Here is a 576716-nt window from a genome sequence, read left to right as displayed (position 1 = left end):
AACAAGTATAAAAGAATTGAAATCATACCATGCACACTTTCAGACCACAATGCTATGAAACTTTAAATCAGCCAGGAAAAAGTCTGGAAAACCTCCAAAAGCATGGAGGTTACAGAACACCCTACTAAAGAATGAATGGGTCAACCAGGCAATTAGAGAAGAAATTAAAAAATCTATGGAAACAAATTAAAATGAAAATACGACAATCCAAATGCTTTGGGGTGCAGCAAAGGCAGTCCTGAGAGGAAAATACATTGCACCCCAGGCCTATCTCAAGAAACAAGAAAAATCCGAAATACAGAATCTAAAAGCACACCTGAAGGAAATAGAAGCAGCATAGCAAAGATACTCCAAACCCAGCAGAAGAAGAGAAATAATAAAGATCAGAGCAGAAGTAAACAATATAGAATCTAAAAAAACTGTAGAGCAGATCAACGAAACCAAGAGTTGGTTTTTTGAAAAAATAAACAAAATTGATAAACCTCTAGCCAGGCTCCTCAAAAAGAAAAGGGAGATGACCCAAATAGATAAAATCATGAATGAAAATGGAATTACTACAACCAATCCTTCAGAAATACAAGCAATTATCAGGGGATACTATGAAAAATTATATGCCAACAACCTGGACAACCTGGAAGAAATGGATAAATTCCTAAGCACCCACACACTTCCAAAACTCAAACAGGAAGAAATTGAAAACTTGAACAGACCCATAACCAGTGAAGAAATTGAATCGATTATCAAAAATCTCCCAACAAATAAGATTCCAGGACCAGATGGCTTCCCTGGGGAATTCTACCAGACATTTAAAGCAGAGATAATACCTATCCTTCTCAAGCTGTTCCAAAAAATGGAAAGGGAAGGAAAACTTCCAGACTCATTCTATGAAACCAGAATTAGTTTGATTCCCAAACCAGACAGAGACCCAGCAAAAAAAAGAGAACTATAGGCCAATATCCCTAATGAATATGGATGCAAAAATACTCAACAAGACACTAGCAAATCGAATTCAACAGCATATAAAAAGAATTATTCACCATGATCAAGTGGGATTCATTCCTAGGTTGCAGGGCTGGTTCAATATTCACAAATCAATGTGATACATCACATTAATAAAAGAAAAGATAAGAACCATAGGATCCTGTCAATCAATGCAGAAATAGTATTTGACAAAATTCAGCATCCTTTCTTAATAAAAACCCTCAAGAAAGTTGGGATAGAAGGAACATACTTAAACATCACAAAAGCCATTTATGAAAATCCCACAGCTAATATCATCCTCAATGGGGGAAAACTGAGAGCTTCCCCCCCCTCCCAGATCAGGAACACAAAAGGGATGCCCACTTTCACCGCTGTTGTTTAACATAGTGTTGGAAGTGTTAGCATCAGCAATCAGACAACAAAAGGAAATCAAGGGCATCAAAATTGGCAAAGATGAAGTCAAGCTTTCACTTTCTGCAGATGACATGATACTATACATGGAAAACCCAATAGACTCCACCAAAAGTCTGCTAAAATTGATACATGAATTCAGCAAAGTCACAGGATACAAAATTAATGTACAGAAATCAGCTGCATTCTTACACACTGAGGCAACAGAAAGACAAATAAAGAAACTGATCCCATTCACAATTGCATCAAGAATCATAAAATACCTAGGAATAAACCTAACGAAAGATGTAAAAGATCTGTATGCTGAAAACTATAGAAAGCTTATGAAGGAGATTGAAGAAGATACAAAGAAATGGAAAAACATTCCGTGCTCATGGATTGGAAGAATAAATATTGTTAAAATGTCAATACTACCCAAAGCAATCTACACATTCAATGTAATCCCAATCAAAATAGCACCAGCATCCATCTCAAAGATAGAACAAGCAATCCTCAAATTCATATGGAACCACAAAAGGCCCCGAATAGCCAAAGTCATTTTGAAGAAGAAGACCCAAGCAGGAGGCATCACAATCCCAGACTTTAGCCTCTACTACAAAGCTGTCATCATCAAGACAGCATGGTATTGGCACAAAAACAGACACATAGACCAATGGAATAGAATACAGACCCCATAACTGGACCCGCAAATGTATGGCCAACTAACCTTTGACAAAGCAGGAAAAAAGACAGTCTCTTTAACAAATGGTGCTGGGAGAACTGGACAGCAACATGCAGAAGAATGAACCTGGACCACTTTCTTATACCATTCACAAAAATAAACTCAAAATGGATAAAGGACCTGAATGTGAGACAGGAAACCACCAAAACCCTAGAGGAGAAAGCAGGAAAAGACCTCTCTGACCTCAGCCGTAGCAATTTCTTACTTGACACATCCCCAAAGGCAAGGGAATTAAAAGCAAAAATGAACTATTGGGACCTCAAGAAGATAAAGAGCTCCTGCACAGCAAAGGAAACAATCAACAAAACTAAAAGGCAACCAACGGAATGGGAAAAGATATTTGCAAATGACATATCAGACAAAGGGCTAATATCCAAAGTCTATAAAGAGCTCATCAAACTCCACACCCAAAAAACAAATAATCCAGTGAAGAAATGGGCAGAAAACATGAATAGACACTTCTCTCAAGAAGACATCCAGATGGCCAACATGGACATGAAAAGATGCTCAACGTCGCTCCTCATCAGGGAAATACAAATCGAAACCACACTCAGATATCACCTCACGCCAGTCAGAGTGGCCAAAATGAACAAATCAGGAGACTTTAGATGCTGGAGAGGATGTGGAGAAACGGGAACCCTCTTGCACTGTTGGTGGGAATGCAAACTGGCGGAACCTCTCTGAAAAACAGTGTGAAGGTTCCTCAAAAAATTAAAAATAGACCTACCCTATGACCCAGCAATAGCACTGCTAGGAATTTACCCAAGGGATACAGGAGTGCTGATGCATAGGGACACTTTTATCCCAATGTTTATAGCAGCACTCTCAACAATAGCCAAATTACAGAAAGAGCCTAAATGTGCATCAACTGATGAATGGATAAAGAAATTGTGGTTTATATATACAATGGAGTACTACGTGGCAATGAGAAGGAATGAAATATGGCCTTTTGTAGCAACATGGATGGAACTGGAGAGTGTGATGCTAAGTGAAATAAGTCAGGAAGAGAAAGACAGATACCGTATGTTTTCACTCATATGTGGATCCTGAGAAAACTCAACAGAAGACCAGGGGGGAAGGGAAGGGGAATAAAAAAAGTTACAGAGACGGAAGGAGGCAAACCATAAGAGACTCTTAAAAACTGAGAACAAACTGAGGGTTGATGGGGGGTGGGGGAGAGGGGAAAGTGGCTGATGGGCATTGAGGAGGGCACCTGCTGGGATGAGTACTGACAGTTGTATGGAAACCAATTTGACAATAAATTACATATAAAAAAATTAAAAAACAAACAATAAAACCATGCAAATACTAGAAGAAAACACTAGTGAATTCCTCTATACTTGGAAAAACATTCTACCTATCCAGAAGCAATCAAAATCCAGAAGCAATAATTTTATATAGTGTGACTACATAAAGATGAAAAAATAATAAAACTTAAAAAAATTTTTTTTTTCTTTTGTGGCACCTGGATGGCTCAGTTGGTTGAGCACCTGACTCTTGGTTTAGGCTCAGGTCATGATCTCACAGCTCGTGAGTTCAAACCTCGCATAAGGTTCTGTGCTGACAGTGCAGAGCCTCCTTGGGAGTGTCTCTCTCTCTCTCTCTCTCTCTCTCTCTCTCTCTCTCTCTTTCTCTTCCTCTCTCTGTCCCCCCATGCACATGCTCTCTCAAAATTAAATATACATTTAAAAAATCCTTAAAATTCTTTTCTTTTATTTTTTTAATGTTTATTTATTTATTTTGAGAGAGAGAGAGAGAAAGTGCAGGAGGTGGTAGAGAGAGAGAGGAGAGAGAGGATCCTAAGCAGGATACACACTGTCAGTGCAGAGCCCAATGCAAGGTCAGATCCCAAGAACATGAGAAAAGACCCAAGCCCAAATCAAGCGCTGGATGCTCAACCAAGTGAGCCACCCAGGCACCCCCAAAAATAAAACTTCTCATGACAAAAAATAAATAGCAAAAGCAAAAGACAAATGACAAACTGGGAAAAATTATTTTTAACATAATCCAAAAAAGGATTAATATCTATAATACAGAGAAATACTCAATTTCTTTCAAGAATGATGCAAATTAAAACTACACTAAAATACAATTTTTCACAAATTAAAATGGCAAATATTTGATAATGTATTCTACTAGAGAGGCGGCAAGGTAACAGTCACATTCATATTTCTGTTGGTGATGCACTACCCTCTAGTCCTGAGGGAAGGGGATTTGACAATATCTAGCAAAATTACGTGTGCACTTGCCCTTCGATTCCCTAATCCTATTTCTGGAATTTATCTCAAATATACACTGTCAGTAAATATAAAAGGGTATGTACACAAAGTTATTAATTGCAGAACTAAAAGCTAAAGACTGGAAAACTCAAAAGTCCCTCATTGGCAGACTGTAACATCCACGCATGCAGGGTGGAATAATTTTCCCTTCTTCCCTTCTAGGTTCTTTGGCTGGTCTAATAATTAAGTTGACATAAGAATGATTAACAAGGGGAAAACCAAGTTAAGTCATATGTACAGGAGCCCTACAAAAATATGAGATTCAAAGAAATGACCAAAGCAGGAGGCTTTTATTACCTTTTAGACAAGCAATAAGTCCGTGAAGAATTGACAAAACAGGGGGGCCTGGGTGGCTCAGTCGGTTAAGCATCCAACTTGGGCTCAGGTCATGATCACTCAGTTTGTGGGTTTGAACCCTGTGTCAGTTTCTGTGGACACCTCAGAGCCTGGAGCCTGCTTTGGATTCTGTCTCTCCCTCTTTGCCCTTCTCCTGCTCACACTCTGTCTCTCTCTCTCAAAATTAATGTTAATTATTTTTTTAATGTTTATTTATTTTTGAGAGACAGAGCAGGGGAGGGGCAGAGAGAGAGGGAGAGACAGAATCCGAAGCAGGTCCAGGTCCCGAGCTGTCAGCACAGAACCTGACACAGGGATCAAACTTACAAACCAACTGTGAGATCATGACCTGAGCTGAAGTCGGCCACTCAATGGACTGAGCCACCCAGGGACTCCCCAAAAAATGTTTTTGAAAGAACTGACAAGAAAAAAAGGTGTGGACTTAGGGTAATAAATTGATGAAGAAATAACAAGTTTTGTTTATACAGCCTTCTCGACTCCACATTCCATATCTCTGGCGATAAGGATGCCTTTCACCTTCCTGGTATGAAGGTGGGGGGAAGGGGAAGGGTGGTTAACCTTTCACATGCTTTTGATGACACAAAGGAGGCTCAGAGAGTCATTCCTGCATAGCTGTTTCTAAAGTACCTTTAATTCAATATAATCAATATCCAAAAGTGGCATAATTGTGGGTGGCATATTCTGCTCCCCTTCAGAGAACTCTGCAGCTATTAAAAAAAAAAAAAAAAAAGAGGATAATCTCTATATATTGCAATGGAATGATCACTAGGATTTATTTTATTAGAAAAAGACAGGTTGAATAACATGTCCAGTATGCTAGCATTTACCTAAAAACAGATACATTTGCTTATATTTTTTTAAAAAATGGGAGGATACACCAAAATTTATAAAAGTACTACTTATGACAAAAAAAGAGGGAACAGGTTGAGAAGGATAAGAATATGTGCTACACTTCCCTGAGCAAGTAGATTTGATTGTGAAATCATACGATTGTTATGCAAAATTATAAAACAAAACTAAGTTAAAATTTAAAAACCAATATTAAATTTCAAAGCAAAGGAAACAAATACACAAAAATACATACTGAGTTAATGATTTAGTCACACAATGAAAATTATTCCAAGTGATCCAAAATACAGTAATTTGACCATTTGTCTTTAGTGGGACAAAAGGCGAAATAACATACACAAACCTGCAAAAGTAAACTAATTCTATAATCATATTATTAGTAATAAAATTATATATAATTAAATTAATGTTGTTTAAGAATTAAGATTTTCAGTGTAAGAGAAAAAAGACTGAAATAGAAAATCAAAGAGGGTAAGTGATAATGCTATTTTCCTAAGTGTGAATTGAAAACAATAGTATGAATTCATGATATATAATCTCCTTTACGTAAATATATGTTAAAAAAAAAAAAAAGTATTTCCTAACTCTTTCTACTGAAAAAGCCTGGAAACAATGACCAACCCATTAGCAAGGAGCTGGCCAACATACAGACTGTGGTTCTAGATGCCATTTCCCATTACAAAAAACCACCTCTGGGGGAAAAAACAGATACCAGCAATATGGTTGGAAATATACAAGATAAGTCTGAAACATCAGCTTGCACCAAAAAGTAAGAAAGCTTTCAAAAATTACCAAAGCACTAAAGAGCGAAATGAAATGGGCTCCCACTAGTCAAATGCAGGACAATTAGGGCATCAGAGTGAAAATGATAATAACAGATTATAATACATTTAATAAAATAAAAACCCATACATATGTACTGGTAATGTATAAGTAAAGAAAAAGGAAAACAAAGCTTTTTCTTACAGCAAAATGTTAACTAATACATGTAGAGTTTTGTGGGGTTTTTTTTAAATCATCATTTTGCAAACATCACAGTAATATTTGAATCTGGCTTATTAAACTCATAGCAACAGTTTGGTGAAGAAAAGGACATTAATAAGGTCTTAAAGTGTCCCCCATAAATTATTTATTAATTATAAAGGAAAAAAACAGTAACTGTAGAATGGAGAAACCAAGCAGACACCATCTTAACCAAGGGATCAAAGTTGAAGTCATCATTGTGCTTATCTATTGTTACATAACAAGCTCCTCCAGGAATGCCTGGGTGGCTCAGTCAGTTAAGCATCTGATTTCAACTCAGGTCATATGCTGAGAGTCCTGGGCTTGGAGCCCTGCTCTGTTCTGACAGCTTGGAGCCTGCTTTGGATTCTGTGTCTCCCTCTCTCTTTGCCTTTCCCCAGCTTGTGCTCTGTCTCTCTCTCTCAAAAATAAATAAACATTAAAAAAATTTTTTTAATTAAAAAAAAAATAACAAGCTCCTCCAAAATTTAATGGCTTAAAACAATGTATTATTATCTTTCAAGATTCTGTGGATTGAGTGGGCTCAGGTAGTTACAATCAGATGTTGTCTGCAATTTATTTCACCTTAAGTTCCCATTTTAATTCTATTAAATATTCAATATGGCCTCTTTACTCGGATCTCTTGGCCACAATAGTTGGAAAAGTTGGGTGTTGGTCAGGCATCTATCTCTCTTTCTTTGAGCTACCCCAGAGTGAGGATTCCAAGTGAACAAACATTCCAAAGACAGCATTCCAAGAGATCAAGTCAGAAGCTGCAAGGCTTCTTCAGACCTAGAATAAGAAAAAACAGTGTCACATTTGCCACATTCTGTTGGTTGGAGAAAAAAAAAATCACAGAGCCAATGGAGATTCAAGGAGAGGGAACTGTACGAAGCCATGAAAACCGGAGACATGGTTCACTAAAGAGCTTGGAGACTAGGTATCAATGATGACCAACATGCCCATGTGATACTGCGATTTATACTAAGAAATATATATTTGGTCTTTGACCCCTTTCTGTCACAGAGCTAAAACTTTGAAATTTCTTAAGTGATGAGAGTGATAAAGATATCTTTTGTTGTGTTAATGAAGTAACTTTTGGGCTACTCTCAAGTATGGGATTGGTTGCCAGTGGAGCCAACCATGTATTTAGAAGGTTGAAATTTTCAGTCCCTTCACTCTCCACCTCTGGCAAGAAGAGAGGGGCTAAAGGCTGAGTTCAATCACCAGGGGCCAATGATTTAATCAATACTGTCTGTGTAATATGAAGCCTACTTAAGAACTCAAAAGGATGGAGTTCAGAGAACTTCCAGGTAGATAATAAGCACATGGGAATTTGAGGAGAGTGGTGCACATAGACAGGGCATGGAAATTCTATACCCTTTCCCCATGGACATCTCTTCCCAACTGGCTGCTCCTGAGGTATAGCCTTTTATAATAAACCAGTAATCTACTAAGTAAAATGTTCCTCTGAGTTCTCTGAATCACTCTAGCAAATTAGTCAAACCCAAGGAGAGAGTCATGGGAACCTCTGATCTATAGCCAGTTGGTCACAAGTACAAGGAACAATCTGTAGTTTCAAGGGGTGTCTGAGTGGAGGAGAGGGGGAGAATTCATGTAGGACTGAGCCATTAACCTGTAATCTGGTTCAATGTCCAGGTAGATAGCATCAGAATTGAGTTAAATGGTAGGACACCCAGTTGGTGTCTAAGAATTGCTTGATAGTGTGGGAAACTCTATTCCCATTCTGGAATTGGTATTAGAATCTTTATAATCAGTGAATATCATGTGCCTCATGATATGATGCAGTGAGAAAGACTCTACAATACTCCTGTATTATTCCTACCAAAAATGCAAAACTTGAATCTAATCATGAAGTAACATTAGGTAAGTTCAAAATGAGGGACATTTTACTAAATGGCCTATACTCTTCAAAAATATCAATGTCATAAAAGGGAAAGAAAGTGTTAAGGACCCATTCCAGATTAAAGGATTTTAAAGAGACATGAAGATGAAATGCAGCGTGTGGTCAATCCTGTGTTGGGTTCTGGATGAGGAAAAACAAAACAAAACAAAAATCAAAACAAAGCATCTTATAAAAGACATTATTGAAACAATTGGTGAAATTTTCATAAGACTTTTAAATAAGAGCATTGTGTCAATTTTTTAAAGTTCTAGTTTTGATCATCATACTGTGAAAATCCTTTTTTTGGGAAATATATACTAAAGAATTTAGGAGCAGAGGCATATGGTATGCAATTTAATCTCAAATGGTTTAGGGAAATACGTGCGTGTACAGAGAAAGAGAGAAAGCAAGGAAATGGAAGGAGAAAGAGAAAGAATAAAACAAATATGACAAAATGTTAACAATTGATAACTCTGAGTAAAGAATATATATTGGAATTCTTGGCACTACCTTTGCAATTTTTTTGTAAACTTGAAATTTAATATATATATATATATATATATATATATATATATATATATATCTTCAAAGGATTGAAACACATCAAATATATGTCTTTTTAAAAAATTTTTATGTTTATTTTTGAGAGAGAGAGACAGAGAGAGACAGAGAGTGAGTGGGGGAAGGGCAGAGAGAGAGGGAGACACAGAATCTTAAGCAGGTTCCAGGCTCTGAGCTGTTACCACAGAGCCTAACGCAGGGCTCGAACTCACAGACCGTGAGATCATGACCTGAGCTGAAGTCAGATCCCTAATTGACTGAGCCACCCAGGCACCCCTCATCAAATATATTTTTAATGATAAAAAATAAAACCAAAAAACCTCATTGGTCAACTTTGCAAGATGCTAGGCAACCAACTCATTTTGAAAACTGGTAAAAAGAAAGATGCAAGTATTTATACTACATTTCCCAAACACATTTTACCTTGGGGTAATCAAATCATGGAGAAAAATTCTTCTCCTTAGAAGAATTCCAATTAATACACAAACATCTCCACTCTGGATCCTCTAGGCCAATGGTCAGGAAACTATGGTCCTGGAGACAAATCCAGCCCAGTACCTGTTTCTATAAGTTAGAATACAGCCACTCCATTTGTTTACGTATCATTTATGTTGTCTCTATTTGTGCCATAAAGACAGAATTGAATCATTGTTGACAGAGACCATATGGTCACAAAGCCCAAAATACTTACTAATAGGCCCTATATAGAAGAAGTTTGACAATCGTTGTAGAGCAGAAAAATAATGTCTAAGAACTGCAGTTCCCAGCCAGTGAGAATACTACAGGGAACCCACAGGACCCCACAGAGCACAGTATTTTAAATTTTTAAGGAAAACAGAGAGACATCTGTCAGATACCATGTGAAGTAGCACCTTGAGATAATTCAGTTTCAACATTAGATCAAGTTAATTTTTTTAGATAACATTGTATCTGCCAAGTTGAGTTTTCAGTGGTTGCTATGATCTCAAACAAGTATTGTGCAAAATCTAATGTGAGTACAACTCTTGATTTCAGCTCAGGTCATGATCTCACGGTTTTTAGGATCAAGCCCCATGAAGGACTCTGTGCTGACAGTGGGGAGCCTGCTTGGGATTCTCTCTCTGCCCCTCCACCATGCCTCTACTACCACTCTCTCTTTTCCTCTCAAAGACAAATAAATAAACATTTTCTTTAAAAAATCCAATGTGAAACAGGAAACAAGGATAGTGGTATCTTATCTGATTTCAAGAAGTTATACAGTGCCCAATAGATGTATATATCCCACTAGTAAGCAATTAAGGCTATGTAAGAACGAAATAAAATATTTTTCTTTCAATTTATGTATGTATTTTTAAATGGCTACTGAGTTGTTAGGACATAAATGCATATTAATTTGTTTGGATCTAACTATTTAGTAAACTTGGTTACTAAAACATTTGCTTTAAAGGCTTTCAGACAAACTCACATGGCCTGTGGGGGGGGGGGGGGGTGCTTCAGTTCTCGGGAGATTGCAAGGCAGGCAAAACAAAGGCAAGCCCTTGAGCCAAACCTTCAGGGAACCACAAGATAGGTCAAAATGCACAATTACAATTCCTTGAGAAGAGGATTCCCATTGCTCCCTCAGGTACTAGCAACTAGCAGGAATGTAGGCTGCTGTCTTCAGGGTGACCTCAAGGTGGACAGTAAGAGATGATCATAGACCTCTCTTGCCAAAACTCAGCAGTCTTTTCTTAAATGTTCCCCTAGTTGTTTTACATTTTTTATTAGATGCCAGAGTCCCCAAAAAAGTTGATTCTGGCAGTCTTGCCAGCTTATGTACTGCTTTAACAGAGGGAACATGTTCAAGTTCCCTAATCTGCTATTTTCATTCATGTCACTCAGTACCATTCACTTTTGTGCTTTTCAGTCTTGTCAAAATTATCTTCTAGACCTGGAATGCAAATAAAGAAGAGAATTTTGCTATCACTGAAATTATCAAAAGAATGTTCTGCTTATTTGAAGGCAGGCTAAAGGGTAATTGCAAAAAGATTTTTAATAAGGACACCATTAGCAAAATAACTTTTATCTGCCTTAGAGGCAGTACTTCTTACATCATCTGCCTTGTTGTCAAGCCCTCAATAATACAGGCACTGTTTGGTGGTGTTCGAGAAATCAGGTTTTGAAATAAGACTTTTAGAGCATCAGGTTTTAAGTCTGACTCTTCTGCCATTTAATAGTTGCTTGGCCTTGGGTTAGTTACTTAAATTCTATAGGGTTGTTCCCATGTTTGTAAAATAGGGATAATGTACATTTCTAGAATCATGGTGGAGATTTAAAGAGGTATTATATGTAAAATGCTTGGCACTCAATATCAGCTTTTAAATTTGGATTTGTTACTTTGGATTATCACATTACAATGCACTTGTGGGTTTTTTTTGTTTTTGTTTTTATGGTTGTTTTCTTAAAAGAGAAAAAGATGCTACTGGCTTCCTATGTAATGGCGTAGGTGATGCTATATGCTTTCCAGGGGACTTTGATTGGGCTGACATGTTACAACATGCACACTCATTTTACTTAGATTATAGGTTTATTTGAGGTGGCTTTGGGAGAAACTACTAGGGATGCGGAGACGGTGCTAAAATATACCTCCAAAGGCCCTCTTTTAGCATGGAGACAAATTCGTCGATGCATTAAAATAATAAAAGAAAACAAACGCAAACAACAACAAAAACCTAAGTGTCCAGACATGAGAGTGAGAGTGCCACCCCAACATTTTTCAAACCAGTTTTCCTTGTTGTCCGTGGGATTCAAGCACGTGACGACAGTACAGAACACTAGCCAGAAGGGCCTGTGAAAAGAGACTGATAATGGGAGGTCAGCCCTTTCCTATGTGACCTCTGGAAGTGTAAAGACTGCAGGAGATGGCGTTCCTCGTCCTCGATGCCTTTAAACGTCAGGGAAGCATCCCACACAGGAACCAACAGCAGGCGGCAGAGGAGACAAGATTTGCGCATCTTGACCGCCCTACCTCCTAAAGCCGGGAGTGGAGCTGGGCTCTGCGGCGAAAGGCGCGTTGGCTCTCGCAGAGGCCTCTGGGAGTTGTAGTCCTCAGGGGCGGGAAGTTTGGCAGAGGCGCCTGGCTCAGTGCGCTCAGAACTCCATCCCCCGCCGGTCCCCGCGGCCGAGGCTGTTGTCTCTTCCTGTCCAGGGGAGGAGAACCCCTCCTGCCTCAAGTTGAGTGGATTTAGGAAAGGGTCTCCGTTTTCTCGCCCATTTTTCCCAGATTGAGGGCTTGGCCGGTGCAGGTAGGCCTTGTTCCCTAGTTTTTCAAAATCACCCCTCGGGAGGGGGCGGGGAGTGGGGGGTGGGAGGAACAGAGGGGAAGCGGCGGGAACCGCTGAGCTTGCTGAGGAGCCGGCTGTCATCGGGGAAGTTCTTTGGTGAAATACGCCCAAACAGTTGCTTCTTGGGGGAGCGTTGAGGCCAAAGTCGGGACAGAGGAGACCACCCCGGAGGGGAGACGCGCGCTCCTCTCTGGGCTCTGGTGACTCCCATCCGATGGGGGCTGAGAGAGAATTCGAGGGGCTGTGGGGAGTCGGTGCCTGCTTGAGCCTTAAGGCAAGGCTCAAGCCTGTAGGTAAACACCCGGGTGTGGGGGAGAATTGGGGTTATTGCGGCAGTGGGAAAGCCTTTCCCTGTCCCGAGTAGGGAAGAGTTGGAGAAAGCAGATCAGGGAAGAAACACCCTTGTGCCTTGAGCGAGGACCACAAATGGGTTGAGGGCCGAAACAGTTAAATCCTTGCCACACTTTTCCTCGGCTCAAATGTGAGACACGGTGTCTTGATAGTAGGTGGCTTGACATCTTAGCTGTCTTAGAATAATAGAGCTGGAAGAGGCCTTTTAGAGTATCTAGTCAAGCAGGTTCTCCTCACTCTACAGATGAGGAAACTAAGGTCCATCAAGTTGGAGGAACTGCCTCCCTTATCACCAAATAGCCAATTAATGGCCAACTTGACTCAAACCTAATTTTCAGGACTGTCAAGCAGTGCTTTAATCTATTGCTGAGATCAGTAGATCAGCAAATTGTAACCTGTTGCTTCTCCTTTTTTCTTTTTAATGCTGACATATGCAAAATAACAAGAAATCCCTGAAGGGAACATTTTGAAACTTCTCAATAGGTCAAAGAAACCCTTGTCTGAAGTTGAAGAAAAATCTCTACAAACTTAATAGTAATATAAAAGGTTGGTAGTAAATTAAGATGTCACCTTTCCTTTCTCAATGTATGCCCACTTGAGCTCTGAGAACTGTAGCCTTGATTTTTTCTTTCTATCTTAAATGCTGAATATCTCAGTCATATAAAAATAGTATGCTAATTGACAATACCCTAAATATTTACAGTAAAGGGTAAACAGCATGGGAATACCAACCTGAATTACAAAATAAAATAATAATTTATAGTATTTTTTTGAAAAGGAGATATCATAAAACTTAAAAAAAATCATTAGGAGGATAAAAACTTCTACTAGGACTGCATTTTATAATACACTTAAATTTCACTTCTCCATCAGCGTTCTTTCTTATTGCCTAAACATAACTTGAAAGCATTTAGTGTTCCCATTGCGGGTTCTTTGGTGCAATTGCATTGCTCTGGCTGCTAATTTCTTCTATTAGACTACATTGCCCTCCAGCACTGTCAAATTTAACACCTTTTGAAGCATTTATCGATCAGTTTGGAAACATGTTTCAATAGTCACATCAGAATTGAAGCATTACAGTTCTTATTGACTGACCATTAACTGATTCATACAGAAGAAGTTTAGATAAGTTTGTTACTGGACTTTATAGCAGGTACAGACTTACATAGAAGAAAACACATATACACAAAATAACTTCTTTAACCAGGCTGCTTTTTTTATGATATGGTTCCATTGGCTTTTATATTGGCAATACAGAGGTGGGTAAACTATAAGCATTGCTATGACCATTGCCGCCAGATGTATTTATTTTTTATAAAGTTTTATTAGAACACAGCCATGCTCACTCATTTGTATATTGTCTTCCGTGCAAAAGGACATAGTTGAGTACCTGCTGAGATCATGTGGCTCAGAAAACCTAAAATGTTATCTGGCCTCTTACAGAAAAAAAAATTTTCAATGCTTGCTCTGTTAAACTGAAATGTAATTACAGTATCTGAAACTACCATATGCAGAGGTAATAGTACTAATTTTCAGTCTCTGAGGAGGAACATATAAATACTTGTATAGTGAGTGGGTCCACAATACGATTGACTCTTTTTTTTTTTTAATTTTTTTCTTTAACGTTTATTTATTTTTGAGACAGAGAGAGACAGAGCATGAACAGGGGAGGGGCAGAGAGAGAGGGAGACACAGAATCTGAAACAGGCTCCAGGCTCTGAGCTGTCGGCACAGAGCCAGACGCGGGGCTCGAACTCACGGACCGCGAGATCATGACCTGAGCCGAAGTCGGACGCTTAACCCACCGAGCCACCCAGGCGCCCCGTGATTGACTCTTAAATAACACAGGTTTGAACTGTACAGGTCCACTCAGACATGAATTTTTTACAGTATAATACTATAAGTGTATTTTCCTTAAGATTTTCTTAATAACATTTTGTTTTCTCTAGCTTATTTTATTGTAAGAATACAGTATATAATACATACAACATACAAAATATGTGTTAACTATGTTATCAGTAAGGCTTCCAGTCAAAAGGAGTTATTAGTAAAGTTTTGGGGGAGTCACAAGTTACATGTGCATTTTCAACTAGGGGCGGGAGGGAAGTCGGTGTCAGCAGCCCAACACCTGCTTTATTCAGGGGTCACCTCTACATTTCTTTGGGCAAAAATGAGTGGGTACTATTACAGATTGATCCTAGCCTCTTGGCCAGATACTATAGCCATCCTTTTGCAAAGAATTGTGAAAGGACATTTCTGAGCCTAGTGTGGAAAAAGCTGACATCCTTTGAAATGTACTGATATAGTCAATACCTTTTGAAAACAGTGTCATATAAACTTTCTTTGGTTACTTCCTATGTCCTTTTTATGGAGAAAAGTACTTTTCAGCACAGGCATCAGCAAGCAGGTCAGTAAACTGTTATTTTCCTATTGAGACCCCATACTGAAACCAATTTTAAAGTCCATGATTAGGGACTCATTATTAAATGACTTAGCTTTGACATTAATAGCCTTTCTTCTGGGACTTTGTTTTATTTTATTTTCTTTTTAAGTTTATTTATTTTGAGAGAGAGGGAGAGAGAGTGCACATGCTGGGGAGGGGTAGAGAGGGAGAATGCATGGTCAGGATAGAGTCTGACCTTGCTGGAACTTCCAAAACTGAGATCATGACGTGAGCCAAAATCAAGAGCTGGACAGTGTAACTGACTGAGTCACACAGGCACTCCTGGAACCTTGTTTTCAAACTCAGAGGACTGAGTGAGATACTGGAAGTGAATATATCTGTATATGTCATTTTGCATGTTTCGCTCCCTATTATCAGTGTTAGGTCTATGGCAAATTGATGGTATAGAGCTATTTAACATTTCAGTTAATCATTGATAGCACTATTCTGTGTTATTATAATATTAGCTGTGGATTGCTAATTTACCTCTCAACCTAATTTATCAAACTTCAGATTACCTAGTAGTTCTACTTATCAAGACTTTCAAAAAGGCATTACATTTCCTTTGAAATAGCATTGTTGGGATATTTGAAGTTCAAGCTAATTGACTAATTGAGGCAACTGAAAATTACCAATTTCCTTACAATTCTTGGTATTTACTTGAATGTTATTAAATCTTTTATTGAAAAGCACTAGGGACTAGATCATTAAGATATCAATTTTCTGCTTGTTTGGAATAAAGAGCTAATTTGACAATGCCACAAAATTTCAGATTTGTTTAGAACAAATAGACGTAAGTGATTAAACTGGACCCTTTATATCAAATCTTGTATGCCCCTTGTGTGTTCCTTAACTTTGATTTTCTTTTTTTGGTAAGACTGACTGAAGTTGAAGGATCTTTCTAGATTTTTCTCATTCTGGAGGCGCTTGGGTGGCTCAGTCGGTTGAGTATCTGATTTTGGCCCAGGTCATGATCTCACGGTTCCTGAGTTGGAGACCCACATCAAGCTCTTTGCTAACAGCTCAGACCCTGGATCCTGCTTCTGATTCTGTCTCTGTCTCTCTCTCTCTCTCTCTGCCCCTCCCCCACCTCAAAAATAAATAAACATTAGATTTTTCTCATTCTGGGTTTCCTAACATTTAATCTTAGCAAAAGTATTATCTCCAGGAGTTACAAGAATCCTCTCTTCCTAAACTCAACTTCATTCTCAGTTTAGCATAGGAACCAATACCGCAGAAAGTATTGGTTAAAAACATTAAGTTGAGGGGCACCTAGGTGGCTCAGTTGGTTAAGTGACCAATTCTTGATTACATCTCATGTCATGAGCCTGCAGTTAGTGAGTTCGAGCCCCTCTTTGGTTTCTATTCTGGCAGCACAGAGCCTGCTTGGAATTCTTTCTCTCTCCCTCCCTCCCTCTCTCTCTCTCCCTCCCTCCCTACCCCATTCATGCTCTCTCTCTCAAAATAAATAAACTTTAAAAACAAAAAACATTAAGTTCAGGCAGACATTGCAATATACTGGAAATAACATATGGGACCAAAGTAACCTGGTTTCCATCCCAGCTATGGCTTCATTAGCCAAGTAATACAGTACAAGTTATTTCTGAGCTTCAGTTTCTTTTTTTTATAATTTGAAGGTTATATATACATCTTCCCAAATTCTAAGGATTAGTTGCATTTAAACATTTAAAACTTAGGCCAGTAGTAGGTGTTCAGTAAATAAAGGTTAGTTCCAACTCCCATTACTTATTTATTGGTGTGTCTTTTTCTCAGTTTTTCTCCAAAGTGACACCTAGTTTTCTTCTTCAGAAATTAATTATTTCCTTTAGGTCTGTTCTCTTTGTGACAGTTCAGTAATCCTTCGAAGCTCAACTTCTTTATCTTTCTTACCTTACTGAGTTTACTCACTGTATACTAAAGGCATGTAGATGTGTCAGCTGATTTTATTCAGGCCACTAAGTTAAGCCAAGATATAATTTTGAATTTTGTTAGTTACTTTTAAAAAGCCAAAAAATAAAATGATAGTTATATTTCTTGAATACTCATTGTGAGCAAGGTGCGTTACCTACATTATCTCATTAAATCTCCAACTCTGTAAGACTAGTACTTTTATTATCCCCCACACCAGTGAGGAATTTAAATAAGTTGCCCAATCTTAGAAGAGCCAAGATTCAAATCCAGGGAGTATGACATGAGCTTTCAACTACCACACTTTACTTAATAAATCAGAGTAGGCCATGCCCCAAATTAACCATTGTATATAATTCAAATAAAGGAATACCCTGGCAATGCTTTCTGAAGATAATTTTATCAGTTTTTGGAGATTGAGGAGCAATAAGGTTATGTTTCCTTATCAATATTAAATTTTTGTCTCTAGCATTTCTTAGCAATTCTATTGATCACTTTTCTCCCACTGTATACAGATTTCATTAAGCTTAGTTTTATTAAGTTCAGAAATAACAGCAAATTTCTGTACAGAGTTAAGCAGTGCCTGGCATGCTTCTAAATGTTTACACAAATGAATTTATAGATTTTTAGAAAAATTTTTATGTGCCTTAGATTTTCTTGAATGAATTTCCCCGTTTTTTGTTTGTTTAGAGAGAGAGACCACAAGCAGGGGAGAGGGGCAGAAAGAGAATTTTTAGCAAATTTCATGCTCAGCATGGAGCCCAACATGGGGTGTGTTTTTCTCAGTTTTAAAACTGATCCCATGACCCTGGCTTCATGACCTGAGCTGAAATCAAGATGCTCAGCTGACTGAGCCATCCAGACACCCCCACCCCCAGTTCTTATATTCTTTTTAATAAAAGGATACTAGTTGTCTGACAGTCATCTTTTCAATTCCTAAAATATTTAATTTTTGAAATTTGAGAGAATGTTTTAAAAGTTCTGTAAAGCTAATAACTTGGTTTTTTTCAGGAGGCAAATTAATGCTGTGACTGAGATTGTATCTGACAGGGGTTTGTTTAAGATAGATTCACTGTGGGAATTTCACAAGCCAATAGTATACAGGATAATGTCTCTTAATAAGCCAATAAAGAAATTACATACTCCAAATCAATGATAGACTATCACCCTGTTGTTCAGGACAAGGGGGGCATGAAAGGAATAAAGTCCAAATTTAGTTAAGGTATATGCTTTGGAGTTGGTACTTGGGAAAGACAGCTTAGTCAACCAGAGCTAATGTCCTTCTGCCTGCGCAAAAGTTAAAGTCTCCTGTTAAGGCGCATTGCTAAAGAGGGTCATTGTCCCTGTTAATGGGAAAGATGATTTTCAGCACTGCTGTACCAGGCTTTTGCCACTACAGATAAAAGTGGCCTTTACCTCAGCAGGAGCTAATTGCCCCCAGGTGTTTGGAGAGCTCTTTTAGATCAGCAAAGGGCTGCCTTGCCTACAGGGAACATTCTGATAGTCCTTACATACTTGCTATTTACAGTACAGATGTCCCCATGCCATAGTTGCTTCCTCATAGGTTTTTATTGATAAGCAGCTGAGCTAATGAGTTCTTACCAGTGAAAACAGACAAGATGATGACATCCTGACACAATTACTTCATTCTTCTATCAAAATGACTTTACTTCTAAAACTTTTTTTTTCTTTGTCATAAAGGGATGGATTAAAACAAGTTTACTTAGATTGTAAATGCGTAGATTTGAAATCATATCAAACCAATACACGACATAACTTCTCTACAATAGCTTTATTTCTTTCCCAAGTTTTTAATACCTATGTCCACCTTAATTCAGTATGTATTCTTCATTGATACATTATATAGAATATCTTCTCTCTATATCCAGGGAACAACTTTTTCAAGTTAATTTGTCACTGCAGTTTTAAATTAAGGAAATTTGTTAGGACTATTACTCCTAGTTTTATAATTAGTAGTTCAAAATAATCTTGAAAACTACTGCTTATTAGTTTTAAAATTTTAAACCAAACAAGTCAATTGAATTATTAATTAGTTTTATTATGTAAAGGAAGGAACTGAAAGATTAAGTTTGTGTTTTTGCTTCTCAACTAACTCTGTTTTGGTAAAATTACTTTGTCTCAGTTACTTTTATCTTAATGAAATTTTAATAACAATTACCATTGAATAATGTACACTTGATATTCAGGATCATTTCTGATGCTTCACATCCAAATATGTAAATTGTGAATCTGTGTTTTAAACAGTCAAGTAAACTTTTTGCCATAAAAAAAAATATTGCACTGATCTATTGCAAAGCTAATTTGGGAGCTAGGACCAACAATTGGTGTAGATTTTAATTAGAAGTGAAATGATGAACTGCAGGGTGCCTATGTGGCTCAGTTGGTTAAGAATCCAACTCTTTGTTTCAGCTCAGGTCATGATCTCATTGGTTTGTGGGTTCAAGTCCTGCGTTGGGCCCCATGCTAACAATGCGGAACCTTCTTGGGATTCTCTCTCTCCCTCTCTCTCTCTGCCCCTCCCCTCCTTGCTCTCTATCCCCCTCTCTCTCAAAATAAATAAATAAATAAACATTTTTTACAAATCTTGCACTGATATATTACAAAGCTAATTTGGAAGCTAGGACCAGCAATTGGTATAGATTTTAATTAGAAGTGAAATGATGAACTGAAAATCAGAATGGTAATTAACATCTTACTAGGTTTTATTATGTAAGTGATTTAGGATAAGTTGCCTAATTTCTAGACTTCTATTGGGCTGGATAATATTTTTTAAGTTTATTGAGGATGGGAACCATGAGTTAAAATTTAGGGGCGCCAGGGTAGCTCAGTCCATTGTGTCTGACTTTGGCTCCGGGCATGGTTTCACAGTTTGTGAGTTCAAGCCCCACATCAGGCTCTGTGCTGACAGCTCAGAGCCTGGAACCTGCTTCATATTCTGTCTCCTTCTCCCTCTGCTCTTCCCCTGCTCGTTCTCTGTATTTATCTCTCTCAAAAATAAATCGTTTTAAAAAATTAAAAATTTTTGGGGCGCCTGGGTGGCTCAGTCGGTTAAGCATCCGACTTCAGCTCAGGTCATGATCTCACAGTCTGTGAGTTCAATCCCCGTGTCAGGCTCTGTGCTGACAGCTCAGAGCCTGGAGCTTGCTTCAGATTCTGTGTCTCCCTCTCTCTCTGCCCCTCCCCTGCTCATGCTCTGTCTCTCTCTGTCTCAAAAATAAATAAAAAACTTTAAAAAAATATTAAAAAAAAAAAAAATTAAAAAAATTTTTTCCCTTGGTACCTAAGTACATTGTAGAGGCTCACTGAGAAGTTTTGAATGCATATATTGTTCAGAGTTTGCCATTACTCAGTATTTTAGTTGTCTCATCTTAAAATAATCATTTTTACTTGTGTACTCTGTATAGGAAGATACAGAAATAAAGTCTTTTATGACTGGAGATGGTAGTATTTTGATTTCTCTTTTTTTTGAAAAACCACCATTATGTAAGGTACTTCTTTAACATTATTTGTTTGTCTCTAGTAAGACTAATAAGTTAATGAGAGCTTTGTCTTAAATGCTGGGCAGGAGAGCAGAAAAGAGAAATGGAAAGAAAAGACAGAGGAAAGAAAATGCACATATTCTGGGAATAGAATATGTTGCCAACATCCATGTCAAACTTATTAGTAGCATTTGACAACATTTGCCTACTTCTCTCTACCTCATTACTGCAGAATTTTTCACTTAGAAAAAAGAAGAAAACCTCAAGAGGCTGCATATGTAAAAACACAAGTTTTGTCATTTGTTTTCAGAGAGGAATAATAATGTGTTGGAACATTTAGTTTCCCATTACAAAGTATTAAGTATAATATTCATTAGTTCATGTAGTTTTCAACCACACTAGTGAGGTAGATGTTATTGTTTCAGTTTTACACATGAGAAAATAGATTCATGGCAGTTAAATGGTTAATCTTAAATTACATAGATAGTGAGTGACAGGTAAGGATTGCTTACTCAAAAACCATGTTTTCTTTCTACTCTGTCATATATATATATTTAGAAAAATAACAACAGCAGACATAGGACCATTAAACAACTACAGCACCAATAAAACTTTACTTGTTAAGTCATCTGGTAATAAGAAACAGAAGAAAATGAAAGAAGACAGAGAAAGGGCAAAGAACAAGAAAGAAGCACAGCATAGTGACAAAGAGTACAGGCTCTGAGCTTACACTGCCTGGGTTTGAATTCTAACTCTTCCCCCTACCTATTAATTTTGTAATTGGTTAACTTCTCTGTGCCTTGTATCCTTATTTATAAAGTGAGAATAATCATAATAACTTATAGTTGAGGAATAAAGGTAAAGCACATGCCTTTAAATGTTAAAGCCTATTTATTTCACTTTACGGAGTTTGCTGTTGTGTGTGTGTGCTTTGTGAAATATAGCATCCGTACAGAAAAGTGCTTAATACATGTCTAATTGTAGAGCAAATGGCCATATAACCAGAATCAAGTTGAACAATAGGATTTGCCATCACCATATAAGGTCCCCTATAGTCCCTCCCTATCACAACCTCTTCTTTTACCCCCCAGAGCAGGATTTCTCAACGTCAGAACTATCGACATTTTGGGCTGGATAATTCTTTATTGTAGGAGGTATCTTGTTCATTGTAGGATGTTCAGCATCCCAAATTTACCCACTTGGTCTGATAGCACTTCCCCCAGTGATAAAAACCAGTTGGGTGAGATCAAATGCCTTAGTGTATCACTCTACAACTCTCCCTTCTATGTACAGAGACTCTAAAGGGATAAGGGTAGAAGCAGGGAGCTCCATTAGGAAACTGTTGTAGAAATCTTGGTAACAAATGATGGTGGTCAGATCCTGGATATACTTGAAGAGAGAGCCAACACTATTTTCCTAATAGATTGAATGTACACTGAGAAAAGAAGTCATGGGAAATTTGAAGGATTTTGGCCTGATTAACTGGAAGAATGGAGATGCCATCAATTGAAATCAGGAAAACAATGGGTGGGGTAGTTTTTTGGGAAAAAATTAAAAGTTCAGTTTTGGACATACTGGTTGTCTGTATATCCAAATAAAGATGTTAAGAAGTATGTATACATATATCAAATCATTGTTATTCATCTAAAACTAATACAGTGTTGTCAATTATATTAATTTTTAAAAAGCCTGTTAAGTAGGCAGTTAGATATACAAGTCTGATATACAAGGAGAGAAATTCTGTTTAGAAATGTTAACATGGAAGTGGTCATTGTCTAGATCAATAGAACTTTGTACAATGATGGAAATGTTTTATAGCTACACTGTGCAATACGGTAGCCACTAGCCACATGTGACTATTGAGCACTTCAAATGTGGTTAGTGTAACTCAGATACTGAATTTTTAAAAATTTAATTGTAATAAAAAATTAATTGTAATTAATATAAATCTACATTACTATAAATTAATATTAATAATACTAATATTAATAACAATTTAAATTAATATAAATAGCTACAAGTGACTAGTGGCTGCTGTATTATATGACATAAATGATGTTACATGAGATTGGGTAACTACCTGTAAACTGAAGGCATACAGAGAAGAAAACCTTGGGACTCTGCAGTTTTAAGAATTCTGGGACATAAGAAGCAAATAGTAAATGAGACAGAAGGAGGAGGGACCAGTGAGATATAGAGAAAACCTGGAGCCCTAGTGAATCTAGTTTATTAAGGAGGAGAGTGATCCCTTATGGGACTTATTTCTGATAGGGCAAGTAAATTAAAGACTAACAAAATGACCAGTGGGTATAGGTCATTGGTACTGTAGAACACTTTCTGTGTAATGATGGGGAAGATAGCCTGATTAGCATGGGTTTAAGAAAGAATGGGAAGATCTTACCTACTTTATGTTTTCTACTTGTCCTACCTCTTTTATGTTTTTCTTCTTTCTTGCCTTTGTTTAGGTCTGCAATTTTTTTTTATCATTCTCTTTTCCTACTCTACTAGATTTTAAGTTATATACTGTTTTCTATTTTAGTAGTTACCTTTAAAATTACAACATGCATTCAAAGTACAGTGTTGATCCGGACAATACAAGGACCTTAGAACACTGTGAGACCACTTGACTTTTTTTCCCTTTGGTCTGGAATTTTAATTCTTTTTTTCCCAGTCTTATGATAAGATTGTTTATGAATTCTGCATGGGATTTGTTAAATTTCTTGTTATCTTTTATGAATTCTGGAAAATTCTGAGCCTTTATCTCTTCAAATATTACCTCTGTTATCTCCTTTCTCTCTGTTTCTCCAATTTCATGCATGTTAGACCTTCTTATTCTTTCTCACATGTCTCTTAACCCATCTTCCACATTTTCTGTCTGTTTTTTTCTCTCTCTGCCCTTCTGGATAGTTTCTTCCGATTTATCTTCTAGTTCATTAGTTTTGAACTTTTTTTTTAATGATTATTTTTGAGATAGGGAGAGTGAATGGGGGAGGGGCAAAGAGAGAGGGGGGCACAGAATCCGAAGCAGGCTCCATCCCAGCTCTGAGCTGTCAGCACAGAGCCTGATGCAGGACTGGAACTCACGAATGGTGAGATCAAGTCAAGTCAGATGCTTAACCGACTGAGCCACCCAGGCACCCCTTAAATAAAAAATTCTTAATAGCAAGTTGACAATAGAAGGAAGAAACCCTCTTGAATTTAGTTTCTATGATGAGGAAGACATTGTGCTTACAATCTTTTTTTCTTTGTTTTACTTTATTTTATTGTTTATTTTTAAATTTTAATTCCAGTATAGTTAACTTACAGCATTGTATTAGTTTTAGTTGTACAATATAGTGATTCAACAATTTCGTATTTAACTCAATGCTCATTAAGATAAATATACTCTTTAATTCCCATCACCTGTTTCACCCATCCTCTTGCCCACCTCCCCTCTGGTAACCATCTGTTTGTTGTCTACAGTTGAGTCAGCTGGGGCAACTGGGTGTGTCAGTCACTTAAGCCTCTGACTCTTGATTGTGGCTCAGGTCATGATCTCACAGCTCCTGAGATGGAGCCCTGCCTCGTTCGGGCTCTTATGCTAAGTGTGGGAACTTCTTGGGATTTTCGCTCTTCCTCTCTCTCTACCTCTTTCTCTCTCTCTACCTCTCCATCTCTCAAAAGTAAATAAATTTTTAAAAAAGAGGAGGTTTTTTGTTTTGTCACTTTTTTCCCTTTGTTTGCTATTTTGTTTCTTAAATTGCACATATGAGTGATAGTGTAAAATATTTGTCTTCCTCAGACTGACTTATATTGCTTAACATTACTCTCTGTAGATCCAACCATGTGGTTGCAAATGGCAAGATTTCATTTCTGGGGGGCTGAGTAATATTCCACTGTATGTATATCTACTTTGTCTTATATATAAAAATAGGTAGCATAATTGTTTTCTGATCTTGTTTTCATAACCCCTAAAGTTGAAGTCTTTATGAATCTATGCTGTTGTTTCTTCTGGTTCTTATGAATAGTACTTTATTTCTTTGCATATTAGGTTATTTTTGACTGTGTGCTGTTCATTGTCTTTGAAAGATTATTAGCAGGTCTTCTTTGAGGCATACGATTAAGTTGTGTCCTCTCAGAAAAGATTTACATTTGTTTCTAGCAGTTACTTAGAAGCCCAATTAGGCAGGTTAACTTTAAATTATATTCACAGCTTTAAGTGTTTTGACCTCCTTGCAAATCCACATAAAGCACAGTTTGTGGTATATAACACTTCCCCCTCTGAAGATGCATGCTTGTGCGTGTGCACATACACACTGCCTGTGGCAGTGTCAAGAAATCTTGTTTGTAGTTCCATTGTGAGGGAGTGAGACACTATTACCGCTTGTTAATCCCTAATTTGATGGTAAAGCTCTTTGTACTCCCAGCTGTGTTATTGGAAATAGAGGGGATGGTGTCTTACTATATCATTCCTTACTTTGGGTGAATCATAGGTTTTATCTTCTATTTCTCTAATACTTCACATGGCCTTGAAAACCTCAGTCCCTTTTCTCCTGGTACAACAAATACTCTCTGGACAGAAGCATTTTCTTGAGCTGTTTTTCATCATTATTTTTGATGCTTTTCAAAAGAGGTTTTCTGTATTTTATGCAATAATTTAAATAGCTTTCTGCAGGAAAATGGGCCCAAATAGGCTACTCTGTTTTATTACCGGAAATGGATTGTTCCACTTATTTTTAGTTAATCTGAAAAATAAACAGTAACTCCATTTCAACTTAGCAAATTTCTGATAAAATATTTTAGGCATATACCTCATTAAGTAAGGTATCATCAGCAAACTCCTATATTTTTCCAGTATCTTTATACATGCAAATGTATTACTAGTAGCAAAATAATTTTTAATTTTTTATCCATTCTGATTTATATAGGACTGACTTCATCCGTGCTTAGAGACTAAGAAAAATGGCAAATATGGATAGTGATTCTAGGCATCTTCTCATCCCTGAAGTAGATCATGAAATAAATCCTGGACCTATGAATATCCAGTTTGATTCATCAGATCTAAGATCCAAAAGGTAAGTGTTTAAAATAAAACATTTATTTCATAATTAAGGTTTTATTAAACTAGATCCAATTATATAACAAAAATGTATAGCTTTGAATATAAAATATCCAGTCCTTTGAATATAAAATATCCAGTTTCTTAATAGCATCTGTATGTTTGTATGTGGGAGAGAAAAAATGTGAATACTATTTCCTCTTTTGTATCCGATTTTTTTTGACTCAGCTTACCATCTATGTTGTGGGAGGGGTTGGAGTAAGATTTACAGTGAGATGCATTTATGTAACAAATATATTTTGATTACCTGCTTTGTACAAGGTAATATGCTAGGTGCTGAAGATAAAACAGTAAAATTAAATAGTCTTTATCTTCACTGAGTTTAAATTCCAGCAGATAGTTTAAGATAATTTGAGTTTAAATTTTGTTTCATTGCATACCTTGAAAGCCCAAAAGAATTCACTGAAAAATTATTATAAATAGAGAATTCAGTAAAGTGGCTGTTTACAAAATAGGCAAAGATGAATAGTATTCTAGTAAGAAAATGTAATAGAAGAAAAGAAAAAATATATGAGTAACATTTACATGTGCAAAATTTGCATGATAGGAACTTTAAAATACTACTGAGGGATCTAAAGTAAGATTCAGAGTATTTTTTTCAAATCTGACATGCTGATTATGAGTTGAACTGTTCTTTTTTTTTGGTAATACAATACTAAGATAAACTGCTACCAGTACATCAGATGTAATAGTCTCTTAGGACTGAGAATGTTTTTTTTTTAATTTACTGAAAGAACTCTTGAGCTTATTTTTTTATTTTTGGTTATTTTATCATCTATCTCTTATGCAATTATAAAAATGAAAATATAAGCAAAATGTATCAGTTAAGATATTACTAATGCTTCACATTTCGAATCTGATTCTTTGCGATCAGTTTTATAATTTGGTGTCGTCAGAATTGGTTTTTTCCCCTCCCACACACAATTGTCCTTTGTACCATTAAGAACATTAATAATGTCGGGGCGCCTGGGTGGCTCAGTCGGTTGAGCGTCCGACTTCGGCTCAGGTCATGATCTCATGGTCCCTGTGTTCCAGCCCCGCATCGGCCTCTGTGCTGATGGCTCAGAGCCTGGAGCCTGTTTCAGATTCTGTGTCTCCCTCTCTCTCTGCCCCTCCCCTGTTCATGCTCTGTCTCTCTCTGTCTCAAAAGTAAATAAACGTTAAAAAAAAAAAAAAAAAGAACATTAATAATGTAGTATTTGTTGAAAGAATTTTGTTTCAAATCACTGACACCTTCTTTTAGTTTTGATGCTTGCACTTTCCTGATCTTACCAGAAGGTGTCACCAAAGGTTTTCTGGCAATATCATGGCTTATATTTCTTCTTAAATGGTCCTTAAATGGTTTGATGAGTGAAGTGACCAGGAATTACAGTTACCTGTCATACCATCAGGAATAATTACTTTTATGACTGCCACCTGGCTGACAGTGATTAAAAGGTCTATGGGATTATGAGATGCATTCGTATTTTAGAAATGTATATATGTTAGAATTGGTAAAATATGACATATAATGAAAAAGCATAATTTGCACTCAGTGGAAGGATTCTAAAATACATTGTCATGCTCTTTAATTTTAGTCCATAATTTAGTGTTTCCCCCAGCCCCAAAATGCCAGCAGCCAATTCCAAAGTTTATATGGCCCAGGAATTTCACTACTTGTAAGCATGAACTCACGATGTCAAATAATATATGTACAAGGTTGTTTAATGCATTATTTTATAATAATAGTAAAAGATTTAAAACCATCAAAATGTCTTTTTTTACAGGACTGAATAAATAAATTTTGGCATATTGATACAATGGAATATTTTCCCCCATTAAAAAGAAAGAAGTGGCTTTATTACATATTAAAATGGAACAAGTCTTCAACTTACTTTGTTAAATCAAAAAAATGAAGAATAGTGTGTATAGAGTACCATCGTTTGGGTAAAAATAAATTTAAAAAACTGTATATGATACAATATGTATAAGTGACTCTGGAAGAGTAAGTAGTAAACTGTAAGAGAGGTTGCCTCCTCAGAGAGAGAGTTAGGAGGTGGGCGGTGTGGCAGATAGACCGAACAACTATTCAACCACCCTACCTATTCCTTGCCAACAGGATTTTAATTTTGTTGACTGTGGCAATAGGTTCCAATCCAGGAGATGTAGGAGGATTGGTTTAAACTAGTCTTGATAATCCTATTTCTATTATCCAGACACTTAGTTTTTCAGTCTTTCTTGAAACTAGAGATGGCAATGTGAAAATTGTCTTATGAGAAATATAGTAGCCATCAGAGAAGATAATGAAACGAGTCTTACAATTTTCACTTGTTTATTCCAACATCAAGTGAATACAAGAACTCATGAATGCTTATTGAATGCTCAAGATGTTCTTAAAACCTCTAAATTCTATAATTGACCACTGTGACAATAGAACATAGGTCATTAAAGTGCATTCCATTGCAATAAGTTGGCAGGAGTTCAGACAGTTCTGTGAGAATTTGTTTAACTGTGTAGATTAAATGGAAATATATTTTCTGTAATAAAACTTGTCAAAATGAGAAAGAATCAACTATTGACAATCATGGGATAACTACATAGGTAAGCATGTTTTAAGGAAGGCAAATATTTATAGAGACTTAGCAGTAATGAATGATAATTTCCCTGTGAAATAATTTCTCTTTAAAAAAAACAAACTATTATTTGATGAGAAAAAAAGTAGGAGTACCTAAAAACTTTGTTATTTCTATAAAAAGATTACTTATATGCATAAAAAATACTCAGACATACTGAGGGAAGTTATCTTCTATCAGAAGAACCAACTTAGACAACTATTTCTAAAACATTGGTCATTTTTGAGTCACTGTATAGTTTTGATGGTGTCCCATTATAGTATTACCTGTGTAATATAATTTAGATATATTTTAAAAATCTATACTTTTTAAAATTAGGCTTAATTTACCCTCATCTTTGCATGTTTGTGAAATCATGTGTTTTAAGTATTGTTTATACTTTATTCTACCGTGCATTGTGGTAAATATTAAGTAGTTAAGATAGCATTCATCCTTGTGCCACCTAAAAATCCTTACATGTAGCCACCCTTTGGGAAACTATGTTAGGCTGTCAGAGTATAGCAAACAACTATTGGATACTTTTAGATTACTTAGCCTCAGTTCAGCTTGTGATTAATTTTATCTCCACTAGGTGGCAAGCAAAATCATGTATCAGTTCAAAAGAGTTCTTAAAACCGTTTCACCAATCACATTGGTGGAAGTGGGATCTAATTAGTCAGATGGCAGAGGAAGCATGTCACCATAGAGTAGGAATACATGACATTACCATTTGGATCATTTGAGGAACGTCTGCAGACTACAGACTACATGTGTACACCTTTCTCTCTACACACCTCTCCTCCCCCTTCAGTTTCCACCTGGTTTGGGGTGGAGTTAGGAATGTGGGTGGAGGGACAGAAAGGTTTAGAAATCTCCTATGCCATATGTGATATATTCCATTGGCAATCACTCATCTAAGAGATTGTTTTCCTGCTTTTCCCAGACTTTCTGGAACCCAAGATAGAGCTGGTATTCAGGATTGCTTCATACTGTGCTGCGACTCTGGGATTATGCCCTTTGGGAGTTGAACAGTCCAGCCAGCCTGAAACCAAATTGTGAAGTGGTTAATTTGTTTTGAGCTCTTCTTTTTCAGTTTTTTTCTACCAATATTTCCTTTTCCATTTTTCCTAGGGCCTAGAGCTTTCATGCTCTTCTCTGTATGCCCTGTGTTCCCCAGGGCAAGAATTCACTCAGGAGTTTTCTTTTAGGCAATGCTTGGTAAACCATACTTTTCCTTAGCCCTTTTTACCAGTACTTATCTGTCCTGTTCTTGTAGGGATCTGTTCTCTGTTTGGTGTTTTAATGGCAAGCAATCTAATGTGTCAGAGATTTAGTCTATTATCTTTCTATGGCTATTTGCATTTTAATATGGTAAACCTGGAAATACAAAAGCATAACCTAAAAGTTAGATTTTTGTAATTGATAACATTGCAAGAGGTCTGGTAAGCCAGTGGAGTAGAAGTAGATATTTAAAATAAGCAGCATTCTAGGGCATCTGGGTGGCTCAGTCATTTAAGCGTCCAACTATAGCTCAGGTCATGATCCCGCAGTTCACTGGTTGAAGCCCTGTGTGGGGCTCTGTGCTGATAGCTCGGAGCATGGAGCTTGTTTCAGATTCTGTGTCTCCTTTTCTCTGTGCCCCTCCCCTGCTCAAGCTCTCTCTCTCTCTCTCTCTCTCTCTCTCTCAAAAATTAAAATATAAAAACATTTTAAAAATTAAAAAAATAAAACAAAATAAGCAACATTCCTGATGTCTTACAATACATGTTGCTATGGCCCCTGGATTTTTAGAATGTGAACTAGTTTGCACACATGTAAGCTAGCCTCTTTCTGTTTCATCTGTCAATAATACTGAATAGCAATAATTGTGGTTTTAGGGGAGAGAAGGACTGACAAAGCAAAGTGAGGAGTTTATTTGTAAGGGTAGATCCTGGCCCAATAATAGTGATTGGAAGTGGTCACTGAGCCTTAGTAGTTTCATAGTTTGGGATTATGGAGATGTACAACAAAAGGTAGAAAAGTAGTTTTCCCAGGAAGATTGGTTTCCAGACCTGCATAAATTACATTTTGAGGAACGTGCCGTCTGTGTTAAGTAGATGAGACGAGGGATTTAGCAGAAGCATAGAGCAGATGGCCACCATGCTGGTTGTAGCACTACTTTCTATACTCTCCCTCTCTTCCTTCTTTTTCCTCCTACTCTCTTCCCTCTGCTTTCCCTCTTCAGTCCACTTCTCTCACCCTTCGCCCTATGTTCCACTATTTTTTTTCCCCACTGGAACACTTTTTTGCTAAATGCTTAAAGAGAATGCTTTTTAAGCTAGAAATGCTTTAAATGGGATCTTATTTCGGGGCGCCTGGGTGGCTCAGTCGGTTAAGCGCCCGACTTCGGCTCAGGTCACGATCTCACGGTCCCTGAGTTCGAGCCCCGCGTCAGGCTCTGTGCTGATGGTCAGAGCCTGGAGCCTGTTTCAGATTCTGTGTCTCCCTCTCTCTGACCCTCCCCCGTTCATGCTCTGTCTCTCTCTGTCTCAAAAATAAATAAACATTAAAAAAGATTTTAAAATAAATAAATAAATAAATGGGATCTTATTTCTAGTCCCATTGGAATCCTTTTATTCTCTGAAATATTTGTTCTTATATATTTTTTCCTCCTTCCTCTTTTTCCAAATGTCTTTGTTTGCTCAACTTCTCTGTTGTATCCCTATCTGCTTACATGATTTGCTTCCACTTCTTTTCCTAGATCTTTCTGTTTTCCCTAGATCTATCTGTTATATCTGATCTTGCTGTTTGTCGCCTTGGAGTTAGTTCTGCTTTATTTTCTTCCCTTCCTCCCTCATTAACGTTATTTGGAGAAGCCTGAAGAAAGAAGTATCCCAGTTGGTTTGACTGGTGCTCATTAGGGTCAAGTCCAAGTAGGTCTTATTGGGAGGAAAGGGTGTGAAGAATTGGATTGGCATCTTTCTCTGTCTACTCAGTATTTTTAACATATCCAAGTATATGGTCAAAAGGCATTTAGTGCAATAGTATAATTACTGCAAAAGTGATGAAACCAATTGCAGGTATACAACTAGAGAATTGTTAACAGACTTAACAAACAGACTTAAAACCAGATTCCCCACATTCCTAATCTTTCTTTGTTGAAGTTACTCACCATGTTCCCTTTGGGTCTGCTTTTTCTAAGTAGAAGAAAGGATGGAGTGTGGTGGTGTTACTGTTTTACTTCAACCTAGAGAAAAATTGAAGAACTATATATTAGTATTTATATACAAGTGCTTCTAACTTGAAATTTTTTAAAATTCTTTTAGCCTCAATTCAGTGCTGATACTAAAAACAAACAAAAACCCTCACATTGCTGTTACTGCTCATTTTGTGGCCCTAAAAGAATTGTTTTTAGGACAGTAGAATTAAAACAATTTACAGATTCTCTTAAACCAAAATGTGAAAGCTTGAATTGCATTGAATTCAAGAATTTTGAAATTCATTCTTAGCAGAACCATATTTAATTAAGATACACAGGCCTGAGAACTAATATTCAGGTGAAGTTCTGTGTCCGTATGGTATTGATGAAGTTCTTACAGCTAAATAAAGCTTAGAATGCTAAAATAAGGAACCCATAACTTTCAACCAGGGGTTAATTAACATTTACTTTTTTCATCATACCACCCTTATCAGTTAAAAAATAAAATAATCTAAAAATAATGGGACTGAATATGTGTATGTGTGTACATATGTGTGGGTATTCATTTGCAAAGTATGTACTTATACTTCTGAACGTTATTATGTACATTATAAAACAAAATAGAAATTATAAGATATAATCTTGATAATTAAATTTTATTTATGAACAGTATATTAAAACTTATGTGTATTATCAATAATAAGTGAATGTGCTCTATTACTTTAAAATATTTTATAGTATTTTGCTACACAGTAATTCAAACTGATTTGAAGTTTATTTGTGTCTCATCCAGCAATTATGTGGAAGTTTTTGTTGAAATTTACTTGGTAGATTTCATCCTCCCTGATGTCACTCAGTTCTTACATTGAGTGATTGCAGTGCTGTTTTGTATATTCTAGTATCCCATGCTATTTTTAAAGTCCAAAATACTAGTGTTTTTTTAATACTGTTAATTTGAAAACAACCAGTACTTTTGTTCCCCTTTTTTGGTTCCCTCTCCAAATTATCCCTCACTCTCTCCTCCTTCATTTCTTACATCATTCTAGCTCTACTTTCTGCTCAGTTCTAGCATTTACTCCCCAACATATACGCACCTGGAGAAGGTGGGGGAAAGACAGTTGCATCTTCAGAGGTGGCTAATCTCTCTGCTGGGGAAGGGGAGAACTTAATAGACAGAACTGTCCCTACCAAGTTAACTGTGGGAGAAATCAAAACTGCTACAACTCCGTAGCTTCCGGCCAGAGTGGAGGAGCTGCCCACCTAGTCTGAACACTCCACTTAAGGGACACTAAATATTTGAGGAAGGTCCTGAAGTTCTTCTGGACCAGTTTTTTCAGAAGTGTCAGTTTGGAAAGTAACCAGGGTAGAAGGAAGCAAAGGGGAAAGAAACATTAGATATAGTCTTATCTAATAATTTATTTTAGAATTATAACTTTTTTAAATGTTTATTAAAAAGTTTATCAACTTTTATAGCTTTTTATAAAGCTTATAAAAAAGATTTCATATAAAAAAACCCGACTCGGTCGTTCACTCGGTTAAGTGTCTGACTTCGGTTCAGGTCATGATCTCACGGTTTGTGAGTTCGAGCCCTGCATCAGGCTCTCTGCTGTCAGCAAAGAGCTTGCTTTGGATCCTCTGTCCCCCTCTCTTTCTGCCACTCCTCCACTTGTTCTGTCTCTCTCTTTCAAAATAAATAAATAAACTTAAAAAAAAAAAGTTTTATAAACTTATTTTTTATTTGAAGATTTATATTTGCAAATTTCCATATTTGAAATATTTTGAATGTTTAACTTCACTGATTTTTAAACATTTTGTACTCTATAAACACTTTTTAGTGAAAATACTGATTGATACTTGTATTACATGAAATACAAAGATACTAACTAGTGTTGTCATTTGCTCCATTAAAATTATTATTTTGACTTTTTTATATTTAATAACAGACTTAAAGACCATTTACATACTTTGGAAGTTTTTAAATATTAAAAAATTTTCATCCATGTATGCAAAATTACAGGTATGAATTTTTATTGGTGACAGACATCATTTTCAGCAATAGAATCATGTAACAAATGGAAAAATTTCTAAACATCCATTATCAGAATATTCTGTGTTCAATGTGAATTTTTAAAAAGCAAAACTACTTTCTCAGTCATTGTCAAAATATCATCTGTGCCTTGAAGGGAGATAGATTAAGTATGTGAGGGCTTTTTGGTTTTTAAAATTTTTTTAATGTTTATCTATTTTTGAGAGAGAGACAGAGTGTGAGTAGGGGAAGGGCAAAGAAAGAGGGAGACACAGAATTTGAAGCAGGCCCCAAGCTCTCAGCTGTTAGCACAGAGCCGGATGTGGGGCTCCAGCTCACAAACCACGAGGTCATGACCTGAACCAAAGTCAGATGCTTAACTGATCGAGCCACCCAAGCATCACAAGGCCTTTTTGGTTTTTAATATATGCTCTGTACCTATGTAGCATGCTGTTGATAGCAACTTACCATCACAATAGGAATTAACAAATTTGGCACAGTTGACTTTTTTTTTTAATTATGAAATTTATTGTCAAATTGGTTTCCATACAACACCCAGTGCTCATCCCAACAGGTGCCCTCAATACCCATCACCCACCCACCCCTCCCTCCCACCCCCCATAAACCCTCAATTTGTTCTTAGTTTTTAGGAGTCTATTATGTTTTGGCTCCCTCCCTCTCTAACCATTTTTTTTCTTCCCCTCCCCCATGGTCTTCTGTTAAGTTTCTCAGGATCCACATAGGAGTGAAAACATACGGAATCTGTCCTTCTCTGTATGACTTATTTCACTTAGCATAACACTGTCCAGTTCCATCCATGTTGCTACCAAGGGCCATATTTCATTCTTTCTCATTGCCATGTAGTATTCCATTGTGTATATAAACCATAATTTCTTTATCCATCCATCAGTTGAGGGACATTTAGGCTCTTTCCATAATTTAGCTATTGTTTTTTTTTATTATATGAAATTTATTGTCAAATTAGCTTCCATACAACACCCAGTGCTCATCCCAAAAGATGCCCTCTTCAATGCCCATCACCTACCCTCCCATCCCTCCCACCCCCCATCAACCCTCAGTTTGTTCTCAGTTTTTAAGAGTCTCTTATGCTTTGGCTCTCTCTCCCACTCTAACCTCTTTTTTTTCTTTTTTTTCCTTCCCCTCCCCCATGGGTTTCTGTTAAGTTTCTCAGGATCCACATGAGAGTGAAAACATATGGTATTTGTCTTTCTCTGTATGGCTTATTTCACTTAGCATCACACTCTCCAGTTCCATCCACGTTGCTACAAAAGGCCATATTTCATTCTTTCTTATTGCCACGTAGTACTCCATTGTGTATATAAATGACAATTTCTTTATCCATTCATCAGTTGATGGACATTTAGGCTTTTTCCACAATTTGGCTATTGTTGAGAGTGCTGCTATAAACATTAGGGTAAAAGTGTCCCTATGCATCAGTACTCCTGTATCCCTTGGGTAAATTCCTAGCAGTGCTACTGCTTGGTCATAGGGTAGGTCTATTTTTAATTTTTTGAGGAACCTCCACACTGTTTTCCAGAGAGGCTACACCAGTTTGCATTCCCACCAACAGTGCAAGAGGGTTCCCGTTTCTCCACATCCTCTCCAGCATGTATAGTCTCCTGATTTGTTCATTTTGGCCATTCTGACTGGCGTGAGGTGATATCTGAGTGTAGTTTTGATTTGTATTTCCCTGATGAGGAGCGACGTTGAGCATCTTTTCATGTGCATGTTGGCCATCTGGATGTCTTCTTGAGAGAAGTGTCTATTCATGTTTTCTGCCCATTTCTTCACTGGATTATTTGTTTTTCGGGTGTGGAGTTTGATGAGCTCTTTATAGATTTTGGATACTAGCCCTTTGTCTGATATGTCATTTGCAAATATCTTTTCCCATTCCGTTGGTTGTCTTTTAGTTCTGTTGATTGTTTCCTTTGCTGTGCAGAAGCTCTTTATCTTCATGAGGTCCCAATAGTTCATTTTTGCTTTTAATTCCCTTGCCTTTGGGGATGTGTCAAGTAAGAAATTGCTACGGCTGAGGTCAGAGAGGTCTTTTCCTGCTTTCTCCTCTAGGGTTTTTTTTTTTTTTTTTTTAATTTTTTTATTTATTTTTGGGACAGAGAGAGACAGAGCATGAACGGGGGAGGGACAGAGAAAGAGGGAGACACAGAATCGGAAACAGGCTCCAGGCTCTGAGCCATCAGCCCAGAGCCCGACGCGGGGCTCGAACTCACGGACCGTGAGATCGTGACCTGGCTGAAGTCGGACGCTCAACCGACTGCGCCACCCAGGCGCCCCTCTCCTCTAGGGTTTTGATGGTTTCTTGCCTCACATTCAGGACCTTTATCCATTTTGAGTTTATTTTTGTGAATGGTATAAGAAAGTGGTATAGTTTCAACCTTCTGCATGTTGCTGTCCAGTTCTCCCAGCACCATTTGTTAAAGAGACTGTCTTTTTTCCATTGGATATTCTTTCCTGCTTTGTCAAAGATTAGTTGGTCATACTTTTGTGGGTCTAGTTCTGGGGTTTCTATTCTGTCATTGGTCTATGTTGTTTTTGTGCCAATACCATGCTGTCTTGATGATTACAGCTTTGTAGTAGAGGCTAAAGTCTGGGATTGTGATGCCTCCTGCTTTGGTCTTCTTGTTCAACATTACTTTGGCTATTCGGGGTCTTTTGTGGTTCCATATGAATTTTAGGATTGCTTGTTCTAGCTTTGAGAACTAGAAGCTATTTTGATTGGGATTGCATTGAATGTGTAGATAGTTTTGGGTAGTATTGACATTTTAACAATATTTATTCTTCCAAACTAGAAGCTATTTTGATTGGGATTGCATTGAATGTGTAGATAGTTTTGGGTAGTATTGACATTTTAACAATATTTATTCTTCCAATCCATGAGCATGGAATGTTTTTCCATTTCTTTATATGTTCTTCAATTTCCTTCATAAGCTTTCTATAGTTTTCAGCATACAGATCTTTTACATCTTTGGTTAGGTTTATTCCTAGGTATTTAATGATTCTTGATGCAATTGTGAAAGAGATCTGTTTCTTTATTCTGTTGCTTCATTATTAGTGTATAAGAATGCAACTGATTTCTGTACATTAATTTTGTATCCTGCAACTTTGCTGAATTCATGTATCAGTTCTAGCAGACTTTTGGTGGAGTCTATTGGGTTTTCCATGTATAATATCATGTCATCTGCAAAAAGTGAAAGCTTGACTTCATCTTTGCCAATTTTGATACCTTTGATTTCCATTCATTGTCTGATTGCTGATGCTAGAACCTCCAACACTATGTTAAACAACAGCAGTGAGAGTGTACATCCCTTTTGTGTTCCTGATCTCAGGGAGAAAGCTCTGTTTTTCCCCATTGAGGATGATATTAGCTGTGGGCCTCTTATAAATGGCTTTTATGATGTTTAAGTATGTTCCTTCTATCCCAACTTTCTCGAGGGTTTTTATTAAGAAAGGATGCTGAAGTTTGTCAAACGCTTTTTGTGCATCGATGGACAGGATCATATGGTTCTTATCTTTTCTTTTATTAATGTGATGTATCACGTTGATTGATTTGCGAATGTTGAACCAGCCCTGTAGCCCAGGAATGAATCCCACTTGATCATGGTGAATAATTCTTTTTATATGCTGTTGAATTCTATTTGCTAGTATCTTATTGAGAATTTTTGCATCCATATTCATCAGGGATGTTGGCCTGTAGTTCTCTTTTTTTACTGGGTCTTTGTCTGGTTTAGGAATCAAACTAATTCTGGCTTCATAGAATGAGTCTGGAAGTTTTCCTTCCCTTTCTATTTTTTGGAATAGCTTGAGAAGGATAGGTATTATCTCTGCTTTAAATGTCTGGTAGAATTCCCCTGGGAAGCTATCTGGGACTTGACTCTTATTTGTTGGGAGATTTTTGATAACCAATTCAATTTCTTCGCTGGTTATAGGTCTGTTCAAGCTTTCTATTTCTTCCTGTTTGGGTTTTGGAAGTGTGTGGGTGTTTAGGAATTTGTCCATTTCTTCTAGGTTGTCCAGTTTGTTGGCGTATAATTTTTCATAGTATTCCCTGATTATTTCTGAGGGATTGGTTGTAATAATTCCATTTTCATTCATGATTTTATCTATTTGGGTCATCTCCCTTTTCTTTTTGAGAAGCCTGGCTAGAGGTTTATCAATTTTGTTTATTTTTTCAAAAAACCAACTCTTGGTTTCATTGATCTGCTCTACAGTTTTTTTAGATTCTATATTGTTTATTTCTGCTCTGATCTTTATTATTTCTCTTCTTCTGCTGGATTTGGGGTGTCTTTGCTGTTTTGCTTCTATTTCCTTTAGGTGTGCTGTTAGATTTTGTATTTGGGATTTTTCTTGTTTCTTGAGATAGGTCTGGATTGCAATGTATCTTCCTCTCAGGACTGCCTTTGCTGCATCCCAAAACGTTTGGATTGTTGTATTTTCATTTTCATTTGTTTCCATATATTTTTTAATTTCTTCTCTAATTACCTGGTTGACCCATTCATTCTTTAGTAGGGTGTTTTTTAACCTCGATGGTTTTGGAGGTTTTCCAGACTTTTTCCTGTGGTTGATTTCAAGCTTCATCACATTGTGGTCTGAAAGTATGCATGGTATGATCTCAATTCTTGTATACTTATGAAGGGCTGTTTTGTGACCCAGTATGTGATCTATCTTGGAGAAGGTTCCGTGTGCACTCGAGAAGAAAGTACATCTGTTGCTTTGGGATGCAGAGTTCTAAATATATCTGTCAAGTCCATCTGATCCAGTGTATCATTCAGGGCCCTTGTTTCTTTATTGATCCTGTGTCTAGATGATCTATCCAATGTTGTAAGTGGAGTATTAAAGTCCCCTGCAATTACCACATTCTTATCAATAAGGTTGCTTATGTTTGTGATTAATTGTTTTATATATTTGGGGGCTCCCGTATTCGGCACATAGACATTTATAATTGTTAGCTCATCCTGATGGATAGACCCTGTAATTATTATATAATGCCCTTCTTCATCTCTTGTTACAGCCTTTAATTTGAAGTCTAGTTTGTCTGATATAAGTATGGCTAGTCCAGCATTCTTTTGACTTTCAGTAGCATGATAGATAGTTCTCCATCCCCTCACTTTCAATCTGAAGGTGTCCTCAGGTCTAAAATGAGTCTCTTGTAGACAGCAAATAGATAGGTCTTGTTTTTTTTTCCATTCTGATATCCTATGTCTTTTGGTTGGCGCATTTAGTCCATTTACATTCAGTGTTATTATTGAAAGATATGGGTTTAGAGTCATTGTGATGTCTGTAGGTTTCATGCTTGCAGTGATGTCTCTGGTACTTTGTCTCACAGGATCCCCTCTAGGATCTCTTGTAGGGCTGGTTTAGTGGTGATGAATTCCTTCAGTTTTTGTTTGTTTGGGAAGACCTTTATCTCTCCTTCTATTCTAAATGACCGACTTGTTGGATAAAAGATTCTCGGCTGCATATTTTTTCTGTTCATCACATTGAAGATTTCCTGCCATTCCTTTCTGGCCTGCCAAATTTCAGTAGACATATCCGTCATGAGTCTTATCAATCTCCCTTTAAATGTTAGAGCATGTTTATCCCTAGCTGTTTTCAGAATTTTCTCTTTATCCTTGTATTTTGCCGGTTTCACTATGATATGTCGTGCAAAAGATCAATTCAGGTTGCATCTGAAGGGCGTTCTCTGTGCCTCTTGTATTTCAATGCCTTTTTCCTTCCCCAGATCAGGGAAGTTCTCAGCTATGATTTCTTCAAGTACACCTTAAGCACCTTTCCCTCTCTCTTCCTCCTCTGGAATCCCAATTATGCATACATTATTTCGCTTAATTATGTCACTTAGTTCTCTAAGTCTCCCCTCATACTCCTGGATTTTTTTTTTAATTTTTTTTTTTTAAATGTTTATTTATTTTTGAGACAGAGACAGAGCATGAACAGGGGAGGGGCAAAGAGAGAGGGAGACACAGAATCTGAAACAGGCTCCAGGCTCTGAGCGGTCAGCACAGAGCCCGACGCGGGGCTTGAACTCACAGACCGTGAGATCATGACCTGAGCCGAAGTCGGACACTTAACCGACCAAGCCACCCAGGCGCCCCTTTTTTTTTTTTTTTTAATTTTTTTTTTTTTTAAATGTTTATTTATTTTTGAGACAGAGAGAGACAGAGCATGAACAGGGGAGGGGCAAAGAGAGAGGGAGACACAGAATCTGAAACAGGCTCCAGGCTCTGAGCGGTCAGCACAGAGCCCGACGCTGGATTTTTTTTATCTCTCTTTCTCTCAGCTTCTTCTTTTTCCATAATTTTATCTTCTAATTCACCTATTTTCTCCTCTGCCTCTTCAATCCGAGCTGTGGTCACCTCCATTTTATTTTGCAGCTCATTTATAGCATTTTTTAGCTCCTCCTGTTTCTTAGTCCCTTGATCTCTGTAGCAATAGATTCTCTGCTGTCATTTTCTGTTATATTGCTTAAATCGTTTTTGATCAATTCGTTAGCTGTTGCTACTTCCTGGAGTTTCTTTTGAGGAGAATTCCTCCGTGTCGTCATTTTGGATAGTCCCTGGAGTGGCGTGGAACTGCAGGGCTCTTCCTCTGTGCTGTCTGGAGTAACTTGTGTTGGTGGGCGGGGCCGCAGTCAGTCCTGATGTCTGCCCCCAGCCCACTGCTGGGGCCACACTCAGACTGGTGTGTACCTTATCTTCCCCTCTCCCAGGGGCAGGACTCACTGTGGAGTGGTGTGGCCTCTGTTCGGGCTACTTGCACACTACCAGTCTTGTGGTGCTGTTTCAATGGGATCTGGCGTATTAGCAGGGGTGGATCTACAAGGCGCACAGGGGCTGGAGGGGTAGGCTCAGCTCACTTTGCCTTTGGTGGTCCGCTTAGGGAGGGACCCTGTGGCACTGGGAGGGAGGCAGACCCATTGGAGGGATGGATCCGCAGAAACACAGCGTTGGGTGTTTGCATGGTGCAAGCAAGTTCCGTGACAGGAACTGGCTTCCTTTGGGATTTTGGCTGGGGGATGGGCGAGGGAGATGGCGCTTCCCAGTGCCTTTGTTCCCCACCAAGCTGAGCCCCGTCCTCCCGGGCTCAACAACTCTCCCTCCAGCTCTCCGAGAAGAGCTGTTGACTTATAACGTTCCAGGTGTTAAGTCCCACTGGTTGTCAGAACACACTCCGTCCAGTCCCTCCGCTTTTGCAAGCCAGACTTGGGGGCTCTGCCTTGCCGGGTGTGCTGGCTGCCCCTCCACTGCCCTGGCTCCCTCCCCCCAGTCTGTGTAGTGCGCATCGCCTCTCTGCCCTTCCTACCCCCTTCCGTGGGCCTCTCGGTCTACACTTGGCTCCAGAGAGTCCGTTCTGCTAGTCTTCTGGTGGTTATCGGGGTAAATTAGGCAGATGTGGGTGGAATCTAAGCGATCAGCAGGACGCGGTGAACCTAGCATCATCCTTTGCCACCATCTTCCTGCCCTCTTCCACAGTTGACTTTTTATAGCAAAAAGTAGATAACTTGTATTTAAGTTTGACACTCTTTAAGGTATTTTGCCAAAAGATAACCAATAAATTTCTTTTTGTGTGTGTGTGTTTAATTATTTATTTTTGAGAGGGAGACAGAGAATCCTAAGTAGTCTCCGTGCTAGCAGCACAGGACCTGATGCGGGGCTCAAACTCACAAACCGTGAGATCATGACCTGAGTCCAAATCAAGACTCAGATACTTAACCAACTGAACCACCTAGGCACTCCTATAACCAGTAAATTTCTGTATGATACAGAAGATGTTATGGTCCCTTTTGATCTCATTACTAAATTTTGAAAAAATGTGTTAAAGGCCTGTTTTTAAAGTCTTTAATCACATATGTGTACAGAAGACTGTATAGCTCTTAAGTACAATTTTAAAGATAATTATAAAGCCAATACCTGTACAACCAACACCAAGGTCTAGATATAACAGCACCTCATATGTTCCTCATATGTCTTTCACCAAACACTCTTCCTTCCTCTGTAGGTAAACACTCTTCTCCCATTTGTGTAACCATTTCCCTACTTTTCATTATTTATTGTCTCTGTATCCCTAAAATACTGAAATCAGTTTTACATTTTTGTAGACTTCATGTAAATGAGATCATACTGTATGTATTATTTTGGAATTTTTGTTTATAATTTTCACCCAAGTTGTGTGTAACAATAGTTCTTTCCAGTGCTTTCTGGCATTTCATTCTATGAGTATCTGCAGTTTATGTATACATTCTACTGTTGTTGGACATTTGAGTTGTCTCCAGTGTGGAGATCTTACAAATAGCATTCCTATAAACATTAGTCTATGTGTATTTAGCATACATGTGCAAGAACTTCTCTAGGATAAATTCCTGGGAGTGCACTTGCTTGGTAGTGGTGTGTGTGTATATTCAACTTAACTGGATAATGCCAAACTCTTTTCTACAGGAATTCTATCAGTTTACATTTCCACTATATTGTATAACAGTTTCCATTATCTCCTACTAGTGCTTGGTATTGTCAGATTTTAAAATTATAGCAATTTATAATTTTAAAATTATAGCAATGGAATCTCATGTTTTCTTACAAGAGAATGAAGCCATTCATGGGATTACAGGTGATTGTGTTTGTTATGCTTTTTTTATACTTTGTAGACTATTTACACTTACCTCGTTAGCTACCACTCCATTTCTTTTGTTCCTTTTTACAGAAGACTCTTTGCAAGGATTATTTATACTCATCGTATCCAGTTTTTCTCTTGATCCCAATTCAGACAGGCTTTTGCCCTTACTACTCCACTGAGACTACTCATATCAAAGTCACTGGTGGTCATTTCATTGATCAGTTCCCATCTCATTTGTCTTTGCAGTAGCACTTGACACAATCATTCTGCCTGAAAAATTTTTAATTGGTTTGAGGATAACTCAAATTAACCAGATTAACACCCTAAGTTGATTTTTATACAGGTTGCTTCTCATTTTGTACAGTATTTGATACTTTGATTACTCCCTCCATCATTTCTCCCCCCAAGTTTTATTTTAAATACTTTAAATGTACAGAAAAGTTGAAAGAATTATCCCCATAATTTTTCATTCACTTTTTTTCTGATTATAAAGGTAATACAAGTTTCAATGGTTGTAGTATGGTTATATAAGATGTCATTGTAGAACCTGAGTGGAGTGTTAATGGGAATACTTTCTGTACTATATTTCTAACTTCTATATGACTCTAATTTATTTCAAAATAATGGGGCATTTGGCTGGCTCAGTTGGTAAGTGTGCGACTCTTGATGTTGGAATCATGAGTTTGAGCCCCACGTTGGGGATAGTTTACTTGAAAAAATTATTTCAAAATAAACTTTTTTGTAAAGTGTTACACCATACTTTACTCATCGTATTCTAATGAGCTTTTAATTTTTTTTTAATGTTTGTGTATTTTTTGAGGCAGAGAGACAGAGAGACAGAGTGTGAGTGGAGGAGGGGCAGAGAGAGAGAGGAAGACACAGAATCCGAAGCAGGCTCTAGGGTCTGAGCTGTCAGCACAGAGCCCAACGTGGGGCTCGAACCCACAAGCTGTGAGATCATGAGAGCCACCCAGGTGCCCTGTAATGAGCTTTCACAATATGCCATGTACTATTCTGTGCCCTGAGAATATAAGAGTGACCAAATTGACTAAAGTCCCTCCTCTTGTAGATCTTAATTTACTGGAGGCAATAAAATATATTTACCAATAATAAATAAATATATATTGTGTTGGGGAGTATAAATGCTAAGGAGATCTTGTAAAGCAGAGAAGATCTATGAAATGACAAGGGTAAAGAACTGGGTTGAAATTTTAGCTATGCTGTCAAGGGTAGCTAAATACCTTATTCCACAAGTGAGGAAAGACCTGAAAGAAGAAGCCATGCAGGTATTTAGGGAAAGGCCTTCAGAGGCTTTGTTTTTACCTGAAATTACTAACAAAGATCCTGGAGCAGGTGTTTGTTTATAGTGTTTCAGGAACTGTGAAGAGGCTGGTGTGATTAGTATGGTAAGCATTGAAGTCTAAGAGATGCAATGGGTGGGAGAGTTTGGCTAAGTCAGTTGAGTGTCTGACTCTTAATTTTGGCTCAGTTCATGATCCCAGAGTAATGGGATCAAGCCCTGCTTGATTCTGCTTAAGATTTTCTCTCTCTCTCTCTGTCTGTCTCTGTCTCTCTCTCTCTCTGTCTCTCTCTCTCTGTCTCTCTCTCTCTGTCTCTCTCTCTCTGTCTCTCTCACTCTCTGACTCTCTGCTCCACTCATGCTTCCTCTCTCTCTCAAAAAAAAAAAAAAAAAATTCAGACTGGAGATAGTTTGAGTGCCATCAGCCTATGCATGATATTTAAATTTATGTGACTAGATGAGACCACCAAGACCATGACTCTAGATAGAGAAGAAAAAATGCCACTGGATTAAACTCTGGGTTACTCTGATATTTGAGGGTTGGAATTAGAGAAGGAATCAGCAGAAGAGTCTGAGACTGGGGGTTCTTCCCTTTTGGATCATATCCTTCATTGGCATGTGAGGTCTTCTGTGTCCTGGCCCATGTTTGCCTTATATATTACCACTTTTCCCACTACTTACAGTTTTCAAAAACACATCATGCTCTCTCTCCTTGTTCTTTCTACGTGTTCTTACATATTTTTTGGAAACACTATTTCTTTCCTACTTTTTCCCATGTCTGTCTACCTCTGTATCTTTTAGGATTCACCTCAGGTGTTACTTCCTTAGTGGTCTGCCAGACATGGGTTAGCTTCTCCTTCTGTTTGATCACACAGTACACTGCACGTACCCAACACCACACAAGTCTGTCCACTCTTTCTTGCTCCCACTGTTTTTCATGAGCACTCACTCTCTTTTTCTATTTTTCCCCCTGGACTGGGATTGCTTACTTACCTGTCTCCTCCAGCAGATTATGATCCTTCAGTTTCTATGTCTTAGTTATTATTAAATGTTTAGAACTATGCTTAACTATGCTTGGTTGGCACTTAAATAATATTTAATAAATTTTGAAAACCAGTACAAAATAATTAACCATAGTAGAGAAGATCCTTAGGCTCAGCCTTTGGTAATATTGAGTGAAACTGGAATGTAGAGCAGGATTTTTGTGGAAAAGGATGTTGTATAAGCACCAGGGAAAGCGAGAAACACATCAGCAAGTTGGAGGTTACCAATATTTTTGTTGTAGCAGCAAGAAATTTCTAGGTACAGTGACTTGATTAACTTCTTTTCTGTCTTCATTGAAAATCTGCCTGTCAGACATAGCATTTTACCAAGGAGGAAGAAACAAGTACTGTGGGTTCATTATTTTGAATATTTATTTGCTTGAGATTTTTAAATACTTGATTCCCTTTTCATTTTTTAACAAACTACCCCAATTTGGCAGGTGTTGGAAGGCTTCAGCTTTCATGGAGATGTGAATAAAGGAACAAACAGCTTTAAGTCATAGGTCTTCACATTGAGTATGAACCTTAAAAGTCAAGGAATTGTTATTAACTTTCAGAGGAGTATAACTGGTCAGTAGAAGGGTGGAGACAGATTTAAAAGCCAAAAGTTTTTAAGGAATGTAAGGAGTGGAACCTAGAAAAGGTGTTAGGTAGAAATAACATTTCTCTGTTTATAAGTTTGTTAAATGAATATATGGGATTTTGAGTCACATTTCTAAATATTTTAAAAATTTTGCTGAATGTTTAAGGTACTTTTTTTCTGTAGTATAGCCATAAATATTTATAAGGTAAAACAAATATAACTTCTACATGAAATGTCATAATTTATTTTCGCTGTGATACAGTTGAGCTACACTTCAAATGGGAAGTAATACTGATAGGGAGCAATCATGTGAAACCGTGTTCAAAAGAAAAAACCCAAATTTCAAAAGTATTTAATTCTTAATACTGTTCTCTGTATAATACTAATTTTAAAAATGTTTTCAGATCCAACTAAAGTTCAATTTAGAAATGTAATGTATATTTTTTGCTCTCAGATGAAGCTTTAACATATGTTTCTAATAATTTAGTTAAGATATGCTGAGTTGGATATTTTTAAAGAGAATCTGTTTTGAAAAGATTCCAAAATATTTGTTTGAACAGGCACTCAGCATCTCGATGAAAACTGTTGGAAAAGAAAAACTTTCAGAGTCATTCTGCTCTCAGAGTACCCAAGCCAACTAAACTGGTACAGTTAACACTTTTGTTAGATGCCAGAAGCCAAAAAATGTAGCACTTCCTGGACTGCTTTTCAGCAAGGCCTTCAAGCCAATTTAGTGGTTGATATTAATACCGTTGAATTTTCAGAGTAAGAAGCTACAAGTAGAATATTTATACTTTTCTATCACTACCATTCTTGTTAGTTTCTTTTAGTAATCCTTGATTAGTTGCATTCTCTCCTTTATGTTGACTTTAAGCTATAGTTCTTTCTTGAACTTTGCGGGATATCATTCTTACAAAAGAAGAAATGAATGCTCTGTAGATTGTGACCCCAGGTATGATTAAACTGTTTCCTGGACATAAATATTTTACATTGCTTTTTAGTACTACTGATGCAGTAGATATGCAAATTATATAAAATACCATAGTGCTTTGGGAGGATTGGTAGTTACCTCAGACTACCAAGTAGGGATAGTTTATTCAGCCTTTGACTGTTTCATTTTCTTTATATCCCCTTCATATTTATTGACATCGCTTAGTTCACTTAGTAATGATATGCTTAGTGTAGATATAATGTCACGTTGATCTCCATATCCATATTATTTGCTCTAGTAAGTGCTCTTCTTTAAGATATTTGGTGTATTGAATTGGAGAGTACCTGTCCTACTTAGGTGCTGTGGTGGAGAATAAATAGCAAAAGGAAGATTCAGAGATTCTGTATACTAACTAGAGAGACAAGATTAAATTTAACATCTATACTACGATTTCTCTTATAGCTAGTAGTTGGAAAAAATAGCAGAAACTAAAATTTCAGTCACTTGGTTTTTCAGGTGATTCCACAGGACCAGATTAACTGTCTCCACAAATGACTAGCATAAATTTTAAGCTTCTTTCAGAACTATAAATATAGAAGAGTTATATGGAACCAGAGAAATCTAGTTTTTTTTTCCTTCATTACTTGGATCTGTATGTAATCTGAAATAGCATATTACATGCAGTTTGGGGCACAGTATCATTTGTGACTTTGAGGGATCTGAGAGTCAGTGGAGGAAAGCAGTCCTTTTCATGCTACTCTGCCTGGTCTTTCTGTTTTGGAGTCCATTACTGGAAGCTTAGAAAGCAAATGAAAGGAGTTTTGTTAGGAATTGGCAGGGTTAATGACTGAAAATGATGATTGAAAACCAGAATCTACAGTTAATTGGGACACAGTTATGGGAAGGGAGTATACACATAAATAATAACATAATAGGATTTGTTACCGAAATCCAAGAGAAGTAGAATGAGGCAAAATATCTCTGGTGTCTTGATGTTCCATTTGACAGTACTTTGGATAAGTTTCACAAGGGAGATGGTTGAGATCACTTATCTGTATTTTATTTGTCATAGGAAGTAACATTGGCCCGCAAAGAAGGAATAGAGACTGTTGAGTAGAAGAACATTTATGTCAGTAATTTCTCTGATTTAGTGCCAAAAGCCTTTTGAGAGAATATTCAAAGTTGTGTGGATCTAAATTTCATTGTTGAAAACTGACAGCTGCTATATTTATTTTTAATAATTGATTGAAGCTCTTTCTGTTATGTCTCCTCTATTGCTAAATTCCTAAAGAGTAGAAAAGAGTGTTTATGATAGTATTAGGAGACAAAAGCTTTATTCTGTGGATTGGATAATGCTTCTTTTGTAAAATTTTCTTTTCCCACCAAAAGTGAGAAGTGAATGTCTTGCGGTGGTGCATCTCATTTCTAATGGAGGACAAGAAGTTATTTTCTTCAATGGCTGACTTCCAGAATTTCTGCCTGAATGTTCTTTGTCAAGTGTATATTCCCTTCTCTAGGCCTTTCTATATAGAGCCCACAAACATCGTCAATGTGAATGATGTCATTCAGAGGGTTAGCGACCATGCCTCTGCCATGAACAAGAGGATTCATTACTACAGCCGGCTCACCGCTCCTGCAGACAAGGCACTGGTAAGGGGAAAAACATGGCTAATTGTCTAAGGTTACATTGAAATGAACAGTGAACAGCATAAGCCAGGGGAACTCCCAGTGATTGAATTTTTTGCTGGCCATATTCCAAGGATGGCATCATGGAAAGTCAAGATAGTAATTAACACATGTCTTACATCTCAGGCTAGTTCATTCTTATCTAGCATAACTTAGAGATTTGGAACAACCTCTCTATGTTGACAATAGCCTAAGAGATTTGTTGGATTAAATTCTGCTAGTCCCCAGTCCTAAGAGCTCTTTGGAGGACAAACTACTTCTGAAATACTTGACGTTATTGATTAAAAACATAAATAATAACAAGTCTGGTTGGTCTGTTCAGTTTTTAAGTTTGAAGCTACGAGGGAAAGATGTTTTTAGAAATTTTCTGCAGGAATGGGAAACTGAAATACATGCAAACGTATAATATTTTTACTATTTAGCACTGTCCTTTTGTAGATAAAATACATAGGTCAAAGAGCAGATTTTAAACATTTTAGGCTTTGTGGGCCCCATACAGTTACATATTCTTCACTTTTATTTTATGACCATTATAAATATAAAAACCATTCTTAGCAAAGGGGCTGCAAAAAATTGGTTTGAAGGCCAGATTTGACCCATGGACTATAGTTGTTGACTCTTGATCTTCTAAAATCTATATTATTTTAGGATCAGAAACATATTGGAAATAATTTGTTTGCTTATAAGAATTATCATATATGAGATATTCGGAATCTTAAAGCTTAAAGAAAAATGGAAATTTTAGATATTTACTAAAGGGCAATGAGGGGCGCCTGGGTGGCTCAGTCAGTTGAGCGTCTGACTCTTGATTTCGGCTCAGGTCATGATCTCACAGTTTGTGGGTTCGAGCCCCATGTCGGGCTCTGTGCTGACAGCACGGGTCCTGCTTGGGATTCTCTCCCTCCATCTCTCTCTCTCTCTCTGTTCCTCGGCTTGCTTTCTCTCTCTCTTCCAATCTCAAAATAAATAAACATTTAAAAAATAAATAAATAAAAATAAAGGGCAATGATTAGGATATCACTTGAACATAGATATCTCACTAAAGCCTTCTGAGGTATTACGATCTCCTTTTGTATAGCCAAAATAAGGACATCCCACATATTCTGAGTGGTGTCATTTTTTTTCCCCAATTTTTTCACTTTTTCCTCCCCCAGGCATTTATATCAGTAGTTACAGTAAAGTCTTAGTTCTATAACAGAATTATCTCAGCCCTCTGTGGAGTAGAAGTAATCTGGTATCTCTGGGTCTAATTCAGACCTCCTAGGGGTTCTGCTTGTGGAAGCAAAGTTCAGAGATACTGACTGGGCCAGTCTAGGCCTGAATGGACATTGCTTGCCTGGAAATTAAGTCAGCATTGTACACCAAATTGAATACCTTTTGTTAACTGACAGTGAAATAACTCTAAATCAAAGTATATAAACAGCGGTCAACAGAGATCAAAAGGTAACAGTGTGATATGACCATTTTTAATGAATATATGTATACATCCATGCTCATTTTCTGAGAATTCCAAAATTATTTTTCTTAAAAGATTTTTAAGGGCAAAACAATGTGAAGCCGTAAGTGTCAGGATTTTATAGAATTAAACCTTTTATTTCTGAAAATTTCCTCATTTACCTTAATATTTTTATTCTAAAATCAGGAAGAGAAGAAAATTGTTTGGCTGCCAACATCTCCTAGATCCTTGTTAATAAAAGCAGGGCCTGCACAAGCCAGCAGTATTGGCATCACTGAGAATTTACTAAAAATACAGAATCCTATTCTTTACTCCAGACTTACTGAATCATAATCTGTGCTTAACAATATCCCTGTGTCAATCACAGGAAAATTCAAGTTTGAAAAGCACTGCCCTAGATTACTATCAGAGTGTGGGATCCAATTCTCCATTTTTTCTGTAATTCCTAAGAGTTGGGAACTTCTTTTTTTTTTTTTTTTTTTTTTAATGTTTATTTATTTTTGAGGGAGAGAGAGAGACATATAACATGAGTAGGGGAGGGGCAGAGAGGGGAGACGCAGAATCCCATGCAGGCTGCAAGCTGCAGGCTCCAGGCTCCAGGCTCTGAGCTGTTAGCATGACTTGACCTGAAGTCAGATGCTTAACTGACTGAGTCACCCAGGGACCCCAAGAATTTGCAACTTCTTAACTTCTCTAGCGTGTAATCCTGCCCCCTATAACTTTTGATTTTCACTTTTTCTGACCTTTGCTCATGGTTTATCTCCTGACTGATGCAAGCATGGCCCTTCCCCTTTTTCTTTTTTATTCCCAGGAGGAATGAGGATAAAAGAGAAGGCAACAAAACCATTTCCATATATGCCTTTTCATTCTTAAGTAGGCTTAATACTCAGTGTAGAGCCAAATGCAGGGCTTGAACTCATGACCCTCAGATTAAGAGTTGGATGCTTAACAGACTGAGCCACCCAGGTGCCCCTCCATATATGCCTTTTTATTTCTCAGAAGTAGTTGTTTCCAAAGCCACACCAGGCATAACATTTGAGACATTCTTTTCCTACAAGATACCACGAATCATATGCATAAATAGAGAATGATTCGACACTTTCTTTTTGCACCAGTCCATATCTTGTCTTACTACTGAGGCCCAGTGTTCCATCACTTCCTTGACATCTTCCCCAACTATTCTAGTCCCCGTTAATTTTTTGTCATTCCTTCCATATAGTATCCCACACTTAATTTTTTTTTTTTTATCTCTGATAGCTTTATCTGATTGCTTCATGTATCTTCCAGCTGGAATTTAAGCTTCTTAAAGTTGTGGACTGTATTTTTTTTCTTGAACACTAAACTTAGCACAAAGTTGTAAATTTACTTACTAGGTGCTGAATATAAAAGATTGTTGATTTATGCCAGACAGCTCCTATGTCTTTAACTACTGTACTACTATATATAGGACTGCATATTCTCAAGAGCTATTCTCAGGGAGATGGGCATAGTTATACCAGAGTACTGTAATATCTTCCCTCCATAGGGAGGTAGAATTCAGAATATGTATGAGGGGGCAAGGTGGGAGCTATGTGTATAGGAAATATATTATCTGTTCAGTCGTCTGTGTGCTTTCAAACTCTCTTAGCTCCTTCCCTCTTGCTTACATACTCCATCTTTAAGAATTCTTGCTTTGCCTTTCCTTAGGCTGTGTTAGCTCACCTTTTTTTTCTTCTGCTTTTTAAATGCTTTAGTAAGCATTTAAAAGAATGGTCTATATTTATTTTTCCATTGTTTATCTTCTATTGACTCTCAATCCTTTTTTTTTTTTAATTCAAGGTAGTTAACATACAGTATAGTCTTGACTTCATAAGTAGAACCCAGTGATTGATCTCTTACATATGACAACCAATGCTCATCCCAACAAGTGCCCTTCTTAATGTCCATCACCCATTCACCCCATCCTCCCATCCACTTCCTCTCCAGCAACCCTCAGTTTGTTCTCTGTATTTAAGAGTCTTTTATGGTTTGCCTCCCTCTCTATTTTTATCTTATTTTTCCTTCCCTTCCCCATGATTATCTATTGTGTTTCTCAAATTTCACATAGGAGTAAAATCATACAACATCTGTCTATGATTGACTTATTTCGCTTAGCATACTCTCTAGTCCCATCCACATTGTTGCAAATGGCAAGATTTCATTCTTTTTTTATCACAGAGTAGTATTCCAGTGTGTGTGTGTGTGTGTGTATACACCGCCTCTTCTTTAATCCATTCATCAGTCACTGGACATTTGGGCCCTTTTCGTAATTTGGCTATTGTTGATAGCACTGCTATAAACGTTGGGGTGCACATGCCCCTCAAATCAGCAGTTTTGTATCCTTTGGATAAATACCTAATAGTGCAATTGCTGGGTCATAAGGTAGTTCTGTTTTTAATTTTTTGGCTTTCAATTCTTTATAATTTGAGTTCCCTACCTACCTCTTTGGTAAAACCAGTCTCACAGAGGAGTTCAGTGGCCACTTGACTCTTGAAATTCCCCTAACCTAAGGTCCAAATCTCCTCTATCTAGAATTCTTTAATCTTAGTCTTTGCTGACTCTTCTTTATTTCTCATGAAAATAAATAGAAAAATATTTTGGCAGTTGTGTATTTTTAAGAATTCATTCTCATTTCACATGAACGGTTTATTATATTCTTGAAACTCTTTTCCTTTAGATCTACTATATTTGGAAAGGATTTTTTATGTTAATAAATCAGAAATACGTGTTTATTTGTTCATGATACTTAGAAATGTGTCTAGAGTCAGGTAATCTGATGTATAGAAAATATCCTGTTTTGCACATTTACTGGTTCTAACATTTCTCTGTGTTTCTTCTCTTACTAGATTGCTCCAGATCATGTAGTTCCAGCTCCAGAAGAGTGCTATGTATATAGTCCATTGGGTTCTGCTTATAAACTCCAAAGTTACACTGAAGGATATGGTAAAAACACCAGTTTAGTAACCATGTGAGTAAACTTAATTTTTGGAGCATTACTTAAACTATAAATAAATGAAAATTACTGGTTATTTTAATTTTTGTCTTAATTAAGATATTTGAATAGTTAAACTCCTTATTTTTACTGCTGTTACTCTGTGTTTTCAGTTTTATGATTTGGAATACCATGATGGGAACATCTATACTAAGTATTCCTTGGGGCATGAAACAGGTAATATAATTTTTCAGCATGCTTTTTGCCTGAATTTTTTTCTCTTCATATTGTAAGCTTTATAATAAAGGTTTTAATAAATCTACGTAAAATTTATTAAAGAAAATAGGTAATTATACTTAATTTTACATTGTCAGGTTTTTATCATAATTGTTTAAAGTAACATAATATGGTTGCATATGAATTTATTCTAACATGATATATGTTCTTTTTGTGTTTTTAAACAGGCTGGCTTTACTACTGGAATGTGTGTCATCATGCTGATGGGCATTTTAACACTTTATTGCTGCTATAGAGTAGTGAAATCACGAGCTATGATATGTAAGAGTTTGCCATGATAAAAATAGAGTAGCTATTTGGGTATTAATAAGTATTTCCTGTTACAGTAGATCATTAATGTGTACATTCCATGTGTGTGTTAACTATTTTGTGCCTAAAGATTTACTTGTCTTATTCATAGCATTCAGCTGAACTGATAAGTCAGTGAATTAGTGACTGCCTTTAAATTCAGAGAGGTTTGTAATTCTTTGCAGAATGCATTTACTTTGGTGCTAATTTCCTCATAAGAATAATTTTAAAGGTCATCTTTTAAAAATAAAGTCTTTTTCAGAACTAAATTGAGAATTCTATGATTCTTAACAGTTAATGGTAACTTTTGATCTATCCCTACCAAGAGATCTAAATGTTGGAATTCCTTAAAACTAGAAAATGTAACTAGAAAAATATGAAAATATGAACGTGTCCTTTGTAGTGAATTTGCAAAGTTTATTTATACGTTGCCTCTATTCATCTATAAATTCTGGATCAGAGAAATACCATTTTACATTGTTTTAAAATAGTTTAGGACTGAAATAGACATATATTGTTTCAGTGAATCTTAGCAATTCTAAGTCAAGAGACCAGATTTTGCCTTCAATTTTTTTTGGTGGGGAGGGGGTCTCTTAAGCACTGGTATATTTTCTCTTAATTTTATTTATTTATCCCAATCCCATTTATCCACAAGTCTCTTGGTGTTCTTATAGATCTGCTAAGTGCTATATATGACGTAAGCATTAGCCTTTTGGCTGTTATTTCATGTCAATTTCTTTTCCATTCAACAATTTAATGGCTTTAGTGTTATATGAGTTTGTTTATATCTGCCTGTCTTTTCCATTGTAATTTCTTTCTTCATTTGATAGAAAAGGGTAACCTTTCAGTGTCTGTTTTTACATTGTCTTCTAACTTTTCTGTTATTTAATTTTTTAATTCTTAGCTCAATTGTCTGAAATTATCATGTGGTATAAAGTATGACTCAGGAAAATTTTATTCCATACTGTTATTTAAGTATGACAAATATTACTAGATAATATCTTCTGACTCTCACTGATGATTTTGTCTAGCCTTGATTTATCATTTGTTTTTATTAATTATATGATACTATAATCTATTTCTTATATTATCTATACTGTTTCATTGATCTATATTTCTTTTTTTTTTTTTTTTATTTTTAAAAAAAATTTTTTTTTTCAACGTTTTTTACTTATTTTTTTGGGGACAGAGACAGACAGAGCATGAACGGGGGAGGGGCAGAGAGAGGGAGACACAGAATCGGAAACAGGCTCCAGGCTCTGAGCCATCAGCCCAGAGCCTGACGCGGGGCTCGAACTCACGGACCGCGAGATCGTGACCTGGCTGAAGTCGGACGCTTAACCGACTGCGCCACCCAGGCGCCCCGATCTATATTTCTTTTTTATGTGTTCTGTAGTTTTTTAAGTTTTTTATATGTTTTATTTATTTTTGAGAGAGTGAGAGGCAGAGCATGAGCAGGGGAGGGGCAGAAAGAGAGGAAGACACAGAATCCAAAGCAGGTACCAGGCTCTGAGCTGTCACCACAGAGCCTGATGTGGGGCTTAAACTCATGAACTGCATGATCATGACTTGAGCTGAGGTCAGACGCTCAACCAACTGAACCACTCAGGCGCCCCTTAATTTTTTTTTTAATGTTTATTTATTTTTGAGAGGGAGAGTGAGAGAGAGAGCATGCACGAGTGGGGGAAGGGCAGAGAAGAGTCAGAGGATCCAAAGCGGGCTCTGTACTGGCAGACAGAGCTCAGTATGGGGCTCAAACACACAAAGTGTGAGATCATGACCTGAGCTGAAGTTGGATGCTTAACTGACTAAGCCATCCAGGTGCCCCTGTTCTATAATGTTTTTATATGATTTAATATCTAATATTTGGTGGTGGAATATTCTTAATATTTTGTTAAATATTTTGAGTTAATTGAGGGAACACAAATTATGATTATGGGATGTATGATTAACATCTAATTTTATTCTTTCTTTTATGTTTATCTAGCATCAGTGGATACCACTACCTGGGAATATCCAGATGTCTGCAGATATTATTTTGGCTCCTTTGGACAGTGGTCAAGTCTCCTTTTCTCTTTGGTGTCTCTTATTGGAGCAATGATAGTTTATTGGGTGCTTATGTCTAATTTTCTTTTTAATACTGGAAAGTTTATTTTTAGTAAGTATCTATATCTTTAACATTAGTCACTTTTAGATACAGTAACTACTGAAATGTTTTAGTTTCAGCCTTAAATTCTGGACTTGGGATAAATAAAGCAAAAAGTCATTTTGTAATTCTGAAAAATATAGTTGATTCAGTTTGTTTTAATATCACAGATATACTTTTTATCCATTTATGAACTGTATATATATTTGTGCTTTCTATGTAAAAAGGATAAGGGATCTTTTTTGCCCCCTAGGTACAAATTTTTTCCCCCTTGGGAGCAATATTATTTCCACTGAAAAAACATGATCTATGCTTATATCCACTCTGCACCCCAATTAATTACTATCTTATATACAATTCTCTTTTTTACATAGAATTTAAATTCATAGAAACACGTAAATCTTAGCCGTATAATTTTGACAAATGAGTACATCCATGTAACCCACACCCCCTTCATGAAACCATTCCATCTTCCTAGAAAGTAGTGATAATATTTTTTTATTATAAAAATTCAAGTTATTTGTTGCTATTATAAAAGAACATAACTAATTTTTAGATGTTTATCTTGAATCTAGCAGATGTGTTGAACTCTTACTGATGCTAATTTTGTAGAGTCACTTTGGATTTTCTGTTAAGATAGTTACCTCCTCCATGAGTAATGAAAACTTCCTAGCCAGTTATTACTTTCTAAGTGATTCATATGTGTATACATACATTTGTATTTATGTATGCCATACCCTTATATTTATATATGTATATACATACAAACACATACAACATATATATGTGTATATATATGTATATACACATATATATAGACATGCTTATCTTTTTCAAAGTGTAAAGTTGTATAGATGCAGTGCTGGTAGACATCCTTATATTGTTCCTGTGGAAATCTTTCTGATGTCTCACCATTAAATATTATGTTTGTTGTGGGATATTGGTTACACCCTTTAGCAACTTAAAGATATTGCTGCCTATTATTTTCTTAAGCAGTTTTATTCATGTGTGTTGGATTTTATCAGATGCTCAATAATCTTGAGATGATCATAAAACTCTTCTTTAAATTGTTAATATGGTGAATTAAATGAATACATTTTGTAGTATTTAAGTCATTCTTAATATTCTGTTATAAACTTAGTTTAACAGTCATGATGTATATTTTTTAATTGCTTACTGGATTCAGTTTACTTTTGAAAGGAGTGTGGCTACTGTTTTATTTAGGACCTTTGTGTCTTTTCACAAGAGGTATTACCCTGTGTGTGTGTGTGCCTGTGTGTGTGTGTGTGTGTGTATTTTTTTTTTTTTTCTTTTCTCACACTGTCCTTGTTGAGACTTAGGGCTGCTGTAAAAATTACCGTGAACTTTTTGGCTTAAAACAAGAGAAATTTATTCTCTCAGAGTCCTGGCAACCAGAAGTCCAAAATTGAAGTGTCACTAGGGCTCCACTCCCTTTGAAGCCTTTAGGGAAAACTCCTTCCTTGCCTCTCCTAGCTTCTGGTGAAGAAGCCATAAAATTCATTTATGGCTTACCCTAACCAATACAACCTTATCATCACTTGATTATATCTGCAAAGACCCTGTTTCCAAATAAGATCACATTCTAAGGTTCCTATGGGCATGGATTTGGGGGGAGACTCTTCAACCTAGTATACTCGGTATCAGGGTTTTACTAGCCTTATTTAAGTCTTTGGCATCAAGATGTATATAAAGATTGATAACTTCCAATCTTATCACTAATAACCCTTGAAGATCGCATAAAAACCTAGAGCACTAAACTCCTCCTTTTATCTTGAGAAGCATACAGTGGAAGTGAAGATGAATAATTCACATACTTTACTTTATGACCTGAAAATCTAATCCAACATTTTTATCATCACTTTTTAATGCTTATTAAGATTATAAAAAATTAATATCAAACAGAATAAAGTAACAAGAAAACACGTTCTTTACCCATTCTCTCATTAACTATAGAATAATATGAATGCTCAGATATCTGCATATGCTTTTGACTTTGCTACTTCCTTTGGTGTAATTTAGTGGTTCTTGTGAGTAATAATTACTGTATAACCGTCAGTCTATAAAAGCATGTAGTATACTTTCTAAAAACTTTAAGTGGTTCTCCTGATAATCTTGGCTATTATAAGTGTTGGTTTTCCCCTTCTTTATATAAGGTGTAACTATACTTACATATAAATTAGTGTGGGTAAAAGAAAACAGTTGTACAGTTTGATTCCAGGGCTTTAACTAAATTCTGATTTGTGGCTAGATTTTTTTTTTTTTTTAATCCTCAATCGTGAAAATTTTCCATAGTGAGAACTCTGAAGTCAATGGCATCATTACTGTAAGTACAGAAAGCTGACAAAGGCGAAGCTGTGTTAACAATGAAGCAGTCTTGGTTCCTTGTACTAGGTATATTACCCCATGCTAGATCTTAAAAGATTTTTATAGATCAAAGATTTTAGAGGGTGATTGGTTTAACAGCTTTTATTTGGTATTAAAATGTATTTTTTTCTCTAATTTTTAGATTTTATTCATCACATTAATGACACAGATGCTGTACTGAGTACCAATGATAGCAACCCGGGTAAGTAGCTTAGAATTTGAAGCTTAGCTTGTTTTTGTTTTGTTTTGTTTTGTTTTTAATGTTTGTTTATTTTTGATTGAGAGAGTGACAGAGAAAAAGAGGGAAAGTACACGCATGAGTGAGGGAGGGGCAGAGAAAAAAGGGGACAGATGATCTGAAGTGGCTCCGACCTGACAGCAGAGAGCCTGATGTGGTGCTCAAACTCATGAACCGCTGCCAGATCATGGCCTGAGCTTAACCAGCTGAGCCACCCATGTGCCCCTGTTTTGTTGTTTTAAGTTTATTTATTTATTTTGAGAGTGAGAGGGAGTAGGGGAAGGGGAGAGAGAATCCCAAACAGGTTCCATGCTCAGCGTGGATCCCAACATGAGGCTTGAGATCACAACTGTGAGATCATGACCTGAACCAGTATCAAGAGTCAGATGCTTAACCGACTGAGCCACCCAGGCGCCCCTTAGCTTGTTTTGTTTTGTTTTGTTTTTAATTTTCTACTTCACTTCAAAACGGATTTAAGGTAGAATATATTGCTTTATCTTAGGTAAATAATTAATGTAATATCATTATCATTATGTTAACTGAGCCACTATTAAATTTTCAGCAACTGGTGTCTTTGTAAAAAAACACACTCCATAAAACGTTGTGTTAATGTAAGCTAAACAAGGTTGAGTTCATATTATGCAATTCACAATTGTAACTAACATCTATAAAATCCATATTTGCCTATAAATAGTCAATACTTGTTTTTAAGAGCCTCTATCTCTGCTAATTGTTTCAGAAGTCTAAAAGCATAGTTCTCAGTTTGTTAACTTTTTTAGATGTTTATTGTATTAGTTACTAATATTTAAGATACACAAAACTGTATGCTACAGAATAATTAATTTCCTGATGAACAAAGGTTAGTAAATACAGAAAAATAAACTGAAGGCTTAGCAAAAATATCTTAATTTCTTGGAAAAGTTTCCTTCAATTAATTTATTTACAATAAATCTTTGTAGCATGTGGATTTATCCATGAAGGCAGTCACAGGGAAGGTGAATAACAAAGCTATGATAACCTTGTTAACAGTCTCACTGTTAAACTTGTACATCACCTAAGGCTTTTATGTATTTAGATTTCAGAGATACCAAATTGATATAATTTTTTTAAAGTTTTTATTTATTTTGAGAGAGAGAGAGAGAGAGGAAGAAAGAGAGAATCTTAAGCAGGCTCCATGCTGTCAGCACAGGGCTCGAACTCACAAACTGTGAGATCATGACCTAAGCAAAATCCAGAGATGGATGCTTAACTGACTGATCCACCCAGGAGCCCCCAAGATGATAACATTTTGATGGATGAATGCATTGATCTCTGAGAAGACAGTTCATTCAATATATATTTTTTAAGCCTGTGTCAGGAACTGTTCTAGACTTTGGGGATGTAGGAGACAGGCAAAAGTCTCTCTCATGAAGCAACCATTTCAGTATTTACTATTCAGTATCTTACTTTGCTCTTTAATTAAACCTATTAACCTGTATTTTGTTAACACTAGCAAATGAGTGAGTGAAGTACCAGCTTTTTTCTGGACACGCACACACACCTTTGAATAATTATCCTAAAATATTTTGGTATAATTTTAAAATCTCTTCATACACTGATGATTTCAAGAACACCATCAGCAAAGTCAATTTACTTTGCATAGTGGTATGTTGATACTAGCACTTGCTGATTCATCTGCTTATTTTGAAGAATGTATTAAATAGTAAGAGTATGAAATAGTCCATCTCAGTTAATATAAAATTACAGCTGGCATTTTTGAATACTTACTGTGTAGCAGGCATTAGTCTAAATGTTGTACAGTACCTCTTTGCTTCACTCTCTAGATGCAGAAACCAAGGAAGGCACAGAGAAACTAATGACTTGCCCAAGGTTACATAAGTATTAAGTGACAGAGTCACGGTTCATTATTTAGTCAATTTATCTCCATAGCCTGTGCTTTTTACCACTGTAATTACTAGCACAAGAAAAATTCAAGTTAATTTACTTCTGTCCAGACATAACAGAGAAAAATACATGTTGAAATGCTAAGTAGGGACAATGGGTGCCTCAGCAGTTGAGCATCCAACTTTGGCTCAGGTAATGATCTCACAGTTCATGAGTTTGAGCCCCACATTGGGCTCCCTGCTGTCAGCACAGAGTCTGCTTCGGATCCTTTGTCCCCCTCTCTAGGCCTCTCCCCAGCTGTGCTGTTCCTCTCTCTCTCAAAAATAAAATAAACATTAAAAAAAAATAAAAATGCTGACTAAGCAAGAAAACTAAGTGGCTTTGTGGCATGCCAAGAAACAGATAGAGAATAAAATTAAAAACAGAACTTAAAATGAACGTATCGTTTTCTCTTTGACTAGTAATGAGTATGAATGTTGCTCAGTAGGAGTATTTTTCACCAGCATTAAGAGTTCTTTTAAAAAGAGCTGATTATTAAGAAAAGTACTATTGTGAAAATAGAAACACAGAATGATGTGTATTGCCTCTCCTTAACAAAAGAAATTACCATTTGAAGATCAGTGTTAGGAAAAATGTTTTACTCAATTCCCACTTCTCTGGATATCATCTAGGCTCTTAGGCTGCTGTAAAATGTGATAAACTTACGGAAGAATTATCCCAGATTGCTGGAATTCAAGGATTCTTAAGCCATAACCAACAATTCAGTGTTGGAAATACTGTGTCAGCTGTTTCAATGATGTCCACTTTTTATTCCAACCCGATAGATTTTGTTAAAAGAAACCTGCTCTTTGGCCTTTGTGTGGGTTATTAACATAAAAGTAACAAATCACCCTGAATATTTCTTACATCATTGTATAAATGAGATCAAATACCATTCATCCCAAAATTTTCTCTCTGGCAATGGAACCAAAGGATAGTTGGTGGGATATTTTATAGCTTCCCATAAAAATTAAGGATATACCTCAGAATTGTCTAAGATTCTACCACCTTTAATTGTTTGCAGATAAAAGAGTCCTATCCTATATCTAAATATAACCCTCCATTTTTTCCAGAAAGGGGAAACTTAATATTCATGAGACAAGTTGAGGTTGGTAGAACAAGTGTCAGTCTTTTGGGATACTCATTGTCTGTTCTTTGTGGTCTTCTCTTATCTGATGCTTTCCTGTTGCAGTGATTTGTCCAAGTGCTGGGAGTGGTGGCCACCCTGACAATGGCTCTATGATTTTCTATGCCAATGACACGGGACTGCAGCAGTTTGAAAAGTGGTGGAATAAGTCTAAGACAGTGCCCTTTTACCTCATAGGGCTCCTGCTGCCACTGCTCAATTTCAAATCTCCTTCATTTTTTTCAAAATTTAATATCCTAGGTAAGCCAAGGCATTGTGTTATAGAGCTTCTGTGTAGTGGAGTACATGTTGGATTCTGTGGATGCAGTCTGGTTGGGGAGTTACCCACCAGGCCTGTTCATCTATGTTCAATTTGTTCATTTGTATGTTACCCTGCTTTTTGGTTTTCTTTGTGGAGTTTGGCACAGAGGAAAATGTAGATGACCATTTTAAGTCCATGTTCTTTTTTTTAAAGAAGAGTTACTGGATTTCCTGTTCTATCCTTACTGAAACACTATTCCTCGTTTCTTCTGTGGGTACAATTAGAGGAAACATTAAGATTTCAGGAGGAGAGATCCATACTGGATATTATAGGAATTCTCAATCCTAAGGATTGGAATCATTAGAACTTACTAAGGGAGGTTATGGAATATTTTTTTCCTACAGTTTCTATTTAAGAGTATAGCACAGAATTACCACCTTCCGACCTGGGATATCATTTTTTATCTAACTCAACCTGCCCAGCTTTATTCTGCTTTTGCCATCCTCCTCAGTGCTTTCTCTCTACTGGAGAGAAAAGGCCTCTTTAAAGGAAGAGACTTCTTACTGTGAGCCCTGTTTTACGGAAATTTCTGAAATCACTGAAGAAATTTCAGAAATTTTAGCATCGTTAAAGGAATGTTTTCACTTTTTTTTTTTTTTTTTTTTTTTGGCAGCACTTTTGCAACACTGAGCTTTTAGACGGCGAAAGGAACCCCTAATGAAAGCTTAGATCTGGTTAGCTAAAGACAAGGATAACATTCATAAAAAATTGATAACCCCAAATAAACCATAGGATTTCACCTCCTCCCTATAGATCTGATCTCCTGGTAGGCCCTAGAGTATAAAATAATTAGATTACTCATCACATCAAGGAGCTAGCTTTTTGAGTTTCAGAAAACCAAAGTAGGAGGTAAGGGTATTTTTCTATACCTCTCTGTCTCACAATAGGATTCACTGCAAGACTGCCATAGACACCCACAGAGAATGAAAAGTTGTGGTTATATAAGCTTTGGCCTCTTGTTTTTATTCTTTCTGAATCAGCTAATCTGCAAACCCAGAGTAGCTCATTTGTGGTTTCCTGATTTGCTTGCCGACTTTCCTATGGAACAGATCTTTAAAAGTTGGCGTATAAATTTATAGAAATATTTGCTAAACAATCACAAAACTTGTAACCAGGTTGATTATTTTCCACCTCCTTAAGGATATTTTGCTTTTGCCCTTTTTCTTGATACTCTCCCTTTTAAAACTGTAGCTTCTTTACAGAAATTTTTATCTAATTCTTAAAGAAAGAAACCTACTTGAATTTCCTGACTCTACTCCATAATGACTGGATTTAACTCCTTAAAGGAATAATTCTTTAACTTCTAGATTACCAGAAGCTGTGAATGTCCACCTCACCCTGTGTATAAATACCTATGAGTAGAATCTGTAATCTTTTCATCTAATAGGTAGTACTGCCTAGTTGAAACCTTATCCAGATACGACATCAGAGCGTTCATGGATTATTTGGCTTATCACCTTTCTCAAATAGGTTTATAATCCACAGTCACTACTTTTCTTTCTCTACTTTCTTACCATCTTTCAGTAAATACTGTGGCAGACTTTTCCTGCTTATTGACTATCTCTGATATTTCTAATACAAAGAATAAGAGTCAGTTTGATGTTGGTTTTTTCTCCTATGTAACCATAAAGTTTTGTAATGAATTCTTTGCATGTATCCTCTACTTAACTCATAAATAAATTAGACAGTCTTGGCTTCTTCAGTATATGAGCTACCTTCATCTAGTTCTTAGGCCCACTATATAATGTTTTGCTTTGTTTTCTGAAAACTCACATAGCTTGTTTCTGTTCTTTAGATCACACCTGGGTTTTAGTGGGCATAATCCATGAAGGTAATAATTTTCCAAACTTTGCTGAGAATATAGAAACAAAGCTTAATTTTAAAATAGTCTGTAAAATACACAAAAATGATCAATGGTTTCTGAATTTTTTCTCACAGGCACAGTATCTGTTCTCTATTTGATTTTCCTTGTCACCTTGAAGGCCATTCGCTTGGGATTTCATTTGGAATTTCATTGGTTTATGCAAACAGAATATTTTGTACCAGGTGAGCTGTTTTGGTCAAATAAAGAATCAGTAAATTACAAAAAAATGTGACCTTTAGTTAACTATTGTTAAAGTATTGCTATCATAAAACAAATAGTGGTATTTTTTGAACAAGCACTGTTTATCAATGCTTAATATTAAGCTAAAAACAGGGGTACAGTTGAAATATCTCTGCTTTTCTTTCAGTTAGGAGTAACCAGGGTCTGTTGTCCTTTCTGCTTTAGAATTGAAGTTCACTGAAGTTATAATGCAATTGAAAAATCAAGAACTCATTTTCTAGACTTTTCTGTGAAAGTACACCCTTAGAATTTCAGAGATTTAGAACCTGGTCAGTGTTAATATATGTAGATAATACTCTTCATTAACATCACTGTTCTCCTCATGGTTTTTTTTAAATTGTTTTTCAGGCTAATTGAGATGATAATTTTAAGTGTTCCCTCCCTCCTTTTTTCTCTCATGGTTATAAATTGGGAATTTCTTAAGTCACTCAAATTTAGAGGATTAGGAAGCAATGAATGGATAATGCTAAATGAGAGAACAGATTAAAAAATAGAAGTGAGTATTATACTAGTCTCCTGGAAACTAATGAAGAGAAAGTAGTACAAAATCCCCTTGTTTAGGGGCACCTGGGTGGCTCAGTCGGTTAAGCAGCTGACTTCGGCTCAGGTCATGATCTCACGGTCCGTGAGTTCGAGCCCCGCGTCGGGCTCTGTGCTGACCGCTCAGAGCCTGGAGCCTGTTTCAGATTCTGTGTCTCCCTCTCTCTCTGCCCCTCCCCTGTTCATGCTCTGTCTCTCTCTGTCTCAAAAATAAATAAATGTTAAAAAAAAAAAAATCCCCTTGTTTAGAGAGACTGCTTTCTTTCCATTCTTCACCTGTTAATTCAGGCAGTCTAGAATTCAAATTTATTTAGTATCTGATGTTACTCTCTAAAGTCAGCAATTATAATTGTCTACCACTCATTCTATTTCTCTTGCTACAACATTCCTGGGTTTTCCAGGTGTATTGAGTTGGTATTTGTTGAAAGTTGTTTGTTATGGTTACTTGTTTTCAGATCATCTTGGTGCATTAGCTTTGATTTTTTTATTTCTATAAGAAGTTCATAAGTCAGTGTCAATTTGGGATAAAGGAAATATTGGATCTTGAAAGGCATCCTTCTCTTTCAGTTTGTATTTAAAATTGAACACAGATGAAAATGGCAACATTAAGCTAGTGCTTCCATTCATTGATAAAAATAGTCCAGGATGTTTTTTTCTAAAATTAGATCCATACTGATTTATAGTAAGAGTCTTAGTGATAAATGTTTCTGCTAATGATAGGACATGAGAGAAATATGAATGAAAAAAAGAGAGTATAAATATTTAGAAGATGAAAAGGAGAACATATTTAAAAAGAGGTTAAGCCATTTATTTCACTTTTTTTTTTTTTTTTGAGAGAGAGAGAGAGAGAGAGAGAGAGAGAGAATGAATGGGGAGAGGGAGAGAGAGAAAGAATCTCAAGCAGGTTCCACACTCAGTGTAGAGCGTGACCCAGGGCTCTATCCCACAACCCTGGGATCGTGACCCAAGCCAAATCAAGAGTCGGACACGTAACCAACTGAGCCACCCAGACATCCCTCACTTAATTTCACTTTTAAATGCTATGAAGGGAGAATCATGAGGATTAAAGAGGCTTGTGTTAATATTTATGGTCCTGAAACTGGTTACTTTATCATGATTGAAGAATTTCTTAGGAATGAAAATATAGCATAAATCTTTTTCAGTAAATCCTAATTTAATTAAGAGTCAGGGAACTTTGGAGGGTATGACTCTTTACTGTCCTGATGAAGAATTCACATAAACTTGTATTCTGATTGAATCTTTATTTATATACTTTTGTTACTTAAAATTCCTTTCTTAATTTAGTGGATCCCATTACTCTTCTTCCTAGGTAATTAGAAAATAATGAGAAAAAAAAAATCTCCTTATGTATTTCATCCCATCCTGCCTGCCTCCAAGACTTTATTTCTGTAGTTATCCCTTCTGTCTTTTTAATCATGTATCATCAAAATTTTCCTTTACTCAATTATTCCTATCAGAATATAAATCTGTCTTTCAGTCTAAAAACAAAAGCTCATACGACCCTGCATTCCCCTCTAGCTGTTGTTTCCCTTTAAAGAAAAACTCTTTGAAAGAGTTTTCTGTGCTGTTTCTACTTCTCCTTCCATTTTGCCTTGAACTCATGTCTGTTAGGCTTTTGCCCCAGTCACTCCACTGACAACCAATAACTCCTTCTCTTCCTGCTCAACCTATCAGTAGCATGGGCACATTTGGTCACTGCTTCCATCTTGAAACGTTTTCTATACTTAACCTCTAAAACCCCGTTTTCTCTTGATTCTTCTACATGACCACTCTTTCTCATATTTCTGACCGGTGAATTACAGAGTTATCCAGGGTTTTACTCAAGCCTCTTTTATCTCTACTCTTATTCTCTAAGTAATAGCATGTAGTCACCTGGCTTTATATATTGTTTATATGATGACTAGTCCCAATTTTATATCTCTAGCCCAGATCTCTCCCCTGAGATCCATACTCAAATACCTACCTGCCCCTTCTACATCTCCCCTTGGATGTCCACTGGGTATCTCAAATTGAAATTTATGAAAAACAAATACTTGTTTTATTCCTCATCCACCCCCATCCCTCCAACCTGCTTAACCTGCTCTCCCTGGTTTCTGTATTTCAGAAAGTTGTAGCTCCAGTTTTCCACTTGCTCAGGCCCAAAACTTTGGAGTCATACTTGACTGTTCTTTTTTTTTCCCCACCCTACATGTCTGCAAAGCATGTCAGCTGTACTTTTAAAATAAATCGAGGGCGCCTGGGTGGCTCAGTCGGTTAAGCGGCCGACTTTGGCTCAGGTCATGATCTTGCGGTCTGTGAGTTCGAGCCCCGCGTCGGGCTCTTTGCTGACAGCTCAGAGCCTGGAGCCTGTTTCAGATTCTGTGTCTCCCTCTGTCTGACTCTCTCCCGTTCATGCTCTGTGTCTCTCTGTCTCAAAAATAAATAAACGTTAAAAAATAAAATAAAATAAATCGAGAATCTGACTACTTCTTTTTTTTTTTAACGTTTATTCCTTTTTGAGAGACAGAGACGGAATGTGAGGGAGGAGGGGCAGAGAGAGAGAGACAGAGACAGAATCTGAAGCAAGCTCCAGGCTCCGAGCTGTCAGCACAGCTGTGCGGGGCTCGAGCCCACAAATTGTGAGACCATGACCTGAGCCAAAGTCGGACGCCCAACCAACTGAGCCATCCAGGTGCCCCGGAGAATCTAACTACTTCTTACCCTTTCCACCAAAAAGAATTGTGTCAAGATGCTAATTTCTCATCTGGATTTTTATAGTAGCCTCTTAACTAGTCTCACCCTTTCTACTCTGTCTCCCCTTCAGTAGTCTTGTTCTCCCCCTAGCAGCCAGAGTGATGTTTTTAAAACACAACGTCCATAAGCCTCTAACGGTTTCCCTTCTCATTCAGAATAAAGCAAGTCTTTATCATAGTCTTGGTCCTATATGATCTGACTCCTGGCTTTCTCTCTGCTATCATTCCCTACTACTCTCCTACTTATTTAGTCTACTCCAGCCACACTGTCTTCCCTGCTGTTCCACAAGAATGGCAAGCATGCTTGTGTCCCCAAGTCCTTGCACTGTTAACTGTGGACACAATGCCCTTGTCTTTTCGCAGGTATCCATATGGTTAGTATCATTAGAGAGGCCTTCCATGGCTTCCTGCCCACTCCCACCTCTACCAAATCTTATATGCAAATATTCCTGGTCATCTATATCTTTTAAGTTCTTAATTCTGATACTGAATTGGCATATTAAGGGGTATCTGTTTTTCTAATCTATTTGGGTCCTGAGTTTCAGATAGAAAGTAGCAGAAGTTAAGATAACAAACATTTCTAAAAATGTTTCCAAATTTATTTGTTTCTTAAATTAAGAGATTGAAAGTTCACTTGGTAAGGAATACCTGTATTTTTTTTTAACCTGTGTATCTGTCTCCCTTAAGAAGAATATTAGCTCCTGAGAAAAGAAATGTTTCTTTGTTTTTGTTTTCTATAATTCTCTATTACTATTGTACCCCCAAGGCCTATAATAATTCCAAGGGCATAGTGAGTAGTCACTAAACAATGTTGAGTGAATAAATGTGTTTATCCCTACTCCTCCCTAAATGTCATTAAAACAACAGTAAAGAAGTAACAAACAAAGGGGACTGTAGAAGAGACAACAGCAGGCAAGAGATAGCAACAGATTGTTAGATGCTGGCAAACTGGAAGATGGTTAGACTGACAGCAAAGTAGACAAAGCTGAAATGTAAGTATCTATAGAGAGGGATTCCACTACAGAGGAAGCCATTTTGAGCTACACATTGAAACCCTCAGTATTTGAAGGTTTTTGGGTAACTCACAAAGCAAGAGTAAGGAAAAGGGCCTAAAATGGATAGAATTCCCTGAAAGTTTACATCAGGAGTAGTTGTATTATAAACCCCTTTCCTCCTCAACCTAGCAAGAAATGGAAGACTGAATAGTCAGGCTCAGAACTCAGTCCCTCCAAATACAACAAAGGGTGGAAAAAAGGCTCTAGTCTGAAAACAGGGACTAAGCGAAAGTGTATATGCTGAATGGTGAGAAGGTCCTGCCTCCCTGTACCCCTCCAATTCTCTTCTCTTTACTCTTTGGCTCCCAGAATGCTGACAACATAGAATAACAAAGGATTCTCCTCTGTAGAAACTGACAAACCCAAGAGGAAAGACCTAGAGTCTTGGATATTTGGGTTCTCCCAAAGAAATGGCAAGTACCTTGCTTGTATCAGACCATTTAGATGTTTACTAAGTATACATTTTTTTAGTGCTTCACTTTTAAATATTAAAAAATAGACAAAGATCACTAGATATTTGTGGAAAACCTCTTACATGAAAACAAAACTGGGGCAAGAGGGAGGACCTTGAAGGGACAAGAAGAATAAGAGGGAACAAAAGAAAAAACTTTCAAAAAATTACCTTCTCAAAGTGACACAAGACAGTGATATATCCATGAAATAGTATTTGGATGCCAAGGAAGGAAAAAAAGAAGGAGGTACCTTGGATTTAGAAACCAAAAATATAGTAGATGGGGCGCCTGGGTGGTTCAGTCAGTTAAGTGTCAGACTCTTGATTTTGGCTCAGGTCATGAACTCATGGTCCTGAGATTAAGCCTTGTGTTAGGCTCTGACCTGAGTGTAGAGCATACCTAAGATTCTGTCTCCTTCTCCCTTTGCCTCTACCCCACTTTTGTGTGCGTGTACACACACACACACACACACACACACACACACACTCTCTCTCTCTCTCTCTCAACCTCTCTCTCTCTCTCTCTCTCAAAAAAAAAAAGAAAAGAAAAAGAAACCAAAAATATAATGGAAATTAAGAATGCAAAGAAAATTTGGAAGATAAAGCTAACTTCCCAAAATTATATTAGAAATCATGGATGTATGGGAGGAAAAAAGGGAGAGAAGAAGGAGGGAAGGAAGCAAGGAAGGAAAGGAAAGAAGGAAGGAAGGAAGGAAAAACAGAAAAGATAAGAAAATTAGAGCATTAATCCAGGTAGCCCAATAATGAAAAATAGTTCCAAGAAACAAAGAATATGAGGGGGGAAGAAATTATCAAAGAAATAATTAAACTTTCCTGCAAACCAAAAAACATGAGTTTCTAGATGTACAGGACCCAAAGTGCCCAGCACTGTGAATGAAACCCATACCAGAGCATATCATCATAAGATTTTAGAACACCACAGATAAAGAGAAGACCCTGAAAGCTTCTATGGATGAAGGATAGGTCTGTAAAAAAGGTCTGGGTTCAGAATAGTATCAGACTTTAATAACTCCAAAAGCTAGAAAAGTGTCATGAAGGTCTCAGAATAAATTATTTTAACCTAAAATTTCAAATCCTACCATACCCTCACTGAAGTTGTAGAGTACAGTAAAGCTATTTTCAGAAAATAAAGTCTCACAAAATTTTACCTTCCAGGAACTCTTTCTCACAAAAAACTGCAAAATGTGCTCCACCAAAAAGCAGTAAATTGCAAACTCCTCTGAGTGGCAGTGAAGGGATAGCCTAGGAAACAGCTGTACAGCAGGCCTAGCGAGCACCCTGCCCAGACCACAGCAGCAGACAGAGCACCCCAGGAAGCAATTTTTCCAAAAGGAAAATGAAATGGAAAAGATTGTTTGATGTGTTGTATGGATAGAGTGGGTAAAGTTTTACCATTCTTCTGGAGAGTTTGGGGAAAAATTAGTGTTAACTAGACAGGCAACCAAAAAGTAAAAACCTCCATATCTCCATAAAAACAGGCCAACAAAAGTATTTTTATATAAGAAAACATAATAATAACTGAATAGTACAGAATAACCATGAAAATTAAAACACTGAATATTGATTTTGTAAAATCAAAATTTGAATTGTGATTTTATGGAGGGGTTAGAGATGGGAAAATGTGAGTGATGGTAGTAATAGAAAAGGACTAAAGTCTTCAGGTAGAAAAGCAATGGATTATGTCTAAAATTTAAAAAATAAGGGAAAAGGAATATAAGCATATTAAAGATAAGCAGTTATAATTAGTTCCCCCTAGGAAACAGGATTTAGGTTGGGAGGTATGAAGCAAGAGAATACTGTTATTTTGTTGGGAGCCCTGTAATACTATTTAACTTTTAACAATTAGCACACATTTAAGACTGCTGTTAAGAATACATTTTAACAACGAAAACCTATTAAATGCTTTGGAACTGATTTCACAAAGATTTCAGACACTGATATTCAAGGATTATGGGGTGATTGTCCATTTGATAGCAACATTGTGTTCATATGCAACCAGAAAAAAATAATTTTCTAACTACATATGATTTAAGTAGTTTTGTTATTAATGTTATTAGAAGCAGACTGCATTCTACTGTGCATTCATCGATGCTTAATAATGTCTCCAAACATAATGGAATTTTTCTTTTCATATTTTTAATGTGTAGGCCTTACCATTTTTTTGTTTTTGCTTTTGAACTTTTTATTGAAGCATAACATCCACATATAAAAGTGCACAACTCATAAGTATTCATCACAAAGAACATACTAGATACCTAGCACCAGATAAAAAACTAGCACTCCAGAAGTCCCATTCAGTATGCCTACCAGCCACTGTCTCCCTACAGTGATAACCACTGTTCTAACTTCTAGCCCTAAAGGAGGTTGTCGGTTGTTTTTTTAACATCACGTAAAAGGAATATAGAACATACATTCTTTTGTGTCTGGCTTCTTCCAATCAACATTATACTGTGATACTGATCCATATTATGTCTGTTTGTAGTTCATTCATTCTCACTGGCATCTTACTATATAACTATACATACCCACAATTTGTTTTATCTTTTACTGTTAAGGGACATTTGTCTCCAGTTGTTTAGTATTATGTTTATTGCAGTACTCTATTCTCCTACATATCTTTGATGAAAATATGCCAGCTTTCTCTTGAGTATTAACCTAGGAGTGGAATTGTGAGGTCAGAGGGTATGCGTATACTCTGCTTTGGTAGATATTACCAAATGGCTTTCCAAAATGGTTGTACACTTAAATGGGTGAAGTGCATATGAATTATATATCAGTAAAACTGTTGAAAAGAATTTCAGCGTTTTTTTCAAATGTTTATTTTAGAGAGAGACAGACAGGATGAGCAGGGGAGGGGCAGAGAGAGGGAAACACAGAATCTGAAGCAGGATCCAGGCTCTGAGCTGTCAGCACAGAGCCTGACACCGGGTTTAAACTCACGGAATGCAAGATCATGACCTGGTACAAAGTTGGACCCTTAACCGACTGAGCCACCCAGGTGCCCCTCAGGTTTTTAGGAAAGATGCTCAAAAAGAGTTTTTGTTGGCTAATTGGAAAAAGCTGGATATTTATTCTAATTTGACAAACAACACTGGTATCACCTGACATAGTTAGAAAAGGATCAACTAACAAGTTGCTTCAGGAAGCATTTAGTGGTAATAGGGGTTGACTGCTTTGAAAGACAGGAAAGATTAGCTATACTGAAGAGAGCTTATTGAAAACTAATAGATCTTAGCAAAAAGCAAAATCAGTTTGAAGAACAATTTAAAATCAAATTTTGACCACTGATAACAGCTGAAGTCCTTTATTCTGAATAGAAATTAATACCTCTGATTATGAGTCATACATTGTCAAAAAAGACATGGCTCACCGCCCTCCAGGAGCTTACAGTTGAGCAGTAAGACCAGTTTGTGAATTAATGATCATAATGCAGAGATATATAAAAGAGACGTAATAATATAGAGAAATTTCATGTAAATAAGAATTAGAAATCAGGGGCACCTGAGGGTGGCTCAGTCAGTTGAGCATCTGATTTTTGAGTTTGGCCTAGGCCATGATCCAGGGTCGTGGGATCAAGCCCCGAGTCATGCTTTGCTCTCTCTCTCCCTCTGCCCCTCTCCCCCACTTGCTCTCTCTCTCTAATAATAATAATAATAATAATAATAAAGAATTAGAAATTAGATATGGGTTCTAAACAGAGAATGTTTTAAGGGCCAAGGAGTTCTTTAAATGAAGAATTGGAGGACGGGGTGTGTTCCACGTCAACAGAACAATATGTTTAAGCAATAGCTAAGGCCTGAGATAACATGACCCATTTAGGAAATTACAAGAATTTGGGAGGCTGCAGTGAAAGAATACTTGTTGGGGAAGTGACTCGAGATAAGGATAAAGAGGCAAAGCCCAATTATGAAGAGCTTTCTATTTAACTTAAAAATAACTTTAGTGGGGGCGCCTAGGTGGCTCAGTCGGTTAAGCGGCCGACTTCGGCTCAGGTCACGATCTCGCGGTCTGTGAGTTCAAGCCCTGCGTCGGGCTCTGTGCTGACTGCTCAGAGCCTGGAGCCTGTTTCACATTCTGTGTCTCCCTCTCTCTCTAACACTCCCCCGTTCATGCTCTGTCTCTCTCTGTCTCAAAAATAAATAAACATTAAAAAATAAATAAATAAATAACTTTAGTGGCTCAAACCATCTTTCTGTTTTATTTAAGGTTGGCTGAAGTAGGAGATAGTCCTCTATGTCTCCAGGAGGTCAGTAAGGTAGAGGAAAAGTAGTCATATAATTCCCTGCCTAAACATAGGATTCATAATGGAGCTGCTCCAGTCACATTACTACTACTATTAATAATAATAATAATAATTAAAGCTGAGGTCAGAGGTGCTAAAGCCTCATTTATTCCCTCTCTCTGAATCAACAATATGTAGAAAAGCAGTGTTAATGAAAACACTGTCAGAACCTGGGGATATAGCTAAAGTACTGCTGAGGTGATAATTCACAGCTGGGTGATGAGTGATCTAGTTTGTATATTGTTGGCTCCTTTGACATAAATGAATTGACCATAAATGTGTGGATATACTTCTGGGGACTCTTTTCTGTTCCATTGATCTCTTTGTCTCTTTTTTGCCAGTACCATACTGTTTTGATTACTATAGCTTTGTCCTGTAGTTTGAATCTGAGATTGTGATGCCTTCAGCTTTATTTTTCCTCAAGACTGCTTTGGCTTGGGGGTCTTTTGTGGTGTCATATACATTTTAGGATTGTTTGTTCTATTTCTGTGAATAATGCCATTGGAATTTTAATAGGGATTACACTGAATTGCTTTAGGTGGCATGCATATTTTAACAATAATAATTCTTCAAATACATGGAGATGGCATATCTTTCTATTTCCATTTGTGTCTTCTTCAATTTCTTTCATTACTCTCAGTTTTACCTTATAGGCCTTTCACCTCTTTGGTTAAATTTATTCTTAAGTACTTTATTCTTTTTTGATGCTATTGTAAATGTGATTGTTTTCTTAATTTCTCTTTCTAATGGTTCATTGTTAGTGTATAGAAGTACAACAGGGGTGCCTGGGTGGCTCAGAGTGCGACTTCAGCTCAAGGCATGATCTCGTGGTTCATGAGTTTGAGCCCCACATCGGGCTCTGCATTGCACTAACAGTGTGAAACCTGCTTAGGATTCTCTGTATCCCTCTCTCTCTGCCCCTCTCCCACTCGCACTGTCTTTCTTAAAAATAAAGAAATATAAGCTTAAGAAAAAAAGAAATGCAAGAGGTTTTTGTGTGTTGATTTTGTATCCTGAAATTTTACTGAATTTATTTCTTAGTTCTAACAGTTCTTTAGTGGAGTCTTTAGAGTATTCTATAGGCAATATACTGTCATCTGCAAATAGGGACACTTTTACTTCTTCCTTCCTGATTTGGGTGCCTTTTATTTCTTTTTCTTGTTTAATTGCTGTGGCTAGGATTTCTGGTACTATGCTGAATAAGAATGGTGAGACTGAGCATCCTTGTCTTGTTCCTAATCTTGGTGAGCAAGATTTCAGCTTTTCATTGTTGAGTATGATGTTGGTCATGCCCTTTATTACATTGATGTACATTCCCTCCATACCCAGTTTGTTGAGAGTGTTTATCATAAATGGATGTTGAAATTTGTAAAATGCTTCTTCTGCATCCATTGAGATGACCATATGATTTTTTATCCCTTGTTTTATTAATGTGGGGTATTAACTGATTTGTAGATGTTGAACTCTCCTTGCATCCCTCAAATAAATCCCACTTAATCATGCTGTATTATTCTTTTAATGTATTATTGAAAACAGTTTGCTAATGTTTTGTTGAGGATTTTTGCATCTGTGTTCATCACGGAAACTGGCCTGTAATTTTCTTGTAGTGTCCTTGTCTGGATTTGATATCAGGGTAATATTGCCCTCATAAAGTGAGTTTACAAGTGTTCCCTCCTCTTTTATTTTTTGGAAGAGTTTAAAAAGGATTAATATTAATTCTTCTTCAAATATTTGGTAGAAATCACCAGTGAAGACATCTGGTCCTGCCTAGACTTACTTGTCTTTATTGAGAGATTTTTTATTACTGATTCAATCTCCTCAGTAGAAACTGGTGTGTTCATATTTTCTATTTATGATTCAGTCTTGGTAGTTTGTATGTTTCTAATAATGTATTAATTTCTTCTAAATTGTCTAATTTGTTGGTGTGTATTTGTTTACAGTAGTCTTTTATAGATTTTTATTACTGTAGTATCACTTGTGAAGTCTTCTCTTTCATTTATGTTTTTTTAATTTTTAAATTTTATTTTTGGAGAGAGAGAGAGAGAGAGAGCACATGAATGGGAGAGAGGGGCAAAGGGAGAGAAAGAGAGAGAATCCCAAGTGGGCTCCACACCCAATTTAGGGCTCAATCCCTAAATCCCATGATCCCGAGATTATGACCTGAGCCAAAATCAAAAGTCAGACAGTCAGCTGACTGAGCCCCCCAGGTGCCCCTATTTATAATTTAAGTCCTCTCTCTTTTTTCTTGTTTAATACAGCTAAAGGTGTGTCTGTTTTGTTTATCTTTAAAAAAAAAACAGCTCTTAATTTTATTGATCTTTTCTGTTGTCTGTTTAGTGTCCATTTCATTTATCTCTGCTCTCCTCTCATTTCTACCCTCTTGTTATTTTTACTTTCTTCTACTACTTGAGGTTAATTTGTTCTTTTTTCTTATTATTACTTGAGGTATAAAGTTGGTTGTTTATTTGAGCTCTTGTTTTCTAATGTAGATGTTTATTACTATAATTTTCCCTCTTAGAACTGTTTTTGCTTCATTTTTTAAGTTTTGATATATTGTGTTTCCATTTTCATTTGTCTCAAGATATTGATATCTCTTTTGATTCCTTCTTTGGCTCATTGGTTGTTCAGTAACATGTTATTTAATCTCCACATTTGTGAATTTTCCATTTTTTTTTCCTGTAATTGATTTCTAGTTTCATACCATCATTGGAAAAGATGCTTGGTATGATTTCAAGCCTCTTAAATTTGAGATATGTTTTATAGGCTAACATGTGATGTATCCTGGAGATGTTCCATGTGCACTTGAGAAGAATGTGTATTCTGTTATTGGATGGAATGTTCTGGAAATGTCTGTTAAGTACATCTGGTGTAATGTGTCATTTAAATCCAATATTTCCGGGGCGCCTGGGTGGCTCAGTCGGTTAAGCGTCCGACTTCGGCTCAGGTCACGATCTCGCGGTCCGTGAGTTCGAGCCCCGCGTCGGGCTCTGGGCTGATGGCTCAGAGCCTGGAGCCTGCTTCCAATTCTGTGTCTCCCTCTCTCTCTTCCCCTCCCCCGTTCATGCTCTGTCTCTCTCTCTCTCTCAAAAATAAATAAAACGTTAAAAAAATTTTTTTTTAATTAAAAAAAAAAAATAAATAAATCCAATATTTCCTTTTTGATTTTCTCTCTGGATTATCTATTCAATGTTGAAAGTGTAGTATTGAAATCTTACACTTTTATTGTATTATTATCTATTTCTCCCATCAGATCTGTTCATATTTCCTTTATACATTTAGGTGTTTTTATGTTGGGAGCATAAATATTTGCAAATGTTATACCTTCTTGATGAGTTGATCCCTTTATTATTATATAATGACCTTCTTTGTTTCTTATTACAGTCTTAGATTTAAAGTCTATTTTGTCAGATATACATATAGCCCTGCTTTCTTTTGGTTTACATTTGCATGGAATATCTTTTTCCATCCCATCACTTTCATTCTATTTGTATGCTTAGTGCTGAAGTGAGTCTCTTGGAGGCAGCATCTGGTTGGGTCTTATTTTATCCATTCAGCCACTCTGTGTCTTTTGGTTGGAGAATTTAATCCATTTACATTTAAAATAATTATTGATAGGTGTAGACTTAATACTGCCATTTTACTAATCGATTTCTGGTTGTTTTGTAATTTCTTTGTTTCTTTCTCTTTTGCTCTCTTCCTTTGTGATTTGATGACTTTGAATTTTTACCGAAGAGTTTTTCTATTGTTTCTCTGCAAAGAATATGGTCATGTGAATAATATTTTATCATCTTTCTAAAAATGGTACCTCTGTTACTATTACATAAATATAATATAATGCTGACTATTGATCTGAAGTGATGATGTTATCCTTGAATGCACAATTTATTAAGAGTTGATTTTGGGGGAGGGTGCCTGGCTGGTTAAGTCAATAGGGTGTGCAACTCTTGATCTCCGTGTTGTAAGTTCGAGCTCCACGTTGAGTGTAGACTACTTAAAAATCTAAAAAACTTTTTTAAAAAGCTGATTTTTTTAAAGCAGAAGTTGGAGTTACCTTCACATTTTATTTTATTGGTTACATGTAAAAAATTTTAAAGATTACAGGCAGTAAAGGGGAGAATTTTCTTAAGAAAAATATACTTGGAATTGTTTCCACAAATAAAAATTCAGATAAAAGATAACAGACCAACAAAAACTTAATAGAAAACTAAAGTGTATAATTTTTAATATCTTACATCTTGATTTCTTTTAGAAGCTAGTGCTTAATTCTTATTTTCTTTGCTAAAATATTATGGCAAAAAGTCAGTAGACTTTCTTTTTTTGTTTCTACTTTTTACACAAGGAATCTCCCCAAGATGACTTGTTCTCCACTTTGTCATCTACTCTGTCCAGATCTAGCACTGTTTTCATGTAAATCAAGGCCTTATTCCCCCTTACAGCATTTTTTTTTCATTTTTGTGTTAGTAGACCTCAAAGACAGAAAATAACAATGCTTTTGAAATATTGTCTTATTATTCTTATTTCATCGTAACTTTGGACTTATTGTAGAAAATTAAGAGAATATAGGTAAGTGTTTAATTTAAAATAAATTCCACTAGTCATGGGGTGGCTCAGTTGGTTGGGCATCTGACTCTTGATTTCACCTCAAGTCACGATCTCATGGTTCGTGAGTTCAAGCCCCATGTTGGGCCATGTGCTGACAGCATGGAGCCTGCTTGGGATTGTCTCTCTCCCTCTCTTTATGTCCCTCTGCCACTTGTGCTCTCTGTCTCTCTCTCTCTCTCAAAGTAAATAAATATTTAAAAAATAAAATAAATCCCATTAGTCAGAAGTAACCACTATTTAAATCTTTGTGATTATCTCTCTATTTTTTTTCTATGCATATATATATACATATATATGCACACAAAATATTTTAAATAAATGTAAAATCATACTATGCATGCTACTTAAATCATGTACATTTGCCTTGGTGTTAAATAATTATCTAGAACATAATTCATACATACTGTATACCATTGAGCAACTGTATCATAGTTTAACCATTCCCCTCTCTGTAGACATTTAAATTATTTCTAGTATTTTTAAGCAATGCTTTTTTAGATTAGCCTTTGAAAAATTTTAGATGACTAATTCTCCCTTTTCTGATTCATTTTCTAAAAGTGTTTTTCTGACAGATTCAAATATTAGAAGAGGAAGACCTTTAGAGTTAGACCTAAAATTGAATCCTGCTTCACCACACATTAGTTGTGTGACCTCAAACAGGAATATCTGATATAAAGTACCCTCACAGAGTAGTCTTCTCTTGATTCCTTTTTTGTTTTGTTTTGTTTTCAAGTACTTTGCTCAAGTATAATGCTAGACTTGAGGAACTTTGTAAAGGCATTTTAATGTTATTATTCCCTGGATAAAGCAAAGACAACTAATTTTTCATAATCAACTTTTGGCCACTAACATTCATTTTCTACTTGTCAGTTTTAATGTGGGGTTTTTTCACTCTCTTTTTCTCCTAGAGATAAGATTTCAGTTTCCACAGCTGACTGGAGTGCTTACCCTTGCTTTCTTTATTCATAATTGTATTATCACACTCTTGAAGAACAACAAGAATCAAGAAAATAATGTGAGTAATTGTCAGAGGAATTACATTTTGTTATTGGATCTTTATTCTTAAATTTAAACCATAGAGCAGTGGTCTGAGCAAACTTTTTCTGTAAATGTTTTGATGGTAAATATGTTAGGCCTTGTGGGCCATACAGTCTTTGTTACAACTACCTAACCCTGCTGCTATGTCATGAAAGTAACCACAAACAATATTTAAGCAAATGGATGGTGGCTGTGTTTCAAGAAAACTTTATTTACAAAAACAAACAGTGGGCCAGATTTCATCATGGACCATAGTCTGTCAACTCCTGCTGTAGAGTAATTACTAAAAAAATAAAGAGGCATGCTAATAGCCAACAGTGGTGATAAGTCTGTTTTATCTAAAAGATCATGGAAAAAATGAAACAAAGAATAGGTGGGACAAATGGAAAACAAATAGCAAGATAATAGATTTAAACCCAGCCATGTTGGCAATAACTTTAAATATAAATGGTGTAAATGCTGCAATTAACGGATAACAGACTGGGGATGCCTAGGTGGCTCAGTCACTTAAGCATCTAACCTTTGATTTCAGGTCAGGTCACGATCTCATGGCTCATGAGTTCAAGCTCCACATTGGGCTCTGTGCCGACAGCGCAGACCCTGCTTGGGACTCTGTCTCTGCCTTTCTCTCTCAGTCTCATAATAAGTAAAAACTTAAATATACATACATACATATATATGTGTGTATGTATAATATATGTGTGTGTGTGTGTGTGTGTGTATGTATATATATTACACCAAACTGATTAAAATACAAGACCTAACTACAGTTGACCTTGAACGGGGGTTAAATAAAGAGTGCTGATAGCTACACCCTCCACCACCATAGTCATAAACTTGTATATAACTTTTCCCCAGAGCTTAATTGCTAATAGCCTACTGTTGACCAGAAACTTCATTGATAACATAGTTGATAAACACATATTTTATATGTATTATGTATTTTATACTGTATTCTTATAATAAAGTAAGCTAGAGAGAGGAAAATGTTACTAAGAAAATCATAAGGAAGAGAAAATACATTTATGTTACTGAACTGAAACTGTTGGAAAGAATCTACATATAAGTGGACGTATGTAGTTCAAACCCCTGTTCCATGGTCAACTGTATGTGTTGTCTGGAAGAAACTTAGTTTAAATATAAAGATATGCCATGCAGACACTAGACATAAAAAAGGCAGGGTAACTGTTTTAATATCAGACAAAGTCAACTTTAGAACAAGGAGTATTGCTGGAGATAAAGAGCAACATTACATAATGATCTTTAGGGATCAGTTCATCAAGAAAACATAGTAATCATAAATATGTATGCACCCAGTGACAGAGCCTCCAAATAAATGGAGCAACTGTCAAAACAGAAAGAAGTAGACAAATCCGCAATTATAATTGGAGATTTCATTACCCCTCCCTTAATAATTGATAGAATAGAAAATAAATAAGGATATAAAAAGCCAAAACAGTATTAACCTACTTGATGTAATTAGCATTTTTAAAGGTCTTCTCTCAAGCAACAACTCAATGCACATTCGTTTCAAATGTTCATGGAACATACAACATAGACTATATGCTAGGAAATTGAATAAATCTCAATAAATTTAAAAGGATTGAAATCATACCAAGTAAGTTCTTTGACCACATTGAAGTGAATTTAAAAATCACTAACAGAAAGAAATTTCGAAAATTGACTAAATACATGGAGGAAATTAAATAACAGCTTCCTAAGTAAGCAATGAGTCAAAGAAGAAATCACAAGGAAAATTGGAAAGTACTTTGAGATTACTGAAAATGAAGGTACAACATAGCAAAACTAATGGGATGCAGCCAAAGCAGTGCTTAAAGGGAAATTTATAGCTATAAATATCTACATTAAACAAGAAGAAAGATCTCAAATCAATAACCTAACCTCTACCTTAAGATAGTGAAGAAGAGCGAACTGAACCCAAAGTAAGCAGAAGTTAAGGAATTACTTGTGGCCTTGTCTGCAGATTCTGAACTCAGTTTGATGGCTTCTAACCATGTAAATGAAAACCATGGTGAAGCTCTATTAGAGGCCTATATAATTGTTACTGAAATAAAAAGGAAGAAGAGTTCACTGTGCCTGGGAATTCTGAGAAGGCTTCAAGTAATGTTTGGCAGAGTCATTTTGAAGCAAAAATCTAAGTAGAAGGAAGTTAGTTCTCAAATTAGAGCAAAAATATAAGTCAGGGTCTCCCATTTTCATGTTTACTATTAACTGGTAACACATCTGGCATATTGCCTGTAAATGGGATTGAGTAAATCTAGATTTTCCAAACTTTCTAATTTGGTGACCTTCAATTTGTTTTGATATATAAAAATAGTATTATGTGATACCTGCCTCTCAGGGTTTTAATCACAATTAAACATTATAAAATAGGAAAAGTATTTAACATGCTGTGGTGTACAGTAGGAGCTAGAAATTTTTTGTTTCTGTGCCCCTCCTTCTTTTTCTCCTGACATTACATACCGTGGATCTCTCAGCTAACAGGGGAAAGTATTTTCCCATGCAGAGTCTTTCCAGTACTTTAAAACTTGTTTTGTAATGAGAACATATTAATTCTTCCTATAATGTTAATAGGGTAGATCCCCAGAAAAAATATATAATCGAACCATGTCAATTCGTTCTTTATCTATTCTCTCATCACTGAACCAGATTTTAATTTTAAAACTGGCTTTTCACCAAGGGTTCATAGTAATACAAGAAAGTCATGTGTAGAATGTTGCTTCATTGTTTAATAAGAACCATAATTGGGATATTCTTTATTAAATTGCTTACCATCTTTCATGCACGGGCTGTAGAGAATTATTTCTTTGTGTTCAAGACTAGGAAAAGTTTCTCCTAATGAACTCATTATTTGACAAGGATCATATAACTACTCTTGTTTCTGTTTTTGCCATGACTTCTGGAAAACTTAAGAATTATCATTTGGTATACCTTTTCTTAGACACAACTTACTTTTAGAGTTTTTATCTTTCCTCTCACATTAGATTTAGTTTTTATCTTGAAAATGTTTAGTCTCATTATACTTATACTTTTGTCATAAACAGTTTTAAATCTTCCAAGGGAATAGGAAAAATAATCTTATTTATCCTAAGTAAGTATTTGGAACTTTAGGATATAAGGGGAAATTGAATATATATTTTTAAAGTTCTCTACTTTTAAATCCCTTCCTTCTTCTTCACAAGTTCCCAGACTAATTGCCACTTGAACAAAGCTACCTACTCCAAGTTTTAGGAAGTTTATAAATATATGTGTAAAATATCTGCTTCAACTCTGCAGGAAATCTGTATATCTCATTAACAGTATGTTCCTTGGTGCTCACTAAGTCACGTATCTATACTAATCAACTCTTCTCACACCAACTTAGACCAAGTGCCCTAGAAACCCACTTGGTGAGGTGTAGAATTCTCATGTATTGGATCATTCTATCCATAAGGCTGTGCTTCTCAAACTTTACCACTAAAGTCTCCTAATGACAGAGAATACCTTGTATACCTGGGAATCTGTAGGTGAAGAACACAACTTCGACAAATTCTCATGTTTAATTTTAAGCATGCATGTACATTTTTATTGTACTCTAAATTATTTTGTCTTACTAGAAAAGTCTTAAAATCATGAGTTAAGTTATAAACAGACCTCACTTTACACACTTCCTATATGCATGACTTATAGTTACTTTGGTTTAGTTAAATTACCTCAGTCCCCCTAACAACATGGTTCAAATTCCAATTACCACAGGATTTGAACTATGAATACTTACATAAACTAGTAGCTACCTGCCTTTCAGTTCACAAATCACTACTGAAATAACAGGCATATGTCATGATTCATTACCATTCACATCACTTCTTTCAGAGTCTGTCAGAGATTGGTCACCACACATCTCTAATTCACTTTACACACAGACTGCCAAGCGGATGGTTGAGTTGCCCCCTTGTAACCTGGTCGTAAATCCAGATAATATTTTACAAAAATGGAAAATTGAGAGAGGGAATTGGCCAAAAAAGGTGAAAGTGCAATAATGAACACAAAGTGATAATACTGGAAATACAATTTGAATGAAACATAGATGGAGTCATAAAGGAAACATCTGCTTGTGGAAAGGTAGACACTGCTGCCATTTGAGACCCTCCAGATGGGCAGTCACAGGAACTTGGGGAAGATGAACCTCTCAATGTGAATGAAGGAAATGGTTGTGATGAGAAGAACGAAGTTGTTCCCGAGGAAGTGACACCAGCAGAAAACTTCACACTGAAAGAATTCTGAGATACTTCACAACTTTGAAAGCACAAAAGATGAAATGGTGGAAAGCAATGCAACCTTAGAAGGAAGGAATATGACAATTCACTAAGGTGTGGAAAAGATGGTTGTTGTAGATTGTAATTATACTATGAGAAGGAGGAAACAGTTCAAACTGTCCTTGGTAAGTTTTTACAAATAAATAAAACACTTTAATTCTCATTGTTTCTGAGGTTTTAAAATAGTATATTAAATAAATAGTACTTTTACTATCTTTTTCATTTCCTTTTAAATTTGTAACCAATGGAGTTTTTAATGTTTTGACAAAAGTTGTTAAAGATCATGGAACAATCATAATTTTTCTCATATATTATTGTGATCGCAGTGCACATTTTTTTTTAACATCTGATAATTTATTTCTTTATTTTTTATGTTTTATTTTTATTTTTGAGAGAGAGAGTGAGAGGGCAAGTGAGCAAGAGGCAGAGAGAAGGAGAGAGAGAGAATCCCACAATGGGGGGGGGGGGCGGTATGGAGAGGGAGAGAGAGAAGCGGGGCTCACCCAAAGCAGGGCTTGACCTCACCTAATGTGGGACTTGAGATCATGACCTGAGCCACTGTCAGATGCTTAATGACTAAGCCACTCAGGCGCCCCAACAACTGATAATTTATTGAAATCATTGGTGTCAGTATCTATAATAGTGACTTTGACCACTTGATATTTAATAGTATCTGAAGGGCTAAATAATCTCTGAAGGACTGTGCAAGTCAGTGAGTGGCTTATGGATCCTCGTCTGGAAACGACTTTGGAAAATCTTAGGAATCTTAGTACCTTCTGCCCAAGGAGTTTTTCTTGTAGTGACTCTCAGAGTCCTGGTAGGCCTCTAAACTGGTTCTTTGATATTCTTTTCCTTTGTGCCTCAGATCGAGTCAGCATGAAGCTTCCCCAGGGAATATACATTGTGGCTGATTAGGGTAATTCATATTCGATTAATTCCCACCTCAGGTTTTTTGGGAGTCTTTCCAGTGTCTGTAAGCCATGGCTGCAGTGCACAACTTTCGGACTACTTGTTCCTGGGTGAGAGCGAACAGCGGTAAGACAGGAGCAGGTGGACCTCAGCTGTGCTGCAGCTGCCACCACATCTTCCTCAAAAAGGTGTCCAGGCAGATTTAGTCTCATCCTACTGTGAAAAGACAGGACAGCCTATACTTAGCTTTGCATTTCCTAAAACTCTTATGTAGAATTGCTTTTCTGGAAATGCACACCAGTGTATCTAGAGGTGAGCATTCCCCAGTGGGAGAAACTCAGCACTGCTCAGAGAGATAGACTCAGTTCATGGTTTCCCAAGGATTATAGAAGAGTTTCTGCCTTTCCTAGTGGAACACTCAGTGGACCTCAAAAATCTGTTTTTTTATGTAAATACCATAAAATGAGTTCTTGTTTCTGCTGAGTTTTGGGACTAGCACTTTGTAGAACTAGTATGTGAGGTTCAGCTGATAATATTTGACTCAAGTTTTATCCTTTGTAGGAAATATTTTAAAAAGTAAAAGCTTAAAAGTTTAAATGGTCGATGGTTTCTTACTGTCTTAATTGAAACTATGGTATGAAATGTGCTCTAGCTTTCAAAAAATCAGACTTCATGTTAACTTCTTAAAATGTTAGTAACTACTAACGATAAACATTTGTGAAGCACTTGGTGCCAACAAAATTCTAAACACTTTAAATACATGTAAATATATATACTCTCCTTTTGATTATACTGAAATTAGCTTATATACTTGCATAAGCTAAGCTAAATGGGTACTATGTTCTGAGAAAAAATTGGTCATTTGGTTTATTTAATGACTATACTTTTCAGTGGGTTTCAGTAAGGAATTTAACTCATAGAAGTCCTGTTAATATTATGATTTATTTTCTTGAGATTTAAGCCAGAAAATGTGAAGCTTGTCAGGGACTCTGACTTGTTAATATTAATATTATGTTAGTCATTCAGAGCTCAGTAAACAAAGGGTTGAAAGTAGAGAAGAAGGGGACGCTTGGGTGGCTTGGTTGGTTGAGCATCTGACTTCGGCTCAGGTGATGATCTAACCATTCCCAAGTTTGAGACCTGTGTAGGGCTCTATGCTGACAGCTCAGAGCCTGGAGCCTATTTCAGATTCTGTATCTCCCTCTCTGTCTCTGTCCCCTCCCCCGCTCATGCTCTGTCTCTCTCTCTCTCTCTCAAATAATAAACATTAAAAAAAAATTTTTAATAAAAGAAAGAGAAGAAGGCAAAAGAATAAAAGGGCCTCATTTTGTTCTGTATAAACTACAGTCGGACTTGGATGCAAAGACATTTGTGAAGGAGAGCAATGAGGCTCCTAAACAGGTGTAATGATTAGATTTTTCGGGTTTGTTAAGTTTGATTTAATTTCATGGTTTTTTTTTTCACTAAACATAATTTTTTTTTATGTGTAGCTAAATGGGATATAATTTCTATTCTTTAGTAAGACATTCCTTACCAAAAGAAAACCAAAAAAGTTGTAGAGTTGAAGATCATCCAACTCATTCTTTTTCTTTCTTTTTTTTTTTTTTTTTTTTTTTTTTTTTCAACGTTTTTTATTTATTTTTGGGACAGAGAGAGACAGAGCATGAACGGGGGAGGGGCAGAGAGAGAGGGAGACACAGAATCGGAAACAGGCTCCAGGCTCCGAGCCATCAGCCCAGAGCCTGACGCGGGGCTCGAACTCACGGACCGCGAGATCGTGACCTGGATGAAGTCGGACGCTTAACCGACTGCGCCACCCAGGCGCCCCACTTTTTTTTTTTTTTTTTAAAGTGTATTTATTTTGAGGGAGCAAGAGTGGGAGATGGGCAGAGAGGGAGAGAGAGAGAGAATCCCAAGCAAGCTCCACACTGTCCACGCAGAGCCCAACTCAGGGCTCAACCCCGTGAACCATGAGATCCATGACCTGAGCAGAAATCAAGAGTCAGACGCTTAACAGACTGAGCCACATAGGCACCCCTCAACTCACTCTTTTTCATCACAATATGTCGTCTCTGTAACCATCCGGAAAATGATCCTGGATTTGTGGACTAATCTCTTGGTATTTCCTTATGATGTTTGAATTAGAACGTACACAGTGCTTTTTGTTTGTTTGTTTTGCCTGTCTTTATTTAGTTTCACACCCTGCTAGTTCTTTAAAAATAATTTGAGATGGTTTCTATCTTAATTTGTTATTTACTTTTTGCTTCTTCATATTAATCTGTGTAGTTTACTTAACACTACGTCATCAGAAGTTTTGATGTAAACGTCTGGGGTAGGTCTGTGTGGTCAGTTTCTGTCATTTTTGTTAGTAAATGCTCCACTGGATAGTATTTTCACTATGAACAGTATGTGGAACAAATTATAAACCATAATTTGAGAAGCAGAATGTGCTTCCAGCACCACTTGTGCCTCCTTGTAAAGCTGGTCCTCATTCTGAGGTGGCGTTCTTCCCATCATTAATTAGTTCCCTACCATTGCCCTGCCAGCCATTGCTCATTCATGAGGCAGAGTAGGTTACCTAATTAATGTGTAGGATTCGTACTGTCATTTGTACCTCTTTTTAAACCTATTTTTTACTTTGAGACTTGCCTAACAGATAGCTTTTTTCTACCCTTTTCCAATAAATGGGCTTTTAAGAGGCTATATCTCCAGGCCAAGTACAGTGATGGCTTGTATTCAAGCCAAAGAATAACAAAACCCACATGTGTGCATGGTATTCATAGGTGGCATGTTTCCCAGGATCGTGCTAAACCTCAGCTGCTTTCATATTAAAACATCTTTTCTGTTCTTTAGAGTAGTTTCAGATGAAAACAGATATGCAACTCTTGACCTAGTTCTATTGAATGTACATTTCAACTACTATAAAATGGACTTTTCTGATTTTAATATTTCTCTTGCATCTCTGTGTATTCAGTTGTGTCCTTTGTTACTCATAACTTGTTACCTCTTTATCTTTGTTCTCTGTATTATTTACTAACTACGACACAAATGCATTCAAGACTGATCATTTCTCCATTGCAGTAGTAAGGGCATGCAATTTGGAGCTATAACATCTTTGATTTGAATGCTGACTTCACCAGCTACTTTCTTTGTAACCATGAACAAGTTTTGTAACCTTGCTGCACTAGTTTACTCATCTATAAAATGAAGAAATGTATCATACTTACATTTAATGATATAATACATATAAAGGGCTTAGTGCATAGTGTAACACCTAGCCAATGTAATAACTGCCTAATAACTATAACCAGCTTAGTTATTATTTTTTCTGTACATTTACTAGGTTCTACCTGTGTGCCTCGTATTGTCCTGGGCATTGAGGATATAAAGACGAAAAAGACACAGTCCTTGTCCTCAGGGATCTCATAATCTAGTAATATGGAACAACTTATACATAGAAAAATTAACATAACAACATAATACAAGAACCATTAACCTTGGCTACTTTTTGGGTGTTGAGGGACATTTTGTTTCCACTTAAGATCTTTCATATTGTGAACATATATTACTTTTATAATAAAAACTAATGACAACTGCAATACACTCTAAAAGGTGCTGCATTTCAGATATGTATTCAGTGCTATAAGAACAGGAAAGCAGGGGGCACCTGGGTGGCTCCGTGAGTTAAGAGTCTGACTTCAGCTTAGGTCATGATTTCACAGTTGGTGGGTCCAAACCTTGCACTGGACCATGTGCTGATAGCTCAGAACCTGGAGCCTAGTTTGGATTCTGTGTCCCCCTCTCTCTCTGCTCCTTCCCCACTCATGCTATCTCTGTATCTCTCAAAAATAAACATTAAAAATGAAAATTAAAATAATAATAATAAAAAGAACAGGAAAGCAGAAGGAAAAACTATCTGTTTAGGAAGCTCTTGCATCTTAGACTTTTCATCTTCATCAGACTGTCCCCAGAGTCTACTAAGGTACACATCTTTTTAGAAAGCCTGGCCAAAATAATGTGGCAATTAGGTGCTATTATATAGGCTGAAGACTGTATAGCTGTCTCTGACACAGCCATCTTGGCCTCCCGAGATTTTGCATTTTATAAGACTACCTCTGTTTTTGACTGGTGTTGAGTAGGTTGAAAGTAGGACTTTTTTTTCTTTTAAGTTTACTTATTTATTTAGAGAGAGAGCACGCAAACATGCAGGAGGAGCAGAGAGGGAGAGAGAAGATCCCAAGCAGGCTCCATGCTGTCAGCACAGAGCCCGATGTGGTGCTCAAACTCATGAACCACGAGATTGTGACCTAAACTGAAACCAGGAGTCAATCACTTAACTGACTGAGCCTTCTGGGTGCCCCAGTGGTAGAAGGACTTTTAAACATCATAACAGGAGACTACTACCCTTTGCTATGAAAGTTAGAGTTGCCAGATTCATTTCTGTTCATCTTATACAAGACCATGAGACAACCTTAGGAGTGACTGAAGGCTAGCCTGAAATGGGCCCTAGGCTTCGTGAACTTTAAAGAGGAAAGACTCTGAAAGCCCCCTGGAGTTTTGGTAAGCCACTCCTTCCGCAACCCTAAACAGTTAGAAGCTTTTTGAGAATGCTAGAATCATCCTGCATAGTCTAAGCTCCTGTAGCTTCTTAGGCCTGTCCACCATGTAGTTCAGGGTAGAGAATCCTGGTTTGTTTTCAAGTTGATTGTCTACTTAGACCTAACATTAGGATTTCTCATAGTTTGTTACTTGCTTTTAAGTGAATTTATCAACATTCAAGTTTATAAGTTTCTACTATTGCTCAACCCATTTAAGGAAAGAGTCGTCCAAAAGATCAGTAATGTTCCTTAATGCCAAATGTTCACTTATAGTGTTATCAAACTAAAGTAAAATTGTATATAATTTTTTTCTTATCTGTTTTCTTAGCTTTCAAAGCAATTTGTGTTTAAAATGAAAAATGAATAGGCTTCTTGCCATAATTTAGTTGTGCTGAATTGTTTGGCTGTAACTTTAGTGGTGATGGAGACCAGATTCGTGAGCTGTGGGATCTGTTCTGTTTGGATCTGACAGCTGGCTGCGTTAAATATCTTGGAGCTTTTTACTTCATATGGGGGTAGGAGGTCAGGAGGGTAGGAGCAGCAGTGGAAGAAAGCAACCCACTTGATTTAATATGCTGCATTTGTTTACTGCTTCCAATAATAACATTGTGCAGCTGTTTGAACAGCTGCCTTTTGATTTCCTTTTGTTTACTGTTTAGGTTTATTAAGCTTGTCTTTGATACCTGCTTACTGTCTGCTCTTTAACTAGCATTTCTTCTTTATTAAATATATTTTTTAATGTGTACCAGTTTCTTTCAGCCTAGGCATGCTTTGATGGTTTAACACCGTCATTTTACTAAAAGAAGGAATTTTAATTCTGTCGGTCATACTGAAGATGACTTATTTTGCTTTCTTATTGTCCCTTAGCTTTATTATTTTTAGTGAAATGTTTTTATAATTAGGTAAATAAATTACCTTAGAAATTAGTCATAATGTTCTGTTGAGTCACCACTTATGTTAATTTACTAAATCTGCCAACTTGTAGCTTAATCTGCATACTCCAAAATAGTAAAAAAAAAAAAAAGTCAGGTTAATTGTAAAGTATGTGAATTTTGTTTTATTTAGTTTCTGTGAACAGATTGGATACCTGGAAGGCACATACACACAAACACACATAACAAAAAGATAAATCTTGTATTTATTTGTCAGTTTTCTTATTTAGTCTATTCAGGCAGACTTAACTGCAAATTTATTCAGTATCATGGGAATTTTGTTCTCTTTTTACAGGTGAGAGACTTGTCCATTGCTTATATGCTGGTGACATTAACCTACCTCTATATTGGAGTCCTGGTTTTTGCTTCATTTCCTTCACCACCATTAACCAAAGATTGCATAGAGCAGGTAAGGCACTAGGTACCCTCTCTTTGTGATTGTTTATACATTCATATCTGCAAAGCAGGCAGGGTGAGACAGTAGCAAGATACAATACCAGACAGACCTGGGTTTGAATACCATCTCTACTATTTGCTGTACATGTGAGAATTTAGGCACCTTCCCTATCCTTTCCGAACTTCAGTTTTCTATCCCATGAAGCAGTGTAATACATACACCATAGATTTTTAAAGAGATTCTTGAGAAAGCATACTGTATGCTGGCCTCTTTTGGCACTCAAATAGATGATTCCTATTGTGTGCATACTATTATTATTGTTTGGAAAACTGTTACTAGTGCTATTCATGAATTTATAAAACCTCCACTGAGAATACATTCAGTCTCCTTATTTTGCAAAGCCCAGATCTGGAAATGTCCTGGATAATCTGATGTCTTTGCTCATCAGTCCCCAATAATAGGTCTAACACTCATTTTGTACTGCATGGCAGCCAGTAAAACAAAGAAAGACTATTTAACCATTAAAAAGAGAGGGAAAGACAGAATGAATAAAAGGAAAAAATTACAAAAAAGTTGCTATAAGTAATACTTTATTTGATTTGGCCTATCATAAATTTAGGAATAGTATAGTTTCTAGTTTAATGTGACTGACTGACAGATTTCTCACAAAAATAGCATTTTACAGATGGCTTTTTTCTAGTCTCCAATTCCTCCAATAAGAAATTCCTCCAATAAGAGTGTTGTGGAATATACAGTGTGATTTATTATGGATGAATTATAAGAGTTATTTCAGCATAATAACATTAATAATGTTCTCATCTTTATAAGAGAAATAAGTTTGAGTTATTACTGTTATGATAGCTTGAAATGTTCTTCTCTTGATTTCCTTGATTCCAGAAGTTCTTTGGCAGGAAGATGCTTGCTGAAAATTCCCCCAATGTGAACAATCCCATATAAAGGTCACTCCCTTGGGAATAGGAATAGCTATGGTATTCTTATTTGAAAATTAAAAAAAAAAATTCTGATTAACTTTTTTTTAGATGCCAAACTAAAATGGATAAAATCATGACAGGAAATAAAAATAAATCCTTCTTTTAGTTATAGCCTGCAAATAGTAATGATACAAGGTGATCCAGAGCGAAGGGGAAGGTTTCTTTGTCATTTGTTTTAATGTCAAATCAATTGAAGACTGATACTTTTGTAAAACTGAATAAAAATGCGGCAATGTCAAATTTGTATCAAAGTTTCTAAACACTTATTTCAATTTCTGTACTTGGTTCATCGAAGAATAATAGTTAATGTAAACAGTTTGTGGATGAGCAAACCACAATTTGAGTTGCACATATGTTCCAAAAAAAACAGACATTCCATTATATAAATTTGTATATACTGAATTGATTTTTAACATTACTTCATTATCTTTCTTGGATTAGAATTTTTTAGACAACTTCCCTAGCAGTGACATCCTGTCCTTCATTGCAAGGATATTCCTGCTGTTCCAGATGATGACTGTATACCCACTCCTAGGCTATTTGGCTCGGGTTCAGCTATTGGGCCATGTCTTCGGTGACATTTATCCTAGGTAAGGGCTCCTCTTCTCTTGGCCAGCAAGATGTGCCAAGCAACAAATGACTGTGCAAACAGGTCAGTTTAAAATGTGACTGATCCTTTTGCTATAAAAATTTGCCTAATGAAAATGGTTACTAAAGATAGGTCACTGGTGTTCTTTTCCCTGAAGAGCTTTAAAATTAGAAGCTACTTCCTTGTCCAGATTGATTTAAAGATAATCCCCTCGGGGCGCCTGGGTGGCTGGCTCAGTCAGTTAAGCATCTGACTTCAGCTCAGGTCATGATCTCAAGGCTCGAGCCCCACATCAGGCTCTGTGCTGACAGCTCGGAGCCTGGAGCCTGCTTCTGATTCTGTGTCTCCCTCTCTCTCTCTCTGCCCTTCCCCCACTCACACTCTGTCTCTCTCTCTCAAAAATAAATAAACATCAAAAAAAATTTTTTTAATAAATAAATAAAGATAATCCCCTCTAGTTTAGTTATATTAGCTCTGATATCAGTTATGTTTATCTTACGTTTTAGCTGCCAATTTATTTACACATTGCCAGGAAGTTAATAGTATATAGTACCTGTATTGGCAATGTATGGCTAATGAGAAGCAACTCTTTTATTTTAGTTATTGATTATTAATATTTACTCATATATTTATTAACATTCATGCATTAAAAAAATTTTTTTAATGTTTATTCTTGAGACAGAGAGAGAGAGATGGAGCATGAGCCAGGGAGGGGCAGAGAGAGAGGGAGACACAGAATACGAAGCAGCCTCCAGGCCCTGAGATGTTAGCACAGAACCCGACACAGGGCTCAAACTCATGCATGAACCGTGAGATCGTGACCTGAGCTAAAGTCGGATGCTCAAACGACTGAGCCACCAGGTGCCCCTAACATTCATGCATTTTTACATAAATCATAATTGTTTAGAATTGAAGGTGAGATATATAACAAGTTTAAATTCCTATTTGTTCCTGTAACTACTGCTATAGTTTTCAGTCTCTTATTGGTGATAGAGCAGTTTTGAGTCCTTTTGAAAATCTGTTCAAAGCTAATCACCCTCATCCAAGAGAAATTTTCATAAACTGCTTCAGTGTTTCCCTAGAACTTCATGCTGGATTCCTGGTTAAGTCCTGCTAACATTAAGTTTTAGTATAGATTCATCCTCTTAAAAAGTACCTAGTCCTAACCTATTTTACTTGAAATAAATGGTCTTAAATGAAGAAAACTTTCATACAAAAAATTTTGTAATTACATTTACAGTAACCAGCTAAAACAAGTCTTCATCAGTTCTTCTCCAAAGTGAACTAATGCAGTATTTTCCCTCATTCACTAAATAATTAATATAAATATGTTTGTTTAAAAATAAAAAATCTATGAAAGCAAAAGTCCAGAGGTACCAGGTCTCTAGCATTGATAGTAGCAACAGCTACAGTTCTAACATTGCTCACCTTGGATTTCAGTACATACAAGACTCCTATTGTGTTTATACCCTGTGTTGTATTTCCATTCACCAGAATAAAATAAATACAATGAAGACATAGATGAAAAAAATTCTAGGTAAATGAATTATTCCTGTTTTCTGCCATTATTTTACATAATGGTGGCTATTAGAATGTTTTTTCTTCTTGGAAATAGTCTGAAATTTCCCTTTCATGTTCACATTGCATTTCTTTCTCTACCACCAGGAACACACTACCATTTATCCTGCAGTTACAAGTCCTCTACAGACTGCATGATTCAGAGCATACTTTTTTGAGCTCAGTACCTCCTTTATACTCTTAAAGTTTATTGAGAACCCCCAGGAACTTTATTACCTTTTGTGAGTTATATCTATCAATATTTAACATATGAAAAATTAAAACTGAAAAATTTTTAAATATTAATGAATTTATTCAAAAAACATTAGTAGGGTGCCTGGGTGATTCAGTCGGTTGAGCATCCAGCTTCGGCTCAGGTTATGATCTCATACTCCGTGAATTTGAGCCCCATGTCGGGCTCTGTGCTGACAGCTCAGATCCTGGAGCCTGCTTCAGATTCTGTGTCTCCCTCTCTCTACCTCTACACCCCCCAAAAGTAAATAAGCATTAAATAAAATATTTTTAAAAAGCAATAATATAAAACTATTACTTGTTTTAAAATAACATATTTATGAAAAATAATTGTTTCCCAAAAAACTTTTATTTTACATTTTCCAAACTTTTTAAAGTTTTATTTATTTAAGTAATTTCTACACCCCACATGCGGCTTGAATTCACAAGCCTGAGACCAAGAGTCACATGCTCTTCCAACTAAGCCAGCAAGACACCCCACATTTTCAAAACTCTGATTTGCTAGAAGATAATTGGATTCTCCTACCTTCTGCATTCAGTCTGTTAAAATATGTTGTTTTCATTAAAATCTATGAAGAAAATCTAGCCTCACATAGACATGTTGTTGGAAAAGCAATCTTTTAATAGCCTTTTCAGACTATTATGGATATTCTTCTTTGATACTTTGCCAAATTTTAACAAGTGGTAGTTTCCTATAAGTTAGTCAAATCAGAAATTCAGTTATATTAAAACCCATTGGTCTGTCTTACACTTTGGATCCTTTACCCGTGATGTTTTTGTAACATCATGTTTAGTCACCTGGAAAATATCATTTCACTGATTTCTGCAGATCTTCCAAATGTTGACACACTTCCTTATAATATCAAAACCCACTTTCGTAATATTGCCACCAATTTCATTATAAACCTCTTTAAATATTGAAAAACTGTCAAACTGAGGGTGGCAAGTACAAGCTGTCCAAAATTCTAATTTTTACTTGAAAGCTCAAATTTTATCATTGACAACACATACACATGTTTTCCTTGAAGTGACAAGATCATAAGCTTTCATTTTTAAGAAAATGTCCGTCGGGGCGCCTGGGTGGCTCAGTTGGTTAAGCGGCCGACTTCGGCTCAGGTCATGATCTCGCAGTCCGTGAGTTCGAGCCCTGCGTCAGGCTCTGTGCTGACCGCTCAGAGCCTGGAGCCTGTTTCTGATTTCTGTGTCTCCCTCTCTCTCTGACCCTCCCCCATTCATGCTCTGTCTCTCTCTGTCTCAAAAATAAATAAACGTCAAAAAAAAAAATTAAAAAAAAAGAAAAAGAAAATGTCTGTCTAATATCCGAGTCTGAAGAACCACAGTTTGTCTGCCTTTCAAATAAAAATAGCATTCCTTGGAAAAAACGGCTAGGTTGCTCTCCAGCTCAGTTGCACAAGTACTTTTCCTCAAGACAACCAATATACCTCACCGTGCAGCAGATAAGCTGTATTATGTACTTCCTGTTTAATCACACAGAATAGCAAAAAGGTGTGTGTCGAAAACATGAAAGTTAATAAAACTAATAACTTTTACTTTTTTATGAAGGATTTGCTTGAGAGTGTTTTGCAATAAAGCATACAGTATAGAATACAAAATGGTGCAACTGTCTATCCATGCTAAGGGACCAGCAGTTTTACCTACAATTGCTTTTGCAAAGCAAGTAATGCCTTTTATGATTTGAAATTAATTTTTACCTCAGTGACTTCCTGAAAAGGTATTGGGAACTTCCCTGGGGTTTGTGGTTACACTCAGAACCACTTCTTTGGAAAATACACAACGTTATTTCCTATTATAACACAGAAATAACAAAAGAGCCATTGTCTCAAAGCTCTGGAGCAATTTTTAAAGTTGGAGTTTCTAGATAAATAATAAGATCTGGAAGCCTGAATATCTTTGTAATTCATGAGGATGTAGGACTAACTGCTTATTTGTATAAATATTTTTCCTTATTCTCTATAATCTTTATTGGGTTTTAATTACCTTCTGATAACCTGGGCTCACAAGGTTGCTTTAAGGTATAAATTTGGCTTTTAAGAATCAACTTTTTGGGAAATGGAGTTATTTCTTGAGCATCAAATTTTATGTCCATTCTTTTTCTTTTTCTTTTTCTTTATTTATTTATTTTGAGAGAGAGTGAGAAAGAGTACATGCATGGGAGGGACAGAGAAAAAGGGAGAGAGAGAATCCCAAGCAGGCTCCACGCTGTTAGCACAAACCTGATGTGGGGCTTGAACTCAAGAACTGTGAGATCATCACCTGAGCCAAAATCAAGAGTTGGATGCTTAACCAACTGGGCCATCCAGGCACCCCTACATTATTTTTCTATTCATTATTTTCTATTCACTGAATATCTTTAAGTGACTGAACCTGAAGGATGAAAACCTGCCCATTTTGCCTTTTCCCTTAAAGTAAATAAATACTTTACAGAAAAACACATAGAAAGTTTGTTAAATACAGAAAAGGGGCAAAATTACTCCAAATCCCAAATCATAACACAATTATTACTGCCTTTTTAGTATATTTCCTTCTGATATCTTTTCAAATGTTTTCAGATTTTCTGTAGTAAAAATCTAGCTTGCTTTTTTCCAAGTTGTCTAGATGACTTTTTACCATCTAGGTAACAATGATAAGTTATTTTGAATACTTTTTAATATATCCCATCAGTTAAATTATTACCTTGCTGTATATCTAGGATACTTCTGGTTTTGCCACAAATATCTTGAAGTTAATGGCTTTTTCATATTTTTGTTTATTAAGAAATTCCAAATGCAATTATAGACCAAAGGGTGTGAACTCTGATACACACTAGTTTGTTCTGGCAAATCTTAGCCTATTCATATATTTACACAAAAGGACCAAGGTCACTGTCCCGTCACTATCATTGAGTACTATCATTGCCTTCAATTTTTGCTGCAATTTTATTGTCAAGTTTAAGACATTTTCATTTTAAAAATATTAGTAATGAATTTTATTCTCATATTAATGGTTATAATTTGCCTGTTTTTATTTTTATCTTTTCTTCCAAACTCCTCAACTTCTAGCATTTTCCACGTGCTGATTCTTAATCTAATTATTGTGGGAGCTGGAGTAATCATGGCCTGTTTCTACCCAAACATAGGAGGAATCATAAGGTACAGCCTATAAGGAAACTCTGTCCCTTCATATATTGGCCTTTATTTTTATGGTTTTCCTGTTGATATTGTCATTGTTGTTGTTAATTTAATTATATGAAATTATTGTATTTAAAACTGGTAACATTCAAATGTAGTTCTCTGCTGTCAAAGTGCTCATTATCTTCCATCACTGCTTCTTCCTGATTCTAGAAGCCCCGTTATCCCTTGGGCATCTTTCCCCTTCTCTTTTTCTTTTATACCTTTTTCTCTTTATACAAGATAAAAAATTTTTTATATAAAATCTATAACTTCTTGGAGTACCTGAAGATCTCTAGTATGTTAAGGCTGTGTTCTAAGTTTTTAAATCCATTTCTATCAAGAACGTGTTTCACTGTGAGTTGCAGTCAGAGAGTAAGAGTTGAGATGGGAGTTTAGATCCCAATATGGCTCTTTACTTAATATATTTTCTCTAAAAATGTTGTGATGGGTTGAATAGATGGGGAGTGAAGTTGTGACCTCACATTCTCATGGAATACTGGGCTGATTTCTCTTCCTTGACTATAGAAAGCAGGGCTGAGTCACTTTTTTGAAGACCCTTACCTAAGAAAGTAGCAAGAATCAGGAGAGAGCATTGGCCTGATGCTTATTGAATATAATGGATTTTCAAGTTTCTGTTAAGCTAAGGATAGGGTAAAGAAGAAGAAAGTGCAGATCTGACAGTCTTTTGTTGAGGTATTTTTGTTACTATCTTTGATAATTATGCTGCATCACAGAGATACTCATCTGTTCTCCTTCTCAAGCAGATGCTAGCAGTCCTTCAAAGACTCAGAATGCATAATTAGTTTATAAAAGATCAAAGATAGGAAGCCTGTCTCCAGATGTTTCTGAGGAAGCAGCCACAAACATGGACACATAGAAGAACTATGGAGATTGGAGAGATGCATAAAAAACTCTGTCAAGCAGATGCTATAAAGATGAACAGGAAATAATATTTTATATTAGCTTAGCAAGTAAAATGTTTTCAACTGACATGCATTATGTCTACAACACTTGAATCAAAAATAATTTTGTTGCCTTATTAGACTAAAGAGGGTTTAAATGGTACTATATTTACCTTAATTGTAAATCAGCAAAAACAAAATGCAAGATTAATATTAATCCAAAAAGTTTTTATTTCACAGGTATTCAGGAGCAGCATGCGGCCTGGCCTTTGTATTCATATACCCATCTCTCACCTATATAATTTCCCTCCACCAAGAAGACCGTCTGACATGGCCGAAATTAATCTTTCACGTTTTCATCATCATTTTGGGCCTGGCTAATTTGATTTTTCAGTTTTTTATGTGAAATACTCAATGTTTTCTCAAGATCTTTTGTGGTATTTTCAACTTTGACAACAATTCCACATAAATTCACTTGTAAATGGTGTTATTGCTGTAATTCTAAATGTTTTCCTAAGATAATTTGGGGGGAAAAAAAAGGAAATGGAGGTCCATTAATAAGTAATTTTGATTAGAGTGGAAAAGGGGGCAATGATCTTTATCTCTTTTCATATTCACCACCTCCTCATTCTCACTGTCTTTTCTGAGTAGAAGCGTAAGCCCTTAGGAAAAATCACGCTGGTTTTTGCTTTTACAGTTTTAAGGTGCATAAGTTTATTTTGACTACAGTAAAGATTCTCAGGGTGTCACAGCAACTATTGCCAGATGCTATTTCTGTTTTATGTTTGAATGTATTCACTTTCATTTTATTACTTGCTAGATCATTTCTGCAGTTTGTCCAAACATTTACTGTTTGGGACAGTAAACCAAATACCTCATTTTTAAAAAGAAATTTCCATGGCATCAGTGTTAATAGAGTGAACTCTTAACTGCATCCTTAATCTCTGTTTAAAAGAGAGAAAGAATGTCAGTATAGGCTTTGTGGTCATGAAATTTACACAAAATAAAAGAACTGGGAGAGTTTATTGCTGTCTGACTCCTTTTGTTTCTAATCTAGTACCAGTGACTTAGGTCAGAATTGTAGTTCCCCCAGCCACATTTTGCATAGGAACCAGTATGGTTGTCTCCATCAACCCAAGAGGACTCTTACTTTTTAGATTTCTGAGCATTGCATAGGATGTCATGACAGGACCAATGGGGAAGAATATAGGAAACCTGGCAAAGAATGTCAGGTGCATGAGTCCTTATAAGAGAGAAAGGAAATGGAGAAGGGACTGGAAAAGTGAGGCTTCCTTCCTAGTGTGTTGGGGATTAATCCAGGAAACAATTAATTCTGTTTGAGGTAAGACTTCCAAGAACTGGTTCCCCAACCACTCCACCGCTTACTTCTTAAATGGCAGAGAAGAGGTTAAATCCCTGAATCTGAGAAAAGGATTAGGGAGTCCGAATTTTTTAAAAAAAATTTTTAATGTTTATTTATTTTTTGAGAAAAAGAGACACAGAGCGTGAATGGGGAAGGGTCAGAGAGATAGGAGGACACAGAATCTGAAGTGGGTTCCTGGCTCTGATCTGTCAGCACAGAGCCCAATGCAGGGCTCAAACTCACAAAGGGTGAGATCAGACCTGAGCCAAAGTCGAATGCTCAACTCACTGAGCTGCCCAGGTGCCCCCTCCTTTTTTTAAAATTCAATTAGTTAACATACAGTGTAGTCTTGTCTTCAGGAGCAGGGCCCAGTAATTCATCTCTTACATATGACACTCACTGCCCATCCCCACAATGCCCTCCTTAATGCCCATCACCCATTCAACCCATCCTCCCACCCACCTCCCCTCCAGCCACCCTCAGTTTGTTCTCTGTATTCAGGAGTCTCTTATGGTTTGCCTCCCTCTCTGTTTCTATCTTATTTTTTCTTCCCTTCCCCTATGTTCATCTGTTGTGTTTCTCAAATTTCACATAGGAGTGAATCATATGTTATCTGTCTTTCCCTGACTGACTTATTTCGCTTAGCAAAATATAATCTAGTTCCATCCATGTTGTTGCAAATGGAAAGATCTCATTCTTTTTCATGGCCGAGTAGTATTCCATTGTATATAGGTACCACATCATCTTCCCCTATTCATCAGTCAATGGACATTTGGGCTGTTTCCATAGTTTGGCTATTGATAGTGCTGCTGTAAACATTGGGGCACATGTGCTCCTTCAAATCAGCATTTTTGTATCCTTTGGATAAATATCTTGTAGTGCAATTGATGGATCATAGGGTAGTTCTATTTTTAATTTTTTGAGGAAACTCCATACTGTTTTCCAGAGTGACTGCACAGGTTTGCATTCCCACCAACAGTGCCAGAGTTTCCCTTTTCTCCACATCCTCACCAACATCTGTTGTGTCCTGAGTTGTTAATTTTAGTCACACTGACTGGTGTAAGGTGGTATCTCTTTGTGGTTTTGATTTGTATTTCCCTGATGATGAGTGATGTTGGATATCTTTTCCTGTGTCTGTTAGCCATTTGGATATCTTCTTTGGAAAAGTGCCTATTCATGTCTTCTGCCCATTTCTTCGCTGGAGTATTTTTTTTTTTTTTTTTTTGGGTGTTGAGGTTGGTAAGTTCTTTATAGATTTCAGATACTAATCCTTTATTCAAGATGTCATTTGCAAATATCTTCCCTTCTGTCGGTGCCTTTTAGTTTTGTTGATTGTTTCCTTTGCTGTACAGAGGCTTTTTATCTTTATGAGGTCCCAATAACTCATTTTTGCTTTTGTTTCCCTCACTGCTGGAGACATGTCAAGAAGTTGCTGCAGCCTAGGTCAAAGAGGTTGCTGCCTGTTTTCTCCTGTAGAATTTTGATAGTTTCCTATCTCACATTTAGGTCTTTCATGCATTTTGAATTGTTTTTTGTATGGTGTAAGAAAGTGGTCCAGTTTCACTCTTCTGCATGTCGCTGTCCAGTTCTCCCAGCACCATTTGCTGAAGAGACTGTCTTTTTTCCATTGGATACTCTTTCCTGCTTTGTCAAAGACTAGTTGGCCATATCTTTGTGGGTCCATTTCTGGGTTCTGTATTGTGTTCCATTGATTTATGTGTCTGTTTTTGTGCCAATACCATACTGTCTTGATGATTTCAGCTTTGTAATACAGCTTAAAGTCTGGAATTATGCCTCCAGGTTTGGTTTTCTTTTTCAACATGACTTTGGCTATTCAGGGTCTTTTCTGGTTCCATACAAATGTTAGGATTGTTTTTCTAGCTCTGAGAAGAATGCTGGTGTTATTTTGATAGGGATTGCATTGAATGTGTAGATTGCTGTAGGTAGTGTCAACATTTTAACAATAGTCTTCCAATTCATGAGCATGGAATTTTTTTCCATATCTTTGTGTCTTCTTCAACTTCTTTCATAAGCTTTCTATAGTTTTCAGCATACAGATCTTTTACCTCTTTTTACCTGGGTTTTTTCCTAGGTTTCTTATGAGTTTTGGTGCAATTGTAAATGGGATTGATTCCTTGATATCTCTTCTGCTCCATTATTGTTGTATAAAAATGCAACTGATTTCTGTATATTGATTTTATATCCTGCAACTTTGCTGGATTCATATATAAACTCTGGCAGTTTTTTTGTGGAGTCTTTCAGATGTTCCATGTAGAGTATCGTGTCATCTCCGAAGAATGAAAGTTTGACATCTTCCTTGCCAATTTAGAGGCCTTTTACTTCTTTTTGTTGTCTGATTACTAAGGCTAGGACTTCCAACACTATGTTGAATAACAGTGGTGAGAGTGGACATCCCTGTCATGTTCCTGACCATAGGGGAAAAGGTCTCAGTTTTTCCCTGCTGAGGATGATATTAGCAGTGGGTCTTTCGTATATGGCCTATATGATCTTGAGGTATGTTCCTTGTATTCCTACTTTCTTGAGGATTTTTATCAAGAAAGGATGTTGTATTTTGTCAGATGTTTTTTCTGCATCTATTGACAGGATCTTATGGTTCTTATCCTTTCTTTTGTTAATGTGGTGTATCATGTTTATTGATTTGCAAATGTTGAACCAGCCCCACAGCCCAGTAGTAAATCCCACTTGATAATGGTGAATAATTCTTTTCATATACTGTTGAATTCGATTTGCTAGTATCTTGTTGAGAAGTTTTGCATCCATGTTCATCAGGGATCTTAGCCTATAATTCTCCTTTTTAATGGGGTCTTTGTCTAGTTTTGGAATCAAGGTAATGCTGGCTTCAGAGAATGAGTTTGGAAGTTTTCCTTCCATTTCTATTTTTTTGGAAAGGTTTGAGGAAAATAGGTATTTAACTCATCTTTAAATGTCTGGTAGAATTCCCCTGGGAAGCTATCTGGCCCAGGACTCTTACTCGTGGGGAGATTTTTTGATAACTGATTCAATTTCTTTGCTGGTTATGGGCTTGTTTAAATTTTCTTCTTTCTTTTTTTTTTTAATGTTTGTTTTATTTTTGAGAGAGAAAGAGAGACACAGCATGAGTGGGGGAGGGGCAGAGAGAGAAGAAGACACAGAATTTGAAGCAGGCTCCAGGCTCGGAGTTGTCAGCACAGAGCCCGACGTGGGGCTCGGACCCATGAACTGCAAGATCATGACCTGAGCTGAAGTCGGATGCCCAACTCACTGAGTCACCCAGGCACCCCTCAAATTTTCTTTCTTTCTGTTTAAGTTTTAGTAGTGTGTGAGGGTCTAGGAATTTGTCCATTTTTTCCAGATTGTCCAGTTTGTTGGCATATAATTTTTCATAGTATTCTCTTGTAATTGTTTGTATTTGTATGGTAATTGTTGTGATCTCTCCTCTTTCATTTATGATTTTATCTATTTTGGTCCTCCCTTTTTTCTTTTTGAGAAGTGTGGCCCGGGGTTTATCAATTTTGTTTATTCTTTCAAAAAACCAGCTCTTAGATTCATTGGTCTATTCTATTGGTTTGTTTGTTAGTTTTTGGATTCTATATCATTTATTTCTGCTTTAATCTTTATTATTTCCCTTCTTCTACTGGCTTATTTGCTGCTCATTTTCTAGCTTCTTTAGGTATAAAGTTAGATTGTGTATTTGGAACCTTTCTTACTTTCTTAAGATAGGTCTGAATTGCAATGTATTTTCCTCTTAGGATCACATTTGCTGCATCCCAAAGGGTCTGGACTTTTGTCTTTTTATTTTCATTTGCTTCCATTAATTTCTTCTTTAATTTCCTGGTTAACTCATTCATTCTTTAGTAGGATATTCTTTAACCTCCATGTATTTGAGGGCTTTCCAAATTTTTTCTTGTGGTTGATTTCAAGTTTCATAGTGTTGTGATCTAAAAATATGTGTGGTATGATCTCAATCTTTTTGTAGCTATTAAGGGCTGATTTGTGACCCAATATGTGATTTATTCTGGAGAATGTCCCATGTGTATTTGAGAAGAATGTATATTCTGTATGAAATGTTCTGAATGTATCTGTTAAGTCCATCTATTCCAGTTTGTCTTTGAGAGATGTTGTTTCCTTGTTGATTTTCTGCTTAGATGATCTGTCCATTGTTGTAAGTGGGATATTAAAGTCTCCTACAATAATGGTATTATTATCCTTAAGTTTACTTATGTTTGCGACTAATTGATTTATATATGTGGGTGCTTCCAAGTTGAGGGCATAAATATTTGCAATTGTTAAGCTCTTCTTGATGGATAGACCTCTTAATTATGATATAATGCCCTTCTTCATCTCTTGTTACAGCTTTTAATTTAAAGTCTAGTTTGTCTAATGTAAGTATGGCTACTCTGGCTTTCTTTGGCAACCATTAGCATGATAGATGGTTCTCTGTCCCTTCATTTTCAATCTGCAGGTGTCCTCAGGTCTAAAATGAGTTTTTTGTAAGCAGCATTTTGATGGATTTATATTTTTATCTATTCTGATACTTTGATTGGAACATTTAGTCCATTTACATTCAGAGTGATTATTGAAAGATATGAAGTTAGTGCCATTGTGTTATCTGAAGATTTTGTGTTTCTGATGATGTTATTGGTCCTTGTAGTCTTTGCTGCTTTCCACTCCGAGAGTCCCCCTTAGAATTTCTTGCAGGGCTGGCTTAGACGTTACAAACTCCTTTAGTTTGTGTTTGTCTATGAAAGTCTTTATCTCTCCTTCTATTCTGAATACCAGCCTCGCTGGATAAAGGATTCTTGGCTGCATATTTTTCCTATTCAGCACATTGAATATTTCCTGCCACTCCCTTCTGGCCAGTCAGGTTTCAGTGGACAGGTCTGCTGCTAACCTTACATGTCTACCCTTTTGGTTAAGGACCTTTTGACCCTCACTGCTTTCAGAATTCTCTCTTTATCTTTGTATTTTGCAAGTTTCACTACGCTATGTTGTGTTTTTGTTGATTTTAAAGGGAGTTCTCTGTCCCTTTGGACTTTGATGCCTGTTTCCTTCCCCAGATTAGGGAAGTTCTCAGATATAATTTGTTCAAATAAACCTTCTGTCCCCTTTTCTCGTTCTTCTTCTGGAACTCATATGATAGGGACATTGCTTCATTTCATGGAATCACTTAGTTCTGTCATTCTCCCCTCATGATCTAGTAGTTTCCTTTCCCATTTTTTTTTTCAGCTTCATTATTTTTTGTAATTTTATCTTCTATTTCACCTATTCTTGCCTCTGCTTCTTCTATGTTGTCACTGTATCTAGTTTATTTTGCATCTCAGTTATAGCATTTTTAAATTCATCCTGACAAGTTCTTAGGTCTTTGATCTCTGAAGCAAGTATTTCTCTGGTGTCTTCTGTGCTTTTTTAAGCCCAGCTATTAGTCGTAGGACTGTTATTTCAAATTCTTATTCAGATATAATATTTATACCTCTTTTGAGCAGTTCTCTGGCTGTGATTTCTTCTTGACCTTTATTTTAGGGAGAATTCCTCCATCTTTGTTATTTTGGCTAAGTTTCTATCTTTTGCGTGTTTTAAAAGCATGTTATGTGTTCTGCATCTGAGAGTACTACTGTATTAAAAAGGGGTCATACACTGTCCAGGGCCTGGGACTCCAGGAAGTGTTTCTGCTGCATGCTGCATGCACTCTGTTACTGTATTTTGGCTGCTGTGTCCCACTGGTCAGTCATCTGCAGAGGTCTTCCTTGCTTGCAGTGGTGGTGTTTAGACCTTTAACTAGGTGTGCTTTGATTTGTTTGTTGAAGTGACTCTGGAAAAAAATAGTGGGGGTGGGGGGCCTGATCTCATAAAAAGAGAAAAAGGAAAGGGGAGAAAAGAAAACCAAACAGACAATCAAAAAACTATAAGGCTCATTCCAAGGAAAGGGATAGGAAAGAAAAGGAAGAAAAAAAAGTAGAAGAGAACACACACACACACACACACACACACACACACACACACACAGGAAATGACAAAAAACAAATCAGAAACTATGAGCCTGATTCCAAAAGAAAAAGGGAGGAAAGAAAGAAAAAAGAAGAAAAACAATTTTTGTCTGTTGTTGCTTGTGGCTATACTGGTCTGGAATAGAATCTGGCTACATTGGGTCAGTCAGTCTTCCTCTAGTAATCAGTTGCCAGGCACTGAGGGACAGGGTTTGGTATAAGTGGGTCCCAACTCCACTGGGGTCCACTGTGCTGCTCTCTGAAGCCCCAATAGTGTTTTGGGGAAAATGGCATCACCCCAATTTCTCCTCCCCAGACTGGGAATCTCAGCCTGTGCTGTTCAGGCAGCCTTCACAGAATGGCGAGGGTGGTCAGCTTGCCCTGCGCCCCAGTTCTGAGCCTTACCCTTGGTGCTTGGCTGGGATTCAAAACCCAATGTATTAAAGGACTCTGTACCACATCGATCTGTTCCCCTCCTCCAGAATAAAGCCTCTCCACCCTGCTGATGAAAGGCCTTTGGCTGGCACCTGCAGAGTCTTTTGTCCTTGGGGAGGCCATAACCCCTCTTCCCAAAGTACTCCAGGAAGGGGTCTCTCTCTCCTAGTGTGCCCCTGAGATCGCTACACTATGCTCTGCACTCCTGGGCCAGCTCCTTCCTCCGCAGGAGCACGTGCCACAGCTCCACTCTAGAGAGAGAGTTACACACCTCCAAAACCTCCAAGTTTCAGCTCCCAAGGCTGTTTGCAAACACACACACACACACACACACACACACACACACACACACACACAAAACAAAACCTGACATCGTCCATACTTAGTTTTCCAGTCTGTAGTTTAGGGAAGTTTTCCTCTTGTGCTAACTCTGATGCTGGACTTTCACAATCCCTCTCTCTTTCTCTCCCTTTTGTCTTTCCACAGAAAGTGTTCTCTCCCCTCTGTGGGTATGCCATTTTATCTGTGCCAATTCACATACACACCCCTTGGTCCTGCCAAACTGTCTCCCTTCATCTGTAGAGATCCTTCTGCTGCTCCGCAGATTGATTTCCTGGGTGTTCCAAGTGATCTGACCTCAATACAGCTGTGTCTGAGGGCCAAGAAAAATCCTGGTTCCCCTACTTCTCTGTCATCTTAACTCCTCCAGGGAATCTGAATTCTTAAAATTAACACTCTCCTCTTTTTCATTCAAACTAAAATCTAAACCAGAATTCAAACCCATGTCTTCCATGTAATAACAGACTTCATGTTCAAATGCAAAAGTTAGATTTCTCTAATTTTAGGCCAACATTAAAAAGTGCATTTTGTTAATATATATCCCACATTCCAGGAAAGTGTGTAGATCTATGTTACTTCCTTCTTTTGAGAAAGACGGGTAAAATGGTTTTTGAAAGATGGACGAAGTGATCTTTTTTAAGCCTAGTAAGGACCCCAACATTTGAGACCAGCAATACTTTCTTTCATGAAAGTTTACTGTCCCATCGATAGACCCATACCTGTATTGATGAGCTGTATTTCTTAAAATTCTTTTACGTAAAAGTCTCATGAAAATTCTCAAGCATACACAAAAGTAGAGAAAACAGTAAGATAATCCTGCCACATCCCCATCCCCTATATTAATTATAAAACTTATGCTGCATTTGCTTCATCTATCCCCTTTTTTCCTTTTCCACTGTAATATTTTAAAGCCAATATCAGACATGTGATTTCATCTCCACAGACATTAATATGCAGTAATTGCCTTTTGAACTTACCATTACTTTTGTTGATGGAGGCAGTCTGAAAAGTTTTTGCTAGCAGAAACTGCTGGTTGAAGACAGGTTAATTAGAAGATTCTGCGTTAAGTTTCTGTATCCCTATGTTAACCTCTTAGAGTGGAATATTCACATTGAGGAGGTGTCTCAATGCTTGGGATCTCCTGCCTCTTTGTGATTTCTTCACAGAAATCTTCTTCACTTCAGTGTGAAGTCTTCTTCAGTTAGAGACATAGGAATCAAAAGCTACACAGCAACTTGAGACCCACGTTTAATCCCTTCTTATCCCTAGTCACCACCCTTGTCTTTGAAAACTTCAGAGACAGAATTTTCTTTTGTCTCTTTTCAGTAATGTACTTGAATATTTTAACACATGGAAAAATGACTTGGTATATTTTTGTCCATGTAATGATCAAAGTGAATATGACAATGAATGCAATATTTACTAAATTAAAAAGCAGTGTGGATATTTGCTTTTTGTTTTCTTTAAAAGACTTGATAATTTAGAACTTCTAAAATCCTACAGGAAGCTTATGCTGGATAACTTTGCCTTCTTAAATTTCTTTTCATGAAACTGACACCTTTGGCTTGTTATTTAGCTTGGCCAGAATGTTCTTTGTGTGAGTGTGTATGTCCTGGCTCACACATTAGAACAATGAGATATGAATTCATTCAGATCACATTACAATTAATTTTATACTTTCTCTACTGTCATCTTTTTAAGTTTCCTAATTAAACTTATGTTACTTTTTACTCTGATGTGGTTAACCTCAGTTTCTTGGAATTTAGCTTATTTAGCACACAACCGAGCACATTATAAAACTTAAAAAGGCTTGTGTAGAGAAGTCATCCCTAGAACAGTTCTGGATGAAAATATGGTATGCTCATACTAGGCCAGAAAGAACAAAGAAATGTCCTTTGACATTTGATATCTGTGGGTAATCCAAAATCAGTTTCGTCATCACACCCAAAAAAATGTATTACAGTAAAGAATAAATTTACCCACAAAAAGGGACTGTGTTAAAGGAAATCAGTCACTTTACTTATATTATGTTTTGCAATCTATATTTTTACTTATTTGTTTCCATAAATAATTGAGTAAACTACCACATTCAGTGCTTTGGAGGAGTCAAAGATGAATAAGATTTCATTCATATTCTAAAAGAACTTTAATCTGGTAAAGAACTATGTGAGTAGTTAACTATAAGGCAAGGGACCATTAGAAAAAACAAAACCCTTTCCAGCTGGGATTCTCAGAGAGGACTGGTAAAGAAAATGTGGGGTAAAGCAGCAAGAATCCGTTTTCAGGTTCCTCCTAATATCTGTCCAAAATGTTATATATTTGATGTATTTTGATACATCATGGGATCATGTAAAATATAATCTCCTCTATTTTGGCAATGATATAGTATTATTATAAATATTATATTGTTATAAAAGTTAAATATATTATTCTAAGAAGTTTTATGAAAAGTGTTTAACTGCTTCTGTATACTAATTATTGTTCTCTTTGCATTCTTCTTTAAATGTTTTATTTATTTTTGAGAGAGAGAGAGAGAACATGAGCAGGGGAGGGGCAGAAAGAGAGGGTGACAGAAGATCCGAAGCAGGCCCTGTGTGACAGCAGAGAGCCCAATGGGGCCTCAAACTCCTGAACTGTGAGATCATGACCTGAGCTGAAGTCATACACTTAACCGACCAAGCCACCTGACTGTTCTCTTTGCGTTTTTAACACTACATTTTTCACTACTTTGAATCTTGGGACAGGAAAGCACAATTGTTTAATAGGAGAAATAAGTAGTAACATATTAGGCAGTACGAACAGAGAGATTCCATAAAATTTTCTCTCCAACTATTAGGATTCAAAATGTCAAATGTTTGAGTTTTTGGATAAAAGCAGAAAACATTGATGCTGTATGTTTCCTTTATTTTATTTTATTTATTTATTTTTTTTGTATGTTTCCTTTAGAAAGCACTGCTTTTTGAATCTGGTGGTGGCAGTTTGTTTTCTTATCCCAATTTGAATGTCAAAAACAAAATCCAAATCTAGTTGACACTTAAACAATAGATTGTTACATTAGTCTGTGATCCAAAGTGAAATGCGCACAAGGCGGCCTGGCTGGCCCCAGTTTCACAGTTGACTGCCGACTTCACTTCAGATTATATAAACACGTATTGCAAAACAGCTCTGACGGGAACCTCATATCCTAAACAGTATTCTCTGAAATGTAATTTGTTGTCTTTTTATATAAAAGAAGAAATTAAGTCAAAATTATTTTGAAGAAAAACAACTCCAGGATTTTGTGTAATTGAATTTCCCGGGAAATGTTATTGCCTAGTAGCACAGACCCCAGGGTAGAAAGAAGCTTGAGTGCCATATTTTGCAGAGTCAAATTTCTCAAGTGACTTGACGTGTGTCAAGGAGCCCTCCTTAGGGCACAAACCTAACCAAAACCTAAAATGATCACCCCTTTTGAACAATAAAGTGTTGTGATCTCTTGCTACCAGAACATTACAAACAGAACATGGCACTTCAGGTAAGTTTAGCCCAGTTTCTGGCAAAGAGCTCCCCGTGTCATAATCTTCCCAAACCATTTAAGGGCAATGAAGAGCTCTATTTTTCTGCCTTTCCTAAGTAAAATTTCTTTTTTTCCCCCAATGTCATTTTTTGTATGTTTTCTTACTCTTCTGCAAGAGAAAATAAGGATGTCTTTTTAAAAGATTGCAAACTTCTCCATTCTCCTTATTCATCTCAGGCCATAAGGTAAGGATTACGATTGGGATTGGGACTGAAAAGAATATCAAAATCTCCACATATTTCCTCCTTTGGCCCTCTCTTGATCCCAACTGATCCAATTATGTTTGGTCGTAGCAGACACTTACTATACACTTCAATTAATTAATGAGACAGATTCAACATTAATGGACAACAATAAGTTAATTGCTATTTTCTAAAATTTTGTTCTATCATCATCCCTCCTCAAAAAAAAAAATCTGAATTGGTTCAGTCAGATTCGGGATTAGTCCCTCAGTCAATGTTTAAGTACTTGACTGAATGCCAGACCCTGTGCTAAGCATAAAGCATACAGTAGTGAACAAACTGGATGTGGCCCTGGGAGTTTAGCATGTTGCCCACCCTCCTGTGTATGAGGCATCTGGTCATTTTCCCTCTGAAATGCCAGGCATTGACCCTTTCCTGCTGCCCGGTCTGCACTGAATGCTGTGATGTAGCCACATCATCCACGTTTTCAAGAGATGAGTATAGGATAGGTGCGATAAATGCAACTTTATGTTGCATGTTTATCAAGATAAAACTTTTTAAGATCCTAGGATAATTATAATCACATAAAATTATGTAAACATATGGACAAAAACTGGAAGGGGCCAGAGGAGAATGAACATGGGTGACCTGTTGAGGTGACAGCATTCCAGGTAAATCATTTGTATTGTCATTTTATTATTTGCATAACCTATTTTCTTCCTTTTTTTAAAAAAAGTTTGTTTTTATTTATTTTGAGAGAGATAGAGAGCAAGATGGGAGAGAGGGAGAGAGAGAGGGAAACAGAACCCCAAGCAGGCTCCACACTGCCAGTGCAGAGCCCAATGCGGGACTTGAACCCAAGAAACGCAAAATCATGACCTGAGCCTAAATCAAGAGTCGCCTAAACTACTGAGCCACCCAGCCACCCTGCATAACATGTTTTCTAAAAGGATGTCTAGGAAAAATCATGCAAAAGAAGGCTTGCAGAAATCAAGCTACATTCAACCCATGAAGTTAAGAGCAAGCCACAAACAACTTTTGGAACAGGTGAGTGAGATCTTTTATTATAGGGGCAGACCCAGGTTTTGTGGGTCCAGAAAATTTTTAAGGAGATACATGCAAAATTAGGAAGGCAGCCGGGCAAGTGAGCTGTAACTTTAGCTTCTTTAGCTTTTAGTTAAATCATCCACAACTGCTCCAAGAGTGGGGCATTTAGGAGGCTGAAGGAGGTGTAATGAAGAAAAGTTTTATGTACTCCAATATGGGAAACTGAGTTTCTGTTACATTTAAGAACTCTAACTTCTACCAAGTCTGAGCTTTTATTTCTGAGTCAAACAGGGTTTAGCAAAATAGCATGGGGTACAAATTCATTAATGGTCAACTTGGGTTCAAAATAGGACGTTTTTAAGTTTTAGAGTTTTTACTTGGTGGTGGGTCTCGCAGTGGTATTTTTTGTTGTTGTTATTGTTGTTGCTTTTAATTTTTGCAGAGATAAAGAGTTCAAAGAATGCTGTTTAATTGTCCAATAGCTATTTAATGAATCTTAGGGATGAGGAACTTTTTTTTTTTTTTTAGTTGATTTAGTTTTTGAGAGAGAGAGAGCAGGGGAGGGGCAGAAAGAGAGGGAGAAAGAATCCCAAGCATTCTGACAGTGCAGAGCCCAATGTGGGGCTTGAACCCACGAAACACGAGATGATGACCTAAGCTGAAATGAAAAGTCAGACACTTAACCAACTGAGCCGCCCAGGAAGAGGAACTTTTTAAGGGCTCTCGATGAAGAAAACATGCTACCAAGAGCAACATTTATTTATTTACTCTACCATGTTCCAAAAAGGATATATTTCTACTAAGGTAAAATCAGTTTTTAAAGATTAACTTGAACATTTTTTAGAAAATAAATTAGAAATTTATGACACTCCTTATGTACAGGAAACTAAAACAATTCAAATAAATTACTCCTTGGTGCCATATCATAGTTTTTTTTTTGTATGTAGATGATGCCTAATCCAATGCACTAAACTTTTACTGATTGTCCTAGATTTGGAAATGCAGAGTCAGTCTTCCCAGTGCTGCCAGAATTCTGTATTTAATATGACAGTGATTATGTTCTTCTGTAAAATCATTCAGTGCTCCAATAGAAAAATGGACAAGGGCCTTTGGAGCAGACAGTTCTCAGAAGAAAAACTGCAAATAAACATGAAGAAAAAAAGCTCAGGGTCAAACTAGTGATCCATGCTAATGGATAATCTCAAAAACATAGTGTAAATGAAAGAAGCCAGCTGCCAAACACAAAATATTGTATGGTTTCATGTATGTGAAATGTCTAGAAAGGGCATTTTATAGGAACAGAAAGCAAAACAATGGTTGCCTGGAAATGGGAGTGGAGGCGGGATTAACCTTAAACAGTATGGGGTTGCGGGGGGGCGCTTGGGGAGCTCAGTCGGTTAAGCATCAGGCTTCAGCTCAGGTGGTGACCTCAAGGCTCATAAGTTCTAGCCCTGCTTAGAGCCTGGAGCCTGCTTTGGATTCTGTGTCTCCCTCTCTCTCTGCCCCTCCCCCACTCACACTCTCTCTCTCCTTCAAAAACAAATGACCATTAAAAAAAATTTTTTTTTTTAAGAAACAGGTATGGCGGAACTTTCTAGGATGATAAAAATGTTCTTTTAGCCTCTTGAAAACTGAGAACAAACTGAGGGTTGGTGGGGGGGTGGAAGGGAGGGGAAGGTGGGTGATGGGTATTGAGGAGGGCACCTGTTGGAATGAGCACTGGGTGTTGTATGGAAACCAATTTGACAATTTCATATTTAAAAAATAATAATAATAAAATTTAAAAAAAGAAAAGAAAAAAGAAAAAGGGGACATCAAATTAAGAGTCAAGTAATAGTGTTAGACTGCATTAATACTTTCTCCAAAAATATAATTGAAAGGCTATTTCTTTTTTTTTTAATTTTTTTAATGTTTATTTATTTTTTTTTTAATTTTTTTTTTTTTTTAATGTTTATTTATTTTTGAGACAGAGAGAGACAGAGCATGAACGGGGGAGGGTCACAGAGAGAAGGAGACACAGAATCTGAAACAGGCTCCAGGCTCTGAGCTGTCAGCACAGAGCCCGACGCGGGGCTCGAACCCACGAACCGTGAGATCATGACCTGAGCCGAAGTCGGACGCTTAACCGACTGAGCCACCCAGGCGCCCCAATGTTTATTTATTTTTGAGAGAGAGAGACAGACAGACAGACAGAACACAAGCAGGGGAGGGGCAGAGAGAGAGAGGGAGACACAGAAACTGAGGCAGGCTCCAGGCTCTGAGCTGTCAGCACAGAGCCTGACACGGGGCTCGAACTCACGAACTGTGACATCATGACCTGAGCTGAAGTCGGACGCTTAACCAGCTGAGCCACCCAGGCGCCTTGAAGGGCTATTTCTAATAAAAAACAAGTAAATTTAAAAAAAAAAAAAAAGTAACTATGTGAAGTTATGTATATGTGAATTAGCTTTGATTATGGTAATCATTTCACAATGCTGACTGTCAAATCAACACATTTTAAACCCTAAATATGTTCAATTTTAATTTGTCAATTATATCTCAAAGCTGAAACAGAATAAATTTTTTAATTGGTCTCAAAAAAAAAAAAAGAAATGTTCTTTTAAAAAAATTGTTTTTAATGTTTATTTATTTTTTGAGAGAGAGATTGACAGAGTGTGAGCAGGGGAGGGGCAGAGAGAGAGAAAGACAGAATCTGAAGCAGGCTTCAGGCTCTGAGCTGTCAGCACAGAGCCCGACGTGGGCCTTGAACACACAAACTGTGAGATCATGACCTGAGCCGAAGTTGGACGCTAAACCAACTGAGCCACCCATGCGCCCCTAGAAATGTTCTCAAAGCAGATTGTGGTAATGGCTACACAATAATTTCTAAAATCATTGGATTATACTCCTACATTGGTTGAATTTTATGGTATATATTATCCCTCAAAGCTGTTAAAGAAAAAAAGTTCAACCTTACTAGCAAAAAAAAAAAGAAAAAGAAAAAGGAAGAAAGAAAGAAAGAAAGAAAGAAAGAAAGAAAGAAAGAAAGGAAGAAAGAAAAAAGAAAAGTAGGGACATCTGGGTGGCTCATTCAGTTAAGCATCAGACTTCAGCTCAGGTCATGATCTCCAGGTTGGGGGTTTGAGCCCCGCGTTGGGCTCTGTGCTGACAGCTCGGAGTCTGGAGCCTGCTTCGGATTCTGTGTCTCCCTCACTCTCTGCCCCTTCCCCACTCATACTCCCACACGCGCTCTCACTCTCTATCTCTCCCCAAAATAAATATTTTTTAAAGTAATTTTAAATGCTTTCTACTTGGCAAATACTAAAATAATAGTAATATCCTGACAACAGTGTGGAAAATGGACAGTGAAACACACATGGTAGGTTTATAAGTGGGCACAGACTTCCTGTAAGTTATTTGGCAATAGGCACCAAAGCTTCAAAGTGAGCCTTTAACTCACTTCCACAGGTATATCCTAATGAAATAATTGGACAAGTGTTGACATACATACACAGAGATGTTCATCTCTTTGTTCTTTGTAGTAGAAAAATTAAAAACAACCTGTTGTCCAACAGTAGGAGATGAATTATGGAATAGCCATCTAACAGAATATTATGTAGCTATTTAAGTGATGATGCAGATATATAAATGTAATGTCAAAAGACATTTATAAATATTAATAGCGATCATAATTCACTATGTATAGAATTAAAAAAATTTATACATATATAAATATATATGCATTTGTATATCTATAAAGGGCTGGAAGTTTATATAAAAAATATGAACATTAGTTATCTCTAGATGTTAGGACTACTTGGTCGTTTTTTTTAATTGTCTTTTCTTTATCTGTATTTTCTAAAGTGGTAAAGTAAAATATATCATGTTTTCTGAAAACAGCAATAAAAGCTGTTTCTTAAACAAATATCTTTCATGGGGTGGCTAGGTGGCTCAGTTGACTAAACATCTGACTCTTGATCTCAGCTCAGGTCTTAATCTCAGGGTCATGAGTTCAAGCCCCAGTTGGGCTCTTTACTTGACATGGAGCCTACTTAGTAAATATCTATCAAGGCTCCTGGGTGACTCTGCCGATTAAGCATCCGACTCTTGATTTCTGCTCAGGTCATAATCTCATGGTTGATGAGATCAAGCCCTGAGATGGGCACTTGCTTCATGGAGCCTACTTTGGATTCTCTCTCTCCCTTGCTCTCTGACCCTCCTCTGCTCATCCTCTGTCTCTCTCTGTCTCTCTCTGTCAAAACAAATAAACTTTTAAAAATAAATTAATTTAAATAAATAAATTAAAATACCTTCACTGCAGTGTCCAGGTATGTTTAATCAAATATCTGAATACCATGGCCTGACCAAGCTGATACACAGTTAACCATCACACTCACCAACCTACAAACCACAGCAGCAGGTAGCACATCATTTCCTCTCCTTTTTCTGCCAGTTTTCCAGGAATTCCCTAAAGCTATGAATATCCAAGGTGCTACTGAACTTGGGTGTTAGGGAAACAAGATGTCATATAATGGCAGAACCAGCAGATAGCATCTCTGAAACCCTGAGGGATGAGGCCCAACTGGAACAGCTTACACAGACCAGGCAACCCTGGGACCTAGAATGAGGTACATGAATGGATTTCTGGTCAGGCCATTGTTCAAGGCACAGCAGGAACAAAGCAATTCTAACCCCTGTCCATTGGGCTCAGCACCTCCCAGGCCTCAAATGAGCCCAAAAGGCAAACTCGTGGGGTCAAGTTTAGGCAACAAATCTCTCATGGGATGCTCAGAGCCTCTCTGATGACAAGTGAGATTGTTTTCTGCACATTTACTGGTCATTGTGAGGTTTCCTTAAATTGTTTATTATGTAAAAGCCAAGTCTAAATCATCTCAGATATCCTCCTACTCTGAATCCTGATTTGAAATCTAGGTAAAGGTATATTGTTGTTTTTCTAGGTCCTTTTTAATATAGCTCTCTTGGTTCCTTTGTTTCTCATGACTTTTTGCCTGATAGCTGGAGTATGAGTAATGTTCTATGGTTAATCAGATTTAGCCTGCTGCAGAAATCATTTCAGTTTATCAAGTTAACTCAAGGATATTCTCTCAAAAAAATGTTAAGGTTTGGAGGGGTTCCAGTGGTTCTCAACCCTGACCTAGTTTACTCGGCTCAGTAAGGCACCCAGAACAGCCAAACCACCTTCTTTAGTACTCCTCAACTGTGTGGAAATTGCCTATTGTTATAGCTCTCTCCCAGCGAATGGGAGACAGGTAGGAGCACAAAAAACTGAAAACTTGAATAGATTAATTTTTTTAATGTTTATTTATTTATTTTGAGAGAGAGAGAGGGAGCAGGGGAGCGACAGAGAGAGGGTGGGGAGAGAGAAAATTGCAAGCAGGCTCCATGCTCAGCACAGAGCCCAATGCAGAGCTCGATCTCATGACCATGAGATCACAACTGCAAGATCACGACCTGAGCTGATATCAAGAGTAGGATGCGTAACCAACCGAACCATCCACAGACCCCTAGATTAATATATATTTTTTAAAGTTTTTTTTTTTTTAAGTTTATTTATTTTGAGAGGGAGAGAGAGAAAGCACATGCGAGCAGGACAGGGCAGAGACAGGGAGAGAGAGAATCTCAAGCCAGCTCCACACCGACAGCGTGGAGCCTGATGTGGGGCTCAAACTCATGAACATGAGACCATGACCTGAACCGAAATCAAGAGTCAGATGCTTAACAGGCTGAGCAACACAGCCGCCCCTTAAAGATTTTATTTTTAAGTAATCTCTACACTCAACATGGGGCTTGAACTCACATCCCCACGATCAAGGGTTGCATGCTCCACTGACTGAGCCAGCCAGGCACTGCTTTAATAGATTAATATTAAGATATTCTATACAAATAGGTACAGATCAAATATATTTTATTATTTGAAGGGTGTAACCTACATGGAATCCAGCAACACTTTATTTCAGTCATCCATACCATCTGTGAAACAATCATCAGTAACTACAGATAATAAAATCACTTGTATTATGGATACTGCTTTTTATTGGGTTTTGGTTTCCCAAAGGTCCAGAGGGAAAAATAGAATGAAGCACCAACTTTGTCACATACAGCCATGTAATACAAATAAAAATTTCTGACTTAAAATCTTTTCTCTTTCAAAAAACTATCAGTTTAGTTTATAGGGCACCTGGGTGGCTCAGAATGTTAAGTGTCCAACCTTGGCTCAGGTCAGGATCTCGTGGTTTGTGGGTTTGAGCCCCACGTTGGGCTCTGTGCTGACAGCTCAGAGCCTGGAGCCTGCTGTGGATTCTGTGTCTCCCTCTCTCTCTCTACCCTTCCCCAGCTTGTGCTCTCTGTCTTTCTCTCTCTCTCACTCTCAAAAGTGAATAAACATTTAAAAAAATTTTTAAACAAAAAACTATCAGTTTATTCTGAGTAAAATTTAATAGATATTTTATCCTTAGCATGGGCCTCAAAACTGAGAATAATTATAAATCAAGTCAGTTTCAGAATCCTTTTCTTGCGTGCATATGCATTTTTGCGCTCTCTCCCTCAGTCTCTCTCTCTTTTTTTTTTTTTTTTTTTTTTTTTTGCTTGCTAATCATAAGCCACAACGTAAATTTCTGCAAGAGCCAGGATGCCATGCCACAAAAGATCAGTCTGGCTTCAGAGATTCTACTTATTTTCCCTGCGTAGAGTACAGATGTTTTTTTGTTGAATCGGGACCATAATTTGCATCTGGTAGGACAATGGGCCATACATATTCTCTTCTCCTGTCCACACACAGAGCTGCATTGACAATAGCAAGAGTTGCTCAGAGATAGAGGCAGAATTTGACTCTGCGAGTGCAAAATTCAGCCTGATTTTAAAGAGTAAATGGTCCAGTTAACATTTCATGAAGAGCAAAGCAGCTAGTGTATTTGGAAGTTTCCTGTAAAATTTCTTGAAATTTTCCTTTGAAATTTCCAGCCCAGTGTATGAAGTAATTCCAGACCCTAATGAGCTTCAGAGGCCTTTGGGGCTGTAAATAAGAACCAAAATGATTGTCTATATTGGATCCAGGACTTTCTTAGCCAGTGGATAATTTATTGTTATGCTCTATGTCCTGGTTTTCCCTCAGAGATTGATGTGTTCTCTTCTGTTTCCAAAAGGCTTTTCTAGCATTCACCTTTCTTCAAAAGTAACCGTGAAAGATAAGTCAAAAGTTCCATACCTGTTTTCCATATGGGGAAGACTAGGGCCCAGAAAGGTTAAGCAAATTTTTTACTTGGGCAACAAAGGAACTCTGGGTTCTCAAGTGGTTATGGAAATATAGTCAAAATGGAAACGAAACTTCTGCTTCCTTAAGTTATCTTTCCTGTTTGTTTAAAATGGAAATCCTTTCATTTTACCAAATTTATCAGTTCCTAGGAGATTGCTTTTTGACTGATGTATATTTGGAATCCCCTCTAATTGGAACCAGGACATCCTAGTCATTCATGAGGAGCCTCTTCTTAAGCCTCTCTTCCCAGATACAAACACAGCCCTTTTCTGGCTGAGCAGATCACTGCTGATAGATTTTACCAGTATTGTACAGAGAGTTTAGAGAATGATTCATTTAATTGCCAGCTCTGCAGTATATTATCTTTGAAACCCATGCATTCGGGTTTGTTTTTTTTTCTTAATAAGACTTTTGATATCTACCTCCAGAGTTTCCTTATTTGCTTTTAGGCTCCAAGACGTTTTGGTCCTCTGAATTGAGAAATAAAGTAGATTTAACCTTGAGAAGGAGAAAAAGTAGAGGGAGTTATTGGTTTTATGAATTTCCAAGGAAAAAAAAATGAAAAAGGGACAATCTTATTTTTTTAAGTCCACGAAGTCTTGAGCTATATGACATACTTCCCTTTTTAGAAGTAAATTATAAGGAATCATAGAGATTTTTTAGTTCAATCTCCCCATCTTACAGATGAAGAAATTAAATTGAAATGAGTGTGATATGTGTAGAGTTATTTCCATGTCAATATGTACAAATTCATTCTTTTTTAAAAAACTGTGTACCTCTAAGAATGCACCTTAATTTATTTAGCCATTTTTCTTTGGGGATTATTTTTTCTTTGAAGAATATTTTGTTCCAGTTTTTCACTATTAGAAACAATGCTGCAGTGAATAACCTTGTACAATGCGTGAGTATTTTTACCTGATAGATAATCAGAAATGAAGTCAAAAATTTAATAGAAATAGTTCTGTGAAATTGTACCCATGACTGCACATCTTTGCCAACACTGGATGTTATCAGACTTTTAAGTTTTAAAAATCATTTTGGTCTTGAGAAAAAAAACAATAATTTTTATCTTTTACGTTTAGCTCATTAATCTATCTGACATCTATCTGAAATACATGCCTTCATGCATTTTGTGAGGTAGGGGCCTAACTTAATCATTTTGTCAATATTTAATATGAGAGGAGCAGAGCACCTGAAGCATGTGAAGAGTAAGGATGGCAGCCAAACTTAACCACTACATAATCCACTCAGCAAAGTAAACGTCTTGCAACCTACCAGATCTGTCCCCTGTGGCCACTTCTGAAGGCTACATAGGGGCCATGTGCTGTTACATCAGAGTTGGATCACGTACGCATTCTAGGATTTAACTATACAGGCTTATAACTTTCAGAGGGCCCAGATACTATGGACTTTAGGGCATTTTAAGAGACCTGTAAGTGTAATTTTGCCTACAGTAATTTTTTTTTCCTTCCATGTCAACAAAAGAACCTAGATTGCCCCACGCCCCGTCCAACAGATACACCTAAGACATGCCTAGAGCAAGCTGCCTTTTGTGTCCCTCACGCACAGTCTCCAAGGATCTTACAAAAATATTCCTTTCAATCACATATATACACATATAGTATGCTTCTGAAAGGACATTGGAAATGCAGTTTTCTCCACTTAATTAGGTTTGGAGTTTTGAAGTTTTCCAACGACTTTTTTTTTTTTTTTAATACCCCTTATGGATTGGTACCTACCTAATCCATAATCAACCTACTGTTTCTCCCCAAGATTTAGAAATCTCAGTAGAGTGCTCTGGGCAGCCACTACCAATTGATGGGAGTTGACACAGTGGTGGAGTCAGTTTACCATCTCTGGTCTAGGTTTATTTATTTATTTATTTATTTATTTATTTATTTATTTGTAATGTTTATTTTTGAGAGAGAGAGAGAGGGTGTGAATAGGGGAAGGGCAGAGAGTGAGGGAGACACAGAATCTGAAGCAGGCTCCAGGTTCTGAGCTGGCAGCACAGAGTCCAATGCGGGGCTCAAACTCACAGACCATGAGATCATGCCCCGAACGGAAGTTGGATGCTTAACCAGCTAAGCCACCCAGATACTCCTAGGTCATTGTTAATAAAAGTCTCATGGTAGTAGTGGGAGATTTTTGTCTTAAGTGTAAACATTTTATTGCCATGATGTCTATCAGTGGCCTTGCCCATAAATGGGAGATGAAGATTACTGGAGGAAGAAAAATAAGATGTGGCTCTTTGGGGAAGAAGGCCCTTCCTTTTTCCTTTAGTGTCTGAGGAATGTCACAGGTCTTCCTACTTTCTATATTGAAGGGAAAATTCAGTGATATGATTTCGTATCAAGACTTGAGAGGTTGCGGAGGGGGTACAGCAGATGCCTTTGGTGCTCACCCACATCCTCTAGCACTACTTGTTATCATAAAAGCAGGTGGCTTCTGTGGCTCTGCCCGAAGACACTCTGGCTACAGGAGCTCATGTGGCTTATGCACAGGGCTGGTGGCAAGTGCTGGGCGATGGCTTCAGGAGCAGAACTCACCCAGCAACAGATGAGAATTGTCCTGCAACACTCCAAGAGGTAGTCTTTGCAGTCTCCTAGGAGTCTCCCAGCTGCCCCAGTGGTAGTGGGCTCATTTATGCTTCCTCTCTATAGGCTGTTTTTCTTCCCTGTCTCAAATCCCCAGTCCAAATAACCTATTTAACCAAAAAACCTAACAAGATCCCCTTCCAAATAACCTACTCAAACTCCAATTCTTGTATCAGACTCTGCTTCTGGGAGAACCCAAACTAAGAAGGACACATCACCTTTGTAGTGGGGAATGACACAGCCTTTTGAGAACTAATATTAGCTAACAAAATATTATAAGGAACCCCTATTAAGTAATACAAAATTTTAGTTCTCCACTCTATAAAGAGAAGCAAAGCCTTCTGGGAAGGGCATCTGTTTTTGCAGAAGCAAGGGAGCTACAAAAGGGAGGAACCCTGTCATACCTGCCATCCAGCTAAAGCGGGAGCATGCTGGGCTTGCTCAGGGAGCTCCCCAGAGCCCAGGGACAGGTGCCAGGCTCAAGCACCAGGAACAGTATCAGAGGCAACAGTGATAAATAAAATACTATGTTGTGATTTCTCCATTTGAAAATAAGTTTATAAATATATCATTTTTTCCAAAAAAATATGTCACTCATGATTGCCAAATGTCGTTTGAGGGCAAGACTGTCACTGTTCTTAAGAACAGATTTTATCCTTTAATTTAAAAAATTGTTAAAATATTCATGAACAACATGATGAAATGATGTTGATAGAAGATACTATTTTTATATAATATTTTTATTTGGCTGAATTAAAAGCTGCCAACCATTTGCCAGTGCCCCTCTTTTTGGGGGTGGGGGGGTGGGGACGGTTCATGAAACCCTAAAATCTGGGAACCACTGATCACAAATCCAATTGGGTATACATTTTCTGTGATGCAGGGGTTTATACAAACTAGCCATATTGTAAAGCCAGTGTAATGGCTGGTCCCTGACATCATAGGCCAGCCCATCTAATGAATTTTGGGGTGGTAGCAGAGGTACAGATTTCTCACAGAATGTTTTTCTGAAGCTAACTGGCTACTCCCTCATGCTCAGTGGTTGTCCTTGTGTTCTTCACATGTCTGCCAGGATTTCTCTGTGATGTTCCTAAGCTTTCCCCAAATAGTATAATTGCTTTACTCTACCTGCCTCTCCCTCAGCACCTAGACATAAGGGAGAATAGAGTCTTCTCGTGTCCTCAGTCAATCCCTAATCTCCTAATGCCCCCTTTAGGGGGCTCTCACTTGGAAAAGAACCTGCTTTAATAGTACAGGCTATTGTTATTGTTGATGATATTGCTTTAACTCCAATGAGGTCAGTCACACTACTGGGAGAAGTTATCTATATCACTCCATTCTTCAAAGGAATTCCCCCAGTAACAAAGTGCCATGGTTTACCTGCATAAAAATGAAATTCAAGCCACTTCTTAGTTTTAAATTGATAGAGACCAAAGGTACCATTAATAAGAAATAAGGAACACAACTTTGTACATAAGAGAAGAGGAGAGTGGCTAAGCTAAGGATGTTCTCACAAAAAGAAAGGCTGGACAATTTTTTAAAGAGATTGAGACAATTATATAAAAAGAGAATCCCTATCTCCATGGGCTCTGGGGAAATGAATTACATGGGGACAGCCTTTTAAACTGAGTAGGATGGAGGTTGGTAGGGAACATCTTCCTCTCTCTATTGATCCCAGCACGGAAGATCAGAGATGTTGCTCTTCAAATTCTTAGATAAACATTCCTGCCTGAGTACTCTTGTTTTCTGTAAATGGTAATTTCATAGTGTATCTCTAGTCTAGGGGGCATTGTGTTTTGGGCAAGAGGGTCAGGAGACCTACCTGACATGGCCATTCTAGAACTAAGATTCCAGGTGTGATAGTTTGCTGGGGCTGCTCTAACAAAGTAGCACAAACTGGGCGGCTTAAACACCAGAAATGTATTATTGTCTCATAGTGGTGGAAGCTAGAAGTCTGAAATCAAAGTGTCAGCAGGATTGTTTCCTCCTGAGGCCATGATCTGTTCACGGCCTCTCTCTTTGGCTTGTAGATGGCCATCTTCCTGTTCACATGCCCTTCTCCCTGAACGTGTCTCTGGGTCCAAATTTCTCCTTCTCCTTAATCCAATATGCCAGGGTGCCAGGCACATTGGATTAAGACCCACCCCAGTGACCTCATTTTAACTTATACCTCTGTAAAAACCCTATCTCCAAATAACGTAACATTCTGAGGTTCTGGGTGTGAATTTTGGGGAGACACAATTCAACCCACCACCAGGCAGCCATTCTGGCTTCAGTTTCTCTGGAGGAGAATTTTGGCCTTAATGTTTTTAAGGGCTCTTTCAATCCCAGCTTTCCAAAATTCAGCCCTTAGGAAGCTGCCAAACCTACCCACCCCCCACTAGCCCTTCATTCACAGGACTATAAATATAAGAATTTTCCTGACCCAGGACTGCCAGGAGGGCGGGAAATGAGTGGGGAAATGCTGCAAGGGTGGAGTTTTCCTTTAACCTTTTGTCATTTGCATGAGTTCTGTAATCAGAGCAACACTCAGGGTGTGGTAAACTGTGGGTCCTGACATCCTAAGGCAAATGAGCAGACTCAATGACATTTGTTCTTTTCCAAATCCAGAGGTCTTCTGTGCTCCAACTATAGATGACAAAATAGTTCCAGGAGAGCTGCAGTGTTTTGTTCTCCCTGCCAATTCATTAGCAACAGAACGGTTGCCAGGCTATAATCCAGCCAGGCTGACATCAGCTCCCCAGTAAAAGGACAGAACTGGAGTTGGGTTGTGAGGCCAACAGGGATCAGGAGGGCTCAGCTGTATTGACGCATGGCGAAAGAAAGAAAGAAAGAAAGAAAGAAAGAAAGAAAGAAAGAAAGAAAGAGAGAGAGAGAGAGAGAGAGAGAAGGAAGGAAGGAAGGAAGGAAGGAAGGAAGGAAGGAAGGAAAAGAACATAAAAGGACGGAAGGGAGGGAGGGAAAGATGGAGGGAGAGAGGGAAGGAGGAAAGAGAAGAAAGTTGGGAAAGCTTATAGAAATGAAGAGGTCACCCACCTTTTTAAAGGGACTTAGACAGGAAGATAGGATGGAGGGAGCACTAGGCATGGTCATAACACAAGTTAGGGTCTTACCAGGATTGTCTTCAGTGAGCATTTAGAAAAATTAGGTTTTGCTTGACCTGTAAATAAAAACCATGAGTTTTAGAAACCTAAACTGAGAGCCTGGGTGTAAAAAGAAACCTATATAAGGAAGCTGAGCTGGACTGTAGTTATGGGAGGCCCAGGAACAGCCCACTTCCTTTCTTTGTGCCTTTTTTATTCATCTCTAAATGTGGGGATGGTAATACAATTGCACTCCTCTCAACTTAAAAATACTTTTCTTCTGAATCACCTGACAAGGCTTTTTTTACCCCTTCACAGTGCTTATAACCATTACGAGATCTTCCAGAGCCATTTTATCAGTCTAGCAGATCTTGCTGGAAGCTTCTAGCACTCCAGATGCTGAGTGCTCTGTCACTGAATGCTCGCTATCCTGCTTGTCTTAATAAAGTGCCAAAACTTTACATCTAATCTGTGTTTTATTAGGAGCTTCCTGGGCTTTCTTTCCATGGCATTTCTCCATCTCTACTTCTGGACTTTCTTCCCAGGTTTTATGATGTTAGACAGCGAGCTTTGGATGATGCTTTATAGCTGGATGTTATAAGTGTGTCCACATCCTACCTCTGTTTCTACCACATGCAGCAGGGCAGGGGAGGAAAAATAATCATCCTGGTGGCCCCATTCCCAGCTTCGTGGAGGCAGAACGTGTCCCTGATGGGGTAGGCACGTTTCTGGCTCTGCAAGGGTCGGACAAGAGATGTCTGCATGCAGAAAACTAGGACACCAATGAGCTCATCACAAAAGAAAAGTCTGGAGTTAGGTGGATTGAGAACAAATTATAATACATTCAGCAACTTACTGTGCTTCAACCCCATTTTCCAACTGGGTTATCCTTGATTTAAGTATCCCAAAATGCTATGTTCTGCCATCTCTCCCCATCTATATCCTCAGATGTTGACTCTCAGATCCTCCCAATTAAATTGAACTCTTGAATACTAAATGTGGTCCTACTTCTTTAGAAATAATATCCATTTATTTATCCATCCATTCATTTTTTCAGCAGCAAGGGTTGGGTATCTCTCATCCACCAAGCACAGTGCTCAATCAAAACAGTAGGAAAGGCTTCCTACCCTGTAGGAACTCCTAGTCCAAGGTCTCCTCCAATCAATGAAGGTTCTGGATTTGGGTTTTCACTTTGACTTTGACTTTTTGAACTTACAGTACGTGTGCTTCCTTTCCAAGGAGGAACTTGGCTTCCTTGCTAATGCAGAGCATGGATATCTGCCAAGTCCTTGTACTCAACCAGACATCCAGTCTCCATTCCTTCTGGTCCTTCCGGTCTCTCTCTGAAGCCCAGCATGATAGTCCCTTTTCCTACAGATTCTGCTTGCTTGAGTCCAGAAGTTCTATCCACCTTCTGAAGGTTATACACCAAAGCCTTTGGGCCTATAAAGCCTTTCAGATGTGACTTTTGTAGAAATTCTTCCCTGTTTGTTTCCTCTTGACCTACCACTAGACTATGACAGAGTTCTAAGACCCCAGTGTATCTGGGAGTTCATCTGTGACAATTAAAAGTGAGATCCAAAAGGGAAAGTCTAGCTGTTTCCCTTCTGAACCAAGCCAGTCTGACTGAACTGTCAGAATAGTGTCTGGTGGCAGCTCCCTGCCAGGCGCTTGGGAGCCCAGGCAAATCTGCCCAGCCCAAATTTCTTGGCCACCCTTACAGTTCTGCCTTCTGCTGGGGGTGGGGGGAAGATGGTCATTGTGCAGTGATGTGCAGAGGAAGATAAGTGGACATTGGGCACAGCCCATACCTAAGAGGCAGTCATATCTAGAGGATATTTCTGCCCAAAATGCTGCATGTGCAGCAGTGCAAGGAAGGGAAAAAGGCCATCCTTGTGGTCCCACTGTATCTAATCTGGAGGAGATCATGAGACATCCAAACTGGACATTCTACAAAACAGTCATCCTGGACTCTTCAAAAATACTGACGTCAAGAAAGATGTTTTAAAATGCAAGGGAGCTGTTTTAGATCAAAGAAAGCTAAAGAGACATAACAACTAAATGCAATGCATGATCCTTGATTGAATCCTGAATTGAAAACAATGTAGCCATAAAGGATATTAGTGGGACAATTATGCTGTGTGTGTGTGTGTGTGTGTGTGTGTGTGTAGAAAGAGAAGGAAGGGAAAACAAATATGGTAATCTGCTAACAATTAGTAAGTCTAAGTGAAGGGTATGTGGCCATTCGTTGTACTGTCTTCTCAGCTTTGCTGTTGAAATTTTTCAAAATCACAAGTGTAGAATTTGAGTGTAGCCTGATGTGGGGTGAATGACTGTAAGAGGGGAAAAGACGGTTGAGCAGACTTGGCAGGAGCCAGGAGAGGTATGGCAACTCCAGACTGCTTCTGGACCAGATTCCTAGTCCCAGTGAAAATCAGGCAAAATTCTAAGCTGCCAAACTGGCAACAAACATGGGACCTGCAGCTTAGTGCACACCTGGAAGCTTTGGGTCAGCCCTACCATCTGGGGACCAGATGTGGGTGCAGCAGACAAATTCCAGGCCTACTAACAAGCCAAGAACTCCCAATAATGCCACGTGTAGCTTTCAGAGGCTCAGGACTGAGAAATGCTGAATGATCGACGGTTGGCTGTTGTTCCAGAGGCCAGACAGGATCAAGGCCAGCAGGAACTGACACGTCTGCCTGTTGACCAAGGAGGCCAAAAGCCCGCCTGAGGTGAGGGTTGGGGCTCATCAGGAGCTCATCAGGGAATAAATGGTTCTCTTTGCTCTTAACTGGTTAAATTTTACATTGCCAGATTAAGTTACTGATTAAGCTCACAGACGTCACCCTAATTTCCTTTTTTTCCATATCTTTCTTCTATTCTTTATTTGTAATTCTTGCTAGCTGTCCCTGTACCTCTCCTGGTTTTATGCCATTATGATGTATGGAAAACATTAGAAGACTCTCTACAGTGTCTTAAAATGACTGAGTATAAAGATGCAAAACAACAAATAAAAAGCAAAAATCCAAAACAACAACAACAACAACAACAACAACAACAACAACAACAAAAACGCCAGCCAAATATCAAAGCTGGTTTTGGACTCAGTAGTGTCCACGTTGTTTCACATGTTGTTTCCAAAGGTCAGGGAGCTAAGTGCTAAAGTGACCCAACATTCAAGCCCTCCCTCTAGCTGTGTCATCTTTTGGCATTTCTGTTAAGTTTATGGCCCTTAAAGGAATGGCTGACTTCTTCTTGACTCTCATGTAATCTCAGCTGTCCTGAGCAGAGCTGCTCAAATTCTGGACAGGACCAGCAGTTCAACTGCCCCCTGTGTGAGGCTCCTGAGTTTTCTTCCCCTCTACGTGGAGATGTACACCATGAGAGGTCAGCCAGGGGTTGGTGGGACAGACCCAGCCAAAGGGCTCTGCTGTTTCCACCATGCAGCTCAGCTCAGTCACAAAGCAGCCATGACAAGCAGTGCCAAGACCATCTGTTGGGATCCAGGAATAGATGAATTCCTGGTGTGAGTAAGGAAAACAGCAACAGAGTCTGCAACAAATGTGATTAACACACAGGATCCAGCCAGGCGAAGCCTCCTCCTGAGAAACCATAACATTTGCAGAAGTAGAGTTAAGCAAACCCCAGTGTATTTCACTCTCACTCTCAATCTCTTTCTCTTTCACTCTCTCGTGCTCTTCCTCTCTTTCTTTGAGAAGCAAATCCCTATGTTCCAATATAAATATTAAACAAGAGCCAATATACAAAAGATTTCGAAACTCAGCCAGTCTGATTGGACCTATGTGGCTCCTCCCGTCACCTCAGGATAATTTCAGGATAGTTAGTGCTCCACCAAATCCACAGTTTGAAAACCATTGCTTCGATCTCTCTTCTCCACACACAGAGGGAAGATGGCGTCTTCTCCAACCATGCCTTCTTAGGTATTTTACAAACACCTCCCCACCACTCCTTGACCTGTTTTTATGCTTCAACACATACCAAGAACAGGTGAGATCTGTTATATTTCTTTCTTAGAAGTCTGGAAACTATTCTTTGATGGAAAAAGAGTCTAATGATAACTTATGATTTCTTCAAAAAAGAGCATTAGCCTGAACTTAATGTGTTTCATCCTATTGGAAAAATAGAGGTCTGATCGCATGGTTTCATTTCCATGGGGTTGAAAAGGTAACATTTACGGGAGCATCGGGTCAGTTCAGTCGGTTCAGCATCAGACTTTTGATTTCAGCTCAGGTCATGATCTCACAGTTCATGAGATCGAGCCCCATATTGGGCTCTGCACTGACAGTGCTGAGCCTGCTTAGGATTCTCTCTCTCCTTCTCTCTCTCTGCCCTTCACCCACTCTCCCCTCCTCTCTAAACAAATAAAAAAAAATCTTTAAAAAAAAGAATAGGTAGCATTTGTGGATTCATCCTTCAGCTTCCTTATGAGATGGGAGAACCCCAGGGTGTGGCTATCCTCACAGGTTCTGTTGCGTTGGTTTTATGTTAACTCAACATCTTTGGATCCAACTGAGGTTGTTCATTTTTGTTTTGTTGTTTTGTTTTGTTTTGTTTTGTTTTATCATTACACATTGTATTAGCTGCTTACTTTTCCTGCCATTGACCACTAATTACCTTTTCATCTATAACCTCAAATGTCATGAGACAGAACACTGTGGGAAAGTTCACCTCTGAAGCAATGGAAAGTTCCTGAATGTGAGAACAACATAGTAACCTACAATAGGAAAGGCCATTAAACAGTATTATTACATCAGTTATCACAATAGCAAAGACTTCTGAAGTGGAAAAAAAATTTATTTTATAGGACTACCTGTCATCCCAAAAGAACAATGTGTTTTTAGTCATTTGTTTCAAAACCATTTGGCTCATTCCTCGGCTACCTAGTTATTTTTTAAATTTTATTTCATTAATGGTTAGACTCTATTGTCCTAAGCCACACCAGCCAAAATGCTATACACTGTCTTAACATACAGATATTGGTGATCCACATGTATCCTGGTCTTTCCTCATCTTTAGTCCCCATCAGTACCCCTTCTGGAAATCACTAGAGAGCATATCACCTGGGCTCACCAGAAAGTTCATGGGCTACCACCTCTGCCTGCTTCTGCCCTGCCCTTCTTCAACTGCTTACATCTTCATTACTCATGCAGTTGTGGGAACTTGTCTCACTGCAGCCTCCGGTGTCACCAGCCAACCACCCCCTACAGGCCCATTTCCCCCCTCACCACCCCTGAAACACGGGGCCTTCAGTGTACCAATATGGAGATGAATATGCTGGAGGTCGTGAAGTCTCTCTCCCTTTTGTGTAACATTATTTCTATGAGTAGATTACTGAGGCAGTATTACCTTTCATCCATTGTCTTAGAGCTTCTAGTGAAAACAGTTGTCTTAGTCCATTTGGACTGTTACAACAGAAATACCGTAGACTGAGTGGCTTATAAGCAACAGGAATTTATCTCACAGTTCTGGAGGCTGGAAGTCCAAGATCAAATCATGTTGGGTTATAGTAAAGGCCCTCCTCTGGGTGGTACACTGCCGGCTTCTCACTGTGTCCTCACATGGCAGAGGGGGCTAGAGAACTCTATGCGGTTTCTTTTATAATAGCACTAATCCCATTTATGAGGGCTCTACCCTCACAACCTAAGCTCTTTCCAAAGGCCCAACCTCCTAATATCATCACACTGGGCTTAAGGATTTCAGCAGAGGAATGTGGGGTGGAAGGGACACAAACATGCAAAGCATAGAAGCGATGATTTCAGATTTTATGCACAGAACTTTCTCTCCTGGGACTGAGTTCTGGATAACCTGGAGGCAAGACTAGGGTTTGGGGAATCCTGTGTATTTAGAGCTATGATTCCCTCTAAAGGCTTAATAAACTTTTTTGCTTGAGTCTCTCTTCCCTTAAGTAAATTATCTTTCCTGAGTTTATTGGCCTCTTTTACAAATCAGCTTCTGGCAGCACAGTCCACTGAACAGGCCCAGACACATCTGAATCCCAGCAGGGGATGGTTTAGGCTTAAGCAGAGGCCACTGCTGCATAACTTTCAAATTTAAATTTACTTCAGGCTCTTTACTGAATATGCATGCTTTAAAAAAAAACAAAACAAAACAAAACAAAAAACAGATAACTCTGGTTACATCAGTCATTCTTTCCTAAGTTAGTCATGGTCTTTTCTTTTGCCTTGTCCTTAGGAGCTCTTAGATGTCAAATGGCAGGTTGGTAAGGTTATTACTGAGTATTTGATTCATACACATTAATCACATGAGTAGAAAGTGTATCATTCCTATTTCTCCAGGTCAGCATTCTGTTTGCCTCAAATAAATTTAAGTCAAATGAATCTTCACTAGGATGTGGAGATATTGGAACCCTCATACACTGCTGGTGGGAATGTAAAATGGTGCAGCCACTTTGGAAATCGGTTTGGAGATTCCTCAAATAGTTACTGAGCAATTTCATGCGACCCATCAATTTCACTCTTAGGTATATAGCTATGAGGATTGAAAACATAGGTATACACAAAAATTTATGCACTAACATTTATAGCAACATCACTCATCATAGCCCCAAAGTAAAAACAACCCAAATGTTTATCAACTGATGAATTTAATAGTGGAAATGGTTGCACAATCTTGTAACTGTACTTAAAAGCACTGAATCACACACCTTAAAGGGATGAATTTTATGGTATGTTGATTATATCTCAATTTTTTATCTTTTCTACATAGTAAGCATTCAGCACAAAAAGAGCCTGCCTTTTTATTATTATTATTAATTAAAATTCAGTCCAGTCTTTATTCAGATTTCTTTAGTTTCTATCTAATGTCCTTCTTCTGTTCCAAGACTACTTCAAAAAGTAGTCTATGTTTACAACAAAGTGAAGCTTTCTTGTGAAAGGCAAAATCTTTGTAAAGCCCAAGTAGAAAAATGAATGCTTCTTTTATTTATTCATTCAACAAATGTTGAGAACATAGTATGGCAATATGCCAGTCACTGCAGAGATAATGGTGGCCAATGCAGATATATCCCTGCCTGCACAGGGAGATACAGGAAAGTCAATACAATTTGACAGAAGCTGTGCCCACGAAAGCACAGAGCTCTGTGGGGGCACATGGGGGGAACACCCACTCAGTCCTGAGAAGTCACGGAAATCTCTCTGGAGCCCTTTATTTCTAATAGAGACCTGAAGTTGAGCCAGAGTCAGGGTTGCAAAGAGCAGAGGGAGGAAATGTTCCAGAAAAAGGGAACAACATATGCAAAGACCTTGAAGTGGGAGAGAACACAGCATATTCTGGGAAAAATTCAGAATGGCTCTTGAAAAAGAGAGCCAATCTAAACATTTGGTGTGAACAATTCCAGACTATTGTGTTTAGGATTTCAATACATTTGCCAGGGTTCCAACTTGTTCAAACTTTACTCTATGTGTCTTAGAATGTTTTCAACTGCAAGAAACAGGTATTTTGACTCCCACAGGCATAGTGAGTTAGGGCATTTATTATTTCATATGACAGAGAGAATAGAAGTACGGCAGACTTTAGGAGGTGTGTTCAGTGGTTTGATAATTTCACTAGGAACCCAGCTATCTTCTGTCTTTCTCTCTGCTACCCACCCATTTAGCTTCTTTCTAAGGCAAGTTCTCCACCAGGCCACAAGACCTGAGGCAACAGCTTGACTGTCCCCTTTCATTAGGAGAGACATTTACTTTGCTTTTCTCCAGTAAGCCTTTCCTAGCATCTCACTGGCACAAATTCCTGAATAGAGAGCTGGCAGGGGAGTAAGTCACCATGAGTGGGTCAGATTAATTATTTTCAATGGCTTGAATGTTGGGGCATCACGTGACCACAATGGGGGCCCTAAATACAGGTGGGTGCTTTGGGTTGGCACTACTTTTACCAGCACCTGCCTTGGACCAAGACTATGTCCAAGTTCAACTTCAGAGTATGATAAGCAATGTGTTTTTTTTGTTGCCACAGGTTTTATGAAAACTGGCATTCATACTGACAAACTTCCTAAAAATTATCTTTAAGCCTCTTTCTCTTTCCCCAAATTTCCTCTCCGTACCACTGGCACCACATCTCTTTCCCTCTTTCCACCACATCTTCCTCTCCAGACCTCTTTCAGCCAAACCGGTTGTTACCTCTTTTTTCCACTCCTTTTCTTTAAATCATTCAGTGTGCATTTTCCACCCAGCAGAAACCACCCCTCTCTACACGAAGGAAAAGACTTTCATGTCACCTACTCTTCCTCCTGCATTCTCCTGAGGGTCTCCATTTCCCCTGCCAGGAATTCAACAGGGATCTAGAAGTTTGTACTATTGTTTCTACACACAAAAATCTGGATCGTGATGGTTCCAAATGCTTTTATATTTTTTTCTTAATGTTTATTTATTTTTGAGAGAGAGAGAAAAGACAGCGAGTGGGAAGGAACAGAGAGAAAAGGAGTCACAGAATCCAAAGCAGACTCCAGGCTCTGAGCTGTCAGCACAGAGCCTGATGCGGGGCTTAAACTCATGAACCATGAGATCATGACCCGAGCCAAAGTCAGAAGCCTAACCAACTGAGCCACCCAGGTGCCCCCCAAATGCTTTTAATCAACAAGCTTATTAATTATCAATCATTATTAAAATTATGCATGGTCACACAGAAATTGTTTTACATGGGAAAAAAATAACTTCAATATGGTTAAAAATACCCAAACTATGAAAAATATAAACTATGTCTGAAAACAAACAAAAAATTGGGAAATGTTTGTAAAATACGTGACAATTTTCTTAGTGTAGATAATTATTTTTACAAATCACTAAGAAAAAGACGAACATCCCAAGGCAAAAGATATGAGCTGTCAGTTGAAAGAGAGATAACATTTATTTTAATTTTTGCCTATCAGATTGGCAAAGATTTTAAAACTTACTAATCCCCAGTGTTGGCAAGAATATGGAGCAATAAATAGTGTTGATGAGAAGGTCATTGGAACAACTTTCCTGGAAGCCAATCTGCATTTGTATCAATATTTTAAAAATATTTCCTTTTGATTGATGAATGCTTCTAGGAATTTATTTTAAGGAAATATTCAAGTAAGTGCACAAAAATTTATGTACAGTATATTTATCATAATTTTTTTAAGATTTTATTTCTATTTATTATTTTTATTTTAGAGAGAGAGTCCATGTGGATGCAAGCTGGGGAGAAGTGTGGGGAGCAGGGAGAGAGAGAGAGAGAGTGAGAATCTTAAGAAGTCTCCACACTCAGCATGGAACGGGACATGGGACTTGATCCGATGACCCTAGGATCATGACCTAAGCTGAAATCAAGAGTCAGACAGTCAACCAACTAAGCCACTCAGGTGCCCTTTAAGATTTTATTCTTAAACAATATCTACACTCAATGTGGGGCTCCAACTCACAACCCAGAGATCAAGAGTAGCACGCTCTACCATCTGAGCCACCCAGGCACTCCCATAGTCTTTTATAATAGCAAAATTGAACAACTTTACTGTCCAACTAATTGACTTAATAATGGTAAATTTGTTTTTGCAACGACTTGCTTACCTCTGATTGCATCTCCACAATCTATCTCAGTGTCAGGTCCATATATGAATATTTATTAAATGAATGAACAAATAAATATGGTAGGTATTCTATAGACATTAAGAATGATGATACATATTTACTTTTATTGAAGTTGAAAGCTATCTGTGAGCTATTATTATTATTATTTTTAATAAATGCAGTTTTATTAATATTCATATTTTTTCAAGACACCATGATAGGGTGATCAATAAGAAATGTTCAAACACAGGATAACATTCTCTAGGAGATGGGGAATGAAAATAGAGTTTTCAAGAGGTAAAAAGCTTTTTCCCATTTTTTTTAAAGTTGATATTAGGTATCAAATTAAATCATTCTGTTCTATATACTTTAAGCAGTGATGTTAGAGTTTCATTTTATTTTTTTTTAATGTTTATTTATTTATGTGGGTTGGGGGGAGCAGAGAGAGGGAGAGAGAGAATCCCAAGCAGGCTCTGCAATGTCAGCACAGAGCCCGATGCAGGGCTCAACCCCACAAACCATTTGATCATAACCTGAGAGTCAGACACCTAACCAACTGAGCCACCCAGGTACCTCGAGTTTCATTTTAATCTATCAATATTTATAATACACAAGAAATAACATAGTTTTCAACTTATTAAATTAAATGAGTAACTACAATGGAGGAATCTGAAGGACAGTATCTTAACCAAGTGACCAAAGTTAACAGACCAACAATGGGATGTGAGATATTATTAAGAGGAAAAGTATATCTGGCGTGCCTGGGTGGCTCAGTCAGTTAAGTGTCCAACTTCGGCTCAGGTCATCATCTCATGGTTTGTTAGTTTGAGCCCCGCATTGGGCTATCTGCTGTCAGTGCAGAGCCTGCTTCAGATCCTGTCTCTCTCTCTCTGCCCCTCCCCCACTCGCTTGTGCGTTCTCTCTCTCTCTCTTTCTCAAAATAAATAAACATTAAAAAAAAAAAAAAAAAAGAGGAGAGGCACCTGGGTGGCTCAGTCAGTTAAGCATCTGACTTCGGCTCAGGTCATGATTTCATGGGTTTGTGAGTTCGAGCCTCGTGTCAGGCTCTGTGCTAACAACTCAGAGCCTAGACGCTGTTTCGGATTCTGTGCCTCCCTCTCTCTCTGCCCCTCCCCTACTCTCACTCTGTCTGTCTCTGTCTCTCTCTCTCAAAAATAAATAAAACTTTTCTTAAAAAGGGGGAAAAGCATATCAACAAAAGAAAGGAGAAAAACGATGTGATCATTTCAATAGATGCAGAAAAAGCATTTGACAAAGTACAATATCCATTCATGATAAAAACCCTCAACAAAGTAGGTCTAGAGGGAATATACCTTAACACAATAAAGTCCATACATAAAAAACTCACAGCTAACAGCTTCCTCAATGGTAAAAACCTGGGAGCTTTTCCCCTAAGATCAGGAATGAATAAGACAAGGGTGTCCACTCTCACCACTTTATTCAACATATTACTGGAAGTCCTAGCCATGGCAATCAGACAACAACAACAAAAAAATAAAAGCCATCCAAATTGGTAAGGAAAAAGTAAAAATTTTGCTATTTGCCAATGAAATGATACTATATATAGAAATCTCTACAAACACCACCAAAAAACTACTAGAACTGATAAATTAACTCAGTAAGGTCTCAGGATACAAAATCAATATACAGAAATATGTTGTATTTCAATGCATTAATAATGAAGTAGCAGAAATTGAAATTAAAAAAACAATCCCATTTACAATAGCACCAAAAATAATAAAATATCTAGAATTAAACTTAACCAAGGAGTTGGAAGACCTATACTCTGAAAACTATGAAATACTGATAAAAGAAACTTAAGATGACAGAAACAAATAGAAAGATATTCCATGCTCATGGATTGAAAGAACAAATATTGTTAAGTTGTCCATACTACCCAAAACAGTTTACAGGATAGATGCAGTCCCTATCAATCCATTTAATGCAATCTCTATCAAAATACCAACAGCATTTTTCACAGAACTAGAACAAACAATCCTAAAATTTGTATGCAACAACAAAAGACCCTGAATATCCAAAGCAATCTTGAAAAAGAAGAGCAAAACTGGAGGTATAACAATCCCAGATATCAAGATACACTACAAAGGTATAGAAATCGAAACAGGAGGGTACTGGCACAAAAATAGATCAATGCAACAGAATAGAGAGGCCAGAAACAAACCTGGGATTATATCATCAACTAATCTTTTTTTTTTTTTTTTTTTTAAATTTTTTTTTCAACGTTTTTTATTTATTTTTGGGACAGAGAGAGACAGAGCATGAACGGGGGAGGGGCAGAGAGAGAGGGAGACACAGAATCGGAAACAGGCTCCAGGCTCCGAGCCATCAGCCCAGAGCCTGACGCGGGGCTCGAACTCACGGACCGCGAGATCGTGACCTGGCTGAAGTCGGACGCTTAACCGACTGCGCCACCCAGGCGCCCCATTTTTTTTTTTTTTAAATTTTTTTTTCAACGTTTTTTATTTATTTTTGGGACAGAGAGAGACAGAGCATGAACGGGGGAGGGGCAGAGAGAGAGGGAGACACAGAATCGGAAACAGGCTCCAGGCTCCGAGCCATCAGCCCAGAGCCTGATATCATCAACTAATCTTTGACAAAGGAGGCAAGAACATGCTTTGGGAAAAAGACAGCCTCTTCAACAAATGGTATTGGGAAAACTGGACAGCTACATGCAAAAGAATGAAACTGAACCACTTCTTTACACTATACACAAGAATAAACTCAAAGTGGATTAAGGACCTAAATATGAGACCTGAAACCATAAAAATCCTAGAAGAAAGTACAGGGAATAATTTCTCTGTCCATGGTCGTAGCAACATTTTTCTAGATATGTCTTCTTGAGGCAAGGGAAACAAAAGCAGAAATGAGCTATTAGGAATATACCAAAAAAAAAAAAAATCTTCTGCACAGCAAAGGAAACAATCAACAAAACTAAAAGACAACCCACTGAATGGGAGAAGATATTTGCAAAAGATATCTCTGATATCTGATATATATTTTGGATACTAACCCCTCTAATTTTGGGTTAGTATCCAAAATATATAAAGAACTTATACAACACAACACCTAAAAAACATATAATAAATAATCCAATTTAAAAATGTTCAGGGGTGCATGGGTAACTCCATCAGTTAAGTGTCTGCCTTCAGATCAGGTCATGATCTCATGGTTTGTGAGTTAGAGCCCCATATCAGGCTCTGTACTGTCTGCACAGAGCCCGCTTCACATCCTCTGTTCCCTTCTCTCTCTGCCCCTCCCCACTTGCATGCTCTCTCTCTCTCTAAAAAAAAAAAAAAAACTTAAAAAAAATGTGCAGAAGACATAAACAGACATTTCTCCAAAGAAGATTTACAGATGGCCAGCAGATACATGAAAAGATGCTTAGTATCACTCATCACCAGGGAAATGCAAATCAAAACCACAGGGAGATATCACCTCACACTTGTCAGAATGGCTAAAATCAATAACACAAGAAACAACAGGTGTTGGTGAGGATGTGGAGAAAAAGGAATCCTCTTGCATTGTTGGTGGGAATGTAAACTACTGCATCCTCTGTGGAAAACAGTATGGAGTTTCTTCAAAAAATTAATAATAGAATTACCACATGATCCAACAATTTCACTATTGGGTATTTACCCCCAAAATGTGTAAACACTGGGGTGCCTGGGTGGCTCAGTCAGTTAAGCGTCCAAATTTGGCTCAGGTAATGATCTCTCAGTTAGTGGGTCCAAGCCCCGCTTGGGGTCTGTGCTGACAGCTCAGAGGAGCTTGAAGACTACTTTGGATTCTGTGTCTCCCTCTCTCTCTGACCCCCCTCCACTTATGCTGTCTCTGTCTCTCTCTCTCAAAAATAAATATATTTTTTTAAGAATATGAAAACACTAACTCAGGAAGACATATGCACCCTTATGTTTATTGCAGTATTATTTGCAATAGCCAAATTATGGAAGCAGCCCAAGTGTTCATCGACAGATGAATGGATAAAGAAGATGTGAGGTATATAGATAGATAGAGATATATATTAGAATATTATTAGATAATGGAATATTATTCCTCCATAAAAAGGAATGAAATCTTGGGGTGCCTGGGTGGCTTAGTTGGTTAAGCGTCCAACTTCGGCTCAAGTCATGATCTCACAGTTCATGGGTTCGAGCCCTGCGTCAGGCTCTGTGCTGACAGTTCAGAGCCTGGAGCCTGTTTCAGATTCTGTGTCTCCCTCTCTCTCTGCCCCTCCCCTGTTCACGCTCTGTCTCTGTCTCAAGAATAAATAAACATTAAAAAAAGAAAAGGAATGAAATCTTGCCGTTTGCAACAACATGGATGGATCTAGAGAGTGTAATGCTGACTAAGTCAGTCAGAGAAAGACAAATACCACATGATTTCATTCATATGTGTAATTTAAGAAATAAAACAAATGAACAAAGGAAAAAAGAGACAAACCAAAAAACATACTCTTAACTATAGAGAACAAACTGATAGTTACCAGAGGGGAGGTGGGTAGGTGGATGGGTGAAATAGGTGAAGGAGATGAAGAGTATACTCATCATGATCAGCACCGAATGATGTATAGAATTACTGAATCCCTATATTGTACACCTGAAACTAATATAACGCTGTATGTTAACTATACTGGAATTAAAATAAAATTTTATTTTTTTAAGTAGACTCCATGCCCAATGTGGGGCTTGAACTCACAGTCCTGAGATCAAGAGTCACATGCTGTACCATCTGAACCAGCCAGGCACACCCCCCTCCTTAAAGAAAATGTAGAAAGAAAGAAAGAAAGAAAGAAAGAAAGAAAGAAAGAAAGAAAGAAAGAAAGAAAGGCACATTACAAAACTACATGGATAGTGTCAAGTATACTTAAAAAAAAAAACCCACAAATGACACATCATCTCATGTTTGTATAAAAAAGCTTGTGTATGGGGCGCCTGGGTGGCGCAGTCGGTTAAGCGTCCGACTTCAGCCAGGTCACGATCTCACGGTCCGTGAGTTCGAGCCCTGCGTCGGGCTCTGGGCTGATGGCTCGGAGCCTGGAGCCTGTTTCCGATTCTGTGTCTCCCTCTCTCTCTGTCCCTCCCCCGTTCATGCTCTGTCTCTCTCTGTCCCAAAAATAAAATAAACGTTGAAAAAAAAAAAAAAAAAAAAAAAAAAAAAAAAGCTTGTGTATGTGTATCCACAGAAAAAAAAGGCTAGGAAGATATATACCAAAATATAAATCGTGGTTCTTTCTAAATGGTGAGATGTTAGGTGTTTTTTGCATTCTTTCTTATTCCTTTAAAGAATGTCCAGATTTTTTTAAATGAGCACTTATTACTTCTTTATGAGAAAAAGAAAATGAATTAAAAAAATTTTTAACAACAAACATTGCTCTTTATGAATGTATGTGCTATTGAAACATACATACATGAAAGCATGAACTACTTTGCAGTTTTACACATCTTGCCTGGATAACCTGAAGATGACAAATCCTTGTAGCAACTTGCTGCGAGGAAAACTCAAAGACTTTTCAAAGAAAATACAGACAGAAAAGTCACAGAGAGCAAAGGGAATGAGGAGCCGGCCAGAGTCTGACTTTCTGGTGTCCCCTCATTCCAGTGTGGAACTTGGAGGACTCTGTTACTACTGAATTGGAAGCCAGCCTTCTGGGTCATTATGAAGGTAGGCTTGTAAAGGTAGGAGGATAAAATATGTTATTTACAGTATGTTGGTTTGATTTATAACTTTTAGATATTTAGACACATGGTACGTGGCTCTTCATTTGTATTCTTGCCATGGGTTTCACAAATGTTAGGGACAGGCCTGGAGGCAGAGAACAAAAGTAAAGAGACCAGTTTGTCATCTGACGAACACTAAATGTCATATGCAGGCATCTACAGAACAGTGTAGATTGTGCTCTCTAACCTCACGGACAGCTCAGACCTATATCTACATCTACAGCTTCCCATAGGCTCGCTGGTATCATCCGGACTCTCTGTGACTATGTGAAGCAGAGAATCAGTGGTGAAACATCTAGAATATACCCAGTACGTTGGTGGAAGCAACGTTTATTAAGGAGCAATTGACAGGCCATGCACCTCCTCAAAATGGACAAGAGGATTCCCAAGCCCTCAGGGTCTAGAGGCATGGAGATACCTGAGACTTATGTGGAAAAGAAAAACTTCCATCCAGTTTTCTAGAAAAACACTGCTTCCTGGTAGCTCTGGTTTGAGCCTACTCAGAGAGTTCAAGGCAGAGTCAAACATAATAACACAAAAAAATTCATAGAAAAGGCAATGTAAATATATTCTAAATATATGAAATATATACATTCATATATGTAAACAGATAGGTAAGCCTATATGTATATAGGTTCACAATAAGAAAAAAATTAAAGTATGCTTTTCACATGCCCATTATCAAAGATCAAATGATTTGATAATATGCAGCATTAGGTTTGATGTAAGGCAATCATCAAACTCATGCATTTTTGATGGAAGTGTAAAGTGGTACATCCTCTTTGAAGTTATGTTTTGGCAACATTCAGCAAAGAAAAAAAAGGACATTGTCTTTGACACAGCTCTTTCAGTTCAAGAAATTTATCAGATACACACCTGCTTGTATGTGTGTACAAAGAAATTTGCACAATACATATGTGTGTCACAGCAGAAGATTGGAAATAACCTGAAAGTTCATTAATAAGTTACTACTTAAGTAAATTGAGCTATTGGAAATAACCTGAAAGTTTATTAATAAGTTACTACTTAAGTAAATTAGGCCTCATCCATCCAGTAGAAGCTACATGACTCTAACAAAAGAAACACGCTGCTTTACAAATTGCCCCAAAGATAGTATTGGGACAACTGGAAAAATCTTTATTTGGACTGTGTATTAGATAATAATATTGTATCAATATTAAATTTCCCAAATTTGATCATTGTATCAGGGCTAGGTAAGAGAATGTCCTTGTTCTTAGGAGATACACAAATGAGTATTTAGGGATAAAAATATCTACAACTCACTGTGAAATGGTTCAGCAATCATAATTTTAACAATAACAACAATGATCAAAATTATATACATACAGAGACAGAATGCAGTTATGGAAAAATGTTAATTGATGAATCTAGGTGAAAGGCATACAAAAGTTCATTTTACTATTCTTGGGGTGCCTGGTGGCTCAGTTGGTTAAGTGTCTGACTCTTGATTTCGGTTGTGGGATCAAGCCCCAAGTCTGGCTCTGTGCTGACAACTCAGAACCTACTTGGGATTCTCTCTCTCTCTCTTTCTCTCTCTCTCTGACTCTCACTCTCTCAAAATTAATGAATTTTTTTTAAAAAAGAGTTCATTTTACTATTATTGTAACTTTTCTGAATATTTGAACTTTTAAGGAAAGAAACAGTTTAAAAAGAAAGAAACAGAGGTACAGAGCAGTCTAGTGTGTTACCTTTTGGGAAAAATGCATATGCCTTTGGAAGCAAACAGAAGAAACTGATACTACTGGTTGCTCCGGGAAGGGGAGTTCCTCTGGGGGATGTGGTCAGAGGGAGGTTTATTATATTGTGTACCTGACTGTACTACTGGGACTAAATTTTTTTTTTTTTTTACCTTGTGTGCATATCCTCTATACAAAATGGGAGAGAAGAACAAGTTATTTAAAAAGCAAACACAACTACTAACTAAAAGATACTAATTCACTTCCACTGTACAAATGGTTATGGAAACTATCACTTTTCCTAATCCATTTTAGGCATTTCTATGTACCCTGATCAAAATCAGTCAATATCATTTTTTTTAAATGAAGAGCAGAACAAAAAGCTGCTGCCCAGAGAAAGTCACTGTTAATATTTTCCTGTCACCTTGTAGTCTTTTTCTCCCACACACATTTTTTAACATAGTCAAGATCCTACTTAATATATAATTTTATGATTTCCCTTTGTTTTTGTTTTAATATTGTGTCAAACATCTCATGTCCTTAAAAACTCTCTAGACAACAAGTTTGTTTGTTTTTTAATTTTTTTAATGTTTATTTATTTTTGAGAGAGAGACAGAGTGTGAGTGGGGTAGGAGCAGAGAGAGAAGGAGACACAGAATCTGAAGCAGGCTCCAGGCTCTGAGCTGTCAGCACAGAGCTGGATGTGGGGCTTGAACTCACATCCCTGAGATCAAGAGTTACATGCTCTACTGACTGAGCCAGCCAGGCACCCCACGGACAACAGTTTTGATAGCTGCATAATGTACTAGCCTATGATGCCTTGTAATTTAATGATTCCCTATTGGACCTTCCGGTTGTTTGCCCTTTTTTTTCTATTATAAGTAAATGTGCAGTGAACGTAATTACTTAAAATTCTTCATCTGCATTTCAGTTATTTCCTTAAGCTTGATTTCTATCACAGAAACTACTGGGTTGTGGGATAATAACACATTTAAACACTCTTGAGACATATTATCAAATTCCTTTCTCAAAAGATTGTTCCAGCTGCTTCTTGCAGCGCCAAGGACCTTCTTGAACTTGTGGGGACAGGAGCCTCCCTCACAGCGAACTGGACTAGAAGTCAGGAGAGCTGGTCTATGGTCCCTGCTCTGCCACAAATCACCTTTGTGATCCTGAGAAAGATATTTAAAAAAAAAAAAAAAGTTTTTTTAAAAAATATGTGTAGACCTTACTTTTTTTTTTTTTTTAAGATTTTATTTTTAAGTAATCTCTACATGTACCATGGGGCTGGAAATCACAAATTCAGATCAAGAGTCACATGCTCTACCAACTGAGTTAGCCAGGCACCCCAATGTGTTTTTTAAATCAGTTTCACATTTCTTTTTAAACCTCACAACCACCTCCCTGAAATAACAGGGAGGTATTATTCCCATTGGAAAGATCAGAAAGCAAGGCTCAAAATGGTTAAGTGATTTTTCCAGGGTCGGACCTGGTAAATGACATGAAATGTACAACTTCTGGTTCCTATTTCAGGATAATTTCCATTATCTCACACTGCCTCTTTCTTTTCAACTTGTCAGGCAATCATTTTGGATCTCAAGGTGGGAATTGTTCTGTGCTTCTCAGATTTCACCTTACACACAAATTGCCTGAGGAACCTTGTTAAAATGCAGATTCTAATCAATAGATCAGGGTAGTGTCTAAGATTGTACATTACTAACAAACTCCTGGATCATACAGGGCTGCTGGTTTGTGGACCTCGCTTTGTATACGTGCTGCCGAAGCAAGCACTGGACCTCGCTTTGAATAGCAAAGTACAAGACAGTCTTTTACACTCCTTTTGGCAAAAATATTGCATATTTGTGTATTTTTCACGTAGGATAAAATTGTATCATATATAAAAGCCATTCATCATATAGAATTCACCAGGTTCCACACTGTATCCATCAGTGGATGAGGATCAATAACTAACTACAGCCTGGATTCCATAATTTTTTTGCAAGTTTCATGTAATAAAGCTTTTAAAAGTTAAGTCTAATAAAGAAGTTCTTCAAAACCAAGAATCTGGATTGCAGGAGCAGTCCAGTACTGAGCATGACATTTGGCTGGAAAAGCAAAAGCTTTCTTGTGTGGATACACAAGAAATTAACTAAGAACTCCAGGGTGCCTGACTAAATACTGGCAAGGGAGAGCATTCCAGGAAGGGGATACAGGCTTGGAAAAGCAAAGGAAATAGGAATGGGTCAAATGTTTTAGGGACAATGACTAGACTCATTTGGGAGGAATGCATAATTTATGAAGGGAGATAAGTGCAACTCCAGGTCAGATTTTTATAGCTTGTAGATAGATGCTTGGTTGAATTTAGATCTTTGTTTAATGGTACAGAGGTAATTGCCACTGAAAGCTTTTGAGTGAAGGAATGATAGAAAAGGTGTTAGAAAGGTACATCTTCAGAGGGCAGTGACTAGAATGTTAAAAGGCCAAGTCCATATTTAGGTGTCAGAGAATGGCAGTGAGAGTGAATATGAGAAGGTACAGATACATTAGATGTTGTGAGAAAAACAATGTATCTTGATTGTATTGGTTAATTACATGTGGCAAGTGATGGAAGAGTTTTAGGTGAATCTTTGAAGTTCCAAGGCTGGATCATAGGAAAGTAATGGTACCATCAGCAAAAATTGGGATGTCAGGAGATAAGTAAACTACATAAATAACCACAACAACAATTGCCCACACCAACTTTAATATCGTGGCATGGCCCAGAATGCTATGATCGCAATAGCAGAAGAAAGGTTATTTTGAAATAATTTTGCCTGAATCATCTGATTATTAGTTAAAATTCTGGGGTTTTTTTGGGGGGGAGGGGTAATGCTTACTTATTTTTGAGTGGGGGAAGGGGCAGAGAGAGAGGGAGACAAAGGATCTGAAGCCAGCTGTGTGTTGACAGCAGAGAGCCTGACGCGGGGCTAAACTCTCGAACCGTGAGGTCATGACCTGAGCCAAAGTTGGACACCTAACCGACTGAGCCACCCAGGCATCCCAATTAAAATTCTGTATTTTGATGGAAAAGCGCTTATATTTGGTTTTCCAGGAGTGGTGGGTATGCCTAAATTTTTGCCTCCTTGCTACCCATCCTAACAATTGTCACAGTTAACACAGTTGACTAGGAGTAGAAGGAAATTTGTACGCTTGAATTAGGACCAAACTGGGGTTCCAAATCAAAAGGGGGCGGCACCATAAATTCCTGCCTTCTGCCTGCTCTCAGCACAAATCAGTACATAAAGGCACTAATCTAATTCTGATTTTATCCTGATTTAGTGCAGTCCACTGGAAACTTCCTTTCTGGAATCTGAAGTTCTTTATAACTGAGTTCAGCTCACAAATGCACTGGCTTTGTTGCCTTATAGAGGCCTTGATGCCCTCAGAATAGCAGAGTTATTTGTAGCAAAGGGCAGACCTTTGTACTCCATTGGCAGCTTCTGCTCAGTAGAGGTTGTGGGAGCCCGAGAGGAAGAAGCCCAGACATGTATGCAATTTCCTCCCCTGTTCAATTCACTCCATTGTCTTTTTGGTGGTTTGACCTCTTATGACAATTGTAAGGTGTCTTGGAAAATTCTGAGATATAATTCATAGCTCTTGCTGTACAGAGAGAAGATTTTTAATTAAAATGAAAGCAATAATAGAACTGTTTTTTCAAAGAGGTTTGGGTTTTGTTTAAGCTACATGTCTTCATCAAATTCCAACTGGGATAGTCTCGTGTGGATTTTTTTTCTTCTCACTTCTTATCACAGATAATAAGAATTTGTAGGACACCCACTCTGTTTAGAGTGCAATAATATGCCATTGTTTAGAGTTCAAAACAAGATGCTAATTCAACAACCCCAATTAAAGAGGTTTCTTTCCCCCCATTGTAGTGGCCATTTTTATCTGAGAAATTGACTGTATTTCAGTGGTAGAATTGTGTGGTATAATATAGCATGATTTATCATAAATTTGCAGTTTACTATGAAATGAGATGGGGCAGTGATCTGCAGCCAACAGAAAAGGGTTTATTTCCATTCCTCCCTCCCCTCTCTGGGGTGAGAGATGTTCCAAGCCTGAAGGAAACACAGATGCAACATCACCATCTGGCACGGCAAGGTGTGTGATGTGTTCTCAGGATCATTCTGTTTTTGTCTGGTTGTAAAAACCTGCCCCGTGTTTTTATTACTCAATCACTTCTTGGGCCGGTAAGCCTGGTATAGGTGCAGAAATTAGTTCAGATATGTCTTTAACCACAGGATAGCCTTAGCAAATTAGGCAACTGATTCAGAGTAACTGATTGTTTCAACCACAGTCACACAGCAGAAAGATCACAAAACCAAATAAGTGCCCTTTATCTTGTATAAGAACAAATGCGCACAGAAAGAGAAGATAAATCTCTGCCGGAAACCAGCTAGATTTCATTTGTTACTTCAGCTGTTTGGCAAGATCTTTTCGACACATGCTTTTTAGAAGGTTTTTCGGTTTGTTTTTTTTTTTTAAATCTATGGAACTGGCTGAGTTTTTTGAAATGTCACTTCATCTTGACATTTGGAATGATGATTAAAGCTTAGCTTACTGGCCGTGTCCAAACACAAGATGAAGGGAAGGATTTCGGTAAAATCTCTGGATGATTTGGGCCAAAAAGAACTCTTGGTAATCTGGGGCCCATTTCTGTTGTGTTTCACTTTCAGTAATGGGGTAACAGGGTCAGAGACTAAACAATGTGTGTCGCTTCAAGCTTTGCATTTACCTTTCGGGATTTTGTCCTAAATCTTTCAGAATATCTGATTTATTAAGTTTTATAGAGTCAAAATATCATTTGAGGGTAACATAGCTTTTACTTACGTTTATAAAGTTAAATCCATTGACATCAAAACTTTAAACTATTAATTTTTACATCCCTAGAAACGTGGTTTAAAATGTTCAGTATGATATGAATATATCCCTATTTGATTTTTTCCTCATCTTGCAGTTAATATAAGGGTATCATAGAAGGTAGTCTCAGCATCAAGAGCAAACTGAAATTTTAATGGAGGTTATTATAAATCCACATGCAGTTGTAAGAAATAATACAGTGAGATCCCTTGTACACTTTTCCCAGGTGCCCCAGTGTTTACAATTTCTTTTTTTTTTTTTTTTTTTGTATGTTTTCATTTATTTTTGAGAGAGAGAGAGAGAGAGAGAGCAAACCAGGGAGGGAAAGAGATAGAGAGAGAGACACAGAATCTGAAGCAGGCTCCAGGCTCTGAGCTGTCAGCACAAAGCCTGATGGGGGCCTGAACTCATGAACCACAAGATCATGACCTGAGCTGAAGTCAGACACTCAACTGACTGAGCCACCCAGGTGCTAAAATTGTAGTACAAATTGGGGTATTGGCATTGATACAATCCAGCGACCTTATTTGTATTTCCCTAGTATGTGTGTTTGTGTGCTCATTTACACCACATTATCATCTGTATAGTTTTGGGTACTTAGCACACATACTAAGATATACACAGTGCCATCACCATAGGGATTCCTTATGTTGCTTTTATTTATTTTTTTTTTAATTTTTTTTTAGCGTTTATTTATTTTTTGAGACAGAGAGAGACAAAGCATGAACGGGGGAGGGTCAGAGAGAGAGAGACACAGAATCTGAAACAGGCTCCAGGCTCTGAGCTGTCAGCACAGAGCCCGACGCTCGAACTCACAGACCGCGAGATCATGACCTGGGCCGAAGTCGGCAGCTTAACCGACTGAGCCACCCAGGTGCCCCATCCTTATGTTGCTTTTAAATAACTACACACACTTCCCCTCCACCCATCCAAACTGTATTAGGTTTTAACCCATCAAGTAGTTCTTTACATAGATTGGAAAGCCAGTATATATAATGATTAATACATTAAGTCCCACTGCCTGAGTTTCAATCCTGGCTCTGCCACCACATTAAATAACTTATCTACCTGACCTTATTCAAGCCTCACAAAAGCCCTGTGAGATAGACATTCTTGTCCTATTTTAAATGAGGAGACTGAGCCTTAGAGAAATGAAAGGCAACATAGGGGGTGCCGGGGTGGCTCAGTCGGTTGAGCGACTGACTCTTGATTTGGGATCAAGTCACGACCTCAGGGTTTGTGAAATCGAGCCCCATGATGGACTGTATACTGTCAGTGCAGAGTCTGTTTGGGATTCTCTCTCTCTCTCTCTCTCTCTCTCTCTCTCTCAAAAATGAATAAATAAACATATAAAGAAGAAAAGAAATATATATATATATATATACACACACATATGTAACGGCAATACAGTATTTGCCTAGAGTAACATACACATTTGAATTAACATTCAAACCCACATCCATCTGACCCCAGAAGCCATGCTTTTTCACAGCAGAAAACGTATTAATTTCAGGTGTTCCAGTTAGACAGTGTGCTGGTTAACCATTTGTTCCAGCCTCAAACTCACACTTCTAGTCCCAGCTTTGTGATGCAAAACACAATTCTCTTTTGCCAAGTTTGTTCTTCATAGGTTCTGCCAATAGGAGATGCTGGGGAACAGGTCACTTGCTCTTTCCTATTTGTTTCCTGTTTGTATCAATGCCACCTTGCAAACAGCTCTTCACCCTGACAATGGCAGTTCCTTCTAGTAGCCACAGTTAATTCCAGTCTGCAGGTGGTCCACATTCCCAGAATTGGCTCCATTGCAGTCCTCAGTGATACCACACCATCCAACCACGACCCCACTTCAGAGATCTGGCTCCCAGTAACTCTGGGAGTTACTGAGGAGCCTCCTTCTAGTTCCAGAGGCATCTTAAATCTTCAGTCTCTGCCCTCTGAGCATCTAAATTTTAGTATTCCAGCCTCTCACTTTGTCCCTCCCCATCCTGAAGTTACTACTTCTATGATTATCTTAATGTTCTCTTCTTGTGTTTCTAGGTCTCCAGCACTTGATAAACAACTCTTTATATTAAATAATGGGTCAATGATTTACTTATTCCAGTTGTTTATTAAATGAATTATTTATTAAAATAATTGGTATCGTTTCTGACTCCTGATTGGGCCCTGGCTGATACAAGTAGCTAGCTCATAATTTGGAAATTCATTTGTGAGATTGACCAAGAGTGTAGCAAGATTATTTGGCAAATAGGGCTTTATAATTTTAACAAAAAATATTTGAAATTTTAAAATATGGTGAAAAAGATGACAGTGCATCTGTTATTTCAGTGTCACACCATCATTGTCTAACAGACCTACCCACAGATTATATTCTTCTTTACTGCAGTGCGCCTGTGTTTAACTTACTATTTATTATTGCTTAGAGCCCACATTCTATGAAATTAGACATAAACCTGTAGAAGATTGGTAAGTGGCAAATGTTTTTTCTTTTAAAAAAATATTTTTTAATGTTTACTTTTGAGAGAGAAAGAGTGTGAGCAGGGGAGGGACAGAAAGAGAGGGAGACACAGAATCCGAAGCAGGCTCCTGGCTCTGAGCTATCAACACAGAGCCCAATGCCAGGCTCAAACCCACAAATCATGAGACCATGACCTGAGCCAAAGTAGGACACTTAACCAACTGAGCCACCCAGGCACCCCTGGCAAATTATTTTTCTAGAGTAGAGCTATAAATAATTTCTGTTTGGTGGAAAAAGGAATCTCAAAGGTTATAGTATTTTTAATGTTTATTTATTTTTGAGAGAGAAAGAGAGAAAGAGAGGGGAGAGTGAGGGAGAGGCAGAGAGAGAGAGGGAGAAAGAATCCCAAGCAGGCTCTGTGCTGTTAGCACAGAGGGGCTCAAACCCATGACCTGCGAGACCATGACCTGAGCTAAAACTAAGAATCAGACACTTAAGTGACTGAGCCACCCAGGTGCCCCTCAAAGGTTATAGTTTCATTATCCTACAGGGCATTCAGCGCTTTTTTTTTTTTAATTAATGGGTTTTACTTTTTTAGCAGTTTTAGATTGACAGATAAGCTGAACAGATAGTACAGACAGTTTAATGTATCCTCTCTCTTTTACTCAACTTCCACTGTTTCCCCTATTAATAATACCATGCTTCATGTGGAAAATTTGTTACAACTGATGAACCAATATTGATCCATTATTATTAACTAGAGCCCATAGTTTACCTTGTGGTTCATTCTTTGTGTTGTACATTCTATGGAATTTAACAATGTGTAGTGTCACTTACCCACCATTCATGTATCATATGGAATGATTTCACTGCCCTACAAGTCTCCTGTGCCTTACCTATTCAACCTGACCACCTCACCTGAATCCCTGTGAACCACTGCTATTTTTTTTCTATAATAATATCTAGTAATTTTTATTTGTATTAATTTAATGAGTTTTTCTCCAAAATTATTAAATTAATATGTGTATATCCAAGGCATAACATAATGCAAAAATATGAGAGGCAAAAGTTAATCTGCATCTTCTATTTCTCATTTCTTGTCTTACTCCTCTTCCTGGAGAGAACCATCTATCTCAGGTGTGCATTCTTCCCTAGTTTTCTTCTGGTTTTCACAAAATCCAGCGTGCTTGTGTGTGTAAGAACCACTGATCTTTTGGGGTGCCCAGGTGGCTAAGTCAGTTAAGCATCTGACTTTGGCTCAGGTCACAATCTCACAGTTTGTGAGTTCAAGACCTGCATCGGGCTCTGTGCTGACACCTCAGAGCCTGGAGCCTGCTTTGGATTCTGTGACTCCCTGTTTCTCTACCCCTCCCTCACTCATGCTCTATCTCTCTCTCTCTCTCAAAAATGAGTAAACATTAAAAAAAAAAAAAAAAAGAAGAAGAACCACTGATCTTTTTATTGTCTCTACAGTTTGCCTTTTTCCAGAATGCCATATGTTTGGAATCATATAGTATGTAGCCTTTTCAGTATGGCCTCGTTCATTTAGTAAAATGCATTTAAGGTTTCCCCATGTCTTTTTGTGTCATTTCTTTTTAGTGCTAATATTCCCTTGTATGGATATATCACTTTATTTTTCCATTCACCTCTTGGGGGTCATCTTGATTGTTTCCAAGTTTTGGTACTTACAAATGAAGCTGCTGTAAATATTTGTGTGTAGGTTTTTGTGTGGACATGAATTTTCAACTCATTTATGATTGCTGGATCACATGGTAAGGGTACATTTAGCCTTGTGAGAAACTGCCAAACTGTCTTCCAAAGTGGCTGTACTATTTTGCATTCCCATGAAGTTTTAAAAGAAAATCTAATTTAAAAAAAATTAGATGGGGGTCAGGCACCTGGGTGGCTCAGTCGGTTGAGCGCCTGACTTCATCTCAGGTCATGATATCACGGTTGGTGGGTTCGAGCCCCGCATCGGGCTCTGTGCTGACAGCTCAGAGCCTGGAGCCTGCTTCGAATTCTGTGTCTCCCTCTCTCTCTGCTCCTCCTCTGCTCATGCTCTGTCTCTCTCTCTGTCAAAAATAAATGAACATTTAAAAAAAAAAAATAACAAAACAAAACAAAACCCCAACATTTAACTTGGCAATCTTTCTTTCATAAACCACATATATTCAGTCTCTTGAATTCTCCTATGAACCAGTTTTACCATCTTGATGGTGCCCCAATTAACAAGGTAAATAAATATTCAACATGTGCTCACTTAAATGTTCGTATTAAAGGCCAGTTTTCACCTTTTAAACATTTTACTTTGACAATAAGAGCCAATGATATTTCCTACATGGAAGATGGCCCTACTGATTAACCATAGGAAGAAAACCCTTTCATCTTTTTTCTAAGTTATGGTAATGACCTTCACAGTCACACTCAGATTCCTCAGGGTCAACTCACGTGTAAACTGGCTCAGCAACCCTATTAAAGGCTAATATTTTATAAGTGCGAAAGAGTAGCTGGTGAACATTCCAGTGAACTGATCCATAGATTCATTAAAACAAAACAAAAAAAAATGTTTCAACTTGAAAACCAATTACTAGATAAATGCTAAGTCACCCTGGTATAAATCTGATTAAAGTGAATTTTTCAAGTCATGCAGTCTCCATTTTTCTATATATTTTTAATTTGGTGGCTTCTGTTAAAGGAGAAGATTGAAATCAACCCTCTGCAACTAGGTCTTAGACTTATCTTTAAGAAATAGAATCCTCACAGTGTTTTGAGGCCTACTGGCCGAATTCTGACACTGCACAGAACTTCCCCAGGCGTAGAGACAGAGTAGAATTACGAGTCTGGTAGGCAGGGAGGCTAGGGTGTGTGGTTTGAATGTCAAGGGCATTCTCGGGCTTGCTGCAAACCTCACGCTGATTCGTCCATTCTCAGACTTTTGAGCTGAAGCCTACTTCTCTGCAGTCTCAAGTTATTCCAGACCGTGTATAGAATGATTTTCTCTCTTCACCTTCCTCAGATGTGGAGCTCCAGCAGCGGCTGGCACTGTGCACATGTAACCTGCACGCCACACATCCCCCCCTCGGTTAATGTAAAGGCCCCAACATAAACATTAGTTCTCTTGAGTGTTCCAAGGATTTTAAAGGGTTTGGTGTTGTAAAAAAATATTTAGTCAGCTCGTGACAGCTACAATCCTGCTCCTGTTTCAGCTTTTAAAAAAAGAAGGAAGAAATAAAAAAAAGGAAACCATACTCATTTCTTCCTTCCACAGCTCAGTGACGTTCCAAAAAGTAGAAAGAATCCCTTAGCTTGCCTCACTGGTAGAAATGCCTGGTTGGGACATTCCTTTGGCCACTTTAGCTGAAAGCTGCATACCTCGGGGACTGAAGCATCCCTGCTTTAGTCTCCTGTCTGAGAACTGACTGAGAACTGTCTACAAAGATAGGAGAACTCTGTGCAAAACCCCCGGAGAAAGCAACCCCAAACCACACCTGAACCCAGATGGAGGCCGCATTCCCAGAGAGAAAACACAGCCACTGAGATAGTGGAACCACTCAGGATCCCTTTTTATTTTGACTGTTGAACAGGTAATTACTGTCTTAGGAGTGTTTTTTTCCAACATATCGAAGGAAACTCTTTTACCTGGTGAAATGGGGCAGTTGTCATTATGACACACTGTGGTAACCTTCTCCAAGAAGGCATCCTTGCAAGCGAAGGAAACTGCCCTATAGGAAACGGAAAAGTTGGCCTGTCCTTTTTTATCTAAGATACTCATGTTCCTGGCCCTTTTGCTACAGTAGTTTGTGCTTAATTCTTTGTTGTGTTTGGCAATGAGCTGGTGAGAAAAACAAGGGTATTAATAATGATAATAGACATTTGAACTTCCTGGGTACACTATGTGCTTGTACCCAAGTGCTGAATAGAATTTTTTAAAAAGATATTTGTGTGTGTGTGTGTGTGTGTGTGTGTGCGCGTGCGCGCGCGCGCCATGAGACTAAATTTTGCCACAAACTTAAGTCATTCATTTTCCTTTGTCCCGGAAAAAAACACATTTTTGTCTCTGTGGCATTTGAATCAACTCTCATTTCCTACTTTTGGCATTTGAAAAGGTTTTATGACATAAAGTCATTTTATTTATGTGTTTGGCAACTCATGCCACAAAGCCTTAGGGCCTGCCAATTAAAAACACAGCAGCAAAGGAGTGAAGCAGTTTGATGATTTTCCATAGATGGGAAAATGGTTTTCCATCATCAGCAAGCTCCTTGCAATATGATACTGCTGTTCAGTGACTCAAATGCTATAAATCTGGTTGTCTTTCTGGTTTTGTGGCAAATCCCACCTGCTGTGGTCTTTGTTGGTAACTTGTGGATTTTGGTCTGATTGCCAATTATTGATCCCTCTTCTCTATCCCCCTCTTGTTAGAAAGGTGGAAAATCAAGGAGGAGGAGGAGGAGGAGGAGGAGGAGGAGGAGGAGGAGGAGGAGGAGATAGACAGGAAGAAAGGTGGAAAATCAGCAAGAATTGTAGGTGCTGGGAAAACAGGGGTCCTGGTAGGAGTCCCCTATGGGTGGTACCATTTATGAACTATGATCTATAGAATTCAAATTCTAGGGCAATTGAAGTCTGCTGCAGAAGTTTTCTTGGCATATTAAAATTTCCTGCAAGAGAATTTACCAGAAAAGGCATACTCGAGGTGAAGAACTGGTGTCTACATCTTTGCCTCAGATGGTCAAATTTCTGGGAAAAACTCAGCTGGGAGCTCTTCTGAGAAATAGGCTGACATCACAAGGTTGAGGGACTTATTGCCTCAAGACTCTAATGCTCTATAAATTTGCCAAAGTCACTATTTGTTTAAAATTGACTCTAGGGGTGCCTGGGTGGCTCAGTTGGTTAAGTGTCTGACTCTTGATTTTGGCTCAGGTCATGATCCCAAAGTTGTGGGATCGAGCCCCGTGTCAGCCTCCATGCTGAGTGTGGAGCCTCCTTAAGATTCTCTCTCTCAGCCAAAGCATAAGAGACTGTTAAAAACTGAGAACAAACTGAGGGTTGATGGGGGGTGGGAGGGAGGGGAGGGTGGGTGATGGGTATTGAGGAGGGCACCTTTTGGGATGAGCACTGGGTGTTGTATGGAAACCAATTTGACAATAAATTTCATATATTGAAAAAAAATAAAATTAAATAAAAAATTAAAAAAAAATTAAAAAAAAAAAAAGATTCTCTCTCTCCCTCTCCCCTGCTCACACTCTGTCTCTCTGTAAAATAAAAAAAGAAAAAAGAAAAACGAAAAAAATTTTACACTGGCTTGTAATCACATGCATTGATGGTTCCTTACATACAAATGGAGAAGCAGTGCTCCAGGAGTGAATGTCCTGTACTGTGAGGGATTCCAGTGCTAGCAGTTTATATGATTAATACAGTGGTAAGAACACATTTGGTGGAAGCCTCCAGCAAAAGCAATTTATATATTTATCTCTGATGCCTTTTCTCCCATAATTTGGCCTTCTTAAATAACCTGATTCACCAAATTGCACTTTGGGCATTCTGAAAATTCAACATTATCACTGACTAAACAGTAAATTGAAACCAGAAGATGTTTAGGTGTTTAAATGACCTAATCTAATCCTTGACAACTCCTTCTCTAACTCCCTACCTTCTTTCTCTTCCTCTTTTTTTTTTTTTTATTACAGAAGTGTGGCATTAACATATGGAATAAGAGTTATACATGGAATTATTACAGCACAAAAAATTTTTTTAAATCTCTCATGGTTCTATCAACAATCATTACAGTCATATTATTGTGTTTCCTTCCAGTCTTTTTTCAATACTGAAATTTTATGTATTTTGTATCATAAATTGCATGTATTATACTATAATGTATTATAAATTGGCATGCTTACCATAAACAATTTATATGCAGAAATGAATAAAGGAGAAGCTAACATTTCCTATGATCCCAACCCACAAGAGTCATAAAAATAATTACTGTGAAAAGTTTGATAAAATTATCTATTACATATATCAAGTTTATATATGCATTCTATATTATGTTATAATATATAAGTTGATATGTAGTATCTAATATATTATCTATTATATATGCTGACTTGATATTTTTACCAAATGGTTTATACTGTATATTCTGTTCAATAACTTGCTTTTTTTTCATAACAATACATCTAAACATCTTTCAGAGTCCAAATATGTGTATCTCCTCCTTTTAAAAAATGACTATATAGTATTCCGTTGCACGGATGTACCATACCTTATGTAATCCCTACTGATGAAGATTTTTTATTTCTAACTTTTTGCTTTTATAAAGAATACAGTGGTCATTGTATATTTATCTTTGCACACCTGTTTGTGAAGTGGAGTTGTTGGATCAAAGGATATTGTGCATATATTTTAAAATATGATCATAATTACATTGTATGTAATTATGTCTTCCATTTCCACTAAAGATTATATCATTCATGATATCATATTAACTTTGTAAGAATCATTTTAATAGCTGTGTAACATCTCACCAAGCAAACTCATGCTTCTGAGTCATATGAATATTGTACACATGAAACACTTATCCCTCACTGTTTTTAACTATATGAAACACTTACCCCTCACTGTTTTCAACTACTAACACTACTGGCTGGCTTTAACCACATCTTGAGTGGAACTCAATATGACCATAAAACATGTCTTGCTGGAGGTAAATAATAGCTAACCAATTTTTTAAAATTGCATTATGTCTTTGAAGGTAGAAAAAAGACACAACAGAGTCACATTGCCTAATTTCACTAAAAGAATAAACCAATATTTCAAAGATAAAAAATTCCTTTTTTTAAGTTTATTTTTATTTATTTTGAGAGAGAAATAGAGAGCAAGCAGGAGAGGGTCAGAAAGAGGGAGACAGAATTCCAAGCAGACTCTTCACTGTCAGCACAGAGCCCAATGCAGGGCTCGAACTCACGAATTGTAAGATCATGTCCTGAGCCAAAATCAAGAGTGAGACGCCTAAGTGACTGAGCCACCTAGATGCCCCCCCAAAATTATTTTTTGATGGCAAATCCAAGCCACCTAAGGTTTCAGTGAAAAATCTTTTAAAAATAGTCATTAAAAACAAAATAGTCCTGTCAGAGCAAGAAGAAGTTTCTAAAGTTAAAACAGTTCATTAGTAGTTAACCTAGGTAACGACATTTTCTGACCACATGATGTTTGTTGACCCTGTTTCTCATCCCCTGGTTTATACATACATTGTTCCTGGCTGATGGCTGTCAGATAGTTTCATACCATCATCAATAAATCCTGTAGGTAATATGCAGACTAATGAGCTTGTTCAGACTTATGTCCCCAATCTGCATTAAATCACACCTCTATGAAGAGCCTACTTCCCAGAAACATCAAACATAGAAGATTCTGCAATTATGGAAACTTTTGTTTGTTCTATGTGAAGAATTGTCCAGAATCCAGGATTTTCAAAAATGAGTAAGTGAAAGCTTTTTTTTTCCACATAAAATCGTATATGAAACCTAATATGCAAAACATTAAAGAAAAATCTGCTCATGTCCAAGCTAGATCTGTGCTCAGAGCCCCACTTCCTCAGTTCTCTCTTTCCTCCATTATTGTGTGGTTGTTGAGATACCTCCTCAGGTTGCAGCTGGGTCTACAGTAAGAAACAAAACAAAGTAATAGAGAAGATATTAGTAAGTTATGAGAGAGACCAAATATGCAAGAAATGAATCCTATCTTCTGTACACTTGATCTTAGCCAAAAGGCTGAGAAGCAATGAATCCTATCTTCTATAGATACGTGGTTCTGATATTTAGTGCCTTTTAAACTCTGTGAAATATACACAATTATGGCTAAAGTCTATATGGCCAATCCCAGAACACCTGGGAGGCTCAGTTAGTTGAGCATCTGGCTTCCGCTCAGGTCATGATCTTGAGGTTCATGCATTTGAGCCTCACAGCGGGCTCTTTGCTGACAGCATGGTCAGATTCATGCTTCACGCTTCAGATTCTCTGTCCCCCTCTTTCTGCCCCTCCCCTGCTTGCACTCTCGCTATCAAAAATAAACAAACATGTATTTAAATAAAATAAAATGGCCAATCTCATTATTAACTAAAATCCGATGACAGAGAAAGTTTTCTTTTTAATGCCAAGTTTAATTCAATTTAAACCAGAAAAACAGTATATTCACAGACACTGTTGGACATAATCTGGTTATAAGAATGATACTGAAGTTAATCTATCATGCAGATTTTAGTGATAATGTAAATATAAAGTTTGGTATATTTTTATGTATTAAACAAGTGTGTTTGGAGAATACCCTCATTCTACAGTCCATCTTGGCATGGCAGGTTTCATTCCACCAGGATGAAAGCAAATTGGAAGATCTAGAAGTTTGGAATTAGGGTAGTCCCATCTTTTAGCACAATTTTAATTTTTTAAATTTGTTTACGTTTGAGAGAGAGAGAAACAGAACATGAGCGGGGGAGGGGCAGGGAGAGAGGGGGACAGAGGATCTGAAGTGGGCTCCACACTGACAGCAGAGAGCCTGACGGAGGGCTCAAGCCCACAAGCCAGGAGATCATGATTTGAGGGGAAGTAGGACATTTAACCGACTGAACCACCCAGGTGCCCAGCACTACTTTAAAAGTGAGTCTAGCAGTGGCTCAGTTGGAAGAGCATGTGACTCTTGATCTTGGGGTTGTGAGTTCTAGCCCCACATGGGGCATAGAGATTAAATAAATAAACTTTAAAAAAAATGAGTCCAAAGACTGTCTACATCAGAATCAAGTTGAGGTGTTAAAAATATACGTTTTTCTACTTTATCTCCAAAGACTCTTATTCACTATCTGGGGAGAAGTCCAAGAATCTGTACTTTTTCAAACCGGCTCCATGTGATTCCAATATGGACTGAGGCAAGAAGCTAGTGATGGGGAGTTCCAGCGAGAGATAATACGAATTTTGATATGTGAATGCACAGAGTTCAGCTGCAAGTAAATATAAAGCAGGTAAACTATAAAACAGGTAGGTGACATCCAAGATGTCTCAGAATGGTCCTGTTAGTCCTGGGTTACCCATTCTCAGATCTATTCTTTCAGCTCTTTGTCCTCTCTGCTCAGCATAGTAGGGTGCCTGGTTCTTGCAGGCTGTTTCCTAGCCCCATTCAGCCTGTCGTTAAGTGGGAATCAGGCACTGGCATAAATCTGAAGGGCAGAAGAGAGAAAGCAGGGCATTTTCCCTGCTTTTCTGTCTTAACCTTCTCTGGCAGCAATCGTATATTCTTCATGATTTCCACTTCCATCAGGCAGGCCCATTGTGGTTCTTGCTCCCATTAGCTGATTCCCACCAATGGGGGTTCTAATCGTATCATTTTCTACCCTTTCTCTCTAGCCTTCAGGTGGTAGTGCCTTCCTTCTGCTGCTGCTAATATCTGGGATACCTGAACATCCCATATTGGCTTCTCAGCTATTTCATCATCCACATAACCAATTCCTTTTATTAGATTATATTTTACATATTCAGAAGTTTCTTTTTTTAACACTTTTTCAAAATGTTTAAAGTTTATTTAGTGTGTGTGTGTGTGTGTGTGTGTGAGAGAGAGAGAGAGAGAGAGAGAGAGAGAGAAAGCAGCAGAGGGGCAGAGAGAGAGGGAGAGAAAGAATCCCAAGCAGGTTTCTCACTGTCAGCGCAGAACCCAATGCGGGGCTCGAACTCACGAACTGTGAGATTATGACCTAAGCCAAAACCAAGAGTCAGATGCTCAACAGACTGAGCCACCCAGGTGCCCCAGAACAGCTTTTGTTTCCTTGGTGGATTCTAACTGCTGCAGGGCTCCAGCCACAGAGCTAGCTAGAGTTCAGAACCAGGTTTCCACTTGCTACTGGAACAGGTGGGCAAGAATAAGGCAGAAAGGTCCCAGTCGTGCTGGTGGGGTCATGGGGTGTATGCCTCAGGATTCTCCAAATTATACCCCATTACACATTACAAATGTGTAATGAAGCTTGGTGCCTCCCCAAAGGCTGCATCCTGTGGTCTTCGACAAGGTCACAAGGGTACAATGTCTTCTGGAAGCCATATGACTGGAGTACCTAGCATATAGTAGGTGTTTGATAGATATTTATTGATTGGATGTGTATAGTGTGCAAGGGAAATTATCTGATCAGAATTAGGGGAAAGAATTTGAAAGAGATTCTTTTTAACACAATCCAACAAATATTTCTGGTGTGAAAAGGAAATTATAGGTTGTTTTTCTGAAACTATTTTTATTTTTAAGGCCCCAGAACTTTTTGGTGAACTGAATATTTTATAGGGATTAAGTCAGTGTTTTTTAAAACTAGAAAACCATGCCTATGAACTAAGGTTTTATTTTTATCTACCTGGCAATGAATATTAGTCACTATCTTATTTTTGCAAAAAAAAAATACATGTTATGAGATAAGGAGTTTCAGATGCTTATTATGTTAGATTTCTACCACAGTTTTGTAGCAAAGTGTTATATTCCTAGGAAAGCAAAAATCTAGTATTACTGGAAGAACAATTAAGACTTAGGAGAAAGTAAAATGTACTGAGATTAATAGATTAATTTTTCAATGTAGGTTGGTACATTTAATACTTTTATATTAATAAATGAAATGAAGTCCAAATTTCCATGTAATTGGTCTCACTCAATTACCATGACATGTAATTTTTTTTCAAAGTCGAACATCAAAAGGTCATAAAACATGAATTAAGTATCTTTGTTGTGGGGTATTGAATTATGGTTGACTTTTTTCCCCCTCTGATTCCTTTTTCATTACCCATATATTTCTAAAATGAGTATTCATCCTATTTTAAGTTGAAAAAGAAAACAAATTTAAAAGAAAATAGAAGACAGCTTTTTCTTTGCTTGTTTGTTTTATTTTGTTAAGAAAGGACAGCAAAAATGCTAACCATAAAGGGAGAAATGGGCAAATTGGTTTGGACTATGTTAAAATTAAAAACTTATGCTCATAAAAAGACAACCCACTGATATAGCCATCAAAAAGATTGTTTCCAGGGGCGCCTGGGTGGCTCAATCCGTTGGGCGTCTGACTGGGACTCAGGTCACGATCTCGCGGTGAGTTGGAGCCCTGCATTGGGCTCTATGCTGCCAGATCAGAGCCTGGAGCCTGCTTGGGATTTGGTGTCTCCCTCTCTCTCTTCGCCTCCCCCACTCATGCTCTGTCTCTCTCTGTCTCTCAAAAAAGAATAAACTTTTAAAAAAATTTAAAAAAAAAGATTATTTCCGGAATATAGTAAGGCCTCCTAAAAATCTATAAGAAAAAGACAATTGAATAGAAAAATGCACAAAATGTCTGATAAATGTATACAGAGATGCTCACCTTCATTTGTCATTAGGGAAATGCAAATCTTAACCATAATGAAATACCTCTACACACCTAGCAGAATGTATATAGAGAAAACTATAGGCTATAAAAAAAAAGTATTGGTGAGGATGTGGAATAATTGAAGTTCTCATACATTGCTGGTAAGAATGGTAAACTGACTAATTTTGCTTAGCATAATACCCTCTAGTTCTATCCAAGTAGTTACAAATGGCAAGATTTCGTTCTTTTTGATTGCCGAGTAATACTCCATTGTGTATGTATATATATATATATATATATATATATATATATATATATACATATATATATATCATATCTAATTTATCCATTCACCCATTGATGGAAATTTGGGCTCTTTCCATACTTTGGCTATTGTTGATAATGCTATAAACATTGTGGTGCATGTGCCCTTTTAAAACAGCATACCCATATCCCTTGGATAAATACCTAGTAGTGCGATTGCTGGGTCGTAGGGTAGTTCTATTTTTAATCTTTTGAGGAACCTCCATACTGTTTTCCAGAGTGGCTGCACCAGTTTTCATTCCCACCAGCAGTGCAAAAGAGATCCCAAGATAGTCTATATTGTTGAGAGTACATACTAGGGGTCCCAGTCGGTTAAGCGACTGACTGTCGATTTCGGCCCAGGTCATGATCTCATGGTTCATGAGTTTGAACCCCACATCAGGATTCATGCTGATGGTGCAGAACATGCTTGTGATTCTCTCTCTCTCCCTCTCTCTCTCTGCCCCTTCAGTGCTCTTTCTCTCTCAAAATAAATAAATAAACTTATCCATTGATATTAAGTTGAAATGTATACAAAATTAATTTATGATGCCAGAAGTTAAAACAGCAATTACTCTTGACATGGGTAATGACTGGAGAGGATATGGGGAGGTTTTCTACAGAGTGGTCAATATCTTGTATCTTTTTCTGGGCACAGGTTACAAGGATGTGTTAGTTTATAAAAAATTTATCCACCTGTACTCTGATAATAAGTGCACTTTTATTTATGGAGATTATATTTCATTGCTTCTTGGTCTTTTGGCTAAGATCAAGTGTGTGGAGATTATACTTCAATAAAAGGTATTTTTTTAGGTTTATTTTTATTTATTTTTGAGAGAGAGAGCATGAGCAGAGGAGAGGCAGACAGAGAGAATCCCAAGCAGACTCCAAGCCACAGCTCAAAGGCTGACACAGGGCTCAAACCCATGAACTATGAGATCACGACTTGAGCAGAAATCAAGAGTTAGATGCTCAAATGACTGAGCCACCCAGGTTCTCCTCAATAAAAAGTTTTAAAGGAAATGCTCTAATGGGTCCTCAGAACAACAATTTGCTTATATGGCATACATGCCTATAGCTCTTGTTACTAAATAAGCATAGTATTTTTTCTGTATTTCCCTCTTTAAACAAATCTGTGGTAAGAAGAATGATGCTCCCCCCAAAAATGTCCATGTCCTAATTATCAGAATCTGCAAATATGTTACTTTATATGGCAAGAAGGACTTTGCAGATGTAATTAATTTAAGAATCTTGACAAGGGGGATTATTCTGGGATACCTGGGACCTAAAATCACATGTGTCTTTAAAATTGAAGAACTTCTGGGGCACCTGGGTGGCTTAGCCGGTTAAGCATCCTCTCTTGATCTTGGCTCAGGTGATGATCTCACTGTTCAGTTCATGGGTTCGAGCCCTGTGTCGGCGGGCTCTGTGCTGATGGCATGGAGCCTGCTCGGGATTCTGTCTCTCTCTTTCTCTACCCTCCATCCCTCAAAATAAATACATTAATTAATTTTTAAAAGTTGGAGAACTTCTCTCAATGTGGTCAGAGGGAGATGGGACTATGGGAAAATGGTCAGAGAGATGAACTGTTGCTAGCTTTGAAGAGGGAGGAGGGAAACTTTGAGCCAAGCAATGTGAGCAGCCTTTAGAAGCTGAGGAAGGCAAAGAAATGGGTTCTCCTTTACATCTTCCAGAAGGGAGCACAGCCCTGCCAAGATCTTGATTTTAGCCCACTGAGATACATGTTGGATGTGACCCACAGAACTATAAAATAATCAATTTGTTTTGGTTTACACTACTACGTTTGTGGTAATTTGTTAAAGCGGCAACAGAGACTAATATACCATCCTCCTGATTGCTGGAAATGCAAAATTTTTTAAAATCTCATGCTTTTATACCTAATGGGCTGCAACTGTCAGCAGCAGCAAAAGAGACCTGGAATGTCAGGAGTTTGGCAAGATTGAGTTACGAACTATATCGAATCAAACAGATATGCAAAGAGTAAAGGGCACAGGGGACTTATCTGTAGTTCAACCCCTTAGGTGTTCTTGGAGCCTCTGTCATGAAGAAAAGTGCTGTTTCTGCAAGGTGCAAAGGCCAGGGCAATGCTTTTACATAAACATGCTCTTGGTAAAACAACAAAAATAGCTTCATAAACAGGGAAATCATTCCAATAAACACATGACATGCCAGTGATCTTAAAAACCCGTTCAGGCATCTAAGAACTAGTTATACCTCCCTGACCTCCCTGACCATGGGCCAACAAGATGATCTCTCCATGGTTTCCAACAGCAAGAGAATAATACAAGGAAGCAGAGGACTGGATCAGTTGTGATTAGCAAGCCTGCAAACTAATAACCTGAAAATGTGTCCATGATGGGCAACCCACTCTCTCCACCAACATTCTTTGATAGGGACCTTTGGTGGTCTTTTTCCCCATTGTTTTTTAAGTATCATGTAAATATAGCTTCAATACAAGTTTCCTAAACCCTCCTATACAGAAATTTTGGAACCACCACTGGAACTAATATTTGATACATGACATTGGCACATCCTCAGTAGAAAATAGTTTGGCATTACCTTCTCAATTTGTACGTATGCCTACCTGTATTAGTTTCCGGTGTCTGCTGTGGCAAATCACCACAAACTTGAGGACTTAAAACAATAGTAGTTTATTCCCTCACAGTTCTGGAGACCAGAAGTTTAACATCAGTTTCACTGGACTGAAATCAAGGTGTTGGCAAGGTACCTTGCCTTCTCTTCTGTCTGAATTCAAATCTCCTTCTGGCTCCCACTTTATAAGGACAGTTGGATTGCAATTAGGGCTCACTAGGATAATTCAGGATAATTTCCCTATCTCAAGATCTTTAACTTAATCACATTTGCTAAAACTCTTTTTCCAAATAAGGTCATAGGTTTGAAGGATTAGGATGCGGACATATCTTTGGGGGGCATTGTCAGCCTACCCCAATACCCTAGCAATTCCACTCCTATAAAGTGCTCCTTTACACTCCTGCCTAAGTGTATTTTGTAATTTTTTAAAGTTTTGTTTGTTTGTTTCTTTATTTATTTATTCATTTTGAGAGAGAGTGTGAGTGGTGGGGAAGGGGAGAGAAAGAGGGAGAGAGAGAGAATCCCAAGCAGGCTCGCACTCTCAACACAAAGCCCAATGCGGGACTCAAACTCATGAACGGCAAGATCATGACCTGAGCTGAAATCAAGAGTCAGACGCTTAATGGACTGATCCACCCAGGTGCCCCCTAAGGGTATTTTTTGAAATACATTTTAAAACTCTAAAGGAAACCACCAGATACCTATTGACAGGTGAATGGATAAGTAGAATAGCATATTCACAGAAATGGAAATTTATCCATCAGTGAGAATGATTGATGTAGCAACAGGAAACAACATGAATACACTAGAAATAATGGTGAGTAAAAAAGCAAATCCTCACTAGTGTACATAGTATGATACTGTTTTTATAAAATTCAAAACATATGGGGCTCTTGGGTGGCTCAGTTGGTTAAGCATCTGACTTTGGCTCAGGCCATGATCTCGTGGTTTGTGAGTTCAAGCCCCACGTTGGGCTCTGTGCTGAGAGCTCAGAGCCTGGCGCCCGCTTCAGATTCTGTGTCTCCCCCTCTCTCTGCCCCTCCCATGCTCATACTCTCTCTATCTGTCTCTTAATAATAAATAAACATTAAAAAATTAAAAAAATTAAATTCAAAACATATAAAACACTGACTAGGGACAAATATGTGGTAAAGCCATGATTTTCTTTTAAATAAAGGCAGTGATAAAGGCAAAATGTAGAATGTGGTCACCTCTGTGTTGGAAGGGATGGAAAATGGAGCAGGCTGGGGGTATGGGATTGAGAAGGAATAGCCAGGTAACTTCAATATGGGAGATGTTTTAGTTCTTATGTTGCATGGCAATTCCTTAAGTGTAATGTCACAAGTGTTGCTTTAAATGTATCACGTATTGCATTTTACAAATCCCCAAGGTAATTAGTGGTATTGTATTGGGCATTTTTTGTAGCTAGGTACAGACTCATGCTTGCTAGGGAAAACAAAGATTGATCACAAGGATTCATATGCATAGGAACTGGAAAGCATCTGTGATTTGAAGAAGCCTGAGTACTCTGTCCTCCACTGTTACATGCAGAGGGTAAAGAGACTGCAGCAGGAAGTCTAGTTCAGCAAAAAATAGATTCTCTGACCAATTCTTCACTTGCAGATAGCTTCATCTTTGAGACTGGTATTTCCTCCCTAAATATAAAAATAATCCAGACTTAATGAATCATGATTTCCAAGGAAGACATCAGATCATCTGCATATTTGATAAGCATACTAGGTTATTCTCATTATCAGGGACATTTGGAAAATTTCTGGAGCATGCTTCTCAGATGTGCATGTGCACAGGAATCACTTGGCATCTTGTTGAAGTGCAGATTTTGATTTAGTCATTCTGGAGTGCAGTCTGAGTCTGCCTGAGAAGTCTCAGGGAATGCAGGCATTGCCAGTCAAGGGCAGTTTTTGAGAAGCTAGCTTCTAGAGTTCAGTAGAGTGTTACAGACCCCCTTTGAGAATCTGGGAAGAGCTCTCTATATATCTGTTTCACAGGAGAATGCATGAAGAAAAATTTTTTTTTTAATTTTTTTTTTTTCAACGTTTTTAATTTATTTTTGGGACAGACAGAGAGAGACAGAGCATGAACGGGGGAGGGGCAGAGAGAGAGGGAGACACAGAATCGGAAACAGGCTCCAGGCTCTGAGCCATCAGCCCAGAGCCTGACGCGGGGCTCGAACTCACGGACCGCGAGATCGTGACCTGGCTGAAGTCGGACGCTTAACCGACTGCGTCACCCAGGCGCCCCAGGAAAATTTAACATAAAATTGCAAAGGGTTTGGAGGGCCCCTGAACACTATTCATAGGCTAATAGGACACACCATCAACCTGGTTCCGATGAGGAGGTGACAGAAATCTTCAATTAATAATGTCTAACATTTATTGAGTACCTATTATGTGCCTTGGCACTGTGCTAGGTGTTCTAGACATATTATCTCATGTAATCCTCACAACAAACCTATAAGGTAGGTCCTATTTTTATCATTCTTATCTTACAGGTAAAAAAAAAAATGGTGCAGAGAAAGTTTTTGGTAATTTGCTCAAAGGTATTCTGTGAGCCTGATTCCTGAGCCCAGGTGTTTAATTACTACGTAAGTACTGCAGTCTTAATGTGTTATAATTACATGAAGGAAGTAATTTTATTTTATTAAAAATTGTCTGGAGGGGTGCCTGGGTGGCTCAGTCGGATAAGTGACTGACTTCAGCTCACGTCATGATCTCTCGGTTCATGGGTTCGAGCCCCGCGTCAGGCTCTGTGCTGAACACTTGCTCAGAGCCTGGAGCCTCCTTCAGATTCTGTTTCTCCTTCTCTCTCTGCCCCTCCCCTGCTTCTGTTCTGTCTCACTCAAAAATAAATACATGTTAAAAAAAATTGTCTGGAAAGTGAAAATGTGGGCAAACTAGACCTGAGGTTTTCAAATTCTGATGGGCATCAGAATCTCCTGGGGAATTTGTTAAATATGATAACAAAACAATGTTTGGGTTCCACACTAGATCTTCATCTTAAAATCAGAATTTCTGGATTGAATGTATTCTTAAATGTAAACAGGATCTAAGGCAACACTTCCAACACTTCATTCAAGCTATAGGTGGCAACAGATGCTATGACAGGGAATCCAGAAGTTTAAACAGGAATGGAATTTAGGATTACCATTGCCTCAGGCACAAGGAACAGCTTACTTTTTACCAGATTTCTTAATTCTAACTGTGGCAGGGGGCCCTTCCCCATAGCCTGCATTTTTAGCTCCTTGAGTTTCTTCTCCTCATTCTGTTTCTGGTTGAATGTCTTATCTCGTCCATTTCCTTGACCTGCTTCTTGGGCTGCTTCAGGGGCTTCCTCTTGCCACCTTCAGAGCCCCACATGGCGCCTGCTACCTCTTTCCCCGACCCTGCCACCGGAAGCCTGTTTAACCAACACCCCAGATGATTTCAATGTGCAAAGTTTGAGTATGACTGCTATAGGTGTTAGACAGGCAGCATTTTAAAAGTGCAAAGGAGGGGCGTCTGGTTGGCTCAGTGGGTTAAGCATCTGACTCATGATTTGGGCTCAGGTCATGATATTTGTCAGGCTCCGGGCTGAAAGCTTGGGATTCTTTCTCTCCCTCTCTCTCTGCCCCTCCCCCACTCGTGCTTGCTCTCTCTCAAAATAAATAAATAACCTTAAAGAGTGCAAAGGAAAGTTAAATGAAATCTGTTATGTGAGAAACTCTGAAAGGGAAGGTAGCCCCTAGAGGGTTAGGAAGTTCTTAGAAATGCTTTACAGGCTCTGATCTTAATACGGAAGAAAAGCAGGGAAGCACCTGTAAGTTTCCTTTGCTTTCCTTTGCTCCCTTGACTTCCATTCAGGTGTATTCCATAACATCTTCACTTAGAAGGGGATAGATCCACTTTTAAAGTACTTCATATTATCATGGACACAAAAAAGTGCTTATAAAGTGGTGTCATGGACCCGTAAATAAAGTGGCAGGAAAATTAACCCTACTCCTCCCTTTCCCTCCAGACAAGCTTAAATTTGGGGGTAAAATACTAAAATAACAGGAAAAAAGGGTGGGAGGCACAGTTTGACTCTCTTCTGAACTCTTATTTATTTTCCTTTTTCTCATTCATTTGTTTATTCAAGCAATTTTTTTTTTTTAGTTGCATGTGACTTCATTGTGCCAAGTACAACTCTAGAGCTGGGAATACAGTGCTGAAGGATGCCTACTGCCATTGCTTAAGGAAATGAGTTAGGCAGTCATACCCATACAGTCATGGGTTGAAGAGAGGGACAAGTATAATGTGAGAAGAGCACACCCATGGGTTGTGAACAGAAAAGGAATCAGGAGAGAAGGGTGGATTTTATTTTGTTTCTAAAACAGCTGAAGAAGGTAGATTCTGAAGAAGAGCAGGAACTAGATGGCAATCCTATTCAAGATTTTTTTTTTGTTATTGAAAAAAATTTTAATGTTTATTTTTGAGAGAGAGAGAGCTCACGCGCGCGTGAGAGCACGAGTTGGGGGGGCAGAGAGAAAGACACAACCCAAAGCAGCCTCCAGGCTCTCAGCTATTAGCACAGAGCCCAACCAGGGGCTCGAACTCACAAACTGTGAGATCGTGACCTGAGCCAAAGTCCGATGCTTAACCCACTGAGCCCCCCAGGCACCTCAAGAGTTTTTTTTAAATAACAATATACGTGTTGGCTTTAACACTATAGATATTTTATAGGTAATTAACTTCTGTATTTCTGGTGATACATTTTAAAAAAGATTGTTAAAGAAACAATTTGTGAGCATCGTAGAGAAAAGGAAGTGGTGATCAACAGAGCCAGGTGTGGATTTACTAAGAACAAGTCACGCCACACCAACCCCCTTTCTTTGGTAGATTAGGGAACTATGGTAGATTTTGGGTTGAGTGGGTGGTAGGGAAGCAAAAATAATGGAGGTAGATTCACAGAAATCTTTGTTTTTGAAAAAAATATGTATTGTATGTCTGCTTAGATCAGACATTTGCTAGGCAACTTACTTTCGTATTTGATCATCACAGTAAGCCTATTAAGAAGATCTTGTCTTCCTAAAAATCAACTGATGACATAAAACACAGGATCTGCAACACTAAAGGAGAGTGTTGGTGGGAGAAGCTGGTTTGCTCATCCATGAGGCCCCCAAAACTGATCCTAGAGATTCACCTCCTTCCTATAGTTCCTCACACTCGTGCACTGGGCCCAAGAGTTAACAGAAGACTTTAACCCCAATACTGTGTAGCAAAACTGTAAAAGGGCTACAAACCATAAACAGGATTTTAGGAAAGATGGAGGGTAATAAAATGGAAATAAACATAGAAAACAACTTGAAACTGAATAATGCAGTTTACAAAATAAGGTTTGTCGTCTTCAGTTTATAGACTTCAGAGATTAGAACTTCTGCTCACTACTAGATTACCTGTTTTAAATGACTTTTTGTCAAATCACTATGCATTTTCAGTGATTCCTCTTTGCCTCCAGCCACACTTTTAAGCTATAAACTGCTTTAACCTTCCTTTTAGAACCTTCATTTCCACTAATCCAACATGTGAGCGTTTTCACCTCCTTTCTCACTCAGAGGCTTCAGAATGTGCCATTTATTTTGTCTCTATGCTCAAACCATTCTTCAAAGTTCATTCTCCTTGAGCCCTCTTTTCTCTCTGCCCCAATTTTTTCATGTAGGTCTGTGTGGTTTGAAGGACCAGTTTCAATTAAGTTAGCTCAAGTGAAAGGTTTTCTTAGAGTAATATTACATGATTTCTCAGAAATAGTACTCAACATACTCTTTAGCCTTCTATCAGTTGTGATATTTGAGACTTAAACAATTGTTTTGTTTATTTTTGTTTTTTCTCACATATGGAGAAATCTGGAGGTAGCTAGTTGCTGATTGTTTTAGTGGTTCAACGTTTAAAGACCAGTGGCACTACTCTTTTTGGCCTTTTCTTCACCATCACAAGATGGCTGCTATAGCTTAAATATCACATCCAAGTTCAAAGAAGGTAGGAAAAGAAGGGAAGCCAGTCTTTTCCTTTGATTAGGATGGCAAAAACTCTCAGAGAAACCTGCCAGTAGACTTCTGCTTATATTGCATTTGTAAGAACTCTGTAACCCAGCTGCTCATAAAGAAAGTGAAATCACAAGCCACAAGTGATTACTATTGAGACTATAGAAAGAACTTCTACACTTTGATAAACATGAGGTATACAACCGAATAGAAAAAATATGCAGAAGGCAGGAAATTGGTAGAAGAAGAAATATTTTTGGTGAGCAAATTGAAAGATGCTCTATCACATTAATGATCAGGCAAATGCAAATTATGACTACATTGTGATAGCCGGTCATTATGACTACATATTATCCACTGAATTAACAAGAATTAAGACCTCTCAAAAATAAGTGTTGACAAAAATGTGGGGCTGTCTCCACGGCTAGTGTGGGTAAGGTAAAATGGTACAATGACTTGGGAATACAACCTAGGATTATCTAGTGAAGTTGGATGTGGGCAGATGCCTTGATGTAGCAGTTTCACTGCTAGTGATTCCACACAGGAGACATGCATGCCAATGTTCACAGCAGTATTTTTTGTAACAGCAAAAATGGAAATAACCCAGATGCCCATTGTCAGAAAAACGTACAAAGGATATATTCATATAATAGACCTACAACTATTGCAGTAACATGTATAAATATAAGAAATACAATTTTGAGAGGAAAAAAAAAATCAAAGGGAGAAGACTACATAATGTTTTTAAAAGCTAAAAACAAGAAGGCTAAGCAATATATTTTTTTTAAATGTTTTTATATATATATCACATAATGTTTTTAAAAGCTAAAAACAAGAAGGCTAAGCAATATATTTTTAGAGATACATACATATATGGTTATATGTTTTTCAACAGAGAAATAACAAAGCAAGAACAAAATAAATACAAAATTCAGGATAGTGGTTAGCCCTCTTGAAGGAGGGACATGGGATACAACACCCAGGTGAATTCAATGATCCTGCAATATTCTAGGTATTAAATTCAGTAGTGGATTAATAGTTGCTCATTTTATTATTATGCTTCATAACTTGTATTTCATATATTATATATTTATATGTCAAATATTACATAATAAGAAACAAGAAAAAATAGCTTTGGTAATAAGTATTAAAATAATTTTAATACATCATATTGCAAAAAACATGTTGGAGGGAGGCACATGCTCTGGTCAACCAGACATTTACAATTTTAATTGTTTTAGCTTTACAATGATATTTTAGTATAATAAAAACTGTATTTGCTTCAGTTCAGGTGGGAAAAAGAACATAAGCACATACAAACACAAATGCTATAGGGGAATTTATTATTACCTTGCAGCAACTTTGGGAAATAAATAAGTAGTTGAGACAAGAAGCAGGGTGATAACAGAAAGAGAGAGGCTTAATAATTTAATGTTAAAGAACAGTGCAAGTAGAGGAGTGGCAACAGAAGTGAGAACACAGCAACATGCAAAGAGAAAGTGGAAATGGAGGATGTAGATTATAGTGTCCTTTTCAAAATGCTTAGCAACAAAAGAAGAGAAAAAATTAGTTTCTGTCACCTTCGGGGACTCTTCAGGACTATTCTTCCCAAGCCCACTGTGTTTTGCTTTTGTTTAATGCCTGTATTAGACAGAGGAACATGCAGGCCCAAGGATAAACTTTGTTAGGCATTTAAGAAAGCTTCTGAGGTTTCATGCCCAATCTAGGGACATATAAGTACCTATCCCCAAGGGTAATAGTGTCATTATTCAATCAGTGTTTCCTTTTTATTATTTTCACTATCATTTCAAGGTTATTTAAGTTATTCTCAATTCCAAATATTATACCAGAATCCAATCATGACAATAGACCAAAACAAATACCACCACTCCCAACAACAAAAACCCCAAAAGAAAATGACATTTCTTAGACATTCTCTCAATAGAGGATTTATTCATTGCTTATAATCTGCACAAATTACAGATCCCATTTTAAAAAACAGGGAATGACTTAATACGTTTTAAAGGACTTTGCTTTGTTGATCTATTTTTATTTATTTAAAAATTTTTGTAATGTTTATTCATTTTTGAGAGAGAGACACAGCATGAGCATGGGAGGGGCAGAGAGAGAGAGACACACACACAGAATCCAAAATAGGCTCCAGGCCCTGAGCCGTCAGTACAGAGCCCAACGTGGGACTCGAACTCACAAACTGTGAGACCATGACCTGAGCCAAAGTCGAATGCTTAACCAACTGAACCACCCAGGTATACCTTGTTGATCTATTTTTAAAGCAATTATCTGTAACTCCTCCAAAGGGCAAAAAAATTTGTTAATATATTAACTGTTTTCTTTACTTCCTTCTCAGCTAAGAAAATCTGTTCTGGTGTTGGGAAAGGACAGGCAAGAACAATCTATCACCTCCCTATGTAGTTTTTCCAGAGTTCCCAGGTAAAATGCTTATTCCTGCTTTATGTGCCTGTTGTACACCAACAGACTTCTATCACAATATTCATTCAATTACATGCCAGTCTTGTTGATCAAGCAGCAGCCTCCCAGAGGGCAGAGGTCTTTTCTTGCTCATCTTAGTCTCTCTTTAGTGTGCACTGGGTCTTGTATATACTGGGGACTCAATAAATGTTGAATGAATGAATGAACAAACAACAATTATTAATCAATAGGGTTTTTTGAATGTTTACTTTTGAAAAATCATTTTAAAAGTAAATGTTTATTTCAAAAGCTGTTTAAATAAAGCACTCTCCCTAGATAATGTCCAGCATATAATCACAATAAATATTTCTTGAATGAATACCAAATACGTAGATATCACAAGTAATTTCAATTTGTTATGGCCTTGCACTCTAGGAGCCTTGTAACTCTGGAAGTAAGGGAAGCCGTATAAGCAATGGTACATTATTCTCAGTTATAAACTGTTTAAAACTTTTTTAAAGTTTATTTTTTATTTTGAGAGAGAGCTAGCGAGCACAAACATGAGCAGGGGAAGGGCAGAGAGAGAGGGAGAGAATTCCAAGCAGGGTCTGCACTGTCAGTGCAGAGCCCAATGCGGGGCTAGAACCCACCAACTGTGATATCATGACCTGAGCCGAAACAAAGAGTCAGATGCTTAACAGACTGAGTCCCCTAAATTGTTTAAAACTTTTAAAAGATATTCAAACAAAGGTGAAATACAGAATTTACTTTAAAAAAAAATTTTTTTTTATTTGAGAGAGAAAGCGTGTGTGAGTGAGTTGGGGACAGGGGCAAAGGGAGAGAGAAAGAGAATACCAAGCAGGTTGCACGCCCAGTGCAGAGCCCAATGTAAGAGCTCAATCCCACCAGCCTGGGAACATGACCTGAGCCAAAATGAAGAGTTGGATGCTCAACTGACTGAGCCACCTGGGCTTCTCAAAATTTACATTCTTTTTAAAGAAGAAATGCTTCTTCAAATACATTTTTGCTTGTGGGATATCACTTGGGGCTTTATCTTCAGAATCATTGAGGGAAATGTTATCCCTCCATTGTTTTTTTTTTACCCCTCTGTTTTTTCAGGGGCATCTGGCAGTTAAAGTCAGAGAAGTAGTAGGTACAGTTTTTGATTTGCATCTTACATCTTTGTGTAAGAAGATATGAATAAGAAGAAAACACACCAGTCTTTAACAACTGTAGAGGTTTTGACCTTTTATAGAACATTTTCCTATTATTTTTTTCCAGGCTTCACCACTTCTTGACCAGAACACACAGCAGGGATTATCATCCCAATTTAACAGGTTAGGAAACTGAGATTACTAAATCTCTGCTAAGGTCCTCCTAGAATCAGGGATGAGAAGACTGCTCATTTCAGTTAAAGAAAAATTATTTATTGACACTTGTTAAAACGGTGAGGAAGACTATTACTAAAGAGGGTCAAAATTACTGCAATAGGAGAACAAAATTGTGCTGAAATTTGAATAAAAACAGCTGGGAATACACAGCCAACAAACAAGAAGAGTGACTGGGTCAGTGGATGGAAAATTACCATGGAGAAACAGTAAAGCAGGCCAAAGGTGGAGGATAAGGAATTTGATCATGTATCAAAGGCATCAGACATCAAGAGGGGGATGACTTAGCAGGATTCATACTAATACTGAGCTCAGCCAGGCCAGACTTGAAGGCCTAGGTGGAATCCTAGACAAGTAGAAGGTTCAGAGGAGCCTAAGAAACGCTAGGACAAGTCTTTTGTCACTGCCTATCTTGGACCTCTTTATTATCCAATCCCTATGGATGAGGATGGCTGGCAGGGAGCCGACGCTCTAGGATCGAGGGTCTGGAGTCTAGGTCTCCCTCCCAGGCAGGAGTAACCTGCTGCCAGAGCTAAGGAGACCACGTCCCGCGACCACCGGACCCACGTGGGTCGGAGCAACGCCCCTTGCCTCCGACCCGAGGCGCCCCCAGAGTCGGCCCAACAGGCAGTGCAACCCACTTCAGGGGCGGGCCCTGCAGGTCGGGCGGGGCGGGGCCGGCACCCTTTATTTGCTGGTGCTCTTGGGCGGGGTTCCAGGCCCCGCCCCACCGCCCGTTACTGGCCGCATAGTCTCCATCTCCCTCCCCTCAGCCAGCGAAGGCCAGCGCTGGTCGGTCCCGCTCTACCCAGCGGGAGGGGCCGAGCCCGCGTTCCTCCTCCCTACGGGTTTCACCCTTAAAGCACGAGTCTCGACGCTCCGCCTGTTGGAAAGGGTGCCGGGATCCGGACAGCAATCTGCCAGGGCAGGCCAGGGCCTACCGAAGAGGGCCTGAGACCAGGGAGCAGCCCCAGCTGGCACGCGAGCGTCTCGGCGGGTGAGAGCTGCGAGGGCAGGGGTCCCGGGCGCCATTGCTGGCCGCCAGAGCGCCGCCCGGACCTATTCCGCCCTCAGCTGCTCTACCCGCGCCGGGAGGAGCCGTAGCTCGGGGTCGTCGCCACCCACTGGCCCCGTGTCGTAAATCGTGTGCCTCATCTACCGCGCGCTGCGGGCCGTTGGGACCGAGACCATGTTTGACAAGACGCGGCTGCCGTACGTGGCCCTTGATGTGCTCTGCGTATTGTTGGGTACGTACGCGCCGCCGGCCTGAGGGGCGTGTGCGTGCGAGCCCGGGGTGGGGTGCCCCGGTGGGTACGGGCGTGTGTCTTCTGGGAGGGGACTCGCCGAGAATTGCCCACGGGCGTGGGGGCGGGTGTGTGTTTCTGACGCGCGCACCTTTGCGGGGCGAGACTCGGGGGACGGCTTCCGCAGCCCGGGGATCCCGCTTTGCAGCCTGCACCTCGGTCCGTGTGTGGCTCCCACTGTCTTGTCTGTCGCCCGCCGGTGTGCTGAGCCTAGCCCTGCTTGGACGCTGTTCACGTCTCTGCGCTCGGTCCCTTGCTCCTGTCCTCTGTTTCCCGTTCCACTTCCAGCAGAGCCGGGTGGGCTCCTCCCCTCTCTGCTGTAGGGAAGCCCGGTCACTGGCACGTCAGGATCTGTAGAGACACTGGAGGTTTGATTCACTGGGTATTCTCAGTAATAGGCGCCCCGCCTGGTTTATCTTACTTGTGGGAAGCAGTTTAATTTTTCGTCTATAAAAGACTAGAACCTTCCTAATTAGAAGGTGTTACCAGGTTGTAAATTGTCAGGTTGCAAGTAGGTGTGAGGATGCCAAATTTCTGCCTATGGATCTGAAGAAACTGGCTGTTTGGTTGTGTATGCGCGCGTGCTCCAGACCTGCTGTTTCCTTCTCTGTACAGACCTTGCCATGGTGTAGCTTTCCATCTCCTGTGACAGCCCACAAGGAGCACTACACATTCTTTGGCTGCAGCAATTCTGGCGTTGGCTTCCTAATGGAAGAGTTCATTTCTGGGGCTTCAGGTTCCCAATTGCTCCTTGCTTTTGACAAGAAAGAATTGAAGTCATCTGGATAAGGGATAGGCATCTGGATAAAGGATTGGAAGGAATAACTGTCACCTTTTTAATATGTATTGTGTGTAAGGTAATATGTTGAGAACTATTTAGACGTTGTGGGGGAAAACAAACAAACAAACAAAAAAGCAAGAAGACCTGCTCGAGGTTTGGGTAGCCAGAGTCAGGTATCAAAGTAATGGTACTGGCAACACCTCAGTGTTGGAGATCTGTTGACTGTGGCATCCTTGGTGCAGGTGTGCATAATGGCTTTCACCGATAGGAAATATCCCCGATTTGAATCCAGTATTCCACTTTTCCTGCCTCAAACCTGACGATTTAGGCGGCTGCAGTCTTCCTGAATTCTTATAAATTCTGTTTCCTCTTTTTTGAGGTAAAAACCCTGTATTATTTATGAAATATTTTTATTGTTGACCGAGAGCACTTTTAGAGCTCCACAGTGAATTTTTGGAGTTAAGTTCAGAAAAGAGAAACAGAATTTTGGAACACTATTTTTTATAGAAACAGAAGTAATTCTTTCTCTCTTTCTTTTTTTTTCTTCCCCAACCCCTTTGGAGAACAAATTCTTCAAATGTCAAAACATACTAATAACTACATTAAATATGTTGAAATTTATTTACAATGAAAAATTTACCTTTGGTAAAGACATTAAATTTTATTGCAGTTTTAGATTTTTCTTTTTTTTTTTCTTTTAATTCCAGTGTAATTAACATACAGTGTTATATTAGTTTCAGGTGTACAATATAGTGATTGAACAATTCCATATATTTCTCCGTGCTCATCATGATAAATGTACTCTTAATCCCTTTCACTTGTTTCACTGATCTCACTACCTACCTCTCCTCTGGTAAGATGTTAAATTTTAAAATGTGCTAAAGCACAGTGTCACTAGGGCATTGTTAAATGTCACATATATTTTAGTGAAGGGAGAGGAAAATGTTTGGTCACAAGTAGTTTTGATAATTCTAATATATTGGATATTACCTGCCATTGCCACAAATTGTGTACTCTCAGAATTATATATCTATTTCCTCTTCTCCCTTGTGAGAGTTAATAATTTGTAAAACAAATGTCCTGTTTTTTTCTGTGGGCCAAGCACTGTACTAGGATAAGTGAAACCTCATACTGCTTTAAGTTAACCAAAGTTAATATTAATATACACAGTCATATGGTAGATCTGTGTTTTGTTTCTGTGTTTTAAAATTCATCTAAAATGGAGAACCCATTTGTAGTACAGTTTTATAAATTATAAGTTCTTCTGGTCTGTGTTTTCAACATGATGCAAAGATCACATAATTGTACTGTAGAGGTAATAAGAACAGTTTTATTGCTATAATTTTATTGACCTGACATTTTCAGGATTTATGATGGCTTTCAAAAAGATGAAATTGTGTTTTTGATTTTAAGTGTTTTTAATGGTTTTGGGAAAAACTTGCTTTGGGGGCTTAGGGATTAAGTATGTTTTAGAAAAAGATACCTGGTCTATTGAAACATGTTTTATCTGTTATTGTATTGCTCAAGTTTCTTTTAAAGTAATTCAGAAGATTTTCATGATGAGCCCAAAATTCCCTTTCCCTAAACAGAAAATGAAGTACTAATTTATTTTAATTTGGTAGATAAGATGACGTGAAATTTAACAATGTCAACTCTCCATTACAAACAGCAATGAAGGTGCTGGGATACAAAAGTTTTTCCTACTGGGTTTTGGAAGGCAATACATTTTTATAGCAAATTCACCTCTTGGAGTCTAAAGGTTATTTTAAATTTGGCTTTTATTCACTTTACCGACAGCAGGAGATTGACAGACTAAAATTATGGTAGCTTGAAGAGGGTTATCAATTTGGAATTAACTTTATTCTTTTTCTGTGGAGTATATACAGTTAAGAGTTGCCTATACCAACAAAAAGATGATTAAACACTTCTTAAATACAGGGTTATATGAAAGTGACTCATAATTATAATGTGAATATGTTCCAGGTTCTGTTAATGACCACCCCAACATCATACAGTATATCCATTTTAATTTGATGATGTAACATGATTGTGTCACATGACTACTTTATAATTTTATGGAGTGTGATGTCTGTTGAAGTGATCATTAAACATGTGCTGTGTGTGTTTCTACCTCTCAGTCATGTTTATCATGTAAAACATGAATTCCTCCATCTCATAAACCAAATGATGAGTTTCTTCGGTGGATCTGGTGAGTTCTTAGAAAAAGTCAGAATTTTGAGATATAATGTGTATTTGAAATGGAGCATAGTCTTGCCATTTTTCTCTAGATCTTTTGATGATGAGTTCTGTCATTGTAGAAAAGACTGGCTGTAAGTATCTAAGCACACAAGAAAAGCTGCTGGGTAGGAAATGATAGCAGGCTGGTATGAAGGGAACTATGTTTTTGCTCATTGTGTTAAATGATGTCCTGAATAAAACTTACTAGTGTTTAATTTCTGAGAGTCATTCCACATTTTATCCCCTGTGGCATAAGGCTGCCAGTTATGGACGCTGAGTCCACTGATGGATTCTGTGCACATAGGTTGAAGGCTGATTCTGTCAGGTGCATGTTAGGTGCTAGCGATTCAAAGTTGATTAAGACAATCCTTGCCCTAAAGGAGTTCAGGGTCTAATGAAGGACAAATAAACGGCTTATAGTACATCCTGATAAGTGTAATAATTGTGGTATGGAATAGGTGCCCTTTGAGTACAGAGAAGGGACTTGTCTTAGACCTGATCCATTGCAAATAAATGGTTTGTCTGTTTATCCTTAGGGATGCAGAAGGGACAAAAATTACCTAGAATTACTTTTAGAATCTTTTTTTTCTTGCCCACCTTGATGTAGGGCAGTAGAAACCCAAGTAGGTACCCTACATTTATGACTTTTTTGTAGACGGTTCCATGGTGTCTAAAAGATTTAGGAGGAACTGGCAAAAACTTTTTGTATACTTGTGTTTTGCTGTGTGGCAGTCATTTAGAATACCTTTTTGTGCTCCACATTCTCCTTTTGCCCCTCCAGATCTGTTCCCCACCTTTATCTGTGCTCTGGGAAGCAGATTCTATGAGTTATATCAACTGACCTCTTGATTTATGGTTTCTGGTTTGCCTTGGTTGGTGGTGTGTCAGTAGGAGGCCTGGAAGAGCCAGTTCCTTCCTGCTGGATTTGTGTTGCTAAAGCCGTTCTGTGTTTTGTGAGTAGGTCACAGCTTCTATTAAATGGCCCTCTTCTGCCAGCCAGCCACAGTTACAGATCTTTCTGGGTTCTGGTAACCCCTTACTTGCCCCTTTAGGCCTAGTGATGATAATGGCTTCCTGATGTTGCTGGCATGGGAGTTTTCCACCATCCCTTGCTGCTTTTCTTAAATCCTGCCTCTGCTTTTGAAGATGGTTCCTTCATTAAATTCTGTTGAATACCTTTTTTGAATGTGCTTTTTTTTTTGTTTTGTTTGTTTGTTTGTTTTGCTTGGGCCCTACTGATAACATTCATCCATGTCCAAAACAGATCTGAAGTAGCTTCCCTTTCTTCACTAACATCAGTTACAGCTGCCCATTTTGGCAGGTGCAGACAGGAGCTCATGGGCTCCAATGTTGGCTTTCTTGGAAGAAAGGTTGGTCATAGTTTCCTTACCATGCTCCAAATGTGGTATCATCTTTATGTCAAATCGTAGTCAATAGATTAAGAATAAAATCTGGCAGCAAAAAACTGGCAGCCGATGATAGTAGGTGGTTGTGGAATCCCTGTTACTTATTCTTCCCTAGTAATTATCTCAATACTGATGTCATATGTCATTGCTGTAATACTGACATCTGCACCTTAAGTATTACCTCTGAAGAGTGATTCTCTTTCCTTTCCCTCATTCTGGACCCCTTTCTCAAGGGGAAAAAAAATTAAATATTTAGTGAAAGATTTTCACTTGCTAAATAGTCTGCAGCATATTGTGCCTTCCCTTTTCTCCTGACATTCATTCATTCATTCATTCATTCATTCATTCATTCTTGAACATGTGTTTGCTTAGGTGCCTGGCATCGTGTTGGATGCTGAAGATAAAAATAAATAAGTAGGACAAAATGCTTACCTGATCACTAGCCATTTCAACCTCAGTTAACTTGTATTTATTTTTACAATGTTTTTTTAAATTTATTTTTATTTTTTTAAATGTTTATTTTTGAGAGAAAGAGAGACAGCACAGGCGGGGGTGTGGGCAGAGAGAGAGAGGAGACACAGAATCTGAAGCAGGCTCCAGGCTCTGAGCTGTTTGCACAGAGCCCATTGCAGAGCTCGAACTCATGAACTTTGAGGTCATGACCTAGATGAAGTCACATGCTTAGCCAATGGAGCCCTGGGAGCCCCTATTTATTTATTTTAGAGAAGAGAGTGTGCACCTGTGTAAGTGAATGCAGGGGGTGGGACATAGAGAGAGAGGGAGAGAGGGAATCCCAAGCCAACTTGGTGATGTCAGCACAGAGCCCTATGTAGGGCTCAAACCCACAAATTGTGAGTTCATGACCAGAGCTGAAATGAAGAGACACACCCTTAACCAATTGAGCCACCCAGAACTTCCTTTAACTTTTATTAAGCAAACCTCTTTTGCTTCTGATGAAAGGTAACTGGGTTTGTGTTTTTTTCATATAACTTTTCTATTCCCAGCTACAGAGAGAGGGATGGAATCTCAAAAAATGATCAAAAATTCGTTAAACTGGCATATTCTTTTGTTAGACTGGAATCCTGCCGCAAGAGTTTTTCTACCTTTAAAAGGCCAGTTTTGAACAAAAGCAGAGACCTGGAAGAAATTGCTACTGTTTGACTCCAGTTGGTTTTATACAGTTGAATTTTAACTTTAATTTACCTTGCTTGGAATAAAGTATGGAAATGTTCAGAGAATGTTCTTCTCTATAGATTTTATGAAATGTAAATTCTTCATTTATATTCTCTTTGAATTACATCCCTTTGGAAACTCAGGGGTGTGCTATGGATCTTGATTACTCTTTTTTTGTTTAGTCATTTTTGGCTGAGCTCTACCAAAGTTTCCTATGTATGCTCAGCTTGGGGGATTTTTTTTTTTATTCTCTTGGATAAGAAATTGAAGTTTAAGTTGTTATTGTTTACCCTAGTAAAAAAGAGAATTTGGAAGAAAGTCACTAAACTCCCAGATTTTAAGTGAACCAGTTAAAATATAGCTTCAATTTTATGGAAAGGAATTTGGAATGTTAATTGTCTGCTTCCTCCTAATTTACGTGGCTTAATTCAGCATTTGGGATGGAAATACACAGTCTCTGTAATAAGCTAGTTAAGGATTACATAGACACTGTCTTGTCTGATTTTCATTTTAAAAAGCATTCACCATTCAGATATTATGAACAGTGGATACAAGTAGCTTTCTCTTCTCTTCCTCCTCCTTCTTCCCTTCAGCCTTCTTGCTGTCTAGGTTTAAAGCCTAGATGGCTTATAATTTTTTGTTTGTTTTGTTTTTTAATTAAAACTAGTCTAACATTGGAAATATCTTGTTTTTTTATAAACAATTAATTTTCCTTTAAAATATTAGAGAGGCAGCATAGTCTAACGATGATCTCTGGATCCAAATTGCTTAGGTTTACATTTCACTTCCTCCATTTACTAACTGTGTGACCTTGGGCAGTTTTCTTCTTTGTGCCTCTCTTTGCTAATAAAAGTACCTACCTTATATGGTTGTTGTGAAGCTTGAGTGAGTTGTATGTAAAGAGCTTAGAGCAGTGTCTTGCACTTAATGTGCATGATACATTTGTGAAATAAAATCAATCTTCTGTAATCCTACTAACTGTAACATAATTATTTTCATAGCAGTAACATCAGCTAGTTTTGTATTAGGGGCAAAAACACTCTCAAACTTTGAAACATTTCTGATGCATACTCATTGAATGTCTTTGAAGCTTACAGAGCATATTGAAATAGTAGTGTTGTATCAGTCATGTGTAAAAGCCACATATATGATCTCCAAGTAGTGGTAATCCCAGCAGTGGTGGAAATTAATCTGTATAGGTCTGTGGTAGAGAGTAATTAAACAAATAAAAAAACTTTATACCATGCTAAGTCCTGAATTTCACCTTAATCAAGAAAATGGAGTTATCTGTACTCTGAGTCACCTTCACTACTTTTATTGCCCAGGCCATGGAAATGGTCATTCCCTATAAAAAGTGAACTTCAGGGGCGCCTGGGTGGCGCAGTCGGTTAAGTGTCTGACTTCAGCCAGGTCACGATCTCACGGTCCGTGAGTTCGAGCCCCGCGTCAGGCTCTGGGCTGATGGCTCAGAGCCTGGAGCCTGTTTCCGATTCTGTGTCTCCCTCTCTCTCTGTCCCTCCCCCGTTCATGCTCTGTCTCTCTCTGTCCCAAAAATAAATAAACGTTGAAAAAAAAAAAAAAAAATTTAAAAAGTGAACTTCATATTTTCAAAATTTGTGAATGGCCTTCATTGTACATCCTCATTTGTGCAAATTCTATTATTTGAATTCTTCTCTGCAGTTAAATGGACAACAAACAATTGTTGTGTAATACCTCTCCATACCCTCTTCTCCATCTTGTTAATTTTTTTCATTTATTATACTCTTTAAATTAAAAAAAATTTTTTAATTCAGGAGTAGAATTTAGTGATTTATCGCTTAAATACAATACCCACTGCTCATCACAAGTGCCCTCCTTAATGCCTATCATCCATTTAGCCCATCCTCCCATCCACCTTTCCTCCAGCAACCCACAGTTTCTTCTGTCTAGTTAAGAGTCTCTTTTGTTTTGCCTTACTCTTTGTTTTTATCTTATTTTATTTTTCCTTCCCTTATGTTCAACTGTTTTGTTTCTTAAATTCTACATATGAGTGAGATCATACGGTATTTGTCTTTCTCTGACTGACTTTTCTGCTTAGCATAATACACTCTAGTTCCATCCACATGGTTGCAAATGGCAAGGTTTTATTCTTTTTGATGGTTGAGTAATATTCCATTGTATATACATACACATTTTTATCCATTCATCAGTCGATGGACATTTGGGCTCTTTCCATTACTCTTGCTTTTTTCAGTCAGGTGTTTCTTTTGATGTATATTAATGTGAAATTTGTGTGTGTGTATGTGTGTGTGTGTGTGTGTGTGTGTGTATAGATGTGTGAGAACAGTATTAAGTTTTTTAAATATTTGACTTTGCATTATCTTCATTAAGCACCTATAATGTGCTTAATACAATGTTAGTAGCTATAAATATTACTGTAAAAAAGATAACATTTCTAAACTAATATTTAAGACAATTACAGATGTTTGTAAATGGCATGAAAGAGTTCACACAAGGTAGAAGAGTGTCAGATGGTGGAGGGTGGCAATCTCAAAGAAGGCTTCTCTGAGGAGGTGATACTTGAATTAAGATTTAAGGATGAAAATAAGGAGGGTATGGAGGAACTTGAAGATGATTCCAGATGATTCCAGGCACAGGGAAGAGCATGTGTTGAGGGCCAAATGGTGAAGAGCATTTTGTAACAGGAAAGAGGCCAGTGTGACTGGAATATAGTATGCATCCATGGTATTCTTTCATTTCTTTTTTAAATTTTTGTATTAAAATTTTTTTTGTTTATTTTTAAGAGAGACAGAAACAGAATGCGAGTGGGTTAAGGGCAGAGAGAGAGGGAGACACAGAAGCAGAAGCAGGTTCCAGGCTCTGAGCTGTCAGCAGAGTCTGATGCAGGGCTCGAACCCACGGACCGTGAGATCATGACCTGAGCTGAAGTCGGACACTTAACTGACTGAGCCACCCAGGTGCTCCAATTTCTTTTTTCTCTTCTCTTCTCTTCTCTTCTCTTCTCGTCTCTTCTCTTCTCTTCTCTTCTCTTCTCTTCTCTTCTCTTCTCTTCTCTTCTCTTTCTTTTGGAGAAAGGGAGAGAGAACATGAGTGGGGGAGGAGCAGAGGGAGAGAGAATGAGGGAATCTTAAGCAGGCTCCATACCCACTGCAGAGCCTCACTTGGAACTTGATCCCAGGACCATGAGATCATGACCAGAGCCAAAATCAAGAATCTGGTGCTTAACTGACAGAGCCACCCAGACCCCTCTCCATGGTATTCTTAATAGTGAATTTTGTAACCAACTTCTAAATGTCAAAGTGGATAATAATAATAACTGACATTTGTTTAGTGATTACTAGGCCCTGTGTGGCCTGTAAGGTCTCTTAACAACTTGCTCAGGGAGGGTAGTTTGGTCATCTCTATTCTGTAGGTGATAGAACTGAGGCCTAGAATATTTGGGAAACTCTCCCAATGGAACCCAGCCAAGAAGTGATATAATTGGGAATTGGGGAATGGATTTTTAAGGATTATAACTTTTGAATGCAAATTGGTCAGTATTTAAGAAAGGTACTAATAAATGGAGAAGTTGACAAAGGAGAGGTTTAGGAGATTAGTTGATTGTAAAAACAATGATTATTTTTAGGTAGCCTAACTGTTTTATGACTATCTTAATTCTATATGATGTGACTTCAGAATCCATTTCTACTTAACGATATTTTGAGCATGTGCCTGCTATACCCAAAGGAGGCACTTTAATTTTTCATAACTCAAATTCCTAATTACTACTAAGAGTTTGCCAAGACAGCATATCATCCTTGAATTTGCCCTGTTAAGTAACATACCCACAGACTTTTTTTTCAGGTAGCATTGTTGTTGGCATTTCTATACAGGAAAGGAAGACTTTTGGTCTTCACTATATTTCATGGGAGTCATGTGTGTAGAGTTCAGAGTCACCTTTGGGAACTCATTATAGCAGATATAGTTAGAATCTCATGGTTTAGTTCTCATTTGTCACTGTTTGGAAATGTTTCCTGAGTCTTTTTCAGGGTGGGGTGCCCAGGAAAATGACATATAGGAAATGTGTCCTAGATGAGCTCTTGAGTTAATTGGCAGCTTGTTAAGTGAGGTTCTGCCTTGCCTTTTGGTACATTTACATCAGCAGTAAGAGAGATGGGTTGACTGCCTAGGCGCTTGAGGGGTAAATGAGGAAAAGAGAAGAAAAACATTATTCATTGAATGCCTAAACGAATCTTTTGTAAATTTCTTACATAAGCTCAGGCAATCATCATAAAGCTCTGAGGTTTTAGCCTTACTTTATGTCACAGCATTGGAATACAAAAATGGGCGAAAAAAGTAAACAAAAGCCTTGGTTCTCAAATAGCTCTTGTTTACTGTGGAAGACAGACTCATAAGAAACAGTGACAATACTGTATAGTAAGTTGAATGCCTGATATTTCCTAGCTCTGAGGTTACTAAGAGTAAGACAGGGTCTCTACACTGAAGAGATATGCAAAGGCTTGTAAATGGAGATTGGTTGGTATTTTAATGAAGTCTATCTGTATTTCAAAATGATTTTTCTTAAATGGTTGCTTTTACTTTCTAGCATAAATAATGTGCACCTTTGGGTACATTACTTTTGTCTAGTTCTAAATTCTGTAAATAATTCCTGTGGAAAGTTCAGGCCCCATTTGTGTTGCTGGATAAAGACACAGGAGGTGGGTGTTCAGAAGGTGTGTGGCACATGGTAGGCATTCAAGTATTTGTTACATGAATGAATAGGCAATACACTTGAGTCAGCTACTCTTCCAGGGTTTGAATTCTAGACCCATCTATTAATAACTGTATGACACTGGGCAGGTCACTTCACCTCTATGAGTTTTGTCATCTAATGAGGAAAAAGATGATGCTAATAGGGCATTTTTCATAGTGCTGTGAAATTAGCTGAGATAATGTATGAGACAATGTATATGAAGTGTTTAGCACAGTGAAGTGTTAAGCATAGTCCTGGCCTGTGCTGCTGTTATCATTATTAAACTAAAAACCACTTTGGTACCAGTGACCCAGTCTGTTATTTAAATTTGATATCATGTGCTGGTGACTCTTCTTTTGGAACATTTAGTGTTCTAGTTTCAGTTAAAATTTTTTTTTTTCTTAACGATTATTTATTTTTGAAAGACAGAGAGAGACAGAGAATGAGCAGGGGAGGGCCAGAAGGAGAGGGAGACACAGAATCTGAAGTAGGCTCCAGGCTCAGAGCCTGACTTGGGGCTCAAACTCATGAACTGTGAGATCATGACCTGAGCCAAAGTCAGATGCTTAACTGACTGAGCCACCCAGGCGCGCCTAGTTTCAGTTTAAATGAATTAACATTGGAAACTGGTTTGTATTTCAGTTTTTAGTGCCCAGATCACTTTGGGAAATGTTTTTATTACTTCTAACCTATTTCTCTGTGGAATCAGCTCACAAAGATCTTCTGATTTTGCTTCTAGGTGAGCAATATTCCCACAACTCATAGGCAAGGTTCCCAAATGAATGTGGCTGGAGAGAGAACAGTGTAATAGAATAGATGTGTGAACTAGTAAGAGCATGGTTTGGATAGTCCTAACTCCTCTTAGTACCCATTTCCTGAAACATGAAGGTTTTATTTGTTAAATATAAACTTATCAAGACCCAACTTGAGGTTGAAGGAGCTAAACATAACCAGTTCTCATCATAACTTCTTTTCATCAATAAGATTTTGTATTTTCTTCTTTCCAGAGTTTAAGAAATAGGTATATATATATATAGTGATCACACCTGTCTGCAGTGTTCTGAGATAGCCCTAACTTTAGGTAGTAGCCTTCTTCAGAGAGACAGTTTGTTAAATATATTAACAAATGTAATTAAAATTCATACTTTTATGATATTTAACTTAAAAACTATGTTTTTGGGGCACCTGGGTGTCTCAGTTGGTTAAACGTCGGACTCTTGATTTCCTGATCTCATGGTGTGTGAGTTTGAGCCCTGAGTCAGGCTCTGTGCTGATAGCATTGAGCCTGTTTGGGATTCTCTATTTCCTTCTCTCTCTGCCCTTCACCGATTCACACTCTTTCTCAAAGTAAATAAACTAAAAAAAATGAAAAAATAAAAAAAATAAACTTAAAAAAAAGCTCATGAGTTTTCAGTCAACATGCACAGCTGTCATCAGAAGGACAAAGGTAGTTTTCATACTAATGTGTGAAGAACAGAAAATAGCTTGTTAATTATTAAATCCCCCCTCAAAAATAAGTAAGTAAAATTAAAAAAAACCTGTTTTTAAAAAAAACACAGATTTTCAAATGACATCGTAATTTGATTGGGAAAATATACCTAGCATAGTTAGGCAGTGTAGCAGAAGCAAGTGATGTTTATTGTATTTTACTTTTTTTTTTCAAATGGCATGGATAAGAGAAAGGAATTTTAAATGGACTCCTTTCCAAATATGTATTGTTTCTAATTCAATGGCTCAGTTGGGAAAAGGTTTCTTAAACTGTGATGTTATCAAAACTTGCTAGGCAGGTTATGGGTAATATTCAACTTTATAGCTAGTGTTGGATATCTAAATTAATACTAACTTTATGTCTCACAGTATGAGTGAGAGTTTAAGTGCTGTCATTGAATGTAGTCTAGTTATGAACCAAATCTAATTACAAGTAAATTACCTTTTATGGAGATAGGTTTTTAAGTGGGCCTCCCCCTTGTTTAGGATTTGATATAGTGGAGGTTTTGTCGTGAGTGGCAATTTGTTTTTGTAACTTTATTTAAATACTTTAGAGTATGATCTAGCAGTGAAGGCAGTTGGTTTGGAAGTCAGATTCTGGTTTTGCTTCTCCTATTCTTTCTGATCACATGGGCAAGATCTCTTGGGCTGCTTCATTTATTTATGTGTAATTTCTAATGAGAATAATGTCTGCCTTGCCTATCTCTCAGGATCACAGTGGTAAGCAAACCGTGCTGATTAAGAAGAGTCAGTTGCTGCAGAATATACTAACAGCATTTGACACCAGTGGACTCAGGGTAGGAAGACAGAGAGCACATAGTATACGAGGGGGTATTTTGAGCAACTGCAGCAGACCTGTAGGAGATCAATTATAAGTCTAGTCTGGTGAAGAATGGGGTGAGTGTTATTGTCAGCAGAAAGTAGGAAAAAGCTGAAAACTGAAGTGTTTAGGAAGTAGTGATAGGCACTGATACAAAATAATGTAGACCACCCCCCCTCGTTTCCTCTTTTGCCACACTTAGGTACACAACTTTATCAGTGACCAGGTGGCTCATGAAATCCTGGAACTAGTTCGTTATTCTTGCCTTAGTCATACTGTGACAAATGGGAACATGTGCTACCTTGAAAAGCCATTGTAAAATATAATTTGGTCAGACTGAAATTTTAATGAAGGGATTTTTATTTTTTAAAAAAGGTGGAGATTAGTGTTCACCTACTATTTAATTAAAAAAGGAAAGAAACTACGATTTTAATGTAGTCTGCTGAATATCAGATTATTGTATCAGTAGTAGTTTGTCTTCAGTAAAGTCTGTCAGATTCTTTTGGCAAAGATCTAACACACCAAGGGAATCTCTTCTAACATTGTAATCGGCCTGTGCTATGCTCTATTCCGTTGACCTGCAGAATAATAAACAGGTGAGAGATGTTCCTTGAAATAGAGTAATTACATTTTCTAAGATTTTCAATTTTTCTCAGTACTAGTCTTGCAGTTCATTAGCTGATTAATGATTGGAATGGTAACACCTGAGTGTTACTGTGTAGCTGTAGCTGGCTGCCTGATGATTACTATGTGGGGCGTTGGGACCCATTGGACCCATTGGACAGGTAAGGAGTTTCATCTACCCTACAGCCATGGAAACTCAACATCAATTAGAAGTATGGCACCAGAAGGGGCACCTGGGTGGCTCAGTCGGTTAAGAAGTATGGCACCAGAATTAAGGTAACATGGCCAAAGTTATGAGAAAATCTTGACAAAATTGAGTACTATTTAAGAGCTTATTTTTTTGTTACCTAATAATTTAAAACATACATTTAAAAGCATTGAATTATTCAATAGCCATTACTGAAATTTTAAACTCAAGAGAGCCTCTTGATATGGCCCTGATGTGGGCTTTCGCTAAATAAATTTATTCTAATAAAAAGGGAGGCAAAAAGAATGAGGAAAAAGAAAAGAAATGAGGTAAATATTGCTGGATGGTCTGTTTTTGTTTGCCTTCAAATGGGAGTTCAGGAGAGGATAAAGCTTCTTCAATAGGAAGAAGGTTGAGAAAATTAATCATGAGGATGTGTGCTTCCCAAGGTCTGAGATTGCTTGCTGCCCAGTAAAAAGACTGTGGTGGAGATTCTGATTTTTCATTTGGAAAATATAAGGATCACATAAAATAGATAATATAAAATTAATGAAGTAAAGAGCTGGCCTTTAAGTTGGTCAGTTAATTCAACCTATGTTTAGGATTTACTAAGGGAAAAAATCAGATTGCTGGAAAAATGCTGTGATAGTTACCATATTTCACGTCCTTGGACTTTTCATGATTACGAATGATATACTGGGATAGGGAGACTTTATAAGTTGGTCGAGTATTTTTTAAGTTAAAGTCTTAGTAAAAGTAGAGGAGTTTGAAATTTTGAACTATCAGAAAGAACAAATAATGAAATCTTACAATTCATACAGGTGCTAGCCATAGACATATTTCAGTGTGTCTTACCTTGTAGTTTCAATAGAACTTTATTTAAAAAAAAAATGTATTTTACCAATATAGGAAATGATTTCCATTTGTTTTTAGTAACATATAAACATTTTTAGAGATTTTTTTTTTTGATTTATGGGATGCATTTTAAGTTAGGTGTGTGGATACTGGAAACATACAGGTTTGAGTTTGAATTCCACTTCTTTCACCTATAATTAGGGTAAATCACCCATGTTCACAGCTTCAGTTTCTTTATCTGAAAAGGGCTGTGTCTTTATCTGTATATTCTCTTAGGCTTATTTATTCTCCATTACATAGGAGTCATCTATTCCACAAGTATTTGTCCCTCACATATTGTGTGCCACACTCTTAGAGGAGATGTGTATAATCAGACAAATAAATATAAAAATAAACTAATAAGTGCTATAAAGGAGAGAGTTGGGTACTGTGAAGGTTTATAAAAAGTTTTGAATAGGGGCGCCTGGGTGGCTTGGTCGGTTGGGCGTCTGACTTCGGCTCAGGTCACGATCTCACGGTCCGTGAGTTCGAGCCCCGCGTCGGGCTCTGTGCTGACAGCTCAGAGCCTGGAGCCTGCTTCCGATTCTGTGTCTCCCTCTCTCTGCTCCTCCCCAGTTCATGCTCTGTCTCTGTCTCAAAAATAAATAAACGTTAAAAAAAAAAAAAAAAAGTTTTGAATAGAAGCATGGGGTAGCTTTTTAAAATGATGACTTTGGATATAGGGTAGAATAATAGATTAGGGCTGGAAAAGAATGGATTTAGGGAGATGAGTTAGGAAGCTGTTGAAATAGTCCAAGTGAGGAGCACCTGGGTGGTTCAGTTGGTTGGGCGTCTGGCTTTGGCTCAGGTCATGATCTCACAGTCTGTGAGTTCAAGCCCCGTGTTGGGCTCTGTGCCAACGGCTTGGAGCGTGAAGCCTGCTTTGGATTCTGTGTCTCCCTCTCTCTCTGCCCCTTCCCCACTCACACTCTGTCTCTCTCTCAAAATAAAATTAAAAAATGTTAAAAAAGAAAGAAATAGTCCAAGTGAGATAATGGTAGTAAGACTAATGAGGGAGTGGTGCAGATGGAGAAAGGTGGATGGATTTAAGAAATATTTGGGAGGCAAAATGGACAGGTTTTGGTGAAACATAGAATGTGGGGAATCAGAGAGAGGGAGATAACAAGGATAGTTCTGAAAGTTCTCTCTTGTTTAATGGATGGATGTTAATTGCTGCCAGATAATGAGTTGGGGGGCATTAGGAGAGAACGTGACCTGATATAGGAAGAGGGGTAGAGAAGAGAGAATGATTTTGGTTTTGAGCACCTTATGTTTAAGATGCTTTTGAGATTTTGAAGAGGAAGTCAAGTCCTTGTTTGCACAAATGGAGTAGTCTGAGGAGTAGTCTGAGTATGGGGAGTCACTGACATTTTCATGGTAATCAAAGTCATAAAAATTGAAATCTCAAGCAGGAGTTATAAAGTGAGGAGAGAAGGTTTCAGACAGAGCTTTAAGAAACACCAGCATTTCAGATTGTTGGGAAGGAAGGAAGAACACAAGATGGAGAGGAAACCCTAATAACTCGGAGAATGTTTCCAGAAAGTCCAGTGAAGAGAGTGCTCCAAGGAGAGAGTGGTAACAATGTCTACATTCTCCTGAAATGTCAAGTAAGATAAAGTCTGTAAAGTGTACAGTGGGTTTAGTTACACAAATGTCATTGATAGCCTTTTCTTATGTAAAGAAAGCAGTTTCCATATTTGAGTGGTCTGAGAAGTGGGTATTTGGTAAAGAAATGGAAATTGTGGGTATTGGTAATTACTTTAAAATGTTGGACTGAGAAAGGAGAGTATAGCAGAGAAGATTCCAAGCCCTGGCCCTAGCAATCATTTCGGAGAGTGGGAGGAGATCAGTTAGGGGTATCAGCTGAAACACTAATAGGCTGGGATAATAGGTTCTTGTGGTTACCTATGACATGCTGGATGGGGAAGAATGATCTTGCCAGATACAGGAATACCTTTTTAAAAAAACAACTGAATTCCCAAGTGTGTGTGGTGAGGGGGAGGGTGGGGGGTAGGTGGGTTTTACACCTAATGTGGGGCTTGAACCCAAGACCCTGAGATCAAGAGTCACATGCTCTACTGACTGAGCCAGCCTGGAGCCCCTAGGAATACCATTTTTAGATATATGGTACTGTGTAAGAATAGTTGGACTTCTTAAAGAACCCTCTTTGTTGAGAAGAATGGATTACTTGGTATCCTTGTAGCTGGCAGCACGGAGCCTGATGTGGAGCTTGAACTCTTGAACCATGAGTTCATGATGTCAGCTGAAGTTGGACGCTTAACCAACTGAGCCACCCAGGTGTCTCTATTTTTGCGAGAGAAAGAGACCACGTGAGTGGGGGAGGTGCAGAGAGAGAGGGAGAGAGAGAATTCTAAGCATGCTCTGCACTGTCAGCACAGAGCCCAATGCGGAGCTTGAACCCATGCATGAAAACATGAGATCATGACCCAAGCCGAAACCAGTGCCCCAAGCCCCGAGTACTTATTAGGCACTCAACAAACTAATGTCTGCGTGTCCTTTTTCTTGCTTCCCAGCTAGCTGCTGTTTATTGTGTAGTTTCAACATTGAATGTTTGCTCTTACTCTTGAAGTAATACTTGGTGGGAGTACCTCCTTCAGTTTATCTTCTGTATAAAATAACTTGAGTGGCACAAACATACATTTTTGGGAAAATGGATATATGATTTGCTACTGCAGTAATCATAACCATTAAAAAAAGAATTTTACCAGTTTTTTTTGACTTGTGTGCATTTAAAAAAAAGTGTGTGTGTGTGTGTGTGTGTCTTAAACAAAGCTTACTAATTTAGATATGCCACTTTGGTGACTTCCTGCCAAAGTAAGAGTTCTTATATTTTTCTTCAGAGACACATCTTAGTATGACTATTTTTAGTTTTTGGATCCTCGCCATTTGCCGTAATTTCAGACTAGACATGATGGATCCACATAAATACTTCTAAGATTTACATTACATGATACATTTTTTAAAGGGGGACATGTGAACTGTTAAAAGCAGGTGAGGTCTCAGGTCTGGATTTTATTTGGTTTATTTAAAATTTTTGATTTATAGTTTTGATTCTTAAATTATTTCTTACTCATCTTTTGAGCATCGAGATGACTAATTTTGTACCAAAATGGTGAAATCAATTTAAGTTGCTAAAGCAGTCTCCTGAAAGGTTTTTAAATCTGCCCCCAATCACCACCATACATAACCTCTTAAGTGGCATTTATGCATTACCTTTCTAGAAGATGACTGTCCTAGAAATTTTAAAAGCATATCACTTTGCCAGCTTTATTCAAGAATCACTATAATAATGAACACACACTTGTTATTGTTTGGAATATAGACCTTATCACTGAGTGGGAGAAGTTGACCAGCTACTAATACAAGAGACTTTGTTGGTTAAGCGAAGTTTGTAGATGGGATTGCTGAGACTGGAAGTCTCATTGTAAATTCAGAGAGAGAAGTAAATTAACCATGTGTTCCCATCTGAACAACAGAGGCGTTGTTTTAAAAGCTTAAATAAAAACCAGATAGAACCCTATAGGTCATAATTTCTTTAAAGACTAAATAAACTCTTCAAAGAGGAACCTCTTCAAAGAGGTATCTTTCCCTTGATTTACTGTCTTACACTGTTTTGTGAAATTTGTTGGCTATTGACAAGCCTTTGAAGAAAGATAACTAAAACACATGTAGTTAGGGGAACTGGGTGGCTCAGTTGGTTAAGTGTCCAGCTTTGGCTTAGCCCATGATCTCATGGTTCATGGGTTCAAACCCCACATTGGGCTCTGTGTGGACAGTGCAGAGCCTGCTTGGGATTCTGTTTCTCTCCCTCTCCCTCTGTTCCTCCTGCACTTGCACACGTGTGCTTGGGCTCGCTCTCTCAAAATAAATAAACAAAAAAATAAAAATAAAATACAGGTAGTTACTTCATGAAGTCCTCTTGTATATGTGTTGATACATTTTCCAAGTTAAAAATTACTTTTTCATTAGAGGCAGTAGGCAGAGGAGAAAGATCAGGGAATAAGCATTTATTGTCTTAATGTGCCAGGTGCTATGTTAGGCACATTACTAGGCTCTTAGTTCACAACTGTTCTGGGAGGTATATAAATAGTATTTATTTGCATTCACCATGTGAGAAAATTGAGCTCAGATAGGTAAGTAATTTGCCCATGTTCATTTAAATTTAATAACTGGGAGAATGCCAAAAGTAAACCCAGCTCGGTGGAAAAGTCCCAGTTCTATGCAGGACCTCACCTTGCCACACCAAAGATTTCATGAGTAGTTATATAGAAGCTAGAGTGGCGACTAGATGTTAGCTAGGTGGAAGGGGTGGGGTCATCATGTACAGTGTGGCAAGAGGTTTGGAACAGGTGAGGGGAATAGAGAAACAGGGTATGAGGCTTAAGTCAACATTTAGACTTAAAATTTATATATAGCAAAATTCACTCTTTAAGGATACAGTTCTTTGAATTGAGACAATTTAGACGTCAGAGTTATGTAACCACCACACAAGATACAGAACTGATTTATTACCCTAAATTTCTTCTTGCTGCTCTTTTGTAGTGAACTCCTCCCACCTCCTACACCTCTGGCAACCACTGATTGGTTCTCCATCCTATAATGTCATATAAATGAAATCATGCAGTATGTATCCTTTTGAGTCTGGCTTCTTCTCATAGCATAATGCATTTCTAATTAGGGAGCCATTAATGATGTAAATGTTACTGTACAGTTTTGCTACAGTTTTTGGCCTTGAACTCTCAAAATGCTTATATCATCCCCAATTCCAGTTTCATGTAAACATAATTTTTTTTCAGCTGAGAAGTGATTATAGTTACAGCTTCAAATATCAAAGAAGCCCAAAACAGATTTCTGATAAATGCCCAGGAGAAAGTAACATAGAAAAAAATTAGCTGTCTTTCCCCACACCCTATTATGTCCACCATCTCCTTGCCTTTTGAACATAGAAATCTGCATGGAAAGAGTGCTACTGACTGTGACCTTTGCCAGCTTGAAAAAGAAAGGGAACAGCTGTTACCATGAGAGGGTGGAAGGAATTAATGGTCCTGGCCAGTTGGCACTGCGTGCCTTTTGGGAAGGGAACAACAGGTGACCAACTTCTTGCTTTTTATTTTTGTTCGTGTATAAATAAATAGGCCAACATTTTTTTGTGTGTGTGTGCAGAAATCTGAGTCCATATTAAAATAACCTGTCCTTATAGTTCTGGGTATTTTTTTTTAAAAGCTGTTTAAATATATACACACATTTATTTTAAGTATCTTAATGAATGAAGACACTCCAGGGTTGAGTATATTATAGGTCGTTAGTGACAAAAAAGCACAGAAAGTAAAATTCTTTTGTAAATGTCACTTAGATCCAAACTGCTTTTTCTCCCCTTTGTCCCAACTTAAGTACAAAACAAAACCCAGCAAGATAACTGAGTACTTTTTATAGTAAAACCGTCAGCCACAGAGATGTGGTCACTTTAAGCTGGTGACCAGAGTGCAGGTGTCTCTAAAAGCCGAGGGTGCACTGTTCTTTGAACTCGTGGCCCTGGATACTTCACGTGCCATCTCTGTGAATCATACCCAAACATACAGTTCTATCACTGATCCCTCCTGCCTGACTCAGGGCTCTTCCCTTTTTCCACCTCTACTTTGCATAAACTCATCTTCCTGCAGTACAGCTTTCACCCAGGCGTTTCTTGATCAAGAGCCAATGCTGACTTTTCATTTATTTTTATTTTTATTTATTATTTTTAAAAAATTTTTAAATTTTTTTATGATTTTTCATTTCTTATTGAGACGTATCTAAATTACTGACCTGGAACAAAACATCCTTATACTGCAGTTTTGTTTTGCTCATTCATATTTCTGTTATTTTTCAGTTCCCTCTACTTTCGTTGGATCATCCTATTTTTTTTTAGATTGCCTGGCAACAGATTGAACTCAGTGATGAATCCTTTTTTTTTTTTTTTTTTTAGTGATCAATCTTAAATGCATTTCTAATTCCATTTCCCATTGCAGTTGTTATGCCATTAGTCTCTTTATTCCATTACAATTGCTTTGAATGTTTTTCTATTTTTTTTTTTAATGTTTATTTATTTTTGAGTGACACAGAGAGATAGAGCATGAGTGGGGAAGGGGCAGCGAGAGAGGGAGACACAGAATCCGAAGCAGGCTCCAGGCTCTAAGCTCTGAGCTGTCCTCACAGACCTAGACATGCAAACCGCGAGATCATGACTTGGGCTGAAGTCGGCGCTTAACTGATGGAGCCACCCAGATGCCCCAAAATGTTTTTCTGTTCTATTAAAACCTCCATTTGTCCTCTGCTCTGTCATTTTTTAGCAAATGGTACTACATTTTAGCAAATGGTACGCACTTCATTTAGAGGGTTTTGGGGTTAAATAAATACATGTTTGAAACCTGGATGCAACAGTTACTATCACAGCTGATAGCCAGTAGTGTATATCTGAGTCTTACCTTTTCTAGCCCACAACCCTTCATTGTCCTGGTCTCTTCATTGTCCTAGTCCCTTCTATGGACCTCTTTAAGATCCCACAACTGAAAGATTGAAGCAGAACCCAGCTTTAGCACCAGCTGGTGTCTGTCCTGAATGGCCAGTGCTGGTGCAGCACTAGTTGTTAAATACTTTTAATTTCACCCTTATTATATCTATGACTTTAATTAAGTTACTTATCCTTTCTGACTCATCCTCTCATCCTTAAAATGGGGATGATAATACCTGTTTTACAAGGTGACTCTGTGCATTCATCCAATATTTGTTGAGGGCCTGCCCTGTTGTAAGCACTGACTTAAGTGCTTAGGATATATCAGTGAACAAAAATGTCCATACCTAATGAAGCTTGTGTTCTAGAATTGTTAGGATGAAGTGAAAATTAATGTTAGATGTTCGGTATGGTGCCAAATACATAGAGGTGTGTACGGTGTTTTAGTCTTCTTTATTCCCCTTTGCTACACTTTTCCATCAGGGCCAAAGGGCCAGGGGGATTATGGCCGCAGGGAAAGAGTGAAGCCAATAACTAATAATTAGGTGTGGCTTCTCCAAAGGGGACTTGCTTTGTGACTACTTTGCATAGCAATACAAATGAAATAGGAAGCTTTTAAAATTTTTTGTAAAAAAAACCTCTAATTGACCCTGTTTTGGATGGTCTTTGTTGTCTGCCTGTGCTTTCATTTCCTCCCATCTACCATGGATCTAGTTTTGTCCATTCATCCATATTGTCAAGTCCCCTCTGCATCCCACCCCGCCCCCCCCTCCACCCACCCCAACCCATTCTATCACCTCAGTTCACTATCCTACCTTTTGTGCTACAGACAAAAAGAAATTGTTAGCCTTCTTCTGCCTTATTTGTTCTTCAAGGTATGGACCAAGTTACCCTTTCCTTCCTTTTTGTCCAGAGGACATATAAAGGTCACCTCTACCCACTTGCTCTTCACTTCTTAAATCTTGTCAGTCTTTCTGTTCCCAGTCCAAGTGCGGCAATTCTTCTGTCAGTGACCTCTTGTCTGTTCCTTTTCTGCTCAACTTCTTTATAAGTGGCATTTGTTAAGACCAGGTGAACTCAGTGGGTACATGGCCTCATTGACCTGGGTTCAAATCCTAATTCTGCAACCTTTGTGGCCTTGGGCAGGTTTCTTTATCTTCAAATCGATATAATAGTACTTACCTTTTCAAGTTAATTGAGATTAGAAAAGTGCAACACGTACCATACTGTCAGGATATAGGGTAAGAGTTAATTAAAAAGTAGCTACTGTTACTGGTATTTTTTTAAAGTGCCCCTTCATTTTTCCTGGCATTATCTTTTCTTTCATATTGTATCCTGTTTTCCTGGTAGTTCCTTCCCTGTTAGTTGGCTTTGTTGACTTTGTGTTTTCTTTCCAAGATTATGACTATTGTCTCTTTCACTGAGTGATCTTAATAAAATCTCGTGGCTTCACCTCTCCCCTTTATAATTGATAATTTCATATATTCATCTTTTTTCTTTTTTTAATATTTATTTTTTAGAGAGAGATTGAGAGAGAGCATGTGTGTAAGTGGGGGAGGGGCAGAGAGGGATGGGGAACAGAGGATCTAAAGTGGGCTCTGCATTGACAGTAGCGAGCCCAATGCAAAGCTTGAACTCATGATCTGTGAGATCATGACCTGAGCTGAAGTTGGATGCTCAACTAATTGAGCCACCCAAGCACCCCCAGATATTCTTTTGTCTTCATTCTCTCTTGAGTGTCAGCTATATGAGTCTAGCTGTGTGCTAGACATGAAACATTTGTCAAATGATGAGGAGTAATAATTAGGAAGGGGTGCATTGAATCTGTAGAAGAAACCATCCATCTTACCTGCAAACTTACTAGTTTCACTTGTTAGAGAAATTTTGAATGATTCTCTTTACTTTTGGACATTTTTGTTTTAAACATTTGTTTATTTTTATTTTGAGAGTGAGTGAGCAGGGGAGGGGCAGAGAGAGGTTGAGAGAGGATCTCAAGCAGTCTCTGTGCTGTCATCATGGAGCCTGATGCTGGGCTTGATCCCATGAACTGTAGGATCATGACCTGAGCTGAAATAAAGAGTTGGACACCTAACCAACTGGGCCACCCAGTGACCCTTTACTTATGGACATCTAATGATCTTTTTAAAGGATGGGTAGAAAACTTCTGTTCAGATGTAACATATAATGTGTCAATTAGCAGGATTTTTCATGTGATTCTGGAAAGAACATGCAACACCTGTTTGCAAAGAAAGCAAGAAAAATACTGTATCCCTCTCTCCTCCCCATGTATTTTGTTCAAATTTAATTGGACACCAAATAAAGAACATTCCTTAAGTTTGGAATGAATACAACTTTCTATAAACTGCGCAAGTAACACAAAATAGTAAAGAGCCAAAAAGTTTTTATTTACTTTTAACCTAGGACTGCTAAAAGGAGAAAATGAAAGGGTTTGTAGAGGCACATTTCACGAAAGTAACTGTAGACTTACTTGTTACACTCAAGTATACTATATGTAGAAAAATACACAAACATAGTTAAATTTACATATGCTGGATTTTTTTTTCTTTTTGAAAGGGAAAATATTTTTTACATAAGGGTTTTACCCACTACCTTTTGGTAAACCATGAACCCCTAGAAGCAGTTCCCTCACTGTTTATTTTTCTTGTAAGTTTTGCTGAAGTTTCACATTTCTGTAGTTTACAGCAAAGTAGACTTAGACTTTAGGATGGCTCAGTCAGCCCACGTGTAGTAGATTAAGATGTATCCTAGGTCACACAGAGCAATTCCACCTTCATACCCAGTCCTACTGAAAGAAATCAATTGCCTGTATGTAGACCAACTTAGTTTCTAAGAATCATGAACTTGACTGAATGGGACCTAAAAGAAAATGTTTTTCTTCTTTCTCGTTTGTAGAGCAGGGAAATGGGACCCTGGTGGTTAGACTCCTTTCCTAAAAAAAAATTAAAAAAATTAAAAAAAAAAAGGTGGTATGATGTGGTGAAAAGAAGAGGAACTTTTTGTTGAAATGCCGGCTCCCCTGCTTACCACCTGTGTAATAGTGGTTATTTGCCCTAGTGCATACCCACAAGCTGTGTACTCTTGAGTTAATTAGTATCTCTGAGTTTCTGATAAGATTTAGCCCAGAGATAGAGGTGGTACCTTGTTAACAGTTTAATAATTTGATGTATTTGTGTTTTTCTTTTTTTCTTAAGCCTTTAACAAGACTAATAATTTCATTAACCTGCAAAAACTGATGTAGTTAGTTGATCTGACTTTTCCTTCGTTTTCCATTTCATTCATGTTTGATCTATATTCTTTTCACTTTATTGAGCTTTTAAAAAATAAGTTACTGAAAATACTTTATTGTATTGAATGCTTATTTCATCACTTTTTTTAATGTTTATTTATTTTTGAGAGAGACAGAGACAGAGACCGAGTGTGAGTGGGGGAGGGACAGAGAGAGGGAGGCATACAATCCAATGTAGGCTCCAGGCTCGAACTCACAAGTTGCAAGATCATGACCTGAGCTGAAGTCAGATGCTTAACCAACTGAGCCACCCAGGCACCCTCTCTCTTTTTTTTTAATGTTTATTTTATTTTTAAGAGAGAGAAAGAGCATGAGTGGGGAGGGTCAGAGAGAAGAGGAGACACAGGAGAGGGTTTATTTAGAGAGACATCTTCCTATAACACTAACTTGAACACAGTATTCTCCATTACTATCCTAAAATATTATTGAAAATTATCTCTATGGCAGAGAATATTCCATTGCTTTTTATTTATTTTATTTTATTTTTTTTTTATTTTTATTTTTATTTTTTTTTGGGACAGAGAGAGACAGAGCATGAACGGGGGAGGGGCAGAGAGAGAGGGAGACACAGAATCGGAAGCAGGCTCCAGGCTCCGAGCCATCAGCCCAGAGCCTGACGCGGGGCTCGAACTCACGGACCGCGAGATCGTGACCTGGCTGAAGTCGGACGCTTAACTGACTGCGCCACCCAGGCGCCCCTATTCCATTGCTTTTTAAATAGAGGTGTCTGTTTAGGGGGATAGATATGCTATGGTGTGTGTGTGTGTGTGTGTGTGTGTGTGCGTGCGTGTGTGCATGCGTGTGCCTGCCTTAGTCTGCTTGGTCAGCTGTAACAAAATGCCAAAGATATGGTGGCTTAAACAACAAATTTATTTTCTCATATTTCTGGAGTCTGGAATTGTAAGATCAGGATGCCATCATGGTTGGGTTCAGGTGAGTACTCTCTTCCTGGCTTATAGATGGACACCTTTTTGTTGTGTCCTCTCATGGCCTTTCCTCAGGCATGCACACTGAGAGAGAGATCTCTCTTTTTTCCTCTTCTTTTAACTAAAATGTTTTTTTTTAAGTTTTATTTATTTTGAGGTCTTGAAAGAGAGCATGAGTAGAGGAGGGAGAGAGAATCCCAAGCAGGCTCTGCACTGTCAGCACAGAGCCCGATATGGGGCTCTAACCCATGAACCATGAGATCATGACCTGAGCCAAAATCAGGAGTCAGACGATTAACCAACTGAGCCACCCAGACACCCCCCATCTTTTCCTCTTCTTATAAGACCAGTCCTATTGGATTAAGTCATTGGATTTATGACCTCATTCAACCCTAATTACCTCCTAAAAGACCTACCTCCAAGTATGATAAAATTGGGGGTTAGAGCTCCAACATAAGAATTCTTTGGGGCACTGAATTCACTTCATAGGGATGTGCTTCTACACATGTGTATATATAAAATATATGAGCAGTAGAGATAATAATTGTGATATATTTAACCTGAAGAAAGAGATTCATGCTTAGACAGTGACAGTCCAGTATTGAAGCTCATTATTGAAGATTCTTCATAAAGATATTGGAGTGTTATTGCAGGTGGTATAATATTATCATAAAAGGGTGGTTACCTGAGATACCCTTTTTACTCAGACCTCATAGACTACTCAGTTCTCACTCTCCTTAATGTCTCAGTATTTGACATTTTACCTTTCTAGATACAGGCTTGATACTCTTACCTCTGTTGGCTTTTGTATCACAACATTGCCCTATTTCTCTGTTGTTCATTCTTTGCCAAGAATGGCCAGTGTGTGCTGCTGAATGAAACAGATACAGCCCCTGCCCTCTAGAGCATGGAATCATCTTTTCTTCCTTTCTCTCCTACAGTCTCTGTTCATGATTTCACTATGGATATTAGTCATTAGCTGATTGTTTTATCTCTGTTAGTTTTGATTTTGGCTGTTTCTGAACTGTTTGATTCCCCTGGCTTAAGTTACCACTTCTAATGCCAATAACTTGCATATTTCTCCCTACTTCTGATTGTTATCCATTATTCATTTAGTGTCTTTTCATTTAGAGCCAACTGTGTGTGTGCCTGGTGCAAAGAATACGAGAATGATAGCGTCTTTGCCTTGAAGTTGCTGACAGAATGTCAGAAGCAATATGTAATACAGTGTGATAGATGAGTCTATAAGGTGCCATGGGACAGATAAGTAAGGCATGCCTGCCTTGGACTGAAGGGGAAATGAGAGGGCAAGTATCCCCATTAGAAGGATGAACATATATGAAGGCACCTAGGGTTTTGAAAACATAGTATGTTCAGGTAACAGCAAATGGTTCAGTGTGATTGGAGTCTTAAGGGCTACATGGGGAAGAGTGAAAGATGAGGCCAGGCTAAGAAGTTACCAGATTACCCCAAAGGCAATATTCTCAATAATACTAAACTAATTTTGTTCCATCATAAACCACCTTCCACTCCTAACTTCACATTTCTGTCCGTGGGACCACCATTTTATTTCCAAACCCTGAAGTTCATCTTCAAGTCTGCCTCAGTAATTGTGACTAGGTGTGAAGTTGAGTCATTTCTATATTCAGAACACTCTTTCATGCATCCTTCTCTATTTTCACTGTCAACACACTACTTATCAGTTAGTTCCTGGATTGTTTCAAAGCTGTATGAAATGGTCACCTTTCTACTTTTTTTTTTTTTAAAGTGAATTTCTCACATCCTTTATCTTACCCTGTTGCTGATCCTGTCTGAACAAAGAGCACAGTGATATTTTACTTCCTATAGGAAAAGTCCTTTTTTAGGCCAGTATTTTAAATGCTTAATTCTTTCTATTAAACACAATAATCTCAAGCACTGTTTATCCCCAAAAAAACACCCATAATTGAAGAATTAAGAGTAATCTGTAGCAGAGAACATTTTATTCCATTCACTTTGAGTTTTTTTATGAACATAATAAGTATTTTATACTGAACAAGCTTTTCCAGACAACACGTCTCCTGCCTCCCGGTCTTGCCTTCTTTTCACAGTTCTAATCTCTTAATTTATCCAGATCACTGGCCTCCTTGGGAGGCCATATATACATTGACTCTGGAATCAGCCTGTGTTGGAATCCTGGTTCGACTATTTATTAGTTTCAGCAAGGTCTGCATTTGTCTAAGCCTCATAATAACTTTGTGTGAAAAATGGGAGAAGTGGTATTACCTACAGGGTTGTAGGTAAGGATGGAGTTACTCTGCATAGCATAGTGCCTGTCATGTGTGAGCATGTAATACATGTTGGCTATAAAATGTTATATACCTTGAAAAACCCCTTGCTCATTCCCTGTCTGCTCTTGTTAGTGCGACCTCCTGCTATGCATGCTTCCTTATACCACGAAATGCTCTCCTTGAGCCCCTCCCTATTGCCTATAGTTTACCTGCTGTTACAAGTTCAATTCAGTTGCTTTTTTAAAAAATCGTCTTTTCTAATTACTTTGGTTCACGTTGACCTCTGAATTCCTATAGGACCTTTTATACCATTTAAGAAATTAGCCATACTTTCTTTTTATGGTATTTCTTTGTAAATTTGCAAACAGTAAGAGTCATTTTTTGTCGTACATTCTGTGAGTTTTGGCAAATGCTTAGAGTTATGGATAACCATCACATTTAAGATACAGAACAGTTTCATCACCCCCTAAAAGTTTATCTTGGTATTACTTTTTAAACCATTTCCTCTAGTGTATATTCTGTGTCTACACGTACAGTTTAGGCTCTTGAACCCAGGGTCTGTTTTATACTAGTTGTGTCTCTCTGTATGGCCTAGGCTAGTACTGAGCTAGTAGTGAGTAAATGCTTGACTGTTTGAATTATATGAAACAAAGCATAAAAACATGGTAAACTTGAGCCTATTACAAAGCTACTAACTTATTTAACTTCTCTTTGGTCTCTCATTTTATTTGGGTGAAAATTTCATTTTTCCTGTATAACTTACTAAAGTGATTTGGAGCCTTGCCAGGGCTAATAAAAATCATTTAAAATTTATCTTGAGGATAAAGACTGAAAGACTAGTTTCTTTCAGTTTTTATTATCAGATGTACTTATGGTTTCTATTTTCTTTCTTTCCCCTCGACTATTTTTGGCTGTTATGATATTGCTCAAAATTAATGTATTCACAAAGTTTTCCCTTTTTTTTCTTAAACATATTTAAGATACTGAACAAGTCAATTAAAAATAAATTAATTGCAAAATGTAAAATATAAATCCTTCTTGTTTTTTCAACTTTATTTTTCCATGGGCCAATTCCATGGGGATTTCTTTATTGTATGTTTTTAAAATCAGAGGTCAACGCAAGTAAGAGAATTTATACTTGATAAAGGTGGGGCTGATATGGACAAGCTAATGCTGCATGGTTTCCTTAATCTTCACTCTTGGGTATTTTGGAATATTGATCCTTTTCAAAAAGTACCAAATATGGTTAAGATTTGCATCCCATTCAGTAGACTTTACTTCCTAATGAAGTGAACTGAATTTAACCATGTGTGTCTTTTTTTCCCTTCCCCAACAGCTTCCATGCCTATGGCTGTTCTAAATTTGGGCCAAATATATCCATTTCAGAGAGGCTTTTTCTGTAAAGACAACAGCATCCAGTATCCGTACCATGACAGTACCGTCACATCCACTGTCCTCAACATAGTGGGGCTTGGTTTACCCATTTCCTCTGTAAGTAAATTAATAAGTAGGTAGTGATGGGTATGTTGTGCGGAGGTTGGATGAGGTGATGGAGTTGGGGTGGGAGCAAATCTGTAGCACTGTCTTCACCAGTGTTGATATGGTGAATGACTGAGGAGGACACCCACTGTTTTAACCTAGAGACATTGTTACTTCAGTTACAGGGGGATGTTACCCAAAACAACTTGATGTCATCCTGAAGAATTAGAGAATGATTATTTTACAGTGGAAGGGTTCATTTAAGTCATTTGGACCAACCCCTTTCAGTACATCAGTGAAGAAACTTAGGCCCAGAAACTTGCTTAAGCCCAGTAAGCTGTTTTATGGCAGAGCTATAACTAAGATGATGCTTATTTTATCCTATTTTATTTATTTTTTTTTTTTTAATTTTTTTTTTTTTTCAACGTTTTTTATTTATTTTTGGGACAGAGAGAGACAGAGCATGAACGGGGGAGGGGCAGAGAGAGAGGGAGACACAGAATCGGAAACAGGCTCTAGGCTCCGAGCCATCAGCCCAGAGCCTGACGCGGGGCTCGAACTCACGGACCGCGAGATCGTGACCTGGCTGAAGTCGGACGCTTAACCGACTGCGCCACCCAGGCGCCCCATTTTATCCTATTTTAAATGAAAATTGAAGCTATAAAAAGGAGATAGATTTATTTATTAAAATTGAGAAAACACTTCAGCACAAAGAATATCAATACATATGCAAAATAAAATCCTAGGAATACATTAAAACTTACTATTTTAAAAATAGTATGACCTAGATAGTTTATCGGTTTATAGGATAATTTTGGTTTTCATTTTTTCAAATAACTGGAAACTTTCCTTCTAGGTTAAGTTCCACAAATTAGGGTTAGGATTGACCAATGAGATTTTGTGATTACTGTCTTTTATTTATTTATTTTTTTCATGATTACTTTTTTTATCCTTGGCTGTGATTCCTGAATCTTGCCCTTTGCTGTTTCTCTTTATGTGACTTGGAAATAGAAGAGAAGGAGCAAAGATTTACCTCATTGAGTGTCTTGGGAGTGCAGCAATTCCTGGTGTATTTCTCCTTTTGACCAGTTGTCTTTTGGCAGTTGGCTTCCCCAGATGGTTGACTTAAAAATTTTGTCTTAGCAGACCTCGCAGGCTTGTTTCCATCATAAGACTGGCTAGCTTTCTTTCCCTATTTTGCCCTGATGGCTAAGAATAATAACCTAACTACTTCTTTGGTTTTCCATTTCATACCTGAGTTCTTTTTTTTCTTTTTCACTAGCAGATTTTTGTGTTGTTTTGTTTGTTTTTGGATGGTCTTTAGCACTTTATTGTGGAAGGTAAAGGGTACTGGGTTTTTGTAATGTATCAAGATATATTAAATATTTCCTTTTATTGTCTACACATTCTAATTTGATTGTAAGTACTTTCATAGGATTAAAAGAGGAGAAAAATCTGGGATTTACTTTAGGGAAATAATTAATTTTTCCCTAAAAAGTAATTTCCATCATAATTGGTAAGGTTTATTTTAGGCTTCAAGCTTTTGAAACATTGTGCAGCAAAGCGTATAGTATTGCTACTTAGATGAAAATAGACTGTACTGTCTTACGGTAACTGTACTTTGTATGAAGTGCAAGGTGTTTATTGCAGCTGTTATTTTGAGCAGCTATAACCAGATAAAGTTTTTAAAAACTATCCCTTTCCTTGAGGAGATAATTGTTTGACTATCAGGAAGTTACTTTTAGTTGTTTGACTTGGTACATTTTATCTGTTTCTTTACAAAGGTTAGTTATATAAATAATAGATACTCATTTCTGAGTTTAAGAAAATCTGTTATATAAAGGAAAAAGAAATCACCCTTAGTTCTACCACCTGAAGACAGTTAATATTTTGATGTTATTTCCTTTAGTTGGACATTTTTTTTAGGTCATTATGAACACATTGGAAATTCTGTTTTGTTCCTTGTTGTTTTTTTTTTTTTTACTAGTTTAATAACATTTTTTGAGTTATTAATAAATATCAAGCACCTTTTAAGTTAATAGCAATAAAGCTAAATTTTTAAAAAACAACAGGAAAAGACTTAGATAGGAATCCTTGGGTTCTTCAATACTAATTCGCATAAGGTTGCTATTGAGTGAAATGACCTGGTATAGAAGACAATTTTATTTTCTGTAAAGTGGTTTGTGTTTGATGTAACTTAATATGCATACATACTTTATAATTGGATGAGTACTAAGATTTTAAACAGTGACTTTATTTTACAATTTGAGGTCTATAATCTTTTTTAAAAAATGCGTTCTGTACTTTTTATCAGCTAATCAAAAAAGATGCAACATTCAGAAAATTATAGATTTCTATGTTTTTGGTCTTAAGGTTTCTTTTTGGGTTTTAAGAATCCACTTTTTATATGACATTTTTTTTTTTCCTCTCCTTTTGACTTCAAGTAGGTTTATCTTCTCCCTCTGTAATTCCTCATACATTACTTTCGTAAATTTTTACATTTCTAGAAAATGGTAAAATCCTGAATTTTCATGCAGACTTTCAGAGTAATGATAGTAATGATAAAGTAAGTGTTAAATCCCAAATCCCTGTGTTACAATGAATTAGTATACTTTTTCTAGAGTTTAAAATGTATACAGTTTGGGAATAGAAAACTATTGTCTGTGTTTAATGGGTTATTTTACATTGACTTGAGTAGTGAGTGTGAGTAGTTGCTTTTTTTAAGTCTTTTTTTTTTCTGGTTGAAACTTTTTTTTAGGTCTTGATTGCTCCATGGTATAACCTTGTAGTAAAAATGTTTAGCCTAAAGTAATGGTATAGACTATTTTCTGTGGCCAGCTTATAAAAACTCCTAAAGAGACACTGTATATTATTCAGTGATGTCAACTGCATCATGACCAACTATGGGTATATTTGGATATATGTGAAAAAGGCTTAGACTGTTTATATATAAATTTTCTTATAAATTAGTGAGGAACAGATGAATGCCCTAAAGTAAAGTGAGCAAAGGACATGAACAGAAAGTTGTCAGTGGAAGACAAAAATTGCCAAAAAATATTTTTAAAAAGATGTGATTTTTAAAAAAAATCAAAGGAGTTCATTTTAATTTCATTTATTTATTTTGAGAGAGACAGAGTGTGAATAGGGGAGGGGCAATGAGAAAAGGAGACAGAATCCCAAGCAGGTTCTGTGCAGTCAGCATGCAGATCCCGAGGAGGGGCTCGAATTCATGAAAATGTGAGATCGTGACCTGATCCACAATCGTGAGTTAGACGCTTAACTGACTGAGCCACCTGGGTGCCCCAAAGGAGTTCATTTTAAAGCAACACTGATAAAATGGTTTGGCCTGTTACATTGGCAAAGGAAAAATCTTTCCCTAGCTTGTCAAGTGTATAAAACAAGTATTCTCATATCCAAAAGTGGGTAGGATTATAAATTCATGTTAGATGAATATATGATTAGACCTAGAAATTATGTTTCAAATAGTTTACCCTAAGGAAATAGTACCAGTTTCTTGCAGAGAATTAGTTACAAGAATGTTTATTACAACATTATTTTTTTGTAGTAGAAAATTGGAAATAAATTAGTTCAGCTTTAGGAGACTGTTAATGATTTACCCCAGTGATGAAATACTGTAATATCCATATATTTTATAGTTTTTGATATTTGTTATACTAGAAAGATCTCTTTAATATATTAAGTGGGAAGGAGAAACAGAAGAGTGGTAATGGTTCTCTCTGAATAGTGAGATTATTAGTATATGAGATTATTTCATTTTATCTCTCATATTTCCTATTTTATTTCCTCCCATGAACACATACAATTTTTCAAATAAGGAAGGCTATTTAGAAATTTTTTTTTTAATTTAGTAATTTTAAAACCCACTAGAAAGTTTCCCATTTTCATTTTGATAAACATGAAGCTTAACTGTCTGAACTGTATACCCATTTTCACATAGTTTTTCCAGAAGCTTAACTGTTCAGGTGGTTGGGTTTAGTTTAGTCTGTCTCCAAGAAAGTACCAAAATAAAAGATTTAAATAATGATATTTATAAAAATATTCCTTTTAATGTTTATTTTTGAGGGAGAGAGAGTGTGAGTGGGGGAGGGACAGAGAGAGAGGGAGACATAGAATCTGAAGTAGGCTCCAGGCTCTGAACTCTCAGCCCAGAATCTGATGCGGGCTCAAACTCATGAATTGTGAGATCATGACCTGAGCCGAAGTTGGACGCTTAACCAACTGAGCCACTCAGATGCCCCTAAATAATGATATTTTGAAGATGCATAATAAATCAAAATAAAAATTCCACTCCTTGTCCTTGTTGGGTTGTCTGTGGACTTGAGTGGATTTACTGATAAACCCATATCTATCTCCTTAAAGACAGAAATTTTGTCTTGCATGTAGCGGTATACTATAATCCAATTCTGACGGTAACCACCCAGAATTGGCATTAGATTCCACTAGTTTAAGGTCATAGTCTCCAAAAAGACTGTCCTTACTTTAGTTGTCAGATGTAAGTTTGAGGGTCCGCAGGTCACCCACACTTCTAACCAACTGGCTACAAATCTAGAGGATTTCCATGACTTTCTACCCCTACAAGACTGCCCTCACTTGAGATAGCAGTCACAGGTTTGGGGGTCTCCAGGCCACCTATACTTCTCATCAATCTACTACAAATTTGGAGGCTCCCAGGACCTCAAGTTCCCTTGAGGGAACCCTTGAGGTTCCCTTAACCCTCAAGAAATGGGGTTAGGGGAAGCCTGAATGCAGAACTTCTCTGCCCTCTCCCAGTGGAATCAAGGCTTGTCGCCCTTCTAGCACTCTGATGGATTCATCAAGCTTCAACTGTCTGGTGTTTTTATTGGGGTTTCGGGGTTTCATTTATTTCATTCATATTTGATTAGGTATGATTTACTGAATCATCGGCCATCTGATTAAGCCTCAGTCTTCAGTCCCTTTGGCTTCCTTATGGCTCTAAGCTCCATCCCTCTGATCACTTGGTTGATCTTTCTGGTGACCAGGACCCTACTGTGAGTCATCTTGTCAGCATAAACTCAGGTGTGATCTAACAGGTTCATGAATAACAAAGATACTCCTGTGACTTAGGAAATCCCAGGAATTTAGTCTCCTCTTAAGAGCCAGAGACAAAGGCCAAATTCTGTGTTATAGACACATCTTTCTATCTTTAACTCTATGGACTTGGTGTCTTGAACACAATTCTGCACTCAGATGTTGATAAAGAGTAATCTTTTTAAATTTTTTTTTTTAACATTTATTTATCTTTGAGACAGAGAGAGACAGAGCATGAACAGGGGAGGGGCAGAGAAAGGGAGACACAGAATCCGAAGCAGGGTCCAGGCTCTGAGCTGTCAGCACAGAGCCCGACGCGGGCCTCGAACTCACGGACCGTGAGATCATGACCTAAGCCGAAGTCAGACGCTTAACCGACCAAGCCACCCAGGTGCTCACCCGATAAAGAGTAATCTTAAGAAGAAGTTTTAGGTTTTCCTTTTCTTTCAGTCTCCCAAGTAACGTTTACTGAGGAATTTGATGTTTTGTCCCTTACACGATTTCTATTATTAAAACATAATGCTGACCCTTATTAAAATGGTGATGAAGACTTTATTCAAGATTATTGCAATAGGAACAAGAGATGGAGTTCATCTCTGAATACAACAGAGGCAGACAGTGTGTGAATATCAGGAGATGGAAAATTACTAAGAGAATACTTCAAGGGTAGTGGGATTCCTGCAAAACTGACCTGACAGGATTCTTGTTCAGGGTATACCAGGAGCTTTTCATGCTATGTTTGAAAGAGGTAATGTGTAAATTTGGTATATTAATGATTATACATCCATTTAACAGAACACTTGAAAATATTTTGATAAATCTCAATTTATATTGGATGTACTTAAAGGTAAGAAAAGTTACATAAATATTGAGTATACACTGCTGATTATGAAAACTGAAGTTCTCTTAGTTTCATAGTAGCCAAACTTACTGAATTTCACTGTTGTTTTCCTAAATGCTATGTCTTTTTAAGGGATTCATTGGAAAAAATATCTTGTCATAAAATCTTAAAAATAGTTTCAGGGATTGTTATGGAATGCCTTTGCTAAAGTTAAGGGATGAAGAACTATTGCTTCACATGCTGGGCACAGCTCTACTAAATCAGTGGACATTATTTTCTAACTTAAATAGGTTGAATGTTATTTCAAGACGAGAAACCTGATTTTTGAGAAGCCCTAAAATCTACTACATGAATTTCATCAATGAATTATATGTGAGAAGAATATTGAAATTAAAATGTTGATTTTGCTTACCATAGAAATTAAGTCGTCTTACCATATAAATTGCTTTCAGAGTTCTATTTCCTCACCACACTTAGATCTCTTTATCACCCCTCACTTTTTCAAGCAGAAAGGACATAAATTTTTATTTAAATGTTTATTTGTTTTTGAGAGAGCTAGACACAGAGCACAAGCTGGGTAGGGTCAGAGAGAGAGGGAGATACAGAATCTGAAGCAGCTCCAGGCTCAGAGCTGTCAGCACAGAACCCGATGGAGGGCTCAAATCCACTAACCATGAAATCATGACCTGAGCCAAAGTTGGACGCTTAAGCGACTGAGCCACCCAGGTTCCCCAAAAGGGACATAATTTAATTTGGTGAACACTGAGTTGGCAAAATGGCCAAATACAAATGTATTTTTGATAGATATAATGACATTAGTATGCAGTTATATTAAGATATATAAAAAGGTCAAATTTATCTTTTTTACATTTGTTTTATACAGTTTATTTTGAGAGAGCGAGCGAGAGAGTGATTACAAGTGGGGGAAGGGCAGAGAGAGAGGCAGAGAGGGAGAGGGGCAGGAAGAGAAGGAGAGAGAATCCCAAGCAGCGACTGTGCTTTCAGTGCAGAGTCCAACACGGGGCTTGATCTCAAAACTGTGAGGTCGTGACTTGAGCTGTAATTAAGAGACAGATGCTCAACTGACCGAGCCACCCAAGCGCCCCAAATTTATCTTCTTTATGTTAACTCTCAACCTTTTTGTAAAACAGACCATTTTTATTTTGCAAACTTTTCATCTCTGAATGTATGAAAATATTTGCATAGCAATACTTGTATTTTTTTCATTATGGACTAAAGAGTCTGAAGGCAGAGTATGTCAGTATGACTTATTTTGGAAGTATCATCTGACATACTTAAGATAAAAGTGTAAGCATTTGGGGTGCTTGACTGGCTGAGTCAGTGGAGTGTGCACGAGGTGATGAGTTCAAGCTCCATGTGTGGCATGGAGTTTACTTAAAAAAAAATGTAAGCATTTGTGTTAGTATTTCATTAATTTATTTTTTTCTTTCATAAATAGTATTTTGAAAACTATAGATGGGGATGTTATATACGTTTTTTTAGGTTTTAAGAAATTGGTTAAACTCATGACCCTGTGTCTTTGAAAATTTTTTTGTAATTAAAAATAAATTTATACCTTGGATTTGGCAATGAGTTTTTAGGTAACAATACCAAGAGCATGGTCCTTGAAGTAAATAATGGTAAGTTTGGCTTCATTAAAATTAAAAATTTCTGCTCTGTGTATAGTATAGTAAGACTGAGGGAAAATATTTACAAAACACATATCTGGTGAAGGACTTTATTTGAAATATACAAAGAACTCTTAAAACTCAACAATATGTAAATAAATAGCCCAATCAAAAAGTAGGGAAAAGATCTGAACAGTCACTTCACTGAAGTAGATATTATATAGATGGCAAATAAACATGAAACAATGGCCAGTATCTTAGTTCGTTAGGGAATTGTAATTTAAAACAATGAGATACCACTATACACCTATTAGAATGGTTAAAATTCAAAACACAACAGCAACTGCTGGTGAGGATGTGGAGCAACAGAAGTTCTCAGTCATTGCTGTTGAGATTGTAAAATGCTTTAGCCACTTTGGAAGATAGTTTGTCAATTTCTTGGAAAAGTAACCATAATCTTATCATATGATCTAACAGTCGTGCTTCTAGGTATTTATCCAAATGAATTAAACATTTTATGTCCACAGAAAATCATACAGTATTTACAGCAGGATCTTTATTCATAATTGCCAAAACTTAGAAGCCACTGAGATGTCCTTCAGTAGGTGAATGGATAAACTGTGGTATGTTCATATGATGGAATATATACAGTGTTAAAAAGAAATGAGCTATCCAGCCATAAAATGACATGGAAGAACCTTAAATGCATAATGTGAAATGAAAGAAGCCAATCTGAAAAGACTACATACTATATAATTCCAACTATATGACATGCTGAAAAAACTCTGGAGACAGCGAAATGATCTTTGGTTGAAAGGGGTTTCAGAGGAAGGATGAGGGATTGGTGTACAGAAGGTTTTGGGGACAATGAAACTCTTCTGCATGATGTTTTTGTGGTGGATGCCTGTCATTATGTGTTCATCAAAACGCATAGAATGTACAACAGAAAGAAACCCTAATGTGAACTATAGAGTTTGGTTAATAATAATATATCCATAATATATCCGTATTGGTTCATCAGTTAAAGACATTGATAATGGAGGGAAATTAACGGTTGTGGTTGTGGAGAGGGAATGTTCCTGCTCAGTTTTTTTTTTTTTTTAATCTAAAATTGCTCTAAAAGATAGAGTGTATTAATTAAAAAAAAATGTTTAAAGAAAAAAATTTGTTCATCAAGTCTAGTGAAATGTCAGTGTTCTTTGGCTAAATATTAGTAATGATTGCTAAAAATGATTATCCTTGTAGTTAATGAATATTTATATATTCATTGCTAGGAGTAGGATTATATGGTAGGAAACTAAAATTTCAGGGCTACGCTTCATCTTATTTATGTTAACTCATAGGAGTATTTTGACTTCAGATTATTGGTTCCCAGGAAAGGAGTTCAAAATTGGTTGACAGTTTAATAAATAAAATAAAATGTTTTACTTTATGACTTAGTCTGGCAAAGACTTAAATTTAGAAAACATGACAGTTACTTACAAATTCAGTGCAAGCTTTCAGTTTTTATAATGAAAAAATAAGGAAACAAGTCTTGTGACACAGTCCGATAATTAAGAGAATACATGTGTGGGAGATGTTTAGTACATTTTATGTAAGGGATCATTGCTGTTTCAGGTTTTATTATGTAATAAAACTCAAATAATTTAAAAATTTTTTAGCATCCTGAAAACTAATAGGTTGAATTTAGAAGCTTCTTTTCATAGTGAAGATGTTATCTAAATACAGGTTCACAGTCCATTATCCCAAACTCTTGGAGTCAAAACTTTTTGAATTTTTGAAAGGTTGTGTGATTTGTATATCTTATGTAGTGTTCTCAGCAAGAGTCTAACACATATTCAAAGACCTTAATATCTGTATAATGAAATATGACTAGTCCCAATTAAGTGAGGTAAATAAGGACCAGAGTCATTCCTTCATTTGTTCAGGTTGGATTTGGATACCAAATGTTAGGAAAGAACTAGGATTTTGAGGGCCTGGGATCTTAGAGTAAAGGATCTTTAAGCCCTTTAAAGAAAGCTGACTTAAAATTATTTAATTTCTTGGTCATGTTACGTGGTTACTTTAAACAAATATTTGAAAATCCTAAATTTAGTTTTTGTTGAAAACAGGACTTATGTTTAAAAATGTAAGCTTAAAACTGCTTATGTGAAACTAACTCATTTGTGATGGGAGTGCAGGATTGGTGATGTAAGTCCTAAAAAATAAGTGTATCCAATGCAGTAGAGGGATTTTGAATACTACCTTATTCAGTAATTGTGAAGCATGAGCAAAAATAGTGTCTGTAAAGAAGTCACTCGTGAAACATTTTGGTGTTTCCTGTAGCTATAAATAGTTTATGTCATTGTATCTGGCTTTCTACAAGATCACTTAATATTTTATTGTAGCCAAATTCCTGTGGGCTCCTTCTTTAAATAAGAATTAGAAGAAATTCTCCAACATTTTTATTAATTATTTTTAAGCTTTCATATTTGGAATGAGAATGAGAAAGGGTCTTAAAAATGACAATTTGCTGCTTTTATCATGAACCTGTGTTTCTAACATGACAAGAAATAGAATTCTGTATTACTTGTAGAAACAACACTTGTGTTTTTACTTGTGGTTTTGGCTTGTGAACAGTCAACACCAGTTCAGAGCATTGTGTCCGAATAGCTTCTTTTTGGAAAGCAGGTCCCAGTTGCTGCCTTATCAGTAGCTGCTCACCGCAGTGGGTAGCAGCAGAGAGGAGTCTTTTTAATTAAGCTACTTTCCAATAGCTCTTCCACAGGTGTGGTTGTCTTGGCTTAGAGGGTGGGGGTGGAAATCCAATTTGTGATCTTGTTGTATCTAGAGGGATTATAAACAGAGGTCACTGGCAGGGCAAGAAAAGTGGGATGCATGGTCTAGTGATTCAGTGATTTTCTCAGTAGAACATGTGGTAGTTTTGAAGCACAGTGTACAAGTTGTGTGTTTAGTTAAATACACATACGTGTTCTATACATTCTTACACTTGAATGTTAATCTTCTGATATACCTAAAAGCATTCTTCGAGGAGCTCTCAAAATTTGAGAGAGAGAGAGAAAATATTTCTGTATAATTTTTATATAATTTCTCTGTAACTTGGGGGTGGGGAGTATACCCTTGTTTAATTTTAGCAGATTATCTGTTACCTGTTATCTCCAGCGTGGAGATTATTTCTGCTTCATGTGTCCCAATAAGAAAATCATGGGGCAAGGAGATGAAAAGAGTAACTGACTGGGTGCCTGGGTGGCTCAGTTGGTTAAGGGTCCGACTTCAGATTAAGTGATATCTCACAGTTTGTGAGTTAGAGCCTGGCAGAGGATTCTGTGCTGACAGCTCAGAGCCTAGAGCATGCTTCAGATTCTGTGTCTCCTTCTCTCTGCTCCTCCCTCGCTTGTGTGCGCGCGCGCTCTCTCTCTCTGTCTCTCTCTCTCCCTCTCATAAGAAATAAATAAACTTAAAAAAAAAAAGAGTAACTGGAAAGGCATCCATTTTGTTTACTATAGAATTTTGCTTATTCTCTTTGAAATTATTGTAGTTTGGCTGCTTATTGTTTGGCTTAGAATTTTTTCCTATAGGGTAAATGGAAGGCTGTGTTCTTTTGTGGCTTTTGTGTATGAATTATTACAATGTTAGAGATTTTTAAAAATCTCCTCCTAGCAGTTCTCTGAGGCTTGTAGGTGTTTTTCCTTTATAGCTACCAAAGGGTGGAGTTGGGATATTAACCTCAAATCTACCTTACTCTGTAGATCACATTCTTTTTGACAGTACTTCATTGTCTTCAGTGTGGAGTGGGTCTGTTTTGATGAAAGTGGGTAAGCCCAAAAGAGTTTTTTGATTTGATTTTGATTTTGATTTTCTTTTATTAGTTGTAGTTATAAATGTGAATGTGAATCAAGGTGGTGAAGATTAGATTAGGGAAGAGTGGCAGGAAGCTTGGGTTAGTGATAGCCACTAAACCTTTCAGTGAAGCTTGTCTGTCTATGTTGACTTTATCTGCTGGAACAGTTTCTGAATCCTCATCTAAACTCTTTTAAGAGTGAAAATGTGAATCTAATTCTTTGCTCCATTCCTGAAATTCAGTGTGACTTTATGTAAGTCACTTAATCTGTTCATATGTATTTCTCTAACTTGAAAAAGGATGCTTTTGTGTCTATCAGAAAGCCATGAGAAGAGGGCTTGTTTCACTGATGCAAACATCATACTGGTTTCAAAGTCTGACCTTGTTCTTAAGGATAGGGTTAACTGATTTTGCTCCTAGTATAATATGTAAACCACTTTGGTGTTGTATTTTGGAGAAAGGTACTCTCAATTATTCACCTTTTAAGTGGAAGCAAAATGCTTTGCATGTATTTTTTTTCCTCAATCGTTTCCCATTGTCTAACTTTACTACTTGTTTAGGGCTTTCATAAACTTTACTGTAGACCTTTGAGCAACTCTAGAAGAACATCTGGTGGTTTATTGTACTTGATATAGTTCAGTAGCCTCCTTGAGAATTTTTGAAGAATAAGCTGATCCTCCCCCTCCCCAAATTTGGTAAGAAATTGTCAGTTCCCTTAACTTTTCAACTTCAAAGATCCAGTTCATTGTCTGTTTCAGCCATTTAACTTCTAATTTTTTTTTAATATAATTTATTATCCAATTTGGCTAGCATTACAGTGTGTAAAGTGTGCTCTTGGTTTTTGGGGTAGATTCCCATGGTTCATCACTTACCTACAACACCCAGTGCTCATCCTAACAAGTGCCCTCCTCAATGCTCATCACCCATTTCCCCCTTTCCCCCAACCCCTCACCCACTCTCAGTTTGTTCTCTGTATTTAAGAGTCTCTTATGGTTTGCTTCCCTCCCTCTCTGTTTGTAACAATTTTTTTGCCCTTTCCTTCCCCCATGGTCTTCTGTTAAGTTTCTCAAGATCCACATATAAGTGAAACCATATGATATCTTTCTCTCCCTAACTTACTTCACTTAGCATAATACCTTCCAGTTCCATCCACGTTGCTGCACATGGCAGGATTTCATTCTTTCTCATTGCCAAGTAGTATTCCATTGTATATATAAACCACATCTTCTTTATCCATTCATCAGTTGATGGACATTTAGGCTCTTTCCATAATTTGGCTATTGTTGAAAGCACTGCTGTAAACATTGGGGTACATGTGCCCCTATGAATCAGCATCAACCGTTTAACTTCTGTGATCATGTCCTAGTTGATGCCATTTCCGATAACTTAAAACCCTCCACAGTTTGAGTTTTAAGGATTCTGCTCTCTAATCATCACCTTGATGGAAACAGTTCCTGTCAGTCACCAGCAGTTTATAAATTGTTAAGTCTAGTGGTCTTTATCTTACTTGATCTATTAGCAACATTAAAAAAAAACACTTAAAAATGTTTTATTTTGAAATAATTTTAGACTCTCATACGAGTTACGAAAATAGTTCAGAGTTCCCTCTTCCCTTGACTTAACTTCCTCCAATGATAACTTGTTTGATAACTGTGATAAAATTCTGAGTATTATTAACTAATATACACTCCTTAATCAGATTTCACCAGTTTCTACATGCAGTTTTTTGGTGTGTGTGTGTGTGTGTGTAAAATTCTATGACATCACACGTATAGACTCGTGTAACTGTTCAGAACTGTTGATCACCCCAGAGAAACTCCCTCAGACTGTTTCTTACTAGTCACACCCTCCCCCAGTCCCTAATACTTGACAACCAGTGATTTATTCTGCATCACTATAATTTTGTCAATCATGTTATATAAATGGATTCATGCAGTATATATCCTTTTGAAATTGACCTTTTTTTTTTTTAATCCCTGGTATGCCCTTAAGATCTGTATAAGTTGTTGAGCGCATTGATAATTGATTTTTTTAACTTTTGAGTAATACATGAATGTATCGCAGTTTATTTTTCTGTTTGTCTGAGGGACATCTTGGTTATTTCCAGTTTTTGACTATTACAAGAAAAGCTCTATGAGGTTCATTTTTTTGTATCTGTGTATGGATGATCAATTATTTATTCCAACATCATTTGCCATAAAGACTCTCCTTTCTCCATTAAATTGCTTTTGTACCTTTGTAAACAACAACAAAAAAATAGTTGGCTATACTTGAATGGGTGAATATAAGTTTTCATTTTTCTAGGGTAGATACCTAGTAGTGGAATTGCTGAGTCTTTTAATAAATGTATGTTTAAATTTCTAAGAAACTGCCAAACTATTTTCTGCATCATTTTACATTCTTAACAGAAATGTATAGTCCACTAGTTCTGCATCTTCCCCAGCACTAATGTTGTATTTTTATTCTAGCCACTTTTTTTTTCCTTTTTTTAATGTTTGTTTATTTTTGAGAGAGAGAAAGACACTGAGTGGGGAAGGGACAGAGAGAGAGGGAGACATAGAATCTGAAGCAGGCTCCAGGCTCTGAGCAGTCAGCACAGAGCCTGATGCATGGCTCTAACTCAAGAACAGCAAGATCATGACCTGAGCTGAAGATGGACATCCAGCCCACTGAGCTACCCAGGCGCCCCTATTTTAGCTATTCTAATTGGTGTGTAGTGATGTGTCCTTGGGACTTCAGTTTGCTTTTCTCTGATGGCTATTGATGTTGAACGTCTTTTCATGTGGTTGCTGCATACCCATGTATCCTCTTTGGTGAAGTGTATGTTCAGTTTTTTGCTCATTTTCTGTTGAGATTTTTATTTATTATTATTATTATTATTATTATTATTAATATTTTTAACTGTGGATCTTCATTTATTCTGGGTGCGTAAAGTCTTTTGTTGAATATGTGATTTGCAAGTATTTTTCCCCAGTCTGTATCTTGTCTTTTCAGTCTCTTAAATGTCTTTTGAGAGTAAAAATTTTAAATTTTGGAGTATCAAGTTTACTGGTATTTTTTTCTTTTATAGACTTGCGTTTTTGGTATTATGTCTAAGAATTCTTCACTTAATCCTATTACAGAGACTTTTAAAAATATTTTCTTCTAGGGGTGCCTGAGTGGCTCAGTTGCTTAAGTATCCGACTCTTGATTTCAGCTCAGGTCACGATCTCACAGTTTGTGAGATTGAGCCCCACCTTGGGCTCCACACTGGGCATGGAGCCTGCTTAAGATTCTCTCTCTCTCTCTCTCTCTCTCTCTCTCTCTCTCTCTCTCTCTCTCTCCCTCCCTCCCTCCCTCCCCCTCCCTCCCTCCCCCCCCTCCCTCTCCCTCTCCCCTTCAGCCCCTCCCCTGCTCACACTCTCTTTCTCTCTCTCAAAAAGATGTTCTCTTCTAAAAGTTTAGAGCTTTCTGTGTTGTTCTGTATATCTCTGTGATCCATTTTGTGTAAAGTTTTATATGAAGTAAGAAGTTAGATTGAGGTTCATTTTTTTTATGTGTGTATGAATAACCAATTGTTTGAATATCATTTGCTGAAAAGACCCTCCTTTGTCCACTGACTGACTTTTGTACCTTTGTAAAAAAAAAAAAAAAAAAGTTGGCTATACTTGTGTGGATATATTTCTGGACTTTGTTCTTGCTTTATATATATATAGATATAATATATAGATATAGACATAATATCTATAGATATAGATATAGATTTCTATATATAGATATCTATATATAGAGAGAGATATATATATATCTATATATAGAGAGATAGATATACATATCTATATATAGAGAGATATATATAGATATCTATAGATATAGATATATATAGATATCTATATCTATATCTATAGATATCTATATCTATATATTATATCTATATCTATCTATCTATATATATATATCTTTCCTTCCTCTTATACCACATGTCTTACTGTAGCTTTATTTTGGGTGGTAAAAATATATATTGAGTAGCTAAAAATCAAATGGAGAAAAAAATAGGTACATTTTTCTCAGTAAATTTCAGGAAGTGTGAGTCCTCTAGCTTTGGGTTTTTTTTTTTTTTTTAGACTTGTTTTAGCTGTTTCCCTTGTCTTTCCACATAAATTTTAGAATCAGTGTATCTACAAAAAAAATATGGCTGGAATTTTGATAATAATTGCATTAAAGCTGTAGCTCAATTTGGGGAGAATTGACATCTTGAACTTGTTATATCTTCCAATCCATGAAGATGATGTCTTTCTATTTATTTAGGAAAAACAGTCCTTCATCAGTGTTTTGTTGTTTTCAGCATATAGATCCTACATATACTTACTTAGGTTTATAACTTAGTATTTAAGTTTTTTGAACTGTTATTAATGGTATTGTTGGCTTCTAATTGTCCATTGCTACTATATAGATTGTGATTGACCTTGCTACACACACACACTAGTTCTAGGAGTTTTGGGATAGATTCTTTGGGATTTTCTATACTCCCCTACTTTTAATTCAGCCTTACTGGCTGCCTTTTCTCTTTATTCTTTTCAAGTTCCTTCTCCTCCTGACTTTTTAATTTTGGAGTGCTCTGGGTATCAGTTCTTTGGTCTTCTTTTCGATCTGTACCAATTTCTTGGTGATCTCATCCAGTTTCATAGCTCTGAAAACCACCTCTGTGACAAATTTATATCTTCATTTTGGACCTCTCCCTCAGTGGGCTTACTGGCTAACTGTCTACTGGATAGGTCTACTAATGAGCACCTCAAACTCAGTACATCCAAGTTTCAACTCTTGGAGCTATCTGTTGCCCGCTCTGATATTCAGTCTCCAATATTCCCTGTCTCAATTAATTTAACTTTATTATTATTATTTTTTAAGATTTTATTTTATTTTATTTTATTTTTTTAAGTAGGCTCCACACCCAGTGTGGGATTCAAGCTCACAATCCCAAGATCAAGAGTCACATGCTCTACTGACAGAGCCAGCCAGGCACCACCCCCCCCCCCCCCCCCTCACCCCTTCCCCAAGTTAATTTAACTTTAAACTTTTGGTCTCTCACATGGTAAACTTCAGCGTCATTCGTGATTCCTCTTTTATCACACTTATATCCAGCCCATCCTTCATTAAATACTATTGGCTCTACTTTCAAAATGAATCCAGGGGTGCCCGGGTGTCTCAGTCAGTTAAGTGTCTGACTTGGGCTCCAGCTCGGAGCCTGCAGCCTGCTTTGGATTCTGTATCCCTCTCTCTCTCTGTCCCCTCCCTGCTTGCTCTCTCTTTTTCTCTCTCTCTGAAAAATAAATAAACATTAAAAAAAAAATAAAGGGCACCTGGGTGGCTCAGTCACTTGAGTGTCCAGCTTTGGCTTAGGTCATGATCTCACAGTTCTTGAGTTAGAGCCCCTCATCAGGCTCTGTGTGGACAGCTAAGAGCCTGGAGCCTGCTTTAGATTCTGTGTCTCCCTCTGTCTCTCTGCCCCTTTCCTGTTCTGTCTCTCTCTCTCTCAAAAAGAAAAAAAAAAATCAACCAAAATGAATCCAGAACTTGACCCTATAAGATCTGTGCTGAATCTTGGTTCCTCCTTGCCTCAAACTAGTGCCTGGTACAGAGTAGTAGGAACCCACTTAATTGTTGAATGATTGCTTGTTTATTAAAGAAATGGTACTCAAGGCTTTGAGATTTTACCTTCTCTATTTGAATTATAATATCCCTTAATGTTGACAAAAATAAGTTATTTTTATATCTTCCTTAAATTTCTTGAATTCATAAAACTTCTGTTACAGACGGAATTCTTTAACATTTTGATTTGTATACAGAATTGTGTTCAAATGTAGTTAATACTAAGCTTTTCAGAGTTCTTTCTTTAAGATTTAGTGGTAGTTTTAAAATAGGAAAATGTTCTAGTTTCGGTTAATTTAAGTTCTAATTTATTGTGTTGGTTAAATTATTTTTAATTTTTAAAAAAACCATCTCTTCAGTAAAGATTAATATTAATGAAATATACTCATATCAGTGCTCTGTTAACATGAGGGTATGTTATATATAAGGTGACTGTTCTGAATTGTTTACAGCAAAAGAAAGATTCAGTGCTTTAAAAAAACTGATCTTCATTTCCTTTTCTTGACTCTTGTTTTTTGGTGTAGTTCAGTAATTGTTTTTGTTTCTAGTTCATTCCCTCTCTTTCCCAAACTTTATTTTATCACGTACTCCCATGTACCCAAGTACACTTTATTATATGTGTGAATGGGGCAGAGTGCCTTCACAGGTTCTCTTGAATAGTCACCACGGTTTCGTTCTCGTTAAATTTTTTTTTTTAATGTTTACTTATTTTTGGGAGAGAGAGATGCACACACAACACAAGCAGGGGAGGGGCAGAGAGAAGGAGACCCAGAATCTGAAGCAGACTCCAGGGTCTTAGCTGTCAGCAGAGAGCCTGATGTAGGGCTCTAACCCACGAATCGTGAGATCATGACTTGAGCCGAAGTCAGAAGCTTAACCAACTTAGCCATCCAGGCGACCTCATTCTCTTTAAATATATGCAGAAGGAAAAGAAATTAAGCATTGACATATTCTTTTTATTATCTTTTTAAGTACGATTATATTTTAGGTCCTCACTAGCATCTTTGGCAACTGGTATTTTCAAAATTGACTCTTTCCTACTTGGAATTTTCCCCATTGGTAAGTAAACAAAGGTATATTTTCAAATGACTTAATAAAGAAGGTAGACTAAATGAACACACACCTCCAGGGGCACCTGGGTGGCTCAGTTGGTTAAGTGTCTGACTCAGGTCATGATCTACCAGTCTGTGGGTTCGAGCCCTGCATCAGGCTCAGTGCTGACAGCTCAGAGCCTGGAGCCTCCTTCAGATTCTGTGTCTCCCTCTCTGCTCCTCTCCCACTAATGCTTTGTTTCTCTCTGTCTCTGTCTCAAAAATAAATAAACATAAAAAAATTTTAAAAAACAGTGTGAGGTATCAAAAATAATAATAGACCCATTATCCTGCAGTTTAGTCTATACCTTTCGGTTCTTTACATTTCCTGTCTCCATCTCCATCCTTCCCTTCTTGTTCAGGAATTAGGAGAAGAATATGATCATTGAGGTATTTCACAAAAGGACATCATTCTCTCTCTGTTTGGTGGTATCTTATATCTCCCAGTGGGGTCTGTTCATGTTCCAGGCTGTTGAGGTATGGTGCCTGACATCTTTGTGTCAGGATTTTTCAGACTGATGCCTAATGCTCTTAGCCTTGGGGCAGTGTACCCCTTAATGATTTGCTGCTGTGGACTCAGGAGTTTCATGCCACTCTTTCCTGAGCATCAGATAGTTTTATATCCCTGTAATGTAGTACCATTCTGTAGTAAAAAGGAACAGGATCTCAGTCTATGCTACACCATGGATGAACCTTAAAACATTATTTTATGGAGGCATTTGTGTAGTTTTCACTATTAGAAGAGCTCCCTTTATAGTAAAAAAGTTCTTTTTTTCAAACTTGTTTTATTTTTTATTTTTTAAAATTTACATCCAAATTAGTTAGCATGTAGTGCAACAATGATTTCAGGGAACAGATTCCTTAGTGCCCCTTACCCATTTGTCCCATTCCCCTCTCACAACCCCTCCAGCAACCCTCTGTTTGTTCTCCATATTTAAGAGTCTCTTATGTTTTGTCCCCCTCCCTGTTTTTATATTATTTTTGTTTCCCTTCCCTTATGTTCATCTGTTTTGTCTCTTAAAGTCCTCATATGAGTGAAGTCATATGATATTTGTCTTTCTCTGACTAATTTCACTTAGCATTATACCCTCCAGTTCCATCCACGTAGTTGCAATTGGCAAGATTTCATTCTTTTTGATTGCCGAGTAATACTCCATTGTATATACTCACCACATCTTCTTTAGCGATTCATCCATCAGTGGACATTTGGGCTCTTTCCATACTTTGGCTATTGTTGATAATGCTGCTATAAACATGGGGGTGCATGTGTCCCTTTGAAACAGCACACCTGTATCCTGTGGATAAATGCCTAGTAGTACAATTGCTGGGTCGTAGGGTAGTTCTGTTTTTAGTTTTTTGAGGAACCTCCATACTGTTTTCCAGAGTGGCTGCACCAGCTTGCATTCCCACCAACAATGCAAAAAAGATCCTCTTTCTGCATCCTCGCCAACATCTCTTGTTGCCTGAGTTGTTAATGTTAGCCATTCTGACAGGTGTAAGGTGGTATCCCATTGTGGTTTTGATTTGTATTTCCCTGATGATGAGTGATGTTGAGCATCTTTTCATGCGTTGGTTGGTCATCTGGATGTCTTCTTTGGAAAAGTGTCTATTATGTCTTTTGCCCATTTTTTCACTGGATTATTTGTTTTTTGGGTGTTGAGTTTGATAAGTCTTGATAGATTTTGGATACTAACCCTTTATCTGACATGTCGTTTGCAAATATCTTCTCCCATTCTGACATTTGCCGTTTAGTTTTGCTGATTGTTTTGTTTGCTTACAGTAAAAAAGTTCTTAACTACAGTTTCTCAGTTTTGCTGGACACCCTACCACCAGTCTTTCTAACTAACACTGTTGTTTATATCATGGTTTTGAGATTCTGAGTACTTGTGCAGAGGAAGTTAAAGATGGTGTGTGACCATGTTCTTATATTGTCTTTTCCTATCTCTGATAAGGGATGGAGAAGTGGTCTTGTGGTATTTAGTTGTTGGAAGTGGTGAGCTACCATATCACATACCCTCTTTTGAACTATGATAAGTATTCACTTGTAGAATGCTGTACTTACCTGTGGGTAAGTATGGGTTTACCATGCAGAAAATCTGACTCTCACATGGGCTAATATGACTAGCCACATGGGCATATTAAAAAGCAGAGTGTAGGAATGTAAAGGGGTAGAGCCATTTGGGAAAATAGTTTGGCAGTTTCTTAATAAGTTAAACATGAACCTAAAACAGAAATATATGCTATATGACTGAGCCATTCCATACTTAGGTGTCTACTCATTAGAAAGGAAAATCTATGTTCACACAAAAACATACACATAAATGTTTATAGTGGTATTAGTCATACTAGACAAAAACTGAAACAACTGAAATATCCATTAACTGGTGAATGGATAAACCAAATGTTGTATATACATATAGTATGATACTATTTAGCAATAAAAAAGGAACAAAGTACATGCTACAATGTGGATGAACCTCAAAAAATTATGCTGAGTGATGTGAGGACTTAGAAAATACTACATATAATATGATTCCATTCATTGGAAATGCTCAGAAAAGGCAAATCTATGTAAACACAGAAAACAGATGAGTGGTTGCCTGGGGTTGGTAGTGGGAGCAAGGATTGAATGCAAATGAGCTCATGAGAATTTTTAGGGTAATGAAAAAGTTCTAAACCTGGATTGTGGTGATGGTTGTGCAACTTTGTAAGTCTACCCAAATCACTGAATTATGTATTTAGAGTGGATGAATCTTATGGTATGTAAACTATACCTCAGTAAAGTTTTGTTTTGTTTTTTTCCAAAAGGAAATGAAAGTGAATTTTGCAAACTTAAGTATTAGGAGAAACATGGTTTGACGAATGTAGTCATCTGACTAATGATGAAAAGGGATTGTTTTGGAGATGTAATCTTTGAGGTAAAAGGAAAAGGGTGTTTGATTTACATTGACAAAAGGGTAAGTGGAACCCTTTTGCCTAGAAATGTACGGTTAATACTGAAGATAGCATCATAAGTCTTAAAATTTTGCACTTCTCCATATTTATGTACCCTGTGGCTGTTGGAGTAAATTGCTATTATGTAGAATAACCTTTTCGGAGCAGTTTGTCAAGGACCTTAACATTTATATCTGTTTGCCTACAATTCCACATAAAAAATATATTCTCGGGAAATAATTAGAACTGAAAATAAGAATTAGTATTTGGAAATGTTCACTGTAGCATTATGTAGCATAATCAAAAAATTAGTAATCTATATGCTGTCAGAGTAGGAAGAATGTTTATAATTATTTTAGTTATGGCTCTGTTGTTTGCAAGGAGATTTCCTTTCTAACTAGCTTTTGTTGAAAGGATACAAGACACTCAAAGGTTCAAAACAGCAAGATGGGTGGGACCCTTTGACAATGCTGAGCCAAGACTGCTTTCCCCATTTCTCGCTCTTAGGGGCCAGGCTGGTCATTCTGTCTTCCTTGCAGTCCTGCTTTGTCCTCAGCATTTTCTTTTGCCAGTCTTTCTTGTGCATGGTTCAGTGCTGCTTGCCAGCTCTGACTGAGTCAGTCTTTGTTCCAATGCCAAAATTTCCAGAGGACGAATCTGGACGTGGTCACTGACCCTAAGTGGGTCAGTGAACAACTGGTTATTTGGTCTTCTCCATTCCCTTTTTGGGCTCTACATTCAGTTTTAGTGAAAATGAAATGGTGTTGGATAATGGCAGTGATGTAATAGATCTCATGGACTTATATGAGGGATTGCAAATATTAATTTGGAAATATTTCTAAGGCCTTCTGTGATACAATTGCTTTTCTTTACTCACACTCTCAAAAGAATAGTGTACATTTGTGGTATATTCCTGCTTATTGTGTGTGTGTGTGTGTGTGTTTTAATCATTCCTTACTAAAATCTCTGTGGTTTGGTTACCACCCTTTTTTCCTTATTAAAACCACTTCTACTAAGTCTGGTTGTTAAAAATGTGTTGGATGCTGTGGACCAGTTCACCACCTCCTGAGATGCTCTCTCTGGACTTGGCCTCAGTGATGTTATTCTCTCTTGACCTTTTTTCCGCCCTCCAGGTTTGCCTCAGTGGATCTTCCTCCTGTGCTCATTCCTTTAATATTGCCATTGCCAGGTGCCTCACCCTCCACTTCTTTTCACTTCCTGTCTGTCCTGCAGAGTTTCTCTTACCCTGTGGCTTCAGAAATCCTTTATATCCCCAAATCTATCTTTACCAGACAATTTCTACTGAGATTCTGATTGTGGTTACCACCATTTTTTTGAATATTATCAAAGCTTCTCTTTTGAAGCTTCATAGCTTTTTGTACCTCTTTTTATTCTCTGTGACAGTTATGTATGTATTGTGCCTTACTCAGTTTTGTATTCCTGGTAGCACCCACCAGAATTCTTTGAGAATGGATTCACTCAATATTTTTCCATTTGTATATTCCTGTTTTTAAAAATGGACTAGTTATACTTGTATGTGATTTTGTTTCCTTCTATACTAAAAAAAAAAAATACCACAAACCTTTTTTCTAAATCTAAAAATAATTTTCAACATAATCTTTGTGGTCAGAGGGAAAAAAATCAACTTGGTGGATATGCTTGCTAAGAACATTTTTCAATATATTTGGGTTTATTAAGAGGAATTTTTCCTGAGAATAAGGACATAAAGTCTACTGCACTTTGGACACTAATTATATGTGGATTTAATTTCCATACTAGATATCTTGTCTTACCACAAAAAAAGAAATCATTGAAAAATTCAACTAATTCAGAAATATGCAATGTAGAGAGTGAAAATTTCCATTATTATGTGTAGATTTGAATTGTGGACATGGGGATTCTTTGTGAATACAAAATAAATTTGCTCATTGGGTAAGAGTATGGCTATTGAAGGATGAATGTTTTGTTACTATATGGGGCAGGCAATAACTGAAATCATCGATCTGCTTATTAACCTCCACAGTGTGTGCTAAGTATAAAATATTTGTGCTCACCTGTGGTATCTGTATTAAAGTCTTGGGCATTTTGTCACATTCCTCTGAATGCAGACAGGTTGGTGAATCAGAGGATAGTCTGAAATCAGATATGAGAGGTGGTATAAGGGTCTGTTAGCAAAGTCAGTTGTAGTTTAATTTTCTTTCTTTCTTTTTCTTTTCTTTTTTCTTTTTTTGGTAATTGTAGCATTTACTATAAGTATGCCTTTGGGAACCTTGTGAATGTCTTAAAGACTTCTAATGGGTGGCCACTCTTGGCAAATAGCTTAATACAGAGATATAAACTTCGGTTTATGTATTCAGGGTATAAATGAAAAGCAGGAAGATAAATAACTCCGAATGTGCTTTTTTTTGTTAATTTTTTTAAGTGTTTGTTTACTTTTGAGAGAGAGACAGAATGTGAGCAGGGGAGGGGCAGAGAGAGAGAGAGAGACAGACAGAATCAGAAGCAGGCTCCAGGCTCTGAGCTGTCAGCCCAGAGCCCAACATGGGGCTTGAACCCACAAGCCAGGAGATCGTGACCTGAGCTGAAGTTGGACGCTTAACTGAATGAGCCACCCAGAGGCCCTCCTCCCCGCCTTTTTTAACGTTTATTTATTTATTTTGCAAGAGAGAGAGCACAAGTCAGGGAGTGGCAGAGTGAGAGGAGGAGAGGGAGAATCCCAAGCAGGCTCTGTACATAGTGCAGAGCCTGACACAGGGCTCGAACTCATGAAACCCTGAGATCATGACCTGAACTGAAATCAAGAGTTGGATGCTTAACCAACTGAGCCACCCAGGCGCCGTAGAAAGTGCTTCTTTTCATTTGGCCCTTTTAGATAGAACATACTTGATATTTGTAGTAATGATACTCAGGCAGGGGGGCAGAGTTATAGTTGTCATTCAGTCTTTGGGGCGTTAGTGGAGTTAATGAGAACTGTAAATGGTTGTCAAGACTTGTAGTTTCATGGAAAGAACATTTGAATATATAGTGAGTGTGATAGCTTGATGGTGATGGCATTACTGCTGGGAGAATGGGTCTCTGAGGGAGAGAATCTTCCGCTCTTGGATAAATCTTGACACAGACCTCATGTAGAAGGTTTTTGCTAATTTAACACTCTTACAGGGCATTCCTAATCAGTATGCTTCATGTTAATCAGTATGTGTGCTTCAGTGAAGTAAAGGAGAAATGAATTCTTAAAGTTGACTTTTAGGGAAGAGACATTTTAATTTTAGGAGGTGTGAGACATGATCTTCAGGGAAAACAGTGATGAAACCAGAGAGAACAGTCTTTTGGAGTTTTTGTACTTGACTCCATTGTCTGTTATTTCTTAAACTTGGTTTAAGTTCAGGTCCTTTTCATAGCAGCTCTAAACTTGCTGTAGACGGTATAGAAAAGAGTGGATAACACATTTTTTAGATACTCTGTAGCTTAGCCATGACCATGTCCTGTCTAAATGTGGTAGTAATGTAGAGACAAAAAGGGGAATATCAAAATTCTGTTTTCCTTTTGGAAGCAAAGTGTGTGACAAATTGGTTTGGGAATAGTGTTGAAAGTCCTGTGATTAAACAGCAAACAAGAGCATGAGAAGGGAATTGTTTTGTTTTGTTTTTTTTGTCTTCCCTAAAATCGGCTTAGTTTATTTGGGTAAGAAGAAAGGAAGAAGATGCTCTTCGTTAAATTGGTTAAGCATTGTTCTTTCTACCTTCTTAATCTAAACTGTAATCTTTTTAACTTCTATTGCATGCATTGCTGCATTTCCTTTTTACGTGTGCTCTTATTTATTTTCATGGCAAATGCATTTTTAAACAGTCTCTGGGATAATTATTGCCATTAATTTTCATATTTCTATTTTAATGATATTTTCATTTATTCCTTTTGCTAGCTGGATTGCCTTTTGCAATTCTTACTTCAAGGCATACCCCCTTCCAGCGAGGAATATTCTGTACTGATGAGTCCATCAAGTACCCTTACAAAGAAGACACCATACCTTATGCGTTATTAGGTGGAATAATCATTCCATTCAGTATTATTGTTGTAAGTCAAATCCACTTTTCCAAGTTTATCACTTTTGGGCAATTGGCTTAATTTTGTGTTAATCTGTTAATTATTGAATGCATAAATGTCCAAAACAATGTGTGTTTTTTCGAACCTTTAATTGAAGGTGTTACTTGATCAAGAAAATCTCAGCTGTTGTAAGTGGGACCAAAGGAGTAACAATGTATAATTAGAAGAACCTCACTGAAAGTGTGTAGCTTTTATGCTAATCTTTTTCGGAGTCCCTGTGATGTGTAGAGCTCTCATTTGCTATTGGTGCAGTAGTCACGAAATAGATGAATGTTATAGCAGTGTGTTTTTAGCATACTTTATACCCTAGGGTATTTTATAATTTGCGGAATCAATGTATATATACCTACTTTCTAGTTACTGAGTTCTAAAAAATCACAAGTAACTAATCTTAAGACTTCATTCTAACCCATGTTACTTTAAAGAATTTTTATTTTTTAGAAAACTTTTTTTTAACATTTACTTATTTTTGAGGCAGAGAGAGACAGAGCGTGAGCAGGGAAAGGGCAGAGAGAGAGGGAGACAAAGAATCCGAAGCAGATTTCAGGCTCTGAGCTGTCAGCATAGAGCCTGACGTGACGCTCAAACTCACAAACCATGAGATCATGACCTGAGCAGAAGTTGAATGCCCAACCGACTGAGCCACCCAGGTGCCCCTAAAGAATTTTTAATTTTTTTTTTTTAACGTTTATTTATTTTTGAGACAGAGAGAGACAGAGCATGAATGGGGGAGGGGCAGAGAGAGAGGGAGACACAGAATCGGAAGCAGGCTCCAGGCTCTGAGCCATCAGCCCAGAGCCTGATGCGGGGCTCGAACTCACAGACCGTGAGATCGTGACCTGAGCCGAAGTCGGACGCCTAACCGACCGAGCCACCCAGGTGCCCCCCTAAAGAATTTTTAGATAATGGCACAAACTAGAGAGAAAAGCCAAAGTTCTATATATGATTAGCAGTGAACACAAGAAGTTTTATTGGTACTAAAACATAATAGCAACTATTGTTTTTAGAATTTCAGGTGGGAATGTTTAGAGAATGTGCTCCAGGGAGTAGACTTCAAGTGATTGGACTAGATTATTTTATAATGTCTTGACCTAGAGAGTCTGTGACTTAGATTAAATAGTTTTATGCTCCATAACTTATAACTTTAGAAAGAAGATTTATATGGTTTAAAGGAAAAAATATGGTCCCATTCAGGAGATAGGCTAACAAGATAACATATATGTCTTGTCTGTTTTGGAGTTTATTGAAAAAAAACCCCTTAATTTAGAAATGTAATGTGTGTGTGTGTGTGTGTGTGTGTTTTGTTTTTTTTTTTAAGTTTATTTTGAGAGAGACAGAGGGAGTGTGAGCAGTGGAGGGGCAGAGAGAAGGAGAGAGAGAATCTCAAACAGGCTCCATGCTGTCAATGCAGAGCCTGACGTAGGATTCAATCTCACGAACCCCATGAGATCATGACCTGAGCTGAAATCAAGAGTCAGATGCTTAACTGACTGAGCCACCCAGGTGCCCCTAGAAATTTAATGTTTTATTCAAGAATAATCACAGTTCCTTATTAGCCTTGAGAATTAATCAACTCATAATTTGTGGTACATAATTAATAAAAGAACACCTTCATTATAAACAAGTTTGTTTCATGAGACTGTGAGTTCCTGTTCTTCTGGGTACCGTTGCTGCCTGCCATGGACCTGGGCATGGTGGATTCTGGCATGTCCCAGGTGCTCAGATAAAATAAGAGTAATTGCACAGTAATACTGGTTGGCTCTCCTGCAGTATGCTGAAGTTCTAAGAAATCAGCAGATCCCTTTGATCTAGATACATCTTAAACTGAATTCTTACTACTAAAAGAAAGAAAGTCAGGCCTATATGATTGTTCCTTTAAAGAGGCAGTAAGAGTAGTTTTTTATTTTTAAGTATATATGTTTCTGAGATACTATTTGAATATAAAATTTTTAGTAGGACACTTAGTTGCAAATATAGTTGACTCTTTAACAAGGTGGGGATTAGGAGCACTGACCCCCAGTGCAGTCATAAATCCATGTTATAGCTTTTGATGCCCCCCCAAACTTAACTAATAATAGCCTACCGTTACCTGGAAGCCCTACTGATAACCTAGTCAATTAACACACATTTTGTATGTTACATGTGTTACATACCATATTCTTACAATAAAGTATGTTAGAAAAAAGAAAAAGTAAGAAGATCCTAAAGAAGGGAGAATACATTTACAGTACTGTATTGTATTTATCAAAAATATCCATGTGTAAGTGGACCTGCTCAGTTCAAACCTGTGCCGTTTGAAGGGTCAACTTAGTAGCCGAGTTCATGCAGGATTGTCCCTTGGAGTACTCTAATGCTGCTGCAGAAGTATTTGTCTTTCATTTCTACTTGACTTCGCGTCTCGCTAAAAGGGATGCTGCACCAACAGAACTACAGAAGATCCATTACAGACCAAAGGCCTGCAGCAGGAAAGGTTGCTGACTGCGGGCAGCAAGTGTGGGGGTATGGTCTGCCCATCGAGGGCAGTGCCTGACACAACACTTAGTAAGGACTTGTTATTTACCTTTCATTAATTTGGAAGTTTTGACTCTTTCATCATGAGCTGTGAGAAAGTTATCTTTATGTTTAATAAAACAAATAAATTGAATATAGGTTTCTTTAAAAAAAAAAAAAAGAACATACTGTTTAAAGGTGCTATCAAAGTCCTGTTTTCATGTCAACCATGTCAACAAACACTGCACAGAGCAGTGTTTTATGTAGTAATTAAACAAAAAATTAACTTTGTTCATTAACTCCACTTCCTTCAGGCAGCACTTGGTTAAACGTGTAAACATTTAATTTTATTTACTAGAAAATCTATCAGTTCTTTAACAAAAATCAGGACTGTGATTCAGACTTCATACCTGTTCAATCTGATGAGACCATTTTGACTTTTCATACCCGTTCAATCCAATGAGACCATTTTGACTTTGGAAAAATATTCAGTAGAATAACGGGAACGAAGGTAGTTAGAGATATTTAGGAAGGAGTAGAAGTACACCAGTGATTTTAGACTACACCTTTGGGAAGGTGGACCCTGAGTGGAAGACACATAATACAGGGACACTGTAAAGATGTATAAATCCTTTTGGTTGATGGATTTTTAAAGGCGATGGTGAGAAAATAGTGTGGGGCATAGGTTATTTTGAAATGACTGAATTACATGTATTTAGGTAATTATTAGCTTTGATCTTTCAGAGTATTTGGTTTTAGTCCCCCAAACTTATCTTTATTTCTTTAATAATTTATCATATCTTTGGAGTATAAATAATGTGTAACAAGTGATCCCAGCTCTAAAGTAAGACTACAGTTAGCTTAGGTGTGGACTTCAAAAGGCTAAGCATTGGCATAAATGGTTCAAAGGGCAGAATAACATATTAAAATGAAACAAACATGGCTGTCATGTGTAGTGAAATGCACAGACACATCCCAACATTTAATTTGGAAAATCAGTTTAGAACTCGTCTATTTCCCTCAGTTAAGATAGAGGGCATAATAAAAAATGATGTACACTAGCCTAGTGTTTGTCAGCTTTAGCGCCCCTCTGCCCTTCCCCACCATTTAGGGTTAAGTTTCAGCTTACACTACTTCTGTGAATCAGTTTGTCATCTGTGCCCAGTACTCTGAATTCTCCTAGTGAGCTGACTTGCTGTCATCAGTGTCAAGACCAGGGTTTGGGTGGTCCTAAAAAATGATCATCATGCCTAGGAAGACTCCCAAAGATCAAGAGTTGGAAAATGGTTGAGTGCTTATGCAGGATGAACAGCAGACAGCTGAGGTGGGGATATTTCAGCTGCTCAGATTGTGGTTGATTAATAAACTTGGTTTATATTTTAAATGATCAAAGAACAATTCCATAATGAAACATGAGAGAAGTATTTTCTTGCTGTTGATCTATCAAGGCAGTTGCTGGAATATCTTAACAGTCAGAGGAGACAGTGTATACTTTAATACGGGGCTACCGGAGGCACTTGGGGAGAACCCTAAGCAAAATTGCAGAGGTGTGGTATCCCTAGAAGTGCATATGGTTTTTCTCTCCTGAGAAAAGGATCTGATTAAGTCATTCACATTAAGCACTATAATGAGGAATGTATTTCTGTGGGGCTTAATGTTGAAACTAAGGGTGTTTACCTTTTACCCAAGAGGCAACACTTTTAATTAAAATTTATTAACCATCTGCTCTGTTTTAGGCCACCGTGGTGGTACTGGCTTTCTATTCAATGACTAAAACTTCGTTCTTGCTTTTATACAATTCATAGTCTACAATTCACAGTTGTTAGAGTTCTAACATTCTAATTATGGAATCCTAGGAGCCATGGAGACAGATGAAGAAATCTCTTTCAGAAGACAACCATTTATTTTACCTATGATAAGGCTGACCCTGAAGATAATTGGAAATTATATCCACTACATGGAAATGTTTGAATTTTCTGTAAAATTGTTAATGAAAATTTAAGACAAAGCCATGAAACTAGTTTGTATCTTAAGCACAACTTTGTGACTTGTGTCTCCCCACTTCCACCAATATCAGCAAGCTGACTCTTGTCATTTAACTATTTATTTTGGTCTCAAGTGGCTAGAACGTGGATTATTTTATCAGAAAGTATGAATTTTTTTATAATTTTGCCTTTCAGTATTTTTTGGATTTCTTAGGGTTTTGGTCTACGAGCTTGTCAAGTATTTGGAAGCCTTTTTATGCCTTTAAACTCACTACCAATGGCCTATGCTGACACATGCTCTACTGGAAGCGGTGGGGGCAGGGGGGGGGGCTTTTTTGTCTCCACTTTTAGTGCAAAACAAAGTCAGTGAAAAATAAAGAGGAAAGAGTCACTTGAAATATTTTCTTGGAGAAGGAGACCATCAAATGTATGTTTGATCGGTTAATGAGACTTGCTAAGAAAGCCAGGCCTACAAGTCTGTAGAGGCAGGACTGGCAGGCTGTGTGTCAGCTGATCTCTGCCCTCTGTACCCTTTGGCCTCCATGTTAGATCTCTGCTTTTATATTAGTTTACTCCCTGAAAGTATTTTACTTTTTAAAATATGATAGATGTGTTTGATTCAGAGGAATGTTTGATAAAAATGAAGACTGCCAGAAAAAGTACTATATAAGGGATATTCTAATTGGGGAAGTTTGTCTTCTTTTAACAAACCATGGTTTTTGTTCTCTGTGATACATCATTGCGTATTAAAACTCACTGTATTTGAGTACAAGAAAAAAAGTAAGATCGTATTGTTTCAGGTAAAGTTTGAAATTGTTTTGGCCATTGCTTTTTAAGCAGTATCCACAATTCATCTAGCACCTTTTTTCATAGTTTAGAATTAGCTATCCTAACTGACTCTCCATTTGCAAATGGAAAAAAAAAAAGGTGGTGTTTTTAAAATAAAGATTTTATTGTGATTTATCATTTTATTTTCTATTTTTTATTTTGCTTAAGTGCCTGGTTCCTGCTTTAACATACTATTTTTCTGTTTGTTTTTCAGATGATTGTTGGAGAAGCCCTGTCTGTTTATTATAACCTCTTGCACTCGAATTCCTTTATCAGGAATAACTACATAGCCACTATTTACAAAGCCATTGGAACATTTTTATTTGGTGCAGCTGCTAGTCAGTCCCTGACTGACATTGCCAAGTATTCAATAGGCAGACTGCGGCCTCACTTCTTGGATGTTTGTGACCCAGATTGGTCAAAAATCAACTGCAGTGCTGGTTATATTGAAAACTACATATGTCGAGGGAATGCACAAAAAGTGAAGGAGGGCAGGTGCGTGTTAAATCCTTAATGTTTGTTTTATCTTGTGTATTCTTGGGAAATAAGGTTCCAGAAACTGGAGATGAGTTAGCCACTAGCTTAAAGAGAGAACTAGTGTAGCTACTGGGACGTGAATTGAGACCATTTTTTGACCTATTATCTTATTCTTTTTTCCCCATTTTTGCCCTACCTTCTATTTAAGAGCATTTTAATGCAAGTCTTTGCATGTCCAATGAATAATAATGTAAAATGAACTTGGTATGTCATATAGTTCAGGACCAGCAAACTTTTTCTTAAGGCACCAGGCAGTAAATATTTTAGGTTTTGTGGGCCATTTGCTTAATTTGACAACTGTCCAGCCGTACTTGTACCAGGAAAAACCCATCACAGACAATCCTTGAACTAATGGCTTTGGTTATATTCCAATAAAATTTTATTAACAGAAACAGTGGCTGCTCCAGGGGTTATAGTTTGCTGACTTTTGATGAAGTCCAGTTGTGTATTAAGTTCTGCTCAGTCTCTTAGTATTTTTCGAGAATATTTTTATAAGGACACTTTATATCTTGACAGCTTTTGGTCTTAGGGTTGCCTTCTTTTAATATCCTTCGTGGGCTCCTTTCTATACCTGGAGCACTGTTAGGAATGAATGAAATAGATGTGTGGAACCCAAAAGGTCCAACTCTTTTAATGTAAAGATGAGGAAACGGAGGCCCAGTAACATTAAATAAAATCACTAATTAGTAGGAGAGCCAGTTTCCCATCTCAAGTCTCAGCATTGTCACCTTTATTTTTTCTATATGGTTGACCTTGTAATTTTAAAGTAGCTATCACTTTACGTTAGTTATTCATCATCCAACAAAGACTTTTCTCTGGGTAAAACATCCTTTGACTGTTTCTCATATATGATTCTCAGACGTTTTATTATCCCTGTTGGTTCTCTTATAAGCTACACAGGCCTTATAGTAGCTCCTAATTTTTAAATTTAGTAGAGATGAAAAAACACTTTACTTAACTAAGAGTATACACTGTGCTGTGTGCAGGAGATTCAGCAGTGAACTAGAAGGCTGTGATTCTCATCTTCATGGAGCTTAGTCTAGCATGGAGGACTTATATTAAACAAGTGATGGCAGTGGAAGAGAACCTCCTTGTTGATAATGAGGCCAGAGAATAGAGAGGCTATTGAATGGCAAGCTTTGAGGTGATCATAGGAGGACTGATACAGGGGTATAAAGTCCTAATGAATGAAGGAGGGAGAAGTGACTAATGCAGTAGGGAATTGAGAAGTAGATAGTAGAAAGTAGTATTGTTGAATTTACGTAAGCAAGCATTTTTATGAGGGCTAGAGGAAGAATGGTGCAGAAATGGCTTTGAGGAGTAATGAAATTACCAATACCAGCCCTGGGCTCTTAGGGTGTGAGATGTGGTGATCTCATTCTCTGCTCTGAAAGCACTATAGTGTCTGAGGGAAAGTTCTCAGATTTAATGACTAGGAGGTTAAGCGACCTTTGGTGAAGAGTTTGAAGACCCAGGGAAATACAGAGGACTATCCATGCTTGTCTCTCTAATATCTCTCCTGCATAGAAAAACTCTAATGTTTTCTCTTGGCCAGGGGATTCAAGAAAGTCACCAGGTAATAAGGGTTTACCTAAACTCCAGAAAATACCATTATAAATGATTCTTAAAGGACACAGACTCTTCACACATGTACTGTTTCTCTGGTTCAGGGGCATAAATCTTGGCTCAAAACTTTCTTGTAACAATATGTCTTTTTTGTAAATTTTTTTAAATGTTTATTTTTGAGAAAGAGAGCACAAGGTGGGGGGAGGGGCAGAGAGCGAGAGGGAGACACAGAATCTGAAGGAGGCTCCAGGCTCTGAGCTGACAGCACAAAGCCTGCCACAGGGCTCGAAACCCACGAACCACAATATCATGACCTGAGCTGAAGCCAGACGCTCAATTGAGTCACCCAGCACCCCTGTAACACAACAATATATCTTATTGAGAGGTTTTTCTTTCTTATATAAGCCATTTGGACAAAATGTGAAATAATATAATTTATTTTAAATAGCATAAAAGTAATTACATTTTTCAGTCTATACATGTCCAATTATGTATCTCTTCCTAGTGTATCTAAATTGGCCAGCATGTACCATTATACTCTGATGACTTAAGTACATGTAGGTTTTTTAACACTTTACCCTTTAAAGTTTCTTCAGCAACCCACATTTTGAATGAGAAGATCTGTTGGTAAGCTTTCGGGCTCTGAAATAAGGAAAATCAAACCTAGAAATGAAATTTTAAGAAAATTTTGTGTGTTCTGAGAAAAATGTGATTTCCATTAATGTTTCCAGCATAATTTAGGTGTTGCTGCAGTTTCATAGCTTTGTAACATTGGTGCATAACTGTGGCTTTGCTTTGCTCTTCTGTTGTGGAGCATAATTTGGTTGGATTCAGGCTTTCCTATTGCTTTTGTTGAATTTTACAAGTCAGGATGCCAAAAACACAAAAACATTTCAGTCTAGACATTGTCTGTAATATATTAGGATTATAGTATAATCTCCTTTAATATGTTTCTCTACACAGCCTGCCCCCTGTACTTTTAATTATAAAATTATAATGCTTAACGTTGGAGAGAAGGGAACATAAGCACCCGAAATGAGTCATTTTTGTTGACAATAAATGAATCACAGTTACATCTAGGGGTGAGAGTACTCTTCTACAATTTTGGCTTTTAGTCTTGATTTTTTCCCCCATTTGTTCTCTTATTTTCTTCTGTTCCCTTCTACTCCTTCTGCCCTTCCTGCCTGTTTGCACGGTCTTGTGGTCTCATATCACTGATGGACTTTTACCAGGCTTCATTTGTGGCCTTGGGTCCTAAACATAGAAGTGAGAACATAAATGGACTATAGTGGAATACTTACTCATTGTAATATCCAGAGAACTTCTCTTCATTTAAATTTAAATATTAACTTTAAAATTAATACCTGGGGATTTACTATAAATGAAAAGGGGCTATACTTGTAACTGTGGGACATCCAGCTGCCATTGCTTATGCCAAAGAGAATAGCATTACTTTAAGTCTGTGAAAAGAAATTACTCAAGAGCCCAGGTAGTTCAGACCTGTAGCACTCTGCCCAGGTGAAGATTCTCTTCAGAGAATCCTAAGGAGATGCTCTCAAAGAGAATCTTTAGACCAATGGCTCTTAAATGTTAGTAATTCATTAGAATCACCAGGAGGGCTTGTTAAACTACAGATTTCTAGGTTTCATCATCAGGTGTTTAATTCGCGAAGTGGAGGTGGAGGCTGAGAAGATGTGTTTCTAACACACTCCCAGAGGCTGCTGCGTCTGTGCTTAATCTCAGGACCACACTTTGTGAACCAGTGCTTTATATCCCCTGGATGATGGGAACACAAGCTCGCATGACGTTTGTTATCTCAGGATGTAATGCAAGGTGAATTTCAGGTTGTGTACAACTAGCTTTGTTACTGAATGATCTATCACTGGCCACTAACTCAGGGAATGAGTGGGTGAGCCCTGGTGCTACTGGGGCAGATTGTTCTGTGCCAGGAACCCCAGGAGGGCTGGACAGCTCCTGGCTAGGTTTGCCAACACTGACCTCTCTGCCAGCAAGATGGACACCTACAATGTTATAGGGAGAGGTTGGGAGCATACATGCAAGAGAGCAGGCAGGGAACACGTGATTGTGGGTTGGGGTCAGTATAGGTTCAGCCCATGATCCATGGGCAGGGAAGGGGACGTGTGGGGTATGGTCATTCTGTTGCTATCAAGGCTTTTCTGGTCTGGCGGTTGGGCTAGTCAGGTCTTTGCAAAATGTCTTTGTCAGTGACTTAAGAAAGTGTGGTTAGAAATAAGCACTGTGGCTTTTCATTAGAACATCAATTAATCGGTCTTATCTATTTCTGGTTTTAACAGTTGGGCTGTATAGTGGAGCAAGACAGCTCACTAACAGCTGCTCTATTTGTGATAATACAGTATAGAAACTGTTGTTTTTAAGAGATTCACTTCTCTTTTCTGGCTTTATTTATTAAAAAAATATTTTTTTAATGTTTGTTTATTTTTGAGAAAGGGAGAGCATGAATGGGACAGGGGCAGAGAGAGAGGAAGACAGAGGATCTGAAGCAGGCTCTGTGCTGACAGCAGAGAGCCTGATGGGAGCTAGAACCCAGGAACTGTGAGATTATGACCTGAGCCAAAATCTGACCTTCAACCAACTGAGCCACCCAGGTGCCCCTTTTGGCTTTTATTTAAATTACATTTGCTTAAGCATAGCCTCAGTGTTCCTGATCATTTCTGACTGACTGGTCTTTGGCTATATAAATCAGATGTTCAGTACAAAGTCATTTCTTTTGGATTATGGCCACTTTATATTACGTAGATGTTTACTCGTGATATGTTTGGTCGAATGTGAGACATAATTTTCCTTTTGTCTTTCTTTTAAAGCAACCCCCATGCAGGTAAATAAAGGTAAATTTTGAGGGAGTGCCTCAGTAGTGAAAACCCATTATAATTAGACTGATTAGCTGTGGTATAAAGTATCTGGTAAAACCTGCTTTACACTCTGAGAGAATGGCTTCTTCTGTGTGGTCTAATTGTAGACATTACAGGATAGTTTATCTTTCAGAATAATTCAGGTTTATCTATACTTCTCATGTGTATCAGTAACCTAGAAGACAGCCTTTGTCTTCGTCTTATATCTACATGGTAAAAGCAATATATAGAATAAAAGAGGGAATGATTAAAACAAATTTTTTTTTAAGTTTATTCATTTATCTTGAGAGAGAGAAAGTACAAGCGAGGAAGAGCCAAAGAAAGAGGGGGAGAGAGAGAATCCTAAGCAGGCTCCATACTGACAGCACAGAGCCCGAGGGGCTCGAACTTGGCAAACCACGAGATCATGACCTGAGCAGAGACTAAGGCTTAACCTACTGAGCCACCAGGTGCCCTGAAAGAGGGGATGATTTTAAAAGATCCTCCACTCTGTGAAAGGACATTAGGTATTAGTGCATTTAAAAGGAGAGTGACTTCAAGGCCAGCACCTCTTTCCTGCCACCTCCTCTGTTCTGAATGTTAGTATGTGATACTTTCAGTTGTAGCTGTGACTATTACCTCACTCTCACACTGACTCTTTTTGCCCCATTGTTTCTTTTTTTTCTTTCTTTTTTTAATGTTTATTTATTTTTGAGAGAGAGTGTGAACAGGGGAGGGGCAGAGAGAGAGGGAGACACAGAATCCAAAGCAGGTGCCAGGCTCCCAGCTGTCAGCACAGAGCCCGATGCAGGGCTTGAATCCATGAACTGTGAGATCATGACCTGAGCCAAAGTGGGATGCTTAACCGACTGAGCCACCGGCTGTCCTAAGCCCCATTGTTTCTTACACTTTAGTCACATTGGAATCACATGGAGGGTTTGTTAAATACATAGAGCTGGGCCTCAGCCCTAAAGTTTCTGATTCAGTGGGTCTGGGATGGAGCCCAAGAATTTTAATTCCCCAAACCTTCCCCGATGGTGCTGTGGATCCTAATCTGCGTATCACGGCTTCAGCCTATCTCTGAAGTTACTAACTTCAACTACTAATTAGTCCTAGTCACTGTGGAAGCTACGAAGGTGTGCAAGTTGCTCTCGTGGTGTTGTGCGGGGGCTGTGACATGTTTGGAGATTATGTGTGTGATAGAATGGATACAGGCTTGAAGGTGTAAAGATAAAACCCTCAATGAAATCAGAGGGTAGTCATACCACTTCTAGTAGAGGAGGCAATTTGGAGGGTAAGGTTTGAATGTGTAGAATTAGGGTGGGGTATGTATTCAGGTCCAGGAGCGACATGATCAGAGGCAGGCAGGCAGGATTAGGGTATATAGGCAATATTTTAGTAGACTTAATGTACTGGTATCATTTTAAAAGAGGGTTTTGTTTGTCAGTTGTTAATTTATAAAGGCAATCTGGGGCATTTAAGGCTAAGGAAACTTTTACTTTGTTCAGAAATAAAAACAAAGTTACACAACAGGATACCTAGTTAAATAGCTAAATATATTCTTACACATAATTTTGATTTAGCCTGTGTTGCATTTATGCATTCCATATAATTTTGTTTTAGTGTGGAATAAAAGCAAAAGATTTTTTTCTCCCTTGAGATTTAACTTGGTGCCTGAATCTCTTTTATGAATGCAGAATTAGTTGCCTTGACATGTGACTTTATTTTGATTGATGTGCATACTTGCAAAGATAAGATCCCTTCTTTACATTTAGTGACTTCCTACCACGATTTATTGGTAGATATATGTACGTCATAATGTATTTTAAAAACAGCCCTCCCACCCCCAAAACTAATAACAGTCATGCCATCCACTTCGCCCTTTTTAAATGGTAATTTAGAGAATTAATTATGAACAAATATATCAGCTTTGGGCGCTTTGCGAAATTGTCCTTGGATTTTCTTCTTAGTTTTTGAGTTAGAATGTAGGAGGCAGTGGATATATTAAGATGAAAGAAATTCTTAGGTTTTGATAAATCAAGCAGTGCTGTGCATTAAATGTTAAAAGGTTACTAACTCACATGAACACATCATCAGCTGATTATTTTATCTTGATGCTTTGTACCTTCAGCCCTCAACAAGTACAAAAAGATCAAGATCATACTGTGCATATTCTTGATGCTTTGTACCTTCACCTTAGAACTCTTGAATTCCACATTGTCAGCTTTGAAATATGAAAAAAAAAGTTTCATAGATATATTAGTGAGTACTTTTTCCAGATTAAAATATAATGATAAATCTCATAGATGGAATGGTGTAAAGCTTGAGTTTCCATGCAGAATAAATGTGAACAACATGCATTAAGTATTTGAATTTTATTAGAAAATAAGTATTTTTATTGAGAGGTTAGGATGTGAGTTGCATTTGTGAATAGTAAAACAAGCATGACTTTGGGGTTGTGTTGGCTCATAATTCAGAGATCACTGAAATCTTTCTTCATGTGATTCTTTTTTTAAAAAAATATTTAATTTTAATTTTTATAGAGAGAGAGAGACCGTGAGTGGGGAGAGGGAGAGAGAAAGAATCTTAAGCATGTTCTGCGCTGAGCGTGGATAACTATGTGGTGCTCCGTCCCACAATGCTGGGACCATGACCTGACCCACAGTCAGGAGTCAGACACTCAACTGACTGAGCCACTCAGGTACCCCTTTTCGTGTGCTTCTTAAAGAAAACAGTATTTTTCTGTTTTAAGTAGCTTTTGTATTAAGGCAACAGGAAGACAGGAAAAGCATCAGCATTGGTTTGATGTGACTATCTCCACAAAGTGTCCAAACTATTGACTTAATTTTAAGAGTATTCCTACTCAGTAAGTTCAAAATTATCTTTTTTCTCATTCCTCTCCCTTTGTCATTCAAAGAGTGGTCCTCTGCTCTGACCAGCAGGATGGACATCCCCTGTGAGCTTGGTAGAGAGGTGTAATCTTGGACCTCACTGCTGGCTGACTCAACAAACCTTATTTTATGTAATGAATGAACTTATATATGCACTCAAGCAAGATTATAGGATTGGTTAACCTTTTTCTTTTGTGTTTGTATCCTGTTTAACCATTATTTTTTTTCTTATGTAATCTATTGCAACTGCAGTGTTTTGCTTCTGAGGTATTGTTTGGAAACTTATGAAGATGGGGAGCTTTCAGAATTTTTGGTTTATTGATGGATAGAAATGAATCCTTTAAAAATGGAAAAAATTTTCCTCCAGGCAGTGGAAAGTAGGATTCAGACAATATCTAAAACCCTTCCCTTACTCATCATCCTTGTTTTTCTTTTGTGAATGTTCTTTTCTAAATAAAATTTTTAAAGATTTTATTTTTAAGTAATCTCTACACCCAGTGTGGGGCTCGAACCCATAACCCCGAGATCAAGAGTTCCATGCTCTACCTACTGAGCCAGCCAGGTGCCCCTGAGAATGTTTTCAAAACTTAATTTTTTTTTTTAATTAACAGCAGAATATATCTGTTACTTCTTCATTTGTGGATATCATTTGTTCCACTAATCCAACTGCCTTTGTTCATAATGTAAAAAAGATTTCTGGGCATTTTACACACATTATTAAAATGCTTGCCAGATGTATTGGGAAGAGGCCTTAGGTACACTGCATGTTTAAGCTGACACACATTGACACTGCTCACAGTTTCTTACAGAAGGGTGAAAAGAGCAGGGTATTGGATTAGACTTCCTAATTCTCCTGACCTGTGTTGATAAAGTCAGAATTTGTAACCACTGTAAGGGGAAAACATATCAGAGGTAAGATGATAAAAGCAGATAACTTACCTCATGTGGCTTGCTGTGATTACTGGCATAGACTTAGCTAAGACATATGCAGAGATAACATATGTCCTTAGTTTTCTTTTATGCATTTTTTTACAACGCAAAACACAAGATAGTTAAGGTGTACTTCTTGGGGAGCCATTAACCCTCTTGGTCCTTTGGTGGAGGTGGACATCAGGGGAGGCAGGGGAGGTAGATTTGTTTGTGACGTTTAAAATATGAAAAGTAAAAAAAAAAGATAAAATAAAATATGAAAAGTAAGAATTTTATAGTTTCTGGCATAACTACATAAAAATCCATTTATCATCAAGACATTAGATTCAGTTTTAGCTTAAAAAATGTATTGAGCACATACTTTATAATTTATGGTTGATGTAACAGTACTGGGTGTTAGGGCTACAACATGTAGTAAGATGGGATCTTCGGTGCACCTGGGTGGCCCAGTCAGTTGAGCATCCGACTCTTGATTTCAGCTCAGGTCATGATCCCATGGTCGTGAGATGGAGCCACGCATTGGGCTCCACACTGAATGTGGAGCCTGCTTAAGATTCTCTCTCTCTCTCTCTCTCTCTCTCTCTCTCTCTCTCTCTCCCTCCCCCCTCTCTCTCCCCCACCTCCGTTGTCGCACACACTCTCTCTCAAATAAAAAATAAGGAAAAAAGATGGGATCTCAGGGAGGTTGGGAATTTATCAGCAGTTTTTCTTTTGATTTGCTGTACCTTCTGAATTTTTCTAATGAACATCTGTGATAATTAAAATAAAAAACCCAGATATTCCTATTTATAAGTCTTGTCCTGTCCCTTACCCAGCTTTGGGTGGAATGGAGGAAGAAAATACTACAACAGATGATTTACTGTAGAAGGTGGATTCAGGGATAGATGTGTTCACTGATGATAGACATCTCTTTCCTTTTTGAAGAAAGGGAGATAACTTCACCCTAGCTGCTGAAGAAAGGTGTCTTGGAGGAAATAGTGGCTGAGTTGACTCTTGTGAAGTAATTATCAAAGTTGGGAGGCTCATTCCAGGCACAGTGATGAAGAAACACAGAGACCATGAAACATGGTGTATATTGGGAATTGTAAGTAGTTGGGTAGCAGATGATGATGGTTCCACAGTAGTTGGTGGGCTCAGGAAGAGTCTATTACTCTAAATCAGCAGTTTGTGCAAGTGAAAGACCTGAAGCAGGAGAGTAAGGTGGGTGTGGTTTTGTTTTTATACTTGTAATCAGCTTTCCTCCACTCAGTTCTAATCTAAATACACTAACATGGATACCTAAATATTGTATGACCTCAGCTTTGTTTTCTTCTAATGCAGAAGAACTTCAGATACTAAAGGAAGTGTGACTCTCCTGCTTTGTCCGTTGGGTAGAAAGGTTGTGTGAGAAGTGCTGTGGCACTCTGCTAGTCTTCTGGTAACACGAGCTCTAGTGCGATGTCCCCTGCTCTGTTCTGAAAGGAACGGAGAGTGACCTGTCTGGCCAGCTTCCTTTTGGGCTCTAATAATTTTATATTTGTGGGGGCTTTTCCCTTTTCTCTTGCTACTGGCAACATCCACATCAGTGCACCTCATCCTTCCTGAGCCCAGTGACAAAGAGTTAGTGGTGATTTTGTGATCTGCATCAGGGTGGGAAGTGGAGTGTGCTAGCCAGGTGGTCACAGGGTTTGCTGGCCTTCAGGTTTTCTTTTTGGGAAAGGCTTGAAAGTAGAGGTCTTGCTCGCAGTCTTGTCTCTGGCTAGCATTCTTCCCCTTTAAAAAATACCCGAGCACTTGATTTAGAACTGGCTTTTCCTTCTATCTATCTCGCTCTGAAATCTACTTTTTAGTGAGGGTAGTCTTCTTTGTTCAGTGTGTTTAAAAAAAGGCGAGGGGGAGGGTAGGAGGTAGGTAAAGCATTACTAGTTGCTGGCATAGGAATGCTTCAGAGTTATGTCCTCTGTTTAATCTACCATTTGCCCTTTGTTTCCTTTTTAAGTCTTAGGTAGTGCCACTGTGGTGATTTGGAGTCTTTGTACACCAAGTCATCAATTTTTCTCTCATGCCATAGGGAACTTGTGACCTCTCTTCCCCTGGTCAGTGCACTTAAGTATGTTTTACCCTTCTGTCAGTAACCTTTGTCACAACCTAATCTCTGCTCATCCGTCAGAGACACAGAGTTTCCCTGTTCAGAGTGTAGAACCATTTATGCCCCAGTCATCTGATTTTCAAGACACACCCAGTTTTACTTTATCTCAGAGTTCTCAGCAACTTCGTACTTTTTAGGGTCCTGCCTTCCATACGAGTCTCCCATAAACAGAAGACACATGATCATTTGTTTTTAATCATCAGTTGGTTTTTTAAATCATCACTTGGTTTATTTAATCAAGAGTTTAAAATACCCTGTACACATACGAATTGTGTCCTGCTTTCTCCCCTTTTTTCCTTTCTCACAGTCCTGCTGGTTTCTCTCCTTTAAGGTTCATGATGTGGTATCTACAGATATTAATTAGATTGTTTGGTATATGGTTCACTGATGGTAGTGGCTATGAAGTGGTATTTGATGCTGATGCATTAATATTAATGAATAAAATAGGATACTCACATCTGTTTTATTTCAGATAGGCATGTCACTTTAATATAATATGGCTTGGTTAAAATTGATGCCATATAAATTCATTGTAGCTTTAAATGGAAATATAGTAAAAATCATTGTAAAAAATAACTCAAGAAATATATGACAGTTTTTGCTGCTGTGAAATAATTTCTCAGTCTTTGGTTGGTTCAAGCAAATAAGATGAATTTACCTGATTTTTGCTGTATTTTACTTAAATTAATTTTGGTTGGGACCATCTTATATTCTTTTGCCATTTATTACCTTCATCTTTGTCTCTGTAACCTTTGGGGGAGAGCTATCCTATGGTTCTTGTATTTCTAGAAATCTGATTTTTAAAAAAAATTTCCCCCCTTCCAAACACATGTATCAAAATCACATGTTTATTGGCTCTGTTACTTGTAATAACCAGAGTTCATATGCTGAATTTCAGTGGTATGAAATTATGTGCAAATATGTTTCTAGAAACACTTGTGATATTTAAAAATACACATAAATGTCAAGACATTTCATTGAGAGATGTGAGAACAAGCTTCCAGGGCTCAGGTCACTGCTGGGCTCTGGGCGTGAATGTGAAGGCGCGGTGCGTGTGCTCAGACACTGCTGTTTGGGGAGAGGAGTTTGGGTGCGTGCATGCGTGTTTGGTGTGGAAGAGGTTTGTAGGAAATGTGTAAGCAGGCATATCAGATATTTTGATTATCATTGTTTATATTTATATATAAAATATAAATATATGTAAAAATAAAAACGTGTGTTGTGTGTTTGTGTGTGTGTGTGTATGTAAATAATCCCTGTAATACTAGGTTGTATTGTCTGGTAATATTACTGTATTATTACAGTATTACTGTATTGTATACACAGTATTACTGTATTATTACAGTAATATTATCACTGTAAAATGGGAAAGATTAAAAAAAATTTTTTTTAACATTTATTTATTATTGAGAGACAGACAGACACAGAGCACGAGCAGGGGAGGGGCTGAGAGATGGAGAGACACAGAATCTGAAGCAGGCTCTAGGCTCTGAGCCTGACAGAGCCTGACACGGGGCTCGAATTCACAAACTGCGAGATCATGACCCGAGCCAAAGTCGGACTCCCAACCGACTGAGCCACCCAGGTGCCCCTGGGAAAGATTTTTTTTAATCTCCATGTGATTCCTTTCCTTGTGACAGTTTGTATGTCCTTGTTTTTCTGTGTATTGTTACATTCAATGTGAAGGTGTATGTTTTATATGGCGTAAATAAATGACATATTTTAAAATGTGCCCTGGAGATAATTTGTCAGTTCACATAGAGTTAATTTAATTCATTTTAGCTAACTTAGAGTATTCAGAAGAATAGTGATAGAACCATTGTCTTCGAGTTGGTGTAGCTGTGTTGCAGCAAACATCTTTGCACTCATGCATGTTTTGCTGGCATAGATGCCCTCAAGTGGAATTACTGAGTGGAAAAATAGGGTGGGTTTACATACAGATAGATATTGTCAAATCACCCTTTGAAAAGTGTGCACTCACATCAGTGCATTTTGAGAGTCCCCATTTTCCCCATTCGCTGCCTACTTGACTCCCCCGGTATCTTAGATGTGAGATTTTTAAAGATAACAGCCTGAGAGCTCATTACCTGAGCATTTAGCACAGCTATTGCTTGTAAAAATCCTTTTGAAATAAAATAGTACTAATACTTGGGAAACTGTTCCTTTGTGCATTTGTTTGGGACATGTTTTAACTTTATTACAGGGTCATTCTATGTTTAAAGGTTACCGCAGAAGGGAAATTTATCATGTCCTTCAAGTTAATTTGCTATTGTGTACACTTTGTAATCAGGAAATAACATTTGGAGAAAATGCCTCATGTTGCAGTTTGACTTCCTTTTACTTGGCCTTTAGAGTGGACAAAGGACAAATTAGTATTCTCTGAAAATAATTTACATATTGACATTTGGTTTTTCATAGATTATCTAAGTTCTTCTTTACATTTTAACTTCACACAAGTTGCCCTGTGTAAGCTGTACTCCTGTTCTTTCTAATGACTGCTCCCAGGATCCCTCGGGAGATGGCAGGATCAGTGCTGCCTCTGGGTCTACCCTGCCTTCCATAGGAGTGGGATCATGGCACAGTGGGAAAGAGTTGTGAGGACTCAGATTTAAGCCTCAAAGTGATGTGATTTTTGAGCCAGTTAATGAACCTCTGGGAGGTTCTCTATGTACAAAATAGGATTGACAGCCCCCACCATGGGGATTTTTATAGAGTGGAAATACTGTGTATTAAATACCTGCACATAGAAGGTACTAGTAGCTAGTGAAGTGGTGGAATAGTAATAATTGGAAACATTTATGAGCATTGACCCCTTTGTAATGAAAAACAAACTCTTTTTGCCAAAGTATATGTGTCCTAGTAAAGTAGCTGATACTAGATAACATTTTATTAGTCCTCATTATTGTTTTAAAAAAGCCTGCCTCTATTTCTGGCCATATGGAGGATTAGAAATACTTAATGATAGACTTACATGTGCTGGGTAATATATTACACCACATATGCATATGTTGGTATGTATTATGTATTAAAACATATATAAACATAAATAAATAAATCTTTTTAATACATAGCCATGCTTATGAGAAAGTAAAGGAATTTTCCTGAGGTTGGGATTTGTTAATGCTGTAAACCTGATATGTGCCCTGAAATTATGTGCCACTTTCTGGTAGCCTAGACTGAGTTTGGATGGGCTCTGAACATGGGGCACAAGAGATAAAGGCTGAGGCCAGTGCAGTGTGGGCAGAGGGGAGACTCCGGGATAATTTAAGGACTCCCAAAGGGCAACATCCTCCTGGGGGGTGGGGGGGCTGTCAGAAAGAATTTTAACTAGAGGGCCACAGTCACACTGTTCTGGGGCCAGAATTCATACTATGTATGTGGCTTTAAAAAAAAAAAAAAAAGAATTTTAAAATGGATTGGTAGTGAACCCATCAGGAGAGAACAAACATCTGTGGAAGAACTCTTTTTAAACCAAGGCCTCTACAATTCCCCACAGATAGAGTTCCAAGGACACGAGCTCATAAGAATGAACATCCATAGAAGAAAACTATGAGAGTCAGGAGATAAGACAAACTACAGAAGCTCTCAAAGGCTGTGGATATTAGAATTACCATATGGAATATAAAATAAGTTTGTCTACTGTGTATAAATAAGAGATTGAGAATATAATGTAGGATAAAGAGTGGAAAATGACCATAGGTTTGAAAAAGAACCAAAGGGATCTTTTATAAATGATACATAGTAATGTAAATAAATAGACTGGTTAAGCACATTAGACACAGTGAAAGGGCTCAGAGCTGAAATGGAAGACAGACCAAGATTAAAAGTATAAAAGAAAGGTTAAGAGATACGGAGAGATAGGATGAAAATGTGTCACATGTTGAACCTGTTGAATCTCAGAAAAAGAGAAGAGCATGGAGGAGACTTAACAGTCAAAGAAAAGGTATGATGGCTGAACCCTGTTCAGCATTGGGTGAAGTATACAAATGAGAAGCCAACGAATACTAAATCAGATAAAGAAGAAGACATTCCTACTAGACACATGATCGTGAGACTGGAGAATAGTGGAGACTTCGGTGTGGAGGTGCTGGGGTCGGGGGGCAGTTTCAAAGGATGGGTAACCCAGAAGGGAATGGCAGACAGATAGCTTCTATTTTAATAGAGAAGTAGAAACCAGAAGATAGTCTAATGATACCCTCAAAGTAATGAGAAAAAAAGCATTAACCTACAGTTCTGTATTCAGGAAACCCATCATTCAACGTTGAATGCAAAGTAGACATTTCAAACTAAGAGAATAGCTAAAGATATAATTGGTTTGTGCCTTTTAACACTGGGGTGTGGGAGGAGGAAAATCTGAGGGAGGGCAAGGACATTGAGATGATTTAGGAGGTTGTGATTCAATTTCCTCATGAGCCCCAAAATACTTCGTAAATGCCATGTAAAAAATGAAGAAACGCTTTATGTGAGTTGCTTGCTTCTGATGACTGATACAGGTTGGATTTGGCTGTTTTTGCCTGTTTGCCAGTTGATAAGGCTGAGCATTTATGTAGATGTTGGAAAACTGAGTTGGAAGAATGATGGCTTGAGGAGGGGGAGCTGACAGACACAGTAGGGGTGGATGGCTATAAGGCTATGACTTTGGGATTCAGGCCAAGTTTAATGAGCTCTCCCAAGAGAGAGAAAATCTTAAGTTTGGCATTTGGAATAGAATCCCATTCACAGTAAGTTGTATTGTCAAGACTTGTCTACACGCTCAGTTTAATAGTCCATGCCTGAGCTAGTGAAAATAGCTGCATTTCAGAATATATATATATCTTTCTGTAAATTTTCTCTCTGAAAAGACTTTCTTAAGCTTTGATGGAAAGCTGGTGTAGTTATTTATCTGTGTACATTCATTGGAGGAATTATAATGAAGTCCGATGGTAGCCTAGGATTGGTGGAAATCTAAGAACAGGGTGGTGTTTGGAGGCCAGGACCAATATCTTAAACATTTCAGTGAGGTTACTATGATGAAAACATTCTGCATTTTCACTACATTTGAGATCTTATTTTATTTTTATTATTTTTTAAAGATTTTATGTTTAAGTAATCTCTACATGCCACATGGGGCTTGAACTCTCAATCCCGAGATCAAGGGTCTCGTGCTGTACTGATAAAATTATTTGTTCATTTGGGAGTTTCAGACATAAGACCTGTATCTCCGAGAGATTCCAGTAAAGAGATGTATATGGAATATGAAAATAATTTTATTTTTTGGTGTTTTATTCTGTTTTTAATGGTAATAAAAGTCAGTATTACCATGATCTATTTGATCACTTACTGTGGGTGAAGAAGACTTAGAGACTGAGGTCAAATAGAGTTCTTATTTGTGTCTTTTAATCCATTTGTTGAAGTCACAGGTTATTGTTTGGCTGATTCTATACTGAATAAAATGTCTGTTTATGCACTTAGAATAAAAAACCGAAACCATTTTGTTTTCAACTAACGAAATCTGAATGAATCAGAACTCTTTAAAACTATCACATACTTTTGAATTTATGACTTTGTAGCACAGTGTACAGTGAATACTCTGAACATGAAGTCTTTGTGAAACTTTGAACTTGCTTGGCTTTGAAAACATTTCTTTGATCGTGGTTGTGTTGGCTTGATAGGATTTGACAGTCCTTGAAATTGGCTTTTATTTACTTAGAGGCTCGTCAGTATAACTTACTGAAACATAAAATGTACAGAACTCTGCTCTAATTATCTGATTTAAAGTAAGGATTTGTATTGATCTGTTCTCTACAGCCAAATAGTAAGGCTAAAAGTAATTTATTTTTCTTGTTTTACATAGATTAAATTCACAATTATCAGATTTAATTACATAATTCTTAGCTGGTACAAGAAGTGAGAATATTCATTTTCTTAGAGATGTGTCTGATTATGAAAAAGACTATCATAATTCTTGGTAGATCATCGCCAATACAGGCTTAAGAAATCTCTCCTGCCCCCCACCCTTAGTTGCATACACAGATTGACATTCTGATGTTTTAAATTCTCTTCGCTGAATCCAGGGAACCAAATTCCTTTTGAATCAAGCAAGGTGTAATAAGTAAAATACTTAAAAGCCTGCCTTTCTTGGTTTTGTTCTTATTCTATGTAGGAAAACATCCTAATTATTTGCTTGATACATCTTTTGCATTTGCATGGAGTACTTTTACTTTGTCAGATGTGTGTGCTTGCCTTTTCTGCACCACTGGCCAGTACTATGTAAGCAGAACTTAGATCATGAATGTTAGTGAGATTTCCCCTTTTCAAAAAGTGCCATAAAATTAAGCTTTGCAAGCATTCTGTCATTTTTAGGTGGTAAATATTCACATGTTTATAGAATATAATATTGAAAGAGGATTCATCTGGTACAGGACTGTCAGTGTATAATTTTAAAATATATGTCAAACAAAAGCACTTTGGTGGGAATTCTAAGGCAAGATGTGTGCCTGTTTAAAATGCTAAAATGCCACTTTTAATTTTTTAAAAGTGATTTTATTTTTGAAAAGGTAGTCAACTTCTGAGTGTTCCAAAGGAGGTACTACTAGTACTCAAGGACAAACTCTGCAAGTAGAAAATAAAACTTAGATCATGGTCAGTTAAGTTTATATGTCATGAAGTCAGACCATTTATACTAGTTATGGCTTGTCAGGTATTAATTGAGAAATGTTTGTCTCTACCCTGGAAGTCTCAGTAATAAGACACCCCGTCCCTCAAGACTACAATGTTTCTGTCCTAACTGTCCCTTTTCCCCACTCATCTGATTTCTAAGGTGAGGGGAAAGAGATGTACTTATTATGGCATAAGATTTAGGATAGCATGACTGTTACCTGCCTCTAGGAAGGAAAATTGACATTTCTCTTCTTTCTCTTCTAGATTGTCTTTTTACTCGGGCCACTCTTCATTCTCCATGTACTGCATGCTGTTCGTGGCAGTAAGTACTCTGTTTATGGGGGATTATGTACCGCATACAATTCATGTGTTCAGCCTGGGTGTCCTCTCCTGTGTGGCCACCCCTGGCATCTCATCAGCTGTGCTCCATTGCTGGCCACAGTTGAGAGAATGGATGCCTGTGCTTCTGCCAAAGCCAGTTACAACTGTTCAGAAGTATTTTTGTCCTTCATTTAAAGGTAACAAATGGACACAATTAGGGAGCAGGTTGCAAATTGAGAACCTTCAGGACTGTAGGGAGCCTTCACTGTTGAAGTAGGTTTTTCCTGACAGCGGTAGAAACCTAATCATCAAATCTGTAAACCTGGTGCTAAGAATTGGTTGATGTGTGCCCTCACTTTGGGACATATTTCCTGGAACGTAGCAACACCTTCTGTGTAATCACAGCAGGTCACTGATCTGAAATACCAGGCCAAGGTGACCACTGCTGTGATAACCTTACCCTAACTGGGAGCCCTGGCCCCCTGTGCTTGGCAGGAGGGTGCGGCAGCCTGGCCTCTTTCCTCCTGGCGGCTGCTGGGTTTAGGAGTTGAGTTTTGATTAGCTGATGTGATGGCAGTTGTTGCTTCTTTTTGAGTACGTTTTATTTTCCTTTCACCTTCTGAAGTATTTCATTGATGGCTTTCCACAGGACTAGAAAGGTTTCGGCTTCTGGGAGAGGCAGTTGCTGCTTCAGGAGCTTTTCATGTGTACGGTTTTCAGGTCCACTTCTAATTGCTAGTCCAGAAAGCAGCATGGCCATTTGCACCTGCAGTATACAAAGCTGACGGTGAAGAGTTAGAAAATATTTGCATCTACATTCTTCATATCTATAGACAAATGTGTATCCAGAGTATCTTTAGGAAGACCCAGCTTTAGGGCATATACAAGGAATATGTATGTATGTATGATTTGAGAGAGAGAGAGAGCAGGAGCAGGGGAGAGTGGCAGAGGGAGAGAGAAAGAATCTTAAGTAGGGCTCAATCCCACTACCCTGGGATCATAACTGGAGCTGAAATCAAGAGTTGGGCTCTCAACAGACTGAGCAACCCAGGTGCCCCTACAAGGAGTCTTTAAAGGTCAATTCAGTTGACTTATTTTTTATAATGTTCCCAGTTTCCGTCTGTCTCTGTCTCTTTCTCTCTTTATATAAAGTTAAGAACAAATTTCCAATAAATTCCAACAAAGTTCCAACAAATTTTCAACAAAATTTGTTAGAAAAACTCTTAAGAGAGGGGGAGAAGATCTTCACCCTAAAGGATCAGCTGTAACTTTTAATCTTATGAATGGACTTTTATATAGTTGTGTTCTATGTAAATTTTTTCTCCCCCTTGGTCACATTAAGTGCTATAGAAGTATTTAATGCTTACATGTAAGTCCATGATATGTAATATTAAGACTAGACTGCTGGGAGTTAATTTGGTCTCATTTAGAGAGATTTTAAAATCAATTTTTACCAGAATCCTGCTTTTATTGGAAAAACCAAATTTGAAAAGTCAAAAGAATATAAAAATTACAGATGTGTGTGTTATATAAAATTCAAACCCACAATTTCACAACCATTTCAGTAGAACTAATTTTGGCTTCTTCAGCATTTCTGGATTTTAAGTCTTTTGTCTTAGGTTAATTTAATTTTGTGAGGAAGCAACAGGGTACTAATTCAGCAGAATTTAGGGCTTCTTTTTGAAAACACACACCCAAATGTTTCTGAAAACGTGCCATGAGGAATGTGACTTATTTGAAGGGAGTAACAAGAAGTACTATTCCAATATCCTCTGTTCATTTATCTTACTAGGAAAAGTTAGCATTCTTTCTAAAAGGAGCCACTGTATATTTTTCTTTTTAAATAGGGCATAGAGACAGGGGGCGATGAAGGCTAGAGCCATTAGTAGCCTGAGAAATCTTCCCAAAGCACAAGTTTGTGACTACACTGATGGCTTTTGAACGTTTGGATGTGATTTGTATGGCCACAGCCGACCTCACCAGGGTAGGTTTTGAGCTTTGTTAGGTCCTTCATCTGCATGTATCAGTATCTTTTCAGGGCTTAAGGAGAGAGACTTAATAATTTGCACCTGGGTGCTCCAGTTGGTTGGGCCCCCCACTCTTGATTTCAGCTCAGGTCACAATCTCAGGGTTGGTGGGTTCGAACAGTGCAGTTCGTTGTGGGTTCTGACTGTGCAGAGCCTTCTTGGGATTCTCTCTCTCTCCCCCTTTCTGCTTCCCCCTCTCAAAAATAAGTGAACTTAGAAAATTAAAAAAAGATTAAATAAAAACTTGAAAAAATAAATACTAAAGAAATAAATAAATTTAAACTAAATAAATAAAATGTAAAAAATAAAAAGAAAAAAAGAATCTGAGGTTGATACAGATGATTTGCATTGATACTACTTTAATTGTTGACTCTAGTAATCCTCATGAAGTAGAAGAGGGATGGTTGCCACCCTTTTTATAAATGGAGAAGTAGGGGCCTTGGGAGGCTATTAAGGTCTGTAAGCTCTCTACTGGTCTCTTATTTATCAGGTTCCCTTGCTTTGCTGATTCTCTGCTTGATCTTAACCCTAGTCCAATTATTTTGAAGGTCAGGTGATGACATACAACTTTTACCACCTGTTTTTAATTGTAAAGTATATTCTTAGATGTATCAGCGTCCATATCCTATAGTTTACTGTTCATCTTTGCTCCTTTGACCCTTCTCAAAATAGATGTATATTCAGTCAGATATAAACTTTTACTGAGGGCTCTTCTGTAAAATATAAAACTAATGTACAGAAGACAAAATGATTATTTAGAGGGCCTCAGTGGTAAGCCTGCTCTGTGGACACCCAGGAGCATATGAGGAGGCAAGTTAGGGCTATAAGCAGAGGGAAAATTACCGACACTGTAGTTTAATAATTGGGTATGAGCTATTAGATATAAAGTTATAATGAAAAGTTCCAATAAATATGTTTCTCAGAGACCAAGGCCTTTCTGGAGAAGAAAGTTGGCCAGAGCAGTCGTGCACTGCATTTCACTGACTCTAAGCAGTGGAAATATTTACTTGATGTGGATGTAGGCCCAAGCTTTTATTTCAGCCCCTGAACACACAGATGGCTCCCGCTTTCCAGCTTTCACATTTATATACAACATTTAACCACTCCACCTCCTCTGCCAATTCCTTAGGCAATGACTCATCTTGTTTCCCTAGGCATCTTGGCATCATGGGCCAGTCCCAGATTTGGGTGGAGATGTACAGTCATTTAAATTCTGAGGATGGCTTTTGATAGTCAAAATTTGTAAGGAAATCCTGACACCCAGAAATTAACTTCTACTTGAAGAAGTATCTTAAGAGAAGATATTCCTGACCATTGTTGTTCACCTCTGGCAGGCAGCCCAGCCCTGCACTTCACACAAGTGCCAGACAGTCAGCACCCATGAAAACCACCTAGGCTGGCAGGAGCATATGGCCTGGCTTCTTTGCACATAGCTAGTTTCTGTGCTTAGTGATGTCTGTTGAACTAGGCTGAATGCCAAAGATTCCAAATTTACTTGACTGTCCAGGAAAGAACCATGTTATGAGACTGTTCTTTTTTCAGTCCATATATATAAATGGAATGTATTGGAATATACTAAAGGAATGCACTAAAAAATTCTCCCAGCACTGTACTATTGAGCCTGAAATCTCAGATTGTTTATGTCACTGTCTTTTATGAAATTCCTGTATAAATTACCATAGTGGGGGCCCAAGTACCTTAGTGTCGGTGCTTCAGCTAGACCCCTTCCCTGCCACAGAAAGGCTTGTGTCTGGGTCTCACCACCCCCACCGCTGTGTTTGGATAGTGTTGCCCACTTGTCTGAATCTGGCTCTTTGATTTCCTTAAGATTTGTACAACCCCTTACCTCTCACTCACCATGTATTACCTAGTGGTATTTCATGAAGATGTTTTCCAAGTTGTGAATTAATGCTGAGCATTGGGCAAGTGAACAGAGCCCAGGAACTACATGGATCTTAATTGTAACATGGGATTCTACATCTAAATTTAGGAACTCTGTGAATCCTAAAGATGGTGAAATTGAAGCCTAGAGAAGACTAAACAGAGGTCAGTCTTAGGGTGTTCTCCTGGCCAGTTCTGTCATCAAATGTAGGTGGAACAATATATTGCCTGGCTTAGGCTTAGAAGCTGTATTTCAAATAAGTAGAGCAAGGAATATCTCTTTGTGTTGAACATGCTGCTGTTGGTCTAGTCCAGGAGTCGGCAGAAGATTTCAATAAGAGGTCAGATCATAGTTAGGCTTTGTGGGCCACATGCAGTCTCAGTTGCATATTCTTCTTTTAAAAAGTCCTTTAAAATGGGGAAACTATTCTTTAAAAATGTTCAGTTGTTTATGTAGAGAACATGATCACAAGTGGGGGAGGGACAGAGAGCGAAAGAGACAATTGCCAGCAGGCTCTGCATTCTCGCTGCTGCGGGGCTCGATCCTGAGATTCGGGAGATCACGACCTGAACCAAAATCAGAAGTCAGATGCTCAACCTAGTGAGCCACCCAGGCACCCCGAATGTGAAAACCATTCATAGCTTGCAAGCTGGCCCACCGACTCTACTTTAAAATTGAAAAAAGGAAAAAAAAAATAGCCCTCTCATTTTAAGAAAAGGTTAAGAAACTCTTGTGAGACAACAGCATTTGCAGTTAAGTGTTACAGGATCAAAGAAAGGCAAAATAAATCCGCTTCAAAAAATATTTTGATTAGCAATCAGATTTTAAAATAGCAATCTGTTTTAATAGAATAGTTTAATAGAAGCTAATATTTTTTTTAGAAATTTTAGGCAAAAAAAGGCTATATTCTACCCTTTGGGGATAATAAAATAATCAAAGAATACCAAAGTTGTGTCAACAGACATTGAATTTCCTTATTCAAAAAAGATGTATATATAATAATTTTTACAAAAAAAAAAAGAAAAAAGAAAAACGTGTACCTTCTAATTTTGTTCCATTGTGGCCCTGTACATTGAAAACTCCTATTTATTTTGACCAGGTCTTCATGCGCTCTATAAAACCATCATGAGGCTCTTCATAGAGATTCAGTGTTGGGTTCTCTCTGGATTAGGAGGAAGGCCTCTCTGGACTTGTCAGGGAAGCATTTGCTGCCTGAATGGTAGAGTGTCTTCCTACAATCCTCTCTGGGTTTGACTATCTGGTTATATTGAGCATATCGATTCCTCTGTCCTTGTTGCCTTAAGGAATAAGAAATTGCCTTTATGAGTCTCTAGTAAGATCTCCACTAAGAAGCTCTTATTTCTTTTAAAAAATACTGGGCATAGTAACTTATTTCCATCCCATGTTCAATAGGTTTTTTGTTAAGAGTGGACACTTTATTTTTTAATTTTTTTATTTCTTAAAATTTACATCCAAATTAGCATCATTAGTGCAAAAATGATTTCAGGAGTAGATCCCTTAGTGCCCCTTACCCCTTTAGCCCATCCCCCCTCCCACAACCCCTCCTGTAACCCTCAGTTTATTCTCCGTATTTATAAGTCTCGTCTGTTTTGTCCCCTTCCGTTTTTATATTATTTTTGTTTCCCTTCCCTTATGTTCATCTGTTTTATCTTAAAGTCCACGTATGAGTGAAGTCATATGATTTTTGTCTTTCTCTAATTTCACTTAGCATGATACCCTCTAGTTCCATCCACATAGCTGCAAATGGCAAGATTTCATTCTTTTTGATTGCCGAGTAATAAGAGAGGACACTTAAAAAAAAAAAAAGATGCTGGACATTTAACCCTACATACTGGCCTATGTACAATCAGTGGTTGTACCTGATGTGCTCTAACACAGTGTGGTCAGGTTCAAATAATAGTTCCCCTGCTGCAGACAGGGAGGAATAGAGATAGGCCTCACTGGTTTCCTTTTGAGCCCTGAGGTTGATTTCCCTTCCAAGTCCTCCTGTGGTATATAGGTCTATCCTGCCTTTTTCAATAGATGAAAATGGGGGCAGGGAGCAGTGCAAAGGTTAGTTAAGTGTAGGATAGATCTTTGCTTTTCCTATTAGTACTTCTTTATGCTGTTTGTGCCTTATGGAAACCCACATGCCTCCTGCCTTTTCCTCGATGTGACAGCAGGGGTGACCCTAGTGGTAGGCTCAGGTGTTCCTTCAACAAACACGACTGTTGTCTTTGCTTCTGGGGAGTACTTACTTCTGTGACCAACTATACCAGCTGCAGGTTATGTCTTGCAGGTAGAAAAGATTTGGCCTTTTCTACCCTTTCTCATATTTCTAGTAGTGAACTTTCCACTTTGGAGCTTCCTTCACCAGAAAGTTGGATGTTTAGGATCAGGAGGGATCCAGAGGCTTAGAATCTCTCTCATTCCGCAGGACTCCATCTCCCACCAGCTGACCGAAATACTCATTGGCCAGGTGAGGCCAAACTGCACCACTCTCAGAGAAGAATCAGAATGGGCCAGAGGAGACTGAAGGAGATGGTAGATAACTATTTGGCTTATGGTAGAGGCTCACACCTTATAGTGTATGTAGAAAGAAGTCATGGAAGTAAATCCTGTGCTTAGTGCCAGACTTCTCTTTCAATGGACATTTAATGGACTCTTTCAATGTCCACTTCAGTGGACATTTAATATGTTTGTTTTCATGGGTTTTATTTTTTTTAAGTTTTTTCTTGCTATTTGAACCCAGGTGTATAAACATGGTTTTCCTTTTCAAATTGAAACTTACCTATTTAAAAAGTGAAATTTCATCATTTGAGTCAGAATCCAAATTAAAACAAAATGAGATTTTGGTTAAACACACAGGAGTGGCTGGTAATTGGTTTTTTTATCTTTTGGTTGTATGTAAGCAACTGACTCATTTCGATCTCCCAGAGAAAAAAAAGGTTGATAGTAAAGACATAACACAGTCCAGAACTAGCCTCCCACCAGGAACGGAACTGAACTTGCTCAGTTTCACTGGTCGCCTGGCTTTTCAGTGTGGCTGCCATTCTGATCCATTTACTCACTGGCTTGCTGTCATTGCTGAACCATAGCTTTTACATCCTTATAAGCTGAGTTTGCAAGTAGCCTATCCTGTATCCCTTTAGGTATCCTTTCTACACTTCTAACAAAAAAGAGAACCCTTTCATCCTTCCAGTGTAAATTCCAGAGGGAGAATACAGTGCAGCAGATGTCTGGGTCAGGCGTGTCATGGGTCATCTTCAGTGTCCTCTCAAAAGTAAAGGCAGAGCTGTGTGGTTCAAATGGGGCTTCCCCTTCCCCCTTCAACTGTGTTGTGGGAAGACAGTGCCCCCGCCCCCCCGCCCCGGAGGGGAATTTGTAAGATTGCCACAGAGTCTGTCAGGACTGTACACAATGTTGGATTAGATTTCTGTAGTTCTTCTGAGTTTTACAAGATAAGGAACGGACTTCCTTCCACCAATGTGTGTGTGTGTTGTTTAAATGTTGATTTTGAGCAGGGAATGGGCAGAGAGAGGGAGACAGAGAATCCCATGCAGGGCTTGAACTCATGAACTGTGAGATCATGACCTGAGCTGAAACAGAGTTGGATGCTTAACAAACTGAGCCAGACAGGCGACCTTGAATGTGTTTTAGTGCCTATATGATTGGCATATGCATGTGTGGGGACGGGGGGTAAGAATGGAGTTTGCAAAGGCAGGGACTTATAGAGCCTTCTTATTGTCAGATGTGGCATTAATCCATGAGCTCTGTCCCTATATCTAGGACTAGTAGAACAGTGGTGAGAGCTTCAGACATTGTTTCTCTAAGGCAGTTAGGAACATATTCTTTCCTTGACAGAAACTTTTTAAAGGAGCATATGCTGTTCTCTTTCCTCTTAAAGGACAAGCAACAGAATAAAAGGTTATAAACCCACAAAGTCAAAGAATGCAAAAGGAAACAATAGCCAATAGGTAATGATTTTGGGAAGCAGTTAGATGAGTGGTAGAACTCAAATGTCTAGTGCCTTCAGAGGGTAGGAGCTTAAGAGATCTGTACTGCAGAACCTGAGAAAGGCTTTGGACATGGAGCCACCAGGAAGATATGGTGAAGCTGCCTGGCAACATGGGTGGGGAGTTGTCAAAGTCTAGACTTGGCAAGTGATCCAAAGTCTAAGAAACTCAGTATTTACCCCTGGAGGTCTACTGAAATGGAAGATTTTTCATGGAGATGAACAGGGCTATAGGTTAAGTGATGCCTGACCTTCCCAGAGCTCCCTTGAGTATCTTGGACTCAGGGAAACACACAGCAGGCAAATACAAAGCACACTCAATTAGCCAACCTCACCCAGAGCTATGACCACTGTTCTGACCACAGCCTGCATACATGCCACAGCCATTAGTCATCAGAGGAGCCAGAGCCTAGAGGGAGGGCAAAGTTAGGTATATAACCACAATGGGGCGGGGGAAGGATTCCTAGTACCCCCTTAGGATGAAGTAATCTTTGGATCCCCAGAGATGGGGGTAACACCTATACTGGGGTAGATCTGTAAGGGGAAAACTTAAAGGGGTATAGGTTTCATCTGAAGTATATTGAACCTTGTGTTAAAGTCAGGGTCTTTGGAAGGAAAATATTGTTTGAAGATTTTAGAATCCTAAGTGAGGAAGGACCTTCAGCGTCCTGAGTTTACTTTGAGCTGAAAGCACAACATAGGAGTAAGTGGAAGTTCCATTTTAGAGTTGGTATTGTTTTTTCTTGCTATGTCCTTAGCAGAGACAGGTGCAAGTCTCCCTAAGATACACTCATAGAAGGATTTATAACTCATAGGTATATGTTTTTAGTCTGCAGAACCGATGCCTTTAACAATTATATGAAAAGGCAGAGGCAACTAAATAACCAGAATAGAGACAGCTGCGCTTTTAGGCAGTAATATCCAAACCTGGCTTCAGCCTCACTCAAGGTACTGTTATCCTGAAAATGAAAAAAAAAATTCCAATTAAGGTAGAACTAGTGAGGGGACTCTAACTGGCATGTTTGTGTCGCCAAATTGGCTTCAGCTGCCAGATGCAAACTTTGATTCAACCAGAACCGACTTTCTTCTCAACTCCAGAATGTTGAGACAAGCCTCTTACTATTTATGTTTTTATAGCTTCAACAACAAACAAAAAAGGAAAGGAGGGGCTCTGCAGAAAGCCAGTAGGACTTTAAACCAGCTAATGAGTGCAATTCAGTTGAACAACTCATGTTCTTTTACAACCATGTTGTACAACCATGTAAAAAACTTGATAAAATTAGATAACCTCTGAGTCTTTGCCAGCTGCTGAGAACCGAATGCTCACAGCAGTGGTCAAAGAGCTGGGAATGGATTGTGTATCTATTTCAAATAGGCAGTGCCAATGCACACAGCCAACATACATTGTTTTCTGAGGAATGCATTTGATTAAGTGTATGAATCACAAATTATCAAACAGAATTTTTGAAATATACTTTGAAGGCATATTCTTACTAGATAGAAATAAGGCAAAAGTTTTTTTTCAAAAAAAGAGACCAGATTTGCTTAAAGGGGGTCAAGTCTTTAGGGATGCACCCAAAGTCAAAGGCAGGCTGACAGAGAAGAGGGGAAATTCTCACCTGATTGGTGTAAAGTCATGGAACTAAAAGGGTGTATAGGTGCTAATCAGAAAATGTATTTCATTGTTGGATCAGAGAACCTGTACTTATTTAGGCAGATTACTGTATTATAAATACAGATTATTTATTCTTCGTTATCCTTTAAAGTAATCTGAGGATTGTGGAACTGTCAAGTAAACTGTTTGAATGAATTAAACTTAGTCCCTAGATAAACAGGGCAGAAAACTTAGTAGGTTGGCCCAGAATAAGGACAACCTTGTGTTCAGAATGCTAGCAGTTTATCCCAAGACTTGGAACTAATGATAACAGTTGCCTCTTAATCAGAATTATAACACAAAACACAGGAAGAGGCGCTGTCAACAATTGTCTTTTTTACAATTTCAAAAGTAGTCTAGATATAGTAATAAACTCTTCTAAAAGTCAAGTTTCTTGGGCAATCACTTTTTGTTTTGCTTTTTTAAAAACAAACTTTTTAAATGTTTATTTTTGAGAGAGAGAGACAGAGCGTGAATGGGGGAGGGGCACAGAGAGGGAGACACAGAATCCAAAGCAGGCTCCAGGCTCTGAGCTGTCAGCACAAAGCCTGATGGGGGCCTGAACTCATGAACCACGAGATCATGACCTGAGCTGAAGTCAGACTTAACAGACTGAGCCACCCAGGCGCCCCTGTTTTGGTTTTTAAAAAGATTAACTTTTCAGGTATTAATGAGCATGAGAATGCTTGCCTAAAGCCCTATTCCATATATAATTTATACTCTGATTATTCAGTGGTTATTAATGGTAATGACTATTAACATTTAATGACTATTAATCATTTCAAACACCAACACTTTAGGGGTGTAGTGATACTAAAGTTTCTAGTTGGTATGTTAAACTCTTTATTCTTATCTTTTGTATTAGCTTTACCTTCAAGCCAGGATGAAGGGAGACTGGGCAAGACTCTTACGCCCCACACTGCAATTTGGTCTTGTTGCTGTATCCATTTATGTGGGTCTTTCTCGAGTTTCTGACTACAAGCACCATTGGAGTGATGTACTAACTGGACTCATTCAAGGAGCTCTGGTGGCAATATTAGTTGTAAGTATACAGGACGGCACCCTATATGTTGATACTGATAAACACTGGGATAAATAAGTAGAAAACATGTGCTATTGAAAAAAACTATACAAAGGAAGATACTGTGGCTTAGTAATTTTTACTGAGTAAGAACACCGATGTTACTAAGTCATGTTAGGACGGACAGCAGATAATAAACTATGCTGCTTTTCCTAAAAGTTATAAAAACTTACTACTACATGTAGTTTTGTAAAAGGCTATGCCTACAGCGTTTTGGGTTTTTTTTGTATGAACTGAAGAATACCTTAAGTGCTAACAGAGTAAAGCTGTACTTAAGACCTAACTAAGCAACTCCGAATTTTAGAAGAATTTCCTTTAACATTAAAACTTCCTGTTGGTCACTAATTTTCTGTACCCTTTAACATATGCCTTTTGTTTATATTTATTTTTTGCAAACTGTTACAACTATGCATATGGTTTTTAAAATTAAATTACATCATTAAATACTTTTGTCCCATTCTAAGTAGAATTTGTTCTCTATAGGTAGTGTATGTATCAGATTTCTTCAGGGAGAGAAATTCTCCTTTTAAAGAAAGGAAAGAGGAGGACTCTCATACAACTCTGCATGAAACACCAACCGCAAGCAATCACTATAGGAACAATCACCAACCTTGAAGGTAGCAGAGTGCTCAGATGAAGCTGGCCCGCTTTCTAAAGGAAAATGATTGCAACCAGAAGGCAAGAGGATGCGTTTTCTTCATGGTGTACAAGCCTTTAAGGGACTGCTGCTGCTATACCTCTTGGATGCCCACTTTACCTGTGTGTATATAGTTCCCTTTAACACAGTGGTTATCTAATAGCTCTGAATTCATTTAAAAAACTTTAAGCCTTTCACTAAAACAATGCCCACCTGTACATTTTTTTATTAAAAAAATGTAATGCTTATGTACAAATGTGTATGTAATGTATGCTCTCTTAGCATGATGCCTGATTTAAACATAATATGTATTAAAATGTTTGAACGACTGCCTTGAGATGAGAGAACCAAATCAATACTTGTGTAAGCATTTGTATGTAGTCAGCTGTAATCAGGTGGTGAAAACTTTAAAATCCCACATTCATTTCGCTGGCTCTTTTTACAAGTAGAGGCTGGCAGCAAATACAATATCTCTCTTGATTTTGGTGATTCCTACAAGAAAAGGAAATAAGATTTAAAATTTTAAGACCACAAAGATCATGATTCCCCTCTGGTGCGGTTTTAACACAACAATCCTGATGGTACAAGACCTTGTTGGTCTAAAAGATACCTGGAAGAGTCCACAGCCACCTCTGAGAGGGGGGAAACATAAAAACTTAGGCTAGACTCTGAAATGCCCAGTAGGTCTCCGTGTGTGTATGTAGGGGGTGGGAGTGGTTCAAATTATTCACAAAGACTTATTACTGAGGAAAGGACTAAACTGTCAAAAGAAGTTATTGGCCCAAAAGCGTGTACTTTCAGCCTACGTCAGGAGATCCTGTATTTTCACTTACCATGTGAAATTCTTTCTGCGCGAAGACAGGACAAATCTTATTATCTAAAAATGTTTAGGGGCGCCTGGGTGGTTCACAGTGAGTTAAGCATGTGACTTCAGCTCAGGTCATGATCTCATGGTTCATGGGTTTGAGCCCTGCTTCGGGCTCTGTGCAACAGCTCAGAGCCTGGAGCCTGCTTCAGATTCTGTGTCTCCCTCTCTCTGCCCCTCCCCTGCTTGCACTCTCTCTCTCAAAATAAAACATAAACATTAAAAAAAAAATAAAAAGTTTATATAACGAGACTTAAACTCGGGTTGATGAAATAGGTCTGCCCCATCGAGCATAAGGAAACATAACTCAGTTTCTGAACACCTCGTCTCAGGACACTGGTTGTGTCAGATGGAACAAACTGTAAACATGTTAGACCCACCGCCCACCTCTGTCACTACCACCTCAGACTGGCTATCCTTCCATGATCTGGTCTTCCTGCTTCCACCTTGCTCATCTACAGACTGGCCTACAATGCAACAGCAAGAATTGCTCTGAAACCCAAGCCAGTGCACAGCACTCTTGTGTTCAAAACTTCCAATAATCATTTCAGGAAAAAGGCCGGGGCCTAGGGGTTAAAATGATAATTTCTTTTCTCCTTCATACTATTCTACTCACTGCTCACTCTGCTTTAGCCACACTGGCCTTGTGCTGCTGCTTAAGTCTATCAAGCATAGACTCCTGAGTGGGCCTTAATGCCACCTCCTGAGTAGGGCCCCCAGGCATCTCATCTATCTCTCAATTCCTATTGTCTCTTCCTCTTTTTCTTCTGTAGACTTATAACCACCTGAAATATTTTAAGTGCTAACTTATTTTACATCTCCCCACACCAGAATGTAAGCTTCATGAAGGCAGGGATTTGTGGGTTTTTTGGTTCACTGCTGTATCCCCTAGTGCTTAAAACAATGCCTGGCACACAGTACTCAATAAAAAAATCTTACAAATGATTATACATAAAATCCCAAAACTTCTTCCCATACACTCTAAAAGTTTCTTTAAACACTACTAGATAGCCCTCCATGGCATTCCATTGGAAAGCATCTGAAAAAGTCTTCCTACATTGTGGTCAAGAACTCAGGTCTCACAGGATTTGCCTTAATTATTAGAAAAAGCTTATAGACTGGATACTGACCTTCTGCAAATTTGTTTTCCAGCTCAGTATTTCCAATGGCTTTTGCTGCTTGACACATCTGTCTAAGCAGTTCTTCCAGGCGCCTCATACAACGAATTATGCTGCCTATAAAGAAAAGGAAACAAATTACTTATAAAATGGAAATAACCAAAACAGTAGAACTTTTGTTAACAGGCAAGATAGGAGAACATGGGATGATTAACTAACAGTACTTTGAGGGACTTCCCATCCAGTAAATCAGGTAGCAAACTTCATTGGCTGCCTGGTAGGCACTAGGAAGGATATAAAAAGTTAAATTTCCCATTCTTGACTAATGCTAGAGAGTCATGGACTTATAATGGGTTGACATTTGCTCTTATTTAGAAATAAACAAAATGCTCTGGGAGCAGGGGAGAGAGCAACTTTGGGTGAAGGCCAGCAAAGACAACATATAACCAGGGTCTATTAAGAATGAGGAGGTCTCTGTCACAGAGTAACAAGGGATGACCACTGAGGCAATGCAGAGAAGTCTGACAAACTGCAGCTACTCAAGGAAGCGGAGTGTGGCCTACTAGGGATCTGGATACCATCCTGTGAAGAGAATGCAGAGATTTTTTTTTTTTAAGTTTATTAGGACAAGCAGGGGACGGTCAGAGGAGGAGAGACAGAATCCCAAGCAGGCTCTGCACCATCAGTGCAGAGCCCTAAGTGGGCCTCGAACTCACAAACTGCGAGATCATGCCCTGGGCCGAGATCAAGTGTCAACTGCAGAGAATGCAGAGATTTTTATGTGGGGGAGTAATAAGAGGATCAGACTTGTCATTTCAGAGGTGCATCCATTCTTCCTGACCTTAAACAGACTTTCATCAGTGCTTTCTTCACACAGTGTGCCTCAAGGGAACACAAAAGAGGAGATAAGCCTCCTTCCATTGTATTTGACTCCCTGAGACAACTGTTTGTATTAAAGCTGAAGCTGTAAACATCATTTCACATCTGTCTCACTTCAGCAAGAAGGGGCCTGGGATCCTTTCTCAAAGAGCTATGTGCTCAAGTTTACAACTCTTGGGAGTTTACTTTTAATGTCTGATATACATTAGGAATACCTGTCTGACATGCCAGCTAGTAACTCTTAAGCCCTTACTTCTATTCCTTGTAACACTGAAATAATTCATCAGCATTAATCAAGTTCTTGAAATATACTCACTGTTCGGGGCTGAGTTTTCCTTTTTTTTTTTCCTCCCCTGAAGCCACCTATGGGCCAGAGCAATGAAAATACAACAATGCTATTGCACATTCTGTGAGTTTTGTTGGGATGACATTGGTAATGAAGAGGACCAGCACACAGGTTACTTTAAAGACAACTGGGGATAATACCCTTCCATCTCTTATATACAGGATGTTCATAACTTTAGACTTGGTTCAAAGGACTGAGCTGACGCACCAGCTCAGAGCAAAGAAGAGCAAAGACTTGATGGAGACCTGGGTTCTAGCCCAGATTCTGCCACTAAGTAATTAACTCTGTGATGTAGGCCCTTACCCTACTCTCATTTCTAAGGTATGTACAACGATAGTAAATGCTATTTAAAGAAAGGGCTCGCTCTACCTAATTCTGGATGGTATCACTTGAGATAAGAGATACATAAATTCTTTGACATGGGCAAAACCGTAAAGGAATATAATGTCATGATATAACTCTTTACCAAAATATCCAAAGTCCATAGCCTTTTTCACCCTTCTCTCATTAAAAGGTTTATGGAGTTCTGGGGGGAAAAAAAACTCCACCTCTCAAGTACACCCTATTTCTACTACACAATTCTGTCAAAGCTATTTAGCACCTAGCAAGGTACTTTATTAGATTCTGAACACTTATTCTGTGGCAAGTCTGTAGTGTGTATTTTATGTAAATCACCTTGTTTGACATTTACAATTCCACGAGACAAGCACTGTCATTATCCTCATTTTCCAAAGAAGGAAAAGGGGAGAAAAAAGTTACAGACATAACGTGAACAAGGTCAGAGCTAGGAATAAATGATGGAGAAATTATGTCAAAGATCATAGAAGTGAGATGTTTTCTAAATTTTCTCAATGTGTATTACTTTAGAAAATTTCTATTTATAATATAGTTTACACATTTAAAATAATTAAAAAATAAATATTTTATAAGTTTCTTAGGCCTTACTGTAAAGCTCTTCACTTGTGTAAAAACCTTCATTGCCAGGTAGTACCAAAGAATTTACCATTAATGAGTTTCTAGAAACAGTAAGTGGTAAAAACCGGCAAGTAGGATCTAGTCAGATAAATGGGTGTTTTCTGATTTTGGCAATCAGAAAGTCACTGGTGATTTGTAGTAATTTCAACAAAATGAGACAACACATGTCCCCAACAGAGCGGGGGAGCAGACGCTTGACACCCTATGTCCACTGTCTCTGGAAGTGTACAGACCAGGGATTACATTTCGTCTATGCCATTTACTATGTGAGGGACTATATTATAAGCAAGTGAGGAGTGACTTCTTGTGGGTGGTAAAAATATTCTAAAAATAGATCGTGATAATGGTTGTACAGCTTTGAATACATTAAAAACCACTAAATAATACTCTTAATTAAAAGGGTGGATTTTTATGCTCCATGAATTATAATCTCAATGTTGAGTTCTTTCTGGAATGGTGAGGTAAACCTGAGTTTAAAGGTCAGTGACATTGAAATGGACATTTAAAATGGTGAATTTTATGTATATTTTGTCACAATTAAAGAAAAAAAAATTCTGATTACTCAGAATTCAATGTTGCTTCCTACTCTAGACCCTGGCCCATGGCAACCATTAATCTACTTCCTGTCTCTATGGATTTGCCTATTCTGGACATTTCATATAAGTGGAATTATACAATAGTTGCCACTGCCTTTTTTTTTTTTTTTTTTTTTTTGTTTTGATTAAAAAAAATTTTTTTTAGGGTTTATTTTTGAGAGAGAGAGACAGAGTTCTAGCAGGGGAGGGCAGAGAGAGAGGGAGACACAGAATCGGAAGCAGGCTCCAGGCTCTGGGTGTCAGCACAGAGCCCGAAGTGGGGCTCAAACCCATGAACCATGAGATCATGACCTGAGCTGAAGTCAGATGCTCAATGGACTGAGCACCCAGGCTCCCCTCTATCTGCCTTCTCTTACACCTAGAACCTTAAGGAGTTCAAAGTTCATTCACATTTTAGCATTAATCAGTACTTCATTCCTTTTTATAGGTGCTACTACATGATACTGACATACCACCATTTAATTATTCACTGACTGATGGACATTTGGGCACACATGCTTTAAAAGGCAATTTTGTAATCACGAGGCTCATCTGGTTCTTGAACAAAACAGTATGATTCGCATTGAGGATGGAAAGTAACACCTTTCTCTGAACAGTATTTCTACCTCCAGCTTTCTGGTATTCCACAAAGTGGTCCCCATAGTTCATGTTCTGAATCTGATTTCATACTCACATGTAAGTGGTTTTAATGAGTTTGACCTGAGGTTAGGATCACAAATGTATTTTCTTGCAACTATGTATCACTGGATCGCAGCTCAGGCCCAAACCCTTTCTGGAGGGTAGAGACGGCTGCTCACAAGGCACCAAGCACAGTACCTGCTCCCTTACCAGGGTCTCAGTAATTATTCACCAAATGCCTAAGAATCAAATACTAAGTAATTTAGTACTAAAATTTTGCCAGAAATGAAACAGACATAATACATGTTACTAAATGGTCACCCTATTATTATTATTAGCAAAAGTATTTCTAAGAACAAATCCATTGGAAAATCCCTAGTGAGAGTGATGTACCTTGACCTAGGGAAGGGTAAAACTATGCATGTTGAAAGGCATTTTGAGAAGAGCTTGTAGTGGAGGCAGAGTGTGTGAATGCACTACACAGCATTTGTTTTAAAAACTTGTGGCAGGCAGAAACAAACATTTCCAGTGATAGCACTTGTCATTAGAAACCTCCTGTGATGAAATAAGTGAAAATTAAGTCATTCATGCACAGTGAAGAGTACAATATTGTTTCTGTATAGACAAAATTTAAGGGCCTCTGAAAGCTTACAATGGATCTATTACATGGAGTAATAGATTGAAACTCCAGACCTTAGCCCCTACAAATACTGTTTTGAATTGCTCTTCCAATTTAGTTTGATAGAAATAAGAAAAAAAAAACCACATTATACCGTTTTGTTTTCAGGGTGATACAAAGGAAGTAAATATTTGTATGAAGTCTTCAAACTTCCTCAATTGAATCACAGTATAAGCTCCTCTCTTGCATTAGGCATCCCTTCAAACACATGGTATTTATCATTAAAATGTTAACTTGTGCCAGTTAATGTCTGAAAAATAGTTAAAACTACCTCTGAAATGACATGAAAGGATCACTTTTATTTTCATATTAAAAAAAAAATTAAGGGGCACCTGGGTGGCTTTAGTCGGTTGAGCTCAGGTCATGATCTCATGGTTCGTTGGTTCGAGCCCTGCTTCAGGCTCTGTGCTGACAGCTCAGAGTCTGGAGCCTGCTTTGGATTCTGTGTCTCCCTCTCTCTCTGCCCCTCCCCTACTCATACTCTGTCTCTCAAAAATAAACATTAAAAAAAAAAAAAGATAATTAAGAATCAAACTAGTAACAAATATGTTTTCAACAAAGTGCATTTTAAATTTCCAATGCAATCATTTTGTGCCCATACAAGACACAATATACTATGGGCTAGAACTCTGGTTACAGTATTTTCCCAATCATATAAAACATGTACTATAACAAGTTGAGAGAATAGCTATTCTGAAATGGAAGAACTAAATAACAGCAGGGTAAGTAAAGGGCGGGAGTGGGGGGGACACACAGTATGCTGGAAAAAGGATGGACTATCCTAAGTAAATCAAGGTTCTCAGTTATTTTTCTGCTGTTTACTTACGTTTTATTTTTAAGAGTTAATATACAGTCTATCCCAATTTTACAAAGAAAAAGTATAGCTGATATAATGGCAACCAGACTAGAAAAACATGAAGATTACACTGATGTCAGACCCAACTTCAAGTTATAGTTATAAACTGAATTCCTCAGATTTTCAAACTTAGATTTCTCACACAAATTGTGATGTACAAATAGCCCCAAGGAATTGGAAAGGGGCAAAATAGATTTCAGGAATGCTGGTATGCTCTAAGACACCAAACTGTCTTCAATTTTAGCAGTTTCAGATCTATCTCCGATACTGTGATAATTCTTCCATTTAAGTACAAAGAACAGAAAAATAATGCACAAAGACAATTTTATAGGGCTCTCCAGATTTGCAGATCTCCTGCCCCTTGATTTTTCTTCAAACAAAACAAACTATCTGCTATGAACCACTATTATGTCATTGTGTCTGACTTCTCAGAGAAGCAGATATTCTATAAATATGAGCATAATAGCTTGGAATTACCTACGCATAGAACAGTCATTAATTTCAGTCTTATGTTCCAAAAAGATGCCAGACAAAGAGTGGTGGTGCCGTATGGCAGCTTTACACTGCGCAAGTGCTTTTCACTGCGCAAGTGGTCACACACATACCAAGTTTCCTGTGTGTTATGCAGTGTTCACAAGTGAAGTGTGTCACGCTTTCCTCTTCTCACATCCTCAGCTATGGCTACTCACCATAAAACTGTTATAAATACCCTCTTACCATTCCTACAAGCATGAAGTGTCAGTGGATGGAGATGGTGCAATCTAGGTTAAGATTTAAGAAGTCTCTAGATCCGAAATTCAAGGATAAGACATTAGGGTGCTTAGATGCAGTTATAAACTATCATGTGATTTGTAATCACAGAGGCCGAGGTTCAAATCCTAGTGCCATCATATACCACACCTCCATGACGTTGGGAAAATTACTTTTTAAAAACTCAGCTTTCTTGAACAAAGAAGAAATAATATCTACCCTGAGTTAATCACTTTGGTGATTAGATGTAAATTATATAAAGTGTTTACTAGCACAATGCCTGGCACACAGTAGTCACATAATAGAGCAAGATTCTAGAACCATATCACTAAATGATCATTTAATGGAGGCTTAGAAATAAACTTTGTGACACCATATACACCATGTAACAGGACACCATAATAAAAAAAATGCTATAAACGTCAACATTAAAACTTAAAACCAATGAAGTTCAATGTAGTATAGTAAAGGCTCTAATATTCTGTTGCAGAGATGTTTGACCTTTGCATCATAAAAAGCAATGATTCATCGATTAATAGTCTTTAATAATGTTAGTTTAAAAGCATATAATATTGGATGTCCCAAAATATAATTTCTCTTAAAAATAGTAACAACAGCATTTAAAATATTATTATAATAATCTCTACAAACTGCAAGCTCATTTACTTTCATTTTTAAAGAGTTTAACGTAAATCTCTAATTTGATAAATACCATTCACCATTATAAATATCTACATAAGCCAATATTTTTGAAATGAATAAAACATTTCTAAAACGGTCTTCTTTAAATACTGTGGGTTTTTTTTGCTTCTTGTAATTCTTTTTTTTTCATATTCCCTCTGCCATTTTTTCATTTAAAATGTCTGTTCAGTTGAGTAACAATTATCTTACAGTCTTTAAAAATTCTGCATATTAATCTGATTCATGCTGAAGTAACATCTGACTGAGGCCAAGTTTGTTATTAGAAATGCAGTGATGGACAGCATTTTCAGCTCTTTTAAGTGGAATCAATACAGCAAGCCTTGAGGTTACTGCCAAGCAAATAAAACCAAAGAGGAAAAAAAAAAACAAAAAACACCACACAAATATGACTTAGTAGGATCATCTGTTTATCTGTGATGGCATTATTCCATTTTATTACCGAAAATTAAAAACATTATTCTTGTTGGGGTGTGCCTGGGTGGCTCAGTCTGTGAAGCATCTGACTGTTGATTTCGGCTCAGGTCATGATCTTGTGTTCATGAGATCAAGCCCACATCAGGCTCCACATTCAACGTGGAGCCTGAAGATTCTTTCAAAAAATAAAAAATAAAATATCATTTTTGTTTAGTTAAAACACTGCCATCCTGAGTATATAATTTCCTATCAAAAGGAATGTATGTAGGGGCAGCTGGGTGGCTCAGTTGGTTAAGCATCTGACTCCTGCTCAGGTCATAATCTCATGGTTTGCGAGTTTGAGCCCTGCGTTGGGCCCTTTCCTGTCAGCACAGAACCCCCTTCAGATTCTCTGTCCTCTCTCTGTGCCCCTCCCACGCTCGTGCTCTCTCTCTCTCAAATAAATATTAAAAAAAAAGGAAAGAAATGTATGCATATAGGATTTAAACATACCTTCAAAGACATCTGTCATCTTGCAGATATGAGCAAATGTTGCTCCCGTTGCCCAGGTATACACTACATCCATTAAGTGAGGTTTGAATGAGCTTAGATAAGTTTCCTCATCAATTTCCAATTTGGCTTCTGCTGAAACTTTTGCAATTCTTTTAGCACATTCCTTTGAAGATAGAAGATTTACTTAGTATTTTTTACTTCTGACCTCCCATATACTTTCTTTCTTTAGATTTCCAAAGCCAGAATTCTACAAGTTCCCTTTTTCTTCCTAGGTTAATATGCCCACAATTTGGATATTCTGTGCTTCTAAGTAGCTACAGTTCCTTTTCCACTGCTAAGTGTCAAGTAATAAAATTTCTCCATTACACTGAATTAAGAAAAATAGATCATGAGTGTGTTTTTCACCCAGTTACACCTTTAAAAAAAAAACAACCAAAAACAACCAGAAACTCTTCACTAAAATTATTCAAGAGTAGCATTTAACTAATCTCTAAGTATTTTATTAACAACCCCCAAGCCCCAAAGACATCAGTAACAAAACAGATTTAGAAAAGCACAAATCCTATGGCAAAAAAATGCTTTTCCCCAACAATGCTTTAAAAAATATAAATCTTAATTTTATTTTTTCCCCACAAAGAGAAATTTAGATCCATTCTTTCCTCCAGGGTAATATAAAAGGTCAAAAACCACCAAGTACTATATAAACTTCCCTGGTTCTGGAAGTTTAAATTTCTTAGTAACAAGGGATGTTAAATGTTCCACTGAAGAGACTTTGTTATAATTCACTCCTCCTCTTTTGCAGTGTCATATAGTTCATCTTTCCCTGTCTTTCTAATGTTGAAAAGGTAGATAAAACAGTTTATCCCCAGAAAATAAAACACACAATTACTATAAGCTACTGTGCCTTTGAGGACTCAGGGATAATTAATTTCTGAGGATAAAACATATTTTAAAACTTTGTTGTAAACTAGAATGGAAAACAATACACAAAAATTATGCTAACTAAATCCTAGTCCATCAAGAAGCAGTTCTTAACACCGAGGAAAACAGTGCAGGCACGGAGTTGCTGATACAGCCTATGTGATACATTATTCCATGTTAAATCTGCACTCACAGCAACTCAATAAAACTTATTACACTGGTGGGGGAGAATTTAATAGCATTTAATAGCATTAAATGACAAGACTAACATCAAGTAACATATTTAATCCTGAAAGAAGTGGTCTCTGGAATGATAAATACTAAGACTATGAAAAATGTTTATTTTACATATTCTATTCATAAAATATACAGTTCAAAAAATTTCTACCTGCATTTGACGAAGTGGTCCTGCTAACTGCTCAGTTAATTTGGGCATCTCACTTGACTATAAAAGAAAAGGATAAAACCCAAGTTTAAAATGTAGTATATACTTCTTGCTGTAACAAAGAAAACAGAGCTTTCAGGATATCCATCAATAGCAAATTATAAGACCTTAGTTATTAGCATTTAGAATTTTTAATCACCTTAGTTGACGTAAGCAACCTTTCATCCTAAATTATAAAGTTATTCTATTTCAGAGGAAAATATTACACTGCTAAATTTATTATTTTCTGTGGCCACAAATGGAATGGAGGGAGAGCAAATATTATAAACATGCAAAGTAGTTTAGTTACATCAAAATTATTATAAGCTATTTTATCATAGTCAGATTTTGAAATAGTTTTGGTTCCCAGGAAACTCTTAGTCTGGAAACCGAAAATTTGGGGTAAAGAACATTAAGTAGTGCCCTCAATTTTTATTTTACCCAGGTATTTCTAGCTCTCTAACAAAGTATGGGATAGTTAAAAGTTTAGTCTGAGTTGTAGTGTTCTTAAGATTGCCTTCCCACTAATGAAAAGTTCATCACTTGTTTTCAGTTAGAATAATAGGAGTTTTGAGGCCTATTACCAACTGGGCAAATGAACTTAGACAAGTGGTTTGAATTCTGTGTGTTGGTTTTCTACCCTGTCAGAGAGAAATAAAAGGTCAGATCCTGAAAACCTATAAACTTGTGATTACAATAAAGACATTATTTGTGAACAAAATGTGATAAAGGCAGCCACAACAAAAATAAAATCATTGTAAGAATGGTATATATGTATGTGTGACATACGTATGTATCTACCCTGGATTTAAATTATATGTAAATTTTTTTAAAAAGCTCTTGTAATAGCTATGCCTTTACTTTAAGCACCAGTATTTACATAGCACTGGTTTTGTTTTGCATGTCATATGTATTATTAAGTGATAAATCATAAACTAGATTGTATATATTATTCCTGTCCAAATAAAAAAATGATGAATGGGGTGCCTGAGTGGCTCAATTGGATAAGTGTCCGACTTTGGCTTAGGTCGTATCTCATGGTTTGCGAGTTAAAACCCCTGCATCAGGCTTGGCACTGGCGGAGCGGAGCCTGCTTGAGATTCTCTCTCTCTCCCTCTCAAAAATTAAATAAACTTATAAAAAAAAAATAATGATGAATGAAGGGGCACCTGGTTGGTTCAGTCAGTTAAACATCTGACTCTTGGTTCTGGCTCAGGTCATGATCTCATGGTTCATGGGATTGAGCCCCACTTCTGACTCAGCGCTGACAGAATGGAGCCTACTTGGGATTCTCTCTGCTCCTTACCTGCTTGCATGTTCTCTCTCTCTCTCAAAATAAATAAATAAACTTAAAAAAAAAAAAAAGATGAATGATGAGAAAACAAAATGGCCAAAAAGAACTCAACATCTCAGTTTAATAGTGAACTCAACACTGCTTATCATCTTTGATATTGTGTCCATTCATGACTGATTAACAGTTACTGATCATTTCCTCTCTGGTCATTATAAATAGAAGTTACTGGTCCTCACGTAAGCAAGCTAAGTGTCATTTCACCAATGCTCTCCCATAAAATATATGCACAATTTATTCCTTCATCTCTCTTTGAAGTCTCAATTCAAATTTCACTCCATTGGTGAGGCCTTTACTAATCACCTTGTTTAAAAGAGTAATCCTATCCCCATGATTTCTGTCTGCCTCCTCTGCTTCACTTTCCTCTAAAACCTTCATCACCATTTGACATAATCTGTATTTTTTTTCTTCTTTACCTTCATCTACTAGCATATAAGTATCAGGAAAGCAAAAATTACTGCTGTACCTTAATGCCTAGGTCTGGGCACTGCACACAGGGGATGCTTAATACATATTTAGAGTCAGTTGATATTTATATTATAAAGATTGTATTTAGTCTTTAAATTACTTTTAATATAAAAAATGTAGGGACACAGTTTTAGAACACATTTCTAAAAAGAAGTGAGCATATTAAGCAGACTTGTTCGTATTTATAACAATTCCATGTGACTTTTAGCGTAATTTTTCATTTTCATATTGAAAGGCACCACCACAACAACTGATACTACATATAATACAGTGTGGTTTCACTGAACAAATCTTAATTAACCACCTATAGTGACATCTTCTCCCCAAATTAAGAATTATGGTTTAGTTTAAGCCCAACTCCTTTGAAGAGGAAACATACTTGGGCTCTCAGAAAACAGTACTTTTATAGTGCCACATTAGAAAAAAAAAAGCAAATGCAAAAAATCAGCTCTAAGACAAAGTTGGACACAGGCAGAAGGGCAGCAATCCAGGTCCTAACTTAGGTCTTTTCAAAGAGAATTTGACAAATACTTTTAACAATTGTCTTTGAAATTAATGTAATGTAAAAAGAGAGTAAAACACAATATTTTGTAAAGTAATGTGTTCCTCATATGCAAATTGCTTCACAGGTGAATAGTGGACACTCTCAGAGGAGATAAATTGTTTCTGGATTTTTGTCCTATTTGTAATCATTGCCACATCAGCTGTAATTCTCATCAATAATTAGGGAGCTGAGAGAAAAGCACCTACTTAAGTCAACAAGTAATGTATTTGATCTGCTTAATAAGGAAATAATTAACAGATCAATGGCAGAATGGAAAAAAAATTTGTCTTCTACAGTTTACTTGAAAGTTGCACTAAATGTATATAGTAAAAGGTCTTCTAAAAATTTAGATATCAATATTAAATTATTCTTAGGAGGCAAATGTCTTTGTCTTATTTTGTCCACTTCATCCACCATGAATAAAGTTTGAAATGTAAAACACACATTTTACTTTTTAAAACAAATCATACGGGGGGGCCCTGGGTGGTTCAGTCAGTTAAGCGTCCAACTTCAGCTCAGGTCATGATCTCGTGGTTCACAGGTTCAAGCCCCGCGTCGGGCTCTGTGCTGACAGCTCAAAGCCTGGAGGCTGCTTTGGATTCTGTGTCTCCCTTTCTCTCTGCCCCTCCCCCGCTTGCACTCTGTCTCTGTCTCTCTCTTGCTCTCTCTCAAAAATAAACATAAAAAAAATTAAAACAAAAACAAAACCCAAACCATATCGGCTTTTGGAATAAAGTACAAGACTCGTTCATGTTCTTGTGGTATGCCATCTAGCACTTGTTTTTGATTTTTAAGAGCTGCTGAAAAGGGAGCTCTTGCTAAACCAGCAATCAGAATCCTAGAGCCACCACCTCAAACATTGCCTATGAAGATTTTAGCCTCTAGGAGGATCAGCTGTTTCAAAGTTGTTCTCCATTACTGGAAGGAGAGATATTAATTTAACCTCCCCTTTCATTTTCACTCTTTTGCCTCCCTTTATTTTCATTCATTCATCTTTCTTTCCAGGACTATCTGACTAGACCAGACTTCAAACAATGCACTGAGTTACAGAACAAATTTAAAACTTGGAATGTGATTAATGACTATCTAGAAATAAAATCCTATTTCACTCTCCTTTCTGATAATCATATTTAATTATTTACAACTTCTCTTACTATATTTGTGTTGGAGTAGCAATTTTTTTTTATTAAATTCTTTTTTTTCCTTTTAATGTTTATTTTTGAAAGAGAGGGAAAGAGAATGAGCAGTGGAGGGGCAAAGAGAGAGGGGGGGGGGGGACAGAGGATCTGAAATGGGCTCTGCGCTGGCAGCAGAGAGCCTGATTCAGGGCTCAAAGACACAAACTGTGACAGCATGACCTGAGCTGAAGTTGGATGCTTAGTGGACCCAGGCACCCAGGCTCCCCAAGTAGTGTTGATTTCTAATTAACATTGCCCACATGTAAACAGGAAATAGTTTCATAATTAAAAATATCCATAACCACTAAGTTACAGGATATATGAATTAATAAATAAGGTATATTAAATCTATTAACTCACATTCTCTTGAAACACGAAGCAGCTTAGTAGTGCCGTTGCCTGTTCTGCAGACAGGTCATTGAAAAGGCCATTAAACATCATCTCAGTTAGAAGGAGTTCATCAGCACTAGATCACCACAAAAAAGAGAATAAATTTCAAATGTTATAACATAAAAACACACATATGTTAACATACATGTTAAAATGTAACAAGTTGTTTTCTTAAAATATTTATTTTGAGAGAGAGAGGGAGAGAAGGGGAGAGGGAAAGGGGGAGAGGGAGAGAGGGAGAGGCAGAGAGAGAGAGAGAGAGAGGGAGAGAATCCCAAGCAGGCTCCGAGCTATCAGCCCAGAGCCTGACACAGGGCTCAATTTCACGAACCATGAGCTCATGCCCAGAGCCAGTATCTAGAGTCAGAGGCTTAACCAACTGAGCCAGGTGCCCCAAAATGTAACAAGTTTTTAAATAAAGCCTATTATTTGACCATGATAAGTAATCAACGAGGATGACAAGGATTTATTTAAGAAAATGGCAGGTCTTATATTTATTAACACATCAATAATAAATGTAAAATGGGAATTTCATGTAAAAATACCATTCTAGCAAACACCAAAATGCAAACATTTACTGAAATAATTTTATTTCTTAACTCTCAGCATACCAGGAAAAAGAGTCATCACCATTTTTCCTCTGGGTCCAGGGTTCCATTTAATTGTTTTTAAGTTATTTAACAAATAATTTATAACAAAAAGGGATAATGAAAAACAACTTCATTAGAAATCTTAATTAGAATGTACCCATAGTAGCCACACATTTTATTCCACAGTCTCCCAATGTTGAGAATGTGTATAACCCAGATGGGCAATGGTCTTTAAACGCTACAAATTGCTGTTCATCAACTATCATCCACAAATCTGGACTATATCCATGTAGTATACGCAATTCCAAATTTCTTTTCTTTTTTTTTTTTAATGTTTATTTATTTTTGAGACAGAAAGAGACAGAGCATGAATGGGGGAGGGTCAGAGAGAGGGAAACATAGAATCTGAAACAGGCTCCAGGCTCTGAGCTGTCAGCACAGAGCCCGACGCGGGGCTCAAACTCACGGACAGTGAGATCATGACCTGAGCCGAAGTCGGCCACTTAACCGACTGAGCCACCCAGGTGCACTGCAATTCCAAATTTCAAATACATCCCCAAGAGGTACTAGCTCATCATCATGTCTGGTTTTTTTCCTGCACTTAATATTATCAAAATATACTACTGACAGCAGATTTTAAATACATCTCCTTTAAAGGTTCTAGCTTATTATTTTTGGTTCCTCTTTTGGATCATCAAAATACACTATTTTTAAAAATTTTGACAACTTGTAATTCTGTTGAAGAGAGGAAGGCCATCCTCTTTGCTGCATAATTATTGTACAACATTTTCATATTCAGGTTTATATTATACAGATTAGAATAATCGGGGTGCCTGAGTGGCTCATCAGGTAAGTGTCCAACTTCAGCTCAGGTCAGGATCTCATGGCCCGTGTTGGGCTCTGTGCTGACGGCTTGGAGCCTGGAGCCTGCTTTGGATTCTGTGTCTCCCTCTCTCCAAATAAATAACAGTTAAAAAAAAAAAAAAAAAAAAAGATTAGAATAATCAATCCAACCAATTTTTTTTCTCTCTCCAACTTTTTCTTGATAATTTCCTTATATTTACCACTGTTTTCAGTATTTGATCATTTAAAAACCATATCAAACACAATTTAGCAAGCAAATCATAAAAGATGAAAGACAGTTATAAATCCTTCTAGTAGAATGGGATGATCCAAGTTCTTAGTACAAAACATCACATAACTCCTTCTTGAACCGAAAGAAAAGTAAAATAGGAATCGTAACTTTTTCTTTCTGTCCTTAGAGATCTATTATTCCTTTATTGATTCTTCAGTTTGAGAATTTACCTATAGTCTAAGATTTTGCTTATATGACTTCACTATCATCACTGTGTCTTATGATTTGTCTAATAATTGGAAAATATCTTTCTTTTTTTTCTCCTTGCCATCATGGGTAGAAAACAAAAAATTATAAATTTTTAACTGTGTTCAATGGAAGCTACAAAAGACTACAAAGACAGTGTTTCTAGAATTCTGTAATCAAGGTTCCATAAAGTCTCTTACATTTATAAAACAGTAACCATGAGGGTGTTAACTCTATTTTTATTAAAAAAATTTTTTTTAATGTTTATTCATTTCTGAGAGAGAGTGAGACAGAGGGCAAGCAGGGGAGGGTAAGACATAGAGGGAGACACAGAGTCTTAGGCAGGCTCCAGTCTGAGCTGTCAGCACAGGGCCTGATGTGGTGACCTGAGCAAAAGGGGGATGCTTAATGACTGAGCCATCCAGACATGCCCGGTATTCAACTCTATTTAAAAAAAACAAACAAACTTTACTTTGACTTCTAAAAAAGGATAAAGTCTCTATCAATCTTTATAAATAATTTTAACTATTCAAAAATAAAAACTATATTTGGGCTTCTGATGGTAAAAGGAGAGTTAAGTCAAACAAAGAGGACAGTACAAATAAGGCAAGACAACTTAAGGAACTACATGTTACTATATACACCCTACAAAAGCAGACAGGAAAGATTACTAGATCATAGGAGAGTGATCTAACAGGTTATATAGGCAATTATGTAAAAAGAAAATTGAGAAACTCAAAATAAGACTGGAGACATTCATAGCAAGTTTCATAACATCTAGGAAAAATATGCAGGAATGAGCAGGATTTGAGGTGGAAGCGAGGGAAAAGGTCATGCTAAGAGAAAGAAATATGTGGGATATGGCTACAGAAGAAGGGCAACAACACTAAATTATGGAATTTATTCTAAAAGCATTAGGGAATAACTGACAGACTTTTATCAAAAGATTGACATGACAGGATTTGTGCTTTGGAAAGAATACTCTGAAAGCAGTATAAAGGATGGGTTATAGACACTCAAGATAGGAAGCAACAAAAATGAAGGCTTCTGTAGTACCCTAGCAAGAAATAATGAAGGCCCACTAGTAGTCAGTGGGAACAGTTAAAGGGGCACAGATGTGGAGGAAACCGGAAGATGGGAAGAGAGAGAGAAGGAAGAGAAGTCTAGAATGACTCCCAAGTTTTCTCTTCAGAGGCTGGGTCTTATTCAGCAAGACAGAAACCAGAGGGAGAAGCAAATACAGGGGGAAAGGTAACATACTTTCATATGTGATAGTGTTACTTCTATCTCTCTACCTAGTCTGTTTTAGAATATAACCAATACCATTCTCCCAAGACTAAATCCAGCTATAGATACTTAAGAGAAATTAATTTCTATGTTGTTAGATTCTATATAATATTACAAAGAAATAATTCCAATAACATTATTTTTGGCATATGAATTAGTAGACCAGTGTCATGGTGAAGCTTTATTCCTGGGTAAATTATTAACCTTAAGGTGCCTACAATTCTTTAACGACAAAGTAGGAAAGTAGGTTTAAGGAAAACTAGATGCTGACATGCCAAATCTAACTTGAACAAATGATATATTTGGCCCAGACAGTGACTAAAAAATTCTGAATTAGCTTGTGAACACTTAAAAAACAAGGGATTTCATTTCACCTAAAAATCTGGATTTTTGGCTTTTCTAAATTGAAAAATCTGATAACACATTATTCCATAATAACAACTATTTGGGGCTGGGTTGTTGCTGCCCCCTTTTGGTGGCCAAGAATTGTTCTGGTTTACCACAGTCTCCTCCTGGCTGGCTCCTATAGGCACCAGTTCTTAACATCCGAACTAAATGATCAATAAGAGTAATATGAATAGGCCTGCCCCAGAAACGTCTGAAACCATATACAAGGCCTATAATTCTCCAGCTCCATCCATTAGAGCCACGGTGAATATACAAGTAACTGTTTCAAAAACATGAACTCATTGAGAATAATGGTTGTTAAACCATGGACAAAACAAGATATATCTTCAGGCTAATGGAAATCACATAGAGACCTTGAACCACAACCGTTCAATAGGCCCTTCCTGAGTTTCTGACGCACAGAAACCACCAGAGACAATGAAATGACTGCTATGGTTTCAAGTCATTTAGTTTTAAGGTCATTTGTAATATGGTAAAAGATCACCAAGATAGATAATATCTTATATCCAGTTTTATGCCGTGGCCTATAATATGCTATGCTGTAATTCCCTAATTGTTAGCCCCAAACTTTAATAACAACTCTAATATATATAAAAAGCAAATGGTTATTACACTAAAGTTTAAGGTGGGAATATGTCCATAATTGTAAATAAGAATTCAGTACACAAAACTGTGTATAAACTAAGATTAGAATTATGTAAAAATCCAGAATGCATTAACAAAAAGAAAAAAAGGATTACATCAATATGCCAATTGCATTTGTATTAAATAGTAGAATGAGGGGTGCCTGGGTGGCTGAGTTGGTTGAGTGACTTCAGCTCAGGTCATGATCTCATAGTTCGTGCGTTCAAGCTGCAAGTCAGGCTTTGTGCTGAAAGCTTGGGCCTGGAGCCTGCTCGGGACTCTCTGTCTCCCTCTCTCTCTGCTCCTGCTCTGTCTCTCAAAAATAAACATTAAAAAAATTTTTTTTAATTAGTAGGTGGAAGAAAATTTTTTTAATGTTTGTTTATTTATTTAGAGAGAGAGAAAGCATGAGCAGGGGAGGGACAGGAAAGAGGGAGAAAGAGAATCCCAAGCAGGCTCCACACTATCAGTGTGGAACCATGAGATCATGACCTTCGTCGAAATCAATAATTGGACACTTAACTGACTGAGCCACACAGGCACCCCATGAGATTTTTAAAATTCTTTTTCTAATTTCTCTATTTAATTCTTTTCTAATTTCTCAATTTCATCATCAAAAACTGCATTTACTGGGGCGCCTGGGTTGTTCAGTTGGTTAATGTATCTGACTCTTGGTTTCAGCTCAGGTCACGATCTCACAACTTGTGAGTTTGAGCCCCATGTCAGGCTCTGCATGCTTTGCCAGCACAGAGCCTGCTTAAGATTTCTCCCTCCCTCTCTCTCTCAAAATAAATAAATGAACTTAAAAAAAAAAAGTGCCCATTTAAGGTGCCTGGGTGGCTCAGTCAGTTAAGAGTCCAACTTCAGCTCAGGTCATTATCTCACATTTTGTGGGTTTGAGCCCCGCGTCGGGCTCTATGCTGACAGCTTGGAGCCTGGAGCCTGCTTCGGATTCCGTGTCTCCCTCTCTCTCTGATCCTCCCCCACTCGCACTCTGTCTCTCTCTCTCAAAAATAAACATTAAAAACAACAAAAAAAGTGCCCATTAAAAAAAAAAAAAAACACTATCTCATTTTAAAATCAGTTTTCTAGAACAACCAGGTTTTACCTGCTTATCTCACAAGCCACTCGTCCTTTCATCTCTATGACATCAGAAGAAGTAGCAAATCCCAACCTCCTTAAAACACGTTTGCGGCATTTGAGCTCATCCATTTGTAGGACAGTTCTTGCTTTCTTTAGTTCTCGCTTTGCAGATTTAATATCTATTGCAATCTAAGGCATATGAAAGTATAAAGAAAGTTCAATAAAGTAAACAAAGTAAAATGAAATTTACTCATGTAATGAAATAAAAAATCTTTCATAAAGATACCTTACAAGGATACCTGGAACTTCTTAGATACTTACCTAGGATATTAGAAAAAAGGAATAATACATCTGTAGTTATTAAATACTTGTAGAAATGTTAAATATATGGAAATATAAAACATCCATTTGAAAAATGTAAGGCAACTTAGGGAGATATAGGAGTTGATAAAGTTTAAGAAGTTGGGGAACAGAGTATGATTCTTGCTTAAATAAGGAGCAAGGAGAAAAGTCTAGAAGGAGAGTTGGACAGCCAGCAGCTAGATAAGGTAACCTGCTGGAGGTAGAAAAAGTCAGTGGTAAATTAGAATAGGCTTTCCCAAGATAAGATTTGACCATTAATCATGCTTCTAAAGCAGCATCAGCTCCAGCTTTTCATCCTTAGAAAATGTGGGGGTAGTTTAGAGAAGAGCAAAGAGGAGATATATGAATCTTATTTCTTGGCTACTAATATTTCCCCCATGAGGTGTCCTGAAAGGTGTTCCTTTCTGTTTGCCTTCTAATTCTATCATAAAACTGCCAAAGCTGGAAATGGCTTTAGCAAAGAGAACAGGTCTTTATTCTATATTTTAAAAGGAAAATGTATTTTTAGGTCATCCTTCAGAGTGGATGAGTTTTAAAATTCTATTTATCAGTAAATATTACATACTTTCAAACTGTGACAAGAATATCATAGTACAAGAGCAAGACAATACTGGATTCCAAGGTTAGGGCTTCAAGTTCAGAAAAAGACTGGCAAAAAGAAAATTTTAGGGAACAGAAGTTAAAATTCAAAGATTCTGGAATTTTGCAGATTTATTAAGACTCAGTTGAGGAGCAGAAATGATAAAGGCAAAACAGTGGTCAGTAATGGATATTTACTGACAGCTAACTATGTACCCTATTTTCAGTGCTTTACATTATTTATTTTTTTTAAATTTTTTAATGTTTATTTATTATTTTGAGGTGAGGGGCAGAGAGAGGGAGACACAGAATATGAAGCAGGCTCCAGGCTCTGAGCTGTCAGCACAGAACCTGACGCAGGGCTTGAACTCCTAGATTGAGAGAGATCATGACCTGAGCTAAAGTTGGATGCTTAACTGACTGAGCCACCCAGGTGCCCCGAATTTATTTTTATTTTTTTAAAATGCTTATTTGAGGGGCGCCTGGGTGGCTCAGTCGGTTAGGCGGCCGACTTCGGCTCAGGTCATGATCTCGCGGTCCGTGGGTTCGAGCCCCGCGTCGGGCTCTGTGCTGACAGCTCAGAGCCTGGAGCCTGTTTCAGATTCTGTGTCTCCCTCTCTCTGACCCTCCCCTGTTCATGCTCTGTCTCTCTCTGTCTCAAAAATAAATAAAAACGTTAAAAAAAAAATTAAAAAAAAATAAAAAATTAAAAAAAAAATAAAATGCTTATTTGAGAGAGAGTGAGCGCCGAGTGGAGGAGGGGCAGAGAGAAAGGGAGAGAGAGAATCTCAAGCAGGCTCTGCACTGTCAGCACAGAGCCTCATGGAGGGTTCGATCCCACAAACCATGAGATCATGATCTGAGCTGAAATCAAGAGTTGGACACTTAACTGACTGAGCCACCCAGGTGCTGCTACATTACTTCATTTAATTCTTAGAGCAATATGTAGGGTAGGTAACTAATATTAAATACAAATTTTACAAAGATAAAAATCTGAGACAGAGATTACTAAGTAATTTGGTCAAAATCACAGAGCTAGTGATTAATAAAGATGGCATTCAAAACCACTCTGCCAGCCATCAGAATCCAATCTCTTAATGGTTATCTACACTGTTATGAACAAATGTGTTGTCATAATGCTATGAGGATAAAAAGAATGCTTTCTATGCTGGACAATTTTCTGCATAACTAGCATAGCTATACTAGCATAACTCATCAGGTCTATTATATTAAAAAAAGTTGTTTTCTACAGTGTCTTTGAAAGAGGATGTCCTCTTTAGGATGACCTAAAAGAGAAGAGTGATAAGTACTCAGAGGCATATAAAGCTTACCAGTTAGTAGAAGACAGCCCCCTATTAAAGATTTTTTTCCTCAATAAATTTTACTGAAATGTACTTTGGATATACTGAGTTAAATAAAATATTATTAGAATTAATTTCACTTTTTAAAATGTGGTTACTGGAGAATTTGCTTTTTCAGACCGTGCTACAAGAACATACTTGTACTACCTCACCTTGGAGTCTCAATTCCTAGAAGCAGGAAAACTTGGTCAGATGTGAGCACTTAAAATGATGACAGCTGAGGGATCAGATTTTTGTCTTCTTAGGCAGGGTTAAGGGATGTGAAATTTATCCTTCAGTCAGTAGGAGGCCATAAAAAGACTTGTTTTTCCTTCCCTAAATTGTTAACTCTTTGTAGTTTTCTTTCATTATAAAATGTTATAGAAGCACATTACAGACAATTAGGGAGCAAAAAACAGGAAGAAAAAAACACTGCTATAATCTCACTGCCCAAACAACCACTTAAGGTTTCCCTTTTTGTCTTTTTGGTATATGTTTTTATTTTTGCTAAATTATAATCATAGTCCACATCAATTTCAGATCCAACTTTTTACATTTAATGCTCTTGTGTAAGCATTTTTCCACGTACTGTTGAGTTTTCACAACAAGATTATTTAGTCAGTCCCTTAGCCAGACACTAAGGCCTTTTTCCTTTATGTCAGAACAGCTCAGGTAACACCACTCTCTGTGGCTTTGCACCGTTTTCTTTGTGGACGTTTTCCAGTCATTATTAAACCAAGCTCAAGTCTCTTTGTTTTTGTGTTGTGGAATTGCTAAGGGTGACTCTCTGGTGGAAACAGAGAAAGTAAATGTAAGAAGGTAGGTTGCTGATGCAATGGTCCCAAGGAGAGATGAACAGGCCAGGATCATGGGTATCCTTGTAGAAGTTACTAACACTTTTGGTTTCTCAGTTTCCTCATCTTGAGCAGTACCTTCATGGTGGATCAGAGCATGGTGCACTACACGTCCACCAAGAACACAGCTGCTGTGCCCCACCGCAGCCCAGGGCCCCATTATGTTAGTTCACAGAAAGCTAGAAAGAGTGTTGTAAAACTGTGAACTAAACATACTACTCTGTTAAGCCAAGAAGTTTCCACTCACACACTTGTTCAATAAATACTAGGTATCTATTTTATAAAGAGATCACTTGGGATAGAGGAGAGTACAAGAAAGCTAAAATGAAATGCCTGATCCTAAAGAGTTTAAAATAATAGTTTGTGTAACAGGAAGACTAATGTGATAAAAGTGGCATGCGATTAAAAGCTGAAAAGGCTTAACAGCAAGGAGCTGTAAGTTTGAAGGCGGATGGAACATTTCTAGAGTACAAAAGATTCTAGTTGAAGAGAAGTATACAGTGGAAAGGAATGTCTTCACTTCAAAAAACTTTTCCTAAATTCATTATTCACAATGAATAATGTATCTGTGAGGCAGTACAAGTATGTTCTTGTAGCACTGTCTGAAAAAGCAAATTCTCCAGTAACCACATTTTAAAAAGTGAAATTAATTCTAATAATATTTTATTTAACTCAGTATATCCAAAGTACATTTCAGTAAAATTTATTGAGGAAAAATATCTTTAATAGGGTGCTGTCTTCTACTAACTGGTAAGCTTTATATGCCTCTGAGTACTTATCACAGTCTTCTGCTCTTTTAGGTCATCCTAAATTAATTATCTGTAAATTAACTAGCTTTTCTGGTTAGAGACTACAGCTAATTACCCTAAAAGCTGAGCTATTACATACCACTAGGAAGGCTATAATCAAAAACACAGACAATAACAAGTGTTGGTGAGAACACAGAGAAATAAGAGCTTTCATAAATTGCTGTAAATGTATGTATGTACATTTACATACATGTAAAGTGGTATAGCCACTTGGGGAAAAAGTCAGCAGTTTCTCAAAAGGTTAAGCCTAGACTTACTATATGACCCAGCAATTCTACCTAATTCCACACAGGAGAAATGAAAATATCTTCACACAAAACTCGTACATAAAAGTTGGTAGCAGGGTTACTCAAAACAGCCAAAAAGTGGAAAAACCCCAAATGTCTATCATCTGTTGAAATGTTAAACAAAATGTGGTATATGCATATAATGGAATATTTTTCAGCCATAAAAAGGGGTAAAGTACTAATTCATGGCTACCACATGGATGAACCTTGAAGACATTATGCTAAGTGGAGAAAGCAGACACAAAAGGCCACATACTGTAGGATTTTACTTATATGAAATCTCCAGGATAGGCAAATTGACAGAGGCAGAAAGGAGATTTGTAGTTGCTAGGGGCTGCAAGATGGGAGAAATAGAGTTGACTGCTAATTAGTATAAGGTTTCTTTTGGGGATGATGGAAATGCTCTGGAATTGTGACAGTGGTATGGTTGCAGTTATCTGTAAATATACTAGAAACCACTGAAATGTATGCTTTATTTATTTTTTTAGTTTTTTTTAACGTTTATTTATTTTTGAGACAGAGAGAGACAGAGCATGAACAGGGGAGGGGTAGAGAGAGAGGGAGACACAGAATCTGAAACAGGCTCCAGGCTCTGAGCGGTCAGCACAGAGCCCGACACGGCGCTCGAACTCACAGACCGTGAGATCATGACCTGAGCCGAAGTCAGACGCCCAACCGACCGAGCCATCCAGGCGCCCCTGAAATGTATGCTTTAAAAGGGTAAATATTACTATACATGAATTATATTACATTTAAAAAAACTTAAGAAAAACCATCAAATACCAAATTATAACAAAATGATCTTCATCTTGTCTTGGTGATAAGAGGTGATGGTCTCCTCAAAAGATAAGGAGATATTTCCCTGTGTTAGCTGATGAAACCAATAGGAAAAGAAAATAGAAAACACATAATCATCTATTTAGTAAAATATATAGAATTTTATGATACAAACTAAGTTTCTGCCATACCTGTGCTTTTTTTTCACAAAGAGTATACACTGTTTCCAAATTTGGATCATTGTGAAGTGGATGAGAATACATTCTATGTTCAAAAGCCTCTACTTTCTGGATGACTTTTTTCAGCCCTTGATCTTGAATGCCCATATCATCAATAGGATCTAATAAGGGAACACCATCAGGAAAACGTTTCTGAACTTCCTGAAACAAAAAATTTATAGACAAAATTATTTAAGACTAAATAAATATTTCCTTCTATGTATTTCTGGGCACAAACACATTGAAAAATGCACTTAAACTGGATTGCACTTTTCCGTTGCATTTGGTTTTGAAACCTCCTTTTGAATCATACCATGATATACCAAAACAGGGATGTGTTAAATTTATTAATAATTTTAGTATTTAGAGCTGAATAGTTCTAAGTGTGGTACAACTTATTGATAAACACATTATTGTACATTTAGGTTGTTGTAACCTTTCACTGTCATAAATAATCCTATATTAAACAACCCAGGTGTAAATGGTTTTCAGTTTTCACATTATTTCCTTGGGGCTGATTCCTAGGGGAGTGGGGTACTACTGAATCGAAAGACATAAGTTTTTTAAAGGGTCCAGATTCCTGTCATTAATTTTGTGTTTTGGGGTCTTTTCTTTTTTCTTTTTTTTTTTTTTTTTTTTTTACATGATTTAACTGTTAAATATAAGAGCATCTGAGTTCAGAGAAGGGACAGCTCACTGTAGGCTGGTACTGCCCTGGGAGACTTTCAAGGTCTTGGGATAGGCCTTAAAGGTAAAATAGAATTTGGTGAGTTAGGGATAAAACAACAACAACAAACAGTTTATCCACATAAAAATTCTATAAAACTGTCAAGACAATTATTCAACTCAGAAAGCCTGCCTAGGACCACAGCTTGAATGTTCCTGCTCTACAATGAAAGCATCCTGTTTGTTTTCTCAAATTCAAGTACAGAGCCTTTGCTGATCAGTGAATGATAATCCAAATGTTTGCTGACCAAATAACTAACAAAATTCCATTTTCTTCCCCTACTGGAAAATAGATTTCTAGAATGTCATAATTTTTCTTATTGAAAATAAAACTAAAAAATGGTTAAAAGTCCTGGCACATGATTTTTATACATAAAATTTTTAATGTGGTCTAGTTATTTTTACTCAACAAATAAAGCAAAACATTTTGCATAAAACAGTAGCTATGTTTTCCTTTTTGGGTTCTCCCTTACTTCTCACTTTTGGTATACTCAAGGAGTGGACAATCTATACAAAAATCACGAACTTCCACTACTGGCAGTGTTTATAGTTTTTTTTTTTTTTTTTTTTAAAGAAAGCAATATATTTTAAAGCATTTAAGCTGTCTTGTTATAAATTCTATTTATCTTTACATAAAATTTATATTTAAATTTATAAAACTAATACGTGTACCTGTATTGACTTTAAAACACTCTGTCTATTATCCACTGGCCGAAGGTCTTTAGGAATATAAAGCCTAACACTGCTGATAGCAGACAGGAGGTGCACCAAAACTGGAACAACCTACCAAGAAAAAGTTACAGAATGCTACAATTAAAACTGCACATTTTCAAACTCTGCCATTTCCCAAATTTAGCTTGAATCCTTAAAACGAAGCTGTATTTACAATTTGTAGCACATATGATTAAGTAGGTAATAATCACTATAGAAGCACATATCTTACCAGAAACTATATTTCAAAAGTAAAACCTAATTCAAACTTCTAAATAACAGGTAAATAAATGGTACCTAAAAATTAGTTATTCCCTCAACACAGAATCCATGCTTTATTTATTTGCATGTACTCATTATTGGCACTGTTTGAATATCTTAAAATATAATAGCACTACACAGGAAGGAAAGACTCCTGTTTATGGGTGAGTAGGATTCATGTAAGCTCTAGATAGGTTTTTTTTTTTTTTTTAATTTTTTTTTTTTTTTAACATTTTATTTTTTTTTGAGACAGAGAGAGACAGAGCATGAACAGGGGAGGGGCAGAGAGAGAGGGAGACACAGAATCGGAAGCAGGCTCCAGGCTCTGAGCCTTCAGCCCAGAGCCCGACGCGGGGCTCGAACTCACGGACCGCGAGATCGTGACCTGAGCCGAAGTCGGACGCTTAACCGACTGAGCCACCCAGGCGCCCCACTAGATAGGTTTTAATGAAGAGATGAAAAAAAGTATTTCAACCACAGAAAACAGTATACTCCATTAGACATAATATTCAAGAATCACCTATCTTCAAACTTTCTTTCATGTTCTCTCCTGATACCTTTTCCTCACCATGAAGTATACCATTTTGCTTCCTTTAAGGACACTGACTTTAAATTTAGAGGTTGTCTGTACACTGAGAAGTTAACACTTTTAAAGGTCCAAATTCATCAGTGTATTATTCTCAATGGCTACCTTACTCTGATCGCTACTAAAAAAAAACAGCTGCCATTGGCTTGCTGGTTAACAAATATATTCATAGTGTTTTATTGAATAAAATGGTAGAGCAGTTGAGCAGAGTTTCTAGAGTCAAGACTGCCTGGGTTTTGATTCAGTTTTCTGCTAGTTTTGAGACCTTGAGGAAGTCCAAATTTTTTAGGCTTCATTCTTCCTATTTTAAAAATGGAGATGAAATTGTATCTATCTCATTAAACTGTTGTGAGAATTAAATGAAATAATGCATGTAAAGTGTTTTAAAATAGTTAATAAGCACCTTTAAAAAATGTTATTTAGTGTAAAAGCTAAAAGAACAGAGATCATATTCAAATACCAAAGAGAAAAGAAAGAAAAAATGGAGAAAGTATGTATTGTTTAAAGCAGACAACTACAACTTCTTATTCAAAAGTGACTAAAATAATAATACAACAAACTGTCCACTGTATTTTCTCAACTAGATCTTTCCAACTGTTAATAGCTTGCCATACGTGCTTTTCCTCTTTCTAGTTAAGACTTTGGGATTTTGGTGGGGGAGTGTTTTTCTTTCTGCCTTCCTTTTTCCTATTTTAACCATTTAAAATTAATTTGCAGATAACATGTCACTTCACCTCACCAGCAAATACTTCATCATGTATCTTCTAAGAATTACCTCATTATACCATAAAAATTTAATAATAGAATCTAATATACAGTTCATATTCAAATTTCCCCAAATGACTCACTAATGCCATTTATAGATACTACCACCAGCTTTATTTTTTTTTTAAGTTTATTTTTTTGAGAGAGAGAGAGAGAGAGAGAGAGAGAATAAATCACAAGGAGAGTTGGCAGGATTAGCGTGGAGCCTGATACAATGCTCGAACTCATGAAACCAAGAGATCATGACCTGAGCCAAAAGTGAGTTGGACACTTAACTTGACTGAGCCACCCAGGCACCCTGATACTACCACCACTTTTGGATCTAAGATCCAGCCAAGGATCATTTCTTGCATTTAGTTGTCAGATCTCTTTAGCCTTTTTAAATCTAGAATACTGCCTACTTTGTTTTTATGGAATTGACATTTTTATATAATTTCAAGTTTTTAGAAAAGTTACTAGAACAAAGAGTTCCCATAAACCTTTATTCAGATTCACCAAATATTCACATTTGCCCCATTTGCTTTATCATTCTCTCTCTCCACACATATACCACATCCATAGTACAAATTTTAAAAGAGGGAAATTTAATGTTGAAACAATTATTATCTAATCTATAATGCATATTAATATTCCATCTACTTCTCCAATAATGCCTTTTATACCACACTTGTTCTCTTCCACCACTCTACGTATCCAAATTAGGATGATAAATTATGTTTAGTTGTGATAATTCTTTATTTTACTTTAATCTGGAACAGTTTCTCTTTTGTGTGTGTGTGTGTGTGTGTGTGCTGCTCAGGACACTGACATTTTTGAATACACTAATTATTTTATGAATGCCTCTGAATTTGGGTTTGTCTAATTATGATGAATCATGAAATTCAGGATATGAATTTTTGGCAGAAATGATGTTTTTTGTTCTTCCTGTCTACTGGTCAACATTACTAGTGATATTAATTTTTATGACTTGATTCAAGTGGTTATCTCTGGCATTCTCTAATGTAAACTTACTACTTTTCCCTTTACAATTAATAAGAAATTTATAGGGATATTCATTACTTTGTAAATATCCCATTCCTCATTTAAACTTTCAACTCACTAGTTTTAGGATCCATGGATTAGTTATTTGGTAGTTGCCTAATGGTGACTTTTCTAACATATTCGTTCCTTCTATATTTTACCTACCTACCTACCTACCTACTTACCTACCTACCTCAGTGTGGATTTGGGGCTGCTTTCACTTGATTGTAATATTTTAATATAATTATTTTTATTTTCAAGTTGTCAATTTCATGTTTAAATAAGACATTACGAGGGCTGAACTGGTTACTGAACCAGCAATTTGTGACCCTTGCAAATAACAGATGCAGTGTCTGAATCGAAAGAGAACACTGACATGTATGTACATTATTCAAAATGTCAGAAAACAACAACATCCAGGAAGACATCCAGGTGGCTTACAGACACATGAAAAGATGCTCAATGTCACTCATCATCAGGGAAATACAAATCAAAACTATGATGAGATACCACCTCAAACCTGTGAGAATGGCTAACATTAACAACACAAGAAACAACAGGTGTTGGCCAGCATGCGTCGAAAGGGGAATCCCCTTGCACTGCTGGTGGGTATGTAAACTGGTGCAGCTACTCTGGAGAACAGTGTTTTGGAGGTTCCTCAAAAAACTAAAAATAAAACTACCCTACAATCCAGCAATTGCACTATTAGGCATTTACCCAAAGGACACAAAAATACAGATTTGAAGGGGTACATGCACCCAATGTTTATAGCAACATTATCAACAATAGCCAGACTATGGAGGGAGTCCAAATGTTCATTGATGATTGGATAAAGAAAATGTGGTATACATATGCAATAGAATATTACTCAGCCGTCAAAAAGAATAAAATCTTGCCATCTGCAACGACATGGATGGGGGTAGAATGTACTATGCTAAGAGAAATAAATGTATCAGAGAAAGATATAATGAGTTCACTCATGTGTGGAATTTAAGACACAAAACAGATGAACATATGGGAAGGCTGGAGGAAAGAGAAGAAAGGGACACAAATCACAAGAGACTCTTTAATGATAGAGGATAAAATGAGAGTTGACAGGGGCGCCTGGGTGGCGCAGTCGGTTAAGCGTCCGACTTCAGCCAGGTCACGATCTCGTGGTCCGTGAGTTCGAGCCCCGCGACGATCTCGCGGTCCGTGAGTTCGAGCCCCGCGTCAGGCTCTGGGCTGATGGCTCGGAGCCTGGAGCCTGTTTCCGATTCTGTGTCTCCCTCTCTCTGACCCTCCCCCGTTCATGCTCTGTCTCTCTCTGTCCCAAAAATAAAAAAAAAAAAAAAAAAAAAAAAAAAAAAACGTTGAAAAAAAATGAGAGTTGACAGAGGGAGGTGGGTGTGAGATGGGCTAGACTGGGTGATGAGTATTAAGTAGGGCACTTGTGATAAGCATTGGGTGTTGTATGGAAATGATGAATAACTGAATTCTACTTTTGAAACCAACACTGCACTGTATATTAACTAATTAAAATTTTTAAAAAGGAAAAAGATAAGCAAATGATAAGGTAGCTAACATCAGAAGTCAGTAAGTTTAAGTGAATACAACCTAAGTAAGTTTCAGATGATCTCACTTCTTCAAATCAAGGACATTACCTAAAATATAATTTTTGAATTTTTCATCCAGAAAAGATACATGTATTTTTTTTTTAGTTTTTATTTATTTTTTTGAAGGAGAAAGAGACAGAGCATGAGCAGGGGAGGGGCAGAGAGAGAGACACACACACACACACAGAATCTGAAGCAGGCTCCAGGTTTCACGCTGTCAGCAAAGAGCCCAACGTGGGATTCAAACTCACAAGCCATGAGATCATGACCTGAGCCTAAGTTGAAGGTTTAACCAACTGAGCCACCTGGGCACCCCCAGAAAAGATATTTTTTGAACTAACTACATTTTAATCAAGTCCAGGCCAAGTTATTTAAACCAATATGTTTTATTAAATTTTAGATTTATAAAAACTAAATGTGTGCCTTGATCTAATTTTCCTTCAAGAACTCTGGAAATTAACCAAAAGCTTGCAGCAATCCAAGAAGCATTTAAAGAGCTTAATTTTATATCATACACACTCTAAGTTAAAAGAAAGAAAAATGACTATGGAAATGCCACTTCCTACTCATATTTCATGCAAAGGAAATCTGGTTTAAACCTATCCAGAGTAGTGTTCACAGTAAGTGCAGTTGAGAGATGAAATTTCCTTATAAATTGTCTATGAATCCTGTGTCCAGGATTCCTATTCAAAATATTAATTTACAGAAGTGAACAATATTATATACACACACTATGTCTTAAGGTATAGTCCTTCTCTCTGTTTTACTAGTATGATCATTCAATAGAACTCAGAGTTCTTTTTAAAAAGGCATGTTTCATGCTCTGTGTATGTTGCTTTCTCAGCTGGAAAAGCAATTCTTGTCTGAAAAGATCCTTACAAGTCAGTTTTCTTTTTTTTTTTTTTTTTAATATTTTTTAAAATGTCTATTTAGTTTTGAGAAAGAGAGAGGAAGCGAGCGAGCACACGAACACGAGCAAGGGAGGGGCAGAGAGAAAGGTAGACACAAAATCCAAAGGAGACTCCAGGCTCTTAGCTGTCAGCACAGAGCCCAATGTGGAGCTCGAACCCATGAACCGTGAGATCATGACGTGAGCCTAAGTTGGACACTTAACTGACTGAGCCACCCAGGAGCCCCAGGTCAGTTCATTTTCTTAATACTTCTTTTATAAAACCTTTAGTGACTTCCCCCCACCAAACACACTCTACTCCAGTTGGAGGATACATTTTTGATGTTCACTAACTTGAGCACAAAATGTTCCCCCCATTAAGCTGTAAACCCCTTGAAGTCAGAGACTATATATATAACTTACACTAATACATCCCCACTTAATTCCTGGAAATAAACTGAAAAAATGTTATATGCTGGGGTGTCTTGGTGGCTCAGACGGTTAAGCATCCGACTCTTGTATCAGCTCAGGTCATAATCTCACAGTTCTTAAGTTTAAGCCCCATGTCAGACTCTGGACTGACAGCACAGAGCCTGCTTGGGATTCTCTCTTCCTCTCTCTCTGCTCCTCCCCCACTCATCATCTCTTAAAAATAAATAAAAATTTTAAAAAATGTTATGCATTGGGTGACTCATTCAGTGAGGTTCTTGATTTTGGCTCAGGTCATGATTTCATGTTCTAGAGACTGAGTGAGCCCCCTGTCGGTGTAGAGCCTGCTTGGGATTCTCTCTTCCCCTCCCCCGCTCACTCTCATGCTCTCTCAAAATTAACCTTTAAAAAAAAATTATACTTCAATTATACCCCAGTTTAAAAAATGTTATAGAAGGAAAGACGCAGGTTGCCTAGGATCCAGGGGCATCTACCCTGCACAAACCATTAAAATGAGACAAATCATGATCATTATGTAGTACAAAGCTTCTCAATATCTTTAAGTAAAATGGGCACAGTGACTAAGCTAAATAAAATCTGGGCCAGAAGCAAGATAGACAACAAGTAAGTTTTCCTTAAAATACTAACTCCAATGAAATTAGTCATTAGATCATTATCTTAAAGAGTCAAAACCTTCAGTGAAAGAATGTCATGACTTTTCATCGATGTCTGTCAGGAGAGAAAAAGAATGTTGGCATGTGTGCCACATGCTTGCCATTGCAAGCTGCAATAACTTCAAAGGTCCTTTTGAATACAGTGACTATCAGCTAAATTGTGGGAGTTTTACTCTCATTTACAGTTAAGCAGTCAACTGTAAAATACACATTATGGAAAAAAAATCATACAAGTTATAATAGGGCTGAAGTTTGAGCAATGAAATTATAAGATTGAATTGAAACCAAACGTTAGGTGGGATTCGGAAGTAATTATACTTTTAATTATCACTCTAAAACATTTAATAATGAATAATATCCTTCAATACTGCCAATTCTAAATTTCACTGTCATTTGAAATGATCCAAAGCAGCATCCTCTGATGCTGCAACGGCAGATTTTAATTTCGATAAATCAAAGGTTATTATATCATATATCATCACAAAGACATTTCTTAAAATTCCTAGGAATACACCACATACTTAATGTTTTAAAATAACAAAATTCCAGTATATCTGCCTTCAAATACATACTTGGAATCTCAGTATTGAGGTTTTACCTGCAGTAATTTTGTCCTAATTATTAAAAGGGGGGGGGTGAGATATTCAAGAAATACAGGTATCTCATATGGCAAACTGAATGTTTTGCAATTAATTGAAACCACAGGTAAACTGAGGAGCTTGAGAAGATGGCAGAACAAGAGGATCCTGAGCTCACCTCCTCCTATGGACACACCAAGACCTTAACTACAGTGCAGCTCATTCTGAAAAGGGACCAAAGACGTATAACAGCTCTTCCACAATGAGGATAAAGAAAAAAGGCCATACTGAGAAGAGTAGAAGGGGCAGGGACACAGTTGGGAACCAACTCTGTCAGCATGGTGACCCACAAACAGGAGTGATATCACAAGCACACAGTTCCACCTGAGGAGTGAAAGGATCAAATCCCACATCAGGTACCCCTACCCTGGGATGTGCATCAGGAAGAAAAGCCCTCTTATAACATCTGGCTTTGAAAATCAAGGAAACTTCACTCTGGGAGAGTCGGAGGGCTAGAGGAAACTTAGAATCCACTCCTAAAGTGCCAGTGTACTCATTCAGTTTGAGACCCAACAGAAAGGCAGCAGTTTGAAAAACATACAAGTTATTAAGTGAAGGAGATCTACTAAGTAATTTTAGGGTGTGTGCCAAAAGGGCTGGAAGTGTAGGAATTTTCTCGAGAAATAAAGTCTTACCAGGTGCCATTTTTCTTCCCCTCCTGTAGCCTAGCTGGCCTGATGCTTGCAGAAGCCAGTTCTGACACTCTCCATTTACCTTCTAGCACTGCTCAACCTGCTCTGGTGTTCCCCTGTGGATCATCCAACCCACCTGCCCTGACAGGAGTTCCCCCCAAAGTGGCTCATGCCATACCATACCCACCAGGCAGCCTCAGCTAGAACCTGTGTCCACCCAAAGTGACTACTGCCAAAATAACTAGTGAGCAGCAGCTAGAATTGGTATCTTGCCTGCCAGCATGGTCTCAACAATTATAGCTGGGCCTCACTAATTAAAACAAAAGAAATGAATAAATAAAATAAAATTACTCTCACTGACTAAAATAAAATAAAATAAAATGAAAATGGAATAAACACTTCAAACAAAAGATACAAACACTGACTAAAAGGATAAAAAACAAGATTCATCTACGTGTTGCCTACAAGAGACTCCCTTCAGACATAAAGACACAAACAGACTAAAAAGTGAAGAGATGGTAAAAGACATTCCATGCAAATGTAAGTGGGGGAAAAAAAGCTGGGTAGCAACACTAAGACAAAACAGATTTTAAAACAAGAAGTGTAATAGGAGATAAAGAGAGACATTATATAATAATGAGATCAATCTAACAAGAGGATGTGACAATTGTAAATTTCTGTGCATCCAACAGAGAAGCACTTAAACTTATAAAGCAAATATTCAGAAACACATTGGGAGAAATTGACAGTAATAAAGTAAGAGTAGGGGACATGAACATTTACATCAATGGACTGATCACCCAGATAGAAAATCAGTAAGGAAAACAGTCGCTCTGAAGAACACATTAGACAGCATAAAACAAACAGATATATACAAAACTTACCATCCACAAGACAGAATAATACACATAATTTTCAAGTGCACATGGAACACTTTCCAGGACAGATTACATGTGAGGCCACAAAACAAGTCTCAATGAATTTAAGCCTGAAATTATATCAAGCATCTTTTCCAACCACAATGGTATGAAACTAAAATTCCATTAGAAAGAAAAACTGGAAAAAAAACACAAATACAAAGACTGACTTCAACAATACATTTAAAGTATCATTCACCATGCTCAGGTGGGATTTATTCCAGGGATGCAAGGATGGTTCAATATCCACAAATCAATCAACAGGATACACCACATTTACAAAAGGAAAGATAAAAATCATATGATTTCCACACATAAAGGAAAAGCTTGTAATAAAATTCAACATCTGTTCATGATAAAAACTCTCCACAAAACAGGTACAGATGGAACATACCCCAACAAAATATGGGACACATAACAAACCCACAGCTAATACCATTCTCAATGGTAAAAAGCTGAAAACTTATCCTCTAAGATTAAGAAGAAGGCAAGGATGACTACTGTTGCCATTTTTATTCAACATGGTACTGGAAATCCTAGTCACCGCAATCAGACATGAAAAAGAAATAAAAGGCATCCAAATTGGTAATAAAGAAGTAACACTGTCACTGTTTGCAAATGACATGGTATTACATACAGAAAACCATAAAGACAACACCAAAAATTGTTAGAATAAACAAATTTAATGGAATTGCAGGATCAATATACAATTATCTGTTATGTTTCTCTACATTGATAACAAGCTGTAAGAAAGAGACATTAAGAAAATAATCCCATTTACAACTGCATCAAAAAGAATAAAATACCTAGGAATAAAGTTACCCAAGGAGGTGAAAGTCCTGTACTTTGAAAACTGTAAGATAATAATGAAAGAAATTGAAGATGACACAAAAAAAGGAAAAGATAGCCCATACTCAGGGACTGGAAGAATTACTACTGTTAAAATGGCCATACCACTCAAAAAATCTACAGACTGAATGCAATCCTTATCAAAACACCAACAGTATTTTTCAAAGAACACACAATCCTAAAATTTGTGTAGAATCACAAAAACCCAACAAGCCCAACAACCGAAGTAATCCTGAGAAAGATAACAAAGCTGAGACTCAACACAACTCCAGATTTCAAACTATACTACAAAGTTATAGTAATCAAAACAGTATGGTACTGGCACCAAAACAGATCAATGGAACAAAAAAGAGAGCCCAGAAATAAACCCATAAAGAAGGAAGGCAGGAAGGAAGGAAGGAAGGAAGAAAGGAAGGAAAGGAAAGGAAGGAAGGAAAGGAAGGAAGGAAAGGAAGGAAGGAAAGGAAAGGAAGGAAGGAAGAAAGAAACCAACCAACCCATTATATGGTGAATTAACCTAAGAAAAATGAGGTAAGAATGTACAATGTGGAAAAGACAGTCTCTGCAATAAATGGTACTGACAAAACTAGACAGCCACATGCAAAAGAATTAAACTGGACCACTTTCCTATACCATATGAAAAAAATAAACTCAAAATGGATTAAAGAACTAAATGTAAATAAGAACCAAAACCATAATACTCCTAAAAGAAAACAAAGAAAACATTGCCTTAGCAATATGTCTTTTCGGACTGGCCTCCTCAGGCAAGGGCAACACAAGCAAAAATACACAACAGAGTCTACATCAGACTAAAAAACTTTTGCACAGCAAAGGAAACCATCCACAACATGAAAAGGCAACCTACTTGAAGGAAAAAGATAATATTTGCAAATGATATATCCACTAAGAGGTTAATATCCAAAAAAAAAAAAAAAAAATTAAAGAACTCATACAACCAAACACACACACAAGATCTGATTAAAATTAGACAGAGGACCTGAATAGATATTATTCGAAAGAAGACATTCAGATAGCTGACACACACATGAAAAGATGCTCAGTATCACTAATCATCAGGGAAATGAGAATCCAAGCCACAATGAGATACCACCATACACCTGTTAGAACGACTAGTATCACAAAGATAAGAAATTAACTGCTGGTGAGGATGCGGAGAAAAGGGACCCCTTGTGAACTGTTGGTGAGAATGTAAATAGGTACGGCCACTATGGAAAACAGGCAGCTCGTCAAAAAATTAGCAACAGAAATATCATATGATCCATTAATCCCACTTCTGGTTATCACCCCTAAAAAAAATGAAAACACTAATTTGAAAAGATATATGTACCTCTATGTTTATTGCAGCATTATATACAAATACAACAGGCAAGATATGGAAGCAATCTAACTGTCCATTAACAGATGAATGGATAAAGGTGTGTTTTACACACACAGGCATAAAAAAGAAAGAAATCTTGTCATGTGCAACAACATGGATGGACCTAGAGGGTATTATGTTAAGTGAAATAACTCAAAGATAAATACCACATGATTTCACTTATATGTGACATCTAAAAAACAAAAGTAATAAACAAAAAGCCAAAAACAAACTTATAAATACAGAGAACAAACAGACTGGTGGTTGCGAGAGGGAAGGCAGGTGAGGTGATGGATGAAACATGTGAAGGGGATTAACAGATACAAACTTCCAGGTAGAAAATAAGTCACAGGGATGAAAAGCACAGCATGGGAAATAGAGCCAATAATATCATAACTTCATATGCTGGCAGATGGTAGCCACACTTATCACGGTGAGCATTTTTTTAATGTTTATTTATTTATTTTGAGACAGTGTGCACATGTGTGTGAGTGCAAGTGGGGGAGGCACAGAGAGAGAGGAGAAAGAGAATCCCAAGCAGCCAGACACAGGGCTGAATCTCAGGAACCCTGAGATCAGGACCCGAGCCCAAATCAAGAGTCAAGGCACTTAACCAACTGAGCCACCCAGATGCCCTCGTGGTGAGCATTTCTTAATATATATAAATACATAAATGTCGAATCACTAAAATAATATTGTATGTCAACTACACTATAATTGAAATTTTGTTAAAAGCACATGTAAATTAAATGGTTCCAACTAGGGAAACTTATGAAGGAATTTTCAATTATTAAAACACTGCTTTCATATTTCAAAGGAATATAATAAACATGAAGTAACACTGTAAAATTATTTGATCATAAAAAAGATAAAACATCTTTAGTAGTCCCAGTAAAATCCAGCTTCATGTGAAAATTTAAATTATTAAATTCTCTTTATCTTTCACTTCATCTTTGTTTACCTGACCACAATTTGATACAGAAACAGAGAGCTTAAATCTCATTAATCATCCTTTTGATATTTTAGATGGCTTTAATATACCTTTAAAAACTCTGAAAACTTACAATTTTGACATCAAGTATGTTCACTATAATCATATGCAGGAAATATAGTGATTAGAAATAATTCAATAAGTACTTGAAATCTGAAGATGATAAATAAAGTCCAAACCTGCATCTCTCCTTTCTCATCAGGCTTAGCTGGTTTTGCAGCCTCAGTAGCTGAATTTTTCAAACTTTCTTTGCTACAGCGCAGAAGTACTTCTACTACATATAAAGGATCCAGTTCACCAGAATTAGGCTAGAAAAAAACAAGATAAAAGGAACTTATTATGTCTTAAAAACTGATGGAAAAATTTTAAGTTTTATATGTACATGGACTATGTTCTCAGCATTTAGCATTATGATAATGGCACATACTGCACAGTAAATATTTATGTCATGATATGAAGGCTGTCCTTCTTTATCCTTCAACATGCTCCACTGGATGAGAAAACATAGAAATTAGTTGAAACTTCAGAATTCAGATGAGATTTTATGTTCAAGATGGTATGGCTTGATACTTATGAATTTAAACAGTATGAGTTCTTAACTATGACATAAAATGCCATTTCAAGTTTCTAATGATTAATCATTTTATTATATCAGAATTAGAAAAATAAACTGTAAGAAATTAACAGTGTCAGAAAACAAATCTGTTATCTTCAAATTATCCTAATTAAACAACATGAAAATTATCCTCATAGCACCTCTACAATGTGTTTTTATACCATTGTATTAAGACTTTATTAAAAGACTTTTGTCTTTTATATTCTCTAATAAAAACATGATTGTTGAGATACAAGGATTAATTGCATGTGCAATTTATGATAATTTGTTTGACAGCAATGTCTTTCAAACAGCAGTAAGACCTTTTTCTTCAGTAAAGAATTCCTCTCTGCTTTTTAATTCAACATGTGAGTGATCTCTTTTGCATAAAATCAATAAAAGGAAAGTTATTTTGACTGAGGAGTGAACATGTCAAAGAAATGACTGCTTAGTATCCCCCCAAGCACAGTTACTGTTCAAAACTGGAAAATTTTTAAGAAATAAACCCATACCTACGATCTATTTCTGTAATCAACTACCAACTGCTTAACAATGGTAAAATATACTTCCAAATACAAACCAAAAATACAATCACAGTTATCTTAAATTACTGAGTTCAAATTTCTGAAAGCATAAGCTCCATTCCTCAAGAAAACCCAGTTTTTTTTCTTCAACTGGGTTTTTTTTTTTCCCCCTCAACATACTTTTTTTCAAATTATGGTTATTTTTAAAGAAGTTTCAAAACATTCTCCACTTCGGTATAGACACAAAAGCCGAATAGTATTTTCAATTAGGTCTGTAACTGCAAAGATTATGTATTATGTAGAGCTTAGTCAATATAAAATAATTTTATAAACAATGAGCCAAATAGTTATGACCCAACTGTTAATTCTTCCAGGGGACAAATGACTGTAAGGAGAATCAAGGACTATTATCTTTAGTTTTCCAGACGGGAAAAAACCCACTGTGTGAGACACATTCTACAGTCTCATTAATGAACTAACTCCAAAATGTTAGATGACAAATAAGTATTTAAACAAAAATAATCTAAGATTTATCAACAATCTGTAATGTAGAGAATTTAAAACTGTCTTACTAGGTTTAGCTCCAACTCCACAGATTTTTTTCAATTTAATATTCTCCCTCTGTAAGCTATATCACAGAAGTGACTGTCAGAACTCAAGTATATCATATGTAATTTTTGTAAAGCTATCAAAATCACTCTCAACATTCCAGAAATATTCCTTAAGTGTTATGACAGAAGCACACCTCAAAAACTTTAGTGTGGCATCAAATGGAAATTTGCTGTTAAAAATATTTCTTAAGATTACACAACTGCTCTTTTCAATGAACTACTTCTAAGCTCTGTACTGTGGTAAAGATGGGTAACATCGTCCTTCACATAAAAGAGAAAATAGTTACTCAGATGTTCTATTTGGCTTTTCAATGATTGTCTTAGTATAAATTCTTTATTATTTTTTTTTTTTAGTATAAATTCTTTAAATTTGTATGACTATCTCCTTATTTTTAACTTCTTAATCATATAATTGAACTATATTTTTCCTAACTTTTCATTCTTTTAAAAATATGGCTAATTTCCTACTATAAATGGAAATTTTCAGATTAAAATGTAATTTTGATTATCTCAAGTTTGTAGAATGTAAACAAATAATATAAAATAAATGTTGACAAGAACATTTGAATCTCTTTAAAATGCTTAAACTATTTTCTTTTTCAATGTATATTCTTCCTCTCTCTCTACCAAACCTTATTAACCTATAAAACTCTTTGACTTAGTATTCTGATAGGTTACATAATCAATAAGAAAGTAGTCCATGTTTTTAGTAAACAAATGTAAGCAACTTAGTGGGAAAATCAGTTTTACCATCAATTTAAACAGAAAAAAAGTGAAATGTGTTCTTCTCTATTCCCCATTCCATATTTGCCTAAAATAATTCTCACCAACCCGCACCACTTTTAAACACGGATTAAGGACCAAAAGAGAAATCATTTAAAAACTTGTTTACTGTGTGTATAAATGTAATTATGTTAGGGATAATTTTTCTCCCTTAAAAATATAAAACCTGAAATCAACTACCAGCATGACAGCACGAGGAGTTTTTACAAACCCACCTCCCGAGCAAACTTAAGAAAGTTATAAAAAACCAACCATGTAAAGTTGGTTTTGGAAATGGTTCTAAAGACATACAGCATATGAAGAAACATCTATTCAAGAAAATACACTAAAATTCGTTAGAAACAACGTAAGTCTGATATCTAAGCCAAGATCACTCCCACTTCATTCTTCCTAACTCAGCAAGACAGAAACTGCAGACTACTGAAGGCAAAAAACATAGCAAGGCTCCCTTCTCCCCGAAGCTCTCTCAGTTGGAGGGCAATTTTCCGAAGAGGGGTAGGATGGCAGCATTTCTTAACTTGCTCCCACCTACCCATTGCTGAGGCTAAGTTCTGGGCAAGTGAATCTGAGAAGTAGGGGTTCCCTTCTTCTGCCCAGCCACCAGTGGTTGGCCAGAGACTCTATCTTACATGTGTGGGACTGCTGAGAATGCTGGGGCCTCAACTGCTCTTGCTTACCTGACCGTTAAGGCACTGCTGTCATGCTGGGAGAGGCAAGCTGTAAATACTTGAGGCTACTGCCTCCATGCTTTACCTGCCAGGTCCTTACCTAAACACTTTAGGACATGCTAGGTAAAGCCAGTTTTGGGGGGGGGGGGGGTGGAAAAGACTGCTTGGGATTCTTTCTCTCCCTCTTTCTCTGCTCCTCAATCCAGCTAATCACTAACTTAATAAACAAGCAAATAACAATATGCCTGTGAGAGGGGAGGGAAAGAGGGACCAGTACCAAGAGTACTACATTATTTAAAATGTCCAATTTCAAAGAAAAAACGTTAAGACGTGAAAAGAAAAGTATGATCCAAGACCTATGTACCAGAAAAAAAGCAAGAAACAGAATAAAGTACCTATCAGAGTCATCAGATGTTATATTAAACAAAGACTTAATGGTAGCCAGTATGTTCAAACAAGTAAAGGAACCATAATTAAAGAAGTAAAGGAAGGTACAATAACAATATCATATCAAATAGAGTATCAATAAAGACAGATATGATAAAAAAACAAAAAGGAAATCCATGAATTCATTATATACAATGCCTGAAATGAAAAAAATCACTAGAAGGGCTCAAGAGATCTGAAGTAGAAGAAAACAGCAGCACATCTGAAAACAGGCTGACAGAGATTATGCAATTCAAAGAACAGCGGGGGGGGGAAAAGGTGACAAATGAACAGAACCTCAGAGAAATGTAGGATAACAATAAGTACAACATACCCATATGTGAGTCCCAGGAGAGAAAGGGCTGAAAAAATATTTGATGAAATAATGGCTGAAAACTCCCAAATTAACTGAAAAACATTAATCTACATATCCAGAAAACTCAATGGATACCAAGTAGAATGAATATAAGGAGATGAAAAAACAGACACATCACAGTAAAAATGCAGAAAACCGGGGTGCCTGGGTGGCTCAGTCGGTTAAGCGGCCGACTTCGGCTCAGGTCATGATCTCACGGTCCGTGAGTTCAAGCCCCGCGTCGGGCTCTGTGTTGACAGCTCAGAGCCTGGAGCCTGTTTCAGATTCTGTGTCTCCCTCTCTCTGACCCTCCCCCGTTCATGCTCTGTCTCTCTCTGTCTCAAAAATAAACATTTAAAAAAATTTAAAAAAAAATGCAGAAAACCAAATACAAGGAGAAGACTCTTGAGAGCAGCAAGAGAAAAAGGACTCATCTCTCACAAAGGACCAGAACAAGATTAACAGCAGAAACTTCTCAGCACAATGAAGAACAGAAGGCAGTGCATTGGCATATTCATAGAAAAACACTTGTTAGCCAAGAATCTATTTATCCAGGAAAGTTATCATTCAATAAAGACATTCCCAGAAAAAGAAAAACTGACACAATATGTTGTTAGCAGATCCGCTTTGTTAAGTGTCCGACTCTTGATTTCAGCTCAGTTCATGATCTCACGGTTTGTGAGATCAAGCCCCATATCTGGCTCTGCACTGACAGCACAAAGCCTGCTTGGGATTCTTTCTCTCCCTCTTTCTCTGTTCCTCCCCTGCTCGTACTCTCTCTCAAAAAAAAAACAAAAACAAAAACCAAAAAAAACTTTAAAAATAATTAAAGAATTATTTCTTTTTCTATTAAATGATTTAAAGGTAAAATCAACATGTATATATTGAATTGTTAAGTCTATAATATATAGAAACGTTTGCCAATAATTTGCCAATAATACCACAAAGTAAGTGGGTAGGAGCAAAGTTGTACTGAGCTAAGGCAGTAACTCCAATGGTAACCTGAATCCAGAGGAACCAATAAAAGGTACCAGAAATGATAAATGATGAGATTAATATAACAAAAACTATAAATACTTGGTCTCCTTTTGTCTAGAAATTGCATTATTGCCCCTGCCCTGAGCCTCACAAATAACCTATCAACTATAGGTTGATAGTAGGCACTCCTACTAATTTGTCTCTAAGCTTCTTTGTACGTCATAAAACTATATTAATAACTGTAATGTGTATTGTTGGGTTCATAACATTTGTAGACTATACCACAAAAAAGAGGGAAAATGGAATAAATGCATACAGGAGTAACAGTTCTACATCTCACTGGAATTCAGTATAAATCTGAAACTTATCCTATTAACTTAATATGGAAATATTAAATATTAAATATTGAGCCCTAGCAACCACTAAGAAAATAACAAAAAAAAGAGAGAGAAAAATATAAATTATAGAAAAAGAAATCATCAAATAAACTGAAATGTTATGTTAGAAAATAAGCACTGAATGCAAACCTAAAGGAGTAGAAAAACAAGAAATGAGACTATTGAAAACAAAAAGCATAATGAAAGACACAAATCCAACTATATCAATAACAGTAAAGGTGAATGGATTAACCAATCGATTAAGCAACCCAATCAATAAGCAGAAATTTTTCAGAATGAATAAAAAAAGATCTAACTATGCAGTCTGTAAGAGACAAAGTTGAACCTCAATGACACAAGATTTAAAATAAAAAGATGGAAAAAGGTGTATCATGTAAGCAACAAAAAAAGGTGACATAACTATGCTAATTTCAGATAAATTTCTACTTTAATAGAAAACAAAAACACATAAAGCAAAAAATGACAGAAATGAGAAGAGACATAGACAACTCAAAAACAATAGTTGAGGGACCCCTGGGTAGCTCAGTCAGTTAAAGCATCTGACTGTGGATTTCAGCTCAGGTCATGATCTCCCTGCTTAGGATTTTTGCTCTCCTTTTCTCTCTCTCACTCTTTCAAAATAAACTTTAAAATGAAACAAAAATAATAGTTGAGACTTTAATGTCTCACTTTTAATAATGCATAGAACAACTAAACATAAAGATCTGCAAAAAAGAAACAGAAGACATAAACAACACTATAAACCAACCAGACCTAATACACATCTATAGAATATCTCAACCAAAATATACATTCTTCTCAACTGCACATAAAACATTCTGCAGGATAGACCACATGTCAGGCCATTAAACAAATCTCAATAAATTCAAAAGGAATGAAATAATACCAATTATTTCTCAATAACAATGGAATGACATTAGAAATCAAATATAGGGGGCACCTGGGTGGCTTAATCAGTTAAGTGTTCGACTTCAGCTCAAGTCATAATCTCACAGTTCGTGGGTTTGAGTCCTGCATAGGGCTCTGTGTTAACCAGAGCCTGGAGCCTGCTTCAAATTCTGTGCCGCCCTCTCTCTCTGCCCCTCCCCACCCACCCCACCTCCCTGCTCAAAAATAAACATTAAAAAAAAAAAAAAAGACATAAATTTGGGAATTTCACAAATATATGGAAATTAACACATTCCTAAATAACCAGTGAGTCACAGAAGAAATCAAAAGGGAAATTAGAAAATACCTGGAAGTGAATGAAAATGAAGAAACAATATACCAAAACCTAAGGGATGCAGTTAAAATATCTGCAGGGAAATTAACAAGCATAAATGCCCATATTAAAATGAAAGAAAGACCTCCAATTAATAACTTAACCTCCCACCTTAAGACAATAAAAAAGAAAAGCAAACTAAACCTAAAGCTAACAGATGGAAGGATTAATAAAGGAGCAGAAATTAAGAAAATGAAAAATACAAAAAAAAAAAACAAACAACCCACTGAGACCAAACAGCTGGTTCTTTGAGAGCAACAAAATTGACAAACGTTTGGCTAGATGAAAGATTCAAATTATTAGAATGAAAAATCAAAGACGGACATTACTGGCCACCTTATGGAAATAAATTGGATTACAAAGTAATATGATGAACAACTGTGTACAAGTAAATTAGGTAACCTAGATGAAATGGACTAATTTCTAAGAAAGCAAATCAATGAAACGAATTCAAGAAGAAATAAACAATCTTGAAAAGACCTATAAAACTGACTTAGTAATCATAAACTACCTACAAGGAAAAGCCGAGGCCCAGGTGCCAAATTCTTCCAATTAAAAAAAATAATAACATGAAAAGATGCTCAACGTCGCTCATCAGGGAAATACAAATCAAAACCACACTCAGATATCACCTCACGCCAGTCAGAGTGGCCAAAATGAACAAATCAGGAGACTATAGATGCTGGAGAGGATGTGGAGAAACGGGAACCCTCTTGCACTGTTGGTGGGAATGCAAATTGGTGCAGCCACTCTGGAAAACAGTGTGGAGGTTCCTCAAAAAATTAAAAATAGACCTACCCTATGACCCAGCAATAGCACTACTAGGAATTTACCCAAGGGATACGGGAGTACTGATGCATAGGGGCACTTGTACCCCAATGTTTACAGCAGCACTCTCAACAATAGCCAAATTATGGAAAGAGCCTAAATGTCCATCACTGATGAATGGATAAAGAAATTGTGGCTTATATACACAATGGAGTACTACGTGGCAATGAGGAAGAATGAAATATGGCCCTTTGTAGCAACATGGATGAAACTGGAGAGTGTGATGCTAAGTGAAATAAGCCATACAGAAAAAGACAGATACCATATGTTTTCACTCTTATGCGGATCCTGCGAATCTTAACTGAAGCCCATGGGGGAGGGGAGGGGAAGAAAAAAAAGAGGTTAGAGTGGGAGAGAGCCAAAGCATAAGAGACTTTTAAAAACTGAGAACAAACAGGGCTGATGGGGGTGGGAGGGAGGGAAGGGTGGGTGATGGGTATTGAGGAGGGCACCTTTTGGGATGAGCACTGGGTATTGTATGGAAACCAATCTGACAAATTTCATATATTGAAAAAAATAAAAAATAAAAATAAATTAAAAAAAATAATACCAGTTCTTCAAAAACTCTTCAAAAAACAGAAGAGAAGGGGAACACTTTCAAACTCATTATGAGGTCAGCATTAATCTGTTACCAAACTCAAAGACATCAAAAGAAAACTACAGACATATATCTCCTGTGAATGTGAATGCAGAAATCTTGTGCAATATACCAGCAAACTGAATCCAGCAACACATAAAAAAAAAAAAAAAATAATAATAATCCCCCTGGCAGGATTTACCCAAGAATCCAAAATTGGTTTAACAGGTGAAAACCAATTAATCTAATACACTGTTATCAGAATAAATACAAGATAGAATAAAAAATAACCCCATGATTATCTGAATAGGTACATAAAAAGCATTTGACAAAATACAACAATCTTTCATGATAAAAACACTCAACAAACTAGGAACAGAAAGAAACTTCCTGAACTTGTTAAAGGACACTTACCAAAACCCAAAGCTAACATCATTGTTAATAGACAAGGCCTGGACATTTTCCCTCTAACTTAGGAAAACAACAAGCATATCTGCTCACTATTAATACAGTACTCAAGGGTTTAGACAGAATGATTAGGCAAAACGAAAACAAAACAAAAAGACCTAAAATGTATTCACACTGGGAAGAGGGAAGTAAAACCATCTCTATTTGCAGACACAACAGGGCCCTGTATACAGAAAATAAAGTGTATAATTCATACTTGAAAAACAATAAATTACTAATTAAAGAATACCTAAATAAGAGGGAAAATATGCTACGTTCATGACTGAAACACTTATTATGTTAAGACAGCAATATTCTCCAAACTGATCTATAGATTCATGTGCAAGCCATCTGAGAAACCCAGCTGACTTCTTTGTAAAAACTGACAAGCAGATAATCAAATTCATGAGGAATTTTAAGGATCCCAGAATAGCCAAAACAATCTTGAAAAAGAAGAACAAAGCTGGAGAACTCCTAAGTCTACTTTTTTGAAACTTAACTACAAAGATACGGTAAATGAAGACAATATGATACTGGCATTGGAACAGACACAGAGGTCAATAGAATGGAACTGAGAGTCCAGAAATAAACCTATGTCTATGGTCATCTGAGATTTGATAAGGATGACAAGATTATTTAAAGAGGAAAGAATTTCCCAACAACCAGGGTTAGGACAAGAATGGAGCTGGATCCTTACCTTATACCACATACAAAAATTAACTGAAAATGGATCAAGGGCCTAAATATAAGGGCTTAAACAATAAAACTCTTAGAAGAAAACACAGGGGTACATCTTCATGACCTTAATGTTGGTAGCAGTTCCTTTCTTTTGTTTGTTTTTTAATGTTTATTTATTTTTGAGAGAGAGCAGAGAGAGCGAACAAGAAGAGACAGGAGGTGGGAAGAGCGGGGTGTGTGTGGATAGAACAGAGGATCTGAAGCGAAGTCTGTGCTGACAGCAGAGCCTGATGTGGGACTTGAATTCATGAACCGTAAGGTCACGACCTGTGCCTAAGTCAGACACTTAACTGACTGAGCCACCAGGTGCCCCCTGGCCATAGTTTCTTATATAGGACACCAAAACTATAAGTAACAAGAAAAAAAAATTGATTAATTGGATTACATCAAACTAAAACCTTTTGTGCTACAAAGGACACTATCAAGAAAGTAAAGACAAGACAGAAAACGGGAGAAAAATATTTGGAAATCAGGTATCATAAAGAACTCGTAACTTAGAAATAAAAAGAAAACTCAATTTCAATTTGAGCAAAAGAGCTGAAGACATTTCTCCAAAGAATATACAAATGGCCAATAAGCACATAAAAAGAGGGGTGCCTGAGGGCTCAGTCGGGTGTGCGTCAACTTTGGCTCAGTTCATGATGTCACAGGCTGTGGGTTTGAGCCCCCATCTCAGGCTCTATGATGATAGCCTGGATCTTGGAGCCTGCTTCAGATCCTGTGTCTCCCTCCATCTCTGCCCCTTCCTTGCTTGCACTCTGTCTCTCTCTCTCTCAAAAATACATAAGCATTAAAAATAAATAAAAAATAAAATCTAAAAAAGCACACAGAAAGATCCTTGACAGTATTTAGTCATCATGGAAATACAAATCAAGACCACAACGAGATACCATTATACATCAAAAGTAATAAAAAGTTAGGTATTAAGGGTTGATGAAGATGTGAAGAAATCAAAACCCTCATACACTGCTACTGGCAATGTGAAATGGTGCAGACACTTGAGAAAACAACCTGGCAGTTCTTTAAAGGGTCATACAGTATCCATAGGACCCAGCAATTTCACACCCAAGAGAAATGAAAACATATGTCCACACAAAAACTTAGACATGGATGCTTACAGGCACATTATTCATAATAGCCCAAAGGTGGAAACAGTCCAAGGATAAACAAAACATAGTGTATCTGTACAATGGAATGCTATTCAATCATAAAAAGAAATGAAGTGCTGACATATCCAACATGCTTAAACCCTGAAAACATTATGCTAAGCCAGACACAAAAGACCACATACCACATCATGATTCAATTTAATGAAATTTTCAGAATAGGCAAATCTATAGAGAGCAGATCAGTAGTTGTTTAGGACTGAGGGTATGGGAAGATAGGGTGGGATGACAAAAGTTTCCTTTTCCTTCTGAGGTGATGAAAATCTTCTGAAATTGTGGTGATGGTGAATATACTAAGTCACTGAGTATAGTGTGTAAATACTATCTCAATAAAACTGATGAAAAAAGAAACACATGCAATATGTAAACCCTGTAGTGAAAAAAAAATAGCACTTCAGTACAGTGTAGGTAAAAATATTCTGCCCTAGCAAATTCCCTTAAATACAGACAAGTTATAGAATGAATAAACTGGCAACGGCTTTTCCATCATGAGTTATCTAAGTATGAATGGAACCACAACATTTAGCATTTACTGCCACACTTTCCAATGTACACAGAAAACAGAACTTAACAGCTGTCAGAAGTTTCAATAAAGACTACCATCCTTTAAAGTGCTTCTCAAGGAAAATCTTATCTATGTTACTAATAATTATTCCTAAAGAAAATAATGCGTGTGTGTATGGAAAGGAGAAGAGGTAGGCAAGCAGTTAATAGTTTCTCATAGCTAAAGGTAGTGAAATAGAAAATATAAAAGGCTCTAAGTCAGAGCTAGTCACAACTCAAATGAATAATACTGATGCAATCTTTGTCAAGGTTAAAATCCCAAGCTTCACTTCATTATGTGTTTTTAAAAAAGGGGAAGGACAGAATGAAAGAGGCAACTTTATCCAGTTTAATACTGTTAGACTCAATAAAGCCAACTTTTTTTGAAACCTTACCATCACTAACACTCCCCCCAACTTCCCACACAAGTCTGTCCATTTTAGTTCCTCAGTCTCCACCATGTGAACCCTTCTATTACCATCCTCCTTCTGACTCACTCCTGAAAGAGTTAGAGTCTCCTTAAATTGACAAACTTGCGTCTACTATGCTATCTCTTCCAATATCCTTCAAACACTGTAACAATACAGTAACTTCTGATCAGATCAATCCCTCCCTCAAAAATAAACATTAAAAAAACTAACAACCAAACTAAATGCAAGCAAACCAATCAGCCAACCAACTCATCTTCAAACATATGTTCTACCATTGTTTTCACATGTTTAGATTGAGACCCATTATACTCAAATGTATATTTTAACTATTTTCCATGATTAACTTCAATACTTTTAAAAATTTTACTCTTTAACTGAAATGTTCTGGGCCTGCTGCACATCGCTGCTCCTCCAGTGGTAAATATTCATTAAATGAATACTACTCTTTCTTCAAGGTTCCTTTGAAAGTTTCAATTATCTTCCTAATTAGATGCCATCTCTAATAGCTCAGACATAATTTCTTCTTCCTCTGTGCTACAAATGCACTTTACTTACATCTTTACTAAAATACTTATACTATCCTGCCTTTTATTTTAATTATCTGCTTTCTGCTGTTCACCAAAAGATGTAAGCACAGAGATTTTGCGTGTGGCCAATGAATGCTTATTAAATTGGGATCCAAGTGTGACAATACTTAAAAAACAAATCTTATAATTACTAATGAAGATGGTAATTTATCAAAATGGTAAAAACAAACTGAATATCCTTAAAAAGTTCTTCAGTGGGATTAATCACAGATCACTCACAAAAACACCCATTACAAACCTATGAACTTAATTGTTTCTCCAAAACAAATGCTTCAGTATCTCCAAATTCATTTACATTTATCAGGAATAACTTCCAATCCGAAAGCTTAATTCCTACATGTTTTATTCACAGGTGGGAAAAAGAAGTTAATGACAATAAAATCATAATGGTAAACCTCATGAGAATGCAGATACCATCTTATGAAAACTATTCATTTTTAAAAATAAGGAAAAATATACATGGAGACACAAAATATCTTGCCTGAGGTTACACACTGACAGAAAACATAACAGACGGAATGGCTAACTTAATTTCAAGACAGTCACTGACGTAACAAGTTAACAAAATCTTCCTTGATTTTATATACAAATAATCTTTCCAAAATATTTATATAAATAATGACCAAAGTAAACTTCATTACTGTCTTCCTTTAGAGGGAATAAGTAAATCTAGCTCTTCTAATACCTTTTCTTCAAATCTGTATTATATACCTGAATCAAAATTCTAATTTTCAGTGTCAGAAGATAATTTTTTTCTAATATTCAGTTTAAAGAGTAAAATTATAAAAAGTACTAATGAATTCAGAGAAGACATGCATATTGTAATGAAATTAAAATCTGTGGTTGTTAGGAAAACAACCACAGCACTTTAAGGATAAAATTTAAGATAATTCAAAACCTTAATTCCTCATGGTAGAATTTAATACAGCTTCTCTTAAAGTAATACTATCTCTACTTTGATCAATTTCATGAGTCTGAAAAAACTTCACGAAAAATTTATATATGATTCTACCTCAAGGGAAATGGCTTACCTTGACATTTGACTTTTTGGAGAAATTTACCACTACTCCCCAGCCAAAATCATCTCCTTCATTCTTTACCTAAAAAGAAAAGGAAGCAAGTAAACAAGAACATTTATGTCAAAAGACAATTGTAGACTTCCATGCCCATGTTATATATAGGCTAAGAAAACTTTGCGTTTTCCTGGTAAAATATTTGTTGAAAGATCACTATTAAACATAAGTAAAAAGATTATTAGCCTTAAAGAAAGAAATCACCACCAAATTTCACAGGCCTCTAGAATAGCAATAGGAATCTCTCAACTGGCAATCAAATTTTTAAAATGATATGATGCATATGTTCTGAAAATATCTGAAATCTTTCTATATTTTATAGCTAATGACTTCAACCAGTTCTTAAAACTACCTACAAAACCGCTTCTATTTTTTGATTACTGGAAATATTTTATTTCCAAAAGTGTCTACTTCAATTTATATCCCCCAAGATGAAAATCAGTGTAGATTAAAAGGTCTTCACCCATGACCCTACCCCCAATCAATCCCATGTGAAATGTGTAAAAACAATATAATTAATACAGATCAAGTCTTGTAGCAGGAAGCATTTGTACAAGAAAAAAAAAAATTAAGGGGCGCCTGGGTGGCTCAGTCGGTTGAGCGTCTGACTTAGGCTCAGGTCACGATCTTGCGGTTCAGTTCATGAGTTTGAGCCCTGCGTCAGGCTCTGTGCTGACAGCTCAGAGCCTGGAGCCTACTTCGGATTCTATGTCTCCCTCTCTCTCTGTCCCTCTGCCACCCCTCTCAAGAAGTAAACACTAAAAAATTAAAAACAAAAAATTAAAATCTTGATCCAAAAAATATTAAATACTGAAACATCCAAATAATTTACAAAAAAATGACATACCTTTACCAAACGACCTGGCTGTAGAAATGGTAAGCAGTATTTTGGTTTGTGAATATATTCTTCAATTTCTTTACCCAGTTTGGCAAGCTGCTGTCTAATCTTATAATAGATGACAACACTTTCCTCATTTGGTATTACTATTTTATTATACTGTTCTTCTGAGTTCTTTACCTCTGTAAATAAAACACATACAAAATATTTAAAAAATATACTTACATAAATTTTATAAAAGATACCTCTGTTTTCCTACTACAAATGTGGAAAAGAAAGTCAGCCTGCATTGATAACTGTAAGTCATCCTGTGTCTTTTCTCCTTTCTACATTAAGGTGCCACATTAAAGTTCCTCAACTCACTGTCAATCCTCAAAGTGAGTCTGAATTGGCAGACATGTGATAAACTGTTTCACTCCTATGGATGTGGGAAGGGGGTTACTTATACTAGGCCTATCCTGCTCAATACAGCACTGTCCTGTAAAACTTTCTGTGTTGGTAGAAATGTACTTTGTCAGCCTTTTCCAATATATTGCCAGCAGACACTAGCCATATGTGGCTATTTAAATTAAAATTAATTCAAAATTAAATATTTAGTTCCTCAATAGCACTAGCACCATTTCAAATTCTCAACTGCCATATGCGGTTACTGACTGACTTCTGTACTTGAATAGCACAGATATAGAACATTTCCACCACTGTGTAAAGTCCCACTGGATAGAACTATTTTGGATCTTTTAAATAATATGCTGCTTTCACTTTCAGCAAGAATCCAGTTTGCTACTGACATCAGACTTTTACCACCACCAGGGTGTAGGTCGCTAAAACTGAGGACTGGCAATTCAACTACAGTTCTTTCTCTACTGAGTCAGTGGCCAAAACAGAGGCCCCTTTCCAGAAGTGTCCTCTCAATCTAACCATTTGATACCACTCCCTGCTCTGATTCTTGCACCTAGTGCTGACTTCCCTTCTTCACTCATTTCATTACACCTCCATCCCATTGTGAACAAACACTATTCAACTGGGGTAAAACACACAAACCATAAAACTCACCATTAATACATTTACTACATTCACAACATATGCAACTACCACCACCAATCACTTCTAGAATATTTTCACTCCTCCAAATGGAAACTCCATACTCATTAAGTAAACACTCCTCATTCCCTCCTTCCCTTAGTCCTTGACAACCTTTCTGTCTGTATGGATTCTAGATATTTCACATATATGTAATCACATATATGTGCCCTTTGTGTTTGGCCTCCCTCACTGAGCATGTTTTCAAGGTTTAACCACACTGTAGCACAGCATGTATCAGTACTTCACTCCTTTTTATGGCTGAATATTATTCCACTATATAAGTATACCATTTTGGTGATCTGTTTATCAGTTGATGGACATTTGGATTATTTCCACCTTTTGGCTACTGTGAATAGTGTTGTCATGAACATTCATGCACAAGTTTTTGTTTGAAAATACTTTTCTGTTTTTTTGGTTATATACCCAAGAGTGCAAGTGTTGGATATTATAATAATTCTATATTTAACTTGTTGAGGAAGTGAACTATTTTCCACCATTACCATACCGTTTTGTTAATTATCTTAAAAAACAAAACAAAACAAAACGGGGCACCTGGGTGGCTCAGTTGGTTAAGCATCTGCTTCAGGTCGGGTCATGATCTCACAGTTCATAGTTCAAGCCCCATGTGGAGCTCTGTGCTGACAGCTCAGAGCCTGCAGGCTGCTTCAGATTCTGTCTGTCTCTCTCTGCCCCTCCCCTGCTCACACACACTCTCTCTCTCAAATATAAATAAAACACTAAAAACAATTTAAAAAACAAAAAACAAAAAAACCCAAAACCTATCCTAGTGAGTGTGAAGTGGCATCTCTATGTGGTTATGACTGGCATTTACCTAATAACTAATGATATTGAGCATCTTTTTGTGTGCTTGTTGGCTAATGGTTTATCCTCTTTGTGGAAAAATGTCTATTCAAACATTCTGTCCATTTAAAAATTACATTATTTGTCTTTTCTGTTTGTGAGTTATTGAAAGTTCTTTACATATTCTGGATATTAGACCCTTATGAGATATGTGATTTGCAAATTATCTTCTCCCATTCTGTGGACTTTACTTTTTACTTTATTTACTAGTGGTGTCTATGAAAGCATAAAAGTTTTTAATTTTGATGAAATCAAAATTTATTTACTTTTCCTTTTGTTGCTTCCACTTTCATTGTCTTATATAAGAAATGACTGCCAAATACAAGGTTATGGGGATTTATATCTATGTTTTCTTCTAAGAGTTTTATGGTTTCAGCTCTTCTTTCAGGACATTCATTTAATTGTAGTTAATTTTTGTATATGGTGCGTCTATTTCATTTTTTAAATGTTTGTTTATTTTTGAGAGACACAGAACGCGAGCAAGGGAGGGGCAGACAGAGAGAGACACAGAATCGGAAGCAGTCTCCAGGTTCTGAGCTGTCAGCACAGAGCCCGACACGGGGCTCAAACTCACAAACCATAAGATCATGACCTGAATCGAAGTCAGATGCTTAACCGACTCAGGTACCCAGGCGCCCCTCATTTTTTACCTGTGGCTATCCCATTGCTCCAAGAGCATGTGTTGAAAATCAAATGATGAACAAACTGAGGGTTGATGGGGGGTGGGAGGCAGGGGAGGGTGGGTGATGGGTATTGAGGAGGGCACCTTTTGGGATGAGCACTGGGTGTTGTATGGAAACCAATTTGACAATAAATTTCATATATTGAAAAAAAAAGTGAGTCTATTTAAAAACCTAAGTTTTGTTTGTTTTGTTGTTTTTCAAGAAAAAAAAAAAAAAAAGAAAAAAGAAAATCAACTGATGACAGGTGTATGGATTTACTTCTAGACTCTCAATTCTATTCCATTGATCAAACTCTATGTAATCTGCATGTTTTAATTTCTTTATCCACAAAGTGAAGATAACAAGAGCACCCATTCTCCACAAGACTGTAATTAGAGATTAACTGACAAAAGATACAGAAGGAACTTAGCTAAGAGTATAACACACAGTACACACTCAGGGAGGATATTACAAGTTTCATTATTATTTTTATTATCATCTTCAACATTCTCACAGACTGTTCCCTCAAATTTCTGGTCTTCTGCATTTCCTTAGGCATAATACATCATCTTAAGTTATTTTTAAATAAATGCACGGCTTCTTATAAGAACTGTACTACATTCAATGAAGACTAGAAGCAATTCTTACCACATATATGGCAATAAATATTATTAAAAAAACAATATAAGACTATAAAAGAATATTTGACAAACTAAAGTGAATAAGCAGTTTTATAAGGGGCAGGGGGCACCTAGATGGCTGAGTCAGTTAAACATCCGACTCCTGATTTCAGCTCAGTTTGTGGTCTCACAGTTCATGAGTTCGAGCCCCAGGTAAGGCTCCACACTGACCATGCAGAACCTGCTAGGATTCTCTCTCTCTCTCTCTGTCTCTCTCTCGCAGCCTCCACACTGACCATGCAGAGCCTGCTTGGAATTCTCTCTCTCTGTGTCTGGTCACCTTCCCTCTCTCCCTCTCAAAAATGATAGACTTAAAAAAAAAAAGAAATTTTGTAAGGAAAACGACACAGAAATGTTAATCCTGCTGCCCCATTTAAAGTTACAAAGTAACACTGGTAGGCATCAATGAAACACTAAGCACTGACAGAATTTGTTTATGGAGACAATAGGGGCTTAAATATTGTTCCCCATCCTCCACTCCAAATCACTTCTGTGCTCAGACCACTTAACTAATGAATCAAAAGTCTGAGACATTTTAAGAAGTCACATGCATTTTGTATCTAAGATTCTAATTACAGCCATACAGAACTTTGTAAGTGTAGAGAAACCTGAGTATAAAAAGCTGGTTTTACTACAGTGCAGCACCATAGGAAAGCCTCAGTATCTTAGGAAACAGCATGTGACAGATATTCTCATAAACTGTTAAGACAGTTAGCAACCAATTTCCTCCTTTTGAGGGAGAGGCAAGGTGGTGGTTCCAAAAATATATTAATATCCTATAATATGTGCACAGATATAGACCTGGGAGTGATGGGGAAAGGACTGCTATTCCCAGTATTGAGCAAATTTTCTAAAAGATTAAAGTTTAAATGGCTTTACTGATCTGTATAGCAATGTTATCAGTAATTAAAACTACTAGATGAGCACTTAACATAAATTATCTCACTTAATTCTTATGAACTGGATGAATTAGATATTATACAAGTGGCTGATATGAGCAAACTTAAGGCTCAGATAGTCTTGAATCAAACCCATATTTAACTTCACAACTCTTGCTATTAACCATTGCATTATCTATTAATGACACTACACAAAAGATTAAAATTGATTTAGCATTTTCCCTTTCAGTATAAGAACAGTGAAATCCTAGAAGTTTTTCTCTATAGCCCACTGGAAAATCTAATGTGGACTCAGTAAATCAAAATGAAAACATCTCATGTACGCCAGCCATCTAAGTTTGCAAACCACAAGAAGGTATAAAGATTAATTCTATACTTCAAAGACAACAGTCTCCATTTTCATTTGGATATATTTAATATGATGAAAATAATACCAGCTCTCTTGAAAAGGTTCTAGCAGTATCAATAGCAAAAGGAATTATACCCTTCTTCGTAATAACTGAAAATGAGAACAAACTGCATTTAAGATGTATTCTGCAATTTTAAAGCACACAGCATAGCCTTTATCACCTAAAACCATCTTCTCCTACACCAACATGACTCTTGGGTCATACCACTCAGTCCTGCAGACTGTAGCAAAGGTGGTACAATTCTGTCATCAATTCTTTTTCAGTACTTAAATTTCTACCTCTTTCACATTAAACTTTTCTACTCAACACTTAATCTTTTTATTAGTATCAAAAGGTCAGAAAAAAAAAAAGGTCTTTCTCCTTTAAAAACATAGGTAGGGAAAGCAGGGATAATTCAAGTACAGGAAGAATCCAGTGTATGTATCGTAGCAATACCAGGAGTTGCAGATTATGTTATTTACAATCCCTTTAAAAGGCAAGTCAGTCAGAACCACCCTGAAAATAACAGCAGCTAGGGCTCAGAGAGACAGAGAACAGGGGATTGAGAAATGATGGTAATGTTTAAGTTCACAGAGTAGGTAGCAGAGACTTTGTCAAAGTCATATTTAATAATCTGAGTCCAGTGAGAAGTCATAAAAAGGGGTTTAAATAAATGGGAAAATACTGAGTTCTCACTCTATCCCCCATCATATCTGGCATACTTTCTAAGGAATTATAAAAGAATAATATAAAGTGAAATTAAAAAGAATTTGTTGGTTGTTAGAATACAGTATTTTTATAAAGAAAAAACATGAAAGGTTGGTGCACCAATGTCCCTCCTATTTCTCTTGGTTATTCAGTAACTAAACCAATCTAACTAATGGCTGTGTATGTGTGTATATAATTATCCCATTCATGCATGACCTAGCGGCAACTGCTTAGTAGGAATATTTAAAAAAAAAAAATCTTTTATGTTTGTTTATGAGAGAGAAGGAGAGACAGAGCATGAGTGGGAGAGGGGCAGAGAGACAGGAAGACACAGAATCCGAAGCAGGCTCCAGGCTCTGAGTTGTCAGCACAGAGCCTAATTTGGGCTCAAACCCATGAACCATGAGATCATGACCTGAGGCAAGGTCGGACACTTAACTGACTGAGCCACCCAGGCACCCCAGTAGGAATATTTTAAAGTTTAATTCTTTTTATTTAAAATATTAAGCTGGCTTGTAACCGTATATGTGTTTCAAAGGCAGCATCGGAAATTTCTACATATGAAGCAAAATTAATGAATGTCCTAATCTGATAAAAATACTTAATTTACATCCAAATCCACAATGTACTTAAATCTTACTGATACTGTTTTTTATTCTATTATTATATATAATTACTTTGCAGGAGAAAGATTTATAACGCCTTTAAAAATATGCTTCCTTGACAAAAGAGAATCATTATTCTCTTTGCTAAGGTCATAATTATTCACCAAGACAAATGGCATCAGATACTTAACAAGAAAATAATAAATATAATCTGAAATTACATACATTTGCCATTAATTTTATAAGGTGTATTTTAAAAATTCAAGTTTTGTTTGTGGTATTTAAAGTAAAGGTAAGTCTTAAAACCAGCCAGCTCAGGGGCACCTGAATGGCTCAGTTGGTTGGGCATCTGACTTCAGCTCAGGTTGTGATCTCAAAATTTTGAAGGGGATCTCTCTCCCCCTCAAAATAAATAAACATTAAAAAGTTTTCCCAAAATATAAAAAATAAAAAACCAACCAGCTCAAGTTTCTTTAATCACCTTTTTTTCAGCCTTGTATTTTTCAGTCAGAGAAGTTACTGAATCTACTCTTACCACATTAAAAAAAAGAATGACCTATGACTTAATAAAAACAGCTTAGCTTAGCAGCACGAGTCCAAGATTCTAATCCTAATTATGCCACCAATCAAACGTATACCCACAGATATTGAGTTAAACTTCCCTAGACCTTTATTTATTCTTAGGCCTTTATTTTTTTTTTTTTAGTCTTCAAATATTTTCATTAGAAGGTCATGTGTTGCCTTCATTTATTTTATTTCTAATTACTGTACATTTACTTTTATGAAAACAAAGCCTGCATTTTCTAATACAAAAAAAAAAAAAACACCCTAAAAATTGTTTCAGGAATGCAGAGAAATATCCAACTTACATAGTGAAAATGTATACCATAAATACTGCTGCAGTGCAGTCATATCTGCATTTCCCTTTATTTATTAATTATCTTGTCTGGGATGTCTGGGTGGCTCAGTCTGTTAAGCGCCTGACTCTGGATTTCGGCTAAGAGTCACTGTGGATTTCTCACAGTTCAGGAGACTGAGCCCCCACATTAGGCTCTGAGCTGTCAGCACAGAGTCTGCTTGGGATTTTCTCTTTCTGCCCCTTCTTCACTTACACACGCCTGTGTGCTCTTTCTCTGCATAAATAAATACATAGTTTTAAAAAACTATCTTGTCTGAAAACATAGAAGATAAAGAACAATTACGAAAAACAGACATTTACAGATACTTCTCAAGTATTACTCAAAATAATCTGTTGGCACTGGATAGCCAATCATAGCACAGCCACAGTAGCAGGATACGCATATGCCCTTTGGTTCATACTACTGTGCATTATTTGGAATATTACTTCCATATTGCTAAGTGCTATCATAACCATTCTGGTAAGTGCCCATTGGATTACCAGTCCTAAAACTGGTAAAGAGACACAAAATTACTTCCAAAGTTCCCACAGGTGTAGACTGCAGCACTATAAATACCATTCTGACTTTTTGCCCCAAAATCTCTTAAGCAGACTACAGTAACCTCTGTCCTAATTTTACTTCTCTCTAAAGGTATTAAATCCACAACTTTTGCCCAGAGAGTATCTGTCCCAACGGTGATCCTTCATGCCTCCTCTACCCCTGGAACAACCAGAACCTCTGTCTTCAAACAACAGAAGCAAACTGGGAATAAGTGCTCTTGATTAGATTGAGGAAGCACAGACATAAGGTCACTCACTTGCTTTATTTTATTAGGTGTAAAAAAAAGTGTATGCTGTGCCTGTTTTGTGCTGTGTACTGCGAGCAGCTCTTCCAATTTAATGAACTCCTTTGAGGAGTTAGGGTAGTCATATCCAATGACAAATTTCACATCTTCCACAACTAGTCCTCTGGAGGTGACATCTGTAGCAACCAGAATAGGAGCTTTTCCATGTCTGAATTCATTTAGAACCCAGTCATACTCCTGCTGACCCTTGTCACTATGGATACCCATGGTGGGACATCCATCTCTCATTTATCTAGTAAGCTCATCACATCTTTTTTTGGTTTCAACAACAACAAAAATGGTCTTATTGTACTCCTCTCTCATGATCTCTTCTATTAGACGAGTAAGTTTTTCATCCTTTTCTGCATCATGACACACACCTACAATGTGAAGAATGTTGTGGTTTGCACTCAGTTCTAGTGCACTAATGTTTATACGAATGTAGTTCTTTAAGAGAATCTTTAACATGCTGTCTTACTTCTTTGGGCCAAGTCACACTCCACATTAGGGTTTGCCTGTCAGGTCCTATCTGATCTACAATCTTCCTTATTTGGGGCTCGAAGCCCCTATAAGCATTCCATCTACTTCATCAAGGACAAAGTAGGTGGTTCTTCTCTGACTGGTTTTCCACACTCTAAATAGTCTTCCAGGTAATGCAATACAGATTTCCACACCTCTCTCCAAATCACAAATATGTGGTCCCTGAGGAGCACCACCATAGATGCAAGTGGGCTTCCAATGACATGCTCGACAGTATTCAGCAGCTACTTGCTGTACATGTTAGGCCAGTTCTCAAGTTGGTGCCAGCACCAAGCAAACAAACCCATCAGCTCTCTTTAGGAATGGCTGATGGATGTGGAGGAGAGCAGGCAGCAAATAAGACAATGTTTTCCTGGATCCAGTCTGTGCTGCTCCAACCATATCCAATCCACTTGGAGTTAGGAGCTATCACTGACCTTGTAACAGCAGCACGTTCAATAAAATTTGATCTTACAATGACAACCATTACATTTGCAGGCAAGTTTGCCTCATAAAAATTCAGAACGGACTTTGGGCACTTGTGACCTCTAACTGCAATTTGTAATTTCCTTATGCCTTCTATATGTTTCTACCCCTTGCACAGTGTGCCTCGCCAAACCTAAAAATTTGTCTCAAATTTGGGCAGCTCATCAAGATCCCACTTCTTTTTTTGACTAGGTTTCCCCCAGAATTTCCAAACTTCTTTCCAGATAGATGCCCTGTCCTACTTTCCCTCAAATCAAAGTGCACCAAACCTGTGGGTTTCTACTACTTGTTCACTGGCTGGTGACAAGTATTGTTTTACAGTGATAGTCATTTTGTAAGACAATATTTGGAAAGTTATTTCCTCAGTATCTCTGGTTAAGGACAGGGAATGGTATCATCCAAAACCAGATCTGCTTTTTTGTGGCCATCAACTGGGGTTGCTGGGGACAGGACAAACAAATGTATCTGGGGGCTCAATCTTCCAGTGATTGGCGAATGACTGGTCCCACATGGCTGGTAAAGTCTAATCAGAATCTGAAGGGGAAGCCATGGCACTTAGCAATAAGGATACAGGGATTCAGGGAGAAGGGAGTGCTAGGTCTTTAAAACAACTTGTAAAATGATCACAAAGCTCCTTCCAGTTTTATAGTTTGTAATGAAGAACCCTCTCTTACTTAAGACCTGAAAAATTAACATAAGAAGAAATAACTATGATCTATCATCCATGTAAAGGTAAAGAAAAGAAAAAGAAAAAATAAATTAACACAGTTGGATGTTTTCAGCCTTTTTCCTTTAAGGCACATTATTAAAATTCATTTACTTTTGGCTACATAAAAATTGAACTGATATAAAAGTATCTCAAATTTGCCTTTATTGTTAAATGTATCATAGCACATTTATAAAATGGAAATGTTATGTAGTTATAAATATCATACTTTCAAAAAATACTGGAAATTAAATTTTAAAAAGCCAGAGCTGGTAATGAATGTAAAGTATTAACACAGGGGCGCCTGGGTGGCTCAGTCGGTTAAGCGTCCGACTTCGGCTCAGGTCATGATCTCACGGTCCGTGAGTTCGAGCCCCGCGTCGGGCTCTGTGCTGACAGCTCAGAGCCTGGAGCCTGTTTCAGATTCTGTGTCTCCCTCTCTCTGACCCTCCCCCGTTCATGCTCTGTCTCTCTCTGTCTCAAAAATAAATAAACGTTAAAAAAAAAAAAAAAGTATTAACACAAAGCCAAAGCATAAGGTAAATATTTAACAAAAGGTACTAAATGTAAATATCATTGTTACTTTTATAAAAACTGTATACAGTCATCTTCCCCCTTATCCACAGTTTTGCTTTCTGTGGTTTCAGTTACTTGTGTTCAAATGCATTCTATAAACAGATGATCTGTCAGAAGGTCAATAGTAGCCTGACACTACATCACAATGCCTATGTCATTTACCTCACTTCGCCTCATCAGGTAGGCATTTTATCATCACAAGAAAGGTGTGTACAGTATAATAAGATATTTTGGGGGTGGGGTATGGGAGGTTGGGAGGGAGGGACAGAGAGAGACAAAGAGGGACAGAGAGAGAGAGAGAGAGAGAGAGAGAGAGAGAGAGAGACCTTATTCACGTAACCTTTATTACAATATGTTGTTATAACTGTCTGTGGTTTCAGGTATCCTGTGGGAATCTTGGAACACATAACAACGGTGGTTAAGGAAGAACTAATGTACTTAATCCCACTTTAAAAAAAACATTTGTATGAGAAAGAAAAAAACTCTGAAGAGCTACAAAGTGTTGTGGCTGGCTCTGTAGGAGGTTACAAGTGATTTTAACTTTCCTCTTTATCTTCCGCTCAATTTTCTGGGGGCTTTTTCTTTATGACTATGTATTATTTTTGTAAGATCTACCCAAAACAGTATTTTCAATCTTTGCCTCTGTTTTGGATTTTAATCAGCTCTGATGATCAGCCAAAATATCCTCTAAGAATCAATTCTACTTGAAAAGAGTTACCACAGAACACTTAGTTTCTCAACTTCAGAAAGCATTATCATAATAGGAGCTAGAAATTCTAAAAAGGCTGAACTCAAATCCCAGTTGAAGTATTAAATTTCCTTAATCATTTACAAACCTGTGCTGTGGCACTCTTTTATATTGAGAAAACATACAAGGGCAAGGCTAATACACACATGCTTCTTACAGGTCAAATTTTAATATACCAGGCTTTTTGTTGTATCATTATTCATCAACATGAGCTATAACGTAATATGACTATAACACTAAATTATATTAAATTTGAACCAACTATAAAGGTATTCTGACAGAGTTTTCTTACTTTTATTTTAAAATGTTCTAGTTGGTTATAATAATCAGATTGTAGTACTCACTTTATGTAAAAACCAAGATATAGCTAACCAGAAAATAAACAATGGCCTAGCAGCCAATAATGCAGTAATTATGCTATTACTCTACTAGCTAAATAGACTGTTACAGTAATTTTATACTTACTCTCTACTACTCCTGGAATTGCTCTATAATGTTGAAACTGGTAAAAGGATTTTTCCAACATGTACTCAGGATTAATTTCTTCTACACGTAGCAAGTTCAAAACCATGTTGTAGGTCAAATGGAAAGCACTATTTAGAGGATCAGCTGAGCCCTGAGGAAAAAAAAAATGTCAATGTTGTAACTTTTTCAAATAAATTTATACAGATGCCAATTAAACTGTCTAACAATTTAATCCATGTTAAGGAATACTATAGAAATGTATTAAGTTATTTCCTTTAAATGACCAACACAAAGTGATAAAACAGTTGAGATTTGGGAAAGGGAAGGGGGAAAAAATCCACTGACTAGGAACAGCAGTTCTTAATTTTTTTTTTTTAATGTTTATTTATTTTTGAATGAGAGAGATATGAGAATGTAAGCAGGGGAGAGGCAGAGAGAGAGGGAGACACAGAATCTGAAGCAGGCTCCACGCTCTGAGCTGTCTGCACAGAGCCCAACGGGGGACTCAAACTACAAGACGTGAGATCATGACCTGAGAGCCAAGGTTGGATGCTCAACCGACTAAGCCAACTAGGCACCCCAACAGCAGTTCTTAAAATACTGTTCTTGGGGCGCCTGGGTGGCTCAGGTCATGATCTCACGGTCCGTGAGTTCGAGCCCTGTGCCAGGCTCTGTGCTGACCGCTCGGAGCCTGGAGCCTGTTTCGGATTCTGTGTCTCCCTCTCTCTCTGACCCTCCCCCATTCATGCTCTGTCTCTGTCTCAAAAATTAAACGTTAAAATTAAAAAAAAAAAATACTGTTCTTAAAATAAAAGCCAAGTATGTTTAGCTTTCTGCCTTCTAGGTACTTCATAAGGTTACACTTTCTGGACTCCTGGTGTGTGGGCCAATAAATTGTAGTGATGTGTCACTTTCTGGCCAAGTATTTAATTGCTGGTGTGAAAATCCATCTTCTTCCTTCCCGAATTGTAGTAGACACTGTGCTATTGAGCCATATACTGCTCGCTACTCACTTTCTGTTCTATGTATATATGTAAATAGATTCACCAAGTTTAAAAATGACCACATCTACAAAGCATTTGCCAATCAATATACTAATCACTTTCAATAATAAGTTTTCAATTCACAATATTCCTAACAAAACCAATTTACTGTCTTAATCTTAAACAAGAAACAGGTTCAGAGATGTGAAGAAATTTGCTCAAGCTAAAGAGGTAGGAGGATCCATCTTATGGAGTCTGTGGGCTAAAATCCTCCTAGAGGGCAAATTAAATTGCAACTTATTTCACATCCCTATCTTTTCAATATTCAATATTCACATTACTAAAATTATAGGAACCCTCAAATATTGATCAAGTATTTCTCAACTTTTTATATATTTAATTTGATCAGCCAAATTATAAAATTTTTAAATCATGTATCAACAGAAAGCCTAATAAAAGGGTCACCTAAACTTTAACCTGGAACAACGGTAGCCAATACTAAGTAGTTTTTTAAGCATTATTTTACATTTATTTATTTTTGAGAGACAGAGAAAGATACAGCACTAGTCAGGGAGGGATAGAGAGAGAGGGAGACACAGAATCCGAAGCAGGCTCCAGGCTCCGAGCTGTCAGCACAGAGCCTGACGCAGGACTTGAACTCACAAACCGTGAGATCATGACCTGAGCTGAAGTCAGACGCTTAACTGACTGAGCCACCCAGGCTCCCCTTAAGGATTATTTCAGTTGACAAGTTGCTCACTGAAAGGTAGTACGATTAAGAGAGCTACATATCAATTTTCCAAAGCAGATTTGTAATACTACCTTTCGAATGGTATTCTACTTTTAATGATTTCTGAAGTTGTAGAGTGCATGGTTCATTCAGGCAAGGAGTATAAAAAATTGCCACTCTATTTTTGCTTTTTGAACCATAATAGTGAAAGACAGAAGAAAATGCATAAACATGGGTCTTTCCACTTCTTCAAAAAAGGTCCATAAGAAATCACATACTCAAGGTATGTTCTTCCTAAAGTTCCAAAAGCTTTGAAAAACCAGGAAATAAATTTCATCTTCCTTAGCCGTTAACAACATAATTCAGGTTGAAATGAACACACAACCGTTTATAAGCAGAAAGCCTGGATAGTCTCTTACAAGAAGCACAATATGTTCTGTAAGAAACCATTAAGTTGAAATTTCATTTCAGAAATTATGGAATATATATGTTTTTGTGATTATACTGGAGAAATGTAAAGGATCTCTTAACTGCTGAAGAATAAAAGATACATTCACCAGTCTTTCTGGATATTATACACACACTTTCTGTCTGACCCAACTTTTTATTTAAGAAAACACTATAATGAATAGTTGTTTTGGGTTTTTTTGTAGCTCACATCAAGTATATACAAAAAGAACAAGCTCCTGTCTTATGTCAAATTCTATCTGAACTAATAGATAAAAACTCTGACCATAAATAAGAAGCAACAGATGGAGGGGAACCCGGCTGGCTCAATCAGTAAAGTATATAACTCTTGATCTGGGGGTCATGAGTTCAAGCTCACGTTAGGTGTAGAGATTAATAAATATACTTAAAAAAAAAAAAAGGCAACGGGGGCACCTGGGTGGCTCAGTTAAGCATCCGACTTCAGACCCCGATCAGGGTCATGATCTCCTGGTTTGTGGGTTCAAGCCCTGCATCCGGCTCTGTGCGGACAGCTCAGAGCCTGGAGCCTGCTTTGGATTATGTCTCCCTCTCAGCCCCTCCCTTGTTCACACTCTCTGTCTCTGTCAAAAATAAATAAACATTAAAAAATAAACATAATAAAATAAAAAGTTTTAAAGGGCAATGGATATGAAGGTATTAGATAAACAAAAAGAGGACACTGTAACAAGAGCCATTTTGGAAAGTTGAATACGTTTTTATAATGGGTGGTAGAAAACTAGTCAAGCCAAAGAGGCTAAGAAAGAAATTACTAAAATATTTTAAATGTAAGATCATTAAATGATTTACATGCACAAATATAGAACTGTGTATGCATGCTAAGATACTGTAAATTGCCACAAATAACCTTTAGCCAACAAGCAATGAACAGATGTATTCTGTCATCTTTCTGGCTAAGACTACTTAACCTAACAAAAGGAAAAATGATTAAATATGACAAACAGATCCAAATTTTACCAACGTACAAAGCATACTAATTCCTTTAGCATACAGTGACTCTGAATAATCTATGTATTTTAATTATTACTTGAGAAAATAAACATTCCATTCAGTAAAATCCTATTACTTAAGGGCGAATCTCAATTATTGACATTTAAAGGAAAATAAAACAGACCTAAGGTTATAATGATTTATAAGTTCATATACTGTATTAAGTATGTTAAAAGAATAGGGCACCTGGGTGGCCCAGTTAGTTAGGCATCCGACTTTGACTCAGGTCATGATCTCACAGTCTGTGAGTTCGAGCCTCACGTCGGGCTCTGTGTTGACAGCTCACAGCCTGGAACCTGCTTCGGATTCTGCGTCTCCCTCTCTCTCTCTCTCTTCCCCTCCCTGGCTCACACTCTCTCTCAAAAATAAACATTAAAAAAAAAAAAAAAGTTTGTCAAAAGAACAATTTGGCATGTGCTGTCATGCCAAATTCTGTCTGAGCCAGTAATTGAACAATCTATTTGCATGAAGTACTGAGAAGCAGTAGTAGCACATGGTGGTTAGGAGCATGGACTCTGAAATCACATTGTCTTACTTTAAAAGCAGGATTTGCCATTTAACAACAAAATGACTTTGGAAAAAATTCTTAATTTCTGTATGCCTTATTTATTTATAAAATTGGGATAGTGCCAGTAATTATTTCCATGCCTAAAATATGTAAAATGTTCTAAAACTATTAGTTGCTATTGTTCTGAATAAGTTGCCTACAAATTCTTTAACAATAGTAAAACTACCTGAAAAAATCCTAGGGGACAAAAAAAAAGTAGTAGGGCAGTTAGTCTCAATAAATATGTCCAGAAACCTAGAAATGTAGACACATATTTGCTTATGTAACTGCAATATTATCAATAAGCAGGTACTATACCCTTTCAACAAGTCAAACTATACAGTATTCTAAGTGAGAGGTACCACTAGTACAACATTCACTAGTATGATTATAAATCAAAAGGACAGGTAATAACAAGTGTTGGCTAGATTGCAAAGAAATTACAATCCTCATACTGTGCTGGTAAGACTGTAAAATGGTACACCTGCTGAGGAAAAACAGTCTGCCAAGTCCTCAAAAGGTTAAACATAGAAATTACATATGACGTTGCAATTTTACTCGTAGGTATATATGGAAAAGAAGTAAAAACAAGTTCACCTAAGAACCTGTAAAGAAACATTCATAGCAGCATTATTCACAATAGCCAAAACGTACAAACAACCTCAATATACATCTGCTGATAAAGGGATAAACTGTACTAAATCCACACAATGGAACAATATTCATCAATAAAAAGGAATGAAGACCTGGTACATATTGCAATATGGCTAAACCTTGAAAATATTATGCTAAAGAAATGCCAGATACAAAACATCACATATTATCTGAATATATTTATATGAAATGCCTAGAAAAGGCAAGTCTATAGAGACAAAGAATAGGTTAGTGGTTTGCTTAGGGGAAAGGAAAGGGGAAGGAAATGGGGAGTGATTGAATGGATATAAGATTTCTTTTTGGGCTGATAAACATATTCCCAAACTGATTGTAATGATGGTGGCAAAACCGTGAATATATTAAAAATCAGGAATATTGATTAATGTATGCAATGTGAATAATATCTCAATAAACCTGCTTTAAAGAGTTAATTTAAGAAATGATGGAGCGGCATCTGGGTGGCTCAGTTAGTTGGGCATGTGACTTTGGCCCAGGTCATGATCTTGTGGTTCCTGGGTTTGAGCCCTGTGTCAGGCTCTGTGCTGACAGTTCAGAGCCTGGAGCCTGCTCCGGATTCTGTGTCTCCCTCTCTTTCTGCCCCTCACCTGCTTGTCCTCTGTCTCTCTCTCTCTCTCACTCAATCTCAAAATGGACGGATATTTTAAAAAATTAAAAAAAAAAAAAAGAAAGAAATGATGGAAAGGGGCACCTGGGTGGCTCAGTCGGTAAGCATCTGACTTCAGCTCAAGTCATGATCTCACGGTTCGTGAGTTCAAGCCCTGTCTCAGGCTCAGGGCTGACAGTTCAGAGTCCACAGCATGCTTCAGATTCTGTGTCTCTCCCTCTCTCTCTCTGCCATTCCCTAACTCTCTCTCTCTCTCTCAAATAAAATAAACATTAAAATAAAAATGATGGGAGAAATGGGAACTCTTGCGTACTACAACGGTCAGAATGGATATTCCTCAAAAAATTAAAAAAAAAAAAAATAAGAACTACATATGATCTGGCATTCTATTTCTGGGTATTTAACCAAAAGAATCAAAATTAAAATGGTGACCAGATACTAACACTCCTATGTTCAGTGCAGTGCTATTCACATAGCCAAGATGTGGAAATAATCTAAATGTCCATCAATAGGTGAATGGATTAAAAAAAAGGTGGTATATACATAAAATGGAACACAACTGAGCCTTAAAGAAAAGAATTCTGCAATATGTGACAACATGAACTTTGAGGACATCATACTAAATGAAATAAGCCACAGAAAGATAAATACTGCATGAATCCACGAATATGATTTTTCTGAAATAGTCAAATTCATGGAATCAAATAGTAGAATGGTGGTTGCCAACAACTGAGGTGGGGTATAAAAGGTTAATTACTAATCAAAAGTCATAAACTTTCAGTCAAGCAAGATAAATAAGCTCCAGAGATATGACATATGATAGTGTACCTATAGTCAACAATAATATATTTTGAAATTTAAAAATTTGTTGAGGGTAGATCTCAACAGATTAATTAATTAATTAATTAATTCAAGAATTAATATTTTTTTCCACAACAAAATTTTTGAAATGAAAGAAAAAAGAACTTTTAAACTTAACAGGTGCACTTTACATGCAGAAATACCAAGTAAATGGAATGAAAAATCTGTACTAAAGGAACCAGATACTGTCATTAAAATCCTGCTTCTTACTATTTAGCAACCTGATTCAATTTTTTCCATATATAGATCACAAGGAAAGAAAAATAATGTTTATTATATCTGGCACAATTTGAAGACTAAAAATACAAATTTCTAATCTTGTGTCATTTTCTCTACATGAAGAACTAAAGTTACATGGACACTTAAAAACAGGTTTCCAAGTGGTAATCTCTAAAACACCATATGATAGCTATGAATATGTACAGATAAACTTTGTCTTCAAATAAAAAAAAACATATACTCTTACATATATTTGTTTTAGCATATAAGACTTCCCACACCCATATCTCAAATTCTCCTTGCTTGCTGTTCCCAAGTCTTAGAAACTGAAAAGGGTCCATTTCAGAGATAATGACCCATGTATGAAATTAACAAGTTTTGAAGCTTTAGCTAATGATCTGCCAGTTAATTTTATATTTTTAATTAATGTTGAGTTTCCCATCTTACTAACAGTTTTCTCTAGGAATTTTTAATAAGTTCTTACTGCATGGAGGAGAAGGAAAGCAACCAGGCCAAACTTCCCTGAGAAGTTCTCCAAGATAAAACAAAAATAAAACCCTTAAGACAATCCAAAACAAAAATACTAAACACACAAAATGAACAGGCTAATTTGAAAAAAGCTTAAAAGTTGAACTTTGTTTGTTGGGATATTTATGATCCATCAATAGCATTAGAATGCTAGACTGCAGAATTAATTTATTAAGCTATGTGGAGTTACAAAGCTAGGGGAAGGTAATGGCCCAAAATACTGAGAGCATGTGCCCTACTCGGGAAGAGCAATTTGTTCAGTGGAGAAGGCAGTTAGGGAAAGTGTCTTAAATTGGGAGGGCAAAGTAAATATTTCTGCCTTCTGTGGGGATCTTTACATTCCCTCCCTCACATGAGTTGATCTTTACTTATTATAACAGAAAGTAGGGTACAAAAGTAGGGTACAGCACTTTGAGCAGTTACTGTCTTCTACCTTTCAAGCACAAATGGTTTAGTAGATTAACTCATCTACTTAGAAAGGTATTGGAACTGACACAACTAATTTCAAGGTACCTCCTGAAATAAGTTTCTCAAATTCCTGGTGACACCACAGAATCTTAACTCAGTTACCTTAAGTAGCTGTTTTCCAATCGTTGGGCTCATCTTTTCATCCACCATAAGAATCACAATTCCTCTATCATCCATTCCCCTCCTTCCAGCTCGACCAGACATCTGAATGTATTCACCAGAGGAAATCTGAGTGAACATAATTAAAAACACAGAGTTTAGGAGAAAACCTGGTGAAAAACATATTCTTAAATCAGAAAAATACACAAAACACAAGTTAACACATTCCAAAAAAGGGAACGTGACTGAAAAAATCACCTTTTAGGAGTTTAAGTGAAAACACAAAAATGCAAATATTACAAGGACACCTAGGTGGCTTAGCTGGTTAAGCATCTAACTTTGGCACAGGTCATGATCTCACAGTTCATGAGTTCAAGCCCCACTATGGGCTCTCTGCTGCTAGCACAGAGCCTGCTTCAGATCCTCTGTCTCCCTCTCTCTCTGCCCCCCTCCCCCATGCATTCTCCCTCTCAAAAATGAATATGTGAACATAAAAAAAAAAAAAAAAAAAAGAATGTTTAGCTCCAAAATGATCACATATACCACAGCTAGAGGTAAAGATTGGCTAATCCATGGACATAAAAAACATCTTTGAGCTAGACGTTCTGGAATAGTAGAGTCTAAGAAATAAGAAAGTAAACAAAGACTCAAACTCTACTAAATACCAATTTTTACTTGATTGTAATAAACTTTCTTAATTTGCAAAATTAAATTAATATAAACTTATTTTTCAAGTACAGTTCTTATTTTTTGGTATACATTCTTAGAATTCAGGAGAGTCCATTCACCATTAAGAATAGAACCTAATGGAGAAAGGTTAGAAGTCATTTCAGGGTGACATTCAACCACAGAGAGAATGGACAAAGTTTTATCTGTAAGTGTCTCTATACTATTCTCTGATGGAAAGGGTCCACTGTTTTCAGATTCTCAAAAAATATCTGACTCAAAGAGTTAAAAACCAGTATGCTACAAGAATGCGTATTAATGACAGCATCAAAAACAGACCTAACAACCAGGAAGCAACAAAGGCACCAGAAAAACATAACAAAAAAGCCAATCCTAAAAAAAGATCTGATAAGAACATTCTGAAAAGGCAATCCAAGAGAATTTCCGTAGGGCCCAAGAGTATCATTACAAGATTATGGTTGGTTATGATTTTCAGGTTTAATAAAATGATCCTGACTCATCAAGCTTGCTTTCTTAAGTTCAATAATCTATCATACACTGCAGTCTTACCCTAGAGTCCTTGAGATGCCAAGAAGAATGTAAAGTCGCAAAACACTTATTTACACATTTTCTTGTGGCATCAATTGTATTTGGAGACTTAAGTAATTTTAAACTGATAAATTATAAAGATTTTTAAAACTTACACTATTTTAAAATATAAAACATGAAACTTTTAACTGGTTTACAGACAAATCACATTCTACAGGAATTTTTAAAAGTTTAATTTTAAAAAGTTACAGGTTAGAGAAAGTTTCTGAATACTATGTAAAAATTTCTAAAGAGAAATGGCACCTATCTCACTGTACCTCTATTTCTTTTGTATAGCATTCAATAAATTTTAAAACAAATAAAAAAAAAATGCCTTGCCTTTACAATTCTACCATGAGTGCTTTTCAGTGTTTTGATGATCAGTAATTACTGTCAGAAACTTCTCTAAGCAGAAAAAAATCACTTTCAAGGACAAAAGGTTAAGTGAAGAAATAGCTAACTACTGAAAAATTTCTCAAAACCCAATTTACCTGAGTCTTCTTGGCTTGTACTGGAACTCAAACTAGAAATTTCTCTTCTTCTACCTGCTTTTCACCCCTGGGAAGCTCCCCTGTGTACTGGGTAAGTAACCATTTGCTGCTGTTTCTAAGTATAAGGATTGCCCTCTCTATGAAGTGTCTTCTTTCATATGCTTTATCCTTCTGTACATAACTTCTTAGAATCCGTAACACAACATTTTATTATACTCTGCTAACTAAGTTTATTTAGAGATTGGGTTTAACTTTAACAAAGTTTAAATTCAGGAACCGTTTACTGAATGGGTTCCTTGTCCCTGATTAAGAATTTACTTTTTATCCAAATTCACTGTTTTACGCATGATTCCACCTTTCTCTCCTTTCTTGTGCCTTAGAAAAGACATTACATCTAAACCTATTAAAACCTCTATTTTATTTATTTATTTATTTTTTTAAATTTTTTTAACGTTTATTTATTTTTGAGACAGAGAGAGACAGAGCATGAACGGGGGAGGGGCAGAGAGAGAGGGAGACACAGAATCAGAAGCAGGCTCCAGGCTCTGAGCCATCAGCCCAGAGCCCGACGCGGGGCTTGAACTCACGGACCGTGAGATCGTGACCTGAGCTGAAGTCGGACGCTTAACCGACTGAGCCACCCAGGCGCCCTAAAACCTCTATTTTAAAAGTGAAAGGTTAAATAATGAGGAGCAACTGCAGTCAGTACAGACTGGGTGCTTTAAATACCCTAAACTTTAAAAAATGAACATTCTAGATATATTTAAATGCTTTAAGGGCGCCTGGGTGGCTCAGTTAAAAATCTGACTTTGGCTCAGGTCATGATCTCATGGTTTGCGGGTTCAAGCCCCACGTCAGGCTCTGTGCTGACAGCTCGGAGCCTGGGGCCTGCTTCGGATTCTGCGCCTCCCTCTCTCTCTGCCCTCACCTACTCATACTCTGTCTCTCTCTCTCAAAAATAAACATTAAAAAAATTTTTTTTAATGTTTTAAAGCATTCACGAATCATCTGCACACTTATCCCTCATCGTCAAACTCTTTCATCAAGAGAGGTTTTTGTTTTTGGCTAATGGATAGAAATGAAGGATCTCAAGTGTAATGTTGATGAACTCGCTTATTGGCTCGGGTACAAATTCTTCAGATTTATAACTGAAAATCTCAAAGATTATATAAGCCCAAATCACTTTAGGTAAAACAAATGGTAAAATAAAAATTATTTCAATACATTGGGGCACGTGAGTGCCTTAGTTGGTTAAGGGTATGGCTTCAGTTCAGGTCATATCTCACAGTTTGTGGGTTCAAGCCCCGTGTCGGGCTCTGTGCTGACAGCTCAGAGCCTGGAGCTTGCTTTGGATTCTGTGTGTGTGTCTCTCTCTCTGCCCCTCCCTGCTCGTGCTCTCTCAAAAATGAATAAATGTTAAAAAAAATTATTTCAACATGTTAATTATTTTACTTACCCATCGGAAATCTTTCCCATCAAATTTTCGGGCATTTGTAAATAAAACAGTTCTAGCTGGCATATTAATTCCCATGGCAAAAGTCTCTGTGGCAAATAAGGCCTAAATAAATGAAAAATTTACATGATTAAACATGTACATTAAGCTAAAAAACTAGTTTTGTAATTTTCAAGTACAAACAAAACATTACTTTTCAAAATTAGTTATTAGAGATTGCAAAAATAAGACCACATACTAGTCCCAGATGTGTTTCAGTATTTTAAATATAAAATGATTAAATAGTATCTAAAGTCCCTTGCATCCCAGAAATTTTTTAATTAGGGAAAAGAAAAGTTTTTCCTAAATTCCAGTGGTGCTAACTTGAAGAGGATACTACCGGTCTAATGTACAAAGCATGAGGCTGTAGATTACTTTTCTAAACACAGAAAGTCACATTTCCTGGCTCTCCAACTAATGATACCACAGTTTTGGAGCCATCTTCAGGATCTCTGAGGGGAGAAGAGAGTTACTGGCTAAGTTCACTTTTAAGACTTTACCAACAAAAACTGGACCACACAAAAAACTGTATGGTTTAAGCACACAAAGATGTATACATACAAGTAAAGTCACTGAAGTATTATCAATCTAAATTTTCACCAATAGAAATGAAAATTAAAAAATCTTATTTCATCAACTCAAAAGAATGCCATTCACTTGTTAAAAAGAATGAAAAGCTATGCATATGACAAAATCTAGTAACATGGGTAGTACAATTTTTGTCTAAAATATAAGTCATCAGGTGTCTGGGTGACTCAGTCAGTTAAATGACTCCTCATTTCAGCTCAGGTCGTGATCTCATGATTTGTGAATTCGAGCCCCGCATCAGCCTCTGAACTGACAATGAGGAGCCTCCTTAGAATTCTCTCTCCCTTTCTCTCCCTCCCCAACTAATGCTTCCTCCCTCTTCCTCTCTCTTTCTCTCGCACTGTTTCCCTCTCAAAATAAAGAAATAAAATTAAAGAAAAGTCCTGTATTATTTGTATGTATGTTAATGGGTATTCCTGAGAAGTGAAGGGGAATATGGTCTTCCATTTTTTGCTTTATTTGCAATCGTTCTATTTGACTTTTACCACCACCAACTATCACTTAAATTTTTAAGAAAAGATTCTTTAAAATAAGCCTCAACAATAATCAACAAAAGAACATCAACAGGGCCTTACCAGGACCCAGGTATAAATAGTAACCAATTTTTTATCTAAAATTCCTAAGTTATGTTCTTAAATGTGACTAACTTTTTAAATGTTCTACTAGTGCTGAGATCCTCATAACTCTGATTTTTCAAATTCTAACCTGAACATTAAACATAAAATAACTTATGAGTCATATGCAGGCTTATGACTACATTTTGAATTTGTTTCCCATTTTTAACACCTTATTTTTGGGTACAAACATCAACATAACCTTTAAAATTAAGTTAGACTCCCTGCAGTTTAAAATAGCATATCCTGAAAAACTCTTTTGTAAGTCTACCAGCAATTCTCCTGTCTTTTCTAATTGTTTTAGTCTGTATATAGAAAGGAGTCCACTAAGAATCAATTCCATTTCTGATAATTAAATAGCACCTTCTGAAAAACCCCACACTGTATAGTGTTACCATTTCTTACTTGAATAATAGGAAGAAAAACCAATAAAATTTTACCTATAAACCTGAATGAATTATAACACTATATGTAAAAATCAACTTCAGTATTTAAGTCATTCCACAGGACCTAGTTTAAAAACATATATATGTAAATATTTACTTTTAAACATTTTTTACATATTTTACACATTCATATGTATGTACATATATGTAAAGCTGCCTAGAAACAGTGTTCTAAATAATTCTCAAACTGTTGGGACACCTGGTTGGCTCAGTCAATCGAGCAAGCAGCTCAATCTCAGGGTCGTGAGTCCAAGCCCCATGTTGGGTGTGGAGCCTACTTAAAAATAATAATAATTTTCAAACTGTCCATATGACACAATTCTAAGGCATAATAAATAAAAATAAAATCATACCTTTATCAATCCTTCAGAAAAGAGAATTTCTATAGTTTCTTTCAAAATAGGAAGTAAGCCACCATGGTGAATACCAATTCCCCGCTTCAAAAGAGGAAGTACATGTTCGACCTATGTTTGGAATAATGTTTATTTTTCAATAATGTACAGAAAAGGGACATCAAAAATGTTAAACCGAAGAAAAATGTGTGATCAAGAAAGAAGGCTGTTCAAAGAAATGTTATATAACCTTTTCAGAATAAAAGCCAAAACTAAACCCATATTCCCAGATTATTAAACTCAAAACTCAACATAATTCTGTCCTAGCTTTCCTTAATGTGAATGATATGTTTTAAATAAAATTCATATATGCACTGCTGCCTCATTCAAATTTTCCAGCATCACTTCACCTTGTCCCCAAAAACTAAGTCATAAGGACATTTATATCTGCACAAAATAAACTTAAAAAAATAATAGCCAGCTCCTACTAAAAATAAATAAATAAACACAAGGCATACTCAATATAAATATGTACTTCACCTAAAAACAATTGAATTACTGAAGAATTCATCCTCATTAGCACTTTAACAAATGGCATTACATGTCTACTATTAGAACTATGCTAAGGTAACAAAAATGTATCAAGACATAGCTCAGCCCTCAAATACTAGTAATTCAGGTTGGAAGAGAAATTACAAGAAAATCTTGTAAGTTAAATACTATTTTAAACATCCTACTGCAGTTTTACCATAAATCCCTTATATATCAGAGCAATCATTTATAAGCAGAGTATGACTGACCTCTGAACTTTCTTTTCACAAAACAAAATTTTCATATATTAGGTCATACTACAGGAGTTCTCAGGTTTGGATGCACATCAGAATCACCTGAAGAGCTTCTGAGATTCTAACAACCACAACACACACCAGACCAATGAAACCAGAACTTCTGAGAGGGGCACCTAGTCATAAGTAGATTTTAGAAATTCCAGGCATTTCCAATAGTCAAAAGAGAAGCCACTGGATTAAAAGCAGAGTAGACATTAAATTCCTTGCTAAACACATGATTTTCATTACGTGTTTTGTTTGGTAGTCCTATGAATTAAGAAATTTAGTGACTTGGGGTACATGGGTGGCCCAGTCAGTTGTGTCCTACTCTTGATCTTCAAGCTTAGGTCATCATCTCCTGGTTCCTGAGTTTAAGGCTTGTGTCAGGCTCCTTGCTGACAATGCAGAGCCTGCATGGGATTCTCTCTCTCTCTCTCTCTCTCTGCCCCTCCCCCTAGCACAGGCACTTGCTCTCTCCCTCCCTCCCTCTCTCTGTCTCTAAATAAAATAAAGAAATTTAGTGACTTAAAACTAGCACTAATAATTCTGTAGTATTAGGAACTGAAGCAGTAATTTCCAGACCATGCTAGTTTTTAGTTCCCTTAGGCAGCAAATCTTTCCTACTGTCATCTTTTCAGAAGTGTAAAATAAAAATCAAGGTATTATTTCTGGGTACAATGCAACATATTTAAAGCAGTGCATAAACAGTGCAATATATAGTAACAAAACCAAGAAATGCGAAGTGAAAGTACCCTACCACACTTAATACCCACACTTAGGGACACTAAATCATACCTGAGGGAGTTTTTTATCTTCATCAGACAAGCAGTCAATGGCATTACTGAATACTTCTTCAACCATCTTCTTTTCTTCATCTAAGAAAAAATTCAAAGGTACATAAATATCTAAATGAATCAGTGATACCAAACCTCACACACTGCAAAGAATAAAAATCTATAAAGAATAAAAGAGTATTTAAGGCAGTCAAAAGGGAAAGTGGATAAAAATTACCATTTATTTTTTTTTTATTTATTTTTTTTTTTTTAATTTTTTTTCAACGTTTTTTATTTATTTTTTTTGGGACAGAGAGAGACAGAGCATGAACGGGGGAGGGTCAGAGAGAGAGGGAGACACAGAATCGGAAACAGGCTCCAGGCTCCGAGCCATCAACCCAGAGCCTGACGCGGGGCTCGAACTCACGGACCGCGAGATCGTGACCTGGCTGAAGTCGGACGCTTAACCGACTGCGCCACCCAGGCGCCCCTAAAAATTACCATTTAATAAAATTCATTGCCCTTCAAAATATATCTAACAGAATTTATCCATGAATAAAAGTACTATCTTATAAAAATAACAAAAACTACACTAAGTGCCGTATATCCAATATGTAAGACTAACAATTATAGATGACAGGGACTATTATTATCCACTACTGAGGAAAGTGAGACTAACTCCAAATGATGGAAACTGCTATTAACTGTTAGAGGAGCAATTCCAAAGCATATGCTCTTAACCTTTATACTGCCTTCACATATAGCATCTACTAAATAATAGGAAGCCGATATATATTTGCTCAATTAAATATATGACCCTGCGACATTAAGCAAATTCAGCATTAGCAGTTAGAAGAAAACATTTCTAAGCAGAGCAATTTCTCCATTAAAAAATAAAATATCACTAACTTTAGGAGTTTATGTGGGTTATCTGTTATTATCACTTTGCTTATGGATAAGTAAAAAGATAGCCCTAAAATGCATGGGTTTAGTTCTGTGCCTTGGTAATGAAAGCAATACAAATGACATTTGATTTTGGATGACTGAGGATATTATTCACTCCTCACAATACAAGATTACATATGTAAAAGGATGAAATGAATAATAAATGGGCTGGTATTCAGTATGCTGAATTTTTGGATAGGCTGTGCTACTACCTAGCTGTGTGACTTTGGGTTACATTTACAGATAATATGTGGGAATAATTTATTAATCAAATACAAGTAACTACTTTATTCAAAAGATTATACCACGGTTAAATAAAGGGCAAGCCTTCCTGGTTTGGATTTCCAGAAGAATGAAGCACAATACTTTGTTTTCTTTTTTAACGTTTATTCATTTTTCAGAGACAGAGAGAAGACAGAGTGTGAGCGGGGAGGGGCAGAGAAAGAGACAGAACAGAATCCGAAGCAGGCTCCAGGCTCTGAGCTGTCAGCCCAGAGCCCAACGTGGGGCTCGAACCCATGAACTGTGAGATCATGACCTGAGCCGAAGCTGGACACTTAACCAAATGAGCCAACCAGGCACCCCGAAACCACAGCACTTTCTATATAGAAAGTGATCTGACCAAGAAACCTAACCTTATGTAGTCACACAGAAAATCCCCAAAGCAAAGGAGCTTATGGCAATGAAGTATAAGGGAATATAATTCTAGTATTTTTCAGTAAGGGTCTTTGGATTTTACACAGAGCAATGTACTTTAAACCTCCCAGTAAAAGAAAACAAAAGAAAGGAAAGGAAGGAAAGAATAAAACAAGGTCTTTTTTAAAGATTTTATAAGGTAATGAGTACTTGTTACTGTGACTGTAGGGGGAACTGCATATCCTAGCAATACACAATAGATTAATCACAACATATTGATCTTCTTACTAGAAACAGATATACACTCATTTACACGTAACATTAAAACTATGCTGAAATTACATAGTACCTGTGTTAAAATCTAATTTGGTCATCTGAAGTGCATAGGCTTCACAATCTTTCTTACTAAAGCTGAAAATAATTACAGGTTGAAAATTTCTTTCCATAATCATCTTCACAATCTTGAACACATTTGATGGTCCTGCAAAAAGAGTATATAAACATACGTAAAAATTACCTCCAAATGGATTATAGACCTAAACATAAAGTACATAACTATAAAATTCTTAAAAACTATATAGAAGTAAATTTCCAAGATATGATATTAGGCAAAGCATTCTCAGGTATGATGTATAACAAAAGAAAAAAAAAACATAAACTGGATTTCACCAAAATTAAAAACATTGTTTTGAAGGGGGGAGGGGAAGGGCAGAGAGAAAGAGAGTGAGGAGAGCAAGAAGAGCGAGGAGAGAAAGAGAGAAAGAGAGAAAAAGAGAGAGAGAGAGAGAGAGAGAGAGAGAGAGAGAGAGAGAGAGAGAATATGAATCCCAAGCAGGCTCCACAAGGTCAGTGTGGAGCCCGACGTGGGGCTCAAACTCACAAACCATGAGATTATGACCTAAGTGGAAATCAAAAGTCAGACGCTTAACCAACTGAGCCACCCAGGGGCCCCAAAAGACACCAACAAAAAGTGAAAAGACCACATTACCACAGAATGGGAAAATATAGATAAGGGTCTACTATCCAGAGTATACAAAGAATCCTTATAGCTCAACAACAAGACAATTTCATTTTTAAACTGGCAAAAGATTTTGAGTATTTCTCCAAATAAGATATACAAATAGCCAATAGGCACATGAAAAGATAAATGAACACCACATTAGCCATGAGACAAATGTAAATCAAAACCACCCTCAGATACCACTTTATTCCATTAGGATGACTATATTCACATAGATTACAGTAAATACTAGCAGGGATATGGAGGAAATAGAAACTTCAGACCCTTCTGAAGCATGTAAAATGGAGCTGCCACTTTGGAAAATAATCTAGCAGTTATTCAAAAATTTAAACATATGAAATACCATATGACTCAACAATTCCACTGCTAGGTATATGCTCAATGAGAAAAGAAAACGTATGCTTACATAAAAACTTACAGAACACAAATATTTACAGCACTATTCACAATAAGCAATAAAGAGAAATAACCCAAATGTTCAACAACTGATAACAAATAAATAAAATGTGGCATATTCATATAATGAAATGTCGTTTGACTGTAAAAGGAATGAAGTACTGACATATGCTATAGAATGAATGAACCTTGAAAACAAGCTAAGTGAAAGAAGAAGCTGCAAAAAAACACACAAATTGTGATTCTAGTTACATAAAATGTTCAAAAAGGAAAAAAGAAATAGAAGGTAGATTAGGGACTGCCTAAGGCCGAGGGGTGCGGGAAGAGGTGAGGAAAAATGAGGAATACTTGCTAATGGATACAGGGTTTCCTTCTGAGTTAATGAAAATGTTCTGGAATTAGATAGTACCTGCACAAGTTTGTGAATATACTAAAATACACTGAGTTGTACACTTAAAAAAGGTGATTTTTATGGTATATGAATTATATCTTAAAAAAAAAACTATGTTAATGATTGCATAATTCTGTTAATATACCAGTAACCATTAAATTGTACATTTTAATGGATGAAATGTATAGTATGTGAATTATATCTCAATTAATGTCATATAGGAAAAAGAGATGAACCTTTATCCAATTTTATCATTTACTATCTAGATCTTTATCCAGCTTCCTGAGGGAAAAAAGTTAACAAAATTTCAAATTACCTTTTGTTCCTCCTTTTCGCCCCTTCTGATCTCCTTTTGCCAAATCACCAGCATCTCGAAGTACTTGCATTGCAGTATTAAAATTATCTTCTCTGAAGTCACCCTGGAATCAAATATTTTTCTACATTACTTCAGTAAGATTTAACCAAAATCCAAACATTTTTCATACCTCCAAACAAACCTTCCTCAAAATAAAAATAATTTAATACGATAATGATAACAAAGGTCACTAAAAGAGTTAAAACATGTTGTACAGGGACACTGGGTGGCTCACTCAGTTAAGCATCTGACCCTTGATTTCAGCTCAGGTCATGATCTCACTGTCATGAGATGAGCCCCCTGTGGGCAATGACCCTGGAGCCTGCTTGGGATTCACTTTCTCCCTCTCTGCCCCTCTCGTGCTCACAGGCGTGCTTTCTCAAAAATAAACAAACATTAAAAAAATTGTAAAACAAAAAATACAAAATAAAGTTGTGCGTAAGGTACAATAAAAGGTGATAAAGAGGTACTAAAAGGGGGTAAAGCAAAACATAACATATCTGAAACACATCCTAAATCCCTATTCTCCAGGCATTTTAAAATACCGGGAAAGAAGAAAAATCTTAATTCATGCACAAGAGAAACAGAGAACCAAACACAAGTCTTAAATATAATTTTTGAAATAGAAGTACACACAAACCCAACAATTCTGGACTATAAAACTACTTACGAAAGAAAAAATGAACTTCTATCCTGACACTACAGATTAAGAATCACCATTACTCCCTTACATTTTCATCAACCACAAGGTGCAGGCCATCTCCCCCTGCTGGAAAAATGTAGTGCTGCAATGGTGTAGGCCGATAATCTGTGTAAATTACATGACAAGGCTGTAAAAACAATGAAAAACAATTAGGCACATAATATTTAATTTCTTCAAAATAATACTGTGTATTTGATCTAAGTAAAAGACCTTGGGGAAATACACTTTTGAATTCAACACCCCAAAAAGAGAAAAACTAAAAATTTTTAAAACAAGGCAAGAGAAAAATGTGGAAAAATCAGCTCTCAAATGACATTACCATCTATTCAATTTTATCAATACCCTAATTAGGGCCAGATATATGATTTGAGTTTCAATAAAGACCTTGGATTCATACCCTAGACTTGTGATACTAAAATTAAAGAAGATGCTGTTACTACACTGCAGTGGTATGGTGAAACAGAATGCTCCCTGAGGTAAATGGGACTTGTCTGACCCAGAGTGAGTTTTCAAAGCTTTACTAAATCAGCAGGTTGAAGATCCACTAGGTTTCTATTGTACAGAAGCAACATAGGTGTTAGAAAAACACAATTAGAGACCTTATGAACAGATAATACTTTGTAAGAATATTGGTACAAAGGAAAAATGAGGGCAGGAAAACAAAACCAAGAATAAATTTAGTACACATAAACAAATGTTTGCCATAAGGCCCTATACTGCTGCAAAAGTTGGACCACAAAAGCAAAAGGAAAACATGTGACTGTGTTCACAGAAAAATCATATCACATGCTCAGGAAATGCCCAGCTTTTTCCTGGTACTGAGGTCTTAGAGGAAATTCTCTTCTCAGAGGGCTCACTCTATGAATAAATGCATTAGTTTCCAAACCTGGCAGACCACCAGGATCAACTTGGGAGCTTTTAAAAGTCAGAGCTCCCAAGACCCTACTCCAGGAGATGCTGACATATTGGGTTTAAGATGGCACTCAGAAATACAAACTTAAGGGGCACCTGGGTGGCCCAGCTGGTTAAGCTTCCAACTCTTGGTTTCAGCTCAGGTCATGGTATCACGGTTTTGTGAGTTTAAGCCCTGTGCTGGGCTCTGTGCTGACAGCGCAGAGCCTGCTTGGGATTCTCTCTCCCCACCTTCCCATCTCTCTCTGCCCCTCCCCCACTCATGCTCTGTCTCTCTCAAAATAAATAAATAAATTTAAAAAAAAATACACACTTGTAAAAAGCTAGTCAGTTGATTCTGATGAGCTTGCTTGACTTGAGAAGTAATTTCACATTAAAAGGTTTTCTTAATTCTAGGGCAGTATCAAGAACAAAGTATATAAGATAGCAATCACAACTTAACATTTTAAGTATTGAAGACTTCAAAAAACAAAGAAAATACCTGTTTATGTAAATGGCAAATCCATTCAGCAAACTGTCGGGCATTTGGAATAGTAGCCGAAAGAAAGACATAGTGGACATTGTCAGGAAGCAAAATAATAGTTTCTTCCCATACAACACCACGCTCTGAAAAAAAAAAAACAAATATACCTTGGAATTCAGAGTCACTTTATTGGTAAGTAATCTAAAATTATCTTATCCCAAGCTCATTAATTAGAAATGCAGATCACTTTACACAAATATTTTTAGCTACAAATCCCTACTGAAAACTACTATGGTTCTTACTGTGAATTTACCCAGTAGAAAAGTGGGAGACTAAATCACTAAAAGCACAATGTACTCTACAATTACAGCCTCTGGAGTAGCTCCAGACTGAAACTTCTCACACAGCATAAGAGTCCCATGACAATGGAAACAGTATTTCCATTTCATTTTGAGAAAACAAAGTTAATAACTTTTAGAAAAGTTATACAGCAACAAATTTCAAAGACACACTGTTACTTTACTCTAAGGCAACTTTCATCCAAATTACCCTCATGATCTCTAGATATGAAAGATTTAATGAGCAGTAAAATCATGTCAGTTTTTATTTAAATGGAAAAAAGAATCAGTGTGAGAATTTTCCTCTAAAATAAATGTATCAATACAGGATTCAGAATTTTATTAAAAAAAATTTTTTTTAATGTTTATTATTTTTCAGAGACAGACAGAGTAAGCAGGGGAGGGGTAGAAAGAGAGGGAGACACAGAATTGGAAGCCGACTCTAGGCTCTGAGTTGTCAGCACAGAGCCCAACGCAGGGCTCAAACTCACGGACTATGAGATCATGACCTGAGCTGAAGTCAGCCACTCAAATGACTGAGCCACCCAGGCACCCCCAGGATTCAGAATTTTAAAACCAAAACAGACCTATTCAAAACCTACTTTTATGAATTTGTTACTTCTACTACAAATACAGGTTAACTCAGTATTTTAGTTTAAATAAAAACTGAATTTTACTTTAATTGTGTACATACTAAATATTTAACTTTTAAAAGTAACCATTAGCCCTCCCAGCTCCACTCAAAAGTCCAAGTATACCTACTAGTCCTTACAATAGTGTAATAGTTCAAGTAAAGGGATAATTATAATTTTTTCTCATTTTTATTTCATAATCCTTAGTATTTTTTTTTACCATAACCATGCATTTCTTAGTTTTTAAAAACTAAAATAGTAACGAAAAATCAAGAAAGTTAACTCTGTAGGCTAAAAGTTTTAAAAATTCTTTAACAGTTATTTTGGAGCATTGTCTATTAAAAACAAACTAGTTTTAATTCCAATTGTTTTGTAAGAATTTGCATTTTTTCTTACCTGATTACTATTTAAGAAACTAAAGTTAAATGAGATCCTATCTGAAGTATTATATCATGTTTCTCACAATGTACTGGAAAATCTATTAGAACTCTAGCCACATGAAAATTCAAAGCAAAATTTAACTAGTTCTTCAAAATTCCTAATGCCCTTCTTAAGGAAAATACATGGCACACATCTCAACATGGCAGAATATACCTGAATCTCTCATGTAATGAATTTCATCAAATATGACCCAAGCAACTTCTCGCATAACTTCAGAACCTCTGTACAGCATACTTCTCAAAATCTAAAAAAAATATAAATGATTTCACAAAATTGTGACACAAGTTCTTTCTAACAAGAAATTTTAGAAATGCTTTTTTAATAGAAGTATTAAAATAATTTTAGGAGATTACATCTTAAATACATTTCATAAATCAAATAATATTCCTTCTCTCATAAAACCAAAATAAATGGCTTTTCAATAGTTAGTAATCAGGTACAATCCATGGAGAGAATTATCACTCCTATTTCCATATATCTCAAGTATGAAGCCACTTCATTGTACATACAACACTCATCACAAGATCCACACTATGTAGCATATGAGAGTAACTTAAAATTATCTTCTATCCAACACATGGTACCTTATGCTGTTTACTGATTTTTTCTACTTCATCTCACAACATGGATGCTCTCTGGCAACCAGTATCCTGATTTTTGAGTTAAAGAAAATCTTCCACACATGGGAAAAAGTTTTGAGAGTGGAAACTTACTTTGGGAACCAAAATGAAAAGTGAGCAATGTTTTTGGTTGACTCTGCAGACCAGAAGCTAATTTACACTCTGTTGTACCATGTCCTTATAAAATGCAGGGATATAAATCAAGTACGTATGAAATTACTTGGTATAGCAAAGATAACTGATTGTATTCAAAACATAAGATATAAACATATAGGTTTTAAGTAAAACTTAACTGCTATTATGGGAGGAAACTAAACTGGGCATTTTAAAAGAACTTATTTATGTATTTGTATCAACACTAAGATACAAAAATAAAAAGTGGAAGGAAAAGCCACTACTTATATGAAACTATGTATACAAAACTCTATTTTCTTTTTATTTAACGTTTATTTTTTGAGAGAGAGCACACACACACAGGTAAGAGCGGGGGAGGGGCAGAGAGAGACTCCTAAGCAGATCCTCACTGTCAGCACAGAACCCCATGAGGGGTTGGACCTCACAATGAGATCATGACCTGAACCGAAATCAAGAGTCTTGAGGCTTAACCGAATGAGCCACCCAGGTGCCCCTCACCAAATATTTTTAAAGACTTATTGTCAGTGACATGAAAACAAATTGACGGGATTACCCGGGGAGCTCAGTCAGTTAAGTGTCTGCCTCTTGATTACAGCTCAGGTCATGATCTCACGTTTGTGAGATCAAGCCACACCACTGGCTCTGTGCTGAGTGTGGAGCCTGCTTAATTCTCTCCCTCCCTCTCTCTCCGCCCCTCCCCTGCTTGCGAGTGCACTCTCTCTCAAAAAATAACGTTTTTTAATTAAAAATAAAAATATTTGGTGAAAAAAATCTATATCATATGACAAATAATAGAAATATTAAAATTTACAACTAAATTTATGTAATTACTAAAAATAGACCTTTAAGATGAACTTTTTTCCCTGTCAAGTAAATCTCAGAAAATAAAGCATTACATTTTGTTTATATAGAGCAAGTAAAAACGCATTAGGTGTACTAAGTGAATAAATACATTAATTAAATTTAAAAGGAAAGACTGGATGAGGCACCATATAAATTACCTCTGTGGTCATAACAAGACAAGATGCTGTAGGATTAATAGTAACATCTCCGGTCATCAAACCAACATCTTGAAACTCTTCATACATTTCTCGGTATTTCTGGTTACTCAGAGCCTTAATTGGGCTAGTGAATATTACACGCTGTTTTTCCCTTAAGGCCAATGCAATGGCATACCTAGAAATGGGAAAGCAAATAAGAATCAAGTATTTACAAAACCTTTTCTTTAAAGTATGTAATTTAAAAATTCTGTTAATATATAAATTGTCACAACTTCCCCTAATTACTTATTTTCAATGGACTTGGCAGAACATGAGTATCTTGTTCTAATCACTACTGACAAACTATTAAAATAATAATTATAATAAATCTGAAATGTAGTGGTCTAACCAAACAAGAATATTTAACTCTGGTCTCTTGGAGTTAATGTAACTTAATTATTAATACCAAAAGATTACTAATGGTTACCCTATTTCTTCCAAGTAAAACACTTTTGGTTCTATAAATGAGCCTCCAAAAGTTGAGAGCCTCTGCCTGTCTGTTTATACACACATAGAGCATAAACAATTACTGAACATTGGAAAATGAGCTTTGCTCTTTTGAGTTTCAAAAATAAGTTCATCCATATGTATTCATTCCCACATGTAATAGATACCAAATCAGTCCTTGCCTGGAATTATGGTAGGTCTAATTATGGAAAAGTTCCTCCATAGCTATTAACAAAATGCAATAAAGTAGTTTTGGTTTTCTAAAGAAAATTTAATTAAGTATGTAAATATAGACCATGATGACTAAAGTTAGCATTGTGGTAGAGTCTTCCTGTTTAAAACACAGTCTGGCCCACAAAAGGCTTATAACCTATTTGAGGAAATAATAATATCACAACCATATAACCATATTTCTCGAATAGTTAGACAAAAAATTAAAAGCTGTCCAAACATGATCAAACACAAACTTTGGGAAAGATATGAAAGAAAAAAGGATATAGAGATGCTACAATATATTATCTAAAATGTCCACTTTCGAACAAAACATTAGAAGATAAAAGAAACAGGGAAGTATGATCCATCCTTAGGGAAAAAAGCAGTCATGAGAAACTAATTCTCAGTGGGCCCAGATATTGGACTTAGCAGACACAGACTTCAAAGCAGCTATCAGAAACAAGTCCAAAAAATGGAAGGAAGCCATATTCTAAGAATTAAAGGAAATAGAGGGTAATTATTCAATAAACAGGCCATCTGAACAGAGAGATATTGTGTTTATACTTATACATAAATGAAAACCCTACAGGTGAAAAGTATAATAACTGAAATGAAGAATTCACTAGATGGGTTCAAGAGCAGATTTGAGATGACAGAACAAAGTATCAGTAAATATGAAGATAGATCAACAAAAATTATCAAATCTAAAGAAAGGAAAAAAGAGACAACCTCAGTGTCCCAGTGGAAGTTTCAAAGTGAGGAAAAAGAAAAAACTATGTGAAAAAATAACAGTGAGAAACTTCCTAAATTTGTTTTAAAAAGAAATATATTAATCTACAGATTTGACATATACAATAAACCCAAGCAGGAAAAATGAAAAAGAATCACACCTAGAAACATTATCAAACTGAATGACAAAGACAAAGCAGTAAGAAAAAAACAATGGAAAAAATTAAAAGACCCAAATCAAACTCGTAGAGATGAAAAATCCATTGTGTGATTTGAAATACACTGGATAGAATTAAAATCAGATTAGACATGGCGGAAAAAAAGATGATTAAACCTGAAGACCTAACAAGAAAAGCTGTCCAAAGTGAAAAACACAGAATAAACTCCAAAAAACTCCAAAAAACCCACAGTAAGTGGGCTGTGAGACAACTTAAAGAGGCATGATACAAGTTTAAGTGAAGATCCCAAGGAAAAAGGAGGAAGGGGAATGTTTGAAATAAAAAATTGCTGAAATTATCCCAAATTTGATGAAAACTATAATAAACCTACAGATCTGAGAAGCCCAACAAACTCAAGCACAAGAAACATGAGAAGAGCTATGTAAAGTCACATCATAATCAAACTGCTCCAAGACAGTGATGAAAATTAACAACAGCCAAACATTCCATCAAAACAATATGCAGGAGGAGGAAAATATGGACCTATAACGCAGGGAAAAGTCAATCAAAACAGATTAGAAGTAACACAAATGAAAAAAGCAGTAACAAAGACATTTAAACAGCTTGTAAACAGTATTCCATATGTTCAAGAAGCTAAAAAAAGTTAAGTAGTAAGACAAATGGGAAATAAAACAAAAAACAAAAAAAAACACCACACATAAAAATAAACTTCCAGCAAGGAAAATCTGAGCTAATAACAAATAACAACATCTGAGATAAAAATACGTGGAATGGGATTAATGACATATTAGACAATGCAGAAGCAAAGATTAATGAATTGGAAGATACAGCATTAGAACAGGCCCAAAATGAACACAGTATCAATGAATCATGAGGCAACTTTAAGTAGCCCAATGTAATAGTAATCAGAGACCTTAAAGAAGAGAAGCCAGAGGCAACATGGAAAAACAAACCCAAAGTCCAAGAAACATGAAAAAAACTACATCAAGCCTCCTCATAAATTGGTTAAGGGGTGACTGGGTGGGTCAGTGGGCTGAGTGCCTAATTTTGATTTCTGCTTAGGTCATGATCCCAGGGTCATGGGATGGAGCACGGCTCCAAACTGAGCATGGAACCTGCTTATGATTCTCTCTCGCCATCTGCCCCTCTCCCCAGAGCTCATGCTCTCCTCTCTCTCTCTCTCTAAAAATAAATAAACTGGTTAAAACCCTGATAAAGATAAAATCTTAATTAAAAGTAGCCAAGAAAAAAACGATACATTATCTGCAGAGGAACAAGGTAAGGATGACAGGGATTTCCTGTCATAAACTATGCAAGTCAAAAAATACTCTTAGAGGAATTAGAATTCTTTATTGACTGCAAGTATCTGTCAAAAATGAAGGCAAAGTAAAAGATGTTTTAGATATACAAAAGGTGGAAGAGTGGCACCTGGTTGGCTCAGATGGAGGACCATGCAACTCTAGTATCTTGCAGTTGGGCGTCTGAGCCCCACATTGGATGGAGAGATTACTTAAAAATAAAATCTTTACCAAAAGAAAGAAAAAATTAAAAGAATTTTTCATCAAGAGATTTGTGCTACCATTAAATGTAAAAGTGTTTCTTTAAGAAGAAGAAAAATGACGCTGTTCAGACAGCATCAGTTTAGCAGACTAATCTGTAAAAAAAACAGTTAACGTTACCCTGATACCAAAACCAAAAAAAGATACCACAATAAAACTACAGACCAAAATCCTTCATGAACATAAGCAAAAATGCTTACCACAATTTAAGCAAATCTAATCCAATAATGTATCTACCAACATGAATTTTGGGGGGATTCCTAGACCCAATTCAAACATGGGAGAGGGTCCCCCACTCACAACACCAACCAATTCTCAGGCACTAGCAGGGTGTCTGAGAATTCAACTAAATTCTGACACTCCCCAGAGACAGCCTCAGATTCTACATATTAAGGGCTCAGTTAACACTGTCCTCCAGCCCCCACTTCAGATGCCAGTAGCAAGCTCCAGGCCAGATACCTGTGCTTTTGACCAAGTGATTTCAGATAGAGGGTTCCAACAACTTCCTCCTTGGTTCAGATTAATTTGCTGGAGCAGTTCACAGAGCTCGGTAAATATACTAATTATATTTGCCATTATATTAAAGGATACAAATCAACAACCAGATGAAGAAATACACAGGGCAAGGTATGGGGAAAGGATGAAGATCTCCCAATGCCCTTCCTATCCAGGTGTGCACTATTCTGGAACATCTGTTCCCAGAACATCTGCACATGTTCACCAACCTGGAACCTCACTAACCTGAGTCCTTTTGGGTTTATGGAAGCTTCACATCACAGTCACGACTAAATCATTGGTCAGTGGCTGATTTAACCCTCAGCCCTCTTCCCTCTATTCTACAGGGATCATATAGCTGATTCTCCTGGCAACCAGTCCATCCAAAGTCAACTCATTAAAACCTAACAAAAGACCTTTATTGCTCTTATCACATGAAATTCCAAGGGTTTTAGAAGTCTTGACCCAGGAACCATGGATGAAGACTAAATACATACAAGAAACATATTTGGTCATCAAAATGACCAAATATGTATCTTATAAATCACAATACTGCAGTTTATTACAAGCGTATGTATCATAACCTTGTGGTTTATCTCAGGCTGGTTTATTATTTGAAAATTAATGTATTCATTATATTAACAGAAAAAAAATTGGACAAAATACAATAGCAAAATATTCTATAGGCATATAAACACACACAAGCAAACTCAGAAGTGAACTTCCTTAAAATGATAAAAAGCATCTAAGAAAAACCTATAGATAACAACATGCTGATGAAGACTTAATATCAGGAACAAGGCAAGGATGTCCTCTCTCATCTCTTCCATTCAACATTGTACTAGGCTGTGCTAGTCAGTTCAAAAAGGCAAGACATTAAAAGTATTTAAAATAGAAAGAAGTAAAACTGTCTTTACTTGCAAAAATCAAAAAAATTTCAACAGTAAAAAGAATTTTTTTCTTAGTTTTTATTTATTTTTGAGGGAGAGAAAGAGCAAGCGAGCGAGCATGCTAGCAGGGGAGGGGCAGAGAGAGGGGGAGAGAGGATCTGAAGTGGCTCTGTGGGAGCCACTCCACAGCAGGGAGCCCAACACAGGGTACAAACTCATGAACCCGGAGATCATGACCTGAGCTGAAGTGAGACGCTTAATCATCATCTGAGTCACCCAGGAGCCCCAAAATTTAAACTTGTAAAGGGTGAGATTAAAAAAAAAAGTTACTTCAAAAATTCTTTTAAAAAGTACACAGTAAAACAAGAATGGAAAAGAGGAACACAAAACAGCCAGAAAACAATTAATAAAATGGCAATAAGTACATATCTATCATTACTTTAAATGTAGATAGACTAAATTCCCAAATAAAAAGACACAGAATAGCTGAATGGAATAAAAACCACAAAACTCAGCTATATGCTGCCTAAAGAGACTCGCTTCAGATATAAGGACACACACAGACTGAAAGTAAAGGAACGGGAAAAGGATACTCCATGCAAATGGAAACCAAAATTAAGCAGGGAAGACCACACTCAGATCAGACAAAATAGACTTTAAAACGAAGACTATAATAAGAAATAAAAAAAGGACATTATATAATAATAAAGGAGTCAATCCAACAAGAGAATATAACATCAGAAACCAGCATAGGAACAAATATTAACAGGCCTAAAATTTCCTTTAAATAGAAAGCTACTCACTCAGCGCATACAGTTTTTCCTGCTGATGTATGTGCAGATACTAAAACAGACTGATTATTATCAACACACTGAATGGCTTCTCTTTGAAAAGCATCAAGAATGAACGGGTATTCCTATAAAAGAAAAAAACAGTATTGGCATGAAAATATCTAGCCATATCAGAACACACTTAAAATCAAGAGATGCTAGCCCCCCCAGAAGCATTCTGGGAACACTTCTTTATGATTCTATTTAAAAATTATGCTACCCACCAGAGAAAATCAGGAAGACTAAAAAAACATCTTTAAACAGCACAGAAGCTAATTCTGCTATCTTTCAATTTACTATGCTAACATACACGTTATATTAGTTATAACAGAGTAACACTGCCATTTGTCCACGTTTTGTGGTAGGCACTGTGCAACACATTTTCCATATATTATTAACCTTCACAGCAACCCCTAAAATAGGTATTCTTTCCATTCGGATGGGAACTCTGCTCGAGTTCACTTAAGTTCCCTGAGCAGAGGCAGAATAATACATCTACTAGACTTGAAGAAATGCTCCGTTTTTCATTCAGAGAAAAAAAATGACTCTGAATTATCATTTAAGGTCTACCAGTACTTCAAAATCAATTTAACATAAGCATTAAAGTTTCATTAAAAGCTTGTTAAACTTCTCAAACTATATGTGTGACATTGCACACATGCTTTTTTTCTAGAGAAAGATTGACATATTTTTCATTAAATTCTTTAAGAATGTGGAGAATCATTACTTTCATTTTTAAAAATCTCATCACATCATGCATGATTTTCTTCATGGTAGTTTACTGATTTGGTTCTCATTACATTTGACTTCAGGTAGCTTCTTCTTGGTATACACACACTGGGAAGTATAAAAATCTCATTTGAAAGAATTTATCTTTAAGATTTTTAGAAAAGAGACACAAAACTGTACAAACTGTATTGCCCAACGTACAGACCTTTGCAGCTTTTCCAACTCGAGGTTTAAGTGGTAAATAATCTTCATCTGCAGGAAGTGCAACCTAATGTTAAAACAAAAATCACCAACTTACTATTCGAGAACTGATGAACATTCAACATTCCATAGTTAATGCTGGCTTGAAAAGTACAAGTGATAGGGTCTGCTACAGTCTTAGACACTATAAAATTAAATAACTGCTTTTAAGAACAAGACAAATGCTAAAGCTACAATAATCAAAAAACCTCTACTTATGTTTATCTAACGGTAAGGGGATTAAAACCCTTTAAGTCCATTTCCCTAAAGAAATTGTGTTTATTAAGGTCTAGGACCTATCTTAGCTATCTTTGTATTTTCCACATGTAATGTACTGCCTAATATTAAGGAATGCTCAAAAAAGCTAAATGGACATAAAAACGGATGCTGTCACATGAAAGAAAACCATGTAGAATAAAATAATACTCCGTATTTCCTAAAGCAGAAACTTTCTTTTTCTCCAGTAAAGAAGGTTAATATCTGGAGAGCAGGAGCAACTGGGTGGCTCAGTCGGCTGAGTGCCCAACCCAGCTCAGATCATGATCCCAGGGTGGTGGGATCGATACACCTCTGTCAGGCTCATGCTGTGCATAGACCTGCTTGGGATTCTCTCTCTCCTTCTCTCTGCCCCTCTCCCTAGCTTGTGTGGGTACTCACTCTCTCTCTCTCTGAAACCTGTGTCAGGCTCATGCTGTGCATAGAGCCTGCTTGGGATTCTCTCTCTCCCTACCTTTGCCCCTCTCCCTAGCTTGTGTGGGTACTCGCGCTCTCTCTGAAATAAAAGTGTAAAAAAAAAAAAAAAAAAAAAGATCTGGAGAGCAGCAGTTCATAATGTATCTAAATTCCCAAGAATTAAACCATTTAGTGTTTAAATAATGCACAGGGGCAAAATAAGGTACACACTAAAATTAGAAATAATTTATAAGAGCAAAACCTAAATAAGCAAGTATTACATGAGATTATCCACCTTAGAAATACTAAGAAATCTTCAGTAAATTTCCAACTCAATTACAGCTGACCCGTGAACACGGGGTTTGGGGCAACAACCCCCCCTACCCCCCATGCAGTCAAAAATCCACGTGTAATTTCTGATTCCCCTAAAACTTTACTATCAGTAGCCTACTGTTAACCAGAAGCCTTACTGGTAATATAGTTGATTAACACATATTATATACATGTATTTTATACCGCATTGTTATGAAAAAGTAAGCTAGAGAAAATGAAATTAAGAAAATCCTAAGGAAGAGAATATATATTTACAGTACTGTATTTATAAAAAAAAAAAAAAAAGTCTACATTTAGGGGCACCTGGGTGGCTCAGTTAAGCATTTGACTCTTATCTCAGGGTCATGAATTCAAGCCCCAAGTTGGACTCCATACTGGGCATGAAGCTTACTTTAAAAAAAAAAAAAAAAAAAAAAAATCTGTATTCAAACTCATGTTGCTCAGGGTCAAACATATAACCACAATGTGGATTGTATTTAAAAAATGAATAACTAGACTCTGATCGTAATTTAAAATAGTGAAACTTAGTAAATTATGAAACCTAATGAATATACCCAATATAATGAATGTGTTAGAAAGACTGTGACATTCTAAATGTAATCTATAAAGGTGAGATAAGTAAGAATGTGGTATTTTATCCTGCATACATTAAGAAACACTTATCAAGTGTTTTTATTAATGAATGAATACTTCTGGGGGACAGAATAGTTTTCACTAGTCTTACCCTTAATACTGTATATTCCCCTTTATTAGTATTCTAAGAAATTTACAGGTAGTTTGATAGTGAGAAAACTACTTATGCTTTAAATTAAGGAAATGACATGTTTTTGTATACCTCCATCTCTTATGAATATGACAAAAGTGAGTCTATCCAAGAAAGCACAACTGTTGGTACACTGAGAAAATCAAATTTCTGGATCTGAAAATCTGAAGCCTAGACTCTAAATCATGTTATGATCCCCAATAAGATATGATTAACCTATATGGCTGTATCTGATCAGTTGAGTGACCCTCTCACATCTCTTTTGGTACTTTCTATGACATGAACCAAGAACATCAATGTGAAGCAATTAAGATTTTAGCTTCTATAAGATTTAACAGCAGCAAGAATAATAGGTTATGTTTCACATGTATAAGAATCAAAAAGTTTTTGTTTTTATTCTCTGAGAACAGTCTGGGTAACACTAACGTGTAATAGGCAGAAAAGAGAGACTAAGGAGTCAGATAAATAAAAAACCAGCAAAATGATCAAGAGTCAAACAGACATACTAAATAGTCATTGGTGATTCTTGTGACAACAGTTTGAAAGAAATGGAGAAAGAAGAAATCTAATTATAGTGTATTTATAAAAATGAATGGCAAGTTAGTCTAGCAGGGATTTTCCTAGCAGAGCACTCAATAGCAACTCTCAAAAGTAAGGGACCACATCTCTTCTATTTCTTTATACTTAGTGAATCATACAATGTTCCTGGCACTCTAAAGATATATACTGATTAAATGACCACAAAAGGGGGAAAAAAAACAACATAGTGGCTGAAAAGCAACCTAGAATAAGAGAATCTTCTGAATATTCATATGCTGATAGGGAAGGGCAAATACAGAAGAGACTCAACTCTAGAAACAAGGGAAAATGAAGGCTTCTAGGTCATTGTGAAAGCATGACAAGTTACAACTAAGAACACTAACTGAACAAGCCTCCTTAGCATTGCCTTTTCCTTTTAGTGGACAGGACAGGTGTGAACAGGCTTGGTGAAGAAGGTTATAAACAGAGGACACTCCAATGTGATAGCCTCAACCCTCTAAATGAAGTAAAAGGTAAAGTTAGCTGCTAAAAAACTGAGAAGTGACAGAAGGAGGGATTGTGGAGAATTGTGAAGGACAGTAAGAACTTGTGACCTCTTAAGAGCAAATTGTGTGGCCTCCCTCCCCTCATCTTTTTTAATACCAGAGCATTGAATAGGGTCTAACATAAGTACTGAATGATCAAATGGGTATTACAAATTCCAAACTAAGTGCTATTCTAAAGGAATACAAAGGAACTCATAGAAACAAACAAGTGCTAAAAAACAGGTATTTAAAAAAATAAGGTTATAAATGTTTATCAAAAGTCATTTTAATTCGGAATTACTCTGCTTAGTCAATAAAGACTTTTAATAAGATTTTATTAGTATAAACAGTGTTACAGTTCTCTTAACGTTTTTTAGTCCCTTATATTTATAAATTCTTCTAAAAGGGGTACTACAAGCTATCAGCGGTTACCACATTGTGGCGAATAATGAAATTGCAATGTATCAGTAATCAGAGCAGGACATGAGAAAGCATGTGACCTATAAAATGGCACTATTACTTGACTTTAGGAGTAAGGGGATGAATGGGTATTGAACACCTACTCTGTGCTGGGTACCTTACACTAATTTTCTTCTATAATCTTCACAACCAACACATTATTCCAAATTTAAAAATTTTTAAAAACAATGTCAAAAAGGTTAAGAAATTTGGGGCACCTCGTGGCTCAGTTGGTTAAGCATCGAACTTTGGCTCAGGTCATGATCTCACTCACGGTTCATGAGTTCAAACCCCAATATCAGACTCTGTGCTGACAGCTCAGAGCCTGCAGCCTACTTTGGATTATGTGTGTCTGCCTCTCCCCCCTTGTGCCCTGTCTCTAGGTCTCTCAAAAATAAACATTAAAAAAAAAAAAAGGTTAAGAAATTTATCCAAGACTGTAGTTAGATAAAGTGCTGTTCAAGATAAAGTGCTGTTCAAGATACTAGCTCAGGTTAGGATACAAAACCCCAGCTCCTTCCACCTGACTATATACCCTACAGAAACTGTAATTGTTTCTAAAGCCCCTGAGGCTAAATGGCTTGCTGATCATATTAGATAGTCCAAAGCAAACTTCCATTTATAACACCAACTTCCATATACTGTTTGTGCTTACCTCATGTGTACATCCTTCAACAGTTTCAACTGATTGTACCTTGACTCTGGGCATCAAGTCAGCCAAACTTAAAAAAAAAAAAGTATTAAAGCTGTGTTAAAATACATTATTTTTCTATGATTAGATAATAAGCCTCCTGTATGAATTGCTAAGGAAAAGGAAACTGCCTAATTATGAGTATTACAAGTTGGAAAAAATCTGGCTATTAAGAATATTCAAAAAAGTTTTCACATTATTCACATATAGGCTGAGAATTCAAAATCAGTTAACATCTATTTTACAAATACAGAACAGATGCCAAGTGGATTATTCAAAGAATTATGTCAGCTGAATTCCAGTAACTATTTAAAAAAAAAGTACCCCTTCCAAAGCACTGTCACTACTTCAAAACATGAAGCTCATTATAAAAACCATTACATGACAGAGAGTACAAAATAAACTAGCTTAATACAGACATTGCTATAATTAACAGAAGTGTTCCCTATTCAAAATCTTAAGTTATACTCATCTAGGTTCTGTTTAGATTCTGAAAGGACATGACTGTGGACAAAGTAAAGAAAAATAGATGTATTTTTATACTAGATTATTCTTATTTACTTTTGATTTTTATTTAAATCAATAACCAATCATACTTTGAACAAAACCCAAGGGTTACTATAATAAGCAACAATGATTTTAAATTGCCACTATTATACTGTAACCTATTCCACTAGCTTTGGAAAACGGTGTATCAGAAATATTTCAGTGACACATCTACCACCATTTACAGTAGTAACTTCTGCTAACTACAAGAGCTAACTAGTTTAAAAAATTCAGAGTAAATTCTTCATGGTAGTGCCAAGCCAAAATATGGCATAAAAGAAGAAAGAAGCTGTGAAGATCCATCACACAATAACAAACAGGTTAACCTAAGTAAATGACACCAACTTTTATAAAGAGAAGAGAAATACCAGCTATTTCAGTCAGAGAAATCCATGGTCTCCCTCACTGATAGCAGTCTTGAGATTCAGAGCCACTCTATTCCAACACGTAACAGTAAAAATCTAATTCCTCTTAACATTCCTTTTCAATTACTTTTTCCATTGGGTCAGTTTTATTCTTTCCATTTATTCCACTCTCTGTGTTCCATCCTATTCTTTGACATTAATAAATAAAGGAAATGTGGGGTTTTTTTCTTAAAAAAAAAATCAGACTTCACGATTCTTTCTCACAAGTTGGATTCTAAAACATTAAAAGATGACTCTTCTATATTGTCTTCCATTTCCCCAAACTTATACAGATGTTCTATATTTTTGTATGAATGTATAACTAAAATACATTTTTCATTTCTTGAATTTAACACTTTCATAAACTAGCATCATTTAAGTAATTTTCAAAACTTCACGCAACCATTTAAGAGTTACTGACATTTATGCCAATGGGAATACTACCTTAAATCTTCATTTATTGATTCTTCTACCCTAGGCTTCTTTCCAAATATGGGTTCATCTGTGCCCTCGAAATCTGCATCTCTCTTGGTTTTTGCAGTATTAGTTGACTCCGATTGTAATTTACCATCAAAACGTTTCCTGAAAAGTAAATGGTTAAAAATCAGTTCTGCAGTTTTTAAGGATGATTCCATAAAATATTACTCCATGTATTATATATGTCATTAACAGAAAAAGGCATGGAAGGAGATGAAACAAATCAAAACTGGCTAAAGCCCAGAATACCCTAATAAAACCGAATATCACTCCTTTGATATTTCAAAGTTTCTTGGAAGTTTTGCTTTAAAAATATTTTACAGCTCACACTAACTTAATATTTTTAAAAACCATGAATTAAAACAATGTTAAACATTTACATACAAGAGGACCTTCAATAAACATTTAATACTTTTGCTTTTACCAAAATATTACAGTTAAAGAATATTTTTTGTGGTTGGATTCATTGGTCAAAAGTAATGACAATAAATGGCACTTGGTGGACTAGAAAGCCAAGGGGAATTTAATCTGACCCACATGCTTTTACATCCAAAAATCAATCACATGTGGATTTTAGATATAACTGTGAAAGGCAAAACAACAAAGCCTCTAGAAAATAAAATGAGAGAATTATTTTTATATTTTACTAAATAGTACATAAAATTATTAACCAAAACTTAAGTTTGATAAATCAGAGTGAACTAAAACTAAGAATTTCTGTTAATCAAAAAATATCATTAAGGGAGTAAAAAGGTTGGTGATGACATCGCCAAGGCAACTGGTGATTGGAAGGGTCTGAGGATTACAGTGAAACTGACCATTCAGAACAGACAGGCCCAGACTGAAGTGGTACCTTCTGCCTCCGCCCTGATTATCAAAGCCCTAAGGAACGTCCAAGAGACAGAAAGCAGCAGAAAAACATTAAGCACAGTGGAAATATCACTTTTGATGAGATTGTCAACATTGCCTGAGAGATGCGGCATGGATCATTAGCCAGGGAACTCTCTGGAACCATTAAAGAGATTATGGGGACCACTCAGTCTGTGGGCTGCAATGTTGATGGCCGCCACACTCATGACATCATAGATGACATCAATAGTGGTGCAGTGGAATGCCCAGCTAGTTAAGAACTACAAAGTAAACTATTTTAATAAAGGATAAGTTGACGACCAAAAAAAATATATATGTGTGTGTGTGTGTATATATATATATATATATATATATATATATATATATATATATACATATCATTAAGAGAGTAAAAAGGCAAGACAAAAGAGTGGAAGAAGATATCTGAATCACATATAACTGACAAAAGCTATGTAACTAAAATAGAGTGAAGATGACAAATTTAAAAATAAATAAATGAACAGAAGACTTCAACAGGTATTTTATAAAAGAGGATATCCAAATGGCCAATAAGCATACAAAAATAAACTGAAAACAAGTGCTCATCATGAAAACATAAATTAGACTATACCAAATCAGTGGCTCTCAAATTTTTGGCCTCAGAATTATTTATTGTCTTAAAAATGATTAATTCCAAAGAATTTTGTTTATGTAGTTATACCTATTGATATTTACCACATTAGATAATAATATTGAACAATTTTCTTATTAAAATATTTACTTATTAATTCATTTTAAGATGGAAACAATGTTATTTTAACATTATGTTAACATTATTACTGCTAGATTTAATATAAATGACACTTGATAAAAAAATAAGTATTTTCAAAAATAATCTTTAATGAGAAGAGTGACATTGTTTGTATTTTTGCAAATCTCTTTAATGTGTGGCTTAAAAGTATGCATCTGGACTCTGCATCTGCTTCTGCATTCAACTTGACATAGCTACTGTCATGAATTTTATGAACAATGTTGAGCCAAAGCCAGACACGAAGGAATGTATTCTAAATGATTCCATTTACATTACAGTCATAGAAGAAAAACCTAACACATTATCAAGACAGTCACTTTTCCGGGGGAAAAAGAAGGATGTCTGAAATAATTCTATTTTTTGTCCCAAATGGGGGTTACATTGGTGTGTTTATTCTATGAAAATTCAACTTATGGACTTTCACACTTCTCTTTTTATGTTTTACTTAGAAAGTTGTTTTTTTAAATAAGAGTATCAAATAGTGGTAATGATGTGAGGTATGCCTGAACAATCTTTCGCTAACAAAGGTTCTTCTTTGATGCTTAGCAAAACTTGAAATATGTAAACCCAATTCCTCCCAATTTAGTGGAAAAGGTAACCATTCTTGCCCAGTCTATTTATTGCTAACTACTTACATGAATCTCTTTTGGACAAGCCATCAATATCCTTGGTCCTCAGTAAAGTAAGACATTTGGAAGATACTGAAGATCCCTTTAGTTCTAACATTCCACTACTCTAACCCTGATTTAGTAAGCATCTACAAAACCACTACACTTAAAACCTACTAGCAGCTGGTGACAACCATAAAACAAAAAAATTAATTCCTAGACCTTTGAGAAACTTAAAACCTAAATTTATAGAATACCTTCCTTCAGAAGTGCTATATTATTCTTTAAGACACTTAAAACCTACTAGCAGCTGGTGACAACCATAAAACAAAAAAATTAATTCCTAGACCTTTGAGAAACTTAAAACCTAAATTTATAGAATACCTTCCTTCAGAAGTGCTATATTATTCTTTAAGTGTTAGAGTTCTAGGTCCCCAATTATTTATTTCTCTTACAGCTTGGTATGTATGTCACATGTGGAATTTGCACCCTTGAAACACCTGACTTAAACAGAAAGATGGAAATAAAGTGTCACATATAACAAGCTTACCCTTTAAGAGTAAGTTTTTTATTACTGAAACCCCATGAACATATGTTATTTCTAGACATGACAACCACATCATGGAATCCAACATAGACCCCTTTTCTTATAAAGGATATTAAAGCAATTGGCAAAATATGACTAAGTGTATAGATTAGATAATAATACTGTATCAATGTTAATTTCTTAATTTTGACAATTATTCTCAGGATTGAGACAAGGACATCATTAAGGGGGAGAGGGAGATGAATCATTTGGCCTGCCACACCATTGAAGACAAAGGTGCATCGCCTGTGGAAAAGAATTTGGCAACACCTAGCAAAACTACATACATTTACCCTTTAACCTCAAAATTCTACTAGGAATCTGTGCCAAAATAACATGGCAAAAAATTTTTAAAAATTTCAAAAACAGACATGTACAAGGCTATCTGTAACAGTAAAAAACTGAAAATAACCCAATGTAAGAGTTCTATATACTAACATGGAGGTATCTGTATTTCATCATGCTAAGAGAAAAAAGATGAACAGTTTTTAAATGGCACTTTTGCATAAAAATGAGTGAAGACAGACATGCACATGTGTATTTTCAGAAAGAAAATAATAAAAAGAGGGGCGCCTGGGTGGCTCAGTTAAGTGTCCAACTTCAGCTCAGATCATGATCTCATGGTTTGCAAGTTTCAGCCCCAAGTTGAGCTCTGTGCTGACAGCTCAATGCCTGGAGCCTGCTTCGGATTCTGTGTCCCTCTCCCGCTCTGCCCCTTCCCTGCTCATGCTCTGTCTCTCTGTGTCTCTCTCAAAAATAAACATTAAAAAAAAAAAAAAATTAAAAAAAGAAATAATAAAAAGAAACCAAAAACTCAAGGAGAGGGAACAAACAGGACAGAAGAGGCAAAGATAAAATCAAGAATACTGTTTTATACTTTTGATTTTGGAACCATAAACTGTTTTACCATGATTTAAAAATTAAAATTTTAGCAATCCTTAAAATGGAAAATAAGTTGAAACAAGTGAACATAACAGGTATCAAATTAGTAGCATAAACATTTCAAAAAGGAACTATTACAGAGTATTTTCACTGTTGGTGTGCTACATTTTTTCTAAGGACAAAAAGAACCATGAACTAGAACCACAATCTATTCAATATTTTATTCTGAATTGCAGTATTATTATGCACTGTTATTTTTTTAAATATTATAAGAATACATAAAATAAAGTTTATGTAATATTGTTACGGATGAACATTTTCAGAAAAAAAAAGGATAAAACTATAAAAACCAAAAAAGCCAAATAAAGACCCTATAATATTAATTGTATTGTAAATGTCAGCATGAACTCTTTTTCTAAAAACAATGATTCCCCAGTTCTTTCCATAGTAAAGACCTAACAGCAATGAAATCCTGTACCCAAGAGCACTCGAAGCCCTAAAGAACATTTCCCACTATAAGGAACTAGAGACCCTTTGGAGACACCAGATTCCAGGTCTGGGCTGAAAATGTATACTATGAGTCAAGAGTATCTTTTGGCAAAAAGCAGAGAAGCTATCTAAGACTGATTAAGCTTGTCAAAAGGAGACAAGAGCCAACACGAAGAATTAGCATTGGTAGGACTATGAAAAATAATAATGCAAATGATTCAAATGTCCGTCAAAAGATAAAGGTATAAACATATATGGTATATCCATAAAACTGAACACCACTCAGCAACAAAAAGGAACTGATGATATACACCACAACTGAACAAATCTTCAAAGCAATGAATATGAGAAACCAGACCAAAAAGGAATATATACTGTAGTATTTCATTTAAAATTTAATTCTAGAAAATGCAAGCTGTTCGCCGGTGCCAGAAAGATCAGTGGTTGCCTGGAAGGAGGACTGGAGAGAGGGGTGCATCACAAAAAGACATGCAGAACTTTTGGGGGTCTTGATTGTGGCAGTGATTTAGGATACTTCAAATATACCCGAATAAAGCTTAAAAAAGGTAAAGAAAAATGAGTGCAAAGGAGTGTAACACATCAAATCATGAAAATCCATTCATCAAGAAGCTAAACACATAATCATACACCCATGCTGGTCACCATTGGAAGTTCCTTAGGACACAACTAATCTGTTAAAATTGATAAATTATCAAGCATTTTTCCTATTTCTTCTATGCACTGTATTTCAAGGTAACAGCTGGTATGAGAGTGTTCTTTTTTTTTTTTTTATAGATGGATGTGAGGTAATAAACGTAGAAAGGACAAAAATAGAAAAACTGCCATTTTGCCAACCACCAACAAAATAATGGAGCTAGGCAATCAACATAGGTGTGTGCTAAACCCATCATGTGAAAAGTTGAAGAGGAGTAAGATTGATCTATCTTAACCCAATGATCGATCTTAAAAAGTGTGGAATAACACTACATATGTCTCATGATGTAATCTTATGATGCAATGCAATTGGAAGTACATGGCACCACTATGAATTATTCCTATCTAAAACTGAACCTGAATCTAATCAATTCTATCAGAGCTATCTAATATATACATATATAATGCAAGCTACACACATAATTCTAAATTTCTAAAAACCACATTAGAGTTAAAAAGAAACCAGTTTTACAGTATTTCATTTAACCCAATATATGGAAAACATTATCAATTCATTACATATCAAGATAAAGATTCATGAGGCAGTTTGTGGTTTTTTTTTTTTACACTAAGTTTTCAAAATCTCATATTACATTGAGAGCATTATCTCAATACTGACTAGCTACAGTTTAAGTATGCAATAGCTACAGTGGTGTAGCGGACAGTGAAGCTTTAGATATAAGGACAATTTACAGTAAATACTTGAGGATACAGGAACTAGTTAAATGACAACCTAAGAAAGAAAATCCAGGGGACGCCTGGGTGGCTCAGTTGGTTAAGTGCCCAACTTGGGCTCCGGTTATGATCTCATGGTTTGTGAGTTCGAGCCCTGCATAGGGCTCTTTGCGGTCAGCACAAAGCCAGATTTGGACCCTCTGCACCCCGCCCCCCAACTCCCCTGCTCGTGTGCACTAACACTCTCTCTCAAAACAAATAAGTAAACTTAAAAAAAAAAAAAAGGAATGTTGTTAGTAAATAAAATCCCTTAAGTCCCTAGTGTTCTGTATTTTCTTATGTATTTCCCTTCTCTAATGTTCACATATTTCCTAATAAAATTAAAACGTAAATTTGATTATTTTTGTATCCTACAAACTCTTCCTTTAGAAGTTCGTGGAAACAGCTTACCACTAGTACAATGCAAAGTGAATTAATTTTACCTTAGTAATTTTGAAGCACGGTATTTACTAACGTGGGAAATTACTTGTGTATTATCTTCATTATATTGTAGTTGCCCAAACTACAGTAACTATTAATTATTCCTATTCGGAAAAAAAATAAAAGCAAAGAACCTGTCTTTCTCATTTTCCCTTAAATGTTCCCCCACCCTCTCCCAACTCCTTTTAACTCAATGACAAAGACTATTTTTCTACTGTGTTTCATTCCCATTTACAAGACATTTCACAGTGATTGTTCTGCTATCCCTCTAATCTTTGTCTTCATCACTGTACTTGCCCAAAGGATCTCCAACACTACCAATTCAAACATCCCTATATGTACACATAACCTCCTGTTCTAAGGTTTGCCCAAACCCTAATTAAAATTGCCCACTGGATACCTCCATTTGGATATAGTATTATCACTTCCTTCGTCTCAAGTCAAATTAATTTCATTTACAAATCACTATCTCCTGTAAATTTCCATAGTTTTCCTCTTCTTGTTATCCAAATTCAAAATCTCTTTTGAGGCACCTGGGTGGCTCAATTGGTTGAGTGCCCGACTTCAGCTCAGGTCATGATCTCGAGATTGTGGGTTTTAGCCCCACATCGGGTTCACTGATGCCAGTCAGCACAGAGCCTGCTTCAGATCCTCTGTTCCCCTCTCCGCCCCTCCCATTGCTTGCTCTCTCCCCAAAATAAATATTTTTTAAAAATCTCTTTTGACTCCTTTTCCATTGTTCTGACCTGCTTCATTATTAACACACATCAATTTTTTCCTTCACAGCATTTTCCACCTTTCCTTTTCCTTCCTTCTGCTACCTCCTGAATTGAGGTTCTTTTCATCTCCTAAATGAATAAACTGAAATACTTCCCTAATTCCCTTTCTTATTTTTATTATCTTTCCTCCTTCAACATACTCTGACAGCCGCTATCACATTAATTTTCCTAAACTACCACTCTACTTAACCAATCACCAAGTTAGGAAAAAATTCGTGGTATTAAAAATGAAATTAAAACTCTCATGCTTGACATTTAACATCCTTCACAGTCTAAATAAAACCAACTTTTACTCTGTTTTATCTCTTGTCCCTAAACAAACACTCCCTCTAGCCCGCCAGTAACAAATCATTTCCTCTCCCCAGAATAGCCTCTTGCATGTAAGAATCCCTGAATGACAGGGACACCTGGGTAGCTCAGTCGGTTGAGCAGCCGACTTCGGCTCAGGTCATGATCTCGCGGTCCGTGAGTTCAAGTCCCGCATCAGGCTCTGTGCTGACAGCTCGGGGCCTGGAGCCTGCTTTGCATTCTGTGTCTCCCTCTCTTTCTGCCCCTCCCCTGCTTGCACTCTGTCTCTGTCTTTCAAAAAAAAAAAAAAAAAAAAATCCCTGAATGACACAGAGATCTCTTTTGGAACTGTACGGCACTTAACTGTATACACAATTTATTTTATCTCAATCACCTACTAACCTTTTAAAACTTGTACCTGGTTTTACCTCTTTACCAGGACTAAAAATTCCTTGAGAAAAAAATCATGTCTAATTTAATCCTATTTACTGAGTATCTCCCTTAGCTAAGAGTAAATTCTGTTAAGAATGAATCATCTTTTTAATCCAAATACCAGCTTTTCCTTGCTCTACTATAAACAATATCGTACACTTTACGATAGTTCTATGCGTCAATCTAGTACATATGTTTAGAAACCATTACGTTTTAAAAATTTTCTTAGTAAACTCAACGATAGCCAGCTTTTGAGAATCTATTACGTGATAAGCACTGTTAGGTGCTGGTACATAGGTGCATTCACAGTCAATCCTCACAACCTTAGTAGTAGACACGTTTCTTTTTTAAGGGCAAAAAGCTACAGCTTGGAGATTAAATCTCTCCTGAGTCCTCCTGTTGCGATTTGCCCGTTCCAAGTCAATTCAAGTCACGTTTTCTAAGCTCCTTAACCCTTTACTCAACTGGTCATTAGTTTCATCAAAGACCGTGCCAGGTATTGTGGGCCACAGAACCTAACAGATACACCTCACCTGTCCTCCCGACTCCACGGCGCACACGGGGGTAGAGTCAGCAACCTAGGCGTCAAGGAATTACTGTGGCAGGAGCTCACGCTGTCTGCGGGCACCGGGGACCGCCAAAATCCCAACTCACCAAACCAACATTCCTTCCCCCCGCCTTCAACATTCTCCCCAAAACCCTTCACTTCCCGATGCCACTCGGTCTGCACCACAGTTGCTCATGCTCTTCAGAAGAGTATTTTATTTTCTCCCCTCAGCAATGAGAAAAGAGGGAAAAAAAACAAACAACATCCTGACAGTTTCCTTACCCGCCCTTTTCTGCAGACCCTGGCGGCCCCTTCCATTTCCCCTTCTCCTTCTCTCTGTCGTTTTTAGTTCCGGGTGCGGTGGCCGAGTCGTCCTCAAACACGCTGAAGAGCTCATCCCCGAAAGCGTCCGCCATCTTTCCGAGCTGGGAGACCGAATCTCCCTCCTACCCACGATGCTCTGCGAGCGTACCGACAATGACGCCAAGGGAAACCTCAGCTATACCCCATGGGAGACAAAAGTAGTCTAGTCACGCAACCCCATCCCCCAGAATTCTTCCTTGACTTCTTCTCTTCCGACTTTTCCTTTCCCACCACGACTAGATGGCCAGTTCGCTAACTTAAAGAAGGAGCGCGGCGAGAATGCCCGGCATGCGGTAGGCACCTAGAGGGAGGCGAGGAGGCGGAACCTTGGTGAGTCGCACCAATTGAAATTCAGCGGTCGCCAAGGCCCTAGAAGCCCGGATGAAGGACGCAGGGTGGCGGCGTGGGACCCGGGGAATGTAAAGAGCACTTGGAGACGGTGCTGCGGTGGTTCCGGGACTTACAGCAGCAGGGCTCTTTGCCATCGATGCAGTATGGGAGGCAAGAACAAGAAACACAAGGCGCCCGGGGCCGCGGCGGTCCGGGCCGCCGTGTCTGCTTCCAGAGCCAAATCCGCCGAGGCCGGAGCTGCTGGGGAGGCCCAAAACAAGAAGCCGGTGGCCAGGCCGCCCCCCGCAGCTGCCGCTAGCACCAGGGAGCCCCGAGTCAAGCAAGGTACGAGCGGTCCTGGGGCCCCGGGCTTTCCACCCCGAGCAGCTGCTGCTGTTTACGCGGTAGAAGCCAGCGCAACCTGGGCCGACCCTAGGTCTCAAAATTTGTGTCTTGCACACCTGCAGCTGCTAGTTTCTATGCGGTGGCCTTGTTCTAGGTTAGTGTAAGCTTTGGGGGCCTCTGAAGTTATGACAGTAGTCCTCTTGCAGCCTGGCATCTCCCACTTAACCGTGCTTTTTCTTAAGAGAACAGAATAAAAATTGCATTTGCTCCCGTTTCAGCAGGAATTAGTCTTGAGCCATTATCTAAATTAGCTAGGTTGATGCAGAGGGTAATGTGTGGAGTTCCTAACCTCCTGGAGTCAGGCCCTTTTTGTACTTGATCTTCGTATCATTTTCAACCACTGTTTTTATGTGTTATGGAAGAACCAGTAATAAGAATTTCAGTACTTAAACACCGAATATGGGTATAACCTATTGTGGAAATATTTCTAATCTTTACCACTGTCATGCATTCTTTGCTTACTGTGTAATTTAGTTTGATAACTCAGAGATTGCTGATTCTGGCTACAGATGAGCAGGCCCCTATATAAAAACTGATTCTAAAACATGTACAGGTATCCTCTATTTTGTTCTGTTTAGCTTGTTTGCCTATAGTTCTTATTGAAATGTTCGTCCAACACGTTTTTGAACACTTCTGTATCTCATGATGTTAGGGGTGGGATGAGCAATGTAGACAAGTCACCTCTCAGAACTTTCTGATGTAATGGCGGACACGGGCATTAAATAATCCTACCAGCATTGCTTTACAACTGATAAGTGCCACAAAGAAAAACTAAGGAAGAAGGTTTAACAAGCTAACCTAATTTTTACTGGAGAGGAGGAGGGGTCATAGATGGTCTCTTTGAGAAAGTGACTGTTAAACTGAGATCAGGAGGACTGGTAGGTGTTACCCTGTAAAGAATGGGGGAAATAGTGTAGTATTCCTGGCAGAGTTAAGAAACTCCATGTGCAGAGATGGTGAGTGAAGAAAGAGCTTGGGTCCTGAGGTCCTCATGGAATGTAAGCTTTGCATAAGAGAAGATGGCACTAAAGAAGTATACACTTAACAAATTTTCACCTACAAGGTGAATAAATCTTTGCCCCACAGTTTATTGCAACATTTTAACTACCAAGTTTTGATGCTTGTAAATACAAATACATAGCATTTCTCTTTGACTATTATTCTGTGGCTCTTTTCCTCTGAACCAGCCTCTTTTGGGTTCTCTTGTCTTTTCTGATATGCCTCTGAATTCTTTCAACTCTATAATCATTTGTTGTATTCTTTGGCTTCCTATTCCTCCTGCCCCAAAACGTCACCCTCAATGAAGGTGTTAGTCTGTAACAGTATAGTTCTCCATCTACAGTCCTTCTAGGAGAGTACTTCCGTTACTAATTCTGTCCTTTTCTTTGTAGATGATTCCTCACTCACTCTGTCTAGTCCTGGTTTTTATTCTAATCTCAAGTCAGCCATTTCCATATTTACGTGGACCTTTTGACCCTATATTGCAAGCCTCTCAAATTTAACATGGCTCATACTAAACTATCCTTCTCTCCTGACCCTAGCTTCTATGATCTCCTTGTTTTTGTTTTTCCATATTCCTTTTTATTCAATGTTAATAATTACTTTTAATGTCTTCTTTTCTTCCTCACATCGAATCTCTTGCCATGCTTTATACAATCTTCACTTACCTTCTGTGTACACCATTTTCACTTTTCAGCACTTTGTGCTGTTCATGCATCAGTCTAGGTACTCATGAATTCCTGGAGTACCAACAAAGCTTTCTAATGGGTCTCCCTACCTCTTATTTTTCTTCCTCTAGTTTGTCCTGCCTGCAGTCATCAGATTAATATTGAAGAAATGCTGCTTTGTGCATAGCACTTCTCAGTTTGTTTCACAGCGTCTGCACTGACTTTGTGATTAAGTCCAAACCATTCATCTAGCATCTAAGACTCCTTTTCCAGCCTTGTTACTAATTCCTGTATTTACCTATAGCAAATCTAATGTATTTTCATTGTTCCAAATGCAGGTATTGACTTTCTGCCTCCTTGTATTCTTGCCATTTTCTCTTAACGGAATGCCATCTGTCCCAAACACATCTATCCCAAATAGTGAAATCCAATAACGCCCTTCCCAAATGTCAAGAGAGAAAAAATGAGAGGTTGTCTATGAAATTTGTAGAAAAGATTTTATAACTAAGTTCATATATATAGCACTGAAAATAAATCTGCTGTGCAGACTGTGACGTGATTTTTTTTCTGTTTGGGTATTTTTATATAACATGATAGGCCTACTTTGGAGGAAAAAACATTTCTGAACTTGTTTTAGTTGTTAATGTAAGTGTAATTGTTCTACTTCCCCTCAACTCTTTTCAAAAATGTGAAGGATTGTACATAGCATTAGTTTCTCAAAATTGTCCTGTCACATAGAGGGAGAAAATCTCTTCTGCCATGAAATGACTCTTGGCACAATTCTCAGTATTCTCTCACTCCTGTTTTTTTCACTTCATTTGTTCATCAGATAATTTTTAAATTGCTACTATGTTCTAGGCAAGACTAGGCCCTGGAGATACCACATGAACTGATCGAGGGAGAGGACTAACAACTGTAAGGCTGGCGTTTGTGAAAATCCTTAAGCCTAGCTGAGATGTAAAAATCCTAAGAGGGAAACAAGACTAGGGGGACTAATGTCATGAGTTAACTCATAAAACCATGATAAATATTTTTCAGGGTCATCCAAATAAAACAAAAAGTGCAACAAAAATCAGAAAAGTGACTTGGTAAAGAACGAATTAAATAGTAGAGTCTGTTTTTGCTCAGAACAGGGATGGCTTCCCTGAGGAAACATCTATGCTGAGGTGGTTGGAAGCATCCAGTTATTAGAAGATCTGAAGACAATGTTTGAGGCTGAGGGGACAAGGGCAAAGGCCCTAAGATGGGAACAAGCTTGGCATGTTAACAAAAAAAATAAAAAAAGAAGAAAGTCCATGGGTAGAATGAAAGAGAAGGGGCTAGTGTTGGCATTAAATGTAGGAGAGACCTTAGGTAGTTTACATTTTTAAAGGATTAGTCAGGTGGCTCTGGCAGTATGGACTTCCTCACAGACCCTGACTGCTCAGATTGTATCATTTCATCCTCATTTATTCTCTAGATACCCTGTATTTCCCTTTCGCAGTTTATTTGCATAGTTACTTAATTACTCCACTAGTAATTGAGCTCCATGAAGACAAGGACTGCGTCTTATTTATCCCTGTTTAGATCCCTTACCTGGTTCACATCCCCTTACGAATGTGTACTGTTGGTCAGAAAGAAACCAAAATGCCTCAGTACACCTGTCACCAGCGCTAGCAACTCAAAGTGAGTGTATTAGCAATAGTGGGTCATTATAATCACTCCGTGATACAAAACAATACATTATAAAAGGAATATGTTGTGAAAGAAAGAGTAGTTGGCAACAACACATTGATTTTTTGGCTGGTGTGGTTTTTTTTTTTAGCAGAGTCATCTTGAGGAAATCACTTTTTCTGTGCTTCAACTTTAATAAATATTTTTTAAAATAGTGTGCTGTGTTCTATGAACTATCATTTCTTTTTTTTTTTTTTTTTCAACATTTTTTATTTATTTTTGGGACAGAGAGAGACATAGCATGAACGGGGGAGGGGCAGAGAGAGAGGGAGACACAGAATCGGAAACAGGCTCCAGGCTCCGAGCCATCAGCCCAGAGCCTGACGCGGGGCTCGAACTCATGGACCGCGAGATCGTGACCTGGCTGAAGTCGGACGCTTAACCGACTGCGCCACCCAGGCGCCCCAATGAACTATCATTTCTAAATTTGAAATCAATAATACTTTTGCCTTGGATATACTGTACACTAGCATCCTTATTTCCAGTCAAATTTACAGTAACTCCCTCTGTCTGAAATAGAAAACCACAGTTTGTGGAAAAATGTCTTCAAGTAGCTGTCCTAAATCCTGTACACTTTATTTGGCAAAAGAATGGGACCCATCTTTGTTCCATGGCCTAATGACTTAGAATTGCATTTGAAAATAGAGTTACTAATTTCTAAGTTTGAGTTACTATTTTCTTCTGGTGCCTTCACTTTTTGCTAAATAACACATTAGAATCTGGCAGTTACATGGACATTCTGAAAGTTGGCAGCTGACAAGAAAGGAGACTACAGAATCACCAAGTAGAAAATTAGAGCAGTTTTGGAGGAATTGAGTAAGGTCAGTCTTCTTACTAGCTCTGCAGGTTTCAAGTTAAATTATAGATATTCATAATAACCACATCATAAAAAGGTTTGGATTTTCTTGATGGTACTGTGTATATAACAGGAAGCATAAATATATTTTGGGAAGTTTTCCATCAAATTGTTTAAGATGCATTTCAAATTCTGAAGCTTTCGTTCACACTCATTAAAACTCTTATATAAACATGTTTTAAGAAGAAGAAGAATTCGAAATAGAAAGGGCCTTACTTGATTTAATTGGTACTTTCTCTGTGGCAAGATCTCATTGTTGCCTTAGTTCCTTGGCCTATTGATTAAAATGAAAACATATCCACTTTTAGAGACCTTTAATTGCACCAAGTGAATGTGCAGCAGTATCTGTGTGCATTCCCTCCCTGGTTTTCTGGGGACTCAGCACTTCTTTTATTTGCCCTCTGGAAGTTCACAATATAAGCTGACTTCTAAGAAGTGATATGGTTGTTTGTCTTAGGGAGAGTGGTTGGAGAAGACAAAGGAGAGCTTATTTCAATCTTCAACACAAAAAATTATTAAAGGAATTTATAATTTCACCTCCATCAGTAACACATCAACCTTGAATTGCTTCTCAGTATAGTCTTGGTAATAAACTGCTCTACCATCTGTACCTTTCCCAAAAGGGTTGTAATTGGATCCCCTCAGTGGTTTTTGGGACTTAGAAACTCTGATTAGTATGCAAAATTTGTGAATAAGTTTACTGCAAATGATGAGACTTCACAGAAATGGTTAAGGACTACTGATATGTACTCGCATTTATGACTATTGACTTGAGTTTATGAGCAAGGTTACTAGAATTAAAGTTTAAGACTACAAGATAAGGAAATTAACCATAATGTGCCAGAATTGTCCCTATCTTTTCATATACTCTAGGTAACCTTGGGTACTTCCTGTAGAACTAGCATAGAAATAATTCAGGGAACCACTGATGTCTCTAATTCAGACTGCCCAAATGTAAATAGTTACTCTGAAAAACTTTTTTCTTTTAAATTTTTATTTCAATGTTTATTTTTGAGAGACAGAGACAGAGCATGAGTGGGGGAGGGGCAGAGAGAGAGAAGGAGACACAGAATCCAAAGCAGGCTCCAGGCTCTGAACTGTTGGCACAGAGCCCAACGCGGGGCTCGAACTCACAAACCATGAGATCATGACCTGAGCCAAAGTCGGACGCTTAACCAACTGAGCCACCCAGGCACCCCAAAACTTTTTTCTTTTAAAATGGCTAATTATATTAAGTAGCATCTTAAAAGGAAAACTCTTAAGTCAACAGAGACCCAAGTTTTTGACCTTTAAAATCATAATAAGCAACTTATAAATTTAATGTTTAGGTTTCTCTCCGAAAGTAAAAAAAAAAAAAAAAAAAAAAAAATCCTTACTTTGAGATTTATTAACAGCAGAGTAAGTAGATGTTCTAAGATTCTAGGAGTATTCTTATATAGTAGTGGTTTGTCAAGTGTGTTCAAGGGATCCTGTGGAATTCTTGAAACCTCTCTGTCAGGGACTCCATGAAATGAGAACTGTTTTCATTAATCTAAAATGTTATTTGCCATATTTGTACTCATTTTCTCATGAGTGTACAGTGGTATTTTTCAGTGGCTACATGATGATAATACAGAAAATTGAATGGAGAAACCAGACATTAAGAGATTTGCAAAAACCCAAAACATTTTTTGGGGGGGTTTGGAAAATGTAGGTATTTTTCATAAGAAGTATTTATATTATAGTGGGTTTGTTCTTTTTAATGAATTAATGAGTATTTAAAAATTTTTCCTTTTTATAACGTGATGTGTATCAGTGTTATAATTCACATAAAAAGTATTTGGGATCGTCACTGATTTTTAAGAGAATAAACAGATCATGAGACTAATGGTGTGAAAATAATATGTGTTCCTTCATGGTTACTCGTTAGAGAACTGATGTTATGTATAGTGTTTCTCTTGGCTGGAACAGACTTGACAACTGTAATGGGTATAGTAGTATCATTCCCACTCCCCCACCCCCATCTCCCCAAAGTTCATTTCTACCTGGAACCTCAGAATGCAACCTTATTTGGAAATAAGATCCTTACAGATAAAATTAGTGAGGGATCTTTCATCTTGAGATGGAATCATCCAGTGGCTAGTGTCCAGAGAAAGGAGAGAGATATGTGAACACAGACACTAGAGACTAAGGCCATGTGAAGCCCCATGTGTAAAAGGCAAACAAGGCAAGCAATTCCTGGGATTACCAGAAGGATTACCAAAGGATTCTTGTCTAGAACCTAAAGGGAGCATGGTCCTAGCGACAACTTGATTTTGGACTTAAAGCCTCCAGAATTGTGAGAGAATATGTTACATTTGGCCAACCAAGTTTGTGGTAATTTGTCCTAAGAAACTAGTACAGCAACCCTTGGACTCAATAGGAGAAGATGAGGGGCGCCTGAGTGGCTCAGTCATTTGGGCATCCGACTTCAGCTCAGGTCATGATCTCACAGTTTGTGAGTTCGAGCCCCGCGTCAGGCTCTGTGCTGACAGGTCAGAGCCTGGAGCCTGCTTCGGATTCTGTGTCTCCCTCTCTGCCCCTCCCCCACCCATGCTCTGTCTCTGTCTCTCTCTCTCTCAAAAATGAAGATTAAAAAAAAAATAGGAGAAGATGACAGGAGCTGCTGCCTCATTTATACTTTAGGTGGGAGTATTTCTCTTAAAAAATAACCATCTTCTCTGCCAGGAATCTAATATCCTCTGAGAGATCTTGCTTCATTCAGTTAAGTGCCACGCAGAAGAGCATCTGACTTTGAAAATATAAAGGTGAACGTAGATTTAATTTAAAAAATATACAATGCCTTTGCTCTTTGTAAGTAACTTGTTAACCTTGAGAATGCTAATTGGTAAAATGTTTGTGAAAATTTAGAGGCAGTATTGCTGACTTGTAGATTGAGTTATTTGGTGAAGTAGGGAAAAGAGGTGAAATCAAATATTTAATGTTTAGCAATTTTTAGAGAAAAAATAATGTAGTAATTATTAATGATTAAACTGCCTTGACTACTTGTTGTCTGTTATATACAGGTCCGAAAATTTATAGTTTTAATTCTACAAATGATTCTGGAGGTCCTGCAAATCTGGATAAATCTATTTTGAAAGTGAGTACTGAGGTCTTGAGTCATTTCAAGAAATGTTCTCTTTGAAAAAGAAAGAAAAAGGTATATTCTTAAATAAAAGAAATGGTGTATTTAAAATTTTTGTAATAAATTAATTGCTGATTTGTACTAAATAGATGTAAATCATAACATATATGTTGAAAGCCTATGGGAACTTAAGGAAGATGTGGGTAAGATCCAAATTAAAAAAAAAAAAATTTTTTTTTAATGTTTATTTTTGAGAGAAAGAGGAAGGAGAGGGGAGAGAGAGGGGGACAAAGAATCTGAAGCAGGCTTCAGGCTCTGAGCGGTCAGCCCAGAGCCTTATGAAGGTCTCAAACCCACAAATCATGAGATCATGACCTGAGCTCAAGTCGGATGCTTAACTAGCTGAGCCACCCAGGTGCCCCAAGATACAAATCTTTAAGGATAGCATATGCATCCTTTCAGACCTGGTTTAGTATACATTTCCAGCCTCCTTTCCATTATTCTTCTCCACTTAAAGTTTTAGTTTAAATCTCATTGTTCCTCCAAGTCCCATGTGATTTTATGACTCTAGGCTTTTGTCAGTGAACTCTCTGCTTAAAGTGACCTGCTTCCCCTTCTCCATCTGTCTGTCACCTCTGGAGCCTCTAAGAAGTCCTTCATAACTCACCAGTTTTTCTTGTGGTCCCATTTTTTTTTTTAATAGTTGCCATGCTGGTTTACAGTGTATCTTTTTATATAGGTTTCCTGTGCTAGACTGATTTCTGTAGTATATTTTTGAGCATAGATCATGGTAGGCATTCAGTAAAGATGTGGTAAAGGAAAGGTACATGTTTGTAGGTACATGTTTGTGTATTCTGAAGTTTAAAGTTTGGAAAGAACATATGAAACAAAAAAATGGAATGCAAAGTGGCTAATAGAAAAACAATATCAAACATTGGGAGCCAAAAGAATTTGTGTTACCTAATTATTACTATTTATATAGTATTTATTTTTGTTTGATATGTGTTCTTTTTAGTGTAACATCCATTCTTTAAAGCTGTTTGCTTGGGGTTTACATTAAGTAGATTCCTGGGCTCCATCCACAAGGATTCTGATTCAGCTTTACGATCAAGCTTAGGAATCGGTCTTTATGATAGCAATTCGAAGACAGTGCAGCTTCAGAGGGTTTGTAAGAGGATTTCTTCCTTGTCATATGTTGCTTTTTTCATATCCCATTTTTTCTTAAATATGTGGTACAGATATAGTCCAATGAGTGGCGGTCTAAAATATAATTATTTTACCTGATTTTAGCGGAAATTCTTGGATTGTTGGCAGGGATACAGAAAACTATGTGATTTTCTTCTAATCATTTATTTATTAAATATTATGTAATAATTTAGATTCTAATTGATAGGACCTTTTTGGCTTCAACAGGTGGTAATTAATCACAAACTAGAGCAAAGAATTATTGGAGTGATAAATGAGCATAAAAAGCAAAATAATGACAAAGGAGTGATTTCTGGAAGACTTACTGCCAAAAAATTACAGGTATTTTGCAAACTTTTTTTAAGTTCCGTATTTTTTTTATGTTTATTTAATATTTATTTTGACAAAGAGTGCATGCATGAGCAGGGGAGGGGCAGAGAGACAGGAAGAGAGAGAATCCCAAGCAAGCTCCATGCTGTCAGCACAGAGCTCAACACAGAGCTCGAACCCACAAACCATGAGATGATGACCTGAGCAAAAATCAATAGAGATGCTTAACTGAGCTACTTAGGTGCCCCCACTAAGTTCCTTATTTTTAATGGAGCATTTTTAAGCCTGTTCTACGTTGTAAGATAGTGAGAAAAAATGACATTTTCAACTCTTTTGAGATTTTATGTAGATCATTGCCATCTGCAAAACTAGGGAAGGAATTGTGCCATATACAAGTACACACATTAAAATGGTGATGTGAAAACTAAATTACATTCCACAAATTATATTAGGCTCTATAGTGGGCACTTTGCTTACATTTTCTCTGACACAACAATACCAGAAGATACTTTGACCCATTTTTCAAATGAAGGAATCAGGGCTTGGAAAGATACTACATAAGCTGTAGTCTGCAGTTGTTAATGAGTAAGTAGTAGAGTAAGCACAGTCTGGATTTGAACGAAATTCTCTCCAGCTCTGAAGATCATGCTTTAGAAAGTACATTAAGATGCTTTACTTTATAGATGAACATGTTCATTGACGCACTAATCGTAAGAAAAAGAGAAAACATCCTGAGTGGCCACTAATAGGAAAAGGTATGATTATGATACACCTACCTAATGAAGTATGTAACTCTTAGAAGTGATGAAGAGTTTCTGATAACTTGGGAAGATGCTAATGTTACAATGATTAAAAAAATTTTTTTTTAATGTTTATTTATTTTGGGAGAGACAGAGCATGAGCAGTGGAGGGGCAGAGAGAGAGAGAGGGAGACACAGAATCAGAAGCAGGCTCCAGACTCTGAGCTGTCAGCACAGGGCCCAATGTGGGGTTCAAACGCACAAACTGCGAGATCACGACCTGAGCTGAAGTCGGATGCTTAACTGACTGAGCCACCCAGGTGCCCTGCTTATGTTATAACATTAAGTGAAATTTGTTTTCACAAGATCAGAAAAATGACTGATAGGAAACACTACATTGCAAACAATATCGTTGGATAGTAAGAATATGAGCAGTGTCTCCAGGTCCTTTTATTTATTTATTTATTTTCTAGGTCCTTTTATTTACTGTTTTAATTTTTTTTTAAACGTTTATTTTTGTGAGCAGAGGAGGGGCAGAGAGAGAGGGAGACACAGAATCTGAAGCAGGCCCCAGGCTCTCAGCTGTCAGCACAGAGCCCAGTGCCAGGCCCAGACCCACAAACCGTGAGAACATGACTTGAGCCGAAACTTGATGCTCAACCAGCTGAGCCACCCAGGCACCCTTTGAGGTCCTTTTAAAATTTATCCATAGTTCTCAAATTCTCAATCTGGTAAGCATATTTAACTCTTCTAACTAGAAGAGAGAAAAGATATTTTTGAAATAATAATTTGTATCAGAATTTCTTGTTTAAAATGAGTGGGCTACTGTGTGGCCCAGTAGCTTAAGCATCTGACTCTTGATTTTGGCTCAGGTCATGGCATGAGTTTCAGTCTTGCATTGGGCTCTGTGTTGATAGCATAGAGCCTGGTTGGGATTCTCTCCCTCTCTCTCTGCCCTCCCCTGATTTCCCTCCCTCTCTCTCTCTCTAAATACATAAATAAACTTAAAAAATTTAAATGAGTGGGAGAGGGGCACCTGGGTGGCTCAGTCAGTTAAGTGTCCAACTTGTGATCTTAGCTCAGGTCTTGATCTCAGGGTTGTGAGTTCAAGCCCTTGATTGGGCTCTGCGCTGGGCATAGAGCCTACTTAAATAAATAAATAATAATAAAATGAGTGGTAGAATAAAATTAGTAATAAAAGGAGAGAAAATTGACAGAATGACTTTTTTGCATTTCCCTCTTACAGGATTTATACATGGCTTTACAAGCATTTTCATTTAAGACTAAGGACATTGAAGATGCCATGACTAACACACTCTTACAGGGAGGTGATCTCCATTCTGCCTTGGATTGGCTCTGTTTAAATCTTTCAGATGGTAAATAGTATTATCATTAAAGTCTTTCATTTTCTAAAGCCCTTCTGAAATTCAGAATTTGTGATATTTGTATCAACCTCTACTTAAAATTTTTTCACTGTCTTAGAATTATTTTTTGAATGTTCTTACCCTTTTCTGCCCTTTGTAGTATATTCTCAGAGGTTGTAGTCCATGCAAGAAGAAATTTTTTGTGCATTACTTTCAGTTGTCAGTAGTCATTTTATAATGCACTTCATAGAACACATTTTTAAAGTTTGCCTACCTGTTACCTATCAGACTGTCTCTCCTGGTTTTGGTTTAGAAACTTGGGCCATCTGGCTTTGGATAGTTTTAATAACCAGAGAGTCAAGGTTGTCATCTTTATCAAGAACCTAGAGTGCAAATTGCTTGTATGACTGATTAAGGATCCTGCCATATACTGTAATAGGCAACCAAAGAGTTGGGAAGGGTTCAAATCTTTTTTTGAAAATTTAGGAGCCTAACACATTGAGAGTGAAATAAATGGCCAGTTAGAGGTGGGCTGTCATCTGATGAGTGTTCGCACTTTGACAATAAAGTCAGATTCATCATAGGATTTCTATTCTTGGGGAGATGAGCGTGGAAGAAAATTAGGTGCTCTTTGTTTAGCCAGGATTTTTGTGTATGATGAATGTGTATGTTTATGTTTTATATATCATCTGTATGTTTTTTTTTTAAATCCCAATTTTTAAGATGCACTTCCTGAAGGATTCAGTCAAGAATTTGAAGAGCAACAAACTAAAAGTAGGCCAAAATTCCAGTCTCCTCAAATACCAGCCACTGTTTCACCTCCATCGCAACCTAAAATCAAAAAACCAGAAGATACTAAGATTAAGGTAATTTAAGAATTAAACACATGAAGTTGTATAGAAATCAGAATAAAGTGCATTATAGCAGTTTATGAGTAGAAATACTAGGTTGCAATAATGTTTTTGCTTATTGAAGAGAATTAGTTTGCCAAACTTTTCTGTCACGGTTTCGGTAGTCTATTGCTGCATAGCAAACCACCCAAAAATTTAGTGACTTAAACCACCAGTTTATTTCTTTTGATTCTGCAGTCTGGACCCGGGTTAGCTGTTTAGTCCATCTGTTCCCCAAGTTGTCTTACTAGGCTAGAATATCCAAAATGGTTTCTTACTTATAGGGCTAGTACCTCAGCTGGGGGCTAACCAGGCATCCTTCTTTCCATGTGGCTAACTTATGTTTCCTCATATATGATGGTCACAGGGTGGTCTGATTTACTTGGCATCTGGCTTCTAAGACCAAGTATTTCAAGATGATAAGCCCCAGTCTATAAATTTCTTACCAAGCCCTAGCTTGTATCTTGGTAATGTTTCCTTGGTTGAAGCACATCACATGGCCAATTCCAAAATACGTGTGGAAGGGGATTACAGCAAGGAGTCAAGACTGGAAGGTGTACTTCATTAGGGTGTTAAGCTTAAATACACTGCGTATCGCACCTAGAGAACATTATGCTAAGTGAAATAAACCAGTCACAGAAAGATAAATACTATAGGATTCCACTTAAGTGAAGTATCCAAAATAGCTAAACTCTTAGAAGTGGAGAATAGAGTGGAAGTTACCAGAGGCTGAAGGGAGGAGAGGGGAAAATGGGGAAATGTTGCCTAATCATTTAGTTTCAGTTACACAAGATGAGTAAGTTCTAGAGATCTTTGTAACATAGTGCCTATAGTTAACAGAACAATATTATGCACTTTAAAATATGTTCAGAAGATAGGTCTCATGTTATGTGTTCTCACCACAATCACCACTCCCTATCCCCACTAATCCATGTGCACATAAGAACACAAGGAAGTTTATAGAGATGATGGATATGTTTAGTATCTCAATTGTAGGTATCGTGAATGTACACATATGTCCGAACTCATCAGAATGAGTTTATGTATACATTATGATAAGTTAATATATAATTGATATATTAACATGTACATTAGATATGTACAATTTTTTAAAGTTTATTATTTCGAGAGAAAAAGCATATACATGTGAATAGGGGAGGGGCAGAGAGAAGGAGAGAAAGAATCCCGAGCAGGCTCCACGCGGTCAGCAGGGAGCCCGAGACAGGGCTTGATCCCATGAATGGCAAGATCATAACCTGAGCTGAAATCAAGAGTTGCATGCCCAACTGACTGAGCCACCCAGGCACCCCAAGTATGTACAGTTTTTAAATATATGAGTTATACCCCAGTAAAGCTTGAAAACAAAACAAAAACAAAAATCTGGAAGCATTATCCCCATAAAACCACTATTTTTAAGGAATAGCACTAGTTGGTTTTTTTGTTTTTTAAACATTTTATTTTTTGAGAGAGAGGGAGAGTGAATGTGTGATCAGGGGAGGGGCAGAGAGAGAGGGAGACACAGGATCCAAAGTAGGCTCCAGGCTCTGAGCTGTTAGCCCAGAGTCTGATTCAGGGCTCGAACCCACAAACACGAGATCGTGACCTGAGACGAGGTTGGATACTCAGCCTGACTGAGCCACCCAGTTGCCTGGAGTAGCACTAGTTTTTAAAGTTCTCCTTATTGTTTTGCCTCTTTATATAGACATACCTTTTTGATTTTGAAAGTTTAGACTTCTTAAAGCAAGGTGGAATTCGTTTGTCCTTCACAGAACAGTATATAATATGATTTTATGAGGTTTACGTGTCTACTGTTTCTGAGTGAAAAAAAAATAGTAAAAACAGGGACACTTGATAGTTTGACACCTTTTTCTAACTTTGGTTTTTCAGATATTTGTTTTTCCTTTCTAGCCAAAAAAGGAAGAAAAAAATTTGGAAGTAAATATGAAAGAATGGATTTTGCAGTATGCCGAACAGCAAAATGAAGAAGAAAAGAGTGAGAATTCTAAAAGTTTAGAAGAGGAAAAATTTGACCCTGTGAGTTAGAAATTTGTATTAGGCTTTTAGCTGGCTATTCATAGGCAACATATTTAACTTTTCTGTAACTTAGTTTTCTCATTTGTAAATTAAAGAAATACCCACCTCTAGGAGTGGATGGAAAGATTAAGCAAAATAAAACCTAAAAGTAACAAAATAAAAATGGCACAAAGTAACTGCTCAATAAGTGTTACTTACATTTCCTCCCATCTTTAAACATATAATCATCAAGTATTTTGAAATGATTATCATTTGTAAGGAGTGTGCTAAATTCCTTGGATAATAAAATAAAGGCACATTTCGTTACAAAAAAATCCTTAGTCTGGTCAGAGAAACCTAGATATAAGAGAAACTAAAAATGTAAGGTTACATGAAAACAAGTTGTAGGAAGAAAATATTATAATACGTGTCTGACAGTAGACTTTAGAATTTATAAGGAAGTTTTCAAAGGACAACAGATACTTCACAAAAATAGACATATGGATAGCCAGTAAACATGGAAAAACAATTTCAAGATTACTAGTCATCAGAGAAATGAAGATGGAAACTGCAGTTAGATCCTATTGTATATTCATCAAAATGGCTACAATTAAAGAGATCAGTAATACCAAGTGTTGGGAGTGCATGGAGCTGCAGGAACACTCAGACATTGATTGTGGGAGTATAAAATGGTATGTCCACTTCAGAAAACTGGCACTTCCTTAAAAAGTTAAACATACACTTAGCCATGTGACAGAACAGTTTCGTTCTTAGGTATTTATTCAAGAAAACTGAAAACATGTCCACAAAAGACCTGTACACAAATGTGCATAGCAGTTTTATATTCATAATAGGCAAACACTGCAAGCAACTTTCCAAAACATTATCCTTGAATGAAAGAAGGGAGACAGATGACTACATGTGTAATTATCATATTAAATTCCAGATAAGTCATCCTTGCTAAATCAATCTCTCGTGACAAAAGGCAGATCAGTAGTTGCTTGAGTCCAAGGATAGGGAAAGAGGATTGACTGTAAGGCAGCATGAGGAAACTTTTGGGGATGGTGGGAATGTTTTTTATCTTGATTAGGATGATGGTTAAATCAATATATATATTTATGAAACACATTCACCTGTATACCTAAATGGGTGTATTATGTTACATGTAAATCATACCTTAATAAAATTGGTTTAGAAAGAGAAAAGGGAAGTTGCAAAACACCATGTGTAGTATGATGAACCCATTTGTGTAAAAGAAAAAAATATATGTGTATTTTCATTCTATATGCACAGAAAAGATATGGAAAGATACACGAGAAGCTATTATTAGTGATTAGGACTGGGGTGGTAGAATGAGAGGGACACTTCTTTTTTTATACTCTTCTGTATCCTATACATATTTTTTAAACTCTGTGCCTATATTAAACTAATATAAGCAAAAAGAACTTAGGACAGTATGAGTCTCCATTAAGGGTCAAAGAAGAGGTCTCTTCTGATTAGAACATTTGGTCAAGACTGCAAGAAGAGAGGGGGAACTTGAAGGGTGCAAAGTGTGCATGGGCAGTAAAGGGAAGATGATCCATATGGGTAAAATAGTGTGAACAGTGTACAGAAGTGGATTGTGCAATGAGCCTTTGGGTATTAAACAATATATGAATATATACAGAGTATAAAATGTAGATGAGTACTGACAGGAAGGAGTAAACAAGTGAGTTTAGCTGAGACCAGAAGATTTTGATCCCCAAAAAATGAATTTGACTTTTTTTTCTTGGGAAGAGCTTCTCAAAGTTGGGGGCAGGTGAGTTACAAGAATTTGGTATTTTAGGTCAAAATTAAAGTGCTTAAAGTGGTTTGGAATATTTAGTAGCGTTCAAGGTGATTTGGAAAGGATAGGGAAGCCATTTGGTAGCTCTTGCACTTCCTCGGGTATGAAATAATAAGGCTCCAAATTGGTATTGGAATTGGAAGGCAACAGAAACATTTAAAGCAAGAACCAATAGAAAGTCTTGGTTTACTGAATAAAGAAGTTAATGAGCTAAAGACAGCAAGAGATTTGCAGGTGGAGGGACAGTGGTATCAATGGCAGAAATAGGAATGATGGAAGAATGAGTGTGATTTGGGTGAACAGGAGGTACAGACAGCTAACGCTTCTGTTTACACTGTATCAGTGTGTTCTACACAAAGTGGTTCCAGACTTCAGCTCGATGTGCTGCCTTAGTTGATCTCTTTTCCATTCATGTTAACAGTTGTGTTTCATAGCAGCATTATACATGCCCTTATCTTCACCTTGTGCATTGATGCTTCTCATCTGTACTTTGTTAACCTAAGGAAAAAAACAAATTTGAGTTTAATTTTAAACTGCGTCTAATGTTTGCTCAGCGGAGCTAGTCCTTAAGTTTTATAACACCCATTTTTACCAGAGGCCTTTTTTTTTTTTTTTTTTTTTTTTAATGTCCCTATTTTCTACAAGAAAGAGATTATGGAAAGGTAACTTTCAGATGAATATTATTATCTACACAATCCTTTATGTAAATTATGTATAAAAACAAAATACTTCCTTTTTACAGAAATGAGCTTACTTAACTTTTATTCTGTAGTTTTTAATTTTATTTAACATGTCAAGGAAATTTTCCATGTGGATCACCCTCATTCTTTTGGTACCTCATTTTTTTTTTCTAATGGCTGACAGATTTTCTCTGTAGATGAGTACCTTTGATTTGCAGTTTTTCCTCTTCTGTCACTACTACCTACAAATCTGCACCTTTGTATTGTTTCTCTGTGAAAAATTCCTAAAAGCAGATTTGCTGGATCAAAGAATAAGATTAAAAGATCATAGGTTTTTCTATAATAAATTGACAAATGACTTAACTGATCTTGTTCTTTTTTAAATTTCTGAATCAATATCTTCTTTGGAACAGAATGAAAGGTACTTGCACCTTGCAGCAAAACTTCTGGATGCAAAGGAGCAGGCAGCTACCTTTAAACTAGAAAAAAACAAGCAAGGCCAAAAAGAGGCTCAAGAAAAAATAAGGAAATTTCAAAGAGGTAAACACTTAAAAATTCTTAGGTATAGGGGCGCCTGGGTGGCTCAGTCGGTTGAGCGTCCGACTTCGGCTCAGGTCATGATCTCGCGGTCCGTGGGTTCAAGCCCCGCGTCGGGCTCTGTGCTAACAGCTCAGAGCCTGGAGCCTGTTTCAGATTCTGTGTCCCCCTCTCTCTCTGACCCTCCCCCATTCATGCTCTGTCTCTCTCTGTCTCAAAAATAAATAAATGTTAAAAAATTAAAAAAAAAAAAAATTCTTAGGTATATAAATGTCTCTTCTTTTTTTTGGCTTTCCTGGCATGGAGGTTGCCTCTTCTTGTCTACTCTTTCCTAACAGTTTATACCTGGGATTGGTAGGCTTTCTGTAACAAGGCAAATAATAAATATGGTAGGTTGTGTGGCCCATATAGATGCTCTCACAACTACTGAACTCTCCTGTCACAGCATAGAAGTAGCCATTGGTAGTATGTAAATAAATGGCTATATTCTCATAAAACTTTATGGATACTGAAATAGGAATTTCATATAAATTTTCACATGTCACCAAATGCTTCGTATATTTTTCAACCAGTTAAAAATACCAAAATCATTTTTAGCTTATAGGCTATACAGAAACAGGCAGCAGGGCTGGATGCGACCCATGGGCCATAGTTTGTCAGCCTTTGAAATATACCATAAAATACCATCCTCATTCAAAAAGGAGAGTCAGGTACACTTCCATGAGCATTCATGTCTAATGAGTATGTTTTTCCAGACCTTCTACATCTGTTAAATAATTCATTTAAAACATTTTACTATATGATGTGAAAATAAATTGCCTCTGACTTCTAGCATAAATTCCAAGTAGAAAGTGTTGAATAACTGGCTGCAAGGAAAAAGAAAGAATGCTGTTCTAGTTTTTGTTGTTGTTGTTTTGCAGTTTTTTTGTTTGTTTTTTAACCGTCTCTGCAAAGTAAAGAGACATAAAAAACAAATACAACAAAGCACAATTCTTTTTTTCTTGGTAGAAATGGAAACTTTAGAAGACCATCCAGTATTCAATCCAGCCATAAAGATTTCACATCAACAGAATGAAAGGAAAAAGCCTCTTGTCGCCACAGAAGAGGAAAGGGCTTTGAACTTTAACTTATTTGAAAAATCTGTACCTGCTACTGAAGAAGAGAAAGGTAAAACAAAGGGAAAGGGTTTCGAGGTGAAAGTAGTAAACTGTCAGTGAAAATACAACTGAGAAATTGTTAGTTTCTAGCAAACTACATAAGCAAACATCTAGCAAACTACATAAGCTGGCAGTAAAGTTACGCTTCCACATGCTGTCTTGGAAAAATAATAATTATGATAACTTTTGTAGCATTTTGTAATTTTAAGTATCTTGTTTCAGCCTCATCTCTTTCCAGTCCATCCTCCAAATTCCTGCCAGAATTATTTCCATAACCTATCTAAATGTGATTTCCCTGTTAAAAACCCTCAATCCAGTAGTAAGTCCATACTTATCACGGCATTGAAGAGCCTTTGCATTCTACCACAATCTGCCTTCCCACTTTATTCTCCCAGCTAAGTACTGTAGCCGCAACATTCTCTAAAACATGTGTTATTTCATGGCTCCATGATTTTGCTCATTCTGTTATCCCCTACTTGGCCAACCTTACCCTCGCTTCAAGGTTAACTCAAACAGCCCTAAGAGGACTCTGCCATGAGTACTGCCATGCCACTGGATGTGTGTAATGGTGCATTTATTTGTGCTAAGTACATTATTGATATAGCTTGTATGATATTTATCTGTACTGTAGTCAAGTCCTATGCTAAATTGTCAGTTTTTTAATTATATATTCTTTGATAAATATTTATTGATTTTTTATTGTTTATAATGTCAGTTGCTGTATGTACAGTAATTAACAAAATAACCTAGTCCTTGCCCTCTTAAAGTGGATGGTCTTGTAGGGGAGATAAGCATTAAATATACACAAATATTTAATTATAAATTGTGATGTATGCTATCAGAGCAAGAATACTGGTGTTTAATATTAGAGATAACAATGGGGCTGTTGATTTGCTCTGAGATCTGATAGATGATTAGGTGTCAGCCCAGTGATACCTTGGTGGGAAGAGCCACCTTAGAAGGAGGGAGACAGTACATTGGAAGTCTAAGGTAGAGAAGACGTAGAGCAGACTATTCAACAGAACACTCTATGATAGGAATGTTATATATCTGGGCTATCCAGTGTGATAGCTACTAGCCAAATAGGAGTAATGGGCACTTGAAATGTGATTAATGCAACTGAGAAACTGAAAGTTTAATTGTAATTAATTTAGATTTGTTCATGTGTGGCTACTTCCTCTGTACTGGGCCAAGCAGGCTTAGAGCATTTGAGGAAGTGATTACCTGCCTGTGTGGCTATAATAGAGTGAGCATGATAAGCAGAGATGGACCATGAAAAGGTTTTAGGCAGTAGTGAAGAATTTGGACTTCATTTTATACATAATGTGAAACCAATGAAGGTGGCGGTGGCGGCAGCAGCTGTTAAGCAGAGAAATGATATCTGATCTATATTTTTTTCAAAAGATTACCCTTCCTGTGTGGTAGCCTGCCAAATACTATAATTCAGAGTACCCTGAACAATTCATCACATGGTTAGTTACCATAGATATTTTATAAGAATGGATGAGTTACTCAGGATACTTTTTTTTAAAGATTCAGATATTCAGTGGTTTTATCCATTAAGAGGATTTCCTTACATCGCTCAGAAGAGCAAACTTTTTTTTTTTTTAAACCTATTCTCTTCTAAAGGTCTTTTCCCAAAATTGAGAGGACTTTGATCACTCAAAAGAGACTACACATTACCACATGACAATTTTTAAAAAAACAATCTTTGTCTATCATTTTAGAGAAAAAGAAAGAACCTCATGATGTAAGAAATTTTGACTATACAGCTCGAAGCTGGACTGGAAAATCTCCCAAACAATTTCTGATCGATTGGGTCAGGAAGAATCTTCCCAAGAGTCCAAATCCTTCCTTTGAAAAAGTTCCAGTAGGTAGATACTGGAAATGTAGGTATGTTTTTTTGGTTAATTGAATGAACTTTTAGAAAAATCTAAGATGGAAAATCTGTTTCTTACATGTTAAGTAGACATATTTAGGAAGCTTTCTTATTCCACATCTCAGGTTGATAGTGCTGATACGTTATCTAGTACAGTGTCTTCATTAGAAATATTTAATTAATTAATGTAAACTTAGGCTCAGTGTGAATGGAATTCTGACTTGTTTTTACTTCATTAATTTTATTTTAAAAATCTTTGGCTTCCTTGTAGGGTAAGAGTAATCAAGTCTGAAGATGACGTACTGGTAGTATGCCCTACAATCTTAACAGAAGATGGCATGCAAGCTCAGCACCTGGGAGCAACTCTAGCTCTGTACCGTTTAGTGAAAGGGCAGGTGAGACTTTTTAAATTGATGTGTCTCAAAAGTCATTCGTGGAGTAGTGCGTGTACTGTACTTTGCCAACATAAAACTATGAGCATATGGAATGTATTTAACGATGGCCTTTGGTGCCAGTTTTTACTTAGCGCTTCTTCAGATTAATCCTCGTTTAATGCTTACTTATGATTTTGACTGCGTCTTACCCCTAAACATAGCTTGGTCTTTCTGTCCTTAGACCAGAGGCTCTGAACAATTTCACTGGTCTAGTTTTTCAGGCTGTGCTATTTTATGGATTAAAAATAGTTGTTCTAGGTTGGTTGAAGTAAGGAGAATTTTTAAACAGTTTAATGCTTATTTAAATGTTATGTCTCTCTTGAATGTTACATTTTTTTCTCACTTTTGAAAAGTTATAGAACTTAGTTCCAGTTTTCAATTTTAGAATATATGAACTATAAGCTTTCAGGTTTAAGAAAGATTGAAGTACTTCTGAAGGAAGCTTTTTTTTTTCTTGGATTGTTGGATTGTCAACATTTCTTTTTTGCAGTAAATACATGTTCTTCATGGGAAATTAGAACCACTGGAAATTTTAGACCCTGATGAAGTGGAACTCCAAACGATAGTTCTTTTCCAGCTTCTGCCAGTAAAAATTTATAATGTCTTTATTTCACCTATTTTGCAAAAAGGGATCATAAGCTAAGCTTAATTGATAGAAGTAACTCTCAGTGTTATAGAGATAATTGTGGGCTCTTTTATGACACAGAATTAGGACAACTTAGATTCACTTCACTGTAGTTTATTTTAAATACTTTGACCTGTAATATCATTTACCTGCCAGCATCTCAGAGGGAATTTTCTTTCAGAAATGCTTTATGGGTCACCTACATATTTACATAGTACCACTGCAGGAATAAATAATAAAAATATACTCAGTAGTTTGCTCCAGGAATGAGCACTTTTCATGTATTAGAAGTTTACTTTAGAGTGTGTCTGTAAGGGAGATATTAGGCCCATTTTACCAATGTAGAATCTGAGACACAGAGAGGTTATTTGTCGAAGGTCACACAGTTAGTAAGTTTAGAAGCCTGAAATATGATATGCTATTTATAAATTTGCATCATATGCATGTGCATCTTAAAGTAGTAACTAAGAGACAAATTACATTTTAAGAGGAAAATAGCTATCCTTCTAAGTTCCAGCCTATTGAATTTTAATATTAAGTAATTAGTGAAAATAACATACTGTTGTTTTTTTTTTTTTTCCCCTTTATAGTCTGTGCACCAGTTACTTCCTCCCACTTACCGAGATGTTTGGTTGGAGTGGAGTGATGCAGAAAAGAAAAAGGAAGAATTAAATAAAATGGAAACCAATAAGCCACGTGATCTTTTTATTGCCAAACTTCTGAACAAATTGAAACAGCAGCAGCAGCAGCAGCAACAGCATTCTGAAAATAAGAGAGAAAACTCTGAAGATCCTGAGGAATCTTGGGAAAATTTAGTTTCTGATGAGGATTTTTCTGCACTGTCCTTGGAATCAGAAAAGGCAGAAGATTTGGAACCTGTTAGAGCCCTCTTTAGGAAGTTGCAAAGCACACCTAAGTACCAGAGACTTCTAAAGGAAAGGCAGCAGTTACCAGTGTTCAAGCATAGGAATTCAATTGTTGAAACTCTTAAAAGGCACCGGGTAGTGGTTGTGGCAGGTGAAACGGGGAGTGGCAAAAGTACTCAAGTACCACATTTCCTCTTGGAAGATTTGCTTCTAAATGAGTGGGGAGCTAGTAAGTGTAACATTGTCTGCACGCAGCCCCGAAGAATCTCAGCAGTGAGTTTAGCCACAAGAGTATGTGATGAGTTGGGCTGTGAAAATGGACCTGGAGGAAGGGTAAGATGTCGTTCAACTCCATCTCAGTGAGTGGTGACATTACTCATCTGTGCTCTTGGGATCCAAATGACACCTGTACAGTGTATGAGTTTTGACACTGCTACTGGCTATTCAGTAGCAGAATAACTGCAAAATATAGAAATTAATAAAATTGCTTAGAACCAAATATGAATTCCAGGTTGATACAACTCAGCTTAATTACACTTTGAATTGTTCTTTCTAGAGATGGTATTTAACATTTTTTTTAATGTTTTTTAATTTATTTTTGAGAGAGAGAGACAGAGTATGAGTGAGGAGGGGCAGAGAGAGAGGGAGGGAGACTGAGAATCTGAAGCAGGCTCCAGGCTCCGAGCTGTCAGCACAGAGCCCGACATGGGGCTTGAACTGACAAATCACGAAATCATGACCTGAGCTGGAGTCAGACGCTTAACCGAGTGAGCCACCCAGGCGCCCCTAACATTTTTGCTTCTGTCTTTAAGATAGGTAACCCTTCACTAAAAATTTTTGTGAAACATGGTATGGATTTCTCTCATGGAATGTAAGAAGAAAAAAAGACATAATTTCTATCTTATAAGGAACTTATGTTAAGAGAATAACAGACATGTACATACATGGCAAATAAAAGAATGACCTTAGAAGGGAGCCTGGCTGGATCACTTGGTAGAGCTTGTGACTCTTGATCTCAGGGTTGTGAGTTCACAAGCCCCACATGGGGTGCAGACATTACATACATACAAAAAATTATTTTAAAAATAACTGAAGAAATAAAAAAATGTGATGAGAATAGAAGTCACCTCAAGATTCCCATGAGGCACCACTACTGGTATGAGACCAGTTGCTCTTTAACACTGGCAGCTTTTATGAAATCTTGACAGAAAAGTAGACCAAATTGTAGGAACTGCTCTAAATTTTTGTCCTGAGTACCTCAGTATTTTGTTGCAAGATAATTTAATTAGAATACAATAATCAATCTTTGATGGTACCTGGAGTGAACAGCTTTTGTGTCAACACTTTGAAAAGATCAAAAGTTTTTCTTGTTTAAAGTTAGCAAACCAGGGGCACCTGAGTGGCTCATTTGCTTGGGCATCTAACTTCAGCTTGGGTCATGATTTCACAGTTCATGAGTTCGAGCCCTGTGTCAGGCTCTGTGCTGACAGCTTAGAGCCTGGAGCCTGCTTCGGCTTCTGTGTGTCTCCCTCTCTCTCTGCCCCTTTCCTGCTCACGCTCTCTCAAAAATAATTATTAAAAAAAATTTTTTTTTAAGTTAGCAGAACAAATTTTATAGTTTTATACAATTGAAGATATTGGGACAATAATTTTAGTTAATTTGGGACACCTGGGTGGCTCAGTCGGTTAAGCATCCAACTTCGGCTCAGGTCATGATCCCACTGTTTGTGAGTTCGAGCCCCACATTGGGCTCTGTGCTGAAAGTTCAGAGCCTGGAGCCTGCTTTGGATTCTGTCTCTCCCTCTCTCTGCCCCTCCCCCACTCACATTCTGTCTCTCTCAAAAATAAATAAAAAAAGTTAAAAAATTTAATTTAACTAGATTTCCTTAAACTGCCCTACTTAGTAGCAGGATCAGCACCTGTGCTTCATTTCTTAGCTCTTGTTTCCCAGATCACTTATGAGAATCTTATCTCAACCTTATGTTCTCCCTATAGAATTCTTTGTGTGGATATCAGATCCGGATGGAATCTAGAGCTAGTGAATCTACAAGGTTACTCTATTGTACAACAGGAGTTTTGCTAAGGAAACTTCAGGAAGATGGTCTCCTAACCAATGTGTCTCATGTTATTGTAGACGAGGTGAGTATATTCTGTAGTCGTGTTCAGATAAATTCTAAACAGTTTCACGTTAAAAGGATGCTATTTCTAATACTACCTAACATTTTCTTCATGCTTATTAAATGCCCTTGTGTATATAATAATTTAATTTTCTCTAACAAATATGTCTCATGTTAATTGTTTTAATACCATATGGCATTTGCTATATGCTTCTGACTGTATATATATAAATTCATTTAACCTTTCCTGAAATCCAGTGAAGTAGATCTTGTTATCTCCTTTGACAGTTGCCCTGAGGCACAATGAGGTTAAAATACTATGTGTAAGTTCACACAGCCAGTAAGTTCTGCAACTAGGAGGTTCAAACTGAGGCCATCTGGATGCAGTCTGTGGTGTGTTACTGCCTCTTAACTACATTTGGTTGTTAAAGGATTTTCCTTAATTCGTACTAAAAAAAACCAAGAAATCTTCATCATTTACTCTATAGATATATCCCTCCTTGAATCAGATTTTTTTTTAATGTTTATTTTTGAGAGAGAGGAGCAGAGAGAAAGGGAGACAGAATCTCAAGCAGGTCCCACCTTGTCGGTGCAGAACCCAATGCGGGGCTTGAACTTAGAAATGGTGAGATTATGACCTGAGCAGAAATCAAGAGTTGTATGTCCTTGGATAAAATTTTAATGCACACTTAAATTGAATGTTTAAATTGAAAATTTCCCCTTAGAATTATTTATTTTTTTTGAGAAAGAGAGAGAGAGAGAGCGAGAAAGAGAGAGCCTGTAAGCAAGGGAGAGCAGATAGCAGGAGAAGGAGAATACCAAGTGGGCTCCTTGCTCTTAGCAGCAAAGCCCAACTCAGGGCTCGATCCCAGGAACTGTGAAACTACGACCTGAGCTGAGATGAAGAGTCACACACTTAACCGAATGAGCTACCCATGTGCCCCTCCCATTAGAATTATTTTAAATGGTGCAGTAGCCTACCACATGTAAACTGATTTGCTTTGTACATGATTTTGTCAAGAAGAAATAAGATACATAGCATTTCTATTATACAAGAACTATTTAAAAAATTTTCCCTGATGTAAAGTTTTTATAAATGTCTGTTAATTCACTAAATTCAGAAGGCAGTATTAAAGTTCAGTCATTCATTGATTTTTAATTAATAGACTACATATAGATTGTTCGGTCATTTTCCTCCTTTTGCTTAGAAAATGGTACAAATAGGGGCGCCTGGATGGCTCATTCAAATGTCCGACTTTGTCTCAGGTCATGATCTCGTGGTTCGTCAGTTTGAGTCTCGCATCGGGCTCTGAACTGACAGTGTGGAGCCTGCCTGGAATTCTCTCTTCCCCCCTTCTTTCTGCCCCTCCCCGGCTCATGCTCTCATACATATGCACTGTCTCTAAAATAAATAAACTTAAGGGGCGCCTGGGTGGCTCAGTTGGTTAAGCGTCTGACTTCAGCTCAGGTCACAATCTTGCGGTCCGTGAGTTCAAGCCCCGCGTCGGGCTCTGGGCTGATGGCTCAGAGCCTGGAACCTGCTTCTGATTCTGTGTCTCCCTCTCTCTCGGCCCCTCCCCCGTTCATGCTCTGTCTCTGTCTCAAAAAATAAAAATAAAATAAATAAAAAAAAATAAAGGTAAACTTTAAAAAAAAATAAAACAAATAATTTAGTGCCATTGTGTTGCCTGTACAACTGGCATTTCCAATGATATTCTCTAGTCCTTTCTAGTCTTTTGGTGTGTTTTTGTTTTGTTTCTTCTCCAAAGAGTCCCCACCCCCCCCCACCCCCCGCCCTTAGGGGCGCCTGGGTGGCTCTATCGGTTTAGCGTCTGACTTCAGCACAGGTCATGATCTCATGGTTCACAAATTTGAGCCCCATGTTGGGCTCTGCTGACATCTCAAAGCCTGGAGCCTGCCTGCTTCAGATTTTGTTTCCCTCTCTCTCTGCTCCTTCCCCGCTCATGATCTGTCTCTCTTTCTTTCTCAAAAATAAACATTTTAAAAAATGTAAAGAAAAAAAAGAGTCCCGTTCCCCGCGCCCCCCTTAAATTTTCTTGCAGGGCTGGCTCAGTAGTCACAAAATCCTTTAGTTGTTGTTTGGGAAACTCTTTATCTCTCCTTCTATTTTGAATGACAGCCTTGCTGGATAAAGAATTCTTGCCTGGACATTTTTGCGATTCTGCACTTTGAATATATCTTGTCGCTTCTTTCTGGCCTGCTAAGTTTCTGTGGACAGATCTGCTACAAACCTGATCTGTCTTCCCTTGTAGGTTGAGGAGTTTTTTTCCCCTTGCTGCATTCATGATTTTTTCCATGTCTGTGTATTTTGTAAATTTGATTATGATATGCCATGATGATGGTCAGCTTTGTTGAATCTAATGGGAGTTCTCTTTGCCTCTTGGATTTTGATATCTGTGACCTTTCCCAGACTAGGAAAGTTTTCAGCTATAATTTGCTTATGTAAACCTCCTGCCCTTTTTTGTCTCTCTTCATTTTCTGGCACTCCTATGATACAATGTTACTCTTGAATAAATCACTGAGTTCTGTACATCTTGTATCATGATCTTTAGACTTTGTTTCCCCCTTTTTTTTCTGCTTCATGATATTCCATAATTTTAGCTTCTGTATCACCGATTAGGTGCTCTACTTCATCCATCCTCACCATCACAGCATCCATTCGCAATTGCATTTTGGTTATTGCATTTTTAATTTTGGCCTGACTAGGTTTTAGTTTTTTTATTTCTGTAGAAAGGGAGTCTCTGGTGTCTTCTATACTTTTTTCATCCCTAGCTAGTATTCTTGTAATCGTAATTTTAAATTCTAGTTCACACATCATACTTATATCTGTGTTGATTAAATCCCTGGCTGTCATTTCTTCCTGTTTTTTCTTGTCCGGTAAAATCCTCCATTGTATCATTTTGGAAGAAGAAAAAATTAATAAATTTAAAAATTAAAAATATTTAAAAAAACAAAAAATAAAGGAAGCTAGATCCTAGGTGTGTTTTGGTCTACTTGTTGAGAGAAGCTTGATAGAAAAGAGAAAGGGAAAAAAAGTTTTAAAAAATTTTTTAATTAAAAAAATATAAAAATAGAATTAAAAAATTTTTAATTAAAAAAATTTGCTCTTTCTGTATCCAAGAAAGAGAAAGAAAAGAAAGGAAAAAGAAAACAGAAGGAAAAACAGAAGCAAAGAAAATGAACAAGCAAACAGAGTGAAACTTGAATGAAGTTATATCCAGTTTACCTAGAACTGCAATTTTGCAGCACATTATATAGTCCAGTCCGTAAGCTAAGCAGGTAGAAGGGATTTGTTCTGGTATTCTAAGGGATGTCCCTGGAGGGTACAGGTGGGTGGGGCTGGGTGCAGTGGCTCCCTTCTCCACTTGGTAGTGCTGCTTAGCTCACTGGGGTCATCTGTGCATGGTGAAAATGGCCTTACCCAGCTCTCTAGTCTCTGGTGCGTGAATTTCATGCCCTCAATCACCCCTTTGTCTCAGGCTGCCACCCACTCCCCGCCTTTACCCTGTGTCCAAGCTATCTGATTGCCAGGTGGTGCCTCCCTCCAGAGTTTTATCTCAGATGGAGCTGTGTTTGAAAAATCCACTGCTCGGACCCATGCTGATTCTCTGGAGGAGGGTCTCATTGAGCAACAGCCTGGTGCTGTCTTGTCCCAGAAAATGTTCATGTGATCGCACAGCAGCAGAGGCTCTGAGTTTATGGTAAATCACAACACATAGCTAGTGCCAGGTTTTGCTGTATTCGTGTCTTTGTTCCAATATCAGTAAACATGGCAGCTCTCCAGGGTCCACCAGGACTTTGGCCTGGAGGGAGGCTGTATGGCCTCTACCACAGGCACTCCAAACAGGGGAACCGCTTCTCCCTATGTGGCACATGGACCCCTCAGACTGTGCTGCATGCTCCCGGGGATTCCCCCTACTTCCTCATCAGAGCGCCCCAGGCTCTAAGCTCTGAAACTTCAGACTCTGTGCTCCACTGTTTGTAGAAGCCTGGTGGTATTGAAACCCTCTCCTTCCTCCCCATCAATAGTTTTGGGGAACAGATTTCTTGTCCAGTCTCCTGCAAGTGTTTTCACTCTTTATCTCTTTCTCTCCAGCTCCTCTTAAAGGGAGTGCTTTGCTTGCGTGATCCCGGTGTGCTGCAGTCTTCCTCCTTTTTCTTTGTCTCTGCAAAAACAGCTCCCTACCCTCCATGGCTCTGTGGCTTTTCTCTCCCCCCAGTTCACCTCTCTGCACCATATACCTGCCAAGTTCTCTGGCTCAAATTAGGCAGATTTTTGCATTAATTCTCAGATCACTTTCCAGGTGTTCAAAATGGCTTGATGCTAATCTAGCTATGTTTCATGGATGAGACAAACTTAGGGTCCCCATAGTGCTACACCATATTGTCACTATCGAAAATACATATTTTTTCATATGTTATTTGCCTTATGTCTGACTTATTTCACTTAGCATAATAATCTCTTCATTCATCCATGTTGTTGCAGATGGTAAGACTGCATTCTGTTTTATGGCTGAGTAATATTTCATTGTATATTCCATTGTATATATACCATATCTTCTTTATCCATTCATCTACAGATGGACACTTGGTCTGCTTCCATATCTTGGCCCTCGTTAATAATGCTGCTGTAAATATGGGTGCATGTATTTTTTCGCATTAGTGTCGTTTTCTTTGGGTAAACTCCCAGTAATAGAATTACTGGATCATTCTGTATTTCTGTTTATAATTTTTTGATGAACTTCAGACTCTTTTCCATAGTGGTTGCACCAGTTTACATTCCCCGAAAAAGTGCATGAATATTCCCTTTTCTTCACATCCTCACCAACACTTATCTTTTTAATTCTTGCTATTTTCAGTGTTTTGAGGTGGTATCTCGTTGTTTTGATTTGCATTTCCCTGATGATGAGTGATGTTGAGCATCTTTTCATATATCTTAATTGAAAAAATGTCCACTCAGGTCCTCTGCCCACTTTTTAATTGTGTTTTTTTGGTGTTGAGTTGTTTTAGTTCTTTATGTATTTTGGATATTCACCCCTTCTTGGATATATCATTTGCAGGTATCTCTTCCCATTATTAAGTTGCCTTTCTTTTGTTGATGGTTTCCTTCACTGTGCAAAAGGCTTTTATTTTGGTGTCGTCCCAATAGTTTATTTTTGCTTTTGTTTCCCTTGCCTGAAGAGACATAATCCATAAAAATATGTTACTAAGACCAATGTCCATGAGATTACTGCCTATGTTTTCTGTTAGGAGTTTTATGGTTTCAGGTCTCACATTTAGAATTTTAATCCATTTTATTTTGTGTTTGGTGTAAGAAGGTGGTCTAGTTTTCCCAGCACCATTTATTGAAAAGACTGTATTTTCCTTATTGTATATTCTTGCCTCAGAGTGAACCCTCATTGAAAAGCCAGACCAACTTCAGGAAGCTGTTCTTTCATGGTTTAGTATTAGCATTCTTTTACATGATTTACTGAATTGTGCTTAAGTGTAATACTGTTAACATCTTGAACAATCTGGTAAAAACAAAGAAAAAGCTCAGTGAAATTCATCATGTTAAATAGAAGGATGTAACAGATGTTGGAACAGAGTTCATTATGCTATTCAGGACCTTTCTTTTTGGTAACACTCAGAATAGTACATCTACCTTATTCTTACAAATAGTTGTGTGATTTGTTTTAGTTTATGGTCACTATGTGCGTTAAATAGCTTTTCTTGCTGGTTGCTAGTATGTTTACAGCCAGATGTTGTTGCCTACCTCTGTAGAATGTGCTTAATAACGTACACATTTTTTTAGCTCTATTTTATGATCTACCCTTATTTTTCCTTTAAAAAAAATCATTTTCTGCATAAATTAACATCTGTTTGATGAGCTTCCTCAGATTTGCCTTACCATCGGGAAATCACTCATGAGTTTCAGACATAAATATCCTGATAAAAGTAAAACTAGGATTATTCCTTCTTCCTCCCACATCCCATCACTTATACCAGTTGATTCTACTCGTTTCAAATTCATTCACTTTTCTCCATATTCAAATGGCATTGCCCTCATATAGACTACTATTATTTAAGTACTACGAAACCTCTATTTGAAACTTTTCTGTTGCTGTCCTCTATGACATTTTCCATATTATAGCCAGTTTTCTTTTTTTAAGTTGAACTCAGACTACATGATTCCTCTGTGTAAAAAATTTTTTAAATTATTTTGAGAGAGAGAGAGAACATGTGAGCAGGGCAGAGAGAGAATCTTAATCAGGCTCTGTGCTCAGCACAGAGCCCAGCACAGGGCGTGATCCCACAACCCTGGGATCATGACTTGAGCCGAAATTAAGAGCTGGATGCTCAACCGACTGAGCTACCCAGGTGCCCCTTATTTTTTGTAAAGATTTTTAAGTAATCTCTAATCTGTATACTTAACGTGGTGCTGAAACTCACAACCCTGAAATCAAGAATCACACACCACTGAATGAGCAAGCCAGGTGCCCCTAATGTGTTTTCATCATTGCCCCAACACATGAGGATAAAGTCTCAGGGACTTGCACAGCAGATTACCAAGTACCTCATTTGAAACATACAGCTTCTCTCTCCCTCCTCATGTGCTGACTATAAATATGAACTTTTAGTAGATTTGAGTGTCTGATTATTTTAGCCTCTTAGTAGCCCTTATATATGATTGTTTTTTTGTTCCATTTTATACTAGGTTCATGAAAGAAGCGTCCAGTCAGACTTCTTACTAATTATCTTGAAGGAAATTTTACAGAAACGCTCTGATCTACACTTGATTCTAATGAGTGCCACTGTAGACAGTGAAAAGTTTTCCACGTATTTCACACACTGCCCTATTCTTAGAATTTCAGGAAGAAGCTATCCTGTGGAGGTAAGTTTTCTTTAAAACACCTATATGAACAGAAACTACATTCCTACTAGGGAGTTTCACCAGAAGACAGGCTGTAGTCATCTGAGCCCATACCTATTCCTACAGTACTGCAGGTCAAGAGAAAACTTGGAGATGGCTCAGGAATCAGATGGCTAGTGCTGCCTGGATTGAGGGTGGGGAGGCTGGAAGGGACAATTCTGCTGAAAGATACACCTGAGAAGTACAGAACGTAAAACACACTTCTGTGTCCAAACCATTATATCCAGATTGAAGGTGGCAGTAAGGAACTCCTTTTTCACCCAACTCTCAAATTTAGGCTTGTTTTTGAAGCTTCCTTTCTGCTTATTCTATTAATGTTTGTTCTTTGGGTTCAGCTCATAAAGACTGCTCTTTTAACCAGTTTTCACAAATAAAAAATATACACCATAATGTAATTTGTCCAGAGACTTCTAGGGACAAACTCATCTATATCAACAAAGTTTTCCATTCCCAAATAATGCAGAAAGAAGCTTTTCTCATAATATTCTAAATTAACATTTGGTAACATTCAAAAGACAATGATCCCATTGTTCTCTTTAAAATGGTATTTACCGAAATGGATTTGAATTTACCATTCATATACCTTAATCTGTGTAGGTTTTTCATCTTGAAGATATAATAGAAGAAACAGGATTTGTACTGGAGAAAGACTCAGAATATTGTCAGAAATTTCTGGAGGAGGAAGAAGAAATAACCATTAATGTTACAAGCAAAGCAGGGGGAATAAAAAAGTACCAGGTAAAAAGAAAACATTTTCAAAGACATCTAATAGTGATATCCAAAGTATAACATTCCATGAGAGGTTTAAAATCATATGGCTGGCACAGTGAATTCAAGTATAATTTGGAAGAAGAGGAAGAGAGAGGATTTTGAGCAAAATTTAAAATAATCTTCAGTCTTTGGTTTACGGTATTTTATCTTCTTTCACTATTTTGGCCCTATAGATACCCGTAAAAAAATCAAGGAGCATATAAATAAGAGGCAACCTTTACTGCTTCAGAGCAGTGATCACTTATTTAGGAGTAAATTTGTAATGATTTTCTGTATTTTATCTGAACATCTTACGTGTTGAGGGTGGGGCAGGCCCAGAGTCAAGATCGATCCTTGCCATTGGTTCTCTCAGCAGCTGTCCTGGTATAGGCCAACCCGAGCTATATAGACAAGCTGTCTAGGGCAAGCACAGTTCTTCCTAGAGAGTTAGTTTCAGTGACATGTTTGTTTTTAGAGCTGTCATAAAACTACATTAGCTTGCATTTTAGCCAATGGTACTATATCCAGTATTTTTATTGGATCCACAATATTTCATGCTTATATCCAATCTGATGGAAACACAAAGTTAGTTACTTTATCTTCTAGTTAAGCAAATAAATCAAAGAAGCAAAAACTAAAATCTTTCCCTAAAACTCCAGAGTTAGAAATTAGAAACTAAAGAAAGACTTCAGAAAATTAAAGGTATTTCAAAAGAGGTGACTGGACTTTAGCAACCGAAATAGAATCTAATAGGAATGAGGCAGGTATAAACTACTTATTAAAGTTATGACCTCTCTTGACCTGCTTCTTAGTTGCCACAGAACAGTGCATACACTGTTCTGTTTTTCTTCCATTCTTCTTTAATTTAGTATGTACATGAAAAGATAAAAAGTTTTGCTGTACTTAAGGATGTTGAATGAAATTAAATGTGAAATTTAAAAAAAATTAAGTTTGAGAGAGAGAAAGAGAAACATTGTGAGTGGGGGAGGGGCAGAGAGAGACTCTCAAGCAGGCTATGCACTGTCAGCACAGAGCCCGACTTGGAGCTTGATCTCACAAACCATGAGATGATGACCTGAGCCGAAACAAAGTCAGACGCTTAATCAACTGTGCCACCCAGGCACCCCATGAGATGTGAAAATTTTTAATACTTTTTAATACTTACTAAAAATTGTACCCTTGCTGTATTTTAACACAATAATGATAATAAGAAGGGCAGATTTGCATCTTTCTTTGTCTTATAAAAATATTTAATATTTTTGTTCACCATTTTCTGATTGTGTTTCTTTTAGGAATATATACCAGTTCAGACTGGATCAAGTGCTGATTTAAATCCATTTTACCAAAAGTATAGTAGCCGCACTCAGCATGCTATTCTCTACATGAATCCTCATAAAATCAACCTTGATCTCATTTTGGAACTTCTTATATATTTAGGTATGTATCTTTTACTAATCTGACTCTATTTGTTTTGATAAAACTTTTCTAACTGGAAACATTTTATTAACATGTTAAATACTATTCCTTACCTTTTTTCTTATGTTGAATATTGTTATCTTTTAAAAAATTTCAGACAGAAGTCCCCAATTCAGAAATGTTGAAGGAGCAGTGTTGATCTTTTTACCAGGCCTCGCTCACATTCAACAGCTGTATGATCTCCTGTCAACTGACAGAAGATTTTTTTCTGAACGGTAACCACAGATCTTCATTATATTCCAAGTAGTTTTAAAATTAAAAAATGTTTTGTATATTAAAACTCTTAGAATTCTCAGTCTTTTTACCTTTAATTAAAATTGTCTAAAGTGAAGTAAGGTTTTTGTTTTTAACATTTCTATTATAGCATTAAATGTACTAAAAATTTTAGGTATGATTTCTGCTTTTGTTCTGTGTCTTTAATTCATTAAACAGAGGGAATCCTGTGGTTCAGAATAAGATAGTGACTCACCTCCCCAACCCACTGGATAGTGCAAAACCCCTACAGAGTGCAACTTATCATTCAGATATAGGTATTCAGCTGTTTACTGTGTCTGTTTTGATACAGTTTATTACTGCTATCATGGTTATCACTGCAGTATCCAAGCATATTTTGAAAATTCTTGAAACCTTATATTCCATATAAATTCATATTATTTTCTCTTTGATGAATGTATATGGTTTCATTGTACCAGTCTCATAACTTAGGTGTTTGAATTTTTTCATAATAAAAAATTTTTTAAATTGCTATTTGCAAATAAATTTTGTTATTCTTTGCAGTGTCTTCTAAAGAGAAACTCTTGCTAAGAACTATGATTTTAACTTTCAGATATAAAGTGATAGCTCTCCATTCTATTCTTTCAACTCAAGACCAAGCTGCAGCATTCACAATTCCTCCTCCTGGAGTCAGGAAGGTAAAATTCAGTACAGCAAATTTATGTGTGATCTGTTGAATATTTCATGAAAATGTAATTAAGTGTCTCACAGTTCATGGCAGACTCCAGATGCTCAGTAGCTTAACATAATGAGAAAGTGAACCCAATACTTAAGTATTTGAAAATTTATAGTATACATTATTAAAGGGACAAGACTTTTAGGGGAATGACAGTTGAAAAACATGGCATCACTTTCGCTTGTGGGAAGAAAAATCACTACTTTTCCCATCCTTTTCATGAAAGATGTTGGATGTCAGGAACTATTTGAATCCTGTACAGATTCATTGTTGTTCTACATGTATTCATCCTGGATTATTTTTTTAATGCATAGACCATTAGGTTAGGAAATAGTCTCAGTATTTTCATTGCCTCCTCTGTTGAGGATTCTGAATGAAGAGATACTTGGTAGACAGTTTCTCAAATTTAGAAGGGGATAAAGGGTACCATATAAGAACTGTAGGGAATACTAGAGCTCCCAGAAAGCCTAGACTGCAGTGCAGGAGCCTGGGTTCTGAGGCTGTTCTGATCTGTAACATTTTAGCTTCCCTCAAAGATTTGGTTTAAAGAAAAGAGTTCAACCTCTTTAAAAAAAAAAAAAAAAAAATTAGATGCTACTGAGGTAGAATGAGCACCTAGGTCCCATCTAAGTCTGAGAACCCAGTATTATTTCCTAGGTCAAATGAATAAGAGAAACAAGCATTCACTATCAAAATACAGAGTTGATATAGAGCAATATGCATTGAATATTTGATGTGGAATTCCCAAAATGTTTTCTCCAAGAATACAGAAGGAAAAATGCAAAAAGTGCACTATTCAGTCATCACCATTAAGAATTTTAGAACGAGAGGGGCAACCGGGTGGCTCATTTGGTCATGATTGCTGGAAGTTGTTACCTAATGTTTTCGCTTTTTCTTTATTTTCAGATTGTTTTAGCAACAAATATTGCAGAGACAGGTATCACTATTCCAGATGTTGTATTTGTAATTGACACTGGAAGAACAAAAGAAAATAAGTAAGTTTGAAAAGGGTTTGGGGCTCTTGAATTCTTAGGAGAAATCTCAGAATCATATAGGGAAAATCCCAATGTCCTAATTCTACCCAAAGCCTCAGAGAAACTATGGGAAACTTTCAAATACCCAAGAAAATCATGCCATGTGCTTTCCTGTAAGTAATGCCAGTGTTCTACTTCTTGCAGAAAACTGCTCTCCAAGAAAATTTTCAGAACATAATTTTTTGTAAATTTGTTTGCAAAATAGCTTTACAGAAACAATAATTATTTGTGAGGTTATAACAGTGTGAGTTTTGGAATCAAAGTTGGATTTAAATCTCAGGTCTGTAATCTTTACCAATAATACCATTAAATATAATCATCAGTTCCCTCATTTGTAAATGGGGAGCATGAATATTTTTCATAATTGAATGTACCTGTTATAATAACTGGCACTTAACCTTACCTGAATCTTCAGATTCAGATTACTGCTTTTTAAACATTTTAATGTTTATATTGCAAAAACAGAGAAGACCACCTTAGTAGTCTATTGTAATCCATATATACACTGTCCCTGTATTAGGAAAATTCAGCAATATTTGGCAGTGCATATGACTACCTAGAGGCAGTGGTCAGATTAATTTGGAAAAGGGCAAGTTAAACAAGTTTTTTCCTTGTGCCAGAGTTTTTAATTTGATAGTATGAGATTTAATTTGCAGTGTTTGCTAAATTATTTAAATATGAAACATGATTTGGAAAATATTGGTCCACAATTATGATAGACTATTTTAAGCCTGTCTTCAGTGTAATTTTAAGAGTCACATATTTACAGCTTTTTAAGTCCTTGATCTAAATATTCTCTCCTAAAACTTTTTTTTAGGTACCATGAAAGCAGTCAGATGAGTTCTTTGGTTGAGACATTTGTCAGTAAAGCAAGTGCTCTGCAGCGCCAGGGCAGAGCTGGGAGGGTCAGAGATGGCTTCTGCTTCCGAATGTACACAAGAGAAAGGTACAACATAGCACTGGAAATTGAAAAACAAACGATTATAGTGTGGCATTTCTGATAATATGTAAAGTGTTTAATATTATTTTTCAGATTTGAAGGTTTTATGGACTATTCTGTCCCTGAAATTTTGCGTGTGCCTCTGGAGGAGTTATGTCTTCATATTATGGTAATTCTAAAGGAACTCAGGTGTTAACGTGTTCATTCTTTACCCCTTTCTAAAAAAAAAAAAAAAAAAAGATGTAAACTTCCCCTCCCCTAGATTTCCAAGTATCTTATTTACTTTTTAGTAAATACCCCCCCCCCATTTTCTTTATAAGTAAACAAACCCACTGTGCTTTAATTCTACCAGAGACACTCATATTTTGTAGACTAAAATACAGTCTCAGTACCTAGACCTTAGTTGTCAACTGGGGGCAGTATTGCTCACCAGGGGATAAGTGGCAATGTTTTCTGACATTTTTGGTTGGCAGAACTGGGAGGAGAGGGAGGCCATGCTATATGGGCATCTGGTAGGTAGAAACCAGGGAACTGCTAAACATTCTATAGTGCACAGCACAGTCATTTAAAGAATTATATGACCCCAAATAACAACAGTGTGGAGATTGAGAAACCCTGATGTTGACCAAGGGCTTCCTAGTCTGAAAGATCTATAATATCCTTCAGTTCTTAAGATTTTGACTTCACAAAAATCAGGAATGAAGAAACTAAAATACAGATTAGAAGATCTTGACCTCATGCCAGCCCTTAACACATACACAGTTTCTCACACACTTGGGATTATAACAGGATAGCTTTCCTCAGACATTTATCCTCTTTGCTCAAAATTTTACCTAAAGTTAGTTCCAATGTGACCATCTCTTTGGTCAGTTCTAACAACATACTGATTGATCGCTTTTTTAATTTGCAGAAATGCAGTCTTGGTTCTCCTGAAGATTTCCTTGCCAAAGCTTTAGATCCTCCTCAGCTTCAAGTGATCAGCAATGCAATGAATTTACTCCGAAAGATTGGAGCATGTGAACTAAATGAGCCTACACTGACTCCATTGGGCCAGCACCTTGCAGCCCTGCCTGTGAACGTCAAGATTGGCAAGATGCTTATTTTTGGTGCCATATTTGGCTGCCTTGACCCAGTGGTAAAATAAATGATGATCTTGCTTCTTCACTTTATCATTTTGGCTGGGGAATTACTAAGTTTGGAAGCAATTCTTAACTTTTAATTTGATTTTTTTTTTTTTTTAATTAATAGAATGTCAGTACTAGCATTAAAACCAGGAGGTCTGAATGCTTGATGAGAATTTTTGAATATTTATTTTTAAGATCATAAATATTAATCCATGTACTTAAGTATGCTGGAGGTACTATTTTGTGAATGGGTTTGGCTTTTGCTACCAAAAATCGCACTTGAAATATTTATTTGAGTACATAGTAGATGATTCTTAAGGAGCTTTGAATCCCACAGATTTTTTTAAGTAGAATCAAAAACTTTCTCCTTCTCTGTTTCTGGATTATCTCTCTGAGCCAGCAATTACCAGCAGTTCAGTTTTACCTAATTATCTCAGAATTAACCAACTTTGTGCCTCTTGCTGAATCTCTGAGCTCATATGCCTGCTATTCCATTTCAACTTTACAGTTTCATCAGGCTGTGGCCTTTTCTGGGACTACAAATCAATGCTGTTTAAAAACAGAATGAAGACAGTGTAACGTACTGTAGTCTTGTTTCTCTACTATTAGAAATACTCACCAGAATTGTGTTGAGTCCAAAAAATAACCTCTGTCATGATAATTAATTTGAAAAGCTGCAACAGGGGGCACCTGGGTGGCTCAGTCGGTTAAGCGTCTGACTTTCAGCTCAGGTCACGATCTCGCAGTCTGTGGGTTCGAGCCCCGCGTCGGGCTCTGGGCTGATGGCTCAGAGCCTGGAGCCTGCTTCCGATTCTGTGTCTCCCTCTCTCCCTGCCCCTCCCCCATTCATGCTCTGTCTCTCTCTCTGTCTCAAAAATAAACGTTAAAAAAAAATTTTTTTTTTAAATAAAAAAAAAAAAAGAAAAGCTGCAACAGTTAGAAATGGGTCATTATACACTCCAAATTATTTTTGAAGTATTTAAAGAGACTTGCAGGCATAGAAATCTAGTAGGCCAAAAGTCCAGATATAACTGTGTGACAGACTATGAATCACTATACACACATACAGGTTTTTATCTCCGATTCTGGTGATGTGACCTCTTTATAAATATGGTATAAAAGTGATATATTTTTTAAATTACATAAAATGAAGTCCAAAGTAATGAATTAAAATTGAATGGTAGCTACTGTAGAACACCATAAGGGTACTAAAGAAACATGCAACTTGAAAGTGGGATTATTTTATGATTTGCTTACTTTTACAAATCAGTCTTCCGTGTATACCTCCTTAATGATAAATTTTTTTGGTTATTTATGGATAGGCAACACTAGCTGCAGTGATGACAGAGAAGTCTCCTTTTACTACACCAATTGGTCGAAAAGATGAGGCAGATCTTGCAAAATCAGCTTTGGCTATGGCTGATTCAGACCACCTGACGATCTACAATGCATACCTAGGGTAAAGAAATAATCTGGGTGTTGTCAGTAAATCGATGACCTGAGGCTATTTACTTTAAAAAATTTATCTTTGACTTTCATTAAAAAGATACTTCTAAGATTTACACTTATTTTTAGTTACTTCATCTGTCAAGGTATATTTTTATAATCCTTTCTAAATAAGAACAATGTACTTTGTATTATTGTATCTATATTACCTCATATTTGAAGTTAATAATTTACTATTATACATAAAAAATAACAGTATTGCCAAATTCTTATATTCAATTAGTAGCTCCTACAACAATCAAGACCCCTCCTCTTTTCAAATGATTGTACTTTAATTAAAGCTTACTTTGGTTACTACCTCTGAAAGAGACAGTTTGAAAAGAAAACATGTTGAACTTTGGTCATTTTATTTATCTAGATGGAAGAAGGCCCGGCAAGAAGGAGGCTATCGTTCTGAAATTGCGTATTGCCGGAGGAATTTTCTTAATAGAACATCACTGTTAACCCTAGAAGTAAGTCGTAATACAACTTTGTAATTCAGGGTTTTTTGGTTGACTGATAGGCTTATTTTAGGAAAATGCCTACAATAGTGCTTGACATATAGTATGGATTTAATTTACTGCATTAATCTATAATTTTTTGTTTTGTTGTTTCTTCCAACAGGTAACTTTTATGTATTACACAGTGATTTAAAATAGTGTTTAACAATCATAATGTTAATAATCATAAAATGCTCCAAGGCTTGGAATCTTTTTTCCTAAGAGCCCTGATTGCTTCTCGTGAGATTCTCATCTCTTTTTCTAAATATTAGCCAGCTACTTAGTTGCAGTGTAGGATGATAGTTATGGAAAGGCATCATACCCTGTGATTGACTGTGACCAGGTGTATAAAGCTGCTCTTGGGATGGGAAACCTGACAGCTGTGCCCATCACTCAGGCTTTGACTACTGTTGAGGACCAGAATTATTTCTTGGAAGACAGAGTTAAATAGTTAAAATATAAAGACAAGTGACTGCAAAAAGCAGGGCTCCTCCTCAAACACTTAATTTTCATGGTGCTTAGGAAATGGTGTTCATTATACCATTTAAGTGACTACAGGTTTTACTACAGGCACACTATAAAAGAATTCAGAAAATAATGTATCTCACAGAATTCCTCTATTCTCATATTTTAAAGGGTTGAATATTTTATTCTCCTATAACTTAACCCATTATTTTCTGTGCTTCAAAATAATGGCTGGAATAAGAGCAGGGACATCTCTGAGTGGAATGAATTTTGTCCTTCACAAAAGGATAAAGGGATAAACTGAAGAACAGCTGCCTCTGGGCTCACTGGGATTCAAGATGTGGAGAGCTAACACTCCTATGTCTCCACTCCACCCCACTTCCTTCCAACCTCCCAAGTTGCCTCTCAGCTCCTTCCTTCTGTGAGCCTTTTCTTCACCTTCCCTGGGCTGCATGGTTTTCCATGTCTTCACCTACCCTGTGGTGTTAAGGCAGCTGTTTGTCTTTTTCTCACCTGGAATCAAAGTCTCTTAAGCCCCAAATCAGAAACCCAAAGGAAATCCTAAATGTAAGTGTCACCTTTTAATTGCTTATAGCCGGTTTACTTTGACAAATGCTTATCCTTCCTATAGGATTTAAGCTAATGGGCACTTGGTTACTAAACCTAGATAAAGTTTAAATGAAATTGCCATTGTTAGAATTAAGGTGAGACTGCCAGAGGCAAATGAACAAAGTATTTGCAATCCAGGATCAAGGTTCCTCTCCAATTCTTCTTCATTATTTGTTCTGTGTGATCATCCTCACTGAGTAAAATTGTGCAGAGTTACCACCTAAGTAAATATATTGAACGCAAATGTGCTCAGACACATTTTTATTGCTCTCCTATTTTAGACATTATGTTTTATGACATCTAAAGTCTGGGAGTAGTGGAAATAGATAACTCTTCAATCCTTGATTTGCCAGTACAATTTTTTTTTCCTCCCTCATTTGATTTGGGCTGTAGGGAACTAAATAATAATTCGGTATCCTATCAATTTTGATAGGAAACAGCAATATATATTAAAGGGGTATTTGTCACTTTTTCTTTTTTACTCAATTCTGATCTTATCTCTTTTCAACATAAACCAATCTAGGATGTAAAGCAGGAGTTAATAAAGTTGGTTAAGGCAGCAGGATTTTCATCATCTACAGCATCTAATGACTGGGAAGGAAACAGAGCCTCACACACACTGTCCTTCCAAGAAATTGCCCTTCTTAAAGCTGTATTGGCTGCTGGACTATATGACAACGTGGGAAAGATCATCTATACAAAATCAGTTGATGTTACAGAAAAATTGGCTTGTATTGTGGAGACAGCCCAAGGCAAAGCTCAAGTACATCCCTCCTCAGTAAATCGAGATTTGCAAACTTATGGATGGCTCTTATACCAAGAGAAGGTAAAATGCTCATTCTTAATGCCATGATTCAGGGTATTCTAGAAGTCAGTCATAACAAGTTAGGATGCCCCAACAAGTTATTATTTTTGGTTATCAAACTGAGTTTATACATATTGATTTCAAATATGTACAAAAATATAGTTTTTCATCAAAAAAGCCCTATTTCTTTTACTTAATGAAAGAAAAATATTAAAACTTCTACTCTGACCATTATCTTTCTTACTTGAAATAAGACAATTATAGCAAATAGATATTGTTTAATAATGTATCCGTTCCCTAAGATTTCACCAAAAGGTGCTCTCTCAAAAGGGAACAAAGACCTGTTTTATGTGCATTCCAAATAATCATATGGGATAATATAGAACAATATATGCTATAGCAACACTTTGAGTCACAATGTAACCCAAGATAAGTTAACAGCAAATATTTATAGATTACTATTAAAACAGTCTTGTAAATCATAGCTTGCTAAAATAACAAGGATTCATAATTTCAAGGAGTGGCTCCCAAAACTTACATGTAGAGCATGAGAAATTACTAAAGGCCATAGCTAAACACTGGTCTAGAAACTAGACACTTTAAAACAATATTATTTTTGAGCTCATTATTTTGAGCTCATTAACAGCATTGGCATTATAAAATTGTTCATAGTTTCATTTATGTTCAAGAAATATAATTCACCCTTACAATTCATGTTTTAAAATGCCTTTCAATAGTATAAATGCACCAATGGTGAATGTGATTATTATAAAATTGGCAAGTTATGCACACAACAGAATGTAAAGGTAGCTTTATGAAATTTATGATATAAATTTTATAATAGTAAATTATAGAAAAATGCTTACATGGAACATAAATGAACTTCTTACATTTATAGGCTGTGAAGTTTTTTTTTTTCTCTTTATTCCTGTGCAGGTAAGGTATACCCGAGTATATTTGAGGGAAACTACCCTAATAACCCCTTTTCCAGTTTTACTTTTTGGTGGTGATATAGAAGTTCAACACCGGGAACGTCTTCTTTCTGTTGATGGCTGGATCTATTTTCAGGTACATGCTACAACTGATCTCATAACATTAAAATTTTCTTGTAGTACGTGCAGTACTACTGAGGTGTATTTTTTAAATTTTATTGGAGTTTGCATAATTTCTGCCTACAATTTGACTTAGAGTGGAAGACCTTCTTATTTTATCTTGCCTACATTTAAATCTGTTAAAATACGTTCAATCTGTTAAATATGAAAATCAACTCTATTGCTATTACAGATGGCATTTACTATCAGTAAAAATAATTTGCCATGTGCTGTGTACTTCAGTAGTTTACATGGATTATCCCAAACTTAATACCCTAATAACCTTGTTCATTAACTTCAGTAGTTTCCTTTCTATACATGAGGCACTTAAGTTCAGTGAGAAGTTTATATAACTTTTCTTAGATTAAATGGATTGTTATTGGCAGAGCAAGTATTAGACCTAGAATTATTTGAACCTCAAACTTAAGTTCTAAAAAGACAAAGACAAATTCATAGCTTTTAATGAATATTGTCAAGTTTTCCTCTGGAAAAACTAGACTAATTTCTTTGTAACTCCATCAACATTGACCAACTTAAACAAATCTAATACATTCTGCTACTGTATGCCATCATGATTTGAGTAAGACTGGAGAGTAGATTTTAAATACAACTTTAAAAATGTATGCAGTTCCAAGAGGACAGGGTGGTAGAGGTCATCTGTAATTGGATTGTGGTAATAGCTGCATAACTCTTTAAATATATTAGAAATCATTAAATTGTACACTTAACCATTTAGTATATTAAAGTCACGATGTGCTAAAGCAGATCATAAGGTATACAGCCTTACCTTCATTTACTGAAACACATTCACACTCCAGGGGATTAACTTTGTCCAATCTGTCTTCTCTCAACAGGCCCCTGTAAAAATAGCTGTCATTTTCAAGCAGCTTAGAGTTCTCATTGATTCCGTTTTAAGAAAAAAGCTTGAAAATCCTAAGATGTCCCTTGAAAGTAAGTATTTGATTATAATGTAAGTAGAAAACCATATACTGTTAAATATTGCAGTACATTAGAGCACACTGAAGTCTTCAAGTCCATGTGATTAAAAGCTGTTTTAGTAAAATTTATTTTATGGTGAATTCTATCAGACTCATAGACAGTGCTTCATTATTCACAACCTAATTATCCTCTTAAGATTGTTAGTTTACTCCTTCCTCTTTTAAGCTTCACTTCTAAACTGCTGGCCATTTCACAGAAAAAAGGATAGTAAAACTGAGCATTGTAAACTTGGATTATAAGGGACTTTCTGTGAAGTTTCCAGCATGTTTTTCTCCACAATTCTCACAAATGCTGAGCTAGTGTATATTTAAAAAGTACAACATCCTTCCAGCAGAAATCTGCAATAGACATGGAAAGTTAGATCACATTTTGATATGTTAAGAGATGTGGGGTCTTTTCTTAGGGATCTTAAAAATACTGTTTCTTTCTAGACCTGTCATTGTTTACGTTGCAACAAGTTATCTTTTCTTTTTTTTAATGTCATAGTAGCCCCCAAGAATTTGAATGTCAGGCCATGGTCCCAGTTATCAGAATTTCCCATTGCAACCACTGAAACTCAGGGCATTCCTTCACTGAAGTGTCTAATATAAAGAATTTCAGTATTACAGCCCTGATAATTACACCTAGTAAAAAGAGTAGTAAGAAGTTGTTAGGAAGTCACAGTATCAGAGCAACTGGTTAAAAGTAGAAGTTATCTGTTAACAAAACCTCCTTAGCAAATAATGTGGCCTCTGTTGCTCTGTTTGTCAAATTAATTGGTGTTTGATACCTTTGTTGTGTAGAGAGATCTGTCACCTACCTATTGACACCTCTTCAAGAGCACTTTGCTGTTAAAGGTAATTGTTTCATGTTTAGTCCAAAGGAAACAAACTATTTCCTTCCTCCTTGCCCATGCTGTGGAGATCCCTACATCTTCTGAGGAACATGGAACAACCAGTAAACCCTGCAGTACATCTCAGCCAGCACTCCTTCTCTCTCTCAAAATAAATAAACTTTTCAAAAAAACAACAACCATAAGATCTAAGTTTATTTATTTATTTTGAGAGAGAAGGAGAGTGAGGGAGAAAGACTCCCAGGCAGGCTCTGCATTAGGGCAAAGCCCAAGGCAGGCCTCAAGATCATGACATGAGTTGAAATCAAGACACTTAACCGACTGAGTCACCCAGGCACCCCTTTAAGGAATTTTTAAAGAAACAATTCCTAATAAAGGACAAATAGTTATATCACATCATCTCTTTGGGCCTTAAGCCTATTTTTTGTCAAAGTAAGGTGTGGAATAATGGTAACAATAATTAATAATATTTGTAGTGCAACAAATTCTATTATGTGGGCATCTCTTGTTTGAATCTTGTTGGAATTAGTATTGCATTCTAACTTAAAAGAATCTTTTAATCAAGTGTGCCTGTTGGTCACACGTGTATACATTGAGAATTTAGCCAGTGATAAATTTGTTCATGGTTTTTGTTTGTTTGTTTTACTCAGATGACAAGATACTACAGATCATTACAGAATTGATAAAAACAGAGAATAAGAACTGAAACTGAAAGTCATGGTCAACTGCTTTAAAAATTAAGATGAAGATACAGTCATGAAATTATGTGAAAATCGACCATCCCATTAAGTATTTCAGTACTTAAAATGTTGGTACTAGCCATAACTTAAAGGTGGTGGAAAAAAAGCACATACTTTAAACATGTGTAATTTTCTAGTTCCTTTTTAATGATGATTATTTGCAATGTATTTGCCACTACATTTACAATAAATTCTTTGGTATCATCCATGCTTTATACATCCTTATGTGCCTGCCTGTATAGATTCTGTAACTTAGTGTTGGGATTCCCTATGTATACACTCTATCCTCCAGCAGTCCTTCTCATCAGGAGAGTTTAGACCTTCTTGACCCAGAAGAGAAAATGAGCTTCAAAAGCAGTTGTAATGTAATTAAATTTCCATGAAAAGGAACAACTTCAGAAGTCAGTTATTTAATATTTGATAATCAAAGTTAAAACCTAAATAAGTATACAGTATTAATAGATGCTATCTATCCACTAAGCATAAAGATGCAGTGCTAGAGAACAGGCAGGAATGGTTAATGCTACTGTTAACTTTGGGATGGATAGCTTATACCATTTACCTTTTCATATCAATGACCTTGAATCCTTGTTTGCACTCATAATTGGTAAAGTCAGTAAATGTGAGATAGTACTTGGATATTTTTTAGTGGCTTCAGTTGTTTCACTGAGAATCTTTTGAAACTCCATTTTGATTATGTAGAGGAATTTTCCCTTCATTTCTTATCAAGATTGTGGAAGAACTTCAAATATAGTCCTGTGTAGACCAAATGGCAGGAATTCTATCTGAAGGACAAAAGATTAGAATAGGAATCTAGTCCAAATGCTGGACTCTCATAATAGGTACTCAATATTTGTTGATGAGTGAATAAAAGAAGCTGTGACTTTCACTTTATGTGCAGGTGGAAGTAAAAATAAAATTAGAGATTGCTACTAAGTACTAACTTTCTGCCTGCAGTGTGATAAGGGAATTGAGAGCAAGTCAAATATGAGTGCAGTTTGGAATCACTAGCTAGTGCCATTAATAGAACTGGAGACGTCAGAATAAAGAGTTAGTTTATATGCTGGAGGAGGATCAGTTTGTGACCTACGGAGACTGTGGAGTCCTACAATAGAACTAATGTTTCCCATCACCTGAGTGTGCAAGCTAGTGCCCAAATGTTTTTTAGATATTAACTCATTTAATCCTCACAACAACCATCACAATAGGTAGTTCATTATACCCTTTTTACAAATGAGGAGACTGAGGCACAGGTAAGTGAACTAACTAGCTCCAGATCACACTGATAGTAACTGGGCCAAGAACCACTTAAATTTCCGAAATGTAACCATTATTCCTTTGAAAATGTCAAACAGTAGCATCAGGATTAGGGCCAAAGGGCCCTCACCCATCACTTGGACCCAGGTCACCATCATCTTTCACCTACATCACTGTGGTAATCTCCAAACTAGGCTCTCCCCTTCTTACTCTTCTATAATCCATTCTCCTCCATAACTTTAAGAATAATCGTCAATTTTTTTTTTTTTTTTTAAATTGTAACTCCAGTATAGTTAACATACAGGGTTATTTTAGTTTCAGGTGTACAGTATAGTGATTCAACAGCTCTATGTATTAGTGCTCATTGTGGCAAGTGCACTCCTTAATCCCCATCACCTATTTAACCCATTCCCTGACCCACCTGCCTTCTGGTAACCATCAATTTGTTCTCTATAGTTAAGAATGTGTATTGTGGTTTGTGTCTTTTTCTCTTCTTTTTTGTTCCTTAAATTTGACATGAGTGAAATCGCATGCTGTCTTTCTCTGACTTCGTTCACTTAGCATAATACCCCCTAGTTCCATCCATGTTGTCACAAATGACAAGATTTCATTCTTTTATGGCTGAGTAGTACTCTGTTGCGTGTGTGTATACATGTGTATACATACACATGACCTACAAATTTCTAAATGATCTGTACCTTACAACTCTCCAACCTCCTTTTCTCCTGTCCCATTTCTCACAGTGCTCCAGCCACACCAGGCTCCTTTTGAATCCAACTGGCCTTTTCAACATTTGCACATGCTCTTCTCTGCTGTAAAGTACTGCTTCTGTTCTTTACCAAACAGAACTTATCCTGCATCATTGCTGTCTCCACAGACCACCCTACTGACTACCTCACTGACCACTCGTCCTGAAGTATATCTCCCCTTCCAATTGTTCTTACGACACAATATTTTCCTCAGCATGTAACATCTGCTTTTTGATTTCTCCCACTAGACTATATGCTGCACCATGACGGTGTCACTCATGAATGTATACTGAATACAATGCCTGGCACATACAGGCGTTTAATAAATGTCTGCCAAATGAATCATTGAGAATGAGGGAAGTGAGAACAAGGAGTCAAATAAAACCGCAGCTTCTTATGGAAGTCGAGAAAGATAATTAAGGGTGGCAAGGAAGGACATGGTCACAGGTCCCACAACCACCTACACATTCAAAGACTGACTAGGATGTATGGGACTCAGAGGCTATAGTTGATTCTAGAGAATGGATACACAACAGGATTAGCAAGGAAAAAAGACATCACATAGACTCTGGCAGAATCTACACAGGCTTCCCATACATGTTGTGCAGTCTTTCTACCCACAGAAGCCCAGTTGAGACTCAGAGTCCAAAAGTATTTTTCTGGAGGTTGCTCATGTAGGCACAAAAATCAAAACTGTAACTATCAAAATTCCAGACTCCCAGAAGAAAAGCAAGCATTCAGTGCCCCAAGCAGGCAAAACAGTGTTACCTCAAAAACATGCAACTTTTCAAAAGCCAAGCTCCCAGGCTCCAGCCAGGAGCCAACTCTGCAGGCAGGCTCTCCTAAAGATAGCAACCTGGGGGCTGCAATGTTAACCCTCCATACACACAAAGCCTAATTTTTAGGTAATGAATACAAACTCAAAGGCTGGGACACCAAATCAGTATTCTTTACAGATATGATGAAGAAACAAGGCTAAGAGGTTGAGGAATGAGATATTTTAGGATGGGAAGATCCTCGCTGATTTGCAGACAAAACATATAACCAACAGAGAGACTAAGAATAATATTAGTATGAGGGGTGCTTGGCTCACTCAGTGGGTAGAACATGCAACTCTTGAATTCAAGCCTCAGGGGCATGGAGACTATTTAAAGTGTGTGTGTGTGTGTGTGTGTGTGTGTGTGTGTGTGTGTGTGTGTAATATTAGCATCAGAGAGAACCCAACAAAGAACTAAACAAGATTATCAGGAACAAGTTGGGAAGGCTTTTTGGCTTTCCTCAGCAATGAATGCTTAGGATCTTGAGATGAACAGATAAAGTCGATAGTGGGCATCTTTTGCTTTCAGGTGACCATGAGATCTTAGAATGAAACAGACTGTCTCATTGAATCACTGTCCAAAAATGCTTACATAAAGGCAAACGGCACTAGAAGAGAGGCCATGGACAAGGAAAACGGAGAGGCTGAGGAATTAGAAGTCAGAATCTAATCCTAATTCATTGTGAATAAGTGAAAGGTAAGGAGGGTGATTAAGAAAGAGAATGTCAGAATTTATGTATGTATGTATGTATGTATATTTTGAGAAAGTGCATGCATGCATGAGCAGGCGGGAGGTGGGGGCAGAGAAAGAGGGAGAGAGAATATAAAACAGGCTTTGCACTGTCAGTAGAGTCTGACACGGCTCAATCTCACAATACGATCATGACTTGAGCCAAAGTCAGGAGTAGGATGCCTAACTGAATGAGCCACCCAGGTGTCCCAACAATTTCAGGATTTAAAATTTGAGATGTAATTGTTGCAATAAGTAAACCTAATGCTGGTAGACAACAAAATAGACATGGGTATCACAGAAGATAGGTTCAGAAACAGGATGATCAATATGTTGTTTTATCAGTGTGGACGCAGGAAAAGGATGGAGAAGACTAGGCCAGTGCTATTGTGCCATGGTTGGTGGGAAAGCAGCAAAGTGCCGGACCTTAAATACAGGGCCCTAGAGATACACGGTGGCAGAAAGGAGGCAGAAGGGAGGGAGGGGATCGTATGAGAAAATGGCATTCTCTTCAGGTAAGAAGTTGTTGAATCCTGGTAGTGGTATAGGAATATTTCAACCTCTTCTCAAGGTACATCAATTCTTACATTCACAAGTAGAACAGTCTTAATTAGAGAAGATTAGCTGGAAGGAAAGGAAACATTAAAGGAAAGCAGATTTCTATTAAAAACTTTTTTCCAGGGGCGCCTGGGTGGCTCAGTCGGTTGAACTTCCAACTTCAGCCCAGGTCACAATCTCAAGGTTGTGAGGCTGAACCCCACATGAGACTCTGTGCTGGCAGCTCAGAGCCTGGAGCCTGCTTTGGATTCTGTGTCTCCTCCTCTCTCTGTCCCTCCCCCACTCATGCTCTGTCTCTGTCTCTCAATAGTAAATAAATGTTTAAAAAAAATTTTTTAAGCATTTTTTTCCATTAAAAATTTTTTAGGGTCTCCTGAGTGGCTCAGTTGAGGGTACAAGTTTGGCTCGGGTCATGATCTCTCAGTTTGTGCTTTGAGCCCACTGGGCTCACTGCTATGAGCACAGAGCATGCTTCAGATCCTCTGTCCCCCTCTCTCTGCCCCTCCCGTTTGAGCTCTCTCATAAATAAAACATTGAAAAAAACTGGGTGGGGGGGGGGGCACCTGGGTGGCTCAGTCGGTTGACGGTCCGACTTCAGCTCAGGTCATGATCTTAAGTGATCTTATTTTTTTAAGGGCTCCTGGGTGGCTCAGTTGAGCATACAAGTTTGGCTTGGGTCATGATCTCGAGGTTCATGAGTTTAAGCCCCACACCCGGGTCAGTGCAAAGCCTGCTTAAGATCTTCTGTCCTCCTCTCTCTCTGCCTCTTCCCCGCTTGTGCTCTTTCTCAAAAATAAATAAATCTTCAAAAAAATTTTTTCAACTGAACATTATGTGATAAGCACTGAACTAAGAGCTTTATTATATTTTTGTTTAGTCCTGACAAAAATCCTAAGGGGAGACGGATAATTTATTTCCAATTTATAGATGAGGAAATTGAGGCTAAGAAGCTAAATTTTCTGAGGTCACTCAGCTAGTGAGGAAAAATGAAAAGACCATTCAAAAATAATCTGAGCAGTATACAGGCATAAGGATAGATGTATAGATCTATGGAACAGTATTGAGAATTCAGAAATAAACCCACCCATCTATGGTAAGCTGCTTTTTAATAAGTGTGCCAAGACCATCAATAGATAAAGAGCAGTCTTTTCAAGAAATGATGCTGGGACAAATGGTTATCCATATGCAAAAGAATTAATTTGGACCTTGATCTTATGCCATATTCAAAAAATTAAGTGCATCATAAAGCTAAAAGTAAAAACACTGGTTCTTCAAAGGACACCATCAAGGAAGTAAAAAGTCAACCCATGTAATGCAACAAATTATTTGAAAATCCTAATAAAGGACTTGTATTTAGAATATATAAAGAAATGTTACAAGTCAATGGTAAAAGAGAACCCAATTAAAAAATGAGCAAACTAGGAATAGAAGGAAATTACCTCAACATCGTAAAGGACATAGATGAAAATCCCACAGCTAACATCATACCGATGTTGGTGAAAAACAAAGCTCTCACTCTTAGATCAAGAATGAGCAAGGATACCCACTCTAACCACTTTTATTCAGCATAGTACTGGAAGTACTAGCTAGAACAACTATGCAAAAAAGAGAAATAAAAGGCATTCAAATAAGAAAGGAAGAAGTAAAATTATCTCCATTTGCAGGTGACATATCATATGTAGAAACCCGTTACCTCTCTCCCTCTCTCCCTCTCTCTCTCTCTCACACACACACACACAGTTAGAACTAATATTCAGCAAATTTGTAGGATTAAAAAAATTAACATCTAAAAATCAGTTGCATTTTTACATACTTAACAAAGAACAGTCAAAAAAAATTTAAGAAAACAATTCCATTTGCAATGGCATAGAAAATAATGAATTATTTAGGAAGAACTTTAGCCAAGGAGGCAAAAGACTTGTGTACTAAAACACTGCTGAAATAAATTAAAGATGACACAAATAAAAGGAAAATAAATGCTTATGGATTGGAAGACTGAGTATTGTTCAAATGTCTATACTACCCAAAGCAATCTACAGATTTAATGCAATCCCTATAAAAGTCCCAAAGGTATTTTTTACAGAAATAGAAAAAACAATTCTAGGGGTTCCTGGGTGTCTCAGTTGGTTGAGTGTCTGACTCTTGATTTCTGCTCAGGTTGTGGGACCAAGTCCATGTCAGGCTTGTGCTGAGGGTGAGGCCTGCTTAAGATTCTCTCTCTCTCTCTCTCTCTCTCTCTCTCTCTCTCTCAGGTCATGATCTCATGGTTTGTGGGTTTGAGCCCCACATCAGGCACTTATAGTGCAGAGCCTGCCTAGGATTCTCTCTCTCCCTCACTCTAACCCTACCTGACTTGCACTCTCGCTCACTCTCTCTCAAAATAAAAAATTAAAAAAATTATCTGTCTTCCTCTGCCCTTCTACCCTCCTTGCACGCTCTCTCTCTAAAATAAAAAAATAATAGGGTCACCAGTCCGACTTCAGCTTAGGTAATGATCTCACAGTTCATGAGTTGGAGTCCCACATGGGGCTCTGTGCTGACAGCTGAGAGTCTAGAGCCTGCTTCCAATTCTGTGTCGTCTTCTCTCTCTGCCCGCCCCCCCATTCATGCTCTGTCTCTCTCAAAAATAAAAGCTAAAAAAATTTTTTTTAATAAAATAAAAAGTAATTTTAAAAAATAAAAATTAATAAAATTAAAAATTAAAAAAACAATTCTAAAATTTATAATGGAACAAATGACCCCAAAAGCCAAAACAATCTTGAGGAAAAAGAACAAAGCTGAAGGTCTCACACTTCCTGATTTCTAAACATTACAAAGCTACAGTAATCACAACAGCATGGTATTGGGATACCCAAGACAGACATATAAATCAACAGAACAGAATAGAGGGCACAGAAATAAATCCACACCTACATGGTCAAATGATATTCAAGAAGTGTGCCAAAACCAAACAATGGGGAAAGGATAGTCTCTTCAACAGAAGCTACTGGGAAAATTGGATATCCATATGCAAAAGAATGAAACTGCACTCCATCTTACATCATACATAATAACAATCAATTCAAAATGGATTTGGGGCGCCTGGGTGGCTCAGTCGGTTGAGCGTCCGAATTCAGCTCAGGTCATGATCTCACGGTCTGTGAGTTTGAGACCCGTGTCAGGCTCTGTGCTGAATCTCAGAGCCCAGAGCCTGCTTTGGATTCTGTGTCTCCCTCTCTCTCTGCCCCTCCCCTGCTCATGATCTGTCTCTCTCTGTCTCAAAAATAAATAAAACATTTAAAAAATTTTTTAAAAAATGGATTAAACACTTAAAGCAAGATCTAAAACTGTAAAGCTCCTATAAGAAATGTAAAGGGAAAGCTTCATAACACTGGTAATGGAAATGGTTTATTGGATAGGCCACTAAAAGCACAGGCAAGAAAAGCAGGTAACATCAAAGTAGAAAGTTTCTGCATGGCAAAGGAAACACTCAAAAGAGATAAAAGGCAACCTATGGTACAGGAGAAAATATTTGCAAGCCATGTGTCTGAAAAGGGGTTAATATCCAAAATAAGTACTCCTACAACTCAATAACAAAAAACAAACAAACAAACAAAAAAAAAAAAACAAAAAACCCAACAACAAATAACCCTAAATTATCTGATTTTAAAAATGAGCAAAGGACTATGAATAGACATTTCTCCAAAGAAGATGTAAAATGACCAGTAAGTATATGAAAAGATGACCGACACTGCTAACCATAAGGGAAATGTAAATCAAAACCATAATGAGGTATCACTTCACACCCGTTAGGATGGCTATTTAGAAAATAATGACTGTTAGCAAGGATGTTGGAAGTGCAAACTTTGCACACTGATGGTAGGAAGGTAAAATGGTGCAGTTGCTATGGAAAACAGTATGGAGGTTCCTTAAAAAATTAAAAATAGAAATACCATATGATCTACCATCATTCCCACTTCTGGATATTTATCCAGAAGAACTGGAATCACAATCTTAAAGACATATTTATACTTTCATGTTTCCTGCAGCATTATTCACAACAGCCAAGTAGAAACAACCTAAATGTTCAATGACAGATGAATGCATAAAGAAAAGGTGGTAAATGCATATCATGGAATATTTTTCAACTTTTAAGAAGAAGGGAATTCTGCAATATGTGACAACATGAATAATCATAGAGGACATTATGTTAAGTGAAATAAGCCAATCACAGGACAAATACTGCATGATTCCACATACATGAGGTATCTAAAGTAGTCAAACTCACAGAAACAAAATAGAGTGGTGGTTGTCAGGAGCCGGAAAGGAGGAGAAATGCGGAGCTGCTATTCAGTGGTATAAAGTTTCAACCACATAACATAAAAAAATTCTAGAGATCTGCTATACAACACTAATACCATATGTGTGTACTTAAAATTTATTAAGAAGGTAGATCTCACATGTGTTTTTCACCACAATAAAAAAAAAACAAAGGATATGAATAGGCTTTTTTCCCCACAGAAGATACACAAGTGGCTAAAACTCATGGAAAGATGTTTAAGAGTGTTAATAATTAGAGAAATGCAAATGAAAACCCTAACAAGGTACTTCCTCACCACTACTAATATAACTAAAAAGGCAGACAATATCAAGTGTTGGTAAGAATTTGGAGAAAATGGACCCCTCATACATTGCTGGAGGAATATAAAATTGTGCAACCACTTTGGCAAACAGTTCCTCAAAAAGTTAATCAAAGAGTCAATACATGGCCCAGCAGCAATTCCATTTCTAGCTATATACCCCAAAGAAATAAAAACCTATGTCCACAGAAAAAGCTGTACATCACCCAAAGAGCCAAAGCAATCTTGAGAAAGAAGCACAAAGCAGGAGATACCAAGCTACCAGATTTCAAATTATACTACAAAGCTATAACAGTCAAAACAGTATGGTACTGGCAAGAAAAAAGACACACAGAGATCAGTGAAATAGGACAGAGAGCCCACAAGTAAACCCACATTTAGGAGGTCAAGATGCACTTGGGGCTTCATTGGTTGAGCATCCAACTTCAGCTCAGGTCATGATCTCACAGTTCATGAGTTCGAGCCCCGTGTCGGGCTCTGTGCTGACAGTTCAGAGGCTGGAGCCTGCTTCGGATTCTATGTCTCCTTCACTCTCTGCCCCTCCCTCCCTCCCTCCCTTCATGTCTTTCTCTCTCTCAAAAATAAACCAACATTTAAAAAAAATGAGAAGATCAATTAATCTATGAGAAAGGAGACAAGAATATACCATGGGGAAAAGATAGTTTCAGGAAATGGTTTTGGGAAAACTAAATAGCTACATGCACAAGAATGAAAATGGACCACTATCTTACACCATATATAAAAACAAATTCAAAATGGATTAAAGACTTGAATGTAAGATCTGAAACCATAAAACTGCTAGGAAAAAAGACAGGAAATAAACTTTCTGCCATTGGTCTTAGCAATAATTTTTTGACCAGTCTCCTGAGGCAAGGGAAACAAAAGCTAAAATAAAAAATGAGATTACATCAAATGAAAAATCTTTTGGACAGTGAAAGAAACCAGTAACACAACAAAAAGGCAACCTACTGAATGGGAAAAGATATTTTCCAATCATACATCTGATAAGGGGTTAATATCGAAACTATCCAACCAACCATTATAAAATGGGCAGCAGGGGCACCTGGGTGGCTCAGTCTGTTGAGCATCCAACTTCAGCTCCAGTCATGATCTTGCAGTTTTTGAGTTCAAACCCTGTGTTGGGCTCTTGGACTGACAGCTCAGAGCCTGGAGTCTGCTTCAGATTCTGCGTCTCCCTCTCTCTCTGCCTCTCCCCAACTTGTGCTCTCTCTCTCAAAAATAAATCAACATTAAAAAAACTGTAAAGAAATAAATGTTACAGGAATGTATTCTGCAGAATACGGGAGAATTATGTTATAGTCTAGAATGCAATTCTAAAATACAATCTAGAATGCACAATGTCTGGAACAAATCAGATGCTTCCTAAGCGGTTCACACATATATGCCTCTAAGCTGAAACAGAAACAGCAGATATGGTAATAATACAGAAATGTGGGCCATAATGCTGAGGAACACTGAGCATCTGTCAGTCTCTCCAAAGTACTAGGAAACACTGCTCCTGAAGGATACAACTTTAACATCCACACTTGCCACATGGGAAGAAAATAAATTCAGCCACTCCATCCATTCATTTCAAACCCACATAGCTAAACAAACTTAGAGAGTGGAGCCTGCCTCTCAACAGGGCACCTAACTTCCAACAGGGCAACCGAACTTGCTACTTGCTGAAAGCTTTTGTTAACTGCAGACCCTTGGTGGCTTTTCTCATAAATTCTAAGAAATATGTGACAAGGCAGCCCTCAACAGCTGCTCTGTTTTGATCTGCACCCTGTGATTTGACATTCAAGTAGCTGCATTACATATCATGTCCTTCAGCCTTCCCCTTTGTTGTTCTTCAATAGGACCAGCTTTGCTTTCCATTTAGGACAAAGGGTTATTTCACCACAGTCTAAAGATACTAATTGCTGCCCTCTTTGTTGTCTGTGTGGTAGGGAAAGAAAAGACACGATAGATCTTCCCTATTTAACAGAGGAGCCTGAGGTTATTTTAACATAGGATGCCCCACTGGACATTAAAAAGACCTTTCTGCAACCCGCAGCCTCATCATTTAAAATAATAAAAGTAACAATAATAAGCACAGAGATGTACTAGCTTTATCTTTCATGTGGTTGGGAAAAATTCACTGTGTACAGTGAGCCTACTTCAAATTCACCTCTTTGCCAATCACCTTGAGATAACTACTTCAGGAGAATTTAACTATCCTTATCTAAACATTTGTAGGATTCCCTCCCCACCAGAAAACACTGCTCCCCAAACAAGGACATATCAATTGAACTGATATTTTGAGAAATCTCACTTAGGGAATGGATTTGCGCAACATTAAAAGAAAAAGACATTTTCACTTGTGAACACAAGCAGCACATGAGCATTGCTTTCCAAAAGGCATCCCTCACCATCTAACTGAAAATACTCCCCATTCACTCTCCAGGGCAGCACACTCAAATTGCTGCACAGACTTACTACGAGAGAGAGAGAGAGAGAGAGAGAGAGAGAGAGACACACACACACACACACACACACACACAAAGCAAGAGCTGGGGACAGGCAGAGAGGGAGGGAAAGAGAGAATCCCAAGCAGACTCCGTGCTGTCAGCGGAGAGCCCAACACAGGGGCTCCTATGACCTGAGCCCAAATCGAGAGTCAGATGCTTAACCGACTGAGCCACCCAAGCACCCCTGATATCATTTACATTTTGTTCACTGTTTTACTTTCAGCCTCTCCCCTCCCCATTCTGTGCAAGCAGAGGCCTTGTGTATCCTATCCACTGCTGCAAACCTAGAGCAGTGCCCAGTACTTAGTAGGCACTTGTTAAATAATGGCTGTGAAACGGCAGAGAGAGACAACTACAGTATTTAGGTACAGTGATATTCTAGTAACAGATCTTTTTTTAAAGATCCTTTATTGGTTTGTTTTGGATCTACTAATTAATTTAAAATGCATGTTCACACCAAGAATGGAAGGTGGAAAGAAAACTGAACATTTAAACAACCTATCAGTCACTGCTAAGGTACAAACCCACCCATTTTTTTCCCCTCACTCTTCAGCTCAGCTTCCTTTATGAGACCATCTCTTCACTCTGAAGAGTGAACCAAATTTGCCCTCTCCCGACAATTTAAACTTGTTTATTCAGCACCAGTGCTCTCTGTGAGAAACTAAGTCAACTGTCACTTTCTCATGTCATCACCTCCTAAGAGGTGGCTGGTTCACAGAAATCAGATACAGTCTGTGGTCATCACACTCCAAATGGCTTCACACTTCTCTTAGCGTTGAAGCCTTGCTTCTTTTTCCCTAGCTCAATTTGCGCCTCCTGGCACATGCTTGGGGTAGGGAACTCTGCCTGCCTTGCTAAACTACACCACAGAGCCTCCAAGTTTATCACAAAAAGGTCCAACCAGCTCTGACCCGCTGGGCTCCTCCATCTTTTGTGGACTCTATTCCCTCAGCTTTACTCTTCTTTCTAAGCAGTGGCCCAAGGGTGGACTCAAAGCTTTTTCTTGGTTCTCGCTTAGCATTCAACGAACATAGAAGAGCATAAGGATGAATGTCCAGGCTAGAATCACAGACTTGGGTTTAAATCCTAATTTTCTGCTTACTAGCTGTGTATCTTCCAGCAAGCACCTGATCCTCTCTAAAAATTCTCTCATTTGTAGAATTGGTAAAATAACTGTACCTCTTTCGTACGGTTGAAGTGATGGTTAAATGCTACAATAAACAAAAGTGCAACATAACAAGACCTAAGAAGTCACTGAATGCTGGCAATAACAAGGTCCTATGTGATCTGGCCCCATGACTTCTCCCACCTCATCTGCTGCTCTCCTTTTCACTCCTACTCCAGCTACACTGGTGTCCTTGCTGTTCCTCCACATGGCAGACCTGCTCATGCCTTAGGGCCCCTTCATCACTATTTTCTCTGGCTAGGATGCTACCCCCTCAGATGTCCACATGGCCAACTCCCCCATTTCCTAGAGTTCTTCGCCCAAATTTTTCCAGTGAACTTTATCTAACCAATGTATTAAATAACGCAATCTACCTGTGGCACTCCCCATGTGCCAGTCCCTGTATTGCTTGTCTCTCCGGGCACTTCCATCCCTATAAACTCCATGAAGACCGGGATATTTGTCTGTTCCGTTCACTGATATATAATCCAACTTCCAAAAGAACAGTTTCACTTATAAAGTTACAAAACTTTGCTCCCGGAGTACACAGGCCCTGTTCTACTCTATCCGCTCTTTCTAATGTCCACATATAATAGTGATCACCATTTTTCAGGACTAACCTGGGTTCCCTGTTTTCTAACTTCCAGGCCACATGCATATGAAAAATGCTATTTTTGAAACAGATTACACACAAATATAGTTCAAAATTCAAAAGATCATGACAGTGTATAGCAGGAAGACCCTCTCTCTCTTATCTCTGTCTCCCAGGATTTCTTCCCAAAGGCAATCAATGTTACCAGTTTCTTGTGTATCTTTCCAGAGAGATTCTATGCATATATAAAGATATATGTAGATATTCTCCTTTTTTTTACACAAGTGACAATATATTTGACATACTGCTCTGTACCTTGCTTTATTTAACACTGTATTTTCAAAATCCTTCTACATCAGTCCATAACCATCTACCTCATTCTTTTGTTTTTTTTTAAGTAGGCTCTACAACAAGGAGCCCAACTTGGGGCTTGAACTTACCATCCTGAGATCAAGACCCAGGCTGAGATCAAGAGTTGGATGCTTAACCAACTGAGTCAACCTGGTGCCCCCTGCGTCATTCTTTTTAACAGCTGCATAATATTTTGTGTTTTAGAAGTCCCTTATTGAAGACAATCAACGTTTTGCTTTTAACAAGGATATTGTGATAAACACCTTTTTATAAAGTAATTTTGCACTGATACAGACTAATTATCAAGGAGTGGAAATTCAGAGTTAAAGATTATGTACATTTTAAATCTTTACAGATCTTGCCAAATTGTCTTCCAAAATGGCTGTACCAATTTACACTCTCACCAAAAACGAGGTCTATTTCCCTAAATCCTCTTACCAGGGGGCGCCTGGGTGGCGCAGTCGGTTAAGCGTCCGACTTCAGCCAGGTCACGATCTCGCGGTCCGTGAGTTCGAGCCCCGCGTCAGGCTCTGGGCTGATGGCTCGGAGCCTGGAGCCTGTTTCCGATTCTGTGTCTCCCTCTCTCTCTGCCCCTCCCCCGTTCATGCTCTGTCTCTCTCTGTCCCAAAAATAAATAAAAAACGTTGAAAAAAATTAAAAAAAAAAAAATCCTCTTACCAAACGTTTGAACTTTTATCAATCAGATTATGTACAATATAGTATCTCATGATGGATTTAGCTTGCATTTTTCTTGTTATGAGTGAATCATGGAGGACTGTTCCCTCCTGACACCTTGGATCTACATGGGCAATTCTACCACCTAAAGGGAAAGGAGCAAAGAGAGCATCAGGCTATCACAGTCTGAAGAAAAGCTTTCAAGGCCCACTGAAGCAAGTCACTTAGTCTCCCGTATTTCAAAAGAGCTGGGGCCTGAAGTGGCCCCAAACAGAATGCTACTTTGCTTACTACTCTTTTACTTCTTCTCAATGTCCAATTCCTATCATATATGTAGGTATATCAGCAAAATTATGGCAGTTATTATTTTCCTCAGCCACATTGGATACCAGAAATTCACTTCTCTGACTTCAAGTATCCTAAACACTTTCCAATTTGGGCACTTAACTACATTAATAGAAAACAGTCTTAAGTAAATTTAATTTTTAGTGACCAATATAAATTTTAGTGACTTAAAATCAAAAGTGAGCTCAAGGATCTTGAGGTGCTAACAAAATAGTTCACATATCTGGTACCAACCCCAACCCACCTACTCTGTTTGCTAAACAAGGTATTGTTAGTAAATGCATTCCTCCTACCTCAATCACTGTCCAAGCCCTGGGGCAGGATGAGGGTTTTTCATTGAAGATGAAGTGCCAAACTGGAAAAAAACAAAACAAGGTAACTTTAGTTCTATTATATTAATACTCTCTTGAGGGTTCCAAAAACCACACCTGAAAATAAGCAGGGTCAAATCATGGTTAATCAACCTTCATTATAAAAGCCTGGGCTTAATTAGGTCCTACACTTTTTTTTTTTTTTTTTAAATGTTTGTTTATTCATCTTGAGAGAGAGGTGAGAGAGAATCTCGAGCAGGCTCCACATTGTCAGCACGGAGCCCAATGTGGGGCTTGAACCCATGAGCTGTGAGATCATGACTTAAGCCAAAACTAGAGTAGGACACTTAACTGACTGAGTCACCCATGTGCCCCTAGGTTCTACGTCTTTAAAGTATTTTAGATCTACCTAGTGCCTTTAAGGTGCATTGCACCCAGGTCTCAAATTAGAAAAGAGAAATTAATTTTAAAGACTCCTCATAAGAAAAATAAAAAGCCCTTAACTTGGACCATATTGTTCATACCACAAATACTGCATCTAAATGGCCTCCAGTCTTTTTCCCTACAATCCATTTTCCACACATCAGCCAGAATAATCTTTTAAAACAAAAGACAGATTTTCTGTCTTTTGATTAAGACCTCTTCAGTGGCTTCAGGTAAATAAAGTCTTTAGCATTTAATGTACCTTCAAGACACTGCATGACCTTGCTGTTGAAACAGTATCATGGTGATTATGGAACAGGGAGCCAGGCTGAGTTTGAATCCTTGTTCTACCCTTTACTATCTGTGGGACCTTGGCCGAATTAATTTTCCTCTTACTCCTCAATTTTCTTATCTATAAAATGAGGACAATAATAGAATCTATCTCATAGAGTTGTCGTGACGATTAAATACTATAATAATATTCATATGGATCATAACAGTACCAAACATACAAGTTTTGGGTCAGTATTAACGATTATCTCACTTTTTCTCTCCCTTACAACTCTGTGTTCCAGCCATTCCTTATCAGGTAGACCCTAGAATGTTACAAGAGCCTAATTTCAGACCTTCCAACATCCTATTCCTTTTTGTGGGGAATTGTCACCCAAATCCCTCTTCTCTTCTTTCAAGCCCCCCACCTTCTGTCTTAGCTTAACCATCACTTGCATGGGAAGCCTTTCCAGACCAGGTCAGTTAGCTCTACCATGGGCTCCATGATACCCAGATGGGGCTGCCAGATGTTATAAGGCCCAGTTAAATTTGAATCTCAGATAAACAATAATCTTTTAGTTTAAGTATGACCCACAAAATATCTGGATATCAGATAAATAACAATCTGTCAGTATAAATGTGTCCCATGCAATATTTGAAACAGACTCATGCTAAAATTTATCTGACACTTCATTTTAACTGGGTGTCCGGTATTTTGTCAAGCCTACACCCAGGAGATCCTCTATCACAATAATTTTTGAAATGTGACAAGTGGTTCTTTGTTTCTCCCACTAGAGTGCCAGCTCTGTGACGGAAGGACCCCGGAAACTTTTTTCTTTTCTTAATATCTACACCCAACTTGGGGCTCAACTTGAGATTAAGAATTGCATGCTCCACCAACTGAGCCAGCCAGGCACCCCAGGACTCATGAAGCCCTCATAACTGTCTTAGACCTGGCATCACAGGCAGTCCACAAATACCAAGAAATATATCACCCATCAGTACAAAGCTCAGGTACTGCCTGTTGGGAGTTAACTACAGACACTAGCCTCACATCCACAAGTGGATAAAATGACCCTTCTGCTTTTTCACAATATCTCCAGGGTGATATTGACTTCCCAATGAAGGCTTTAAGGTGACCCCCCTACTTCATGTTCAAAAAGGACTTTGAGTTTTCACTTATTTCACTTGACTCTCAAGCCAAGTATTAACAACCACATTTAACAAATGAGGAAACAGAGGCTCAGAGAATGTAAACAGCTAGCCCAGGATGACCAATAAATGGGAGCAACAATATTGACCCTAGAAGTTGACTTTGTGCTCCTTCCACTGTACCAAATGGACATCTGGGTTAATAAGAAGGCTCAGAATTCCTAGGTCCTTCCTCCTCATCCAGAAAGCTTCTCAAGTAAAAAGTCTGACATCTGAGCCCTCTCCACAGATTTAACTGCTCCTCCCATAATGGTCCCCCAGCAAAAGCTTGAGAGAAGACAACAAGTCCTAGCACCTGTATCTTGAAAGACCGGTGATTCTTACCTCATCTCTCAAGTTACAAATGACACTGTTTAGGTCTATAACTAAAGACCTTGCTCAGTTACAGGGAAATAGGAGTAAAACTTACCAGAACCCAAAATCTGTCTCTTTTCTCTTTCCTGCATCTCTACGAGTCAACACCCCCACATGCAACTAAATTTCCAGGGACAGGGATTTAAATTTGATTATACACATTTCTCTGCTTTCTTCTGACATGAGGTGGGAATGGCTCAACCTGCTCTTGCCTTACCTAGCAACCTCACTTCTTGGAGTTCTTCTGGAAAGTTCATCAAACTGAGGGTTGTGGGTTTTCTGCCACTGAGAAATGCCTACAACGCTGACTAGATGCTACTTGTGCCCCTTTTCCTCAGGATACGAGCCCCTTAGGAAGGTTCTCTCAGGCAGAAGACTCCAGCTTCTACCAGGACAGGAAGCTAGGAACCAAACCAGCAGTGCCCTGAGGAAACTGCCACATCCAGTCCAGTCTTTCCTGCCTGGGCACTCCGCTTCTGGTTCCAGCTTTATTTTTTTGAGCTTCTGAAGGAGCAAAAACGGAGAGCAGGGAATAATCAAGGAGGATTGAGCTGCCCCGGGGAGCGGGTTAGAAGCTAATGACCTAAAACAGAAAAGGCCGTGAGCAATTCGATCAAGCTAGCAAAGCAACCCTCCAACCATGTTATGTTCGTAACAGCTCCAGTTTACTTGGTTTGGGGTGGCAAGGGCGGGGCAAATGTTATAGGACTGCAAATCCGCAGTCGGACGTTCGCGGGGCCATTTTTCTGGTTGATTTCAGCACTATTGCCTGCCTGGCTGGCTGGAGTAGCTCCCAGATACGTAGCGCAGAGGAACTTGCGGAGGCTCTGCTCCCCGAGAGGGGCGCAAAGAGGGCTACCCGGGTCCTGGGGTCCCGCCTAAAAAAATAATTACAAACGCAGTCGAATTAGAATTACTGCTTGTATGGGTTACTAAGAAAACTCCTGTGCTGACAGGATTCTAGTTGGAGGCTTCGTTTGGAGTTCGGAAGCTAACTTTTGCAAAATTACCAACCTGGATTAGAGGCTGCGTAGAAAGCGCTAGCACGTACGAGATTATCCGGACCAGGACTCGGCGACAGCCGCGGAATCTTTTTCCCGGGAGCAATTGAGCCCCTGGGCGGTACTCTGCGCTCTCTCGGCCAGGCCACCGCCCCGCCCCCACCCTTGGAGGCGCGCACGCTCAAGCTGCTAACCTGGGTTACCTGGGTAACGCAGGACGCGCGCGGAGCTAGCAACTCCCCGCTGCTGCGCTCGTACTCGAGTAGCTCCTCCTCTCCCTTGCGGGCTGCGCAAGCCGGACGCTGCCAGCCGCTCGCTCCGAAGCGGTTCTTTAGCCGGGAAAACTCGGCCTCGTGCCGCTCAGTAATCAGCCAGTGAGAAGCCGGGGGTGTGGTAGAGGGCAGAAGCCCGCCGGGTACTTAGGGCCTCGCCGCCGATTTCGCCAGCCTATTTCGCACTTTCTTGAGGGCCTCCGGTTCCCCGCAGGTGGGGAATCACCGAGCGGCCACCAGACTGCATAATGGTGACCCCCTGCCCCACGAATCTCGTGAGCCCCGCCGCCCGGGCTAGGAGGCGGGACGACCAGAACCTCCGCGCCCCGGTGAAGAAGAACAGGCGCCCACGTCTCCGGAGGAAGCAGCCGCTGCAGCCACTGAGCCCATGCACACTCCCCGGCGACTCCGGTGTTTGCGACGTGTTCGAGTCTCCCAGCTCCGGATCTGATGGTGCAGATAGTCCAGCAGCTTCCGCGGCGCTAGGTTGCAGCCCCCTACCTGCTCCTGCCCAGCAGTTGGAGCAGCTAGATCTACAGACCTTCCGTGACTACGGTCAGAGCTGCTACGTCTTCCGCAAGGCGAGGGAGAGCCACTTCCACCCGCGGGAGTCGCTGGCGCGGCAGCCACAAGTGAGGCGCTGGTAGAGCGAGCTCCCCACCGCCTCTCCTCTTGCTCTTTCTTCTGCTGTTTGCTCTCCGCAGCGCCCCCGCCTGCGCTCACGGAGGTTCTCAGTCCAAGCGGGAAGGGGCTTTGGAGGACCGGGCCACCGTCCTCATTTTACAAATGGAGAAGAGTGGGGCCTAGATGGCTTAAGTGACTTGTCCGAAGTTTCCATACTGGTTAGCGGGGACACGGTAGAATGCAGACGAGTCAAGAAAGTTTCTAGGCTCTAAGGACTCCTCCCGACCCCGGGCAAGCTATTTAACAATTCTGAGCTTGTTTCTTAATCTGAATAGTAGGGGCCCCTTCCTCTCACTGAATTGATCTGAGGATTACACAAGGTAATGTGTATACACACGCGGCCCGAGGGCCAGGTACGAATGTGAGCATTCCGGCCCCTTGCCCGTCCATTGCTCTCTGCGCAGCAGCGCTGCCCCGTTTTTCCCCAGTTACCAGCGCATTTAAGTTTCTCCTTTGTGCCTTCCTCCAGGGAAGCTCCCTAGGTTTTTTTTGGCTGGTCCCTGACGCAGACCTTCTTTGCGCTAGGCTCAGCCGGTCCTCCCCCCACCTCCCTCCCGGCAGGTAACGGCGGAATCCCGCTGTAAGCTGCTTAGCTGGCTGATCCCCGTGCATCGCCAATTCCGTCTCTCCTTCGAATCGCTGTGCCTGGCGGTGAACACTCTGGACCGCTTTCTTACCACCACCCCTGTGGCTGCAGACTGCTTCCAGCTACTGGGGGTCACGTCCCTGCTCATCGCTTGCAAACAGGTACTTGCACACGGGGTCTTATGGGACTGCCAAACTCTTGGCCACTCTCTGGTCACCACCCGGCTTTCCAAGTGCACACGACTTAGTGCTGGGCTTTCTGAATTAATTTTGTTATACATTTCCAAACGTATGCACCCCACAGCTTTAACTTGACAGTTTCCCCCCACCCCCAACCAACAGTCCTTTCACCCGGCCCCCAAAGAAATAGGCTGAAGTCAGTCCCAAGAGTAAGTCCCAACAGCTCTTGGTAGCCTTGTTATTCTAGTCTCCCGGGGGGAAAAGTCTTTAAAACTTCTCAAACCTTTTTTTAGCTGGACTACTGTCCAGTTAGAGAAACTACTCTGGAACTATACCCCAGGTGATTAAAGTGGAAGTAACGCAGAGGCGACGGCCCAGCTATCTCGCTGGAAGGGATGGGGAACAGAGGGAGTGCTGGTTTTCTCCGGAATTTCATACGGGGGTGGGCGTCCGGCCCTGAATGCTGCTTTGCGGGGTCTGAACGCCCCTGTATTAACAGGTGGAGGTGCACCCGCCACGCGTGAAGCAGCTCCTGGCCCTGTGCTGCGGTGCCTTCTCCCGGCAGCAACTCTGCAACCTCGAGTGCATCGTGCTGCACAAACTGCACTTCAGTCTCGGCGCACCAACCATCAGCTTCTTCTTGGAGCATTTCACTCACGCCCGCGTGGAGGCCGGGCAGGCTGAAGTCTCCGAAGCCCTGGAGGCACAAGCCTTGGCCCGCGGCGTGGCGGAACTGAGCCTGGCCGACTATGCCTTCACCAGCTATACTCCCTCCCTGCTGGCCATCTGTTGTCTGGTGCTGGCCGACCGTATGCTCCAGCTCCCGCGCCCGGTGGACTTGCGCCTAGGCGGGCACCCTGAGGCCGCACTGCAGGACTGCCTGAGCAAGCTGCAGCTACTGGTGGCCATAAATGAAACCTCCCTGACTCACATGCTGTCCTTCCAGATATGCGAGAAGTGCAGCCTGTCCCTGAAATTGAAATGAAAGAGACCTTTGGTTTCCTTTTTTATCCTAGCCCAGCTGCTGGACCTCTGCCATTGCTTTGAAGGAGTACAGTTTTGGCCCACAGAGGGGTTCAGGGCTCCTACTTGATCACGAGGTCATCCTGCAGGTTGCAAATAGTGTAGCATCTCCTTGTTTATTTATTTTCCTAAGAGCACATGAGAGATCCGAGTTTTTCCCCAATAAAAAGACTATCTGTGTTGGTTTGTCTGAATGCTAGGATTGCCCGTGTTATCTCAAGGGAAGGAAGGTGAAAGCAGTTGGGGAATAGAGGCTGTCCTTAACGATGGAAGGGTCCTGCCTCCCTTCAATCCACTCTGTAGTTAGCATACCTATGTGGGAACACCAGGTCTGAGGGTCCCTTATAGGCCTGTATCCTGTGACCCTCTTATAAGGCTGAGGACTGCTCATTCCCAGAGGTCCAAAGGGAAGGTGGGATGTGAACTTGAATAGAACCCACAGCAGGCATGCTGTCTGGAGGGGCTGGGGTGCAGAGGATGCCCAGCTGGCAAGCTTTGGTGACTATATATGCCCATGAACTAGAGTAAAGCAAGAGCTACCCTGGCAACTAACAGATGTTGGGAATGAAGGCATTGCAGGCAGTTGTGACCACTATAAATACGGCCATTTACCCTGCAGTCACTTGGTTCAACAGTTTACATATGTCTTACACCTGCTGCATGTGAGCCCAGAATAACAATGACATAGTAATCATGGCTATCATTCAGTGCTTAAATGGACCAGGCACTGTGTTCAGCATTCATTATTTTAATCCTCCAATACTATGAGGCCGAGTTGATTATCCCATTTTCCATAGAAGAACACTGGCCCACATAGTGGGTAAAGAATAGTAGAGGAACCAGGATGTGAAGGCAGTTGATTGGACTCCAGAGTCCCACCCTCAGCCACACTGCTCAACATCCCCCACTTAGAGGTTTGTGGATATGCTCAAAAATAAAACCCCTTCTTCCTGAGGTAGGAGTGAGACAAGTTATCTATTCAGTGTCTTCCATTCAATAGAAACTATATAGGGGAAAAGCAAACAGCTCAAAGCAGATTTGGAGAAACTACCTTGTACGTGTTTTCACAAGCATCCTCCCCATCCTCTCCAGCACTAGGAGCACTTACTCTGAGCTCTTCAGATCCCTTCTCTGCCTCCAGGAACTTTCTCAGTGATAGGGAAGTGGTGATCCCCAAGCTGTTTGAGGAAAAGCTGGTCTGTGATGCTGAAAAGGAAAATCATATCATCTGATTCAAGTCCCAAAATATCTAGAGCCCTCAGTCGGGCTATTGAGGGTGGAGGTAGGGCCACTGGCTCTTCTACAAAAGAGTGACTTTGGGGAGAAGTTGTTTTTACTCCATCACTCAGCCAACATTGATATGGGTGAGTTGGTGCCAGAATCACCTAGATTAGGAGTCACATATGCATGCTATTCCAGCTCTTTTTGCCACATTTTTGTGTACAATGGTTCTATTTTTATACTATGCTTTGGAACTCACTGATGAGAAATGAGTGTATTCAGCAAAATCTGGGATTGGTCTCCATGTGTAGAGATCTCCCCAAAACGCAATACTAAGAGCTCTCCTACTCCTCTTACAGATTGGGAAGTTGGATAGGGATGGAGGATGGACTGGCTAGTGACTAGGCTACTCAGGGACCAGAAGAGCCAGGACTAGGTTGTGGGAGGCTAGAGGTGTAGCTGAAAAGCTTCCTTAAAACAACAGCAATAATATTAACTTACAAGCACTAGTTGCATGACATAAATGATCTCATCTTCATAGCACCTCTTTGAAGTCAGTGTTATGCTTTTCCTTTAACAAAAAAGATTGTATTTTTTTAAAGGAATCTCCACACCCAACGTGAGTCTCAAATTCATAAGCCCAGGATTAAGAGTTGCATGCTCCAACTGACTGAGCCAGCCAAGTGCTTTTCCTAAAGATCTGGGGTTCACTGATCTGGTGGATCCTGGTTCCAATCCTCAGGCACTCTGACCCTAAAGCCAGAGCTCCTCTCCATCAGTGATACCACACCAACTCTACCTGCCTAACCTCACCTCAACTGGGTCCCCACATCTATAGATGGGTCAAAAAAGTCTCTAAGTCTATTCTAATTCTACTATTGTAGAATCATCTCCATTAGTATAAGGGATGTCTTTATTAACCCAGATAATAGATGCAAATAAAAAGGATTATGCCACCTCAAAAGAAGATTTTCGCTAATATTAGTCCGTATAAGACACAAACAAGGTATGGTCAACTAACCTTCAACAAAGCAGGAAAGAATATCCAATGGAAAGAAAACAGTCTCTTCAATAAATGGTGTTGGGAAAACTAGACGGCAACATGCAGAAGAATGAAAGTGGACCACTGTCTTACACCATACACAAAAATAAATTCAAAATGGATGAAAGACCTAAATGTGAGACAGGAAATCGTCAAAATACTGGAGAAGGACATAAGCAGCGACCTCTTTGACCTCAGGAGGAGCAATTTCTTACTAGATATGTCTCCCCTGAGACAAGGGAAACAAAAGCAAAAATGAACAATTGGGACTTCATCAAGATAAAAAGCTTGCACAATGAAGGAAACAACAAAAATGAAAGGCAGCCTATGGGATGGGAGAAGATATTTGCAAATGACATATTGGATAAAGGGTTAGTATCTAAAATCTATAAAGAACTTATCAAACTCAACACCCAAAAAACAAATAATCCAGGGGCACCTGGGTGGCTCAGTATTTTGAGTGTCCGACTCTTGATTTTGGCTCTGGTCATGATCTCAGGGTCATGTGCCTTGGGTTCCACACTCAGCATGGAATCCGCTTGAGATTCTGTCTTTCTCTGCCCCTCTCCCTGGCTCATGCTCTCTCTCTAAAATAAAAACAAAACAAAAAAGACCCAAATAATCCAGTTAAGAAATGGGCAGAAGACACATATTCTTTGGATATCTTTCCAAAGAAGATATCCAGATGGCTAACAGATACATGAAAACATGCTCAACATCACTCATCATCAGGGAAATACAAATCAAAATCATGATGAGCTACCACCTCACACCTGTCTGGTCTAACAACAAGAAATAACAGGTGTTGACCAGGATGTGGAGAAAGGGGAACCCTCTTGCACTGTTGATGGGAATGCAAACTGCTACAGCCACTTTGCAGAACAGTATGGAGGCTCCTTAAAAAGTTAAAAATACAACTACCCTATGATCCAGCAACTGCACTACTAGGTAGTTACCCAAAGGATGCAAAAATACAGATTTGAAGGGGTGCATGCACCCAGATGTTTATAGCACCATTATCAACAATAGCTAAACTATGGAGAGAACCCAAATGCCTACCAAATGACGAATGGATAAAGAAGATGTGGGGTATGTGTACATATTGGAATATGATTCAGCCATCAAAAAGAATGAAATTTTGCCATTTGCATTGAGGTGAATGGAGCTAAAGTTCATTATGCTAAACAAAATAAGTCAGTCAGAGAAAGACAATACCATATGATTTCACTCATGTGGAATTTAAGAAACAAAACAGATGAACATATGGGAGTGGAGAAAAAGAGAGGGAAACAAACCTTAAGAGACTTTTAAAGATAGAGAACAAACTGAGGGTTGAGGGAGGGAGGTGGGGGATGGGCTAGATGGACATGAAGGAGGGCATTTGTTATGATGAGCACTGAGTGTTATATGTAAGTGATTAATCACTAAATTCTACTCCTGAAAACAATATTGCACTGTATGTCAACTAACTAGAATTTAAATAAAAATTTGAAAAGAAAAAAAAAAGATACAAACAAGGTGCCCAATGGGAGGTTACAAAAATAATTTTAGATGATTGTTCAAATTGGATAGATATGAGTGGTCCTGACAGAGATCCCTCACCCAGGAATTTAGAGACGCCCCTTCCTGGGAGAGGCTTGGGGCTGGGAAAGGGCAGCCAAGACTTCCCAGAGCAAGCAATGTCAGCAGTGCAGAGAACTTCCAAATGTGCGGTGGACAGGTGGACAGATAAGCCCTTGGGGGAGAAAGAGACTAGGGTTTTAGGGGATTTTGGATCGTCCAGTGTGCCATTTTCAGAAACGGGTGGAGAATTTGTAGATGTCGCTTTTCCTTTATTGACCCTCTTTTAAAGGCTGTACCCAGACGTCTCTGCCCCGGAAAGTGTGGGGCAAGGTATACAGAGTATCAAGCCCAGAGAAAACACGTGCAAGTCGGTAAATCAAGACCAGAAGTGCGCCCCCAGCCTTGGGGGAAGGGTCTTCTTTAATGTGGGGGCAGTTCTGGGGAGTCCTGCCATCATTCTACACCCCCACCAAATCCTACAGGACGGTCTGGCTTTGGCGAGTGTCACTCTGCGTTTATTTCGTGCCTTATGGTTGGGGTGGGAAGAAAATGAAGTAAGAATCATTAACTTCTCCATCTCTGCTGCCCAAAAGCCGGAAGGCGGTGCCCAGTTAGGGAACAGTGGGGTTCCTCCGCCCTCATTCCCTCCCTTTCTCTGGCACAGCCGGGAGGCTGCGGCGCCAACGCTCACCAAAAGGGCGCTCGCGGGCCGGGGCCGCGCGCTCGCAGCTCCCAGGGGAATCCGCGTTGCCAGGTTAGGTTTAACGCCTCCGCCCGCGCGCAGATTGTCACGGGCCGAAGGCGCCACCTCTGGCGCTCAGGCGCGAGCTGCCCCTCCCGCTCGGCGAGTCTTCCCTCTCCACTCGGCCCTCCCTCCACACCTCTACAGCCACCCTTCGCCTCCAACCCGGCCACGCGCCTTCCCCTGCTGGCGCCAGGCGGAGCGCTGAGTTTGGGTCGCCAAGCCAGCCCCTGTCGCCGCCTCCGAATAACCGGCACCTGGCTCCTGGGCCGAAGCGGCAGGGGAGACAGGATGCAGTCGTGCGGGGGCGCCGCGGCGGGACGCCGAGCCTTCGACAGCATCTGCCCCAACAGGATGTTGGAGCTGCGGGGCCGGCCTTTCAGCAAGCCCGGGAAGCTGGAGAAGAAGGTGGGGCTGCGGGTCGGTGCCGGGCAGGGTCCGTACGCTCCGGGTCCCCGGGGCTGATCCATGCTCACCGTTTCTGTGTCCGGTAGTTCGCCCCTCCGCGGAAGTTCTTGCCTGGTTGCAGCGGCGGCAGCCCAGTGTCGGTCTACGAAGATCGGCGGGACGCGGAGCTCTCTGCGCTGCCAGGTGAGCCCAGTGGCTCCCGCGCGATCCCTCGGGTTCCCCAAACCGGGTGGGTGGGGCACGCGTGGCTGGGAAGCGCTTTTCTTCCCGGGGCCCGGATGTCCTGGCGGGGATGCCAGCGGCGAGACCTGGCCTGGAGGTTCAGGGTCCGCCGCGCGTGTCTCCGGTTCTACCCGCGCAGCGCTCACCACCATAGACCTGCAGGACCTCGCCGACTGCTCCTCGCTACTCGGGTCCGACGCGCCGCCTAGTGGTGACTTGGCTGCATTGCAGGTATCTCCCCTCACTCTGGAAGCCGAACAGCCCCGATTCCGACTCAGGAGTCAAGGGTTCGTTTTCCGCAAAGGCTCATCTCAAGTGGGGAGCGCAGGCACGTTTGGCTAGTGGGGGCAGACGTAGTGCTGGAATCTCAGCCCCAAGGACCGGAACTTCTTCCTGTCTCGTAGTCCGTGGCGACGGCCGTATTCTCAGAGCTGCTCTGACCAACCTGGAACAGAGGGGCTCACTTGGAGGACTACCCTCCTGGGAAGGGGTCTCCCGTTCTCCCCATCTTTTCCCTGGAGCTGTGACAAAGCAATGTGGAGATTGCGCACTGAGGAACCAGGCGAGTAGGTGGGAGCAAATTTAAGAGCTGGGTACCTGGTACCTGCCCTGTCAGTGCCCCCACATTCCCTTCTTGGCTATTCACTAACAGTTTTCATTCCCTGGGTATCTAAGGAGTGTGAAGATTGGAGGATAACTACTCGATCAAGACTGGAAAAGACGAAAAGAGTTTACATTTAGGGGAAGAGGGACCAAGTTCAAAGAACTCTGGAAGAAATCTGACAGAAAACGTTCCTCTTTGCAGAGATGGCCCTTCAGCAATTGGGCCCTTTATAAAAGGCATTTTCTCCCCCTGCAAAGGCTCGTGTCACTTACCCTCATGGGGCAAAGAGGTATTTTGACTTTTTTTTTTCCTCGAAAACCTATTTTCTTCCTCCCATCCGACTTCTACCACTTGCCAGGGGTAGATGATGGAGCCTCCCAGCACTGGTGTCTGGGAAGCCAGAAGTCTGGTTGGCTCATCAATGGGATAAGAAGTGCCCAGAAGGACAGGAGGTCTTAGCTGCATGCAACCTACAGGAAAAGTGTCGGTTCCAGCTTCCCAGCAGCAGGCCCTTGGCACATGGGGTCCGTGGGGAAATGCCCAGCACTGAACATTCCAAAAGATATGACCACCTCCCAGAACCGAGGTTAGTGGTGGAACACAGCTTTCCAGGCTTCCCCTAAGTGCCTTTGGAATTGGGTTAGAGCCCAGATGGACTCAGGGTAGGTGACCACTGAGAGCAGATTGTTAAGGCAAGTGGTGAGAGTGGGCATTGCCCTGTAGATGCCATTTTATTTTTTCTTTTTATATCTGGATGCTCAAATAAGGAAAGACAAAACTTGAGCATCTTTCAACTGACCCAGAGGCCCAATCACTCCCTTATTCTAACATGCCTATTTTGCAAGTAATGAAAACCAAGCAGGATCTTGTTGAATTTTTGCTTGAGTATTCACAACTTAAAATTTACATCATGTTGTGTATTAACCTCTTCCCCTGTCCCCCCCGCTGCCATTGTAGTTTGGGAAAATGCCAGATTTGTATTTAATTGGGAAGGTAGGATTCAAAGTTTCAAGCACAGAGCTCCTACCAGATGAACCAAGAGGTCCAGAACTTTTCCTGGAGAAGACAGAGCTGGTACAGAAAGAAAGAGACCACTTAGAGGAAGATCCCCTGGGAAGACTCTGGGCAATGCACATTCAGGTCAAATTTCCTAGCCTCCTTCCTGCTGGGTAAGGTGAACAGAGAGAGGAAGCTCTCTAGAAGTATTTGATGTCCAGAATGAGCCAGGGACCTGGGAAAGCATGCAAGGAAGCATTTCCTGGGCTCCAGTTCTCGGGTTGGCCTCAAGTCTCCTCGTGGTAAGATCTTTAGCTGAATCTCTACTTAAGAGGAGGACCTTTCCGCCCTTGGAAAATGAGTCTGGTTTCATTTGAGGCAGCTCCTTCAACCAGGACAGAATGTTTCAGGATTTGTCTGACCCCTTTCTAAGCTACTTTGCCCCATATAGCCTCAGTTCCCAACTGGTGCTTGAGGCCTCCTGGATTGAAGTTTTCCTCCTTGAGGAAAGCTGATACTTGTACTTTCTTTGAGATGAGGGCCAGACTAGGTTCCTCTTCTCAGCAATATTTGAATAGTAAACAAAAGCTTTGGGGAGATGAGTATGATTAACCCAAAGGAATCAATCAATCGATAATAGTGGAATCAATAGAATAGATATTTCTTATGGGCATATTAGATACCTTCCCTCACACCATGTGCCTTGAGAATCTTCTTTCCTCTTCTCCAGTGCTGTGTTCATTGGAAGCCAGGCTCTCCTTAAAAAAGATGAAAGCAAAAAAAAAAAAAAAAAAAAAAAGATGAAAGCTAGAGGCAGTGAGGCATAGAGGAAAAAAGACTGAACTAGTCACCATCATTCTCTCTGGTTACATTTCGGAGTTGGATGACTTGGGGCAATTCAATTTCTCTGAGCTCGAGATTCTTTATCAAAGGGGTTGGAGTCACTTCCTGGGCCCTGCCTGCTTCCTACATTGGCATGGAAATTAACATAGGGACTCTGTGTAAAAGAGTTTGTCAACTCTAAATGTCTACGAATTAAGGGAATAAGAATGTCCAGGGGCTGCCAGCCGCGCGCAGGCACCTTGCAGGAACCAGGTGTCAGGATGTTGGGGTGCATCACAGTGTAAAGGAAAAGTAAACTTCTTACTGAGAAACAAAAGAGCAATAGAGTCCACACTTGGGTGCTGAACAGAAACGGTTTCCATACCATTCCTGCCCCTTCTTCATAGCCTACCTTTCCCTCCCTTATGGGGAGAAGGTGGTTTAGCTGTGACCGAACCTTGGCGGGATATATAGCCTCAAGTTATTTCTTTGGAGACACTCCACGCTGTAGGGTCTTGGGAGGAAAGACGGAGCGTACGCACACCCACTCTCTTAGGGCACTAGCTCTGTGGCGGGTCGGAGGTAAGTTGAACTGAGGTGCAGAGAGAGCTGGAAGAACTCAACGGGCCAACACGGAGACAGCTGGTTGTCTGGTGGCGGGCCAATGAGGCGGCTCAGGGGCAGCGGGCTGCAGGAGGTGGGGACGGGGGCAAGACGATGCGCGCGGAAGGACCCATGCCTCAAACAGCCTGCACAGTTTCGGCGCCCTTCGGAACCCTCTGGAGCCGGGTCCCTGCTTCGAGTCACCCGCTCCCCACCGTGACAGTGCAAGCCTGCTGGATTCCAAGCCTGGAATGGGGCTTTGATTTGCAGGTATGAGGCTTGGCTGCGAACATACGAGAGGGCGTGCAGACCCGCTGCCAAGTCCGGGAGGACGACACTCGGTCTGCAACGAGTTTCAGACCTGCTGGAATTGACATTAACTAGTTTACACCTCCGTTTTTTTTTCCAGAACCAGTCCCTGCAAACTGCTGCGGACTTTGATCTGCAGGATTTCAGAGACACAGTGGATGATCTCATTGCAGGCAAGTGCAGTCTCCTTGCAGTTAAATAAAGGAGGCAGAGGTGTTCCCCCACTCCGAAAATCAAACTAGTTCAGATTTCGGTTTCGTGGCGGCGAAGGCGGTAAACCCAGCACCTGTCGACGTCGTCAGTAACTCCTCAATGGGTCAGGCCCTTGCGTATTTATGAGACTCCACCCTTTCTCACTGAGAAGATGAATCGCTGCATCTCTAGAGCTTTCTCAGCTTGTCAGTTTGAGCTCGGGGAGAGGGAGCCCTACGCTGTGATGTGGTCAGGGAGAGGCTGGGTGACAAGAGTGTACAGAACAGCGGACCGGTGTGACTTCGGACAGGTTTGTCTTGGCCACGGTGGCGATTCTATTCAGATCAGCTCAACAGGCATATATTGAGTGCCTGCTGTGTATGAGGAAGATATTAGAAAGGGCCTGGGAATCGTAGGGATTGCAGAGTGAGGGGTACTTTACTTAACAAGATCTTCCCACAAATCCTACATCCGGAGTGGCGTCTTGTCCCTGTAGCTAGCTGGGCACGCGTCTGAGGCTGCAAACCTAGCTCCCACTCTTCCTCAGACTCATCCTCTTTGATGTCGCCTCCTCTGACCGGCGGAGACTTTCCCTTCACTCCTGGCAACGTATTGCCATTTGGGCCCTGTCTCTCTCCGCCGCTGGACCCAAGGGCACTGCAGTCACCGCCGCTGCCCCCTCCAGACGTGCCCCGGCCGGAGCAGTACTGGAAGGAAGTGGCCGACCAGAACCAGAGGGCATTGGGGGACGCGCTCGTTGAGAATAACCAAGTAGGGACACTGGGCTGGCTTCCAGGAATCCTGGGGTGGGGACTGGGTATGGAGCTCCGGGTGGAAGTGGGGGTGGCAGGAGCTGGCAGGTGTCCCTCCGTGAGGCAAAACCAGTGGATGGGCGGGGCGAGGGCTTCACAGAACTGCGATTGCTCCAGGGCCTCTCCTGTTGCCAACCGCAGTAAGTGGGAATAATCCTGCCAGACACCAGTATTTAGTGCAGCATTCCTATATGCCTGATATTGTGCTTATCCATTTACTTTCTCTTCTCATTTAATACTTACAATCACTGAACAAGATAGTAGTCCCATTTCTCAGATGAGGAACCTGAGGTATAGGAAGATTGAACTTCTGAGGCAGAACCTGGATCTGCTTGTTGCCCAAGTTCGTCCTCTTCACCACCACAGTACACGGAGGATCAAGATACATTTTGTCCAAGTGCTTTGTAAAACAAACAAAAGTCAAATAAACAAAAGCGATTATTATTCTCACCAGTGTAAATGCCCTTCGGCCCCCAGTTCCAGATTAGATGTTAGACCCCTGGTATAATTCATGCAGAGTATACAGATGAGACCGACCACAGTGGCCTACCTTTTAATGTTTGGGTCTCCTCTTGCAGCTGCACGTGACGCTGACCCAGAAGCAGGAGGAGATCGCCTCGCTCAAAGAGCGGAACGTGCAACTGAAGGAACTTGCCAGCCGGACCCGGCACCTGGCCTCGGTGCTGGATGTAAGTGGGGCGCGGGAGTGTGGGTCATTGCAGGACGTCGGAAATGTTCCTGTGCACCCCTCCCCCAGTCCCCAGAATTGGGACCCAGAGAGAGTTGGGAGACAGGTGGAGGCTGCTGGGAGCTTGCTGAGCCACTGGCAGCTTGCATCGGAGTCCGCGGAGTTCGAAAGGGACCCAGGTCTTCTTTGCGCACCCCGCACCAAGAGAGTCCGGCTTGCCCCAGCTTGGCGCCCCTCCATCTTTTGTAGAAGCTGATGATCACGCAGTCCCGGGATTGCGGGTCGACAGCCGAACCCTTCCTGCTCAAGGCGACAGCCAAAAGGAGCCTGGAGGAGTTGTTCAGTGCTGCGGGGCAGGATTGCGCGGAAGTGGACGCCATCCTGAGGGAGATTTCCGAGCGCTGCGATGAAGCGCTGCAGAGCCGCGACCCCAAGCGGCTCCGGCTACAGCCGGAGCCCGCGAGTAGGGATGACATGCCAGGGAACCTCCACGGCACCTTCCGCGGGCTGCGCACAGAGTGCAGCCGGAGCGCGCTAAACCTGAGCCGCAGTGAGCTAGAAGAGGGTGGCTCCTTCAGCACCCCCATCCGCAGCCATAGCACCATCCGCACCCTCGCTTTCCCCCAGGGCAATGCCTTCACCATTCGGACCGCCAACGGGGGATACAAATTCCGCTGGGTCCCCAGTTGAGCTGGGATGATGTTCCCCCAAACACTGCCCTGTATCCGGACTGAAGCGCCTGGAGGCTAATTGGGAGGCTAATTGGGAACTGTTTCGCGAAACTGGCTTCAGAAGGACTCCCTCTGCTGGGCGAATGCCACCCTGAAACTTTTTTTTTCAGACACCAAAACGTCTCGATAATGATGTCCTGCACAGTCCTGGTATAAAATACTGTATATTCCCTTCCCTTCCACAGTGTGTGCTGTATGTGTGCGTGTAAACACACATATAAATCTCAATTTTAAAAGTATTTATTTTAGTAGCTTTGAATTATGTACTTCTAGAGTGGAAAGGACTTAGAAATCACTTAGCTATTTTATATTTGTATAATGCCCTAGTTTTATAAGAAGGGAAAGGAGCCTGTAAGAGATTAAGTAATTTTCTATAATAAGAAGCATTATTGGGAACTTCCAGGTTTTCTCACTAGTCGTTTAAAGATTGTAGGTCCAATGCATAGGGGCACTTGTACCCCAATGTTTATAGCAGCACTTTCAACAATAGCCAAATTATGGAAAGAGCTTAAATATCCATCAACTGAGGAATGGATAAAGATGTGGTTTATACATACAATGGAATTCTACTTGGCAATGAGAAAGAATGAAATCTGGCCATTTGTAGCAATGTGGATGGAACTGGAGAGTTTTATGCTAAGTGAAATAAGTCAGGCAGAGAAAGACAGATACCATATGTTTTCACTCATATGTGGATCCAGAGAAACTTAACAGAAGACCATGGGGGAGGGGAAGAGGAAAAAAAAGTTACAGAGAGGGAAGGAGGCAAACCGTAAGAGCTTCTTAAAAACTGAGAACAAACTGAAGGTTGATGCGGGGGGCGGGGGGGGGGGGGGGAGAGGGGAAAGTGGGTGATGGGCATTGAGGAGGGCACCTGTTGGGATAAGCACAGGGTGTTGTATGGAAACCAATTTGACAATAAATTATATATTAAAAAATTAATAAAGATTGTAGGTCCAGAAGCCAGGCTTCTGGGTGATTGTTTAATTACATCACTCAACTTCCCCTGGTCCTAGAAGGACCCTTAATTTTCTTACTATTGAAAACTTTTATCCTGGCTGGAAGAATAAAAAATTAGGAGAGACAGCTAAAACACTTGCCTTAGGGCGATAAAGTAGAGGCAATGAGCTACCTACAAAATAGGTGCTAAACACATTTGTTTGTAATGATCATTCATATAATTTTGTAAGATTTATGGTTTATTTTATATTAATTATAATTTTATATGTCTGAACCGAATAATCACACAAAAAGCAAACCTTGTTGATAAAAACATAAGTGATTTTAAGAAAACGGCATATTTCATGTGAAAAAGTATATATATTTGTGTGTGTATGTATATATATAATATGTATATATATGTATGTATATATATATGTATATATATAATATGTATATTTGTGTGTGTGCGCACATGCACACATACGCGCCAGAAACCAGTTGGGAAATCTTGGTAAAAACAAAACTATCTATTTGAATTCCATAGATAAAACTGAGGTGCACATTCATGTCTTACATTTCTAAGGTTGATCTTCTAAGAAAAACTTACATGTTACATAGTGCCTTCACTTTGACTTTTTTTCTATTTCCTTTTGTGTGGGGTTCCTTTTTCCACTGGGTTGTGAAGTTATGTGAGTAGCGTATGTCAAGTAGTGATTTGTCCCAACCTTTGCCGTTCTCAACCTGAGAGCTACTCCTTGCATTTGTGGGTTCAGCTTGGGGGAGTTTCCAGCCGTGTTCCACCACATCGCCCATTCTGTCATCTAAGTGGTGATATCAGGTAGCAGGGGAGCTGGGCAGGGTGGCAGGACCTGCTCCTCCAGTTTGTCCTAGGCACTGTTATCTGTATTTAAATAGCCATTTAGAAACAAAGCAAAAAAAAAAAAAAAAAAAAAAAGTGATAGAATATACCACATTTCCTCATATTTTGTCTAACAAATGGACTCTTAAAAAGTACACTGGACAGTTCAGAATTCCTTTCATCAGCTTCTATATAAAGTTACTGCAGTTGAGCTTCAGAAAAAACAAAAACAACGAAAACCTTAGCTTGCCCTGAGGAGCGATCAGCAGAAAGTCACTGACATATAAAGAGCACACAACCCCTCTCCTGTTTTCCCAGTACAAAGAGGAGGGAGAGCTTGGCTTAGTGCTGAGAGTCGAGGGGTTGGTGCCTGCGTCAAACAACACTTCTTCAGTAATTTCAAACCTGTAGGAGTAACCAACAGTTTCTTACACTGAAGTCAGTATCCTGTACTCCTGCAGGATAAACTCCCCTAAGAACACATTTACAAGAGTCAGAGACCTTATGGTACCATTGATTTTATTATTCTATAGCTTAAAAGTTTTCCTTTTTGCTCTTCTTCTTCTTCTTCTTCTTCTTCTTCTTTGGAGTTGTTTTTTGAGAAAATGATAAACTTTAAAAACTGCCGTAGCTTTAATGTTTCTTACTACTTGTGTGCAATCAAATCTCAGCTGCCTATTGTAAGTCTTCAATTTCACTTAATTCCAAGGGAAATAATGTGTCCCTCAACTTTTAAAATATGACACAGACAATGTGGCTTCTGTTGACAAATGAATGTGCTACTTGGTTTGACATAAAGTATGGACGTCAAACATGTGCTCTTCATCATGGAGGGGCCATGCATACGTGCTGCAAAATCAAAGCCAGTCCATTACAAACATGGATGCCTCCTGCTCGTGATTTGGTGTGAATAGAAGGACATTTGTAAAGCTGTGACCCAAATTAAGGCATCTTCTCCTTGTGAATATTAATAACACTTGAAGAAATATAGTAATCCAAAAAACTTACTGTTGACTGGCTTTCATCATTCACTGTATTTGGGGTCAGCAGACAGAAGGGAGGGAGATGTTTTCCAAAGGTCACTAGGTTGAAATAGGTGTCATCCTCCCCATGAACCTCTGTCAATTTAGTGTCACTGGAGATTAGAGTACACAGCATACAACAAAGAATAAGTGAGAAATTTTTTTTGAACAAACCAAAAATTAATCTTTCCCAAAACATAGAAAATTAGCAAACCATCTACTATTTGAAAGTAATACATAGGTTACCTGGGTGGCTCAGTCAGTTAAGCATCCCTGAGGTCATGATCTCACAGGTTATAAGTTCAAGCCCTGTGTCGGGCTCTGTGCTGATAGCTCAGAGCCTGGAGCTTGCTTCAGATTCTGTGTCTCCTTCTCTCTCTGCCCCTCCCCCACTTGTTCTGTCTCTGTTTCTCAAAAATAAATAAATAAAAACATTGACAAAAAAAGCAGAAAGTAATACACATATAGAGTTATTTCTACACATGAAGGTTTATGGCATGCCTGGGTGGCTCAGTGGGTTAAGCGTCCAACTTTTTTTTTTTTAATGTTTATTTATTTATTCTGACAGAGAGAGAGAGAGAGAGCATGAGCAGGAGAGGGGCAGATAGAGAAGGAGAGACAAGGAAACAGAGAATCCCAAGCAGGCTGACAGTGTGGAACCCTACATAGGGCTTGAATCCACAAACCAAACCCGCAAACTGTGAGATCATGACTTGAGCAGAAATCAAAAGTCTGCCACTTAACTGACTGAGTTATCCAGGCAACCCTAGGATCTGACTCTTGGTTTTGGCTTAGGTCAAGATCACACAGTTAGGGAGTTCAAGCCCTTCTTTGGGCTCTGTGCTGACAGAAGGAAGCCTGTCAGAAAGAGGACTCTCTCTCCTTTTCTCTCTCTCTCTGCCCCTGCCCCACTTTTTCTCTCTCAAAATAAATAAATAAACATTAAAACATATTAAAGTTTAATCTTTTTATTTTTTAATTTTTTAAAATGTTTATTATTTAGTTTTGAGAGAGAGAGAGAGCACAAGGAGGGGAGGGACAGAGAGAGAGGGAGACAGAATCTGAAACAGGCTCCAGGCTCTGAGCTGTCAGCACAGAGCCCATTGTGGGGCTTGAACTGTGAGATCATGACCTGAGCTGAAATGGGACACTTAACTGACTGAGCCACCCAGGTGCCGCAAAAGTTTAATCTTAATGTCTCCATCTTCCCTACAAATCTTTAGATTTTATAAAAATATTTATGAGTAAGCAAGTATAAAATAAGAGCATAAGACCTTAGAAAACAATAAAGCCTGATTAATCAATGTAAAATGAGCCTTGAAAATTGCATTGTATTTCATCTTTAACAACTAAACAAGGAAAATAATTTAAGCAAACATGAATGTGGACACCACATTCACTCTGATTTATATATTTATATTAAAAATACATTATTTTTCTTTTTATAACATCATACATTATACTATATTGTAATGGTAATACATATTTATTATAGAAATAGGGACACCTGGGTGGCTCAGTCGGTTAAGCCGCCGACTTCGGCTCAGGTCGTGATCTCGCGGTCCGTGAGTTCGAGCCCCGCGTCGGGCTTTGTGCTGACAGCTCAGAGCCTGGAGCCTGTTTCAGATTCTTGTCTCCCTCTCTCTGACCCTCCCCTGTTCATGCTCTGTCTCTCCCTGTCTCAAAAATAAATAAACGTTAAAAAAAATTAAAAAAAAAAAGAAATAAAAATAAGTCCAGGCATTTAACAATTCACTAATTTAACCGGTATATACTGAATACCTGTTGTGTGCTAGGTATTAGGTACATACTGTTAAATACAACAGGTGTGGATCTGCCCCTTTGGAGCTTAGAAGCTAGGGAGTGAGACAAACAATAACCTGCAAACACATAAATATATAATTTAAAATTAGAATAGGTGCCTTGATGAAAACAGAGATCAGACATAGAGAGTAACAGTGGAGAATCCACGTACATGAGGGAACTTGGAGACCACACCTCGGAAGAAGAAGTTTTAAGTATTAAATTTGAACTTTTATCAAAGTGATATACACACGGTTAAAAAAACTTAAATAGAGAACTTATGTGAAAAGTAATGATCTGCCTCTCCCATTGTTATTGTACTCACCAGGTGCAACCATTTTTTTAAATTTCTTTTGGCTGTTTACCTTGCTAGTTGCTTCCATGACAAAATCACTGGTTTTTAACACTGGCTCTCATGAGAATCCCCTAGGGAGGTTTTGGAACCAGTACCAAATATGTGGGCCTTACCTACAAAGGTTCTACTTTAACTCTTTGTAATGACATGAACATTTAATTCTTCTTTGGTTAAAGAACATACTATTTAAGATTTGGATCTTTTGAAATCTACTGAGATTTGTTTAATGGCATGCTTATGTTCTAAGTTGGTGCATGTAACTTATAATTTGAAAAGAATGTTTATTTTCAAGTTACTGAGGGCAGTCTTCTTTAAATGTTAATTAGATTAAGGTGGTTGATATTTTTGTTCCTATCTTCTATATCCTCACTTATTTTTGCTTTTTCTGTCTTATTGTGTTATCAAATACTATGAAAATCCTCAACCGTAATTTTGGAATTGTCTATTTCTTCCTTTCATTCTGTCAACTTTGCTTCACATATGGTGAAGTTTATTAGGCACATATATTAAGGCACATATTTTATGCTATTATATATATTTAAATGTATTGGCCCTTTCTATTATTATGGTGTTTCTCTTTATCTATGGTCATATTCTTGTCTTGAAGTCTACTTTGCCTGGTATTAACATAGTTACCCCTGCTCTTCTATATATAGTGTATGCATCAAATATTTTCTCTTTTGTTTTATTTCCAACTCACCTGTTATCTTTATATTTAAGATATGTAGAGAGCATATATGAGGTTCTTACTTTTATATCCTGTTTGACAACATCAGCCTTTTTATGTAATGTTCAGTTCGCTTATGTTTAATGTAATTATTGTTGCAGTTGAACTTAACTCTGCCATTTTGCCATCTGCTTTTTATTTGTCTTATATACACTTATTTTTGGTTCCTCTGTTCCTTATTTGCCTTCTTTTAATAATTTTTTTTAGTATTCCATTTTAATTTCTCTGATGGGCTTTTAGCTGTATCTTTTTGCATCTTTTAAGTAGTTGCTAATCTAGGGATTAAAATGAGCCTCTTCACTTTATTATAATCTACTTAATGTTGAGTGACTACAGATAAAACTTCTAAAACTCTGAACAGTATAATTCTGATGATTATCTTCTTATCCTTCTGCTACTTTTATATACATTTCATCAATATGTATAACTATAAACCTATAAACCTAACACTACAGTGTCTCTCTCCCATAAAAATTCTCATCTATGAAAAAGCTCATTTTTAGGTAACAGTGTACTGGAAGTTGTAGCCAGTTTAATAAGGTAAGGGAAAAAAAAGTCATAAGGATCAGAAAGAGGAAGCAAAACCAATGAATATGGTTTCATTTTTACTGCAGCTGAGCTAACTTCTCTAGAAACAATATTCAATCTTCTGAAAACCTTATAAAAAGAGTCATTCAGATTTTTAGTACACACTCTGAATCTGACTTAATTAACTTAATTTTTTACTTTATTTAATTTTCTTTTACTTTCTTTGGTATCAACAAGACACAGACATAAATGAGTTGAACAGACAGATATTATCTGTTGAATTTAGACTATGATATTTTGACATAATTTGCTCTGGCTTGACATATGAAATATTTATATATATTTTTAAATAGACTTTTAGAGTTCCCAGATATCCCCTGGGATACAGTTTCCCATATTAACACATATAGTTAGTATAGTTAACTATAGTATAGTACGTTTGTTAACAATTAATAAGCCATATTGATAAATTATTATTAACATGAGTTCACACTTTATTCGGATTTCCTCAGTCTTTACCTAACATCGTTTTTCTATTCTGGGATCCCACCCAAGATACCACATTACATTAGTTGTCATGACTCCTTATACTGACTTTGTGGCAGTTTCTAACCCTTTTTGTTTTTGAGGCCCTTAACAGCTTTAAAGAACACTGGTCAGGTGTATTTTAAAATGTCCCCCTCTACTGAAATGCATCTAATGTTTTTATCATGATTAGAGCAGGGTTATGTGTTTTGTTGGAGGAAGATCCTATAGGTAAAGTTACGTTTTCATCATATCATAACAAGGGTACATTCTATCAACATAACTTATGACTGTTGATTGTTGCCTTTGATCACCTATGTTGTGTTCATTAGGTTCCTTCACTATAAGGTTACTCTTTCTCTTTCTTCCTTACTTCCCTGTGAAAGTCTAGTACATGTAACCCACCCTTAAGAAACAGAGAGTTGTACTGTTCCTCTTTTGGGGTAGAGTATCTATATAAATTATTTGGAGTTCATCTGCATGAGAAATTTGTCTCTTTCCCCCATAACAGTTATATCTAAATGCTGTCACTCTCTCTCTTCATCCATCTATCCATCCATCCATTCATCCATCCATCCATCCTATCAGATATTTCCTTTTAACGTTAAACAAAGAAAAAAGTAAAAATTATCTTGCTCTTTAAGACTCAGTATTATTTCTAAATCTAAACTGACATGTCTTTCTTTTTTACTTTAAATTTTTATTATTTATTTATTTTTAAATTCCAGTGTGGTTCACATACAGTGTCATATTAGTTTCAGGTGTACAATATAGCATTTCAACAATTCCATATGTTTCTCAACGCTCATCAAGATAAGTGTACTCTTAATCCCGTGACCTATTTCATAGATACCCCACCACCTCCCTTTTGGTAACCATCTGTTCTCTATAGTTAGGAGTCTGTTTTTTGGTTTCTCTCTCTCTTTTTGTTTATTTTGTTTCTTAGATTGCATATATGAATGAAATTATACAGTATATGTCTTTCTCTGTGACATGTCTTTTTTGGTCTATGCCCAAACATAACTGAGCAAAATCATGTTATTATGTTTGTTTTCATTTTACTAATATTTGGCTTTTACCTGAAAATTTACAGTGAGATTCTCTACACCTTATTATTTATTTTTGTAATAGTTTAGTGTATATGCTAATACTCTTATTACAGATGAATGAAAAAATGATTCAATGCCATTAAGTTCTCATAGCAAAACTGCCTCTACAATTGATTCCTAGCTTTGCCCCCACTTCAGTGAGTCTTATTATATTTAGTTTTCTCTACATAAATTTTAAGACATTATTATTTTTTTAGATATTTATTTTTGAGAGAGAGGGAGACAGAGTGCAAGCAGGGGAGGGGCAGAGAGAGAGAGATGGAGACACAGAATCTGAAGCAGGCTCCAGGCTCTGAGTTGTTAGCACAGAGCCCAACGTGGGGCTTGAACCCACAAACTGCGAGATCATGACATGAGTTGAAGTTGGATGCTTAAGCAACTGAGCCAAACAGGAGCCCCAGTAAATTTTAAGACTTTAAAGAAAAAATCCTTTCCATTTGTTCCTTCCTTTTGATTCTCTAATTTAAACGTTTCCTGTCTTTGAATAATAAAATTTAAAATTAATAGACTGGAGGGGAGAAATTAAAGCTAGATTTTTCTGCAATGCTTAGGAAAACCATCAATTAGCAAAAACTAAAAAACTAAAAAGTAAAATCAGAATGTTACTTTGACAACAAGATGAACACAAGTATTTTTTTTTTTTTAATTTTTAGTGGCAATCTTTTGCCTTCCTTTAAAAACATTTGGTTTTTTTTCACCTTTATTTTATTTTTTTATTTTTTAAAATTTACATCCAAGTCAGTTAGCATATAGTGAAACAATGATTTCAGGAGTAGATTCCTTAATGCCCCTTACCCATTTAGCCCATACCCCTCCCACAACCCCTCCAGCAACCCTCACTTCGTTCTCCATATTTATGAGTCTCTTCTGTTTTGTCCCCCTCTCTGTTTTTTATATTTTATATATATATTCCTTCCCTTATGTTCATCTGTTTAGTCTCTTAAAGTCCTCATATGAGTGAAGTCATATGATTTTTGTCTTTCTCTAATTTCACTTAGCATAACACCCTCCAGTTCCATCCATGTAGTTGCAAGTGGCAAGATTTCATTCTTTTCGACTGCTGGGTAATACTCCATTGTATATATATGCCACGTCTTCTTTATCCATTCATCCATCGATGGACATTTGGGCTCTTTCCATTGTTGGCTATTGTTGATAGTGCTGCTATAAACATGGGGGTGCATGTGTCCCTTCGAAACAGCACCCCTGTATCCCTTGGATAAATGCCTAGTAGTGCAATTGCTGGGTTGTAGGGTAGTTCTATTTTTAGTTTTTTGAGGAGCCTCCATACTGTTTTCCAGAGTGGCTGCACCACCTTGCATTGCCACCAACAATGCAAAAGAGATCCTCTTTCTCCACATCCTCGCCAACATCTGTTGTTGCCTGAGTTGTTAATGTTAGCCATTCTGACAGGTGTAAGGTGGTATCTCATTGTGGTTTTGATTTGTATTTTCCTGATGATAAGTGATGTTGAGCATTTTTTCATGTGTCAGTTGGCCATCTGGATGTCTTCTTTGGACACGTGTCTATTCATGTCTTTTGCCCATTTCTTCACTGGATTATTTGTTTTTTGGGTGTTGAGTTTGATAAGTTCTTTATAGATTTTGGATCCTAACCCTTTATCTGATATGTCATTTGCAAATATCTTCTCCCATTCTGTCGGTTGCCTTTTAGTTTTGCTGATTGTTTCCTTCACTGTACAGAAGCTTTTTATTTTGATGAGGTCCCAGCAGTTCATTTTTGCTTTTGTTTCCCTTGCCTCTGGAGACATGTTGAGTAAGAAGTTGCTGTGGCCAAGATCAAAGAGGTTTTTTTCCTGTTTTCTCCTTGAGGATTTTGATGGCTTCCTGTCTTACATTGAGGTTTTTCATCCATTTTGAGTTTATTTTTGTGTATGGTGTAAGAAAGTGGTCCAGGTTCATTCTTCTGCATGTCGCTGTTCAGTTTTCCCAGCGCCACTTGCTGAAGAGACTGTCTTTATTCCATTGGATGTTCTTTCATGCTTTGTCAAAGATTAGATGGCCATACGTTTGTGGGTCCATTTCTGGGTTCTCTATTCTGTTCCATTGATCTGAGTGTCTGTTCTTGTGCCAGTACCATACTGTCTTGATGATTACAGCTTTGTAGTGTAGCTTGAAGTCTGGGATTGTGATGCCTCCTGCTTTGGTTTTCTTTTTTAAGATCGCTTTGGCTATTCGGGGTCTTTTCTGGTTCCATACAAATTTTAGAATTATTTGTTCTAGCGCTGTGAAGAATGCTGGTGTTACTTTGATAGGGATTGCATTGAATATGTAGATTGCTTTGGGTAGTATCGACATTTTAACAATATTTGTTCTTCCTATCCAGGAGCATGGAATCTTTTTCCATTTTTTTTTTTTGTGTCTTCTTCAATTCTTTCATAAGCATTCTATAGTTTTCAGTGTATAGATTTTTCACCTCTTTAGTTAGATTTATTCCTAGGTGTTTTATGGTTTTTTGTGCAACTGTAAATGGGATCGATTCCTTGATTTCTCTTTCTGTTGCTTCATTGTTGGTATATAGGAATGCAACCGATTTCTGTGAGTTGATTTTATATCCTGTGACTTTGCTGAATTCGTGAATCAGTTCTAGCAGTTTTTTGGTGGAATCTTTTGGGTTTTCCATATACAGTATCATGTCATCTGTGAAGAGTGAAAGTTTGACCTCCTCCTGGCTGATTTGGTTGCCTTTTATTTCTTTGTGTTGTCTGATTGCTGAGGCTAAGACTTCCAATACTATGTTGAATAACAGTGGCGAGAGTGGACATCCCTGTCTTGTTCCTGACCTTACGGGAAAGCTCTCAGTTTTTCCCCATTGAGGATGATATTAGCGTTGGGTCCTTCATACATGGCTTTTATGATCTCAAGGTATGCTCCTTCTATCCCCACTTTCTTGAGGGTTTTTTATCAAGAAAGGATGCTGTATTTTGTCAAATGCTTTCTCTGCATCTATTGAGAGGATCATATGGTTCTTGTCCTTTCTTTTATTGATGTGATGAATCATGTTGTTTTGTGGATATTGAACCAGCCCTGCATCCCAGGTATAAATCCCACTTGGTCATGGTGAATAATTTTTTTAATGTATTGTTGGATCTGGTTGGCTAATATCTTGTTGAGGATTTTTGCATCCATGTTCATCAGGGAAATTGGTCTATAGTTCTCCTTTTTAGTGGGGTCTCTGTCTGGTTTTGGAATCAAGATAATGGTGACTTCATAGAAAGAGTTTGGAAGTTTTCCTTCCATTTCTATTTTTTGGAACACCTTCAAGAGAAGAGGTGTTAACTCTTCCTTAAATGTTTGGTAGAATTCCCCTGGAAAGCCATCTGGCCCTGGACTCTTGTTTTTTGGCAGGTTTTTGAATACTAATTTGATTTCCTTACTGGTTATGGGTCTGTTCAAATGTTCTATTTCTTCCTGTTTCAGTTTTGGTAGTGTATATCTTTCTAGGAATTTATTCATTTCTTCCAGAGTGCCCATTTTATTGGCATATAATTGTTAATAATATTCTCTTATTATTGTTTTTATTTCTGTTGTGTTGATTGTGATCTCTCCTCTTTCATTCTTGGTTTTATTTGGGTCCTTTCCTTTTCCTTTTTGATCAAACTGTCTAGTGATTTATCAATTTTGTTAATTCTTTCAAAGAACCAGCTTCTGGTTTCATTGATCTGTTCTACTGTTTTTTTTTGTTTCAATAGCATTAATTTCTGCTCTAATCTTTATTATTTCCTGTCTTCTGCTGGTCTGGGGTTTTATTTGCTGTTCTTTTTCCAACTCCTTAAGGTGTAAGGTTAGGTTGTGTATCTGAGATATTTCTTCCTTCTTTAGGAAGGCCTGGATTGCTATATATTTTCCTCTTATGACCGTCTTTACTGCGTCCCAGAGGTTTTGAGTTGTGGTGTTATCATTTTCATTGACTTCCATATACTTTTTAATTTCCTCTTTAACTGCTTGGTTAGCCCATTCATTCTTTAGTAGGATATTCTTCAGTCTCCAAGTATTTGCTACCTTTCCAAATTTTTTCTTGTGGTTGATTTCGAGTTTCATACAGTTGTGGTCTGAAAATATGCACGGTATGATCTCGATCTTTTTTTTTTTTAAATTTTTTTTTTAATGTTTACTTATTTTTGAGACAGAGACAGACAGAGCATGAACAGGGGAGGGTCAGAGAGAGAAGGAGGCACAGAATCTGAAACAGGCTCCAGGCTCCGAGCTGTCAGCACAGAGCCTGATGCGGGGCTTGAACTCATGGACTGTGAGATCATGACCTGAGCCAAAGTCGGCCGCTTAACTGACTGAGCCACCCAGATGCCCCTGATCTCGATCTTTTTGAACTTACTTAGAGCTGATTTGTATCCCAGTATATGTCTATTCTGGAGAATGTTCAATGTGCACTGGAGAAGAATGTATATTCTGCTGCTTTAGGATGAAATGTTCTGAATCTATCTGTTAAGTCCATCTGGTCTAGTGTGTCATTCAAAGCCATTGTTTCCTTGTTGATTTTTTTTATTAGTTGATCTGTCCATTGCTGTGAGTGGGGTGTTGAAGTCTCCTACTATTATGGTATTACTGTCAATGAGTTTCTTTATGTTTGTGATTAACTGATTTATACATTTGGGTGCTACCACATTTGGCGCATAAATGTTTACAATTGTTAGGTCTTCTTGGTGGATGGACCCCTTGATTATGATATAATGCCATTCTGCATCTCTTGATACAGTCTTTATTTTAAAGTCTAGATTGTCTGATATAAGTATGGCTACTCCGCCTTTCTCTTGTTGGCCATTAGCATGATAGATGGTTCTCCATTCCCTTATTTTCAACTGAAGGTGTCTTTAGGTCTAAAGTGGGTCTCTTGTAAACAGCATATAGATGGATCTTGTTTTCTTATCCATTCTGTTACCCTATGTCTTTTGATGGGAGCATTGAGTCCATTGATGTTTAGAGTGAGTACTGAAAGATATGAATTTATTGCCATTATGATGCTTGTAGAGTTGGAGTTTCTGGTGGTGTTCTCTTGTCCTTTCTAATCTTTGTTGCTTTTAGTATTTATATATATATATATATATATATATATATATATATATATATATATATATTAATCTTTTCTCCCCTGAGTCCCCCTTAAAATTTCTTGCAGGGCTGGTTTAGTGGTCACAAACTCCTTTAATTTTTGTTTGTCTGGGAAACTTTTTATCTCTCCTTCTATTTTGAATGACAGCCTTGCTGGATAAAGAATTCTTGGCTGCATATATTTCTGATTCAGCACATTGAATATATCCTGCCACTCCTTTCTGGCCTGCCAAGTTTCTGTGGATAGGTCTGCTACAAACCTGATCGGTCTTCCCTTGTATGTTAGAAACTTTTTTCCCTTGCTGCTTTCATGATTCTCTCCTTGCCTGAGTATTTTGTGAATTTGACTATGATACGCTTTGTTGATGGTCAGTTTTTGTTGAATCTAATGGGGGTCTTCTGTGTGTCCTGGATTTTGATGTGTGTGTCTTTCCCCATGTTAGGAAAGTTTTCCGCTATGATTTGCTCGCATAACTCTTCTACCCCTGTTTCTCTCTGTTCCTCTTCTGGGACCCCTATGATTTTGATGTTGTTCCTTTTTAGAGAGTCACTGATTTCTCTAATTCTTAAATTGTGCTCTTTTGCCCTAATCTCACTCTTTTTTTCTGCTTCCTTATTCTCTATAAGTTTGTCCTCTATATTGCTGAGGTTCTCTGTTCTTCCTCATCCATCCTTACCGCTGCTGCATCCATCTGTGATTGCAGCTCAGTTATAGCATTTCTGGCTATTTTTCACTTCTTTTATCTCTGCAGAAAGGGATTCTAATCTATTTTCGACTCCAGCTAGTATTATTATTATCGTGATTCTAAATTCTGGTTCAGACATCTTGCTTGTGTCTGTGTTGGTTAAATGCCTGGCTGTCGTTTCTTCGTGCTCTTTCTTTGGGGGTGAATTCCTTCGCATTGTCATTTTGAAGGGAGAAAAGGAATTAATGAGGTAGAAAAATTGAAATTAAAAAAATTAAAATTAAAAAAATATTAAAATTAAAAATTAAACACACACACACACACACACACAAATCGAATAGATGATGCTAGATCCTAGGTGTGTTTTGGTCTGGATGTTGAAAGTGGTTTGGCAGATTAGAGAAAAAAAAGGTGGGGGGAGGAAAAAAAAAAGGAAATCATTTGAGAATTTGAAAAAATGAATACACTGAAGTAGACTAAAATGAGATGATGGGGGTAAAATAGAATTTGAAAAAATATACACAAAAGAAAGAATATAGTAGAAAAAAATTAAAGAAAAATATTTGTAATAAAAATTAAAAATAAATATGAATTTTTTTGTGTATTCAAGAAAAAAGAAAAGAAACAAAAAAGTGAAAAAGATGAAAAAACAAAAAAAAAGGAAATCATTTGAAAATTTGAAAAAGTGAATATACTGTAAAATAAAATGATGGAAGTTAAATAGAATTTGAAGGGGCGCCTAGGTGGCTCAGTCGGTTAAGCGGCCGACTTCGGCTCAGGTCATGATCTCGCGGTCCGTGAGTTCGAGCCCTGCGTCGGGCTCTGTGCTGACAGCTCGGAGCCTGGAGCCTGTTTCAGATTCTGTGTCTCCCTCTCTCTGACCCTCCCCTGTTCATGCTCTGTCTCTCCCTCTCTCAAAAATAAATAAAACATTAAAAAAACTTAAAAAAAAAATAAATAGAATTTGAAAACATTTACATGAAAGCAAAAAATATAGTAAAACAATTAAGTAAAGATATTTTTGATAGAAATTGAAGTAAAAATGAAGTTTTTCTCTTTCTGCATTCAAGAAATAGAAAAGAAATGAAAAAAATAAAAAAGAAAAAAAGGAAATTGTTTGAAAATTTGAAAACGTGAATACACTGAAGTAGACTAAAATAAAATGATGGAAGTAAAATAGAATTTGAAAAAACTTACACAAAGTAAAAAATATAGTAATAAAAATTAAAGAAAAATATTTTTAATAAAAGTTGAAAATGAAAATGAATTTTTTCTCTTTCTGTATTCAAGAAAAAGAAAAGAAATGTAAAAGATGAAAAGAAAAAAATATTGAATAGATGAACCTGCTGCTGATTCTGTGGTTCAGATTGTGCAGATTGTTGTGTTAATCCTCCAATCAGTTTTCTAGGTGTGTAGGACGGTTTAGTGGTCTGGCTGTATTTCATGGACACGAGACACACAAAAAACTTCCATGCTGTTCCACCATCTTGGCTCCTCCTCCCAAGATGAACACAAGTATTGAGCAAACAAAACGTAAAACAGCAAATTCAATAGCAAATAAAGAAACTTTCAGGTGTTACTACTTAGAGAAACTTTAGCTTTAGGTTCTTTGTTTCTGGATCGAAAGCAAGACATGTATGCATTTACTTTTGGAAAGTTTTGCGGATACCTATTCTTAAGAGTAAACACTCCACAGTAAGTGGCTTAACCATAACGCATGTATACCAGGAATGGAGACCTTTGCTATGTGGAGGGAATGGAAAGATGAGAACAGTGGAGCTGAATTTGGCATGAAAGAGAGGCTGAGGGAATGGGGTTACGTGTTACGCTTACTTTTATGGGAATTTTAAAATGAATTCAAAGTTGCTAAGTGAATAATGAATACAGCTACATTATAGAAAAATCTTTATGTCATTGTAGTACAAAGAAATTTGAACATCTAAAAGTCACATCTATAACAGGAGAATGTTTTTAGTTTCAGAGTTTAGTTTTACAAAGTGATGTACTCAAGAAGTATTTCATCTTCTGAACCAAATACTTAAAAAAAATTTTTTTTAATGTCTATTTATTTTTGAGAGAGACTGAGTGCAAGAAGGGGAAGGGCAGAGAGAGGGGGAGAATCCAAAGCAGGCTCCAGGCTCTGAGCTGTCAGCACTGAGGTGTCAGCACAGAGCCCAGCGTGGGGCTCGAGCTCATGAACCGCAAGATCATGACCTGAGCTGAAGCTGTACGCCCAACTGACTGAGCCACCCAGGTGTCCCTGAAACAAATACTTAAAGCACCCGAAATCCAGCTATGGGTTGGCACAAAAATATTTAATAGATTGATACTAGAGGGAAAAAAAGTTTATAGTTATGTTGAAAACCTTTCAACTAAATGGAACTCCTAGATTGAATTAGAATGACAAATTAAAGTTGTCCAAATACAAAAAATACAATCTAGTTTTTGTTATATACAAACAATAATGTCCTTATTCTATTAAATGTATATTTATTGGCATTTTTATCAAACTATCTTATGGAACCTACTTTGAGTTCATCAGGTAAATTAAATAGTGGCATAACCTAGGTTTGTTTTTATTTAATTTATTTCATTTTGTTTGTTTTGTTTTTATTTACTTACAGTGAAAAGATTTTGGCTGAACATAAGATATTGTCCAGGATGGTATCTATGAATAGCTATTGGCTCTACTCATTTAGAGTAAAAATACCCAAAGAGATTCTCTCTCTTTTTTAAATTAAATGTTTATTATTTTGAGAGAGAGAGAGAGAGAGTGAGAGAGAGCAGGGGAAGGGCGGGGTGGGGGGGACAGAAGATCTGAAGCAGGCTCCATGCTGAGGGCAGAGAGCCTGATGCCAGGCTTAAACTCACAAACTATGAGGTCATGACCTGAGCCAAAGTTGAATACAACCAAATGAGCAACCCATGCATCCCAGAGATTCTCTTTTTTTTAAATTGCACCTTAGTTGACATATATTAAATTAGTTTCAGGGGTACAACATAGTGATTCAATAATTACATACATCAAGAAACACTTACCACAATAAGTATATTATAATATTATTGCTTCTATTCCTTATACTGTACTTTTCATCCCCAAGACTTACCTATAACTGGAAGTCTGTACCTCTTAATCTCCTTCATCCATTTTATCCATTCCCTTACCCCCTTTCCCTTTTGTTCTCTGTATTAAGAAGTCTGTTTACCTGTGTGTTGTTTGTTCATTTGTTTTGTTTTTTAGATTCTTTCTTTAATGTTTATTTATTTATTATGAGACAGAGAGAAAGACAGTGCAAACAGGGGCGGGGGCAGAGAGAAAGAATTCCAAGCAGGCTCCACTCTGTCAGCACAGAGCCTGATGCAGGGCTTGATCTCACAAATGGTGATATTGTGACCTGAGCCGAAATCAAGAGTCGGGCAACTAAACCAAATGAGCCACTCAGGTGTCCCAGTTTTTTAGATTCTTTTATCTTGAGAAGTTATAAAGAAAACTGCCTGAAAAGAAGAGAATCTACATTCTATGAAGTAAATCATACATAAATTACAAATAATTGTATACATGTCTACAGGCAGATGACAAAGGGCCTATAGCCTCAGTGTGTATTTGCAGTTAACAACTTGTCATTTCTCAGGAGGGTGATGACAAAGCCCTGGGCCAGACTGCTTCATGTAACCTATTCTTGATCAATCCTTTTTTTTAAAAAATCCATTTCTGTATTTCTTGATTATCTATACTGGACCATGTGAAACTGATTAGCTCTTTGTATCTGAATTGATAGGCTAACTGCAGAATTCACAGTCTGTTTTCATTTGCTCTAAAGTTTAGTCTTTCAGATATAGACTTTCTACCTCAACCAGAGAGACTCCGTTTATTACACTCTATAGTGCTGGCTGTTTCTAGTCTTGTTTCCCATTATGCCAATTCATGTGATGTAGGAAATGCAGGTAGTGTGATGCTCCCTTAAATGAAATACATTCTACTTGGGAAAGCTTCTTAATACTTGTGCATACCTTCTGTGAAATGACTGACTTACAAAGAATGTCAGGAGTGTAATTCAGCACACATTTTTGGAACACCTCTACTGTGCTGAGAAAGTCTCCAAGATGAATGAAATGAGGATCCTGTTGTCAGGAGCTTGATCTTTCCCAGGTTAGGGTCTTTCCCATATTACTATCAGCTCAGGTCTTGATTTTCTATGTTTTATTTATTTATTTTTTAAAAATGTGTATTTAGTTTTGAAAGGGAGAGAGAGAGAGAGAGAAGGAGTGTGAGAGGGTGAGAGAGAGAGAGATCTGAAGCAGGGGAGGGGCAGAGAGAGAGGGAGAGAGAGATTTCCAAGTATGCTCTGCCCTGTTAGTGCAGAGCCCGAAGAGGGGCTCAGTCTCACGAACTGTGAGATCATAACCTAAGCTAAACTCGAGTCGGACTCTTAACTGACTGAGCCACCCAGGGGCCCCTAAGTTTTAGAAATAATCATATCATGGCATATTAGGAAAAGATACTCGACATCAGTCACCATTTGGAAAATGCAAGCAAATCAAAACCACAATGTGATAGATACCACTTCATACTTACTGGATTTGGTATAATAAAAAAGACACATAAAAAGGGTTGGTGAGAATATGAAGAAATTAGAATCCCCATATAATGCTGAGGGCAATGTAGTGTGGTACAGCCACTTTGGAAAACAGTTTAGCAGTTCCTTAAAGGTTAAACATAGAGGCACCATATGACCCAACAATTCCACTTTTAGATGTCTACCCGAGAGAAATGAAAACATGTCCATAAAAAACTTTTGCATGAATGTTCATAGCAGCATTATTCATATAGTCAAAAGGTAGAAACAACACAAATGTCTACCATCTGATAAATAAATAAAATGTAGTGTGCCCATGCAATAGAATATTGTCCAGCAGTAAAAAAGAATAAAGAAGTGATATATGCTACAATGTAGATAAACTTCGTAAACATTCTTTTTTTTTTTTTTTTAAATTTTTTTTTTTTCAACGTTTTTTATTTATTTTTGGGACAGAGAGAGACAGAGCATGAACGGGGGAGGGGCAGAGAGAGAGGGAGACACAGAATCTGAAACAGGCTCCAGGCTCCGAGCCATCAGCCCAGAGCCTGACGCGGGGCTCGAACTCACAGACCGCGAGATCGTGACCTGGCTGAAGTCGGACGCTTAACCGACTGCGCCACCCAGGCGCCCCAAACTTCGTAAACATTCTGCTAAACTTAAGAAGCCAGTCAAAAGAGACCATGATGAATGAGTCTATACTTAGGGAATGTCCAGAATTGGCATATCCATAGAGACAGAAAACAGACTAGTGGTTGCCTAGGGCAACCGTTGCCTAGGGGGAACGGGGTGACTGCTAAAGGGTAAGGGATTTCCTTGGGTTCATCAAAATGCTCTAAAATTGATCAGGGTGATGCTTACACAATTCTGCGAATATTCCAAAAACCAGTGACTTTTAAGGGTGAATTTTGTGCTATGTGAATTATATCTCAATAAAGCCATTAAAACAAATAAACAACAACAAAAAATACCATAATGCCTGTGAAGAAAGCAACAAAAAACTTTAACATCTACATTTAAACAAAAATACTAAGAGCTGTTTTGGAGCAGACCATCTGAGTCTTAGTCCTAGCTCAATCATTTACTAGCTGTGGGATCCAGCACATTCTTTAACCTCTCCATGCCTCAGTTTCCTATCTGGAAAATGGAGACACTGGCAGGGCCTACTTCACTCAGAGGTGGATATCCATAGGTTTTTGCATAATTGAATGTTAATGGGAACAAGTACAGTGGTCACATTAGAGTTCAATAAATGTTAGCTATTTGTAGAGAGCTTTAACATTCTTAAAGTACTCTTACAAACATTTTCTCACTTGATAATACAAGTACTCAGGAAATTTACATTCCCTCTGCCTCAGTAAAATTTGAGCAGCTTGTTTTTGGCCCTCAAAACTCCTGATGCCTGTCATGCTCCTTACCCCTCCTTCACTTCGCGATGCCTAGGATTTATCTCTATTTCATTCTTGATTTTACCTAATTTGTGCTAAGATGTCAATAAATATCACTTAATAATGTGACAAAGCCAAGGAATTTCCATGTTAAAAGAGAGATCTTAAAAAGCAAAAGAACTTGTAGAATCTAAAGGGAAGGCAACTCTCCAATTGTATCCTTATGTATAATTATGTATCAATTAGGGACACAGCCTGACCTGCCCACTCTGAGCTGGGATCTGATTTCTACGATGAGTAGCTTGTGGTTTAGTCTGTAAATTTTGTCTATTTTAAAATTGGCTGGAAAGTCTTAAAAATGTATGAATTCTCTTGTATATACAATTTCTACTTCTTTAGATTTGTTAGGCATTATGCTAATAAACAAAGATTCTAAAATTTCCTTTAATTCTGAGAATTTTATTACAAAATGAAGCATTTTTTTCTTGTTAAAAAATCAATAACTGCAAGCAAAAAAGAGTAACAAACACCTGTATTACCCTGCTTTGGTGGGAAATTCCATTTTTGTGTATATATATATATATATATATATATATATATATATACACATATAAATACATACTTGAAAGAACAGAAATCATACCCCATTGTACACTCATTTTTTTTCCTACCCAACAATATGATTCTTTTGTGGCTTTTATTTCTGAAATACTTTTTAAAAGGTAAACTCTACACCCAACATGGGGCTTGAACTCACAACCTGGTTATCAAGAATCAAATGTTCTAAGAACCATATGATCTTCTCGATAGATGCAGAAAAAGCATTTAACAAAGTACAGCATACATTCTTAATAAAACCCTCAATGACGTAGGGATAAAAGGAACATGCCTCATCATAATAAAGGCCAAATATGAAAAACTCATAGCTAATATCATTCTCAATGGGGAAAAACTGAGACCTTTTTCTCTATGGTCAGGAACAAGACACAGATGTCCACTCTTACCACTGCTATTTAACATAGTACTGGAAGGTCTAGCCTCAGCAATCAGACCAAAAAAGAAATAAAAGGCATCCAAATTGGGAAGGAAGAAGTCAAACTTTCACTATTTGCAGATGACAGGTACTCTATACAGAAAACCCATGGGGCACCTGGGTAGCTCAGTTGGTTATGGGACTGGCTCCAGCTCAGGTCATCACCTCATGGCATTAGTTTGAGCCCAGCGTCAGGCTCTGTGCTGACAGCTCAGAGCCTGAAGCCTGCTTCGAATTCTGTTTCTCCCTCTCTCTCTGTCCCTTCCCCGCTCCCATTCTTTCTCTCTCTCTCTCTCTCAAAAATAAATATTAAAAAAATTAAAAAAAAAAAAAGAAAACCCAAAAGACCACAAAAATGCAATAAAGTCACAGGATATGAAATCTATGTACAGACATCTGTTGCATTTCCTTTTATTTTTTTTTAAATTTATTTATTTATTTTGAGGGAGAAAGAGAGCACGTGCAGGGGAGGGGCAGAAAGAACCCCAAGCAGTCTCTGCACTGTCAGTGCGGAGCCCGACGCTAGGCTTAAACTCATGAATCACAAGATTCATGCCCCTATGTTGCATTTCTACACACCAGTAATGAGGCAGCAGAAAGAGAAATCAAGGAATCAATCCCATTTGCAATTGTACAAAAAACCATAATACCTAGGAATAAATGTAACTAAAGAGGTAAAAGATCTGTATTCTGAAAACTATAATACACTGATGGGTGATTGGCATTAAGGAGGGCACTTGTGATGAGTACTGGGTGTTGTATGTCAGTGGTAAATCACTGAATTCTATTCCTGAAACCAATATTGCACTTAATGTTAACTAACTAGAATTTAAATAAAAAGTTAAAAAAAAAGTACTGATGAAAGAAACTGAGGATAACACAAAGAAATGGAAAAACATTCCATGCTCACGGATTAGAAGAATAAATACTGTTGAAGTGTCTATACTACCAAAGCCATCTACACATTTGATGCAGTTTCTATCAAAATACCACCAGCATTTTTCACATAGCTAGAAGAAACAATCCTAAAAATTTGTATGGAACACAAAAGACCTAAATAGCCAAAGTGATCTTGAAAGAGAAAAGAAGAGCAGGAGGCATCACAATTCCTGACTTCAAGTTATACTACAAAGCAGTAGTGATCAAGACAGTGTACTGGCACAAAACAGATGCATTGGGGCACATGGGTGACGCAGTCAGTTGAACGTCTGACTCTGGATCTTGGCTCAGGTCATGATCTCACAGTTCATGAGTTTGAGCCCCATATTGGGCTCTTCACTGATGGAACGGAGGCTGCTTGGGATTCTGTCTCTCCTTCTCTCTGCCACTCCCATGCTCGTGGTTTCTCTCATAAAATAAATAAATAAACTTAAAAAAAATAGACACATGGGTTGGTGGAACAGAATAGAAAACAAAGAAATGGACCCAAGACTATATGGTCAACTCATCTTCAACAAAGCAGGAAAGAATGCCAGTGGAAAAAGACAGTGTCTTCAATAAATGGTGTTGGGAAAAGTGGACAGCAACATGCAAAAGAATGAAACTGGACCACTTTCTTACACCATACACAAAAATAAATTCAAAATTGTTGAAAGACCTAAATGTGACAGGAAACCGTCAGAATCCTAGAAGAAAACACAGCCAGTAAACTCTTTGACACTGGCTGTAGCAATTTCTTACTAGATATCTCCTCTGAGGAAAGGGAAACTAAAGCAAAAATAAACTATTGGGACTTTATCAAGATACAAAGCTTCCACACAGTGAAGGAAACAATCAATAAAAAAGGCAACCGACAGAATAGGAGAAGATATTTGTAAATTTCATATCTGATAAAGGGTTAGTATCCAAAATCTATAAAACTTATCAAACTCAACACCCAAAAAAACAAATAATCCAGTTAAAAAATTGTCAGAAGACATAAATAGACATTTTTACAGACATGCAGATGGTTAACATACACATGAAAAGATGCTCAACATCACTCATCATCAGGGAAATACAAATCAAAACCATGATAAGATGTCCCCTCACACCTGTCAGAATGGCTAAAATTAACAGCTCAGGCAACAGATGTTGGCAGGGATGTGGAGACGGGGGAACTGTCTTACACTGTTGGTGGGAATGCAGACTGGTGCAGCCACTCTGAACAGTATGGAGGTTCCACAAAAAGTTAAAAATAGAACGACCCTATGACTCAGCAATAGCACTATTAGGTATTTACCCAAAAGATACAAAAGTATGGATTACCAGGAATACATGCACCCCAATGTTTAGAGAAGCATTATCTACAATAGCCAAACTATGGAGAGAGCCCAAATGTCCATCAACTGATGAATGGATAAAGAAGATAGGGAGTGTGTGTGTGTATGTATGTACATATATACACATATATATACATATAACGGAATATATATAACAGAACATTACCCAGACATCAAAAAGAAAAATTTGGCCATTTGCAGTGAGGTGAATGCAGCTAGAGTGTTTTATGCTAAGCAAAATAAGTCAGTCAGAGAAAGACAAATACCATATGATTTCACTCATATGTGGAATTTAAGAAACAAAACAGATGAACATGGGGGAGGGTAAATGAGATAAACCAGGAAACAGACTCTTAACTATAGAGAACAAACTGAGGGTTACTGGAGGGGGACCCCAGAAATTGGATAAATGGGTGAAAGGTACTAAGTAAGGATGGCACTTGTTGTGATGAGCACTGGGTGTTATATGTAAGAGATGACTCACTAATTCTACACCCGAAGTTACTATTATGCTGTATGTTAAGTAACTGGAATTTAAATAAAAACTTGAAAAAAAATCATAATAGTGAAACGTGATAAAAACAAAAAGAATCACATATTCTACCTACTGAGCCAGCCAGGAGCCCCATATTTCTGAAATATTTTAATGACTCCATCTCATTATAGAGATGTGGAATGATTTATTTAAGCAATACCCTATGGCTAGATATTTAACATATCTTCATGGGATCATGAATATTGTATAATTACTTCAAAAATAAACAAAATGCTAGGAATTTAAGGGAAGTAAGGCATTTCTTCCAATTTTCAGCCTTGGGGCCTTTATAATGGTGGTATAGTTTGGAGTTCTATAATCAAAGATAATAATATTGAAACCTGAGGATTCAGAGGAGGACAGTAAACAAAGCATTGAGAAATAAGAATTGAAATTATTTAATCTTAGGAAGACAATGCTTACAGATGACTGTACACTTATTTATATAAAAAGACTATCCTGTAAGTACCTTGAATTTTAATTTTATCACACAGACCGTGAGTATCAGAATTATTGTGTATATCTCCACTTGTAGCCTGAGAGTACCAGAGGCATTTCATTTTACCATTTGCCCTGTAGTGTGTACTGTTTGAAGAATAAAAGTCTGTTGAACAGGAGTTGAACATAATTATGACATTTCAAAGGAAGAGAGAGCATTGATACTTTAGTCCTGCGTACATACAGTGACTTTGCAAATTTCCATATACTTCTACTAAAGAAAATTACCAGCCATATGACTCTGTAAATATCACTAGTATGCTACTGTGTGTTTCCTATTCCCATAAAGAAGAATTTAAGACTTTGCCTCACTGCCTTACTCTAGTAAATCAGGTCCTTGCATATAATATTACTGAAATGTAAACACAATTGTGTTGAAATTATGACCCACTTGCTAATTTGAACAGTATGAAATGTTAACTAAATGCTTCTGTATTTACACAGGTATGTTTGCTTACTGGGTAAGCATAGTTGGAAGTGTTTCTTTTTTTTTTTAAGTTTATTTATTTATTTTGAGACAGAGAAATTGCATGCATGCAAGTGGGGGAGGGGCAGAGAGAGAGGGGAGAGAGAGAGAATCACAAGCAGGCTACTCGAGGAGAAGCTCGATCCCAAGGAAACAGAGATTTTGACGGGAGCTGAAATCAAGAGTCTGATGCTTAACTGAGCAACCCAGGTGCCCCAGAAGTGTTTCATTTAAGTGTGATGATCTGACGGTCTTATGGTGCAGCTGAGGAGCAAATTTTTCATTATAGTTATACAAATCAGATTTTCTGGGCATTTGTTGACTAAATATCTGGGCATAAAGCTGTGGAATCTCTACAGAAAACTTAAGAATACAGCCATGGCACACAGCCAATCTATAATGCATTCAAATAATGTGGTCTCAAAGTGGAAGGTGTAAGATTTTGCTAGGCTGTTGAGTAATAAGGTAATCTAAACTTTCAGGTTGTTTGAATCACAATTTATCATACTTGATGACAAAATAATTTAGGAGGCTTGTGCCATGCTAAACTAGGTCTGATTCTTGTCAGGGCTTGTTGGGGTTTGCTAACAGGAAACAGAAAATGTCCTTAATGAGATCTTCCCTTCCCTTCCCTTCCCTTCCCTTCCCTTCCCTTCCCTTCCCTTCCTTTCCCTTCCCTTCCCTTTTCTTCTCTTTTTCTTTTTCTTTTTCTTTTTCTTTTTCTTTTTCTCTTTCTTTTTATAGCAGTTAACAAAATAAAGGCTCTTATTTGGTCAAGTCTCTATTTAATGAAGACAAACATATCTTATCTCCGTACATGTTATCCTCCACCCCAAAAGCAGAGAAATAAGTTTATAAACTCTTAATTTCCCAGTAAAATCAAGTAGGTTGGAATTGTGGACATTAAATATTCTTTTAAAATGGTTTTTCTTTATTCCACTGCCAAAGTTTGTAGAAAAGTGCTTATAACGTATTTAAAGTGCTTAGGACATTGGCTAAACATAGCTGGCATTCAATACATTTTAGCTATTAGTTTTTGTTTTGTAAAGAAAACAATATCTCAATATAAAAACTTACAAAGTTAATGGGCACAATTACAATTGACAGTAATTTTGAGCTAAAAAAGGAAAGTGAGAATAATCAAAATGAAAGAAAAAAAGCAATTAGGATTATGAAAGTCATCAAATAACCAAGATGCAGGTTATGTTGTATGTTTTTTAAAATCTAGTAATATAGTCCTATAGTTCCTGAGTAAGTTCTATAGTGAACAGTGCTAATAATTACTCTTCCTTGTTCACAGTGCCACCTTCAGGAGGGAGAAGTTTCCTTAATTTAGTGCAAGTGCACTAAATACTGGATTGAGCAAGGTCAAGTACCCAAAGATCTGGCATAATAAAGACAATGTATGTTTTAATTTAATTGATTATCAAGAGAATGTCCACTCTGATTCTTTCCATCTGACTGTGTTCAATGCAGAAGACCAATCTGTGAACTTTTTTTTTTTTTTTTTAATGTTTATTTATTTTTGAGACAGAGAGAGACAGAGCATGAACAGGGGAGGGGCAGAGAGAGAGGGAGACACAGAATTGGAAGCAGGCTCCGGGCTCTGAGCCATCAGCCCAGAGCCCGACGCAGGGCTCGAACTCACGGACTGTGAGATCGTGACCTGAGCTGAAGTCGGACGCTTAACCGACTGAGCCACCCAGGCGCCCCAATCTGTGAACTTTTACATTGTGATGTGGGAAATTTAAAAATTGATTAGAAATGAATGCATAGGATTTATAATTGATTTTCTTTTGGGATACCACACTTAGATCATAATATATAAATCATGCAATTATTACATCATCACCAAGAGATTTTAGCAGTCTCCCTTGATATTTTGTTTCTTTAACCAGTCTCAGAAGGAAATACTCGAGGGGTGCCTGGGTGGCTCAGTCGGTTAAAGTGTCCGACTAGGACTCAGGTCACCATTTTGCGGTCGGTGAGTTTGAGCCCTGCATCGGGCTCTGTGTGGACAGCTTAGAGGCTGGAAACTGCTTCCGATTCTGTGCCTCCCTCTCTCTCTGGCCCTCCCTTGCTTCCACTTTGTCTGTCTCTCTCTCAAAAATAAATAAACACTTAAAACATTTTTTTTTAAAAAGAAGGAAATATTCCATATTGAGTAAAAACTAGAGTTAAGTAATTACTTCTAGTACTTAAAATAGTACCCAGTCCATGAATAATTGGTTGAAAAAGCTGAACAAATGGTTGAAGAAGCTGAAGTAGGTCAGATCGACAACCTGACAGAGGAAAAGGGGTGGAGCCATTGGAACTACTAGAAGTGTCTAAGGCTACACTGTCCAAAATGGTAGCCACTAGCTATTGAGGACTTGAAATGCAGATAGTATGAATTGAGATGTTCTATAAGTGTAGAATATACACAACATTTTGAAGACTTAATAGAAAAAAATCATAAAATATCTCATTTTTTATATGGATTACATGTGAACATGATGTTTTGTATATATTAGGTTAAATAAAATATTTAAATTAATCTCACCTACTTATCTTTACTTTTCTTAGTATGTCTACGAGGAAGTGTAAAATTACATATATGGTTTGCATTATATTTCTACCAGGCAGTGCTTTCTAGGCCATACAAATCAGTGTGGCAGCAGCACTTGTAACAGATTTACTGAGCACATACCATGTGCCCGGCATGTATGAAGTGCCGATAAGATTTTCAGGTAAAGTTCCATGATCACTTGTGTTTTTGCCTGGGTATTAAAGCTGGGAGATCAAATAATTGCCCCAGATATTACAGATAGTAAATGGAAGGGGGGTTATTCAAACCAAATTTGGCTGTACTCCAGAGTCCACTTCTGGATACCATACCTACACTATACTAACTCCTGGGATACCCTTTACTTGAAATTACATCAGAACAATGTAGAGAAGGTAGAGATTTTTTTTAAAGTTATTTTTAACTTGTTTTTAATGTTTATTTTTTAGAGAGAGAGAGACAGAGACAGAGAGAGAGCACAAGCAGGGGAAGGGCAGAGAGAGGGAGACACAGAATCCAAAGCAGGCTTCAGGCTCTTAGCTGTCAGCACAGAGCTCAACGTGGGGCTCCAACTCACAAACCATGAGATCATAACCTGAGCCAAAGTTGGACACTTAAGTGACTGAGCCACCCAGGTGCCCTGAGAAGGTAGAGATTTTAATTCAAATGTTCAGCTCTATAGCAGGAAAAAATGAGGCAAAGAGAAGTTAAGTCATTCCAAGACTTCTTGCAGTAGAATCACATAGAGCTTATCTCATGATTTGGGGTGGGGTAAATCAAAATAAATCCTAAATGGTAAAAGAAGAGGGTGCCATGAGAGCAAATAATTAGGAGGTGGAATATGGCATGAAAAGTTACATAAGGAAGTAATGTTTGAATTAAGATCTAGAATAAGAACAGAAGTTAACTAGGTCAAGGAGGAGGGGCAATAGGAAGAACAAAATACAGTTGACCCTTGAACAACATGGGTTTTAAACTACATGGATTCACTTACACACAGACTTTTTCCCATAAATACAGTACAGTACCGTAAATGTATTTTTCTTATGATTTTCTTAAAAACATTTCGCTTCTCTAGCTTACTTTAAGAATATAGTATATAATAAATATAACATACCAAATATATGTTAATTGTTTATGTTATTGGTAAGGGTTCTGGCCAACAGCAATAAGTAAGTTTTGGGGAATCAAAGTTATATGCAGATTTTCAACCATGTCGGGGACCAGTGCCCCTTAAGCGCTTCATTGTTCAAGGGTCAACTGTATACACAGAACTCAAGGTGAAGGAGAATGGCTTGTTTAAGGAAAAGTGCTTATAAAAAGAATGCAAAGAGGTGGGTGGTTCCAGGCAAAGCTGGAGAGAAAGGTAGAGGCCAGATCATTTGGGGAATTTTAGGCCTTATAAAGATTCTGGTTAATGATGTGGCTAACTTCATACAAGTAGTAGGTGGAAAAAGCTAAGCTTCCAAAACCAAGTCTTCAGGTTCCAAAGCCTGTGGTCTTTTCACAACTCCATGCTATAAAGGAGCAAAAAGACAAAAAGGAACACATTCTGTGTCATTAATAAAATTAATCCAATTAATAAAATTAACAACCAATTTAATAGTTTATTTAATTATCAATAATTTATTAATTAATAAATCCAATTAATAAAAATAAAATTGGATTAGGAACAGAAACCTTAACATTTATCTGGAAGATACTCCACAGTGGAGTGGAGTGGAATTTCAAGTGGAATGAGTCTCTCACATTCCTGCAGGTTTGCTAAATATACTAAGGATCCGAGCTCTGGAGGACCCTTTATCTAGTCTATTTCTCAGAACTGATTTGCAACAAATAAATTTGAGTGGTGAGTTAACCTCTCCATCTGGGAAAAAGAGCAGGCTTGCTTCTGCTTACTGTAAAAGCAGTGGATTCCCCAAGCTAAGCATTCCTTTCCTCTCATGCAACCCACTATGGGGGCAGGCATCTATATGGGCCCTCTGCATTGCACCTCTGAGATTTGGAGGCATGGTGAATTGATGTAAGCATAATGCTCCTGCTGATTGCTGTGTTGTGAGTAATAAAGTCCTTTGTCTCTGACCCACAAGTCTTGTGTCTTCTACCAGCATCTATGAAACTGCAGAGGCTAACTTCTTAGATTGTAAATAGGATAAAATCAAACCCTAGACTTGAAAGTTTACATCTAAATTACCAGTGGCCCCTGGAAAACTTGGGAAAAAAGGTGTAAGAGTAAGCAATCTTAAAATAGGTAAGAAGAAACAAAGACTGATTTTTAAATTAGCTTTTTGCATGGGTTTATTTAAACTGATTCTCCAATTCTTCACCCTCTGGCTTTATAAAAAGAAGCCCTGACTTTAGGACTTAAGGCTCCAAACTGCCCTTTGGTGGTACTCTGCTTCCTTTTATGTTAAGCTCTAGAAAGCTAACTTCTCATGTGCTGGTGGGAACTGTGGCAGGGGGCTTTCGCATTGCTGTGATCAGACAGAGTGACTGAAGGAATGGCTGATTTCAATCAGTTTCCCTGTTGGGGGATACCATGTGGAGGTCACTTTGGTGGGTAATTTGTCAACCGTATGATGCAGAGGTGAGAAATATGTTGGCCTTCGCTCAGGCTACTCTCTCCTCATTTTGTAATTTGACTTCTTGTGGGGAGGAGTAACTTGGCCAAAACCACACTGTGAATGAATGGCAGAGTGGAATTCCACTGTTCTTTTCACCACTCCATTTCTCTTCCACTTCTCCAGAACTGTCGTCAATTCATTGCAATTATGTGGTACTGACTTACCAAGCTCAAATCTGGTGAATAAATGAGAATTCAATTCATTTACAATTGCAGATATATAACTGTCTAGAGTGGGATCATTTCCATATCAGGGGTAAGACTTCCCAGACTTAAGCTTAAGTCATAAATCAAAAAGTTGCCTGGTGAGCAGAGAATTGGAACACATTTAAAATGTGTATTCTCCAGTGATATAACCATCAAACTAGAGTAGCCATATGGATTCCTCTTGATTTAGTGTATTACTACTTAGAGAACTGGATTGGAGTTTGGAATTTGTTCACTTATATATTATTTCTTGACCACCTACTATGTGTCAGACACCTACTATGTATAGGCTCTGGACCTAGGGATACTATCTTCTGGCCAGTGCTTTATAGAGACATGTTTATTATCCAAATACTCTCTTAAATTAGCCATCTAAGTATCATTACTTCATCTCAAAGAAAAGAATTTTTACTTTCAGGGATTTTATAATATCTCTCTTGAACCTCATTATCAATCTGTATAGTAGGTAGTAATTATCATATTTTACAGAGGAGGAACCTGAGACTTAAAGGGGTGAAACAACACGTTTCAAGTTACATGCTTAGCAAGTGGCAGGCCTAGGAAGACCCAAATCTACCTTAGTCCAAGCACCTTTGCTTTCCACTATACCCTTTAACCCATAATTTTCTTAAAATTGGGTGTATTACCTTCTAGGAATAGCCATATTAAGGTCTTTCTTTTGTGACTCTACAATCCTAGTTCCAGGATTTGTGAACGGTTCTAATCTCATCTACAAATCAATTCTGCCAATGGTTATTGAATATGAACTATGTACAAAGCTTACTATGTACAAAGCATTGAGCCATTCTCTGGAGGATACAGAGATGAAAAAGACCAGATCCTTGTATTCTTGGAGCTTACAATATACTTATACAAACACAAAACCTGGAATTAAGCTGACTAAAGATACAAACAAAATGCTACAGGAACATAGGGAAGAAAAAGTTAGAATTAGGGAGATTTGAGAAGGGTTTTGGAACAGGTAACTGAAATTTCAAGGGTAAGATTGCTAGAAGACATGAAAAAAAAAACCCTCAAAAGTGAGATGGCTGCCTGGGTGGGGTGCTTCACTGACTCAGCCCCAGTAGAGCATGAGCCCCACATTTTCCTTGCAAGAAAATAAATAAACAAACAACAACAAGAGAGGTAGCCTGAAGGCAGGAGAGGGCTGGGCATCACCTACATTGTGGGGAACAGAATATACCAGTAGTATCATCGCAGATGATGCAAGAAAGGTAGGAGGAAGTTGAATTGTAGAGGGCTTGCATGTCAGATATAAAGTTTGGAAATTAATTCTGTGTGTAAGGAAATCCTTATAGGGATTTGGGGCAGGGGAGAAATCCAATTCAGTAAAGATAATGCATAGTGACTTTTATAGCTTTGTCACTGGATCCTCACTGCTTTACATGGTGTTTGGAACTTGTTCTGTGCAAATAAACATGTTAAATGGAATTAATGGGAATTAATTAATAATAAACATTATTAATGAAAACATATTAATTGATAATAATTAATTAATTAAAATTAATAATAATTAGTAACAATTATATTAATAATAATCAATATATTATTAATAATAAACATGTTAAATGGAATTAATGGGAATAGACTAGATATTGAATTATCAATGAGGTTACTGTAATAATAGTTCAAGAAGAAGGCAGATGTAATCTTATGGGAAGGGAAAGTGTTAAAGAAGGCTGACTTTGACTCTATTCCACAAGTAAGATAGGGATATTGGGAAAAGGGTGCAAGTAGGCAGAAAACAGGCTGTTTGTGGTGAGGGGGAATAAGAAGGATTCTTAATTCTGTTTTGGATTATGTTGTGTTTGAAGTGCTGCTAGGATATCTAGTAAAAGGATTTTTAAGTCTACAGCATTCATGAGCCCTCTTTGAGGGGGTACCATGTTCATATACCTCACTTTATCCATAGCTTATACAGATTTGTACTGATTTCAGTTTGGTATTTTCCTTACATTCCTTACAATTCTGGAGAAGTATCTTATTTTAGTTAGTACCCTACGCAAGAGCTGCCTTAAGCAGAAAGAGAAGGGGAAAATGCATAAAAGAAGATGAATAGTTGGAGGCGAAGTGATCTTCAGATTTCACGCTTTAAGCTCGGTAAATTGTACCCTCCACCTTCATTAGCTCGGGTATCATGGACTAATATATCTTAATAAGGACAGACCGGGTACTTAGAAGCCGGGCGGTAACCGAAAAATAGGCATGTACAAAAACCACTTATAACTGAAAAAGTGGTAAGTCCATTGTGACCAGAGGTGACACGGTAGTTTATTGAGTACTCTTCTGACTGAGGCTTTTATTTGGTAGAATCTTTACAAATTATTTTCCGAGCCCGGCTGCTAGCCTGAATTATAAGGGATTCATTTATTCCTTCCCACGTGCTATTTTGAGCTATATATGATTGGGAGCAGACACGCTCAGTTTATTTGGCCAGAATGTGATGGTCTCCTTCCCTTTCTTTCCCCAAACTTCACAGCTAACTTCCCGACTCTACCACAGTGCAGCTATCCCAAACTCTCCCCTGCATCCAGGCTTTCCCATCCTACTTGGAGTGGAGCTGAATGGATCCTGAATGGTAGGCACTTCCCTCCTACTCCCCACCCCCTATCCGCACCTGGCGGGGACGTGCCCCAGGGACGGTTGGAGCGCACTGCAACGGTCCCTTTTGTCCGGTAGGCGGGCGCCAAAGTGGTCTGGCTGGCGCGGGAGGTGGGGCGCGAGTCGGGGCGGGCTGGTACGACAGGTGGGGGCGCAAGCCTAGCGGGAGACGCCGGGCCAGAGGGGCGTGAGAACCGGCAGTTGGAGCTGGGGATGGGGAAGCTCTCCGGTTTGCAACTGAATACAGCGAAGTAGAAAAAAGCAAGGTGCAAAACGATAAGTATAGTAAGAGCATATTTACGTAGGAAGATGCACAGCGTCAGACTGAGTACACACGTATGTACGTAAATGCATTGGAAAAGGTCTGACAGCTCTGTGGAAAGGAGAAAGCTGGGAGGGCGGATGAAGGGAGCTGACTTGGTGCATTGTGTATGTGAGATTCTTAACATTATTATTTAGGAAGAAAATGTGATCATGTAATTGAAAAAATCTGCACTTGGCAAGTTTGTTTCTCCTCTTGGCTTCCCATCGGTAGAGACCTGTTCAGACTCAGACCGCAGGCCAGACAGGAGTCAAGAAAAACGCCTTTCTCCCTTCTCACTGCTTCACCACTTACCCCCCTTCACCTTGACACCGTTGGAATTGGCCTTGGCTTTTGTGGAGAAGCCTTCCTCACAGCCCTGGTCCTTATCACAGATCTGCCTGCAAAACCCTCTCGAAAGGAGGAAACACTTTGAAGAGAGTAAATCACACACAGGCACATAAATACATCAATTAGACCCTATTCCTAAACCGTACTTGATAAATATTAAGATAAAATGTTTACAGGATATATCAATTTTATCTTAAACAGTTGTGCCATATGTCCTATTAATATGATCACATGATATTAATTTCTTATTTTGAAATAATTTTTGACTTAGAAAAATGTTACACAAATGGTACAAATAATTCCATTAAATCCTTCACCCAGCTTCCCCAGACGTTAGCATTTAACACAACTATAACACAATTATTATAAGTAGGAAATTAGCATTACTACTACTCTGTTCACTATCTACAGATATTATTCAGATTTCTACAACAATTGTTCCTCCCCCTCACCCCAGTCCAGGATTCAATCCAGGACCTCACAATGCATTTAATTGTTATGTTTTACATAGATACTTCTAATTGGTGATAGTTTCTCAGTTTTTCTTTTTCATGACTATACTTTTGAAGAATACTACTCGCCATTTTGTGAATGTTCTTCAATTTGGTTGGTTTAGTATTTTCTCATTATTAATTCAGGTTATGCATTTTTGGGCAAAAATATTAAATAAGTTATTTTGTGCCCTTTCTAGTGCATCATATCAGGAGGCACAAGATGTCAATGTGTCCTTAATGGTGAGGTTAATTAAAATGGTGTCCTTAATGGTGAGGTGTTGGCTGCCAGGTTTGTCCAATGAGAAGTTACGATTTTCCTTTTTGCATTGGGTCATAGGAGGCAGACACCCTCATCATATGTACCTCAGTTTTACCATTCATGATCCTTGACTGCAACAGTTAGTACTAAGGTGTTTGCCATGGTGATTTTTCTACTTCCATCATTCTTACTAAATTTCAATATGAATACTTAAATGCACAATAACTTTTTAAAGGAAAATACTTTTACTGCTTTAACCTAGGGGGGAAAGGCATTTGGAGATTGTGTGATATGCTGTGGAATTAGTGGCTAAAATGGAATTTATGAATGCATTACAGATAACTGAATTCTAAAAGAATAAAACACTATTCTTAATACTTGTAAGGGCATGGATTCTAAAATCACAGTTTACATGGATTTAGAAGCTCATTACTTGAACTGGATTTATTACTCCTGTGTTTGTGCCCATCACTGACCCTTTTGAGGATCTGTTATCTATGAATCCTTTCCCTGCTAAATGGTACAGTAAAATGGTACTTAAAAATAGAACAAAAAGTCTTCGATTTTATTTCTAATATGCTGCTAATTTTAGCTGACATTTGCAAAACTGATCTTTAAATTAACAATACAGTTGAAACTCAGCCAATATCTCACTTTATTTAGCCTCCGTGTTTGCTGAAAAGATTTACTGGAAGTCAATGCACTGTAAGGAGGTGAAATTCTTGTGGGTGAAACTTACATATTTCAATCCATTTGGCTATCAAGCATTTTGATAAGCCTCATTTGATTGTTACCCTGTGCAGCATTTTCCCTAACCTTTATTACTGTAGATGGAAAACTGGTCCCAAGATTGGGTCTCAGCCTTGATGTCAATTTTTCTTGCTTTCAGTAAGAAGGAAAACAGGAGAGTAAGTTTAGAGTTTTTGTTGTTGTTGTTTTGTTTATAAATCACTGACCCTTCTGAGTATCTGATATCTATGAATCCCTTACCTGGTAAAATGCACAAACGCACATGTTGCATGAGAGCACAAGCAGTCCCATGTCAAACGGGGGGAGGTAGGGAGGTGGTTATGGGGAGGGAAAAGCTGACTGTCAGAAGCTTCCCAGACACGGTTTTCCCTCCTGCCATATGGCACAGCCAACCTCTCTTGGCAGCTCAGGTGGGGCCGCTAAGGCTACACAGCCCATCTGTCTCCTTGTCATTTCCATCTAACCCCCTCCCTTAACCCCCAATATCATCCTCTCCTTTATTACTTAGCCCCCAGTCTGCTCAGCTTTCTTGCTGGCTCTTCACTCCTCATGAGGTGCTCCCTGTCACCAGCTTTCACCAACTCTTTCACCTCGCTCACCAACTCTTGTTTGGGGAGATAGCGCAGAAGCTCAAGTGAGAGAACCTGCCCACTTCCAAATGGCTGCAGCAGAGAAGCACTTGAGTGAATGTCAATGCTCTCCCTTCTCATCAGCACAGAACGCTTGCCACGTTTCCCTGCCTATCTGAAAGTGGAACAAGAGCTGATGAACACGTTGGGGGGATACGTCTAATATCTATGGCTTACACAAACGGTCACCATTACCAACGGAGAGAAAGTCCCGTTGTAACAAAACTTTCTACCCCCCCCCCCCCCCCCCCCCCCCCCGCAAACGGAAAGAACGTGAACTCACAGAACCCGCTTCTTCGCCCGCCAACCCCCTCATCTCCTGCTGGCGTGACAGCCCTCGGCGCCCGGCCCAGCTCAGGCCCGCCAAGGCTCGCGGCAAAGCTTGGCGCTCCAGTGCGCGCCTCCGCGGACAAAGAGCAGGCGGCGGCGAGGCTGGGCTGGAAGGTGGAGGCGGGCCGAGGGGCGCGCCGGGGGGAATCCCTCCCGACCTCTGACGTCACCAAAGCGCTGGCCAATGAGAAGAGGGAAAGGGGGATTCCCGCTCCCGCTGCCGCCCCGCCAGCTTTTTAAACAGTACCCTGGGGAATACTCTCTGGGAGCAGTGGGAGGAATGGGGGAAATGGAGGTTAAGAGCGAAAAATGATGGTCCTGGGTGATGAGACTAGAGGTTTGACGATTAGGCGTCAAGGCTGGCTTAGACCGGGGGGAAAACCAGAGCCGATCGAGGTGAGGCCGAACACCCGGCAGGGGAAAATCCTCCTGAGATGGAGTGGAAACTGGAGCGCACCGCCCCGCGGAGGGTCCGGACGGAAGAAGAGATGCTGTGGGTGAGTAACGCCCTTTTGTTTCCCAGCCCCGACTCCCTGAAGGGGACTCTGCCCGCTGAGGACCAACAGGTAGGACAAACTCTAAACCTCGATCCTTCATTTTGCGATGTGTAATTTAGTTGTGTTCTAGAGGTGCCTGGCTGGTAGAGAAAATGAGTAAATGGGGTTGGACAAGCTGAGGATCTAGAAACATTCCGCGCCTAACATTATGATTTTTCTCTCCATATGTTATATATATTTTCCAAGGAGAACGTCATGCGGGTGCTCGCCAAAGACATGAAGCAAAAGAGAAGTCAAGGTTCTCCCAAGGTAAGTGTCTAGTGCTTACTGTGGTTCTCTTAATTCTGATTTTGAACAAACTAATTTTTCCTAAAGAAGGTACTTGTTGGAAGTACGGCCTGGTCTAAGAATATGAAAATTTAAAAAATCAGTCTCCTAAAATATCACTAACTGCAGAGTCTAATTATACACCCTCCCCCCACATTTCTATAAGAAACTGAAGATCCCTGACAAGAGTAATTGTTTGTATATCCATGGGGTTTTCTAGTTTTTGGCTCAACAGAAAAGGATGAAGCTTGGATGTAGGCAGCGCATTGCTGGCTGGCTGTTACTATTTCATTTTAACAGTTGCGAATGGTACTTTCCTCTGTTGCATTTAAAAGCTTGCCCCCCAAAGAAATGGAAATGGTGCCATCTTGTGGATAATCGGGAGAAGTGGCCTAATCCAAGGTCGATCCTCACGTTAAAATTGATCCGATGTATTACTTTTTCTCCTTCAAAGTCTGAAGCCAAGGCCTGTAGCTTCTCTCTTCATCAGTGTAAGAATAAAACAAATATAAACGAGTCTTTCTTATTTTTACTACATAAACATCCCTCATATGCTTTAAATCTCTCATAATCACCATTCACCTTGCTTCTCTCTACACGAACTTGTTCTTATTCCTCTAAACTTTACTCATAGATTCTAGTTTCAAACCCATTAACATTTTTACAGATTTTTCTTAATCTTTTAAAAATCTTGCAATATTTAAGTGGTGACACAACAAATCAAACACATAACAGCACTTTCAGAATGCAATGGCTAATGTTATTTATAATGGGGGACAAAATAATGACAACTTAAGTCCCTAAATACTTTAAGAATGATTTTTTCCTTCCAAAATAGCTACAGTTTTCTTTTACACCAAAATTATGCACTTCCATGACTCCTAAATATTTTCCTTCCTAATACAGACAATTGGTCTTTTGGTCAGTAAAGAGAAAATATTTCTCAGTAAAGAGAAATAATTGGAAAAGCTACAGTTAAGTATAACTTTGTTAATTCACTTGTACTGCAAAACCATATTTTGATATCCAAGCATTTACTGTGGAACAGCTAAGTGCAAGTGTTCTGAAAGTTTGTCTTTTTAAATTTTTGCTGAGATTTAAAAATAGTATTTTTCTTTTTTTATAATAATTTTGGAGTAACAAGTTTTATTTATGAGTTTTCTTTTCTGTGACTATTAAGATTACAGTTCGGCTACTGTGTTTCATATTGCATACAGTAGCTTCAGTGACTTCATGGGCCATGAAAAGCAGCAGTGACCTGAGTCAGGTAGGCAGTGTATTGTTAGCTGGCTGCTTTGGGTCAATGTGGCAGCCACAACTACCCTGCCACTTGCTTCTGGACAAATTCTTCTTGCTAACAAGCTGCACTGGTTTCCTGTGTGTGATGGGTTGGCAGTGTATTGTTAGCTGGTTGAAGATGTGAATGACATCAGCTAACATGCAACTGCTATCTTATTGCATATACAATGAACATCAGAGTATAATTGATTCTGTAATTAGTGTGTGTGTTTGGTGCATATGTATACTTTTTGCTATGAACCAGGGCACTGGTAACCATAATACTTGTAATTGCTCCTCAGTCACTCAATTATAACACCATAGACAGTGTTACAAATGGTGAAGAAAGCAATACAATTAATTTTTTTTAATTTTTAAATATTTATTTTTGAGACAGAGACAGAATGCGAGTGTGGGAGGGACAGAGACGGAGGGAGACACAGAATCCGAAGCAGTCTCTAGGCTCTGAGCCGTCAGTACGGAGCTTGACATGGGGCTCAAACCCACAAACTGTGAGATTATGACCTGAGCTGAAGTCGGATGCTCAACTGACTGAGCCACCCAGGTGCCCCCAATATAATTAATTCTTAAAATTTTTTTCCAGGTAATATTTTTGGAGTCCTGGGTACACAGTATGAAAGTATTTGTGAAATTATTTTTTTTAGTATTTATTTTTAATATAAAATTTAGAATACAATGACAATTTGAAAAGGAAAGCCTAAACTCTTTCCCCCAGTTTTCAACTAAGTCTATAGTATTCTTTCTAGATAATCAGCTTCTTAATATGCCATTAGAGCAGGTCTCTGTAACCATGTGTATGTACCAGCTGAAGAGAGAATGGAGAGGTAACTTTGAAGATGAATCAATCAACTCAAACATTTTCACTTGAAATATCAAGAAAAGTGGAAATTTTGGGGTGTGGTTGGGGGATGTGGTTGAATTGTTTGCAGGATTTGCCTGAATTTTTCACTTCATTTTCTGTCAAGTCACAGACTCATAAAATATTTGAGCATGATATTTAGCTTGTGAAGTGGGAAGAACTAACTGTACCATATGCTTTTAAATATTTTCTGATTCCTGTGGAGGCCATTTTGACCCATGCAACAGTGTTCAGGAACTTGCTGGGTCCCAGATAAACAGTGACATCAGTGTCCTCATGTGGGCATTTGCAGCAAGTTCGTGAAGCTGACTTTAGGTGGTCTGGTCAATTAGTTATATTCTAAGTGAGATGTGAGAAATATATTACAGTCCACTGTAGTGAATTACAAATTACTGATTTAACAATTTTTATTCTTATTTAAGTTTAAACATTTAAAACCATGGGAGATTTATACCTATAATTTGATTCTTTATGCATTTTGCTACTTTCATATCCTCTTTTCATTGTTGCCCATTTCATTTTCAGCATTTTTCTGTGTGTGTTTAAGGATCCCTCCCATGTAAATACTGTTTTCATCATTTTTCTTACAAGGCTAAATTTCAACATGTTATTTTTTATGGAAAGCCACTGACTTGTTGATAAAAATAAAACCTACTTAATTTAGAAGGCTTGGCCTTTGTGTTTTAATTTTTTTACACTAAAGAATAAGACATAAAATGCAAACATTTATACTCAATAAACAATACATATTTAAAGCTGTTCTTCACTTCCATATTCAGGAGATGATGAGAAAGAGAGAGAGAATGGAATGCATGAAAGATGAATTAAGGAGATCAGTGGGTAAGGAGGAGAATGAATATATATATTCAAATGAAGAATGTCTCCATAGGAATCAGAGGGAAAGACAGGGACCCACAACTGGGACATCAAAGCCACTCTATTCCTTTCCTCCAAAAAGAGAAGGCTTCACTCTGCAAGGTATGGCCTTACCAGTTCAGCGAGAGGAAGGAAGAGTGGGGAGGAGTGTGGTATGTTAGTTTCTAGGCGTGACAGTTATTAGAATTTTATTATTCCATGGGAAAGATGAAATCAAGGTGAGGAATACACATGGATAAAGTGTTCACATTATAGCCACGCCCAAACATCCTTTTTTCCCCCAAAGAAACACTATGAATGAATGTAATGTTTTGTACAGGGACCAACCAAGACTTCTTAGCTTCTGCAAGGTAGTCTTGAAAGAGAGTTAATATGTTGAAAATATAGAGAAATACAGGTTTTGTTTTTCTGCTTAGGCTTTGTCTACAATTTTTTTTTTTACAGTAGTATTTTCCTACCTGAGACTACCTGCAGACAATCCAGTGAAATCATTAGATTTTACTGTGATTATATAGCATATTGTTAGCAGCTTTTCATATTTCAGGGACTGTAGTTCCACATTTTCACATAAGCCACCAAAACAGTATATTTATAAAAATAAATAATATATGTTTTTGCTCTAGATTGAGCTCTTTGGAGATCCTTATGATAACCTAATCAAGTCTGATTTTTAAAAGTTTTTGTGTTCTGGATCCAACGTAAAGTGGTTTGTGTGAACTGAGTGTTAAATTTTCAGAAATCTGGCATGCCAGTTATTAAAGCATTGGTAGCTGGAAGTTGGCCATGTGGGAGCATTTATACCATGGAAATTGGCAAATGCTGCAAACTGGAACCCCTCCTCCAGAGAGGTGGTTATTACTTCCCAGCCACCACTGTGTGTAGGCTATATATACTACAATCGCTAGGAATTATATATAGGCACATATATACATTAAGATTATACTAATTATTAAGCATTTTTGAAAATGAAGTATGACTTTCATGGTATACTTCAGGCAAATTCCTATTTATTCCAATCTCCCAGCACCACGGCTATGTCTGCTATGAGATGAAGATCAGGAGTTAGAAGGAAGTACTCCTTTCCACTTTCCAAATACACAAAAACAAACTTCAAGCCAACGAACTACTGACCACAATGAAATGAATTTGATTTTGTCCCTTTTTCCATGAGTACCTTTTTACATGATGCCAGCTATTTTTCTGTTATACTGTTCAATTTAGACAGTAGCAGTCTATGTCCAAGGCTCTTTGATGCCGAGACAGGGAAGAGAGGCTCAATTCAAGAAGATGCAATTTTTTCTCTTTATGTATATATACCTGGCAGAATTCATATAAGACACTGGAGTTATGGGTTGAGCAGTACATCAGCAAATGGCTTCACACACTCTTTAGTACACAGAGGCTAATTGTTACAGAACCCTGAATGGACACCTACTTGCCACACTTTCAAATCCCCACCTGCCTTCCCTGCATACCCAAAGGGGAAGGGGAGAGAACCAAGGACTGACTATAGTAGAGACTGTAGGTTGAATAAACACGGAGGATTGGAGATATGTAAGTGAAAACCCCCTTTATATGGCTTTGGAGAGAACTAGTGACTTTGGGCAGGATGGACATCTGAACTGCATTCACTGGGACAGTCCTGGTCATTCCCCACCACAGCAGCAGTCTTGTGGCACTTGTAAATGGGGTGTATGGCAAAAATGCTCTGAGAACAATACTTGGAAAGTTTGCCCTTAACAAAATTTTGCTTAGAGGCTCAGAATTCAAACTGCTTAGGCTCAGAATTCAAACTGCTTCTATGTTCTTGGGGCAAAATTGCAAAGGACACATAGGCTTGTTAGGTGGCTTTTATTTCTTCAAAAATAATTCAGATTACTGATTCCAGTCCTGATCACATAAGACACCTTGTCAAGCACGATCATTGACTTGGAAGGTTGGAAGGGGCTCTTTGTTCAGTCTGACCTCCCTAAGTTTATGGGTGAGGAAATCTGAAAGTAGTCGTGTGATTTGCCCAACATCATACAGCTGGTGAGGGGTACAAGCAGGTTTGCTGACACACTAACCTGGCATTCTTGAGGCTATCCTTGTGAATCTTCTGGACCTCTAAGAGAAACTGTGCCTCCCCCCAGCCCCCAGATATCTTACTAAATACAATCAGAGCTGTGTGGCTGGATATATGTTTTGAAGCAGAAGGTGTTCCAGGAAATATTTTTGGTTTCTCCAAGGACTTTAAACACTTGCAAAGAACTATATGCTGAGGTGGCATTACTGACTTCACCATAAAAAAATCTTTACTTTCATTAATCAGGACAGTATATGGGGGCCAGCTCACAGCTATTTAGATTGGGTCTTCCTTCTTGGCCAAATTTTACATAACTGCCTTTTTACTTTTTTTTTTTCTTTAGCCCTAGTATTCCTATTCATTTCATGAAATGAATATATATTTAGTGGGGCAATAATTAGCCTTCATCAACTTGGCAAGTTGCTTTATCAGCCAATAATGAGAAGATGGACAGAATATAAAGGTTATGATAAAGGAGAAAAAGCATGTTGTGACTCGGTCAAAAGGTTTAGTGATTGCTGATGCTTAAGACTGGTGTAATTAGTCCCTCCCTTTTTTACCTTCAGACCTTTGACTATTTAGAGTTGATTCTTATTATTTTAGCCATCAGAATGATGCAGCACTGAATTCTTTCCAAAAGGTTAATCTAATCTGAATAAATTAGCAACCAGTATTAATATATAAAGAATTGAGCTAAATAATCATATACTCATAGCCTTTTTCTTACTCTTGGGATTTTTACTCAGCAATTAATATTCTATTTATAAAATTTGAGTTTCTTCTGGAAAATAATAGAGAAATATTGACAATGATGAAGGTTTTTCAAATGTTAGGATAGTGTCATTTATAAATGACTATTTGGGCAGATACAGTAAAACATACTATGAACCTGTACTTAAAAAAGAAAACAGAAAAAAAAACAACTAAAGAAACAAAATTCCTGTGCCTGAAACAAAAGTACATAATGATTTGAATCTCTCTATATATTTAACATTTTTTCAGTGTTTATTTTTTATTTTATTACATAAAAATAGCCATTTACAGTTAGTTAATCCAGAAAATTCAGTCACACACAGTGTCTTGAATTCAAACAGAGGTCTAGTGGATTGGCATTTCCATTAAGTACAATCCTGAAAATGTCAAGTCGAACAACAGGATATTGAAGCACATTGATGACTGTATTTTGAATTATTTAGTGTGATCTGATGAAATACTTAGTATATTTCATTTTGATTCTTTAGATACTCTTTATTTTTGTTTTGGGTAACATCTCTGTCCTGGGGGCATTATTCATTACCACTCACTGGCAAGGTATCATAAAAACAAACAAACAAAAAATCCGTCAGTGCCGTATTTAATTGTCAGAGTATTTAAATTGAGACCAAACCCCTCCTCCCCTTGACATTTCTATATTCCGACTACGGCATTTGAATGACTCACTGGCATTTTCATAGGTCCTCTTTCTTTTTTATGATCATTTGTCTAATCAGAGCTGCTATCTCAGGCCTGATGACTTCAATGGGTTCCTCTGGCCTCCAGGTTTTCACAACTTGACCCTCAGGGTTGACCAGATACTTCCAAAAATTCCACCTTGGTTCTTTCTTTGAAGAATCTAAAGTACCAGAATATATTTTCATAAGCATAATTTTATTTTTTGTCAAGATTTTCATTTCTATTAGTATCTATGTAAGTGATAACTTAAGAATCAAGTTCTAAGATTATCATAATGTCAAAAGCAAAACAAAACAAAAAATAAAACACCCAAACAAGGCAAAACTCAAGCTCCAAGTAACCATATTTCTGTACATTTGGTGACTTCACTGATGATTCTACTGGTCCGGAATCATGAAACAAAGTGGTTTATTCTGGATTTATTGATCTAAATAACAAAAAAGTTGGGGCGTCTGGGTGGCTCAGTCAGCTAAGTGTCTGACTTCAGCTCAGGTCATGAGCTCACAGTTCATGAGTTCGAGCCACACGTCAGGCTTTGTGTTGAGAGCTCAGAGCCTGGAGCCTGCTTCAAACTCTGTGTCTCCCTCTCTCTGCCCCTCCCCTGCTCATGTTCTGTGTTTCTCTCTCTCTCTCTCTGTCTGTCTCAAAAATAATACACATTAAGAAAACTAAAAAAAACAGCAACAAAAAATTTACCTTGTCACTAGCTCAAAACTTTCAGTTTCTTAACATTTTTAAAGATAAAATGATACTCTATGGTCCTTGGTAATGGCCTGTACGGAATTCTTTACATATTAAATATGCCTATGTTTTTAGTATTGTTACATATTATGTAGAGGAAAACAGAAAGGAATTCTAAATCACATTATTTTGTTTCTAAGTTTTTATTTTAATTCTAGTTAGTTAACATACAGTATTAAGTCATATTGGGAAATTATGTGGTCCTTTTGAACCATCTTAATGTATGTAAGAAATGTAATGTTTTTTCCATTTACATTATCCAGAATTGATGTTCATTATTGACTAACATGTGAAAAAAATATAAACAACTACTTAAGATGTATCTAGTGTCTACTATGTGCCCAGGAATGTATGCTCATTGCTTTAAATGGATCCTTTTGTTGAATCTTTACAGCAACCCTGTGAAATGGGTATTATCATTAACCCCATTTTGCAGATGAGAAAAATGGAGTCTTAGACTCGAGGTCTTGTGGCTAATGAGCGGTAGAGCCAGCCCTGATATCTAGACCTTCTACTCCTATACTTCCCACTCCTACTTCCTACACCAAGCAGATTTTAGGAGGAAGATGACAAATTCATTTTTTTACAGGAGGGGATTCAGGTGTATGTGGGACATTCTGTCAGAGGAAGCAGGTGAGTATAAGGCTTTGGGGCTTAGGAGAGAGAGCTCAGTCAGGGAAAGGGGATAGAATAAGAAGAGCTCCAGTGGGCCGTGGCACAATCCTGAGAATCAGCACAGTTAAGGGTGGATGGAAAAGAGGAACCTGAAAAGAAGAAACAGAAGGGCCCAGAGTGGCAGTCACTGGTACCTGCTAGGTTCAAGAGATTCATGGAGCAAGAAGCCAGACACAGTCATCTAAGAAGGTAATTGAGACGGGGAGGCAGAAATTGTAAGTATTAACTATTCTTTTAGAAATAGCGATGAAATTGGTAGAAGGAACACACTGTCTAGAGTTTTGAAGGTGTGGAATGCTTTGCTTTGGGCTGGGAGAAAGAAGCAGTGAGGGAGCATAGGTTAAAATTAAGAAATAAAAATAAAAAGTAGCCTGATTACTTATATGTGTTTTACTTGGAGTACTGTGCCAAGCATTTCAATTTATTTCATTATTAGAGAAAAATATTTTTGACTAGAGCAAACATCAAGGACTCCGTGTGAGCATCCTATTATTACATGAAAGCCATCTTAACATCATTTTGCAAAATTGCTCTTTTCTATAATGGAAAATGTGTCTCTAAAGATAATGCCCTCCAGGGCAGAGCTCTGTCTACCTGACGTAAACATCTTTGCGAGTTAGGAAAAGGCACTCTTCCAGGCCAGTACAGTCCCCCAGCACATGCCTTGCTATGGCTGAGCTTCAGCCCGCATTTGCCTCCCCGCCCAGATGCCCTGTTTAGTGACACCTGCACACATGTGCACTGTGATCACATGATCAGTTACTGTCAATTTTGGCTAGTTTTAAAAAACTCATTTCCATTTGGCTATGATCTCATAGTCTTCATCTCTGGAGCTTCATCTAACTTCATTGAAACCTTAAATCACTTACTTTTTTGATTACACAAGGGTAGGTGGAACATTATGTTGATTTTCCCCAGAAATTTAATGTTTTAAAAAGATTCTGATTTCACACTTAAATTTTGTAGAACATCATGAAGTGGCTTACTAGACTGGAAGCTTGATTGCCTGACTGAGGTCACTGTTTTATCAAAATTCAAATTATCTGCAGTGAGAATAGGGACTGAGGGTATCATCTGTATAAGTCAGATGAGAGGACATTAACTGAATGTCCTTTGTTTTTTATCTATTATGATTAAAAAAAATTTTTTTAAATCTTTATTCATTTTTGAAAGAGAGAGAGAGAGACAGAGCATGAAGGGGACAGGGGCAGAGAGAGAGGGAGACACAGAATCCAAAGTAGGCTCCAGGCTCTCAGCTGTCAGCACAGAGCCTGAGCTGAAGTTGGATGCTTAGCCTACTGAGCCACCCAGGCGTCCCTGAATGCTCTTTAGAATAGTGTTAGGCACAGTGTAAGAAACATATAAATACTTTACGTCTATTAACACACTTAATCCTCCAAATTATCTTATATTGATAATCTTATTTTACAAGTGAGGAATAAGGCACAGAGAAGTTAAGTCATGTAGCTGAAGCCACACAGCAAAACTAACAGAGCAGGGACTTGAATCCAGGTAGGTTGCGGCTAAAACCTATTTCCCTAGTCACTATACTTTACTACTGTTATGCTAACTGACCCAGGAAAATCTTTAAACAGATTTCTGTAGCTAGCCTAATTTTAGAGACAATGTAACACTATCGTCCTCAAAAAAAAAAAAAAAAATCTTATATTCTGTTTTGAATTTTAGCAAAAACAGAGATATTATTCATCCATGAAGACAATATCTCAGACAAGGGAACTTAAAATTAATCACAAAGATATGTCTAATAATGCCCAGCAATATTCATGAGACATGGATAGCATTGGTAATGGGGAGGGACATTTCCCCAAGTGCCAGTTAAATAAGAGAGGAATTAAGGTATTTTGTGAAGATAGCCATGACCACATTTCGGCTAAATTCTTCAGGAAAGTGATCATAAGGAAAAGAATACACCGGAGTCGACTTATTTTGCCATTCAAGAAGTTAAAACATTGATTTCAGAGAAGCATAACTTCTAGAAAGTCACCAAGGATGAGATTCTGGCTTTCTGATGGTTTTACCAAACTTTCCCACTTAAAGCATTTCACATGAAATAGAAAGAGTACGGTCCTGGTACATTTGTTTTAAAAATGAAAAGCAATTGAAAACATTAACTTGATGAGGCAAAGTAGATATTTACCAACAAGAAATCTGAATGCAGGTTCTGCTTCAGATCCTAGAATCTTAATCTTGTGGAAGATGGGGAATGTCACGCCGTAGTTATTTCTTGCAAAAGATACAACTTCCTTGCTGGGGCGGGGCTCCGATTCTCCAAACTGATTGCACGGAAAAGCCAAGACGCTGAAGTGGAATGGTCCAAACTCTTTGTGCAGTTCCTGCAGTGCTAAGTAATTTCTGTCTGTGAGTTGGCAGTCACTAGCCACGTTTACAACTAGTGCAACCTCCCGGAAAAAGAAAAAAATCCAACCGGAAAGTGAAGCAAATAAAAAGATTTAAAAAAAATATTCTGCAAGTAGTTAAAATCCTAAACCATTTTGAAGCTGATGGTTATTTTATATTTTTAGACATACCCAATTTTGTTGAAAATCTTAACCTGGATGCATGAGTTAAGACTCTGAAAAATCACTACCATTAAAAAAGCATCAGGTAAAACAGTTTAAGATAAAAGAAAATACGATCATTGATAAGAGTGCTTTTTAATGTTGCTAGTTTATGGAAGTAGTATTTTTTAATGTCTCCATATTCACATTACTAATTATAAAAATTTCCTAAACAACTTACAGTGTTAATTTAGCATGCCTCTGAAAACAGGATAATCAGCTTATCAATTAGAAGTACTGTATATATACACGATGAGAACTCTGATGGTCAGAGTGATATACTAATTACATTACTTTGAAAACTAAATTATAACTTATGACCCTTTATCAACGAAAAATTGATTCCATTAAAGTAAACAGAGAAATCAACAAGCAGTAGGAAAAAAAACAACAAAAACCAGAAGATACAACTTACTTTGCCTTTAAACTTTTCCAGAGAAACCGTTCTTCCTTTTGCATCTTTCACTTCAAAGGCATAAAAGCTGTTGATTTTAGGTTTTAGGAATTTTAGTTGTAGAAGAAATAACATTACTGTGCATAGAACCATAGACAGTAAAACTGCAAATACCTTTGCTTTCGGCCCCGAACATCTTAAAGGGTAAGCTGTAAGAGGCTCCATTTTGGATGATTCTAGAGAGAAGTCTCAGCAGGCTGGAATTCAAGGAGGAGCTGAAACTTGAAACCAGCTCAGTTTAACGGAAAACCAGGAAGGACAGATGGGGTCCTTTCACTGCTAAGGAATAGAAAGACCCTTCTCAGATGGGGAATGGAACGAGACTCCTGGATAAAACAGAGTGCTAAAGAATTTCAATGTATTTATGATGCCTATTGCAATCTTCGCTAGGAAGATCAGGACTGTTTCGAGAGCTCTTTAACATTCTCCTGACAAAATTTTTCACCAGAAGATGGTGCCCTTGTAGGGTGAAAGCTGGGGAGTGCATGCTCCCAGTAACTGGGCGAATGTAGAGGAGTGGGTTAAATACCATCCAGGAATAGTTCAGAGTGTAGATTAAACGTGCTCTATTAACATGATGTATAACCTGAAGGGGTTTAATATTATGTGTATGGATTAAACTTGCTACACGAGTTCAAGATATTTACAGTGGAAAGGGCAGAAAAATAACTGAAGTGGCTACTTACTTTGACCTCATCTCATTAAGGCAATGCCAGGTGAATATAATAAAAATAAATAGATTAGATACAATGTGAAGGCTTTAAAATTTTTTTTTTTTCAACGTTTTTTTTTTATTTATTTTTGGGACAGAGAGAGACAGAGCATGAACGGGGGAGGGGCAGAGAGAGAGGGAGACACAGAATCGGAAACAGGCTCCAGGCTCCGAGCCATCAGCCCAGAGCCTGACGCGTGTGAAGGCTTTAAAAAACCCTCCTCTATCATAAAGCCAACTATAGGCCAGTGTTTTTCAAATTTTTGATCCTGACTCCCAGTAAGAAATGCACTTTATAATTTAACTCAGATGCATGTAACTGAGAAGTCTGATTAAATGATCCTTCCTTCCCCTTTGAACTTTGATACGCCTGTGGCAGTTTTAAAACAGCCTGGCTCTGACCCCTGACAATGAAGGATTTCAGGGTTCACCAATGGTCTGCAACCTGTAGATGGAAAAATACTGCACTTGATAATAAATCAGGAATTTAGCAATTAAATAAGACAATTCTACCAAGAAGGCAAAAATGAACAAGGAAGCCCTCCAAACCCACTTCTACCTTGGTGCATCATCTAGTTGCTTCTTTTTTTTACCTTCACTTTTCCCGTGGCTGTTGTCTCTTACAGGAGGCTTAACTTTACTGTTGAAAATTATAGGGGTAGGTGTGGACAGGAAATGGAGGTAGCTGCATATCCTGAAATCCATGGTTCCTTTAGTCACCTTGGACTCTTCCCCAAGACACACAGCAAATTTCAAATTAAGATGCCTCATTCTACCTGGTCCTGACTCTTGGTGTCGCTCAGGGGGCTGGTAGCTCTGCCTCCGGAGCCAAACCCACAGCTTAGGCATATAAAACCTGTCAAGAGACTGATAAACCACTTGGCTCCCACTCTTGCAGCCTGATAATAAAGGATACAGTAGAAAAGTATTCTCCTGTAAACCTAATACCCAGTAAACAACAAAAAAGTATACAAAACACGTTGTATCACCTCTTCACTATGATAATTTTACTTTGATGCTCTCTGGCTGAGTTACTGAGAAAGCCAAACTTCATATGACACCCGGACTTCAATTCTCTGACCTTGCTATGCCAAGGTTCTTGGACTTAAAAGTGCTGCCATCACCTGGTGCTTGTTAGAGACGCAGCTATTCAAGCCCCACCTCAGATTTCCTGAACCAGAATTGGCCTCCTGACTCAAGCATACATTTGAGAAAATTTAGACCTCAGTCTTTTTTTTTTTTTTTTCTTTGGTTTTCACTGTGACAAGCCTCTTTAGTTTCCGTTTGTGTAGGCTGTTGAAGGACATGGCTCAGGAACGTGAGTTTTAATGATTAATTAAAAAAAAATTAATTCATAGAACACCTGCTGTAATTTGAACCATGTAAACCCAGCCCATGATAACTGCTTTGAGGGAGATGACAGAGGGTTCCCTTGGAGGAGGATGCTGATTGACTGTACCCCAGGCATGGCCCCATAGGGTGATGTTACTTTGATAAAATCATTATGATACTTTCTAGTTCAGTGTTTTGTAAGTACAGAAACTCCCATCAAGTGATCTACAGCTTGGTCTTTGAGAATATCAAAATTATGCTTACAAGAGGTTCTGTATAAGCCAACATGCCAGTTATTAACCAGAAATAAAAGGCTTGTACCAGCCTGATATTTCATGTTGGATTGTCCCAAAATTTCATGCTATATTAAAAGTACTTTGAAAACTGAAGTTAATCTCTTGTCAAGGCCAAAATCAAAGCCAGTTTGTTAATTTTACGATTCTTAAGTTTTTTTTGTTTTGTTTGTTTGCTTGTTTTTTTTTTAAGTGATTGACATCTTTGTTGCTTTGGAGGTAGGGGGCAGGTGCTCAGGAGCTCTTGGTGGGGCAGGCCTGATTCCTCTTCACCATCATAGGCTTCTGGCTGTGCAGGATGGCTCTGGCTCTGCAAATGGCAGCCATGAACAGACCTGGGTGGTCCATGTTCTTGCGGATCCTGTGCCTGATGCTGCTAAGGGTGGCCAGGGCATTCTTGTTGATGTTGGTATGCATGTAGGAGGTGGTAGGTTTTCACTGGTCAGATCTCCGCTTCATCACCATCATTACATTTTTGCTGTAGGCCTCTGGATCCATGCCTGCAGTCTTGTGGTAAACCAGGCCATTGTAGTGGAAAGAGTTGCAAGGCTGTTGGGCTTGGTGCTTTATGTCTGCTTGTCCCTTTTGATCAGGATCAATTCCACATGACCATCCATTGCAGGTGGGGGGACATGGTGGCAGCTCCTCTCACTAAGGTGGCTGGCGACAGAAAGAAATATATATGCTTTTATAACATATATGATTTCATATATGAATGATATATAAATATCCTTATAGGCCCATTAATCAGACATTCAGCACAGGAGTTTGGGTAACTCCCAGCCTGGATGTTTGTGAACATAGATAGATTTTGGCCCTTAGACATTTCTTTTTTTCTTCATTTGTCAGAGTCTTTTTCTGTATATGTTGTGATATCATCATTTCTTAGTTTTCTGGGGGATCTGTCATCAATGTTTCCATGTTCTGTCTATACTAAAACCATTCTCAAATTATAATTATATCAACACTGCAATTTTCAATGCATAGGAGATAGTATGCTAGAAAAACCAACAGCACTCTTTCAGGAGATCAAGGAAGGTTTGTTAAAGGAGGGGAAGAGAATGATGAGTTGAAGGTCAAGGGAACCTACTGGGCCAATAATGGGACAAAGCAGTTGACTCTGTTAATCAAGCACCACAGGCACTGAAGAAGATACAAATAATGTCTGTGATGGAGGCAGCCTCACATGAGCTTGAAATCAGTTTTGGAGAGGAGAAAATACACAAGAAACATTTGGGGAACAAATATAAGGCAGCAAATAACTGAGCACTAAATAAATGGCTTATGTTTGTAGAAAGCTTTATACTGCCCATGATTTATTTATAAATCAGACACATATATACACATATTAAAAGCAATCACATGTAGTATAAAGCTCTCTACCGGCAGAATGCAATAATGCTTTCAAACAGGAAGAAGTTAGTAATATCCCAATCACAGAACAAGTAAGTAGAACAAGCAAGAAGAGAGTTTAAGACTTTTAACTTTATAACCCAAATTATTTCAACTATATTCAACAGTTTCTCTGTAATAGAAATATGTTTACTTAGAAAAAAAATGTGGTGGATGAGATTACTGTAGTACTGTCTCTGGTAAGGGGGTTTTATTCATCAGGGGACATTTAGTTTTATGAGAAATCACTGTTAGGGTCCGAAGAGGAGAGGGAGTGGACTACCACAACAAAACAACTTGGCCATATGTACTGAAGTTGTCTGGAAGGAGTCACAGAGTCTGCAGAGTAACAAGTCAAGATGAGAGAGAATAGTGTCTTAATGAAGGCCGCTTTGGTCAGCCTGATAGAAGGGAGGGATAGATGCCAAAAACACTCTGGAGCCCCCAGTGGCAGGCATTGGCAGTGCAGAACAAAGCGACCAATGCCTGAAAATAAATGCTCTCCAAGTGTTTGCTTGGTTTGTATTGGCCAATACCAGGATGAGGACACATTGACGGTGCAAAAATAAGAGGGACGTTTTGATCTTCATGATTAATTTGAAATATTATTACGACTCCAAATTTGAAATGTCTTGCTGCCTTGTTGGACTGGCGGTGGTGGGGTTGGTAGGGGAGGGGCAGACATTCAGAGGCTAAGGAAAGGGAATTGGGATGATATGCCTGAGAGCTGATGGGCCATCTTTGTTAATTTTGTCTCTGCCATAACGTTCTAGAGAGACCCTGGCATCATCAGCATGTCTTTCCTTGGAATGTTTAGGTTTCTCTTACCTGCTGAATATTTGTGAGTCACATAATTTATCACTATATATGTTTGTTCTATTTTCCCAGTTGTTTCATTTGGTTACTTCCTGACTTTATTTTTAAATTCTCTAGGCTCCTTTCTATTTATTTTTTTGGCTCTGGTGCTCTGAATTCCTCCCTATTTAAGGCCAACACCATGTGAACTCTGAAAAGTAAACAAGCCAAACTGATGTGCTTAAAGTATCCAGTCATTCATTCTTTTCTCCTTTGTCTTATTTTTCTTATCATCCTCTTTCTCTTTATTGATACATAGGCCAGTCATTTAAAACTATGTAACAGGCATTTCCCCAGCAAGAGATAGATCCTGGAATAAAGTTTAAAAACAGTGAAGATGAAATATCACATTCTACCACAGCGTTCCCTAAGCTGTAGTCATTTGCATACATGTCTCTGATTTTTCCATCTGTGCCATTTGCTAGTTAACATTTTTGGTTCAAATTGGCTCATTTATTTTACCAAAATACATTTTTTTTTAATAACAGAAGACTTTATGTCCACATTGAACATTTTAAAACATTTAAAAATGCACATTAAAACACATGAGTATTTAAAAAATGTTCATCTGTACCACTATGAGCCACATGTCCTTGGAGGAGGAACTGACCAAAAACTGTACTACGCATTCAAAACATGATAGAAAATCATGCTGTAACTCTTTGAAAGTTCTTTGTGCTGAATAAAAATTTGTCTCCTCCCATTCACTGTTCTCAATTTTGTCATAGGGAGCAATACAAAGTAAATTTTTCTTTGTTTCATAAATTGCCTTCTGTTTCATATTTGAAGATGGTTCCTTACGGGTGTTCTTTCCTGTAGACTAAATACCCCAGAAGCCCTCACTCCATTCATGTGTTGCTCTATTGCTGTGTTCCCTGACCTTGTATCATTGCAGTCCTTTCCTCTAAATGAACTCAGGTTGGGGATCCTGGCTTGCTTATCTCCTTCTTACAAGACAGATTCAAGACTGGACCCAGTTCTCCAGCAGATGGGTCCTGACCAGTGCAGAGACAATTGGGTTTTCCTTGTTCTTGTTTTGGACACTGTCTTTCCTTTAATGAGACCTAAAATTGTATTGCTTAAAAAAGGTCATTGCATTATGCTATTGATTCATATTCTGGTGGTGGCTGTCTAAAACTGCCAGCCATTTTCACTGCATATCAGCTGTCTCTCATGTCTAATGATAAAGCATCATTATTGCATTAGGATTCTCTAGAGAAGCAGAATCAATAGAGTATACATAAATATATATACGTGAGGCTCACCAAATTATGGAGGCTGAAAAGTCCCACAATCTGCCATCTCTAAGATGGAAAACCAGGAAAAGCCAGCGGGATAATTCAATCTAAGTCCAAAGTCTGGGGAGCAGCTGGTGTAAATTAAGGAGTATGAAGGTCTGAGAACCAGGAGCTCCAGTGTCTGATGGCAGGAAAGAAATGGACATCCTAGTTTAAGAAGAGAGAAAATTTGCCCTTCCTTTGCCTTTTTGTACCATTTGGGACCCCGGTGGATTGGATGATGTCAACCCACAATGGTGAGGCTGGATCTCTTTACTCAGTCTACCAAATCGAATGCTAATCTTCTCTAAAAACACCTTCCCAGCCACATCCAGAAAAAATGTTTTACCAGATCTCAGGGCATCCCTTAGTCCATCAAGCCGATGTATAAAATTAAGTATTGCAATTATTTAACCTACCACAGGTGGCCTAATGGGGAGTTTGGAAGGGGGAGGAAGGTAATGGAATGGAGAGGAAGGTAATGTCAGAGACACCTTCGTGATATGATGGCTGATTCCAGTTGTGAAGGTGGGCTAGAAGTTACCCTGGCAGAGAATTGTGGAAGAGCATCAAGCTGGGGAGACAGTATGGAGGGTATGACAGGAGATGAGCCAGAGAAACACACAACTGCCAAGACAGTGTAAGATTGTCAATAAGAAATTTCTTGATCATTTTTAACTGATACGTCATTTGTGAATAAACAATTATATTATATATAATATATGTATATGTACACACATAAACATATATCTTCCACAATTTGCTCATCCATTTTTTTGCTGATGGACATTTGGGTTATTTTACCTTCCAACTATTGTGAATAGTACTACCGTGAACGCCCATGTACCTGAGTTTGTTTGAGTTTGAGTACCTGCTTTATTTCTCTTGGGTCTGTACCTAGCAGTGAAATTATTGAATCATACAGTAATTCTAGGTTTAATTTTTTGAGGAATTGCCAACTGTTATCCACAGTGGTACCACTTTACATCCTCATAAGCAATGTGTAACGGTTCCAGTCTCTCCACATTCTTACTAACATTTGCTATCTATCTATCTATCTATCTATCTATCTATCTATCTATCTACTTACTTACCTATCATCTATTGCCATCCTAGAGCGTGTGAAGCGGTACATCATTGTGTTTTGGATTTGCATTTCCTTAATGTATGTCCTAATTTCTAATGGCTGCAGAATATTCCCTTTTAAGGATGTCACAAAAATCTACCTCATCAATTCTCTACTGGTAAACATTGAGTCCTTCCCGTCTTTATGCACCATGTGCCTCCTTTTTCAATGCTAATTTATACTCCACCAGCAATATATGCCAGTGTTTGTTTCTAGAACCTTCAACCTTGGGGCTTGTCATTAAAAAATACCATTGCTAGCATCTTGTTATTGTTTTAAGTTAGCATTTCTTTGATTACTAGCAAGGTTGAATATTTTTTGAGCATTTAATTATTTCTTTTGTGCATTGCCCGTTTAGGTCCTATGTTCTATTTTTTTTCTATTTGGATTGTAAATTTGTCTAAATTTCTCTGACAGTCCTTTACACAAGGGTAATAACCTAACATGCCCTACATCTTATTAAAAATATAATATATTTTGGGGTGCCTGCGTGGCTCCGTCAGTTAAGCATCCGACTTCAGCTCAGGTCATGATAACGCGGTTTGTGAGTTAGAGCCCTGCGTTGAGCTCTGTGCTGACAGCTCAGAGCCTGGAGTCTGCTTCAGATTCTGTGTCTACCTCTCTCTCTGCCCCTCCCCCGCTCATGCTCTGTCTCTCAAAAATAAATAAATGTTAAAATTAAAAAAAATATATATATCATATTTCCAGTTTGTCATTCGCAATTGAATTTCACACATAGATCCATGGTATGGTTTGCCACCGTAGGATCTGTAATACCAAACTCCTGGGATTTCTCAGAGGGAATGAGATAAATGTTGAGCAATTAGGCCTCAGATCTCTCATCTGTGAAATGAAAAGTTTGAACTAGGGAATTGCTATGTATTGCCAACTGGATCCAACAATACATTAAAAGAATTATTCACCACCATCAAGTGGGATTGATACCTGGGATGCAGCGCTGGTTCAATATCTGCAAATCAATCAATGCGATATATCACATCAATAAAAGAAAAAACAAGAACCACATGGTCCTCTCAATAGATGCAGAGAACGCGTGTGACAAAATACAGCATACTTTCTTGATAAAAACCCTCAAGAAAGTAGGGATAGAAGAATCATACCTCAAGATTATAAAAGCCATATTGAAACACCCAACATTAATGTCATCCTCAATGGGGAAAAACTGAGAGCTTTCCTCCCAAGGTCAGGAACATGGCAGGGATATCCACTCTCACCACTGTTATTCAACATAATATTGGAAGTCCTACCCTCAGCAATCAGACAACACAAAGAAATAAAAGGCATCCAAATTGGCAAGGAGGAAGTCAAACTTTCACTCTTTGCAGATGACATGATACTGTATATGGAAAACCCAAAAGAGTCCACCAAAAAACTGCTAGAACTGATTCATGAATTCAGCAAAGTCACAGGATATAAAATCAACGCACAGAAATTGGCTGCATTTCTGTTCACCAATAATGAAGCAGCAGAAAGAGAAATCAAGGAATCGGTCGCATTTACAATTGCACTAAAACCCATAAAATACCTAGAAATAAATCTAACCAAAGAGGTGAAAATTCTACACAATGAAAACTATAGGAAAGCTTATTAAAGAAATTGAAGAAGACACAGAAAAATAGAAAAATATTCCATGCTCATGGATCGGAAGAACAAATATTGTTAAAATGTCGATACTACCCAAAGCCATCTACATATTCAATGCAATCCCTATCAAAGTAACACCAACATTCTTTACAGAACTGGAACAAACAAACCTAAAATTTGTATGGAACCAGAAAAGACCCCGAATAGCCAAAGCAATCCTGAAAAAGAAAACCAAAGCTGGAGGCATCACAGTTCCAGACTTCAGGATGTATTACAAAGCTGTAATCACCAAGACAGTATGGTACTGACTGGCACAAAAACAGACACTCAGATCAATGGAACAGAATAGAGAACCCCAAAATGGATGCACAAACATATGGCCCACTAATCTTTCACATGCAGGAAAGAATATCCAGTAGAATAAAGACAGTCTCTTCAGCAAGTGGTGCTGGGAAAACTGGACAGTGACACGTAGAAGATTGAACCTAGAATACTTTCTTACATCATACACAAAAGTAAACTCAAAATGGATGAAACATCTAAACATAAGACAGGAAGCCAACAAAATCCTCGAGGAGAAAGCAGGCAAAAACCTCTTTGACCTTGGCTGCAGCAATTTACTCAACACATCTCTGGAGGCGAGGTAAACAAAAGCAAAAATGAACTATTGGGACCTCATCAAGATAATAGCTTCTGCATGGTGAAAGAAACAATCAGAAAAACTAAAAGACAACCAGCATAATGGAAGAAGATATTTGCAAATGACATATCAGATAAAGGGTTAGTATCCAAAATCAATAAAGAACTTCTCAAACTCAACACCCAAAAAATGAATAATCCAGTGAAGAAATGGGCAAAAGACATGAATAGACACTTCTCCAAAGAAGACATCCAGATGTCTAACAGACACATGAAAAAATTCTCAACATCACTCATCATCAGGGAAATATAAATCAAAACCACAGTGAGATACCACTTCATACCAGTCAGAATGGCTAAAATTAACAACTCAGGCAACAACACATGTTGGCTAGGAGGCGGAGAAAGAGGAACTCTTTTGCCTTGCTGGTGGGAATGCAAAGTGGTGCAGCCACTATTGAAAAAAAGTAAGGAGTTTCCTCAAAAAATTCAAAATAGAACTATCCTAGGGGCGCCTGGGTGGCTCAGTCGGTTGAACGTCCGACTTTGGCTCAGGTCATGATCTCGCGGCTTGCAAGTTCAAGCCCCGCGTCGGGCTCTGTGCTGACATCTTGGAGCCTGGAGCCTGTTTCGGATTCTGTGTCTCCCTCTCACTCTGCCCCTAACCCACTCTCACTCTGTCTCTGTCTCTCTCAAAAATAAATAAACATCAAAAAAAATTAAAAAAAAAAATAGAACTACCCTATAACCCAGCAATTGCACTACTAGGTATCTATCCAAAGGATACAGGTGTGCTCTTTTGAAGAGGCACATGCACCCCAATGTTTATAGCAGCTCTATCAACAATAGCCAAAGTATGGAAAGAGCCCAGATGTCCATCGATAGATGAATGGATAAAGAAGATGTGGTATATATATACAATGGAGTATTACTTGGCAATCAAAAAGAATGAAATCTTGCCATTTGCAACAACATGGATGGAACTAGAGTGAATAATGCTAAGCAGAATTAGTCAGAGAAAGGTAAATATCACATGATTTCCCTCATATGAGAAATTTAAGATACAAAACAGATGAACATAAGGAAAGGGAAGCAAAAATAATATAAAAACAGGGAGGGGGGCAACACATAAGAGACTCTAAAAATAGAGAACAAACTGAGGGTTGCTGGAGGGGTTGTGGGTGGGAGGCTGTGGTAAATGGGCAAGGGACGTTAAGGAAGACACTTGTTGGGATGAGTACTGGGTGGTATATGTATGGGATGAATCACTGGATTCTATTCCTGAAAGCATTATTACACTGTATGCTAACTAACTTGGATGTAAAATTAAAAAGAGAAAATAAAAAAAGAAAATTACTGTTTATTTCCAGATTTGCAATTTTGTGATTTTATATGAACATGTGATTTTACATGTTCAATATAAATGGTTATTTCAACTTCATATTTATATTGATATGTAATTATAATAACTGTAAATATAATCACTCCATAAGCTGCTTTTATATATCTTGAGAATCTTGAACAGAGGCTGTAAGTATACACACACATACATATTTATATATGTATAAAATAACATTCTCTCAGGTCACGAAAATAAAAAATCTCATATATAATTTGTGTTGTACTAAATGAGTTGTTAATAATTCTCCTTTTAAGGAATATTTAATTTTGCATCGTTGAGGCCACTATAAATTACGGCTTTTTTTTTTATGTTAAATAGATATTTGACGGAGTTAATACTACATATTCTAACTTTAAGAGCAACTTTGTGAAGAGACTGTCGGCAGAGGTTCCCGTTGCCAGTAGCCCAATTACCACCAGATGGCGGCAAAGCCAAACCAGGGATCTGGCAGTTGATTCCTTTGAGGAAGAGCGTTCAACCACTTACCTCCCAGAAGCTTCTGGATCCGTGCTGAAGATAACTTCTGAAAAAGAGACCTTGATTCTAGGTGAGGTAATAGAAATTCCACAGGCCATTTAAAAAATGTCAATGAAATAGAATTCCTCAAAGAATCTCTGTAGCATAGAACTATCTAGTATCACATTTAGTCAACTGCTTTCCTTTTCTTCCTTCCTTTGAATAAGAAATTTCCAAGGTGGTGGGGAAGGGGCAGGAAAGGAAACAAGAACAAAAGACAGTATGTTGTATTTTAGATGCATTTCTGAGATTTACATTGGTATATGATTCCTTTTGTAAAGATTACATATGTAAGATTTTTCAGTGGTCCTTATTAGCTCCTCTGTTGAACAAGTGATATGAACAAAAATATACTTAGTTTTACAGGATGACTTGGCAAGGTTTTCTATGCAGTTAAAAATCTGGTAAAGGGCTTTCTCAATCTTGAGAAGAGAACAGATATGAATAATAATGATGCAAATAACACTGACTTTGCTATCACTCTCACTTAGAAAGTATTTCACTACTGTCATCTCAAAATACCCTTACAGCATCTTTCTATAACAGAGAGATGGAGACGCAAAGTGATTTGCTCATGATCATAGAGTGGATGCCAATGTTGGGAAAGCAAGCATCCCATAGTGATTTCCTGGCAGAATGATCATAGCTTGGGCAAACCAGATACCTTTGCTCCATCACTTTAACCCATGGAACTGTTTGTATCTATTCTTCAGATGTGCAAGTATGTTCTTTCCATTCAGAGATAAAGCATTTATGCTGCTGCTGCAGTTGCAATCAGGTCTTTAATCTTGGCATTTCTTACAGAGGCCACTGAGGCAGTGCTCACTTATGACCCTGGCATTCTCGACAAGGCCAATCTTTCCTCTTTTACCCCATCTTCCGTGGTTTTTAGAGAGGTGTGGTCCTGTGCTTTCACATTCTGTTGTGAAAGACACCATGGGTTGACTTCCAACCAAAGTGATTATCTTGTTTTGAAGAACAAATTAAAAACTAAATGTTTTTCTTGCAGGGTCCTACAAAGAACCACTGAAGACCCCCGTCAAAGGGAATTTTGAAACAAATAACTCAGCTCTCCATTTTTGCAAGGCACCTCATGCACTGGGCAGAGGCTGGAATGAAAATGTTGCCTCAAAAGGCCAGGTGGGTAAAGACAAAAAACTGAAGATCTCATATCCTGACAGGCTCAGACAATTGAGTCCCAAATGTGAAGAAAGAGCTGGCTTAGCTGCTCTTACACGTCAGTAAGAAAATGATGGGTTCCTGATAGAAAAAATGAGTGAGTTAAGGACATGAATAAGGGCACTTTGTAAAAGAAATATAATACAAGTTTAGTTAGTCTCAATCAAAAAAGTGAAAATGAGACAGCAAAAAGGTAAAGATTAAGATGACAGGATACTATGTAGAGAAAACCCTAAGGGGTCTACCAAAAAACTAATAGAACTGATAAATTAATTAAATAAAGTTACAGGATATCGAATAGGTATACAGAAATCCAGTGCATTTCTATTCACTAATAATGAAGCAGCAGAAAGAGAAATTAAGAAAACAATCCCATTTACAAATGCACCAAAAACAGTAAAACAGATACCTAGGAATAAACTTAACCAAAGAGGTAAAAGGCCTGTACTCCAAAAACTATAAAACACTGATGAAAGAAATTGAAGAGGACACAAATAAAAAGATATGCCATGCTCATGGATTGGAAGAAGAAATATTGTTAAAATGCCCATACTACTTAAAGCAATCTCCAGTTTTAATGCAATTCCATTCAAAAGATCAACAGCATTTCTCACAGAATCAGAATAAACAATCCTAAAATTTGTATAGAACCACAAAAGACCCTGAATGGCCAGAGAAAACATGAAAAAGAATAAAACTGGAGGTATCACAATCCCAGATATCAAGATATACTATAAAGCTGTAAAAATCAAAACAGTAGGGTACTGGCACAGTACAGACACATACATCAATAAAACAGAATAGAGTCCAGGAATAAACCCACAATTGTATGGTCAATTAATCTCCAACAAAGGAGGCAAGAATATGCACTGGGAAAAAGAAAGCCCCTTCAACAAATGGTGTTGGGAAAACTGGACAGCTACATGCAAAAGACTGAAACTGGACCACTTTCTTACACCATACACAAAAATATACTCAAAATGAATTAAAGACCTAAATGTGGTTCCTGAAGCCATAAAATTTCTAGAAGAAAACATAGACAGTAATCTCTTTGACATCAGCTGTAGTAACATTTTTTTTAAAGATATGTCTTCTCTGACAAGGGAAACAAAAGCGAAGTTAAGTGATTGGGACTACACCAAAATAAAAAGCTTTTGCACAGTGAAGGAAACCATCAAAAGCCATCAAATGGGAGAAGAAATTTGCAATATCCAATAAAGTACTAGTATCCAAAATATATAAAGAACTTATACGACTCAACACCAAAAAATCAATCCAATTAAATGAGAAGATATGAACAGATATTTTTCCAAAGAAGTCCTACAGATGCCCAAAAGACACATGAAAGCATGCTCAACGCTACTCATCATCAGGAAACACAACTTAAAATGACAGTGAGATATCACTTCACACCTGTCAGAATGGCTAAAATCAAGACAAGAAATAACAAGTCTTGGTGAGGATGTGGAGAAAAAGGGATCCCTGTGCCCTGTTAGCGGGAACGCACACTGGTGCAGCATTGTGGAAAACAGCATGGACATTCTTCAAAAAATTAAAAATAGAATTACCAGGGGTGCCTGGGTGGCTCAGTTGGGTAAGCACCTGGCTCTTGCTTTCGGCTCAGGTCATGGTCTCACAGTTTATGAGTTCGAGCCTCACATCGGGCTCTGTGCTGATGGTGAAGAGTCTGCTTGGGATTCTCTCTCTCCCTCTCTCTCTGCCCCTCCCCTGCTTGTGCCCTCTCTCTCAAAATTAAAAAAAAAATAGAATTACCATATGATCCAGTAATTCCACTACTAGGTATTTACCCAAAGAAAACAAAAACACTAATTCAAAAATATATATGCATCACAATGTGTATGGGAGCATTATTTACAATAGCCAAGATATGAAAGAACTCAAGGATCCATCAATAGATGAATAGATAAAGAAGATGTGGTATATATATATGTATATATGTATATATATATATATACACACACACACATATCTATATGTACGTACATATAGATATGTATATATACATATGTGTGTATATATATACATATGTGTGTATATATATACACACAAATGAATAAATAAATAAATAAATAAATAAATAAAAAATATATACATATACATACAATGGAATATTACTCAGCTGTAAAAAGAATGACATTTTGGGGCACCTGGGTGGCTCAGTTGGTTAAGCATCTGACTCTTGATCTCAGCTCGGATCATGATCTCACTGTTCATGAGTTTGAGGCCCACGTTGGGCTCTGCACTGACAGCCGGAGCCTGCTTGGGATTCTGTCTCTCTCTCTCTCTCTGCTGCTCTCCCACTCTCTTGTGCTCTCTTTCTCAAAATAAAGAAATAAACTTAAAAAAAAATGTCATTTTGCCATTTGAAACAACAGAGATGTAGCACAAAAGTATAATGCTAAGTGAAGTAAGTCAGAGAAAGGGAAATACCATATGATTTCAGTCATATGTGGAATTTAAGAAACAAATGAACAAAGGAAAAAGTGACAAACCAAGAAACAGATTCTTAACTACAGAGAACAAACTGATGGTTACCAGAGGGAGGTGGGTGGGGGGCATGGTTGTGATAGGTGATGGGGATTAAGAGTACGTTTATCATGACGAGCACTGTGTAATGTATAGAATTGTTGGATCATTATATTGTACATCTGAAACTCTTATATGTACGTTAATTATACTTATATTACAAAAATAAACATTAACAAAGGTAAAGATTAAAAATATAATAAAATTACACATATTATGGTATGTTTCCCCTCAGCCAAAAGATCTCTTGTACAATCATTTCCAACTATTCTGTGACTTGGTCTGGCATCTGGGGTCACTCAGGATACATTCTATTCTTCCTCTACAAGATGGTCTTTTAAATATTTCCCTTAAGTCCTTTTTACTGTTTTTTTTTTTTTTTGTTTCTTGACTAAGTTAATTTCATTCTTTTAAGTATCTTATTTATTATGTGTTTTTAAATGTTTATTTATTTGTTTTGAGAGAGCGAGAGAATGTGCGAGCAGGGAAGGGGCAGAGAGAGGAGACAAAGAATCCCAAGCTGGTTCTGTGCCATTAGCTCAGGGCCTGACATGGGGCTCAAAGTCACGCATTGTGAGATCATGACCTGAGCTGAAACCAAGAGTTGGACACTTAAACCGATTGAGCCACCCAGGAGCCCCTTTATTATGGTTTTAAGATCTTTGAGGAATCTGACCCAAATCTTAGGGCACATGAAATATCAATAGCATATTTTTGAGTGTATCAAATCCAACGAAGAGCTTCTGAAGGAATAAAGGTTTAATTTAGAAAGCGTTACACTAGGAACGTCATAAATTCTTAATTTAGGCAGTTTCTCATTTAGTATGTGCTTTCAGTGTTTGGCATATATATCTTGCTAGAGGAACAATATCGTGAATGTAAAATTTAATTATTTGAAATAACATGCAAAGTGAAAACAAATATCTTAGAGCAGGTCTTTTGCTGAGTGCTCTACTGTTGGTTAAGGGTTTGGAAGTGCAGAAGGTTAGAGAGTTCTGAGTCAATGGGGAAATGTTGACTTTACATCCAGGCCAGGTTATTAGCACCATTGCCTTTCCACACCCTACGTCTTGCCAGTTGGAGTTTGTACTGCCTTGATCTTCAGAACTTCCTTTTACTCTCTCCCTTAGGCTCTATAGTAACTGGTGGCAGTAAGTAGGTGGCTCTGTGCGATCACAATGGTGTTGGCAAACTACCATTGTTACAGCAATTGTAATCCAATCAGAACATTGTCCCAGCATCACTGGAAAACCTGAGAAAGGGATAATGGAAACTGACTATTTTATGTCAAGCATTTGTTTAATGACTGATTAGAAATCAAGCAGCATCAGGAGTAGTGCAGATACAGTGAGGTCTTTCGCATTGACAGTAAATGTGTGTCTTCATGTGGTCCTCAGAAGTCATGTGGGGGTGTTTCTACAACAAGGGCCTGCATAGCTGGGGAGATGTTCAAAATTATGATATATAGTCAGCTCTAGGCCAAATTGTTCATTAAAGTAGTTAATAGATCTTACCTGGGGTAGAGCACCCTTGGGGACATCAAACAGAAGCACACTGTGCCAGGTAATGTCTTGGGCAGCTTTGTGCTGACTATAGATACTGGAGAAGCCAGTCAATTTTAGGAACATTATTTGTTATCAGTAGTTCTCAACTGGAGGTGATTTTGCTCCCCAAGGGACATTTGGCAATGTCTGATTCTTGACTATCACAACCTAGTGAGAGGGTATCTAGTAGATGGAGGCTGGGATACTGCTAAATGTCCTATAAAGGACAGAACAGCCCCCCACAATAATGAATTATCTACTACCAAATGCCAGTGGTGCTGAAAGTGGGAAACCCTGCTTTATACTGAATTGTTCTAATTAGAATACCTAAAAATCCATGATTCATTGACTGACAATGCCTATTATGTGGCATGATATCTGGGCAGAAAACCAAAATCTCAAAATGATGCCTGTGAGAGAGACTTCTGTGTGAATTATGGTGATCCCACAATTGTTTTATATGTAAGATTAAATATATTATCATGAAGGAGAAAAAAAGGAATCATCTCTGCTTTAACTGTTTGCTAAAATGTTTCTAGGAAATTTCTGCAAGTACTTTTCTTTATACTTGTAGTAATTTTCTCATCTGTTTTTGACTGAAGTTGGATGTAAGAATGTCGGAAGTGCTTTTTGTATACTGGTCCAAAGAAACAGCAATCCGATTTTTGTGTTCGTGGAAACTGAGGTATGTTATTTAAGATCCCAGTGATTTGGTGTTCCCATTTCTAATAGGTGAAGGTGTTAATGGAAAAAGACCTTTAGGATGATTAGTTCAATCTCAACATATTACAGAGGAGGAAAATTAAGACCCAGAGAAAATCTCAGTAACAGACTGAAAGAGCACCTCCAGGTTAAATGCTGAGAGGCATCTTTTGAAAGAAATCTTTCTTGAAAAAGTAGCCTTAACATACAATCAACTTTATCATCTTGGGGAGGTCTTTCAGTTTCACAACGTACCAGAAATATCATGACATTTCAGTTCTTGCAGGCTTTGATGATCTCACTGGCCTTTTAGTTGGTTTGTGGGCTAAAAAGATTTTTAGGCTAGAAGAGTAAAGAAGATTTTATTCTAGCTGAGTAATACCTGCCCTATGGAGTTGTTGGGGAGATTAGAAATAATACATGTAAAATGCTCAGCACTGTATTCACTACATGCTGGTTAGGTAATAAAAAATAGCAATTGTAGTGTTGGTTTTGATAATGTGGAAACTTTGAACTTGCTGGTGAATTACTGGTTTAACACTATGTCATGCATAACATCTGAGATGTGCATATATGTTTCTAAAGAAGTATTTATTTGTTTTCAGAAATGCCTAAACCAGCTATTTTTGACCCAGAAGGTGGCTCAGTGGGTTAGTGGGAAAATGCAGCTCTGTGAGAAATCCCAATGTGTTTGGAAAGGTATGGGGCAAAGATTTTGTTTGTCCTTCTTTCCTACCCTTCTCTCTCCCTGCCTTCTTCATTTCTTTTTTATATTTATTAGACTAATAAACATAATTATAAAATTCAGATAATTCTCTCTCCCTGCCTTCTTCATTTCTTCCTTATTCTTCTTTATCCATTCATCATTTGGTGGACATTTGGGTTCTTGCCACGGTTTGGTTCTTGTTGATAATGTTTACAACTATTTTCTAAGTAATATTTGTAAACTGCTCTTTTTTGAGATTTTAGACTTTATCATAACTTTCTAGCAGAGTAGATAACAACTTAGTTCTCCTGCCTCATTCACCTCCTTCAATCTACTTATATCACACTTCTAAAAAGTAAACAACCCCTCAAACAGTTGAAAATCTGTATATAACTTTTGACTCCCCCCAAACTTAATTGCTAATGGTGTATGGTTGACTGGAGGCCTTAATAATTTGGACAGGTGATTCACACATCTTTTGTATGCCATATGTATTGCATACTATATTCATACAATAAAGTATGCTAGAGAAAAGAATGTTATTAGGAAAGTTATAAGGGAAAGAAAATACATTTATATTACTGTATGGTATTTATAAAAAACAATCAGCATATAAGTGGACCATAGCAGTTCAAACCCATGTTGTTCAAAGGCCAATTGTATTCATTTCAGGTATAAAACATAATAATGTGATATTTGTATATATTGTTAAATGATCACCACAGTAATTCCAGTTAACATTCATCACCATGCATAGTTACAGAATTTTTTTCTTGTGATAAAAACTCTTAAGGTCTACTCTCTTAGTAATTTTCAAATATGTAATCCAGTATTATTAACTGTAATTGCCATGCTCTACATTACATCCCTATGACTCTTATTTTGCAACTGAAAGTTTGTTAAAAAACAACCTGTTTTTTAAAAAACCTTTATTGGCGGTGCTTGAGTGTTTCCAGCAACCTTGCAGTTTTACTCACAACTGTAGCTCTTCATGGCTAACACCAAGGCTGGGAGTACTAATCTACTTCTTGGTTTAGCACTGTGAAGCTCTTACGCTTTTATCCAAAGGCATGTGGTCATAGAGACCACAAATTACTTGGGTGGTCTCAACACCTATTCATTTATGTCATTTTTAGTTTGATCACAAGCCAAGTGGTTGTACGGATGAAAAGACAGTGGCCTGTGGCTTATACTTAGTTGGGTCTTTGGATGAGAATTAAAACTGAGCCCAAGATATGACCCTGACCTCAGATATTCACGGGTAAAACTAGCCAGAAATAACTGCATGCTCTGGTACAGAACCAGTGAGACAAAGAGCTGAAATAAATGAACCCACAAATGTTTACTGACAAAAACTCAGAGTAGTGCTTATGTCTATCAGGTAATTGTTGATGTGACAGACAAATGGATATGCAAAAATTACTTTGATTTAAAAATTTTTTTAACATTTATTTATTTTTTCTTTTTTTTAAAAAATTTTTTAAATGTTTATTTATTTTTGAGACAGAGAGAGACAGAGCATGAACGGGGGAGGGTCAGAAAGAGAGGGAGACACAGAATCTGAAACAGGCTCCAGGCTCTGAGCTGCCAGCACAGAGCCCAACGCGGGGCTCGAACTCACGGACAGTGAGATCATGACCTGAGCCGAAGTTGGATGCTTAACTGACTGAGCCACCCAGGTGCCCCAACATTTATTTATTTTTGAGAGACAGAGAGAGACAGAGCATGAGCAGGGGAAGAGCAGAGACAGACACACACATGCGTGCACACACACACACACACACACACACACACACAGAGTCCAAAGCAGGTTACAGGCTCTGAGCTGTCAGCACAGAGACCCATGCAGGTCTCGAACCACGAACTGCAAGATCACGACCTGAGCCGAAGTCTGACACTTAACCAACTGGGCCACCCAGGCACCCCCAAACTACTTTGATTTTAAAAACTCAAGTGACACGGGGGCACCTGGGTGGCTCAGTCGGCTAAGCGCCCGACTTCAGCTCAGGTCAGGATCTCACAGTTCGTGGGTTCGAGCCCCGTGTCGGGCTCTATGCTGACAGCTCAGAGCCTGGAGCCTGTTTCAGATTCTGTGTCTCCCTCTCTCTCTGCCCCTCCCCCGTTCATGCTCTATCTCTCTCTGTCTCAAAAATAAATAAACGTTAAAAAAAAATTTTAAAAACTCAAGTGACAGAATAAATATTCATAGTATGATATAAGGTTTCTGTGTGCTTTCCACAAGGTCTGTTGTCACATTTGGGTCTGGCACTCAGGCTTTTTATTAAAAAATGCCATGAAATGTTTTTTAAATATAATTTATTGTCAAATTGGCTTAGAGACAATACCCAGTGCTCATCCCAAACCATGAAATATTTTTAAAATTTTTGTTTCAATGAATACTGAAGTCTTCCTTTTTTCCCTTTCCTTCTCCTGCAACTTGTAATTCAGTTTTATCAGGAGGACTACTTTCTTTCTTACTCTGTTATCTCTTAATCCCTGCAAGGATAAATATTATGTTCCTGAGATCATAAAGATATGTAGATGTGTTTGTTTCTTGTAGGCTGCAGAGATGGAGTCAGAGATGAATCCTTCCATCTTAAAAGATTCAGTGGTATAAACTATTCCATACTGCAACCAGAGGTGAAATTTCATCTTACTGGTCTTCGAAATGACTATTGTAAGTTATTTTTAGATCATTAATTAAAAAGTAGAAGTGACACATTGTATCCAATGTGGTGGCATGAACTTGAAATTTGATTTTGGAAGAACCTGATGGTCCTTGTGCCTCATGTCCCAAAGCTGTACCATCCAAATACCGTTAATATAGTTTGCCTTTTCCTTGTACAAATTTCATGTTTGGAATGGGTACTGTTGGTGTTGGGAGGGCATGAGCAATATACATATTTTTTACTGTATTAAAATGAACTGAGAAAATAGTGGCCTATTCTTATGCATATATTTTAAACATAGATAAATCCAATCAGTCAACAGCCACATGGGGTCTTCTCGTCATGTGCCTACTTTATAATCTAGTTGGGAAGACAGGACTAACTCACATGGAACTTCTAGCAACATGCCAGTGTAGAATATAAATAATGAATTGTGGGATGAAAGGAGCTAGTTCAGTGATCTTTGGATCTTTGTCTAGAAAGACTTTGTGGAGATAATCACACTTGAGCTGGGTCTTGAAAAATGGGTAGGACTTGGAGGGGTGGAGGAGAGAAGATAGAACATTTTTCAGCAATGTCGTTAGTTGGTAGTTAATGGCAATGAAGAGGATACACTGGGGACTGGTGAACAGGTAGGTAGATGCAAATTTTGTAATCACATAGGTCCCCTCCACCCTCCTCCCCCACTTTTTTTTAGGTTACTGTAGTTGTTCTGCATTTTATGTCTATGAACATTGAAAACTCTACTATTGCTATAAATTTTACTCTAAAAGTCCATACATATTTGTATTTTAAATAAAAGAGGGGACAATGGTCTTTATATTTACCCAGTATTTACCAATTCTACTCTTCTCTTTCATTCCTGAAGATCCAAATTTCCATCTCATATGATTTCCCTTCAGCCTGAAAAGCTTCTGTTAGCAATTGTTTCAGATCCGGTTAGTTGGCAAAGGCTTCTCTTATACTCCATTTTATGATATTTTTGCTGCATATAGAATTCTGGGTTGCCAGATTTTTTTCTTTAAGCATTTAAAATATATTATACTGACTTCTGGCCTCCATGGTTTCTGGTGAAAGGTCTAAGGCCATTTGAAACTTTGTTCTCTTGTTTCCAGGACCTGACTCCACTTACACATGTGAGAATCTTTGAATATTATTCCACAGGACCCTGAGGTTTTGTTCATTTCTTTTTTCAATTTCTTTTCCTATATGTTCTTCAGACTGGATAATTTCTGTTGATTTATATTCAAATTCAGTGACTCTTCCCTCTGTCATTTCCATTCTGCTATTGAGCCCATCCAGAAGATTTTTCAGATATTGTATTTTTCAGTTTCAAAATGTCTATTTTATTGTATTTATGGCTTCTATTTTACTTTTATAGTTTTTATTTTTCTATTCCTCTGCTTCTATTTTCTATGTTTTCATTCATTTCAAGTAGGTTTTTCTTTGCCTCATGGAGAATAATCTATTCTATTCTGCTCGTATATTCTATTATAGCTGCTTTAGCATCTTTATCTGATAATTCCTATAACTGTCATTTTAGGTTTCTCATCTATTGATTATATTTTCCTTTTATATATGCCCAGTGATCTTAAATTGTGTCCTGGACATTGTGGATTATATGTGGTATTAACTCTGGGTCCTGCAGAGAATGTTGTCATTTTTGTCTTAGTTAGGTTTATTGGTCTTGCCTTTTGTGGGTGGCCTTTTAAGTCTCAGATCAGTTTCTTCAGCCTTGATTATGATGGTTTGGGTCTATCCCTTACATATAGGGATCAGAATCCAGGCTGAGACCTAAATGGAGGCTTCAAATCTCAGTTCAGCTCTAAAAGTCTTTGCTAAGCTGATTTGAGTTTTCCCTGTCCTGACACAAATTCTGGGATAGGCTGAGATGTGTGTGGGTTCCTACTTTCACCATTAGAGGGTACCTTTCTGTGTCTCTCTCCCCTCTAGGACTTTCTCTACACACTTTGGCCACTTCAGGCTTCTTTCCCTGGCTCCTCTCACCAGAGATACAGTGATTTTTCTATTGGAGTTTGGGCTGCTGGTGCTACTCCATGACTGGGGCCCATCCTCTGGCAAAACCACGTGAGAAAAAAAGTGAGAAACTCACCCCTCAGCAGGTTGCTTCTTCAAGTTTTGACTCCCTTACTTAGTTTCACTGCTTTTGCTTATTATCCAGTTCTCAATGGGTTTTTTTTTAAATTTTGTTCAGAGTTTATGGTTGTCATCATTGGGAGAGGTAGGTTATAGGTGGCTTAGGTCACTATAGTGAAACTGGCATGCTTCACAGTTTTGTACTGATATGTATCAATCAGGATAAGAGTTTTTGTCTTATAAGAAATAAGATAGGGTCATATGTCAACTACTTCAATTAAAAATAAATAAGGTAGGATACATTAAAATTTTTTAATGTTTATTTATTTTTTGAGAGAGAGAGAGAGAGAGACAGCATGAGCAGGGAAGGGAGCAGAGAGAGAGGGAGACACAGAATCTGAAGCAGGCTCCAGGCTCTGACCTGTCAGCACAGAGCCTGACATGGGACTTGAACCCATGAACCACGAGATCATGACCTGAGCCGAAGTTGGAGGCTTAACTGACTAAATCACACAGGCACCCCTTGGTAGGATACATTTTAGAATGTGGTCATACAAATATGGTTTCTTTTGGCAGTTAAAGAGTTCTTAGAGTATAAGCTGGAGAATGCTGCTAGGAACTTTCAGGTATCATATATGTCAGTGACCATTTCTTCTAGATATACGTAGTTGGGTGGTATTTTGGTTAGAAATGATGGTGGCATCTATCATATGGATATTGTAGTTTCAAGGATGTCTCCATAAGAGTTATGTGCCTTCCCCTTATGTTTATTGCAATATTATTTACAATAACCAAATTATGGAAGCAGCCCAAGTGTCCATCAATAGATGATGGATAAAAAGATGTGATACACACACACACACACACACACACACACACACATATACATGTGTGTATATATATATATATATATATATATATATATACATATCTATATACATATGATGAAATATTATTTAGCCATAAAAAAGAATGATATCTTGCCATTTACAACAGCATGGATGGATATAATTTTTTTTTGATGGATATAACTTTAAGTGAAATAAGCCAGTCAGAGAAAGACAAATACCATATGATTTCACTCATATGTGGAATTTAAGAAACAAAACAGATGAACAAAAGAAAAAAGAGACAAAGCAAAACCAGACTTTTAACTATGGAGAAGAAACTGATCATTACCAGAGGGGAGGTGAGTTGGGGGGTGGGTGAAATAGGTGAAGGTGGTTAAGAGTACACTTATTGGGGCGCCTGTGTGGCTCAATCAGTTAAGCGTCCGACTTTGGTTCAGGTTGTGATCTCATGGCTTTTGAGTTTGAGCCCCGGGTTGTGCTATGTGCTGCTAGCTCAGAGCCTGGAGCCTGCTTCAGATACTGTGTCTCCCTCTCTCTCTGCCTCTCCTCTGCCCATGCTCTGTCTCTGTCTCTCTCTCAAAAAATAAATTAACATTAAAAAAAAAGAGTACGCTTACTGTTATGAGTACTGAGTAATGTGTAGAAAGGTTGAATCACTATATTGTACACCTGAAACTAATATAACACTGTATGTTAACTACATTAGAATTAAAACAAAAACAAAAACAGAACGAAGGGCCAGATAATTTCAATGAAAAAAATTTGTGGACTTTTAATTTTTAGTGATTTGTTAGAGAAGGTACATGGGTGGTAATAATGGTAGATGAAACTTGGAAGTTCTCTAAATGACTCTAAATAAATGTATTTGATGTAAATAGTAAGCATTATTACTTCTTTGTGAATCTTGACACAAAGTTGTAGTTTTTATTTTTGAACTTCTAATGATCTGCTTGCATGGGTGATTCTATTTTCCAACTGACTATGGGAAAGGTATTAAATTTGTTCATCTACCTATAAAAAAGTTGTTTATTTGAAAATTACTTTTATTTGGTTGAATAATTACCCTAATATGAACATCTTTTCTTGTAGATCTCAATATTCTAGATTGGAATTTTCAAAATCTTGTTGCTATAGCCCTTGGATCCTCTGTGTACATCTGGAATGGGGAAAGCCACAATAAGATTGAAAATATAGACTTCACTCTCAATTGTAACTATGTATCTTCTGTGTCCTGGATAAAAGAGGGAAACTGCCTGGCAGTTGGCACCAGCGAGGGAGAAGTACAAGTAATGGATGGTTTTTTTCTCCAAATGTGCTCTGTGTAATTGCTAGATGTCTAAAATTGACATTTAATAGTAAGTTAATACACAAGAGAAATTATATTAGTTGTGTCATTTGAAACTATGGAGAGTGAGTTGCCTAGGTGGCTCAGTTGGCTAAGTATTGGACTCTTGATTTTGGCTCAAGTCATGATCTCATGGCTCATGAGATCGAGCCCCACGTGGGGCTCTCTGCTGACAGCACGGAGCCTGTTTGGGATTCTCTCTCTCTCTGCCCATCCCTCACACACACACACACACACACACACACACACACACACAGACACACACTCTTTCTCTCTCAAAATAAATGCAAAACAATAAACTACGGAGAGTGAGAGTATACACCATTCTGATTCTTTTCCGAATGTCATTTAATGAGGACTTAAGGATACTCTAGATCATGACCTGAACTGTAATCAACAGTCAGATGCTTAACCACCCAGGCAACTCTATATTTACCTTTTTAAAAGTCTTTTCTCTGTTTTTTTTCAAATTAAAGTTGGGTTTGTAGACACCCCAGTGTTACGACTTTGGAGAGATGAAGATAACCTTCAGCTTTTCTTTTCCACCTCAAGCCATGATCAGGAGTAGAGTTACTTAAAATAAATGAATTTTTTCTCTGATAGCCTCTCTGAAGTGTGAATTTACCAGTTTTAATCTATTTACTTTCTCATGTATTATTATTATTATTAGCAATAGTGTAAACAATATTGCTCATGTGTTCAATGACTATGGAGGGCCATAGATGGCACTCGCTACTTTCTCACCTCTGCGGTGATATTGGATGCTATGAAGGGTATGTCATGATTTCTTCTTATAACAAAGTTCTCTTTCTCATATGGGTCAGAATATCATTTATAGTGGCAGAAAAGGAGTTTCTTAGCCTGTCGGTGGATTTCCAGATATGAAATTCCCACAATTTAGAAGAAACTATAAGTATGAAAGCCATTTTCAACATGTGGCTTCCCACTGAATTCACCTGGGGAAGTTTAAAATAAATACCATATCCACAGACTCTACCTCCCTCATTAAATCAGAATGGCTAGCATCCATAGCATGCTCCCTAGGTGATGGAATATACAGGCAGTGTGGAGAAATGCTGCCCAACATTAAAGGTGCTCACTGAGCTTTCCTTTAGTACAAGGACTGGCTATATCAACATTAATTGGCTGTCAGGCCTTTGAGAATATAGTGGGCTGTGAAAATTTTAATGCTATATACTCTCCTTGTTAATTTTTTTTATTAATTTTTTTTTTAAGCTATGGGATGTGGTAACTAAAAAGCGGCTGAGAAATATGCTTGGTCATTTGTCAGTGGTTGGGGCTTTGAGCTGGAATCACTATATTCTTAGCAGGTAAGAAGCATCTTATTGCAACCAATTATATTTATATCATCAAAGGATTATGGGGGCTGAGTGAACAGAACTATAATATTTGAAACCAAAACCAAAACAAACCAAAACAAAGTAGGCTATTAGTTAGCAGTTATGACTCTACCCTCTCAGATATTCTGATCTTCTGGTGATGTGAGTGGTCCAGTGGCCACAGGTACCATGGTGGCTATGCACTTACGCCATATGCTAGTACTGGAAAGTGAGGCTCAGGATTCAGTAAATTGTTCAGACAAAATGTAAAACTGTCTAAGCAAAAAGTTTCTCTGTACCAAGTAATACCTACTAGAGGGATATTTTGTTGAAATCAAGTATTTATTCCTATCAGGATCAAGACTTTGGAATATGTTAAGCTTTCTGAGGTACATTTCCAATTCATAGACCCACAGACGTCAGAACTGGACAGAACCTCATAGAGTAGCCAGTTCTGTGGTTCTCAAACTTGAGCATGCATCAGCACTACCTGAAGGGCTCCTTAAAGCACAGATTGCTGGCCTTGGGGAATTTGATACAGTAGAGCTGAAGGTGCACTGATAATTTGCATTTCTAATTTTCAAAGACATGCTGATGCTTTATCATTTTTGAGAACTACTGGTTTAGTCGGACTACTTTTTAACCAGAAAAGTTAGGTGACTTGTCCCAGTGATCCTAAATCATTGATCTGAATACATATTGCTTTTAATAATTGCCATTCATCTTTATACTGTAGCTTTTTTTAAATGTTTATTTATTTTTGAGAGGAGGGTGGTGGTAGGGAGGGGTAGAGAGAGAGGGAGACAGAGGATCCAAAGTGGGCTCTGTGCTGATAGCAGAGAGCCCAATGTTGGGCTCAAACTCACGAATCGTGAGCCAAAAGTCAGATGCTTAACCGACTGAGCCAGCCAAGTGCCCCTATATGGTAGTTCTTAAGATAGGTTTAAATTAAATAAATTCCGGAATAAAATAGGAAGATGGCGGCGTAGGAGGACGCTGGGCTCACCGCGCGTCCTGCTGATCACTTAGATTCCACCTACACCTGCCTAAATAACCCAGAAAACTGCCAGAGGATTAGCAGAAAGGAGTCTCCGGAGCCAAGCGCAGACGAGAGGCCCACGGAAGAGGGTAGGAAGGGTGGCGAGGCGGTGCGCGCTCCACGGACTGGCGGGAGGGAGCCGGGGCGGAGGGGCGTCTCGCCGGCCAAGCAGAGCCCCCGAGTCTGGCTGGCAAAAGCGGAGGGGCCGGACGGACTGTGTTCCGACAGCAAGAGCAACTTAGTGTCTGGGAGGTCATAAGTTAACAGCTGTGCTCGGAAAGCGGGAAGGCTGGAGGACAAAGGGAGGGAGAGTTGCTGAGCCCCCGGACGACAGAGCTCAGCTTGGTGGGGAACAAAGGCGCTCACCAGCGCCATCTCCCTCGCACATCCCCCAGCCAAAATCCCAAAGGGAACCAGTTCCTGCCAGGGAACTTGCTCGCTCCGCGCAAACACCCAACTCTGTGCTTCTGCGGAGCCAAACCTCCGGCAGCGGATCTCACTCCCTCCCGCTGCCACAGGGCCCCTCCTGAAGTGGATCACCTAAGGAGAAGCGAACTAAGCCTGCCCCTCCGGCCCCGTGCACCTTGCCTACCCACCCCAGCTAATACGCCAGATCCCCAGCACCACAAGCCTGGCAGTGTGCAAGTAGCCCAGACGGGCCATGCCACCCCACAGTGAATCCCACCCCTAGGAGAGGGGAAGAGAAGGCACACACCAGTCTGACTGTGGCCCCAGCGGTGGGCTGGGGGCAGACATCAGGTTGGACTGCGGCCCCGCCCACCAACTCCAGTTATACACCACAGCACAGGGGAAGTGCCCTGCAGGTCCTCACCACTCCAGGGACTATCCAAAATGACCAAACGGAAGAATTCCTCTCAGAAGAATCTCCAGGAAATAACAACAGCTAATGAACTGATCAAAAAGGATTTAAATAATATAACAGAAAGTGAATTTAGAATAATAGTCATAAAATTAATCGCTGGGCTTGAAAACAGTATAGAGGACAGCAGAGAATCTCTTGCTACAGAGATCAAGGGGCTAAGGAACAGTCACGAGGAGCTGAAAAACGCTTTAAACGAAATGCAAAACAAAATGGAAACCACGACGGCTCGGCTTGAAGAGGCAGAGGAGAGAATAGGTGAACTAGAAGATAAAGTTATGGAGAAAGAGGAAGCTGAGAGAAAGAGAGAGAAAAAAATCCAGGAGTATGAGGGGAAAATTAGAGAACTAAGTGATACACTAAAAAGAAATAATATACGCATAATTGGTATCCCAGAGGAGGAAGAGAGAGGGAAAGGTGATGAAGGGGTACTTGAAGAAATTATAGCTGAGAACTTCCCTGAACTGGGGAAGGAAAAAGGCATTGAAATCCAAGAGGCACAGAGAACTCCCTTCAGACGTAACTTGAATCGATCTTCTGCACGACATATCATAGTGAAACTGGCAAAATACAAGGATAAAGAGAAAATTCTGAAAGCAGCAAGGGATAAACGTGCCCTCACATATAAAGGGAGACCTATAAGACTTGTGACTGATCTCTCCTTTGAAACTTGGCAGGCCAGAAAGGCTTGGCACGATATCTTCAGTGTGCTAAACAGAAAAAATATGCAGCCGAGAATCCTTTATCCAGCAAGTCTGTCATTTAGAATAGAAGGAGAGATAAAGGTCTTCCCAAACAAACAAAAACTGAAGGAATTTGTCACCACCAAACCAGCCCTACAAGAGATCCTAAGGGGGATCCTGTGAGACAGTACCAGAGACATCACTACAAGCATAACATACAGACATCACAATGACTGTAAACCCATATCTTTCTATAATAACACTGAATGTAAATGGATTAAATGCGCCAACCAAAAGACATAGGGTATCAGAATGGGTAAAAAAACAAGACCCATCTATTTGCTGTCTACAAGAGACTCATTTTAGATCTGAGGACACCTTTAGATTGAGAGTGAGGGGATGGAGAACTATTTATCATGCTACTGGAAGCCAAAAGAAAGCTGGAGTAGCCATACTTATATCAGACAAACTAGACTTTAAATTAAAGGCTGTAACAAGAGATGAAGAAGGGCATTATATAATAATTACAGGGTCTATCCATCAGGAAGAGCTAACAATTATAAATGTCTATGCGCCGAATACCGGAGCCCCCAGATATATAAAACAATTACTCATAAACATAAGCAACCTTATTGATAAGAATGTGGTCATTGCAGGGGACTTTAACACCCCACTTACAGAAATGGATAGATCATCTAGACACACAGTCAATAAAGAAACAAGGGCCCTGAATGATACATTGGATCAGATGGACTTGACAGATATATTTAGAACTCTGCATCCCAAAGCAACAGAATATACTTTCTTCTCGAGCGCACATGGAACATTCTCCAAGATAGATCATATACTGGGTCACAAAACAGCCCTTCATAAGTTTACAAGAATTGAAATTATACCATGCATACTTTCAGACCACAATGCTATGAAGCTTGAAATCAAACACAGGAAAAAGTCTGGAAAACCTCCAAAACCATGGAGGTTAAAGAACACCCTACTAACGAATGAGTGGGTCAACCAGGCAATTAGGGAAGAAATTAAAAAATATATGGAAACAAACGAAAATGAAAATACAACAATCCAAACGCTTTGGGACGCAGCGAAGGCAGTCCTGAGAGGAAAATACATTGCAATCCAGGCCTATCTCAAGAAACAAGAAAAATCCCAAATACAAAATCTAACAGCACACCTAAAGGAAATAGAAGCAGAACAGCAAAGGCAGCCTAAACCCAGCAGACGAAGAGAAATAATAAAGATCAGAGCAGAAATAAACAATATAGAATCTAAAAAAACGGTAGAGCAGATCAACGAAACCAAGAGTTGGTTTTTTGAAAAAATAAACAAAATTGACAAACCTCTAGCCAGGCTTCTCAAAAAGAAAAGGGAGATGACCCAAATAGATAAAATCATGAATGAAAATGGAATTATTACAACCAATCCCTCAGAGATACAAACAATTATCAGGGAATACTATGAAAAATTATATGCCAACAAATTGGACAACCTGGAAGAAATGGACAAATTCCTAAACACCCACACTCTTCCAAAACTCAATCAGGAGGAAATAGAAAGCTTGAACAGACCCACAACCAGTGAAGAAATTGAATCGGTTATCAAAAATCTCCCAACAAATAAGAGTCCAGGACCAGATGGCTTCCCAGGGGAGTTCTACCAGACGTTTAAAGCAGAGATAATACCTATCCTTCTCAAGCTATTCCAAGAAATAGAAAGGGAAGGAAAACTTCCAGACTCATTCTATGAAGCCAGTATTACTTTGATTCCTAAACCAGACAGAGACCCAGTAAAAAAAGAGAACTACAGGCCAATATCCCTGATGAATATGGATGCAAAAATTCTCAATAAGATACTAGCAAATCGAATTCAACGGCATATAAAAAGAATTATTCACCATGATCAAGTGGGATTCATTCCTGGGATGCAGGGCTGGTTCAACATTCGCAAATCGATCAACGTGATACATCACATTAACAAAAAAAAAGAGAAGAACCATATGATCCTGTCAATCGATGCAGAAAAGGCCTTTGACAAAATCCAGCACCCTTTCTTAATAAAAACCCTTGAGAAAGTCGGGATAGAAGGAACATACTTAAAGATCATAAAAGCCATTTATGAAAAGCCCACAGCTAACATCATCCTCAACGGGGAAAAACTGAGAGCTTTTTCCCTGAGATCAGGAACACGACAGGGATGCCCACTCTCACCACTGTTGTTTAACATCGTGCTGGAAGTTCTAGCATCAGCAATCAGACAACAAAGGAAATCAAAGGCATCCAAATTGGCAAAGATGAAGTCAAGCTTTTGCTTTTTGCAGATGACATGATATTATACATGGAAAATCCGACAGACTCCACCAAAAGTCTGCTAGAACTGATACATGAATTCAGCAAAGTTGCAGGATACAAAATCAATGTACAGAAATCAGTTGCATTCTTATACACTAACAATGAAGCAACAGAAAGACAAATAAAGAAACTGATCCCATTCACAATTGCACCAAGAAGCATAAAATACCTAGGAATAAATCTAACCAAAGATGTAAAAGATCTGTATGCTGAAAACTATAGAAAGCTTATGCAGGTAATTGAAGAAGATATAAAGAAATGGAAAGACATTCCCTGCTCATGGATTGGAAGAATAAATATTGTCAAAATGTCAATACTACCCAAAGCTATCTACACATTCAATGCAATCCCAATCAAAATTGCACCAGCATTCTTCTCGAAACTAGAACAAGCAATCCTAAAATTCATATGGAACCACAAACGGCCCCGAATAGCCAAAGTAATTTTGAAGAAGAAGACCAAAGCAGGAGGCATCACAATCCCAGACTTTAGCCTCTACTACAAAGCTGTCATCATCAAGACAGCATGGTATTGGCATAAAAACAGACACATAGACCAATGGAATAGAATAGAAACCCCAGAACTAGACCCACAAACGTATGGCCAACTCATCTTTGACAAAGCAGGAAAGAACATCCAATGGAAAAAAGACAGTCTCTTTAACAAATGGTGCTGGGAGAACTGGACAGCAACATGCAGAAGGTTGAAACTAGACCACTTTCTCACACCATTCACAAAAATAAACTCAAAATGGATAAAGGACCTGAATGTGAGACAGGAAACCATCAAAACCTTAGAGGAGAAAGCAGGAAAAGACCTCTCTGACCTCAGCCGTAGCAATCTCTTACTCGGCACATCCCCAAAGGCAAGGGAATTAAAAGCAAAAGTGAATTACTGGGACCTTATGAAGATAAAAAGCTTCTGCACAGCAAAGGAAACAACCAACAAAACTAAAAGGCAACCAACAGAATGGGAAAAGATATTTGCAAATGACACAACGGACAAAGGGCTAGTATCCAAAATCTATAAAGAGCTCATCAAACCCCACACCCGAAAAACAAATAACCCAGTGAAGAAATGGGCAGAAAACATGAATAGACACTTCTCTAAAGAAGACACCCGGATGGCCAACAGGCACATGAAAAGATGTTCAACGTCGCTCCTTATCAGGGAAATACAAATCAAAACCACACTCAGATATCACCTCACGCCAGTCAGAGTGGCCAAAATGAACAAATCAGGAGACTATAGATGCTGGAGAGGATGTGGAGAAACAGGAACCCTCTTGCACTGTTGGTGGGAATGCAAATTGGTGCAGCTGCTCTGGAAAGCAGTGTGGAGGTTCCTCAGAAAATTAAAAATAGACATACCCTATGACCCAGCAATAGCACTGCTAGGAATTTATCCAAGGGATACAGGAGTACTGATGCATAGGGGCACTTGTACCCCAATGTTTATAGCAGCACTCTCAACAATAGCCAGATTATGGAAAGAGCCTAAATGTCCATCAACTGATGAATGGATAAAGAAATTGTGGTTTATATACACAATGGAATACTACGTAGCAATGAGAAAAAATGAAATATGGCCTTTTGTAGCAACGTGGATGGAACTGGAGAGTGTGATGCTAAGTGAAATAAGCCATACAGAGAAAGACAGATACCATATGGTTTCACTCTTATGTGGATCCTGAGAAACGTAACAGAAACCCATGGGGGATGGGAAGGAAAAAAAAAAAAAAAGAAAAGAGGTTAGAGTGGGAGAGAGCCAAAGCATAAGAGACTGTTAAAAACTGAGAACAAACTGAGGGTTGATGGGGGGTGGGAGGGAAGGCAGGGTGGGTGATGGGTATTGAGGAGGGCACCTTTTGGGATGAGCACTGGGTGTTGTATGGAAACCAATTTGACAGTAAATTTCATATATTAAAAAATAAAAAAAAAATAAACAAGAAAAAAAAATAAATAAATAAATTAAATAAATTCCAAAGCCTTTTTATAATTTCTTTAAGTGGCTAAGATATAAATTTGAGATTTTAATACCTTGTGATTATAAGCCCAACCTAAAAACACTTAAAATACCATATAAAGGGCTAATCATTTTCTGTGAGAGGTTGTAGTGAGGTCAGTTCTCTATTTGAATTCCTTTCATGGGCTGCATTGTTTAAGTTTAATTTTATTATCCATGAGGAAAATGAACAGATCCTTTTCTTATAATAATAGCAATGAACATTTTTGGAGTACTGTGTGCCAGGCATTGTGCTATACTGGTTATGCGTGTAATTTTGTCTTAATCCCTGCAACAACGCTATAAAGTGTTTTCTAATCCACCTCCCCCCCACCCCCAACCTTTTCTTAATGAGGAAACTAAGACACTAGCCTGAGGTCACATGGTTAGTAAAGGGGGCAGAGTCAGGCTTTGAACCCAGGTTGTCTGGCCGCAGAGCCCATATTGTTCATCAGAATGCTATTCAGTGTGGTGCCTGAATGGTTTTTAAATATGATACTGGATTTTGAGAAATTTCAGAAATAATTGAAGGTAGTTATTTACTTGCTCCTTGGGGAAAATTAAACTCATTCAGAAAGAGTTCATTAACTTTGATAGAGTGATAGGATCTTTACCATTATTTGGATCCAAATCACTAAGACTGAGTAGACATTATCCACTGATTTTGAATCACATTGCAGTTTTTCTGTGACATTCAGATAGTTTTATACCCTTTTAAGATATTAGTAGCATTAACAAAACTAATAATGGATTTGTAGCTTAAGAGAAAAAGGACATAATACATTTCTATGTCTGACATTTTACTATAAATATATAAATATATTTACTAAAATATATTTAGTATATACACTCAAACTATTTCATTGGGATAATAGGAAATATTCTGAGTTCCAGGAAAGTACTATTTCCTAGGTTCGGTACAAAGACTCCTTCCTGAAAAAATAGGTAATCTTTTAAATTTATCTTTTCTATAGCTGCCTGCATCATAGTAAAGCCATTAGAAATATCTATCAAAGGATATCCTCTCAATACCCAGATTTGAAAGTCTGCCCCACAAAATTTTTTCACTTGTGAAAACAATAACCCAGGCAGAATCCTCTATCATGACTAATACAAAGAATGTTCAAAACCTGTGTTGTGAATCTGTCCTGAGGGGTCTCTTGGTAGTGTGGACTATGCTTTCCTTCATGTTTTCAAATGCTTGTTAGCAATAGGGCTCAAGTTTTCTGCCAGAAACCTATCCCTTTACCTCCGTGCAGTGGGTCGAGGCTGGGCCGTGTTTATCATCACGACGTTCGGGTAGCCCGGCATCACGTTGGAACACTTCACCACCAACAAGCTGTGTGTGCTCTGAAGTGGTCGCCTGACAGTAGGCTGCTTTCCAGTGGCTGTAGTGACGGACTGCTGACTATATGGCCCGGTGACCCGAGTGCAAAAGCACAGGTTCAACCACTGAAAGTCATACCCCAACCTACTGCAGTCAAGGTAAGAGCATCAATCACTTTCCAAGTTGCTCTTTACGAAGAGATCACTGAGTATCCTTTGCACCTGAGAACAAAGCCATTAAGCCAACGTTTTGAGATTTTCTTTGCCCAGAATTTGTTTTGGATTTTGCCATCACTCTCCTCAAAGACAATCCTATTTATACTTCCCATGCATCAGGTTTTGTGGTTTGTAAGTGACCGAAACCAGACTTAATCTTGAGCTTCAGCAAAAAAGTAAATATATATTCTCTTACAACTGAGGAGTCTGGGATACATACAGCTGTTTCAAATATTGTCTGGATCTAGGGCCTTAAATAATGTCGTTAGAGTTCTGTCTCTTTGGCCCTTGGCTCTGCCTGTCTCTGTTTCAATTCATTCTTTATTCAGAATCCATTCTGTGGGCAAGATGGCTCTTATCAGCTTTAAATTCAGATTCTCCCAGATGGGAACTGGTGAAGAAACTACCGTTCCCTGTAACTCTGGTAGAAAAGTACCAGGCAGGACTCTGATATGAACTTGGACACATTCTCATCTCCCAACAGATAATTGCGGCCAGAGAGATGGGTACACTGGTGAGGCCTGAGTCATGAGCTCACACCCATGAAAGGAAACCCGTTACCAGAAGGAGGAGGAAGGGTGCTTCACACTTAAACCAATATTCCACCATGCTCTGTATAATATATATTTTTTATTTCTCTGTATTTTAAATTCTTATTTCTAGTGAAAAAAATCCATACTTTCATTCCTTTGGTGACATAGAGATATGTGTTGGCTTCAGTCTAGTCCCAGGATATTTATCACTTATAGAGCAAAGAAATGGTTCTACTTTACTATGAGCAAATTTATTGGAATGAGAACTTAAAACGTTATCATGGAGTTTCCTGATAGAGGGTTTAACATAAAATACCTGCTGCTAAGGAATAGTGGTGGCCCAATACTCTGGTTTGTGGATTTTAATATCCACAGAACATTAAGAATGATTTTAAGTCCAAATGCCCATTCTTAATGATTTGAAAAAAATGTAGGAAAAACGTATGTAAAATATTCTGTCAGCAAACAAAATATAAAACAAAATAAAGCAAAATAGAGACCCAGCATGTGAAAAACCCAAGCCAAGCCAAACAAGTTACTTTCTTATACGCCTTGTTGTCAGAAATACAATGAATTCAACCAAGAGTTTCTGAAACCTGAGCAAGTCAAGCTTGTGGCAGCCTAATACCAGGATGGATCTATAGATATCTATATACAGATAAGTAGAAATGAAATATTTGTTAGAATGTCCTTTAAAATGACTATTACTCATCATTTGAATTATCAGTAGAAATATGAAACACTAAATCTTGTTTTTCAGAATTAACTATAGTAATTTATAAATAAGCAAATCAAAGGCAATTTTATTTCCTGAAACGTATTAGGAGTTGAAATGCATGAGAGCTTTTGAGTTGCGAGCAATCATGTGTGGCTCCATTTTGTCTTTTCTTCTCTGACCTAGAACCTAAAGACACAGGGAGACAAATGAGAGGAAGGCTGCATTTCATAACCAGATTCTAGGGGACATGTCAACTACTCCAGCAGTGGAGTTTTGCCACATAGGACATGTTGAGTGTAGTTTTCGGAACATATTATTGGGTGATTTTTCTTTGTTTAAAAATATTTGCAATTGTTATCAACATTTAAGGAAGGCACCTAATAGGTGGTCTCTAGTCCCTTCGGAGTAACCTCTAGAGATTGCCATTGCTCCTGCCTTTAGATCAGGGGTCCAGGAGAGCTGTGGCGTGTGCAGACCTCTGGCACTTCTGCTTACCTGAGCAGGCACATTCCCAAACTCACTTTCTCCAAGGCTGACCTGCCTGTGTGCTTATTTGAACTTTAAAGGCCATGGATTGGTGTCCCTGGCAGTCTGCAGTCCTTGCTGTTGGAGGCGGAATGAAGGACGGACACTTACATATCTTGGACATAAATACTGGGCAAACCATCCAGACCCCAAACATGAACTCACAGGTAACAGTCTCTGCTGGAGTTGACCTTCACTCTGATATTCTAGAATCTTGTGAAAATGATTCATGAGAGAGCCTAGGACCCAAACACACCTCTCTGTACTTGCTGAGCCTATTGGGATTTCAGTTCTCGAGAGTTTCTCTTTCTAAAACCTTTATCTGTGAGTCGAAAGTTAATTTGTGTATCCTTTTCCCCCCAGATTTTTTCCACATTTCCCTTTTTTCTCGGCACTGCTTTGACTGTGTGCCAGTCTACTTAAATTTGTTGGTTCATTGCAGCTAAACCTATTTGTGTATTTAGTCCTTTGTTGGCTTGGGATAAACTTTCCTAGAACTCATGTCATTCCTCTAACACCCTAACCCCAGCTGCGGACTGGAGGATGCACGTGGACAGAACACACTGCCTAGAATCAGTTTGAAACACATTCATAATGAATCAGACATTGCCATAATTCTGTGTTTTGGGGGCCATTCTTACAGATTTGTTCCCTAATCTGGCTCCCTAAGACAAAGGAGATTGCAAGTGGCCAAGGTACTCCTAAGAACGATGTGACTGTGTGGGCCTGTCCCGGTCTGGCCAGGTCGGCTGGATTTTTTGGTAAGTAAATAGGTGAGTAAAATGCCATGTATCTATAGCTAAGTGAGGTGTCATTGGCGGGAAAAGCCCTAAATGAAATATTTCTCCCCGCTGGCTCTTTGAAATAGATATTTTGTCAGAGGAGAAAGGCCTACAACCACCTCGGGGTGTGTATAGATGAGTGCTTCTGAATTTGACTAAGGTTTTTCATCACTTAAAATTGTCATGTCTTCTCCTTCTTGCATACCTGTGTGGATGAAGCAGTGATGATCAGGGACAGTTCCTAAACTATGTTTTTGAATTCTGGAGTTAGTATCATAAATCGTCTTACCTTACTTTGCAGAAGAACCAGCAGTGCTGGAATGTGTGGGAGATAAGGAAAGATGAAAAGGGTGAGATGTTGTTCTCTGAGGGGAGACCACTAAAGATCAAGAAGCCCTGGTGCTCCCCTGCCCCTTCAAGGCAGAAAATGGTTCTTTCTCAGTTTAGTTCTATAAACATTTACGGGGTGTTTCTTGAGAAGAAGATCCCATGATGGGGAGCAAGACTCAGGTTTCATCCTTGAGGGTCTTAAATCCTCTCGGGGACAATCTGGAATGTTCAAGGGGGTTCATGGGTGAATAGGTATCCCCTTCTACCCAGCCCTGGTAAATATGAAGATAGAAATGATGGTTGGTGATGGAACAAAGTATGGCATCCAATCTCTTGTAGGCTTCTGATAACATATCCTGTCTTCTTCCTCTTCACACGCAATGTGTGTACTGGTCAGTACCTGGGATTTATTTATTCAATGCCCACTTAATGTGCATCTAGCATGTGTGAGGCACTTTTTGGGGGTGTTGGGAATATACATGTAAACAAGACAGACATTATCTTTGCCCTTATGGAGACTACACTTCTGTGGGAAGAAACAGACAAACCCCCAAATATATATCCTGTTAGACAGAGGTAATACTTTGACTCTCTTTGCAGATTCTGATAATGTCATTTGGCAACAACAACAAAAAAAAACACCCTTCACAGAAAGACTTCCTGCTCCTGCTGGTCAGTCTGACTGGACCTCTGACTGACCTTGGGATGACCTTTATATCTTTATACCGTGTGATTTGGTGAATAAAAATGTAGGCAGTTCTTGATAGAGTTACTTGGGGGGCCAGCCATGAGTGTAGGATGGACATGAGTTGATCCTTTGCATATTTTAAATCATAAGACGTGCAGTGCATGGGATGTTTTCTGATTATAGAAACATTTTTAATCAAGCCTTAAACCTGATTCTTCATAAAACTACAATTCCAGTAGCTAATTAGATCCTTCAGCTAGGTTAGGACATCTGATAGCTACTCGAGTAAATTTGCTGATACTTGGAATAAAGAATGAACTTAACTGGTACATTTTCTTTTTTCTCTAGCTTTAACAAACCATAAATTCTTGGGGCACGTGAGTGGCTCAGTCGGTTGAGCATCTGACTCTTGATTTCAGCTCAGGTCATGATCCCAGGGTCTTGGGATCAAGCCCCACATCTGGGCTTTTCACTGATTATGGAGCCTGCTTGGGATTTTCTCTCTCTCTCTCTCTCTCTCTCTCTCTCTCTTCCTCTGCCCCTCTCTACTGCTCATGCTCTGTCTCTCCCTCTAAATAAATTTTTAAAAAACATTAAAAAAACCAAACTATAAATTCTTTAGCATCTTTAGTAATGCTTTGTGAATTTCTTTCACTGATATTAGACAGAATTCCAAAGAGTGCATTTAACCTTTTCTCCTCTTAACATGTTTATGGTCAGAGAAGATGCAGTTACTTTTGAGGTCTTAGACACTAATTCTCATCTCTGATGCAGTAGTATCTTCCACATGCGATATTTCTCAAAAATGTTTAGCAGGGTGGGTGTTATACAAACACACGTCAGGTGGTTAGCATTAAAAAATGAAATAGAATAGAATAGAATAGAATGGAAAAATGTATATGTAGGTATTATTTTGCAAAACTTTTGTTACGCTGTGCAGTACAGATATGTGTCTAATATGGGGTTACTACCTAAAATGTAGTCTTGAACTGTGAGTTGTGGTCAGAAAATTTGGAAAAAAGACTTCTAGATTCTGGCCATGCCCTTCCTTAGTCTCACTCTGTTAACCACAGTCATGACTTTCTGGGGGGAAAATTCAGTTAAAGAAGCCTCACCCATATAACTTCAGAAGAAAGAAAGCTTACCATTTTCCTTCCCCTCATCCCCCCCAAAGGTGTAATTTACAAGCTTTGAAGCGGGAGTGGGTAACTTTCTAGCCTGTAAGTGAGATCTGGCCTTTGATTTGGTTTCATCAGTCCATAGCACAGGCATCGATATGTGGTCTCCTTTGTAATGATAGCTGCATAAAGAAAACAAAACTTTCAATCCTTTCAGTGATAATATTCTTAGAATTTAGGGATATAAATCCTAAAGGATGACTTTTGGCTGAGATAAAGATGGCATTTCCCACTTAATCTAGTAAATTAAGATTGTCACTTATGAGAGAAGTATTTCGAGAATGCCTTTACTTCTGATACAAACTCCATTTTCCTAACAAATTCTGGAAGTAGCTGTCCATTTTTTTAAGTTGAGACATTTTTCAAAGCCTGCTTTAGAAAAGATATGGAATTTTTTTCTCTGTTACTCCTCTTCTACTTTCTTTCTTTTTAAAAAATGTTTATTTTTGAGAGAGAGAGAAAGAGAGAGAGAGTGAGCAGGGGAGGGGCAGAGAGATGGGGACAGAAGATCCAAAGCAGGCTCTGCACTGACAGAAAAGAGCCTGAAACAGGGCTTGAACTCAGGAGCTGTGAGATCATGACCTGAGTGGAGATCAAGAGTCAGACACTCAACTATCTGAGCCACCCAAGCGCCTCTCTTAAGTTTAATTTGAAAGTATTTATGTAATGTTATTTTTTTAAGTTTGTTTGTTTGTTTATTTAGAGAGGGAATGAGTGCATGGGTGGGAAAGGGGCATAGAGAGGGAGAGAGAGAATCCCAAGCAGGCTTTGTGCTGTCAGTGCAGAGCCCTATGCCGGCCTCAATCTCACCAACTGTGAGATCATGACCTGAGCTAAAATCAAGAGTCAAATGCTTAGCCAACTAAGCCATTCAGGTCTCCTGTGTAATGTTCTGTATTTATGCTAACTAAATTAAGTGGCTTTTCATTTATATTGCTTTAATTTTTAAGTGTTTAATTAAAAAAAATAAGGGACAGTGGTCTTCAATAGGAGAAAAGATTCTTCTTTCCTCTGGGTTTGGAGGATGGGCTAAATGTTTAGAACATTGGATTTGATTATAGTTCTGGTCCTGCCATGAATTAGCTTTGTGAACTAGGACAAGACCTTTGGTATTCCTGAATTTTTTTTTTTCATGTATAAAATAAGGGAGCTGCTTTGTATCTATGAATCTACACTTTTTTAATGTACTGACACACCTGCAGCCAATCCCATGTCACCATAGGGGCGTGTGTGTGCACACGCGTGTGAACATGCAGGAGAGGATTAGGAGTGATGTGTGTGGATGGAAATATTCCCAAGTTTCTAAGATATGTCTCCTTTGGGAGTGGAATAGTATATTTGCACTTCTTGCTGCTGAGAATCAGGTGTCAGAACACAAGATTATTTCTGAAATTCCAGAATTCACTTGAGTTGTAAGCTGTACTGGTCCTATGAGGAGATGACCACTCACCTACTTAGATTTTATGTGTGCCCCCAATTACTTCCTCACTCAAAAGCTTATCCAACCTCGTTCCTTCCCCCCATCATCCCAGCCTCAGCCTCCTTTCATGGAGTCAGTTTTGCCTGCTTTGGCCTGAAGTTTTGATTGTTACAGTCACTGTTGGGTTAGAATAGGTTTTGCCAAGTATTTTCCAAGGAACAGGAGCCATGTGAGATGCTTGCATCAAAAGGACTCTCATAAAATATGTTTCAGAAATGCTGCCTATTATACTCTCTTCTCCCAAATATAGCAGTCTTAAAATAAGGAATCCTGTTTCATTCTTTTTAACCTGGAGCTCCCAAACTCATGTGAGCATTAGACACTTTTTCCATATTTAATACCCATTAACTTCATATAGAACTACTGTTCCACAAAGTGGTTTTTTTTGGGAGATGATTGGTTACGTAACAAAAAAGGGGTATTGTCTCCAGAATTACATAACTAAGACTCATATTTGCTTTGCGGGAGAGGTTTTTGGGTCCTTTTCTATTAAGCTGAATCAATTTATTTGATTAGCTCCTTGAAATCTAGATCCCAAGGGGAGGACGTTTTTGGAAAGTTTAAGAAAAGGGATGGTATGGGAGGCAGGAGCACAGCAATAGCAATTGCTGGGTGTTGGTGGATTAGAGAAGATAGAAGTGATAGTGGTTTGGGGCATGAAGGGTGTGGTGGGCTAAAAAATGATTCCTAAAGGCATCCTCCTCAAATTCCTGGAAGCTGTGGTTGTGATCTTATTTGGAGAAAAGATCTTCGCTGATGTAATTAAGCTGAGGATCTGGAGATGAGATCATCCTGGATTATCCAGATGAACCCTAAGTCCAATGACAAGTGTCCTTACAAGAGACACACAGAGAACAGACACACAGAATAGGGGCCATATGACCACAGAGGCAGAGAATAGAGTGATGTGTCCCCAACTCAAGGACTGCCAACAGCTAGAAGAGGCGAAAGTTGGAATCTCCCCAGGAATCTCCAGAGGGAGGCAGCCCTGTCCACGCCTTGATTCTGGACTTCTGGTCACCAGAACTGTAAGACAGTAAGTTTCTCTTGTCTCAGGCAGTTTCTGGTAACGTGTTGCAGCAGCCCAAGGAAACTAATACAAGGGGGAAGAGGTCTGAAAAGGAAATGGTGAAGCAAAACCTCAGCCACTTTAGGGTACTGACCATAGTTGGCTCTGTTTACCACAGCACAGGCTCAGTGGGAGCATGAGCTCCAAACTCGGCAGGTTTTGGAGAAGCCTTCATCCTGGGGTGGGATTTGTGGCCCCACCTCAGCAACAGCTCTTGTCATGTGGGACATTAACTGTCTTCCCCTTTTCCCACAGGCCACAGGGGCAGAGTGCTGCACCTGGCTTTGAGTCCAGACCAGACCCGAGTGTTTTCTGCCGCAGCCGATGGCACAGCCTGTGTATGGAACTGCTGTGAGTCACTCAGCCCCTCTGTGAGCTCCAGTTTCCTCACTTTGAAGTGAGAATGATGACATTGGCCTTGTCTTCTCCATGGGGTTGTGGTGAGGATCAAATAGGATAAAGTGCTTTTCTTGCGGTGAATGTCTGTTTTCCTGACTTTCTTTCTCAGGTTGCTTTATTTTCCTCACTTCCTCCTGTTGGATTTCCCAGACATTGTCTTGGCCTCTTTTCTACTTTCCTCTCCCTCCTGCTCCTCTTCTTCCTCCTCCTTTTTCTCCTTTTTTCTCTATCTCTTCCTTGTTAGAGATGCATTTCCACTGCTCTAGTCAGAATATCTATAAAAGAGATTTCTAAACTCCTTTTTCCCACTTGACTTTCCAAGCTCCAGCCTCACCCTTCTTTCTGCCTCTGGATATTTCCTTTCTGAGATCCTTTCTTATCTTTAGCTCAAACTCAGAATGTTAAAAATACATACAAATAATATTTTGCTTGAAAAATATTGATTAAAACCCTACTGTATGGTAGGCAGTATGTTAAGCATGCATATTATTTCCTTTCAAAATGAGATCTTCCATAGGACTTCCTTGTCCCCTTTCGTGGTCTCATCCTTATCCTGGTCATTCCGTCACTCAGGAAACATGCAGATTATTCTGCTCCATGTTTACTACATTTACCTTTTGTTCTCTTTCTCTCCCTTTTGTTTCAGCCTAGGCATGTCCTGAATACCTGATGACCACTCTGTTGTAATTCCTTCTGTTTTTCCAATCTTTATTCTTCATGGGTCTCCACACCACTGTTCGGTTACATTTTTTTTTTTAATTTTTTTTTTCAACGTTTTTTATTTATTTTTGGGACAGAGAGAGACACAGCATGAACGGGGGAGGGGCAGAGAGAGAGGGAGACACAGAATCGGAAACAGGCTCCAGGCTCCGAGCCATCAGCCCAGAGCCTGACGCGGGGCTCGAACTCACGGACTGCGAGATCGTGACCTGGCTGAAGTCGGACGCTTAACCGACTACGCCACCCAGGCGCCCCTCGGTTACATTTTTATAAGCACTGTGGTGATCTTCTTAGGCCCCTGCTCAGAAACCTTCAATGACTCCATATTACCTTAGTCCCTCACCTCAACCTTCAGGTCCCAAGCCCAGAACCTGAAGTATGATAACTGTGCTTACCTTGGCTCTGCCATAAACTGACTGAATGGCCTTGGGTTTGTTATAACATTTATAAGAACAGGAATTTGGATTTGATAACTGCTAAATTGTTTTTAGGCTCAATCAGGCCATTGTTCTTTTGTTCAATTACCTTTTTAAAAAATGTTTGTTTGATAGAAAGGGTGTGATCAGGGGTGGGACAGAGGGGGGGGGGGACAGAGGATCTGAAGTGGGACTGTGTTGACCCTGGGCTAAGTCTTGTGATTTCCTGCCTTGATGCCTTTGTTGGAGCTTTTCTTCTAGTCTGGAATTCCTACTTTCTTCATTTTCTTTGCTCATCTGCTAAGTCCAAACCTCTCCAGCAAGTGTTTTTGAGATGATGTTACCTAGGTTTGAACTCTTGGTATCAGTCTATACCACCCATTTGATATTAATATACTATTCAGATCAAGATACGAACATTTATTGTACCTTAAAGACTTCCTTGTACCCACTCTTAGTCAACACCTCTCCATTATTCTGACATCTATCCCTATAGTTAGTTTTGTCTTATGCAAACCTTCAGATAAATGGAATCACACACTATATATTCTTTTTGTTTGACTTCTTTCACTCAATATTAAGGTTGTAAGATTAATTCATATCATTACATGTATCTGTAGATTGTTCTTTTTCTTGCTGTGTAATATTCCATTGTATAAATGTACAATTGTTTATCCATTTTATTGATGAATATTTGAGCTATTTTCAGGTTCAACTTTAAGAATAAAGTTGCTGTGCACATTCTTAAACTTGTCTTTGGTGGACAAAAGCACTCATTTCTGTTGGGTATATACTGAGGTGTGGAATGGTTAAGTCATAGAATATACGTCATTGACAAATTTCCTAAGAAGTATCAGTTTACACTTCTACCAGCAATGAATGAGGGTTCCATGCAAGTACTTTTTAAGTGGACTTCTAAACCTGTAATATTTCTGGTAGGGACTGTTCCATCCTCTTGTTGCTGTTAAAATCCTAACTAGGAATTAGGGATGATAGTAGGTATCTACAGGATCATCCTAGTGACTCTCTTAGAGCCTCTGTTTTAGATACCAGAACCAGACCTCACTTTTTAGTGTAGGGATTCCCATCACTAGCTGCATATTTGTATCACTGTGGTGATTAGATAAAGAATACTATGTCCTGGGTCTCACTGAATACAATTAAATAAAAATTTCTAGAGGTGGGGCCTGAGCATTGGTAATTGAGCTAGGCTTCCTTCTTTGTTTTAAGAAGCTGTCTCTTAGTGTTGATGTGTGTTCTTGGTTTGGGTATACATTGTGTGTGCATGCACACACATGTATATTCCTAAAGGAACTAATGGAAAGTGAAGAAATCCATTCACCTAATCACATCTTGAAGGGGCTGCTGAACTGATGACTATCCACTGAGTTCAATGTGATGAATAACAACATGGAATTTTTTCAAGGAAAACTTTGAGCACTCACTCCCTAGTATGTGATGGCAGCCACTGTAGCCACCATGTTGATTGGCCCTACCCAGGCTCAGAGACGAAGAGAACCAGGAAATCACCTAGATAATCTAAGGCTTAAATACCAACTAATGAGAAAGGGGGGTGACTTTCTCTTGTATACTTTTCTTGTGTGTCCAGGTGTTTCATTTGTGTCCCCTAAATTTTAATTTCTATTTCTCACCTGCCTTTGGAAAAACACCATAAGGCATTTCCTCTTCTAACTCAAATGCTCCAGACTGGCTGTTTCTGTTTCCTGCAGAATTGCTGGGTCCAACACTGTTTTTGTTACTAGACAGACCTGACCTTATTGTCACTCCTGATGGGTCCCACTGAGATGCTGAATAATGCAAGCAAAGTATGATTGTCACTTGACACATGGATGACACTGTGACATTGGTTTCCTCCTGTCTCCATTGCATTATCCACAAGGTTACTTTGCCAGTGCAGATCTGCCCACTAAAGTTATAAGAGAAATGGATACAGTTACACAAATTGATTTTATTTATGATAACATTAACAAGTGATGGCAAATGAAATGAAATAGTTATCTAAACTGCCCCTTCATAGTCTTATTTATCCAGTTGAGATACTTCTGTGAGAGAAGAGTATAGATGCCAGGTCCTCGAGGGTCTCCGCATTTCCCTGGAAGGCCAAAGGCAGTAATGCCTCTATAAGTACCCTCACATATCAAAGGGCTTCCAGAATCTCCCTGGAGGAAAACAAGATGGGTAGTGGAGATCAGCATGGAACGTGATCACTAGTGGAATGGAAGAGGTTCCATTTAATGTGGAGCATTCAATGTGGAGTTAAGACCAACCTTGACTTAGATGAAAATTAGTGCTTAAAAGTTCAAAATGTTGGGAAAGATTTTAATATTTTGAAAATTGGCTTACTCAACTTATTTATAAACCAGTGAACATGAAATAAAATGTATTATTGTTCACGTTATCTACTAATTTTGAGACTGATTGTGCTTTAGAAGGAAAACCCTCCTGGGGCACCTGGGTGTCTGAGTCGGTTGAGTACCCGACTTTTGATTTTGGGTCAGGTCATGCTCTCATGGTTCAAGCCCTGTGCTGGGCTCTGTGCTGACAACACAGAGCCTGCTTAGGATTCTCTCTCTCCTCCCTCATCTCTGCCTCTCCCCTGCTTGCACTCTTTCTCAAAATGGATAAATAAACCTTAAAAAAAAAATAAGGGAAACCCTCCTATTTACATTTTAAAAAATGTTTGTTTATTTATTTTGAGAGAGAGTGACCATGAGTGGGGAGGGGTAGAGAGAGGGAGAGAGATAATTCTTTTTTTTTTTTATTAAACAAATTTTTTTTAATGTTTATTTATTTTTGAGAGAGACAGAGTGTGAGTGGGGGAAGGGCAGAGAGAAAGGGAGACAGAATCCAGAGCAGTCTCCAGGTTCTGAACAAGCTGTCAGCACAGAGCCTGAGGCGGGGCCTGAACCCACAAACCACGAGATCATGACCTGAGCCAAAGTTGGACACTTAACCAACTGAGCCACCCAGGCACCCCAGGAGAGAGAGATTTCTGACATGGGGATCTGTCCCACAACCTGGAGGTCATGACCTGTGATGAATCAAGAGTCAGATGCTTAACCGACTGAGCCACCCAGGGGTCCCTGTCATTTTCTTAAAATGCTTAATAATTCAAGAGGTAAAAGAATCAAATGCAGATGGGATGTTGAGGCAAAGAGTAAATACCATGTTTTCTCGTTTCTCCAAGCAGATAATTGTTTTCCCAAAGGAACAAAACCAAAGCAAATTTTCCCTTCATCCTGTCAAATAGAAATTTCTCCCTCAAGTCTCTTTGGAGCATCTGACACTAGATGGGAGGTCCCAGAACCCAGTGATCGCACTTCAGAGCTAACTGCCTCCACTAGCAGAGCCCTTTCAGTTAGCTGTGGGTCAATGCTTTATGCATCCTGTGCCACCAGCTGTGTGATCCTGTTTTCTCTAGTGGAATTCTAGAATCAGCATATTTAAATGTATTTGAGATCCAGAGTCTGAAGTGGCCATTTCACTGCTCTGGCTTTAGGAAAGATTGTTGGTGTTGCACAGAGGGCCACTGAGGCATACGCATGGAGCTCTGCGAGCGCCAGGTCTGAGGGCCCAGCTCCTTCTCAGCCATGTGAAGGCATCAACGATCCCTCCTGTTCAGGCAAAAACTAGCCTTATGAGCGTATGAACTAAGCAACTATGTGCAAGCCTGGGACCCCTCCTGGAATGGTGTGTTTCATGCAGTGCCTGAAATTTTCATAATTAGTCCCTCAGGTTTAATTCACCCATAGCCACTTCTGAGGGGTCTTGGGCACTGAGGGAACGGGAGAAGGACTGCTAAGTTTTGATGGTAGAGGGTGGCTGTTGAGAGGCAGACAGGCATACTGGGATGCTGCCATGGCTTTAGGGTGTTGCGTGTGGTCCCAATGGCATGAAGGTTCTGGGTTCCTGGATTTCCAGAGTGGTGGCTGAAGGGAGGGGAGGGAAGAGAGAGGGCAAAGGACAGGAAGTGCAAAGATGCAGAAGACAGATGTCATCTTTTCCTGAAATTTGCTTAGCCTTGTTCCTGAAATCAAGCCATTCAGATTCTGCCGGTGTTTGGACAAACTTGTGAAAAGAGCAGAGACCTCTGGATCTCTCAGTCTCCAATTTAAACTCCCAGACCACCTACACGGCAGCTCCTTCTCTTCAGAGGAGGCTCTCTCTACAGGGTCTTTGGGAAAGGTGAGAAATGATAAACTCAGAGCTGAAAACTTTATGAGGTGTCTCTTCTACTCCTGTCTTTCAGCAGAGCCCCGTCCTGCTGCTGCTCAGGGGACTCTGGTATGGACACTTGCACATTCTCTGTACGGGGAGTGGAGGCCCTAGAGGAACCCTGACTTCAGCTCTCCTGGATGTCCCAGATTTTCAAATTTAGAGCTGTGTATGTTCATACGAAAAATGAGAAAAACATTGCTTCTCAGTGTTTTTCTTTCTTTCTTTTTTTTTTTTTGTAAAATCAAGAAGATGTACTAGATCAACCCATGCCTTAGCAGTGAACTTGTTTTTGATGAACAACTTACTTAAGCTGAGAGCATTAAGTTTTTTGACTGGCATCTTATCAAACTTCTTTAAAAAAAGCACTAGGACCCTACAGAAGCCAATGCCATGACAAGACAAAGCATGATGTTACATGTTCTATATCTGCATGAGTAATTCCAACAGCTCAAACATGGGATCTTATTTCACTTACATTGCACGAGTCTTTTCCACCCTTGAGGCTGCCGGCACAAATCATATTCAGTCCAATCACAGGATGATAATCATAGTGCTTTTGATCATTGCAGATTCTTCTGTTTATGACGGTGATATTGACTTCTCTCAGAGTATCTGACTGAGGTGAGTTATTATGAATTTTCCCCCAGCCTGCAACTTGGCACATGGTTCCTGGTTTCACATCATCCCCCTTTTTAGGAAGACGGAGGGTGCTCACATTTTTATTAATTTTTGCCTTTTTGGTCAGCTGTTAGAAGACAAGCATGAAGACTTAACAAAATGAGGTAATCTAGATGGTCACATTTTTACTTAAATTCTAGCCCAACCATCTAGGACCCCATTATGTAACTATAGTCTATAGCTCTAGGGCACCGAGGAAAAAATTTCCATTTGGCAGCCAGAACGTAGGAGGTTCTATGACTTTTAAGTCAACCAAAGGTACATACCTGTAAAAGTTTAAGATCACCTTCATGCGTGTCCTGGTCAAAGCACGGATAGGGATATTGTTTCTTAACAAACATTATCTGCTTTTCTGGCTCGTTCTTGGTTATTGAGTGAGCTCCAAGAATGACCTGGGACGTTCTGTTCCTGAAAACAGACACAGTATATTAACAGGATTTACTCTTTGTATCAGTAGCAGAGCATGTTAAGTGATCAGTCTCACTGTCTCATTTGTAAGTATACCTGCTGTGGAAATCCTTGTTTATGGCTCAGAAAGAAAAAAGTGTACGTTGAAGAATAAAAAGTTGCTTGTGAATTCATCGTTATTACCACCAGCTTCTTTATAACATGCTAAACTAGGTTCATTGAAAAGTAAATAACAAGAGAATTCCATAGCAGCTAAGCCAAGTCTTGGGATCATGTGGGTTGGGGCTTTAGTGTTGTATCCCTTAACCCACCTTGAGCTGTGATAGAGAATTTGGTTGCAGAATACTGAAACACAAAGTTCTCAGTGTTCTAGAGACAGAAGCAAAAGGCACTGGATAGTTTAGAGAAATGCACTGGAGGGATCTTTGTAAGATTTAAGTTTGTAACAAACTTAAATGGGCAAACTTCCAGAAATATGACTGCCCAATGAAGGACCCTATTTGCATGGCACTGAGTGTGTGTATATTGGGGGTGGGGGATGGTGATCTGAAGGAGGGGGCCAGGGTTCTTTTTTTACTCCATGATAAAGGTTCATTTGGTTAATAAAATCAAAATACTCAGGGGGCTCCTTGTTGGCTTAGTCAGTAGAGCATGTGACTCTTGATCTCAGGGTCATGAACTGAAGTCTCATGTTGGGTGTGGAGCCTATTTAAAAAAATTTCTCTGGTATATTAATAATTAAGTGTCAGTCACACTTAGTGCCATTCACAACCTAGTATAAACTACACTAAACAGATAGTTCCAGTGATTTTTCCCCCCATCACACACTATTATTCCATTACACATAGTTTTCTTCCATTACATCAGCTGATGTGAGTTTCACTCAGGAGGCTAGAACTGTACTTCCAGTAGAGTGCAAATGGATGATGAAATGGTCTATACATCTGCACTGTCCCATATGGTAGCCACTAGCCACATGTGGCTACTGAAAATGTGAAATGTGGCTAGTGCCACCAAGGAACTAAACTTGCAATTTTGTTTAACTTCAACTTAAATTCATAGAGCCGCATGGAAATTTACATAACCAATATGACAGTGGCTTTCACAAGGGACAGCCCAGGTTTACAGGTTTGATTTAGAGAATGGAGGAAAACCCAAGCCTGGCAGAGGTTTGAAGGTAGTAGTCAGCAGGTGTTAAGAGATGGCTGAAGTGTGAGAGAAGTTCACTAGGGGAAACGGGAAGGTTTTAGACACGAGCTTTCTCTACTTGACTATTGTGCTCAGGATCCTGAGGGGACACTTCAGTTTTATCCTTCCAGACTGTGGTTTATTCTCTCTAGTCATTGAAGTCAAGGCCAGAAGCAAAGCCCTGCAGCACCTGGACCCAGCAGCTCCAGAGGAAGTGTGGGTGCTCACTGTGGATTCCCCATTGGTCTGATTCTGTGGGCTTAACTCCCTGCTGGGGTACAGCAATTTCCTGGAGACTTCAGTGATATGAAGTTACACATGAACTTCCTGTGGTTTTAGTGAGATTTATTCTCTTTGTTAATATTCCCCCAAATGAGAATATCTCCACAAACATTTTTTAAAACCCAAGCACTTACAGGACACAGTGAGCTGCAGTCAATACCCAGTTTTTTTCAATCAGAGCCCCGGCACAGATATTTTCTCCTTTAAGTAGCACCATGTAGGGTCTTGAATGAGGAGTCACTTGATTTCCTCCAATAATTTTTACACAGAAATCTGTGAAAAAGGAAAAGGCAACTTAAGTCAGTGCCCACCCCAAAGAGCTCTACCTCAAGCCATGTTTCTAAGACCAGACAAGCATTTCCTCCTTGGAGAGGAGACAGATGAGAGCACCTCCAAACCCCACGCAGGTGTTCAGATGTCTGAATGTAAAGCCCATTCCTATTGGACTCCTGAGAGGGTCCTGCCGTTTCACCCACAGAAACCATGCCATTGGCAGTTCCAGGGATTATCAGGCTGGAGATCTGTCACAACCAGTGACCTCAAGCCTCAGGGCTTGCAAAGGGCAGACAGCTGTGCATTGGTCGGCACCAGTAACAGTTACTAGCGGAGATGCTAGTAATGATCTGCACTCCTCCCTCCTCCCTTCCGGCTATTCATCTGGGGAAGTGGAAAAGCTTTTAGAAGACTGAGAGCCGCCCTTGTCACCTAAAGCCCTTGCAAAAAAACACACCTTACAAACTGATATGGCACCATTTAGCTCTGCCCTCACCTACGAGTTCTTTGGTCATTGGGAGCTGTTTATTGAAACATGTACTCTCCTCATTCCTAAGCTGAGAGAATAATACCTGTTGCACCCAAGGCTCCCCTTCAACCTGCAGACTCAAACACATGGTTTCATGAAGGCCTTCTCCAACGAGGGAGGAGAAGGAAGAAGATGCTATAAGGAGAAAATGGTGCCTTAGTCAAATTTCCTTGATGACAGAGCTGGAGTATGGTTTCATTACTAGAGAACAGGAGACCTACACACAAGGCTCATGATCCATGCTGGTTTAGTGATCTTGTGTCTTTGTGATGCACTCTGAGTCTTCACCTTCCTACACCAGATATTCTTGGGTTTTCCCAAAATATGTCTCCTGACTATTGGCTGAGACTCATGGTTTCTTAAAAAAGGGCACAGGGCCTGCTACTCCATTTATATAGCTAACTCACTGCCATATCCACAGTAAGATGCAAATAATGAGAGTGAGAGAAGGGGAAGAGAGTGACCTGAATGGCTCTCATTTCTGGAAGTGAGTTGGGAAGGGGGAAATTCTAGGCTCTAGAAGGTAAAGGATAAGGAACTTAGAGCAACGCAGAGAACTTCACCCACATCTTAAATTTTCCTTGGGTGAGTCATGGGTGGATAGATTTAAAAGGTGCGTCTTTAGACCTTCTGGGCTGCAGAAATCATGAAGTCAGTAGACTACTTCATTTTTCAGGGTCCCCTGTTTGATGCACACATACACTGGCCTCAGAAAAAAGGTCAACATCTCCTGCAACCAACCACTCCTATGAGGGTCAGGAAAAGGGTTTAGAGCAGGTGAGAAGTTTGGGAAACTAGCAACTCTTGGTCTCCACCCAGAATCAACATGAATGAGCATCTCTGGAGCTGGGGCTGGATGCGAGCATTGTTTAAAAAGCCCTCCAGAGTATTCTAATGTGTAAGAGGGTTGAGATGGCTGGTCCAGAGCATCATGTGATCTGCTGTGTCTGTTCCCTTTACGGGCCCACATTGCTCTCTCTGACCACAGGAAACAAAGCAGAGCAGAGCAAGCTGCTTTTGTTGTTTCCTTTGAAGAAAAGATATCATTGGATTTTTCATCTGCTCTGTTTTCGCTGTTGTCGAGGACTTAACAAGCCCGAACACAGTCATCCTATGCCACCCCTTTGTCCCCCAAATGCTTCAACCTTGTTATTTTAAAAATTTCTTCTCATTTTTAGTTGCAAGGTAAACCATAGAACTTCCTTGGAAATTCCTGGTGAGATAGGTTTTCCATCAGCCCCTGCCCACCATTCCCACCTCCAGAAGCTGATGGACCTGGAGATAAACACATGACTGGTCCTTAACATCAGCACAGTTCAGGCAGCCCCAGACCAGTCCTCACTTTCTTGAAGGATTTCAAGGAAAACCTAGAGCCACCCAGGGGCTACAACCAGTCTTGTGATAATGCTGTGAGTTTCAAACTGGTGCCCGTGTAGCTCACACAAAACCAGGTAGGTTGGTTACTAGGTGGTGTACCCAAGACTTAGCTTAATACTAAATACCATAGCACTTCCAAAGAGTCAAGGTGGCGACATTCTCAATGATACACTAGCCTAGGGAAATGATACAATTTCAAATCGTTTCTAATTTGTTTTGGGTGACTAAGTCAGGTTTTTGAATTTTATTTAAAACTATGCATTGGGCTGCCTGGGCAGCTCAGTCTGTTGAGCATCTGATTTTGGCTCAGATCATGATCTCACAGTTTGTGAGTTCAAGCCCCACATCGGGCTCCCTGCTGTCAGCCTGGAGCCTGCTTTGGATCTTCTGACTTTCTCTCTCTTCCCCTCCCCTGCTTGCATGCTCCCTCATGCGCTCTCTCTCTCTCTCTCTCTCTCAAAAGTAAATAAAACATTAAAAAAAAAGTATCTATGCATTTTCTACAGAAAGGCTGAATACCACTATTCCTTTCCAGAAAGGTATATTTATTTTCCTAACCCAAGAAGTTTTTTTATTTTTTATTGTTTTAACATTTAGGCAATTTTAGGGGGCAATTTTCAAGGTATAAATTGGCAGTATTAAACCCTGGTGGTTCTATTATTTCTTGTGAAGCAATTTTAGAGAAGAAAGAAGGATGTTTTTCCTTTTAAAATAAATAGCTAGAATGTAAGAAAGAATGTTAAAGCTTGAGGAACAAAAAATCTGTTCCTACCCTGAGCTAATATGGCCTAAAGTTCACTGAGAGTCTGCTCCACTTTGCTTAATGGTTATAATGGAAATGATGAGAATCAGTCTTACCTCCAGGAATTAGCAGGAGAAAAATGGCAATCAAGAGAGAGGATGCCAGAAATGTATAGGAGTTCCTCATTGTGGCTGGTATCCCCACCTCAAATCAGTCAACATGAAAATCTGTGTTAGTTCTTCACCGACACTATATATTGAGGGTACAAAGGATGTGGTTTTTGTCTTTCCAATTTGTAACTTGAGCGTTAAGAAATGAAACACAACTGACAACAATGAATAATTGCTCCTTACCCTTGGGCATGCTTTCCTTTGCTAGGACTGCTAAGGCAAAGGATGGTAATTCTATATTGTGGATGGGGGTGAGAGGACCTTGTTGTCCTCTGAACATATTATACAAGGGGAGACTTTATTTTTATTTATTTATTTAAAAATTTTTTTAAAATGTTTATTTTTGACAGAGAGAGAGAGAGACAGAGCATGAGTGGGGGAGGGGCAGAGAGAGAGGGAGACACAGAATCCAAAGCAGGCTCCAGGGTCTGAGCTGTCAGCACAGAGCCCAATGTGGGGCTCGAACTCACAGACTGTGAGATCATGACCTGAGCCGAATTCGGACGTTCAACTGACTGAGCCATCCAGGTGCCCCTACAAGGAGAGACTTTAAAATGTCTCAGCAGAAATTTTGAGGATTTTAGTTTTCATCAATAGCAGAACTATCTTCTGTATCCACTAATGGCATCTGTTAAGACTTAAATTAGAGGTTGGAAAAGTGTCCTAAAAATTGATCACCAATCATATTTTTTTCTAGTTATCTCCTTGGGTTATGTAAGGATTAATAGGCCAAGGCCAGGTAGAGGTGCATAAGGAAGTCTTATTTATTAGGAAGTTCCTCCCTACATTTTCCTTCCCCATTTTGTGGAGGATAATTTATTGTGCTCTTGTCTGAAGTCTGTGGCAGGTATGGAGACAGAGGGAGGTGGGGGGAGGAGGTGGTGGCTCTTTGTAGCCCTCTGTGCTTCCCCTGATTGCTTGATGATACAACTTCAGATATAAGAAAGATACTGAGTTTCTCCCTCCCTCTCTCCCTCTTTCCTTCTCTCTTTCCCCCCACCCTTCCTTTTCTCCCTCTCCCCCTTTCCCCTCCCTTTCTTCCTTCTTTCTGGATTTAGTTAAAGAAGGAAAATGGTAGACATGGCTATTTTGTTCTAATATATTAAAAAAATTTTTTTTAGTGTTTATTTATTTTTGAGAGAAAGAGACAGAGTGCACATGGGGAAGGGCAGAGAGAGAGGGAGACACAGAATCTGAAGCAGGCTCCAGGCTCTGAGCTGTCAGCACAGAGCCCAATGTGGAGCTCGAATCATCAACCAGGAGATCATGATTTGGGCTGAAGTCAGACGCTTAACTGACTGAACCACCCAGGTGTCCCATTTTTGTTCTAATATTGAAGAATGTCTTTAAGACAGATGAACCTCAGTCCCTCAAGGAAGAATATTCTATATTCTTTCCATTAGAAATATCTTATTCTTCTTTTCTGAGCTGAGGATGTGGTCTTTACTATAATACATATGTTCTTTCAGGATGTTTGGTGTTACACCAACCATCCCCAGAGTTAACATGCTGATAACTTCAGACCTGGTGGTTACTTTTTCAGAAATCACATGACCTTATTATAAGGGAGTCACACTGAGACCCCAATGTTTCCTTTTCCCCAGATAATACTAGTGCATTAAAGGTTCATCGTGAAAGGTTATCATTTTCAGTAACAGCAATGGGATACCCAGCTTCTGGTTCTGGCAAGTAATTTTAGTTCAGACTTAAAAAAAAGCTGGGTCTTGATTGCCTATAGCTACAGAAAGTTTCCTAAAGCAAACAGTGACAATTCTGTTCTTTTTACACGAATGTGGTTGCTATTCCCCCATTCGTGTTAACTTTTAAGAGCTTTACGAAATATAATTTACATACCATTAAGTTAACCCATTTAAAGTTTATAATTCAATGGTTTTGAGTCTATCTACTGAGTTGTGCAACCATCACCATAACTCATTCTAGCACATCTTCATCATTGCCAAAGAAGCTTTGAACCCATTAACAATCCTTTGAACCGATTACTCTCCTTCCTCCACACCCCTGCCCTGGACAACTACTATTCCAATTTCTGTCTCCATTGGTTTGCCTATTTGGGACATTTCACATACAAAGAACTGTAGAATATGTACTCTTTTGTTACTTTAAAAAAAATGTTTATTTATTTTGAGAGAGAGAGAGAGAGAGAGAGCGAAGGTGAACATGAACAGGGAAGGAGTGGTGGGGGGGGGGGTGGAGACAGAGAGAGACAGAGAGAGAGGGAGATTGAATCCCAAGCAGGCTCCTCTCTGTCAGGGCAGAGCCCAGTGCGGGGCTCGATCCCATGAACTGTGACCTTATGACCTGAGCCAAAATCAAGAGTCTGATGCCCACCCAACTGAGCCACCCAGGCACCCCTCTGACTTCTTTCACTTAGCACAATGGTTTTGAACTTCTTAATGTAACATGTATCAGTATTTCATTCCTTTTTGTTACCAAATAATCTATCACATGGATATACCACATTTTATTCATCCACTCATCAGTTGATGGATACTGGACTATTTCTACTTTTTACTTATTATGAACAATGCTGCTATAAACATTTAGGTATCCATTTTTGTATGGATATGTTATCATTTTTTTGGGTATATACCTATGATTGAGATTACTGGGTTATATGGTAACTCTATGTTTAGCTGTTTGAGGAACTTCTCAATTGTTTTTCAAAGTAGCTGCATCATTTTACATTCCCCTCAACATTGTATGAAGGTTCCAATCTGCAACACTGTAGAAGGTTTCTACATCATTGGCAGTACTTGTCGTTGTTGTTTGACAATTGCCATTAGAGTGGGTGTGAGGTAGTAACCACTGAGGTTTTGACTGTCGCTTCCTTAATAACTACGAGCTTCTTTTCGTGTGCTTACTAGTCATTTATTTATCTTTTTAGGAGAAATGTCTATTCAAATATTTTGCTTTAAACAAATTGGGTTGTCTTTTTATTATTGAATTTTAAGTGCTCTTTATATATCCTGGATATGACTCCCTTATAAAATATATGATTTGTTACTATTTCCTCCCAGTGGAGGGCTTGTCTTTTATTTTTCTTGATGGTGTTCTTTAAAGTACCAAAATTTTAAATGCTCACCAACCTCTTTTGTCTGGGTCTTTGTTGTCACATCTAAGAAATCACATCCTCTTTCATCTCAAAGCACAATTTACAGATAGAAGATTACTGATTAGACAGGAATATCTAACTCCTTTCACTCCCACCCTAAATGTGAAGTCTTATTTCCTCTCAGTGAGATTTTCCCTTTCTTATCTATTGGTGTCTTTATCAAAGGAACTGAATCAGTTCCCAGAATCATCAACCCAGAAATAATAAACACTAACAAATTATTCGTCATTATCCCTCCTTTCTCAGATTCTGGTCTGTGTCACTTGCATGTTTTTTGGTCTATCACCATGACATTGACTTCTCTCAAGGTATTCAAATTTGCACATGAGTCTCTTTTGGCACTTTCCCATTCTGCTGCATAACACTGGGTCTTCTATTTTTCGTAGCTTAAGTATTTCTATAGCTTTGGTTACAGTAACTTTACCTTCCAGCTAGAAGACAGACAGGAGATGCAGTTTTGGGAAAGGAAAACAGGAACACGACCCAGAAAATAGCTCTGATTAAAATAGGTCTTGCTTATTTAATATGTTCTAATGAAAGACATGGCTGAAGACACGTTCTGACCTGAAAATCCACAATCGATTTTTAAAAAGTCACAGCATAGGATAGGTGTGTTATGCTAGGCTAGTCTAGGTTAACTTGAGTTCAGTTGGCCATTTAGTGATAAAATTATATTGGTGGTGGCTGATAGTTCTGGGTTTGAAAACCTGTAGTGGGGAACTCAGTCACCATTCAGATGGTCTTAGGTTTGTGAACTGACTGGTAATGAGACCTATGGAAGAAAACCAAGGCTCCTGGTACAGTGGGGCAGAGTAGAAGAGGGGCCAGGGTTAGTGGAAATGTGGCTTTCCCATTTCTGAGCATGTGCAAGCCAGCCTGAGGGTCTCACCTGCCTTTGAGGGCTCACCCACACTCCATTCTTTTCTTTCATTTGCCAAGCCCTCTTCTTGGCTCACTACCTTGCTCCCTTTTAAAAAAGTCAAGACCAGGAGAGTACAGAGTGTGATCAAGTTTGAATACACAGAAGAGGGAGCCAATTTTAGTTCTTTTCATCTTTTCATCATACCTCAAGCTCAGTTTCAAACAGCCAAGGGTCTTGGTATGATGGACTTTGTAAAAACAGAGGACAACAGAGTAGTGGCCAGTGTCACATTCTCATCATTGCACTGGGTTCAGCCCTTACTTCCTGACGTTTGACTGTCCCCACTTCCTCAGTGGCTCCTCCGAGTAACTGGTGCTCCCGGGCCCATCTTGCTAACATTTAGAAGCTGAAACAGCCACAAGGGAAAGCCTTTCCATAGAACATGGCATCAGATGCCCACATGCACCTTCTTTCCTTCTCTGCCACTCATGCTTTCTCATGGCCTTCATGCTTGTTATCTGGTTGGATGGACAAGGGGGAAGAACTCTTTTTTTTTTTTTTAATGTTAATTTTTTTGAGAGAGAGAGAGAGCACAAGCAGGGTAGGGGCAGAGAGAGAGGGAGACACAGAATCTGAAGCAGGCTCCAGGCTCCAAGCTGTCAGCACAGAGCCCGACGAAGGGGCTGGAACCCATGAACCGTGGGATCATGACCTGAGCTGAAGTGGGACTCTTAACTGACTGAGCGCCCCAGGTGCCCAGGTGCCCCAAGGAGGAAGAAAAACTCTTAAAGAGACTTTTAATCTTAATGAATGGACTCAAGTTAGAATCTGAGAAACATGTATCTGTGAGGCAGATCCTCTCAAGCTCTCTTGTGCACAAGCACACAGGAGAGCAATGAGCATGCCAGTATGGTGGACCCTGAAAGGGTAACCATGTTAAAGTCCTCACACCCTCTGTGTGGTTTCTCTAGCAACATCACCTCACTGGCCACAGTGGCAGAGGTGAGAGGGAGATTCACAACTTTACTCTAAGAATACAAACCCCTCACCTCTCCTATTGTTCTCCCCCTCCTTATAAAGACAAGGATGGTAGGTCCTGAAGGAAACCTGGCTACTTCTACTACTTTCTCAAAACCAGAGCCCCAAATTCTCTAGCCTTCCTGTGACTATCTTTGCCACTGTCTGGATTAATTCCATCCCTTATTCAAAATTATTTGGGAAATACTTACGGAGGGCCTGTTATGCATGAGGTACTCTTCTAGGTGTTGGAAGGCAGAGAAGTAAAAAGACAAAAATACCTATTCTGTGGAACTTTCATTCCAGTGAAGGAGGCAGAGAAACAAATAAACACCATCTAAGTTTATTAGATGTAAATGATATGAAGAAAGAGGCAGTGGGGAAAATAAGTCAGGGGAGGGAGTTGCCTTTCACTACCCAGGATGCTGGATGGGGATTAGAGTCTGGGGAGGAGGGGCGACCTTGAATGAGAGGTCCCCTTGATAGTCCTAAGGCAGACGGTGTAGGGAGTCATGATGTAAGTAATGGGGGGATGGGGAATATGGGAGGAGAGCTCTAGGGCCCTCTCTTTACTTTCGAATTGGGGGGTGTGGGGATCCCCAGAGCTTTCTCTTAACTCCTGCTGGGGAAGTTCCTTATCAGCCCCCTTAGGACTAGTGTGAACCTTCTCTCTATTCACACTCTGCCTCCCAACCCTGCCTTCTCTAGCGCACTTTGTGCAGGGTAGCAGATAATCATTTTAAACACAAGTCTGATCACATCACTGTCTGGCTTAAGACTTTCCTCTTTTCTTCCCTGTATAATTTGAACTTCTTACCATGGTTTACAATGCTTGGCTCCATAGTCCTCTGTCCTGTGTCCCCTCTTTCTCAAATCTCAAGAGAACTCTTTTTTCTTCCACTTGCTCCAAATGAGTTTTCCACAAAGACTCCTCTTACACAAGCTGTTCTTCCTGCCTGCAAACTCCTTGCCCTTTTCCTGCTTATTGCTGCATCTTCTCTATGATGACTCCCCTGACCCCCTTCTTGGTTATCTCTGTCACTGATGAGAAAAGAATCAGGGCTGTTCATTGATTTTGTCTCTCCCACTAGCCTGAGAGTGTCTTTAGGGCAGGACCTCAGTACTCTATCTTCCGAGGAAGAGAAAAGCAGACTCAGCCTCATAGTTGGACCCTGATTTTTCTTGCTGATCACAAATGTTCTCAGAGACCACCAATATCAGACAAGGTAAGAAAACTCAGGAGTCATGTTTGAGCAAAAGCAAAAAGCAAAACAACAACAACAAAAGCAAATGAAGTTGAGTATACCACAAAAGTGACCACACACCCCAAGGTCACTGCTAATTCTTTAATAGAGTCTCTCTCCATTTTTTCCACCTCTTAGGTAAGTGAGATTAAGATGCCCCAGTCAGAGAATTGCCCCACTTCTTGACAACTCTCAGTTTAGAGCTAACTCGTATCCTCAAACCCTCCCCCAAACTGCCTGACACAAGCCCAAATCCTATGATAAGCTCCATCCAACACTCTCTTACTGAGCCACCTCATGGGTCCTCAGGGTGTACAGGTCTCTTGCTGATCAAGTTTCAGTAAGCCCAGTTTGGTTTGACTGTAGGTGAGTTCACCACTTTGGATTGCCACGTCCTGCACATTAGGACTTTTCTCACTATCTGTTTAATTGAATTGAATTTCAAGAGAGGGAACATCTGTAGCAATAGTGCTGGGTCACACCCGTGGTTCGTACCCATATTCTGGCATCAGCTGACCTTGGCTGTGAGGCCCTGTGTGCAGAAACCACTTTCAGGTGAAACTGACAAAATTCAAAAATGATTACTGGGAAAAAAAAAAACCAGGAAAAAACATTGAGAAAAACCACCTGAAGGTGCTGAAGAACCCCTTCAAATGACTGTGGATCACAGCATGGATAGGAAATTGCCCTTTTAACGGAAAATATTTGGGATATAGGGTGGGCCCCAAGAAAATGTTTGCCCTCAATGTTTGCTCTTCTTGAAAAAAACAAGGACAACATAGTATTTATATGAGAGAATGGATGAAAGTAAGCCATGAACCTAGTTTATTCAGATTTGACCAGTTCTTTCAAGGGCTTCCTCCTCCCGCGCCCGCTATTTTTTAATGTCTAACAGTCAAATACCAGTCATTTCCTATGGTTCAACCCAATGCAAAGGAACGTGGGGTAACACTAATTTTATAGTAGCAAGTCACTTGTAATCATAGAGGACACATAATTTGCTTGACTATGTTAAACATGCTTATGAAAAAGTCTGCAACAAAATATAGCCGAATAGTAACAGTGATTGTGTGGGGTTGATAATATTAGAATGCTATTGTTACCTTTCCTGTTTTTCAAAATTTTAATGTTGCTATTTAGAGTGAAAAAATATTTTAAAATAATAAGCGAAAATGGTCATGCATTTCACTTATTGGATAGGATCTGGTCTTTGCTTATAGACCTAAGTATCATATAGATATAAACATTAAAAGATACGATATAGATATTAAAAGATACAGATACGGTAAATACTGTAAATATTATAACAACATGACACTGAATGTTCTGGCCCACTTTTTTCTCCAGCCCTTTTTCATTTTGGACGTCAAAGTCATTTTCACAACCCTCCCCCACCCCAACCCCCCCCACTCCGCAAAGTGCCTTGAGAAAGAGGTGCTCAGAATACTAAGAGGTCACCCTGAGCAGTTCTTTGATTAAAGCTCCTACCCAGATTTCCAGCCCTTTGATTCAAGTCGTGTAGTGTCTTTTGTAAGGTGTAAGGGGGCATTTCATGTCCTCCTATAATCTCCCCCAGGATTCTGGAAAAACTGAAAGTGATCCAGAGGGAAATCCTATCTTCCCCCGCCACACTTTGCCTCGGGAAATTTGGCTATGACTACTGGTTTACCTTGAACACAGACGTGTGCTCCGCGTCAGGAAGAGAGGGTCAAAGCAGTGCAGAGGCTTGCTGCCTCTTCCGGCAGCGTTCTCCTCTGTAATTAACATCTCCTGTGGGGCTCACACCCTTGACAGTGTTTTCTCATGATAATGTAGTACTCTGTATTCAGGTGAATTTTATCAAAAGCAAACATTCCTATTGTGTTTAGGTTTTTAAATTAGTTTTTCTGCTACAGGTCTAAATTGATTTCTCTCTCTGTTTTGAAATTGTTAGGGCAAACAGGAGACATATATGGAAATGCTTTTGTAATTAAAAAAAAATTTTTTAACATTTATTCATTTTTGAAAGACAGAGCACGAATGGGGGAGGGGCAGAGAGAGAAGGAGACACAGAATCCGAAGCAGGCTACAGGGTCTGAGCTGTCAGCACAGAGCTGACACGGAACTGGAACTCACCAACTGCGAGATCATGACCCGAGCTGAAGTCGGACACTTAACCCACTGAGCCACCCAGGAGCCCCTAGAAATGCTTCTTTTTTTAAAAAGTAATGGTTCTCTAACTATAGTGTCATAATAGCTCCTCAGAGCGCCTACTTAAAATGCAGGTTGTCTAGGCCCACTGCAGAGACCCTGGTTCAGAGTCTTAGAGGGGATCCTGGGAACCTTCATTTTAAGTAAACACCTCAGGTGATTCTGAGGCAGGTGGTCCCCAGAGAAGTTCTGAATTTATAAGGCTGTGACCAAGTGTTAAAAAGTAGTGAGTTATTCTACTTTAGCTCTTCATGCAGGCATTTCTCTCAGAGGGCATTTTACCAGCGGCCATTTGATCATAGGTGTGAATAGGTAGCTGGAGGACAGAGTGGTCAGAGGCTAAAGGGCTGGAGTGGGATGGCCCAAGGCTGCAGTGGTCTTGGTAGGACACCCACGCCTGGCTCTGGGCCCCAAACAAACCTTCTGGTCCTTCTTTTGCACGAGGGACAATTCTCCACCCTCTGATTTGGCAGCTAGAATGTTCAGACCCTGCTAAGATTGTTACAATTGAAAAAATGCCTTATTAGTTACAAAGGTACCTGTGCAAATACAGGCACGGTTTCATCTTAACCCCTGAAAAAGAAAAAGTGACCTTTGGGGCGATTGGTTACACCCTGGGTATTCTGGCTGGACACAGAGACTAAGGGGAGACTTAGTTTCCCTCCTTCTTCCTCCCTTCACCTAGCTCCTTCTAGGTAATTCCTGGGCATGGAGAGGTTCTAAATATGGCTGGAGAATTCACATTTCCCCCCATGTAAGCCTGAGTGATTTATAAAGAAATAAAACTCACTGCCTTAGTTTCGTGAGCCTCACGTTAGCTTAGCTCACCAAACCAGTCTGGTTCTGCACTGAACACGATGGTATACCTTAAACATAATAAAGTTACAGGTTTTTAGTGGCTTTTATTTATCTTTCTCTTTTCCCCCTTATTTGTTATTATATATACAGAAAACAAGGCAAGGCAGATGAGCTAAAATAGGGGTGGGGCTATAAATTATATGTTGTAGCCCAACAACACATGTTGACTAATGTCCCCAGGGGAAAGGCAAATAGCAAATTCGTTAAGTTCACTTTTGCTTGTACTTCTAATTCCAGAGGCTGAAATCACAGCAAGACCTTTTTCCTGAGCCATTTACATATTATTTTATTTTTTTCTTTTTGTGCCATTATTCCACGACTATTTTTGGATGACTTCTGCAAAGGTGAATAAAACATAGCCCTTACCTTCAAAGAGCTAAGTAGTAGAAAGATACAGAAGACAAAGCTGTGGACAAATACACAAATGATCACAATGCTACACAGTGTGCTGAGTGCCTTGGGAGTATAAACGAGGAATGCAAAGAATTCAGAGACACAGGAAATACTATTGGTAGAGAGCCCGGAAGGTCTTCAGGAAGAATGCAGATTTAATTGCGTATTTATTTCTGAGGGAGATTGAAAACAGCACAAAATTTCAGCAGGCGAGGCTGGAGAGGACTTCCAGTTCAGGTAGAGGTAAGTAAAAGGCAGACAGCCTGGGATCATGAGACTGACACAGGTTGCTTACAGAGAACTGGTAAACAGATCTTAATAATTTATCACATTTAAATGCCTTTAGAATCTAGGCCTGACACTTATCTACAAGCCAGTCTTTAAAATGAAAACTGTTAGCCATGTGATATTTTTAAGGCCCCAACTTGACTTGCTATTATTCTTTTAATTGTTCAGGTTCAATTATTTTTTATTTTTTTTTTAACATTTATTTTTGAGACAGAGAGAGAGAGAGGGACAGTGTGAGCAGAGAAGGGCAGAGAAAGAGGGAGATACAGAATCTGAAGCAGGATCCAAGCTCTGAGGTGTCAGCACAGAGCCCATTGCAGGGCTCGAACTCACAAGCTGTGAGGTCACGTCCCAAGCTGAAGTCAGATGGGTAACCGACTGATCCATCCAGGCGCCCCAGGTTCAGGTTTTTGTAGCTTCTACAATTTCCCATGGTATCTTTGGATAACAGTGTCTTGATGCTTCTCTTCGCCAAGAATTCAAAGCACCTTTCTCTGTCTTTCCTATCCCTGGGAAGTAGGAAGTATCAGGCAATAGAGTTTCTTTTCTTAAAGCTCAAAAAACAAAAAGATTAAAGACTTAACCCTACGTCACACAGAGCAGAGTGGGAAGAAATCCCATTCTCCTATTTCTGCTGTTCCTATTCTGTTCATTTCCTTCTACAGGCTGCATTGTCTCAGTCTCAGGTTGGACATTGTGTTATTCACATTAAAAATCTCACAACATTCCATGGCAAGATTATAATTTGGACTGGTAGCTTAGTAAATTATATTAAAGAAAACAAATCAACAACTATACTACTACTAGTAAAAAACTTATCTATGATTTTTTAGGCACTGGTTAGCTCCAGACATTGGTTCTAGTGTTGACTATAATGCAAGATGGGTGTTATGATTCCCCATGTAGAGATAAGGAACATGAAGTTTAGATACGACAATTAGTGTGCCCAGGTTCATATAACTAATAAATGGCAATGCAGTGTTCTTTCTTTATTTATTGATTTATATTTTAGAGAGAGCGTGTGCAAGTGCAGGAGAGAGGCAGAGGGAGAGAGAGAATCTTTTTTTAATGTTTATTCATTTTGAGAGGAGAAAGTTGGGGGGAGGGGCAAAGAGAGAGGGAGAGAATCCTAAGCAGGTTCTGATCTTCAGTGATGTGCCGAGCTCGGGGCTCAATCCCAAGAACTTTGAGATCATGACTTGAGCTGAAATCAAGAGTCAGATGTTCAACCAACTGAGCCACCTGGGTGCTCTGGCAATGCAGTGTTCTAGCCCAATTCTACATCATGTAAAAACCATAATCTTTGGGGTGCCTGGGTGGCTTGGGAGTCCCACTTCAGCTCAGGTCATAGTCTTGCGTTTGTGAGTTGGAGCTCCACATCGGGCTCTGTGCTGACAGCTCAGACCCTGGAGCCTGCTTTGCATTCTGTGTCTCTCCGTCTCTTGGCCCCTCCCATGCTCGTGCTCTGTCTCTCTCTGTCTCTCAATAATAAATAAATGTTAAAAAGAAAATTTAAAAAAACGATAATATTTTCATTGTGAATTACTGTTTTCCTAAAGTAGTGACTCTTTAACATTTTTATTTTTTATTTTTGAAATACATAGACATTTGAGAATCTGATAAAGTATAGACACACATATGCACACAAATACTTGCATATTTTTGGGGGGAGATTCACAGACTTTTTCATGTCTATCCATGACCTTGAAGGAGCTCATGGATCCCATGTTATGAATCCCAGCTCTGAAGATACCATTGAACTGTAAGATATCACAGTGTGTGGTTAAGAGCATGAACTCTGGGCTCAAATCCCAGGCCTAGCAGTAGATGACTTCAGTAAATTTAATTAAGCTCTCTGTGCCTTAGTTTTCTTATATATAAAAATGGAGCTGATAACATTGATACTTAAAAAAAAATTAAATGTTGGAGTGCCTGATTGGTTAAGTGTCCCACTCTTGATTTTAGCTCAAGTCATGATCTCATGGTTAATGGGATTGGGCTCTGCTCTGACAGCATGGACCCTGCTTGGGGTTCTCTCTCTCTCTCTTTCTCTCTCTCTCTCTCTCTCTCTCTGTCATTCCCCCACTTGCATGCATGTGCTCTCTCAAAATAAATAAATAAATAACTTAAAAAATTAAATGTTAATATAAGTAAATCATTTAGAATGCTGCCATGTTTTATTGTAAGTTTTATTATTAAATGTTAGCAAATATATGTATATTTGGACTGGATTATTTTATAATGATATTATTTCTTTCTTCACTCCCCCCACCACTGGAAAAAAGAGACTTGCGAACTCATTCTGAAACCAAAAGTCTTGAGATCTATCTATCTGAGAGCTATGACTAATCAGTGTATTTGTATGACTGAATGAGTCATCTATATACCCCCAACTTAGTGGCTTTGTTGATCATTCACTTAAGGGTTTTGCTCTATAGATCTGGCCTGAATTTAAGATTGTCACCAGATACAGTCAATGCTTTCTTATTTTACTGTAGACGTAAAAGGTACATTTTCATCTTAAAAAGTCAATATGCCTTTGAGCTAGCAAAGACAACTAGTAACATTAAAAACTATTGGAAATGAAGTTTTGATTTCTTTTTCCCTTTTACACAATGTTAAACATAAACTAAAGCAACATAGAATTATATTTTCTCATGAATAAAACTAAAAAGCATGTGAAAATGTGTCTTACTTCCAAGTAAGGAGAATGAGGAGACACATGGAGATAGGGAAAGCAAAAGGAAAAGAATGTTCGTGGCCTCTGTTACCCACATAGGGAGACCACTTTGTTTCAGGTATGGACATTAGCAATATATAATGAAACGCAAGGATGTGGGTTTTTTTCTTTTCTTTTTTTTAATTTCTCTGCTATGCTGTTAAAGATTTTAGTGTTATGTTACTTGGAAACATAATCTTATTTTAGCGATGGTGTGGTTACTTATTTGTCTCACAGACAAAGTCATTTCCTTTGGGCTTAGCCCTCTTCTACCCTAAAGGGTAAGCTGTGGAGACTGATAGATTAAGAGCATGTGATAGAAAATTGCTCTCCTTTTGACCACTTCTTTCACTTTCAAATACGAGTTTATTTTAGAAAGCTGAGAATTCAAATCTATGTCAGAGATTGCTTTGAAATATCATCTTTAAACCTAAGGATATATATTAGATACATTCATTGTTGAGGCTGCTGGGTGACCACCAAGGAAAAACTGAAGCTAGAGTCTTAACTCACATCATTCAACCATAAAAGCACTAAATGAAGATACAGATAAATATTCATATACGTGTAGAAATGAGAGACTTTGAAATATGGCATCAAGGAATTTAGAAATCAAAATGATTGATGGACTTAATCATAAAAAGTTAAAGCTTCTGCCCCTTAAAACATAAAACATAAAGTCAGATTGCACACATTTTCCATAGATGTAACATAGATGGGTATTTTCACAAAGCGAGAAGAAAAGATGAACACCTGAAAAGACAGATGATCAGAGAATTTGAACTAGTAATTTCCAGAGAAGATGTAAAAAAGGCTGCTATATTCCTACTCTATGGAAGAATGCATTGGCACACAGCACAAATTATCGATAATAAAAATGCAATTTAAAACATTTGGGTACCACATTTGCCTGTTAAACTGGTAAAAATTAAAAAAAAAACGAAAAGAGTACTCTGTTGGAAATTCTGATGTGTTGACAGTTATTTCAAACTGTTCCTATCTTTCTGGAAGGCAATACATGTAAGGGTTATTAAATTATGCATGATCTTTGACTCAACAGATCATTTCTCGGAATTAAAAAAATTGTGGAGGTGCATAAAAATTTAGCCATAAGGAGTTCCATTGCCTTATCATTCCGTGACAAAGAAAAGTTGAAAGTAATCTAAATGCCCCCAAATAAGGAATTAAGTCCCTTAGTTCCTCATTGCTACTGTAACAAATTACCACAAACTTAGGGGCTAAAAAAAACAATAGTGTATTATTTTACGGTTGTGTAGGTCACAAGTTTGATGTGGGTCCCGCTGGGCTAAAATCCAGGTGCAGCAAGGTTGCATTCCTTTCTGGAACCTCTAGATGAGCATCCATTTTCTCACCTTTTCTAGCTTCTAGAGGACACCTGTGGATCTTGGCTTGCAGCCCCCTTCCCGTTTCAAAGCCAGCAATGCCTGGGGGAGTCTTTTCTCACAGTGCATCACTTCTACATGGACTCTTCTGGACCAGTTGCCTCCACTTTGAAAGATGCCTGTGATTACATTGGGCCCACCCAGGTCGTCTCCCTATTTTAGGGTTGAGCTGATTAGCAACCTTGATCCCACTTGCAACCTCAATCCCCCTTTGCATTGTATACATGTTCACAGGCTCCAGGGATTGGGATGTGGGCATCTTTAGGAGGGTGGGGAGCGTTATTCTGCATGCCATAGTTTGTAAGTTATAATTCATCCCTACAACCGTTCTGTGCAACTATTAAATAACATGCAAAGTGATCATAAAATGTTGCTGTATCAAACAACTCTGTGGTGTCACCACAGATCCTCTTGCCTTGTGTCAGTTTGTGGATGTCAGCCACTTGTTCTTCAGCTACCCTGTGGAGACCCATTCTGTATGGTCTGGGACTGTCTTCACTGGGCACCACCTGACAGCACCTTGCCTCATGCCTGCTTTTGTTTCTTATGACTGGGCTCTGCCTCTGCTGCTGAGACTAGGATGCAGCATGACCCAGAAATACAGGGAGTTTAAGCCTTTTTGGGAAATCCATTGAATAGCAGGAGATGGAATCTAGCAGATGAATTCTCTTCTCCTCCTTCCTCCCATAGGGTATTCTTTGAAGCAGTAATTCTTACAGCTCTTGAAAGACTGAGCAATCAGTTGTTCTTGTTGCCGAGATGTTTTCTGCCCAGCTCTGTGCCCTTGGACTGGTACTTCTCCTCAATACTCCTTTTCTCCCTCCACACACCCCCCACCCCCTCATCAAGTATTCTGATCTCTAAGAAAATGGTAGCACATCATCTCTCCTCCCTGGGAGCTCTGGCCAAGAGAGCTGAGAGTGGTACCAGGAGTGGGGAGTGGCCTTGTAAACTGGACCATCACAAAATAGGATTGGGTTTTCACATATTTATCTCAATGGTGTATGTAAATGTTAAGACAAGGTTTACAATGAAAATACTGTTTATATAATTCATGTAAGCACACATTGATTAACCCCTCATGTATCTGTTGAAAACTTTCTGTTAGACTGTGTTCTGAGCTCCAAAAATGCAATGAATGAAGACATGTTCTCTGCACTCAGGAACTTAGCCATCCCGATGGGGACCTCTCCTCACATCACATACCTTCTCTCATAGTCCTTCAGTTCCTTCCATGTACCCAACCATTTAGCCATCCATTCATCTGTCCATTATCCATCCATCCACCTGTTTAATGAGGGAACTGTGTTCCAGGAATTGGAGTAGGCATGCAAAGTGCATTTTGCCTTAGTTAGCATGGTAGGATAAATATGGCACTTCCTGGGTATTTGAGGTGATGTGGGCTAATTTTCCTGACATATGGGATTGATACAGAATATGATTTTAATACATACATTCAATACATATTTAATTGTTTCCTAAATTCTGGGCACTGTGCTAGTTGTGTGATAAATGCTGCCCCTCATGACCTTGATTTCTCAGGTAACTAAAAGTAGCTCAGTGTTTCAGGAACCTGAGTGTGGGAAGTAGTGGAAGATGAGGGTAGAGAGTTGGGAACTTTATGGAGCAACCTTAGACCATGGTAAATAAGTATGTGGACTAGGCCAGTGACAATGGCAAGTCAGCAAAGGGTTTTAATCAGGAGAGGCTCAGGATTCTGTCCTCATTCAAGTGAGGCCACTCTGGCACCACTGTGGGTAGTGGCAGTTCCAGAATGTTTGTATATAACAAGATTAGTAAACAGCAATTTGTCAGAAGGTGGGGATTTGGAAGTTGTCTTGGAATGCTGTTTGCCTAGCAAGACCTAATTTTTACCTAGAATGAATGCTCACTGAGGAGAGATTGCTAAATGGGAGAAGATAGTCACAAATTCATGTTTGGGGTGTGAGGCTGACTGCTTCCAGCGATGGGGGAAGGAAGGAGGGAGTCAACAGACAGGGAGACTAGTTAGGAAATTGTTGTCTAGGTCAGAATTGACACTGTGGGGATGGAATGGAGGGACAGATAAAGGGGATTAAAATTAGTTTATTTAGTGATAAGGGGTGCCTGGGTGGCTCAGTCAGTTAAACATCAGCTCTTGATTTCTGCTCAGATTGTGATCTCACAGTTGTGAGATCAAGCCTCGTGTCGGGCTCTGTGCTGACAGTGTGGAGACTGCTTGGGATTCTGTCTTCTTCTCTGTCTGCCCCTCCCCAGCTTGCACTCTCTCTGTCTCTCTCAAAATAAATAAACTTAAAAAAATTAGTTTATTTAATGGTAATGAGTTTTCCACAAAGGGCCAGGGCAGAGAGGCTGGGCTGGAGAGCAGCAGTACAATGGGCACTTGCCCTTGTACCCCCGTACCCCTGCAGTTCGGGGTTTGGGCGCCGCCATCCCCTGCCTCCCACCGAAGACGGATGTGTGGGAACAGGATTTCCCCAAAGTGGGGCAGGTGGGAGAGGGATAACTGTAACTTCTTTGATTTCTGAACGTTGTCATGAGAAGAGACTTTTAGGAGGTACCCACCACAACTTTCTGGCTGTTAATTCTGTCAGTTAGATGTGGTCTAGGGCTACAGGTTTCTACGTCATGGGTTTTCTAGGTAATGAAGCTAACAGACATCCCTCCCCCTGTTCCCCAACCCCCAGCTCTGTGTCTCATGTGACCCTGCTAGATCAGTAACATCAGTAACCACCTTACTGCCATTTTATCTACTACTACCACTGGGACCGCCCCCCCCCCCCATTTCATTTCTTTCTTTTTAAAAACCCCTTTACTGAGGTATCTAATTTATATACCCACTTAAAGTATACAATTCATGTTGTCACAAAGGGCAAGCTCTCATTTTTTTTTATGGCTGAGTAATATTCCACTGTATGTATATGTGTATATACATATATACATATATATATATATATATATATATATATATATATATATGCTACATCTTCTTTATCTCAAACAAACATACAAAAAACAAAAAAAGAATCATAAATACGGAGAACACACTGATGGCTTCCAGAAGGGAGGGAATTGGGAAGATGTGTGAAATAGGCAAAGGGGATTAAGAGGTACAAACTTCTAATTATAAAACACATAAGTCATGGGGATGAAAATTACAGCATGGAGAATACAGTCAGTAGTATTATAATAATGTTGTTTAGTGACAGATGGTAATTACACTTATCCTGGTGAACATAATGTACAGGCTTGTCAGACCATCATGTTGCACACCTGAAACTAATATAACATTGTATGCTGACTATACTTCAATAAAAAATGTATAGTTCAATGGTTTTTGATATATAGCTATTAATTTTTAAAATTGTGATAAAATATACATAACACAAAGTTTGCATTTTAACCATTTTAAGTGCACAGTTCAGTGGCATTAATTATATTCATAATGTTGTGTCCTATCTATTTCCAAAATTTTTTAGTTGCTTTCAACAGAAACTGCAGGTCAGCTGAGAAGGCTGAGATCTGAGGGTTGATAGATACTTCCAAGGAGAGCTGGGGCTTGCTTGCCTGGAGTAAAGCATGATAGGAAGAGGTACTGGACATCATAGAAGGTGATCAGAAGAATTCAGGCAAATTTTAACATGAGTTGCTTAAGGGCTATGTGCCAGTTAGCGGACAGATAGAGAGCCCTTTGGAACTATAGACACAAGGAGAGTTTGCACTAGCTAGCAGGTTTTCTTTGTGGACCTCACCATGAGAGATCTAAGAGGTAAGGCAGAAGACTGGGGAGAACCCCTCTTTGATGCCAGGAGCAGAGCAGTCACCACTGGTGGGAGGGGGGCAGGCAGGGCGCAAAACTTCACCAGGATGCTTTACTCCTATTTTCTTCACAAACACCCTAAGCTGCTGAGGAAAGTTCAGCAAATACTAACCCTCGGGGCACCGGTGAAGACACACTGTAGCCCTGAGAAGGGAAGGGATAAAAACCAACACTCTATTTCTATTTCTTGGGAAGAGACAAGAAAAAAGTTGTCTGCCACTAGGGGAGGGATAGGATCACTGACATGGCCCCACACCTGAGACCAAGGTATATCATGTCTGCCTAAGATAGGGGCTGAATATGGACATGAGAAAGTGTCTCCCCACTTCCCACCTTCAGGACATCAAGAACTGAGTAAAAAATAATAGCAGTCTACTACTGAGGGGAGGGGAGGAGACAAAAGTGAGGACAGAGAATCTCACTAAGGTTCAGGCTAAGGCTAAGGTGGAACAGAACATTGAGAAACACACTCTGGTAACCCAATCCCAGCCATAACACAAGGTAATGCCAGAGGAATTTAAAGCCTGAGGAGTACCAATGGTAACTAGCAACAATAAATACAAACCCAGGTTAACTCCTGACTAGATTGATTCATTTCCTCACAGTAAATGCCTAGAAAAGGAAGAGTTATCCACATATCCAGACATGAAACTATTTACCTCAATGTCTTCTGTCTTGAAAATTATGACACTCACAAAGAAGCAAAGAAAAACATCACATGGTCAAGAGACAAAGCAATCAGTAGACTTGAACTCAGATATGCCTCAAATGTTAGATTATCATAAAAAGAACTTCAGTAATTATGATGACTATGTTAAAGTCTAGCAGAAAAGATGGATGACAGGCATGGCCATATGAAGGATATCAGCAGAGACAGAGAAAGTACAAGAAAGGACCAAATAGAAAGGCTAGCGATGAAAATCATGTTGAAAGACTAAAAACTTGGATGACTCATTAGGAGACTTTATTCAATAGGAAACATAAAGATAGGTCAGTAGAAATTGTCCAAACACAAGTACAAAGACTAGAAAGGAAGGAAGGAAGGAAGGAAGGAAGGAAGGAAGAAGGAAGGAAGGAATGGAGAGAGAGAGAGGAGGGAAGGAAGGAAGGAAAGAAGAAAGAAAGAAAGACATAAAGGAAGAAAGAAAGAAAAAACAAAGAAAAGAAGGAAGGAAGAAGGAAAGAAACCCAGAGGAGTTCATCTAAGAGTTGTGTGACACACTGAACTAACCATCAAGTAATTGGAATCCCAATAAGAAAAGAGGGACAAGGTGGCAGAAGAAATACTTAAAGAAATAATAGAGTGAGCCTTTTATCCCTCCTGAAAGAATGGAAGACTTTGCACTTTTCTTCGTTAGACTGAGATGACATTTGCAGTCTGATTCTTTCACTAATCTGGGCTACTTGGACGTAGTTGCCTCTTCAATTCTAGGAACTGAAGCGCTGGCAAAGAAGCACGGATGTCATGTGTTACCCCCGACACAGTGGGCACTCAGCAAATGTTAGCATTCCTTCCATATCTACCTAAAGTCTCCTCCAGATTACAGTCTTTGCCAGACGCAGCCCTGGCATTATAGCTGATTTCCTTTTTGTTAGGCCTGGGGGTGGGGGAGTGAGTGGAGATGGAAGAGAAAAGATCCACTCAGAGTGAGTCAGAGCCAGGATGGGCTGGAGCTGCCTGAGGCTTGTTTCCCAGGAGTGTAGGAGGTTAAACCTTTATTTATTTAAAAAAAATTTTTTTAGGGATGCTTGAGTGGCTCAGTCAATTAAGCATCTGACTTCGGCTCATGATCTCATGGTTCGTGAGTTTGAGCCCCGCGTAGGGCTCTGGGCTGACAGCTCAGAGCCTGGTGCTTGCTTCAGATTCTGTGTCTCCCTCTGTCTGCCCTCCACTGCTTGCACTCTGTCTCTCACATTGTCTCAAAAATAAATAAGCATTAGAAAATTTTTTTAAATAAAAAAATACATAAGTTAAAAAAATTTTAAGTTTATTTATTTTGAGAGAGACAGAGAGAACAAGCAGAGGACAGGCAGAGAGAGAGAGAGAGAGAGAATCCCAAGCAGCCTCCACACTGTCAGCACAGAACCCAATGTGGGGCTCGAACTCGCAAAGTGAGATCATGACCTGAGCAGAAATCAAGAGTCAGATGCTTAACCAACTGAGCCACCCAGGCACCCTGGAGATTAGACCTTTAGAATCCCTCTCCTCAGCTTCTCTCAGCATCTGGAGACTAGGGACTTGAACTCAAGGCCACACACTTCTGCAGTATACCCTTGGCCAAAACAGATAGTGCTTCTCATTCCTCTGAGACCTAATTCAGTCTTTCCTCTGCCTCACAACAACCAAGTGCTATTTTGTTGTTGTTGTTAAAACATATACTTTAGTATATGATGGTATAAGACATAAATAAACCTACTTTTCAAAAGTCCTTGAATTGGCAAAATTTGATAATTAACTGGTGAAGGGGGCTGGATGATAGATATGTTCATATATGATGGGTTCACATATTATTCTCCATACTTTTGGACATTTAAAAATAGAGTCCTTGTTGGCTTTCCTTTGTTGTCTGTATTGAATTTTACCTTTGACAGAAGAGTGATCTTGTAATATATTCTTACCACTCATAGGGAGAGGTATCCTTGAACTTGGCCAGTTTACTAACTATCACATATGAACACTGCAAAAGGATTTGGCTAATTACAATGAGTTACAATGTAAAAAAAGTATTTAAACTTCATTTTAGTATATTTGAATGCTTATTCTATTTTTATTTGGGCTTTTTTTTTTTTTTAGTTAAGTAGACTCCACGCCCAATGTGGGATTTGAACTCATGACCCTGAGAGCAAGAATCTTGTGCTCTACAGGGGTGCCTGGTTGGCTTAGTCAGTTAAGCATCTGACTTCGACTCCGGTTTGTGAGTTGGAGCCCCACATAGGGCTCTGTGCTGACAGCTCAGAGCCTGGAAACTGCTTCAGATTCTGTGTCTCCCTCTCCTTGCCCCTCCCCTGCTCACGCTGTCTTTCTCGTCTCGTCTCTCAAAAAATAAATAAACGTTAAAAAAATTTTTTTAAAAAAGAATCTGTACTCTACAGACTAAGCCAGCCAGTTGTCCATGTTTGGGCTTTTTTGAGTTATTTTACTGATAGTCTGTGAGATAGATGATTTTTGGGGGGGAGGGTCTGGGTGAATCTGAAGGAATGTAGAGGTTTTTTGTTTTGTTTTGTTTTTGTTTTTTACTTTTTACAGCATTCACAGATTGAAGCATAGATGTAGTTTTGTGGTTGTATACTGAACCACTTGAAAGCACAGCTTCTGGGAGTGGTAGCTCCCCAGCTCTGTGAGTTCGACACATCCCATCCTAGTAGAGTAAATGGTTTTCAGAAGCTGGAAACCACATCTTATGTTGTGGGAAAATAGAGCTAATTATTGGGGAGCTCCTGTGGGCACCAAGCAATTTGGGTTATGGTTTTTTCTTTGTCTACCAGGCCACTTTGTTTGATTAATTATCTCTCAAGAGGTAGTTGAGGGTAAATGGAAGATGAGACCTTCTTAACTGACACCTGGAAAGGGATGTGGTGGGGTCCCAGGGTGCCCTGGGCAGTGGGATGTCGGGTGAGGTGTAGAGGGACGCTGTGAATTGCAAGAGTGTGTGTGTATGTGTGTGCAGTAAGCTGACCATGTATTAACGCAAAAGCTTGATTAAGAAGTCTTAAGTTAGAATGAAAACTTTGAACTAACCTGAGAAAATAATGAATGGGGTAGTTTTACTAAGATGTTCAGTAGGCACATCTCCAAAGCGGCACTATTCTTTAAGAGTAAGATGAACAGCAGTTATCATATGGCTGACCTGTAGGAAAGAGCTTGTCTTTAATAATAGCTACTATACATGCTGCTGTGATTATCTCTTGCAATTTTCTCAACTATCCACTTTACACATGGGGGAATCTGTTCCCTAATAAGGGACTTATTATTATTATTATTCCCTAATAAGGTGAAGGAACTTGACACAGCTGGTTAATTGTGTGCCTAGAATGCGAATCCGGACAGACCCCAGAGCCCATTCTCTTATCCACTGTGCAACAGCAGTGTCTCTGCATAAGCATCTGTGCAATAGAGAGGAGTGTGCATAGGTGACGTATATGTGACAATAAAGTTTGTGCAAAGGTGATGTCTGTGCAAGAGCGCTTGTCTGTACAAAAGTGATGTCTGAGACTATCTCCCTGAAATGAGAGAGCTGGTCAACTTAAGTTAGCCATGTTTACAGTGGCGGGGAGAGCAGCAAAAAATCTGGATTCTAGCCCTGACTCTCCCTGTCCCCGTGGATTGCCCCCACAGTAATGCATTTATCTTACCTGGCAGCTCCAATTTCTATCTCTTAGGTAGGCGTATACTCACCCTTGGAGGACTTGTACTACCTCTGAGGCTAAGCGAATGCCTTGCAAAATTAACTTGCAGAATATAGTTTTGGGCAAATATACACTAGTCTACATTTTCTTTGTGACTTTGTCCTGGGCAAAGTGAGGGAACATCTGAGGAAGTGTGGAGGGGACCCTGCAGTCCAGGGGACAGGGAGGAACCTCTGGAGGGAGTGGCTGAGCACGTGCCTGAGGGGGACGTGTCTGCCTTTTGTGGAAACTGGCCAGTAGACTGGCAGTTAGGGGAGTTTCCTGCAGAGTGACTTGATTCCAGGGCTTGATTACAGCTGAGTGACAGCATGTTGACGGAGATTTTGAGGCAGTGGTAATGGCGGATGTCTCGGGGTGATGGAGACACCTGGTGTTTGTTTTGAGGAAGACACAGAACTTTTCAGTGCTTTGAATTCAAGTGTCTTTGTGGGGGGTGGGGGTGGGGAGCATTCCAAGGCCTGCCATCCCAGTTTCCTTCTTGGAACCTCAGGGCTCCAGGGAACAATTGGAAAAGTTGTGATCTATACTCAGCCTCCTTAACTGGTGGATTCTGGGCTTTCATGTTTGAAGTGACTGTGAGGCACGGGGATGGATGTGTACAGAGAGGGGCCATGGGCCTTACTGTTTCAGAGGCTCAAGGGCTAGAGACAGAGGTTTGAAGATGATGACATATCCTCCCATCATAGCCTCTATTTCCTGCAGAGGTGAGAGGGGCAGGGCAAGGCCTGAAGCAGGAGCGTTTGAAATACTAATGGTTGGTGGCACAGCTTTTTCCAGGCTTGCTGGGCTTCTCTGATAGGATTTCATGCATCCGTCCATAGGTTTATTCATTTATTCAGTAATTTGTGGGATATTTACTGACTTCCTATTATGAGAAAGATGCTATACTAACATTTTGTGGGGCCGGAGTCGGTTCTAAGGTAAATCAGCAAGAGACCCTTGCTTTGAAGGAGTTTAGTAAGGGAGATAAGGTAAAAATATCAATACACAAACTACAAGGTAGAAAATGCTAAATGCCAAAAACTGGACATCACTAAAACACTATGGGGTTCTGGAAGAGGAAGGAATCATGTGACAACTGTGAAGGTTAGGTAAGGAATCATGGAGGAGAGGGTTGGATTTAGACGTGTGGAGATTGGAGAGAGAGGGCAAAAGGGTCCTCCTGGTGAAGGAGAGCTCATGCACAAATGCAGGGAGGTGGGAAAGTGTTTTGCAAATAGCAAGCTGTTGAATTTGGCAGGAGCATGAGGTAACTGGGTGAAATTAGAAGGATTTCCTCTCAGTGCCCCCCCCCCCCTCCCCTGCCACGTTCCACACCTTTAAGAATACAGAGGAGGACATCAGGCCTAAATCTTGCCTCAATTAGTACTACTGAAAAAGGAATTAGAGGGCCACCTGGGTGGCTCAGTCAGTTGTGACTCTTGTTATCAGTTCAGGTCCTGATCTCACAGCCATGAGATGAAGCCCCACATTTGGCTCTGCTCTGGGCATGGAACCTGCTTGAGATCCTCTACTCTTTCCCCGGTCATGCTCTCTCTTACTCTCTCCCTGAAAAGAAGAAGAAGAAGGAGAAGAAGAAGAAGAAGAAGAAGAAGAAGAAGAAGGAAAAGAAGAAGAAGAAAAGGAGAAGAAGGAGAAGAAGAAGAAGGAGAAGTAGTTAGGGATGAAAGCCATGTCTGTCCTGGAGTCTTTAGGATCCTATCAAGGGGATAAGTCAGTCAAAACAACAACTTGAAGTCTGCCTTCCTTGACGGTTTCCCGAATGGATTCTGACAGCGATTCTGAAGAGGACTGGCTAAGCCACTCTCAGCACAGACACCACTGGCAAACCTGCCCTGCCAACTCTTTCTGGATGTTGAAAGTCCTAGTTTCTTAAGCTAACTCCTTTCACAAACACTAGAAACATATAACAGTAAGTGAACTGTATCTTGGAGCACTGAAACAAAAGCATTCCATTTTTGGGTCTAACACTGCCTTTATTCTGGCATGAGGAAGATCTTGGGTGTGTACCAGTTTAGAGTAAGGATGAGGAGAAACAGTATCCCCAAGATGGCTATCGCTAATGTATTTTCACAGGCTCTAGATGCTAATTTCCAGAAACTCAGTATGTATTGTATGGCAGATGTTGAGAAACTTAATCAACATCTTTCAGAAAAAAACTCATCCGGTTTGTTGCATTTAATAGTACTTCATTCCTTTATTTTTTTAAATGTTTATCTTGTGAGAGAGAGGGGGGTAGAGAGATAAAGAAAGGGAGAGGGAGAATCCCAAGCAGGCTCTGTGCTGACAGTGACATGGGGCTTGATCTCAAGAACTGTGATAGCATGACCTGAGCTAAAGTCAAGAGTTGGAGACTTAATCGACGGAGCCACCCAGGTGCTCCTAATTCCTTTATTTAAAAAATTTTTTTAAATTTCGCAGGATTTTTTATTGCAGTAAAAAAATATATGTAACATAAAATTGACCATTATAACCATTTTTAAGCATGCAGTTCAGTGGTAATAAATACATTCACATTGTTGTGCAACCTTCACAAATATCCATTTTTAGAACTTTTTCCATCCTTCCAAGTTGAAACTCCATACTCATCAAACCCTAACTCCCCATTCCTCCCTCCCCCAGTCCCTGGAAGCCACCATTCTACTTTCTGTCTCTATGAATTTGACTACTTGAGGTACGTCATGTAAGTGGAATCACAGTCTTCATTCTTTCATAACTGGCTTATTTCACTTAGCATAATGTTTTCAATGTTTATCCATTTTTGTAGCTTGCATCAGACTTTCCTTCCTCAATAATATTTCCTGATATGTATGCACCACATTTTGTTTCTCTGTTCCCCCGCTGAGGGCCGCTTGCTCTGCTTCTACCTTTTGGCTATTGTGAGTCATGCTGCTGTGAACATGAGTATGTGAATATCTGTTTGACTCCCTGCTTTCAATTCTTTATGTGTATACCCAGAAGTGAAATTACTGGGTCATACGATCATTCCATTTTTAACTTTTTGAGGAATCATCATACTGTTTTGCATACTGGCTGTACCATTTTACATTCCACCAATAGAGCCTAGGAGTTCTAATTTCTCTATGTCTTTGCCAATACTTGTTACTTTCTGCTTCTTTGATAGTAGCCATCTGAAGGGGTGTGAGGTGATATCTTAGTTTGATATTTATTTGCGTTTTGAAAACAACTTTTTAATATGAAATTTCTATAAAGAATAAGGTCATGAAACTGGCTGAATGCTTTTTTACAATATGACTCAAAAACTGTACACTCCAGGGGCGACTGGGTGGCCCAGTCGGTTGAGCATCTGACTCTTGATTTCGGCTCAGGTCGTGATCCCAGGGTCATGGGATTGAGCCCCACATCAGGCTCTTCACTGAGAATGGAGCCTGCTGAAGATTCTCTATCTCCCGTGCCCCTGTCCCCTGCTCATGTGTGCTCTCTCTCCCGCTCTCTCTCTCAAAAAAGTACATTCCAACAGATATTTTCATTAAGAATTAATCCTAAAGATTTTAAGCAAAGAAATAGCCCCTACATAGATCACACACTTCAATAAAACTGTGAAAAAAACTTTTAACCAAAAATGAGCATGCTTGATGTACTGTGTATGGCAGGTTGCTACTTATTTTCCAGTAGTCAATCTACATCTCTGTCATCAAAATTGGGCTTGAAATGATCATTTGGCCACTTAGCTAAAAGCTGTTCTTGTTAGTTGAGAGACGGAAGGAAAAGGAAAAGCATCAGACTTTCACCACCAATGGATATCCTAGTATCATCTGGCATTACTCACTCAACTCTTGATTTATTCGTGAGAAAGAAAATAATACAATAAATACTTCCTAAGCCTTAGAAATCTTGCAGTATCTTTGAGCACATTCTTTAATTCATTCAATTACAAAATTTAAGCTCTTATTAATTAACTAAACAATTAAGTTCTTATTGCCTAGCTTTCATGACCATAACATTAACCTTGGGCGTTTCTAGAATTCAATTTCCCAGACCTCCATTTCTTGGAAATTTTGATTGTCTAAAACAGAAAGGACCCAAGAATCTGTATTTTTGTTAAACACTCAAGTAACATATTACTTGTTCACCTCTGAAAATTGCTTTGATAATAGTTGCCAAAAGTATGCACATGTCTTAACTCATGGCTCAGTTAAAGAAAGGGTATTTTATTTTACTTTATTTTTAAATTTTTTTAATGTTTTACTTATTTTTGAGAGGAAGAGAGAGAGAGCAGGGGAGGGGCAGAGAGAGAGGGAGACACAGAATCCAAAGCATGCTCCAGGCTTTGAGCTGTCAGCACACAGCCCAATGCTGGGTTCAAACTCCCAGCTGTGAGATCATGACCTGAACCGAAGTCATATGCTCAACTGAGTGATCCACCCAGGTACCCCAAGAAAGGGTATTTTAGAAAGATAACAACAATTAAACATTTTAATGAGTTAAACATTTATTTTTTTAATTATGCTACTTTTTATGCTATCAAACATGCAGTTAAGACATTAGTTTTTCAAATTATCATTGAATAATTGAACATAGAGAATTAAAAATCCTGAAATGACAGGAACGTAGAGTTGGAAAAAAAGTTTAAATGCTCTGTATTTCATCTTCTGTTCACAGGATGTACCTGGTCATCTATGAATTGAAGGCTCTGATTGAGAATATTCTAAATGGCTGTGGAATGTATCACAAAATGTGATGACAATGAAAGCTACAGTGTGATCAATATTCAACAGTAACCAAAATGCGCAAAATCAAATTTGTCACCATTTTTCCTGTAGAGAAAGCAAGAGACAGGGGAAAAAAAAAGTAAATTAAAAAGTTTTAGGAAAGAAATAAAGTGTGCTACATTTAAAAAATGTTAAAAAAAAAGAAGTACATTAATGGAAAAGGTTGTGAAATCCAAAAAAATCCTGTAGGTTAGTTAATAGTGATATAACAATGTTAATTTCTTAGTTTCGAGAAGTTTGCCAGGGTTCTACAAAGTATTAACCTTAGGAAAGACTGGATAAAAGATATAGAAAATTGATACTATCTCTTAAATTCTTCTGAAAATTTAAAGTTATTCTAAAATGAAAACTTTATTGAAAAGAGATCTTTTAAACTCCCCGGGTAGTATCACTGAAGACAATACCTTCATTGCTATAAATGTGATCATTGGTTGCACAAATTGGATCCATTTCTATGGTGGAGAAAGTCAGATGATATGCATGCAGAATATAGTTTGTATGTGAAACATGATGATAACAAAGCACTTCTCAATAGGAGGGGTTTGAACATGGAACATGATTCAGAGCCTGTGCACCACTTCCGGAAGCAGCTGGGTTTGGCTACTAGGGTCTGGCCCATGTCCTCTTCCGCTATTGGGTTGCTTGACTCTTCCTACATTCTGAGTCAGTTTTGACTCAGTCTTTGGGGATGCACCCAGATCTGAGAGAGGAGATAATGGAGACTGTCTTAATAGTTCTCTGGAAGCAGAGGCCAATTTAGGGGCTTAAATGTGCAAAGATGTGTGAAAGCAAACACCTGTGAGAGAAAATGAGGGGGGGAGGTGGGAAGGTTGGACAAACCAGCCATCAGACGGCAAACTTTTTCAGAGTGAGGGGGACAGGATGGGAGATTTGATGGGAGTGTTCCAGAATGCCCTGCCCTCCAAGGAAGATATTTGGAGGCTATCCTGGAGTTTATGAGACAAACTTGGCCATCAGAGGAGCTTCTTTCTAGATGAATGGGCCCATTTTGATGGATTTCAAACTGTAAAGGTTAGTTCAGTTTCTTGCATGACTATGCTCCCTGCAGATAGAGGTCTGCAAGGGTCAGGATCATGGCCACCTCAGAGATCTAGTGTTCTGCATCTGGGCTTTGGAATTACATCATAGTGATTGCTAGTCTGTCATTAGTAATTCTCAGTTAAGTTCAATTAATTGATTTATACCTTTGCACATTATGAAGCAAAATTATAGTGAGAGCTCAAATACAAAATTAAATTTCAGAAACAAGAACTTCAGGGAAAGATACAAGTGTGGCCCCTAATTTTTTACAGGCATCTTACAGTTACTGTCTATATATGTTGTGCCTAGGTTATTGGCAACATGGATTTTGTGATCCTTTTGTGATGGTTTCTTCATACTTTTGAAGAGCAAATATTCACTATTGTGTACTTACTTCTTTTCCCTGAAGAAAGTACATATATTTCCATAAGTTTTTCCATTGTTCGCACAGATTGGATCTGATTCTCTGGTGCAATAATCTTGCTCATCTGAATATGGTCTACATTGTGGCTGTTAAACATAGAGATACAATAGAATTTATCAGGGAAAGAAACTCTAAAATTTTCTTTAATCTTCATATGAAATGCTACACATTGGGATGCCTGGTGGCTCAGTTGGTTAAGTTTCAGACTCTTGATTTCAGCTCAGGTCATGTTCAGAGCCCGTGCACCACTTCCGGAAGCAGCTCAGGATCCTCTCTCCCTCTCTTTCTGCCCCTCCCCTGCTTGCATGTGCACACTCTCTCTCCTCTCTCCCTCCAAATAAAGAAATAAACATAAAAAAGAAAGAAATGTTATGCATCAAAATTAAAAATTATAGTCTGTAGGTAGTTTTGAAAACAAACATCTATAACACTAACACCTATAAGAATGAAGACATGCCACTTAAAAAATAAGATATTAAAATGTCTTTACAAACGTGTAAACAAAGTTTACAAACTTTTTTTAAAAGGTCTTAGAACTGGCTGAATGTGGTTTTCTAATTTAGTGACCACCATCTTCACTTCCCTTCACGTCTTTCTCCTTCCAAACTCTAGAAGAAATCATGAAACTGAATTTTTCTATTTATCACTCCCCTGTCTTTCTTGATAATTTCACTATGTATGTGTGTGTCTGTGTGTGTGTTTGTGTGTGGGTGTGTATAAACATACGAATATAAACGCAATTTGTTTAGTATTGACAGTATTGGTAATTTACATAAATAAACAATATGTGTGCATGCTTATATCAGCTTAAATTTCTCTGTTTATTCATATACATAAATCTGTAGTTTAATTTTTCACCTCTATTTGATATTCCACTAAGTATATATATCATTATTTGATCCACCCTTAAAGTGCATATTTTGGTTATATATTTATTTGTGTCTTTAAAACCTTCGTTTTGCTAAAATGAACACTTCTACTGTCAACACCATTTGACCTTTCTCAGATGCTTGTATGACATATTTGTGCACATTAACTGAATTTTTGTGTAATGGGAGATGAACATGTTTGTGTTGTCTGGGTAATGGTTTTATGTGGCTGCTACATTTCTATTTCTTGACTTCAGTGCAATAATGATACTTTTTTTTTTTTTTTTTACTTTTTGAAAGATCTCCTTGTACATTTGTTTGATGAATTTTGCTATTAAAATTTATAATAAAATAAACTAATTATTTACTTTATTTTTTCCAACTTCCATCCTTTTTCACTTACTGTACTTCTGGCTTCTGGCATACGTGCCAAAGAAGTTTCTGCAACCAACAAATAGATGAAAAAATTAAAAATTAAGAAGAAGAGGAAGAGGAGAAGGGAAACGAGAAGGAGAACAAGGAAAGAAGAAGGAGAAGGTGGGAGAGGAAGATGCAGAGGAAGTGGGGTGGGGAGGAGGAAGAAGCAGAATGGTCTGTGGTAAACAGAGCCCATCTCTTAATAGCAGACACCTATGTGAATTGCTACTCAACACCCAGCAAGTAATGAGGCAAGACTTTTGTGCCATTAGCAAAATAAAAAATCCACTGAACATTATCACATTTGGAAATTGTTTGAAATCCCCAATTATTCTCACTCTTTGAAAAATAATTTGATGTATAATTTTTAATAATCCCTGACATCCTTTTTTGAAGATAGCATTGTTTTCCCCCCAAGTTTTGTAGACGACACATCCAAGACAGAGAAGACAATGCATTAGAGTATGTCACTTAAATATGAAGAAATCAGTTAGTGCTTAATTAATCAGTACTCTGACCTAAATGTGTGCATCTATCCAACAGAACACAGATGCCTTCTTCTGAAATTCATGGTCTATCCTGAGCTTTAAGAAAGATAACTTTTACCAGAGGAGTCAACATGTCTCTCCTTAAACAAAGGCCTATCTTCAGGAACTCAGTGAGTGGTCAAGAAGACAGGATATTAACCAACAGCAGACCCAGAAGAGATCATTCCTCCTCACAGTTTGTATTTATCAACCATGGAATTTGACATCCAAAAAGGGGGAAAAAAAAAAGGATTTGGGTCATGGTCTTTAGTCAGAGATGAATGAAGAGCGAACTTCTCCTGCCCATTCTAACCCATTATTCTGTCTTCACCTGTCCAAAATAGGAAGTGAGGAAAAACAATCCACTGACACAATTTTTAAAAGACATTTGTAATGTGCCTTTTATCGCTTCATCAGTTTAGATGTTTCCAAAAAGCTCCCTCATGCCTAGATTACAGCGGTTATTTCCTGCATTTTTCTAAGATATGAAATATTTCACCTCGAATTGGAAAATACACTCACCAGAATAAAGAGGAAATGCCAAGGCAATGATGAAAATAGCTTTGATCCACGATGAGAAGAGGGACATTTTATCAATTCTGTGGAAGGAAACTTTGGCAGGTTTATAACACACGGCACAGGGATAAATTTCCTATTTCCAGATAAAAGTTTCTGACTGACCCAGAAACCCCTCCCACCCCACTGAATTCCTAATTAATTAATTAATTCTTAGATTCCTAATTAAGGTAGACCATGCATTCTCATTTTCCTTTGTCCAACTCTCATATTCAGTAGGACATATATGTGAAAAAAAGGCCTTCTAGAGACATGATAGCAATCCCAAGAAAAATCCTCTTAGCACATTCAAGAAGGAGCTGCTTATTCCCAGATGCTTTGGCACAGCCCACAAGGAACCTGGCTGCCATTGAAGGGAAAAGGTACTTTGGAGTCTCAGTTTTTCCAGAGAACATGGAAATAGTTATTACAGGAAGGAGTGACCTGGAACAATCCTCACAGCAATGCTGTGGACCACGGCTACCTTTATACATGTCCTACTTCACTGACCGGAAGCAGAGAAGGCAGTGGAGAGCATAAGGTCCACATCTCTAGGGACTGTGTCTATTTTGCTCATCTTTTTTTCTCAACCACTGCCACCCAGCAGAGGAGTCTCCCTTATGAGCCTATTGGTGAGGAGCCAGATGGGCTAAAACAGATGATCCCTAGTAGGTAAGACCTTGAAGTATTCTGTGTTCTGTGTCATAAAGATGTCCCAGTTGTTCCCTCAGCAAGAGGCTTGGGACAATTTGATCTTGATGAATACACAAGTATGAGGTTGGGAAAAGGTAATAAGAATAATCATAGATACTAAGATAGAGAAAATACATGTAAGCTTTCCAAGCTATTGAGTTGGAAAGGACAGGAGAATCAAAGCCAGCAAAGACAAGAAGTTTTGTGAACCGTAATTTGATACTTGCCTAGACCCTCAGTATTTTGCAACACCAGAGCACATAGACTCATTTGGAGATTTATTTTATATTTAGGCTCTCCTGAAAGTTTATTTATTTATTTAAAAAAAAAAAATTTTTTTTTAACGTTTTATTTATTTTTGAGACAGGGAGAGACAGAGCATGAACAGGGGAGGGTCAGAGAGAGGGAGACACAGAATCAGAAACAGGCTCCAGGCTCGGAGCTGTCAGCACAGAGCCCGACGCCGGGCTCAAACTCACGGACCGGACCGCGAGATCATGACCTGAGCCGAAGTCGGCCGCTTAACGACTGAGCCACCCAGGCGCCCCATAGGCTCTCCTGAAAAGTTTAAATTTAAGCTTTTTGTTTTGACATACTTATAGAGTCAATACAGTTGTAAGAAATGATACAGAATTCTCCTACATTCTCTG

The 576716-nt window shown here is 38.0% G+C and overlaps 10 protein-coding genes, 2 long non-coding RNA genes and 3 pseudogenes across 29 annotated transcripts; 8 read left to right on the top strand and 7 right to left on the bottom strand.

Annotated features, from left to right (window-relative positions):
- Nucleotides 1–12213: 12213 nt before the first annotated feature.
- On the top strand, nucleotides 12214–97264 carry SLC38A9 (solute carrier family 38 member 9). 11 transcript variants are annotated; one of them, XM_042938957.1, is made up of 16 exons: nucleotides 12216–12330; nucleotides 13167–13266; nucleotides 25479–25625; nucleotides 47482–47614; nucleotides 51971–52092; nucleotides 52230–52293; nucleotides 52521–52614; nucleotides 54629–54799; nucleotides 57315–57374; nucleotides 60526–60720; nucleotides 62720–62827; nucleotides 77498–77604; nucleotides 88678–88791; nucleotides 90213–90361; nucleotides 95229–95318; nucleotides 96482–97264. In XM_042938957.1, the coding sequence occupies exons 3-16, from the start codon at nucleotides 25513–25515 to the stop codon at nucleotides 96645–96647; spliced, it is 1686 nt and encodes a 561-aa protein (XP_042794891.1). In that variant the 5' UTR covers nucleotides 12216–12330; nucleotides 13167–13266; nucleotides 25479–25512; the 3' UTR covers nucleotides 96648–97264. The 11 variants fall into 11 exon arrangements, 10 of the variants coding, with proteins under 10 accessions (XP_042794961.1, XP_042794891.1, XP_042794887.1 ...); XM_042938953.1 differs by lacking the exon at nucleotides 13167–13266; XM_042938983.1 differs by lacking the exons at nucleotides 12216–12330; nucleotides 13167–13266 and adding an exon at nucleotides 45594–45678 and having other exon boundaries at nucleotides 25577–25625; nucleotides 47354–47614.
- Nucleotides 97265–171226: 73962 nt separating this feature from the next.
- On the top strand, nucleotides 171227–260641 carry PLPP1 (phospholipid phosphatase 1). Of its 3 annotated transcripts, none has more exons than XM_042938919.1 (6): nucleotides 171227–171799; nucleotides 225642–225793; nucleotides 231341–231621; nucleotides 248952–249009; nucleotides 259452–259628; nucleotides 260151–260641. In XM_042938919.1, the coding sequence occupies exons 1-6, from the start codon at nucleotides 171742–171744 to the stop codon at nucleotides 260280–260282; spliced, it is 858 nt and encodes a 285-aa protein (XP_042794853.1). In that variant the 5' UTR covers nucleotides 171227–171741; the 3' UTR covers nucleotides 260283–260641. The 3 variants fall into 3 exon arrangements, with proteins under 3 accessions (XP_042794853.1, XP_042794844.1, XP_042794862.1); XM_042938910.1 differs by lacking the exon at nucleotides 225642–225793 and adding an exon at nucleotides 200547–200701 and having other exon boundaries at nucleotides 171235–171799; XM_042938928.1 differs by lacking the exon at nucleotides 171227–171799 and adding an exon at nucleotides 206284–206507.
- Nucleotides 259731–366814, bottom strand: MTREX (Mtr4 exosome RNA helicase). 2 transcript variants are annotated; one of them, XM_042938861.1, is made up of 27 exons: nucleotides 366606–366814; nucleotides 358151–358288; nucleotides 356721–356787; nucleotides 352740–352802; nucleotides 351779–351891; nucleotides 346425–346599; nucleotides 344822–344912; nucleotides 343276–343400; nucleotides 341911–342009; nucleotides 341141–341243; nucleotides 339366–339497; nucleotides 337458–337537; nucleotides 335857–335967; nucleotides 333820–333921; nucleotides 330622–330747; nucleotides 323429–323579; nucleotides 312308–312480; nucleotides 311419–311487; nucleotides 298651–298779; nucleotides 286809–286919; nucleotides 285384–285572; nucleotides 280209–280372; nucleotides 274841–274946; nucleotides 270904–270960; nucleotides 269595–269757; nucleotides 262300–262404; nucleotides 259731–260796 (listed from the first exon to the last, which is right to left on the bottom strand). In XM_042938861.1, exons 1-27 carry the CDS (start codon nucleotides 366737–366739, stop codon nucleotides 260744–260746), a joined length of 3129 nt encoding a protein of 1042 aa, XP_042794795.1. In that variant the 5' UTR covers nucleotides 366740–366814; the 3' UTR covers nucleotides 259731–260743. The 2 variants fall into 2 exon arrangements, with proteins under 2 accessions (XP_042794795.1, XP_042794805.1); XM_042938871.1 differs by lacking the exon at nucleotides 366606–366814 and adding an exon at nucleotides 359002–359191.
- On the bottom strand, nucleotides 319693–322968 carry LOC122226028 (annotated as a pseudogene).
- On the top strand, nucleotides 358673–359310 carry LOC122225907 (annotated as a pseudogene).
- A 178-nt stretch (nucleotides 366815–366992) lies between the features above and the next one.
- DHX29 (DExH-box helicase 29) lies at nucleotides 366993–412340 on the top strand. Of its 2 annotated transcripts, XM_042938838.1 has the most exons (27): nucleotides 366993–367361; nucleotides 374702–374775; nucleotides 376174–376287; nucleotides 378262–378391; nucleotides 379103–379245; nucleotides 381178–381303; nucleotides 384201–384327; nucleotides 385333–385491; nucleotides 387209–387374; nucleotides 387632–387755; nucleotides 389010–389618; nucleotides 391281–391424; nucleotides 398121–398297; nucleotides 398934–399074; nucleotides 400379–400523; nucleotides 400660–400777; nucleotides 401389–401473; nucleotides 402418–402506; nucleotides 403363–403491; nucleotides 403579–403654; nucleotides 404396–404620; nucleotides 405932–406068; nucleotides 406474–406567; nucleotides 408192–408494; nucleotides 409410–409541; nucleotides 410419–410515; nucleotides 412046–412340. In XM_042938838.1, the coding sequence occupies exons 1-27, from the start codon at nucleotides 367181–367183 to the stop codon at nucleotides 412099–412101; spliced, it is 4101 nt and encodes a 1366-aa protein (XP_042794772.1). In that variant the 5' UTR covers nucleotides 366993–367180; the 3' UTR covers nucleotides 412102–412340. The 2 variants fall into 2 exon arrangements, with proteins under 2 accessions (XP_042794772.1, XP_042794780.1); XM_042938846.1 differs by lacking the exons at nucleotides 366993–367361; nucleotides 374702–374775; nucleotides 376174–376287 and adding an exon at nucleotides 377694–377746.
- LOC122219976 lies at nucleotides 389149–430224 on the bottom strand. Of its 2 annotated transcripts, XR_006202622.1 has the most exons (10): nucleotides 430091–430224; nucleotides 426800–426861; nucleotides 426165–426306; nucleotides 412698–412920; nucleotides 410352–410422; nucleotides 405867–406063; nucleotides 403367–403504; nucleotides 400616–400752; nucleotides 398920–399008; nucleotides 389149–389181 (listed from the first exon to the last, which is right to left on the bottom strand). It is a non-coding gene; the product is annotated as an uncharacterized LOC122219976 (long non-coding RNA). The 2 variants fall into 2 exon arrangements; XR_006202621.1 differs by lacking the exons at nucleotides 400616–400752; nucleotides 412698–412920.
- A 136-nt stretch (nucleotides 430225–430360) lies between these two features.
- CCNO (cyclin O) lies at nucleotides 430361–433001 on the top strand. The gene is made up of 3 exons (XM_042938899.1): nucleotides 430361–430981; nucleotides 431595–431780; nucleotides 432298–433001. Exons 1-3 carry the CDS (start codon nucleotides 430598–430600, stop codon nucleotides 432781–432783), a joined length of 1056 nt encoding a protein of 351 aa, XP_042794833.1. The 5' UTR covers nucleotides 430361–430597; the 3' UTR covers nucleotides 432784–433001.
- A 4454-nt stretch (nucleotides 433002–437455) lies between these two features.
- Nucleotides 437456–444270, top strand: MCIDAS (multiciliate differentiation and DNA synthesis associated cell cycle protein). Its single transcript, XM_042938885.1, has 7 exons — nucleotides 437456–437797; nucleotides 437884–437980; nucleotides 438159–438250; nucleotides 441454–441526; nucleotides 442093–442316; nucleotides 442936–443046; nucleotides 443295–444270. The coding sequence occupies exons 1-7, from the start codon at nucleotides 437681–437683 to the stop codon at nucleotides 443733–443735; spliced, it is 1155 nt and encodes a 384-aa protein (XP_042794819.1). The 5' UTR covers nucleotides 437456–437680; the 3' UTR covers nucleotides 443736–444270.
- A 34966-nt stretch (nucleotides 444271–479236) lies between these two features.
- On the top strand, nucleotides 479237–571458 carry CDC20B (cell division cycle 20B). The gene is made up of 14 exons (XM_042938815.1): nucleotides 479237–479854; nucleotides 480032–480094; nucleotides 502064–502292; nucleotides 503271–503401; nucleotides 508839–508932; nucleotides 511500–511616; nucleotides 515646–515842; nucleotides 517138–517232; nucleotides 525467–525692; nucleotides 527567–527692; nucleotides 528169–528286; nucleotides 533308–533492; nucleotides 539396–539447; nucleotides 571431–571458. The coding sequence occupies exons 1-12, from the start codon at nucleotides 479723–479725 to the stop codon at nucleotides 533451–533453; spliced, it is 1674 nt and encodes a 557-aa protein (XP_042794749.1). The 5' UTR covers nucleotides 479237–479722; the 3' UTR covers nucleotides 533454–533492; nucleotides 539396–539447; nucleotides 571431–571458.
- Nucleotides 481948–482936, top strand: LOC122219933. Its single transcript, XR_006202613.1, has 2 exons — nucleotides 481948–481994; nucleotides 482796–482936. It is a non-coding gene; the product is annotated as an uncharacterized LOC122219933 (long non-coding RNA).
- Nucleotides 486198–491518, bottom strand: GPX8 (glutathione peroxidase 8 (putative)). Of its 3 annotated transcripts, none has more exons than XM_042938755.1 (3): nucleotides 491074–491518; nucleotides 490238–490502; nucleotides 486198–486823 (listed from the first exon to the last, which is right to left on the bottom strand). In XM_042938755.1, exons 1-3 carry the CDS (start codon nucleotides 491275–491277, stop codon nucleotides 486660–486662), a joined length of 633 nt encoding a protein of 210 aa, XP_042794689.1. In that variant the 5' UTR covers nucleotides 491278–491518; the 3' UTR covers nucleotides 486198–486659. The 3 variants fall into 3 exon arrangements, with proteins under 3 accessions (XP_042794689.1, XP_042794699.1, XP_042794710.1); XM_042938765.1 differs by having other exon boundaries at nucleotides 490238–490499; nucleotides 491074–491515; XM_042938776.1 differs by having other exon boundaries at nucleotides 490238–490499; nucleotides 491227–491514.
- Nucleotides 493684–494083, bottom strand: LOC122219917 (annotated as a pseudogene).
- GZMA (granzyme A) lies at nucleotides 536579–544513 on the bottom strand. The gene is made up of 5 exons (XM_042938744.1): nucleotides 544420–544513; nucleotides 541517–541655; nucleotides 539771–539912; nucleotides 539302–539571; nucleotides 536579–536767 (listed from the first exon to the last, which is right to left on the bottom strand). The coding sequence occupies exons 1-5, from the start codon at nucleotides 544487–544489 to the stop codon at nucleotides 536603–536605; spliced, it is 786 nt and encodes a 261-aa protein (XP_042794678.1). The 5' UTR covers nucleotides 544490–544513; the 3' UTR covers nucleotides 536579–536602.
- Nucleotides 571459–571535: 77 nt separating the features above from the next.
- Nucleotides 571536–575407, bottom strand: LOC122219924 (sperm-associated acrosin inhibitor-like). Its single transcript, XM_042938801.1, has 4 exons — nucleotides 575341–575407; nucleotides 574278–574315; nucleotides 572976–573091; nucleotides 571536–571585 (listed from the first exon to the last, which is right to left on the bottom strand). Exons 1-4 carry the CDS (start codon nucleotides 575405–575407, stop codon nucleotides 571540–571542), a joined length of 267 nt encoding a protein of 88 aa, XP_042794735.1. The 3' UTR covers nucleotides 571536–571539.
- Between the last annotated feature and the right edge of the window lie 1309 nt (nucleotides 575408–576716).

The sequence above is a fragment of the Panthera leo genome, chromosome A1, assembly GCF_018350215.1.
Source record: "Panthera leo isolate Ple1 chromosome A1, P.leo_Ple1_pat1.1, whole genome shotgun sequence".
Taxonomy (NCBI): domain Eukaryota; kingdom Metazoa; phylum Chordata; class Mammalia; order Carnivora; family Felidae; genus Panthera; species Panthera leo.
Note: the sequence above shows the minus strand (reverse complement) of the source record. Positions and strands in the feature narration are given on the sequence as shown.

Excerpts from the sequence above, each read along its gene's own strand:
- CCNO (XM_042938899.1), top strand. The coding sequence starts at position 430,598 with ATGGTGACCCCCTGCCCCACGAATCTCGTGAGCCCCGCCGCCCGGGCT. Across the intron at positions 430,982-431,594 it reads CGCTGGCGCGGCAGCCACAA|GTAACGGCGGAATCCCGCTG; the intron begins GTGAGGCGCTGG and ends CCCTCCCGGCAG. Across the intron at positions 431,781-432,297 it reads TGCTCATCGCTTGCAAACAG|GTGGAGGTGCACCCGCCACG; the intron begins GTACTTGCACAC and ends CTGTATTAACAG.
- LOC122219924 (XM_042938801.1), bottom strand. The coding sequence starts at position 575,407 with ATGTCCCTCTTCTCATCGTGGATCAAAGCTATTTTCATCATTGCCTTG. Across the intron at positions 573,092-574,277 it reads TGCCAGAAGCCAGAAGTACA|CCACAATGTAGACCATATTC; the intron begins GTAAGTGAAAAA and ends TATGTTTAACAG. Across the intron at positions 571,586-572,975 it reads ACTTTCTTCAGGGAAAAGAA|GAAAAATGGTGACAAATTTG; the intron begins GTAAGTACACAA and ends CTTTCTCTACAG.
- GPX8 (XM_042938755.1), bottom strand. The coding sequence starts at position 491,277 with ATGGAGCCTCTTACAGCTTACCCTTTAAGATGTTCGGGGCCGAAAGCA. Across the intron at positions 490,503-491,073 it reads TGGAAAAGTTTAAAGGCAAA|GAGGTTGCACTAGTTGTAAA; the intron begins GTAAGTTGTATC and ends TTCTTTTTCCGG. Across the intron at positions 486,824-490,237 it reads TGCATTCAGATTTCTTGTTG|ATTCTTCAAAGAAAGAACCA; the intron begins GTAAATATCTAC and ends CTGGTACTTTAG.
- PLPP1 (XM_042938910.1), top strand. The coding sequence starts at position 171,742 with ATGTTTGACAAGACGCGGCTGCCGTACGTGGCCCTTGATGTGCTCTGC. Across the intron at positions 231,622-248,951 it reads CAAAAAGTGAAGGAGGGCAG|ATTGTCTTTTTACTCGGGCC; the intron begins GTGCGTGTTAAA and ends TTTCTCTTCTAG. Across the intron at positions 249,010-259,451 it reads ACTGCATGCTGTTCGTGGCA|CTTTACCTTCAAGCCAGGAT; the intron begins GTAAGTACTCTG and ends CTTTTGTATTAG.
- MTREX (XM_042938861.1), bottom strand. The coding sequence starts at position 366,739 with ATGGCGGACGCTTTCGGGGATGAGCTCTTCAGCGTGTTTGAGGACGAC. Across the intron at positions 351,892-352,739 it reads GAGTTGGAAAAGCTGCAAAG|GAATACCCGTTCATTCTTGA; the intron begins GTCTGTACGTTG and ends TTTCTTTTATAG. Across the intron at positions 344,913-346,424 it reads GTCTTGTTATGACCACAGAG|ATTTTGAGAAGTATGCTGTA; the intron begins GTAATTTATATG and ends TATTTTTTTTAG.
- CDC20B (XM_042938815.1), top strand. The coding sequence starts at position 479,723 with ATGGAGTGGAAACTGGAGCGCACCGCCCCGCGGAGGGTCCGGACGGAA. Across the intron at positions 479,855-480,031 it reads TGCCCGCTGAGGACCAACAG|GAGAACGTCATGCGGGTGCT; the intron begins GTAGGACAAACT and ends ATATTTTCCAAG. Across the intron at positions 528,287-533,307 it reads CAGGTCGGCTGGATTTTTTG|GCCACAGGGGCAGAGTGCTG; the intron begins GTAAGTAAATAG and ends CTTTTCCCACAG.
- GZMA (XM_042938744.1), bottom strand. The coding sequence starts at position 544,489 with ATGAGGAACTCCTATACATTTCTGGCATCCTCTCTCTTGATTGCCATT. Across the intron at positions 541,656-544,419 it reads TCTCCTGCTAATTCCTGGAG|ATTTCTGTGTAAAAATTATT; the intron begins GTAAGACTGATT and ends CCTTTTTCACAG. Across the intron at positions 539,913-541,516 it reads ACTGCAGCTCACTGTGTCCT|GAACAGAACGTCCCAGGTCA; the intron begins GTAAGTGCTTGG and ends GTCTGTTTTCAG.
- DHX29 (XM_042938838.1), top strand. The coding sequence starts at position 367,181 with ATGGGAGGCAAGAACAAGAAACACAAGGCGCCCGGGGCCGCGGCGGTC. Across the intron at positions 379,246-381,177 it reads CAGAAGATACTAAGATTAAG|CCAAAAAAGGAAGAAAAAAA; the intron begins GTAATTTAAGAA and ends TTTCCTTTCTAG. Across the intron at positions 381,304-384,200 it reads AAGAGGAAAAATTTGACCCT|AATGAAAGGTACTTGCACCT; the intron begins GTGAGTTAGAAA and ends TCTTTGGAACAG.
- MCIDAS (XM_042938885.1), top strand. The coding sequence starts at position 437,681 with ATGCAGTCGTGCGGGGGCGCCGCGGCGGGACGCCGAGCCTTCGACAGC. Across the intron at positions 438,251-441,453 it reads GTGACTTGGCTGCATTGCAG|AACCAGTCCCTGCAAACTGC; the intron begins GTATCTCCCCTC and ends TTTTTTTTCCAG. Across the intron at positions 443,047-443,294 it reads ACCTGGCCTCGGTGCTGGAT|AAGCTGATGATCACGCAGTC; the intron begins GTAAGTGGGGCG and ends CATCTTTTGTAG.
- SLC38A9 (XM_042938953.1), top strand. The coding sequence starts at position 25,513 with ATGGCAAATATGGATAGTGATTCTAGGCATCTTCTCATCCCTGAAGTA. Across the intron at positions 60,721-62,719 it reads TTCAAAATTTAATATCCTAG|GCACAGTATCTGTTCTCTAT; the intron begins GTAAGCCAAGGC and ends TTTTTCTCACAG. Across the intron at positions 77,605-88,677 it reads ACAAGAATCAAGAAAATAAT|GTGAGAGACTTGTCCATTGC; the intron begins GTGAGTAATTGT and ends CTCTTTTTACAG.